Below are 533,803 nucleotides of genomic sequence, written 5' to 3' on the forward strand. Positions count from 1 at the left end.
GATTTAGGGGAGCGCAACTGGTTGAGTTGCACTGGGCGCGGAGCCTTGGTGGAAAGCGAGAGGTGGGGGGCACTGAATTTTGGCATCTCACAGGGCGACGCGGAAATTTGAGACTCCAAGGCACGCCGCTGTGCTTCATAAGAAGTGTTTGCCTCCCTCACGTGTTACACTTCTCACATTCGCGTCGGGCATTTAAAACGCTATCGCACCACTTTAAGCAGTAATGGCTTCCCCCCAAAGGATTATGGGAGCTGTCGTTTGTTAAGGTTTCTGAGAGTTGTTAGGAGGCCTGTATTCCCCTCTCAGAGATACAATTTCCAGACTTTCCGAGCAGTGGCGTAGCGTAGGGGGTGCAGGGGGGGGCCGGGCGCAACATCTGGGGGGACGCGCTCACACTCACAGCTCTCTGCCCCTACCTGGCTCACTCGGGTTAGGGGGCGCAAATTACTTGCCTTGCCCCGGGTGCTGACAACCCACGCTACGCCACTGTTCCTGAGGAAGAGAGATTGACGAACCGCTCTGTGAATTATAGTCCTGTGAGGGGAACGGGGGCCTTCTAGCAACTCTCAGCACCCCTAACAAAATACAGATCCCATAATTATTTAGGGGAAGTACTCTCCTTAGGCAGAAGCGACAGACACCCTCCATTCCTCTTGAACCCAGGGCCATTCCCCTGTGTTGGGGATCAGACCTAAATAAACCACAGACTGGAGGATGTCATCCTGTTGCCAGGTTGAAGTTAAGATTCAACGACAGCTCCAGTCAGCTTCTGTGCATGGAACAGGGAGGGCGCCATCTTGTCCTCTGCTCCGGGCAGCGCAGTATCTTAGACGAGCCCTGCCTATGCATGCAGCATCTTCACTCAACCTTTTATTTTCAGGCTGGGTAGGGATGCCATGTTCTGGTTCGCCTCAGGTGCGAAAATGTCTTGGGCTGGCCCTGGGTAGGAGGGGTGAGGAACCTTTACAAGCCTGAGGGCTGCCGCCCCTCACGGGCAAACATGTGAGGAATTCACGCCATGTCAGTGCTGGATGAGGCCAGAGGCGAGTGAGTGGAACAGCAGAGGCAACACTCGCCTTTGTACAGTCCAGCCATGTGAAAGTCATACACTTTCCCACACTATCTCTCCATCCCTCATTCAGGGGAGCAAGAGGCACAGTCAAAGTTTAATGAAACATTTCATTCAGGCGAAAGGATTTGAGGAGGAATGGCCAGAGGCATGGCCTGGAGTTGTAGCACCTGTCCTGAGGCCTAGCTGGACCTGAGGTTCCCCACAACTCTTAAATGCTCTTTATCTATTCTCTTTTTCTCCCTGGACATAATTTGGCAACTCAGCACCTTTTACTAGTTTCACTTTCCCTTCCATGTTTGCCGTTTCACTTCAAAGGCTATTATCCAGAGCAGATTGATCTGGAACTGATCAGTCCTCCTGCCCGACTTGGTGGGGCTTACTTCTGAATAAATGTGTATAAAATGCAGTGGAGGAAGAAGAGGGCAGCCCCAGGCAATGCTTCCTATTTCTTGCCCTTTAAAGTACTGTATCATGAAAATATTAATTTATGAAGGGGGAACCCACCAAAGTATGTTTTCCTATTGTAATTGCCATTTTCCTATATTGGGAAGAAAAGCATTAATTTTGTGTTGTGTCTCAGATATTATGAAGCTTATGACCCGCAACCCTGAATTCTAGAACAATCCTATGTGTGTTTACTCCAGAAGTAAGCCTCTCTTTATTCAGCGGGGCTTACTCCTGTGCAAGTGAGCACAGAATGGCAACCTTAACAGCACAATCCTATGCAAGTCTACTCAGAAGTAAGGTGCAGTGGGGCTTCCTCCCAAGTTAAATGCAGCCTCAGTCTTTCAGGAGACACAGAATTATCAATTTTGAAAGTGAGGTTGCTGGTACAAGCCAACACAATTATTCTTTCAAAATATGCACACACCCATGCAGGCTTTCCATTACATATTTAGTGCTTTTTATATTGGGAAGAAAAGCATTAATCTGGCACTCTGGGGGGTTAGAAATGCAGTTTTTACATGGGTCGATATATTGGGATGTTTTCTGGTATGGCTGAATGCTTCCATAAGTACTCATATCTGCTATTGAATTCCCAGTACATTCTGTGTATGTTTGTTGTTTGATTATATGGTGTGGGTGGGCTGCAGTTCTAACTACACTTACCAGGGAGTAAGCCACACTGAGCTCTTGGCATGCACAGGATTTTGCTTCTGAACACCTCTTCTCTTTTTATTAAAATTCATCGTATAGTATGGTCTTATATTTTGAAACCTAGGTGCCAGTCAAATATGCAAACGGAGAATCACAAGTTGGGGGACAAATTAGGCTCAGTACTTGTGGGTGCATATGATTGTTTTCAAAAAGGAATAATCAAACATTTTATGAGTGGAATAAAAACCTTTCCAGTTGATGGCCTGGCCAGAGAGTGTGATGAAGTGTAAATGGCACTAAAAGCACCCACTGAGGGAACCAAATCTTTCTAATTCCATCCATGATCTATATGGGGAAAGGAATGAAAATCAATAAATCATATTGATTTGTGAAGGAATGCTTTGTCCCCTAATTTGTGAAATATTTAATGTGGTGGTGATGGGGGACTGGATCCTGCACGTTAGTTGGATCCTTAACTGTTCCCATTTCTTAATAGGACAGCTTTTACAGGTAGGCAGTGCTATCCACGTATCAATCACCTGACATCAAGTGACCCATCTTCCTTTGCCTGCATGGCTTGAAATCAAACCACACAGGCAAAGGCACAGCACTTTGAAAGTGCTGATGATCAGTTGATGATCAGCGCTTGCAAAGCCTGGTGCCTCTCTTGACCTGTCCTGTACCTGACATCAGGTGCAGCACAGGTGTGCATGGCTTGGTTAAACAGCCTTGCACATCAAAGGGGGAGGCCTGGGAGGGCTAATTAGACTGGGGGCAGTGGTTTACCACTGCCGATTTAACAAGTGGGAAATTAGCCACAGCTTAAAAGTAATTTACAATATTAGATTTATAGGTTGGAAATAGTACAACCGCTTCAAGGAATTTTACAATCAAGCAGTGTATAAATTTTGTGAAATAAAACACAAGCATATCTTTTCCACACCAAGTGCCACTTTTTGAACCTGCAAAACACACACACACACACACAATATTACCTTTCTGTTTGTCCTTTAATCACCCAATAATTCAATGTGAGACATGCCTAACCAGACGTTAATCCCACTTAATTCAAATAGACTTACTCTCAGGTCAGTAGATTCAGGACTACAGCCACCCTAAAATATACTGCCACAGTTGACTTCTGCAGAGGGGTATTAGTGTTAGCAAAGGCAACAGAGCCATTTGTAACCTTAAGAACCAACAATCAGATAAAACTGTTGAAGCGGATTGCAAATTATATACACACATTATACATCATTTTATTTATATGCTGTCTTTCCGTAATTGGGACCATGCTCAAGGCGGCTTGCAACATGTAAAAAAATAATAATGCATAATTATATACATAACAAAAATAGTCAAGCAATGAATAAAACTTCAAAATGTACACAACCTGATGGAACAACTTCCATATAAATCTTAATATGATCCAAAATAAAGATACAATTTTTAAAAAATATAAATAGCAGCAGCAGTCCCTCCCTAACAAAGACCCAGGCCAATTAAATTGCGTTTTCTTGTGGTCATGGGACTGGAGAAACTTCAGGAATTTGCATGCTGGGAATGTTGCCAACTATGCATAGGTATCACTTCCATTGCCTGACCCACCCATTCCCTCTCAACCCACCCACCATTGGGCAGGGAATGTCAGACTGACAGTGGCTCTCCAGGCAAAGAAGGTCTTCCCTCCCCAAGCCCCTCCTATCCAATCATTTAAAAGGCAAAGCAGCTTCAGCTTCTCTTATCAGCAGGCCTGCATGGGATTTGGGACTACCTATTTGTTAACTCTTTTAAGGCTGCCAACAGGGGAGTCTTGATAGCTCGCCCCCCCCCCAATAATATGTTGAGATACCCCGGAAACCAGTGTGTTTGTTGTAGGGATTTTACACTACTGGTGTGATGCAGTTGCTGAGAGACCAAGCTATGAATCAAGAACTCAGTAGCTAGGCTCAGGCTATACACTATTTTATTTGGCCTCAGTTTCCCCTTCTGTGAAATGTACGCAAATGACACTTGCTTATCGTCATAAGGATTTCAGTTACGCAAAGTGCTTTGGACATTTGAAACGTAACACATTATTAGAGCGCAGCATGAAGATTGAGACGGCTTAGACTGTAATCCATCCCCTCAGCCGTAAAAGTTCACACACACAGGGCAGACATATTGGCCTGCATTCTCACAAAAGCAAGGAGGAGTTGTAATAAATGTGTTAAGCCTTCAAGGTGCCACAAGTGTCACCATGTTGCCCTCCCAAAACTGCAAGACCCAGAGTGGTTTAACAATCCATTGCTCTTCCCAAGGAACTTGGAGAACGGTAGCTCTGATAGAGGAAATGGAGGGGTGTGTGTCTCCTAACATCTCTCATAACCCAGAACTGTGGCTCCCAGATTTCTTTGGGGGAAGCCATGCCTGTCTCAAAGTGGTGCCCTAATGCTAGTGCTGCTGTACGTCTAGATTTTCCTGGATATTACCAGGATTTCAAAGGCGGAAGTGATGTCTGGAGGGAATTTCGAGAAGGCCACGGTTTGTCCTGGATCTTTGGCAAGTAAACAAACAAACAAACAAAAAGGCAGGTTTTTTGGGGTGTTTTCTGTGTTTTCCTATAATAATAATAATAATAATAATAATAATAATAATAATAATAATAAAGCTAAACAACTTTCAGTGTTTTTACTTTTTGAAATATGGCAACCCGACATAGTGCTTTAAATATATTTGTTGTGAATGTGGCCACCGCCATTATCATCACCCTCACTTTTAATGTGCATGCTCCCTTGGCGCAGGGAAATCATGCTGAACGCGACCCAGAACATGAAAAGAAAATTACACAATTAACTAAAAACATACCAAAATAATAATAATATAATATTAATTTATTATTTATAGCCCGCCCATCTGCCTGGGTTTCCCCAGCCACTCTGGGCGGCTTCCAACAAAATATTAAAATACTATCAAATATTAAAAGCTTCCCTAAACAGGGCTGCCTTCGGATGTCTTCTAAAAGTCAGATAGTTGTTTATTTCTTTGACATCTGATCAATAAGTTGATAAAAGCGTCCCGTTAAGAAACATTCACCGAAATTAAGCAACAAAATTTGTACACTGATTGTAAAACAAAACAACAATCCTCGAACCCCCTTAAAGATTCATCTCAAGGTCTGGCAGCCTAAATGCAAAACCACGCAGCAAAAAAAATGAAATAAAAATAGGGTTGGCCGCTGCAGTGGTGCTCCAGCCATAATGAAAACCGCCCTGGGAATTTGAGCGGAGGGTGCACGTGCATTTAATGTATATGCATGGCTGTGTCCGCGCGTACAAAAATGTGCAAAGCGAGAGGCCCTCCCCTTCCCCGGGCCTTTGGGCGGCCCTTTGCTGCCTCCGCCTCCTTTTTCCGGGCGGGCCAGGAGAGGCTCAAGATGGCGGCGCCCTTAGCGGAGGAGCTGGAGCGGCTGCTCAACCCGCTGCCCCGCGCCTTGCACGACCCCGAGGACGACCCCGAGGACGGTGAGCGGGTGGGGGGGGGGGGGAAGAAACCGCAATGCCGGGGCGGCTTCGGGCTCCGTCTCTCTCCGAGAAGCAGGGGCCGGTGCTTGTGTGTGGACGCGTGGGTTGGAAACGGTGGTGGGAGAACCCCTCGACACGTGTGTGTTTGTGTGCGCGCGCGTCGCTGGGTGGGCTTCACCAAGCGGGTGGAAATACTCCTGGACACGTGTGTGTGCGTGTCGCTGAGTGGGTTTCGCCAAGCGAGTGGAAAGGCCCCCTGGACACGTGTGTGCAAGTATCTCTGGACACGCGTACGTGTGCGTGCGTGCATGCGTGTACTTGTATTTCAGAGAGCTAGTAAAAGTTTCCTTGGCCACGTGCGCACGTTATGTAGTGGTTGTGGGTTTTTTTTAGCAGACTAGGGGAATTGTCCTGTGTGTATGTGAGAGAGATGTTGTTAGGTGAGACCCCTCTTCCCCTCCCAGAACTACAGTTCCCATAGCTTTGAGAAAAGAGATGGATTGTTTAAGCCGCTCTGGGAATTGTAGATCTTGGAGGGGAGCAGGTGGTCTCTCTTAACAACTCTTAACAAACTACAGCTCCCAGAACTCCTTGCAAGAAGTTTAAGGTAGCCTCCTGTACTAGGGCGTATCGATTTAGACTCTAAATTTTAGAGGGTGAAAGTTTTTGCACGTGTCTTTATGAGGCATCTTGAAAACGTGTTTCCAGGTGTGAGGAATTCAAATCTATTACGTACATTTGTTATTGGACAACATTTAGCTTGGTAAGTCTGTCTGATGAAGAAGCACATAAACTGCTTTCAGAAAACCACAGAATTTCATTTTACATTCTGAAAATGTCAGATAATGCTAAATAATACTAATACTGCTAATAGTATATGATATAACTGCAGGTACTTGGCAACCATTAAAAATTTACACGCATTTTACTTACCAAGGAAAACTACATTATATTAATTTAACCAAAATAACATTAACTGCTTTCTGTTTTAACTTGAGGATGGCCATTTGTCCAGTCTAATTTTAATTTATTTGAAATAATTTTGGGATGCATTTTAATCAATTGTTTGTTTGTTTTTATGTATATTGTGTTTTTATATGATGTTAGCTGCTCTGAGCCCAGCTCTGGCAGGGAAGGGCGGAATACAAATAAAGTTTATTATTATTATTCTCAAATCATGTTACAACTTTTTAGCACCCCTCATTTTTGGAATCTGAAAGTTGAAAAACTCAACACACCCTACTTCTATATACTATTCACCTGGGATCTTTAATGTTGTGTTTTTATATTGTAAACTGCCCTGTGATCCTTGGATGAAGGGCAGTGTAGAAATTTAATAAAATAAAAACAAACAATTAAAAAATGTTGCCATATAGAACCAAGAGGTTTGCAGCTGGTTCATTCAATACCACTGACTGGTGCATAATGTAAAGGTGTTTATTGCTGAGATGGTATCTCAGTTAACATCATGGACCTGCTGTGATAATTGGCAAAGAAATTCAGAACTTGATCTCAAGAAGATCTCTCCTTAGTTAGGACTGCTTTGTTGTAATTGGTTGATTCATTACACTACACTGCCAGGCTTGAAAGGTTTTGATTGACTAAAATAGTTGATAAAGGACCCATGCAATTAATTGAGTAACATTTCTTTAATGGGGTGACAGCCCTACTTCGTAAAACGTGTGTTTGCATCAGCCCCCAAGAGTGTAATGATGATGCTCTTAGTAAAATAAGAGAATAGGAATGTGCCTTTCCTCCACTCCCGGGGGCAAATTTATTTGAATATTTGTAATCCATGCTTTCATAAACCATTATCAAGGTTTTTGTATACAAAAATAATACAATCAATCCCTAAATATAACTGGTTGGTTAAAAAGAAAAATTCATATTGTGAAGGCCTGCCTAAGCAGTATGGTTTTCAGAAGATGTATGGAGAAAAGGCAAGGATGGTTTCTGCTGTGCCTCTAGTGGCAGGGAGTTCCACAGGGCAGGGCCTGCAATGCTGTTGCCTTTCCTATCTTAACCATGCTTTAGGGATGTGTTGGTAGCTGATGGTGAAAGCTAACCAGAGTTTCTGCTGCTACACATGGCAGGAATCATCTTGGCTGCATCTGAGAGAGGTCTTATTAGTCCAGCATTGTGGTTTAAACAGTGGAACTCCCAGACATGGTGCAGTGAGCTCTCTTTGTTGCTTGTTCCTGGTATTTAGAATTCTATCTATCACTGTGAATATTTGGTGGTGTATCTTTCTGCGCAGAAGCCATCTCTGACTCTCTGGATGTTGTTGAGCTGCAACTCCCATCATCCCTGATCGTTGGGTTGCGTTGGCTGAGGAGCTATTGCAAGTAGTGTTCTGGCCACATCTGAAAAGCTGTGTGTTCCCCATTCAGCCAGTGATTTCGGCAAACCTCTTGGACCACTGGAGGGGTGGGGTGGAATTTCCCCCCTTCTAACCCCCCGCCCCATTAATCTCTTTCACCTTCTCTCCCCCTTTTGCAGCCACCGCAGCCAGGGTGGTCGACAAGTTTGACGAAGGAGATGAAGATGATGTCCTTGCGCTTGGGCACATACGAAAGGGGGTCTCCTCCCACCTTTTGGATGCTGATAAGAGATACCGTGGGAAGGCCATATCCCGCAAAGCTTTGGAGGAAGAAATGTGGGGAGACGATCAACTGTCAGGTGAGATCCTGCACCATTCCCTTTTTTTGTGGGGGGGCGGTTTCCCCATTTCTTGTCAAGCTCTCTTAATGTTTAGGACAGCTTTTTCCAACGCGGTGTCCTCTAGACATTTTGGACCACAACTCCCATCAGCCCCAGCCACCTACCCCAGACCCTGAAATCATCATCTGAGTCCCTTCTTCGTGGGCGTCTGCTGCGAGAGGTTCAGAGGGTGGCAACATGAGAGGGGGCCTTTTCTTCAGTGACTCCCTGTTTGTGGAATGCTCTCCCCAGGGAAGTTTGGCTGGCGACTCCATTCTACATCTTTAGACTCCAGTAACCCTTTTAAATGCTTTTTGGGGAAGGTTTTATTTTTTAAAATATTTATTTGCATTTCTGATATAATTCTGTACCAACAGAATATGAAGAAAAGCAATGCAAAAAGATTTTCTTATTCTAGTGGTCATCCCTGTTAGCTCCACATATTCTAACAGTTTGATATACCATTCTTGTTTTCTTGGTACCTTAACTGTTTTCCATTTTTGCTCTGGTAGCACACTGGCGGCTGTTGTCACATATAGGCACAAATTTCTCTCTCTCTTTGGTGATTTCTGTTGTTGTTATCCCCAACAACAATGCTTCTGTGCTTTTGAAAAAAGGATTTCTTAAACATTTTAAAAAGTTCATTATCGATCATGGGGGAAGGGGGGTTATTTTGTGGGTCCATCCCCTCATTTTTATTATGCACTTTGTGGTTTTATTCTGTGTTTTTGTGCTGTGAATATCCCTAAGATTTTTCAGATGAAGGACTGTATACAAATATAATAGATTATTATCATTATTGTTAGTAGTAGTAGTAGTGGTAATACATTTGAATGCTAAGTATTGTGGGGTGTCTTGGTTCTGAGCATCCTGAATCCGACAGTTCACCGGCTTTGGAAAAAGCATGCAGAATTAAAATGGTGGCGTTCTAGCATGCTTAAGCAGTCTTGCAGGCCGCTCTTTCTGTCCTGAGACGTCACTGTAATATTTTCATGTTGCATGGAGGTCCCAGGTTGTCAGGTTGGTGCTGGATCAGTGAGAGGGAAATTGGCAACCCCTTTAAAAAAAATAAATTGATAGATTTCTCAGAGACTGTATCCCTGTATACGATGCCTCACTCTGCGCCCCCCCCCTTAATAAAGATGTACGTAAGGGTGCTTGATCACCTTGTAATGCTCACCCATTATCTCATTATTTAATGGGAAAGGCTGTCAGCTAATCAATGGGTCTGATAATCGGTTCAGCTGCTGCAGGAAAGTGCAAGTTTGAGGCGTCAATCTGCCAAGGTGGGGGGGAGGGGCAGGGGAAAGCTCCATGAACTTCCTCGTCATCCCCACCCCCACCCCACCCCGTGCCTGAGCCAAAATCTTGAAAATACACATACAGTGGTACCTCAGGTTAAGTACTTAATTCGTTCCATAGGTCCGTTCTTAACCTGAAACTGTTCTTAGCCTGAAGCACCACTTTAGCTAATGGGGCCTCCCGCTGCTGCCGTACCGCCGGAGCACGATTTCTGTTCTTATCCTGAAGCAAAGTTCTTAACCTGAGGTAATATTTCTGGGTTAGTGGAGTCTGTAACCTGAAGCGTATGTAAGCTGAAGCACATGTAACCTGAAGTACCACTGTATTGTAAAATGGGAGTTGATCTTTAAACAGGGGCCGCTAGCCTTTTTTTTTGTGGGGGTCTGTGGGTGCATTTGCATACAGGAGAAACTGTTGGGGGTGACAGGCACACATCCTGCGACAGATTCCATTAGCTATAACAGAACGCTTCTTTCAAGCTTAATTTCAGCGGTGGGAGGGGGCCCTGTGGACACCAGTAAAGGCCTCTACCAGCATATCTGCACCACGTTGGTGACCTCTGCCTTTAAGGAAGCTATGGGATTGCTATAACTATTTTAACGTTACCCTTATAGCCAAGGAATACCAGATCAACTTAGGTTGCGTACACACTTTTTACTTTTAAAGAACATGACTTATTCCCTCCTCAAAAGAATCCTGCAAATCGTGGTTTAAGGGTCTTGGGAATTGTAGCCGTGGGAGGGGGTAAACTGCAGTTCCCAGGAGTATTTTGGGGGAAGTAATGAGCTTCAATTGTTTGGTGTGTTTGTGAAGGGTGCTGGGAATTGTAGCTTTGAGGGTGGTAAACTACAGTTCCCAGGATTCTTTGGGGGTGGATTCGTGCAGGATTCCATTCACAAAACAAATACAATACATTGTTACGCAGATGCAATAATTACAACATATAGAGCGCAACAGGCTGAATGGTAATGTTTGTAACAAATTTCTTTACTGGTTACTTCCTAACATCAAGTTCAGGATGTACACCATATACAATCCTCAAGCAAGGATGTCCGTTACATTCCAGGGCCCTTTCCTTAATCACATTTGAGGACTGCGTAATATAAGAACTCAAACAAGAATGTATTAAGGATGGAAGAAATATATCTGCATCGGATTTAATTAAATAGGTTATATACCTTGCTTAAGGATTTTACATGGTGTACATCCTGGACTTGATTCGTATGTTAGGAAGTAACCAGTAAATAAATTCGTTACAAACATTACCATTCAGCCTGCTGCGCTCTATATATGTTGTAAGGATTCCATGCACACCCTCCCCGCTAAAACAAACGTAAATAAACCCTTCATTTTAGTGGCACCTTGCACCTGACACCAGGTGATTGACAGGTGCATGGCCCTGCCCACCTGTCGGATTTGCCCCACAAGACTGATCTTGATAGAGATCTGGCCCCTGGAGAGAAATCGTTCCCAGCCCCTGGTGTACACAATTAAGCACCAGCTTTGACCTTAATGGATTGGGTGCCGTTCATGACGGAGAAGTGTTAACAATAGTCTTTTTGTTTCATAATGGATAGATGAGCAGACTTCAAACGAGGAAGAGGAAACGGATGAGGAGGAGGAGGAGGAGGACCAGGAGGAGGAGGATGCTACCTGCAGCGTTGCCAGCAGCCAGGAGGAGGAAGAAGAAAGGAAACAGCTGGGGAAACTGAAGGAAGATGCTTTCGTTTTCCAGGCTGTGGACGACTTTGCGAAATTTGCAGAGGGGATGGAGGAAATGGGCAGTGGAGAAATGTTGGAGGAAGATGAGGAAGAAGACAGTGTCGAAGAAGGCAGCGGAGATGAGGAAGACAGCATGGCAGAAGGCAGCGAAGGTGGAACGACGTCGGAGGAAAGCGCCGCGGGGAGCGAGGAGGAGGAGGAGATGGTGGCGGATGCGAGGGAGAGTAAACATCTCGGGGGGCTGTTGCCGTTCTCGAAAGACCGAGTGGCCGAAGAAGTTGCTAAAGGAAAAGCCGTGAAGAATCAAATAGGTCAGTGGGCAGCCTCTTCTCCCATGTGGCCCCTGATGAACGTGGGAAATGTTAGCAGATAGAGTTTACGTATACGCAGCAGAAAAAGTCAGATCTTAGTTCAAGGAATCCTTGCTTGAAGCACACCTTCAGTTGAGAGGTATTCAGGCTGAGACTTGGTATAAAATAAGAACTCTTTTGTTTGTTAAAGGAAGTACAGTGGTACCTCAGGTTAAGAAGTTAATTCGTTCTGGAGGTCCGTTCTTAATCTGAAACTGTTCTTAACCTGAAGCACCACTTTAGCTAATGGGGCCTCCCTCTGCCGCCGCACCGCCGGAGCACGATTTCTGTTCTCATCCTGAAGCAAAGTTCTTAACCCAAGGTACTATTTCTGGGTTAGCCGAGTCTGTAACCTGAAGCGTGTGTAATCTGAAGTGTATGTAACCCGAGGTACCACTGTACATTATTATCTGCTTCTCCTCTTCTCTGGCACTGTTGTCTGGGCCAAAGTGAGAGGGGGGTGAACAAGCGATCAGCTTGTCATGGCGAAGAGGAGGGGCAGATCCTGGGTACTCTTGCTAGCGGGATCCTTCAGTGGTGTATGGGCCCCATGCTCACCTTAGTACGCTGCCATCGGAGGGCTTCACCTGGAAGGTGCCTTAGAGATAAGGAGAGAGAGCAGGCTTTTTTGCATTTTACCCAAAGCTTGAGCGTATTGCTTTCAATGTTTAGGAAGCTAACAAGGTACTGTTTGCCATCCCTCTGGCAGGCAGTTGTGGGGGAGGCGAGGGAATACTTGGGGCTTTGATACGTCAGCCATGAACAGCCATAGCTGCAAAAACAAAACACCCCTGAGTGACCGCATCTGAGTGGTAGAGCATCTGCTTTGCATGCAGAAGGACCTTGGTTCAATCCCAGGCATCTCTGTGTAGGGATGGGAGAAACTCTTGTCTCCGTGTTTGTATTTGTTTTAAAGGTAAAGGTAAAGGTACCTCTGAGCATTAGGTCCAGTCGTGACCGACTCTGCGGTTGCAGCGCTCATCTCGCTTTATTGGCCGAGGGAGCCGGCGTACAGCTTCCGGGTCATGTGGTCAGCATGACTAAGCCGCTTCTGGCAATCCAGAGCAGCACACGGAAACGCTGTTTATCTTCCCGCTGGAAGATATTTACCTATTTATTTACTTGCACTTTGACGTGCTTTCAAACTGCTAGGTTGGCAGGAGCAGGGACCGAGCAACGGGAGCTCACCCCGTCGCGGGGATTCGAACCGCCGACCTTCTGATCGGAAAGTCCTAGGCTCTGTGGTTTAACCCACAGCGCCACCCGCGTCCCGTATTTGTTTTATATAGTGCTTTATTGTTAAAAAAAAACACAAAACCACCGAAACAAAACTCAAGCCAGTTTATGAAATAACAAAACAAGATTATCAGTACTAACAGTTCAGAACAATACTGAGCTACATTTAATTTAATAATAATAATAATAATAATAATAATAGATGGACCAGTGGTCTGATTCAGTATAAGGCATCTTCCTATGTTCCTATTTAATTACGGTGTTTTGTCTTTCTCTTCTCTACCCTGCTCCCCGCTTTACTAAAGCTCTGTGGGATCAGCTCTTGGAAGGGCGAATTAAACTGCAGAAGGTTCTCCTGACAGCCAACCAGCTTCCCCAGCCAGATACTTTCCTGGAGTTTAAGAAAAGAGGAGGACAGGAGTTTGCTGCTGCACTCAAGAACAGTAAGAATCTCTCTCCTTTCTCCAGACAAGACTGGTTTTGTGCTTGTATTTTCTGTACTTGGGCAGGAATCAAAATGTATGTTTGGAAGCTCAAGGTGTGGTTTGGATTCTCAGCTGTGTTTGGTGCAGAGTACCATATTGGCCTGAATATAAGCCTCACTTTTTTTCCAAATTCCGACCATGAAAAGTTAAAAGTGCGGCTTAAATTCCCGAACTTACAAAAATGTGCTTTTACGATATTGCTGCTGAAACAGACATACGGTAAAATGGAATGGGTGTGAGTGCCTGCGGAATTTTAAGGAAGCGGCTTATATTCAGGTATTGTCTTTTTTTCCTTTTCCCTCCTTGAATGTTAAAGGTGTGGGTTATATTCGGGTGTGGCATATATTCAGGCTAATATGGTATGTGGTTTCTTTTCTGAACCTAGCCAGGAATTGCTGCAGTCCCCACACGTTAGTGTAAAACTAATCCCCTTTTTCCTGGTGAACACTGGCAATTGCAGCTCTGCCTGGGAATTGGGGTTCTCCTAGCAGCTCTCAGCACCTTTGGCAAACTACAGTTCCCATGGCAGAAGCCATGACTGTTAAAGTGGTATCAGAGTGTAGGGTGCAAATGTGGTTTTAAGTGACAGCTCACGTGATGCTAATTCATCAGCGATGAACTTTTAAGTGGTTCCTTGGTGTTTTCCCAGATCCACATCAAGTGAAGTGCTTTATAGTTCACACAGTTAGCTATAGCTTTAAACCAAGTTCCTGCTTTTCCCCTTTTTGCCTTAAAAGGCAAACTCCCACCAATATTAAACTGACCTTTTAGTAAAACGTGTGCCATTAACGTATTTAATGAGATGCATTACAAACTGCAGCCAGCGTCGTGTTTTCATTACAAGTCCAGAAACCACGATATCATTCAAGACCTTTAACAGAAACAATGGTTGACATTTTGATATTTCCCATAAGCAAAACACTGCAATGAACATGGAGTTTAATATATAAATTCTGTAAAGAGGTGGGATTTTATATATATTAAAAACCCTTAAAAAAAGAAAGAAAGAAAAAAGCTCCCCCGGCGAGTTAAAAGAAAACCATACATTTTATTTTGCACGGCTCCTGTTATTTGCATCTTGAGCTAGAAAAGTGTCAAATATCTAGAACTAAAACAGTTTTTTTTAAAAAAAAGATTGTTATTGGCTTATGCATGATATTTCAGATTCTAGAAATTTGGAAGCTTTTGGCATGCAAGATTGTTCTAGTCCTGCAAATGTAGGTCATACAGTACAATCCTAGTTTAATCAGAAGTAACTTCCACTTTGTTCAATAGCGCTTGCTTCCAAGTTAGTGTGGATGGCATTCTATCCTTAGATCATTTGTCTTCTAATCAGTTGAACTGATTTTTTTAACATCTAATTTTTAGCTGCCTTGAGGTGTCTTGTCTTCGCTGACACAGCAGGATAATGTTTTCTTTCTATGAAAGAGATATATTTTAAAGTAAATAATGCATATCATGAAAAATCTCAGCACTGGGGCATTTTCAAGATACTTAAGGAAATGTGGGCACTTGCTCCCTGATCCTCTGAAACAGGTTTCATTGAGTTCAACAATGCCTCAAAATTTGATGAAGGCTTCTGGGTAACAGAGGCTCCTGTTTATGAATACTTTGGAGGAGGAGGAGCGGCACTGTTTCGTCACCAGTTCTGCGCACACACAAGACTTGCAAGATATACGAGTTCTGTCTGGGTCATTTTACCTGTCGGTGGTCCGTTAGCACTTAAAAGTTGTCACTAGTGAGTGAGGTTCTTGGGAAAGGCCGTAGCTCAGTGGTAGAGCATCTGCTTTGCGTGCAGAAGGTCACAGGTTCAGTTCCCCACATCACCAGGTAGGGCTGGAGATACTCATTCCTTAAGCCCTGGAGAGCTGCCTGCCAGTCAATGTAGACAGTACAGTATAAGGCAGCTTCCTAGGTTTGCTATATACCGCGTTTTTCCGTGTATAAGACTAAGTTTTTTAACCAAAATATTAGGTTTAAAATTGGGGCTCGTCTTATACACGGGTAGTGCTGAGGGGTGTTTTTTTTTAATTTGGAGTCCCCCAAAATAGGGGTCGTCTTATACACCGGGGCGTCTTATACACGGAAAAATACGGTATATTTTTTGGTACCCCTTTTGACTCTTAAGAATATAGACTTCTTCCTTAAGTCAGACCATTGTTCCATCTAGCTCAGGATTGTCTGCACTGTCTGGCAGCAGCTCTCCAGGGGAGTCTTTCCCAGTCCTACCTGGAGGTGCCGGGGATTTTACCTGGGACCATTTGCATGCAAGGCGGATGCTCTTCGTCCTCAGCTATGGCCTTTGCCTCCTGAGCAGTGGATTGCGGGCACGACAAGTCCCATGCAAGTTGCATCATGGGAGGCTATTGCTTTGTGGAGTTTTAAATGGAGATAAAAAAAATATTTCTGAGAGCTGTGGCACGGGGGCACCTGTTTTCCTACACACACAAACACCGTTGATGTTACATCTTTTGTATCTTGGCTAAGCCACCCCAGCGTGGTCTGGCTCTTCCTTGCTGCCTGTGGATCTTGGATTCTGGTGGATGATTTACTGCAAAATTGCTTATAAATTGAAGTAGAAAATGTTTTGCCGACGTGGCAGCTTTCAAGCTCTGCACCCATTTGTCACCCAGCATTTTCCCTTTGTGTATAGAGCAGGAATTAATTAGGCTGCACTGCAGGGGGAAAAAAAGTTTATGGCCATAATTTATATGGGGTGATTCTTTTTGTTGTTTTCTTTTAAAGGGGCAGTGTTTGTTGTTTTTGTTTTTTTAAAGACCTTTGGGAGCGGGGAGGGGATGCCCACATAACGCACATCCCTGCTTTACAAAAAATTGAATATGCAATATGCATTAGAACACTGATAGAATATATATTGCATAACTAAATCCTGTCCAGGAGTAGACCCATTGAAAAGAATGGACCTCTGTTAGTCAAGTCTATTTATTTCAATGGTTCTACGCTTCCAGACGAACCTGTTTACCATGCCTTCATTCTGATTCGTTTGCCAGAAGATTAAAGGACACTGGCTAGGTAACGAGCGTTCATTCTGATTTGTTTGTGGGGAGGTTAGATGATGTTGCTCCAAAGCAAGTGTCATCATCCTGCACTTTCCAAGGCATATTCCCCCGCATCACTTCCCTTATCGCAAAAATGCCCATCTTTAAAATAAACTTTAAATTGTGTAGCCTGACTTTGACGTTATGTGGCTGATTCCCAGCTGAAAATAGCAACAGTGTGGAAAACCCCAGCATTATATATATATATAGAGAGAGAGAGAGAGCGCGCGCGAGAGAGAGAGAGAGAGCGCACACACACAATATATATTTTGGAAAGTTACTTGTTTGTCTATCTGCTATACGTTTGGGCACCTCTTAAGACAGGAACACCAAATTTCGTGTGATGGATTCTGAGCTCAAGGAGCCTGTTTTCATCTATTTTGGGATGTAAGTGGATACCATTTCTGAATCAAGATGGGTGAACTGGACCTTTCAAAATTGCGCTGATTTTTGTTTGTTTGTTTCTTAGAATTCCTGAGCAATGCTGGGTGTGAGGCTGGTGTTGTAATGTAATATTCAGTACATAATATTATTTGCTGCTATTATTAGACCACTTAACCACCTCCTAAACTGCTGCCGCTTTCCTTTATATCAGCAGGAAAAGGTGTCGGTTGTTTCAGTTTTACACTTTTGTTTGTGAAGACTGTTTTGTTCTGGCAGGCCTTTTGGGAACAGACTGCGTTTAAGGAAAGAGCTTTTAATAGCGTTGTCCTGTTTTTACTATCTGTGTTTTTCTGTCTGTAACTTTAATAGATTCGGTTTTCACATCCTTTTAATTCCATTATAATTTAATTAGTTTTTTAAACTAATTATAAGTCTTTTATATGTTTTTTAGCTTTCTGTGCTTTATCGGTTTGTATTTTGGGGGGGGGGGTTGTAAGTAGCCGTGAGTCCCAATTCTGGGAAAGTGTGGTTTGATTGGGGGGTGTATTTAAAAATAATAAATAAATAATTGTTTGTTTAGTTATTAAAATATTTACATACCACTATGTCACTAAAAAAAATAAAAATCAAAGTGGCTTACCACAGTAAAATATAAAACTCTACAATAAAAGCCATACAGAAAGTTAAAAACATACATCAACTTACCATTGTGGAAGGCTGTATTCTTAGTTGCCTGTCTAGGCCTGGTGGAAAAGAAAGGTTCTCAGAAGGCATTTAGAAGTTGTTGTTAAAAGATTTTCGGCAGGCATTTAAATGTATGTATTTATTTTCCGAAGATACAGGGTGGTTCACAACATAAAAATACAATACAGTGCTTGTTGTCTATTTATTACATTTATATAAGACCGTTTCCTCAAATTAGTTCAAGGTGGTGTAGATGGTTCTCCCCTTAACATTTTATCCCCGCAACACAGCCAGATGAGTGGGATATAAGTAATACTGGTGATGATGCTGATGATGAAGATGATGATAATTGTAAGTTCAGATCTTACTCAGCTCTGAAATTTGCTGAGTTGACTTCATGTCAGATGTACTCTCTCAGCTTCTCACCTTCTCTGCAGGGTTGTTGTGAGGAGAAAATGAACAGGGGAGGTGGGGGAAGGGTCTAAGAACCATGTACCGGTATATACTATTATGTATTATTACATATTATATCCCGCCTTTCCTCAAACAACGCACATTCTGTGGTGCAATGGGGCGGTGCGTCCGGCTGATAACCAGAAGATCGGTGGTTCAAGCCCACCAAGGGATGGCTGTGGGCCGGATTCCTGCATTGCTGGGGGTTGGACTAGATCAGAGGTCAGCAAACTTTTTCAGCAGGGGGCCGGTCCTCTGTCCCTCAGACCTTGTCGGGGGCCGGACTATATTTTGAGGGGGGAAATGGAACGAATTCCTATGCCCCACAAATAACCCAGAGATGCATTTTAAATAAATGGACACATTCTACTCATGTAAAAACATGCTGATTCTCGGACCGCTGCAGGGTGGATTTAAAAGGCGATTGGGCCGGATCCGGCCCCTGGGCCTTAGTTTGCCTACGCATGTTCTAGATCAGCCTTTCTCAACCTGTGGGTCCCCAGATGTTGTTGGACTACAACTCCCATCACCCCTAGCTAGCAAGGCCAGAGCTCAGGGATGATAGGAGTTGTAGTCCAACAACATCTGGGGCCCACAGGTTGAGAACCACTGTTCTAGATGATCCTCAGGGGTCTCTTCTCACAATTCCTGACAGAGTGAGAATTTGAACCCTGGTCTCCCAGGTTCTGTTGGGACACGGGTGGTGCTGTGGGTTAAACCACAGAGCCTAGGACTTGCTGATCAGAAGGTCAGCGGTTCGAATCCCCATGACGGGGTGAGCTCCCGTTGCTCAGTCCCTGCTCTTGCCAACCTAGCAGTTCGAAAGCACATCAAAGTGCAAGTAGATAAATAGGTACCGCTCCAGCGGGAAGATAAACGGCGTTTCCGTGCTCTGCTCTGGTTTGTCAGGAGCGGCTTAGTCATGCTGGCCACATGACTCGGAAGCTGTATGCTGGCTCCCTCGGCCAATAAAACGAGATGAGCGCCGCAACCCCAGAGTCGGCCACGACTGGACCTAACGGTCAGGGGTCCCTTTACCTTTTACCTCCCAGGTTCTAGGCCAGTGCTTTAACCACTATGCCACACTGACTGCCTTTGTAGCTGCCTTGAAAATATTGCCAATTCATGACCAGGTTTACAGCTTGCTTTTAGTCACCTACTGTGAGTTACCATATCTCCATTGACCTCTCTCTCTCTCTCTCTCTCTCTCTCTCTCCTCCCCCCCCCCCACTCCCATAAATTTGTTTTCTCTTGCCACTGCTCTTTCAACTCCTCTTGGGATACTTGTGTTTAGGGGTTTTGCATGTTCAATTAATGTTAGGGAGTTTTTTTCCCTCCCCGCCCCCCCCCCAACTTTCCATAACAATTGCAAGACAGAACTAGCAATCTGAGCTTGATTTGCACATTAAAGAGACGCATTAATTAAAAATTCTACTCCCTGGTACGTTTCCCCAGGACCCTTCTATTCTTTATACAGAAAAAGGTCCGTGATTCTCTGTTGGGTCTCCTACATCAATTCCATGTGGCGCATTGATCTTTTCTGTGTTCGTTTTTTTTTAAAAAAGAAAGATCTTGCTGAATTTCCAGAGGAGTGTGTTGTTGATTTTCTCTTATCCACTCACCCCTAGCCCCCTTTCTCTCAAGTCAGGAATAACACCGCACGTTTTTAAGGCTGAGGGAAATAGGAGTGACAGTCAGTGGTGGACTGAGAAGTGTTAGCTATAGAAATTCAGCGATCAGGGAAACTATTCTTCCTCATTGCTAGGCGTTTTTTAAGGCCCTGTTTGGCTGGGAGCGATGGTGGTGAATACCTCAGGGTAGGGAAACTTCCTCAGCCCAAGGGCCACATTTCTTTCTGGGCAACCTCCTGGGGGCCGCATGCCAGTGGTGTCCTGGCCAGAGGCAAAAGTAGTCGGAGCTGCAAAGGTAAATAGCACCTTTTGCAGAATAGGCCAGTTTTTACACACCCACACTCATCCCAGCATGCGAGAGGCATTATGGGAGTTTGAGTACATTCCAGGGAGGCAAAAGCCCTGGGGTGGAGCAGGGCCAGTGAAAGGCAGCATTCCCTGTGCATAAAATAACAAAAGGAGGAACAGTACAATGAGAATAATCGGAAGTTTATTTTATTTATTCTAATCTTTTATCTTTCTCTCTAATTTCATTTTTCTCTTCTTTTCTGCAAAGTAAGTGTATGTAGTCCAATTTGTGATGTGTGATGTATATATTGTATTGTTGTGTAAGTTAATGTTGACTGTTTAATAAAGATTTTTTAAATGTTAAGAAAATAAAAGAAAGGCAGAGTTCCGAGGGCCAGATAGCAAAGCCTGGAGGGCTTGAGATCTCCCACCTCTGATCCAGGGGTAAGGACTTGCCTTGGGCACTGTTGGCTAGGGAAGGAGTAACAGGGTAAGGTGTGTGCGTAAAGATTTGATGGGGCACAACGTTTCACTTAACCTGGAGCTTTCATAAAGCCGGCCCTACCGTTGTGCAGAATGAGGCAGGTGCCTTGGGCAGCAGTTTTGTGGGGGGTGGCAGCAAGGAGATGAAGGGCAGAGCTCTGTGTGTGTGTGCCAGGTGACCTGCCCGCTACATTCTTTAAGCTAGCCCACTGCTCTTGGGACACCACCTCATTGCCAGTATTGAATTGAGTTTCAGCCACCAATCTGATTGTCTCTTCTTATACGAAATGGGGCTGTAGTGGTGGAGGTGGGAGGTATCTTTATCCTCCGTTCCAGCCCTCTCCATCTCACCGCGGCCAAAGAGCAGATCAGAGCAACATCAATGGTTTGTGGCAACCGTTGCTTTGAAATTTCTGCCCACGTCTCCTGCAGCCTTTAGCCCAGGGAGGGTGTACTTTTGGGCTTCAGCTCATCCTGAACGGTCTCCTTTTTGAAGGGGAGGAAGTTTGGGTGCAACTCAGCTTGAAGGAAAGGGTTTACATGCGGTTAAAACAGATACAGAGCGAGGGACCACCAGCTTCCCAGATTGTCCCTGTGCCTTTGACCTCTTTGCTGACAACTCCCTTGCTTTTGGACACCTGGCACCATTTTGAATCAAGATGGCAGACTCTGGTGTGACTTTGCTGAGGTTTTGGTGTGACAGGCCTAAATTACGCTATCCGTTTAAAAATCACCTTTTGTTTGTTTTCTACAAATTCCCAGGCAGTGCTGGGCAAGTTCTGCTAGTTAAATATAACCTGCTATTTGGAGAATTCTTCGTCCGTTTCCTATGCATTTGAACACCTTTTAAGATATCACAACCAAATTTTCCATGATGGTTCCTGAGGTCAAGGAGCAAGTTTTCCTCTACATTTGGGTACAGTCAGGTGCCATTTTTTAAAAATCAAGATGGCGAACCGAACCTTTTGAAAACTGCACCAATTTTAACCCCTGGTATCAAAACGGCACAGATTTTTCTTTGGTTTCTTAGAATTCTCGAGCAATGTCAGGTTCGAGGTTGTAGTGCTAAAGGAATATCATATATAGATATATATAAATAGCAAATATAATTTTATACCAACTTATCTAATCATTTGGAGCTAGAAAAGATGAAGCCTGCCATTATTGGGGTGCAAAGGAATTTAAACAGCCGGGACTGGTGGCAAAAAACACCCTACTTTCCTAACTTTTCCAGCAATTAGTAATGGTATTAATCCAATAAATAAAAAAATATACAAAACTTAACTCTTTATGTTCCTGCCAGTGTTAGAATTCTCCAGGTGCATTTTGTGACTGTTGCAGGTGAAATTGTGACCACATGGAGATCTCGGGATGCCAGATCTCCCCTCCAGCTTTCTTAAGCAAGTAAGCTTATTGATTGCATTTATATCTTGCCTTTTTCTCCAAGGTTTACATGGTTCACCCCCCTCTTCAGTTAATCCCTACAATGACCCTGTGAGGTAGGCTAAGAGAAGGTGACTGGCCCAAGGTCACTCACCCAGTGAGCTTCATGGCTGTGGGGATGTGAACTCTGATCTTCTATGTCCTAGTCCAGGCATAGGCAAACTCTGCGCTCCAGATGTTTTGGGACTACAACACCCATCATCCCTAGCTAACAGGACTAGGGGTCAGGGATGATGGGAATTGTAATCTCAAAACATCTGGAGGGCCAAGTTTGCCTATTCCTGCCCTAGTCCAATGCTCTAATCAACTACACCACACATAGGCTTCCTAGAGTACTTCTGCTATGGGGCAGCTGTATAAATTAAGCAGGTAAATAAATACGGGGAAAGCCAAATGTCACTTAGAGAAGGATCTGAAATATTTCCCTAAAGCTTGAATTTATTTTATTCTTGATTGTTTCATTTGATGTTTTAATGTGTTGTAAACCACTTTGAGATATATATATATATATAGAGAGAGAGAGAGAGAGAGAGAGAGAGAAGTATAGAAATGAAAAGAAAAATAGTAGTAATTTTAATAAGGAATGGGGGAGAAATATAACTTATCTTAAATACCATTGTAAACAGTTAAAATCATTAGTAGGATTGGAATATCACTTGTAGTTTAATGGTGAATTTTGGACACAATGGAGAGGTAAAATATTTGGATTATTATGAAAGATGCAGGAGGAAATGATTAACAATAGGACCCACAAAGTGGAGAGGAAGTCCAAAAGATTCCTTGGGGTCTTGTTTTTATGTTGGATGTTGGACGTGTGACTGTGAAATTTTAATCTGAAAAACCAAACAAATGAATTTATTATGAAAAAGTATTTTTTATAATATAATGAGGTATAGAAATGAAATGAAGAAGAGTCGAAAAAAAATTAATTTCACTGCCAAAAAAAATAAGCTGCTTAGACATTCCGTTGCAGCAACCCTAACCTATGTTTAAGGTGGCATTTAGCAATTAGCTCATATCACCGGAGTTTCTAACACTGGTTTCTGCTACCAGACGTCAATACGACTTTTACTGTGGGGAATCGGTTGTAAGCTACTTTTGAGAGCTGCTTGGAGCAAGAAAGTGAGATCTAAAAACAAAATAAATGGGTGGGTGGTAGAGCACGCAGTGTTGTTGGCCAATAGATAGCCTTTGTCGCTGGTAGGGTGGGAGGCCGAGCCTATGATGGGACCTGATTGGTTTTAATTAAAGCTAGTGAGGATGGGGGCTTGTGGAGGGAGACAGACTGAGCTTAGTGCCCATTTGCCCTAATCTCCAATCTCCACCGAGAGTATATGAGTTGCATGTAGAGAAATGGAAACTGCAGCTCCCATTAGCGCCAGCAGACATGGTCCTTGTCCGGGAATGGTGGGAGTTATAGTTCATCGACATCTGGGCAAGGAGGCAATAGGTCCCCCTCTTTTGATGTAGAAGGACCTGGGCTCAGTCCCCGACCTGTCCAGTTGTAGGGATTTCTAGTTTCTGGGAAAGACCTCTCTCTGTCTGCTTGAAACCCTGCCGATCTGAGTAGACACTACTGTACTTGATGGTCAAATAATCTGGCATGGTATAAAGCAGCTTCCTATGGTCCTGCTGCTTTCAAGCCATAATTTTGCACTTTTTCTTTTTTTAATTAACCCTGGCACCTTGCAGGATCTGACTGCTAATTACCAACTCTCTCCCTCCCTCCCTCCCCTCTGTTTACAGTTCAAGCTATTTTATTTATAGCTAATCTTCAGCAGGCACTGTTTCAATCACTGCTAGAGCTGGAAGCCTGTACTTCATGCTGTTGGGGAAACAGCTGGGAATCCTAGTTATTTAAACAATATATAAATCATTTAATCTTGTAACAAGTAGGGTTTGTTTTTTCTGGGGGAGGGGGAGAGAAATCTGGCACTCTGCAGCCACACTACTTTTGTGGGATGGGAGCAGGGGCATGCCGGGAATTGGAGCAGCAAGACATTGGAGGGTGGGGCCTTCTTTTTAATAAACATAAAATGGATTTCTTGAGAAATCTGTCAATTTTTTTTAATAGGCGCTTGCAGAAAATTGGGAATAGCCTCTTAGCTTTTCTTTTAAAAAGTTTTGTTTATTATTATTTACAGTGGTACCTCGGTTCTCTTAATGTAATATCTTATGGAAGACCGTCCGAGTTCTGAAACGTTTGAAAACTGAGGCACAAAGGGCTGGCTGCAAATGCAGTTCAGAAAATTGAAAAAACACACAGCGGAAGCCGTTCGACTTCCGAGGTGCGTTTGAAAACGGGAGCATTTACTTCCAGGTTTTTGGCGTTCGGGTTCTGAAACATTTGTCAACGGAGACATTTTGAGAACTGAGGTACCACTGTATTACCCACCCTTCACCCTAAGGTTGCAGGGAGAGTTGCAACATTAAAACACAGTATTAATAACAGCTTTAAACAGCTTAAAATCACCAAAATAAAATGGGTCTAATAATAATAATAATAATAATAATAATAATAATAATAATAATAATAATAATTTATTATTTACACCCTGCCCATCTGGCTGGGCTTCCCAGCACCTCGAGTGTCAGAAGCCAGGGTAAAGAGATGCGTCTTCAGCATTCACCAAAAGCTATACTATGAAGCTACCAAATGCATCTCTGTGGGGAGGGAGATTAGGGGTGCCACAGCAATGCCTTCTCCTGCCCTCCCCAAGCATCTGAGGGTGGAGGAACCACCAAGAGGTTACCTTCTGCTCCTCTCACACCTGAGAAGGTCTGTAGCAAAGGAGGCTGTCTTTCAGATATTATGCATGCCCTGGGAGGGTTTTTGCTCTGAAGAAATATTTTTAATGAAATCTCGGGACTAGATTACTGCAGTGCGCTCTGTGTGGGGCTGCCCTTGGGCCTGGTTCACGAGCCAGAGCTAGCTTAGCGCTTGAGCGCTGAGGGGACTGATGGTGACGCCTCTCCTGAAACATCTGCTAAACTGGCTGCCCTTCTACAAGTTCTTGTATTAATATACAAAGCCCTGAACAACTCAGGCCTTAAGGACTGCCCGACCGCTTCTGTCCCATGAGATCATTCACAGCAACTCTCAAACAATTGCTGAATTAACTGATGGCAGCCGCCGCTAATATTTCTCTAAATCAGGTCTCTTTTCCTTCAAACAGCTGCTGAAAAAGGTTGCATCTTAGCTGCTTACCTCAAACTATATAAAGAGATGGAGCCAGGCGCAGCTTAGTAGGGAGGGAGTTCCACGTGCGAGAGCAGCTGCTGTTGAAAAGACCCTTCCCCAAGCCATGTGCTTCATCCCACATACGAACCACAAAGAGGGTCTTACCTGTTGACCTTAAAACACAGGAAGGTTGATAGGAAAGAAGGCGTTCCTGCAAATATTTAGGCCCCATGCCTTTTAAAGCTTTAAAACAGGCACCCCCAAACTCAGTCCTCCAGATGTTTTGGGACTACAATTCCCACCATCCCTGACCACCGGTCCTGTTAGCTAGGGATGATGGGAGTTGTAGTCCCAAAACATCTGGAGGGCCGAGTTTGGGGATGCCTGCTTTAAAACGTGAATATGAGCACCTTGATTCAAACCTGGAAAACACAGGAAGTTGTCGTACAATGAGTCAGACCAAAGGCCCATCTAACTTAGCATTGCCTACACTGACTGGCAGCAGCTCTCTGGGGTTTTGGGCAGGAGTCTCTCTGCCGGCCCTGCCTGGAGATTGAAGCTGGGAACTGCATGCAGAGCAGGTGCTTCAGCTACAGCCTTCGCCTGATAACCCGCACCCCAAAAAATGTTTGCAGGAATTTTTTGGGGTTGTTGGAGTGGGGGCAAAGGTTGAGAGCACGCTAATTTCTCACAAAAAGTTAGAATAATCATGCCTGCTACACTTTGCCTCTTTAATCGCTATAGGTTCTATAAATATACTAGAAACTTAAATCTTGTTTTTAAATGGAATATGGGGATTATGGTTCATCCGGAGGGGGAGGGAAGGAGGAACACCACACACACACGTCCCCCCCCCCGCTTCGTCTGTGAACGGCCATGCTTCAAATGCCAACCTTTCTGCGCTAAATCTGGCGGATAATGGCGGCTGGGAGGACAGCGCTGACTCTCCTACAGGCCACTGCCCAACTTTAGGGGATGGTGACGCAACGGAGCGGTGGCGTAACTTCTTTGTTGCCAAAGTTAGAGGCCTTAAAATGTTAAAGCTTATTGTTATTCTGAGTTGATAATCTCTCCCTTGCTTTAATAATTTTTCCTCATGCCTGGATAGCCCGCGAGTTGCACGATAATCACTCACACAGCTTTGTAATCAATGCCCAAAGTAATAGGATTCCGCTGGCCAACGGCAATTAATAAATTTGTGTCTCTCTCCCCCCCCCCTTTTTTTAAAACACTAGCAAGTCGGGCCTGAAATACGACTGACTGGCTTTTGCTCATTTGCATATTTATTGCAGTGGAAAAATTCTTGCGGAATGATTGATGTTGAGCCTGCCTCTTGAATTCCAACCAGTGCATTATTATGAAATGAAAAATGCCAGCCATACAGTTGATTAAAGTTGAAGACAGTGGAATCAGTGTTTTTTAAGATTGTGGGAGAATTAAAGGCATATTTTAATAGATGTTGACAAGAAGTGAACTAACAAAAGCAAAGCAAAGGATTTGCTTGAAAAGATTTAATCAAACGTGTTTCTTGGGGGATTAATTGCTGGGGATGACTAGCCTAGTGCCTGGGGTAGGCTGGGGAGGGGGGGCAGGCGGGGAGACGGTGCGGGAACCGGGGGGGGGCGGTCCTAGCTTATGGGTTTGAATGAGAAGTATTGTTCTTGGGCCAACGTATCGAGCGTTGCATTTGACCTACGGTTTAACTCCGGTCTCAGAGCTGTCTGTGAAAAGGAACGAGAGTAGTCCCTCTTAATCCTAAATGTCCAAACTGGACAGGGAAAAGTGACGTACAACCTTGGTTTTGCCGTAATAACTTGTCTTGAGTTAGGGCGGAATATATATTCATGTTGGTCTGTATATTTGTAATAATTCTGTGCCTGCAATATTTTGCAGCTGTGTGCGTGTACACCGAGCAGCTGAGCATATAAGCGTGGATGGGGGAAGCCGTTGGTGCCCTCTAGACTACAACTCCCATCATCCCCGGCCATGCTGGCTGGGGCTGATGGGAGCCTGGAGTCGAACGACATCCAGGCCCTTCCCTTTGCTAAGGTGTTGAATTATCACCAACCCAGCAGCAGCTGAAGGAAACTTCTGGCCATTGGTCCATCTAGCTCTGTGTTGTCTGCACTGACTGGCAGCAGCTCTGCAGGGTTTCAGACACACTCAGCCCCACCTGGAGATGGCAGGGATTGAACCTGGCACCTTTTGAGTGCAAAACAGGTCATGCTCTGCCATCTTCACCATAAAATAGATCCAAGTCCTTATGGCTCTGAATGAAGAAGGGTTGAATTAAATAGGCACATAGGAAGCTGCCTTATATTGAGTTAGGCCATTGGTCCATCCAGGCCAGCATTCCGATTGGCCGTGGCTCTCGAGGATTTCAGACCATTAACATACCCAGCCCTGCTTGGAGATGCCAGGGGTTAAGAACATAATAGCCTGCTTTGTCAGGCTAAAGGCCCATCTTGTCCAGCATTTAACTTTAGCAAAATCCCTGTTGTCAGGGTGGGTTAGGGTTGCATGCGGAGGGTTGTATCTTGAGGGCTGCCGTGTGTGTGAATGCATGCAGTATATTTTGTATATAAGGCATAGGCAAACACTGGCCCTCCAGATGTTTTGGGACTACAATTCCCATCATCTCTGTCCACTGGTCCTGATAGTTATGGATGCATTGCTTAGGAATTAAGGGAAGCAAAAAGTCAGTGATGTTTTGAGATCTGTGGTTCAAATCATCACTGTTTGGAATGCTTGCATCAGCCATCTTCTTGCTGTATCTAAACATAGATGAAAGCCTGCTATTTGATCTCAGGAACCATCATGCGCAATCTGGTTATAATATTTTAAGAGGTGTCCAAATTCATAGCACACAAACAACTTTCCAAAATATATAGCAGTTAACAGTAAAATTATTGATTATAGGTCAGAAAGTTAAAACAAGTTGGCCTCACCCTCTTTGAAATATAGTCAGCAGTTAAACAATATGTGTTATAAAATAAACTACAGATTAAAAATTATAGTTATATTCAGCTATGTCTTTCTCAGGGTTGACCCGCTGAAATGAACCAAGGTAAGTCATGTCGATTTAACTTCATTGGGTCTACTCTGAGTAGGACTCTTGTTGACCACTACCCATAGATTGTATCCAATCTTAGTCAAGCTCAGAGTAGACTCACTGAAATTAATGCACTTGTCTATCATAGGTCCATTAATTCCAATGGGTCAGCATTGAGTAGAACTTAGTTTAATACATCCCTGTGCATCTAGGTATAGTCATGACCATACATTTCAATGGGTCTCTTCTGAGTTGTACAAACATTGGGCACAGCCCCACAGCAAGTAAGTGACCAAATAGAGACTTCAAAGCTATTTAAATGTGTTATTGTTATTATTCTTAGTAACCTAAACTGGGGCTAAATGATTTGACCCCCCCTTTTGTCAGTTGCTTATAGCACGGTCTTGTGCTTGCTTACTCAAGAGTTAAGTCAGAAAGTTTTACATGGGAGCATTTTCCCATTCACAACGCAAACCTCACCAGGGACTGATCCACTCATTGAAAGCACACCCAACACACATTTAAAACTCACAGTTCCTCTTTAAAGAATCATGGGAGCCATGGATACAATTCCCATCACCCTTAATGAACCACAATTGCCAGGATTCTGGGTGGGTCGGTGGGTGGGGGCGGTAAATGTGCTTTAAATGTAGGATACCTGCTCCAGAGGTAAGCCCTCTTCAATAGGACTTATTCCCAGGTAAGCAGAATTAAAGTTATGGCCTCGTTTACTTCTTTTTGGGGGTGTGTGAAGGGATGCTTGTTTTATTCATTTTCTTACAGGGAAACCCCACCTTGCAGGGTGCACGGGACACACACACAGTTATTTATTTCAGTTTTGCTTTAAAAAAATTAATTTATCCAAGCAAACAGTTTGTATGGGATGGCGGATTTCTCCCCAACCTGTATTTCTTTTGCACCTCTGTCCCCCCCCCCCTCTCTCTTTCTCTCTGAGCCTTTTCAGGCAGTGTCTCTCAGACCCAAATATAATAACCTCTGTTGCCGTCTCTTTTGCATATGTTGAGTGTCAGCTGCAGCGGATGTGACCCCCTTTCCACCACCCCCTCCCCGGGCGGCCGCCGCTCCTCTCCTCTCTCCCCGCCGTCATATATCTTGCGGCGCTCCTCGCCATTCAGGAATAAACATGTGTAATGTGCTTGATGGTGAAAATAATTCCCCACCTTATCTTCGCTTTGTTCTCTTGCCTGCCTGCCACTTGTCACACAGGGTGATACGATGGCTCCTTTTGTGCTCCCTCCCTCGCCACCGCGTAAGCCCCCATTTGCTATAAATGGGTTTGGGGGCCCACCCTCATTTTTTAACAAGATGGCAAGCTGAAGGTGGGGGGTGGCTGGGTGGGTGAGAAAAGAGGCGCTTTCCTCCCTCTCCCCAGTCCAAAAATACGGGCTTACAAGCAGCCTTGTAGATTTAAGCAGGGGTCAGCAGACTTTTTCAGCAGGGGGCTGGTCCACTGTCCGTCAGACCTTGTGGGGGGGCCGGACTATATTTTGAAGAAAAAAATAATGAACGAATTCCTATGCCGCACAAATAATCCAGAGATGCATTTTAAATAAAAGCACACATTCTACTCATGTAAAAACACCAGGCAGGCCCCACAAATAACCCAGAGATTAAAATAAAAGGGCACATCCTACTCATGTAAAAACAGGCTGATTCCCGGACTGTCCGCGGGCTGGATTTAGAAGGCGGTTGGGCCAGATCCGGCACCTGGGCCTTAGTTTGCCTACCCATGATTTTAAGCATTAAGAAAAACCAAACAGCCAGCCTATTTCCACCCCTGCACACAAATATTTATGTAATGTTAGGGGATATGTGTCCCTACTTGACCCTTAAGGCAGGCACGGGGTGCCCTTTTCCCCCCAAGGTGTGCATTCTGTCATGGGCAATGTTCTGGGGGCCACATCAGTCATCAAGACTCTGTGATTGGCAGGTGTGACTTTGTTGGTGTCAACCACCACTGTGTATTGCATGGTTGGCGCTGACCCGCAGCAGAGCCTTCTTGGTGGGGGTTCCACCTGCTTGTAGAATGCCCTCCCTCGCGACACGCATCTCTCTCTCTCATTATTGACTTTTCAGTGGAATTCAAAAGGCATTCTGGTTCACCCAGCCATTGGATGGCTGAGAGATCCATGTTTCCGGCAACCCTGAAATCATCGGTTACGAGACTTCGTTCATCCATTTAAGCAGCTTTTATAGGTTTTCTAATGATCTAGTTTTAGTTATGCTTTTGCTGCCCTGGACTCCTTTGGAAAGAACAATGGGATATAAAATAAAATAATGATAATGGCCAGACACGCAACAATCTCCATCTACCCAAGCAAGAGGTAGTCTCTCTCAGTTCAAGGGTGCTTTTCCCAGCCAGGTAAAATCACCAGAGGAGGGTTTGAAGCCAGGCAGTGAGGGATGGGACTTTAGCAGGATCCCCAGGGCTGAATCGAGGAGCCTTCAGGGCCAGGTTGGTTCCACCCTCCAAAGTCTGAAGTTCCTCAACCCTGCATTAAAGCAGGTTGAGAGGAGCTGTACCTTAGTGGCCGACTGCCCCCTTTGCATGCAGAGGGCTCCAAGCTAAGCCCCCGGCACCTCAGGCTTAAAAGGCTCCTGCAGGAGGTGATAGGATACACCTGCCTTTCCCTGAAGCCCTGGAGAGCTGCTGCTGGTCAGAGTAGGCAGTATTGGACTAGATCAGTGTTTCCCAAGGTTGAGTCTCCAGCTGTTGTTGGACTACAATTCCCATAATCTCTGACCACTGGTCCTGCTAGCTAGGCATGATGTGAGTTGTAGTCCAAAAAACCACTGGAGACCCAAGTTTGGGAAACCCTGGACTAGATGGGCAGGTAGTCTGAGCTGGTTTAAGGCAGCTTCCTACATTCCCACTCCCTCCCCCTAAGAGCAGTGGTGGGGAACCGGTGGCCCTCGCAGGTGTAGTCAAACTCCAGTTCCCATCATCCTCCAGTGGCCAGGAAAGATGGGAGTTGTGGTTCAGCAGAAGGTGAAGGTCCTTCAGTTCTGCACCCCTTTCCTAGGACTCTTTCTTACCTTCCCTTTGTTGGGAGTTCAACAGAAGGGATCATTTCGTTTGCAACTTAAGAGTTAATTCTGTTCTCCCAAGGTGGGTGGGAGGGGCAGAGGTGTTGCTTAGCAACTAGCCAGAGTGACATGATCTTTGTGGAGGTAACACATGCTCTGCTTGGGTGTCTAGTTGAGGCAGGTTTAGTTGCACCTAATTCTTCTCTCAAAAAGGCAGGCCCCTGAAAGGCAAAAGCTCTCTGTTTATTTCTCCTCGAACGGTGCACTGTTCTTGTTTGGTTTTGCTCCGTGAAGCATTAACCGAGATTTCTTTCCTCCCTGGGCTCCCTCTGCCTTATTCAAGCGACTTTGCTAGCACCCTTTGCATGTCTTAATTCTTCACAGCTTTCACCGTTCTAGATTCTGCAGAAAACTCTTTGTGGCCAGCGTGCAAAGATGTGCAAATTTATTCCCATTGTTTGTTTGTTCGTTTTCTTCCCGGACGAAGAACTTAAAAGTGCAATGGCAAATAGCATGGTCTTCCTGCTGCCACCGGAGAAGTCACATGGGGGGTGTGTGTGTGGACGTGTCAAAATTGCTGCCCCACCTGCTGCCTGCAAGGTCCTTGATTATTCTCTCTCTCCACCCCCACCCCCCAAGATCTCCTGTCTTTGAAGTTTTTCTGGTAGTGACTCTTTGGGAAACATTAAATGCCATTTCCATTTTGTTCCGCAGATCACAAAGCCCTCAAGGCTTTGCTGAGGACCCTGGTGGATCTTCAGGATGAGCTTTTGCACCAGTACTCGGGCACGAGACATCTGGTAGATGGAGAGCAAGGGAAAGAGGACAGGTAAATGCAAAAACAATGGCAGTTCTGTTGAGGCTGGGGAAGCTTTTCCCTCTGGCTGGAAAGGGAAAAGGCCCATAGCTTAGTGGGTAGAGAATCTGCCGGTCTCTGGTTCAATCCCCGGCCTCTCCAGTTAGGGCTGGGAAAGACCCCTGTCTTAAACCTTGGGAGTTGCTGCCGGCCAGTGTAGACAGTACTGAGGTAGATGGACCCTGCCTTGTTATAGACCAGCTTCCTTTGTTCCCAAGTTCCAGGTCAGTCGGAGGGCAAAAAGTGGGTGAAGCGATTGGTTCTGGAACTGAGAGCTGTACAATAAGCTATGCTCCACCCCTGGAAAAGTTAAAGAGGTTTTTATTATGTGTTTTGTGTTCTCATTTTGTATGTTTATGTTGTGAACGGCCTTGTGATCTTCAGATGACCCCGACTGCATGCAAATTTAATAAATAAAATGATAATTAGTTTTTTTGCATTCTGCCCCACCCTGCCCCTCTGCGTCTCTGCACCCAGGCATGCAAGAGGCATTATGATCTCACTTCAAGAGCACATTCCAAATGCTGTAACTTTTCCTCCTTTATGGGAGTAGGTGTTGAAGGAGGGGGGAAAGGAGATTTTCCAAGTAAGCCCCAGGGGGAGAACCCAGCAGTTAGGGACTCACCCAGAACTGTCATAAGGGAAGATGACGTTTGGGGGGGGGGCTCTGAGAGCACTCGTGAGTTGGCTGCTCTCATCTGGGGAAGATTTCGGAACAAGGGTGCTGCGTTACTACCGGACCAAGTTCGAAGTGCTAATATAGGTATATTTGGAGCGCTTAACAGGTTGGGACCAGTTTTCTTGCAGGATTGCTTTACCCCATATGTGCCGGTTTAGCTCCTTGGGTCTGCAGAAGTGGCACAGCTAGGGGTCCCACATAGTAATTGTTCTACACTGGTGAGAATTCAACTTTTTGCTGTGGCAGCACAAACACTCCTTGCCTGTTGACATTAGGCAAGCGTCTTTGCTGTTTCTGGCGCATGCTTAAAACATTTCTGTTTAGGCAAGCCCATCCAGATGTGTAGATGTCATATGTGTTTTATCCCTCTTAAGCCAACGTTGCTTTTCATCACCTTCTGGATATGCTTAAATACTTGTTTTTTAACCCATTTCTAAACCGATAATTTCAATGTTTTATATTTGTTGTAAGCCACTTAGAGGTCACCCCCCCCCCAAATCATATAGTGGTATATTGCTAGATAAATAAATAAATGCTTTGAGTTAGGAGTTGCACGTTCTTGATCTTGCTTTATTTATTTTTTTAGCAACGAAGAGATCCCAAGCGGCGATGACGACGATGACCAAGCTGAGAGGGAAGACAAGGAGAGGAAGAGGCCACGCAAGCGGAAGCTGGGAACGGACGATTACCCAGAGTTCGCGGCCAAGCGGTTTGCCGACTTCCGGTCCTATCGGAACAGCACGCTGCAGAAGTGGCATGATAGGACCAAGCTGGCTTCTGGGAAGCTGGGGAAGGCAAGAGTCGCTCCTCTCTTTTGGGGGGTGGGCGCAGGTCATAGGTCACGTGTGGCTTATGGCTTCCTTGCAGTGCTAAGATCCCGTTATCAGGGAAAGCTGCACCTTGTGCAGATCCTCAATTTGAAAACCTAAAAGGGAAAGAAAAAGCTACATAAACAGGAGCGTACGTGTAAAAATGCATTGTGAACTGCCCTGGGTGCTATAGGTGAAAGGCGGTATACAAATTCAACGCATACTTACATACATACATATATACATACATAACAGCACCTGCATCAAGAAATTGAAAATAGTAATAGGAAGAAGAAGAAGAAGAGGAAGAAGAAGAAGAAGAGGAGGAGGAGTTTGGATTTGATATCCTGCTTTATCACTACCCTAAGGAGTCTCAAAGCGGCTAACAATCTCCTTTCCCCTCCTCCCCCACAACAAACACTGTGAGGTGAGTGAGGCTGAGAGACTTCAGAGAAGTGTGACTAGCCCAAGGTCACCCAGCAACTGCATGTGGAGGAGCGGGGAATCAAACCCGGTTCACCAGATTACGAGTCCACTGCTCTTACCCCGCCCATCTGGTCGGGCCTCCCCAACCACTCTGGGCAACTCCCAACAGAATATAAAAAACACAATAAAACATCAAACATTAAAAACTTCCCTAAACAGGGCTGCCTTCAGATGTCTTCTGAAAGTCAGATAGTTGTTTATTTCCTTGACATCTGACGGGAGGGCGTTCCACAGGGTGGGCCCTCTGCCTGGTTCCCTGTAACCTCACTTCTTGCAGGGAGGGAACCACCAGAAGACCCTCTTGGAGCTGGACCTCAGTGTCTGGGCTGAACGATGGGGGTGGAGATGCTCCTTCAAATGCCTCTGGGAAAATCCTTGGCTGACAATTTAGGAAGGAGGGTTAACTAATTGGAGGGAACTGAAAATGCTCTCTGGTCCAGCCATCTATTGGAGACGGATAACTGAAATCGTGAGTTAAAGCCTTACTCACGTAGGAAATACTTTCCAGCTTATCCACTGGCACAGAAAGATTGGGGCAGGGGAATGGAAGATGGCTTTCCCTGCAATTGTCTGACCTTGGTTAATGTCCCTCCAGGGTTTTGGTGCCTTTGAGCGTTCCATCTTGACCCAGATCGATCACATCTTGATGGACCGAGAGAGGTTGCTCCGGCGGACGAGGACCAAGCGGTCAGCCTACAGAGTGCTGGGGAAGCTGCAGCCAGCCCCTGAACCATTGCCAGCGACTTTGCCAGGACAGGCGGTAAGCTGGAGATTTGGGTGGATGGGCAGATGGTGGGGAGTGAGGAAGGAAACAGATTGGCTGCTGCAGTTTAAGAGCAAGGCACCTTTCTCGTTTTGAGAAGATTGCTGGAAGAAGGCAGGCCGAGAAGGAATTTTGTAACACAGCAGAGTGAAAAGATTGTAAGGTTTGCAAGCGAAGCTAGCAAAAGGTCTTTGACTTGCCATAGGCTATATTCCCTGAGCTCCTTTGGGTTCCTCTTTTGGATGGGGAACAAATTTAATAAATGAGTAAGCTGCGGCTTGGGGATTTTAAGCACCAAAGTGACGATGGGTATTTCCACAGTTTTTTAGGTTTCGGTTGGGGACCCTGTCATAGCCTGCCACTGGAGAGCCCCCACTGGGAAATTGGTGAGGCAGTGGCTCCAAGGAGTAGGGGAGAGAGAACAGGCTTGGGGGCACTAGGTCCTGGCCCCCTGAACCAGAGATGGGGATCCTGTGGCCCTCCAGATTTTGATGAGAAGACTCCCAACTGATCCCCAAATATTTCACTTTCTTAACCACAGTTAAACCTGTCTCATTCTGAAACCTCTCCCTTTCCATAGGTGTTAAATTTTTCTCCAATACCTTAGTTTTAGATTTGTTCAATTTAAATCCTGCAACCTGGCCAAAATCTTGAATTAGTTCTAAAACCCTTTTAGTACTAGATTCTGGCTCTTGTAGCGTAAGTACCAAGTCATCTGCAAATGCTCTCAATTTGTATTGTTTAGCTCCGACCTGTACCCCTTTAACCAGCTGGTCCCTTCTGATCATATTCAGCAAGACTTCCAGGACTGATATAAAAAGTAATGGAGAAATTGGGCACCCCTGACGTGTCCCTTTTTCTATCTTAAACTCTTCCGTAACCACATTGTTCATGATTTTTCTCTTGCCTTACTAGGAGGCCCTTCCGCCAACAACATCCAACGCGCACCTCAAAGACCTGGACGAGGAGATCTTTGACGACGACGACTTCTACCATCAGGTGGGGGCCTTGTGGCAGTGGGCGGGAACTTTTAAGCCGAGCAGAAAAAGTTGCAAGCACCTTCCCCTGTGTGTCTTTGCCCATATGTGCTCCGCTTTTCATGCTTGTAAATGAACAGCTATCTCGGGCCCACCACCCCCTGGGAGATAGCACCGTTCCTTTTTCCACGGGGAGCTCCTTTGTAAAAGGAATTGGGGGGGGGACTTTTGTAGTTGCATTCCATCATGTGCAGCCTTTGGTGGAGCACATACTCGTGGTGGCAAAAGTGGGTGTGCCCAGACACACTGCTCTCCCTTGAGGCAAGCAAGCGGCGTTATCGCTAGAGTAGGGCGGAAAAAGGGACGCGGCTGGCGCTGTGGGTTAAACCACAGAGCCTAGGACTTGCAAATCAGAAGGTTGGCGGTTCGAATCCCCGCAATGGGGTGAGATCCCGTTGCTCAGTCCCTGCTCCTGCCCACCTAGCAGTTCGAAAGCACGTCAAAGTGCAAGTAGATAAATAGGTACCGCTCCGGCGGGAAGGTAAATGGCGTTTCTGTGCACTGCTCTGGTTCGCCAGAAGTGGCTTAGTCATGCTGGCCACATGACCCGGAAGCTGTACTCTGGCTCCCTCGCCAATAAAGCGAGATGAGTGCTGCAACCCCAGAGTCGGCCACGACTGGACCTAATGGTCAGGGGTCCCTTTACCTATACCTTTAGGGCGAAGAAAGCGGGGCCAGTGAGTAGCGTGGCCTGGGCAAAGTTTTTGTGCTTGAGTATCCCCACCCCTGCTTTACATGCTATAAATGACACACACACACACCGCAACCCCAGCAACGAAGTTCTCAATTTCACAGCTTGTAGCCATATAGGATAATACCAAGAGTCCTTTTTTTCTTTTTTTCTTTGAAAGCCATCTCCTTAAGGCCTAATAATAATAATAATGGTGATAATGAACCAGGCTTTTTCAGGGGTAGCTTTGTTGGATATTGTTCCCGTTGACTTTACAGATGGACTTAATCTGTTCTTACTGTTGTAAATTTGTATTTTTGTGTCTTTTTTTTGGTACACTGCCAGGATGGTTTTCAAATGGTGGGTGGTTTATAAATCCTTTAAATAAATCATGTAGCATATGAGAGAGCATACACAGAGAGAACATACATATGAGAGAGCATACATCATGTAGCAAACACAGAGAGAGGAAGGAGTAAAAGAAAGAGAGAGATAAACATAGTAGGATGGAGACAGAGAAGGGCAGGCAGAATTCTCTTTCTGTAATATGGCTTTTCAGCTATTCAAGTACTACGGGGGATTTAGGGGCCCTCTGGAACAGCACTGGGGTGAGACAAGAAATTGGGAGTATTTGGCAGGGGTGCTTTGCCCCCTCCTCAGTTAATCAGGGTTAATCAGGGACGAATAGAGGTCTTGGAAGGGAATGGGAGCACCTGACTTTCAGGCAAATGGAGCTGCCAAGCTCTGCTTTGTGTGTGGTTGGCCATTTCCCGAAGTGCGAAGGGAGGGCAGTGGGCGCGGAGAAAGGAGCCATGTATGGTGGGTGTGCAAATGATGAGTGTGCAAATGGTGGGTGACTCTATACAAAAGGAGGGAGGAACTGCCTTTGGGGATGACTTACATATCACACATTCGTCGCTTAGACTTGCTGCTGTTAGGCTGCACCTGCTTAAACAGAGAGCAAGAGGGGAGAGGCGGGGGGGGAGAGGAGGACGTTTTCCAGGTGCTGCCAACATCTGGCAGCTCAGCAGGGGCTGGTCCTGACTCCTGGCTACCCTACTGTCTCTAAATACGGTCCTTGGGAAGCATGGGGGCTTCAATCACTTCCCTGGATTTGGCAGCGGGCTGCGACAGCTTATCCATGCCTCGTACATCACGCTCGAGACATCTGCTCAGCTGAGAAATACACCTTCGTTTTTCTTTCCTTCTTCTGCTTCTTTTTGCTTCACACATACACACACACACACACACACACACACACACACACACCCCGCCAGCTTCTCTCCCTCCCTTCCAATCCTCAATATGCTTCTTGGGGGAGATGATCTGTTAAAAGATTACCACTTCATTGTGTCCCAAGTAATTGTGGGAATGCTAGGCCACCTTGACAGGCTCTGTGTAGCCGTACCTCTTCCACTGACCTGGCTCATTTTCCTCCTGTTCAGTAGGATTTGGCAAAGAAATTGCACCTGGAGACTTTTTTGACGACAAGCCTGAGAGGCGAGTCGGGGAGCGGATGCGTCTGTTTTCTGCCAGCCTCCCACTTAAAAGTGGCTTCATAAAGGACCTTCCTTTTTTATTTGTTAGGGCTGTGAGCCAGAGCTGGGAAGCTGCTTCTGGGGAACAAGGGGTTGGAGGGGAAGAGCATAATAATAAGAATAAGAATAATAAGAATAATAAATTTTATTTATATCCCGCCCTCCCCAGCGAAGACCGGGCTCAGGGCGGCTAACACCAAATATAAAAACGATTGAAATACAACTTAAAAAACAAGATTAAAACACAACATTAAAACATTAAAATGCAGCCTCATTTCAGTGGAAACTCAAATCAAAAACTTATTTGGGGATGAAAACGTCTTCACCAAGGCTAACTATCCTAACTGGTCCTACATGGGCCAGAAAAAAAGCCAGGGAAGTCCCCAAATAGGAGTTCCATCACAGAAGGAGAAAGGAGAAAAGAAAGACGGGGAAGGGAATCAAGTTGATTCCAAGCCAAAGGCGAAGTGGAACAACTCTGTCTTACAGATCCCGCAGGGCCCAGGTCTCATGAGGCAGAGCGTTCCGCCAGGCCGGAGCCAGTGTTGAAAAGGCCCTGGCTCTGGTTGAGGCTAATCTAACTTCCTTAGGGCCCCGGACCTCTAGGATGTTGCTATTTATGGACCTTAAGGTCTTCCGTGGGGCATACCGGGAGAGGCGGTCCCCTAGGTACGAGGTCCTAGGTCTATCAAAGTCGACTAGGTGCTGAATGCCTGGGCTTGCTACTCCCCGCATGATCCTATATGGACTAGATTAGCATCACCAGAGCCCCTTCTCTGCATGCTTGCTCCTCTGAAGGGAGGGGTGGAGAGACAATTTTTCCAGTTGTGGCTGTCTGATTGCAGAGTGCTCTCATCAGGGAAGCACCCCTGGCGCCATTACGGTCAGATTTTAGGCTCACAAGGAAATGAAGAGAGCCCATTTGGATCAGGCCAGTGGCCCATCTAGTCCAGCATCCTGTTCTCACAGTAGCCAACCAGATGTCCAAATGAGAAGTTCGAAAGCAGGACCTGAGTGCAACAACAGCACTCTCCCCGCTTGCGATTCCCATAAATTGATACCTACAATTATCCTGCCTCCAGCTGTGAAGGAAGAGCACAGCTGTCGTGGCTGGTAGCCATTGATAGCCCTCACCTCCACAATTTTGCCTATAATCATATTTTAAAGCCATTCAGCTTGCTGGTAGTCGCTGCCTCTTGTGGCAGCGAGTTCCATAGTTTAACTATGCGCTTTGTGTGATGAAGGGAATTTCTCCTTTCTGTCCTGAATCTTCCAGCATTCAGCTTCATTGGATGTCCACGAGATCTAATGTTATTTTCTTTCTCCACTTTTCTTCGTGGCAGTGTGCTCCTGAATCCCAGACATCATAAGCAGGGAGAATGCTCTTGTGCTTGTGCTCACCTGGGGCGTCTGGTTGGCCGCTGTGAGAACAGGATTGCAGAACTGGACGGCCTCTTCTTAGGTCCTTAATTTCTGCATCTTTTAACTACTTAAGCACTTCCAGCTGTGATTTTGCAGGCACGTGTCGTGTACAAAACCGGCTTTAAACAAAGCAACTTCAGTGTTTTTGTGGTGTGTGCGCACGAGATTTCTGATAATGCCATGCAGACAAGTAATTACAAAATCTGGCAAACTATTACAAGTCAATAATGGTGAAAAATGGAGAGAGGAAGTGGGCTTTTTTCCTCCTCCTCCTCCTTCCATCCTGACAAGTTGGTTTACCTTAATTAAACTGGTGAGCGATTAATATGGACAGTTGATCTTGTGGCTCTCATTAGATGCATTTAGAGGGTGCCCCCCCCCCCCGGAAATAGGAGCTGCCTGCAACCATTCCATAGGTTAATGGCAATACAATAATCTTATCATAGGCATGTGTCTCTGGAATGGCTGAGTAGGTGGTTAATAGCACGTTTTTAAAGCTTGGTTTGGGGGCTCCTCTTAATGGGTTACTAAGAAGAGGACACGTCGTCTTTTCTGTTGCTTTTCACAGTTACACAGTTTTCCACAGCGGCATTCTTTATATTAAATTTTTTTGCGGGTCATTGCTGAGCTGGTGGTCGATGTAATTAATGCCTAACCTTCAACAGCTGTGGATCAGTGTTGGTATATTCATGGTGAAGCTGTCATTTAGAAGCTAAGAAGAGCCGTGCTGGATCTGGCCATTGGATCCTGTTCTCACAGTGGCCAGTGAGATTCCTGTGGGAAACTCAAACGCTGGGCTTGAGCACAGCAGCCCTCTTCCCTCCTGCAGTTTCCAGCAACTAGTATTCAGAAGCATATTGCCTCTGGCAGAAACGTAGCCATTGTGGGTAGTAATGGGCGGCACGAAAGCTAGACCTGAGCCCAGCAGCCCCCTGTCCACCTGCAGTTCTCAGCTCCCAGTCAGCTACTGTGGAGGTAGAACACAGGCGTGCTGTTGAGTAATGGTTAGTAATGCTAATTTGTAACCTAAAGCAGAACTGATAGCTTTCTGTGATTCTCCACAGGTGGATTTGGACATGCACTTGTGAGGTCTAATTCTCAGTGTTTGTTTTCACCCATAACCAGCTTTAGAGGGGCACTTTTGCATTTTTGAGTGCGCATTGTTGGCTGCTGATAGCTTGTTGCCCAAAAACAGCAGGGTGCTTTCCCAGTGTGTAGCCAACACACTGTGATCCTCATCAGAGGCCCTTCTTCGTGTGCCTCCTCTGCGAGAGGTCTGGAGGTTGGCACCACGAGAGTGGGCCTTTTCTGTGGTGGCTCCCTGCTTGCAGAATACTCTCCCCAGGAAGCCTCGCCTGGTGCCTTTGTTACATACCTTTAGGTGCCAAGTAGAAACATTCCTCATCTCCCAGACCTTTGGCTAATTAAATCTATGGCCTTTTAAACTGTGGTTGGGGGGTGGTATTGTTTATTATGCTTATTATGGTATGCGTTTTTGTGTGGTTTTTAAATATGTAACCCGCCCTGTGATCCTTGGATGAAGGGCGGTATAGAAATTTAAACAACAACCACAATAAAGAACTCTGTACAAGAACATTGGAAGAGTTCTGCTGGATCAGGCCGAAGGCCCATCTAGTCTAGTATCCTTTCATCACAACCAGATACCTGTGGGAAGTCTGCAAGATGGCTCTGGGTGCAAGAGCAGTCTCCCCATGTTTCCCCCAGCAGCTGGCATCCAGTAGCATTACCGCCTCCCAACAGTGGAGGCAGAACAAAACTATCTTGGCTAGTATCCCTGGGCCTTGATCCTCTCTGAATTCGCCTAACCAACCGTGTTGGTGGCGGCTGCCATTGCATCTTGTAAATGGACGAAGAGAAAGAGGGAGATGGAGGATGAATGAGAACATTAGAAAAGGCATTCCTGGATCAAACCAAGGGCCTGTCTAATCAGCCTAAATGAAAAAACGAAGTGCCTTTGGAAAGCTCTCTCCCCCCCCCAAGTTCCCCCAGCTACTCTGTACTCAGAGACATGCCTTCTCTGAACTTGGAGGTTATGCACCACCTGTTTCAGTTCTGTGTCATTTCATATATGCTCAATCATTGGTCCCTCCCCCTTTTTTGATCTTAAAAAAAACAAAATGAAAAATTGCACCCAAATTGCACCCACCTGACTTGCCGCTAAAATAGGCATTTTTGTGCACCGTCTGCCCTGACTGTGCATGCTTTCCAGTGCATATTAGACACGTTTTTGTGTACGTTTTTAAAAACCACATCACAGACATGCACATATTGGCGTGCTTTCCGGGGCATTTGCCTCCTGTGTGCATTTCCCTACATCGCAAAAGTGTGAGACGTGTGTAGTAACTCGCCCGTGGTGCAAAGGGAACGTTGGCATCGCTTGAACTCTGTTTTCTTTAGGCCTGGCTCTGCCTGCGACTGGGACCGTGGCCCTTGGAAGCTTGCCCAGAAGGGAATGTGGTCCCTGGGCTGAGAAAGACTTCCTGCTGCTGACCTTGGCAAGTTTCAGCCTTCTGAGGCAGGCTATAAGGAGGCAACATTGGGAGATTTGCATCAGTGGAAGTCGTTTGGTGCCAGTTTGATTGAGAGAACTTGCCAGCCACAGTTTTATCCCAGTTCCTCAACCACCACCATTTCCTTTCCCTCTGCCTCAATCTTCACACATCGGGGGCTTAGTGCTGATAGTGTGATTTACTTGCGTTTCCTACTTAATAATTAGACACTGGGAGACTCCATCTGTCACTCCTAATGGAATACGTGGGGGTCTGACTAGAGTTTTTCTGTTTTGACTAATAAATTCTAACTGGGATTGCTGAGCCTAATGAAATATTACAACTTCAGGAACGGAGAGTGGTGTTCTTTTTCTTTCTCATTCCTCCCCCCACCTTCCCTTCTTCTTCTTCTTTATTAAAGGCCCTGTGCTGGAATTAAAAAAAAACCAGAGAGATTTTGCTGTTTCCTCCAGTAAATTGGTTTATCATTTATCCTCTTACTCTGAACCCTTGGCTCTGCTCTGGAACCTGGTGCAGTCTCTGTGTGTTTGTGTTGGCTGCAAGGCCATAGGACAAAATAGCAGAAAAACTAATCAAATCTTTTTTTAAAGAAACAATAATAATAGTACCCATGCAGAGCCAACCAGACTTTTTCCATTGGGTAGTGTCCCTCCCTTGCCTGTGCCTTAAGTTGCCTTAAAAAATAAATAAATCCATTGTTAGCATAACTTCAGTGGGTTGGAGAAGGGATAGCTCAGTCGTTAGAGCATGAGACTCTTAAATCATGGGTCATGGGTTTGAATCCCATGTTGGGCAAAAAGATTCCTGCATTGCAGAGGGGTTGAACTAGATGACCCTTGTGGTCCCTTCCAGCTCTATAATTCTGTGATTCTCAAACTTCAGGCTGCTTTTTAAACCTCTCTCTCTCTTCTCTCTTCTCTCTTCTCTCTTCTCTCTTCTCTCTCTCTCACACACTCTCTCTTATTTATTGCAGTTATATCCCACCTTTTTCTGTCCCAAATTGCTCAAGGTGGCATCTGTGGTTCCCCCTGCCATCTCATTTAATCTCCACAGCAACCCAGTGAGGTAGATTATACTGAGAGGGAGAGAGACATTGACTGCCCCAAGGTCACCCAGCAAACTTCATGGCCGAGTGGGGATTTGAACCCTGAATTCCCAGGTCCTGCTCCAACACTAAACCCTACAGCACACTGTACACACACACAAACCCAGAAACTAGCTAGGTCAGAGATGGGGAGCCCTCTCCTGATTGCCCTGCAATATGGATGGGGAACCCCAGGCACTGGTCTCAGGGCCTCTTTCTCCAAAGTGTGCCAGGAGTACCTGATACAAAGAGTGCGGTGGATGCTCAGAGCAGAAGCCCAGGGCATGCGTGTTTGTGCCAGCTCCGCAAAAGAGACCTATTGATTTCGTCCGTGGAAGTGTGGTGTTTGTGTGCAGACTTAAGTTTATCTAACTTGGGCGGCTTTCTAACCCCTAACCCCCATGCAGAATTTGCCCCCTTTTCTTCCCCTAAAGGTAAAGGGACCCCTGACCATTAGGTCCAGTCTTGGCCGACTCTGGGGTTGCGGCGTTCATCTTGCTTTATTGGCCAGGGGAGCCGGCGTACAGCTTCTGGGTCATGTGGCCAGCATGACTAAGGTGCTTCTGGCGAACCAGAGCAGCACACGGAAACACCGTTTACCTTCCCGCCGGAGCGGTACCTATTTATCTACTTGCACTTCGTGCTTTCGAACTGCTAGGTTGGCAGGAGCAGGGACCGAGCAACGGGAGCTCACTCCGTCGCAGGGATTCGAACCGCCGACCTTCTGATCGGCAAGACCTAGGCTCTGTGGTTTAACCCACCCTACCCTACCCATAGCGCCCACCCGTTTCTTCCCCTACCTGGCCCCAAAAGCAGTTGTCTGCACAGCCCCCAGTGCTCACATGACAGATCCACCAAGCGAACTTGCCTGGAAGGAACAATTTGCCGCGAACGCAAATACGTTTTGCTGCAGAGTATTCAAGCTTTCTGTTTCCCCTTTCCCTTTCCAAAAATAAGATCAGCCATACCAGCCGGCGCTGTAGGAGAGGAAGCGAGGCATCTAATAAGTATTGCCTTCGTTTTGCTCCTCTCCAGACTCTTTGCTCCCGTGATATTGACTGGGCAAAGGAGCAGCCCATTTTCTCCCCGAGCCCCAGAGGGCAACTGTTTACAGAGCGGTGCCGCCGTTAACACTGGTTTTAACGTGTCGCCCGTCTGCGTAAGGCTGGATTTGGATCTTGTACTTAGCTGCCAGGAGTGACTGTGATGAAGTGGGAGAGATAAACTGATAGATTGTGTGCCAGGAAGATGTTGGGGAATCAATCAGATAAACAGGGCAAAGAGAGAGAGAAAGAGAGAGGGAGCTTGCTGGGTTTATTCTCTCTGCTCCCTCCCCTGCGGGAACAAAGCAGCGGCCTCTCTGCCCCTTAACGGCTCCGAATGTAATTGCTGCAGTAATAAGAATTTAAAGGGTGTGTGTGTAAGCAAATGGAAAAAGCATCGCAGGGGGCTTTTTAATTGCCTTTATGTTTTTTAATAGAAGAGTTGTTGAGGAGGGAAGGAGAGATGCACAGTTTTAAATAAATATATATACACGCATCCTTTAGGTGTCTGTTAAGGGCAGCAGCCTAGGCTGGGTGAAACCTTTCTGGGATCCGTGTGTGTGTCTGTATTTGGGCATATGTGTGTGTTTGTGTGGTATGGAAGCCAAGAGTAAGCCACCTGGGGGGTTGCACCCGGGACCTTCTGCATGCAAAACCGCAAGCAAGTTGCATTATCAAAGGGAGGATTTGAACCCTCCTTAAAATATGCAGGCCATAGCTCAGTGAGTAGAGCACCTGCTTTGCATGAAGGAGGTCTCAGGTTCAATTCTCATCGTTCCCAGGTGGGGCTAGGAATGTCTCACGCCTGAAAGCCCTGGAGAACTGCTGCCAGTCCCTGTAGATCAGGGGTCAGCAAACTTTTTCAGCCGTGGGCTGGTCCACTGTCCCTCAGACCTTGTGGGGGGGGGCAGACTATATTTTGGAAAAGAAAAAAAAATGAGCGAATTCCTATGCCCCACAAATAACCCGGATATGCATTTTAAATAAAAGCACACATTCTACTCCTGTAAAAACACGCGGGCCAGATTTAGAAGGCGATTGGGCCAGATCCGGCCCTCGGGCCTTAGTTTGCCTACCCATGCTATATGGGCTCTTGGATACCCCATAAGAGAAAGGGAGCAGTTTTTTCTTATAGCACCCCTTTTTTAAAAAAGTAAGTTTCCAGTCCTTGTGGTTCTGAATAAAAAAAGCCGATTTGCATAGAAAGCTGCCTTATACGGAGTCAGACTGGAGGACTGCTGCTGTTCAAAACTGTTCCCTTACCCTGCTGACATCTATAGAACCAGCCTTTGCATTCTGGCCATCACTGCATGAGATAGGTTGGTTGGGGTCTTGGGATTTTTGTGTTGTTCTCCATCCTCCTCTCCTTATTCTCAACAGGCTAAACAATGCAAAAGAAGCAAGTGTCTATAAGAAATGAGCCTGATGCAGTTAGCTGGCAGGAAGGCAATAAGTCCAATAATTCTGCTTAAGGCCTCGTTTGTAAGAAGAGCCTGCTGGATCAGGCCAGTGCCACATCTGGTCCAGCATTCGGTTCTCACCATGGCCAAGCAGAGGCGCATGGGAAGCCCACAAGCAGGACCTGAGCACAACCGCACTCCCCGCCACTTGTGGTTCCCAGGAACTGGCATTCAGAAGCATTCCTGCCTCTGACGGCGGAGAGATTCTTGTTGGAAGCCATTGATAGTCTTCATCTAATCCTCTTTTAAAGCCATCACTACTTCTTGGGAGGAGCATATTCCACAGTGCAACTGTGTCGTATAACTTATGGAGGACTAGAACCTTGTGGTGCCCATTTTAAAGTGAATTCTGGGGTTCCCAGGAATCTCACAAAACGTGTTACGTTTTCAACTGTGTTGCTGCCTTTTGTTACTGAGCCAGAAGTGGAACATAGCCATGCATCAAATATTATCTTGAGCATTAACGTATCCCACTTCTGGTTTGCATTGAAATCTGAAATGGCCAAAACCCCACTTGTTTGGGCTTAAAAGATTGTTAGCTCACCTGTCCCCCCCCCCCCCCGGTGTAGAGATGGATGCCTTTATCCACCTTTTCTTTCCCTGTGTTTTCTGCCTGACCTTTTAAAGATTCTCTGCTGATATAGATGGGGTGGATTAAACTAATCATAAAATGATGAAGGGAAGCCTGCAACGCTCATTGATTTCGTCTGAAATTAACTGTAGTACAATAAGTCTTCCTAATGGCATTCTGTGTTGCACTCCAAAGCGAGTTCCAGCTTCCTCCTATTCTAAACCCCCCCACCCTCCGTAATTTATCTTGCCCCAAAGGGACCCCTCCCCTGGCATTCTTGATGAAGAAACTATTGCAACACCATCTACCCCCTTTCCAAAACAGAAGGCGGCTTACAATAATATGTCAGAGCCAGTCTAAAGGCTTCTCTCCCGCGCCCCCCCCCCCAGATTATCAGGATTTAAGACAGGCCTGGGGGTGGGGCAAGTGTGGCCCTCTGGGCTTCTCTGTCTAGCCCTCTGAACTTCTTGAAACACATCCCACTGACCCATCTTCGCAACCTCCTTGAGTGTTTTTGCCTGGCTGGAAAGTGTCTGTTCATTCTGATAGTGTCTCTTGCTCTTGCCTAAATGGAGGACACAGCGCAATGCGTGAATGTCTGCAGCCTTTGCTGTGCAAAGGTAAAAATTACGTTTGTTGCCCCACTCACGTTCACCTCTGGTCCCACGCAACACCTTGCATGTGACCCTCGAAAGGTTGCCCAGAAGGGAATGTGGCCCTTACTGCTGAAAAAAAATATATATACAGTGGTACCTCGGGTTAAGTACTTAATTTGTTCCGGACGTCCGTACTTAACCTGAAACTATTCTTAACCTGAAGCACCACTTTAGCTAATGAGGCCTCCTGCTGCTGCCACGCCGCCGGAGCACGATTTCTGTTCTCATCCTGAGGTAAAGTTCTTAACCCGAGGTACTATTTCTGGGTTAGCGGAGTCTGTAACCTGAAGCGTATGTAACCCGGGGTACCACTGTACTTCCCATTGCATGTTTTCAGTAGTCTCAAAGCTTTTGCTGAGTAAGGGAGCTTTTCAAAGAAGGAGATACAAATAGCAGTTCTTGAGCTTGAGGAAGAGCCAGAGGTCAGGGATGGAGCGCCTGCTTTGAATGCAGAAGGTCCCTGCTTCAATCCCCAACATCTCTTGGAAGGGCTGTGACTGTAATCTTTGTCTGAAACCCTGGAAAAATCCTGCCAGCCAGGGTTGGTGATTTTTTGAGCCATTGGTAATCTGACACTGCATTATTCTGGTTTAAAAATCACTTTGAGGTTTCATTCAAAGCTCCTTTATGCTATATAGATTTGAGGAAATAAATAAAGAAGCCGAGCCAGGAATGGCGTGCTACTGCTGGTGTGGAAGGGGAGGGTGAAATTCATGGTTCCGATTGTCATTCCTGAGTTCAGAAGCTGGGTAAGATCCGCTGGGAGTTTCGGCGAATTCATTCCAGTGGTGTGCAGAAAGAAATGATCTGGCAAGACTGCTGGTTGAAGGGACAAGGGATGCTTGATATTTATTGTTCGTGGCCAGCAAAGCCATTCTAAGTATAGGAGCCAAGATGTTAACACTTGAGCCTGCTAACTTATGCGGACTGAGCCTGAGGAAGAAGCAGGAAGGAAGTAAAGCCTAGGCAAGAAGGAACAGCAGGTTGGCTTTCTTTTCTGTCTCCCCCGCCCTACAAGATGGTTGTTCAAACCCAGTCTGAGAATTCCACAATCTCGTATTGCTCTTTTCAAAAAACAAAACCAAACATGGCTTCCTCTCTCTTCATTTACAGCTCCTCAGGGAACTTATTGAACGTAAAACCAGCTCCTTAGACCCCAACGACCAGGTGGCAATGGGCAGGTAAGCGGCCTGTTTTTGTCTGGCTTGAAACATTGCACAAAGGGCAACACACTGCTGGCTTGCGCAGGGTAGTGCAATGAGTACTCAAGTTTTGAGTTTGAATTGTAATGTTTGCAAAAAGGCAAGGAGATAGGTGGGAAGTGATTTGTGTTTATTACACCCCGTATGTGTGTGCCGAAGATATTTGGAGGAGACTGAATTGGAGGGAAGGGGGTGGACAGGAGGCAGGGTATGAAAATTCTTCCTGCTAGTTACGCACATTTTTATTTTTAAGCTGGAAGCTGGCATTGCCTTCACCTGATTTACTTGTCGGGGAGCCCGGCATCGCAGGGTGGGGTGGGGTGGAATCTCAAAATCCAATTACCACAATCTTAATATAATCTTAATTACCGCAATCTATTTTATTGTAAAGTCAGATAAATGTACAATGTAATCACCACTTAAGTGCGGGAGTTTTTTGGGCTGCCTCCTGTTTAAATGATAGCAGAGCCTTGTTTCCATAATATTCTAGACATACCACCAAATAAACAAAAACAAAACACCACCAGGCAATATTTTAACAAGGATGAAAACCGTTTCACCGATGTGCCTGAGCTTTTTTTTTTTAACGCATCAAACAGCTTATGGGCAGTGATTTGTATGCAACCAACTCCAGCTCAGTTTTTATTTAGTTTTTTGGTGTGTGTGTTCGTGTGTGTGTGCATCCATCCTGTATGTATGTGGCTGCGTACACGATACCTTTTAAAGCACATTCAGAGCACACACACAGCGCCCCCAAATCTGGGGAACTGTAGTTCCTGCCCACAGAGCTATAATTCCCAGCACCCTTAAACTACAGTTCCCAGGATTCTTTGAGAGAGGAAATGTACTTTGAATGTGCTTTAAGGGTATGGTGTGTTCGCAGCCAGAGGCTCTTTCCTAACTCTCGTTACTGTGTCCCTCCCCCACTTTTTAATGTTCTTCCAAATTTTAGCCGGTGGCTGTTTTCCAAATGTGTAACATTCATTAACCAGATTTAGAAATGTTGCTGTGTGTGGTGATGGGGTGTGTGTTTGTGTGTGTGTTTCACTTTTTAAGAAAGCCTTTTTCTAAGCACCAAACTGGAGACAGAAACAAGTTCCTTCCTGCAAGTTCCTTCCTGGTCCCTCAGCTTGTTCAGGGGCTGCCAGTACCTTTGGGTACCTCCTACGATGGTCTCTGAAAATATCCCCTCAAAACTCCTCCTTTCATGAGTGGTGGTTTGCTCTTCCCCCTCGGTTTCTGTTTGCACTGGCTCAGCACCTCTGGCAATGACCCCCCCCCTTACACATGCCCAAATTTTACTGGGTGCCAGGGTTCGAATAAGCCTAGTGGCAGCTGATATGGGTGCCTTTCTTCCATTGATGGGGGCCCTGGGGGTTGATTGTTTAAATTATTATTTAAATTTATCACCCGCCCTACATCCTAAGGTCCCAGGGCGGTTCACAGCACTAATACACAGTATGGAGAACAGATTAAAGCAACTTACAATCAGAAAACTTAAGTGGGTCCTAGAAATATACATCAGGCCAAGGTGAAGAAGTGCATCTTCAGCATTCGCCCAAAAGCTGATGTCCCCTCCCTCTTTCAAGGAACCTTAACAATTACTGCAATTTCCTCCCCCCCGCCCCCGCTTCCTTAGGCAATGGCTGGCTATCCAGAAACTGCGGAGCAAAATCCGGAAGAAAGTGGACAAAAAGGCCAGCAAAGGAAGGAAAATTCGGTGAGTACATTAGGCTGCCTTGTCTTTGCTTGACGGATCACCTTGCACCATACATGCCCGTTTGACTCTTTCGGTCAGCCAAACTGGCACTGGTGCATAATGCTTGTTCCACACTTGTAAGAAATCCATCTTTTAGACTTTGGAACTCCTTGCCTGTTGAGATAAGGAAGGTGCCTTCTCTGTACTCTTTTTGGTGTCTGCAAAAAAGCATTTTTGTTTAGGTAAGCCTATTCAGGCTATTTCAAAACTGTCCTGTGCTTTAATCTGCTTTTAGCTTATTGTTGATTTCAATTTTTTTGGTATGTTCTAAATACTTGTTTTTAACTGGTTTCTTAAAAAATATAAATACTGATAACTTTATTCTTTTGTAAACCGCTTTGAGGTTTTATTACAATCAACCGGTATATACCGTTTTTTTCATCCATAACACGCTCCCATGTATAGCATGCACCCTATTTGGGGGGAATCCAAATTAAGAAAACACCCCTCAGCACTCCCATGTATAAGACGAGCCCCAATTTTAAACCTGATTTTTGGGTAAAAAAAAAACCCTAGTCTTATACACAGAAAAATACGGTAAATATTGTGAAATAAAAACAACCAAACAAACCTCGGTCTGTGGTGCTGGGCCAGTTGTAGCTCACCCTCCCACCGCACTCTGTGGGACCTGACTGCCTTCTTAGCTTATTATTATTAGCTTTGAGTTTTATTTATTTGTTTCTTACACAGCCTTACTTCTTATATCGATAGGCAGAGGCTATCAAAGCAGTATACAGTAAAAAAGAGAAAAGGGATAAAATTGTGTTCACCATCAGAGGCGATGCGGAGGGTGGCAGTACAAGAACGGGGGTCTTCTCAGTGGTGGCTCCCCATTTGGGGAATGCTCTGCCAAGGGAAGTTTGCCTGGCGCCATCATTGTTTGACCTGTCGCTGCTAGACTAAAATTCACGACCCTGAGACTCGGAGCGGGAAGATGAGTGTGCATGTTTAGGGAAGCTTTTAATGTTTGATGGATTACTGTGTTTTAATATTTTGTTGGAAGCCGCCCAGAGTGGCTGGGGAAGCCCATGTCCCAAGCATTACAGGCTAATAATAACTACACTCTTTTTTTTTTTTTTAATTGAGCTTGGAAATGAATATCTAGCCAGTCCAACTATTGGAGCAATACATCCAGATCAGTTGTGGTTGGACTCGAACTCCTTGCATCCCTGACCGTTGGCCATGTTGGGGGGCTGATGGGAGCTGGAGTCTAGCAACACCTAGGGGGCTTCTTGGGTCAGCTACCACCGATTCACCTTTTTTATCCAGAGTTGTGCATCGGAATAAATTTGAAGTACAAGATGTTTCTCTTTTGATGCATTGAAGCCAGAAAATCTACTGTACTGCCTTCCCTGCTGGTGTGGTTTGGTTTTGGGGGCTGGAGGTAGGGGAGAGATGCACAACTTCAAGCACCCCGTGTGTGTGTGTGTGTGTGTGTGTGTGTGTGTGTGTGACCAAAACAATAAATCCCGTGCTCAGATGGGCACTTGATAGAAGTCAGCCGAGTGGGGCTGGGTCAGGCCTGGCATAGCAATTTTTAAGATAGATGTCATGAGATAATTTATGAAAAGAGGGTTGAGCTGCTTTGTTGGGCCTAAAAGCCTGTAATTATTGACTATCAATATTCCTTCCTGTCAGCGTCGTACGCAACTGGGATATATTCATGACTTCGCCAGAGCCCCCTGACAGACATCGCACCACCCTGAGCTGGGCTCATAGAACCTTTCTATTATTATTATTTCTTCTTCTTCCTTTTAGCCAAAGGGATTTAGAACAGTTTTTGTCTGGGGGATTATGTCTCTCTCCCCCCCCTCCCCCACCCCCAAGTTATCAAAAACCTAAGAGGGGGAGGGGAATGACCAGGACTGGATTTAGGTTTGATGAGGCCCTAAGCTACTGAAAGTAATGGGGCCCTTTATATGTTCAGCTGTCCTTTGTCAACAACAAATTGTCACTGGTTTTTTGTGTTAAATATATGCTATATAGTAATTTATGGACCTGATAGGTATCTAAAGCCATTGGCACATGTTGCATGCAACCAGTCCATGCAGAATGTAGGCACCCTATATATAGAAATGAGCAAACCAGTGATATTTTAGGGAGCAGGCTAGCAGCTGGCGCCCGTTACTTACATCATAGAATTCCGTTCTTAGACGGAGGTAAAGTTCGCAAACCAAGACACTATTTCCTGTTTTGCAGAGTTTGTAAACCAAATCGTTCTTAAACCAGACTGTTCTTAAACCGAGGTACCACTGTATAGCGTTGAAGGGAAAGAGAGCTGGGAGGAGAAAGTGCTGGGGGGAGAAGGGGACCTCTGACCTTCCCACCGCTACCTTTGTATGGCTGGGATCTGATGCTCTGAATGGAAACCTCACACAAGCACAGAGTGTGCTCCATCGCTTAGCTGCAGCGATTTCCGTGAAGGCGCAACAGCTTTGTGGTAGGACAGCAGCTCAGTAGCAGAACATCTGCTCTGCATGCAGAAGGTCCCATGTTCAGGCTCCAGTACAGCTGGGAATTGTTCCTCACCTGAAACCCCTGCTGCCAGCCAGTGCAGGAAGTTCTGAGCTAGGCAGACCAGTGGTCTTGACTTGAGAAGAAGGCTGCTTTCTGCTTTCATTTCCTCTATCTGAATAGTTACAACGCACCCTCCGTGTGTGTGTTTCTCTTCTCAGGTATCACGTCCACAGCAAGCTGGTCAGCTTCATGGCCCCCATTGACCATTCCACGATGACTGATGATGCCAGGTTAGTAAGCGGTTAATTACGCTTCTCGGAGGGATTTGTGACAGCTTGATATTGACCTGTTCTTCAGGCTGTCACTGTCCCTGGTTCTTTGTATCAGTTAGCCATTTGTCACCGGCACAATGTGGGCCTTCTGTCCTGGCCGAGCCAGATGGGTGCGTTTTGCAGCTAGAATTGCACGCTGCGTTTCTCTGCAGTTCAGGCCGGGCTCTGCCCTTGCCATTTGCTGCTCAGACGCTTCAGCTATATCTTGCTTTGTGTGTGCTTTTTTTTAAAAAAGAACATTTCCATGCAGTCAGATTGCACTGTTTTCAATGTCACCAAGAGTCTTTTGTGTCATACTGTAAAGGAGAACACATTTGAGGCCCCATCTGCAGTATAAATTTAAAGCCATACCGTACCACTTGGCTTCACCCAGAGAATTCTGGGAGCTGCAGTATGTTAAGGGTGGTTGGGGAGACCCCTGCTCCCGTCACAGGACTACAATTCCCAGAGTTCCCTGGTCTGGTTGTTAAACTAAGGTTACCAGATTTTTTTCAATGAATCCGGGGACACTTCATTGAAATGAGTCAGAATGATAGGATTTTGTCAGGGGACTGATTTGTAAATCCGGGGACTGTCCCCGGGAAATGGGGATGTCTGGTAACCTTACGTTAAGCCACTCGGAGAAGCCAGAATGCAACCTACCATGTGTGAACCAGTGTGGTGTAGTGGTTAAGAGCGGTGGACTCGTAATCTGGTGAAACGGGTTCGCTTCCCCGCTCCTCCACATGCAGCCGCTGGGTGACCTTGGGCTAGTCACACTTCTCTGAAGTCTCTCAGCCCCACTCACCTCACAGAGTGTTTGTTGTGGGGGAGGAAGGGAAAGGAGATTGTTAGCTGCTTTGAGATTCCTTAGGGTAGTGATAAAGCGGAATATCAAATCCAAACTCCTCTTCTACCATAGCATAGTAAGATGAGCATCCTCTGCCCTGCTCACCACTGGCGTGCGGCCCCCAGAAGATTGCCCGTGAGGCGTTGTGGCACTCGGGTTGCAAAAAAAAAGAAAAGTTCCACCGCAGTTTTTAGCTTAGCACAGACTTTAGTTTTGCACAGACCACCTATGGTTTCTTCCAGACATCCCCAACCTGGTGCCCTCCAGATGTTTTGGTCTGCGCTCATGTCTGTTTAATGTGTCATGGCATGGGAATGTGGCCTTTATTGCGGATGCAAGAGGCAAACATGGCTACTGTTTGGGAAGCTTCTTTAAAAAAAAAGGATGTTTCTAAGTTTCACAGGAGGCTGAACTGTGTGCACCAGTTTCTGCTTGTAAATGATGCACAGGTGGACTGCATAGAGCCTGTTGTCCTCGGCTGTATTTCTGGGGACCACATTTTCTATGAGGCCAAGTTAATTTCGCAGCGTCCAATTCAAAACGGCTCCTGGAATTGCCCCCCTCCCCTTCCTTCCATATATTATTTTTTTAATTTTTTTCCCCTTTTGCAATGCAAAACCTATATAAGCATGAAAGAGGGAAGGTAATGATAACGGCACTTTCTTTAGTGCCAGTCGAAGGTAATTTCATTGTTTGCAAGTGTGAATTACGAGATTGAAAATGCAAATAATGCATTTCACAGCGGTGTGATCACGCACTGGGCTCCCCCCCTCCCCCTTCCGTCATTTTGGAGGCTTGACCCCAAAATAAATAAAAACACCGCATGTTTATAGTGTGAAAAATCAGGCACGGGGGGGGTGTAGTGGGGGAAACAGCAGCATGCTTACAGCCTATAAAATAGATTAATTGCCTGGTGGTGGGACTTTTGGAGCTGGGGAAGAGAAGATGCATTAAGGATCAAGGATGCAAAAGGAGTTGGGATGCTCACAGTTTTCTCCAACTCAGCAGACAATGGCTTGCAGGGTGAGCTATGAAAGCGCCTTTCTAGATTTGAATGCTGAGCTGGGACTTTGTGAAAAAGCAGTTTGGGGTGCAGATGATGGCACAAGGGCTCTGGGTAGCCAAGGCAAGAGTCAGATATTCACTTGGAGGAGAGGGGGTCTGGCATTTCAAGGTCACTGTTGGTCTGGGATTGAAGGCATTGCGCAGAAAGCAGCTCTTTAAGGAAAACCTTGTTCGTCCACCTGCCTTATCCTTTTGAGACTTTGGTAGCCCTGCATAACACCTCTTGAGAACTAGAAACTTGCTCCTAAATAAACAGGTTGTTTTAGTTCCTGCACCTGGCACCACATTCTGGGCTGCTTTGGGAGGAAAGGCAGGATATAAACTTAATGTTTAAAAGGATCGATTCTGCACTTCCGTGGAATTGTGACGTACGGACACCCCGGAGGTATCCAGTAATTAAATCAACCCTGTGCTTTTTTTGGGGGATGCCAGATTCTGTACACTCTCCATGCAGAATAACCCTTTGCAATGGACCTTCTCTCATAAGTTCAAAGTTGTTGCAACATCAGTGGCTACCAGTCACAATGGCTATCCATGCTTCTGGGTACCAGTTGCTGGAAACCACAGGAGCTGAGAGTAGCCTTGCGCTGAGCTCCTTCTTCCCATAGACATCTGGTTGTCCTCCGTGAGAACACAGGGCTCAGGGCATCCAGTAAAGGTGGGTGGGATGCTCCTGGCACATGAAAAAGGACCGGGGCAAAGATTGTGCAGCCCCCCCCCCAATTGGTCCGGAACTAGAGCAATGTTTCTAAACTTGGCAGCGCCTTTTAATGGCATCGTTAAAAGGGTTTCTCGTCGCTCCTTTCTTTATTAGCGTCCCCCTCTGTTCCTTATCAGACGGCGGGACAAACATAACTCATGGCGCTGATTTTGATCTCTAGTTAAAGAGGATTACAGCTTTGCATTAACTTGGATTGACACGGTTTATAATTTGCCCGCTGATACAGATGCTGGCAGGGACACCCACACCATGTGTGCGCGAACACGCTCAGGCACACCTGGCGCATTGCTGTTGGGAAAAGAACACTTGAACGCAGCACCTTTTTTAAAAAAAAAACTTTTATTTTATCACAGCTTTCCTCCAAGCAGTTCAAGGTGGCATATGTGGTTCTCTGTGTCCCCACATTATCCTCACAACAACCATGTGAGGTAGGTTTACTGTAGGTGAGAGGCAAAATCTAATTTATAAAAAGCAGCTTTGCCTGTTTAACAGCCTCTTTCACTCCCACTTTGATATTTTTTGGGGGGCCACAAATACCAGGAGTAATAAGTCTACTCCAAACAATCTCTGTGGCTTTGGGGGCGCCAAGGACACATCTCTGCCTTGTAATCCTAGCACAGATTCCATCAAATCTTAACGACCCACTGCTCTTCCTGAAGGACTTGACTCCACTGTGCTAAATTCTTCTGATTCCAATGTCCAGACTCTGGTCCACAACATCATCACTGATCGATAGCATCCAGTGCCAAAACAGTGACTGTTTTTCCTGTGTTTGGGGATCTGATGTCTAGGGGGTTCCCCTAATGCCGGTCCTGCTCAAAGTAGACCCATTGTTAGTAGGCATGACTCACGTCAGTGGTTGAACATAACCCAGCACGGAGAAGAAAAGTCTCCTGAGCTTTCTGACGTAGTAGTGGAGACTGCCGCCTTTTTTTGCATAGTTCCTAATATTTTATCCCACCCTTCCTCCAAGGAACACGCCATACATAGTTCTCCACCCCCGTGCCCCATCCACACAACAACCCCTTGAGGTAGGCTGTGTTGAAAGATAGCCATAGGCTCACTCTAACCACTGAGCTACGGTAGCCGGATGGTTCGGCGTTCTCTGCGGAAACTCTCGCGAAGCAAAGTTAGGTGTAAGGCTGAAATACAGTGGTACCTCTGGTTACGTACTTAATTCGTTCCGGAGGTCCGTTCTTAACCTGAAACTGTTCTTAACCTGAAGCACCACTTCAGCTAATGGGGCCTCCTGCTGCTGCCACGCCGCTGAAGCACGATTTCTGTTCTCATCCTGAGGTAAAGTTCTTAACCCGAGGTACTATTTCTGGGTTAGCGGAGTCTGTAACCTGAAGCGTATGTAACCCGAGGTACCACTGTACTTAGGATGTTGGAATGCCATTGCCCTTAACGTACCTCCTCTTGTTGGCCACCAAAAGTGGGCAGGCTCTATGTGTTTTAGTCAGGGGTGGCGCATTTTCCCAGACTAGGTTCCCGGGTTCTAAAAAGCGGGCTCTTCCTCTGTGTCAGTCACTGCCCGTCTTGCTGCGAGCTGTAGGAGGTTCCGCTAGGAAATCCGGGCATTAAAGGATTAATAGGTTTCTGTGACATAAGAGTTAGCAGGGGGGAAATCTTCACAAGTTCCTAGTCTTTTACTCTGCGTACTTTGTACGTCTGGTATTAAAAACACTGAGTGGTTGGATTAGTGGGGGAATTTGGGTCTGGAGCTGTCAATCCCGCTATCTCAGCAAATACAAGAAGTTATCTTTTTGAAAGTTTACTTGGAGGGTCGTTTTAACCCCCAAATGTGCCCACCTGACCACTTCCTTCTGCGGTTCCTGGCATTTTCACGAGCTCCACGTAAAGGTCGTTCTGCATTGGTGAGAAATTGGTATTATTAGTGTGGCAGCACCTATTATTATATTATACAATGGTACCTTGGTTCTCAAACATAATTCGTTCCGGAAGTTCCAAAACCGAAGCGTTCCAAAACCAAGGTGCATTTTCCCATAGAAAGTAATGCAAAATGGATTAATCTGTTCCAGACTTTTAAAAACAACCCCTAAAACAGCAATTTAGTATGAACTTTACTATCTAACGAGACCATTGATCCATAAAATGAAAGCGATAAACAATGTACTGCAGTCACACAATCAATCAATTAGTAGCTGAACTGGGTTCCACACAGTCACAAAAACAAAACAAAAAAGCCTCAAAAATAAAAACAAAAAATAAATAGCAAAAACAGACAGACCTCAGCGTAACACTCAAAACGGAGCACGTTCGGCTTCCGAAAAAGGTTTGCAAACAGGAACACTTACTTCCGGGTTTGTAGGGTTTGGGTTCCAAGTTGTTTGATTACCAAGGTGTTTGAGAACCAAGGTACCACATATTATATTATATTATATTATATTATATTATATTATATTATAATTGCATTATTATTCTTTGGAACTCCCTGCATATAGATATTAAGCAGATGCCTTCACTGTACTCTTATCGCCACCTGCTTCAAAAATTTTCAGTTTAGGTAAGCCTACCTGGGCAATAAAGGGACGCGGGTGGCGCTGTGGGTTAAACCACAGAACCTAGGACTTGCCGATCAGAAGGTTGGTGGTTTGAATCCCCGCGACGGTGTGAGCTCCCGTTGCTCGGTCCCTGCTCCTGCCAACCTAGCAGTTCGAAAGCACGTCAAAGTGCAAATAGATAAATAGGTACCACTCCGGCGGGAAGGGAAACGGTGTTTCCGTGCGCTGCTCTGGTTCGTCAGAAGCAGCTCAGTCATGCTGGCCACATGACCCAGAAGCTGTACGCCGGCTCCCTCGACCAATAAAGCGAGATGAGCGCTGCAACCCCACAGTCGGCCACGACTGGTCAGGGGTCCCTTTACCTTTACCTGGGCAATGTAATTTTACATGTACGTTAGTTTTTAAAATCTGCGGATTTTATCTATATATTGATAATTCCAATAGATTTGGAAGTCTTCTTATTGCTATATACGTATATATTTTGGGGGGGGGGGCACACACACAAATTAGGTAGGCTTGGAATGTACAGTTTTCTCCACCGTCCCTAAGCCCAGACCTTTCCCCCTGCAATAGCTCCATTCATAGCCAGGCCTCCCCAAAAGTCAGCTCCCCTCAAGCCTTTGCAATTGGACGGGCTGTAAACATAGGCAATGCCCTGCAAAGCAAAATTTCCTGGACCTCTTTGCTTATGGAAATGTCCTTTTAAAAAACAACAGCGAAGAAGTAAAATAAATAAAGCTAACCTGTTAAGAGCGGCAGGATGATTTGTTGCTTTCCCCCAGCGAGACAATTTGTCATCTCTTGCGTAGAATCTGTTACGAAACAGTCAAGCTGTGGAAGGGAGGAAACCATTCTAGGGCTGCGGGATATTAAAGTACACAAAAAAGGACCTCCTCCTTGGCCAAAACACTATTTTAAAAAAAACTTTTTGTTTGTGTATGTGCTCTTTTTTGTGATTTATGTGTCCGAATTTGAGTTTGTTCTCTCTTTATTCACCCATCGGGGAAGCCGTAACTTCCTCAGCTCTGCATAGTTGACTCTGTGCTGCTGGTGGGGCTGAATGTGCTTCTTTTGCACGGTCCGTTCTAGATTTCCGGGTCACAGGGGAGAGTATGCAGCAGCCGGGCGCCAAAGCCATGCCCTGTCAACAAGGGGGATTCCTTGACCCACCCCTCCCAGATTCTAAGGGCGCCATTGTCCAAGGAGGATTCAGCGCACACCGCCAAATTCAGGTCGAGCAATTCCAGTTGATGGCACGACCGGCCACTTCCCCAAAAGACGGGGCTTCTTGGGATAAGGAAGGTGACAGGAAAATGAAGCTGGAAAGCGTAGGGAATAACACACTTGCTTTGACGTAGCTGTCATCTAACCTTCCTGCAAACCGAATGTGGTGAATGCTCAGTGGAACTCCCTGCCTGTTGATACCAGGCAGACGCCTTCGCTGTACTCTTTTCGGCGCCTGCTAAAAACCTATTTGTTTTTAGGCAAGCCTACCTAGAAACTTAGAAAGCTGATGCGTGTTTTCATCAGTTTTTAGTTTATTGTTGATTTTAATTTTTTGAGTGTTTTAAATTGTTGTTGTTAATTCTTTTGTCAATATAGTTTTACCTTCTTTGAAAACCGCTTTGAGGTTTTTTGGTTTTTAAAAAAAAAACAATTCAGCAGTGTATGGATTTTATGAAATAACTAACTAACAGGAAGGGCCTTAAGATTCAATTGCCACATCCTTTTGGGTGTATCTTCACAGCAATATTTTTATTATTATTACTATTACAATAATAATCTTCATTGTTATATTAATAATCTCTATTATTATTATTATTATTTATTATATTAGTTGAGGTGTGTTCTTTCACTTAAACCTCAAGGCAAGGTTTAAACCTTAAATCTCCTGAAAACAGGTTTAAAAACAATTTAAAAAATGTATAAAGTTAGGTCTCAAAACAATAGGATTAAGCACTTAAAGCAGACCCCCCCATCCCATTGGAATTGCTTGTCAAAACAAAAATGTCTTCAGTTGTTTCCAGAAAAACAAACTGTGTGGATGGACACCTGTCGCATCTCAGTGGGGGTGCTTGTTCCACAGACCGGAGGTGTAGCTGCACAGTGGGCCAAAACTTTGCTTAAAAAAAGAAGAGAGACAGCTGATTTCTGCACTCACTACTAAATTCCGCTGAGCGCAGAATTGTGGAATCTTCTCTCAGAATCTTGTTGACCATTGCTGCTGCTGCTGCTGCTGCTGCTGCTGCTGCGCTCCTAGGTTTCTGCAGAAATGGAGTCACAAAGGAATCTGGTGTTTTACAAGTTTGGTTGCCTTCCTTAACACCGGTGCCCTTATGTAACTGAGCCTGCCCTCTTTTGACCATGTTTCGGGGGAAGCCAATAAGCCTCACCCTCTGGAGAAGGACGAAGTATATACAGCCCACAGAAGGAGAAACGGTAGATCAGTGAGAGTTTCTGACTCTCAATTATTATTTTAACAATGACAACAACGCAAAGACTTCCTCTGCCGCCGCCGCCCACAACCAGCCTTCGCAGGGAATTACAGCTCAGGGAGGGGAACAGGGGGTCTCCTAACAGCTCTCGACACCCTTAACAAACTACAGTTCCCAGGATTCTTCACGGGGAGCCATGACTGTTTAAAGTGCTATAACACTGCTTTAAATGTATAGGGTAGTTGTAGCCACAGTGAACCCACCCAAAAGGGACGCTGGGGGCCAGATTAAGAACATTCCACCCACCCCCACAACGCAGGGGAGTGGGGTGAAAGAGAAGCCATTGCTGCACAGCTGGGTATGAAGAATCCCTTTTCCTCCCCCTACATTTCCCACCATTGCTGCCTGTCTGAAATCCTTGTAAATCTCTATCTTATATCAGGAGGAGACCTGTTGGAGGTCACCCTTCGGGATTCCATGGCATTTATTCCATTTTAACGTCTTTCCCCTGTTAAGTTCTGCATAGAAGCCACTTCCTGGAACTGTAGTGGAGTATCGTGCAAGTTTTGTGCTTGTTTCCGTGTTACTTTCCTTCCAGGAAAAATCCCGTTTGCAAACAATATGGAAACGAGTGCTAAGCTTGCACTTGCTGTGTGAAAGATAGTGTGGAAATTGACCGTCTGGGAAATTAAATAGAATAAACCACCATGAAGTTAAATAGAACAAGCCACCATGTAAATGCAGCCTAAGAGCAGGGTGGGGTGGAGGTCTAAAAAGTGGGTGTTGTTGGAGAGCCCCCCATCCTGACCCAGGGAGAAAGAGAAACTGCTGCAGGCTAGCTACTGGTTAATTTATGGCCTGGTATACTTGTTATCGCCCACATTCGCTGGTGTGGTTTCTATATTGTGTGTGCATGCCCTTTTCCTGAAGTTTTGGCGGTTAAACGAGGGTGAGATTGCCCCCTAGTGCTCACTCTCTCCTTTTTTCATAATGCCATCACAGATACTGAGAATGTGGGCGGCTTAAAATAAATGCAGCTGCATTTGGCCTTGTTTTGATAGTTATTTTTAAAACCACAGAATGGTTCACTTCTGCAACACTTTGCCCTGTTCCCTTTGGGGTTCAAACCATCGCCGGCCCTTGCTTTTGCTCTCATTGGCATGTGGGCACACAAAAAGCTCCAAGCTCACCCTGCTTTTGGAGTTGCATGACCTCAAAATCCCATATCAGGAGCGGGGAGAAGGGTACCCTGAATTTTGTGACCTGCATAAGTCATGCAGATTTAGCAGAGTTGCTTTGCACCAGCTGCTGGGAATCGCAAGTGGGGAGAGTTGTTGCTGTTTGCGCTTTGCATGCAGAACCCTTTGCATGCAGAAGGTCCCAGGTTCAGTCCTCAGCATCTCCAGGTTGGACAGGGAATATCCCCTTGTCTGAAAATCCCGGAGAGCCACTGCCACTCTCTGTGTACAATAGCAAGCTAGATGCACCAACAGTCTGACTCCATATAAAGCTAACTCCTGTGTATCTTTGCTGCAGACTAACCATTCATTTGGGTAGAGCCGTCACTTATTAGAACAATGCCCTTGCATTCAGAAGGACTCTGGTGGCGCTGTGGTCTAAATGAGTCTGCCGGACGGTCAGTGGTTCGAATCTGCACAACGCAGTGAGCTCCTGTTGCTCTGTCCCAGCTCCTGCCAACCTAGCATTTCGAAAGCACACCAGTGCAAAGTAGATAAATAGGTACCACTGCAGCGGGAAGGGAAACAGTGTTTCCATGCGCTCTGGTTTCCATCACAGTGTCCCATTGCACCAGAAGCGGTTTAGTCCTGCTGGCCCCATGACCCAGAAAGCTGTCTGTGGACAAATGCCGGCTCCCTCAGCCTGAAAGCAAGATGAGGGCCGCAACCCCATAGTCACCTTTGACCGGACTTAACCATCCAGGGGTCCTTTACCTTTACGCAGAAGGCCCCAGGATCAAAACTTGGCACATCCTGGTTGGGCTGCAAAAGTCCCCCAGTCTGAAATCTTGGAGGGCTGCTGCTGGTCAGTGTTGACAGTGCTGTGCTGACTGCATGAGGCAACCTCCTGTGCTCTTATGACTGGGGGGGCTTGTTTCCCTTCTACACCAAGAAAATCCCCCCCCCAGCACCGATTCATTTTCCTAAATCAGGGTGGTGTTTCTTTCTTATGCAAATATCCTAATTACAGTGCATAATATTTACAGTCTCCCTGACCTCACTCTCAGATTTGATCTTGTTCTACCTCCTATAAGTTTCCCTTTTGACTGTTTTAGGGGACAGGTTTCTGTCTGTGGGAGAGGTGCAGAATTCCAGCTGCACCCAAACTGCATCTAGCTGGCACCCTGCATCCCCCCCCCCAAAAAAAACCCTGCTACCTTTCTAACGAAATACACAAATAATAAAGCTAAGGTACTCGCGTGTTTTATGGCAAACGGCCCATGATCACTCCCCCCCTCCACACTCCATCCCTGCTCCAAAGCAAGGTTTTATGATAATATAGTAAAAATATTAAATTAGAAAATGCCTCACTAAGGGTGATAAAACCTTACTGCGGTAGAAATAGGTAATTATCCCCAGCTCAGCCTAAAATGACAGTTTAACAGAAATAAAAATGTTACTGCTCATTGCTTGATTTTTGTAGGTTGCAATAAAGGGTAAGTTAAACTTTAATTCAGGGGAGACCCCTGTTTCGACCCCACACCCTCCTGCACGCTCTTACCTTGGGAGCGAGCGCTATTAATTACTCGCTAGATGGGCCACTCCTCGGCGCTCGGCTAATTTGAACGTGTTTTCCGCAGAGCCTTTTGGGCAAACTGTCCAGCCAGCCCAGATTGATGCTCTTTCCCTCTCTGGCTTCTGGTCTGACTTTTAATAGAAATGGCCTCTCGAGTCGTACGGAGACAAGGGACGTTAGAGAGGCAGCATTTCGCCATGTGCTTGACCTTAAGGAGTCGGGGCTGTGTGGAAAGCTGCTCTCCTACGGTTAAATCGAAAGCTAGTGGAGCAGGAAGATGCCATCTAGCTCAGGAGTGCAGACACTGACTGGCAGTGGCTGTCCAATTCCCAGCCCTACCTGGAGACGCTGGAAGTTGAGCATGGGGTCTTCTGCACACAAAGCAGGTGCTCAACCCCTGAGCTTCAGCTCTTCTGCTAAAAATAAAACGATAAATAAAAATTCCAGTCCTCATCGTCTGAGCTAATAGGAACATAGGAAGCTGGCTTAGTCCAATGGAGAGACCATTGACCTGTCCAACTTAGTATTGATAAGCCCACGCAGTAGCCCAGGCTTCCTCAGCCTCGGCCCTCCAGATGTTTTCGGCCTACAACTTCCATGATCCCTAGGTAGCAGGACCAGTCGTCAGGGATGATGGGAATTGTAGTCTCAAAACATCTGGAGGGCCGAGGTTGAGGACTCTAGATCAGTGCTTTCCAAACTTGGGTCTCCAGCTGTTTTGGGGCCACAACTCCCACCACCCCTAACTATCAGGACCAGTGGTCAGGGATGATGGGAACTGGAGTGCAAAAACAGCTGGAGATCTAGCACTGATCTAGATACACAACTCCATAAGCATTTTAGGTACACAGCGTTTGAGATTTGGTGTCTTGTTCCTGTGGCTGTGACTCTCCAGAAATCCTGGAATCTTTTTTGGTTGTCTCATTTGCTGAGCAGCAGAGATTTGAAAACTTCTCAGCCGAGTCTGTTTGGGAAGTGTTATTTACTTCGTAGCATCTGATCGTGATGTTTGTTGACATCAAGTGTTCTCACCCTTGTCTAACCAGCCATGAGGATTAGCAACTTGACCGTGTGTAAAGATACAGGATTTCTGAGCTTGATGGTGGCCGTGTTAAAATACACTAATTCTGAATATACATATATATACCACACACACACATATCTATACACATAATATACTAATATAGATACTTTTGGCTGTTCCTTAGCCAAACCTTTCTGTTGTCGCAGGTTTCAGATATATGAACTTATATTTATATTTATTTATAAGTATATTTATATACTTATAAGTATATTTATTTATGAATCATAAAAATGAATCATAGCCTAATTTTGTCTGTGTGTGTGTTTGACAAAAGCCGTCCTGTTCCCGTTATCAACACCACTGTTGATAGTGGGCCCTATTAATTTGAGTCTTTTGTTGCTGGGCTGTTTTCATTCCCCCTTCCTTCCCCCTCCGGTTCTGTGTCAACCTCAAGGAAAAAAGAACAACATATATGAAAACTAAATTATAGTCCCACGCAGCCTGCCTGATTGAATCCTCCTTACACCACCGCGGTCTCATACATCCTATTAAAATATTCAATCTTGTTCTCTTCCTTGAAAAGCCTTGTATGGAAAGGGCAAACTTATAGGGGGAAGAAAAACCTCATTCCCCAGAGAGATGGAATCTAGCCCTGGCGCAGTATTTACATATTTCTGTGCCGTGCGAGAGTAGCACTACACAAGGTCTCCCCAGCCCTCGTGTTTATTAATAAAGATTGCCGAATGCATTTTTAATTATCTCGCAGCCTTTTCATTTGAAGCCGTGGATGATGGTCGCTGCTTGCTTTTTCTAAATTGACCTTGAAAAGTTGCTTTCGCCTTCCCCCTCTTTCTTGCCCCTCCTTTCCCTTAACCCTCATGTCACCTCAGAACTAGACCGCTGCAGCACTCTCCTCCTGGGGCGGCCCTTGAAAGCTGTTCAGCTGGTGCAGAACATGGAGACCCTCCTCCAAACAGGGGTGGCCTTGCACCGGGGGCTCGGCATTTGCACATGCTCTGTGTCCTTCCCCAGGAACAGACTCATCCCCTTCCTGTGTCCCTCTTACCTGCAGGATCAGGTCATCTTCAGAAGACCTGCTTTGTGTTTGATGTCCATGTTCCCGCCAGTGTTGTCCTCCCAGCAGTGTCACCAAAGTTACAGAACTTGGTTTCCTGGGTGGCTAATATTGCAACTTGCTAGTTTTTAGAGAATGGGTCTGGCCCATTAGGGTGAATGGGGCTCTGGCACCACCAGCCTCGAGTGTGGCCAGCTCTCATCTCCATGTCTCCTTACTTGCAGTGAGTCTAGGGGCTGGCCCTGACTTCCATCTTCCTCTTCCTCCTTAGCCCCAGTGTTTCCCTTGCAGAGCTCAATATGGAGGAGGAGGCGGAGGAGGATGGAGACAAAACTAGAATTCTTTGCCTCCAGCTCTGCTTGTCATTGACTCTGCAGGTCCAGCGACGGTTGGGCTCCCAGTCCCACTGAGCACCAGCCACTATTGTGTAGGTCAGTGGTTCTTAGACCTTTCCCCCCTGGGCCACCCTTTCAGAATAAAAATTTGCTCGTGCCACACCTAATGCTTAATTGATAAGAAATAACATTGGAAAACGAAGAGAAACCTAGCCATCTCTCACGGATGCTTTAGCTGAGATTCCTGCATTGCGGGGTGTGGGTGTGTCCTGGAGCAGATGACCCTCTGGGTCCCTTCCAAATTTACAATTCCTTGATTCCTTGATTTATAACATAGTAAACAACTACAGTCGTACCTTGGATCCCAAATGCCTTGGCTTCTGAACAAATTGGCTCCTGAAACCTGGAAGTGACTGTTCCGGTTTTCGAACGATTTTTGGAAGCCAGATGTCCGACGGGGCTTCTGCGGCTTCTGTTTGCCTGCAGGAGCTTCATGCAGCCAATCAGAAGCTGCACTTTGGTTTCTGAATGTTTTTGACTTTCAAGGTACCACTGTACTTTATAATATGACCATGGGATACCCAAGAAGGATAAAACAATTCAGCTTCATACTATACTATACTATACTATACTATACTATACTATACTATACTATACACAACATGGAAATGTTCAAATGTTTCTTTGTCCTTGGATCTTCCTGCCACATTTGCCATCCTCTCCTCCCGCAACAGTGTGGCGCACCCCATCCTTTGAGAACCACTGGTGTAGGCGGATGGAGCCATGTTTCAGAGAGCACCTGGGTCCACTGAGTTGTATGTTTGTGCTTATAACTGCTGGCTGCTTCCAGCGGACAATTTTGAATCTTCCATTAGCCTATTTTGTTGCTTGGTGGCGCTGACATAAGCGAAAGTGTTGTTGCTTGAAAAGTAGGGTTTTCTTGGTCGCTTGTGATTTTCAAAGGTGCCCCCAGTCTCGAAAAGGCTGTGGACTCATGTTCAAAGCTGACAAATGAAATTGAATAAAACGCTTGCGCTTTTCTGTTCTCTTTCTCTCTCTCTCCCTCCTCTCCCACCCAGAACGGAACTTTATCGGTCCCTCTTTGGCAAACGGCCACATCTCGAAGGAGGCGACCACGCTTAGTGGTGGGTGTTGTGCTACCACAAGCTCTGAACCTTGGAGAGGGGAACGTCCACCACATTCGGACACTATTCATCGCTCTGCGACTTCTCCTGCTCCCTTCCCTTCCTCCCCTGTCGATGGAGATGTCTTTTCTTGAGCATAAAAAGGAGCACCCACCAAACTTGATCCAGTTGAGAAGCCCCCGGAGGTATCTCCACTTCCTTGGAGTCGGAATGCTCCTGGAAGCTAACCTCAAGGCTCACCCAACGCACGACGACCTCAGCAAAGATGGGCTCACACATTGAAGTGCGTCTTGGAAGTGTTGGGCAACTGCTCTGCCAAACTGTGCTTTTCCCCCAAGTACGTCGAGGGCATGAAACCAGCCACTTTACGGGCCTATGAGCAACCTGGAAGAGTGAGAAGAACTTCAAAGTTTCACGGTAGCCATCTCTGGTCAAATTTGGATGAAAGCAAACCATCGCACCCTGGTTCTCTGTACGAAGGACACTTCATAGGGGACCTTTGTAGCATCTTGTGTCCTTGAACTCCTTGACGGTGGTCAGAGACCCTGTGGAATGAAATCAGAATTAAAGAACAGTGTGTGTTTGTCTGTGTGTCACAACCGTGTTTGTGTTCCTGGGCAAAAGATTAACAGAGGGTACAGCACAACCGTTTTTGTTAGTGACACGCCCTTGAGTGAAACTTGATGGCTGTAACTATCCAATCATCTCCATTCTGAGGAGACGTGATTTTAAAGTGGGAATGAAGGAAATAGAACACCAGAATAGTTGCTGATGGTCATGCCCTAAACTACCCTCTCTCTCTTCCTGCAACTACCTTGCTGCCCTGCCTTGCCAGAGCAGCTGCGGCTGATGGGAATCGTAGTCCCAAACTTCTGGAGGGCAACCAGGTTGGGAGTTAGGCTGTTCTAGACTCTCGGTAGGTCTGTTCTTAAATACTGCATGTGTAGCTCATCATCTGAGTGCTGGCTTCCAAGGAGACCAAAAGTGGAAAGCAACTAATAGAATGCTTTGGGTGATTTGTTCTTCCCTAAAGTAAAGGACGCGGATGGCGCTGTGGGTTAAACCACAGAGCCTAGGGCTTACCAATCAGAAGGTCGGCGGTTCGAATCCCCGTGACGGGGTGAGCTCCCGTTGCTCGGTCCCAGCTCCTGCCAACCTAACAGTTCGAAAGCACATCAAAGTGCTTCTCTGGTGGGAAGGTAAACGGTATTTCCGTGCGCTGCTCTGGTTCGCCAGAAGCGGCTTAGTCATTCTGGCCACATGATCCGTAAGCTGTACGCCGGCTCCCTCGGCCAATAAAGCGAGATGAGTGCCGCAACCCCAGAGTCGTCTGCGACTGGACCTAATGGCCAGGGATCCCTTTACCTTTAAAGCACTCCCCTAAAGTATTTTTTGCTGATGGGGGATTTGTGGATTGCCTCTTCTGCCCCTCCCCCAGTTGAGAGATGCTCTTTGTTAGATTTACACCAGGACTAACCTCTACAGAGAGAAGATGATTCACTTGTTTTTATTCAGAAGGTCAAAAAAGCTGGAAATTAAATCCCTATAAAGTGGATTTATTAGCCTGCTGTGATCAATCTCCAATGGAGATTATCTTGCATAAGTATCATGTGCATATGTATGTTACCTGTATTGATTGCCTGAGGTGTCTCCTCTGCAACCGCCCCCCCCCTTAAAACTGAATAAAACAGCTTTACAGAGCTGGCCACCTCATTTATTTATTCAAAATGTTTCTAGGCTGCCTTTTTTTTTTAAGGGTGAAATCCCCCCACATACAAAAGACAAAGCAACTAATTGTTTATTTTGTTTAACGAAAGGTATGTATATGCTGCTAGATTGCAAGGAAACCTTTAAGGGCATACAATAAATATTGAAAGTTTATCCATAAAGACAGTAAAAAATAAAGAATAACACTATGTTGTCCCGTTCTAATGTAATGCAGTCATTTTAGCACAAGCCCTTTAAAGCCTTTCGCAGTCCGGCAGCAACACTCAACATTTATTTGAACAATTTAAGAGTGGGGGGGCGGGGGGAACAAAACAGTTTAAGGGAAGACGAAATAAATGGGGATTTGGTTGGATTTTTCTCCCTCTCGTAGAATATTAGCACTCGGGGGCATCCATTGGAGCGGAGTGTTGGAAGAGTCAGTGCAGACCAAAGGAAGTCCTTAACGCAGCACATAGGCACACCTGTGGAACTCCCTCCCACAAGAAGCAGTCATGGCCATGAGCTTAGAGGTCTTGGACAATTTCATGAAGGATAAAGGCTATCCGTTTCTCCCCACGATGGCTATGTTCTGCCTCCGAATGCCAGTTCATGTCCTGCTTCCAAGCTCCTTGTTTGACCGCTGAGAAGAGGATGTCAGAGTAGATGGGCCTTTGATCCAGCAGAGCTGCTCTGGCCCTCTTAAATGCCAGCAATGAAGGAACCAGTGCTGGCTTTTTCTTCAAGCGGGGGCTCTCAACCAGAGCCTTAGAGGTCCAGCGCAACCTGAAATGTAGTGGGGCTCATTTCTGTTCACAGTTCATTTTAGCTGCTGAATGTATTTTATTTTTAAACATTTCTCCGCCAAAGTTCTCAAGGCAGTATACTCCTCCTTTCCACCAAACGGTGTTGATGGCGGCTGACAGTATTATGGTATTTCTGTATTTTTTATTTGATTTTTGTTTTGTTTTTTAAGCCTAAAATGAAGACAGGTAAAACATCACTAAAAACTACCCGCGAACACCAATTTCAACAACAGTGGCTTGGTTGGAACCATGGTTTCTTGAAATTGTGATTTAGTGTTTCGTGTGAACCCAGCTGATCTGCTTAACTAGAGTTTGTTTGCTTCCAGGAAACCGTGTTCTGAAGCCGTATTGGCTGACAATCCTTGGTTGGTTTTAACTGTGGTTTGGTATCGCCTGTGAAGCCGGTACTTAACCCATGGTTTTGTTTGGCCACCAGACTTCTGTTGGATGGCCTCAGACATTTTTTGTAGGCATCTGTCTGTCTACAAGCTTACGAAAGCACGAGTTAAGCTCACCTGGAAAGCAAACAAGCCACAGTTTGTTCAACCATGTGTGGGACAGCTAATGGTTGACTCCACAAACCACAATTTAAAACAAAGCATTGTTGATTGTTCTGCATGAACCCAGATGAGTTACGTGTCAACTTTGGGGCCAAAATGTCTTTTCCTGCCGGTGGAAAGTCACTGAGGATGGAGCTAGTGTCCCTTGGCAAGGGCATCCATAGCTTAGGAGAAACCATCAAGATGAAATGTTGGTCAGCAATGGCAGCAACCCAGCTTGAGAGGGAATGTAAACAGTGTGATGACATAACCTTGTGTTTATTGAGGAGTAGCTGAAATCTAATTGGATAGAGCTTATTGAAATCTAATTGGATAGAACTTATATCTACCAGCTCAGGGGTCAGCAAACTTTTTCAGCAGGGGGCCGGTCCACTGTCCCTCAGACCTTGTGGGGGGCTGGACTATATTTTGAAGGGGAAAAAATGAACGAATTCCTATGCCCCACAAATAACCCAGAGATGCATTTTAAATAAAAGCACACATTCTACTCATGTAAAAACACGCTGATTCTTGGACTGTCTGTGGGCCAGATTTAGAAGGTGATTGGGCCGGATCCGGCCCCCGGGCCTTAGGTTGCCTACCCATATACCAGCTAGTTCCAACCTCATCACCATTCTGCCCTTCCTGATCCTCGTCCACATCCCTGAAGCTTGAGGAATTCCGTTAGAGCCACAGTGAACAAAGGAGGAGTTTCTCGTTTAAAAGGGAGGGAAGGGTTTATAGTCCTCTTGATTGTATATAATTATATAAAAAAAGGCAGGTAGAGGGAAGCTTGAAAATGAAGCTGCTGGCCAGTTAAAAGACCCTTTGATTTTCTCTCATTTGATAAGTTGCATTGCCTGCCTTGTACCTTTGGACAGGCCTGTGTGAAAGTGATGCTTTGACAAGATTCAGAAAAGGCAAGAAGGTAGGAAGATGTCCACTCTCCCACTTGTTGTTTAGAAAGGGGCCTTTGCTGCTTCCTTAGCAATTTTTGTGAGGTGACGAGCTTGTTTTTGGAAGCCGAGCGGAACCTGGGACAGGTTGGTATTTTAAAATTGTGGGTTCTGTTGCATGTTTTGCAGCTTTAAATGTTTCTGTCTGCCTTGAGCCTTTGGGACAGTGGTGCACTCAGGCAATTTTAGACTTAGGCCAGAACAGTTCTTTAGACTTAGGCCAGAACAGAACAGACTTAGGCCAGAACAGGTATATTAATCACTTTAATTCACTTCAAGCCATGGTAAGCCAGCCCTGCTGGATTCAGGGCCCCCTCCTGCTCATTCTGCTGTGTGGGGCTCTGGGTGTCTGCCCCCACCTGGCGGTGCCACCATTCTTTAAAAATAATAATTAGAACTTCCCCTCTCCATTTCTGCTGTGTGGCCACTCCGATGCAGTGAAGCTCAGTTTTTTCCTGTAATTCTAGCTGTGACTTGAGCTAAAACAGAACACAAGCTAAAACGGAACACCCCCTTCTTTCTTTTTTTACAGGCATATGGACTAGAAACTTTGCTAGTTTTTGTTTGTTTTTTAATGTGAAGAAAGGTGGCATATTGACAGAGCTGGATTTTGCTCCTACAGAGATACCCTTGGCCCCAGATGGTAACCCTAAATTTAAAATAAAAATTGTGTGCGCTTGTTTCAAAAAGGTACTTTCAGGAAATGAAATGACAGTGTGAATTCTATCTTAACGTGGGCTCTCCAAGTGGCGGAACGAGGACAGTTATCCCCACCAGAAAATCGAAGATTTTTTCCCACCCCGCCCCCTCTAGGGTGCAGAAAGTATCTGTGTCAAGGTGAGTATTGACTTTTGTCTTAGAAAATGTATGTAGCATGGATGAATAAATCTTTATGTGCATTTGCAGCAAAGCCAGAGCTGTAGATCTTAGAGAAGGACATTGATTTTTGCCCGCTTCCCCCCCCCTCCTCCCATTTTCTCCAGCTTTCCGAAGAGTCAAAATTTGCCTGGCATAAACTTCTTTTAAAACAACAACAACAACAATTCTGTGGACCCCCTCAGAGTTTGTCATATTTCTGTTCTTGGATTTAGTTGCATGCCCCCCTCCAACCCTGGGGAAAGTTTTTGAGACTCATGGTCTATCCTTTTGCTAAAACTATCAGTGGTAAAGCTAAGAACTGGGGTGTGAAATTAGGTTGCAGCCAGCTGTTTTGGGGTTGGAGAAGCACATGATGCAAAATGGTGTCAAGTAATGGCAGGAAAGCACCAAAGATCAGTCGTTGAGCACTTTGTTTGTATGCAGAAGGTCCCAGGTTCCATCACCAGGTAAGACTGGGAATTGTCCCCATCTAAAATCTGCTGCCAGTCAGTGTAGACAGCACCTGAGAAAGGTAGACCAGCTTTCTGAATAAGTATATTGGCCGTTTTTAATGTTGGATTTCTTTACTGTGCTTAATGTTTTTAATTTGTTGGAAGCTGCCCAGAGTGGCTGGGGCAAGCCGACCAGATGGGAGGCATATCAGCAACATCATCATGTCTCCCTGGGTTTTAGGAAATAACAACAGCTTCCTAGAACCCAGGGAGACATGTCAGTGTTCATTTTCCAAAGTTCCAGTAGCTGGGGCCGATGAATGGTTTTATTTATCGAATTTAATTCGGGACACATTTCCTCCTTAACTTTTCCTATTGTTTACAAAACACCCGGTTTTTAAGACCACCTCTTTTAATGCTGTCTCCCAGCCTCGCATCTTTTCTTCTGCCAAGTCAGGCAGACCTCAGGAGTAGGACCATGTTTCCAAGTGAAGGCTTTTGGAATCTCTTCCTTGCGCCATCTTGCAAACAATGAAGGGCGGCATGTAAATTGAATAAAGAAACAAACAAAATAAACCCCCAAGCCTGTTGATTGCAATGTGGACTGTGTCACATCCATATTCCTCTCTTTTCTCTGGCTGGGAAGTCTGTGGCCTTCAGGATGTTGCCAGGCTACAACTCCAATCATCCTTGACCCCCAACTGAGGCTGTTGGAAGCCCAGCCCAGCGACACCTCCAACATAACAGGTATGTTTAGCCTGGAAAAGAAGAGACTGAGAGCCGATGTGATAGCCGTCTTCAAATAGATGGAAGATGGAGCAAGCTTGTTTTCTCAAACTCCATAGTGTAGGACTCGAACCAGTGGCTTCAAGTCACATGGAAGGAGATTCCGGCTAAACATCAGGAATAACTTTCTGACCGTAAGAGCTGTTCAACAATGGAGCGGTCTCCCTTGGGAGGTGGTGGTTTCTCCTTCCTTTCAGGTTTTCAAGCAGCGGGTTGATGACCATCTATCACAGACGCTTTAGCTGAGTCCCCTTCATTGCAGGGGTTGGACTGGATGACCCTCTGGGTCCCTTCAAACTCGTACAATTCTATGATTCTGCAATGTGGGTGGAGAACTGTAGCTCCATGCCTACAGCATCTGCTTTGCGTGCAGAAGGTCCCAGATTCAATCGCCAGCGTCACCAGGTTAGGGCTGGGAGAGACTCCAGTCTCAAACATTGGGAGAGCTGTTGCCAGTCAGTGTTGACAGTACTGAGCTACATGGGCCAGTGGGTTTGACTTAGTTTCAGACAGTCTCCTATGAGCCTGTGTTTGCTAATTGGTTAAGCAACGGGTCTTCTGCTGAATCCATGTCTCAGGGTTACATCACTGCTTATAGATTGGCAGAGAGAGGGGGGCAAGGGACGTGTTAGTTGCATCTTGCATTGTGAACCCAGCATGGAGCCAGGGGTCAGACTAGATGACCGCAGGGACCCCTTCCTCTAGATTAATTTATCTCTAATGCACCACCACCACCACCACCACCATCATCATCATCATCATCATCTCTCTCTCTCTATATATATTTGCCATTGAGAAATATATGTTCATCTGGTGTTTGAAATGGATAGTAAAACACAAATACTCAGTACTGTACTGGTTTTGAATTTGTGTGTGTGTGTGTGTGTGTGTGTGAGAGAGAGAGAGAGAGAGAGAGAGAGAGAGAGACTTGGGATTTTTCTGTGTTTTGGCAGCGTTGTGTGTGTGTTTTCAGCAATATCACACACAGACACAATCTATATCTATAATCACTGGTTATACACAGTGGATAATGAAGTAGAGCTGTCAACCAATTAAAGAATTTTAGCTGATTAATTGCCCTTCTTTTTAACCAGTGCATTGATTTTAATGAATCAATTTAAATTTAAAGACATTTGCATATTATCACCATCTTTGCTTAGGTGCCTTTTGGAGATATTGAAGGACAGATGAGATAACAACCCATTTAATAAGCAAGGCCACCACCACTCTGCGTTAAAACTGGAGGGCTCAGCGATAGAGGAGGTGCTTTTGCACCCAGAAGGGCTTAGGGTCAGTCTCCAGCACCCCACTCCCACCCCCCGTGAAAAGGGTGCTGTTTGAGGTGTAGCGAGAGGGTGGTAACCCCAGGCAGGGCCTGCTTGGTGGTGACACCCCAACTGTGGAATGCCGCTTCCCAGCTAGACTTGCCTGGCCCCGGCCTTGATGTCAATATGGTGCCATGTGAGCACTCTTGTATGCTTGTTTCCTTAGCCTTAACCGAACAGCCGCCTCACGGCCTCAGATCTCCAATCTGCCATATATGGGTGTTTTACCATTTGTTTTTGTTGTTTTTTTATAGAATAATCTTTGTTTTAAAGTTGTTGCTTTCATTTTGTTCCTCTGTCCCCTCTTTTAGCTTTTTCTCTGTTAAGGAAACTATGTGGCATATTTATTTACTTACTTACTTACTTACATAGAAACCACAGGCCACTTGATCGTAAAAAAAAGCTTCAAAGTGGTTTATAAAAGAATAAAACAATAAAGGCTCAAGGCAAGGCCTGGTATCGGGCATCTCTGAAGCACAAAGGTTTTTGTTTCCCCCCTGTTCAGCTGTGAGCCATTGAATGATAAAAAGTGTTGAGATGAGAGTGGGGCCTCTCCGCATGTGTGAAACTTATCAGATGAGATTATTTATTTATTTATTTATTTATTTATTAAATGTGTACAGTGGTACCTCAGGTTACAGATGCTTCAGGTTACAGACACTTCAAGTTACAGACTCCACTAACCCAGAAATAGTGCCTCGGGTTAAGAACTTTGGTTCAGGATGAGAACAGAAATCGCGCAGTGGCAGCGGGAGGCCCCATTAGCTAAAGTGGTGCCTCAGGTTAAGAACAGTTTCAGGTTAAGAATGGACCTCCGGAACGAATTAAGTACTTAACACGAGGTACCACTGTATACCGCCCTAGCTCAAAGATCTCAGGGCGATTCACAGCACACACAAAAACACAAAATAGCTTCGAAGTGGGGAACTTCAAAAATGTGGGGTTTGGGAGAAGGGGAAGGATTCCTAGCTTTTAACAGAATAAGCAAAGGCCATAGCTCAGTGATTCCGAGTTGAATCCCTGATATCTCCAAGCAGGGCTTTCTGAAAACCCTGGAGAGCTGCTGCCCGTCAGTGAGGACAGTATTGAGCTGCAATTGAGCCCCACGTTGGGCGGAAGTTTCCTGCATTGCAGGGGGGTTGGACCAGAGGACCCCCGTGGTCTCTTTGAGCTCTACAGTTGTTGTTGTTTAGTCATTTAGTCGTGTCCGACTCTTCGTGACCCCATGGACCAGAGCACGCCAGGCACTCCTGTCTTCCACTGCCTCCCGCAGTTTGGTCAAACTGATGCTGGTAGCTTCGAGAACACTGTCCAACCATCTCGCCCTCTGTTGTCCCCTTCTCCTTGTGCCCTCCATCTTTCCCAACATCAGGGTCTTTTCCAGGGAGTCTTCTCTTCTCATGAGGTGGCCAAAGTATTGGAGCCTCAGCTTCACGATCTGTCCTTCCAGTGAGCACTCAGGGCTGATTTCCTTAAGAATGGATGCGTTTGATCTTCTTGCAGTCCATGGGACTCTCAAGAGTCTCCTCCAGCACCATAATTCAAAAGCATCAATTCTTTGGCGATCAGCCTTCTTTATGGTCCAGCTCTCACTTCCATACATCACTACTGGGAAAACCATAGGTTTTACTATACGGACCTTTGTTGTTAGCATCGCCCATCAATGAACAATGGACACAATGTCAGCATGGAAGAGAAGGCACCTTTGAAGCTCCTGATTCCATCCAGCTCATGGGTCCTGAGCGATGTGGGATCTAGCCCTGTGGAAATGCCCCGCCCTGACAGCGCAAAGTCCATATTTGCAGCTTTAAGATTGAAACGGAAGCTGGTGGGGAACCAGTCCTACTATGGAACAGATCCTCCCAATTTGGGCCAAGGGATTTTCAGTCCAAATTTCATCTGGCCCTGAACTCATTAGGCACCCATAGGCAAATATCAGAAGTTGGGGAAGGGAAATACTTTTCCTCTCTCATTTTTCTGGTGCATTAACATTCTTCCATGTTTGTTTCCTAGACTTTAGGCAAGCAGCCGCCTGCCAGCCTCAGTCCCTCAGCCTGCAGCATGGGCGTTCTTGAGAGGATTACAGAAAGAATCCCTGTTTTGTGCTTGGAGCCCTCTCTCCCAAGTAAAGGAATTATTTATAAATCCTTGCTATTATTGTGGCTGAGAATAGGGAATTTGCTAGTTTGGCACCTGTTCTTGGCATAGGGTTTTCCTTGCTGTGGTTTGATGAGGTTTTGTGTGTGTGTGTGTGTGTGTGTGTGAGTGTGAGTGATGCCTGCTTCTCTGTTTGACACAAGTGTCTTAAAGTTACCTCCTGATGCTTCCGAGTTTCTTTGCAGGCATATTAAATGGCGAGCATGGAAGCTCTTAAAATGCTGAAAATGCTTGTTTCGTATTGTTCGAAGAGATAAGCGGAAGGTAGGGTGGTCGGGAGAAGAGAAATTCAAAGTCCTGCCAATGGTACCCTTGAATCTTTACTTATCAGCGTCCTGGCAGGCTTTCAATCTTTCCCCCCTTACCTGGGTGGTGCGATACCTGGGGAACGCAGGCAAGGAGGCTTCAGCTGGGACTCGACCTGGTTTCATCCACTGAGGTTGGTTCTCTTGTCCTCTCCACCGGTAGGGGGGCAGGAATGGTCTGTTTCCAGGACAGACAGCGGAGATCTGAGCTTGCTCATGTAACTCCCAGCGCTGGATCCTGTCGCCAGCCCCCTCTCCAAAGTGTCTGGTTTGGCAGCCCCAGAAGTTAACCAGCTCTGCTTCCAGTGGCAGGTCTTGCTGTCTGACTGTGGCTAATTTCTGGCGCTGTGGTCCAAATCACTGAGCCTGTTGGGCTTTGCCGATCAGAAGGTCAGCGGTTCGAATCCCCGCAACAGGGTGAGCTCCTGTTGCTCGGTCCCTGCTCCTGCCAACCTAGCAGTTCGAAAGCACACCAGTGCAAGTAGATCAATAGGTACCACTGCAGCGGGACGGTAAACTGCATTTCCATGGTGTTCCATTGTGCCAGAAGGGATTTAGTCATGCTGGCCACATGACCGGGAAAACTGTGGACAAGCGCCAGCTCCCTCAGCCTGGAAGCAAGATGAGTGCTGCTCCCCATAGTCGCCTTTGACTGGACTTAACCGTCCAGGGGTCCTTTACTTTCCTCTTTTACCTTAATTTCTCTCCATCTTGTGTGCAGGAGAGAGAGAAAAATAAGATGCAGTCCTATGTGGGCACAAGACTTGTGTGTACTTAATAAATGCTTCACAGTTTCAAAAAGGCGCTTTCTTTTCTGAGCACAATTCAAAGTGTTGGTGCTGACCTTTAAAGCCTTAGACGGCCTTGGCCCAGTATACCTGAAGAAGCGTCTCCACCTCCATCGTTCTGGCTGGACACTGAGGTCCAGCTCCCAGAGGATCTGTCCACTTTGCCTGCCTGTAGGAGAATCAAATCCCAGTGACGGAAACTCCCACGGACACACTTTTTCTTGGTGCCGGAGGTCTTGGCTGAACGCAGAGCGGGAGGCTAAACTGCATTTGCGAGAAAAGGGCAACCACAGAACAGGCTTTCCTGCAAATATTTCTCCTTAATGCCATCAATTAACAGCTATCCCGAATTTCCCAACAGAATCTAAATTCTTTAGCCATATGTGATACCTCTGTTAATTAGCTTAAAAAAAAAAGGACAACAACAGATAACCCGGCCCTGATTTATTTTTTTTAAAAAAAACACAAACAAAAAACAGGAGGTGAGTGTAGCAGAAATGATACGCCCTCGCTGTCCCTCCCCGCTCCTGAAAATAAAACCACACAGAATTTCAACTTTCAGACAAACAACTTCATTTACAAGTGTGGCTCTAATTAGCTTCTGAATTAGTAAAGCGGAGTCCCCCCCCCTCCCCCAGATCAGCAAAAGCCCGGGGGGAAGCGGCGGAATAGCGAGAATCGCATTTCCAATTATTTTGTTGAATTGCTAATTTAGTTATTGTGGCTGCCGTAATTGTGAAGGGTATTGGGTGTGCAATTCAATTTGTTTTAAATATTTGTGGGAAGGCTGTTCGGTAATGGAGCTGACCTGTTTTGCGGCCTAAATTGAGAGAAGGGACTCGAACAAGGAGGTTTGTGGGGGCGGGCAGGGAGGGGGGAGAAATATGGGAGGAGAACGGAATGGGGGGGGGGAGAAATGTGGCTACAAAGCCTTCGTTTTTTTGTTTCAGTTTTTATTTTGATCTTTTCTCTCTTCATCCCTCTTAAGACCGTTGAAGCAACAAAAGGTTTAAATTAAAAGATGATAGCACTTTGATCTGCCAGCTTTTGAAAGCTTTTGCCGCTTTGGAGGTAACCCTTCCGGGCATTTTTAATATGTAGATTTTTTTTTTAAGGCTAAAGTGTTTAAATATGCATTTCCAGGGTTCAGTAGGGGTACTCTCTCTCTCCACCCTTTTATTAAGTTTGTTAAATCGATTAATGTATTTAAGCACACACGATACACACAGATGCATATATCTCTGTATCTGTTATGTACGTACCTATTCTTCCTCCCCAAATCTTATATTGGTTCTGTGAGAGCAAACACACAGAATTGAATCTGTTGTGCTAATTTGATAGGATTTAACACCATTTCATCTAAAATTATGTGTAGGGTTTCAAAATACACATCTCACAGGGGCCTGTTTTGGAGTAAACGGACCCCTTTTTGTATGCCTAGTAGGGGAGAAGCTGCTCCATTAGCTATACCTGCAATTAAATTCAGTTGAGTAACAGTGGGGGAGAAATGTCTGCGTGAGAGAGAGAGAGAGAGAAGGAGGGGGCATTTGTAAAACCGTTTTAATGGATGAAATTGTGCCACCGTCACCCCCTTTCCCTGAATGTTAAGAGGTGAGTTTTGTTTGATCCAACACATCTGTGACCATGGGGAGTACACAGTACAGGATATTGCGACTTTTATGTACATTCTGCATTTAATGCCCCCAGTCCTTTGAGTACAAAGCTAAATTTAAAAAAAGAAAGCCAAAAGTTAGTGCATACAGAACTTCATATTTTGTGTAGGTTGGGCAGGTAAAACAAATAAATAAAGCTACACGTGAGTGTCTCACACACAATGACTTTAGTCTGCAAGAAGCAGCAAAACAGGGTTGTTAAAAACAAGATGTCACTCTCTGCACGTTTTAATAGTTGTTTTATTGGTCTTAATAGCTTTTATGTATATTATGAACTGCTTTGCGATTTCTAAGAGAAAAGCATTTTTATAAGCTTTTCTTAAAAACAAAACCATAGCAAACTAGAATGTCAAAGTGAAGGGCTCTGGCATAACCCCGGACTGACTAGATTTCTAAAGGGCAGTGGCTCGATTTCCTTACAGGAACCTGTTCAACAATCGCTGCTCTCCTGGATGGCTTTTAAAAGGTATTAGACAAATTCACAGAGGATAAGGCTGCCTGTGGATACTAGTCCATGATAACCACCGTATCTGGTGGCAGTGCACCTCTGAATACCAGTTGTTTGGTGGGGTCACTTGTGAATGAGAGGGGGGCTGTTTATGGGCTCCCCAGAGGCATCTAGCTGGCCGGTCTGTGAACAGAATGCCAGATTAGATTAGCCTCTGTGATCCAGTCGGGCTCTTCTTGCAAGAGGTCCTTACTGCCTGGGATCCAAAATCTGTGTCTGTTCTTACCAATAGTTTCCCCTAAGTGTTTTATCTGTGACAGCATGGACTAAGAACTTGCCATTTCCTTTTTTGTAAATCTGCAGCTGGGCTCCCAACTCCCCATCGGCTCTGATGGCTGGGGCTGTCGGGCGTTGGAGTCTTGACAACATCTGGAGGGGAAACACTTACCCTGGAGTAAATGAAAAGTTTGGGTTCCCAGAGACCTCAGTATTGGCAGTCATATTGCACCGTTGAGTACATTTCCATTCTTCCTGGAAACGATGGAGTGCTTGACTGTGAGTAGTTGCGATCAGTGGCAGACCTACATTTGGGCGTGGGGGTCCATAACTGGTAACGAGGTCTGAGTAACCACTGTTATCTTATTCAGTGGGGTTGTTCCGTGACAGATCACCACACCTTTACAACATCTGTGCTACTGACTCTCAAACTTTTAGATTGTTGAAATATCCATACTCAATTCAGTGCCACTTAAATTAGGCCTACTACACCCAAAATGTTAAGTTGCTTCTGGAGTTCCTCTGAAATTAGGGGCCTGGAAACTTAAGTTTCATTAGTTTCATAGTACAGTGGTACCTTGGTTCCGGAAGTCGGTTCCAAAACCAAGGCGCGCTTTCCCATAGAAAGTAATGCAAAATGGATTAATCCGTTCCAGACTTTTAAAAACAACCCCTAAAACAGCAATTTAACATGAATTTTACTATCTAACGAGACCATTGATCCATAAAATGAAAGCAATAAACAATGTACTGCAGTCACACAATCAATCAGTAGCTGAACTGGGTTCCACACAGTCACAAAAACAAAACAAAAAAGAGCCACAAAAACAAAAACGCAAAATAAATAGCAAAAACAGACAGACCTCAGCGTAACACTCAAAATGGAGCACGTTCAGCTTCCGAAAAATGTTTGCAGACTTACTTCCGGGTTTGCAGTGTTTGGGTTCCAAGTTGTTTGAGTACCAAGGCATTTGAGAACCAAGGTACCACTGTAGATCCACCTCTGGCTGTAATCTTTCCTGAAGGAGGCATAAATGCTGAGACAGATTTCTTGGAGGGGGAGCCTCAGGTGTTAAAGGTTGCATGAGAGTCTGAAGTTAACGCATTCCCGATTTCTTGCTTCTGCTTTGTGACAGAAACTGCTGCACTCTGAAAACACGGAATCCGCGTCAAGGAATTCACAGCGCAATGCAATCTGATGGTTGGAATTTTTTTTATTAAAAGAAACTTGAGGTAAGTGAAATAAACATCAGCACCACAAGTTGTCCCAAGACATACATCAATTAATACTTCTGTCGGATGGTTCAACTGGGCTCTCTCTCTCCACTTGTCCCCTCCACTGCCTGTATTTCTGCTACAGACTTCTTAAATCAGGGCTCCCCACCATGACACCAGTGTGCCTGCCAGTACTTCATATGCTACCCACTGAAAGTGAATAATCCGTTTTGTGTTAGGCCACACCCCCACAGCAGCCATTTTGTAACTGGCGCTCACGGCACTTTCTCAAAATTCCCAGTGTGCTTGCTGGCACCAAGAGGTTGGCAACCCCAGTTTTAAATGTTCTCTTCTCTCCAGAAAGGGGGGGCCAGAGCATGTACTATCACCTTCGCCCATCTGCCCCCACCCTCGTCCCAATCAGCATTGTGTGGCCAGCGGCAGGTATGATGCATTTATTAACATTTGCTGATAATCCTCCATCAGGTTAGATTTCCCGTTTCCTCTGCAGTTCTTTTTGGAGGCAGTGCAAGGCAAGGATCCCAAGACACGGTGGGTGGCTGACTTGAAGGCCACGGCATCGTCACCAGACTGGATTATTGAAGCTGGTTGCTGCAGAACAGAGAGCACAAAGGTGCTCTTTTTTGTGGCATGTGCATCAGTACAGGTAACCCCTCCACCTTGGGCGATTGCTGCAGGGGAATGGGACTCACCTGGCAGTGCAGAACCAGTTGTGGGGATTTGCTGGGTGGTGAGTCCTTGGCCTTTCTGACGTGTCGTTTAGAGAGAGAGAAAAGTGGCTGCACGCTTACTACAGTTAACATCCTAGAGTTACGCTCAGCTGACGTTCTCTCTCCTGGAAAGTGTTTGGGCAAGGCTTAGGTTTCCTTTAGTGACGTAAACAAGAAGCAGTTTAAGAAGGGAAGACACTAAACCAGTTTGCCAGCCTGGTGCCCCCAGATGTTTTGAATTAACTCCCAGTGGGAATGGTAGCCCAAAACATCTGGATGGTGCCAAGTTGATGCCAGCTGCATTGAATCCTCAAGAGGCAGGTAATGAGAATGCAGGTCGAAAGTCTCTTTTTTCAGGAATGTTAGGAGCCAGCTCCTTCCATAGGGTTCAAAGCACAGTGCTAAAAGTCCTTAGCAGCCGTCCTTTTCAGACACTTTCCATTATTTTCTGAACAGCAGTATTTTATCAATAGCCCTGTAGCTGCCTTAGGGACCCTGCTCTGCATTAATTACAAGGCAACCCACTCAGGATGTCTGCTTGGCAGAGGGCACTGCAGTCAAGAACCTTGGCTCTTGGATGTGTGTCTATGTGGTACTGGGTCATGCCCATCTCCCCCCTTTCATTTCAGGGTATGCAAGCTTCTTTAACTGAAAGCAGTGGGACTTGAGGTGGTGGTAGCCAGCTCTTCCTTTCAGTGGGACTCGCTCTGAAGTAAGTCTCAGATTACTTGCTGTTTTAAAAGCTTTTTAAAAATTGTTTTAATGCTTTGGTGATTGCCCCTCTGCTCTTTTGGGGAGAAGGGCAGGAAAGGATTATTGTGGGGGGAAATATACTGAATTCAATGAGGCTTACTCCTAGGTAAGTGGGATTGCAGACCTTTTTTGGATTGGGGCTGGCTTCCCCCGGATCCAGGCATCTGCCCAAAGAGGCATGCCACAGGGCTTCCAAGAGAACCCATATCTAGCATGTCCCCACCTTACAAAATTTGATCCCTACCCCTTTTGCAATTGGCTGGAACACGTGTATTAATTTAATTCCTTGTAATGAGGGGGAAAGAACACAGCATTTCTTAAAACTGATTTTGCACAAAGTATTATTTTATTGCATGGTGGTGGGGTGACTCATTTAATGCTGTGTTCCCCCTTCATGAAACGCCCCCCCCCTTCCCAAGCTGGTGAATTGGTGCAATAATGGCTATCGTCCCAACTAACCATCTGGAAGTGTCATCGAAGGCTCAACAGCTGGATCCACCAACCTGTGAGCAGCATCTCCTCCTAACATTGGTGCAGCATTGCGGGTCACTTGCGTCTTACATGAGGATTGGCTTCTAAGGGTCCATCTGTATACGCAGAAATGCAGAAGGCCAGGAACTGCCCCTTCCCTTAAAGTGGAGGGGTGCTTACCTGGTTTTTGGGAAGGAGGTGTGAGGGCTCCGGCAGGGTCACAGAATCCTCCCACCGCCTTCCCAAAGCCTAAGAAGTGCTTGCCCAGCTTTGGGAAGGAGGTGTGATGGCACTAGGACCATGCCAGGGCCCCCCAAACTGCCTTCCCGAAAGCCAGGTACGCTTATGATTGTAGGTGAGTGGAGGGGGGGGGAGATAAATGGAGAGTGGTTTCCTTCACTCTCCATGTTTTTATTTTAGTTCCTCCTCCCCCACACAAGATGTGAGGGGTGTGTGTGTGTATGCCATTGGTCCCTGCAGTTGCTAGCACCTCTCTGCTCATGTGGCCTTTTTTAGCCCTCAGACATCCTTCTTTGGGGCTTCCTATTGGGGCGTCTTATTGGCCACTGTAAGAACAGGATGCTGGCCCAGATGAGCCACTGGACTGATCCAGCAGAGGCTGGTGGCTGTAGGGAAGGCAAGCCTGACTGAGCGTAGCATATGTATTCTGCTCCATCCCCCTGCTGCCAATGGTGTGCAGGTGAATTCCTTCTATTGCGCTAGCGTAGCTCCCTGAATTGGCGCCTTGGTAAAAGTGCTGCTCAGCTGACAGTGCTTGGATGCAGGCCAGTTCCCACCTCCTCCAGGCCTGCAAGGCTGCATTTTTTTCCTACCTCCCCCCCTATCTTAAAAGACAACACAAAAGGGTGTCCTATACCCCAGTGGGGCAGGAGATGCTCAGCTTTACCTTTCTGCTCCACCTGTTCAAGGTTAGGTCCTCTGGCACAAGCCAGCCGGCCCACCACCCACCAAGGCTGCAAGTGTTGATTTATAGAAGCAAGTGCCACTTCTAGCTTACAAATTGACAACATTGCCAGCAAAGTATGTAAGGAATTGAAGGCAAGGATAGGCACCTGTGGGGTTTACTGTACAGGAACAACTTCAAGTCCATGTTCCCTACTTTCAGGGGTGGCCAACACAGTGCCCTCACACATTTCATGTTGCTGAACAATACCTTCCATCACACCCAAGAACTGAGGCTGATGTGGAGGCCAGGGACATCTGAACAGCACCATGTTGACTGTTCCTTACTGAATGGCAAGATGCTGTTCTCCATGAAAGCTTCATGGTAGAACCTGGCTATAAGGAAAGTTACGCTCAATTCAGGTAGCACAGCCACGTGATGACGGGAGATGTCGTCAGAAGCCTGTGCTACACTTTATAGATGAGGGATATATAGCTGGGGTGACCCTTGTTCGTTCTGCTACAAAAGGCAGAATGATTTCAGATAGGATTATGCCCCAGACACCTTGCAAAATAGTTTTTATATGAAACAGAAATGCCCTCAGATTTCTCGAAGTCCAACAGAACGAAGGGAAACCTCTCCCCTCAAAGGCTGGAGCCTCTTATAAACACTGTTTTCTGACTATTTTAGCATTGCAGAGCTTTTTATCCGCCCTGCAGACTGGCTTTCCTAGGTTTATTGCATGAACGCAGAAATGAAACATCTGATGGCCAATCAATCGTAATATGACCTAAAAAAGGGCGATGATTTAAACTTTGGGGATGACCTCACCACCAGCAGGGAGAGAGAGATGATAGGAGTCTAAACCAGTTTAGAACAGAAGCAGCAAGAGGTGCTGTGGGCCTCCCTTTCAGGGGTGGCGCTACCACCCCACTGCCAAAGACGACTGACAAACACTGGATCTTTTGCGTTTGGAAGGTTGGGAAAAGTCAAGTAACCGACACAATGGACAAAAAGTGTACACAAGATGAAAAGCTTGGGGTGGGGGTTTCTGCTGACGGCCCTTGTGGTCACACCCCAGCCCCACCCTTGATTTAAGACCTCATGGTACCAGGGTACCTTTCATGATCTCATTGGAAGTCACAAGAGTGACTGAGACGCAAGTCCAGTTTACACTTTGTTAAATAAATAGGCACTACTGTACGACATCCATAAGTTACATTTGTGGGGGAAGCCTGTATTCCTGAAGTCTCGCATGACTACTCTGAAATTCAAGTCTGATTTTTAAAAAAGACACAAAAAGAAGAAAATAATTAAGAAGTCCTTTCCCAGCATTTCCCCTGCTGGGAGTCAAGGTACATGGATGAAGGCAGGAACAAAATGGCAGGGCACCTTTTCCCTCCAGCCTTGCCGGCTTACGTTGAAGCAGGCGCGTCCATGGTGGAGAGAATGCGCACGATCTCGGCTCGCTGTGTCGATGATATATGCTGGGTCATGTGGACGATGGAATCCATGGCGACTTCCGGGTTGGCCTGCACCAAACTAGGATGCGAGAGAGAGAGAGAGAGAGGAGGCAGGTCATACGTTTAGCGGTTTGAGAAGCTGCACACAGTGGTGAAGACAATTCCTTGGACCACAGGACAATAAGGGTCCCTAACACCATCGGCAAGACGACCCACAAATATGAAATTACAGTTGCAACGTACCCCAGTAATGCAAAGAAGATCCTAACCTGCATCTTGGAACAGAGCCTCTCAAAAACAACTGCTCAGCTAAGAATTCTCATCAACTGCTGAGGCACAAGAGGAATTATTTGGGCACATTCCCCAGGGATGAGAGTTTAGCAAACCTTTCCCGAGGACTCAGCCCCAATCAGTTGAAAAAGACTTAATCCTTTAAATGGATCTATAATCGGTTGTTCCGTAAATAGTAATATTGGTAATCATCCTTTTAAAAATGCTTTTGCAGTACATTACAAGTATATTTTTGTATTGGTGTGTCTTTCTGCCGATTGTTTGTGGGGTCAGCTCCTTACCACGAAGCAGGCACCTCTTGTTCTTCCTCCCAAGTTATTGATTACAATATTGTTTACAAGTTTTCAGCCAGCCTTTTAAGTGGAGCTCTTTATCCCAGTCTTTATTGTATTTGTAACTGTTTGTGTACATAGAATGGTTTTTAAGTTGTTGTTCTTGATGATAGTGATTTCTTAAAATGTGAAAGGCTATGAGATATTTTATGGGAAGCAACTCATAAATGGAATCAAATACATAAATAAGTTGTTGTTTTTCTGGTTAGCCTTTAAATTGTAAGTCACCTTGGGAAACTTGAAACCTTGCATTTTTTAAACATTAAAACCCCCAACAAAGTATTGCTGGCCCAAGTGGCTCAGCTGGGTAGTGTGTTAAGATGTGATGAGGGATGAAAGGGTTTCTTCAATTTGTACTTTGTTTCACACTTTTAAAAAAGCCCCAAAGCAATTTACAAACTTTATACACACACACACACACACACACACACACACACACACCGTGATAAAATAATAGATTCAACAATGTAATATTACTTGGCACTAAAACAAAAAGCTCTTTGCCTGGTGCTGAAACAAGTGCAGCAGGCCTCCCTGGGGAGAGAGCATTTGGTGCGGAAAGGGCTGCAGTTCAGGGGCAAAGCATCTGCTTTGCAGGCGGGCAGTCCCAGGTCCAAGCCACAATGGCATCTCCAGATAGGAGTCTGAATCCAGCAGAAACCTTGGGGAGCCGCTGCCTGTCAGTGTAGACAGTACTGAGCTAGGTGGACAAATCTATATAAGGCAATTTCACAAGTTCCTGCTGAGATAGCTGGCTTGGCTGGAATGATTAAAAACAACAACCCCAAGAGTTCCTGTTTTCCTTGAGAAGAAGGAATCCTCACACTGACGTTGGGGCTGTGGGGTGTCAGTAAGACTGGCCAGCAAAGGTGGGAAGGGAGACAAGAAATCTTAGGAAGGCCAGGATGCTTTGGGGGTCACATATTGAGCCAAAATGCCCAAACCTTTGCCTGCAGGACTTTCATGCATGGTCAGATACAAGGCCTGCTTGCTGTTGGAGTGACAAGTATCAGAAGGACACTGGAAAGATCCCACATTTGCCAGGTGTGCTTGGAAATCATAACCCATCGTTCAGCCCGGACACTGAGGTCCTCCAAAGGTCTTCTACTGAGAGAAGCGAGGTTACAGGGAACCAGGCAGAAGGCCTTCTCGGTAGTGGCGCCCGCCCTGTGGAACGCCCTCCCATCAGATGTCAAAGAAATAGACAACTATCTGACTTTTATAAGACATCAGAAGGCAACCCTGCTTAGGGAAGTTTTTATTGTTTGATGTTTTATTGTGTTTTTAATATTCTTTTGGGAGCCGCCCAGAGTGGCTGGGGAAACCCAGCCAGATAGGTGGGGTATAAAAAATAAAAATTATTATTATGGCTTACTGGGACTCACAGCTTACTGGCACTCACAGCTTTGTTCTGCATGGGTCTTTCTCCCTCCCTCCCCATGGCTCTGTCCTTGGCTACAATTCGTGGTTAGGGAGGAGTTTAACCACAAGCCTGGTTTTGTACCACACTAAACCAGCTTGACGAGAGGGAGCAGCAAAACTGCTAAAAGCTCCCTGCACACCCCTGGTAAATCTCAGGCTTGGGGGGGCCAAATTCTTGCTGGCGCTGCTTCTGAACCCTGCTTGGGGTTTTTGGCCTTGATGATGCTTCCCAGTTGCCCAGATTTTTTTGGGGGGGGGGGGGAGAGAGAGAGAGAGAGAGAGAGAGAGAGAGAGAGAGAGAGAGGAGTGTGTGTAGAAACTAGCTCATTCTGCAAAGTTTTGCGTCCATTGCTCTGCAAGCTTTTGCCTCTGCCCCCACCCAACACTGACGAAAGGTTGACCAGGAAGGAACATGGCCTTGAGACTCAAAGAGGTTCCCCGTCCCTGCAATAAACCAGAGTTTGGCTTACTGTAGTGTGTGAACCATTTGTACAGAATATGACGCTCTCCTCCAGAGCCGGCCAATGTCCCCTTTCCAGTTGCCACCTTACCTCCGTATCTGCTTGAGGATGTAGTCCCGAGAGATGTATTTGATGTTTTCATCCACCACCGAGCGGGCACCGTCTTCTTCGGTCAGCTGCTTCTCCAGCCACTCCACCAGGTCTTTGTTGTTATCCCACAAGTACGCCTGCCAAGAGGGGAGAAAACAGGCCTTGTTTGCTTAACTGGTCCAAGTCAGTGGCAATAAGGGGGGCTGTAGACAAGCCTTGGGGTGGAGCACCTGCCAAAAGTCCCAGGTTCCATCTGTGGTATCCCCCAGGCAGGGCTGAGAAAGAGAGCTGATGGATTTTTCCAGCTTTCAAATTCCAAATTCAAAAACATGACTTGGGAATTCAAAAGATATTTTGGTTGCATTGATAGAATTTCATTGAGGTTGGTAAGGAAAATGTGTGGAAAATTGCATAGAATCATTAAAAATGATCGCCAAACAGTTACATGTTACTATTAGTATTATTATAAGCACAATAGTTATTCTGACTAGTAACTATTAATAGTAATTAATAGCACTTTGGGAGTGTGGAATGAGGGCATGGGCTAGCCTCCTTCTGCTAAATTTATGGTTTTAACAGGGATGGGGTTTTAACATGGGTGTGTGTTGTTTTATTTAGGGGATGGGATTCTTTTAAATTCTTTTAAAATATTATTTCTTAATATGTATTTTGTATTTGTGGGCAGGGGTACTGTTTAGGGGCTTTTGTTGGGGAATGTGTTTTTTTAGTTTGTATTAGTATTAACTGTTTTAATTATTTTTACTGTGTATTTTGTACGTTTTATATTGTAACTTTATGTTTTGAACCACCCTGAGACCTACGAGTATAGAGTGGTATACAAATTATTATTATTATTATTAAGCAGTACCTGACATTTTCAGAAGGCAGAATTAAAATTCTTTAGTTTTTCAAAAGCACTTGATGTGCTTTTTCATCAAACGTAGACTTGCTAAGCTAAATGTTGTCCAATCACAACAACAAAAAATTTGAATTCCTCACACCCAAAGACATATTTTTAAGATCCCTTGCTGAATAAATTTACAAAAAATTAAACTGCACACCCTACTGCCGCAGTCAGTTTGGACAATCCTGAGCTACATGGATCATCAGCCTTGTTGGAAGTTTGAGACAGAGTAAGGGACCTCCCAATTCCTAGCCTATCCCTAACCTTTAACTTCTATACTAACATATCTCTATCCTTTGATGCTTAGATTGGTACATCTTAAGTTGCATCCTGTTTATGAATTCCTCTTCCTCCTCACATGTTTTCTGGACATCAAGGACATGGGCATCTTGGATGTATCTACTGAGAACCAAGGGGCAAGCATAGCTTCTTTTTTCCTCCAGCTAAGATTATAGAACACTTTCCTGTCAATAATATATTTCCTTTAATAAACCTAAGCTTTCTTATTTTATTTTTTTTACCAAGTCTCAGGCTGAATATATTTCAACTAAAGGTGTGCTCCAAGGAAAAATTCATTTAACTAAAGTTAACTGCTGCTGCTGCTGCATACATACACTATACGCTAACAAGGCCCTTAGATGGGTTTAAACAACCTTTTAACCCTTAGATGGGTTTAAACAACACTATGTTTAGAATCAAGAGGACTAGAATCTTGCTTTCTTTTCAGGACAAAGACTGTGGCTCAGTGGTACCAGACATGCTTTGCATGCAGATTTCAATCCCCAATAGCATCTCCAGGTATAGTTGAGAAAGATTCCTTCCAGAAACCCTGGAGAGCTGCTGCCAGTCAGTGCACACACTACTGAGCTAGAGGGACCAGTGGCCTGCCTTGGTGTAAGGCAGCTTCTTAGGTTTCTGTCCCTGCCTGCTGCTCTCCGCCCACATTTAATTAGGCAAGCAAGAACCACTTAGCATGAATCAGAGCTGGGGTAGCCAAGGTGGCTGAACTACAGCACCCATCATCCCTGATTGGTGGCTGAGGACGATGGGAGCTGGAGTTGAAAAAATGTTGAAGAGCACCACTTTGGCTATCACTGACCAGAGGGAAAAGCTGCAGCTCAGTGGTAGATTTGCTGCCTGCAAAAATTAGTGGAAACAGGAAAACTTTTAGTGTTGGGGGCGCCAGAAACAAAACGCCCAAGTTGTACCCAGGCAAGCAGCAAAGGGAAGTAAGGCTGTAGCAATACAGAAATGTCTTCTCTCACACGTGACAAACCACCCCAAAATGTGCTAATGAGCTTCCACACTAGGCACAATCGCAGATCTATAACAGGTTGGTTTTTCTTAATGGATTTTCAGCAATAAGAGAAAATCCAGACGGAGTGTCAAAGAAGTTACAGGCTGGCATTTTGAGACATGGTGCGGATGGTATGGAAAAGGTGTGTGAGCAGTGCCTGTTCCACAATAAACCTCCATCGTGCAGCAGCCCCACAGGAAGCGATGGAAGGTGAGATACTCTGAGGACAAGCGTTTCTCCTCTGCTGGGCTTATCCTCTGTTTCTGCATGAGTCTCTGTTATGCACAGGCCGCCTCAGAGGGATGCCTCTTTCTATTGGGAGAGACCGATGCAGCAGTATTATCTGCTCTCAGGGGAGGCTGGTTAGGAGGAGGAACAGAGCACATAATCATGCAGAGACACAACAGGCTGCCTCCTCTGAGGATGGGCACCACAGCCCCACCAGTATGCCAGCTTGAAAAATTAATATTGCTCATGTAGGGAAAGTTAAGAAGCTTCAACTATACTAAAGCAGCAATATCCAGTCATTTCTGCTTTGCCCTCCAAAACGCAGCTTTATGGTAAGCAAGTTACTAGTTCACATTAGTACTGCAAGCAAGCAAGAAATGGGAATTTTATTTTTTTAAAGAAAAGCAATGAAGTAGAATTCTGTGCCTCCTGCTTGTAAAACCAGTCAAGGAAACCTAACCCCCTATTTTAGAAGCAATGACGATTACAAGAGAGGTCAACCACGACAAAAACCTCAGCAGCAATTTTTTTTTAAAAAAAAATTTTTTTGATGAAGGGAGGAGGCAAGATCATTTAGCTCAGTATTTGCTAGGTAGTTGACTACATAATCATTCAGGAGTGTGTTAGAAGCGTAATAGCCTTCTCTCCTAGCTTCCCTCTGCCTCTCATTTTCTTTACAAATCATTTAAGAATCGTTAATGGTTTCCGGAGGAGAGAGAAAAAAAACCCCAAGTACCACCATTAGCGCTCATTCATATTTATGTCATTTTATTTGGGTAATTAAACACAAAAGCTCATCATTTAAAGGTGCACTATCCTTCTCAGTTATATCGCTAACCAAGTCAAAGTCGGAATGACAATGAATTCCGCATCATGATTTAATAGGCGGTCGTGTCAAAAAAAATCAGAGATGAAGTATCTTGGCGGCTTAAGGGCTGCAAACAGCTGGTGCGCTCCTTGGAGGGGCAAGCCCATGGCCAGGAGGCAAGCAAACATGCAACAAACCCGAAAACCCTCACACAGGCTTGAGCCTCACTCCCAGAGAAGCACCCTTTTGGCCATGGGGATGCGTCAAAATGAGCCTTAAGAGTCCTGCTCTTCTTCAGTCGTGAATCGCAGCCAAAAGGCAAAGAGGAAAAGGGGCGAACCATAAGCAGGACCACTTTAGCCACATACTTTAATATGGCGTATGCCAAATGCTACAGCGGTTGGGATTAAACCACCACCCCGGGTTGTGTGTAATGGTTTTAGTCGCTTAGCTAGAAGCCGTAACAAAACGCAAAGAGCATTAGGAGCCGAGTTACAAATTTAGCTCTTAATTCCTTGGCTATCGGGAAACGTAGCGAGTAAAATAATTCCCCCCCTGCCCCTGTCATCCTCAAGCATACAGCTAAAAAAAAAAAGAGGCCCAGCCCAACCATAATGAACTTGGGTTTTTCTCATCAGACGTCTTGTGTTTGGCAGATTTAAAACGAAGTAATATGGCCATGAGGGTTCTATTCTGCATTCTTTTTTAAATAAGCAACAGAAATTCTCAGGAGTCCAGTATGGCCAAAAGTTGCAAATGCATTGTACTCTGCAAAAATAGAAAAATAAATTATCCATAATATAAAAGGGAAACGCTTTTATATATGGATCTCAAAAAAAAAATCCAAGTTTGGGGTGGGGACAAGGAATGCATTTTTTATAGCCAACCACTTGCTTTGTTTCAGAATTAGATTGCTATTGAAACATTTCTCTGCCATGATGGTTGGAAGCATCATTAAAAAGAGAGGGAGAGAGAAGCCACAGCTGAGTGGTTAAGTAAATGCTCAGCACATGAGCGATCCCAGGTTCTCCATTTAAATAATTTTTTGCCTGATCTCTTGCAAAGCTGCTGCTTTAGAAAAGTCAGGTAATAATTGCTGGACGGTGTAACTAAGAACTGCTAACATTAAGAATTGGTGCCTGCTCCTCCCTCCCTGTCCCTTTTTCCTTTTGTGTCATGACTTTTAGATTGTAAGCCTGCAAGCAGGGAACTATCTTGGCTTTAATTACGTGCAAGCCTCTTTTTTTGGTGATTACAATCGCTCTAAATATATGATGAAATCTCACGGCACCAATACAGGGCTGGCCGGGGTGCTTCTTGGACCAACTGCAGTATTTATATTGAGGGAGAGATGGAGAGATCTTGATTTTCACTGCTCCCAAAATTACAGACAACTGAGGGTCCTTTTCCTAACAAGCTGTAGAGAGAGCCTTGGCAGGTTGAATTAAAATCATCTCTCAGCCTCAGCTTCCCCTAACTAGGAACAATGGGTGGCCCTCTGGCAGGGTTATTAGGAAGGCTCATTTGGAGGCTCAAGGCCTGGCTCTTGAACAGCATTCCCTGGGAAGGTCTCCATTTAAATACTGCACTGCACTGATCCTGGAAAATTCCTCTGGCTCCGAAAAGCTCAGCTGGCCACATGTCTGGAACAGAGCACATACACAATTTCTCTCTCTTCCTGCTCACCTATAGCCAATCACTCAGTGAGTTTAGGATACTTTAGGGAACAAATGTACCCTCCAAGGCAATGTGGCTCCCAGATGTTGCCCGACTACAGCTCCTTACCACTGTCCCTTCAGGCTGGGGCTGATGCGATCTGGAGTCCAGCTACATCTGTCTGTTTGATCTGCTCATGACACTTAGATCCCACCTTTCCTCCAAGGAGCTCAAGGTGGCGTACATATTTCTCTTCCCCATTTCATCCTCACAACAACCCTGCGTGGTAGGTTAGGCCAAGAGTGAATGACTGACTCCAAGGTCACCCAGTGAGCCTCATGGGCTGAGTGGGAATTTGAACCCTGGTCTCCCAGGTCCTAATCCGTCACTCTAACCACTACGCCACACTGACTCTCCTGGAAGGCCAGTGGTTCCCCCCATTCCTGCTCTAAGGACAGGACCTTTTCAGTGGTGGCACCAGCGCCCAGAACGGTGTCAGGGAGAAGGATGGAGTATAACGAACAGAGGAAGCTGCCTTACACTGGGTCAGATCATTGGTCCATCTATCTCAGTGTTGTCTACACTGGCTGGCAGCGGCTCCCCGGAGTTTCAGGCAGTAGTTTCTCCAAGCCCTACCAGGAGATGCTGGGGAATGAGCCTAGGACCTTCTGCATGCACGCAAGGCAGATGCTCTCTACTAGACCATCAGCCCAGGCTTATAGAGCAGGCATAGGCAAACTCGGCCCTCCAGATGTTTTGGGAACTACAACTCCCATCATCCCTAGCTAACAGGACTAGTGGAACTACAACTCCCATCATCCCTAGCTAACAGGACTAGTGGTCAGGGATGATGAGATTGTAGTCCCAAAACAGCTGGAGGGCCGAGTTTGCCTATGCCTGTTATGGAGGATGAAGCATAACCACAGGCTTCACAAGGTTAAAGGAAAGGGGTAGATGCTGTTGCTGTCTGAATGGAAATTGGGGAAGCAGCTTCATGTTCACCCCTGTTTGTAACCACCTCCCCAAAATGCCAAGGGTATGTCTGTGTGTTACCTTTTCTTTTTTTGCACAATGCCCTGCTCTATTTTGGCTCAGTCCTGTTATTTTGTAATGCTTTACAATACTGTATTGTGTTTGTTTGTTTTTTTACCTGCTGGCTATGAGCCACCTTGAGTGGCTTGATAGTGCAAAAGCAAGCAGGTTAAGTGTAAATAATGTTTTAAAAGGTAACACAGATTACCAAATACATGCCACATTTGAAAATATTGCATAAATCAATTATAATGGGGTCTGACAACCAACTAATTTTGTGGTGGTTGGTGATTAATCAGCTGACCTATATTAATTTGCATATTACCTTTTAAAAGCAAATATAAGTAAGGACTTTTTCTCATTTTTGAGATACATATTATACTTGGAACTAGCTAAAGCTACTGTCAGTTATTAAAAGGTTGTATTCTAGGAATCTAGAACATTGGCACAAGAGCTGCAAAAACATACAAGTTCAAACCCAATCAGTATTATGGAAGGCTGAGATTTAAAGGATTGGGTTGGCACTGATTTTGATGCATCCTTCAGATGTATTCTGCAGAACGTTGCTTGTGTCAGTTGCTTGCTGTCTTCTATGAGAAAGAGCTACAGGTTTTTCATCTAGAAAAGGCAAACTATCTGCTTGTGTGAATGACCCAACCTCAAGTTTCTCCCCCCCCCCCACTCAAATTTGGCAGACGGAAAGGTGAGGGCATGGATACCTCTGTGTAACCTCAGCTCCACTAATCAATTAAATCAGGAGACAAAATTTTAACCTAAGGTATAAACTTTTTGTTCAGGAGTCTCCTGACGAAATCTATTAAAATCCTGCGATGGCAGGAAATAATAAAATTGCGACGGTTGCCACGTTATTTGCAATTATTCTTATTTTAAACCTGCAGCCACAGCCAGCTGCTCCGACCCCCAGACGCAACAGCGATGCTCCCCCGCATACAAATCAATGTTTCACAAGCCAATGAGGAAGAAATTCCTCCCTCCCTCTCCCATCCCATCCCAGCACCGCCACCTCCTATCCACACTGCAAATGCCTGCCACTTTGCAGACCTGGGTAAAGCCAGGATTTGTGCGAGAATCCCAACACTTTTAGTTTAGGCGAATATTTAATACTCTTATTAATCATTTTTAATCCGTTTGCCTTTAATTAAGAAACAGCATGATGCTCTCCTATCAACATATGCCAGGGAGCAGATTAATTGTGGCTTAAGATAACTCTCCTTGATTGGTGTAATGTATTAGCTAACTAGATGCCTGGCTTTTTTTTTCTTTTTTTTAAAAAAGGAGAGAAATATGCTCAGACACTACCTTCAAAAGCTTGGAGCCCTCCAGAGGGTGTGTGTGTGTGTGTTGTGTGTGTGTGTTGTGTGTGTGTGTGTGTGTGTGTGTGATTTCCCCCTTCCCCAAATATATTTTTCTCTTCCAGCGCCCCAGAGCACTTCAGAGGAGATATGAATCTATGTATCTCAACTGCCCTTCAAGTCACAGAACAGGAAGGGCGTAACAGCACGTCTGTGACAAAGGAGCAGCAGCTGTAGAGACTGTCCAGCATAAAATATAACCAAGGTTGAAAACAGAGAATGAGGTTCGTGATGTGAGGGGAGAGAGAAGTGAACACAACAAGCTTTCTTGGACAGGTTAAAATAAACAGAAGGAACACTAAGATGTTCCTTTTGGAAAGAGGCAGAAATAAGTACAGTAGTAGAACAGGATGAGTGAGGCCTCCCAAAATTCAACCGCTTCAAGGAAAATGCTCCTAAGCATCTAATGTGTTGGTTCTTGGCAGAAAAGCTGAACTGTGAGAGAAGATCCCTCTGTACCTTTAGAATCTACTCGCTGGGCAAAATCAGGCACAAACCAGATTGAAGATGTCTACCACAGAACTCTCCCACCCCACATCTTTGTTTTCCATGTGGAGAGAAATGGAGTTTTTTGTTTGGGGAAGTGTTCCACCCCTGTCTGCATCCCAGACACGTTTCTTGGGAAGAATGAGGTTTAACCTGGATTGAGTCCACCAAATTCTGCCTTGTGGACCAGCTGAATTCTTTGCTTTGTACAAATTACTTGGCGGAAGTGCCTGGTGTTTGTCAGGAATTCAAGGACCTCCCTCCCCAAAATGAAATCAGTGCGTTCTTTAAATCAGTGGTTCAAATCTGCTCACTTTTGAAAGGCTGCCATCTTGATTCAAAACCCACTGATATCTAGGCACTGCCAAAACCCTGCTCCTTCATTTTAGGAACTACCACACAGAATTTGGTTATGATATCATAAAGAGGTGTCCAAATTGCATAGGGAACAGACCAAGAGACAAACAACTCTCCCAAACATGTAAGACATGCAAATCACATCGCCTAACTCAATCTGCCTATTTTGCATAAACTTATTCTGACTTTGTTAGCCGTGAGGGGGCAGAGAAAGGAGATTTCCCCTTGTCTGCAGACCACTGGAAATTCTACACAGCTCCCCATCACCCCAACCTCAGCTTGTAGGAATCTGCCAGGCTTTGGCCCCACACATTCACTTTATAGCCATGAAGGAGGACTGTAAAGGCAAGACCTTCCAAATGTGGGCTGGATGCAAGCCAGAAAAAGGTATGCGTTCATATTTACCTTGACCGTGCCCTCAACTTCCACAAACCAGCGTCTTAGCATGGCCTGGATCTGGCCATCTGTCAGTTCTGGGTTGGCATCATGGATTTTCTTCTTGACCAGGTCCTCAAGGAGAAGGCGCCGGAGCCTCCAGTAAAAGAAAGTGCGGGATGTTTTCCACTCCAGAATATCCTGTGTGCATAGAGGGGGGGCGGGGCGGGCAGGTGATGAGTTGCAATGGACGTGGTGAATTATTTATTATTATTATTATTATTATTATTATTATTATTATTATTATTATTTATATCCCGCCCTCCCCAGCCGAAGCCGGGCTCAGAGCAGCCAACAACAACAAAAGCAACACAATTCACATAAAATCCCAATCGATTAATTAAAATGCATTCTAAAATCAACTCATTCTAAAATCAATTCAAAATCAAATGAATGGCAACCATTGGGCTAGAGTTCCGTGAAACTCCCCCCACACACATACTAATCCAAGAAAGGGGGAACCTCTGGTCCGTGGGCCTAACTTAGACCACCAGGCCTCCCCATTGGGCCCATGAGTCTACTTAGCCAAGACATACCTCCCTGCCCTCCAGCAGGTATGGAGTAGGTAAAGTCACAGGTCATTGTGATGACAGATGTGTGGCCCCAACCACCTTGGTAGAGCATGAGGCTCTTGATCTCAAAAGTCGTGGGTTCAAACCTCATGTTGGGCAAAAGATTCCCGCATTGCAGGGGGTTGGAGTAGAGGACCCTTGTGGCCTCTACCAACTCTTCAGTTCTACGATTCTATGAAATATGGCCTGAGAGAGAGAAGGTCCTGGGTTCAATCCCCAATGGGAATGTCCCCTGTCTGTAACCCTGGACAGCCAATGCCAGTCAATGTAGGCAAGAAGAATAATAATTTTTTGTACCCCACCCATCTGAGTGGGTTGCCTCAGTCACTCTGGGCAGCTTCCTACAGAATATACAGAAACACAACAGAACATCACACATTGAAAGCTTCCCAGGGCTGCCTTCAGATGTCTACAGAAGGTTGTATAATGTCTGTTTGACATCTGACAGGAGGGCGTTCCAGAGGGAGGGCACTTTGTGGACCAATGGTATCAGGCAACTTGCTGTATTCATGTTCACATCTGATGCCAAAGGGGTTTGTGTCCCTACTCCCTCTAGATTGCAAACTCTTTCCTAAGCGTTGCTAGGGATAATATCTTGAAACTCTCTTTTCCTTTCCAAAATTTTAATAATAATGCCGCATGGTTAGTATAAACCACGGCTGGCCACGGCTCCCCCACCCACCCCTGCTTCTTTGAAATTTGGGGCTGTGAGGACCTCCTCAGTGACCATTCAAAGGATGTCTGCGCACGCCGGAGCTTTTGACAGCAGCAGCATCAAGAAAAGGATTCATCGTACTTACCGTAATGACACCCTTCTCCTGCATCCGGCCGGGCGTGTCGTGCAAGTCAGCAAACTGCACTGCTACCTGATGGTAAATGGGAATTAGGAATTCCTCCCGTTCCTTCAGCTTGGTCTCCAGTTCCTTCCGCTCAGCTGGGCTTAGCTCCGGGGTGCCTGAAATCAAACAACAACAACAAAAAAGGATACCTGTCAGAGACCGCAGGGGAGAAGAGAGAGAGAAAAAAGCAGAAGGAACAAGACACAGGGAACAAAACAAAAAAAAAAAACACTCTCAGCTCCTCCACCCCTACAGCTTAGAAACAAGCATTTACTCGGGTTCCCTCACAGGCGAATAAGCGAGCTCAAGACCTCAGAGATCCCAAGGCGTAGAAGAAGAAAAGCACAGAAGATACTGAGACACTGTAGATGTCCCAAGGCCCTGAAGAAAAATAGGCAGAAGGTCCCAAGAGCCCAAAGAGCCCCTCATTTTCACACCATTATATCCTTGGCCAGTTCAGTGTCCTGCAATCCAACCCAATAGTTCTGATACAGAACAGTCAATCACACAGAGAGAGCGAGAGAGCAGACTGCATTTATAAAATGCATGCAAATCTACAGAGATCGCAGCTTCACATGCCATAATCTACGGTGCTTCCAAGAGCTAGATTTTGAATTTCCAAGCTACAGAGCAGGGTTGCAGGGAAGGAATTGAAGGACAGAGGATAAGGAGATGAAATGAGTTGGAGGGACAGAGAACAGCATTCTTCGGCGAAGCACAAGGATCTGTGTGGGACAAGAAAGAAGCACACACATATCCCTGTTAGACAATCCCACCTGCTTCATTCAGAAAATTCTGACCCTGTTGCTGAGTTATATAAGCTCCAGATGTGGTGGAACTCCCACCTGCCTCATCAAGCAACACCTGGAGAGCCACAGGCTGCCCACCCCTGCTTTCAGGAGATTAGGTCTGCATTTCCGGACTGGACCAATATCTACCCAGCCCCAACAAAAAGAACCCAATGGGTTAAATAACCTCCAATCAAACTGGGATCTGAATGTCAAAATACATGCATTCAGTTGATTTTTTTCATCTCACTCTGCCTCTGCAACAGAACTACTTTTAACTGTTTTCATATGTGCAGTTGTTTTTAACTGGTCTATAAATTCTTTTTAAGAATAAAAAATACAGGGCCAGTTTAGAAACAGCGCTATGCTCAGTGCAACATGAATGATGACCCATAAAGGCAGCACCATGGGCAGCTCACTGCAATGCGCTTGGCTACAAGGCCCACTCAGAGCTAGCACCAAGGACAGCTCAAAGCAGGGTGCTGATAGACTGAGTCAGTCACTGTGCGCCCTTTGATCCAATGAGGATTTTAATAAGCTTAGCCACACTCAACTATGGCTGGAATCTAATGCTGGAATTTGCATTTAACATTGTATGTGCACCTCGGAATGAAGCCAAACAGAAGCTGAGTTGGCCTGTGCACTGGAGCCATTTCTCCTGGGGGCCATGCTGGGGAAAACAAGAATAGCCATCGTGTTTCTTCCCATTGCAAATAGCAGGTCTTTGGGGAGGACAGTTCCAGCTGGAACCACAGTGGGCACACAAAGGCTTAACCATACACACACGTGTGCATGCAATTGGCCCACCACACTATTTAAATTAGCAACACGGGAAAAACACATGACAAGTGTTTCGTGCCGTTTGGCACTGAGGGGAAGGCCGCCTGCTCCCTATACATGCCATTTCAGAACCTCAGAGTAACCCTCTGCCCCTTCAGAGTGAGCCTGGCTTATGCCAAGTTTGCTACCGGCCAGTTATCTCTGCCTGTCCCTCAGGGAGGTCTCATTAACAACAGGAAAGGCCCCTTTTTCTAGGCCCCTTCTCTGAGGAAGGCAGGGAGGACCTTTTCAGTGGTGGCTCCCCATCTCTGAAACACTCACCCCAGATAGTTCTGCCTAGCACCATCATTAGCATCCGTTCAGTGCCAGGTAAAGACTTATCATTCCCCTGCATGGCCCTTGGTGGATTGAGCCAGTTCTGTTCTACTGTCAGTGTGCTGTCAAAGCGTCCTATGGCTGTTATTGGGGGAAGGGGCTGCTTTTTGCATGCTGTATAAAAGTGTTGGTATGATTTTTTGAATTTATTTTCTGTGGTGCAATATATTTAAGTTTTATGGTTTTAAATGTAAGCCATGTTTTAAATGTAACGCACAGCTAGCTACAAGTCTGCAACATTAAAGCTACAAGTCTGCAACAACAACATTAAAGAGCAATATAATACAATTATTATTAGGTCTTGTGGACATGCCAAGAGTCACTGATGGCTGAAGGATGAGGCCTACTGCACTTCTCCTGTCTATAGGAACCCCTCCCTGTCACCAGTCCTACCCACACCCACACCCCGCCACTCACAAAGGCTTGGTTGGAGAGCAGAGAGTAGGAACTGGAAAAGTGAGTTGAAGACCACCTCCCTAGCTCTCCCATGGATGCCTTCCACCATAAAAGATAAGGCAGGAGCCAACTACAGAGACTTTTCAGTGGTGGCACCTTGTATCTGAAATCCTCTCTCCAAGCAGCCTCGCCAGGGGCCCACTTTGTTGACATGTGGACAACTTGTCTACTGCTTTTAAGAAATGTTTTATTTTATTGTACTAGCACTGCTAACCACACTGCGGCCCAGGAACACGTGTTGATGAAGGTTCCGACATCTACGTTTGAATAAAACTAAAAGAAAATCCCCAAACCTTCTTGGGGAAAGCACAGACAGACAGACAGACAGACAGAGGCTCTTTCACAGATTTTTATGGGGTGGGTGGGGGGTTATGAAACCAAATTAATTGTGGGGCGAGCTGGAGATTGCTCATCCATCACCAGCTGTCAGTTGTTTAAGCCAGAGCATGATGGAGGTGGGGGGAGAAACAGGAGATCTTAACTGGAGTCACCGGGACACTAGTCAGCCTATTGGACCAAATAGAGCAGTACTGCTGACACTGACTGGCAGTGGCTCTCTGGGGTTTCAGGCAGAGCTCTCTCCCAGCCAGGGGTTGAACCTGGGGCCTTCTGCATGCCAAGCAGATGCTCTGCCCTTCCCTGGAAGATGCATGACACAAGCGGGGGGGGGGGGGAACCAGAGCGGAGGAAAGAAAGGTTTGATCAGATGCAAGGCAGGGAAAGGGGGGGTTAAGGCAGCCCCCAGAACCAGGACCTATTCTAAAGTGTGCAAATATACAACACTGACCTCTGCACGCAAATGTGCTGGAGTTGACAGCGTGTGAGATGCACATGCTTCATAACTGCAGCATTACATTTTCATGTTGTGCCGCTGCATTCTTCTAACATAAGCCAAGCGCACCTCAACGACTTTTACTACTACACTAGGAATCAGGTGTGGGAAGGCTACTGCTAGTGCCATAATTATTTTTAAATACAGTAATGTGCTGCCTTCTTTTCTATTGCTTTTTTTTAAAGAATCCCCCCCCCTTTTTTTGCAGGACAGCAGCAGTTGTTAAGGAAGCAAACACTCATGTATTCCAGACCGTCTGCCACCCTTGTGTTGTCGAGCCAGCCCCGGTAATGATCCAGGTGAGATTAACAAATATGTCAATGTCTATTTTCTGCTTAATTTAAAAGTGGCGTCTATAAAGATTTTTGGCTTCTGAACCCTCTTCTCCTGGAAGAAAGAGGTAACAATGAAGGATGGGGAAGGGGGGGGGAGAAGGGGAATAAAGAGTGATTATCCTATCATTGATTGATTGTCAGGAACGTTTCTTATTCACTGGGTATTGTAAAAGGCTAAGCTCTCAATCAATTCCATAAGACCCCTGTACAATTAAATATAAAGGAATAGGTTTCTTTCTTTTGCAGTCAGATCATCAGGCCTCGCACTTAAATGACGGGGAGGGCTTTTACGCCTGTGCAAATAAGAAAATCTTCAAGGGACTCCTGAAGGAAGCGAAGGATGGTTCGCACCGAACCTGTACAGCTAGGGAGCTTCACAGGGGCTGGCCTGCCACACTCAAGACTCAGCCCCTAGCGAATGCCAACTGAACCTCAGGGGTTGCATGGGGAACAACCAGAAGTGCCCCATCAGAGGATCTCAGCCATCAGGAATCTGTCCTTAAGTTTCATGGACTGGTAGATGCAGAGGAATGGTGGGAGGAACCAGCTGGGGAGGGAAGAAGGCTCAGAGTCTGGGGAATGGTGGAGAGATGGTAATGAGTGGTCAAAGGGAAAAGAGGGAGAAGACTGGGAGGAGGAGGTGTCAGAAGCTGAAGAGGCAACAGGGCTTAGTGAGCGGGGGGAGTCCGCGGCAGGGAGAAGTCCAGAATCAGAGGCAGAGGCTGAAGCAGCAGAGGAGGGAGGCCAAGAGGCAGAGATGAGTCAGGCTGGGAAAGAGTCACAGGTGTCTCCTGCTCTTGCTGTGACCAGCTCCTTTCTCTGCTGACTCCCAGAACCAGAAGAGCAATGAGGTGGGAGGAGCAAAGACAGACATGCAGGTGCAGTCTCCGACTGCTTGGGAAAAGCCCTGGGGAGGAGACGACATATGCAGCTGCTAGGAGGCAGGGACTTTTAGTCTCGGTAACTGATCTTCATGGAGTAAGACCACCGGGAATGAGCTGCTATGCTCACTAGGCCCAACACTCAGCCAAGTTTGTAGAGATTGTGCTTTTGCTAATAAAGAGATAACTCCCAACTTTGTACTGACTAGCATACTCCTGTGGCAAAAAGATATTATGGGACCAAGTTGTTTAGGGCATTGTGAATTAACACAAGTACTTTGCAACCAGTGCTACTCTCCACAGCGGGGTAACAGGTTGCCAGTAATCTGCTCCTGTGAGCAGTCTGGCTGCTGCATTCTGCGCTAGTTGAAGCTTCTGGAACAAATGCAAGGGTAGCTCCACATAAAGCGCATTACAGTACTCCAGCCTTGAGGTTACCAATGCATGGACCACTGGAGTCACCAGGCTGTTGTGGTCCAGGCACATTCAGGAGGATAAGGCTACCAATGGCTACGAGCCATGGTGCCAATGTTCTACCTCCAAGGCAGTATATGCCTCTGCATACTAGCTGACAGGAGTCACAAGTGGGGAGGAGGCTACTGCACCCGTGCCTTGTTCGCAGGCTTCCCAGAGGCACCTGGTGGGCTGATGTGAGACCAGGAAGGTGAGCTAGATGGGCCATTGGCCTGATCCAGCGGGGCTCTTCTTTGCATTCATGGATCTCTGAACACTAGTGCCGTTGAGAGGCAGGTTGCATTTGCAGAAGCTATCAGCACAGACAACTCACACACCTTGTTTTTATTTTTTAAAGGAAGATCCCAGAGCTGCAAATTTCCAACAGTGCATCACCCTACAAAGTCATCTAATGCCGAATGGCCATTCTGGAACTCCCAAAGTACCAAGCAGGCAATGGCGGGGGAGAAGATCACGAGTCTGAAGGGGTTTCAACTTGCGTTCCCTTTAAGAAAGAGATGAACGCTTTCTAGCAAGTCAAAGATGTTGGCTAGTCCATCCCTCCCAACCTGGTGTGTGTGTCTCATTATGTGTGTGACCTATTATCTTCAATAGGTCAACAACCCATAAGCAGCTGATCTGAGAGGACACATTCACCATGGTGCTGTGAGAACGTTTTTATTAATATTTCTGAACGTTTAAAACTCTTACCATATAACAAAATCTGTGCTTCTCCCAAGTTGTAACGGACTACGACCGAAAGCAAGAGGGCAGGTACACAACAGAAAAGTTAGAAAGCCGCCAGTCGCTGCGTTTCTTTCCATCTCTCCCAATTTCCCAAGCCAAAATAGCATCGAGAGCCACAATCTCGAATGCTGTTAAAACACCATACGGCGTTCATACAATAAAATCAATGCTAAAAAACTCATTTAACCTGAAAACGTGACACGCAAAGACTGATCTAGGCTCCTAGTAGTTCAGCATCCCTTATCTACTGACACTAAGTGAACGGAAACTCCAAAAGATTCCTTATATACTGGGTCATGCTATTTGCCCACCTAGCCCAGTTTTACCAACTCAGACTGGAAGCAGTTCTTTAGGGTCTCAGGCAGGGAAAGGTCTCCCACCGTAACTAATGCCTGATCCAGTTAGACTGGAGATGCCAGGTACTGAATTTACGAGCCTTCTGCATGAAAAACGGGGAACCTCAGTCTTGGGGTGGGTGTAACATACGTGGCCCTCCAGGCCTCTCTAACTGGCCCTTGGGATCCCGACAAGGCCACCTTCCTCACTGGCCCTGCTCTGCACCTTCCTCAAGTGATTCTACCTGGCTGGGGAAAGTGTGCATGAACTGAGATAGAATGCCTCTTGCTTGCTGGATGTATCAGGCCACACACACTTTTGCCACACCCAACACCTCTGGAAGGGTGCCCACGTGTGAAAGCACTCTCCACAAAAACACAGCTCTTCCCTTAAGGATTTCCGTTCAGTCTTCCAGCTCCCATCTCTGGCTATGGGTATATGAAGCAGCTCATTTTTGACTGCCTTACTGAGCTCAGGACCGCAGTGCCTTTTCTGTGGTGGCTCCCTGCTTATGGAATGCTCTTCCTAGGGAGACCTGCCTGGTGCCATCACTATCTACTTTTAGGCACCAGGCAAAATCATTTCTTTTTACCCAGGCTTTTGGCCGTAATCTGGAGGTTTTTTAAAAAAAGATATTTGTGATTTCTTTTAGTGGGTGGGATGTGGTAGGTCTGCCTTTTATAAGTATGAATGTGACTATGGTTTTTATTCTGCTTTGGTTTTTTGTGAGTTTTAATCTTTGTACTACTATGTAAGTTGCTTTGGGTTATGTTTTGTAAAGGAAAAGCGAATAGTAAGTGCACATAAATAAATGAAGGAAACTGGAAGTCTTGAGGGTATATAAGGGACAAGTTAAGTGTGAAAGGAGAATGGGAGAAGAATTCATACTCTGCGAAGTGTAAAGGCAGTAAGAGAAAATGCAAAATAAATGACCTTTTCCAGTTAGCCTCTTTATCAGCAAATTCTGCCCAAAAAGGAGAGACTGGATCACAATACTTCCATAGCCAACACCTGTACTTAGTTTGAGGGAAACTGAGCTGCGGAACTCATTGCCACAAGGAAATCACCATGCCAAAGAATTCAGCCATTTCAAAAAGAACAATCTCTCAATAGAAAATGATGTTCTTAATTGCGAACTGATATGGCCAAACTCTGTCTCTATCCACTACCATTTTGTAGCTGACTCCACCCCTATACCGAGTCTCTCCAGTGGGCCCCTGTTCTGGCCTGTGCCGTGGAGTTCCACTGGCTGACTGTACTGAATTAAAAACCACACTTGGCTGCATGCTGCACTATGGCCAGTTTCATATTGACTTCATTTTCAAACGTTGGCTTGATTGTTTTCGCAGTCACACATTCCTGATTAACCATTTCTGCCGACAAATCATCACCAGAAGACTTAAAGATAAATAAATCTCGTGAGTTTTTGTGGGTTGTTTTTTTTAATAAAAAAAAGCCTAACTGGCAAGCTCTAAAAAGTTTAAGCAGCCTAAAAGCGCTAGACACACAGCCTCACATCCCCCCCTGCTGCGCCAAAGCTCTTCCGCTTACGCCAAAGCTCAACACGTAACATTGAGTGACATTTTAATAAACACGAAACTAATAAAGATTTCGGTTACGACGCTTGGGAAAAAATTGATAATGAGCAGATCTGTGTCACATTATTCAAGATCTTCCTTGTGCTGCCCCCAAGCCCTCTCTGCCAGTGGAAACCCAGTGGCGGAGAGAGAGGTTCAGAAGGAAAACGCAACGCTGCCCTCAGATTCCCTCCACCCAGCCACCCCCCGCCCCACGCAAACGACACACAGATGCAAGAGCACCGTCCGTCGTCGTCCCCGTCCCCCCCCCCCCCCGATGTTGCCACAAAGCAGCCGCTCGGTAGAAATGATGGCGGCCATTCAGGGGTTAAGAGAGGCAGCGAACCCCCAGCTAATGAGCAAGTGTGCGGCAGGCTGTTGTAAGATAAATGGAACTCTCTGCGCTTCTGCTGGAGTCAGCATGAACCGCGGCCCTGCGGCTTGTTTGTGGCAAATGGAGTGCGCAAAATATCAAAGGGCAGTGATCCAGAAGACGACCGGCTTTGACAAATTTTAAATTGGCCAGAAAGAAAAACCGGCACACCAAAAAAAAAAATGGAAAAAAATGAGAGAGAGAGGGAGAAATTATGCAATTCGCTGTGTCCTACAATCTAGGCTCATCCTGCTTTTGAACAGCATTAGTGGGTGGGGGAGAATCACCACCACCACCGATGGCCCGACATTGAGAGCAATTATGAGCCATCTAAGCAAGACACTTATCAGCAACCAAAGCTTTTAATGCACACTCTCCCATTCTCTCTGGATGGTGGAGAAGGGGCTCCGCCTATGGTGTCACTGGTGGTGTTTTGCACAGAAATTATTAGCCTGTTTCTTTGGTGGGGGGAGATTGGCGTCAATAGATTTTTTTTTATAAAAACAAAACAAAACACACACAAACAAACCATGTTATTTAAAAAAAGGGCAGGGGGAGAAATTTGAAGCATCTTTTAATGGTAGTAAAAAGCGCTCTTTTTGGTTTTGTATTGATACCTCTGGAAGGCTGAGTGCAAACCAGGGTGAGAAGAAGAGATTCAGGGGATGTTAACAGCAGCTGAATCAAAAATGGGGATTCAGGGTGTGAGTTCAGCACATCTAATGCTCTGGTTGGGAGGAGTCATGTGTTCAAAATAATGTTCACCCTTGTGCTCGGACACATCCAGATCCTACGAAGAAAGGGCAAACTGTTCCTGGTTTGCCGTACCACAAAACGCTTTCAGACACAGCTTCAGGGTTCAGTGCAAAGCAGCCTAGCTGCAATGTTTGTGGGTTTTAAACCAAGCAGCCTAAATGCAACCTCCATACAGATATGGCACCAACATGCAGTAAGGTATTAAAAAAAAAAAAGTCATAAGAATGTAAGGGCACAAATAAGAGCTCTGCTGGATCAGGCCCATGGCCCACCTAGTCTAACGTCCTGTTCTCACAGTGGCCACCAAGATGTCTGTGGGAAACCCAAACACTGGACCTGAGCACAGGAGAACTCTCCCCTCCAGCAGTTTCCGGCAACTGGTATTCCGAATCATTTTTGCTTCTGAAAGCCACGCAAGTTGGTAGACATCACTGCCTCCTGGGGGAGCAAGTTCCATAAACTCCATGCTGCACGAAAAAGCACTTTCTTTTATCTGTCCCAGATTTCCCAACCTTCAGCTTCATTGGATGAGTTCTAGCGCAATGAAAGAGGGAGGAAAAACTCCACTTTCTCCATGCCATGGAACATTTAATAAACACTAATCATGTCACCTCTCACTCGCCTTTTCTCTGAACTGATACACTTTATTGAGTAGAGAAAGCACTGTATAAATCCCAAATATTACTACTGTGTCCAGGTCCAGCACTCCTCCAACCACCTGCCCCATTCCCCCTAATGGACCAGCCTCCACTGTAAATTAACGCAGGAACTGTAACTGCAGCCTCCAATCGTTTCCAAAAAATCTACACACCTGACCTTAGACAGGCCTTTCCACACAACACACTCCTCCTAAATGCTTTCTTGGTCTCTGCCTTACAATCTGATGAATAAGGAGTGGAAAAACACCACCAAACAAACCTTCACCCCCCATGATTCTGACAGGCAAAAGCCTCAAAATGGGCCAACAGAAGGGAAAAGTGGATGCATTTCTTAGAAACTAGCTGGACAGGTTTTTATTTGCACATGAGCAACCCCACCAACACTCACCAAGTCGTTCTGCCAGACGCACGTAGATGGGATCCACACGCCTCATTGTCTTCACCAAATCTTTCTTTCGGAACTTGATTTCCACTGTGCCTTCGGGCTCCAGAACCCCTCCTCTGAAGAAAGGGGGTGGGGGAAATAAAAAGGAGTATGTTCTCAAAGAGGCTACTCCATTCAAGGCTGAGTGCGTCTAGACTGGGAGGTGCCCCTCAGTGGGGAAGACCCTTCTCCCCCACAGCAAGCAGCCTCCGAGGGATCCAAACCTCATGAAAAAGAGGGGAACTCTAGCACTAAATCATATATTAGACTAGGATTTATTTGAGTGTGGCATCTGCCCTGGAGGAGGAAGCGCTTCATAACAAAAAAAATCCCCAGACCATGCATCCCTTCGCATTGTTCAAATTGCCAGACTAGGTTTCTTGGCAGTTTTATGCCTTAAAAGCAGCCTTACCGGACATGGTGCCCTCCTGACATTCTGGACCACAGTGGGTCGTGCCAACAGGGGCTGATGGGAGTTGTAGTCTGCTCCGCAAGCCACACCTATTGTTCTGCTTCACACCCTTCCAGAGCGGAATCTCAGATGCAGAGCCCAAATGCAGGCCTCTCTGTACAGTGGTACCTCGGGTTACATACGCTTCAGGTTACAGACTCCGCTAACCCAGAAATAGTACCTCGGGTTGCTTCAGGCTGAGAACAGAAATCGTGCTCTAGCGGCAGCAGGAGGCCCCATTAGCTAAAGTGGTGCTTCAGGTTAAGAACAGTTTCAGGTTAAGAACGGACCTCCGGAACAAATTAAGTACTTAACCCGAGGTACCACTGTATGGCCCTAAAACTCTCTCTAGGCCACACCTTTTCCCTAGCCACACCCCTTCTCCCTAGGCCACACCCCTCACTGCTGCAGTCAGGTGGACTTGAATGGGTCTGTCTCTGTAAACGGCAGCTTTTGATAGGTTGTTCGGACTCTCAACTTCATGATGATGGGATCTGGGCATCTCTCAGCTAGTTGGGCTTTTGCATCTCTGAGGTAGGCAAGCTGGGATGGAAGGAGGTGCGAGACTGAAGCAATTACCTGCTTTCCCGATCTGCGTACATCTCCATGTGCCGGGGGTTAATGGTGGGGTCGATCACCACCCAAGAGCCTCCTCTCAGCTCCGCTTGGGGCGGGATGTAAACAAGGACAGGCTGCCTGTACTCCCGCAAACCGTCCACGATGTAGGCCCCGAATTTCAGCACCTGGTCGTACATGTCTGCACAGGGAGGGGAAAGGACACAGGTGTAAGAATCCTTCAAACAGGAAGTAAGGCTGCGCACAGAGCCCACCACGGTTAACTCATGGAATTCACAGCTTCAGCTTGAGGTGACGTGGCCACGCGCCATTTATCTCCGACGGCTTGTTATTGCTTTTTAACGGTTAAGGGAGATAGATCCATGGCTGCTAGCCACATGGGCCAAACAGAACCTCCACATTCAGGGGCAGTCAGACTGCATGATGGCAGCCTCTGCTGACCTTGCACTGTGCTTGCTGAGGTTGATGGGAGCTGCTGTCCCAAACATCTGGAGGGTGTTTTCTGGCTACCTCATTGTTTTGCTTGTAGTACACAGGAGTGGCTGATCTATTAGGGCAGGCATGGCCAATCTTGGCCCTCCAGATGTTTTGGGACTACAACTCCCATCATCCCTAGCTAACTGGACCAGTGGTCAGGGATGATGGGAACTGTAGTCTCAAAACACCTGGAGAGTCAAGTCTGGCCATGCCTGTATTAGGGTGAATGGGGCTCCACCCCACCAGTCCCAGTTTGCCCTCAAACAGCTGCCACCTGGCCCTGCCTGGCAGCTCCCTCCTCCTCCATCTCAGTGTTGCCCTTTGTAGAACTGAGAAGTGGGGAGGCGGAGGGACAAATCTAGAACTAGTTGGCTCTATCTGCCATTGGCTCTGGCTCCCCCTACTGTTGGCCTCCCTGCCTGACACCCCCTACCAGACACTTTCGTGGGTTCATTTACAAGGTGGTTGTAATCTAATATTCCTGGTTATCGTGGGAAGTGAGGAATAGCGTTTTTTTTTTAAAGACTGCACTCCTGAAGGATTCCCAAGGATTGCTCAAATGTATTCTTTAACTGATGTTCAGGAGAACGGAACACTAAAAAAAATAAAAAATGCTAGCAGCAAAGAGGGGAAACTTTTTTTAAGGGGGAGTGAATGTCATCTCTGGGTGAAAAAGAAAAGATCCTTATTTTTTATATAAATATATATATAAGGGGAATGACAAATTTATTGCTAATTAAACAATCACTTTATTATGTAGTGCTAGCAATAAACCACTTGAAGCTCCTTTCAGCTAATTCCAATGTTAAGAAAATAATTGCTCAATTCAAATTATTTTAACCAAATTAATTCTTTAGGAGACATTTTTTAGTAGTGCTACATAATAAAATAATTGTGTAATTAGCCTGGCATTTTTCACTCCTGCCATGAGCGTATATTTTAACTCGGTAGAAGGAGGCTGGCCAAATGGGGAAGACTGCACTCCCTCCCTCCCTCCCTCCCTCCCTCCCTTTCTCATTTGCACGGAGACGGAGATTTTTTAAAAAAATAAAGAGAAAAGGGAGATGGGGCAGGAATGAATCAAAGGGAGCTTCCTGAATGTAGCTATTTTTGCATGGAATTCAATTGCAGACTGGCAAGTCCAGGCTACATTAATTTATACCACTACCACCCCCCTATTTAAAAAAATAATTAGATTTGTTTTCTTAATGTGATGGATGAACCAGATCATTGTTTGTTTTTGGTGAGCATAGTGTTCTGCAACCTTCCTACAGACCACCTGAAAGGATCTTCTCTACTGCCACCTGAGAACCTCTGCAGTGGGCAGTACTGAGCTAAATGTACCAAAGGTTTGACTTGCCTCCTATGTACATTTTTGCTTGTGTTCCACAGTCCCTCCATTGCCCTCTGTTAAACTAACAGGCAAAGGCAAAGGCAAAGGACATAGATCTGATGAAAGTAAAGGACTGTGCTACTGGGGAAGAAGTCCCAAGTATAGCTGGGCAGACTTACTGAAGGGGACACAAGCTTATTTTAGAGCAGGGATGGGGTACCTGTGGCCCTCCAGGTGTTGTTCGACTCTAACTTCCACCAACCCCAGCCAACAGGGATGATGGGAGTTGTGATCCAACATCTGGAGGGCCACAGGTTAGAGGAAGAGAATGTCATGTTATGTCTAAGGACGTAGGAAGCAGACTACTGGACATCTGGCTCAGTATCATGTACCCTGACTGGCAGAAGCAGCTCTCTGGGGCTTCGGAAAGGGGTTCCCCTCCAGCTCTATCTGGGGGTGGTGGGTGCTGAACCTGGGGGGTCTCTGCATGCGAAGCAGGGGCTCTAACCAAAGCAGAAGCAGAGATAGTTGATCCCTGTCTCTGATGGGCTGGGAAAGCATTTTCAGTTTTGACACAATGACCTCAGAACATTCTGCCACTGACAGAAAATCCTTCAAACCGTCCGGTGCAAAGTTAAAAGTCTAATTTCCCAGGCCACCGGAACAACCTTATAGGTTTGCACTGGCAAACACAGGCGTCTGGAATTTTTCTCTGCTCGGGTAACTGCACTTTCTCTCTCTCCCCCACCTGCTTTCTGACTCTGTCCATCAATTCTGGGCAACACTCAAAGCTCGAATCATCCTTAGCAGTTTGGATGGGGCTTCAGAGTAAAAATGACAACACACACACCAAGCAATACACCCATTGCGTACATATAAAAAGAGTCTCCTAAATCCATTACGCTCAGGTTCCACCGCGATATAAACATGCAGGTAATCAGAGTTTGTTGTAGTTGTTTTTAAAGGTCTTTTCATTTTATTTTTTTTCATTCTGGTCAAAGTCTCTGGTAACCGTTTCCCCTTTTTATTGTTATTTATAACCTGTCCCAGGGGGTGGGGGTGGGGCGGGTAAAATAATAAGTATAACATGAAAAACCAACTGAGAGCGACCCCGTAGCGCTACCAGCAAGGCGGTTTAATATCTTTGGGATTTGCATCCTATCAACCGCTATTCACGCTGAGCCCAAGACCCCGGTGCTAATTTCGAGTAAATTTCACGCTTGATGTCTCGCTGTTGTGGGTCACTGGCGGTTCGTCTAAATAAACTGCTTCCCTCCATCTAAATATTCAAGGCGTCCTCTTCCTTCTTTTTTTTAAAGAGGAAATAATAATTTAATTTTTGCATTATGTTGAATAGCCTTGCGGCTAGACGGAGCTCATTCGGCAAAAATAAACCTTTCCCACTCTCGATATACCTTTATTTATCATACAGATTTTTTTGTTTATATATGCATATAGGGATATAAATATATGTGCAAAAGCCAGTGTGTTTGGGGACACGTGTGTGTGCGTGCAACGGCTTAAATTAGACCTCCTAGGCCGACTTGTAAAGAGTCCCCCCCCCTCCTCCTCTACTAATGTCAATTCTCAACATGGCAAGAGCGATCTCTAATCTTTTCCTACTCATTACACACAATTTTGGAGTCATTTTACCCACGGCGCAGCCAAATCTTAGCGGAGTGTGTGTATATATGCATGTATTTGTGTGTTCTTAGGCGCACTGAGGGGTGGTATAATTGTTTATTTTCATTCTCTGCTTAATCCTCTGCCCCCCTCCAGCTCCCACCTCCCCCTACTGCCCAACATGGAAACCAAAATTGCAAGCGTTTCTCTTAAGGAGTGTGGGAAGATTGACAACAGATGCTCCCTTAACTTGCTCCCTGGGTTCCTCTGTCAGCTGACACTGGATAATGTCCAAGGTGATCGCCCTTTGAGGAAGCTTCTTCTCTGGAATACATGTTCCTCCCCACAGTGGAAGCTGGTCCATGAGGACAAATAGGGCACTGCCCCACCAGCCTCTGTCTACCCTTGGCTAGCATCCATTTGCCTGCCTGCTGCCTTAAAACCAGCCCAGAGGTGGCCCTTGCTATCAACTTCCTCTTCCTCATTGCCAGTTTTGCCCTTGTACAATGCGGCAGGGAGGAGGATGTGGGAAAAACAAGAATTAGTCAGTTTCACGTACTGTTGGGTTCCCTGCCGTCCACCCCACCAATCCCAATGGGCAAAAGCAACCACTGGCTGAAAAAAACCCACCCATTTTTAAACAACAATAATAACAACAATAACCTTTCATTCCTCCAGAGAAGCCTCTCCAGTTTGCAAAGACCATCAGCGGCAGCCCTTCCCGGTTGAAATCCTTTATTGCTTGAGCCGTCTTGAAGGCTGAGTCAGGAAACCACACCTGGCCAGCCTGCTGGATAATCTGTTGCAAGGTGAGTGAGAGGAAATGGTTTGCAGGTGAGTACAAGGATCAACTGCAAGGCAGCATTAGCAGCAGCAGCGAAAGCTGCCAGTACAAAACCAAAACCGATTAACTGCAGGAGATTAAGGTTGCTTTAGTCCACAGCTGCTAAGACACAGGGGGCTGCACTCAGAGCAGACTCGTGGAAATGGAACGGACCCACGGTGGTCCTGTCCGCTCATGTCAATGGGTCTGCTCAGAGCATGATGAATCCTGGATACAACCCCAGCAGAAACACCACAAAAGCTATTTGAAGACTTGCTGGGTCATCAAGGAAAAGCTGTCAGGGCAGGGGGGTTGCGAAAACAGGCAGGGCATGCAGCAAAACGGGAGGTGTGGTGGGTCTCTGCGTGTGCAACCCATGGAGACCACTGCATTTACACCCCTCCTTTCATGTGAGTGAAGGATGGAGGATTGCTCCCTGCAAATGTTGCTCTGGAGAACATCAGTGTTGTTGGCCTACATCTCACACAACTCCCATCACCCCTGGCCATTGGCCGGTCTATCTAGGGCTGATGGGAGTTGGTATCTATCAGCTGGAGAATCACAGATATCCCCCAGTGCTATATCACTTCAAAGGGATATGCTTCGGATGCATGCGGGCAAGTGAGTGGCCCCAAGGTCAGATTTTAAGTCAGTGCCTTGTTGCAGAATTAACTGAGAAGTTAAGCAGTCCTTCCCATTCTACTAACACAGAGCTCTGTGTAACTTGGAGGCTTGCGTGCACTGTGGCTCATTGCCTCCAAAGTTTGTCCCATTTTTATTCATTTATTGCCTTTATATCCCACCTTTTCCTCCAAGATCCCCACAATAACCCTGTAAGGCAGGTTAGGCTGAGAGGCAGTGACTGGGCCCAAGGTCACTCACTCAGCTTCATGCCCAGGTGGGGATTTGAACCCTGGACTCTCAGGTCCTAGTCCGACATTTTTAACCACTACATCATGCTAGATCTAGTCGGAATTACCTTGTCACTTTTCATACCCATTTGCAAAGAACGAAACAGACACATTTTCACCACCCTCAACAACAACTGCCCTCAGCATCCCCCAAGGACCCATGCCATGTTTTAGGAGCTAAAAAACATACCTTGGCTTCTGAGTCCAGGTTTGCAGGGTCTGCAGGAATGGTCAGCTCCACTGTCCGGGTTTCAACCGCAACCACGCCAACAGGTATTCCACCCAGCCTGGTAACGAATGGCAAAATGCACAATTGTGTTTGTGCAACTTTACATTTTTAAACACTTTGGATCCTGATCCAAAATGAGAGAGGGGGTTAAATCCTTTCCTCCTGCGCAGTTTTTCCAACTGAAAACCCCCCAAACCCAAGGAAGAGACAGCAGCTGCTGCTTGTGGGGATTTGTTCTTTTTGTTTTGTTGGGGAAAATGGAAATTTATTTTGAGGTGGGGGGAAGAGAACCCTCACATACCCAGCCCCAAATCTATAGAGCACTGCCATCAATTTTAGAATTAAACATATGCAAAGTGATTAGGCATTTAGAATATTGCCTCTCCTTGGCTTTCAGTATTTTAGTCACTTTGCAGCATCATATGTAGCCATCCTTTCCCTCTGAACCACAATAGGGCTTAAGTTGAGCAAGAAAGCCAGAGAAGTACATACGAGGCAGAACATTCTCTCTTGCGGATTTTACTGAGCTTTCACCAAACACCCTCCCAATCCTCCATACAGGCAGGGAATAATGCATTATTTGCGTTCATGGACATATTCCACCCAGGCAAAAACATTAAAGGAAGGGATGAAGCAAGGGCAGTGAAGACTGTGGCCAGGGGACTGGCCTATGGAAGAGGGCCACAAAGAGAGGCTTGGAGGGCCACATTTGGCCCCTGCGCTTGAGGTTACCCACCCCAACTTACTGTACTGACAAGTTTGGCTGTGACCTAGAAATCAGAAACCAGTTTTAATTTCATATCCGTCTGCAAAACTCACAGCAGGGCCTAAGGCAGGCCCCCTGCCCTAATCTGCAGTCCGGAGATAATTATACTGAGCTCCCGTGCAGGGCTGTTGTAGAAATGACAACAAAATAATGTACCTTTCAGTGCTTTGAACATGCAAAATTCTCCACAAATGTCAAATGTCAAACAACAACTTACCTGGCTCTGCCAACCACAACTGTCTGAGCCCACGGCTGCATGATCTCCGAAAAGGAGCCGTAGTCAAAGAATCCAGAGAGCCACTGGCCCTTCTGAGCTACAAAGAAAGGCGGGGGGGAGGGGAGAAACATCAAGAGGAGTGGAAGTGAGCGCAAGTTGTCCCGAGTCTTGCGAAGCGGATTATAAATATGCAGATAAATAAACATAATTAAAAGCAAAGCACAAGACAATGCATACAAATTGCATATCTGCTCACATGAATTATAACATTTTCTTGCATCTGATGAAGTGGACTCTCAAGTGCAGGTAAAGGTTATGCTGCAATAAATGTGCTGTATCTTTTAAGGTGCCACATACTGCACCTTTGTCGTCGTTTTCAAAATGCTTTAGGGTTGCAGCCTGCAAAGTCATCCCATTTGCACAATGACTTCTCCCTTCCCTCTGTGTGCCCCTCAAATCTGTCCTGGGAGTTCCCTCAACCCTCCAGAGCAGACTTGGCGGAGGGGGACAGAGGGGTGGGGCACGTTGGGGAGAAAAGGAAGTTGTGTTACATTAATGGAAGTCATGGAGGGAATGAGATTTAAGCCTGCCTTGCTCTAGCCCAGTGTTTCTCAACCTGTGGGTCCCCAGATGTTGTTGGAATACAACTCCCATCATTCCTAGCCAGCATGACCAGTGGTCAGGGATGATGGGAGATGTAGTCCAACAACATTTGGGAACCCACAAGTTGAGAACTGCTGCGGGTCTAGCCAAAGGGAAGGAATGACAAAGAGATCAGCCAAACCAACCAAGGAAGTCTCATTGAACCAATAAGCCAAAGAGGGGCAGCTGATACCCCCTGGACTATGTATAAATTGAAGCATGTTCAGTTTTCTCCGGAGACAGGCAACTCTGCTATAGCTACACCAGTGTGGTGCAGTGGTTAGAGCGTCACACTAGGACCTGGCAGACCAGGGTTCAAATCCCCATGTGGTCATGACACTCACTTGGGTCAGTCTCCGTCTTGCAGCCTATCCTACCTCACAGGAGTGTTGTGAGAAGCGTTTGTGGGAAGGGGGTTATTCGTTTGTTTTTGTTTCATATTCGGTATTCTCATTTTGTATGTTTCTGTTGTGAACCGCACCGGGTTCTTCAGGTGGAAGGCGGCATATGAATTTAATAAACAAAATAATAATAACAACATTGTGAGGGGAGCACCCTGCACACTGTCTTGAAAAACTTGGAGGAAAAGTGGGATACAAATGCATTAATACAGGGGAAAAAGGAGGCCACCTTTAACCTTGCCATCAATACATGGAGAGCCCAATGCAAACTCTGAAAGAGACTTTCTCAGAGAAGTTGCCAATGCCAAGTGAATCTCTCCAAAAGTTATATATTAAAGGCTATGAAAATGTCTGCCTGCTGCCAGCCGCTGTGGCTGTCTCTTTAATTTGCTCGTCTGCATAGCGAGGGCCATTTATCAGCAGAAGGCATCATTTACTGTTAAACGATGGGACACAGGGAGCAGAGGGAATTTGCCTTGCTTTTAAATAAATAACTCTACGGGGTGGTTCCTTTCCCCCTTCTCTTTCTCACAAGACAAGGCAAACATTTGTCAGAAGGCAGCCAAGGCATTAAAAGAGGTTGTTCTTCAAGGCTTTCCCCCGGTTTCTAAAATGTATGCACTTTAAATTTCTTTTAAGCCAGGCTATCAGACTGGAATTCTCTCCCCCTCCCCGCCTCCTCCTCCTCTGTTTTGGCAGTAGCGAGACTGAGCCAATTCTTAAAGACATGGACTGATCATTTGGGGGAGCTCCCACCTCTTTGTGGCTAAGCATGGGCTTTGGAGACAGAAGGTCCCGGGTTCAACAGGAACGTAAGCTGTTCCTGGAAAATACCTATTGAAATTAATGGAGCCCAGTTATTCAAATCCATTGATTTCAATGATTCTACTCTGAACAGGGCTAAAGTTTTTATCTTGTGAACCGCCCTTAGATCAACAGATGAGGGGCGGTATACAAATTTAATAAATAATAATAATAATAACTTTGGATGCAACTATTGAGACAAGAACTTTGCTGATCTCCTGGCTTGAATCTCCTGTTTAGAGTGTTATGCTGTTTTAAAGGACTAGTTTATTCTGAAGGTGGGTGTTGTTTGCTGTTGGCTTTCAGTTGTTTGTGAACCTCCTTGGTTCAATGTTTCCTACACTGACTGGCAGAGGCTCTCCAGGGTTTCAGACAGGAGTCTTTTCCTCAGCCCAACCTGGAGATGCCCAGGATTGAACCTGGGACCTTCTGCATGCAAAGCAGATGCTCTGCCACTGAGCTATGGCTCTTCCCTGATATGTTTAGGAGGGATGCAAATAGAGCAAAGTGGGAAAGAGGAACAGACTTAAAATCAGTGCCAAGGAGATATGGGCTCTAGGCAGGCGTTGCCAGCTTCCATACCTCTCTCTTGTGGGGTGGGGAGGAAACCTCCACTGCCCTTAAGCAAGGAGAATTGTGCTTCATATAAAAGCCTCTTTCCCCCACAGGCTCTCTACAAACGCAGGAGGTGGGGGAGGCCTCTCGTGCTCAGCCTCTTTTGCAACGCTATAATTTTGAACAAGCACTCCTTGCCCTGTAACGCCAAGTGCAAAAGCAATTAAAAAAGTGGAATCCGAGCAAAGCCAACCTCTGCTGACTCCAGCGGGATGGCAAGTGTTTTATCAAGCCCAAACTTGAAATTACTATGTTCTAATGTTCCTTGGCTCCGTGGCCCCCCGCTGTAAAATGTGACCATCCATTTCAAAATTATCTCTCCATCGCCGAGTCCAGAGCTTGATCGTTTCGATTCCGGGCCTCGCATCGGGCGTCAGTTTGAAGAATATCGCGGCGCTATCTCTCCTAATAAACGGCTTTAACTTTTCACCCAGGAGATCTCTCCTTTAAACTTATCGCGGAGAATCATCTGCTTCCCCTTAACGCCTCCACTAAATTAAAAAACTCGAAGTCACTCAATTTGGAACCTGCATGCTTTCGACAAGCCAGATGAATTGCCGGCAAGATGACGGGGTGGGTGGTGGTGCAGGGGGAGGACGGAATATTAGCCAAAAAGAAGTTGCCAAAAAAAATCCCATTCTAGCCAGCAGATAAATACAGCTGCTGAAGGACGGTGCTGCTCAGGAAGACCTGGTTAGAATTTTGCCTCTGCAGTGAACTATTAGGTGACCTTAGGATAGCTGCCCTCTCTCGGTACCATTATCTGTCATATGGGATAATAATATTGGCCTACCTTATAGGGCTTATGGAGTATGCATTAGCTATATAAATTCAAATAATATTGTTATTATTGTTATTATTAACTACTGCAGCAGCAGTACATGGGACCTGCAATAAATCATTGTTGTGTGGAGTGCTATTCGGGGTTGCAGCCGGCCACACCCTCTCTAATTATACTCCATTCCATCCTCCCTTTCTTCCACCCCTCTCTCAACAGTTAGTCAGCACTCCAGGACCACTGGGTATGCTCAGTCCTCACAGTCAGGGCTGCCCCCGTCAGGGCTTTCCCCTACCCCAAAGTACTTTTGTGCTTCTGCAAACCTTGGGGTGCCCCTAAGCCTGCTGCCAGCTCTCCCTCTTCCAGAGGGATGGTGTCAAATAATAAGATCATTATTTGTATATAGCAGGGCTGAGGAACCTTTTTCAGCCCTTTCACTCCTAGGGGTGAGATACTAGGGGTGGGCAGGCCAGAAGCAAAGAGTGTGGGGAGGAACAAAGGTAAATTTTACCTTTGTACAGCGGGCTGGTTTCTGCACATGCTCACAAGACACGTCATCAGAGTTCAAGGACACATAAGAAACACTCGAGGGTGCAAAACAGGGCTGGTGTGGAGCGTGGCCAGGGGAAGAGTCCCCAGAGCCAGACAGAGAGGCTTGGAGGGCTGCCTGTGGCCCCTGGGCCTGAGCTTTCTCACTCTTGACATACAGGATTAGCGCACAGCAGACAGAACGTTGCACTCGGGAGTCGGAGAGGATATTACTCCTAACAGAGGGAGAGTGCCCTATGGCAGCTGAGTTCCTAGGTCAAAAGCAACGTGACTTACAAAGCCTCAGCTCCTTTAAAAGTTTGCAGGCTCTGTGCTAAACTTGGGCTGCAACCTAACGGCAAGTTCTGTAAGCAGCCCTTTTGCAAGGCCCTAGCTCCTTTTCCAGCAAGCTGAGCTGGAGAACTGAACTAAAAGTTCCAAATAGTGTAGAATACTGAAGATTTAAATCTACTGCTAACAGAAAGCAACTGAATGTGATTTTGCTATTAGTGTGTGGATAGATAGATATAAATAGATGATAGATAGATAGATAGATAGATAGATAGATAGATAGATAGATGATAGTGCAGTGATTAATTATCCCGTCTCCACCATTTCCCAGATAGTTCCTCTTTTCTTTGGAAATTAAAGTACCTGGGTTAGGGCGTCCAGCCAGCATCCAGCGAGGATCATAAGGCGTCTTGGTGGGAACAAAGTCAACGGCTCTATCTATCGGGTCCTTGACAGTGATCATTGGGACTGGGCTGAAAACGCTCTGAAAGGGGGGAGGAGAAGAGGGAAAAGTTGGTACACGAGATTCTTGAAATGCTCATACGTTTGGCCAGATAGACATTGCAGGAACGCAGGAGGGCTTCCTTCCATCCAGCGCTTTGCCCATCTATCCCAGGACCGTCTACTCTAACTAGCAGCAACTCTCCAGGGTCTATTCCATCAGCTTCCCCCTGACCCTTCCAACAGGAGCTAACTGGGGACTTTGACAGGCAAAGAATGTGCCCTGCCACTGAGTAATAGTCCCTGCCAAGTATGCGGCTTTGAACATACAACCATTTTGCAAAGTAACAAGTGAATTCTGAAATGACAATTCCCAAGGTTCCTTGGGGGAAATCCATGCCAAATAGAAGTGATATAACCTGATTCTCGTTTGGAGGGCAAAAGGGGTCCTGGACCCAAGTTGTTAAGGGCCTTGTACATGAATACGGCTTGGCCCACTAGCGGATGGGAAGCCAGTCCAAGCTTTTAAGCACCAACATTATCTCCTGGTGATATTCTGTTCTAGCTGAAGCATTTCACACCACCTGGAGCTTCCAAGGGCAGCCCACTTAGAGCGCATTGCGGTATTCAAGTCTTGAAGTTCCCAATGAGCAAGTCACCAGCGCCAGGTGATCTCTGTCCAAGAACGGTGATAGCTAGTGAACCAGCTGTAAGCTGACAAAAGGCACTCCTAGCCATTCAGGAGCAACCCCAAGCTGCACACTGATTATCTTTGTGGCCTCCCCAGAGCTCAGTTCTTGAGCCAAGCACCCACCCACAGCAACGCCAGAAGAGCTAAAAGGGGGTGGAGAGAAATACCTTTGGCATGTAAGACAGCCATTGAAGAATGGTGTAGACCCCTTCGAAGTCGTCGCATACTGTGCTATGGGTCACCCCGTTGTTGTGCATGATCTGGATCCCACCCAGCTGGTTGTTGGAGGTGTACACCTCTCTTCCAAGCACCTGTTTGAAGGCAAGGGGTAGGGAAGGATAGATACTTTTTAACCAAGTGCTCGTTATTTGATTTTTTTTGTTAACCACACAATGTAAAAAAATCATTCCTGAAACTCCAATTGTTTTCAGTGAAGTCCCCTCTCCAGTATTCACCGTATTTTATTTTATTGCATTTATATCTCAACTTTCTTCCATCGTGGGACCCAAAGCAGCTTCTAGGAATGGCATGAGGTCTCCTATCCAGGCGCTGACCAGACCCAGACCTGCTTAGGTTCAGCAAAATGGTGCCTTCACGTGCCTCCAGACCACAGCCTGGTATTCACTGATTTAAAAGCAATGTATGATCTGTATCTTTCTGAAAAATGAGCCAATCAAGGTGGCTAACATTAGAACGGCAAACAGAATGCAATATAAAAATGTCCGTATGAAAATATCAACACAATGGCAGTCTCCAGATGCAAGAACACACCATAGTTTATTGTGACAACAGCGGATCTAAGAAAGTCCCAGGTTCCCCATCTCTTCTTTTTCAGAACTTTTTGCAGCATTTGCTTTTCCATGGTTTCTTTGGCCCCAACACAACCCGAAACCATGGTTTATCAAACCCTGCCCAGTGGCTTATCTGTGGCTTGTTCAGTGGCAAGAAACCATAGTCTGAATGGTTTGTTGTTGGCTTACGAACCTTTCTTAACCTTGGTCAATTTTAGCCACTCCCAGATACTCACCAAGCCACAAAGGAATGAGGAAAGAGCAGCTGGAAAAAAAACCAAATGCAGAAGACTAGCTAATAGCTGCAGATACTGGCTATGTTCCTCCACTGCTGGAGGCCCTGTGCCTTTGAATGCGAGTTGCTGGGAATCACAAGTGGCGAGAGAGTGCTGTTGTACTCAGGCCCTGCTGTTCAGATTTCCCACAGGGACACCTGGTTGTCCAATGAGAGAATAAGACGTAGGACCAGATGAGCCACCAGCTCTCTCCACTTGCGATTCCTGGTATTCAGAGGCACACTGCTTCCAACACAATCCACGGTGCTTCCAATATCATCCACTGATAACCTTATTTTTAAATGCATTTGTTTATTTTGCAGTATTTATTCTGCTTATGTTAGCCATGGGGAGGGAGCAAAGGACTATGCTGGTTCTTGGACACCCCTCCCATCTGCTCAGCCTGCATAGCTCAGTCACTTAGAGTGTGGTGCTGATAATACCAAGGTTGCAGGTTCGATCCCCGTCTGCAACAGCTGCATATTCCTGCATTGCAGGGGGCTGGACTAGAGATGATCCACAATGTACCCTTCCAACTCTACAATTCTATGCTTCCATGAAATGCTCGAAATCTTCTATCCGCTGCTCCTCCTCCTCCTCCTCTCTGTCCCTCTCCAATTCAGGGCTGAGATTTCATCCATGCACTTTTGAAGCTTAACACCTTCCTACCCCTAGGGACCAGAAACTCGCTTTGGCAACCAAACAGACATAACAAAAGCTGTGGTTTTTTGCATGGCACAACTGTGAAACTGTGGCAGAGAGCCAAAGACACATACAACGCAGGAGAGGCCTTGAAAGGAGCAAGTCTGAAAATGAGACCTTGTGTGCCTGCACAACACACCTTTCAGTCAACAATTTCGAACCACGCCGACAGGTGCAACTCTTTCCCCTCCCTGGCAGTTTTCCTTCGAAGGGGTCCATTAAAATGAGCCTCTGACCACCGGTCTCTCAATTCTTCCTCTCTCTCACTGCTCCTTTCTTCTAATCTCAGCCCAAGCGCCGCACAGCTCTGTTCCCATTCTCCCGCTGTCTCTTCCCATTTGCCCTTTCGCTGACTGATACACTGATCTCTCGGTCACTCGGCTTTCTGCTCTGCTGGGTCCATATTACTAATAACACCTCTGCCACGGCCAGTTTACCTCATGAAGGCAGGAGCACATCATTACAAAATAAACTCATAACTTTGACATTCGAGCAAATACACGCCATTTGTTATTTTTATGGCGCGAGTCTTTCCAACAGGCAGGGCGGGTGGGAGGGGGGTGGGGAAGGTGGCATTATGTACCTGGATCCATTTAGATCGCACAAAACAAAACAAAAAGGGAGGGAGAGAAACATGCGTGCGCAACCACAGACGCCTCCGCACACTCCTGACCAAAACAAAAGCACACTAGGAAACACAACCAGCACGAGTTGGGTTATTAAAGGCAGGTGCCTCATTGTCCCTCGCCCCTTTCCTCTTAGGCCTCAGAGCAGGTGTGGGGAGCCTGTGGCCCTCCAGACGTTGCTGCCCTACAACCATCCCTGGCCATTGCCCACGCTTGCTGGGGCTGATGGGAGTCGCAGTCGGTGTGGCGTAATGGTTAGAGTGTTGGACTTGGTCCTGGGAGAGCAGGGTTCGAATCCCCACTCAGCCATGAAGCTCGCTGGGTGACCTTGGGCCAGTCACCACCTGTCAGCCTAGCCTACCTCACAGGGTTATTGTGAGGATGAAACGGGTAGGAGGAGAACCATGTACACCACCTTGAGATCCTTGGAAGATAAAGGTGGTACAGTGGTACCTCGGGTTACAGACTCCGCTAAACCAGAAATAGTACCTCAGGTTAAGAACTTTACTTCAGGATAACAGAAATCGTGTGGTGGCAGCGTGGCGGCAGCAGGAGGCCCCATTAGCTAAAGTGGTGCTTCAGGTTAAGAACAGTTTCAGGTTAAGAACAGACTTTCAGAACGAATTAAGTTCTTAACCCGAGGTACCACTGTATATGAATGTAATAAATAAATAAGTTCAGCGACATCTGGAGGGCCCAAGGTTTTCCATCCCTGGACTAGAGGAACAATGAAGAGGTGTCTTCGGACTGAATTTTCAACCATAGACAACCTTCACAGTGTGGGGATGCCTGGGGTGGACAGGGAAGAGGCTAAAGTGGGCATAGCGACTGGTGCAGCTCTGATCTTTGAACAGTGGAATAATAATAATTTATTTGTACCCCACCCATCTGACTGGGTTGCCCCAGGCATTCTGGGCGGCCTCCGACAGAACATAAAAATACAACGAAAACATTCAAGCCATGAGAAAGTCAGAGGTTTCTATATGCATCTCTCCATCCTCCAGCCAACTAGTCAGAGGCCTCCACACTTCAAGGACAACATTCCTGTCAGGCAAAAGTTGCCAAGAGAGTGAGGAGCAGAGAATGGAGGGCAGGGTCTGGGAAAAATCCCAAGGGCTGTACAGAAAGGCCTCGAGGGCCACATCCAGCCCTCAGGTTTTCCCCTCCACTGGCCTAGAACCTGTGGAGATTTGACAGGCCACTTCCACCCCAGGCAACACAGCTGGCTCAGGGCAAATAATTAAAGATGGAGTCCTCATTGCTCTCACCTCAGCCTTTCCTCGACTAGTATTTGCAGGCCTCCCAGTGTTTTGACTGGTCTCCTCACAAAAGGAGAGATTTGGCCTGCGGCCTGTGAATACTGACCTCCCCCACCTGCTGCTTTTAAATCCTTTGTTTGCATCCAAACTATTTAAACAATCTTTCATTCATAGCCCGCAGATTGCCCATATTGAGAATTACTGTTTTCTCTCAGACGTCACCACCCCTACCCCCAGTAAAATGGGTCTGATAGGTTTTTTTGAATACAAAACCCTGCCCAACCTGTTTGACTGGAGGCAGCAGCAAAAGGAGCGTACATACTGGTGTTGGAAACTCAGATATATAAGCTAATCACTAAATTGCACCTTAAATGTAGGTTACAGTCACCACGGCAGACTGTCTTGTGGCTTTTTTTTTTTTTTTTTGCTATGAAATTTGCTGTTATTATTAGTACTACTATTATTAATTTTAATTTAATTTCATTTCCTTTCTATACCGTTTTACATTTTAAAGAAAAAAACCTCAAAGCGGTTTACAACACATAGAAACATCAAATAAAACAATCCAGAATAAAACAGCGATATCTCCACAAATTGGCTGGCTGACCAGATAGTGGAGATGTCAGTCGCCACATCGGGTGACAAGACATCTTCACTTCCTTTGCAATTGGACCCGCACCAGTCACAAAACATGCCTGGCGCTTGGGGAATTTCTAACACTGGCTACACAACACAAGCAGTGATCTCTCTTCCAAACCATCTTCAGTGAGGTGAAGCTGGAGGAGAGAATGTATGGAGAGAAATCCTTCATCTATCTCCCACCCAAATTAGGTGAGCCAACACCCACTAACTGGCTTTCAAATGCAGCTGGATCCACCATGCCTCTGTTGTCAAGTAAATACATTAGTCAATATGGCACCCAGATTCAGCATTAGCCGGGCATTTCATTTGCTCAAAGCATCCTGACACCTAAGCACTTAGGAAAAGAGGAAAGGAAGAAGGGCAGGAGCTGTATATTTATCTGTATCTCCAAAACAGGGTTTTAAAAGGGCAACAGTACCAATGAACAGGCCTGTTTTAGGAAGGGCCAATCACCTCTTGACTATTGCCTAGTCTTAAGCCACCTGGCAAAGAGATATATGAACCCTTCTGGATATGGTTTGTTTGTTGCCTTTATAGACCTGAAATCAGCTTTTGATTCAATTTCAAGAGACAGACTATGGACCAAGTCCCACACCACCACTGATAAAAGACGACTTTTAATCACTTACACTTCGAATAAGATGTGGGTTGTAGGGTAATTTGACAAAACCTATCCTTGCCAATAAGGCCATTTGCCAGGGTTGAATATTAGTTCCTACACTATTTAATTTTTATTTAAACAGCTTGATTGGGAACTGTTTAGCACCTGACTGCCATGTACCAAAACTGGCAGGGACTGAAGTCCCACTGTCCAAAACAGGCCTTAAATCACTTTGTAAACTACTCTGAAGTTCTTTTGCAATGAAGAGGTGTATAACTTTTGTGAAATAAAAATTAGCAATTAAAAACCATGGCCTTTTCTAGACGCAGATCAATTAATAAGTGGATAACAGATGATGGTCAGTGTATAGACCCAAGTCAAGAAGTTTAGAGACCTGGGCATTATGTTTTCTTCCACTCTCTCCTGGGCTACCCATACATGGGGGGCAGGGCAAGCAGTTCAGAATACTGTTAAGGCTGTACACCCATTTTTCTTTACTAAGGGAGCACAATTTATTCCTGCTGCTGTAAAAGTATGTAAGACTAAAGTCTTGTTTCAGCTGCTGTATCGGTTTCAAGGGATTTAATTCAATTGCTGAGAATGTTCTTTCAAACTTTTTGGAATACCAAGATGTGTGTTAACTGCTGAGCTACGGCTTTGAGGCTGGCTTCACATCCGAAGAATTCAAGGCTTGGTCCCATGCCTTGCGATACTGGTAAAAAGTTGCTTATGCTGATCTAACTTCAGATTATCTTTATTTCTTACAAGAAGATGTTACTATCAGCTACAGTTTAAAGGTCTTATTATTAAACTGCATGCGTTAGGCTTCCCTACGGGTTTCCTCTGCACACAAGATAATTCTGTTGTAAAATCTATTCTGGAACAACGGATCAAGGATATTGATTGCCAATACTCTTTATCAAGTGCTTGTAGAACTTATCCTCCAATATATTTGGGTTTAATGTTTGAATTAATGTAATGTGCTACATATCTGGATCATCTTACTATCCCCAAGTATTGCTATGACTTTTCTAGGGCCAGATCTAACTCTTTTTCTCTTCTGCAATACTGGAAGGGCGTTATCTAGGTATCCCCAAACAAGGATCATCTGTGTCCCTGGGGTGATGGGCTATGTCTCCTTTGAATATAAGCTTCAGAGAGAGGAAAATTAAGAGATTACTTTGCCCCCTTGTGAGGAGCACCCAGGAAGGACACCAGAACAGTCCCCAAAATATTTATTGGCAGGTACAAATAAGTATCTTAAGTACAGCCTCTTCTCTGCTCAAAGGTCTCGTATCTTCAGCTGGTACTCTCGTTTTAACTGCAATTTGTATCCTAGCTTTGTATCTTTTTTTACTGTATAGTATTCTAAATACGTGTATGTTTTATCCTTTGTATTATATCATATTTTAAACAAGCCTATGTGTTAATGCTTATGTTTTTATTCTTTGTATCCTCTGTTTTAGAAGGGCTGGGACCGTATAATAAATTATTTGGATTTGAGCAGACTGTATATATATCAAGCCATTTCCCTGGCTTGTCAGCAGCAGTAAACCTGAACCGTCCACACCGTCTACAGATAAACGGTTGCAACAACTCTAGTTTGCTTCCCAGCTGCGCTGGGATTTGTTGGTGGCTGGCAGAGATTTAGGCCCACTTTCTATTTGTTTCTCTGTCTAAACTCTACTGGCATTCTGCCAGCTTTTGAAGATACACCTGTTTAACATAGGTGTTCCCTTGAGCTCTTTCCCTGAATCACCCCTATTTTGTAGCTGTGCTATTTTAATCGGGATTGTTTTATCATCTATTTTAATCACGAAAGTGTGTATTTGATTTCATTTTTGAAAATTTAAATATTTACAAAACACTCATACAAAAGATCACAATGTAAAGGCTAAAAACACAGTATTACACAATTAAAAAAAACCTAGCACACGCATCAGTAAGAGATGGTTGGCAAAATCACCTCAGGTTCGAAAGACGTGACTGAATATCGTAATGTCCAGAAGGCATCTAAAACCAGGCGGAGGTGGCTTCTGCCAATTGGCAAGGAGTTCCACAGGGCAGGGCCTATACGCTAAGGATTCATTGCTTGGTAAAGGCCAGTCAAACCTCGGGTGCATGTGGGACCACCAAAAGTGCCCTGCTGAAACTCAGACGTATGGCAACCCATGTCAGCAGTGCCGTTTTTGCCAATTTTCCTTAAAAATAGCTTTAAAACTTTTGTGTCTGGATTTTCACTTTTTGAAATATGGCAACCCTAGAAACAGCTTAGAAGCCATCTGGGCACGAATTGGGTACAAATTAATAAATAGCAATGAGTCTTCTTCTTCTTTGGCAATCACTCGAAGCTGAGTAAGATGTCTTCCATAAACATGGTTTTAACAGTGAGTCCGTAAATGACTGTGGAGGCCACTTCTGGAGCCACATGACCTTCCACAGTGGGGACATTGGTTTCCGGGTGGGAGTTGATTACGGTGAGGGTTTGCCAAGTGTGCCAAGTGTGCACAATTCAAAGTGCTGGTGTTGACCTTTAAAGCCCTATACGGCCTCGGCCCAGTATACCTGAAGGAGCGTCTCCACCCCCATCGTTCTGCCCGGATGCTGAGGTCCAGCGCCGAGGGCCTTCTGGCGGTTCCCTCATTGCGAGAAGCAAAGCTACAGGGAACCAGGCAGAGGGCCTTCTCGGTAGTGGCGCCTGCCCTGTGGAACGCCCTCCCATCGGATGTCAAAGCGATAAATAACTACCTGACATTCAGAAGACATCTTAAGGCAGCCCTGTTCAGGGAAGTTTTTAATCTGTGATATTTTAGTGTATTTTTGGTTTTCTATGGAAGCCGCCCAGAGTGGCTGGGGAAACCCAGCCAGATGGGCGGGGAACAAATAATAAATTATTATTATTATTATTATTCCTCTTAGCACATTTCTCCCTTTTGTCCTGAGTTTGAGCATCTTCAAAGCCCATGACACCTTTGATAAACGCTGTTCTCCAATTGGGGCGCTCGCAGGCCAGTGTTTCCCAGTCGTTGGTATTTATACAGCATTTTTAAAGATTTGCCTTGAGAGAGTCTTTAAACCTCTTTTGTTGACCACCAGCAGTACACTTTCCATTTTTATGTTCAGAATAGAGCAGTTGCTTTGGAAGTCGATAATCATTAATAGCTCATTTGGTAGAGCATGAGACTCTTGATCTCAAGGGTGTGGATTCGACCCCCAGGTTGCAGGTGATGCCACTTGCACCTCTATGATTCTAAGCTGTCCCTCTGTTTCTGTAATGGATGGCCAGGGACCAATTGTGGGCTTCATTCCACAGCGCCCCGCTCACTGCTGCCCCCTGGTGGAGCGGTAGACTCTGTGGCTGGACCAACTCCAGCACCAGTTAACTCCCTGCATGCTGAGTAAAGGGGAGAAGGAGGCAGAGGAGTTCAGGGGTGCAGGCAAAAGAAGAGATTAAGAGGAAGAGGAAGGTCTCCCTCTAGTGCAAAAGGACCAGTGACAGTATTGAACAAAATCAGAAGGAAAGAAAACAGTTAATTTTAATAGTGATGATTGTGATGATAACTGGGAATTGTAAGGATGAGGAAGGAAAGCTGTTACAGGACAAATAAAGTAATTTTAAAAGGGGGGGCAGAAAGGAGGGATGAAAGAAACTGGAAGTTTGTGCAGAGAGGATCGCAGATAAGGGGCAGGTTAAGTGTGCATAGTGGGGAGAAGAAATTACAGGAGATGAGTAACAAAATAAACTTTCAGAGGTGTAAGGATGGAAGAGAAAAATATGAAATTAATTGCCTTATCCAGTTAGAGCCTCTGGATCAGCAATTTCTGGCTAAAAAGGGGAGGCTGAGTCACAATGCCTGCAGAGCCAATGGGCATGTCCGGAGAACCCATTTAGTGAGTTGATCAGTATGTGGGAAAGTTGCAGAATGTGGCAGGAAGCAACATCTATCCCCATTTCCAGTTGCTTTCTGTTCCGAGCAAAGTCCTGCTTTTGTATTGTTTTTTGAAGCAGGCTCATTGCCCAAGATCTACAAATCCAAGTGAATTGTGCGACTTGAATTTGCTAGCATGACGCTGAACCCCACCCCCAAAAAGGCGGCAGTCCGGTGGCAGCCGCCTCTGTACTCAGCTTAAGAAAAATCTGAACCCTGCCTCAAACACCAGGAATGAACAACACACATCCAAATCCCTCAAAAAAAGAAAAGAAAAGAAAGAAAGAAAAAAGGAATTAAGGCCGAAAGAAAGAAAAGAGTTAAAAGTTCCAGTCCAATTATCTACAATTGAGCCTTGAACAGCTCCTAACAGCTTTCAGCCTCATCGATCAGTACTTCTGCCCTGCCCATTAAAAGTTATTAGATGGTGGAATAATGGCAACTTGATAACAAAGGCAGGTCCTGGTTTTAAAAGAAAAGAAAAGAAGTGTGTACCCTTAAACAACAGGAGAACAGTGTTTCGGGAAGGGCTTCTTTTCTCCTGAACAATCCTCAATTTCTCTGATAAGGAAAATCGAAGTTAAACTGGGATTGAAATGGCTTCGCCAACTAGTCCAGCTTTCACCAACTTGTTGCCTTCCACATATTTTGGGCTACAGCCCTTTTCCAAAGGATGGCAACAAGGGAACAGGCCTTTCCAGCAATGCTCCCCTCCCCATCTGTGGAATGACCCCCCTGGGAGGCTCAATTGGTGCCAATGTTGACATGTTTTTGGAGTCTGGCAAACATGCTTTCCTTCTCCCAGTTTTTTCTGAGGGCTGTTTGTGGTGGTTAAACCTACGTCCAGGGATGGAGGGACCTGTTTATATCCTTTAACTATGCTCCTCCAGACACCCAGTTTATGTTAAGCTTTCGTCTTGGGTTTGCTTGCACAAAGCTTATGTGGAGGTTTAGACAATGTTCAGTCTTCACGCAGGATTTGTTCCAAGATGGTTGTGGGGAAGTTATATGGCAATGAGGACTAATCTTGATTTGTTCTTCTTATATTAACTCGATCACCAGGAAGGGCCACAGGTCACCTACCCTTGGTTTAAATATCCCAACATTAATACTTTCTAACAATTAAAAAGCGGCAGAAGTTATGCTAACGGGCCTGTAATTTCCTAGATTCCCCCCAGATACTTTTGCAAAAAATGTTGTGTTGGCTACTTTCAAGGTAAGGAAACTAGGCTGTTTTGTTAGAAGATCAACAATTTCACATTTGAGTTATTTTAAGAACTCTCAGGGGTATGCTGTCCAGATCTAGCGACAGGTTAATTTTTTTTAATTTGGCAATTAAGCTCTGCAAGTTTCTCCCTCTCAACGCCTTTATCTGATGCCCTCCCTCAAAAAAACCAAATTGGCGTTTAAGCATCTTGACATCCTTTTGCACCTTTGACATCTCATGGCCCCCATGATCTCCCTGGCTAGTTTAATGCTTCAGGTGTATTTAAATACATTTTTATTGCCTGTTTTGATGTTTTTAACAAAAAGCTGCTCAAAGTTGTCGCTGTGTTTTACCTGCCTTATTGTCAACTTACATTTGTTTTGCCAGACTTTATGTTCCTTTTTATTCTCCTCGCTTGGGCAAGACTTTTACGTTTTAAACGAAGCCTTCTTGCCTTTTATAGCTTCCTTGATTCTGTTCATTAACCACACTGGCATCCTCATGGATTTGTTTGTACATTGCAGATTAGAAATGTACATTTTTTTTACCCAAGTATTTTATTGCAGAGGTTTTAAAACAATCCCCAAGCACCTTTAAAAAGATATTTGATACTTCTGGCCCATGTCCCCTTACTTTTTAGAAAGTTTCCTCTCTTCTGAAATTAACAATAAAACCACAGCAACAACTTTACTATACAGTTACAAACCTGTAAAAACAAATTAAAACACCAAAACCATACAATTTCCAACATACGCTGAGCAAAACATATAGAACTTACATAAATTTAAGACAAAAACAAACCAATATACAATTAAATTAGCAAGATTGCTCTATGGGGTTTTGCAGCAGAAAAGAGAACTCTAACAGCTGTTTATTATTAGTTTTTAATGAGTCCCTAAATTTTTAATTTTCTTCATTTTTTTTAAAGCTTCCTCTCTTTTGAAAATTAAACACAACTCCTGGGCATTCCATGGAGTTACTGGCCACATCCCCACTCACATATATGTTGAATCTGACAGACGCATTGAGATCTCTGTTCTTGAGCAGTCTGATGACACATTTCCCACCAGATCCTGACCACCACTCAGGGCGCTTCCAGGCTGCCTCTGTTTTTGAGTGAGACTCAGTCACATACCACAGCAAATTCAGGTTACGCAATTAAAGTTTATTAGGAGCTCCTGCACAACAAATCCGCTTCTGAGAAAGGTCAGGCTTTTTCCAGTAAGGAAAGGGATATGGGGGTGGGAGGGAACACACCGGAAAGTGTGGGGTGGCACTTCCATTGATGCAACTCCGAAACGTAGGATGCAGCCTTAACAGTGAGCCCTACCACAGGTCCCATCTTGCTCAGTACTGTTCATGCTAACAGGCAGCAGCAATCCAGGGTTTCACTAAACACTAAACACTGTCTATCTAGCTGCAAGCAAATCAGCATGGATGCTCATTAAACAGCCTGCATCTTCTGATCTAAAGGTAAAGGTAAAAGGGACCCCTGACCATTAGGTCCAGTTGTGGATGACTCTGGGGTTGCGGCGCTCATCTCACGGGAGCTCACCCCATAGTGGAGATTCAAACCACCGACCTTCTGATCGGCAAGTCCTAGGCTCTGTGGTTTAACCCACAGCGCCACCCACGCCGATCTACTTGCAAGCAAATCAGGACGAATGCCCAACAAGCAGGTTGTCCGGAAGCACCCCCAGGATCAAGAACTGGCTCCTATCTAGTTCTTGGTCAATCTCCCATTCCACCCCCTTCCCACCCACCACAGCGGATCACACCCCCCACCCCCGAAAACAGACTGCAGCCTTTGCATTTCTAATCGAGGAACTTTGGGAGCTGCTCCTGCACTTTTTAATTTACGAGCGTTCAGTGGGGGACCTTTCCTGACTTGGGAACATATTGGCTCGGTCTAATGCTTGGAGATTATTAAAGCCAGCGCTATACCCCCGCTATCAGCTCTGCAGATCTTTTATTTAGAAGATATGGAGGCACTAAACGCAGAAAGAGTTCCCCGTCACCTCCACATTAAAACCCCAAGCGCCTGGTAAATGGAATTATATAGCTGTCATCTCCTTTCCCCAAAGTTTTAAGAGTACAATGGACTCATTTCTCCCCTCCTCCTCCCCACCCTCACTCTCTCTCTCCCCGCACTCCATGCCTGGCTCCAGAATGGAGAGCTCTACTTTGTATTGATTTAAAGTCGCGGAAATAAATAAAACTGCTTCGCCACCGCGGTTCACAAGAAATTCATGGTACACTATTGCATGATATATTTGAAGAGCTGTTCGCAAACTCTCTTTTTCCCTCTGGTGAGTGATTTGGGGGTGGGGGGTGGGGGCTGGAGTGGGGAGGCACTGTGAAAAACCTGCCAGTTACTGTAGATGCCCGCAGACTGCAAATCCGCAGGAAAGCCATGCGAATGAAGCCTCCTCTTTAGGTTGAGTCCTGGCCAGTCCATATCTCACTTTATCCCAGAAGAAACCTTGTCACAATTCCCTTTCTTAGCCGTTCTAATTAATTGCTTTTTAAAATTCGTATCTTGAGACATATTATTAATTAGTAATAGCACCAGTATTTATAATGATCACATACAGTGGTACCTCGGGTTAATTCATTCTGGAGCTCCGTTCTTAACCTGAAACTGTCTTAACCTGAAGCACCACTTTAGCTAATGGGGCCTCCTGCTGCCGCCGCGCTGCCAGAGCACGATTTCTGTTCTCATCCTGAAGCAAAGTTCTTAACCCGAGGTACTATTTCTGGGTTAGCGGAGTCTGTAACCTGAAGCGTCTGTAACCTGAAGCATATGTAACCCAAGGTACCACTGTATTAGGAATAGTAGTAGTAGCAGCAGCAATACCTATAATCACATTTCTATACACCAAGGGTAAAAAGGGCCTGTATTTCAAAGCAGCTAAAGGCAGAATACTTATTATAATAATATAAAACTACCTATGCCCCACTATTTAAAATCCACTCACAGCATCATACAACAATTTTAAAAACACCACACACAGAGACACACACCTCCCCCCTCCCTCCCATTTATTTATTTATTTATTTATTTATTTATTTATTTCATAGAATAATAAAATCATAGAATTGGAAGGGACCCTGAGGGTCATCTAGTCCGACCCCCTGCAATGCAGGAATCTCAGCTGAAGCATCCATGACAGATGGCCTTCCAACCCCTGCTTAAACACCTCTAAGGTGCCTCTCTTAACCAAGACTGGTATGCAGAAGGAAGGAGAGACCACCACCTCCTGAGGGAAACCATTTCACTGTTGAACAGTTCTTCCTGATGTTTAATTGGAATCTCCTTTCTTGCAACTTGAAGCTATTGGTTCGAGTCCTACCCTCCAGAGCAGAAGAAAACAAGCTTGTTCCCTCTTCCATGTGACAGCCCTTCAGATATTTGAAGATGGCTATCATATCTCCTCCCAGTCTGCTCTTTTCCAGGCTAAACATACATAGCTCCTTCAACTGTTCCTCATAAGGCTTGGCTTCCAGTCCCTTGGCTATCTTGGTTGCCCTCCTCTGCACAGGTTCCATCTTGTCAACATCCTTCTTAAACTGTGGTGCTCAGAATTGGACAAAGTATTCCAGGTGTGGTCTGACCAAGGCAGAATGAAGTGGTACTATCGCTTCCCTTGATTGGGACACTAGACTTCTGTTGATGCAGCCTAGAATAGTGTTAGCTTTTTTTGACTGCTGCATCACACTGTTGACTCATGTGGCCCAAGCGGATTCTACTGCCTCTTCCTCTGCTCCTGGAGCATCCTATGCCCTTCCTCCAGCCCCTGTCTCTGACTGCTCAGACTCTTCCCATTCCTCCAGCCAGGCCCCTTCCTCACAGGAGGCACAAAACTCCATAAATCGTTCTTCCCTTCCCTGGGATTAGCCTCTGGCCTCACTGCCTCTGCCACACGCTCCTCAGAGCCCTGCCAGTCCCTGACATGCTCTACCACTGAGCATGCTCTAGCCACGACCTTTCCTTGATGCTGGGAGCAAAAAGCACAAGGCCTAGCCTCACAGGCTAATACCTGGGCCAGGGGTCAGAAAACTTTTTCAGCAGGGGGCCAGTCCACTGTCCCTCAGACCTTGTGGGGGGGCCAGACTATATTTTGAAGAAGAAAAAAGAACGAATTCCTATGCCCCACAAATAACCCAGAGATGCATTTTAAATAAAAGCACACATTCTACTCATGTAAAAACACAAGGCAGGCCCCACAAATAACCCAGAGATGCATTTTAATTAAAAGGACACATTTCTACTCAGGTAAAAACATGCTGATTCCTGGACTGTCTGCGGGCCGGATTCAGAAGGCAATTGGGCTGGATCCGGCCCCCGGGCCTTAGTTTGCCTATCCATGACCTGGGCTCACCCCACGCCTACCACACCCACCTCTCTTTGTCACACAAGGCTTTTTAAAAACGATTAGGCAAACCAGTGGGAGAGATCCGTTGCCTTTTTACCAGAAAAGTGGCAAGAGGGCTGTTTCAGCAGGCAACACATGGGCAGCATTGCCAAAGCTGCCATTCGCTCTCCGCGTACAAACGGATTGCAGCTGGCACCTCCAGACGTTGACAGACCATATGGCTCGACACAGATAGAAGCGATCCTTAGTTATGTGAAATGGGGGGGGATGAGGGGAGAGGGAACACCACCCCAGCGGAGATCTCTTTGACCCCATTTCCCTAAAGAGACATAAAAGGAGGATTAGTAATGCCAGCATCTGGCATGTAAATTGCCTCTCTTAACCGAGACTGGTATGCAGAAATAAAACTGCTCAAATCAAGGCTGAGGGAGGAAGAGACTGCCAAAAAGTTTCCAGACCAAGATATTGCCTCCTTTGTACAGAATCACGAGGGCAAGGACACTGTTGGGCATTCTGGCCAATCCATCCACCCAGGGAGGGGCACCTCAGCTGTGGCACAGCCCACCAGCCTCTGGCCAAGGACACAAGAATCAGCCCGTCTCTGAGCAGCTTTGGCCAGGTCTTTGCAATGCTTCATAAGAACATAAGAAGAGCCTGCTGGGTCAGGCCAATGTCCCATCTAGTCCAGCCTCCTGTTCTCACAGTGGCCAACCTGATGCCTGTGGAAAAACCAACAAGCAGGATTCGAGCGCAAGAGCACTCTCCCCTCCTGTGGTTTCCAGGAACTGGTAGTCAGAAGCACTGATACCTCCAATTATGGTGGCAAAGCATAGCCGTCGTGGCTAGTAGCCACTGGCAGCCATCTCCTCCATGAATTTGTCCAAACCTCTTTAAAAGCCACCCAGGTTGGTGGAGCCCAATGGCTTGCAATGGCGCAGAGTCCAGGCAAGAGGATAAGGGATTATTTCCCTCCTCTTCAAGAAGGCGGCAGTGGAGGCAGAAACAGCACAGAGCTACATCACAGGTGGGGAAACTTTTTTGTCCTGAGGGCCATATTTCCTCATGGACAGCCTTCCAGGGGCCGCATATTTTAGTGGCAGGTGGAGCCAAAGGTAGGTGCGAGTGGGGCGAGAAAGAGAACAGAGCAGCAGATAGGCTTCTGAAGATGCAGCAGGCCACAGTCCAGACACGCAAAAGCCAGCTGTTTCTACACAAACCGCCCTTCTCTGCATGCAAGCAAGCGGCTTTATTATAAATAAATAATAAATAAAAAACATATTTATACCCCGCCCTCCCTGGCCACGGCCGCGCTCAGGGCAGCTAACACCAAATATAGATTACAATAAAACGTAATAGAAAAAACAGTTAATTAAAATACGGCTTAAAATACAGCTTAAAATGCAGCCTCATTCTAGTAAAGGTAAAGGTAAAGGTAAAGGTAAAGGTAAAGGTAAAGGTAAAGGTAAAGGTAAAGGTAAAGGTACTCCTGACCGTTAGGCCCAGTCATGGACGACTCTGGGGTTGCGCACTCATCTTGCTCTAGAGGCCGAGGGAGCTGGCGTTTGTCCGCAGACAGCTTCCGGGTCATGTGGCCAGCATGACTAAGTGAACCAAAGCAGCACACTGAAACACCGTTTACCTTCCCGCCAGAGCGGTACCTATTTATCTACTTGCACTTTGATGTGCTTTCGAACTGCTAGGTGGGCAGGAGCTGGGACCGAACAATGGGAGCTCACCCCATCACAGGGATTCGAACCGCCGACCTCCCGATCGGCAAGCCCTAGGCTCCGTGGTTTAACCCACAGCGCCACCCATGTCCCCTCATTCTAGTAGTAGCCCATAAATCAAGACCATAAAGGGAGGAAACATCAGATATTCACCCGAGCCAGCTATCCATGCTGGTCCTACATGGGCCAGCAAAAAAAAAAAAAAAAAAAGCTGAGGGAAAATTTATATACTAAATCCCATATAAGGGGTCCGACTGAGTCTAAGCCAAAGGCCAGGCGGAATAGCTCCGTTTTGCAGGCCCTGCAGAAAGATGTCAAATCCCGCAAGTGTTCAAGGACACAGAGTATGGAAGGAGAGGGACAAAGTAAGAGTCTTGAGGGTCAGCTAGAGAGGCCTAGGGCCTTCCTTGGTCATCACTCCCCAAGCATCTCTCAGAGGGCTGCTCTTGGAGTCAGTGTAGCCTCCATCAGAGCAGGCAGTCCGTAAGATAGCCTTTGCTGGAAGAACAGCAGCAGTGATCCATTCAGACAACAACTTTATGGGTCAGTTCTGTCCTTGATCTAGCTGACAGCAGACTCAGATTGGCTGAAGGCTCTATTTCAGGATTTCCTAAACTTGGGTCTCCAGCTGTTTTTGAGCTACAGTTTGCATCATCCACTGGTCCTGCTAGCAAGGAATGATGGGAGTTGTCTGACCCTCCAAATGTTCTGGACTAAAACTCCCATCAGCTCCAGGCCATCTGGGTGCTTTTCAATCATAGAATTGTAGAGTGGGAAGGGACCCCTAGGGTCATCTAGTCCAACTCCCTCGCAATGCAGGAATCTCAATTAAAGCATCTGAGACAGACGGCCACCTGACCGCTACTTAAAAACCTCCGATGAAGGAGAGCCAAGCTCAGCCGCCGGCCACATTTTTAAGTTACCCAAAATGTCCTATCTTGACCCACAGATCTATGATCAAGGTGTGGCACCAGCCCTGCCGTTAGCCTACCCAGTGTGACCCAAGCATCTGGACTCAACATCTTGCAAGAGGCAAAGAGAACCGGATAACCTTGGAAAGCTTCGACACAAGGCCTGGGCGGGGAGAGGGGGGTTGAGAGAGAGACTACATTGGTCCTGGTGGAGTGTCAGTTTCCTTTTGACATTCCTGTGCCCCTTTCCTTTCCAATTAGCATTCTCCAAGGCACTGCGTCCCACCCGCTTCCCTTCTAATACTCGTGCCGTGCCACTCTAGGAAAGATTCATATCGCGCAATAATAATTACAATGCTCCTTTGAATGGGAGGGATGGGAATTGCTGCTCCGGCTCTAATGCCATCGCTCCCCGCACCCTGCCGCCGCCACCCCAGTGATTACTTTGATCTCGTTTGCCAGGAGAAGAGACATCGGGAGCAGATCCTGCAACCCACTTGACGCCAGCCTTGACACAAACCCCCAGTGCAAAGCCAGAACTAAATCATGGAGGGTCCTTGCAGAATAGTCAAGAGACTTTGCAGGGGTATTCCAAACACAGAGGCAGCAATGTGCCGAATTCCTCAGAAAACCCTTTAAAGGCCTGAAGGACTTCGGCCCCAAATATCTGAAAGGCTGTCTCCCTCCCCACAGACCCTTTCAGATCAGCAGAGGGGAGGCCTTCCTGGTAATTGTATCTTCCTTAACCTGTGGCAGCCCACAAGATGTGGGCTGGTGCCTTTTTTGTCATTTATGAAGGCACACAGCTTTACTTTCCCCTTTGACACCTGAGATATATATATGTTTTAGGACCCACCATATTCTTTTGACTTAAATTTGTTTTAAAGGACTTTAAAGTTGTGTTTGGGGGATTGCTGCAACTTGCCCTTGGACCTCATGGTGAATGGTGGTCCATAAATTGAATAATTAATAAGGAAGAGAATAATTTTTAAAAGCCTGTTCTTACGTTCCAACGATCTGAGCCGTGTTGGCAAAACAACTTTCGTAAAATGGGTATTCCGCATGTTTTTGGTGGAGGGATTTAAAGCTGTATTTTGCTCTTTAGCAAGATCTTTTATCTACTTAATAAAAAAAACTATGTATGGGCAGTTTACATAAAACCGTATCAAATATTCATTTAAAAAAGGAATAAAAGCAGACTTTAAAAACAGTAGACATAATCATCAAATATAGATAAAACCAACAGATTCTTTTTTAAAAAATGAACGTGCATAATAAAATTAAACGTCGGGGAAGGCTTGCCTAAACAAAAAAAGTTTTTAAAAGGCATCAAAAACAGTACAGCGAAAGCGCTTACTCAATATCAAGGGGCGGGGAGTTCCAGTGAACAGGTGCTTGCCACATTAAAAAGGCTGATTTCTCGTGAGTTCAGAATAAACATTATGTGGCATTTAAGTTTCAAAAATCAACCAGCAGAGATTACTTGCTTCTTTGCATTCTACCTTCAGCAAAAATGGAACCAAGTGAAACTGCACGCTTGTGAATTCCAACAGCATGACAGAAAGGCGCCAGATCTCACTCTGACCAGCATTGTGTTAAACCAAATGATGTGTGTTATGTGTTATGTCTAAATTGGGAGGGTTGCAAAGGAGATTTGGTCAGAAAGTTGCCAGGGGGTGGGGGGTGGGTTTAAATTTAAAAAAGTACGAAAAACCTCTGCCTCAGCAAAAGTTTCCATTAAAATTTTAGACAAACGATCTCCGCCTCCTTCTCCCCCTCCTTCCCTTGCCCGTTCTCACTGCCTGTCCCCCCCGCCCCCCACTTCCCACATTCTGCCTGGGGGCGCCATGCTATTTCTATGCAAATAACAACCTCGTGGTTTAGATCTTATTATATCCACCGGAGCTGCAGTGACGCGACCCGAGACTTGTGCGAAAGAGGTAGGCAGAGGAGAGAGAGGGGGAGAGAGACAAGATAGAGTGGATGTTCAGCGAAGTGTGAAAAAATATTGTCAGGAGTGAGCAGCAAGAACACACACACACATACACACACACACACACAAACTATTGCTGGGATAACGTGTTTATTTCAGAGCCTCTCCTCCTCTCTCTCTTTCTCTCTCTCCTCATGTGCACACCGTCATCTTTTAAAATTCATTGGGCATCAGGCGATCATGCGCCATCCATCTGCCATCACTGTTCCATTTGCATTTCATGCCTCCTGGCTTTTGATGTGCTGATACTTTGATGCAGTTGGGAGACGAGCATTATCATTATTTCAATTTTCAGCCGGGAGGGGCTGGGTGGGAGAGAGAGGGATGAGGGTCAACAGGCTTGATGCGGTGCACCCACAGAGACAACACAGAGAGAGGGGAAGAGAAGCTCGTGAGACACAGACAGGCCTGGTTAGACTCCTCCATGAGCCCTACAGATGCTCAATGGGAAAGACAAAGGGTGGGGTGGAGGTTACGAGTCACGCTGTCCAGGGATCCCAATACCACCCGGCTTGGCAACCTTTATATGAGGGCTAGGGAAACCAGTCTCCCTCCACATGTTGCTGGACTACAGCTCCCATCATCCCTAGCTGTGCTGATGGGAGATCCACACCATCCATTTAGAGCGCATTCAGTGTACATTTGAAAAGCACATTGCTTCCCACTCAAAACCCTGGGATGTGTAGTTTGTTAGGAATGCTAAGGATTATAGCTCTGTGAAGGGGAACTACAGTTCGGGGTGGGGGGGTCATGCACGTAGAATGTCCTTTAAATGTATGCTGTGGATCTGCCCCCCCCCCCAAGTCCAACAAGACCTGTAGGTTCTCTACCTAGTTAATAGGAACGAATGAAGCAGCAAGGCATGGCTAAAAGGGACGGATTGTGTGCCATTTTAATGTCCTATACAGATCTTTGTGCTTCTTCCAAGTCCACTGTTCTCCCCTCTTCCAGCTCACATTAACTCCGTATCTCATGACCTTCAATTTCCACTCCCAATCTTACTCTTCAACTTGGAAATTCAAATTTGGAGCACAGAAGATTATCACGTAAAACTGTGATCCTGCATTGCCAGCGTAGCACAGTGGTTAGGGTGTGGCACCAGGACCTGGTAGACCAGGATTCAAATCCCTGCTCAGTCATGAAACTCACTGGAAGGGAGCCATGTTTGCCACCATCTTGTGCTGTTATTCTTGGAGAACAGGTGGAATATAAATGTAAAAATAATCTCCTATATATTTTGGAAAGTGGTCCAGTCTACTTGTTCTCTGTGTGTCCGGATGCCCCTCAATATATCATCACCAAATTCAACAGGAGGATTCCTGAGGTGTGGGTGGTGGTCTTTGTCAATGTTGGATACTGATCACCATTCTGATTCAAGATGGTGGCCTGAAACATGACTTCTGTGTAACTTCGTCCACTTTTTGGTATAGGTTCAGAAGCCTCTCCAGATATCGCTGCCAAACTCGGAGCAAGGGTGCCCAAAGTGGGGCAGCAGACTTCATCCCAATTTGGACACGGGCGCCATTTTAAATAAAAATGGCGGACCAAAACGTCACCTTGGCGTGACTTTGGTTTCTAAAAAAACCTGGGCAACACCAGACACTCCCCACTAAACAAATGAATGTGTATTCAGAGGAGGCTTCTTGGCCTTGCCTGATTCTGTGTGAGGACTCTATTGAGTTGAGATGCTCCAAAGATGGAGAGTCCAACGACATTCAGAGGGCCCTCACTGGTGCCAATGGGAAACTCCCTAGTTCAGGTGATCCCAGCTGCATCTTTCCCTGCCCATACCGGATGTATGATGTCAAGTGTTGGGCAGGAGGGCATAGTTTGGGGGAAATGACCTCTGGGGCCAAATTAGATCCACAGGCCAAAGGTTCCCCACCAATGAAATGCAGCAAGGGAGACTGAAAAAAAGAGGATTTGCTATAACACACACACGTACAGATTAGGGAACTTCCAACCAACATTAAAAAATAATAATAAGATGATGGTATGTGGAAAACCAGCAAGCCAATCTTTAAGATTGGAAAAATGAGAAATTGAGAGAAACTAACAGATTTGCCTGTCCCTCACTGTTACTTGGTGAGGGAGGCCCTCTTTACTCTTCTGCCTCAGGCAGCAAAATGTTTTGAGACTGTGCCCTGGATAACCATAGCCAATTTTTTCACCACCCTCACTTCAACGTCTCATGTCTCTGACACCATCTCTGAGGCTGCATGCAATTACATTATGGGGCTATTTATTTTCTTTGCATTACAAAGGACAGCTTATAACAATTCAAAATTGCAATCATATGTAATGAAACGTACACTGATACATGGAGGAGAGAGAATATTGTGGTGAGGGAGGACCACCTCAGATTATGGTCATCCATGGGGGGGGGGGCGTGTTTTGAACCATAATCCCTAGATTCCTAGCCTTCATTTTTTTAAAAAAACAAACCTTCCCAGCATTTGCAGAACCTATGAGGCAAAATGTACAGACATAATTCTTCTTGTGTTTTGTTTTGTTTTACTGAAAAACTATCCTGCAGCCCCTTTCAGTACAGTCATACCTCAGGTTACAGCCACTTCAGGTTGCGTTTTTTGGGTTGCGGACCGCCAAAACCCGGAAGTACCAGAATGGGTTACTTCCGGGTTCCAGCGGTTGTGCATGTGCAGAAACGTTAAATCACGCTTTGCGCATGCGCAAAAGCGCCAAATCGCAACCTGCGCGTGCGCAGACACGGGTTGCGAACGTGCATCCAGCACAGATCACGTTCGCAACCCGAGTGTCCACTATATTCCACTTGTCCCCTGAAAAATAGCCTATGGATGCCCATGTCCTGACTCTCTTGCGATATTCCCTGCGTCTGCTGCCCAAGATCCTTTAACTGGTGCTGCTAAGGCTCACACCCTGGGTCCTGACACATGCAACTGGCCCGATGCCAAGCAATGCTCTCCAACACCCCACCCCAATTACCTAAGCGGCAAGCAAGCTTGCTTGTGTGAGCGTAAGACTGTGCTGATGTTCCAAAAGCCACAATTTTTCAAGTGCTCAGGTTGGCCGTTTGCAAGAGGGCTGAAGAACAGGCCTCCCAATGCACCTCGGACACCACGACAGTAATGGCAGCACCTGCCAGCCTGCATGCCACCACTAGGCTGCAAATCTCCAGGATTAGATTGCTGCCCAAAGGGGAGGGGGGAAATAAAAAGTGACATCTCTTCCTCGATCCCCCCTGCCACCACCGCTTTCTCTCTCCCTCTCCCTCCCTCCCTCTGTCCGTAACTCAAGGGCAAATTGTTTCTCTCTTCTGCACACAAGAAGCAACCTCTCAAGCATAAATCTCAAACAGCTGCTGCCTGGGTGGTGCGGGTGATTTAAGAGCCTCGGCCTTTGACTCCTGCTTCCAACCCTGTTTAAAATCTAAAGTGGGATGGGTTTGGGGTTGGGGCAATTTGGTCCCCAGAGGACAATTCATTCAGGTGCACACAGCAGGCAGGCCTCGAAAAAGCTGGCCCCTCTCCCCCCCCCCCAATCTCCTCTGCTCTTTTGCTTCTTAGGGAAGGGGAGTTATGCTGGAGAAAGAGTAACTGCAGAGCCAGCAGGGAAAGGCACACAGGCCTAAATTAATGCAATCATGGCTTGGGGTTGCACAACGGCGACATTCACTTGCTAGCTTTGCTCCCATCACTCCTTTACTTTAGAGCCAGGCTGGGGGATTTCAGGCTTCAAGGGACAGAAGGGGGTGGGGGGCAAAAACTAGCCTCCTACACAAAGGTAAAATTGGCATGTGTCACTCTGCCCACTTTTGCCTCTGGCTCCACCCACCACTAGCATGTGGCCCCTGGAAAGTTGTCTGGAAGGGAATGTGGCCCCCAGGATGAAAAAATGTACCCTGCCCTTACTATAGGGTGGGAAATATTACTGAATTTTGTCTGAGTCAGGGCAGCATAGGAGCCAACTCTTAGGGGCCGAGGTCCCTTTGCCCCCCCATAAAATATTTGAGGGGGTGCCCCCCCAGTTGATGGGCACTGCAGTTCAAGTGGTGCATGTCTTGTGAAGGATGATGCAAGGCAGGGCCTACCTGGGCCCCCCAATATTTTATGCACCCCTGCTGGGCAGTATACAGGATTTCGAGTCCACCTATTTTATCTTCCCAACCTGCTCAGCAAGACAGGAAAGACTGAGAGAAGAATTACTTCATGGCTGAGCATGGATTTGAACCTATGTGTTTCACATTCTACTCTGATGCTCTAACCTGGATTTTCCCAATCTGGTAACCTCCAAGTTCCATCTTCCCTGGCCAGGTTGGCTGGGGCCGACGGGAGTTGTAGTCAAAAACATCTGGGGGGCGCTAGGTTGGGGAAGCCTGCCCTAACCGCAACACCACCTTGCCAGTTATGGTAAAATGAAACCACAGCATTAACAAGCATCTACATAGTGCTTTTCCCAAATGCTTAAGTGCTTTCTGCAAAACACAATGCTCGGTAATCCTTACAAATCTACCCTGTGAGAATAGCATTGTTCTCCCCATTTTGGAAGCAAGAAAATTGTCTGTCTAGCTGAAAGCTTCCTAGTGATTTCATGGCAGAGGTAAGCTTTTACTCCTGAATTCCTTGGCATGTAGCTCACTTTCATCATCATTTTTTCCGGAGAAGTTTCAAAAATGTTGATGAAAAGTAGGAGAGAGACAGATTTCGTGAGTCAATGTGCTAAAACGTATCCTGCTCTAAACTAGACTGGCTCGCCAAAAACTAGTCAGGATGTTGCTGCTGTGCAAAGGAGGTCAGGCGTTTACTCAGGTGATACTGCCACCTTTGGCAGCAAAGTAAACAGGCCGGTGTGAGGTTAATTCTTCAGGTGCCTGCTTCCATGGGAGGTCTGGAGAGTTGGGAAAAAGAGAGAACCGGCCTTTTCACTGGTGGCTCCCTATTTGTGCCATGCTCTCCCCAGCGATGCTTGCCTGGAGCCATTACTATATATCTTCAGGTACCAGGCAAAAACCTTCCTTTTAAACCAAGCCTTTGGCTTTTAATCTATGACCTTTTACAGTAGGTGGGATGTTTTAATGCCCCCCTCCCCCAGTTTTAATGTATGCATGTTAAGGGGGGTTTGTAAGTTGCTTTTTCTGTAAGTCACTTTGAGTTGCCATGGCAAAAAAGTGACCAATAAATTTAATAAATAATAAGAGTAATTCCTCCAGTGCATGCTAACTGGGAGGAGTGGGAAAGTCCCACACAGTTGCCTCTGACCCTTAAAGCCAAGGGGTCATCAACACAGCGCCCATGGGCACCAGCATCCCCCATAGTGCCCATAAAAGGTATCAGTAAATATCCCCTCAAAAATCCACAATGCACAACAGCCTATTTGCTCTTCCAGATCAGTTCCTGTTTGCACTGGCTCAGACTCTCCCACAGCAGCCATCATGTAGCTGGAGCCCATGGGACTTTGCCAAGCTTCCTAATGTGCCCACTAGCAACCCCCTGCCTTAAGCGTAAATCCCCAAAGTGTCTTAATTAGTATTATTACAAAATGCCCTGGATAAGAGTGCAGGATTTAAAGTGGGCTCAGCAACACGCCCGCAACAGTCCACAACAGACAATCCTGGAAACAAAACTTTGCTTTTATTTTGTCAAAACAGCGGTAAAACCTATTGATTCTTTAAAACATTTTTTTGTGCTGCTTTATTATAACCATTCTGCATATACAAGACCAAAAAACCTGCTTGATTCAACCAATGGGAGGCCTCATCCCATTCAGGGAACGCCCTTCATGGTCAATAGGTAAACAACCCCATTGCTCCCAAGTGGCCTTCAGTGGGCCAAGCCAGACAAGGATCTCCGCTGCAAAGTGGTGGCCTTCGCTACCCAACAAACTCAGCCAGGCCCTCGAGGCCAAATAAAACAAAGGGGCTAGCCAATAAGAGTCCAAAGTACACCAAGCTATGACAAATGACCCCACCGGCAAAAGGAAAACTCGTATTTGTAAACTAAAGCAAAAGAGAGACTTACTTTGTTGAGGGCTCCAGCTCCGGTTAGGATGAGATGTGAATTTTCCACTTGGATTGTTCTCTGCCCCAACCGGACAAGGTAAGCCCCGATTCCAATTGCCCGACACGTCACCTGAAGACAGAAATTTGTACCTGTTTCAGTTCCACAGGGCTAGACTGTATCTCTCCACGAGCACTGTTCTTTGTCTGGGTCCTGCCAGTAGCATCCTCTGTAGCTGAGCAATCCTGCTGCACCGGGTGCGATTGGATCATTCAGTTACTCCCAGTGCAGACCAAAAGCAGACCTGTTGATTCACAGAGGAAGGAGGCTGCCCACTGCGTCTCCGCGTGAGCTACTCCTTGCCTCCTTCCTCCAAGAGTGGACAATCCTGCTGCATCTCTGCATTGGGAAAACTGGGACCGAAAATGACATCCCCATCTATACCTCTGCTGTTAAAGCCATGTATTTCTGACAGGACTTCTTGGGAAGGGAGTGGAGGACTACAAATCAGTAGAGCAACTCTGTGGATTTGAAACCCTGTAATCAAGGATGAGCATTCAGAGGACCAGTGGGTGGAGGTGGGTCAACTACAGCTTCTCACAAGGTGCTAGGATAGCCCGTCCACTCCATCCCAGTGCAAAACACACACACAGTTTTGCACCTCAGCCACTTTCTCCCAAAACTGAGTTACAGGCTCTGTTTAACCCCGTTACCACCAGCCACTGCAAGTGGCCCCGTGTAATTCTCCCATTATCTACTTCCGTAGCTCATTCCCCTAGCAGAGGGCCAGGCCTGCAGGTAAATGTTAAAGAGCAGTTGAGGTGTGTTTTAAAGGATGAGCATTGCCCAGTCTCTGTTGCTTTTTCTACTGGGGTGCCTTAGCTTGGGTGGGAGTGAGCCATAAGAATGTAAGAAGGGGCCTGCTAGATCAATCAGGCAAGTACCCCTGCTAGTCCAGTGTCCTGTTCTCACTAAACAGACGCCTCCTCTGGAAAGCCTGCAAGCAGGACCCACAGGCAACAGTGCTCTCCCCACCTGTGATCCCAGCAACTCGTACTCAAAAGGAGGGAATTACTCAGAGGTACTCAGAGAGTGGAGGAGTGAATTCAACAGCTTACTTTGCACCCTGTGAAGAAGCACTCTTGTCTGTCCTGAATCTTCCAGCATTCAAGCTTCTAGTTCTAGTAACTATAAGAAATGGAGTCATCTGAGCAGTGCCAAAGTTAAATGACCCTAGAAAACTAAACGACTGGCCCAGAAGCAGCCCAGCCTATCCACAATCTCTCTACATCACTGCAGGCCTTTTTTTGCCATCCCCAAAACACACCGACAAACACACACAACTGTGGATTACCAGGCTGATAGTGATAATATCTTCATACGCGAGTGATGATTCTCCAGCGATCATGCCAGATCCCCGCAAGTTCTCAGTTCCAAGTCCTTCTTCCTTCCCAATGATATCTGTAATTTTATACCTGATAGGGCGAACCCCAAAGAGAGAGAGGGAGAGAAAGAAAGAAAGAAAGAAAGAAAGAAAGAAAGAAAGAAAGAAAGAAAGATACACCTTTATAAAATGTCAATGCTCTTGGAGACAAACACTTCCCAGAAGAATCTCCAGTATCTCGGAACCCTAGAAGCTGCTGCCAGACAGTGTAGACAATACTGGGCTAGATTTACCAACACACTGACTTGGTGTAGGGCAGCTTCATAGGTTCATTAAACTGGGGGAATCCTCTTTTTCTCACAGTGTAAACATAACAGCAACCATCCCCCCAAGCTTGTCAATGCCATACACCTGGCATGCAAAACTGTGGTAAGATAAAATGAAGATGTAACGCAAAACAGATTAAAATAAAACCCAGCATCCATGCTTTAGGAAATAACGAATGCACACAGTTACCTAGATTCTCCTTCGTCCTCCACATGCTCACAATGCACTGAGTTCAAAGCACTGACTCTCTTATAATCCTGGGGAGTTAGGTAGAGATACTTGAATCCCTGTTTGGGTGGGCAGAAGAGAGAAAAGGAGGGCAAATGAAAACCCCATCAGATAAGTTCCTTCGTTCTTACACCAAACCCACATTAATCCAAAACAACAAAAGAGCACGTTTTGCAAAGTAAATATGTAAATATAAAAGTAGCAGGATACATATTTGTACCTGTTAGGTGATAGTGTCCTTTATCAAAGTTGTCCCTTCATACCCCAAACCCTGCTCCCCTTTTTTCCTAACACTGCCCCAACTTCCATTTTATCCTCACTGTAAGCCTGTAGGCAGGGGTGCAGTTAGGGAATTTTGTTAACAATGATCTTATGGGGTGCAGGGGCTCCTCTTGAGAAGGCAGCATGTGCTGCTTCAAAATGTGGTTAGCCAGCCCTACTGCAGTTTGCAGTCCCCTTCTGCTCTTTCTGCTGAATGAGGCCCTTGGCTTGAATCATAGAACTGTAGAATGGGAAGGGAACCCAAGGGTCATCTAGTCAAACCCCACGCAACGCAGGAGAAATATGCAGGTGACCCATACGGGGGGACCAAACCCACGACCTTGGGGTTTTTCAGCACCATGCTCCATTCACCTGAACTAACTGCCAAACTTCTGCCCTGAAGTCCTACCTTGTCGGTACTATTGCCTTCTATGGAAGATTAGGCTACCACTGCTTTTGACCCCAGGTCACCCAGTGACCAGGTTTGGGATTTAAACCTTGGTCTGAATCCGAATCTGCTACTCTAACCACTACACCATGCTGGCTTCCTCGGTGCATCAGAGACACAACTTTCAAAAGCTGCGCTCTTTAATTCAAACCTCTTTTCCTCCCACGTAATGGGAGCCTCTACCAACATGGTAGAGACGCTACACACACAGTTCTGGCATGGCCAGAGCTCTTACTTTGTATGGGTCGGCAGGGTCTTCCCAGGCGACGTGGAACATGTGGCGGATCTCCTCGGCCAATCCGATCCTGGCGCCGCTGTTGGCTGCCACGTAGATCCGGGGGATGCCCAGCTGCCGAGCCAGTTCCGATGCCCGAAGGAAGAGCAGGTCTTCTTGGGGCCCAAAGGACCCGATCCGGTAGGTGATGTCATTGCTAATGACGATGATGTCCCTCCCATCTGGATACTCGGGGCTCTTGAGAGTCATTCGCCAGGCCACCATGCCAATCTGCAATCGAGAGAGGCTATTAGTATTTTTTTTTTAATCTTCATCACCATCATGACTTATCATGAACATAGGAAGCTGCCTTATCCAGAGTCCATCTAGCTCAGCACCGTCAACACTTGACCGCCAGCAACTCTCGAGGCTTTCAGACAGGTAGTCTCTTCCAACCTTACCTGGAGATGCTGGGGATTGAACCTGGTCCTGCCTGCTCTACTGTTGAACTGTGACTCTTTGTGAGCCATCAGTATATTTCTACCTTGCCTTGCAACACTCCCTTTTTATTCTCAGTAGAGCCCTGTGCAAAGCCAGGCTTCTGGGACAAAGTCACCCAGACAAGGTCAAGTTCAATCTTTATTACAGTCAAATACCAGGCAAGAGAAATAACAATAACAACACACATAACTACATCAGCACCGAGGGGCAGAAGCAATACACAAAACCCAAAATTCCATATGTATGTTAGTTATTTACACTGAAAGTAACACCCTAGCAGCTGAAGTGTGTGATACCCAGGCAGTGTCTTTCTTGGCCAAGTGGGTATTTGAACCTGGGATTTTCCAGTCCTGGACTGAACCACGACCTTCCACCCCTTCCTCCCCCAGGAAAGACCAGCCTGCTTAAGAGGCGATCTTCTCCTAATGGGGCTTATTCCCAGGAAAGCAGGCAGAGCGTTGCAACCTAAAGTTCTAATCCAAAGCACACTTAAGTCAAGTCAGTCCAATGGAATTGGGTAGGAACAAAGGAAGCGTCCTCATGCTGTGTCAGACCATTGGGTCCACCTAGTTCAGGGTGGTCTACATGGATTGGAAGGGGGTTCAGAATGAAGACATCCCTAGCCCAACCTGTCCATGCCAGGGATTGAACCTGCCTGCAGAGAAGACGCTCTTCCACAAAGCTACGGTCCTTCCACAAGTGGATGCTTTTAGGATTGCTCTTATGGGGGGTAGGTGGTTCCCAGTGAGGTCTCAGTTTGAAAGAACACTGCTTCTAGAGGAAATCACCACATCACACCCAGACTATGCTTAGATTAGGTGCGGGTTGCATTTTTCAGACTAAGGGCCACATTCCATCACAGGCAGCCTCCTGGGGGGCCGCATGCCAGCACTGGGTGGAGCCAGATGGAAAAGTGGGCGGAGCAACAGACATGACTCTTGTGTGTGTGTACAGCAGACTACCCTGCACCGATGCAGATGGCAGAAGCTTTTACGTGCACACGTTTCTCCACCCAGGCAGGCATGATCACAGCCTGCTGGCACTTTCCAGCCAGGAAATGGCACTTGAGCAGGACGTGGAACAGAGCCTGTGGGTAGCAGGCATGGACGCGGAAAGGGGTATGGCCTGGGAAGAGTCCCGAAGGACAGGAAAGAGAAACCTGGAGGACCGCATTCGGCTCCTGGGCCTGCCTTAGTTGTTAAACAGATGAATGGAAGAAGAAGAGGAGGAGCAGCAGCAGGAGAGTTAGGGCTGGCCTCTCGGGAGGAGGCCCCAGTCCAGTCTGTAGCAAACTTCCATTCCGGCTGCAAATATAAGGCACGGTTGCACACGGCTGTTTATTGAGGATTCTGTGCCCCCGCAGCGTCCATGTGGGGTGGCATCCTCATCAAAATGCTGTCCCGTGTCCATCCATCCAGATGTGATGTTTTGGTCCAGTGGGGGGGGGCGGGAACGGAATCCAGTAAATAAATAAATAAAATGCAGAAATGGTAAATATGGATTAAACGGGGATGGGGTAATGGGGCAGGAACACAGGGCGGCATTCTGACGAGGGCAATGTTGTATGAATGTTGCAAAAAGCTTGCGCACACCGGCAGCACCGAGTCCACAATGGAAGTGCCACGTGGAAGTGCCCTTAGGGAGGGGAAAAGGATGCCTGTGTTTCCTTGGATCGGCTCTTGGTCTCTGCCTCCGTGTTGCAAAAAGGGGGAAGCGGGAGGGAGGAGAGGCAGAGGGAGAGCATTTCTTTCTGACTCGAAGATGCAAAGAGTCTAATTTAACTGTTTTTTTGTGTTGGCGAAATGATGTGTGCCACAGGATTTCCATAAGAAGTGGAACCATTATTCTCCTGTAGAAACCCATTTGGCCTGAAAGGTATCACTGGACGGGATGGGAAAAATCAAACCCAATGAATTATTCACGACCTCCGATCAGAAGCAATCATTATTTCTCATGTTCCAAACTGTGATTAGGGTTCTGTGCTGGGATGTCATTTGCCTCCCTAGGTAACAACAGCAGCACGGAATTGCATGTGCAAGGGAGAGGCAGAGAGAGATACATAATACGCAGCCTGTATTATGGAGGGTGTGTGTGTGTGATTTTTCGCACATGTACCCTCTCTCTCGCACACAGATGTATGGGTGAGTGGGTTTGGGGTGGGCACACAAACACATACATATCACAGATTAAAGGTGATTTATCAGGCACTTAAAATAATATAATGAAGGCTGCAACCTTATGTACAATTGAAACACATGGAAGTCACGCCTAACACCTCTGCATCGTACACAAAGTTTAGTGCATTGGGGTGAGGGACACCCCAATGAGGCATCCCAAATGAATACAATTTAAAATATATATTATGCTTCCATCTCACTTTTCCTTCAGGATGCTCCTAAGAAGAGACAGAACAGATGGAAGGTAAAGAAGGTTCATAATTCCTGCCCCCATCAATGGCCAACCAAATCCATCCAGGAAGTCCACAACCAAGACAGGAAGTCCACAACCAAAACACAATAGTCTGCTCCCGCTGTGACAACTGGAATTACTACACGCTTGACCTGGAAGTTCCACCAAGCTACTGTGGCCAACAGCCATTGACTCTATGAATTGGTCTATTTGTGGTTTTGTTAGGCCATAGGCTCACAGAGGCTGAAATGGGACTCCCATGAAGACTAGATCAAAACCTACCATGAGGTGTGTGCATCTAACTAACCAGGCGATGTTTGGGACTCCAATCAGCCCCAGGCTGTCCCTGTATCTAGAGGTATCATGTAGCGAGGATGATGGGAGTTGTAGTCCACCGAGAGGACACCAGGTTGGGGGAGGGCTGCTTCAGAACCTCGTTCTGCCAAAGACCACGTTACTTTCTTGTGATCCCACCAGACGGATGACCAGCTCCCTCCATGGAAAGTGGAACCTCAGCATTGGGAGCAGCCATTCCTGATCTGACCAAAAGACCCATCCAGTTCAGCATCTTGTTTCCACAATGGCTCCCCAGCTGCCCCCCAGGGAACCCATGAGCAGAATGTGAAGGCTACAGCCTTCTCAACAACTGGTTCTCAGAGAGGTATCATAGCCATCCCGGTTGGCAGCCATGGACAAAGTGCTCAGACAAGAACCCAACGCTGTAATGCAGACATCAAACACACAACACTGCAACTCAGACATCAAAACATGGTTAAAGGATTTAAGTATAGAATTTAGACAAGCTACTGTCTGCAATTCCTGCAGATCCGAAACAGAAACTATTTTGCTGTAGACGTGGACGGTACGGTTTCTGCTAACCATGGTGGGGTGTCTGAGCAGACAAACCTTCACTACAGCTGTTTCTCCATTAATAACCTCTGTTAATTTGTATACTCTGCCTGCAAAGCTGTCTAAGCTCATTGCTGTCACACTTTAAGGCTGTGGGGTTCCATAGCTCCTTCTGACAAGGAACTCCTGCGCCTGTGACAATAGGACGTTGAGAAACGAAGAGAGGGATATCAGGGGAAGGTGGAGGAGGAAGTTCTAAAGTTTGCAAGAATGCTATATTAAGCTCTCCCACCCCCCCAAAAAATTAGCCCCTCCAAAGAACCCAACAAGGGCTGAGCATGCTCAGTGTCCTCTAACACACAGCTATGGGATGCAGAGCGTAAGTTGGACAAGAAATTGGAGGTAGGCAGACATAACGGCCTTCTTCAGTCTCTTAGAGTTTATGAATTTTCCAGGAATGGATGGATGGACATTTGACACCCTGAATGATTGTGGCTGCAGGTGCACATTGAGGTATACTGCAGTTTTTGTTGTGGAGGTGGTTGCAGGTCCAACTTGCAAATGAAATCATGGTTTCAGAGCATCACATGACCATTGTCCCTATGTGCTCCTTCACACAGCTCAGCTGCCCAGCTTGCTTTGCTCTGACACGCCTTGCCTTGTTTTCTCAAGACCATTCATTCCCCGAGGCCCATTTGTAGGGGTACCCAAACATCAAGCACCTGTCACCATTGTCCACAACTCTTCCTATACAAGCCTTCACCTATTTCTGTCTAGTAAAGACACTTTAATGGCAAGGTGTGCCGGGGAAGAAGATGGTTCAGAAAATGTCTAATTAGAGGATTTCTCTCTCTCTCCCCCCCACAAATGTCTCAACCCAACGCTGCCTTAATGGAAGAATTCTGACACCTAGTGGCAAGTGGGTGAAATATCAGCAGGCTCAAAGGTGTGTGTGTTTTAAAGGGCATCTGCAGCAAAGGCTTGCTGTCATTTGCATCGCTCAGGAGGACAAGGAAAATCCTTCAGGAGGGGGGAATCCACTCATCAAGAAACACATCCTCTTCCTACATTATCAGGAGCTACTTGTTCTGTATCAAGATTATCCCACGCAGGGGCAACCCAGCAAATCACACCTGCACTCCCCATAAAAGATTGCCTGGGAAAAGGTTAATACGAGAGTTATCGACCAATTCAAGATTGTTTGTTGTTGTTGCTGATTAATCATCTGGCTTTGAAATCAATTCATCACATTTAAACTAGCAAGGTACGGCATTCGAGAGGACTTGCTGCAGATATATCCTATATGTACTATTAAACACGAACTTGCTCTCTTATCACAAACTCACCAATTATTTATTTACCCCAAAACTGTACCAGATACGCAAGAATAGGAGCATTTGGGAACTCCTCCCAAACAGCCCAATGAGGACTGAGAATACTCGGTGCATGGACTGTTGAGTGGAGAGGGGTGGAAAAGTCCCTGCACCACCAAAAGAGTGGCAGGTGGGCAGCAAGGAGAGGGGCTCCTCAGTTGTGACCCTTAAAGTGTGAGGAACATTCTCCCAAAGAGGGCTGCCTGTCTCTCTTGCTTCTTATATTTGAAGCAGCAAAAACCTTTTTGTTTACAAGGGCCATTTTTGTTTCACTGTTTGCTTTTGTAAGCTGAACATGCAAACAAGAACGAGCCATGATGAGCCCCAAAGTTACAAAATTTGGGGGAACTCTGGCTTGTTTACACTATGATTTCGTGAGAACAAGCACGGATCTGAAACCATGGTTTCAGTTCATGGGTTGTTCACTCTAGCCACTGCTTAAACAAACCAACAACTTGCCAAATTTGGACATTGTGGGTAACTCTGGTGAATTTAAAACCAGCATTGGAATCTTTCTGGCCTACTTCCCACAGATACATACGTTCACAGCTTGCTTCAGCTAATTCTTGTAGTGCAGGGATAAGGCCCTGCAGATGTTCCTGGACTACAACTCCCAACACCCCTGAGTCCTGCTTGGCTGAGGCTGATTATCATCTCTTAATTCATGGGTCGCCTTTTAAATGCGTATCAAATTGGTTGACAAATGTATCATAAAAGCAACACCGAAAATAACATCCAGTAAATTTAAAAGCAGAGATCCATTCCTCCAAGTGGGAAAGCTTGTTGGAACATAAATGCCTTCAATTGTTTCTGGAAAGTGAAGATAGTGGACACCTGTTGTATCCACACGACAGAAGAAGTCGCAGTAAAAGCTCTGCTTTGAGCCACTGTGGAGCAGGTTTCTGATATTTGGGGGACGTGCAGGAGAAACTCTACTGCAGAGCGCAGGGGTGTATGGCTGGGGCAAGGTGATCTCTCATGTAAACTGGTCCTGAGTGATAGAGGGCTAGAGCATGGGTAGGCAAACTAAGGCCCGGGGGCCGGATCCGGCCAAATCGCCTTATCAATCCGGCCCACAAATTGGTGTGTTTTTACATGAGTAGAATGTGTGCTTTTATTTAAAATGCATCTCTGGGTTATTTGTGGGGCATAGGAATTAGTTCATTTTTGGAATTCGTGCATCTCTGGGTTATTTGTGGGGCATAGGAATTTATTCATTATTTTTTTCAAAATATAGTCCGGCCCCCCACAAGGTCTGAGGGACAGTGGACCAGCCCCCTGCTGAAAAAGTCTGCTGACCCCTGGGCTACAGCGAAAGAGGTTGGTGCCAAAACCTTGATCTTGTCCTGTTTGGGTAATGGGAGATGGTGTCTGGGGAGCCACAGATTCCCCACACCTGCTGTGAATAAATAAATAGCTATCAGAGGAGAAAGCTGTCCAGGGGTGGCGACAAAACTGCTTCAAAAGTAGTCTGAGATGGTCACGTCCAAGTACAGCCCCTTCACCTGTCAGGTTTCATTTGTCCTTCAGATTACTGACGGCCCAAATGTCTCCCCTCCTCTCCCCCAAACGGATTAGCCACTCACGCTTGGAGAATTCAAGCTATTGTCGTGCAATACACACCCCATCCACCCCTCTGCCCCGCAAGGCTTTTGGTTAACACAATTGGATACGAAGGACTCAAAAAAGAAAAGAAAAACTCATTCCCAGCGGTAGCTAATCCCACCAGGAAACAGCTTCACTGACAACCATTTGCAAAGTTCCCTAAGTGACAGTCGCAGAACAGAAAGGTCGCACTCTGGGAATAAGAAGAAAACTTTCCGCAGTTCTCCCTTAGTGCTCTGAAAATAAACTGCAGAGATATATTCTCAGACAGGATAGAACTTGAATCCAAACCAGGTTTGAATTAACACTCACTATTGCTTTGGAGACACATATATTCTCTTGATTCAAGAAACCCACAACACTCGGTTTCTCTCACATTGCTGGTTTTTCTTGAGTTTTTAAAGTTGGGATTTCTATGCTCTCTGTAAGGCCATGGCAGTCGTTTCCCAGACTTGGTTGGACCCTGAGCTGTTCTAAGAACACACTTAGAACACAATATGTAGTTCTGGTTGCTTTACTCCCCAAAAGGATACTGTAAATCTGGAAAGGCTTTCCAAAAAAAGCAGCCAAAATGATCAAGGGGTTGGAGCAATTCCCCTAATGAGGAGAGGCCAGAACTTTTCGTTTCGAGAAAAGGCTTTCATATTACTAGAACTCTGGCCCATTCAACAAAGATGAATGCTGGAAGATTCAGGAAAGAGCGCATAAACTATGGAATTTGCTTCTTCTACAAGAGGTAGGGGTGGCCCACAACTTGGTTTATTTTTATTTATTTCATACTATTTTTACGCCTCTTGACTATAAAACAAAACAAAACCTCCAAGTGGTTTACAAAAAGATAAAACAGTAAAATCGAGAAAATTCCACAGCCCTAGTTTAGAGCATACAAGTTACAATACTAAAAAAAATCACCTCAACTTTCTAAGCATCTGGGTAGGCTGGTCCGAACAGGAATGTTTCTAGCAGGCACCGAAAAGAGTACAGCAAAGCCGCCTGCTTGGTCTCAATAGGCAGGGAGTTCCAAAGTGTATAGGCGCTGCCACAGCAAACAATCAAGTTCTTATAAATGTGGAACGGGCATTATGTGGCATTTGTGGTAGTGCCAATTCCGCTGATTGAAGCAGGTCAAGTGGGCACGTGTGAGGTAAGGCGATCTCATAGGTAAACTGGTCCCAAGGGCTTTATATGCGAATAGCAACACCTTGAACCTGGCCCGGTAGCAAATTGGCAAGACGGTGCATATGTCTGATAGCAGGGGTTCTATGCTGTCAGCAATTGTGCTGCAGCATTCTGCACTAACCGCAGCTTCTGAATAAAGCACAATGGAAGCCCCGCATAAAGCACATTGCAGTGATCCAGTCTTGAAGCAACCAACACACAAACTACTGTGGGAAGGCTTTCCTGGTCCAGCCATAGCTTTCAAACCAGCCGCAGTTGGTAAAAGGCACTTCTAGCCACGGAGGCTACCCGAGAGCTGGCCCCAGAAGCACCCCAAAATTTTAAAAGAAGAGTAGACAAATTCATGGAGGGTGAGGCTAAACACTGGCTATTGGTCATGATGTGACCAATGTCCTACCTCCGCTGTCGGAGACAGTGTGAAGGCTGGGAAAGTGGGGAAGAGTGCTGTTGGACTCCAGTTCTGCTTATGGGCTTCCTATTGGCATCTGGTTGGTCACTGAGGGAACAGGAGGCTAAACTAGGCCTGATCCAACAGGCTCCTCTTAGGTTCTCAATCCCAATTCATCTGGTCACTTTTGAGAACAGAGTGCTGGACCAGCTTCACCTGCTACCTGGTCCTTTCACCTGCAGATGCTTGTGACTGAGTCTGGGACCTCCTGAATGCTAAGTATCGCCTCTGCCCACTAAGCTATAGACTCTTCTTCAGCTCTTATTGCAACATCTCAAAACCTACAATGAGGTTTTCGTTATACGACAATTAAATTGAAGATCTGACCAACAAAATCATGGACCTGTCCGTCAACACACACACAAAACACTAAGCCAGAGATTCTTTAACCAAGTGACACCTGATCGAAGCTTTGGTAATTGGTATATGAAGTTCCAATAATACTTAAATCAATGGAATTGATTAATTGATCAGGTTGATAGGCTGCAGAGCAGGTGATTAATCAACCAAAAAGGAGTTACAATCGGTAGGCAACCTTGATTTTTAGTCCTCTGTTCCTGTCCTGCCCTACGGTGTTCCCTGGCAAAATAATTATAAGCAAAATCTTTTAATTTGGGAGCCCTCCAGACATTATCATGCATTCGTGGTGAATTCTATTAATGATGGTATTGGGGAAGTTATATGTGATCCCAATGCAAAAGTTTTGAGGTGGACATGTTGCTTCATTTTCAACTGCTGCGTTTCTCATAACTTCCACCTGAAATTCTGCATTTTTTCAAGCTGCAAACGTTCCAGGTTGTTTGTCCTACTTTTGCTGCGCTACAGTGCAGGTGCAGGTGGGTAGCAATAATGCATTAGCATTGAGGAAGCGTTGCAGAACAACCAATAAAGCCAATGATGTGTGGATGGGCCAGCATACATCTGCCACTAATGTGCTATTATTGCATCATATTATTCTCATGCTGCAGAATTCACCATTAAAAAACACCAATTCAAAAGGGCCCCTGAATGCCATTATTTGGCAACAGCAGCTAATTCTGGGTCTTTGATCAAAGGATAAGTAAACACCTTTGATCTCCGCTGAGTGTCAACAACAAACAAAGTTAAAGAAACAAAAAGGGCAGGGGAAAACATACCACCACCAACTGCAAGACCTTCCTGAAATGTCTGCACATATGAAATATGGCTGAAGTCTGCCCCCATAATGTAAATAGGATGTGGTTTTTTTGCAGGGGGGGAGCAGGGTGAGGATTTCATTCTGCAGCAGTAATAGTGGAACATTTCAGTGGTTTCCTTAAGGATCCTTAAGGGTCAACAAAGGTAAAGGTAAAGGTAAAGGTACCCCTGCCCGTACGGGCCAGTCTTGACAGACTCTAGGGTTGTGCGCCCATCTCACTTAAGAGGCCGGGGGCCAGCGCTGTCCGGAGACACTTCCGGGTCACGTGGCCAGCGTGACAAAGCTGCATCTGGCGAGCCAGCGCAGCACATGGAAACACCGTTTACCTTCCCGCCAGTAAGCGGTCCCTATTTATCTACTTGCACCTGGGGATGCTTTCGAACTGCTAGGTTGGCAGGCGCTGGGACCGAGCAACGGGAGCGCACCCCGCCGCGGGGATTCGAACCGCCGACCTTTCGATCGGCAAGCCCTAGGCGCTGAGGCTTTTACCCACAGCGCCACCCGCGTCCCAGAGAAGGGTCAACAAAACATTATGCTAAATCTGTGGCTGCTGCCAAGAATGGCAGGCCTGAGTCTAGCTGGTTCTTCTCCTTACTTAAAGCTCTGCCCCTGTAAGCCTCCATCTGCACTACGCCTTTGAAGCAGTATCAAACCACTTTGAGCAATCACGGCTTCCCTGAAGAATCCTAGGATCAGTAGTAGTTTGTTAAAGGCTGATGAGAGTTTGTCAGGAGAGACCTCATTCCCATCGCAGAGGACTGAAACTGAGACCTTCTGCACGCAAAGCAGACGCTCCAACACTGATCGCTGGCCCTTTCCCTAAAAATAAAGCTTCCAGTCCTTGTGGCTGTGAATAAAGGACCCTGCTTGGAAATAAGTATGTGGGAGAGCTCAGTCGGGAAACCGGGAGACTCTCAATTCCAGGGTCGTGGGTTTGAGCGCCACTTTGGGCAAAAGATGACCCTCGAGGATTCTTCCAGGTGTACAATTCTATGGTTCTAAGATGCTGGGGACTGAACCTGGGGTGCTCTGCCTGCTGAGCCTTCTCCCCTAATACCCCATTCCACAAACTTTTGTGGGTACTTCGGAAAAGGAGAAAGGAGCTTCCGTCCAAGGCACACAGAAAGTCTTTCAGGGGTTAAAGAGAGAGGGAGAGAAGTGTGTGCTTGTAACAGAGACAGAGCGCACGAGCTTGAACGGTTGGGCTTTGGGTACAGGGTCCCATATAATAAGACTATTTGTATTCATACTGGCAGAGTAAACAGTACATGTTCATGCCCAGGCAGCCTCTGCGCTAGTAATTTCAGCCAGAGCACAGCTCGGTCCCTTGGGAATCTGGGCTACTCTCCCCTGGCCTCCAACCACTCCAAATGCCAAATGAGAGAAGAAAAGGAAGGAGGAGAGGGGGGAGAGCAGAAACATGCCGAGACCTTCCTGCTGCACTGTAGCACCGTCCCCGCTTGCAAGAAGAAAAATACCTAAAACATTTTTAAAGGGTTCGGTTGCGGAGGCACTGGGAGGATGTCTCTTAAAACCCTTCCTTCCAATTTAGCAGCGGCAAGGCATGTTTTCCAGGATATTAAACCTTCCTGAACACCAATCAGGTGGGAAGAGTTGAAAAAATTCTGCAGAACAATAACAAAAAAAGCACCCCAACACTGCCCAACAGACCCATTATCCTGGGACAGATATTTATACAAAATTGCCCTATACTGAGTCAGACCAGCAGTCCCATCTTAGCTGGTGTCCGGGATTTCGGATGCTCTGCCTGAGATGCCATTGGAGACTGAACCCTCTGCACACAAGGAGGACGCTCTGGCACTGCCTTCCCCAAAATGTTAGTCCACGTCTAACAAGAGACAGGAGACACAGGACTATGCCTTAAGAGTGAACGAGACCACGGGTATCTAGTCCAATGTGTCCACATTGACTGACAGCAGATCTCCAGGGTTGCCCTTCCAAACCCTGCCTAGAGATGCCATTGGTGACTGAAGCTGGGATGTTCCATGTGCAAAGCAGGGGGGTCTCCACCACTCGGCTACGACCCTTCCCCTAAACCCAGGCATTCCAAGTGTTCGGTTCTATGATAAATTCTTACTGTTCTGTCGTCCTGTTTTCTGTAGATTGTGTTTATATACAGCGCTTGGAAATGCAAACAATTCGACAGATTGCTGGAATGGGGTGAGGTGGGAGGGCTATCTCCACATGTGGTGGGAATGTCTGATTGTGCATGGTTTTTGGTGGAAAGTATTCTAGGAAATTTCCACCATAGTTCAGCAAATTATCCCTCCAGATTCCAGGGATAAACCTATTGTTGCTCTTTCCGGACACCATGCAACAGGTATGGTATAAAGATATCTGCTTGGTGGCACCGGAGGGAGAAAGGGTATATATATAGAGTCTCCAGGGTTTAGCTGAATTTGGAATCTAGTGGTGGCAGAGAAAGTTATGGAATAGGGGAGGTAACATCTAAGAACCCTTTCTCTTTAATTTGGCACCCTTCCATCACCTTTATCACTCATATGGACAGTGGGATTCATCCTCCAGATTTCCAACGTCCCCTGTGGGCAGACATCATACCTAAACATTTCTGGCCCATGGCTTAATGCAATTGTTCCATTAATTCCTTTTTTCTCACACAGCCCTTCTGGGATTATCCTGAATGATGTTTCACAGTATCGTGTATACCAGGCTTCCTCAACCTTGGCCCTCCAGATGTTTTGAGGCTGCAATTCCCATCATCCCTGCTAGCTAGGGATCATGGGAGTTGTAGGCCAAAAATATCTGGAGGGCCAAGGTTGAGGAAGCCTGGTGTATACCAATGCAATGTGGAGGGCCTTTTTCTATTTTCTGTTTTGTTACGTCATGCAAAAACCAATTTAAAATTACTGTAAAAAATGAGAGAAAGAAATGCCTTAAGCAAAAAAAACCCCACAAATATTTCAGAAATCCCGAGAGCTGCATTGCAGGTCAGATCCATGGTAATGCCGCAGGGTCTGTTGAGCTCCCTGTTCAGGATGCCAACTGCCCAGTTTCATTCTGCCACCCCCAGCTCCACCCATATTACCCACGCCACAGTCAGCCAGCCTACTGGAACTTGCCTCATTTCCTCCAGGCAGCCTGTTCATATGCACCAATTGGCCTTGGTCGTCCAGCACCAGCTCTGTGTATGTCAGCAGGTCAGAAGGCAGCGGAGGAGCAGGCAGGGTCGCAAAGTCTTTCATGGATTCCCAGAGTTTAATTAAAGACTAAAGGTGTTTGGGGGAAGGAAGAGAGAAATAATAAGATGCTTTCATTACATTTTTACAAATATAAAACCCCCCACTCTTCACTGCTTGGTTCAGATGCAACAGGAAACCATGGTTTCCCACTATTACAAGGATTCGTGTCCTAGCAGCGAGTCCAGGTGGGCAGTTCATACCTGTCGGAACATTTCGGGGATGTCGTAGACGTACGTCGTCCCCAATGACTGCGCCTGGAATCTCTTGGACTGGAGCAGGTCCTTTGTCACATACGGGGTGTTGATCAACATTCCGTGTAGTGGCCCTTGCTTATCGCCGTAAGCCTGGAACATAATCTAGACGAGGAGATACACACCCACAATTAAAGACAATTTGACGTTAGTGCATCAGACAAGGCCCCACGGCTGTGTTGTTACATCCCACCATACAGGAAAGGCTATGGGATGAATGGCTTCTTGAGGCTAGTATTCTCCAGGCAGTGGTCCTTGGTTCAGAAATGTGTGCTGCGGCACAAACCACCGCTCCCCCTACACACACACACACATGCTCAGTCTTCATAATAACGCTGGCGCCATTTATCAACAAGCCCCCAAACCAGCCACTTTCCAGTTATGGAGCAGAATGCAGTTAGGCAAAGCACTAATACAGGCAGACAACACGGTGCAGTGGGTTAGAGCAGGGGTTGGCAACCTAAGGCCCATGGGCCACAAGCAGCCCACAGGGGTCGTTTAACCAGCCCACGAACCACCCCCAAACCGAGCTGCCAGCTTGGCGAGTCCCTACGCGCTGTGCTAAACCGGCACAGCGCAGCGCAGGAACTTGCTTCCACAGCGCCGGAAATTGCATCTGTGGAGAAGCTGGAAATCGTATCTGTGCAGACGCCGGAAATCAGGGGTGCGCGCGTGATCTGGCCCACGGAGGGATCTCTGCTGGAGTGAACCAGCCCAGGCAAGGTAAACCTCGGCAACCCCTAGGACCCTGGTTCTAATCCATGAAAGCTCACTGGGTGATCTGTCAGCCTAACCTACCTCACAGGGTTATTGTGAGGATAAAATGGAGAACCATGCACGCCGTCTCAAGTTCCTTGGAGAAAAGGTTCAGTATGAATGTATAAATAAATATAATTATGTATTCTAACACATTACCTGTTAACACTAAACTGTAGAATATTGTATTTATTTCACTCTAAACTAAGCCTTCTCTCCTTGACCCTTTTCAGAACCTCTCTACTAGAGGAGGCAGAATGGAGCCTTGCCCCATTTGTCTAACCCCACTTTAAAAGTCATCCAAGCTGGTAGCCATCAGCTGGCCATGTGGCAGGGAATTCTATACATGTGTCTCCTTTAGACTCCATCTGCACCACACATCTCAAGCAGTATTGTGTCTGCTAGAGCAGTGGTTCCCAATTAGCTAAGTACCATAGACACACACACATACACAGACAAACACACACACACAGTTTTTCAAAAGCCAAGACATGGGCCCCCCACTTTTGAATATGTTGATGTCTCTGTGGTAGTCTTTGTTATATCGGCAGTGCCACAGATGCCCTGGATAGGTTAAAAGGACCCCCAGGATCTGCTGGCCACCGACTGGGAACCGCTGCCCTAGAGAATCTGCAGTTTCCCCTGAGGGCTGAGAGCTGTTAGCAGGAACCCCTATTCCCTGCACAGAGCTTCAATTCCAAGAGTGGTTTGACAGTCAGCCCCTCTGGGAATTGTGGTTCTGTGAGGGGAACGGGGGGGGGGGTGTCTCCTTACAACTCTCAACTCCCAAAGCAGCATCAACGGAGCTGTTTTGTAGAATCTCCATTCTTTACCAGCTGAAACGCCGAAGCTGGAACCTGAAAAACAATAATAACCAAAGAGAAGTTGTCTCCCCCTGTCAAATGTAATCCCACAGCTGCGCGATTTAAGATGCCACACCTGTGCTGTTCTGGAGTCCGTCACCTCCTTGTACAGACTTATGTCTAGATAATAACCGGACTCATTGGTCAGGAAGAGCCGGATGGGAATCGCCTTGCCGGTCGGCGTCAACCGAATGTTGATCTTCAGCTCCGCCTGGAGGACTCTGAGCTTCCACAAGCGGCTGCCATAGCGCATCACCATGCTCCGTACAGACTCTTCGATCTGAATGATGGGGGCAAGAAAAGACTCTGGTCATGGAGAGGTCCAGGTTAACCATTACTGCAAGTTGTGCAGGGTGTGGGTGAAACTTGTACAAACTATGTGAATTTTCCCTCCTGTGTAAAGGGCTCGTTCGCAGAGCATCTGCTTTGCATGCAGAAGGTCTCGCATTCGATCCCTGGCATCTCTGGGTGGGGCTGAGACTTTCCCAGTCTGAAACCCTGGAGAGCGGCCTCTATTCAGAGTAGACCTGAACGGCTTCAACCTTGGCTCCCCGGCTGCTGTTGGACTACAACTCCCTTCAGATCCCTCTGCCAGCTCAGCCTATGGCTGGGGGTGATGGAAGCTGTGGTCCAGCAACAGCAGAAGAAACAAGGTTGAAGCACTCCTGTAGACAACGCAGACGGACCAGTGGCCTCAACACATGGCAGCTTCCTGGGCGGTGGGCTCTTTCTCACCGGAGGTGTTCAATAGCAGACCACGACTGCTAGGGATGCTGCAGCTGCACCCTCCACTGTGGATCTTGCACTGAGCAACGGGCCAGGCTAGATCAGGATGGCCCAACTTTCCATACCAAGAGTACTTCCAAGCAGTACCTGAGGGCTGCACACAGCGCGCAGCAGGGAGGAAGCGAGGTCAAAATTGGAGGGCCACCCCAGCCCCTGTGCTCCCTTCCCAAAGCCAGCTCAGCAAGGCACCAGGCTTTGGGAAAGAGGTCTGAGGTTCTCGCAAAGTCCTAGAGACCTCCCATCTCCCAAAAAGGCCTTGAGGGTCACACGTGGCCCTCAGATTACATGTTGCACCACCCTGGGACTAGATGACTAGATTCAAGTACCTCCCAGTTCTTTGAGCTTATAAAATCCTCGCCTCCCCCATCTTCTTAATATTCCAAGAAACCAGAGAGCAGCATTAAGAGCAAAATTCTCTGCAAACATTTCCTTTTTTGAAAAACAGCATTTACGCCCCTGCGTTTCACTGCAGCTACGACACCTTAAATCAACAAGGCAATTACCGCTCGGAGGCCCGTTGCTCTGCCGTTTTATTAAACTTTCTAATATACTGCTGTTTGGTAAATAGTGCATATTAAAAGGCAGGCAATCGGAAGGCAGGTCTTAATGTTCTCTCTCAAACTGCCTCTTTTCCCAAAGCCCCTCTGGGGGACACTCTTCCCGCAGCTCCTGCAAAAGGAAACCCCTGCGGGGCTTGGAGGCACCTGAGAAGCGGAACACTCAGAGAAGTGCCTTGCCACACTCCTTGCTTCAAATACGCTGCTAATCCAGTTTTTCTAACTGGTGGCGGTCAAGACATGGGGCGACCCACCCTCAGCCATGTGGTTGGCCAGAGGGAAGTAGGAACCATAGCCAGCCTGTGGTACAAAGAGCCAGACTTGCTACTTCAGCTCTGGGCTACCCTAGACCAGTCCCCACCTGCACTATATCTTTAAAGCAGTCCCATACAGCTATAAACAGCCACGGGAATGTTTCTTTGAGGTGCTGTGAGTTGTTAGGAGGCCCCTATGCCCCTCACGAGAATCTGCCGTTTTCTGAGTTCCCTAAGAAGAGGGATTGACCTCTGAGCAACTCTGAGAACTGTAGCTCTGAGGGGCATGGGGTCTCCTAACAGCTCTCAGCATCCTTAACAAATTAAGACCTGGAAACGATGCCTTATGAGGAACGGCTAAGGGAGCTGGGCATGTTTAGCCTGGAGAAGAGGAGGCTAAGGGGTGATATGATAGCCATGTTCAAATATATAAAAGGATGTCCCATAGAGGAGGGAGAAAGGTTGTTTTCTGCTGCTCCAGAGAAGCGGACACGGAGCAATGGATCCAAACTACAAGAAAGAAGATTCCACCTAAACATTAGGAAGAACTTCCTGACAGTAAGAGCTGTTCGACAGTGGAATTTGCTGCCAAGGAGTGTGGTGGAGTCTCCTTCTTTGGAGGTCTTTAAGCAGAGGCTTGACAACCATATGTCAGGAGTGCTCTGATGGTGTTTCCTGCTTGGCAGGGGGTTGGACTCGATGGCCCTTGTGGTCTCTTCTAACTCTATGATTCTATGATTCTATGATTCTAAGAGTTCCCAATATTCTTTGGGGGGAAAGCCATGACAGTTAAACTGGTATGATACTGCTTAAAACCTAGTACAGATGAGACCCCAGCACAACACTTATGGATTCCCCATCTCTGTCAAGTCCCAAACACACAACTCTCCCACATAATATTTATTCATCTCAGCTGCTCTCCAGTTTTGTAGACCGCCCTTCATCACTTTATTTTTTCACTTTATATTCCTTTATTTAGGAGAGGGAAAGCATATTCCTTTATTTAGCCCCTTTCAAATATTTCGCAAGCACATAACTTCAAACCTAGCAAATGTCTCTCAGTCCATCCTGAACTAACAACCACACTTTCCTGTAACGCTTGAAAAGAGAGAAGAAAAATAAACCATCGTGCCTCGTGCAAAAATACTGAAAAGACGGGGTCATATCATCAGCAAATCAGGTTAACAAGGACCAAAGACAGTGTTAAGAGTTCCAAATGCTGGTATGTTGGAACAGAGATCCAGTTTCCATCATCACTTTATAGCAGCGGTGGGCAACCTGTGGCCCTCTGGATGTTTCTGGACTCCATGGCAACTTCTGGAGGGCCAAAGTTTCGTGAAGTCTGGCTTCATAGTGACCTCAGAACAGTTTCCAGACTACCAAGAAACACAAAAATATGCAATATTGGAAGCTAGGGTTGTGGAGTGGTTAGGGTGTCAGTCTAGGACTTGGGACAGCAGGGTTCAAATCCCCACTCTGCCATGAAGCTCTCACTGGGAGACCTTGGGCCCAGTCCCTGCCTCTCTGCCTAACCTACCACTCAGGGTTGCTGTGAGGACAGAATGGGGAAGGGGAGGACCACTTGAACTCCTTGGAGAAAATTAATACATACGTACATATGCATGACTTAAAACAGTCATTAAAAGGTAATTAAAAAACCAAACGTACTAGCCTCAAAAGAGAAACCACCCTCATTGATTCACCCCAAATGCTTGAGGAAATGATAATGTGGGTTTTTTTAACTGGATGGTGGAAAGCCATTTGTATCTCCCTCTCAGTGTCAAGGGACCAGCTTACCTTTGATGGGTCCATAATGACCGTTGGGACGAAGTTGAGGAAGATGTGGTTGCAGTCTGTGCGCACATTGGTGTTGTTGAAAGCCACCTCCAGCTCGTCCATGGCTTCCAGAAGCAAGCGCTCCCCCTCGTTCTGTAGATATTCGAAGGACGCCTCCTGCGGGCAGAGAAACCAAGCTGTTATTTAAGGATAAGGGAAGAGCTTTGCTGCTGGATCAGGCCAGTGACCCATCTGATCGAGCATCCTGTCCTCCCAGCGGCCAACCAGACGCCCCTATGTCAAGCTCGCAAGCCAGGGCTTGAGCGAAAAGAGCAACTCACCCCGATTGCAACTGGCGTTCAGAGGCACAGCCCCTGGGACAGCAGAGGAAGAGTACAGCCTCGCAACTTGCAGCCACCTTAATCCTCCATGTATTTGTCTTTGAGAAGTTAAGTGGAACCCTGCTGGATCCGGCCAAAGCCATCCTGTTCTCGTAGTAACCACTCATGAGCTTGCAAGCAGGGCCTGAGCACGAGAGCACACTCCCCTGCCTTGGTTTTGTGCAGCTTGCTGCCTCTGACAGTGGGAGCAGAACATAGCCATTGTGGGCAGCGTAAGAGTCCAAAAGCAGGACCTGAGCAAAGCAGCACCCTCTCCAGTTCTCAGCTACTAGTCAGCTTCATGGAGGTAAAGAACAGGCATAGGGCCTAGTAGCCAGTGATGGTTAGAAATATTAACGGACTCTACATAAGAAGAGCCCTGCAGCTGGATCCGGCCAAAGGGTCATCTAGTCCAGCATCTGGTTCTCACAGATGCCCCCAATGGGAAGTCCATAAGCAGTTCTTAGGATGATTTACATGAGACATGACAGAACACCGAAAAAGAAAATGTAATACAGGCAACTCCCCATTTACGTGGATTCAAAACACGTGTCACTGTGCACACGCTCATCGCAAACAAAACCTGGGAGGGGCACAGAAAAGGGCAAAAACTGCCCTAGAAGCATGTGGAAATGGCAAAAACGGCACCTAGCAATCCCATGAGCCTTTGCAAGTGTAATCCCAGGAGCCTTCACACTGACCTTCCAGGCCAGTGGAGAGTTGGAGTTTGAACAAGGTTTGGAGGGAGTAGAGTTTGGTGTGTTGCAGGACCCCCCCCCCAAATCATTCAGTTTGTACAAACACCACACACACACACACACACACACACACACACACACACACACGACATACGCGACATTTCTGTTATAAATTCATAGCAAATCAACCATACATCGGATTTAAACCAGTCCACTTTTATTTTACTCCATGAAGGAAGGACTATCAAAGGGGGATGGTTTGATACAGGACGGCCATAATCCCTTAACCGTACCAGCACATACACAGGAGCCCTACCCAGTTGGCATGACAACCTTGATGGTCCCAGACAGAAGACCATCCAGGTCACAAAGGACTTGTATATGGGAGTGGATTTAACATGGACTGGAACAAAGGACAATGATCAGATCTTCCCTCTGGGGGCAGGAAACTGCCAACTCCCTTTTGTCCTCTGGAAATGACTCATGGGGAGGGGGAAAGGAGGAACCAGCCAGGTGACAAGATACTCAGGTTACCTCCACAACTCCTCCCTCAACCCCTCCTTTTTTGTGATGTAGTTGTGATGTAGTCTTAGGGGTGTAGTTTGGGGGATTAGTAACTAATAATTTTTGTTCTGGACTTCCATTTTGCTTCATCTTGTTGCGGGTGGGAGTCCTGTCGCGACAGTATTCAATAAAGGCCAAGCCTACAGGCTGCTGTTTTGCTCCAAGTTATCCTAGTTGGTGTCTTTGCTTTTGTCCAAAGGAGCCCTCGGAATTTTCTGTTAACAGGTGGTCTAGTAAGTGCTGCTGGTTTTTAAAAGGTTTTTCAAGGGCTTCCAGAGGATTAGAGGGTGTTTGCAGGCTTTCTCAATGGCGTTCCCAATATATGTGATTTCACTTAAGCGCGTGGTGTCTTGGAACGTAAACCCCGCATAAATGGAGAGTTCCTTGCAAATGGCAACACCTTAAAATAAACACGCGCAGCACTTCGTTATCAGGTCATGCGTCCTGCTAATAAATCAGCAAAGCCCACCTTGGTAACCAAGTCCGAGTGCCGGATGATTGCCCGCACAAAGAACCTGTAGTCGGTAACCTCAGCACCCGCCTCGACTTTTGCGGCACCCAGGTAGAGATGCATCTTGTGGTTGGCACATGGAATGGCTGTGAGGTCAAAGTTGCGCATTCGGTTGAGTTCCAGCTGGAAGGCCAAGGCTGGTTCCAAGTGGCGGTAGATTCTGTCTTCTTCAAACTGGAAATGGAAATCCAACCATATATATATTTGGATGATTTGTAGGAGTGGACAGGATATAATTTATAAACACAGATAGACAGATATTAGAAAGTAAATTACAATATTAAAAAATGGTATAAAGATTACGTTGCTAAGCTTAGAAGTACAAAGACAAATAATTACACTGATGTGTATCTGTATCACAGGTATACACACACTTTCTATATTTTGGAAAGTTGTTGGTTTGCTATGTGTTTGGGCAAAGTGTTGCTTTGAGGATATGAATCCATTTCCAACTCAGAAGACAGAAGCAGTGAATTAGCTAGTGCTTACCTTATCCCTCGCCCGGAATGTGAAAAATTTGGGGAATTCCCTCTGTCCCAAAAAGAAAAAGAGTGAAATTAGCCTCAGAAAACATCACCTGCCATTACTCTCTCACCTATAGGTAGCAAGGGTGTTCTAACCGTAGTCACCATTGTTAAAAATAATGATCCTCTGGCTTTAAACCACCCACCAACAAAACCACCATTTAAAAAGTCATCCAGTTTTTTTTAAATAGATTGCTGTTGCTTTAATTTCTGATTTTAAGCTGCCCTTGAACATTGCTCTCCAATAGAAAAGTGGGATACAAACATTTCTAAAAAAACCCCAAACCTTTTAGATTTTAAACACGAATCTTAAGAAGGGAGCAGGGAAGCCAAATATTTTACAGAGGTCTGAGTATTATTTAATGTCTGTGTTCACATCTCACACTAAACCATGGCTTAACATAGCCTTTCCCAACCAGGTGCTTTCCAGATGTTTTGGACTACACCTCCCATGGAGTTCAACAGGTGAAAACTGACACAGCATTGCAGCCTAAAGCTGGTTTGTCATTCCTAGCAATCTCAGTTTGGAGGAGTGTGGAAGACATAAGGATACCCAAGAGAAAATTCTCTTTGCACTTGGGCCAACTCCATTTCCCATAATTCCTCAGGAGAAGCCACGACTGTTAAAACTGATATTCAAGGAATATGACGTTTGCAGCTGAGGTATGCCCCTGTATTTGCAAAAGTTGGTTGAGGCCTAAAAGGATAGGACATAGAAAATCATAGGATATGGGTTGCATCCATGGCATACATTTAAAGCACTCTTATGCCACTTCAACAGCCATGGCTTCTCCCAAAGAATCCTGGGAGTTGTAGTTTATAAAAAGTCTCCTAGCAACTCACAGTACCCTTAACAAACTACAGCTTCCAGAAGGAAAGTAAGGGGGGGGAGGAGGAAGTGATTAGGAAGATAATGAAAATGCCCACCCCTCTTGCCTTACTCTCCAAATACTGCCAATTTGTCCTTCTAGCACCCATGCTAATGTGATTTAATATTTTTTCCCTAAAGAAGACCTCCCATCTAACATTTTCGGGCAAATATACTAACTAAATGTGCACATGCGCACAAACACGCAAATCCTCAGGATTTTGCTACCAAAATTCCCCCCTCCAAAAAAAAAATATTTAAAGAAATCTCCCTTCCTAGATGGAGGAATTATGCCCCCGCTGTGTTCTAATCAACCAACCATCATCAAGACAATCAGAATAATTCGCCTAAATTAACCAATCAAGACACCCTGCAAATTGGAGAATGCAGAAAGCTACACGAGAAAAAAAATCATCATAGCTGGTTATTATACTAATAATCGCGTTAAAAACCTAATGAGATGAGGAAATTGGAAGCTTGCTGGAGCAGCTCTCTATTACCTCAACATGCTGAGAACTAATTATATAGACTGTAATTAAAACACAAAACAAACCCAAGCCAAGGCCCCTGAGTTACGTTGACAGGCGGTCCGGTAACAAAGAGGAGGGACTATTAATGACCGAGCCAAAGACTCTCAGAAGGATGAGGCGAAGCTCTCCAAAAAAATCTCTCGACACAAGAGACCTCCTCTGCAAAACACAGACCATCTCCACCAGCAGGAACCGGCCCATCTGAACAAAGCCATAAGTTGTCTGGTCAGAAGTTCAAGCCTTGATTTCCCAGGAAGAAGGCTCAGAAAGCAGTGGAGGCTAGTACCCGTAGGAACTGGTGGGGCAGATGGCAAGGAGCCCCAACAATTGGGAGACCCAGAGAATCCTGACTTTGTCCCCATCCTCCTCCCAGCTGAGTTCCACAAGGGCGACACTGAAGCGACGGAAGACGAAGCTGGAGGCAAGTGTCACCCTGTAAGAAGCCAGACATGCAAAACGTTCCAAGTTCATGTCTTGCTATACCCAGGCACAACAGCTCCCATCATCTGGCTGGAAGGACACATGCCCCACCCCGATGACAGACAATCTAGAGCTAGACCTGGGATTGGGAGTCTCAGTCCTGGGGGCCAAATGTGGCCCTCCAGGGCAATTGGACTGGCCCTAGGGATTCTCCCTAGACCACCCCCACCCTCTCTTGCTTCCTGCCCTGCCCACCACCCATGGTGGCCCTTAGAATGAGCTAGACAGACCAACAATCTCTCTGCGTTAGGGCAGCTTCCTTCCTGCGAACCCCGGGCTTTGAGGTGGTTTTTCCTGAGGTGCAACCCAGTCTTTCCTTTCTAACTACATTTCTGCCCTTCCTTTTGCCTTTAAAAGCTGCCGCCGCGGAATCCAAGCAGGACTTCCCCCTACAACCCGGAGGCAAAGCGTGTGGATTTATTCGCAAGCACTCAGAAAAACTCTCCCTTTCCTCAACTTATCCATTTTTATTCTCTCAAACCGCTCTGATTTCTCCTTGCTAAAGCCTCCAGGTTCTTGCTTAAGCTCTCCTGACTTTCCCCTGCTTCCTGTCATAAAGCTGTTGATTGATTGGTATCTGTGTGTGCGTTTTAAGTTCGCTCCCATCAATAAAACCCAGGCAAAGCTGCTCACGCCACACAAAGCATTCTGGGAGAGGCTGGTGTGTGTGTGCGCACACACACAGGGGACAAAATACTCTTGCTCTTTTCCTTTTGCCTGCAGCCTAATCTCTCTTATTACTCCGCAGAGCGCGGCTAATAGTCCTAACCCCAAACAAGAGAAAAATATTCCCAGTGATATGTATTTTTAAAGTGGAAGGAACACAAAGGAAGGAGAGAAGCAGATGGAAACTGGACCAAGAAAGCCTGTGTTGCAGTAGCTGTTTTCAGATGCTCACATTTTTAAAATATGCTTTTGTTTTAATTTGTACTGCTTGTGGCTCTGTTGTTGACCCCATCCACCCTTCGAAAAGCTTGTTTGGTAGGAAAGGTAGGATAAAAATTCACACTTTTAAAATTTATTTAACAAAATGTATATACCACTTGATTGTAATGAAACCTCTGAGCGATTTGCCATAAAAATTAAAATGATCAATTAAAACAGTCAAAAACTTAATAATAAAAGATACACTGCATATATGAAGTAAACTGAAGAGAATATTGATAGCATAGCTCAGATAAAACAACAACAGTAAAAAAAAAAGAGTGGGGAAGGTTTGCTTGTTGAGCTTTAATAGCTAAAGATATTTCTGACCATAAGATATATGGGGTCATTTTTGCTGAATATGCCAAGTTGGACTTGGAATATATGAAGAATCCAAAACAGTGCACAGCATAACAACTGATCATAATGATCAACACACACACTGTCCTAAAATACTGTACCAACAATTAAACCCGCAGCACATCAAACAGTTACACAATTCATGATGTACTTTGGGGGGGGGGGGGCTGAAGAAGCTAAAATGGGCTATGAGTATATGAAGGCCTACTAATCCTCAGATGGGTACATAAAAATTCAGCCCAACCATAAAGGGGCAGCTAATCTGCAATAATTCACCCGTTGGGCATGTGTTTTCCAGGTTAGATTTCAAGCTATGCTCACAGAATCTCTGACGGCTAAATTCTTTAATAGGTCAGCAATGGACCAACTGTTCTTTGTGTTATGAGAGAGCAGCAACTTCCCTATCCCTGACAAACTGGAAACAGCTCTTATGGGGTCTCAGGCCAAAAACTTCCCAACCTTGCTACCCAAGGTTCTTTGCATTAGAGGTGCCAAGGAGGGTTAACCTAGAGCTCTTCCACCTGCAAAGCATCTTCACTATAAACGCCAGTTAGCTCAACCAGTTAGAGCGTGGCACTTATAACTCCAAGGTCACGGGTTCGATCCTGCCTTGCAGGGTGTTGACTCAATGATCCTCAGGGTCCCTTCCAACTCTACAGTTCTATTACTCTTCTGACACTGAATACTAGGATTTTTTCCCCTATGCACCCAGGGCATGGTGGCCTCATCTGGTATTGAAGTCTTGTCCTCCTTCTAGAAATGTGGCTGCACCACAGTCGACAGATTAGTCTAAGTCAGGGATGGAGTGACTCTATTGCAGTTATTACTGGACTGGACCTCAGCTACCATCACTGAAACTGAAACTGAAATACTTTATTGTCACTTGTACAACTTGTATACAGTGAAATTACAGGAGCACCCCCCCACTCAGCTCTCTTAGTCTTAATTCCCCTCGTTTGCTGACGCACACCCACCAAACCCGAAAGTCAGTTGCCCTGTTGTTATCTTTTCATTCAGCAGCCTAACAGCCCATGGATAGAAGCTGTTCTTTACCCTGTTGGTGTGACTAATCATGCTTCTATATCTTCTGCCCGAGGGCAGGAGATCAAGAAAGTGCCGGCCAGGGTGTGAATCATCCCTCAGAATTTTCCTCACTCTCCTGAGGCAACGTTCTTCCGCTATTTCATCCAGCCGATTCACGGGACAGCCCATAATATCTTGTGCTGTATTCACCACCCTCTGTAGGGACTTTCTATCAGATGATGTCAAACCAGCATACCACACCGTGATGCAGTATGAAAGGACACTTTCTATTGTTGACCAATACCAATATCATCAGTGAGCATTGGCCAGGCTGAGCTGGTGGGTGTTGGGAGGAGTCTCAAAACATTACCAATGGCAAGACATTGACAGTGGCCAAAACTTTCAAGAACTTGTGCTTGAGCTTGCTTTTCCCTCCTCCATCCCTTTTCTTTTTTCTCGTATGCTACGTCCTTTTAAGAGTACGAGTCCCAACAGCAGGGCCTGCCTTAGGACTGATTTGTAAACACTGTAAATAAACTTCTGCAGGTCCATCCCTGACTTAAACCTAAATTTAAGGGGGGGGGGGAACAACCCCTTTCCAAGTACACTAAGAAACTGAAAGATAAAAATTAACCTGGAATTGCCCATCCCTCCCAACCAACACCTTTTACTTACATGAAATCTTTGGTCCACCTCACAGTTGACCTGTTTCCTGAAATCCTTATGGGCAATAAATAAATAAAAAGAGAGAGGCACACAGAAAGGCGGAGCAGGGTGACAGGAAGGATAAAGGGGAGTGGGGAGCAGAAGAAAGCTAGCAATTAGTATATAAATTAAAAACAAATTAAGGCAAAAATCACAAGCAGCTCAATATTGTCATCATCCTCAATTCTCAATTAATTCTCTTGAGAGAGAGAGAAAGAGCTTATTGAAAAACTATTGCGCAGTTGGAGATGCACAAATAAAATAAAAAGCAATCATGAACAGGACTCCTCCCTCTCCCATTCACCCCCATTAAAAATAAGATTTGCAATAACGTGAAGACTGCATTTAAAAGCAAACTATGAGACACACACACAAATGGAGGGAGAGAGAGAGATATCAAAATACCTTTTGCGCCACAAGGAAAGTCAGTCGCCGGATGCCATGGTCAATCAGGATGGATTTCTGAAAGAAAAAAGAAGCAAAATTGGAGGAAGCATACAGGAAAATCCAAACTTGGGAGTAGGTGGCTTTGTGTTTTGTTAAGCCCCATTTTCCAAACAGAATTTATCACACAAAAGCCTAATGGAAGAATGGTAAATAGTACAAGTGCATAAAATTAAAGCAACAGATCGAGGCAACACAAAAAGTAAGGAGGTCACGGTTTAAAAGTTCCTAAAAGGTCTGGGAATTTTCAATTTAAAAAAGCTTTCACCAGGTGCGAGGGGGAAATTACAATGCAGGTGTCAGGTGAACCTCTCTGGGGCGAGTATTGCAGATTCAGGGGGCCACAGCTAAGGCAACCTCGTGATTCATTCCCATTGAGAGGTGGTAAGGTCAGAGACTAAGAAACAGGACATTTCGAGCAACATTTGTCCGAAATGTTTTGCATTTAACTGCCCCTCAGATTTCCTCTTGGGGGTGGGTGGGTGGGAGGGGGGCTTAAGTCTCCCTCACAAGGACCACCTCTCCCCACATGAACCTACCCACGTTAATCATCAGGAAGTGGAAACACACAAACAGGGTCTTCTAAGTGGCGGCTCCCATTTCGGGAGGCCGAGTCAGGACGATGCAGATGGATGGTTTCCTGGGGGGGTGAGATCCAGCCAGATGGGGAGGCCTCTGCCAGATCGGGGAGCAGGGCTTTGCAGAGAGGGTCCTGGCAGGGTCCAAGTGTCAGGGGGTGGTCCCTCGACCTGTTCTCTTGATTCACCCGTCCCTACAAGTCCTGCCTGACCCTGCAGCCTTGCTTTTCCCTCCGCAGCTGTCAGCACCTATCTCTGACATCTCCACTGTGCCTCCCACACCACGCTACCAATAATAATAATGTTTATACCCCACCGGTCTGGCTGGGTTTCCCTAGCCCTGCCTCTCCAAAAATGGTAGAGGCATCTTCTCCATCACCTAGGTCCCAGAGGTGCCAAAGGAAGGATGAACAGATAGATGAAGCAGACCCCGCCTTCAAGACAAAGGGCTTGAAGAAGCATTGGTGTACTGGGTTGAACCTGCTCTACTCTTTAATACAGTGGTACCTCGGGTTAAGAACTTAATTCATTCCGGAAGTCCGTACTTAACCTGAAACTGTTCTTAACCTGAAGCACTTTAGCTAATGGAGCCTCCTGCTGCTGCTGCGCCACCGGCGCACGATTTCTGTTCTCATCCTGAAGCAAAGTTCTTAACCTGAAGCACTATTTCTGGGTTAGCGGAGTATGTAACCTGAAGCGTATGTAACCTGAAGCGTATGTAACCTGAAGTACCACTGTATAGGATAGCAAACGGGGTGTGTATGCGTGTCAGTGTTGGGTTGCCCCAGCTTTGAGTAGCTATATCACCTGCCTTTGTGCATCCATGTCTTGGGTTCCCTATGCGCACTGCCTGCTGTGCCTGAGACCAGAGATTCACAGATGTATCCAACCTAAACATCAAAGACTTTGGAAAGGATCCACCCTTGGGTTCTCGTTCTTCGACAACTGGGAGCCAAGGACATGGGGAATGACATCCCAGAGAAGCAATCCTGGCTCCACTGCTTTGTGCTTTTAAGCACCAGGCTAAAACATTTCTGTTCTCACAGACCTTTGATCGTTAATTGGGAGGGTAGTGAATTATACTTTTTTTAAAAAAAAGTTTTTATTGCACCTTTCCCCACAAAAACACAAACAACAAAGCAGTAAAAGATCACCACAGTGACACAAAGCATGAGAAAAATGGAGTAGAGAACAAAGGAAAAAACCGCTAGCGTTCTGAAACTGCAGGTCTGGCCGAAACTACTGAATTGAACCAAAAAGAAAGATGGGGCGCTGGTGATCATACTGTAAGATACACATTTTTGATCTTTTGGAGGGAGTGCATTTTGGTATTGTGTTCTATGGCTGTTTCTTATGAAGCTTCAATGCCTTTCATGCTGCAAAGGCACTCTTCCATGTGTGTGAAATGCAACAAATAAATGGCATAAATACTGAACTCTCCCTGCGTTTGGAATGAGGAGATGGGTCCTCTGGGTCAAAGCACATAATATCTGGGATGATTGGGATTGCTCAGTTGGCAGAGCACGAGACTCCTAATCCCAGGGTTCTGGGTTTGAGCCCCATGTTGGGTGAAAGATTCCTGCTCTACAGGGAGTTGGAGTAGATGTTCGTCGTGGTCCTTTCCAACTCTGCAATTCGGGGATTCTGTGACTGGCCCCTTTCACCGTAGCAAAAGCCTTAGATAGGAGCCATAGCCATCAACAGCCATCTCCTCCAGCCTCCTGTTCTCACAGGGGCCAGCCAAATGCCTGTGGGAAACCAGCAAGCAGGATTTGAGGACAAGAGCTCTCCACACCTGTGGTTTCCAGCATTCAAAAGCATAGCTGCCTCCAATTCTGCCTATTGCCTTCAGAAGGGACGCGGGTGGAGCCAGGACCTGCCAATCAGAAGGTCGGCGATTTGCATCCCCGCAACGACGGGGTGAGCTCCCGTTGCTCTGTCCCTGCTCCTGCCAACCTAGCAGTTCGAAAGCATGTCAAAAGTGCAAGCAGATAAATAGGTACCGCTCCGGCGGGAAGGTAAACGGCGTTTCTGTGCGCTGCTCTGGTTTGCCAGAAGCGGCTTAGTCATGCTGGCCACATGACCCGGAAGCTGTACGCTGGCTCCCTCGAACAATAAAGCGAGATGAGCGCCGCAACCCCAGAGTCGGCCATGACTGGACCATGACTGGACCTTTACCTTTACCTTTTTTTGCCTTCAGAAGGTATGATGAGCCTGCGGGATCAGGTGACTAACCCCCGCCACCATCCCTGTCCTCCCAGTGGCTGATCAGATGCCCATGGGAAGCCCACAAGTTGAACATGAGGACAATAGCAACCTTCTCCACTTGTGAGTCATGGCAACTGCTATCCAGAGTCTCAATGCCTCCGACAATGGCGATAGAACACAGCCATTTGTGGCCAGTAGCTGTATCTGATAGCCTTGTTCCTCCGTGAATTCGTCTAATCCCCTTTTTACAGTGGCGGCTGTTTTGTTGGAAATGCCCTTTCGCTCCCCACCCCACTTACTAACCTAGAAATGGGGGGAAGCATAACTAGAAACGGAGAGAGCAAGATAGAGAGAGGGCTCCGATTCCACAACACCAGGAGTAAAAAAACCGCCCCTTTCCAGCACAGGCGACAATGCTTTCACTAAGGTTAAAACCCTTTTGAAAATGAGCATCGGGGCAGCCGTAGAGGGAGAAAGGAAGAAAATAACTTTAATAATAATGATGTGATTTTTATTTTTTATTTTTTATAAAAAAAATGTTATTGCTTTTAAAATTCCACAAGTGTCAGACAATAAGTATATAGCAACGGGATTCTGATTACATTGTAATAATGCAGACCTCCCAGCGACTCAACAGCTATTATAGCGCTATTAGAGACTAGCACCTGGAGAAACTCCATTTCCACTGACTGCCTCAATCTCCTCCACAAGTCATTTACAAGTATACGATCCTAATTTCTATCAAAAATAGAAGGGGGGGAGAGGGAACGGAGGGGGAAACCCTTTTCACGACATGCTGGGACTGGAAAATTATTTGGACAATTTGGATCAAGCTATTTGATAGCTTAATGCGCAACACCTCCCTCTCCTCCTGTTAAAGACACGCACACACTCTTAAAAAAAATGCCTCAAGCATCTTCATGCTAATGAGAGAGAGAAAACTAGTTTGGTACTTTATTTATAAAAAGGGGGAAAGAAAAATTCTGAGATGGATAGAATAATGTATTGCTAGAGAGGGGGACGTTCAAGCTGCAATGCATTTTTATCTGCACATTCCTATCCACCGTCATTGCTTTGATTTAATCTTCTCTGCACTGGTTTTGGCATTTGACCAGTCCAAAAAAAAAAAAAAAAATTAAGAGATTCAAACCAGTTAAGAATTTAAAGCATTTAAATATTAGAACAATAACAAAGAGAAAGTATCTGAAGGTATCTGAAGAAGTGTGCATGCACATGGAAACTTATACCAATAACAAATTTAGTTGGTCTCTAAGGTGCTACTAGGGACGCGGGTGGCGCTGTGGTCTAAACCACTGAGCCTCTTGGGCTTGCCGATCAGAAGGTTGGCGGTTTGAATCCCCATGATGGGGTGAGCTCCCGTTGCTCGGTTCCAGCTCCTGCCCACCTAGCAGTTCGAAAGCACATCAAAGTGCAAGTAGATAAATAGGTACCGCTCTGGCAGGAAGGTAAACGGCGTTTCTGTGCACTGCTCTGGTTTCGCCAGAAGCGGCTTAGTCATGCTGGCCACATGACCCGGAAAAACTGTCTGCAGACAAACATTGGCTCCCTCGGCCAGTAAAGCGAGATGAGCGCCGCAACCCCAGAGTCGTTCGTGACCGGACTTAACTGTCAGGAGTCCTTTACCTTTTTTAAGATGCTACTGGACAATTTTTTATTTATTTTTATATATTTCAAAAGAGAAGAGAAGAATGCTCATTACAAAAGTGACTATCTTCTAGAACAACCTTTGCCTAGCCAGATAGGGCAGTAACCCCAAACATCTGGACCAGGTAGGCAAAGGCTGTTCTACGGATTCCAGAGTCTGGTCCCTCCAGGAAACTTTTAGCACATGCTGTCAGATGCACATGATAAGGAGATCAGAAGACTTCCAACATTCAGTGAACCACAACTGTTCATTTTGTGCAAGGCAAAAATGTAGTTAGTTAAAAACCATGGTTGTTACGAAAAAGGAGCAATGCTGCTGAGTGCTCCAGATGGCTGGAAAGCCAAACAGGATGTTGATGTTATGGGACTGTACCGTGGGAACAAGGGACAGTCTATTATGTGCACTGAGCACCGGATGTTAGCTCAGAGTGTCACATGACCCTGTACTGGAAGTACATGGGTGGAGTTATTCTCTCTCTGGCTGCTGATGTGAGACAGTGCAGACATGTTTTCTGTGCACTGCTGGAAGGACAGAAATAAAGGCATGTAAATACATTTCTGTCTGTCTCTCTCCCCTCCCTGGGAGTGAGGGAGGAGGGATGGTTGTGTTCTTCTCACGTTGAGGAGAATCGGCCGATAGAGACCTCGCCTTGTCTTGCCGGGAGTCGCTGACGGGGAGGTCAACATGGAATCAAAGCCGGGCACCTGGAGAGTGCCAAATTCCTCTGACTGATATGGCTGGCTTGAGATTCAACATATGGTAGCAGACGCTGCTGGTTATCTGATCCATGGGAATCAGCATGAGAGGTGAGAGGTTGATGGATCGTGTGCCATCCTCTGCACCAAGGAAAGAAGATAACGTCTGATAAGCTGAACGGCTGGACACCAAGAGGGGGTGTTTTCCAAGCAACGGAGCCCCAAAAAGGTATGCTGAATATCGGGCTAAAAGTGTGAATGCAGATTGATTTATTCTCTGGTTCACGAGAGCTGCGTTTGGAAAAACAGCTCTGAGAGCCTAGCCTTGCATACCAGGCATATTTGCGGTGAGATAAGAAAGAAGAGGTATGCACAGTTGCTAAGCAACGACAGTCAGGACAGTGGAAAACTACTGACACCTGGGGCTGGCTCAGTCAGAGCCGGGAAAGCGAAAGTTGTTTTGACTGTGAGACAGCTTGGAGATTGCCTGCCTGAGAGAGAGGCAGAAAGACAGCTCAAAAGGAGCTTTTGGGATTTTACTAGCTCGAGGGTGAAGAGCTGAGACTTGGATTCAAAATGGATCCCAAGAAGGGGGGAGCCTTGCCTTACCCGCCTCCCCTGACTAATGACAATTATTCATCTTGGTCTGTAAAGATGAAGGCCCTGCTGCAGAATCAGAGGATTTTTGGGGTAATTGAGAACCCCATCCCTCAAGCACCAACCCGAGGTTGGGAATCACAGAATGTGAAGGCCAGGACGGCTATAATTCTGTGTGTCTCGGATGATCAACTTGTGCATATTCAGGATTTGGAATATGCGCGTGAGATTTGGGAAACGCTGCGTAGAACACACCAGAGAGATGCTAGCTCTTCAGCGTTGTTGTATTTTGAGAAGCTGACCAATCTGAGGCTTGCGCCTGATGGAGATGTTCAAGCGCACCTGACGGAAATGAAATATCTGCGCCAACAGATGCAGGAACGCAATTTCCGTCTGCAGGAGGAAGTGTTCTGCTTCATGATGATAAACAGCTTAAATCGGACTTACAAAACGGTTGCCAGTCAGCTGGGTTCCCTTCCGGCGAACGAATTGACCGCGGAGAGGGTGTCTGCCGTTGTTTTGAATGAACACGACAGGCTTGCTGCACTGGAGGTCAAGGACAGGGGGAGGGAAGAACGGAGTTCTAATTCCCCCACTGATGTTGCTACTGGAGAGAATGCTGTAGCTTTGAACGCTGTCCGGTGTTACAATTGCGGACAGGCTGGGCATCTTCAGCGGAACTGCAAGAAGCCACGCCAGCCGAAAGGAGCGAAGGGCCGCTCAGCAAAGCCTGAGGCAGCGGGCAAAGGTCCTACCAAGTCTTCGGTGAAACCTGCAAAGGCCCTGATGGCGAAAGGAACCACGCCAGATGTTGGACACTCTTTTGTAATCGATACGGGCTGTAATTTTCATATGTCCCCGCACAGAGGACTCTTTTCGACGTTTAAGAAGCAAAGCTTCGCTGTGGAACAAGCCAACGGTCAGAAGCTGGAAGCGACCGGGGTTGGAACTGTGTATCTTAAGAGTCTGAACCTGACTATACACAATGTTTACTTGGTTCCTGAATTGAAGTTCAATCTGCTGAGTGTTTCGCAGATTGCAAAGAAAGGACTGAAACTGTCCTATGATGATAAGAGCTGCGAGATCTTCAAAGATGGAGAGTTATATCTTTCTGCCAGACAGAAAGATGGACTGTATTTGTTGGACTTTGCGCAAAGTGATTACATGAAATGTAATTCTGAGTCTAACTTGATTTCTCTTGCAGGTGTGACCAAAACGAGCGCCAAGAAGGTGGCCAGGGTCGACAGAGCGTTTCAGCGGGTGTATGCTGATGTGATTGGTCCTCTAGAACCATCTAGAGGCAATGCAAGATTTTATCTTGTGTGTGTGGATCATTTCTCTAACTTTGTCTGGGTTTATGTGTTAAAAAGGCCACAGGAAGCCTTGGAAAGGTTTCAGGAGTTTTGTGACAAGGTTAAGGATATGCATGATGCTAACATTGATTGTCTTTTCACAGATGAGAAGCAGATTTTTCTTTTACAGGATTTCCAGAGGTTCCTGCACAAGAAAGGGATAAGACACAAGGTTGCTGTTTCAGCGGAAGCGTGGAACAGGGGTGTCTGTGTACGGCTGAACAAAGAATTGCAAAAGGGGATGAATGCGCAATTGCTTAGTTCACATCTGCCACATGAGTTCTGGGCGGAGTCACTCATGTCGTTTTGTCATGCGTGGGTGAGAAAGGTTTCAAAAGAGTTGGGAAGTTCTCCTTTTGAGAAACTGTTCCAGAGAAAACCTTCTGTTGCCCATTTCAAGGTTTTTGGGTCTCATGTGAGGACAGAAGCTCCAGGTGGAGTAAAGAATGCCAGAGGCATTTTTGTGGGGTATGAAAAGGGTCTCTACAGAGTAATTTTGTCTGAATCTGGTCAGGTGATTCTCACAAAATTTCTAGAGAGTGCTCCTGAAAAGGAGAGAGTGATAGCACACACATTTCCCACAGAGGACGATTCAGATGATGATGATGATTTCACAGAGTACAGTGGTACTGAGAGCGACAGTGATAGCTCAGAGAGCTCTGTTGTCACAGTCATTGAGAGGAAATCTCACACAATGGATAGACCTTCACAGGTGAAGGTTGAACCACTGTTTACTGTTGGAACTGGTTCTCCTAAGAGTCCTGAGACAGAACCAGTGAGCAGAGAGGATCAGCACCTCATACGCAGGTCTGAGAGAGTCACAAAGGGTGAACCACCCAAAAGGTACTCAGAAGAGTATGCTAATTTAGCTGTTGCATGTGTTGCTGTTGTAAACAACCGAGGACAGGTTGGAGCTGTGTCTAAGTCAGAGACAAAGACACAACAGAGAGTTGCTAGCCAAGGGAATGCAGATGCACTCATTCCTTGGAAGCCAGACAACCAGAGAGGTACACTGGGGAAACCAGTGGCGGGTAGTTCCAAGGGTGGAACTGAAACAACAGGGGAGTGTTATGTGTATAACAACTGTTTGTTTTCTTCTCTGGATCACGCTTTGCTTGCCGCAACATGCATTGATTCTTTTGGGGGAGGTTGTTACGAAAAAGGAGCAATGCTGCTGAGTGCTCCAGATGGCTGGAAAGCCAAACAGGATGTTGATGTTATGGGACTGTACTGTGGGAACAAGGGACAGTCTATTATGTGCACTGAGCACCGGATGTTAGCTCAGAGTGTCACATGACCCTGTACTGGAAGTACATGGGTGGAGTTATTCTCTCTCTGGCTGCTGATGTGAGACAGTGCAGACATGTTTTCTGTGCACTGCTGGAAGGACAGAAATAAAGGCATGTAAATACATTTCTGTCTGTCTCTCTCCCCTCCCTGGGAGTGAGGGAGGAGGGATGGTTGTGTTCTTCTCACGTTGAGGAGAATCGGCCGATAGAGACCTCGCCTTGTCTTGCCGGGAGTCACTGACGGGGAGGTCAACATGGAATCAAAGCCGGGCACCTGGAGAGTGCCAAATTCCTCTGACTGATATGGCTGGCTTGAGATTCAACAGGTTTGTCTGAATAAGCCAAGAGCAAACCATGGTTCCTGACCTTGGCTTGTTCAGACAACTGAAATTCTAAGCCAGCTGCAGTTCCCATTGACCAACAAACTGTGCTTTGTTGAAAATGGAAATGGATGCTTCTGGTCTCCTCATGGTCATGGTGGAGATAGAGGTGGAAGCACATTAGCCTGAGGATGACTGGCACAGCACTAAACTATGGTTTCGTGTCATGTCCAAAAGTGTTCACTGCCCACTGCCCACTACCTGCTTCTGCTGCTGCCACCTGCCCTGACACAAGTGCCGTAACCACCAATGCTTATTTCAGGCAAGATCGTGGCATGGCTGACCCCAGAGTTTCACAGAATTAGCTTAGAAGGGTGGCTTTTCCTTCAGAATTGCCTGAGGCCAATGAAGGCCTTTGTGGGTGCCATGAACGCAACATTAGCAACCTCTGATGTGGTTGGTGAAGGTTCTGCTGCTGAGGACACAGCAGCAGAGGAGAAATCACTGCACCCCCAGTCCCCCCCCCCCACGATCTATAACCTGACATAGGGAAGAGGAAGTTGATGCGAAGGGGAAGAAGCGAAGAATAGATCCAACCCGCTTAGCGATAGGTACCTTGGTTTGCGTGAACTCTCTGAACATGCTGGCCAGCCCTTCGTCATCAATGTCGCAATCGGTCTTAATGGCGACGTTGAGGATGTGAATTGGCTCGTCTCTGGCACTCTGGAGTAAAACAAACAAAACAATGTGCCTTAGAACGTACCAAAGTGCTTTTCTTGCGCATTCTGGGGAAAATGTAACCAAGTTTTCAAAAAGATAAGGATACGAATCCTTGCTCTGGTAACTGTGAGACAAGACTACTGCAATGCACTCTGTGTGGGGCTGCCCTTGGAGATGGTCTGGTAGCTGCAGCAACTGCAGAAAGTTTTAGTGACGAGGAATTTTAGTATCACAATGAAGGTGATGAAGTGGTAGGGCTCCTGTGGATAGCCACAGACATGATCCCCTTGGGCAGAGTCAAAAACCCCACCTTGGTGCCAAATGCACCCCCTTTCAATATTCCTATCCGTTAGTACGGACAAAGGTGTCATGGAATTCTACTCAATGTTGATCCAGAGCAAAACTCCAATGTATAGTTAGCAGAGTAAAAACTTAATACATGTTCCAGGATTCCCAAAAAATAGACCAGAGGCAATTAATATTTCATCCAGCAGAGCTTTACTGCTACTGAAGGCAAATGAGCATAATGGTCACAAATCCAATACATTCAGGATTTGCACTGTCCATAAGAAATCCAGTTGCAGCAGGCTTAACTTAAATTTACAATAACTTAAAATAAGTCTAAACTTTAACACTATACAGTGGTACCTCGGGTTACGAACTTAATTCGCTCTGGAGGTTTGTTCTTAACCCGAAACTGTTCTTAACCTGAGGAGTGCTTTTACTAATGGGGCCTCCCGCTGTCACCGCACAATTTCTGTTCTCATCCTGGGGCAAAGTTCTCAACCCGAGGTACTACTTCCGGGTTAGTGGAGTTTGTAACCCAAAGTGTTTGTAACCCAAAGTGTTTGTAACCCAAGGTACCACTGTATACAGAACACCACACCAGAAGGAAAAGAGATAGAGAAAGTGAAGCCCAGACGCCTTCTGGCCCTACTTCTATAGTCAGCGTGACCTTGACAGAAAAGATAACAGAGTCAGTTTAAGCCAGCTGTCCTCAGCTTCTCTGAAGGTATAACCCAAATATCATGAATCTTCTGCTTGTTTCTTTCACACAGAGAAACTTCCAGAACCCTCTTGAATTAATTAGAATAGGAAAGATGTCTACACATCAGATCATACTTTCTGCATTAAGGAATGAAAAATGACAAAAGGTAGCGAGTGGGTGATGTTGTACCTTATCTTCGTCATACAAGGACGGGTGGCCTGCTTCCGGGAAGGTGGGGCTTTGAGGTGGAGAGTCACAAAAGCACCCCATGACTTCATCGAAGAGCCTGAAAGGAATGGAGAAGAAAAATAGCAGGCGCATACAACTGGCGGCAGAAGGGCTCTTTCCACATGGCCAGACCAAACACAACCAAAGTGTGTGTGTGTGTGTGTGTGTCCCTTGCCCTTTATCTGGCTTGCACAAGGCTACTGCAAGCCCCAGGCCCATATTAGGGATCTCGCAGACTGAATGAGCAACTCCTGCAATAAATGGCACAGCAGCACATTTATACCTAGCGTGCAGGAAGGGAGGAGGAGTCCCCTATATCCGGGCGAAAGGATCAGGTGCATATAGCTCAGCTTTGTAACTGGACTGTTGAGCACAACCAAGAAAAAGACTACAAGAGCTGGCTTGGAGTAATACTAATAATAAATAATAAATTTTTATTTATACCCCGCTCTCCCCGGCAAGAGCCGCGCTCAGGGCAGCTAACAACAGTAAAATTGCAATTAAAAAAACCAAAAAACCAATTTAAAATATAGGTTAAAATATAATTTAAAATGCAGCCTCATTTTAATAGTAGCCTGTAGATCAAAACCATAAGGGGAGGGAAACATAAGGGTCAGACTGAGTCCAAACCAAAGGCTAGGCGGAACAGCTCTGTCTTGCAGGCCCTGCGAAAAAATTTCAAGTCCTGCAGGGCCCTAGTCTCTTGTGACAGAGCGTTCCACCAAGTCGGGGCCAGTACTGAAAAGGCCCTGGCCCTAGTTGAGACCAATCTAACCACCTTGCGACTTGGGACCTCCAAGGTGTTGCCATTTGTGGACTTTAAGATCCTCCACAGGGCATACCAGGAGAGGCGGTCCCGTAGGTACGTGGGTCCTAGGCCTAGGTAGGGAGTAAAGATGTGTCACCTCTTCCTTTCAACCCACTTCAACTGGGAACTTAAGTTCGTGGCGGGGGGAAGGGGGGGTGCGGCACAAGACGCTCTCCAAAACGCATTGACTCCTCCCCCTTGCTTACCGGACAAAGTCTTCGAAGGTTCGGAAGGAAACCATCCCGCCCATGCGTTGGCACGGAGGGGTGAACGAGTTGTCCAAGAGAACGTCGCTGACGCTGGCCACGTGCACCATCCCATAATGATTGAGGTTGGACGAGAAGGACATTCTGGAACAGCAGTGTCAAATCAAGAGCATATGTTAGTGGGAGAGGCAGAGGCCTGGAGGCATCCATGAAGAGAGACGTGGTTTGAAACCACCTAAGAGGCTGGGCTTTGTGGGGCTTAAAAATAGAGGAGAAAACAAATACCACACAAGAAGAGGACTGTGTGTGTGTGTGTGTGTGTGTGTGAGAGAGAGAGAGAGAGAGAGAGAGAGAGAACTTGAGACTCAGAGTTCCAGAAAAAGGAAGGAACTCTGAACACCTGGTTGGATTTTGCAATGTAGTCCTATGTGTGCCACGTGGTGTTCAAGGAGACTTACACCTAGGGAAGCGTGCAGAGAAGGGCAGCCTCCATGCTTCCACTCATTTATTCATTCACCTGCTGCACTCTCTATATTCATACATTCACATGGCTGAACTGCACATGATGTGTGGCTGTCCCCTGGATTACACTTTCTGCTAATTAATTATCGTTTAAATAGAGCTTCGATAGAGCAGGGAGACATTGGGACCAAGGGAGCATTAGATTTATCAGAGCAATCCATGAAGCAGCACAAAGTAAGGCAGGAGTTCCCCCTGGGGGACACAAAACAACAATGCCCTTCAATGCACTTAAGTGCTATTCAGCTATCTCCAATACACTTGGAATGAAGCCAGATTAGGTTGTTGGGGAATTTGCTAAATAGGTGTTAAAGGGCTCCAGAAGGAGGGGGGAATGAATACAAACGGTGAACAGAAAGAGGAGACAAAACACACTCTGTGTTGTTGGAAATGCTTCTTCCATTCTGTAGAGCCTTTTTTTATTATTATTTTAAGGAAAACAAGAAGCCAGAGGTGTTCTTTCAAGGCAGAACAATGTGTTGCCGGATTACTGCCCCTTAACACAAACAAGTATCAAAACTGTATCAAAAATATTTTTTAAAAAAAATCTTCAAGATTGGATTGCTGCAATGGACTCTACATGGAGCTTCCCTCATGCTTGATCTGAATGCTGCAGTTAGTGCTGAATGCTGCAGCCCAATTGCTGATGGGAGTGAGGCCTTGTCGGCATATAACACCTTTGCTCAGTCTGAACTGGTTGCAAACTTGCTACCAGGCCAAGTTCAAGGTGTTCCTGTTAGAATAAAAGCCCTTAATAATTTGGGAGCCGTTTACCAACGAAATTCCCTTACCCCACGTGCGCCCACTCGGCCGCTTCAATCGGCGGAATTTGCACCACTACAGGTGTCACATAATACCCATTCTGCATTTGTTTATAGTGTGGCAGCACCTGCCCTTTGGAACTCTCTGCCTATTGAAATCAAACAGGCACTTTCACTGTTTATAGACAAGCCTACCCAGACACTTAGAAAGCTGAGGTGATTTTAATCTATTTTAGTATTTTATTTTTCATGTTTTCAACGAGGGTTGCAATTTCCCCCAGCCCCCCGACTTTACTATTTTATCTTTTTTATACACCGCTTTGAGGTTATTTACAGTCAAGCAATGTGTGAATTTTATGAAATAAATGATTTTTTTTTTAAAAAAAAAGCCTCTCAGGCAACATGCAGGTGTGTGGCAATCACCACCTGGTCTTTATCATCAAGAACCCGCCACAAGATAGCCTCTTGCTGTACCACATTTGGTCATGTGGCATTTCCGTTACATATGGCTTATGTATCTAATTTAAATCAGCACCTGTCTGTCTCGAGAGACAATGGAGTGTGCCTCCAGAGTGAAGTCAAACTTATATGTTAGCAGCGCTGAAGTGACCTCCCTGGGGAGCAAGCCTGGGCAGTATGTATGGAGGTCCTGGGCTGCCCAGACTACAAGACCCCCCTCTCGGCCTCACTGATGTGGTCCAAAGGAAAGCAGAGCAATGTTTGGCTGCAGGAGGTTCCAGAAAGAGGCATACAATAATAATAATAATAATAATAATAATAATAATAATAATAATAATAATAATAATTTATTATTTATATCCCACCCATCTGGCTGGGTTTCCCCAGCCACTCTAGGCGGCTTCCAACAAAACACTAAAATACAATAACCTATTAAACATTAAAAGCTTCCCTAAACAGGGCTGCCTTCAGATGTCTTCTAAAAGTTTGGTAGCTATTTTTCTCTTTGACATCTGGTGGGAGGGCGTTCCACAGGGCGGGTGCCACTACCGAGAAGGCCCTCTGCCTGGTTCCCTGTAGCTTTGCTTCTCGCAGCGAGGGAGCCGCCAGAAGGCCCTTGGAGCTGGACCTCAGCGTCCGGGCAAACCGATGGGGGTGGAGACGCTCCTTCAGGTATACTGGACCGAGCCCGTTTAGGGCTTTAAAGGTCAGCACCAACGCTTTGAATTGTACTCGGAAACGTACTGGGAGCCATCCAACCATCTTAGGGACTCTAGATTTGTGTAGGTTTTACTCCTTAGCCTTTTCTGCTCCCAAAGATACCTTGAAATGCAGTAGAGGTTTGGGATCAGAGTTTCCCTTCTCCTAAATGGGTTACCTTCCCAGGTGAATGAGCCCCATGTGCCCCCTCTAAAGCAGAAACCACCTTCTTGACGGTTGGACTCGCTATTGGTCTCTGGTTCCTTATGCTCCATCTTGACCATTGAGATCCTAAAAGGACCCTTCTGAAGTTGCTTTGGCCTTCACTAGGGACCAAGCCTCTAGAGAAGAAGACCCTGCCCTGTGGAACTCCCTGCCAGTTGAGGTTCAGTGGGAACTGTTCCTGCCTTCTTTCAGACTTCTTCAGAATACTGCACTGTCCATTCGCATTATGAATTCCTCTCTTTAACCAACCAGTATCTACTGGTGCTGATTTTTAAAATTACATTTTGTGCACATTTATGGACAGATTTTAATTACATTCTGCATGTTGTAATGCCACCTTGATATACTTAATGAAAGTGCAGATTATAAGTAAAATAAATAAAAATTAAGACAACATATATAAACGTCCCTCCCAAATGCTTCAACAGAATTTATCATCCAATCACCCCCAGCCAGTTTTTGTTCTTCTGTGCCAATGCTACAGATGATAGGATCATAGCTGTCAACTTTTTCCTTTTCTTGAGAGGAATCCTGTTCGGAATAAGGAAATTTCCCTTAAAAAGGGGAAAACATTGACAGCTGTGGATAGGATGTATTTTAGGTTTATTTATTTTTTTAAGACAAGGATGACTTTTAGCTTTAAAAGATTTAGGAAATCTTTTGCAAATTAAGGTTACGAACAGACATATACACGAATGCACACAAATAAAACAACCACTTGTCTTGAAATGTGTTAACACGCACAAGGACACCACAAAGCAGCTTTGCTCAACCTAACGCCCTCCAGACTTATTGAACTACAACTCCCAGTCACCATATCTGTTCCAGCTGGGGATGATGGGAGTTGTAGTCCAAAACATCTGGTGAGCATCAGGCTGGGGGAGAACAGTACAGACTCTTTATAGTTAGACACATTCATTTCCCTTTTAACTGGTTTCTGATATTTGACCGTGGTTGTGGTAGGGGAACTAACCTAATTCCAAACTGTTTCTGATCAGATCGGAAGCAAATTTTTAGAGAGCTTTCCCCAACCAGGTGCTCTCTAAGGCCCTGTCTGCACTGTATGTTTTAGTTTTAAGTTACAGCTTTCCCCAAGGAATCCTGGAAATTGTTGCTTGTTAAGGGTGATGAGAGCTTCTCCCTCAGTTCCCAGAGTTCCCCAGGAAGAGGGAGATGGACCAGTGGTTTGACTAAGTGAAAGGGAGCTTCCCACACTCCCGATTCTAATCTGGGGAAGGGCTAAAGCAGCTACTTCACATGCAAGAGATCCTAGACCCAGCCACCAGAGTCTCCAGACAGGGCTGCGAATGTCCTCTACTTGAAAACCTGAAGAGTCACTGACTGGACAATGTAGGCCTGGGGTTGGGGAATGGATCCAGCCAATTGTGATGTTTGGCCAGTGCAGAGAGATGAGCGGATGGGAGCCCCTTCGTCAAGGCTGGTGGGCCAATCCTCAGGCAGCCTTCTGCTCTACGCTCAGTCAAAATTGGACACCTGCTCTGCACACCGAAGGTCCCGGGTTCAGCATCTCCAGGTAGGACTGGGAAAGAGGACGTCTTTGAAAGCCTGGGGAGCAGCAGCCGATCAATACAGACCATGCTGAGCCAAATTTGCAGTTTGTGCATTAGTAACCTCAGGGCTTGATTGCTGTAACACACTTGACGTGGGGCTGCCCTTGCATCTGGTCCAGAAGATGCCTCCTCTGCCAGGGGTCTGGAGGGCGGCAACACGGGAATGGGCCTTTTCTGCAGTGGCTCCCCGTTTGTGAAATGCTCTCCCCAGGGAGGCTCGCCTGACACCTTCATTATACATCTTCAGTCACCAGGTGTTGTGGGAGGGGGGATTATTGGTTTGTTGTTGCTTTTATATTCACTATGTACCTTGCGGTTTTTATATTGTTGTAATCTTATGTTGTGAACCGCCCTGAGATCTGCAGATGAAGGGCGGTACAACGGTACCTTGGTTTGCGAACTCAATCCGTTCTGGAAGTCTGTTCGACTTCCAAAACGTTCAAGGTGCGGCTTCTGATTGGCTGATTGGCCCCGGGAACAACGGCGACAGCTGAAACGGATGTCTGGCTTTCGAAAAACGTTCGCAAACCGGAACACTTACTTCTGGGTTTGCGGCGTTCAGGAGCCGATTTGTTCGTCAGCTAAGCCGTTCGGGAACCAAGTTTCCAATGTATACAAATTTAATTAATAATAGAAATAATAAAGATGCAGCTAGAGGCCAGGCTGCTCACAGGAGCAGGCTTCTGGCAATGTTACCAATTTGCCATCAGGCCAGGTCTTAGGTTCCTGCGCTCATTCACAAAGCCCTAAACAAGTCGGGCCCAAACTACCTTAAGAACCACCTCATTCCTTATGCTCCACTTCAGTAGCCAAGGCCCCACCGGTGCCCCTGAACTCCAGCTGACCTTCACCAGGGGCCGAGCCTTTAGTGTGGCAGGTCCTACGCCCTGTGGAACTCCTTGCCAATAGAGGTTTGGCAGAAGCCATCCCTGCCCCTTTCCGGATGCCTTCTAAAAACATTATTCAGACAGGCCCTTTGAACCTGAGGTGCTTTTACTGACATGCCTGCTATTTTTAATTGTTGTCACTGCGGGCTGTATTTTAGGTGGCATACTACCTTGTGATATTTTATATAAAAGTGTGATTTGCAAATATTCATTTAAAGGTGTTGTTTGCTGAATTTTCTAGTTCAATAAACTAGGAAAGGAAAGGGAGCGTGCAAGGCAAACACAGCCTGCTCCCGATTCCCTGTGCCGGAAAGCTTCCAGGCTAGAAGAGAGGAAAGGGGAAGGGGGCAAAGCAACGCTAAGGCCCTGATCCCAGCTGGAAAATATGACAGCCCAGCATGCGTAATATGGGTGCCTGTCCCGGAAACTCGTAAGAAGAATGCTTTCAGTATCTCCTGTGGAAAAACAGCCAAAAATAAGGTACCCATTCTACTAACCCCGAATGGAGGGAGGCAAGTTCGTGGCTATCTTGTTACAGGGAGAGGAATAAGAGAAGACAAGCAGACTGGCTTTTTAGATTGCACTGCTCTGAGGCCTGGAACTAATGTTTCAAAAGCAGGGGAGCTAAGCCCGCAAGCGTGTGATGTTAAAAGTTCCACAGCATGCAAAAGTTGCCTTTTAAAATGCATAAAGAGAAAGAAAGAAGCAGCAGTAGCAGCAGCAGAGGAACATGTTTGGAGGAGGAGGAGGAAAGCGAAGTAGCACAAAATGGGGAGGATTTGTTAGGGTTCCAGGGATGAGAACAGGGATTCCAAAAACTATTAAAAAATTAAAAGTTAAGATTGTTAAAACCTGAAGCTAGTTAAAACCTATACATCATTCCAACAACTAAACTATTATTTTTTTCAGATCTGAAAAGGAGGATAATTACTGTACCTGTTTAGCGTGGGTATGTTCCCTCTGTAATTAAACAACCACAGTTAGTTATAGTTTGTTAGTGAAAGCCATTGTAAAAATGAATTAAAAATCAATTAATTAAAAAAAAATCTAGAACTGTCATTCAAGCTGGTGTAAGGAGCAGAAGGCACAAGATTACATACGTAGTAGGCAAAAAACTTGGTGCACGTTGTAGGTAGGACTGACTGGACTCAAAAAAATGAGATAATTTTCCTAAGCCGATAGCACAAAACAAAAGGAAATAGAATCCCCAAAAAGGTGAGGCAGAAAAAAGGTGGCACATTTCAAAACTATTAAGGCTCTTCCCTTCACAGATACCACAACATAAAAATTTAGTCAGAGTAGACCTACTGAAATTAATGAACACAATTAACTTAGGTCTATTAATTTTAATAGGTCCAATACCTATCCGGATGCAACCCTAAGTGTTACAAACCCTGATTTGCAGAGTTAGTAGCACTTGGAAGTCCAGTTGAAAATACCAGTTTGATTGCAGCTAATTGATGGCCCATTCATTTCAAAGCAGGACTTCAGTGTGATGAAAGTTTTACACAACCACATTTTTCACATATGTAGGCAGAACAGAAAGTTATTGGAAAAAATGCCACCATTGCAATCATCACAGGCACATTTATCAAGGATGAAATGTGCAATCCTAAACCCACTTACCTGAGAGCAAGCTGAATAGGACTTGCTTCTTAATAGACATGTATAGGATTGCACTGAGAGGCATTCTGCCATGTATTTAAGAAAAAAAGAATTTAAGATGACAAACAACAGTTTAAACCAACTTCTTAAGGACTAGTGGCAAGGCACATGGGCTCTAGTAAGATTCTCACTACATGTATATTGCAAAATATGCTGTGCAAAACAACAGGAGTCACTGGCTGCATTTGAATGTCACACTAAACCATGGCTTAGAGCTACTTGTAGGAGCTGTGCTACCTATTGGGCACTTCCTTGTTCTCCTCCTTCCACACAGCCAATAGGAGTTTGGAAGCCTTTGCTTCCACTTTTGGCTAACCATTGTTTCTTGTGTCATATGGAATGACAAAACCATAGATAACAGTAATTATGGTTTAATATAAAAAACTTCATTTTTTTTTAAAAAAATTGAACTGGGGTTGCACTCTCTTTTGGACCGAGGACCTTGGTGACCGATGGCCACATGTCAGAGTGGGTGTGGATGAAGAGCAAAACTGGGGGCAGTGCGAACTATTGCTCTCAAGGCTGCCTTCTGAAAGACTTTCCCATCAGCTGTTCTACACTATTTAAAAACATATTTAACCATTCATTGTTCACAATTCATTTTTTAAAAAAATACAGGAGCCTCGGCAAAAATGACAAATTGTGATTGTTGTGAGCCGCTTTGAGCTTGGCATTTGTCGCTGGAAAAGTGGAATGCTAATATTAAATCAAATCAAATGATTTGAGTCTTGGGGGCCACAAACTTTTTTGAGAGGGCTGGACATGGCCTGCAAGTCACAAGTTAGTCACCCCTGGTTCCAAGTAACTACAGTTATTTTAAACTACAGTTGCAGGTTCAGAAGACACTTCAAACTGTGGTTAAAACCAAAACAGTATGCTTCTAAACTCCTTTCCTGGAGAAACACAAGCTCAGGGGGAGACCAGGCTCATTCCTATCTCACTAAGCCACAATTTAGTTGGATGTCCTGATGCAGCCAGTGACTATATTACAACGTATATTTTAAAATATTGTGGTACCTTTGGGGGGGGGCAGCAAGTTGGGTTCTAGCCAATGCTAGTTCTATTCAGAGCAGACCACTTAAAAAAATGGGCATGGGTAACTTAGCTTCCATTGATTTCACTTGAGTCTACTCTGAGTAAAACATAGTTGGATGCAACCCACTGGCTTTCTAGGTGCCACCTTTGAATCTATTCATTGTCTGTGCAAGTAAGAGTTCCACTTGATTAAAAAAAAATAAAAAAATAGCAAGCTGGTTAGCCTGGCTGGTGTCCAAAGAGCTGCTTCTTTGGTTGAGCAAATCAAAAAGCATTTTGCTTAAAAAAACCAAAAAACCAAGTTTCCATCCACCAGCCTTCCCAACCTTTCCTGCAGACGTTTTCGTACTACCACTCCCATCAGCCCCAGACTGCATGGCCAGTGGTCAGGAATGAGGGGGGTTGTGGCCAAAAACATCTGGAGGGGATGAGGTTTGGGAAGGCTGTCATATTAACTCCCCTCCCCCCCCACCCGAAAAAGAAAAAAGAGCAGAGAAAGATAATCAGCTGGCCACAATTAACAGTACTGCACCCACCCCCATCATCTTGTCATTAGATCAGCTCAAAACACTTCACACACACACACACACGTAAGATGGTCTTTACAGCCAGATTAGGCTAGCGGTGCACCCATTTTACAGCTGATGTAAGCTGAAGCCAAGGCAAATTAGGTGATGGGCAGGAATCCTTCCGCTGATGGCAGGAATGCTCCAAGGCTTAGAGAGAGACAAAGGACTTCTTCCAGTTCAACTACGGAACTTGCTTCTGTAAGAGGGTGTGACGACTACCAATTTGGATGGCTTTAGAAGAGGATTAGATAAATTCATGTAGTAGGACTAAGCTACTGATGGCGCTTAGCCACAATGGTTATTTTCTACCTCCACTCTCAAGAGGTAACAGTACCTCTGAACACCTGTTGCTGGGAATTGCACATGGAGAGAGAGGGATGCTGAGTGCAGAACCTGCTTTCAGGCTTCCCATCGAGGCACTGGATTGGCCAGTGTGAGAACAGGAGGCTGGACTAGATGGGGCTGTGGTCCAATCCAGTGGGCTCCTCTAATGTTCTGATTTAGAAGTGTTGAGCTCAGTTCTTAAAGGTGTAAGGGCTCCAGGTAGACTGGACAGACCTTCAGGCCCTGGAGCAGCTTTCTTACCCCCAGAGCATCATTCATCCTCACCTTCTCCCCACGACATCGCCCAGGAGGCCAACCAATGCAGGAAGGGGCAATGAGGCAGGCTGAAAACAAAGCTGCGTGATCCAGTCGCAGTTGAGGACTGTCAAACTGCACCGGTTTCCACTAGGCGAGACGTTACTAATTCATGCTCCTTTCGCTTTTGTTACGGCTTGTAGCTAAATGATGCACTTGTTATTATTTATTACTGCTGCTATTAACTTATATACCGCTTCGTGACAAAATGAGCTTCCAAGCAGTAAAGCAAAGTATAAAAACCAGTTACTTTTTCTGCCTGACAGCGCAATGCTACACAGAGGTCGACTCAGAAGTAAGTGCCATCGAGTTTAATGGTGCATACTTCCAGGCAAGTAGATATATGTATAAATGCAGGCATTTTGAAATAAAAACCGGGCTATTCACACAACCATTTGTGGGACATGCCAAGACAGACTCCTCAAAATGGAGTGTTGGCACAATCTTGTCTGGTGAATGCTTCCATCTGTGGCCATAGAACGACTTTAAACTGCTTCAGGTTTGTTTTGTTTTTTAATCTAAGTCTTCGGAAGGGCGGGGGAGAGAAAGGGCTTCCAGAGTGACTTACAAATCGCTAAAAAGCAAAAAGTGCCATTAGGCTCACAATCTAAAAAAAGACATCACACAAAAGGAAAAATGGACTGGGAGGGAGGAGGAAATATGCAAACTCAGGCTCAAGTTCTTAGCTATAAGTTCTTCTAATGACCAGCTGGGATGGAAATGTTCAAGAGGTGGAAATGAAAGCTGCTGTGCCGATGGAGTGGCCCTGCTTTCTTTCTCTTCCCTCCCCAGCTGTAGCCTGATGAAACAGCTACTAGAGACTCAACATTGGACTGGGACACACTGTATCTCTCTGAATTGCACCTCAGATACATCACTGCCTTCCAGAGGTTGCTGGACTACAACTCCCATCAGCCCCAGCCACCAGGGCCAGTAGCCAGGGATGATGGGAGTTGTAGTCTAGCAACATCCAGAGGGCGCCATTGGCAGCCAGCCTGGCGTCAGTCTGTCAAGTGCCACAAGGCTGCCTCTCCTGTTAATCTGGATTTAATGCCGCTCTCCCTTTGGAAATCAATGCAAAACTCGCAAACCATGACAAGGAAAGCCAACAGAACACCAACACACAAATGCAGACAACACAAACTGGAGTCAACACCACAAACACGACACAACCCTTTTCCATCATCACGTTCCAGCAAAAAGGGTTGGTATTCTGGTCAACACCACCCTGGTCACGAGTGCTATCTGGGTAAATTGCATTCTTGCTTATGTTTCGAAAGGATGAGGTTCCCACCCTCGCAGCTATATTAAGGGAGAGAGGGAGACTATCATTTGCAGCACACAAAGATGGGAAATTAGAGGTCTTTTCAGAAGAACCAGTGGCGTGAAATGTGGCCGGGGGGGGGGGGGAGATAAAGGAGCCACACCAGAGGAGCTTACCGTCTCGGAGGGGGAGCTGCTTCAAAAGTGCAGCCAGTTGTAATTGACCCTTCCGAAAGCACCATCTGCAGCCAAAGCTGTCTGCTCCGAGCATGCAAGAGTGCAGAATGATGCGCTGGCAGTGGAGACGGAAAGGGGAGCCACCACCAACTCTCCAGTCATAAACCAACTTGGCACAAACCTAGGAAGTAAACCCCCTTCGGGTTCCAAAGGATCTGGGCCAATCATGTCCAGAGCAAATCAAAACCAAGCCACCAAGGCTCCAAGAGGAAAAGCTGTGGCTCAATGCTAGAGCATGTGCTTGGCATGCAGAAGGCCCCAGGTTCAATGCCCAGCCTCTCCAGGGTAGGGCTGGGAAATGCTCCCTGTGTGAAGTCTGAGAGAGCTGCTGCCAGTCCGAGCCAATGATACTGAGCTAGATGGACTGAAGGTCGGGCTCAGGATAAGGCCTCTTCCTATGCCTCTATCTCAAGCAGCTATCAGGGTTTGGGACTGGGGTGAGAGGCCTTGGGAGCCACTACCAGCCAGAGAGAGAATACTGGGCTAGATAAGCCATTTGCACTCAATAGTTCAGGCCAGTCCTGTGCCCCTCCAGATAATATTGGACGCAACTCCTCTAGCCACTGGTTATGTTTCCAGGGAGAGCAAGAGAGAGAAAGCCGCTCAGTTAGGAGCTGCTGGACACTCAGAATCTGCACAGATGGAACTCTATATAAGTTCATTGTAAGATCTGCTACCTTTAAGAACTTGTGCGTGAGCTTGCTTTTCCCTCCTCCCTCCTGTTCCCTTTTTCCTCATGTGCCGTGTCTTTTAAGATTGTGAAGCCAAGGGCAGGGGCAGCCTTAAAAAACCCTCATTTCTGTAAGCCATTCAGACAGCCTTTGGGGCTAAAGGATCAAGGGTACACAAACGCTGTAAAGAAATCTATGAAAACGCTGCACTGGGATAGAGGCAGGTTTTGCCATGTAGAAAGATTTGCTGATGGGTGGAAGTCGCTCTGAAAGGTCATCAGGAATGGATATAGGTGGGAGTGAATAAATATTAATAAAGGGAAGGGAAGGAAAAGGGGGAGGAGAGCACCCCAGCTAAACATTCATATGGGGGGGGGAGCTGATCCTTAATCTGATTTTTCCTCTCTTTTCCCTATCCCCACCCTGTCTTATTTTTGTTTTTCTGTTTATATCACATTGTAAGCCATCTGTTATAAAAAGGACGGCAACACCTTTTGTATGTCTGGGCCAAAAAGGAGTCCAATAAATACGTAGCAATGCTGTAATAAAGCTCTTGTCAGCCAACATCCCTATAAGGTACCACAGCATTTGATTCCCTCTGTATGGCAAAGGAAAAAGCTGAGGGCAGGAGAATGGATCTTGAGTCCTACCCCCAGTTCCTAAATGAAACTGACCCATAGGGCATAAAAAACCTAAGAGAGCTGTGGGTCGTTTCCTCTGGACCGCCCTTTTCTTCCCCACCGGCCCGAAACTCAGGTTTGCCTTGCAGAAGAGGCACCCTGGACACAAAAGGCACCTCCGGGCTCAGCACGCCTAGGAAACGTTTGTTTGGAATTCCGTCCCCACTTGAGTCCGCCACTGCCGTCCAATTTGCATCCCATTATCCCGGCGGCTCCATTCCGCCGGCTGCCCCCTCCAAGCGCTGCCCTCTCACAAGCAGGCCAGCCAAGGGAGCGGCTGCAAATTACAGCTACCTGCTGCTTAATTAACATCAAACCCATAGCACAAAACTATGGGGGATTTACAGGTGGTCCCTGGAAGCGCTCGCCTCCCTGCATCCGCTGACGGGTGTGTCCCTCCCCGGCTGCAAAGAGCAGGAACCCCAAGAGTCCTAATGATACACTCCCAAGAATCCCATTCATCCCTCCAGGTTTCAGTGTAGCTTAAGAGCCACAAGGCACCACGGCTGATTTCGTATCAAGAGCCGAGTGATTGATGGAAGGCAGGCTGTTTTGCCAACTACTTAACTCTGCTAAGATGTTTCTACAGCGCCAGACGTTTGAAACTTATGAGCAGATCCCTGCGATCGGACAGGTATAGCAAGGGCTATGTGGTGTTTGTGTTCTACTTTCCCGTTTCGCTTCATTCCAAGAAACAACAGACTCAATTATCTACAGCACCAGTGAGAAACAGGTTCTTCCTTTTTTAAATAAAGAAGAACCACCTAACCAGGAGGGTTTTGCATTCTACAGTGAGAGTCCGGGGCTGCAAACAAATGTTCAGCCAGCATTCTGAGAATCTCAGCATTCATTGTATTTATGAGTTTCTAGACCTTATGATTGCAAAGGTTACTGGTTTCTCTTTTTAAAAGTGTGGGTATCTCAGAAGCCAGAAAACCATAACTCTCTCACTGCTGCTGTACTGATAAAATTATAAACAGCCATGTTTGTATATAGTGATTCTACAACAGCAGAGGAAAGAAAATTCAAGAAGTGTTATTCATCACATTTTGAATCTGAAGGTTCCCAGGTCTTTCAGCTCCACCCCCCCTTACTCAAAAATATCAAGTGTCTAACCCTCATGCCTGCTTGAAAATGTGCCAGCAACATCTGCTGAAATCGCAGAAGGCAGAGAGGTGGCTAAATAAGATTTCCCATGTCCCACCCAGCTGTTTGTTCCTCTGCATGGTCTCACAGCAGAACCCAAATGGTAAAATGTTGCAGAACTAAAATTAGGGGAAGGGGGAAAAAACCATGCCCCATCTGCATTATTTATACAGGACACAGAATTCTGCTTGCCTGGGCACAGGATTTAAACTGCAGTACATCCAGCCCTGCCTTTCAATCCACTATATGACTGAGGGTTGATGTCCAACAAAGGGGTGCATTTTGCTCATGCTGAATCAAGTTTCAATGTCAAGCAATGCTAAATGCTTCATTCTCTAGAAAGGAAGATGCCATTGCTCCTTTGGGGAACGCCATCTGCTCTAGAAGCTCTTTCCCTTAAAAGCCAGAGCTCAGTGGGGAGACCATCTGCAATGCATGCAGAAGGTCCCAGCTTTAAGCCTTGACACCTCTAGGTTGGGCTGGGAGCAAACCTTGAAACCTGGGAATCAATGGTAGGCATTGCAGAGAGCACTGAGCTCCATGGACCCACGATATGACTCAGTATAAAAGCAGCTTTCTTATTTAAATCAGCTCTTAATTCACAGCCATGAGGGCTGGGACCCTACTTTGTTTTTAGAGGCAGGGCTGTGGCTCAGTGGCAGAGCATCTGCTTTGCATGCAGAAGGTTCTCGGTTCAATCCCCAGCACTGCCAGGCAGGGCTGCATGGGGCTCCTTGTCTGAAATCCTGGAGAGCTGCTGGCAGTCAGTGCTGGCAGTACTGAGTTAGGGAGACCAGTGGTCTGACTTGGTATAAGACAACTTCCTATATTTCTCAGGAATGAAGGTGATAATGATTTTAAAAAACTACAAATCCCTCTCTCTCTTAACTCCTGCACCTGTCTTGCATTTCTTGGTTGTCCCCCAGAGGGACACAGCTCAGTGGCAAAGCACTTCTTCTGTGTGCAGATGGCCCAGGTCTTCTCCTGGTGGGACTGGGAATGTCCCTTGCCTCAAACCCTGGAGAGCCACTCTGCCAGTCAGTGTTGGTAATACTCAGCTTGATGGACCAATCGTCTGACCCTGTCTAAAAGGCAGCCTCCCACGTGCTTAATCCTGGGGACTGGAAGCAGAGCTAAACCTCGACACATAGGAAGACCTGGTCCCATTGAGCTTCACTATCACAGGTAGGACAAACACCTGCGGCAGATTCTGAACCTAGAGCCAACAACTACCAGGTGGGGACCTGATGCCTGTGCTACCAGCAAGCTCTGGAACAAGGGAGAAAATTATGGGCAGCACTCTGTGCCCACTACGATTCCCAGGAAGCAGCTGGATCGGGCCATGGGCCCACCTAGGCCTGCATCCTGTTTTCACAGCGGCGAACCTGATGCCCCATTGGCAAGCCCACAAGGAGGACTTGACTGCAACAGCAGGAGCGCCCAGTGCGGTAGCTCGCACAGAATCAGGCATCCTGAGACTCTCAGCTTTCAGCCTCGCTTCCTTTTTCTTATGATCGTGAAGGTACGCAGAGAGGTTGGTGGGATGATGGCTGCCAAAATCTCACAATGCCTGCAGAAATGTAAGACTGTTAGGGGTGGGGTAGACTTGAGGGCCCTTCCCCCCTCTTGAGACTAGAAAAAAGCAGGGGGCGGGGAGAGAACTACGCAAAACCAATAAGATAAATGAATGCAAATCTGCTCAGTTTGCATAATTCAACATTTCCTGTTGCAGAATTCAACTCTTTTCATTTTTAAGCGCGGAATACATCCAGCTCTAACTGCTCGGTAGCCAGCCATACCAGGAAGGGCTGTAGCTGAGTGGTGGAGCATCTGCTCGGCATGCAGAAGGCACCCTGGCACCTCTGGGTAGGGCTGGGAGAAAACCCTGCCTGAAACCCTGGGGAGCTGTTCCCAGCCGGTGCAGCCAATACTCAGCTAGGTGGAGGAGCGATTACGGAAGGGCAGCGTCCTATTTTCCGAGATGAAGGAACTGCTTGGAACAGCAAGCAGACCAGAGGGCATTCTGGAGACTTAAGGCCTGGCCCTTCAGGGTCAGGGCTGCCCTTCTGGTCACCAATACACCTAAGAATGTTAACACCCCTTTGCAGCTAGATCAGTCCAATGGCCCATCTAGTCCAGCATCCTGTTCTTGCAGTGACCAACCAGCTGCCCCAAAGTGAAACCTGCAAGTAGAACCTGAAAACAACAACAACAACTCTCTCAGCTTGTGATTCCCAGCAACCGGCATTCAGAAGCACACTGCACCCGTAAATAGAGGTGCAGCCTTTTCCATCTCTCACCTTTGGCGACCTTTCCCCCCTTCCCACCTGGCAGGAGTTATGACCTCATGGCTATAGCCAATGGGTGTTGATTCTCCACCTTAGCTTTGCCCATGACATGGATGTGGGGCATTTCTAAGGCTTTCTCGAAGAGAGGGGGATTAACTGAGGAAAGGGGGATGACATCAGTGATAGGAAAACAGGGGGAGGGGGGGAGTGGATAGCTGAAGACGGCTCCGGGATTATAGAAAAGGACCTCCAAAATAGCATGCAATTATTTGCAAATATTATCAAGTTGAAGAGAACAGATGAGACCAAATTCAATGGCCCATTTATATCATTGCTGAGAGATCTTTGTGCAGCTGGGCTTGGAGGGCTCATTCATTTCAAGCGAGCCCAGATTTTGAAGAGAAAGAGAGAGAGAGAGACGGGGGGAGGGGGCGGGAAGAGTGGGAGAAGGACCCTGTTTCACGAGATGTACTGATGGATTCTCAATGAACCGAGACCGGCCCTCGCCGGCCAATCCCGCCAAACATAAAACGAGGAGGATGAAATAAAAGGCAAAGGATATTTGGGAGACAAAGGAAAAAGAAAATAACACTCCCCAGCCCCCACCCCAAAAAAGGAGGGGGGCTTGTGGGTCGTGGCTATTTTTGTGCGCATGGATCGGTTATGGATCAACAGTGGCACCCGGTGGGCGAAAAGGGATAAGGCAGGCTCATCATATCCTCTATCCAGTACGTTCCCAACCAGAACAGGACTCAAATCTGCTCCATTTGCCTTCATATGGCTTCTCGGTCTTCTGGCTGTGGGTGCAAACCTTACTTTCCTCAGTTAAAAATCAGAGGCTCTTACACCCCAAAAGACTTTGGCTTTGGCTGATTAATATCCTACAGCCTTGTAAAGTTGGGGGGGGGGGTGTTATTGTTTTATTTTGTTTCTGTTCTAACTATTTGTGTTTTTACCCTGTACTGTTATCTTGTGTATAATAGCTTTAATAAATAAAAAGATAAGACGTGGAAAAGAGCAACAATCTGCCCTTGGGAGGGTTTCGCAAATTTCTGTGAAAATTCAGCAGCCGCTCTTCTGAGTGCACCTCCAAACTGGAAGGGGGATAAGCCTCACACAGAGAGGTAAACAGGTCACACTCAGACAAGCCTATTGTGTCCCTAATCAGAAACAACTGAACAATCTCTTCGCAAGGCACAAGGCACAAAACTGACCGACCTCCACTCCAGGAGTGGGTGAGGTTCAGGCTATACATGCGGCAGAACAAGGTGGCAAGGTGACAGAGTGGACTGGACCAGTTCAGATAGGGGGACAATGGATAAAGTCGTTTTAAAAGCCTCACTTCTGTGTACAAATAAATCACCGCAAGCAGACAGCTAGCCCCTCAGGGTGTAGGCTGGTCTAGAATCTCTCTCTTCGGTGTACTAGTTTTTTAGCAGCTATTCAAAAATAACATCCCACGTTAGCAGTATGAAGCGATACAGTTCTTGTGCTCTCAGTCCTCACACAGCATTCTAGACTGTGCCTGGATATTCTGCTGAGAAATTAGGAATACTTCGCTTCCCTCCCAATAAAGTGAAACGTGTCCAATTATTTTAATAGGGTTTTGAACGAGTGACAGGACTCTCCCCCTCTTCCTTCCCCACTGAACCCAGCTAGGAAACGTAAGTCAGAGGAGAATCAGTCCCTTCTCTCTTGGGAGTCTACCTTCTTTCAAGCATTGCTCCCTTGCTTTGCCTTTATGCAGAGCAGATGAAGCTTTCCTTAGGACAGGGTTAGGCAACTCTAGGGCTAGAGGCCAAATCCAACCCTTGGGACTTTCCCCAGGGCCACACACCCCTATGTGCCTTCATCCTTTTTCTGGCTGGAATGGGCCCTTGGACAGTGATCATTCATCTTGCTGTGGTTTGGATGCAAGAGAGGCCTGGGCACATGTAGAAACCTTGGACTTTTGCATGGGTGGAATGCAGCCTGTGGTACAAAGATTAAGAGCGGCACCCATTGCTCCGCCTACTTTCACCTCTGGCCCCGCCCACTACTAGAACCCACATGGTTGCCCATGAGGGAATGAGACGCTAGAGCTGAAAATGTTTATCTGCCTGACTCCTAAAAACTCACTGGCATTAAGTTGAAATGCCAGGATCAAACCGAAGTTTGAGAATTTGTTGTGATCCCTGTTTTTACCTTACTTCTGTATTCACCCCAATTTTGGGAGGTGGGAGGGGCCGTACTACAGTCCCTACAGACTTCTAAGAGGAGAGTAGGAGAAGGAACGTTTCAGAAAACCACTAGCTAGGAAATGGAACAGGCTGAACGTTTATTCTGCCAAGGGCTAGCCACGTAGATATTGCTGCTAGCACCAAAAGCTGCTGCACGTGGAAGTGGGTCGTGTTTGCACCAATGTGGAGAAAGATTGTCTCAATACCACACAAAAATGGACCCTCGCATGGAAATATTTAGAAAAACACATCAGTACTTTAATGTATGCTGGGGAAGCCTGCAGCCTCCAGATGCTGCTGGACTCCAACTCCCACCATCCCCAGCTTTCGGCCATGCTGGCTGGGGCTGATGGGAGTTGGAGTCCACAACATGCATCTGCAGGGTCACTGGTACCCCATGCCTGACATATGGACTGGCCCAACATGCTGCCCTCCATATTGCGAATTAGCTCATGGTTCACATTCTTGGCTTCCCTGGTGCCACAATTTTCCAACACGTTGGACGGTTTTCTAACATGTCTCAAACTCCCGATTCCCCCAGCAATACACAGCGCCCCCCCCCAAACCCCAACCCTGAACTGCCCTCCCTCCACTCCAAATTGCCTCGGTGGTACATGCGAGTCAGGTCTAACCTGTTTGGATGGGAAGTGGGCAGCATGAACTGGAACTCCACCACACAAGTGTTGTCTTTCAGCTGGTGGTGCTGGACGCTGTTCAGCTCGTAGGCGATGTATGCCCTTCGAACATACACCTCGGATGGAGGAGGAGAAGGAGGAGAGGATTATCACAGAGAGTTAAAGCCATGTGGCCATTTAAAGCCAAGTCCCTCCACGCCTGACAGGGACCAGAACCAACCTTAAAGATGGATTTCTAGGGAGTTGAGCCTTGGCAATGCCATTCCCACCCCCCCAATCCCCAGCCATAACCATGTAAAGCAAAACCAGTTAAGCAAAATTAGGAAATGCAAGCCTCTTATTTTGCTTTTTGTGCAATAAAGCAGTGCTGGTCACAGAACGTAACCAGTTGCAGGAGAATTTTATTTGGAATAGAGAGATTGAAACACACACACACACAAAATCAGGGATGCAAAACCTTGGGCCCAGGATCCGAATGTGCCCTGCCAAGCCTTTCTGTATGGCCCTTGGGACTCTCCCCAGGCCACACCTCTCAACAACCCTGATTCCCACACTACTTGAGTCCTTTTGCCTAGGTGGGATGTGCCCTTGAATAACTTCTCTTGTTTGCCTCGATGGAGGAGACAGAGGGATGAGTGAGCGAGTGCAGACACTAGCCTACTGTAAATAGGTGAAACTGACAGTGATTGCTCTGTCCACTTTTGCCTCTAAGGTAAAGGTAAAGGGACCCCTGACCATTAGGTCCAGTTGCGGAAGACTCTGGGGTTGCGGCGCTCATCTCGCTTTACTGGCCGAGGGAGCCGACGAACAGCTTCCAGGTCATGTGGCCAGCATGACTAAGCCGCTTCTGGCAAACCAGAGCCGCGCACGGAAACGCCGTTTACCTTCCCGCCGGAGTGGTATCTATTTATCTACTTGCACTTTGATGTGCTTTCAAACTGCTAGCTTGGCAGGAGCTGGGACCAAGCAACGGGAGCTCACCCCGTCGCGGGGATTCGAACCGCCAACCTTCTGATCGGCAAGCCCTAGGCTCTGTGGTTTAGACTGCAGCGCCACCCGCGTCCCTTTTGCCTCTAGCCCTACCCAAAAGATGACATGACCCTTTCTAAAGTGTTAGATGCTGGAGTGGGCAAGGATTGAAGATCAACATCATCAAAGAGAAACAGAAGGGGGGGGGACACACACACATTTGTTTAAATTGTTTTAAAATGAGAAGAAACCTACCTCTAAAGCAGCCATCCTCACTACCTGGTTACTGTGATAGAAGAAGTTTGGTAGCACATCAAAGATGGATGTCTCCGAAAGAATGAGTTTCTAGACATAGGGAAGGGAATCAGAGCGGAGAAGCAGGTTTTTCTAAAATCTCGGACATTCGTTACCTTTTCACCCTCCCTCAAAACTAAGACAAGGTCCAACACATGGTACAGACGAGAAAGCAAGAATTTGGGTGCAAAAAGTTTCCCCTCCCTCAAACCACATTTAACAAACGCTTGCCTGGCAGCCACTGCGATGTAGGTGAGTGAATAGGCTGCCTGAGGCAAGATGAAGTGCTCCATTCTTTCCTCTGCAGCCATCATGGAAGTCAAGTGGGTTGTGAGAATCAGGACCTCCTTCTCTTCCACAGAAATGCACTGAGTGCTTGTAGCTGCCTCCCTGCTCACCTGCCCCAGTCCTGCCAGCCCCCAGGCTAGTAAAAAGCTTCGAGGGCTAGTAATTTTGGAGCAGTCATCTGCAATGCTGCTTTCATTAGAGCAATATCTTCCAAACCGGAGTCAATCAATCACTAAAGGCATTTGTTAGTCCAGAGCAGGGTTTCCCAAACTTGGGTCTCCAGCTGAATTTGGACTACAACTCTCATCAACCCTAGCTAACTGGACCAGTCAGTGCTGGATTTACGTATAAGCTGAACAAGCTATAGCTTAGGACCCCGCTCTCTTGGGGGCCCCCAAAAAATTTAAAGGAAAAAAATAATGTGTTTGCATTATTAAGTTTGTTATGAATAACAAATCATTTTAAGATAGAGCTTAATATTTATATCATTATTAATATATTTCTTCCTAATTGTATTTCACTATTAATATACTACTTCTTAATTGTATTTCAGTTCAACAATTACTTAGATGAAATACATATTTTGTTATGTGCAAATGGCTCTAGATATCTATTAGGTCCATAAATTACCATATAGCATATATTCAACACAAAAAAACAGTGACAATATGTTGTTGAGAAAGGACAGCTAGACATATAAAGGGCCCCATTACCTTCAGTAACTTAGGGCCTCATCAAACCTAAATCCGGCCCTGGGACTAGTGGTCAGGAATGATGAAAATTGTAGTCCAAAAACAGGTGAACACCCAAGTTTGGAAAACCCTGGTCCAGAGTGTTCATCCAAAGATGAGCAGCCTGCCATGTCACTGTATGGTAACCAACTCAAGCCTTGGCTCCTAATCAATTCTGCAGGACTGAGCCATTTTGCTCTTTAGGTCTGCACTGGGTACCAGTTGCATCATGCAAGTCACTCACAATGCAAAGATGCTGCATAATACCCCCCCCCATGCAGTCCATCTACAGAGGAGCCTGCCTGTCGCTTCTCTGTATGACTCCCTAGTCTGGACTTGCCTCCTCCCAATCACCCTTTGCTGGGGGTGGGTCATTCATTCCCATCTTCACATCAGATGGGCCTGAATCATTCAAGAGACAGCAGACTTGCCTACCCTCACAACATCTCTGCCTGAGTCTGTGTTCTGAGCCTGCTTTCTTCCAGACAGGAGCGACGCTCGAGGGGTCAGCTCCTTCAAGGATGGTCCACTCTTACCCTTCCACACTCTGAAAGCAAATTTTTTTTTACTGCAAAATTGAAGCCCATACCTGCAAATTCTCTATACAGAACTGGTGCCCGTACATATCGATGGCCGAGAGGAAGATGGACTCCACCTGGTTATGTCGCAGCTCGTAAGAGGGCAAGTGGGAAGCGATGAGGACCTAGAGAGATAAGAAGACCAGGTGGGGGGCACATTTAATGACTGCCCGGAAGGTTTAAAAGTTGAACTTCAAACTCAGATTCAAGACCCTGTCCAGCCCTGAACTTAAAGGGAACCTATTCCAAACCCAAGCCCAGAGCTTCATAACTGACCGGAAGTTATGAAGACAGTGGGTACACCCCTCCCAGAAAGCTTTTAAAGACAAGCCAGGGTGACCCTCTTGCCCTACGAGTCTGCTGCACGTGCTCACAGCATCTGAGCAAGTGCTTCAGATCATGTACAGCAGCACGTTTGGAGCCCTGGTTTCATCAGGCTTTGCGATTTTGCACTGGAAAGATGGTCAACCTGGCCGGACTGAGCAGGGGGAGCTGTTAATTGGAAAGCGATGGCGACAGGCTACTGGGAGGGGGCTGGGCACCATGGACTTGCTGTCAGTTTCAGCAAGTAAAAAGTAGAGTAGACTGCAGCATGTTTTTCAAGCCAGTGGTAAGAGACAGAGCGATACTCTGCAGCGAGGTTTCGTAGATTCCAGGCTGGTGGGATTTACTGCCTTTTCTTCTTCATTTGAAAACAGAATTCTTGGATCGACCAACCATAACCAGGTGCAAAAATAAAGAACAAGTTGTCTCTGGGCTACAGGTGGGGGAGGGAGAAATTCGTTTCAGTTCACATGAAGAAGGGGACCAACTAAGTCTACACTCTTTGAAACAATTCGCAAACCAAAGCACAGGAAGTCTTCGAAATTTTCACTTTGCCAAATTTTGAAACACTGTTCTCCAACCAAGCAATGTGTACAAAAAAGCATATACTGGGTTAAAGTGTGTGTAAAAAATGCATATAACTGTGCAAGTAACATATGGAAATGTGCTTTGTGAAAATGTGTTTGTCTTAGGCAAAACAGTGTATAAGAATGTGCATTTCTGGAGAAACTCTGCACTAAAATTCTGACTAAAATTTTAACAAGAACTTACTTTTAGGATGGGGGATTTGTGAATTGATGTGGAAATGTAGAGAACTGAACTTATTACTGGAAAAATTAGAAACCAAATGAGAGAAACCAAAACTTTGGCATTTTTACCGATCTCTAAGCCAAGCGCATGCTGAATCTAGGCATTTGTTTCCAGTACCAAGAACTAAAACTGATCTCAACAGTTCCTTCACACAACTGTGTGGCAATTTTTGGTTAGCTCTCTTCTATTTCAGCAGCCAAATTTAAGTGGAGGAAGGAGCCGTCTTGCTATCGCTATTGTTAAAAAAAATATAAAAATAACAAGCTGCAAGTCAGAAAGTTTTGCAGATCTCCTGCAAATCACCCAGTAAACTAGGAACACAGGTCAAGCCAGCTTAGACCTGCCCAGACAGACTGGCCATACATTCCCAGCTGTACGGGTCTGAACCTGGGACTTCCTACATGCAAACCAAATGTTCCACCCTTCTAAAGCAAGTTCCCAGTCCTCATGGTTGTGAATTCAGAGCTGGATTAAATAGGGGCATAGAAAGCTGCCTTATATAGGGTCAGGTCATTGCCCCTCTATCTCTAATCTGACTGGCAGCGGCTCTCCATGATTTCAGGCAGGGATCTTTGCCTGCCTGGAGATGCCATGAGGGACTGAACCTTCTGCATGCAGGGCAGCAAGGCAGTTGCTCTGCCACTGAGCTATAGCCCTTCCCCTACCCTGCAAAGAACTCAGGTGGGTACAGCCCACTGTTAGAAAGAAAGGGGAATGGAATGGAGTATCCCCGAAATGGCTAGCTGGAAACCTAAAACAGGGGCACTTCATGCTGCAAAAACTTGTTATCGTTCTCTCTCTCTCTCCCCTATCTGTGAAGACTAGAAATAAGAATCTCTATGGACAGAAGTGGTATACCCCAGAGGTCTTCTTGCAGTGTTTCTGATGATCACAGAGACTTCAGTTCAGCCACTCTCAATTTCATCCAGCAAGGCATTACTTTATTTCAGTAAAGTAATTTGATCCAGCAAGGCATGCCTCCAGATCTCAGCCCCACCAATAAAAAAAAAAAACCTTCATTAATCGGACTACTGCAATGTGCTCTGCATGGGGCTACCTTTGAAGGTGACCTGGAAACTACAACTAATCCAGAATGCGGCAGCTAGACTGGTGACTGGGAATGGCCACCAAGACCATATAACACCAGTCCTGAAAGATCTACACGGCTCCCAGTACGTTTCCGAGCACAATTCAGAGTGTTGGTGCTGACCTTTAAAGCCCTAAACAGCCTCCGTTCTGTATACCTGAAGGAGCGTATCCACCCCCATCGTTCAGCCCAGACACTGAGGTCCAGCGCTGAGGGCCTTCTGGCGGTTCCCTCCCTGCGAGAACTGAGCTTACAGGGAACCAGGCCTTCTCGGTAGTGGCGCCCACCCTGTGGAACGCCCTCCCATCAGATGTCAAGGAAATAAACAACTATCTGACCTTTAGAAGACATCAGAAGGTAACCCTGTTTAGGGAAGTTTTTAATGTTTGATCGCTTTTTTTATTATTACTATTCTGTTGGGAGCCACCCGAGTGGCTGGGGAAACCCAGCCAGATGGGTGGGGTATAAATAATAAATTTTTATCCCCATCCAAGCTTGGCCAGAAAAGAGTCCAGCTGTTTTTGATGGGGTCTCCTCCCAGGGCAAGCACATTTACACCGCTTTGCAGCCTTAGCAGAGACCAAATTCCACCCTGCCAAGCTCTGATTTCCCACGGATTCCAAGGAAGGGCTTCCTAAAACACGAGGAATACAGGCTCCTGTTTTGGACAACGGAGCCCCAGGTGGGGGGAGCTGCTTCCCAAGCCCAAAGCCAGCAAGGGGAAAAAGGACAGGGGCGGCGGCAGAGGGAAAATGCCACCGCGGTGCCAATGGCAGCGTGATAAAGACATCCGCCAGAGCGGCGGCGGCGGAGTCCCCAGTGTGCCACTGAGGGGTTCAGTGACTCTGAATAGTTCAAGGGCGAGGATAGCAATCCGGCGGAAGACAGAAAAGGTCACAGAGCGGCTTCAAACGCCCGCTCACTTTCAATGCTCATGCACTGGAATTAAGAGAAAGGAAAGGAAGCAGAGATTCACCTCCCTCATCTAAAAGATTTTTTTTTTAAAGAGCCAGCCTCCCTGCTGGAAGACTTTTTTGAATGGAAATTGGGGAGAGTGTGGAAGAAGGGAGCAAGGGAGCCGGGGAGGGAGGGAAGACAGACAAGCTTCCAGGGGCAGAGAATTATTGTGAGGCAATTAGATCCTGTTTGGTCTTTTCCCCTCTCTCCCACTACTTTAATTATACAGAAAAGCCACTAGTGATGGAGATGGGCTTGAAGAGAGAACTCTCCAGGTGTGCATCTGGTATTTAAATTAGAACCCAAGGTAGATAACCTTGGTAAGGGGAGAGGGATTGAGAGGGGAGGTGTGGGGGGGGGACACAAAATAAGAGTTTTATTTCAGGCCTTCTGAAAAAAGGGGGCAAGTGATTTCCATCAGTCCCTGGAGAGACGCTCTAGAGATACCACAGCTCCTTCGTTGGTGCAATGCATATCAGCGAATTTCGTCTTTGTTCCAAGAATCTCAGGCCAAAGGCAGCTTGGCTGTTTTTGTTTTCCCTTTTCCAATTTGGGTGTTGAACAACAGCAGGCAAATGGGACACTGAGCCGGAGGAACAGGGAGGAAAGGTAGCGTGACATCCTGTTTGCAACCACAGTCCTGACACAGGATCTGGAAACAGGAGAGGGGTGGCTCTTTCCACCTGTGGTTCCCCGCAGAGGTTGGTCTTTCCTGCCCCTCCAGATCAGTGCCTGGGCAGAGCCTTAGGTGCCAGCTGAAGGCCAAAGAGCACAAAGGCCTCCTGCCTTCTGGTTCTCAGCCGTGCCGGACAAACCCAATGCCACCAGTCCAAATCCTGCTGAGAAAGGAGCTGCTTGACTTCTGCCACTACACTCTTGCATTTCAAGAAACTGTAGCCTTGCAGAGTGCACAGTATGATGCTCTTGGGAGCTGCACTAGAGCTGCATTAGGTGCTTTTCTTAAGGAAACGAGGGGAGTTGGTTGATTATCTGGAACCAAGCAGGCAGTAATGTACTTGCCTTCCCTCCTCCAACCCATTTGCCGCCACCACCACCACCACCAGGGTTTCTTAATACACTGTCCTAAGGTGGCGGTGTTGCCTGTCGGCATCTGAGCACATGGAAGGCTGATGCCACATCCTGGCAAGGGGTGTTGCCAAGTCCCAGGCCTTGGCCCTGAGAAGCAGGTTTAGTGGCCCATCCGCAGGGCTTCGGGGCAGCAGCTTTAAACTCGGGACCCTTAGTGCCTCTCAAGGCCCAAGTCAAGGAGTTTTGCAATGGTGGAGATGACTATTCACCATATTTATTTTAAAAGCTCACTTTTCTGGAGCTCATTCACTCACCGTTCTGGAAAACATATGCTTCACCCTCCCTACTTTCCAGTGTTTCTCCAAATTTATTGGGAGAACACGGGGGGGGGGGTAATATTATTGCTCCAGGTTTTTTTTAAAGGTGTTTTTTTACTGCTAGGTCTTGTGGCTGTGTGGCAGCCCCATGATACCTCAAGTCCTGACCTCATGACATCACTACGAGATATTTGGGTTGGGGGTGCTGAGACCTGGCAGCCTCGCTGCACCCTTTCCCCAACCTGGTGCCCTCCAGGTGTCGCTGGCACAACAGGATGGGCCGCCCCTGAGCAAAGAGATCAGATAAACTGATTAATATGCAACTTGTTATTGATGATTTAGGGCAGGGGTTGGCAACCTAAAGCCCATGGGCCACAAGCAGGCCACGGGGGTTGTTTAAATGGCCCACAAACTGCCCCCAAACCGAGTCCCCGCGCACTGCACTAAACCGCAGACACGATCCAGCCCACAGAGCAATCTCCGCGGGACTGAACCAGCCAAGGCAAGGTAAACCTTGCCAACCCCTGATTTAGGGCAAGGGGTGGAACTCAGGCCTGGGAGCCAGATGTGGCCCCCAGGCCTCCCTATCTGGCCCTTGAAACTCCTTAGGACACTGCCCCTCCCCAGCCCTGCTCTGTGGCTCCACAGAGTGCTTCTGGCCAGCTAGAACCTGTCCTTGGAACTGCAAGGAGGCCTCTTCTCTGCCTGGAAGGGATGTGTGGGTGTACGTCAGCGTGCGTGCCCTTCCGTAATTAATTAATTAATACTGCTTAATGCCAAAATCAATTTCTAAGCGGTTCGCAAAATACGAAAACCAGGCAAATATTAAACATCCATAATTAAAATGCACGCTGAAAGAATCCTTTAGGAAGGGAAGCATCTTATTCACTGGCTCTGGCCCCGTGTGCTGCTGGCATGCAGCCACGCACCCCCAGAAGCTCTTTCATGGGAGGATATAGCCCCAAAGCAGATAAAGGCTCCCCCACCCCTGCTTCTGGTTATCTTGGAGATTGGGTTACTGGGAAAGGGCTCAGTGGGTAGTGCACCGGATTGGCAAGCGGAAGGTCCTAGGCTGGACCCTTGGCATCCTCAGGTGGGGCCTGCCTGAAATCCTGGAGAGCTGCTGCAAGTCAGGGTAGACAATGCTGAGTTAGATGGATTTGTACAAAGCAGCTTCCTAGGCTCCCATGGGTGCAGCAAAGAGGACAAAAAGGGGAGTCTGATCCTGCACTGAGAAGCAAACAAGAGGCCCCACCCCCACCCCCACCCAGCCCCCAGCATGGAAAGAACAGCTTGGTACCTGGCGGGCCCGCAGGGCAACCTTGGCATTGGTGGTCTTGCTGAGCTGGGTCAGCTCCGTCAAGATGTTAATGAGCTCGTCCGTCAAGGTCGGATCTCGTCCGCACAGCTGGTCCTGGAGAGGAGGAGGGGAGAAATATGGGGAAAGTGATTTGCAAATGTTTTGCCCAAGTGCCGCGGACATGGAAAGAGTGGGGAAGGTTGCAAAAGGCAGGGTAAAGTGGGGAAGGGTTCAAAAAACAACAGCAAAAGCCCTCAAGCGAAAGAGGTCCATGGCTGCAATGGAAGGAGTTTTCCAATCCTTCTTATGCAAATAGCCCCTTCCGTAAACACAAAAGGATACGCCCAAGCCATTGACAAGAGAACAGATCACTTTTTTTTTTTAAAGTCGTTAAAATATTTTTCGTTTTAACGTTTGTTTATTTACTGTGGTGCAGCACCATCCATAGGCATAGCGCTGCTGCCTTGGAGTTGTGGGGGTGGTTTTTGTAACATAAAGGTGGCTCGAAAGAAAAGACATTAAACAAATGAATAAAACATTTAGCCCTTTTTTCAGATCAAAATAATACAGAAGCAGAGGAGGCCTCCAGGTAGGGCTGAAACCTGGAGAGCTGCTGCCTGTCAGTGTAGGCAATATTGAACTGGATAGACCAATGGCGTAAGGCAGCTTCCTATGTTGCTATGTTCCAATGTAAAATCCGTACACTGGGGAGACTTTGCAAGGGCATTATAGTCTTGGAACTGAGCTCTGTTCCCTGCCCAGCCTGGCCCACTCTGCAGCTCCTTGCCTTGATGTAGGCAAAACAGCCACCGTCACACACCTAAGACAGGAGGATCAGGGGAACTCAAAGATCTGCAGAGGATGTGGGGGGAGAACATCCGCAAAATGAGGACTGAGTATGCTCAGCACCCCCAGAATTGTGGCTGGCAATGGAATGGAGTGTCCTGAAAGAGGGCAGGGAAGGGTGTGTGGAATGGAGCACCCTGGAAATGGGCATGGCTTACACTCTCAGCAGGAACACTTGACATTGCACCTTTTAAAAAATAAATAAATTGTATTTTAATTTTTTGAGGGCTTCTGTTTTTACCTCTGCCTAGGATATGCCGCAGGCCACCACGACGTGGGCCTATTTGCAGGCTTCCCAGAAAGGCACCTGGGCTGGCAACTGTAGGAAAGAGAAGCAGCAACACTGGATTTGGGGGTGGGGTGGGGAGACGGGACCTTGTTCTGGTCCAGAGTGGGGCTCTTGTTATAGGGCCTGTTTCGCAATCAGGGAGGGAGACAATAAGTCCCTTCCCGTTTTTAAAAATTCCTCAACTCACACAGGTGATCCAGGCAAAAACGGAAGGAAGGAAGGAAGGAAGGAAGGAAGGAAGGAAGGAAGGAAGGAAGGAAGGAAGGAAGGGTGTTTGGGACCAGGGAGAGAAGTTTAAAGCCCCTTCCTCCTCGGAAGAAGAAATTGCCAAGCGAACGACAACAAGAAAACAAAGCAACGCGGCGGCAATCTCATTGGCTCCGGACTGCCCTGATTGGCAAAGGCGGCGAGCGAAAAAGCCTCAAACGGGTTCTTTGACAAGGCCTAACGCCTCCCCGGCACCCCCATGTAATTACACACTTGAGTGACTGGACTCTGAAGAAAATTGAAGGCCTGAGCTGCGAACAGCTGCCATTTTCTCTCTCCATCATGCCGGCATGATTACTTGAGAAATGAACAGCCCCGGCTCAAAGCTACTCCAGAATTCTCAGAGGAAATATGGCTCCGTGTTCAAATAATGAGATTCTTAAGGCAAGCGTTACTTACAATCACACCGCAAAAAAAGAGAGAGAGAAAGGAAGGGGGGAGGAGGGGGGAGAGGGGTTTTTTGTTTTGTTTTTTTAAAGCAAGGTATATCTTATAAATTAGTATTTAAAGAACCCGGGGACTGTCTGGGCAGCCATGTTACTTGTCAGCTGTTCTTATTAAAGAGAGAGGGAGGGAAGGGCTTTGGTTTTTAAAAATTGAGATTTGGCAATCGATTTTTTTTAGTGACAAGAATCCACAAAGTCTTTAGCAAAAAAAAAAAGGTGGGTGGGTGAGCAAGGGGAGATGAGGGGGTTGGGAAGGAGAACTCCATTAATTAGCATCTTCGAAAGCATGACACAGACTATGATTGATGCCATCAATCCTGGTGTTAACTCTCCCACGTGACCCATAAAAAGGCATTTTCTTCACTGAAGTGTTATTTTTAAAATGAGTCGAAAGGGCTTTTCCCTCTCCCTCCCTCCCTCCGCTCCCCTTTTTCAGGAACTGAAAAACTGGGGTACAATGCCCATGTTTCAGATCTATTTTTTAAAGGTGGGTGGGATGTTAGCACCTCATCTTATAGCAAATACCGTATTTTTTGCACCATAACACTCACTTTTTTCCTCCTAGAAAGTAAGGGGAAATGTCTGTGCGTGCTATGGAGTGAATGCCTACGGGTGGCGGGGGGGATCTGCTGCAGTTGTGAGCAGAGGATCCATGGTTCCCCTTCCTTCCCTCCTCCATGGCTCGCTTTGAAACAGCAAAGCGGGAGAAGAGCCGCTGAGTGGGGAGGAGAGAGGGACAGAGAGCCTGCTTGCTTTAAAGGAGCAAAGCGGGAGAGGAGAGGAGCCGCTTACACTCGCGGCTCCTGTCGTGTTGGTTCCTTTAAAGCAAGCAGGCTCTCTGTCCCTCTCTCCTCCCCACTCAGCTTGCTAAATAGTATTATTAGCAGCATCCTTCTCCACACACCCCACGCGTGCTCCTTGTCCCTTGAGTGCTTTTCCTTCCCTCCCCACTTAAAACGTGGTTACAAAGCACAGATCCACATGGATCCTCAGGATTTTTGCACTGGGTCACCCCAAATTCACCATCAGATCACATAGCATGGCCATGGCTACATCTTGCACCAAAAAAATCACGCGCCCACTGTTGCCTGGGACAGCAGTGGTGCAAAAACGTGGTTACAAAGCATGGATCCGCATGGATCCACATGGATCCTCAGGATTTTTGCATTGGGCTACTCCAAACTCACTGTCAGATCACATGTCTGTGGCCACAGCATGAACCACAAAAATCATACATCCACTGTTTCGTTTAGAATATTGTTTTTCTTGCTTTCCTCCTCTAAAAACTATGTGCGTGTTATGGTGTGGTGCGTGTTATAGAGCAAAAAATACGGTAAATCCAAACGCAGAACCTTCGGCCCTCCAGAGGCTGGTGAAGAGAAACTCCCCTTGGGCCATGCTTGCTGTGGGTGTTGGGAGTTGTAGTTCAGCAGCCTCCGGAAGGCCCAAAGGTTTCCCACACCCGCTTTGAGGGTTCTTGCCAGTTAAGTCCTACTCAGAGTAGACCTGCTGAAATTAATGGGCCTATGTTGCTGATGTCTATAGACTTCCCTCTGCCTAGGATACAACCCAGAAAATATATGATGTACCGTATTTTTCGCTCTATAAGGCGCACCAGACCGTAAGACGCACCTAGTTTTTGGAGGAGGAAAACAAGAACAAAAATATTCTGAATCCCAGAAGCCAGAACAGCAAGAGGGATCGCTGCGCAGTGAAAGCAGCGATCCCTCTTGCTGTTCTGGCTTCTGGGATAGCTGCACAGCCTGCATTCGCTCCATAAGACGCACACACATTTCCCCTTATTTTTTAGGAGGGAAAAAGTGAGTCTTATAGAACAAAAAATACAGTAATTAGAGAGGCGCCACAGCTAGAGGGCAGAGCATCTGCTGGGCATGCAGAAGGCTCCAGGTTCAATCCTTGGCATCTTCAGGTAGTCCTGGGAAGGACTTCCATCTGAAACCCTGGACAGCCACTGCCAGTCAGTGTGGACAGGACTAGCTTATATGGCAGAATGGTCTGACTCAGTATACAGCAGCTTCCCATGTTCCTTCAAGCTTTCCAGCAGTGCATCGAGTCCTGCGGATGCCAATTTGCACTTCGGGACAATGTGTTACATTTGGTATCCGAGCCGACTGCTGTGTCTGTTAGGGAGAAGAGAGGCTGCAGAGGCGCAAACTTTTCTTCCTTTCTTTGGTTTAATGCTATCTTATCATTTGTCCCAATGCCCTGGGTGGTCAGTACATGACACAGACCTCCAGATGTTGCTAGACTGCAACTCCCTCCCTTCCCTAAACACTGGCCGTGATGGCTGCCGGGACCTGGCAATCCAACAACATCTGGGAGGCACCCGTTTGAGGAAAATGGATTCAGCGGCATCATTGTTTTGGGGTAAGTGGAAGCAGCGGCTGGTGCCCACTAGGACTGGTGGGGCAGAATACAGGGAGACCTGATGTTGGTGGAGTCAGAGCCAATGATAGACAGAGCCACTCCATAATTGGTTGTAAGTAAGATGACAGGCAGGTGGTTCCCCATTCACCCGAATGGATTAATCTCTCTTCCTCTCTCTTTCATATATACTCATGCATGTACAATTGCATACACACACACATATCCATTTAGATACATTATTTGCAGCACCAGCAAAGAAAACCAGGGCAGGTATTTTGAATAATGTGTCAGCGGATGGCAAAAGCAACTGTTTAATCTGAATAAACTAAATCACAAGAAGCCTTCAGACAATGTGGTTCAGTTATGCTTTGTATGCTAAGTGAGAATCGGGACCCTTAATTGCTTATGCTTTTATGTCAGTGTTTTGGGCATGCTATAGCCTATGGATGCAATAAGTAAATATTGATTGCATTCCAAAAACAAACAAACAAAAAACCCTCCAAACCAAAATCTGACTTACAGAAGTTTGCACACTAGTCAGAGTAACTCAAGGACGTCTGTGCCCAGTTGCTGGCCACAGATGTACCGGTATATGTGTGTGAGAGTGTGTGTGTGTGTTTTAAAAAGGCTCCAGACAAGCAAACAAACCTCTGAGCAATGAATGGGGCTAGAAAAAGTCCAAAGAACAAAACCTCATTGACTTACGATAAGCATTGTCACGAGAAGATTCTTCTTGGTGACTTGGGCGTGGGAGAAGATGTAGTTGAGGACAGTGTTCATGTCCGTTTTGTTCTCTTCTCGAAGAGCGAAGACACACTTATCATAGTGACCTGCAGCCAGAATGCAAGGTGTTATGTATATACTGAGGATCCTTAATCAGAGGCGCCTTAATAGAGATCTTGCCTTACAGAAGATCAGAGAATTTGTCCATTACAGTATTGTCCACACAGACCACCAGTGGCTCTCCAGGTCTGAGGGCACTCCTATACTGTCAAAGGTAGATGTAGATCTATCAGTAGATCTCTGGCTGCTTTTGCAGTGGATCCACAAGGTTTACTTCTGTCTCCCAGTTGTAATAATGAATAGCGACAATGGCAATAACAAAACAGCTTCCCTCAGCTCCCACCCTGCCTCAAATCCTGGAAAGCTGCTGCCGGTCTGTGTAGACAAGAGTGGGTCAGATGGACCAACGGGAGGCCTCCTATGTTCCTTCCAAGAACAGAGAAGGACATTCCAGCTCCGCTCACCTGTGGGGTTCAGGTGATGCAAGCCCAAAGCTAGCAACCTGAAATTGCCTGAGCCCAACAGGTAAGTGGAACTCAAATGTCAGCAAAGTCAGCACCAAGAATTCCATAACTGGGTTGCTGCTGTGGAGAAGACCCTCTCTGTGTCCGGAGACTGGACCCCTAATCTGTCAGGTAGCTAGCCGTGCGCCTTATAGCAAGCCAGAGTACTGGTCCACCTTGTTCAGCATTGTTTACACTGGCTGGCAGCAGCTCCCTGGGTTGACAATGGAACGGACTCCCTCGAAATGTGGTGGACTCTCTCCTTCGCTGGAGGTTTCTAAGCAGAGTTTGGATGGTCATCTGTCATGAATGCTGTAGCCAAGATTCCTGCGTTGCAGGGGGCTGGGATAGATGACCTTTGGGGGTCCCTTACAACTCATTCAAGATGCAAACACGAATCTTTCCCAACCCTACCTAGAGAGGCAGGAGCCTGAGCCTGAAAGCAAATGTCCTACCACTGAGCTATGGCCCTTCCAAGGTGCACCCTCGGCTCATACAGAAGACGGCCAAGCCAAGAAGCCTCTGCAACAAACAGAGCCTGCTTTGCACACAAATACTTGTGCAAAGTGAGCCTCGAGGGGAAGGCACTTGGAACGCCACCTATCTCCCTCCTTAGCCCGCCACCTACCCCATTCACTGCTCCTTAAGAGAAAAGCCAGAACGCTGGATTTTCCATTACAAGGTCATCTGCTGCACCGATCTGGAGTGGAAATTAATCTCCCAATTCTCAAGAAGAGGATAGCAAGGCTTGCAAAAAGGCGACAGCGGGAGGGTTTCCCCTCTACATATCCAGAACTGAGAGCTGTGCAGTCTGCTACTGCCACCTGGTGGCCGTGGGCCGCGGAAGGACATCAGAAGAGTCCTGTAGCTGACCAGGCCAGAAGCCCCTCCAGCATCCTGCTCTCACAGCAGCCAGCCAGATGCACACACACACACACCCATGGGAAGCCCACAAGCAGGACCTGAGTGCGGCAATAGCGACTCTCCCCACTTGCAAGGCCCAGCAACTGGTATTTAGAGTCAGAGTGCCTCCATGAATTTGCCTGCTCCTTTTTAAAAGCCATCAGAGTCCAGGAGTCGCAAACCATTTTAGGTTCACAAACACACGCGGATTTTTTATCAAGCGCTGTGGGTGCTCCTCCACTCAGGTCTCTTTTCCAGAATGGTTTATAACCAGTCCCTCTTCCCAGGCAACTCTGCAGCTCCTAACTGCACCCTTAGCTAAGTACAGTTCCCAGGATTCTCTGGGGGAAGCTGCGACTGTTTAAAGTGGTAGAACAGTACTTGAAATTATGGTGCGGATGGAGCCTAGCTCTTGCCTAAACCGTGCATGGGGTTAACTTGTATTTAGCATAAGTTGCCACCTGGTGGCCAGACTTCTTCTTGCAACACTTCTATCCAAGCTGCAAAATAAAAGATTAAAGAAAGCATACAGCCACGCTGTGCTTTTGCCTCACACTTTGGCCGTCTCCACCCTCCATCAAGTCCCCTCCACCCACAACCCAAACTTTGCATCTTGAAGCTGTGCGAGACTTACCATGCTGAAACTGAGTTTCCACCTTCAGGTATTGTCGTAGCAAGTCCATGACTACAGTCTTCATGTGCCCTCGGTTGCCACTCCGGTACCTATAATGAAAAACCCCAAGTGAAGCAGCTAGCCCTCATGATCATATGATTCTGGACTTTGTCAAGCTCTCCAGCGACAAAACTCAAGTAGACTGGGCGCTCCAAGAATCCAAGAGCTGGGTCCATTATCCATCACTGAATCCCTCGATCTTGTAGCAGAGCATGGTGTAACAGAGTCGAGATGGAATGGACCCTAGCAAATGAAATCTCCACCCGGTCTTCATTTTCTAGGATTAAAAAGGGGGGTGGGACTCCCATCATACAGCAGCTTGCTTTATGTGTCACAATAAGCCAAAACACGGTTTTGTGCAAATGGAAAAGTGTGCAGGCTCCCAGAGGGGAGATCTCAGTGGAGATCACAGCCACTTTGCACCTCGCTGGCCATTTTGATGCTGCAGTAAACCATGGTTTGGCTTAAGTTAGCATGTTGCCCGATCCCAGGGTTTAACTCTCCTAGGTGAACCAAAAGTCATAAACCAGATGAAAAACCTTAGCTACATCTTGTGGTTATTCTGGAAGGAGCAAAACCACAAGCCCTAGTTCAGGTAACATGCTGAAGCCAAACCATAGTTTAGCTAAGTATAGCAGCAGAATGACCAGTGATCGGGGAGGGGTGGGGTATTAATGTAGGGGTGGGGGAACCAAGGACCGGGGAGGAACAAAACAGCCACAATCTCCTCCCCCAAAGTCTGCATGTTCCTGCTAAGTCATAGTTTAGGGGGCCTCCGGTTACAACCAAGTGGTGAACCAAGCAAGTAAATTTCTTACAGGAACAGGTATTGAGGGAGGGAGAGAGCAAATCTGCCCAGTAACCCCAATGAAGACTCCTACTATATTAGGAGCCAGGGGCTCAGCAAGACTTCCCTGAAGCAAAGGCAAGGTTTTGGAGCTCTGAGAGCCCTTGCATGCTGGCTGCTCTCATCTGTGGGAGTTTTCAGAACAAGAAGGACGCTGCATTAGATGCCATGACTCCTTGTCGCCTTTGCAGTTGGCCCCCTAGGTGTACTTGCTATCAGGGTTCCTATCCGGGAGCAGGAGGAAGCAAACAGATAGCCCTCCCAGTTATGCCAATGGGCACATCTCTGCCCTCACCCTGACACTTCTGACGCCAGGCTCACCTCTGCACCAGCTGCACGATACTCTGGGTGTTCATGAAGAAGACCTCTCGCTCCGATTTGCGGTTCAAGGTGGCCGCGTGACTGTCCAGGATGTTGGCGATCTGGGGGAGGGAAGGAGAGAAGCGTGAAACCAGGGATGGGGAACCATGATTCAAATGCGGGGTCCCGGGCCTCGTTAAATGGCCTTTGGATCTCTCCCAAGGCTGCACCTCTCAGGGGCCCTACTCTGCACCTCCTCCAGGGGTTTTGCTTGGCTGGAATGAACTCTGACAATGCCTCTTCCTTGCATGGGTGGAGGAGACAGAGAGGCATGTGAATGTGTGTTAAACTAGCCTGCTGTACATACAGTAAAATTTGCATGAGTGCCCCTGGCCACTTTTCAGTCTGGCTCCGCCCAGCACTGGCAAGCGCCCCCTTGGAAGGGAACACATCCCTTGGGCTGAGAAACATTCCCCGCCCTTGAGTCCAAAAGCACGAGGCTCAAGTTAAGCAGGTCTCGGCCTGATCAGTGCCTGGATGGGACACCACCCAGATATAGGGCCTTGAGTTCCACAACAGAAGAAAGAAAAGATATACAGTAATTATAATCTAAAAAATGTGCATACACCCTTTTGGACATTGTCCTGATCCTCTCTTGGCAAGTCCCATTCCACCCAGCATCCCAAAACAAATGCCCCTCCTGCTCGTTCTTCCGCATGGCAAAGTACTTTCCCCGCTTACTTGCTGGCTGGGAAACTGGCAGAGGACGGAAGTGATGTTGCTGGCATACTGGGCCATTTCCTTTTTGATGGATTTCTCCACGTTGGGAGGGATCCTCCCGGAAACACTCGTCATGATGTCCTGAAGTTCCAGGAGAGGCAAGGAGGGATCTCGGAGGGTCTTCATCAACCGCTCGACCCAGTCTTTCAGCTGGATTCAAAAAAAGAAAAGGAGGAAGGAAGATGAAGGATATTTCTTCTGGCTTTTAAAAGGAGGGGGGGGGAGAAGAGGAACATTGGAAGCTGCCTAGAGATTTTGATTATAAATATATGTAGAAATTTATGTTCAGCAGGTCAGTGTATTATGTGTGGTTTACAGATTGTATGCACTGTGTTTTGTAGTTTAAATAAATCATCATCATCATCTTTTTTATACCCCGCCCAGCTGGTTGTAAAACATATTACAAATAAAAATCCGTTTCAAAACCTGTTTGTTTTGCTTCCCAAAGTAGGAACTGTTTTTCTAATAAAATAAATAAATGGAGAAACGCCATGGTGCATCTGTATAGCAGCACAACCGGATGCCTTCATCTGTCCTCACTGCAATAAAACAGGTCTCTCCTGTATCGGTCTCTACAGCTACAGCCACAGCAGACGCTGTAACTCTCCAGCTCTTTGACTTTACCCCTGAAAGCGCACTCTTCCATTGTCTCCCAAGATATATGGATGCCGACCATAAATACATATTAGATATGTATAATTATTTATGTATCAATGAAAATAAATGGCTTGAGAATTCTCGGAGACAATTCTCAACATTGTAAGCGATTCCTTGAGACACATGTAATAATTTATTTCGAGCATCTGAACATATTATGTGTGATTTACAGGTTGCATGCATTATATTTTATAATTAAAAAATAAATACACTGAGCCTGTTTCAAACCCTGTTTAATCGTCATGGCTTCGAAAGCTAAGAGTTCCGAAAACCATACTGTGTTTCAAATAAAATAGATGTGTATTAGATTTTTACATTCATTTACAGCTAAGCAGAAATTTAAAGGCAGGCAACTTCTCAGAGATTATTTTCTGCACCCCCTCCCCAAAACTCTTATCCCACTGCCCCTCGAAAAACTCAAACGCCGCAAGAGTTTTGCAAATAGCAAATAATATGCAAATCACAATATGCAAACACTTATTCCAACGGGAGGATTTAAATGTAGAGAGACAGTTAAGAACACAGGCATTTGTATCACAAAGTTTTGAAGCCCCCATTGCACACAACGGGGGGGGAGAGGGGGGTGCCAGTGGTACCTTGCAGCCAAAGAAGGGCTCTGGAAGGCAGTATCCATTCATGACATTCACGAGGTTGTCAAGGACATAGTGGAAGACGCGGTGGAGTTTCTCTCCCCGGAGCGCTGTGCTCTGGATCTGTGGCAAGGCCCCCGTGTGGAACTCAGCCTTGGGAGACCAACGAAGACACAATTATCACAAGGGGGAAACCATGGCTGCGGTGTGGGATGGAATAGCTGTAAAGATTCTTCCCCCCCCCCATTCATCTTTATTGGTTTTTTACAACAGAAATGCTTACTTAATGTAAGATCACAATACGAAGTTTCAATTTCTTGTTGGTAAACAAATGTCTCCAAATCATAATAAAGAAAAAACAAAAATATATTCTTTGTCATTTGACTTACTGATGTTCTAATTACTTCTGACTTCCCTCCCCTTCTTACTTGGTTCTTTTAAAGTTCTTGGCCGGATGCCTATCATTGTGAATCCAGATTGTTGGTAACCAGCTTATCTGCTACTTTTTGATGTTTCTCATTACAAGAGTTAATCTAAACCAGTCAAAAAAATTAATTCTCCCCAGTGGTCTTTCAGGTATTGTTTAAATGTATTCCACTCTTTGCTAAATTTTTTGTTTCGCTTGATCCCTTATCTGTCCCGTCAGTTTATCCATCTCAGCATATTCAATCAGTTTGATCTGCCAATCTTTTATTGATGGTATCATTTCGCTTTTCCAATTCTGTGCAATCAAAACCCTCGCTGCCACGGTGGCGTACATAAATAATTTCTTTAGATCTCTTGGGATCTCCCTAAAAGAAACGCCTCAGGTTTTTTTGGGAATGAGACTTTAAACATCTTTTTCAACTCGTTATAAATTGAGTCCCAAAATTCCTTCATTCTTTTACAAGTCCACCAGATATGATACATCAATCCCACCGCCTCCTTACATTTCCAGCATCAATCTGAATTATTTTTGTACATCATCGCTAATTTCCTTGGTGTTATATAGCAGCAATAGAAGACCTTCCCGTAGTTTTCCTTAACAGAATAACAAGCTGTAAACTTAAGATCTTCCCTCCACAGTTTTTGCCAATCTGAGAGTTGTCTGTTATGGCCTGAATCTCTTGCCCACTTTACCATGGCAGATTTTACCTCCTCATCCTTCGCTGACCATTCTAATAAAATTTTATACATTTTAGACAGTGTTTTATCTTCATTATATATCAAGTCTCTTTCAAACCTTGACAGTTCTTTATTAAAGCCCTTTTTTATCTTGTTTGAATAGGTCATGGATTTGGTAGTACTGTAAGCAATTGGTCACTCTACTTTTTATTTATTCAAAGTTCTTGAGTTCTAATTGGTTACCTTCTTCACAGATAATTTATGTATATGTAACCCAATGATTCATCATGTTAACCTTTTTTACTGTCATGGCTTCCATCGGCGATAGCCACCAAGGTGTCTTTTGTTCCAGGATACCCTTGTTTTTTAACCAGAACTTATTACATGGTTTGTAAAGTCTCTGTGGCCTTTTCCTTGTCATAACATAACTAAGCATGCCAACCAAAATGATTGTCAAAGCCCTCTAGATCTAATATGACAGTGTTTTTTAATACTAGCCATTCCTTAATCCAAGATAGGCATGCGGCTTCATGATACAGCCATAAAAATTCATTGCTAGGACTGAACTGCTACACCAACTGTTTCCACCTACTCAGGCTGACCTGCTGGGCACTAAAACACTTCCCGTTTCAGCTGGAATTTGTCCCAGGCAACATCGGCTCAGCCCTTCGGCACCAGCTCTCAGGAACTGACTCTCAGCTGCCCTCCAAAAGCTGCCTCTGCCCCCCAACCCCTCACCTGCTGAACTCGGCTCGGGTCATCAAGCTGCAGTTTGGCAATGATGCAGCCGGGATCGAGCGCTGCACCGGCCCGCTTCACATAGTGGATGCAGCCTGACTCCACGGCAGTCAGAGTCATCACCATCTTCATCACCTGAGAGGCGAGGCAAGACAAAGCAATGCATTCAGATTTCCACGGTATTTTGCTTTTCTTTCTCTCCCTCCCCACCACCCATACAGTCAACTACCAAAAAGCTAGTTCCAAAAATCCATATTTAATTATTTCATAAATGCTTAGACAGAAACTTCCATAGAAAGTGCTAAGGAGAAATTTAGCGAAAGTTTGCATTTGCAATCGCTGGAACCAGTTCATTTTCACATCTCCCAGTTTGCCTATTACTTGAACCCTAATCAAAGGCACATCATTATCAAGCCATGATATACAGGCTTCTGGGTTTCTGTTGCTTATACTGAGTGTATCTGGTGAAGTCTGCAAAGTGAGGATGCACCAAGAATGGAAACAAAGGAGACCTTGGAGAAGGAAGACGCTTCTCGAAGCATTTCCAAATATGTACAGTGGTTGCCAACGACAGGACCGGTAGTCGTCATTCCTCAAGTCATTTTGCAAAAAGGAATCATTCCTCACGGGGGAATGTTTACCTCCCGCTTCTATTTGCACCATCCAATATTTTATTGCTTTTCTGTCCTTTTGTTTCATTGCTTATGGTTTTATCCTTGATTCTGGCTTATTACATCCGTGTTGTACTTTCAGCATTTCCATTTGCACAAGATGATCCCTAGCATAGCTTTTGATCCCCGTCTGAATTGTTGGCAAAGGCTTTTAGCCGCAAGCAACAAAAGTTTGACCTGAGCAGAGGAGCGCAGATGGTCCTTGAAGGAAGAGCCCAGCAGGGCCAAAAGGGAGGGGGGATTTACCTCGATTTCGGCATAGCACTGGCCAGCAAAGACATGCCCTCCGTCTTCCACCACGTACTGGATGAGCTTCCCCGCTGAAGGGGAACGCAGGATGGACGGGTCATTCTCCTTCTCAAAGACGCAGGTCTTGTTGCCAATAGTAATGCGGTACCTAAGCAATGAGGCACAAAGGCAGAGAATGAAAACAGCATCAACATCTGCCTTATTGTGACCCCAGGCCTTTGGTCCGTTCAGCTCAGTATTGCTACACTGAAAGTTAGGCAGTGGTCCTTCCCAGTCCTGCTTGGAGGTACCAGGGATTGAACTTGGGACCTTCTGAATGCAAGGCAGAAGCTCTATTACTGAGCTCTAAGAAGCTGCCTTATGCCGAGTCAGGTCATTGGGTCTATGTAGCTCAGTATTATCTATGTTGAATAGCAGTAGCTCTCCATTGACTTCAGGCAGAGAACAGACCCGCCTGGGGGACTGAACCAGGGACTTCCTATGTACAAGGCAAACCCTCTGCCACTGACCTACGGTGCTTCCTCTAAAAATAAAACAAGATTCTAGTCCTCATGGTTCTCAACTAGAAGCTAATTTAAACAGGAACATAGGAAGCTGCCTTATACCAAGTGGCCAGCTTTACATCTGCGGGAGTCATTTTCGACTCACAGCTGTCCATGGAGGTGCAGGTTAATTCTGGGTGCAGGGCAGCTTTCTACCACCTCTATTTGGCACACCAGCTGAGACCCTACCTGCCTGCGCCCTGTCTCACCTGAGTGGTACATGCCCTGGTTATCTCACACTTGGACTTCTGCAATGTGCTCTACTTGGGGCTACCCTTGAAGGGGACTCGGAAACTACAACTTATCCAGAATGTGGCAGCTAGGCTGGCAACTGGGAGCAGCCACTGGGACTATATAACACTGATCCTAAAACACCTACATTGACTCCCAGTACGTTTCCGAGCACAATTCTTCTTCCTCCTTCTTTTGCCAAATATTAGTTTACCAATTTTTTAACAAACCAATGCTAAATTACATCAGATTTCATACAGGTTTTTTCCAGTAAGCTGACTTCCAGCTCTTTGTCCTAGATGCTTTCACCCATTGCTGCTTGATATTACATATTTATTTCTAAAACGAGTGCAATTCAGAGTGTTGGTGCTGACCTTTAAAGCCCTACAATTTGCTAAGCATGCATAATTTGTAAAGAATGCAGAATATTTGGCAGAGGCTTGTTGCTTTCAACACAGGAGTATACCCAGAGTTGATCACCAGTGACCATTAAAATATTCATGGGGGGGACGGGACGGGACGCTACCTGTCCACTTCCTCTTTCATGTAGGTGGTGTAGCTGCTGCCATCGTAGGACAAGAGCAGCCCTCCATCGCTCAGCCGGTGAACATCCACCTCCACGCAGGAGCCGTTCATGATGACGACATAGGAGTTTGGAGACTGTCTAGTCACCTGTAAGGGCAGGAGAAACAAGGGATGGAGATGGACTCCCAAAGCTCATGTGAAACCTTTGGTTTTGTGTTACCTGGTTTAGGCTTTTGGGGGTGGGGAGGGGAGAGACAGTGGGGTAGCATCCAGCTTAGTCCTACTCAGAGTAGACCCATTTAAATTAATAGACCTCGTTACTCTTGTCCATTCCCCCCCCCCCCCACGCCATGGGTCTACACTGAACAGAATTATCAGTGGATACAGCCAGTGTTTCCTGTCCCTGTACAGGTATTGTTCCCCCTCAATGGGATGTGCAATAAAATGTAGCAGCGTAAAGAGCTCTCGTTTCCCGTTTTAGGAAGAATTACCGTAAGCCACTCTCGAGTCCACGGGATGCAAATCACAAGAAACGAATGACCCCCTATTCCGCATTTACATGGAATTGTCACCAAAATATACCTTTTGCACTTGGCAGCCACAGGATCCCACTCTGAACAATCTCCTGTGAGGCACATACCTTCAGCACGTATTTCTTTCCTTCATAAATAAGTTCCACATCCACTGTGTTCAGCAGCGTATGAGCAGGTAAGACTTGGCCCCTGAAAGTGTATTGTGAGGGGAAGGAAATTAACGACTGTATAACTAACTCTCATCCCTGGGATACTTGGCAGCGGGGGGAGGGGGAACCACTGGAATTAGTTCGCTCTGACCATCACTGGCTCTGGCTCCACCTACTGATGGGGGTCCCTGCTTTGCACACACACACACACACACACCACCCATCCAAATGGGAAACCCATGCTTCGGCATCACAGCAAAGTCCAGCATCCCGTTTTGCACAGCAGCTAACCAGATGCCTCTCCTGGGAAGCCCACAAGCAAGTCACGAGCGCAACCCAGCATAACCCCCTCCTCCCCTGTGAACTGGAAGCTTGTTTCCTTTTCAAAGTTCCTAAAGGGCTTCGCCTCACCTCTCTAAGGAGTGCAGGAAATTGGAGACGCTGTTCCGAAAGCCCACATCAGCCACGTGCAGAGCCCCACACACAACTCCCAGCATGGTGTCTGGTCTCTCTGCCTAGAAAGAAAGGGAGGGGAAAAGAGGCGGGAATAAACGCAGACAGTTTGCCAGTCCAGATTTAACTGGCAGTATTCTATGAGAGCGTAACGTAAGAGCTTGATCAGGCCAAAGAGGGCCCATCCACTTCAGTACAGTGGTACCTCAGGTTAAGAACTTAATTTGTTCCGGAGGTCCGTTCTTAAGCTGAAACTGTTCTTAACCTGAGGTACCACTTTAGCTAATAGGGCCTCCCGCTGCCACTGCAATTTCTGTTCTCATCCTGAAGCAAAGTTCTTAACCTGAGGTGCTATTTCTGGGTTAGCGGAGTCTGTAACCTGAAGCGTCTGTAACCCGAGGTACCACTGTATCCTTTTCTCACAGTGGACAACCAGAAGACCCCAAGAGAAGCCCCCAAGAAGGACCTCACGGCAACAGCTGCTTTGCCCGCCTGCGATTCCAGGCAAGTGGAATTCAACGGCGTACTACCTCTGGCAGTGGAGGCAGAACATAGCTGTACCCTCTACCAATTTATCTAATCTTCTTTTAAAGCCATCAAAGTTGGCTTATTATTTACACCCTTCTTCTTTTGGCTAACAAAATGCCTGGCAGCATTTAAAATTCATCTCAGATAACAATACATTGGGGGTGTATTATTTTTTTTTAAAAAAAGGGGTGGACACAGGGAATCTCCCTCCCAGTTGACATTTTATATATACGTGCCCCAGGCTGCTGAAGCGGAGTCCTATTACCTCTGGAGGGCCAAAGGTTTCTCAGGTCTGGTTTAGAGAGTTATCTCACAAAGAAACGAGGGAAACAAAGGAGAGGGGGAAGCTGATGATGAAAGCTACGGCATCTTGCATCTAGTTGTTAAGGATAGATGAATTTTTGAAACCAGAATTTTAGGGGCAGGGGAATCCAGGGGGAAATGAACCAAGCCACACCTGCACTTTCTCTGCAATCAGCCGGTCCAGCCAGCCAGTATCAATGCAATTTTGCTGAAAGCTCTCCGTTTCCAGGAGCTTAATCAAGTACTCCACTGTGGTCCGGAAGTCCCCCCGGATGGAAAGCTCTTTCAGGGCCACGACCATGTTCCTGAAGGGGTAAAGAAAGGGGTGCAGTTGAAGGTAAACCACCATATTGAATACCTGTTGTAGCAATTGTAATATGCTGTGCTAGATGTTGCATGATTTTAAAATAACATTTTTATTACTTATTTTATTTCTTCCCTTCTATTCCCTGTTTACAATTTGCATCCCATAGACATTACGAACTTAGGCCCATTCATTACAGCGACTACTTACTCTGAGTAAGACTGAGCAGGCTACAACTCTATGTCATTTAAGATCCCGCAAAGAAGGTGTGGGGAATCTTCGGCCTTCCAGAGGCTGCTGAACTACAACTCCTATCAGCCCCAGCAAACGTGGCCCCAGGGGTCAGAGGCGTTGAGAATCACTGTTTGGCAACATCCGGAGGGCCAATTGGTCCCCACACTTGACTTAAAAGATGAGTTTGGGCTTATTTGCTGTAAAAATGTAACAGAATGCTCTGCAATCCATTGAGGGTTAGAATGGCCAACTCCATAGCAGTCAATCTTCTGGATTGCAGGGGATTCATATAGACATGGACCAACACCTGGCAGGGTACTTTCTGCCCTGGGGTATTCCCCCAGCCCAGCCCATTAATGAGCTGCAGTCTTTCCTACTTACGAGATGGCTTCCTCGCGGTTTTCTCCCCAGGAGAAACAGTGACCAAACTGCGAGTCAGCAAACTCGTGAAGTCCTCCGGCAGCGGCGACACTGAAATAGCCCCAGACGTTCTTGTTGCTGCGGAAGTTCAGCTCTTGGACAGTTCCAGAACTGGGCTTGAACCCCTAGATTACAAGAGGGAGCATTCACATGTAAATAACCTGTGTGCACACTCTCCTGGGGTGGGACACACAATTACAATCACAGGTCAATGAAACACAGAAATGCAAGTTATTATCCTCCCTACGTTCTGGGAAGGACTGCATTCGGTTCTGGGACAGTGGTCACAAACTTTGGTTCTCCAGACTCAATCTGAGGTAGCCCATTGGTCAAAGAATCATAGAATTGTAGAGTCGGAAGGGACCCTGAAGATCACCCAGTCCAGCCCCCTGCAATGCAGGAATATGCAGCTGTCGCATACAGGGATCGAACCTGCAACCTTGGTGTTATCAGCACCACACTTGGCTCAGTACTGACTACACTGACCCTTAGGCACCAGGCGAAAACATTTCTCTTCAACCTGGCCTTTGGCTGATTGACATCTGTTGCCCTTTTAAATGTGTTGTGGGAGGCGAGGGTAAATGGTTTGCTTTTGTTCTTATTTTTATTATGTATTTTGTGTTTCTTATATTGTGATTTTATATTGTGAACTGCCGTACGGAGATCTACAGATTAAGGATGCTATAGAAATTTAATAAACAACAACAATAATAAAAGAAGTTTCTTGATGCTGAGAGCCTCATGCGCTTTTCATACTGTCTCTGAGGAAATAAGCGATACCAGAAATGTACTGTTGGCTCACCCCCCATCCTTACCACAGATCTGCATTGTTTTCTGAGCTAGAATATCCTTTTCTAAACAAGGTTAGTGAAGAGGTCAGGTTACCCTCTACAGTGGCAGAAACTTTAACTTGTCAGATGGTGCAAATCCTCACTCATCAATGTAGTTGGACATCCTTGGGCCAGAAATTGTCTCTTAAACTTAACTACCTCACAGGGTTGTTGTGAAGATAAACTGGGGTGGGGGGAGGAGGCAGCAGCAGGGAAGGAAAAGCAAAGCTTGCATATTTTGACACAATAGTAAAGGAAAGGAAAACATTGGAAGATGAACACGGGTGGAGGGAAGTCACAATGGTGCAATAAGGAAAATAAATATATACATTATATATGTGTGTGTGTGTGTGTGATGTAAAGAATGATGAAAAGTGTAACTGAATGTAATATTGCAAAATAAAATGGGGGGGAATAAAATAAAAAATAAAAGCTTGCAAAACTGCCTTTTGCTCTTTCAAAGGAAAAGCAGACTAGAACTGTCATTTATTAATACATATTTGTGGCTATCAGCTGGGGCGATCGTTATTTGCAGATCAAGATTAAAGCAATTTTCATGTGTCTTATAAATATACTCGTGGGGATTGTAGGACGCAGTATACCACTATCAACAGCAACTTGGAAAAGAAGAAAAGGAAGAAGAAATAACTTGCAGTCACCTCATCGGGATTTTCACTCGTGATGCGGGCAGCAATCACATGACCCCGCGGACAAGGCACATGGGCAGAATTCTCAAAGTCAATAGGGCTGTCCCCCCAGGGAGACACGCCATACATGATTCGGATATCCTTGATCCTGTGGAGGGGAATTCCCATGGCAATCTAAAAAGAAGAGAAATAATAACTCTTTTCAAATTGAACTGTTTGCCACTAAACAGATGAACGTAAGAAGTGATCCATCATTCAAATATAGGCAGCTTGCCGTATATACTTAGTCCATCTGGCTCACTATCGTCTTCCCTTCAACAGCCGTCTGTGGCTCAGTGGCAAAGCATCCGCTTTGCATGCAGAAGGTGCCAGGTTCAATCCCCAGCATCTCCAAGAAGGACTAGCGGAAAAGACTCCTGTCCCAAACCCCAAAGAATCTCTGCTGATCAGTGCAGAGCAGCCTTTGTAAACCTGATGCCCTCCAGATGTTTTGGACTGCAACTCCCCTCAGCCCCAAGCAGAAGCAAGCCAATAGTGTATCAATGCATGGAGCGATCCTGTACAGCGGGTGTGAGGAACCTTTGTCCCTTCGGATGCTGCTGAACTACAACTGCCATCAGGCCCAGCAAGCATGGCCAGCAGCCAGGGATGTTGGGAGTGGTAGTTCAGCAACATCTGGAGGGAGAGAGGCTCCCCACACCTTCTCTGCAGAAACAGCCCATTTGCGTTCGGCCTGTTGTTGACTGCTTTGATTGGCAATCACTCTCCAATGTCTTTGTCAAGGTGTTTACAAGATGAAAACTGTTAAGTTGTGGGTGAACATATCAGACGACACAGCAATTCTTCAAAACAGCTCTTGTTTATTCACAGGCCAGAACAGAACAGAACTGAAGGGTTCAGCCAGCCTGCTTATATAGAGCTCCACTACAACGCTATAGTAGCAACTTTCTATAACTAGCCAATCACTGAACGTCACTTTCAATCCTCTATTTGCATATGCGGACCTGAGTGAAAACTGTCTACAGTATCCCCCTGCTGGCCCAGGGTGAGAACTTCAGTACATAACAAAAACCAAGAAACACGAACAGAGAAATGGCCTGCTTACTAACGACATCCAGACATAAAAACATAGGAAGCTGCCTTATACCGATTCAGACCACTGGCTCACCAAGCTCAGTATTGTCAACACGGACTGGCAGCAGCCCCCCAAGGCCCATTCCCGGCCTTACCTGGAGACGTCAGGGATTGAACCTGGGACATTCTGCATGCAAAGCAGATGCTCTGCCACTGAGCCGCAGTCACAGGCCTCCACCCCACCCCACAAATTCAGCATCTCTCCCCTTCCCCAAATTTTTAGCCTGGAGCTATGCCACCGGGTCAAACTGCCCCCAACTTCCAAATATACACTAATCAGATGGAGCGACAAGAATGGGCCAAGGAGGCAAGGGTTTGAGTCCTTGGCCAGCTGCGAAGCTCACAGGTGGTCTTGGGTCAAGTGCCATCTCTCAGCCTAGCTCACCTTGCAGGGTTGTTGTTGGGGGCAAAATATAATAACATCTGAGGTGAGGAACCTGGGGCGCCCTGGATGTAGTGAACTACACCTCCCATCAGGCCCAGCCAGCATGACTAAAAGATCAGGGATGATGGGAGTTGTAGTCCAACAGCACCCAGAATTCTACAGGTGTTTCCCACTCTTGGAAAATGTCTATCAGGCTAGGTGGTTAAACATGAGGCTGCTTTGGCACTGCGTCCCCTCCAAAGGAAAACCCAACACAGGGTGACATATGCCGTGCTCAGAGTAGAACCTGTAAAGTTAATAAGCATGGCTGGCTTAGTGCTGTTAATTTGAACGTGAGTGGAACTTAGCTGGATACAACCCACGCACTCGGAAACACACCCGAGGATTTGCAAAGAGCCAGGGAGCAGCACTTTCAGGACTCACTAGGTAACATTTTTGCAAAACCAAGTCTCTCCGCTATCAGCATTCCAATCTTGTCCCAGCGTAGCAGCGATTACATGACTCGCTTCTTAAGACACTGGGGGAAGGAGACTCAGAAGACTTCTTCCCTACTTCCCCGCCTCCCCCCCCTCCAGTCGGCTCCAGTAGAACCGGTTCTTTCACGCAGCAGTTTTGTAAACGGGGCCCAGGCTTTGCTACCCATCGCATCCTTCCACAAGAGCAAACGGGGGGGAGGCATGCTGCATGTGCCAGGAGGTGGCTGTTTCTACCTGTCTTGCCCCACCCTTGAGCCCAGAGAGCCTTCCTCTATCAGGAAGCTTTTAATGTTTGATGTCTTATAACAGGTTTCCTCAAACACGACCCTCCAGATGTTTTGAGACTACAATTCCCATCATCCCTGACCACTGGTCCTGCTAGCTAGGGATCATGGGAGTTGCAGGCCAAAAACACCTGGAGGGCAGAGTTTGAGGAAGCCTGTCTTGTAACATTTTTTATATGTGTTGGTAGCCGACCAGTGTCTGGGGCAACTCAGCCAGGTGGGCGGGGTACATTATTATAATATATATTATTATATCCAGACGGATCATCATCATCATCATCATTGTTATTATTACAGTGGTACCGTGGGTTACAAACGCTTCGGGTTACAAACACTTCGGGTTACAGACTCCACCAACCCGGAAGTAGTACCTCAGGTTAAGAACTTTACCTCAGGATGAGAACAGAAATCGTGCTTCGGTGGCGTGGCGGCAGATGGCCCCAATAGCTAAAGTGGTACCTCAGGTTAAGAATGATTTCAGGTTAAGAACAGACCTACGAATTAAGTACGTAACCAGAGGTACCACTGTATTCCTAAAGGAGCTGCTTCCAGACAAACTTGGAAGAAGTATTTTTAGGCTGAGGCTATTTGGTGGGGAGGTACTGAAACGTTCGACAACCGAGGCTCATTGAGAAAATGGAGAAACACGCCTCGTAAGACGTTCGACTTCCAAGGCACATTCAAAAACAGAAGCTATTACTTCTGGGTTTTTAGCATTCAAAAACCAAAGCATTCAGCTTCTAAGATGCTCAAAAACTGAGGTTCCACTGTATTTGTTCACCAGTGTCATCAGCTTTGGGGCTGCTTTTGGACATGAAATTACTGGATATTTCTATGACCCATTGGTGAACTCTTGGGTTAATGAATTAAAAAATGCTGGAGGATATGGAAAAATAGGTATTTTTTTGGTAATTTTTTGGGACAGCAAGTTCAGTAATAATGTCCAACCTTTTGCTGCCTTTAACCTGCTATAAGAGTATTTCTTTAAGCTCCTTATATTTGGTTTACTAATAAAAATTTTAAAAGAAATGGCAGGGGAAGTTCTTCTGACTGTAAATAGCTTTAACTGATTTTAATACTGTATTTTTTACACTATAAGCCACCCTTGGGCCTTGTGAAGAAGGGTGGATAAGCATCTTTTATTATCATCATCAATAATAATAATAATAATAATAATAATAATAATAATTTTTTCCTGGCATATCAGTGAGCTTTATGCTCATTTCATTTTTGATGTGCATTAAATGAACTGTTAATTGTTGGTTTTTAGTGTGTTTTTAAAAATATTTTATTCTATTTAATTAATATAGTGTACGAGTATCAAAACATTACATGTGAAAAACATGCCTTAAAATTTACAATAGAATTTGCTTTTAGGAAAAAATGCATATAAATTTATGTAGCCTGAATACCTAGTAATAAAAAGAATGGATAATGTGAATGGTGTCTGGCTCATTATTATTCTTCATTAAAACTTGCTCTCCCCAAGATGGGAAATATCATAAATACATGTGCCACGAAATTCCCAATTCTCGCTTTTACAAAATATTCTGATGACTTTTCAGAATCTCTCTCTCCTTTAAACATGGCTGTTAACACTTAATTGCTCCTATATATTCTTAAAACATATCCATTTGCAGGGTTTCTGGTTATTTTTCCATGACTTTGCATCTACATTCTGGTCAATGTTGCAATACATAGCACTATGTCGTTGTCGTTCCCCACTGCCCTTAGTGCTATGTTGTCATGTCATTATGCTTTTGTATTTTATATCATTATTGCGTTTGGGCGGCTCATTTTTCCAAGCAGACTGCTTTGAGCATTGATCTATTTGTGGGAAATGCAGCATACAAATGAATCAATGCGGCCTATGGCAAGAGCTCCTGACTCACCTGCAGCTGAGCTGAAGGCAGGTTGACATCGGCCACCATCTCTGTGCAGGGATGTTCCACCTGGAGCCGGGGGTTCAGCTCCAAGAAGTAGAAGCTGCCGTCCTGGCTGTAAAGGTATTCCACTGTGCCAGCACTCACATAACCCACCATCTTGGCAAGTTTCACCGCACACTTTAAAAAGGGAGAGAGAGGGGGGGAAATGATCAAATTGAAATGCCAAATCTCTGCATCTGTTTGTAGGAGCAGGCCAATACGAACCTGCTCGGCTGTCAAGATCACAAGCATAAGTCCTGCTCATCCGTGCAAACCATTTTTAAAAATTATTTGCACAATTTGAGAGCCAGAGAAGAGATTTGTTTACTTCTAAGGGACGTTGGCCTTTAGGAATGATGAAACTGTAGAGTTGCAAGAGACCTTGGAGGAAACACTCCCTGGACTTGAACCCACACGGAAAGCTCCAGAGAGCAGTTCCCTAACTGCTCAGCCGCAACAGCCACTGCCAATTTGATCACGAGTCAAGATAATGTAGAACATAGGAAACTGCCTTCTATAGAGTCAGACCTTTGGTCTATCTAGCACAGTACTGTCAGCACTGACTGGCAGTGTCTGTCCAGGGTTTCAGACAGGGAAATTTCCCCGGCCCTTTTTGGAGATGCTGGGGATTGAACCTGGGACCTTCTGCATGCAAAGCCGCGGCGGGCTCTCTTCCTATCTTCATGTGGCTTATCCAGTCATAAAAATAACCAGCTGGCCCTAGGACAAGCCATAGAGGATGTGAAAGAGGTGCGTAGAATTATGCATGGTTGAAGAAAATGGCCTTTCCTGACCTTAGGGGCAACTAATGAAGCTGTATGTTGGAAGATTCAAAACAGAGAAATGGAAAGACTTTGTTACACGCTGCATAGTTAAACTCTGGCATTCACTCCCACAAGACGTGGCGGTGGCCACAAATTCGACCTGCTTTCAAGGGGGATTCGACAAATCCATGAAGGATAGGGCAGCAGTTACAAGTTATGATGCCACCTCCAGAGGCAGAGGCAATCTACCTCGAAGTACTCAATGTTGGGGAATAGGAGTGGGGAGAATGCTGTTGCTTGCAGGCTTCCCAGAAGCCCAATGTCAGAAGCAGGATGCTGGACTAGGAAGGGTCTTTTTTGGTCTGACCCAGCAAGGCTCTCCTAAAATGCCCTTCTGCTTTTATGACAGCTGTTTTGCCGTGGGACAAGTAGGTCTCTCATCAGAAAAAGCCAGGCGCCTCTGAAGCACACTCACCTGTTCCATGTGTTCAAAGACGGCCAACGTGGCAATCGAAGCGGGAGCCTCCTCAATGATTTTCTGGTGTCGACGCTGGACTGAACAGTCGCGGCCAAAAAGGGAGATGGCATTGCCGTACTGGTCTGCGAGGATCTGGACTTCCAGGTGGCGGGACTGTTTGGCAAGGCGCATCACGAAGATGGGGGACCCCGGCACCTCAGCTTGTACCTGACAATAAAAAGCACAGCACCAGGTGGAAATCAAAACACATATCTCTTAGGATGGGCAGTCATGTTTATTCTCAGTACTGCAAGGGCAACTGAGATTTGGAATTTTTTTTGGAAAGCATATTATTAGTATTAACCATAAACCAATCATCTTGGTCCCTACAACCACCAGGTGGGGCCTCGTTTGTGGTGCTTCCACTGGTGGCTGCCCAGTTGGCACTAAGCCATGGCAAGGTCTTTCCAGGTGTGGTTCTGCACTTGGCAAATGCCCTCCCTGGCGCACATGGCTCCATCATTTTTTACTTTCAGGAGGAATTTGGAAACATTCTTCCTCAACCAGGTGCATTTGGTGGCTGGAGAATACTGTTCCTGGCAACCTCAAGATCACTGGATGGAAGCATTGTTTTTATGGTAATTGCTTTTTGGGGGTTTTTTAACAGTAATTTTTTTTTTTTTTGGAAGGTCTTGATCCATTTTAGAATGCTTTTGCTTCCTTTTTTCTTTTTAAAGCGTACAGCTGCCTGCTGTGCCCTGGGCTATTTGGGGAGGAAGGGAAGGATATAAATTTACTAAAATAATATAAACAAATAAGGTAGCAGCATTTGGAATTCAAATGCACATCTTTAAGCAGTTTTACCAACCTGGTGCACTCCCAGTGTTTTGGAATACAACACCCAGGAGGCTCAAGAGGTTCTCTCAGGCCCATCTAAGAACACCAGGGATTGAACCTGGCACCTTCGGCAAGCAAAAGAGATGCTCTACTCACTGGGCTTGTACCCCTTCCTCAAATAAAATCTTAAAACCCAGTATTGAGGAAGAAAACAGGGCCTTCAGCACCACCTGCAGCTCTCCCAGACCTGCCCACGATTCACACCAAACAGAAGGAAATTGTGCAAAAACAATGGGAAAACTGCAATGGTGGAACGAAAACATCAACTAAAGCAGGCAAAGTATTTGTGCAAGGGCAGAGCACCCAGATGTTTCCTCCATGGAAGAAATCAGCAACCACATCATCAGGGCACAGAGACAGAAGCGGCAAACAGAGATGTACCTGTCTGAAGAGATTGGGAAAGTCGTCTGCATTGTTCACTTTCCGGATTCCTTTTCCTCCCCCTCCTTCGGAAGCTTTGATCATGACAGGATAGCCAACTTCTTCCGCTGCCTGAGCACAAGGAGAGAGAGAGAGAGAGAGAGAGAGAGAGAGAGAATTCAGAGACCTGAGCAAACTTGGCAGGTGACCTCCAGGCGTCAAAGCTTCATCCTTTAAACCAGGGGTCGGCAATACAGTGAGCTCTAAATGGAGTTGGACTCCAACTCCCATCAGCCCCAGCCAGCATGGCCAGCGATCAGGGACGATGGGGGTTGCAGTCCAGTAACTTCTGGAGGGCACCACAATGACTATTCCTGCTTTAGAAGGTAGGTGTAAGGAGCAAGCCTTTTTTGAAAAGCAGATTTTCCAACAGCAAATATTCCCCTTCAGACATCCCACACTAATTTTTAAGAAATGAAGCTGAATTGAATACAAAGCGTGCTTTGCTCCTTGTCTCAGTCGTGGTTTCACCCCAAGAGCCAGTAACAACAATGAATTTATGAACATGCCTTTTAAAACAGCGTGCTTTAAGGGTATTTACAAGGCTGCAATGAAGCATTACTGCCCAAAGGTCTTTAATAGGGTGCAGGCAGTTTATTTTAAGTATAGATACTGAGTGTATTCTATCCTTATATAATTTGTGTGTATGCTTTTGCTGACACTGTCTGTCATTTAAGTGATATATGCCTAAAGTGCCTAATTGTCCCCCATTTTTCAAAATATACTCCGCCTTTTATCCTAAGAGAAATCAAGGCAGCTTACAGACAAAAACAAGAAGCGCTGAAAGCCTAGAGAAAAAAAACCACTGAAAAACAAAACAACTAAGCATTGATAGAATAAAAACTATATCCGTACTGCATATAAAATCTGTTTAAAGCATACAGATAATTACAACGAAAACAGCACAGCACCAGACCTTTCATTAAAAGCAGTCGGTTTCCAAAAGCCTGTTCAAACAAGAAGGCGCCAAACTGCCAGAGGAAGGACAAGGAGGGAGCAAACCTAGCTTTCTCCAGGGAGGGAGTTCCAAAGTCTGGGAGCAGCCACCAAGAAGGGACTCTCACATGACCCCACCATGCCCCTTGCCACATCTCAAAACCCAGGCAGGTTTATTCGAAGGAATACAGTCTTTCAGATAGCATGGACCTAAGCCATCTTATCAGGTTTCCATCTGCACAGAAAAAACTCGACATCTGTGTACGAGATTGCACACTAACCATTTTTTAAGGAGAGTTCATCACCCCCGACTTCTTTCAGATCAGTGTTGTTGAAACATTTTTAGAAAACCTCTCTTAGAACGTAAGAGCCCTGCTAAATTAGAGGCAAAAGTGGGCAGAGGAATGAAGGTAAATTATTTACCTTTGTACAGTAGGCTAGTTTCTACACTCACACACCCTTCTCTATGCTCCATCCAGGCAAGTGGGAGACGTCATCAGATTTCAAGGACACATTCCAGCCAGGCAAAAGCACTCGTGGCCTGAAGCAGGGCTGGTGAGGGTTCTGAGAGCCAGATAGCAAGGCTTGGAGGGCCACATTCGGCCCTTGGGTCTGAGGTTCCCCTCCAGGCATATGCATAAAAACCAACAGGCTATAGGGCCACTGGCTCAAGGTCTATTAAGTGGGCATCCCAACCTACCCGCAGCCCATCATCCACGTCTGTCACGCAGCCCTTTTCATACAGCTCCTGGGGAACGTTCAAGATGCGCTTCTGAGAGTCCGACTCTTGCCAGTCCACTTTGAGGCCTGAAAGGCAAAGCAATGTTTGAATGGCCTCAAAAGAAATTCAGGCCCATCTAGAAAGCTTCCTTCCCAAACAGCTTCCTACACTCCAGCTGAGCTTTGTTTTACAAAAGAACGTTAGAGGAATTAAAATTGAGAAGTGGAGACGCTCCTTCCTCAGGCTATTCCAGCCAATCCCCGTTCATTTAGGCATGGTGATGTCACATCAGCACACAGCCAATCAGATCCGGCTATGTGATGACACGACAAAGCCAAACCAGAGTGAGGGTGATGGTTCTTTCCTCTGCATAAAATGCCCATTTGGGGGTCACCAAACCATTATATTCGCTTTTCCAATGAAATCTGGTTAGGAGTCACACCCAGCAGAGCCCTGAAAAGCAGATAGAGCTAAATGAGGAAGCGGGAAAGTGTGTCATTCTTCCAATTTCCTCTTTCGGACCTATGTACTTTTCAATGGAGGGAAAGTTAACCACTCTTACTCCCCACATGGATAAGGGGGGAGGAGGGCTCAGAGGTTTCATGAGTGCCTGGGGAAGACCTCCAGCATGCCACTGCTCCCATGAGCACATCATTGGCAACCCCTGGCATATATTATCACAAGAATGCTTCCTAATAACCCTGTAAGATAGAATGGTATTATTAAACCCATACTGTAGACAGGATTGCTGAGGCAAAGAGATGGTAGCTCACCTATAGCTACATCGTGAATTTATGACTAAAGCTTGATTTGAACTGGTCACTATTCAATTCACAGCTCTTTCTTATATCCATTGTTTCACACTATCTCTCAGGATCGTTGTTGTTGTTTCAACTTATAAAGGTAAAGGGACCCCTGACCATTAGGTCCAGTCGTGACCAACTCTGGGGTTGCGGCGCTCATCTCGCTTTATTGGCCGAGGGAGCTGGCGTACAGCTTCCGGGTCATGTGGCCAGCATGACTAAGCTGCTTCTGGAGAACCAGAGCAGCGCACAGAAACGCCATTTACCTTCCCGCCGGAGCGGTACCTATTTATCTACTTGCACTTCGTGCTTTCGAACTGCTAGGTGGGCAGGAGCAGGGACTGAGCAACGGGAGCTCACCCCGTCGCGGGGATTCGAACCGCCGACCTTCTGATCGGCAAGCCCTAGGCTCTAGCCCACAGCACCACCCACGTCCCCTGTTTCAACTTATAGACAGCTGCAAACAAGGGGCCTCACACTCTTCTTACCGCAGCCGCTCCAAGGAAGGGTAGGGATGCCAGCAGTCTGAGCCACTATCGAGGAGGCGATTTTATCTCCTAGTGCCCACATAGCTTGGCTTGGGGGCCCTGCAAAAGAAATATGGGGGGGGGGGGGAGAGTCCACAAGGAAGATCAAATCAAAACTAAGTGAAAGAGATTCAGCAAGAAAATGTCAAAACGTTGAAAGCTGACTTTCTGCCATCAAAAAAAGAACCTTGGCAGCAGCCGGATTTCACCAGACAGGAGCACATATGTAAGAGCAACCAGCAACGTAACTAGGGGCAGTTGGTTAGCACATCATGCTAAGCCAAATCATAGCTTAGAAGGAGTATGGCAGTTCCTGGATTGGGTCCCCTGCTTCTCCTGATACTGCACTGCCAGGGAACCTGTTTTCAGCCCGAGGGCCAAATTCCCAACCTGACAAACTTCTGGGGGCCACATGGCACTGGTGAATGGGGCCAGAGGCAAAAGCAGGAGGAGTAACAAATGTGGATTTTACCATCCTACAATAAGCAACATATTTCTCATGTTATGACATTTTAGAGCTTACAGGGGATTTTAGGATCGTGGTGGTAGCAGGCGACTGTGGGAGATGTATGTTTTTGTTCTGGGTTGTTGGTTTTTTACCGTGCTTCTCTGCTAATTGAAAATAAAAATATTAAACTAAAAAAAAAACAAAACCCTGACTGATAGTACTGGAGGCCCAGTATAGACATGTAACTCCTGTAGAGGCTTTGACTCTCCTGCCCCTCAACACTGTAAGGCTCTCTTACCCATGAAGGCAATTCCATTTTTGTGGAGAAGCTCTGGTAGTTTGGGGTTCTCTGAGGCGTGGCCCCAACCAGCCCAGACTGCCTGCAGAGGAAATAAAAAGCAGGTTAAGGTTTGTTCACATCAGTGTGAACCTCTTTTGGAGCAGAGGGCCACATGGAGCCACAATCAATATTTTGGGGGCCACATGTCAAAATGAAGTGTGATCCATATTTAAATAAGGCCCATGAGGAGAACTGCAGTTCTCAAGGCTGCATTTCAAACAGTTTTCCACTCAGGTCTTCTACGGTATTTCCAACCTTTTAGATAAATAATTCATTATTAAATTCACTTAAAAAAAAAAAAAATAACAATTTTTGAAAAGGATTTTGGGGTCAAAAATCCTTTGCACATCACAGAATCATGGCAGAAAGAAATTTTAAAAGAAGAAGAAGAAAAGGATTTGATATCCCGCTTTATCACTACCCGAAGGAGTCTCAAAGCGGCTAACAATCTCCTTTCCCTTCCTCCCCCACAACAAACACTCTGTGAGGTGAGTGGGACTGAAAGACTTCAGAGAAGTATGACTAGCCCAAGGTCACCCAGCAGCTGCATGTGGAGGAGTGGGGAATCAAACCTGGTTCACCAGATTACTAATCTACTGCTCTTAACCACTACACCACACTGGCTAAAGACACGGCAGTTTTGCACATTGCATGGTGACAAACACATATTTTCCACTCCACGTACACACCACAGGGATTCCTGGGGGATATGCACCTGTCTAGCACACGTGCAAGAGGAGCTCATGCACAAATGGGTACAAATGTACATGTAACACACTGCGCATGCATGTATTAAAGTGCAACAAGTAGGACCTGCAACAAGATGCTGCAGGTGTGGAAAACTTCTGCTCAGGGCCCAAACCAACCAGACAGACAACCATGCCCCCGTCTAGTCGACCACCACTCCAGGTTGTATTTCCACCCCTCCAGTGGTGAGTCAACATTCTGCAACCACTGAGCATGCTCCGTTCTCACTGGGCCACACAGGGATATTCTTCCTAAATACCGTATATTTTGCTCTATAAGACTCACTTTTTCCCTCCTAAAAAGTAAGGGGAAATGTGTGTGCGTCTTATGGAGCGAATGCAGGCTGCGCAGCTATCCCAGAAGCCAGAACTGCAAGAGGGATTGCGCAGCAATCCCTCTTGCTGTTCTGGCTTCTGAGATTCAGAATATTTTTTTTCTTGTTTTCCTCCTCCAAAAACTAGGTGCTTCTTGTGGTCTGGTGCGTATTATAGAGTGAAAAATACGGTATTTTTGGCACTTCTGCTGCTGCGACCCCCAATCCTGCCCCTAAGTGTTTCTCCCGACCCTGCCAGACTTTAGGACCTGAGCAGCTCAGCCAATGGCAGCCCAAGACCCGGGGCCTCCCAAACTTCTCTGTGAGATCAGGGAAACCAAGCCAACCACTGCCACAGACTTCACACAGACACATCTCCCATAGCACATCATCATATAGATCAGGGATAGCCAACATGGTGCCCTTGATTTGCTGTTGGACTCCAACGCCCATCATCCCCAGGCAGCATGGTCAAGGGTGATCAGAGCTGTACCCAGCAATTTCTGGAAGGCACTACCTTGGCTGTCCCCATATCCTTTCCCCCCCTAAATTCCCAGTTTCCATCTCTCTCACCTGCACAGGAATCCGCTTTGCAATATCCAAAATCAGTTCCACATTTGCATAGTTGTTGTTGTTTGGGCCTCCAGGCACTGGGACATAGTGATCAGCCATCTTAATGTACTCTGCAAACATAAAGGGACAAAAAATTTAATTTGCATGCCCAAGTGTTAACATATTCAAACACAGCTTCTGAAAAAAACACACAAAAAACCCTAAGCAAACAAGACTTAATAGCATAAAATCCTTAGGTTTCAGAACAGATTGAGAACTGCTCCAGAAAATTTGGGGCACAACCATGATGTATCAGAAAGGGAAACATCTATGTTTTAGGTGACTCTTGTAAAAACTGGAACCCTTTCATTACTGAAAGACCTGTACAGGCAAAGGAAGTTTACTCAACATTGGGATGTCAGGAGATTGTCAGGGGGGCGACCACACCCAACTATTAAATCTGGTCTGCAAGCAGTGGGGAGAACAATGATCTGGTCCTCTGGAGATATTCACTTCCCTACCTCTGGTTTACTCAGTAGGCAGGTCCAAAGTTTTATTCCCTCAGACACAGAAACACTCAACACACAGCACATGAGTCATGATTCCTGGCTCCTATCTACATTTCTCAGGTAGCCGTAGATACTACGTTATCTCCAGGTCCTGTGGTCATGGACTGGCTGGATGCAGAGGAATGGTGGGAGACATCGGCTGGGGAACCCCCAAGGGAAGAAGGCACAGAGCCAGGGGATTGGTGGTGGGACGATGGTGAGTGGTCAGAGGGAGAAGAGGGAGCAGACTGGGAGGAGGTGGTGTTGGAAGCAGAAGAGGTAACAGGGTTTGGTGAGCAGGAAGAGGCAGTGGCAGAGAGCAGTCTAGAATCAGAGGCTGGAGAGGAGGGGAGCTAAGAGGCAGACTGCAAAAGAAGCCAGTGGGTCTCCTCCTCCTGTTGTGACCAGTTCCCCTCCTCTTTGGTCTCCCAAAACCCAAAGAGATATGAAGATAAGCAAGATGAAGAAGCCTCAGATTGCTTGGGAAGGAAGACTTAGAGAGTTGTGGGAAGCTCCTTCAGTCCTCGCAACTGACTCATTGGGGAAAGAGCTACCAGGAGTTGTGCTCACTAGGCCCGAGCTGTTTCATGTCTTTGAATAAAGCATTAACTTCACGGGCATCTTGTGAGTAATTGCTGGCCTGCTCCTGACACCCGTCCTATCATTAGACTGAATAAGGCGGCCACCTCAGGCAGCAGATTCTGGGTGGCATAAAAGGGTGGCAAGTGGTTAATCATTTTGTTCATTACTCCTGTGGATAATTACAACTGAATTAGCTCCCAATTAGTTTCCAGGCACAATTCAAACCCGGCAGTCACCATCTGAGACCTTTCTCTATGTGCCCCCACTAGGAGGCTGCAGAGGGTGGAGATAGGCCTTCTCAGCGGTGGCTTCTGATTTGTAGAATGCACTCCCCAGGGAGGCACTCCAGCCTCCATCACTGTTTCAAGGGGCCAGACAAAAACAGTTTTATTCACATGGGCCTATTTTTCAGTGAGGTGGGGTTGAGCTGGATTGGTTTTCACCGTTTATTTTTAAACTTCTACATGTTTGTTTTTCTTTTAAGTTGGGCTGAGTTCACCATTTTGGAAAGAAGTGACTGATACGTATAATATTAATAAATTGCTTAATTTGTTGTTGTTGTTAATTATTTGCTGCCGGTTGGATTTGAGAAGGGAGGCTGCTCCCGACAACCGCCCATCCCCACTGCCAATAAAATGGGATTGACCTTTTTTCTCTATCCTAAACTCTGCTGTCGCCATTCCACTTGGCACTGAAGTCAAGCTCCTCTCAGGAGCTCAAGCACTTCCCCAAAGCATACAGAAAGGCCTAAAAACTTCAAAGTGCACAGAATTCAGACTGAAGATGGAAATGCAAACAGAAACCAAGGCTTGAAGTGGGAAAGCTGAGCTTCCCAAAGAGCTGAAATGACTTTTTCACAGGCTAAGAAACAGCTAGGCCAAGAGATGGCCTGAAAAATGGGTTTGCCTTCAAAGACATAAAAGTGTGCATTTCTTTCTTCATATATATATATATATATATATATATATATATATATGCTTGTTTAAATTTTTGAGTATATAGCTGTAAAAAGTCAATAGGCTGTACAAATAAAGGGGGGAGCAACAACTCAGAACTGTAACCATGACTGAGTGAAGTATAGACAATGTTTTCATCATCATCTTCAGCATTAATAAATAAATATGGAGCGACAGGTCAGAATTTACAACATAATGAAATCAGATCAAAAGTGATGAAGAAGACTCAATTGGTGAAGGTACATTCTTTCACCTTTGGTGGACATGCCCAAGGATTAAGGCTTTCTGGGAGATGATCTATAACGAAATGAAAAAGGTATTTAAATATATCTTTCTGAAGAAACCAGAGGCCTTTCTCCTGGGCATGGTCGGCCAATCGGTGCTAAAGAAGGATAGAACTTTCTTTATGTATGCTACAACAGCAGCAAGAATACTCATCGCCAAGTATTGGAAGACACAAGATCTACCCACCCTGGAAGAATGGCAGATGAAGGTGGTGGACTATATGGAACTGGCGGAAATGACTGGCAGAATCCGAGACCAGGGAGTCGGTGGAGGAAGATTGGAATAAATTCAAAGACTATTTACAGAAACATTGTAAAATTAATGAATGTTAGAAGGATGTTGGAATTAATTTATGTGACTTTAGCAGATATGCTATAAAGACTTAGGAAAAATAGACTGTTAATTGGTGAAAGGAGGGGAAGTAAAATTATATTAGTTTCAAGATAAATTTACAGGACAAAAATTTGAAAAGAGGGAAAGGATTTGCTGAAATGGATAATTGACCTAGAATACAAAAAAGGGAGGTGTGAGGAGGTCAGGGAAATAAGCCAATGAAAGACAAGTAATGGGAGGATTGATTTGCTTTTAATTGTTTTTATTTTTTAGTATTTTGTATTTTTTGTTTTATTATTATTTTCTTATTTTTTTAATTATTTGAAACTTCAATAAATATTACTTTAAAAAAAAAAGACTCAATTGGTTGGAGAAGGGGACAGTCTGAAACATGTCTAAGGCAGGCAAAAGGAGAATCCGTCATGGAGAGGCAAGTGCCCCCTCCATAGTGATGCGTGAGTCATTGGAGGTTTGTACAATACACTATTGTCGGTTATAAATGTCATAAATGGAAACCACCATATGTCAAAACGATCACGTTTACCAAACCTCGGACCACTCTACAGTGGTGAGTCAGATGTGCCTTTCTTAAAATTATTCAGCCACACACAACTTGGAGCAGCAAAGGTCACTAGAGCCATTAAAACAATTGGATCAAGAAGTTCAAGGAAGTGCTTGTATAAACAGGTGCGTTTTCAAGAGCCAACAGAGCGCCAAGACCAACAAGGCCTCTCGCAGACACCTTTAGCATGCTAGCAACCTGTGTGCCCAAGAGACTTCTCCTAGCTTTCTCCCTGTGGTGCTAGATTTCAGCTGGCAGGGAGACTGAATATTCCTCTATGTTAAAAGCAGACAACTGAAAATAGAAATGCACTCCTATATTCAGCTTATAAACCCACACACAAGTTAAAAACACCGCTTTTTGTTCCTTAGATGAATCAGCCAGATGGTTTGATCCCAAACTTTTGAAATTCATAGGTTTCAGTATAAAACGTCATCACTGGAGAAGATATCAAACTAACTAACATGCAAGATTTTCCAATCTGATTCCAGTACAAGCATCTGAATAAGCATATCTGCAGAAATCATTCAGAAGCCATAGGGTAGCATAACTGCATGTGCCTATTCCTGACCTCCACCACGTGAGGTAGCGGGAATCTACTATTTGAAAGTTGACAGCCAAATTCAACGTTGCTGTCACCTTCACTAACAGTGAGATTAAGCAAATGAGCAGAAGCAACAAGCTGAGTTTCTCAAACTGTGGTCCAGGGACCACTAGCACTCTAATAGTTCCATTCAGGTGATGCACAGAATGGTTACAGAACGGGAATATCTGAACCTGCCCCCATGCTTGGTTTTTCTTTTCCCCAACCATGGGAATCCAAGCTCTTTTGACCATGGCCAGATTATCAAACAGATTTACAAGGCTCTGGTTTAGGACCCGCAGTTTTCATAACTTAGCACCGGTACACTTTGCCAACTTTTCCTTTAAAACTTACCTGCTCAGGGTACTTTTGCTTAACTTGATCTGAACCTAATGTCAACAAGCCTCATGCCTGACATGAAAAGTTCACATGAAAAGGAACATTTTAGAAATACAAGACAATGCAAGTGTTGTATGCACTTTGATCTGTAGAACAAAAAATTTCAATCAGATGGTCTGCAGACATCCCAAACAATTTAAGGGCTCCTCAGGAAAAAAAACAACAACCGAGGACCACTATCCACATAATACATAGACCACACCATAAACCTGAAAACAATTACCACATCTGGACATCGTGTAAATTGGCAAGAAACCCCACAGCAGCCTCCAGAGGCTGGCAGGTCTCCCCAACTTCACACAAAGCCAGAGCACCTGGAAGCTAGCTTAAAAAAGGAAGAAGCCCTCATGCCCAGCTTGGGAAGAGCATGGTGGTTCTTTTCCCCCAATCATACTCAACCTCAAAGGTGGTCCACGTGTTTTCGCATCTCAGCATCCCATCCCTTCCCTTCCATCCCAAGACAGACAGAGCCTTTGTTAAGCACAGACTTGGGCTACCAACCAAGGCCATCCAAAATCTGGCCCAGTTCTCTTCTCCCCGCAACGTCATAAAAGAACAGCACACTACTTCGAAGGATTGAATCCAACTAAGTTTTAGTCAAGAACAGATCCACTGCAGTTAATGGACCCAAGTAAGTCATGTCCATTATTTTCAATGGGTATACTTTGAGTAGGACAGGACTTGGGATACAACCCACTCTCAATAAAAGCGAAGTGCCACTTTGGAGCAAAACAAGTCCTAGGGTTGAAAGCCCCCCCTGGTAGTAATCACTCAACAGAAATCACTTTAAAAATTGTTACTGAGTTAGGGTTAAGTTACTATAGTTGCAACAAACGTAAGAGGGAAATGGGGGGTGGGCAGAGGGGTGAAAAGAGGCTTCCAAGGTTCACCTGCGTTGGCTTTCAAGTCTTCAGGCGTCACCATGACAACAAACCGGATGGCTCGCTCGTTCCGAAACATCTCGTAGGACCAGCGCCTGATGGACCGCATACATTTCACCGCCGCAATTCCGTTGTTGGCAATAAGGACCTAGGCAAAACAGAATGGAAGCCTTTCAAAACAGTCGTTCTTAAACTTGTTGAACTCCTCCTCCCCCCTCCTAAAAATAAGAAAACAAAAAACATCCCCTTACTTCACCTCTGATCACCACCCCATCCAGCTGCCAAACAGGTTCTTCAGAGGAAGTGGGCCAGAGAGGACATTTTGAGGCTTCCACCTAAAACCAACCAGGCTGGGAAAGAACATCTGTGACAGCAGAAATTTCCACACACCTCCTGCCTCTCCAGTTAGCTCAGCAGATTTCGGATAGCCCTGACTCTTTGCAGCCGGGCTATCCCATCCTGCCCTGGACCTTTGAAACATAGGCAGCTCCCTTATTACAGGCCGGCCAATGGGTACATCAATCCTAGTGTGCTCTATCTAACAGAGGCTTTCCAATGTACACTTGCCAGCCTCAAGAGAACACAGGCAAACAAGGTCTTGAGACTTTCCCTGCTCAACCCAGGGAAGGAGTGGGCAGGATTTTGCATGTGGGACTTGTGGCGTGCCCCTGTTCATACACAATTTGAGCCCTCCATTTTCCACGGTCTCACCCACTTAGCTTATCAGGCCCCCACTCAGCTTTATCAGGGCCCCAGATAAATTCATACATGGTTTGGGCACTTGCGTAAGAACATAAGAAGAGCCCTGCTGCATCAGGCCCAACACCCATCAAGTCCAGCATCTCACAGTGGCCAAACAGACACCTACAGGAAGCAGGTCCCAAGTGCCACAACACCTCTTCCCATCCACAATTCCCAGCAATTGGCATTCAGAGCCACACTGCCTTCAGCCGTGGAAGCCTTGTCCTCCAAGAACTTGCCTAAACCTCCAGCAAACACCCGACCACATTGGGTTGCATGCCTCTGGATTCCTAGTTTTTGAGAAGTCAACTTTTCTTATTTTTAGAGAGAGAAAACTGCAACTCACCTTCTCAATGACTTTGTTCCCCCCAAAGCGAGTGACGAACTCTGCGGGTGATGCAACGGTGAAATCCCTCTGCACGTCCACCTTCTTTCTATCCCGGCCTTGCTTCATGAGGTGGAGGCCAGACATACTTGGCCTGAGAGGAAGAAAGGAAGAGAGTGGTGTAAGAGCTGCTAGACTTAACTTCCAATGGAGGCTCGTCCAGCATCGCACATGGGGAACTGCCCCACCAACCCCCAGTTTGCTTTCGGCCCAACACTGCAGTCTGCCTTCAAACATACAACCAATCTTGGAGCGGCTCTGCTTGCTATGGGCTCTGGCTCCACCTACTGTTGGCCTCCCTGCCTGCCGCCCCACCAATCCCAAAGGGCACCACCGCTTGCTTGCTTCAATTCTACAAGGAACCAGAAACCTCAAGCAGTCCTCAACATTTCGAGGATGTCGGCAGTGCCGTTTTTGCCGTTTCCCCATAAAAATAGCTTGAAAACGGCATTTTTGTGATTTTGCCCCAAAACAACTTCGCTCCCCCTCCCAAAAAAAACCTCAACTATTATTCTGTCCAGATTTTCACTGTCTGAAATATGGCAGCCCTACCTTAAGCCAAGTTAGATCATTGGTCCATATAGTTCAATGCAGTGCACACCAGCGTTCTTCAATTTATTTATTTATTTATTTATTTGATTTGTCTGAAGATCACAGGGCAGTTTATAGAATAAAAATACAAAATGAGAACACAAAATACATAACCAAAAAAAAGAGCCAACCCCCCCCAACACATTTAAAAGGCCATAGATTGTTCAATCAGGTTATAGAGGTACATTTTCGTCCAGCGCCTAAAGGCGCCTAAAGTGTCAGGTGAGCCTCCCTGGAGAGAGTATTCCACATAAGGGGAGCCACTGCAGAAAAGGCCACCCTCTGGGCCTCTTGTGGAGGAAACACACGAAGAAGGGCCTCAGATGATAATCACAGGTCAGGGCTGGTTCATATGGGGACAGGTGGTCCTTGAAATATTGCCTCAACCAACCAACTCCCTTCATCCCTAGTCAATTTAGCCAGCGATCATGGGTGATGGGAGTTGTAGGCCCTTTCTGTGCTATACATTTAAAGTATGATAATATCACTTTAAAAGTCACAGCCTCCCCCAAGGAATCCTAGGAACTATAGTTTGTTAAGGGTGCTGAAAGCTGTTAGGAGACCCCTATCCCCCTCATGGAGATATGATTCTCAGAGTGGCGTAACAACCAATCCCTCTTCCTAGGGAAGTCTGGGAATCTGTTTACGCAGAAGTAAGTCCTGCCAATTTGTAAGAACATGTAGGGTCTCAGCCTCAGTGTCAAATCAAAAGGCATTCAGGAATGCCAGCCAGCCCTTTCTTTCAAAGCATGGTGGGCAGATATATCTCCCTGCAGAGCATAAAAATCCAAAACAAAAAACTGCTGAATTGGTTTCTTGGACGCCAAATCAAAAAGTCCTGCAAAAATCTAAACCCTGTCTGTCTCCTCCTTTTTTAAAATAAAAAATAGCTTCTCTGAGCAATTTGCTGCCTGCAGTGTCAAATCTCAGCTTCCTTCAGGCAAAAGATGTCAATTTCTCCCCGCCCCCCCCAAAACCAACAACGCTCACCCAAAGAAAAACCTTATAATTAAAAATTAAGCTGATTTATACCAGTTCACAACTGACTGAAACCCCACCACCACCACACCACCACACCACCACCCACCACAAATCACCTCTCTAAATGAAGGTTAATAAACAACACCCCTCCAAAGTGTGAGTAATTAAAAAAAATTTTTTTTAAACCCCTTCAAAGTAGAATTATCATCCTCCCTCCACCTCCACCACCCACCTTTGAAGCATATGATATCTCATTGCCTGACTGTCGTCGGCTGCTTCTTCCATGCTGGCTCAGGAATTATTATTATTATTTTTTAGCAAAAGGGGTTCCCTGGTTTGGATCTTGAACCGGACGGCACTCTGACAGAGAAGGCTACCCTCCTTCCTCTGAAGCTGCAGCTTTTTCAGAAAGATCCCTCCCTGCATCACCCTCCTTTAAAAAAAAAAAGAATTGAGCAAAGCTGCATTTTACTGGCTGCTTCGCATTTTTAACCTTTGTCCTTCTGCTTTTTCCTCTACATGCACAGCTCATCCACGCTCCTTCCCAGCGGTGGGCATTGTGTATACAGGGGAGAGCATTCACTGATTTGCCAGGGAAAGAGAGAGAGAGAAACAGCTGATTAGGGACTGGAGGAGGGGAGAGAGGGAAAAGATCTCAAGGTTATGTAATGGGGCTTATGCAGGGACGGGCAGAGAGGCTGGACAAGCGCTGTGACCATGGCAAGACCTGGAGACTCCTCCAGGAGAAAGGATTGCATAGCGCTCTTCAAAACCCTCCTTCATAACCTGGTAATGGGCACAAAAAGAGTCTCCGGGGAAGACAAAAGAAGATTCATTGCAGCAGAAACTTTAATGGATTGGAAGGACCCACTTTAAGCTCTGGCAGCCCGTACAAAACAAAGAAAACCTGCCACCATAAAGCTGGGCATCTTCAAAAGGTGCTGAAAGAATTAATAATATTAATAAGAATATGTAATATGCCATTGCTATAACAAGCAGAAAGCGCCAGGGTCAATCCCTGGCATCTGCAGGTAGGGCTGAGAGTGGCCTCTGCCTGAAAGCCTGGGATTAAGGTACCCCTGCCCGTACGGACCAGTCGTGACCGACTCTAGGGTTGTGCGCTCATCTCGCTCAAGAGGCCGGGAGCCGGCACCGTCCGAAGACACTTCCGGGTCACGTGGCCAGCGTGACGAAGCTGCAACTGGCGAGCCAGCACCAGCGCCGCACACGGAAACGCCGTTTACCTTCCCGCTATAAAGCGGTACCTATTTATCTACTTGCACTTAGGGGTGTTTTCGAACTGCTAGGTGGGCAGGAGCTGGGACCGAACGACGGGAGCTCACCCTGCCGCAGGGATTCGAACCGCCGACCTTACAATCAGCAAGTCCTAGGCACTGAGGTTTTACCCACAGCGCCACCCGCGTCCCACCTGGGATTAAAGGTAAAGGTAAAGGGACCCCTGACCATTAGGTCCAGTTGTGACGGACTCTGGGGTTGCGGCGCTCATCTCGCTTTATTGGCCAAGGGAGCCGGCGTACAGCTTCCAGATCTTGTGGCCAGCATGACTAAGCCACTTCTGGCGAACCAGAGCAGCGCACGGAAACACCATTTACCTTCCTGCCGGAGCGGTACCTATTTATCTACTTGCACTTTGACGTGCTTTCGAACTGCTAGGTTGGCAGGAGCAGGGACCAAGCAACGGGAGCTCACCCGAACCGCCAAACTTATGATCGGCAAGTCCTAGGCTCTGTGGTTTAACCCACAGTGCCACCAAGCTTGGGATTACCCTGCACCAATTAACTAGAGATATACTAGGGATTGAACCTAGGGCCTTCTGCATGCAAAGGAGATGTTCTGCCACTGCAGTACGGCCTTTGTGCAAACCATCTTAGGAAGAATTCGTACAGGTGGCAAATATTTTCCAAATGCCCAGCTGACATGTGGTCATTGACACGTTTTGAACCCAGAAGAAGGCAGAACAGCGGAGGGGGGTAACAAGGCGGGGTGGGTGGGCTTATGCTGTCACTAGTGGGGGCCAGGAACTGAACCCCCACGTAAAATGGTTTCTGCCTGTATTTATATTATTAGTGTTCATTCCTTCCTCTCTCCCTCTCTGAGGATTTTTATTCTGTTTCCCCTTTCTGGTTGTGAGCCTAAGAAGCTGCTTTATAAAGCTACCTACTCTGGCTGGCAGCAGTCCTTCAGGGTCTCAGGCAAAGGATTCCCTCCCATCACCCACTGCCTGATCCAGGACTAATTCTGGGCCCTTCTCCTGAAACAAGGGGCCATAGGAACATAGCAAGCAGCCTGATACAGAATCAGACTAATTGTTCATCTAACTCAATACTACACTAACTGGTAGCGACGCTCCAGGGTTCTAGACCAGAGTCCACCCTCAATATGCCCTTCTCCAAATCAGAACTAGGCACAGAAGCAGCTATCATACAATGAGTCAGACTCACTAGTCCATTTAGCTCAGCTTCGTCTAAACCATGGGTAGGCAAACTAAGGCCCAGGGGCCGAATCTGGCCCAATCACCTTCTAAATCTGGCCCGCAGATGGTCTGGGAATAAGTGTGTTTTTACATGAGTAGAATGGTCCTTTTATTTAAAATACATCTCTGGGTTATTTGTGGGGCCTGCCTGGGGTTTTTACATGAGTAGAATGTATGCTTTTATTTAAAATGCATCTCTGGGTTATTTGTGGGGCATAGGAATTCGTTCATTTCCCCCCCCCCCAAATATAGTCCAGCCCCCCACATGGTCTGAGGGACAGTGGACCGGCCCCCTGATAAAAAGTTTGCTGACCCCTGGTCTGAACTGACAGGCAACGGCTTTCCTGGTTTTCAGGCAAGGAACATTTCCAGCCCCACCTGAAGATGCCGGAACCTCTCCCATCTGCTCTGTAGATGCATTTTAAATCAGTTGTGGTGTCTTAAGGACAAATACAGTTCAGCTGCTGGCACCCTTCCTAGGGAAACAGCACAGTAAGACACCAGTTACAAAATAAAATAACAACAACAACAACAATGACAACAAACAACGCCCCATCAACATACCCAGAGCATGCGCTGAAGAAAATGTTGGGCAGGAAAACCAAAGGGCCTCAGTGCCTATTGGCCACATGCAAGATTCAGAAACTGCAAAACACACAGCTACACAAGGATCACAAGGAGATGCAAGCCGTAAGCACCTCTCATCCCTTTCTGATCTCTAAATGGCCCGGGAAGGCTGTCTATTCTAGAGACATACCTGACACACATCACAGAGAGGAGCCCCCGTCAATCTCAGCACGATGGCATGATGCTGGATGCTCTCAATGATGTAGCAATTTTTTATAGAACTCAGCAGTGCACTGCCTAGCTTATTTGCAATGCCAACCACAGGATGCGCCACACAGAAGCCAACAACAGGATTCTGCCACATAGAAGACGTTTTCAAACAACAACAACACACCACCCTTCGGTCCAGGTTTTGCATTTTCCCCATCTAAGCAAAGGATGTCATGCCAACTTCAGCATCCTGCAAATCGAAAGAGCATCTGCACATTTAAAAATACCAACCCTGGAGCAAAAAGAGAAAATTAAGAAATACCAGCCCTCTCCTACGGAAGTGCCTAGGAAACAAGTGCTTAGGAAAACGATGGGACCCTCCAAACACCCTTTTGGTTGTGTATTCATTATGATTTGTGCTCGTGATGGTATCAGGGTGGCTAAATGCGATCTTGCCTTAAATACTGTTTGCAACTGCAAATGTTTCCCGGCAGACATATCACTGCATGTCCCATAACTTCTTGCTGAAACTTTTCAAATGTTCCAGGGCTGTTGCCTTGTTCCAAAACACCTGGAGAGCAGAGGGTTGGGGAAAGCTGGCCTTGCATAGAGATCAGAGTTGTGAAGCTTTCTTCAGCCCAAGGGCCCCATTCCCTTTCAGGAAATTTCCCAAGGGCCACATGCCAGCAGGGAGCGGGACCAGAGGGAAAAGTCAGCGAAGTTTGTGGACCACTTTCGACACACACCTGCAGCCCTCACAGTCCTCCATCCAGGCAAGCAAGAGTTCCAAGGACACATTTCAGACAGGCAAAAACACTCAAGAGTGTGCAAAGCAGGTCTAGTAAAGGGTGTGGCTGTGAGGAATCCCAAGGGCCAGACAGAGAGGCCTGAAGGGCAACATTAGGGGCTCCGATACAGAGGATATAACACTGTCAAAAAAAGGGAGTGGGGAAAGACAAGCTCTATCAACGCTATGGAAAATTACGAGAAGGGGGTTAAGGGGAAACCTTGCCCAGGTTACCTGAAATTGCAACACCTAAAGGGCTGAGAAATGCCTGGCAGTGGATGGGATGGGTGGCTGTGTTTGGCTTGGCAGGGCATGAGCTAAGCCGGACTGCACTAAGGGGAGAGGGCTTTGCCACCACTAAAAGCCAAAAGCAAACAAATTGAGAAAGAGGTGTTCAAGGCTGTATCCTGATATCCTGACTGCGAACAAAAAAAATGTGCTTTCCGTTCCACGCTTTGGGCATGCCAAAGCCACGCGTTGCAAGTAGCTCTTGGCTCCCCCTCATGACTTTCTGCCACTCAGCAGAACCAGCTCTCCACCTTGGAGAAGATCAGAAAGATGACACCGAGAAGCCCGAGAGTGGATGGGCTGCTGCAAAAGATCAGGCCTTGCTTCCGGGAATCTGGTTGGCTAAAAGATGCTGGGCAAAATGGGCCATTAGCCTGATCGAGCAGCCAGGCTCTTCTTGAGTTCTTAGGTGGAAACAGAGTAAAACACCAGAGCAGCACATAAAATCATCCATGGCAGCAATGGGGGGTGGGGTCAAAAGCAATGCCACAAGTGAAATACATACCATATTTTTCGCCCTATAGGACGCACCTAGTTTTTTGGGGGGGCGAATAAAGGGGAAAAAATTATTTCCCCCCCCCCAGCCGCGGCTTCAGCGCGCCCTGCGCTCCGGGGAGCAGGCTGCTACCCGCAGCCTAGGGAGCCCTGCGGGAACTCCCGCGGGCTCCCCAGGCTTGCGGATAGCTTCCTAAAGCCTGGAAAGCGAGAGGGGTCGGTGCGCACCGACCCCTCTCGCTCTCCAAGCTTCAGCGAAAGCCTGCATTTGCCCCACAGGACGCACACAGATTTCCGCTTCATTTTTGGAGGGGAAAAAGTGTGTCCTATAGGGCGAAAAATATGGTATATTCCTATAAGCCAAAAGAGAGGGAGTCGTCACCTAGGCCTCAGTCAAATAAGGCTCTAAGAATTATTAATTTGACTTACGAGTTGTTTACTACCAAAAAAAAGAGATTCTCTTACCATAAGTCCAAAGATACAATATATCATATTTTTCCATGTATAACTCGACCCCATCTATAACACAACCCCTATTTTGGGGGACTCAAATTTATGACCCCATGTATAAGACGACCCCTGTTTTTTAACATTATTTTAGAGTAAAAAAACCTAGTCTTATACACAGAAAAGTACGGTAAACCTAGGAACAATAAATTGTAATATTACCGTACATTATCTGGCAGATGACCAGCTCTCCATCCCTCCTTTAAGGATTAACAATTGCCGTAAGACAGAAGAGTGTGAAAAGAGAAAGGTTTGAATGCTTTGTGTACCTCATATGATTAGGCAAGCTGTCTTGGACACTGGAAGGACCGAGGTCAGAAAGGGAGTCTGAGCTGACGGAGACGGGAGACAAGGACTGCTCTTTGTCCTCCAACAAGTCGATTTTCACCAAGGAGCTCGTCTCATCCTCAGAGTTATCCTCCGACACGGAGCCAATGATGAAGCGAGAGTGCACACTCAGCTCCAGAGGCTTGTCCTCCGGCAAGGGATCGCCCATCGTGCCTCCAAAGTAGGCTTGCACCACTAAGAGGGAAGGGGGAAGAAAAACAATCTGAGCTTTTTGCAGATTTAGCTCAACACCAGCCATGGCAAAAACTGGGAGAGCCTTTAAAAGGATGCTCTACAGGTTGCTTCTAATTGGTCACATAAACTACAACCTTCAAATGCTTTGATTAAGAATAAGCTAACCATCAGCCACTTATTCTAGCAGCACTTGGAACTGTATCTCCCCCCACAATTCCCCAGCTGCCCCTACAAAAGTGGAATTCTGCAATATATACGAATCATTACACATATGTTTATTCAGTCATTTTGCAGGAATTATAATTTTGTTCGGCTTTTAACAGGTAACCATTCATAAACTAAGGACAGCGCCTCCACAAGTTATGATAAAGTCATGTTAATGACAGAAAATATAAAACTACCATTGTCTAATTGCTCTGTTCCTTTTCAGAGCATTCCATTGACACAGCAGAGAGTTTTACAGATACTCTCTCACTGGACTCAAATATCCAGTCATTTTGATATTAAGAGTTCCACAAAGCTTGCCTGTCTTGCTGGTGTTGTGTCCAGGGTTTCTACTCCTTCATTTATATACTTAAATAAAGTCAAACCAAGTCAATACAGAAGCGCCATTCCAGAATACATTACACAACAATTCGACTGTTACACAGATTCTGCAAAATAAAAATTAAAAAACCTGCCTGATCTATACAACTTGTGGAAGTCCTCTTTATATACATGGAAGAGGGATCAAGGTTGCTTTCTCCTGCTCCAGAGGCTAGGACTCAAACCAATGGATTCAAGTTCAAAGAAAGGAGATTCAGACTAAACATCAGGAAGAGCTCTTTGATGGGAAGAGTTGTTTGACAGTGGAATGGACTCTTTTGGGAGCTGATGGAATCTTCTTCATTGGAGATTTTAAAGCAGAGGTTGGAGGGCCATCTGTCATGAATGATTTAGTTGAGATTCCTTAAATTGCAGGGGGTTGGACTAGGTGATCCTCAGGATCCCTTCAACTCTACAATTCTATGGTTAAATACACACACACACACACACACACACACAAATTACAGAATTTGTGATGTCCTAGGTACAGAATTTTGGTCATCTTGGTTTTTTTAAAAACCAGGGTTGTACAACACAGTCCTGACAAAGTGCATCCATAATTAAAAAATAATAACAATAATAATTTTCTTATTTGTACCCCGCACATTTGACTGGGTTGCCCCAGCCACTCTTAGCGACTTCCAAAAGATATAAAAACATTACATATTAAAAAGCTTCCCTATCCAAGTAACAGCAGCAAATAAAAGCAGGCGCTGACCTCTTGTGATCCTTGTTATTTGGTTCGTTATCCACTGCCAGAAGGAACTGAAAAGGAAGAGACACACAGAGAGAGGCAGGAAAATTAGAAGCAGCGGGAAGTCAGTCTGGAAGAACAGGAATGCACGGTGAAATCAAGAGCCTTTGCCAAAACAAAAAGCAACTGCAATAATTAGGCAAGATCACAAATGTCTCCATAGGAATTGACAGCTTGGAGGGAGGGCATCTGCTTTGCAGACAAAAGGTCTCAGGTTCAATCCCCACCATTTGCAGGTCAGACTGTGGAAGTCCTCTGCCTAAAACACTGGAGAGTTGCTGTGATTCGGAGGAGAGCAAAACTGGGCCAGGTGGGCAAAAATAGACTGATCTGGATCCGATATATTCTGCCTGGCCTTTGCTTTGGACTCAGTCTGACCCTTATGTTTCCCTTCCCTTATGGTTTTGATCAATGGGCTACTTTTAAAATAAGGCTGCATTTTAAATTGCATTTTAACCTGTATTTTAAATTGGGGTTTTTTTTGTCTATTATGTTTTTATTCTAATTTTACTGGTATCGGCCGCCCTGAGCCTGGCTCTGGCTGGGGAGGGCGGGGTATAAATAAAGATTATTATTATTATTATTATAAGGGGAGGGAACACAACTCAGTGCTGCAGCACTTGCTTTGCACAAGAAGATTCTCAGGTGTGAACTCTGGCATCGCTGGTTAAAATGATTCAGTACCAGGTAATGGGGAAAGACCTGGATCACAAGTGGCAATGATGTGCCTTGTGGGCTTCCTAGCAGCAGCTGACTCACAGGACTGCTGCGAGGATAAGATGCGAAATGGAAGAATCATGGAGCAGCAGCTCAGAGAAGGGCTTTCTGCGTGGTGGCCCCTGTTCTGCGGAACAGCATCTCTTTTGGGATGTGGCTGGCACCCACTAGCTAAACTTTCCACAACAAACCAAAGATGTTGTTTTTTCTTCCAAAAAGCTTTCCCAGCTGGATGAATGGATGTCTGCCACAGGTATGTACTGGGCATTGCTTTTGAATTACAGTGGTACCTCAGGTTACATACGCTTCAGGTTACATACGCTTCAGGTTACAGACTCCGCTAACCCAGAAATATTACCTCGGGTTAAGAACTTTGCTTTTGCTTCAGGATGAGAACAGAAATCGTGCAGCAGTGGCGCAGCGGCAGCAGGGGGCCCCATTAGCTAAAGTGGTGTCTCAGGTTAAGAACAGTTTCAGGTTAAGAACAGACCTCTGGAACGAATTAAGTTCTTAACCCGAGATACCACTGTAATATGCTTCTGTGTTATCCCTAGCTACACTTTTACCATTTTTGTCTGTATTTTATACATCACCTCAAGATGTGTGTGGAAGGCAATTAATTATTTATTATTAATTATATTATTAATTATAATTATTATTAATTATATTAATAATTATAATTATTAACGGTGGTAATAATAATTGATATTGATTAAAGTTATTAATAGTAATGAACAATAGCGAGCTGCTGGGAGGAAAGGTGGTGGCAATGAGTAAGCAGCTCCCTGGAGCAAAGGAACATACAAAAATTTAAGGAGCCTCACTCCTCCTCATCAAGGTAGTAACACTTCCTTTTCACAACTGTACGAGTGCAAATCCACAGATGAGCCAAGAGCTGCAACAAGCACCGACATGTGTCTGTGGCCCAGCCGTGCCAGCAGAGCCTCCATCCTACACATGTTGCAGCCATACTCCGCCCACTTGTCAGCCATTGCGAGACACAAACCCACACCCAGAAAGGCCTCCTGATCCAACTCTGGGTCACCTGCTCTGCTAAAGCCCTAAGCTGGGCTCCCAGCCAAGGTCTTTCCCAAGACTTGCTTCCACAGTCCTATGAAGAGATCAAGTTTAGAATGCTTAAGCCAAGAGTGAGAGAACCTCAGGCCCTCGGCACCTCTCTATCTGGCCCTTGGGGTTTTCCCCAGATCACACCCTTCAGTGGCCCTGCTTGGCACCCAGAGTGTTTTTGCCTAGCTGGGATGGGTCTTTGAACTGGATGATTTATAGAGAGTGGGGTGTAAGTGGGGGGGGGGGTAGAAAGGTAATTTTTACTGTGCCCGCTTTTACCTCTGGCATGTCCCCACCCCCAGGATTCTATGAGATCACAGAGTGTAATACTGAGCAAAGAATTCAACTGCCCAAGAATCTCAACTTACCAAATAAATAAATAAATAAATTAATAAATGCAAGAAAGCTTCTAATCTCCATGGCTGCAAAGATGTTCTGCTACAAGTAGAACAGTAGCTCTGTGAGGGGAACAGGGGTCTCCTCACAGATTTCAAGACCCTTAAAAATTTACAGTTCCCATGATTCTTTGGTGGAAGCCATGATGTAATGATGATACAGTGGTACCTCAGGTTACATACGCTTCAGGTTACAGACTCCGCTAACCCAGAAATAATACCTCAGGTTAAGAACTTTGCTTCAGGATGAGAACAGAAATTGTGCGGCGGCAGCTGGAGGCCCCATTAGCTAAAGTGGTGCTTCGGTTAAGAACAGTTTCAGGTTAAGAAAGGACCTCCGGAACGAATTAAGTACTTAACCCAAGGTACCACTGTACTAAAGTAGTAGCGTATTGCTTTAATTGTATAGCACGGATGTGGACTGTGTCTCAAACTGCAATATATCATCATCTTCTGAGGCCCTTCTTCGTGTGCCTCCTCCATGAGAGGTCCAGAGGGTGCCAACACAAGAACGTGCCTTTTCGGCAGTAGCTCCCCATTGGTGGAATACTCTCCCAAGGGAGGTTCAGCTGGCACCTTCGTTATACAGTGGTACCTCTGGTTAAGAACTTAATTCGTTCCGGAGGTCCATTCTTAACCTGAAACTGTTCTTAACCTGAGGTACCACTTTAGCTAATGGGGCCTCCCGCTGCTGCCGCTGCACGTTTTCTGTTCTCATCCTGAAGCAAAGTTCTTAACCCTATTTCTGGGTTAGCGGAGTCTGAACCTGAAGCGTCTGTAACCTGAAGCGTCTGTAACCCGAGGTACCACTGTACACCTTTAGGTGCCAGGCAAAAATGTTCTTCTTTAACCAGGCTTTTATCTGATTGACATCCCTTTAAAAATGTGTTGGAGGGGGGGAGTATCGGGTTGTTTTTGTTTTTATTTTTACTATGTATTTTGTGTTTTTATATGATGGTTTTATGCTGTAACCGTCCTGAGACCTGCAGGTATAAGGGCGGTATACAAGATGTCATAAATAGAAATAAGCCTACAGGCACGGCCCAGTCTTCACATCCCTTCAAGCAGGTATGATGCACAAAAGAGAAACTCCATACAGCAGATTGTGACGCTTTAGGATTATTTTATTACCATGCTGATGGCTGCCCTATGTGGGTTGTCCTCCAAAGCTGGAAATATTTTGGACAAACTGAGCAAGACCAACGCAAATCCCTCAGCCCTCTATTTAATCATGTGTGGGTTTTTTAATCAGTGAGTGAAATATCAAGGCACACATCCAACCTGTTCAACCCCACATCCCAACTAAAGGATTGCACAGGCTAACGGGGATTACAACACACTGTGACGTAGCCAATATCACAACACCCATATTATTGACTTTAAGAACTGCAACAAAGTATCTTGCCTCCCTGCACCCACCCACTGAAGTACTTTTAATCTTTTCCCTCCCTTGGCTCAGAGCAAACCACCCATCCTAGAGTCACACGACAAGGAGAAACTCACAAGATGCTCTGGAAAGCCAGCCTTCCCCAACATGGCGCCCTCTGTCTCTTTTGGAGTACAATTCTCATGAGCCAGCACAGGGCAACAGGCTGAGGGAAGGCTCTGTTAGTCCAAAAACAACTGGAGGGGCACATCTCCCCCACTCCTGAGTTAAATCCTCCTTTGCAGGGAAGTGCCAACCTATCAGGGTCAACTAGGGATGCTAAAGCCTGTGTACATGTGCCATCTTGCATCACAATCCAGAAAGCATGTGCAATGTGTGCCTTGCAAGTCATTTGGATGGAAATCAAGGCAGTCAAGAGTGCCCCTTTGCAAAAGCAGTGATTGGCCAGCCCTGCAAAGGGACTAGTGGGTGGAGATTTAAATGTCTGGTTCAATGCTCAGATAAGATTAGAGTTTCCGCTGCAACAAACGCCTTCAGTGGGATAGCAAATACTGAACTTAGATGAAGGCAGGGCAGTCAGGTTTTAATCCTTTCTCCATTGCAACACCTAGAACTACAGGTTAAATGTGCTTCAGGTTGAGCGTTTTTAGGTTATGCACCGCGGCGACCCAGAAGTAACGGAGCACGTTACTTCTGGGTTTCGCCACTTGTGCAGACGCTCAAAATGACGTCGCACGCATGCACGGAAGCGGCGAATCACGACCCGCACACGCACAGATGTGCAGACGCGGGTTGCGTTTGCTTCAGGATGCGAATGGGGCTCCAGAATGGATCCCGTTCGCGTCCAGAGGTACCACTGTAAAGGTAAAGGGACCCCAACCATTAGGTCCAGTCGCGGACCACTCTGGGGTTGCGGCACTCATCTTGCTTTATTGGCCAAGGGAGCCGGCGTACAGCTTCCGGGTCATGTGGCCAGCATGACTAAGCCGCTTCTGGCGAACCAGAGCAGCGCATGGAAATGCCGTTTACCTTCCTGCCGGGGTGGTACCTATTTATCTACTTGCACTTTGACGTGCTTTCGAACTGCTAGGTTGGCAGGAGCTGGGACCGAGCAATGGGAGCTCACCCTGTCGTGGGGATTCGAACCGCCGACCTTCCAATCTGCAAGCCCTAGGCTCTGTGGTTTAACCCACAGCGCCACCCGAGAAAAGGAGGTTGAAAGAGAGCCAAGGTTTTAGGGCATCAGGTAAAACCACCACTGTGAGAAGGGTCTCAGCTCAGCAGTAGGACATCTGTTTTGCATGCAAAAGATTCCAGGTTCCTAGTCTGAGATCTTAGAGCAGGCTTCCTCAACCTCGGCCCTCCAGATGTTTTGAGACTACAATTCCCATCATCCCTGACCACTGGTCCTGCTAGCTAGGGATCATGGGAGTTGTAGGCCAAAAACATCTGGAGGGCCGAGGTTGAGGAAGCCTGTCTTAGAGAGATGTTGCCACTCAGTGTAGACAATATTGAGCTACGTAGTCCAATGATCTAACTCTGCAAAAGGCAGCTTGCTCTGCTTCTATGAGAGGCCTCGGGGCTCAGTTTAGGACGACTGGCTGGCTGGCACGCCAAGCAGAAGCACACCACAAACTGCAACGTTTTGTTGCTGTTCCCACTTGTTGCTATTCAATACAACATTTATTGCTAACTTTTAATGATGAATAACACTTTGTGTAGCTGAAGCGGGCTCTGCTGCTTGATAAGTTTATGCTGCAGTAAATTGCTTAGTCTGCTGCAGCAAGAACAGCCAAGAGTCTTGTGACACTATAAAGGCTTAACATTGCTACATCTCTGGATTACCTGTGGTTCTTCCAGAAGAATGAAACTGTTCTTTGGAGACTTTAGAACTGCAGGACATTTGTAGAAAGGAAGGAGCCAGTGACATAGATCAGTAGTTGACCTAACAACAATTATTAGAAAATTCTATGACCTTTTTCTTTTTTCTTTAAGTGTCAACATGCTTAACTCTGTTCAACTCCTCTAAGTTCAGGCTTTGATACTCACAGTTCTATTACGGATATGGTGGCCAGGAACCCGGCGAATATTGGAGGTCACGGCTGGGGTGAGATCTTAATCCAAGACTAATTGGCTCATAGCTCAAACACTTAACCCACAAAATATCCCAAGAGGTGGTGGCTTTCTTAAGACTAACCCAGCAAGTTCACAGCTGAACTAGGCAAGGTCCACAGGGCTTCCTTACCCAAATCCAATAGCCCATTTGCTAACATCTACTAGATCTCACAGGCTGAAAATTACAAGAGGGTAGATTTTGGGTTGAACATGACGAGCTGCATCTTGAAGATAAGAGCAGCTAAGCAGAGGGAGTGGGCTCTCTCCCTTCCTTGTTGCCTTCAAGGAGAGGCCATACAACCTCGAATCTGGATTTCCTGTTTCCTAACTGGGTTAGATTAGGAACCTGCCAAATCTATGATTTGAATCTATTGTGCTTCTGGGCCACTAGTCTTCAAGATGCAGGTCAGGACCATAGCTGTCAACTTTCAGATTTGAAAATAAGCGATCAGCAGCCTCAAAAATAAGCGATCAGCAGCCTCACCTGTCCCGGGGACAATCTACAGGATATCTAACAATCCGGGATAGCAGCGGGAAGCAGCGGGAAACGGCGCTGGAATAAGGGAATTTCCCACAAAAAAAGGGAAGGTTGACAGCTATGGTCAGGACCCACTCTCAAGTGTTGCAAGAGAAGCACTATTTTTCATGAAAATATACAGCATCCAAAATTTGTGATACAGGACCCCCCTGTCCAGCAAAATGCATGCTTACACTAAAGGTGAGTCCCAAGTCTGAAAGCATATAACTGTTCTAGCAGGCTTGAGATTTTAATCATGGGGACCAGCAGAAAACCCCAAACCTATTTAATCATTTTAAACACAGTAGGGATTACCTGACCTCAGGGCAGGCCTTAATAAAAATAGCCAAAGGGGGCGGGGAGGGAGAGGTGATCATATCAAGCAAATTCAACAGAATATATGCACCCTGCAATCTTGTTCAGTGGGCAGATGCAGACCCCGGCCAGGCTGTCCCCATCATCACCACAGCCACACCGTTGTGCACCTACTCTGAACTTATTCTTATCATCATCATCATCATTATACACCAGCACTTAAAGCCCTCAACAAGTTAGGCCCCAAATACACAATACCAACAACTCCAAACTTACGTTGAGGTTACATTCCAAGGCACCACATGTTTAAGTGAAATCGTGTATATTTGAAACCCATTGAAAAAGCCTGCAAACAACCCATCCTCGTTCCACCCCTTTTGTGACTTTTTTGTGACATTACTGGATCACTTTTGTGTTCGATGCAATGCACACGCATGTGGTCACAGACATCTCATGGGCACCTAAAACGGTGGCTGCCTGTATCTGAAAGAACATATCCTGCGCTACAGACGCCCGCAGATGTTAAGGCAGCTAGAGGAGGTGCCTACTGGTATACAGGGGCTTGGAAGATGGCATTCTGTAGGGACTTCTAAGTTGTGGAATTATTATTATTTTGATTTCTTAGAAGGTCCCAGGATAGGTTACAACAACAAAATATGTTTTTAAGAAATACAATCAGAAGATGGGTGGCGGGGGGGATATTTTTCCTTTAAAATCTCTCTCCAGTATCAAATGCCAGAGTTACAGAAGGAGTGGGGAACATCTTGGGGAAGGGCAATAGCCAGCGTTAGAAATTCGCCAGGTGCCAAGCGCATTTTGCACCTGGCTATTGGGCACTTGGAACCAAGTGAATGTGCCCAGGTGCCCGGATGGCACCTGACATCTCCACCATCTGGAGGTGCATGCCTGGGGATCCTTGGATCTTGACTATTTTCACACACTAGTAACATATCCTGTAGAATTCTGTTATATTTTATCTGCACAATCAGAATGAATTTCAGGGACCAAAAGGTTGTATTGAAAATAAGACTTTTGAGCCATCTGACCCCAAAATGGCAACTAGGCATTCTGTTTTAGTGACTGTAACCCTGTTTTAAGGAGCCATTTGGCACCTAGCTTATGTAGCTGAATTTCTACCACTGCCCATAGCTCAGTGGATACAGCATGTGCTTTGCACACAAAGGTCCCAGGTTCAATCCCTGGCATCTCCAGGATGAACTGGGAATGTCCTGCATCTAAAACCATGAAGAACCTCTACTAGTCAGTGTACACTAAGACAGGAAGCTCAGTGGTCTGACTCAGTACGTATAAGACAATTCGCTATGTTCCTATTGGTGGCCTTCCAGATGTTGGATTACAAATCATCCCTGACTGCTGGCCACGCTGTTTGGAGCTGATGGGAGTTGGGAGTCCACCAACATCTGGAAGAATAAAGGTTCCCCATCCCTGGTTAGAATAAACTGGAGATTTACTGTTTACAATAAATATACTGTGCTATCATCACACTCCTCCTCCTTGCCCTAGTGGTTTCCTGCACTGGGGAATAATCCTTGTTGCTCCCTTCATTAGGCATCCCATCCACATTCCGGGGGGGGGGGGCATCTTATTTCCTCTCCCCTTCCACTCAATCCTCAGGAAGAAGCAATCTGCGTGAGATTTTTTTAAAGCAGAACTGCTTAGGCGCCAGAGACCAAATCCTGGGAGACTGCTGTGTGTGTGGCTGTGTACACACCATACATTTAAAGCATATCACATCCCACACAAAGTATCCTGGGTACCGTAGTTTGTTAAGGTTGCTGGGCACTGTAGCTTTGTGAGGGGTACACCACAGTTCTCAGGGTTTGGGGAGGGGGCATAGCTGTCAACTTTCCCCTTTTCTTGCGAGGAATCCTATTCGGAATAAGGGAATTTCCCTTTAAAAAAGGGAAACGTTGACAGCTATGGGAGGGGGGTGAATGTGTACAGGGCAAATACTCAGGCACAGGCTGTGATTAAAAAGCACTTTCCCCTATCTCCTCGTTCATCAGGGAGCCGCCCTTCCCCCCAAGATCTAGACCCCAAACACCCCCAATACAGAGGACACACATGCAACAGTGACCCACTTCCTTGTGCACTCCAACCACGCAAGATGGACTAGGACTGGAAACAAGGAGGAGCCGGGGATGGTTCTGGGAAGGGAGAGAAAGAAAGAAACCAGGGTCTGACCTCTACCCCGCTCCCGTCTCTTTCATCGTAAGGCTACCATGGCTGCACACTGGTACCCGACACCCAAAAGGGCTGCTGCTGCCCACGTGGTGCTCACCTCCAGGTGCTCTCTGCGGAGAAAGGAGGGATGCCCCCGAAGCCTCCAGGCCCGGCGCAGCAGGCTGGCGGCGCTGCTCCTCCTGTTGCTGCTGCAGAAGAGATGGTTGGCAGGCACTCTCCCATTCAGGGCGAGAGTCTGCGTGGTGCCTGTGCGTGTAACACACCAGCCTAAAGCTCCTCCTCCTTCCCACTCAATGCCGGAGTCCCTCCCATCTCTTTGAAAGGAAGAGGGGGAGAGGGAAAAAAAGGATACTAATTTAAAACTCCTCCTTTGTTTCCCCCCCCCTTCCTCCACTCCTTATTTTATTCCGATTTTTTCTCTCTCGTCTGTTTGTTTGTTTGCTGAAAGCAACATCAGCCACCGGAGTGGTGTGATGGGAAGCCGGTTACTCCAGATCAATCACCTTTGACCCTCCATCCATCAGCCACTCGCTTGCCACCCACTTTCCCAGCCTCCGCGTCCCCTTGCAGCAGCAGCAAGCAAAAGCTCCGCGCTCATTGGCCGCCCGCGCTCACACCAAGCCGTGGGGCGTCACCAATCAGAGACGCCCCGGGAGGAGTGGCCAATGAAGAGATGGCTGTGGCCTGAGCGGCCCTGGGAGCCCTCTCGTTGGCTCCCGGGACTCAGGTGGGAGGAGCCAGGAGCTTCGCAATTCTCATACTGTTACAGCAGCAGTTTCATAATAGACCGCTGGGCAGAGCGCGCGGGTTAACCCGCTGCAAACTGCAAGGGAGACGATGCGCGGAGATTAATAAAGCAGGAGAAGGCAGACAACGGGGTGCCCCACCCTGGATGTGTGATTCTATTTTATTTTGCTGAACTACAACTCCCATCAACCCCAGCCAGCATAGTCAGTGGTCACTGGGAGTTGTAGTTCAGCAACGTCTGGAGAGCACCGCTGCTGCTGCTACTGGAACAGAGCATCCACTTACCCGCCCAGAATTTGGGGGAATGGTTAAAGCCCACATGATCATCCCATATATGTGTGGAAGAGCCTTGCAGGATATCTGTAGCCTCCCTGATATCATTTAGTTACTTAACACTGCAATTCTTCTCCACCTTTTCTCCAAAGTGGCACATCCTCACGACAACCCTGTGAGGTAGGTTAGGATGAGAGGCTGTGAGTAGCCTATAGTCACCCGGCAGGGCTCATGGCTAAGAGAGATTTGGACCCTGGACCTCACTGGACTCCAGCTCCCTTCATCCATGACTACGCTGGTTGATGGGAGCTGATGGGAGTCAGAGTCTGAACAACACCTGGAGAGGCCACAGGTTTCCGATCCCTGATGTACATGGTAAGTGACTACCCAATGCATTATCATTTTAATCAAAGTGTGGGGACCCTTGGGCTCTCCAGATGCACTCGGTGTACAACTTCCCTCATCCCTGAGTGTTGGCCAGGCTGGCTGGGGCTGATGTTCTTGCCCAGCCCAGGAGGACTGCAGGACCCCCCCCAATTCCTGCACTGCCACATGGAGAAAGGATGTGCATAGCCACTGAAGCATGGAGGAAGAGGTTTTGCTTTGGAAGTACAGTGGTACTCAGGTTACATATGCTTCAGGTTACATACGCTTCAGGTTACAGACTCCGCTAACCCAGAAATAGTGCTTCAGGTTAAGAACTTCGCTTCAGAATGAGAACAGAAATCGTGCTCCGGCGGCGTGGCGGCAGCAGGAGGCCCCATTAGCTAAAGTGGTGCTTCAGGTTAAGAACAGTTTCAGGTTAAGTACAGACCTCCGGAACGAATTAAGCACTTAACCTGAGGTACCACTGTAGCTGCAGGTTGAAAAGGGCAAGGTTGTTCTGTATTTGGTTTAAGGGGTGTGTGTCATGTTACGGCCAGAATAGATTACCCCTACAAGAAGGGCATGATGACCTGTGGTTTGTCCTTAGGCTGGGCAGGAGCCCAGTAAACCGAGCCAATTAATATTACATAAAGCCTTCCATTAATTTCTCAGGTAATTAAGGAACATAGGAACATGCCTTATATCAAAGCAGGTCCCTGGTCCCTCTACCCCAGTCTTGTTTGCACCAACCGGCAGCAGCTCTCCATGGTTTCAGGCAGGGATCTTTCCCAGCTCTACCTGGAGATACCAGGGATTAAATCTAGGGCCTTCTGCATTCAGACCAAATGCTCTGCCCCTAAGCTATGACCTTCCCATAAGCCAGCTTATGATGAATTTAAGGTTCATTCACACCCACACCATAACATTCAAAACACGTTTATAGCAGTTTAACAGTCATAGCTTCCCACAAAGAAACCTTGGAGCTGTAGTTTACCCCCTCACACACCTACAATTCCCAGCACCCTTAAACTATGGTTCCCAGGATTCTTTGGGGGAAGCCATGTGCTTTAAATGTTTGTTGTGGATGTGATCAAGTGGGGGCAGGGAGCACTGTATTGTGAATGTAGCATGGGGAGAACTTTCATTTATTTATTTTTTTAAAAAATTACTGTATTTTTCCGTGTATAAGTTGGCCCCTATTTTTTTAAACCCAAAATTAGGAAAATGCACTATGCACTATCCATGTATAAGACGACCCCTTATTTTAAACTTCAAAAATTTAGGGAAAAATATAGTCTTATACACGGAAAAATACGGTATATACTGCTTGATTGGAAAAAAACCCTCAAAGCAGTTTACAAGAAGGTAAACAAGAAAATCAAGGAAAATTTACAACTCTGCTTTAAAACATACAAAATTTAAAATGCTGAAACTGATTTAAATTATCTCAACTTTCTAAGCATCTGGGTAGCCAAAATAAGGATGTTTTTAGCAGGCACCGAAAAGAATAAAAGTGAAAGTACCTGCTGGATCTCTCTTGGGGGGGCAATTATTTTTTATTCATTTTCTAATTTATAAAACCAAATTTTAAAAGTGCCTGCTTGATCTCAATAGGCAGGGAGTTCCAACGTGCAGGTGCTGCCACACTGAACCACCAAGTCCTTACGAAAGCAGAATGGGTATTATGGATATTATACAAGGTATTACGTGGCACCTGTAGTAATGCCAGTTCCACCAATCAAAGTAGTCATGTGGCCACATGTTGGGTATTAGGGAGCTTTTGCCCTTAGCTGCACCCCACCCTGCTGCAGCCCCAACTCAGACTCTCACTACAATTTTTATTGAAAAGGAAGGGGGGGTTCCCATTCCTTTCAAAGGGAATCTGTCCACTCTTCAGAAATGAGACCGACCATGAAGCACATTTGATTTCCACATCCAAGGACTTCAGCTATCCAACACTGGATCCTTGCCAGTCCTGCTGGCTGGTATGCTGTGCCCACGGGATCAACTGTGCACGCCCAATTTCCTTCTGTGGCTGTGACAAGAGCGTGATCATCTTGCCACATACCAACTGCTCCTGGCTGACAGCAGCTCTCCCCAAGGTCTCAGGCAAAGGTATTCTCCAGGCAGACAGGCTCCCCTTACAGCCTTGAACCAGACATACCAGGCTGTGAACTTGGGAGCATACACCATTCAAAGCGTGTTCTACCAGTGAGCTTTGCCTCATTTCAACAGAGAGATACCTGCTTGCTGCTTTGGGGTCCCCCACCACAAGGGATGGTTGTGTTAGATTAATGTAAGACAAACAGCAAAGTCTTGTGACACCCGAAAGACTCATAGATTTAGGCTGCATTCACCCCCCACACATTTGAATTACATTTAATGCATGTGGCTCCCCACAAAGAATCCTGGGAACTATAGTTTACCCTTTAAAGAGGTACAATTCCCAGGGTCCTTAGCAAGCAACAGTTCCCAGAATTTTTTTTGGGGGGGGGCAACACGTGTGTTTTAAATGTACGGTATGTATGCAGCCTTATTATGGTGTAAATGTCATGGACTAGAGAATGTGACAAAGACAAGTGACAAGGAACCTGTGGCCCTACAGAAGTTGCTAGATGCCAGATGGGATCTTTTGATAAAGGGTGGTATATAAATTGAATAAATACAACAACAACAACAACACATTTTTCTCTTTGTATCTCTGGTTTTATAGTGTTTTATTGCCCTTTTCATGTATTTTTACATATCCATTAAATATTTTAAAATATGGAACGGGTTTGAAATGCTTTTGAGTAAGTATGAAAACTATAACCATCACTGACCATTAGCTACACTTGCTGGGTTGGTCTGCACTACCAACCTTCTCCATTTCCGCTTCACTGTCTCTTCCACCTTAAATGTACACATAAAACTTACTGTTTTGATTTATTATGGTTTACGCCAGTTTATTTTCATTCCGGAAAATTCAGTAGAACTATTAATAAAGAATAGGCCAAGAAGAAATCACTCGCATATAATGACCAGAAAGCCGAAGGATTGGGGGGCGGATTTCCAGAGGGGTAGCGGTGTTAGTCTGTTGCAGCAAAAACTGCCCAGAGTGCAGTAGCACTTTAAAAACTAACGTATTTCTTATGGTTGTGAACCACAATCCACTTCATCAGATGCATAAAGAGTTATCATGAGTCCAAGAAAGCTTAGCTTTGTCTGCAAGGTGCCATGACGAGACCTGGAAAAACATTTGGTGTTTTTCAAGATAAAACATCGGCTCTTAGGAACATTGGGAGCAGAGTCAGACTTTTGATCCATCTAGCTCAGTATTGTCTACACTGACTGGAAGCAGCTCTCTGGGATTTCAGGAAGGAGTCTATCTCAGCCCTTTCTGGAGATGTGAAGAATCGATCCTGGGGTGGTCTGCATTCAAGCAGGTGTTTTATCACTAAGCTACAGACCTTTTCCTTTGCGAAGCTCTTTTCCAGATAGCCTGTTATGAAACTCCCAATGGCAAGGTGCTTGCTTTTTTTTTTGCCAAGCAGTGTTGGGGCAAAGAAAAGATTTATCCTTATGCAGCAATTTGGTGCAATCCTTAAGCTGCTTAAAATAGCTTATTGTGGGCTTAGTTCTGCTGACTGATGTGAACAACTGGATTTCCAAGGACAGCCAGGCTCTCTTAACAGCTTATATATTCAGGTAGATCATTGGTTCCCAAAGTGGGCAGTACTGCCCTCTGAGGAGCAATAGGATTACCTAGCGGGGTGCTAAGACGCAAAGGGGCTTTTCAAAGACCGCCAGACTTTGAAAAGCTGGTCTTCTTCTTCTTTGGCGATCACTCATAGCCGAGTAAGATTGTCTTCCATGAACACAGTCTTAGTAGTGTGTCCAGAGGTGACTGTGGGGGCCAATTCTGGATCCACACATCCTTCCACAGTGGGGACATAGGTTTCCAGGTGGGAGTTAGTCATGGTGAGGGTTTGCCAAACGCGCCTTCCTCTTAGTTCATTGCTCCCTTTTGTCCTGAGTTCGAGTGTCTTTAAAGTCCATGACACCTTTGGTAAAGGCTGCTCTCCAACCGGAGCGCTCACAGGCCAGTGTTCCGCAATTGTCAGTGTTTATAACTACATTTTTTTAGATTTGCCTTGAGTTAGTTTTTAAACCTCTTTTGTTGACCACCAGCATTACGCTTTCCATTTTTAAGTTTGGAATAGAGTAGTTGCTTTGGAAGATAATAATCAGGCATCTGAACAACATGACCAGTCCAACGAAGTTGATGTTGAAGAATCATTGCTTCGACACAGGTGATATTTGCCTCTTCTAGTACTACTACCTCTGATACATGTGTGTAATCTCTCTTTTTAAAAAAAAAAATATTTATTGAAATTTTACAGACAAAAGAGAATTACAGAATAAGAAAAGAAAAAGAAAAAGAAAAAGAAAAAAAGAAAGAAAAATGCAAAGAAAAATACAAAATACATGAAGAAATAAAAAACAATTAAAAAACAAATCAATCTTTTCGTATCTTATATTTCAATTACTTGTTTCCTGACCTCCTCACACCTCCCTTTTTTGTATTCCAATTCACATAGTTAATTCAGCAAATCCTTTCCCTCTTTGTATTTATCTTAATTCTATATCTTAACATATTATAACTTTATATTTTCATCTAATTATCAGTCCATTTTTACATATTCTTTTTAACCTTATTGCTAAAGCCACTTCATTTCAATCCAACATCATTTTAGCATTCATTAATTTTACAATGTTTCTGCAAATAGTCTTTAAACTTCTTCCAATCTTCTTCCACCAACTCTTCTCCCTGGTCTCAGATTCTGCCAGTAATTTCCGCCAATTCCATATAGTCTATCACTTTCATCTGCCATTCTTCCAAGGTGGGTAGATCTTGTGTCTTCCAATACTTTGCGATGAGAATTCTTGCTGCTGTTGTTGCATACATAAAGTTCTGTCCTTCTTTGGCACCAATTGGCCGACCATGCCCAGGAGAAAGGCCTCTGGTTTCTTCAGGAAGGTATATTTAAATACCTTTTTCATTTCATTATAGATCATCTCCCAGAAAGCCTTAATCCTTGGGCACGTCCACCAAAGGTGAAAGAATGTACCTTCATTTTCTTTACATTTCCAACACTTATTATCAGGCAAATGATATATTTTTGCAAGCTTGACTGGTGTCATGTACCACCTATATATCATTTTCATAATATTCTCTCTTAAGGCATTACATGCCGTAAATTTCATACCGGTGGTCCACAACTGTTCCCAGTCAGCAAACATAATGTTATGACCAATATCTTGTGCACATTTAATCATTGCAGATTTAACCGTTTCATCCTGCGTGTTCCATTTTAACAGCAAGTTATACATTCTTGAAAGTATCTTAGTTTTGGGATCTAACAGTTCTGTTTCCAATTTTGATTTTTCCACCTGGAAGCCAATTTTTTTGTCCAAATAATAGGCCTCTCTTATTTGATAATAATGAAGCCAGTCTCGCACTTTATCTTTAAATTTCTCAAAACTCTGCAATTTCAATTTCTCTCCTTCTTGTTCCAATATTTCCCAATATTTCGGCCATTTGGCCTCCATATTGAGCTTTTTCTGAGCCTTCGTTTCCATTGGTGACAACCACCTTGGGGTTTTATTTTCCAATAAGTCTTTGTATCTTATCCAGACATTGAACAATGCTTTCCTGACAATATGGTTTTTAAATGCTTTATGTGCTTTAACCTTGTCGTACCACAAATATGCATGCCACCCAAAAACATTATTAAAACCTTCCAAATCCAAAATGTCTGTGTTCTCAAGAAGCAGCCAGTCTTTCAACCAGCAGAATGCTGCTGATTCATAGTAAAGTTTAAGGTCTGGCAGGGCAAATCCGCCTCTTTCCTTTGCATCAGTTAATATTTTAAATTTTATTCTGGGCTTCTTGCCCTGCCAGACAAATCTAGAAATGTCTCTCTGCCACTTCTTGAAACAGTCCATCTTGTCCAAAATTTGCAATGATTGAAACAGAAATAACATTTTTGGCAATACATTCATCTTTATAGCTGCAATTCGACCCAACAAGGAAAGCTTCAAATTTGACCATATTTCTAAATCTTTTTTCACTTCTGTCCAACATTTCTCATAGTTATCTTTAAATAAATTTAAGTTCTTAGCAGTCATATTAACCCCCAGATATTTTACTTTCTTAACTAATGTTAAACCTGTCTCCTTCTGAAACCTCTCTTTCTCAATCGGTGTTAAATTTTTCTCAAGAACTTTAGTTTTTGACTTGTTCAGCTTAAATCCTGCCACATGACCAAATTCTTGAATCAGTTCTAATACTCTTTTCGTACTAGATTCTGGCTCCTGTAACGTCAAAACTAGGTCATCTGCAAAAGCTTTCAATTTGTATTGTTTGGCTCCGACCTGGATACCATTAATCAGACGGTCCCTTCTAATCATATTTAGCAAAACCTCCAGGACCGAAATAAAAAGCAATGGGGAAATTGGGCAGCCTTGTCGTGTACCTTTCTCTATCTTAAATTCCTCTGTCATCACATTATTGACTATTAGCTTAGCCTTTTGTTCTGAGTAAATTGCACTTATACCATTTTCAAACCCTTGACCCACCCCCATCCCCTGGAGATTTTTCTTCATAAAATTCCAAGAAATATTATCAAAGGCTTTCTCCGCATCTATGAAAATTAAAACTGCTTTAGTATTAATATTCACTTGCAACTTCTCCAAAATGTTGATTATGTTCCTCGTGTTGTCAGACAAGTGCCTACCTGGGAGAAAGCCAGCTTGGTCCTTATGTATCTCTTCCACTAATACTTTTTTTAATCTATTAGCCAAAATATCAGCAAATATTTTGTAATCCACATTGAGCAGGGATATGGGGCGGTAGTTCTTAAGTTGTGTCTTTTCCGACTCAGTTTTCGGTATAAGTGTAATATAAGCTTCCTTCCACGACTCTGGCGCCTTTTCCCCCTCCAAAATTTCATTACAAAACTCCTTTAGTGGCTGAATTAACCAATCCTTCAAAGATCTATAATATTTTGAGGTTAAACCATCCGGCCCTGGAGATTTACCCAACTGCATATTCTGAATGGCACCTTCTACCTCCTGTTCTGTAATTTTATGGTTCAGCATTATCTTGTTTTCCTGAGAGATTTTTTGTAATCCATTTGTTTTTAAAAATTGGTCTATATCAAACTCTTTCTGTGGCCCTTGTGTATATAACTGTTTAAAATACCTCTGGAAACATTTTCTAATCTCCACTGGATTCTGAATGTTCTTTCCTTCCACTTCCAAATTAGTGATAGTATTGAGCTTTTATCTTATTTTCATTTGCCAAGCTAACAATTTCCCACATTTATTAGCCGATTCAAATGTCTTTTGTCTCATTTGTTTAATTTTCCATTCAATTTCCTGGTTCATCATCTTCATATATTGCACTTGATATAACTTTATATCTCTCAGAATCTCTTGTGACTTTGGTTTCGCTCTTAGTTTCTTCTCACCCTCTTTTATTTTTTCCAAAATTTTATCTTTTTTTTCATTTTGGGCTCTCTTCTTTATTGTATTCTGTTGGATCAGAAACCCCCTCATAACTGCTTTACTTGCGTCCCAGATTATTCTTTTTTCAATACTAGTATTCAAATTTATATCAAAATAGTCTCTCAAGGTTTTTTGGGCCTTCTTAACAACTTCTTGATCTCTAAATAAGGTGTCATTCATCCTCCATCTGAAGGAACCGATTGGTGTTAGTTTCATCTCCATTTTCACATGTGTGTAATCTCTCAAGCTCTCTCTCTCTCTCAATCTCTCTCTCATATGAACAGTAGCCATTAGATAGAATTCCAGAGGTAGGAGAGTGAACAATGTTTTCATTTTTCAGAATGGCTTTCAAAATATAACATAATTCACTATTTCATGGCCTCATCAAAGTGAGTACAGTGGTACCTCAGGTTACAGACGCTTCAGGTTACAGACCCTTCAGGTTACAGACTCCGCTAACCCAGAAATAGTACCTTGGGTTAAGAACTTTGCTTCAGGATGAAAACAAAAATTCCATGATGACGGTGGGGCGGCGGGGGGAGGCCCCATTAGCTAAAGTGGTACCTCAGGTTAAGAACAGTTTCAAGTTATGAACGGACCTCCAGAACGAATTAAGATCTTAACCTGAGGTACCACTGTATAGATTGAGCAAAATTCTGGAAGTTTATGTGAGACTACAATATCCTGGACTACATTATTTTCATTGGGGGGGCTTTTTTGTAGCAATATGTCCTTTTATGTTAACATCACTTTACGCAAGTAATCTCCTTTCCACATAAACATATATTGTGTGTCTGTAGTAAAATTGTGTCAAATTACATAAACCAAACATGTTAATTGGTTACATGGCTGGAATTAATGTTGTGAAACACGCATCAAACTTTGAAGCAATTTCAAAATCCTACGAAGGAGCATCAGAATTAGGAAAGAGAAAGAGCTGCAAAGTGGGATGGGCTAAATAATTTGGGGAAAGCGAACAAAGCAAGACAACATCACAGATTACATCTCTATCCAGGGGTGCAAGCATTTCCCCAGGGTTTTGGCTTCCTTTGAATTTGGTTACTGCAGAGTGAGTCTTAAGGTCACAGATTCACAACCTTTTAAAGCCTGTGGGCACATTTGGATTTTTGAGCGAGCATCATGAGCGCAACTCCTCTGATCCCTTCTCTCCTTGCTCTCTCAAATCAGACCCCCACCATTACACACAGAAATAAAGCTAATATGAACACACTTCACTTTTCTAAAGAATCCGAGTAGAAGCCAGATCCAGTCGAAACAAGCTGAATCTAAATGTTCTAATGTGCTTTAGAGGTAGAGTGTGCATGTTCTTCAGGAGTAGCCAACAAGGCTCCAACATCAGTCAAATTCACCACCTCCAAGCAGCCATCCAGCTCAATCCCTAATCCAGTAATGGTCCATTTCTACCAAACTGAGTTTTCACAAAACCATTCTGTTCCAAAAAAGAAAATCCAGCAATGCAGTTACCACAGCTGTTTCAGGATAAAGAAAGCTAAGTTGCAAAGCCAATCTCTATCACCACCTTGTGTTGACAATGGGAAGAAGAAAGAATCCTTCAAACATCCTTTGAACAGGTGGCTTTCAAACCAAGGGCCGCAAAAGAGACTGAAAGGCAGATACGCACCATACATTTGAAGCACATTCAATAGACATTAAAAGCATATGGCTTCCGCCAAAGAATTCTGGGAATTGTGTTTAGTTATGGGTGCTGGGCACCATGTCCATCTTTGCCCTGCCGCCTCCCCCACCACCCCACTTTGCCAGTACCTGCAGCGGCAGGGTGGGCAGGGTGCCAGTGGCTGCACCGCCTTGGGGGCTTCCGCCACCTGAGGCAGCTGCTTCACCCTGCTTCATGGGTGGGCCATCCCTGGTAATGGGAATTGTACCACTGTGAGGGTGTGCTTTAAATGTGCACTGAATATGCTTTAAATGTGTGCAGTGGTGAATCTACTCTGAAGTGTGATTTTTTTGCAAAACGAAGTTAGAAAGGCCCCGAGACAGCCTGTATACTCCTTAAAAACAAACAGAAAAATGCAAACTTTGGAAGAAAAGGCTGTCAACAGTTTCTAGCTACGGTGGCTATGTTTTCCCTCCACAGTTGGAGGCAATGTGCCTCTGAAGGCCAGGCTTCTCCCCACAGCAGGTGGGGAGAGTTGCTCTCCCACTCAGGTCCTGCTTTTAGGCTTCCCACTGGGCCAACTTGTTGGTCACCTCGAGAACAGAGAACAGCTGGCTGGACTAGACTGGCCCTGATCCAGCAGGGCTTTTCTTACGGCTAGACTGGTCTTATGGCTGATCCAACTTGGATGGCTTTATAACAGGATTAGACAAAAAACCAACTAGCCATGACAGCTGCAATCCATCTCTACTGTCCAAGGCAGTATGCCACTGAATACCAATTGCTGGGAATCACAAGTAGGGAGAGTGCTGTCACGTTCAGGTCCTGTTTGCGGGCTTCCCGGAAGAGGCGTTTGGTTGACCACTGTGAGAACAGGATGCTGGACTAGTTGGGCCATTGCAAACCCTCAAACATTCCTCAGTTGAAAAGAGGGACATTTCTCACTCTCCCCTCCCAACTGACCCTCCTCGACTTCCAATTCCGCTCCGCAGAGCATTTCCAACAACAACAACAATAATAATTTATTTCTACCCTGCCCATCTGGCTGGGTTTCCCCAGCCACTCTAGGCAGCTTTCAACAGAACATTAAAAACAATAAAACTTCAGACATTAAAAACTTCCCTAAACAGGGCTGCCTTCAGATGTCTTCTAAAAATCGGATAGTTTATTTCCTTGATATCTGATGGGAGGGTGTTCCACAGGGTGGGCGCCACTACCGAGAAGGCCCTCTGCCTGGTTCCCTATAACCTCACTTCCCGCAGTGAGGGAACCGCCAGAAGGCCCTCAGCGCTGGACCCCAGTGTCCAAAAAAAGGGGGAATTCCGTCACCAGTACACCACTCCACCGTTCTGAGAAAACCTGGTAATCCCCCTTTCATTCCTCCCCCTTTCTTCCCACTTAGGGTGGCGCTGCCCTTCTCTGCCTGCCCCTCAGAGCCAGCCGCTCATCATGCAAGGCTGGGCCTTGGCAGTGGCAGCCTCTCCTTCTCTTCAGCAGATGCTACAAGCTGCCCAAGGGAGGAGGCTGGCAGCGGTGGCCAGGGAGAGGCCATGGAGAGGCTAGGGGATGCTCCCTCACAGCTATAGCAACCACTCAGCACAAGTGCTGGTTCATCCTCCTCCCCAAGCTTGGCGGCAGTGGGGCTGGCAGGGAAAATAGGGACATTCCAGAATCAAATCAGAAGCCAAGATGGCTTTCATTATTCTGGGACTGTCCCTGGAAAACAGGGACACTTGGAAGTTATGCCATTATGTCCTGCAAGCAAATCAGGATGAATGTTCAATAAACAGGTTCTCTGGAAGTGTCCCAAATTCTAGAAGGCCACACAACAGAAGCAGCATAACCTATCCATTCTAGAACTGGATACAGCACAATGGAACAGAACAGAATTTCGGGCATAGGCATAGATGAGGGGTTTTTTTTGTCTGTATATATACAGGCTATGATCCCTAGAGGACTGAGTTCCTCCTGTTAATCTTTCATTTAATGCTTAAGAGAAACTTGTGGACACTATGCTTATAATGGAAATTATTACCTAGAGCACATCTTCTTGTGGCAATAAAAGATCTTAAAATGGAATAAACTGCTAAAATAAAGGAGGAAACAGTCAACACTGTCAGATGAATTAGTTTGCATTTTCTGATTTCAGGCATTTTAAATCAGGGCAATCGTGATCTTTTGGGGGAACAATATTAATTTCCCCCCCAACTCTACCTAGCAATTTTACAGTCCCTTTTAAGAAGCAACTTCCACCTCAAACTGGCATGTGCATATAGAAGAAAAGAAAACAAGGAATTGAACAGTAAATCATGACCTAATTCTCATTCCAACATTATGGATATTATACTGTTGTTTAGTTTATCGCTGATGCAAGATTTTAGTCAGCAAGGTAAGCAGATCATTCTTTCTGTTAAAAAAATATTATTGGGTTGAGTTTCTCGATGAAACATGCAGAATGCATTTAACTCATAAGAAAGTTCCACTGGGCAAAATGGGACTTTTCCCAAGGTTGCGTGTCCAAAATTACAGCCAGTGTGGAGTAGTGGTTAGAGTGTCAAAGTAGGATCATACAGCCTACCACACACACACACCCCAAGCTCACAACAATATGTTCATAGAAACGTGAGTAAAACACGTGGTGGTTGTTTCTTCTAGGGCACATTTGGGGGACCTTTGGCCCTCCAGATAATGCTGAACTACAACTCCTATCATCCTTAACTTGCTGGTGCTGACAGGAATTGTAGTTCAGCAACATCTGGAGGGCCAAAGGAAAAAGCAGCTGCAGGAGCAGAGAACCCTTTCCCTAGCTGGTGCTTTTTCACTGAAAACCACCCTTGCCCCCATAAGACTTTCCCACTGCAGGGTTCCAGGTGCAAGTTGCAGGCACACCCCAAAGGAGCCACCAGGAGGAGAGTTAAGCACACTCTACCTCTCCCTTCCCAGCTCTGTTTTTCCTATAAGGGGGCCAACTTCAGGATAAATAAACCTAGTTTGGAAGAGCAAAGGACCATTATAGACATTGCAGCAATGGGGAGACCTTTCTCAGCTAGGAACAAACAAATTGGAGAGGAATGTCCATCTATATAAGGCTGTTCATCCATTCTGCCCATTCCCTTTCAGGACTCCAGAACTATCACTGTTGCGTGCAAAGATTCTCTGAACTCCTTCCTAAAAGCACAAAAAGAATATCCATCATACTGAAAGGTAGGAGAGCTTCAGGAATGCCTTCTCCTCTGTAGAGGCCGCCAGAACCACTGAGATTTCTCAAGGACCCCTCTGTTTAAAGCAGGGATGGGGAGCACATACAGCCTTCCAGGTGTTGTGGGACTCCCAACTCCCATCAGCAAGCAAAGTAGGATGGTGAGAGTCATGGTCCAGCAACGTCATCTGTGGGAAGCCACAGGTCCCTCAACTTTGGCTTCAAAAAGAGGTTAATTCAGGTTGCTTCCTGATGACCTGGTTATTGAGCATTCGTATTTGTTTGCACAAATTTTGCAGTGAACATGTATAACATCATCTGTTTATCGAACATTCATTGCTTTGCATTCTACCACATACATCATCTAGGCAAGAGGCATTATCAGCATTCTGCTCTCACAGCGACCACCCAGATGCCGACAGGAAGCCTGAAAGTAGGACCTGAGTGCAACAGTGCTCTTCCCTCCTGCTGTTTCCAGCCAACTACTGGAGGCAGAAGATAGCCGTCATGGCTAGTATTCATTGATAGTCCTCCATGAATTTGTCTAAATCCTCTTTGAAAGCCACACAGTTTGGTGGCTATTAGTGCCTCCTGTGGCAGCGAGTTCCACAGGTTAAGTATACACATTGCTGTGAGTAGAAGTACTTTCTTTTGCCTCTCCTGAATCTTCCAACATTCAGCTTCTTTGGATGTCCCTGAGTTCCACTGCTATGAGAGATGCAGAAAGCTCTCTATCCATTTCTCCTACACACCATGCATAATTTTATGAAGTCGCCTCTTGTTAGCTCAGTCGGTAGAACGTAAGACTCTTAATCTCAGGGTCACGGGTTTGAGCCCCATTTTGGGTGGAAGGTTCCTGCATTGCAGGGGGTTGGACTAGATGGCACTTGTGGTCCCTTCCAACTCTACGATTCTCTTGTCTTTTCTCTAAACTCAAAAGACCCAAATGCTGCAACCTTTCCTATACTGTATAGGGGAGTTGCTTCATCCCCTTGATCATTTCAGTTGCCTTTTTCTGAACCTTCCTCAGCTCCACAATATCCTTTTTGAGGTGCAGTGAGCAGAAATGCACACAGTATTCCAAGTTGATTTCTATAGCACAGCAAGTCACACTGGACGTAACTAGGTCTGGGGCCCAGAGATTCCCCACCCTTTGAGAGTGATCTCACATGTGAATCTGCCTCTTCTTTTAAGCAAGTGTGCAAAGAAGTGAGAAGGAGGAGAAAGGAAGGTGAGAAGGGCACAAACAAGCTGGAATGCAAGGAAGGTGATATTTCAGAGGTGGCAAGGCATAGGCTGGAATGGTCTAAGGCTGGATCTAGACACATCAAAGAATCGTTTAAGTTAAGTGTTTTGTAAACTTTGTATGAGAAATCAGGTTGGCAAAAACGGAACTCCACAGCACCATCTGATGTTACAGTGTTATAATGCATATACAACACACATAAACACTTTTTCTTTGCCAATGTAGCTGAATCCTAAGACCAACTTATTAAATTCCTTTAAGTAGCAACTGGTTTTGGGTTGTTGTTGTTTTTACTTTGTCTTTCCACAGAAAGTGAAAACACATCTAGAGAGGAGTTGTCCAGAAATCACACTGTGGCTGCTTTGCAATGTTCTGGACCTCAAGGCACCATGCAAGTACACTTCATTGTTTCCGAAAAGATGTACAGAGGGAAACTAAAAGCTTTGGATCTCTTCTATGGCCTGAAACAAATCGCGGATCCTGATGAGAGGGGCTGTGCTGCTAAATGCTGCTTGATATCGGCCGATCACAGAAAGAGCCTCCAGAGTCACGCAGAAGCTAGCATTATGGGGAAAGGTAAGGAAAGGAAGGAGAGCTTGAGGGCCATGCATTGGGTTGTATTCTGTGTCAGTTCAATTCAGAATAGACCCACTGAACTTAATGGGCATCGGCCTGTTCATTTCAGTGGGCTCACTCTGAGTAGAATTTAGTTAGCTAAAACCCATTGTCCACTTTTGCTATCTTACCCTCTTCTATGACTCATCCCTGACATGAGTGGCAAACTTCAGGCCTGGGAGCTGAGTGTGGCCCTTTGGACCTCTGTATCTGGCCCCTGGAACTCCCCCCAGGCCACGCCCCTCACTGGTCTTGCACTGCAGCCTGAGAATTGTGTGCCTGGCTGGAATATGTCCTTGGATAATAATGCCTCTTGCAGAGAAGGGGGTGTGAGTGTGTGTATAAACTAGCCTACTGTTAAAAGGTAATTGTTCCATTTTACCTCTGACCCTGCATGTGGCCCTCGTATGGTTGTTCAAAAGAGAATGTGGCCCTTGGGCTGAACAAATGGCACCTAGGTTTTTTAACATATGTATAATGCTGGGGGGGGGAGGTGTTGACATCAGGGACATTGCAAGATGCAAGCCTTCTTTTTCAACTTTTCTAATTTAACTCCCTGGCAGATAAACACAACCCAGATACAATTTCTGTTCACAGTGCTTCTGCCAGGGGTGTCGGATTGTTTCATCATCAGCAATCAAACTAATAATGAAAATTTTGCAAGAAGTTTGGAAAAGGCAAATGAAATCGGAATCAATGCAACATGTCAAGGTAATGAATTTTCTTTTTCAGTTTTGCATGCGTAAGAAGAATAATTAGCCGAAATAAATACTGCATACTTTGCTATATTGCAGGGACAGAAGTCAGGGGAACTTAAAATGTAATTTTTTTTTTAAAAAAAAGCTTAGATCCCACCTTTTTTTGCATGACTTGAGGTGCACAATTCACCAAGGAGTTCTTCTGTGGATTGAAGGAATCCCATCTCAAAGTAGCTGGCAGTCCTAGTGAAATTAGCAAGCAACAGAACAATAGTTAGTGCAGATCATAGAATCAGAGAATTGTAGAGTTGGAAGGGACCCCAAGGGTCATCTAGTCCAAGCCCTACAATGCAGGAATCTCATCTAGATCATACATGACAGATGACCACCCAACTGTTTAAAAACCTCAAAGGAAGAAGACTCTACCACCTGTACGGAGAGTCTGTTTCACCATCAGCTCTTACAGTCAGAAAGCTCTTCCTTATGTTTAGTTGGAATCTCCTTTCTTGTAACTTGAATCCCTTGGTTTGGATCCTGCCCTCTGGAGCAGAAGAAAACAAGCTTGCTCCGTTCTCCATGTGGGAGTCCCTTACCTATTTGAAGATATATCCTCTTAGTCTCCTCTTCAGAAGGCTAAACATAGCCAATTCCCTCAACCATTCCTCATAAAGCTCTGCACGTGTTCCAGCTTGTCAATATCCTTCTTAAATTGTGGTGCCCAGAACTGGACACAGCGAGTCCTCAGATTGCCAAATACTTAACAAGGAGGGAGTGTCAACAAATTACAAGATCTCTCATTACACTGTCAGTTGCCTCCTCATTCTCAGTTTTGCCATTGTAGAACTCAGTGAAGAGGAGAACTAAAAGTAGTATTACATGGCTCCACCCATCATTAGCTCTGGCTCCACCTACTGTTAGTCTCCCTGCCTTCTGCCCCACCAGTCACTGTTGGTGTGCTGAAAGGTGGGAAAATACCACTCAGATTTTCCACCTCAGGCACCGAAATGTCTTGAGCAGGCTTCCTCAACCTCAGCCCTCCAGATGTTTTTGGCCTACAACTCCCATGATCCCTAGCTAGAAGGCCAGTGGTCAGGGATAATGGGAATTGTAGTCTCAAAACATATGGAGGGCCAAGGTTGAGGAAGCCTGGTCTTGAGACCACAGATGTGTTCGCATTAATGTTTACTCCACATCCAGTGGCTCCCAGTGCTACTTTTTGAAGCCACATTCACATGTTAGCCATGGTCCATATTGATCCTGCAGTTTCTTGACAAATACTGCTGTCCGATGCGGTCCCCCCCCCGCCCTGATCCAGATTAAATCCGACTAGAAAACTTAATCCACCGTATCTGTGCTGTGAACATTTAAGACAACCATTGCACATGCACAGATGAAAACGTATGCTAGGCTTGCCATACATCAGGAAAATTCCTGACGTGTCCTAGTTTCCGGGGGTAAAAACGGCGTCATGGAGGAATTTTGCTAAATCTGCAAAATTTCAGGGGGAAACCAGGATGTATGGCAATGTGATGGAAAAAGCAGTGGAAACAGCTCCAAAAGTTTAAAATCACCATTTTGCGGGGGAGGTTTCCCCCAAAAAGCTTAACAATTTTGATGGGTTTCTTTTAAAAAAAGGTTTGCGGATGTGAATAATTTTACTTTTTGAAATACGGCAACCCTAGCATATGTTTCATGAGTAGGCGTTGGGGGGGAGTTGCAGGGGCAAGGAAGACAAAAAGGTCATGCATATTGGGTGAAAACATCCCCACCCCCTCTCTGATGTGAGCAGGAGTCTGCAAATGCAACTTGAAACGCAGCAAGGGGAACAACTGTGCTGCCTTTTAAAGTTGTGAATGTGAACATACCCTACAATACAGATCCTATCTTTCATTATTACATTACCTTGCCTATTTTATGCTTCATATTTCTCGTTCTGTCCCCAGAAACAGATGAGATGGAGGACAGGAAAAAGATAGGTGTCTTCCTGAAAATAGCCATCTTGTGTGTCATGGTGCCCCTGATGTTCTTCTTTATGGTATTTGGTGTATGCGAAGTCCCCTGTCCTGTAAGTTTGCTTGTGCCGAATCACTGCGACAATTTAAAATAAGTAAGCTGCTTTATATCGTGTCAGACTCTTGGTCCATCTAGCTTAGTGTTGTCTACACTGACTGGCAGCAGCTCTCCAGAGTTTCAGGCGGGGTTCTCTCCCGGCCCTTTCTAGAGATAGCAAGGATTGGACCTAGGACCTTTTGCATGCAATGCGGATGCTTTACCATTGAACTAGGGTCCTTACCCATATTTGCAGAGGATTCAGTGTGGAGGAAATAGTGGTGAAATTTCATTTACTGGCTAGGATTGGGGGGAGAAATTCAATTCATTCATTGCATTTAAAGATGAACCTACCTAATTTGCACTTTTCTAAACAATAAGCAAACCGAAACACAGCTATCCTTTGAAAGTTGCACGTCTCTGAATTTTGCAATAGTTATACATTCACGTAAAATGTGCAAAAATGCATAACGTGAGCATAAAATGCATATATTAGCAATAATAAATACACTGGGAAATTGCTTTGCAAAAATGTGTATAATAGGCAAAACTGCATACAAGTATGTGTGTATTGGGATAAATTTGCAATAAAATGCTAATCGATTTTCATGAGATTTAAAAAAAAAAAAACACAAATTGATGTGGAAACGTGGAGAACTGAACTCAAGACTGGAAAAATGAGAAACTGAAACCAAAATAGACAGATTCACCCAACCCGAGTCCTGGCCTTTCCAGGTCCCAAGGAAATTGATAGTGGTGGACAAGGCAGGTTTCTCTTGGGAGGGACTGTCAAAATGTGGCCTCAATACCTGTCATGACCCCAGAGTGCAGCAATGACCAGGACACTGAACCAAAGGAAGTGGACCAGGGGCACTCAGGATGAAGGGTCACTAAACAGGCCATCTGGAAACACACCGGTACCTGGTTTTGAGCCTAGTACTAGTGATTAGGAGCCAATGGAGTCTGGGGCTGGCAGGCAGGAGGCTGACGAAACACGCTTCACAGCATTGCAGTGCACAGGAGGCTAGTCCCTTAGGGCAAATGAGGCCTTGCCCCACCCACCTCAGCCTGCCCTCACCCAGCCCCCACCTGCCGTACCTTATTTATGACCAATATAGAGGGTAGCATTGACTGCCAAAACATCTGGAGGGCACCAGGTTGGTGAAGTCTGTCTTGAAGACATGGGCTTAGGCGGGGCTTTGTGACAGTGTTAGACCAGCCTAGCCATGCTGATTAAGTTTCTTCTTCACTCAGTGTTCCCTTCCTTGTTGGAGGCAATGTCTCTTCCCTACGCAAAAACATGAAGCAAAAGAGAAGAAAATGACGGAAGCCACAAATCCTGCAGCACACGGAATCCCCACCATGGTCTGTTTGTTTTTAACAGTTCAGTTGTGCTTATTCCATTCAGCTAGACGAGACTTCCCTGGGCGTAGGAAGAGAGCCCTGCGTGATCAGGCTCATCTAGTCCAGCATCCTGCTCTCACAATTGTGCACCAGGTCCTCCAAAAGGAAGCCTACAACTTGGGCTTGAGGGCGGTAGCCCTCTCCCCACTTGTGATTCCTAATAGTTCAGTGGAGGTAGAACATAGCCATTGTGGCTAGTAGCCGTCAAAAGCCGTATACTCCATGGTTCTGGAACAAGTAGAACCCTGCCAGATCACACATAAGACCAATCCAGCCATAAGAACTTAAGAAAGGTCTTCTTAAACCAGGCCAGTGGTACATCTGCACCACCACCCCAACTCACAACCAGTCAAGAAGGTGGCATTTGCTGGCAGCTTCCTCCTCCTTTGTCTCAGGGTTGCCCTTGTTAGAACTCAAATGAGAAAAAGGTGGAGACAAAATTAATTGGCTCTGTCTCTCCCTGTTATGGACTCTGGCTCCACCTACTGTTGGCCTCCCTTCTTTCTGTCCTACAGTGATGAACCAGATACCCATGGGAAGCCCACAAACTGGGCCTGAGTGTGACAGCTCATTCACCACTTGCAATTCCCAGCCCAATTTGTGTAACCCCCCTTTCAAAGTCATTCATGTTGATGGCCATCTTTAAAAACAAAAAAAAAACCATGCAAGTTAATTATTGCACATGGAAGTAAAAGATTTGGAATTGCTTTTCCAGTCCTGCATTGAGCTGACAAAATCCATCCCCATGTTAACAGTACTGTTTAATATGCAAAGGTTTGACTTGTTATATTATAAAGTAGATTTTTCATTTGTTTTCCAGGCAGAAGTTTAACATCAAGTCCCAACACCCCCAAAACATCTTAATTCAGGAGTGTTTAGGCATTGCTTCTGAAATAAGTGAAATAAAAGGTGTTTTCTCATTTACCGGGTTGTGTGTATGTGTTTAAAATTCTCAACACGATCTCAGAAATAGCAAATTCAAGCTACATCTCCCCCCTTATGTACTCAAAATGTCTTTTAAAAATTCTCTTTATTTGGGCTTAAGTGGGACAGTGTTTTAGTTTTTCTGAGTTATTGTTCATTTATGTGTTTATCTTTTATTTGTTGTATGCATATATTTTGTACAGTTGTCCAAGTATTTAATCACTTACACAAAGCCTTTACACACACATCTGACACAACTTATTGTCAGCACATATATAACACACTACCATAAACACCATCCTATAGATGTTTCACGCACATAAAAACCTAGTGATGAACCAGATACCCATGGGAAGCCCACAAACTGGGCCTGAGTGTGACAGCCCATTCCCCACTTGCAACTGGTCATTTTTCCATTTTTATATGTGCCAGGTGTTGGCAAAAAAATTATCCCTCCCCTATTTATATTCAAAATATTTTATTCTAAAAAGTACTTGTGTCTCAACTTGGCAGTGTGTCAAGTGGATGTTTACATATTTTAATACTGCTGAACTGCTTTACTTGGTGCCATCAATGTTTGCTTCATTTTATTTGAATTATTTGTACAAGTTGACCAAACATTTAAATTGTAATGCAACAACACCTTAAGCCACCACATCACATTTTGCTTAAACAGAATCCTAGACATGTCAATACTCTTCCTTGTAGTGACCATTATTATTATTTTTATTATTATTACCCAAAGTTCTCCCAGTTACCCAAAGGTAGTTTACCCCTCAAAGAGCTATAAATCTCCAGCATCTAAGTGACAGTTCCCAGTATTATTTGGGGGGAAATAAATCTATTACCAATGTGCATTAAATATGCTTTAAATATATGGCACGCATAGAGCTTTCTCAACGTATATTTCTTTACAGGCGCTCATTTTTTCCTCAGCAATGTATTGTCATTTCTGTTTGTCGTGCCCCACAGCTGTGTAATCCGTTTTCCCTTATTAGTTTATTATTATTCGTTTTACTTGAAAACCAATTATTTTTTTTCAAAATGTGCTTACTCCCAAGTAATCTTGGCATATTACGAATATATTCTACGGCTACCGTGAGCCTTCTTCGTTCTACTTATGTGCGTTTAAGGTGAGGTGAGAATATATATACAGTATACCATACAGTATTCTGAGGTGAGGAGGAAGACGGGAGGGGGAGGGGAGGGGAGCGCGCGCACGCGCACGCGGTCTCGACAGCCCACGTGCACAGCCACCCGTCGGGCCCGAGCACGTTCCAGAGAGAGAGAAAGAGCGTGAGCGCAACGGACGGCTGCGAGGGGAAGAGGGAGGGGCCGCCTGTGCCGCCCCGTTCTGCGTGGAACGCACGTAATTTAAAGCCGGGTCGAGTCGGCAAAGCAAGCGAAAGACGAGCAAAAGCGAGGCAGGTAATCAAGGGGCGGGGCTGCGGTGTGCTTCGCGGCGGGGAGGGGAGAGGGAGAGAAAAGGGGCGGGGCGGCTGTGTCGGAAGAGCGGAAGTAACCGGGTGGCTTGTGCTTTGGGGGGGGGGGGATGAAAGGAACGACACATCCAGGAGGGGAGGGGGAAATAGAACGAAAGCCAGGCGCGCCCCTGGTCAGCGCGTGCGCTCTCGCTGTTTGAGGCGGAGCCCGGATGGAACTCGCTCTCGCGTGCGCTGCCGCCTGCTTCACCTCATTGGCTAAGGGGGGGGGGGAACGGGGGAGCGCGTGGTTGCTGTGACGTTGAGGCGTCAGGCGGGGAGGGGGGGACTATAAAAGGTTGTGGGGAGGAAGTGACTGTTGATTTCGAAGGGCCTGTCAAGACCTGTGTCTTGATGGAGTCTGGTGATGGAGAGGGGTGGGGGATTTACCTCCCCCAACCACACAGACACACCTTTTGTTCTTGATTTATTTTTTCCACAGAGTGTGTACCTTAGACCAGGCTTCCTCAACCTTGGCTCTCCAGCTCTTTTGAGACTACAATTCCCATCATCCCTGCTAGCTAGGGATCATGGGAGTTGTAGGCCAAAAAACATCTGGAGGATGTTGAGGAAGCCTGCCTTAGACCCTACTGCTTTCCCCTCCCCACTAGCCACATGCTTCAGCTGCTCATTGATAGAACTGCTGTTAAAATCAAATTTGATTTTTGTTCCATCTTATGTTCAGTGTTAACACCTGTGACGCTCCAGATGTCTTATCTATTATAAAAACATATATATTTATAAAAGCATGTATATATACAGAGAGAGAGAGAGTTTACAACAATGGAACATAAAACTACAGTAAAAGCAATATAAAAAGTTAAAATCAGACATTGATTATTGTGGAAAGATGTATTCTTAATTGCATGGGCCTGGCGGAATAGAAAAGATTTCAACAGGCTTTTGGAGGTTCATTTTATTTTATCTACTTCATAAAATGTATATACTGCTTGATTGCAGAAAAACCTCAAAGCGGTTTACAAAAAGGATAAAATAAAATTGGTACTAAATATTTACAGCCGTCATTTAAAACATAGATAAGGTTTAAACTACAATGTAATAGACATAAATTAAAACTTCTGCAGTTCTACACAATCTAAATGAGAATGTCTTCAGCAGCCATAGAAAAGGATGGGTGAAAGAGCCTGTTTGATATCAATTGGCAGGGAGTTCCAAAGTGTCGGTGCTGCCATACTAGACAATCATGTTCTCATAGAAGCGGTGTGGGTATTATGTAAAAATATCAGTTCCGCCAATTGAAGCGGTCAGGTGGGCACAAGTTGAAACAGAAGGCAACTGCTGAATCTGTATTTGCAGAGTCTTCCACAATACTGGACCAATGATGCTGACGGCTCTTTTTCTTGTTGACGGCATATCCAGGCAGAGCTGGGAACGTCCCCTGCCTGAAACCCTGGAAAGCTACTGCCAGTCAGTGCGGACAGTACTGAGCTAGATGGCCCAATGGTCTGACTCAGTTTAAGGCATCTTCCTGTATTCCTATATTTTTCTTCTAGGGGCCTACAAACGGGCACACATCTTTATTTTTCTTTTTACAGGGCTTGAGCGACACTGGAAAGCTTCATTCGATGAGACATTGTAGTCTTTAAGTGAAGTTCAGGCGCCCAAGGGAGGAACATGGAGCGTCTGACATCGTTCAGCAGTAAGTAGAGTCACTCAAAGGTTGCTGATAGTGCTTGCAATGTGAATCCCCAACTTTCATAAATAGGTATTTAGTGCTAGGTGAAAGATACCACCTGATCTGGCGAGATCATAAGTGAATGTGGAATGATATGTGGCTATGCAACTTCCTTCTGTTTCTCATGTTCAGAGGGTACTGTTCCTTATTGTAGCCAAAATGGCCCCACCCACATTCAAGGGGGAGGTAGTAGCAGCCTTGGGAAACCCCAAGGTTTACAGAGGAAACCCAGAAAACCAGCCTGCTAAGTGGCCACATAATTCTGACTGTTTAGGAGAGTGCAGGAACAGAAATCCAGGTGGGAAGGGTAATGGAATGGAGTATCTTGAAAGAAGGCCCTGAACTGCAACCTTTTGTTACAGATTCCGCCTATTGATATATAAAATCCTTTTCCTGGCATTACATCTCAACTAGTGGAGGCAAAGGGAAACTTTGGCCCTCTAGATGTTATTAAACTTCTACTCCCATCATCCCATGCCACTGGCTGTGCTTGCTGTGGGTGATGGGAGCTGTAGTTCAGCAGTGTCTGGGCAGCCAAAGGTTTCCTGCACCTGCGTAGAATGGGGTTGAACAGATATGAACCAGCTTGGGTTTTGATGGCTGGCGTCACTAGGGACATGTAGTAGTTTCAGTGTCTGCCCAACTAGTGTCTGTTGGCACAAAAACACCCTGGCCCACGCAGAAGGTCCCAGATTCAAAACACAGCATCGCCAGGAAGGGCTGGGGAAATGTTCTGATCTGAAATGGAGCTAGATGGACCAATGGTCTGATTCAGAATAGGGCAGTTTCCTATCTATCTTTTACTTTTTAATTTTTTTCTCAATAAAAAAATCACAGTTACACACCATTCAAGCAAATACATCTGGTACAATTACATATTTGACTTCCCTCCCTCCCTTTTGTGGTTTCTTTTCTGATTTAAATTTTTAACACTGCATTTTCCACTTTGCTCCGTTTTTAAGTTATTCTTCCATTTCTCTTGATAATAATTTTAACTGTTTAACCCTACTAATGAACTTGCTTGCATGCTAGGATTTTTCAAATATTCCACAAACTTTCCCCACCGTATCCTATTTACCTTCACATGTAGATGTATTGCTGTGTCAGTTTCTCCGCCGACAAGAAGTGAAGGAGTTTGCTTTGCAAAATGGCGCCCAAGCTTTATTACGTATTGGTCTTGTTGGCTTTACAGATGACCCTTTTGACAAGCCGCCATGCCGAGGGTGTTCCTCTTACCTCGCAGAACCTTACATAAAATGTGCAGAGTGCGGCCCACCTCCCTTCTTGCTGTGCTTGCAGGTAAACTTACATTTATAAGGAGAGAAATGAAGGAGGGTTGAGTTGCCAAGCCTGTTGTGTTCTCCCAGGATGCTGAAAGCCAAGTAGCCAGATCACCATGAAGCAGACTAGGGCATATCAATAAGACAAGAGCTCCCAGCTCTTGCTGCTGCTTTTTCTTTTTCTTTTGTATAGCTGGCAGTGGCTCACATAGGGGGTCACCAACGTGGAACCCGAGGCACCAGTGTGAATGCCATTATCTCCTGTGGTGCTCTGAAAGGCCTCTGAAAACATTTCTTCAGAAATCAACAATACCTGAGAAACTGTTTGTGCTTCTTGCTCAGTCCCTGTTCGTGCTGGCTCAGCCTCTCCTACGCTGAAGCTATTATAGCATGCCTCCATAGCAGCCATTTTCTGACTGTCTCCCATGGCGCTCTCTCATAATTACAAATCTGCCCACTAGCCTAAAATGGCTGCTGACTCCTGGGCTAACAACTCCAAGCTGCGCCAAAGTCTTGTCGGAAGTCATCTGCAAACAGCTTGCTATTCTTTGTTGTAAAGCAGTCTTCTTGCCAACCTGAGACTCTGAATTATAGTCAACGGTGTTATATGTTGGAGTTAGCCCCTTTGTCCTGTGTGTTTAACAGTTTATTTATTGCACAGCATCAATAAAAGGAAACTGTTTGTTAGAAAGGTTCCAAGAAATAATTATAGGGAAGGGATGTTTTGTTTGTGATCGAGGCATCCCAGTGTCCTTTTCCCTTTACCTCTTTATAGCCAGTATAAAGTCGCTGTTTCCCATCTACAGAAAGAAGGAAGAAAAGTAACCTAGTGGCAAACTCCTTTGTTTTGCAGTGCTTCACAATCGGATTTGAGTACAAGAAACACCAGAGCGACCACACCTATGAAATAGTGGTAAATGCACCTTTCTGATTACCTTGCTTTTTCTTCTCATTGTCAATCTCTGGGGGACACATCTTGATCAGGCATCCCCAACCTTCGGCCCTCCAGATGTTTTGGACTACAATTCCCATCATCCCTGACCACTGGTCCTGTTAGCTAGGGATCATGGGAGTTGTAGGCCAAAACATCTAGAGGGCCAAAGGTTGGGGATGCCTGATCTTGATAGAATGGGGGTTTGAGGTCAGAAGCCAGTAGTAGTTGTGGCGATGCCAGACTCGCGCACACAAGCACATAGGATGCACAGCCCCCCCTCCTCAGCCAATGCTTGCAGATCAGCCCTAGGATATTGCCTCCTTGCGGCTCATCTAATGATCACTCTGGCAACCAGGGAGGGGGCAATTTGCATCCTCATCAGGGGGCTGGCCTGGCCTTAAATGACTCTGCCCACCCCAGCATTGTATCTAATTAAAAGAAGAAGAAGAAGATGTTTCCAAAATTAGTGGGGTCTTGGGGATTGAGAGTAGAAAAATTTGCTCGGAAGGCCCAATCTAGTCCCGCCTAGACCAGGTTTTAGCCACTTTGCATTAGAAGATTCATTAGACCAGGGGTAGCCAGTGTAGTGCTTTCTTGATGTCTGTGAACGACAACTCCCAATTCCCTTCAGCCAGCATGCCAAATGGTCAGGGATGGTGGGAGTTGTAGTCTAGCAAGGGGGCGGAGGGCACTTCATTGGCTACCTCTACCCTAGATATTACTTTGTAGAACAATAATGTTTTTCCTCGTGTACTGAATTAACCAGAAAACACTTTAGTTAAATTGTTATGTCACGAAGAACAGTTACATTTTCTGTTCCACTGAAACTCCTAAAACAGGTTTCCCATTGAACAGTTGTTGTTTTTCTGGGGGGTAGTGGGGTGTGTTTTGTTTGTGTTTTAATCTGTCATGCCCATGTTACTTCTGGAATTACAGCCACAGAGAAGTAAACGAAGAGGTCTTCGTTGTGTTCTGTAATACCACTTTCAGGAGCTAACCGTAATTATAGCTTGTGAGATATTTACATTACGTGATAATAATTTGAAATTCCTGTGGCGTGCTGCTGGAGCTTTTAAACTGTCACTCCAGAAGCAGCAGTCTGATCTCTTGTTCCCCAGCTACTGGAATAATTTGTTTCCGTACATGTAGACCTAAGGAAATGTACTACTCAGCAATGGACGTTTGCAGCCCCACATACCAGATTTGAATGGTGCCTCTGGAGGAAGTCACTGAGTTATGAACACCATTTACAAACATAAGATAGCCTGCCGGATCAGGCCAAGCTACATTTTTGGGCATCCTTAACAAACTACAGTTCCTGGAATTCTTTGGGGAAGGCTTTAAATGTGTCTTATGCATGTGATCTGTATTAATAAGAGAGTATGTTGTGGTTAAGGGACATGGGTGGCACTGTGGGTTAAAGCACAGTTAAAGCCTAGGGCTTGCCAATCAGAAGGTTGGTGGTTCGAATCCCCGCGACGGGGTGAGCTCCCGTTGCTCAGTCCCTGCTCCTGCCAACCTAGCAGTTCGAAAGCACGTCAAAGTGCAAGTAGATAAATAGGTACCACTCCAGCGGGAAGGTAAACGGCGTTTCCGTGCGCTGCTCTGGTTCGTCAGAAGCAGCTTTGTCATGCTGGCCACATGACCCGGAAGCTGTACGCCGGCTCCCTTGGCCAGTAAAGCGAGATGAGCGCCGCAACCCCAGAGTCGGCCACGACTGGACCTAATGGTCAGGGATCCCTTTACCTTTTTATGTTGTGGTTATATTCTGATGTCAACACAGATCAGTCATCCAGTGAAGCTGAATGTTGGAAGATGCAGGACAGATAAAAGAAAGCATTTATTCACACAGTGCATGCTGTATTGGCCCGAATATAAGCCACACTTTTTTCCAAATTCTGATTGTGCAAAATTAAAGTGCGGCTTATATTAATGACCTTATGCCGCTGGCAAAGTGGTACGGCTCCCCCCACCCATAGGAGCGCAGGGCAACAGCGTGCAGCCCACCCGCCACTCCCAAGTCTCCCCTACACCGGATGAGCGAAGGGGGGAAGGCCACCGGCAAAGCGGTGCGGCTCCCCCCAGAAAGCAGCACAGGGCAATGGCGCTCGTCCCGTCCACGGCTCCCAAGTCTCCCCAAAGCCGCCAAATTTTAAAGGTGCGGCTTATGTGCGGTTGCGGCTTATATTCAGGCCAATACGGTAGTTAAACTTCAGATCTCCCTCTCACAGGAGACGTCGATGGCCACCATCTTGGGTAGCTTTAAAAGAGGATCAGACAAATTCATGGGATGATAAGGCTATGAATGGCTACTACTGTGTTCCATCTCCACAGTCAGAGTCCTCGTGCCTCATAGTACCAAGAATAAGAAAATGCTCTTGTGTTTGGGGAAGAGTGCTGTTGCACCCGGGTCCTCCTTGAGGGTTTCCCACAGGCATCTGGCTGGCCACTGTGAGAACAGGATGCTGGACTAGATGGGATGCTGGCCTGATCCTGCAGGCTCTTCTCGTGTTCTTGCACAACTTTTAAAAACAAAACAAAACCAAGAGGGTGTGCATTCATCTCTACTTGGCCCACTGGATTCAAAAAAGAAAAGAAAAAAGTCGCAAAATGTGTAGAAGCGGTAAGGTAAAGGTAAAGGTACCTCTGACCATTAGGTCCAGTCGTGGCCTACTCTGGGTTTGCGGCGCTCATCTCTCTTTATTGGCCGAGAGAGCCGGCGTACAGCTTCCGGGTCATGTGGCCAGCATGACTAAGCCGCTTCTGGCGAACCAGAGCAGTGCACGGAAACGCTGTTTACCTTCCCGCCGGAGTGGTACCTATTTATCTACTTGCACTTTGACATGCTTTTGAACTGCTAGGTTGGCAGAAGCAGGGACCAAGCAACGGGAGCTCACCCTGTTGCGGGGATTCGAACCGCCGACCTTCTGATCGGCAAGTCCTAGGCTCTGTGGTTTAACCCACAGCGCCACCCGTGTCCTAGAAGCAGTGGGTTGCCCCAAATCCAGGGTGGTGCAGCCACCCTGCCCTTCTCAATGGCACTCCTGCAAACAAAGTGGGTGTGGTATGTGGCACCCACAGCACACGATCAGATCTCCAGTAACAAACAGGGGAAGTCTCACCACCTATGCAATCCAGTGAATATACATGGGGAAGTGGCTGAATCTGGCAAAAAAAAAGTATTCCACCCCTGCTGTGGTAATGGTGTCTCTTCCACCCCCACTTTGTAGGGACGGGGACGTACAGCACAGCATTTTTGTTCCACAACTGGAATTCATTTTCCTGAAGACTCCCAACATCAGAAGCAAAATTACAACACCATTTTTATTTGGGCTGAGTTTGGTTGTCACCAGGAGATGGGGATTCCCGAGCTGAGTTGACGTCCAGAGCTCAATCGGTTGCATATATGTGCTCTAACGTGTTGTTCCTCGTCTTGATTTTTGGTGACGAGGCAAGTTCAAAATGCCACTAAAGGCTGTGATGGGTGGGATTTAAGCTGCTGAACACCATGTTCAGAATCACAGCCAAAATGAGTTCCCTTCCTTGTTTCCCCATATCGCCAGACATCCAACTTCCCCGTCCTTGATCCGACTTGGACAGCTCAAGAAGAAATGGCCCTCTTAGAAGCTGTGATGGATTGTGGCTTTGGAAACTGGTGAGAGTTTTATGCCTGATTAAACATTGAGATCCGTCCCGCTTTGGTGGGTAATGCAAAATGGAGCAATCCTCCTTCTGATTGATGCATAACCAGAACTATTCCCCCTCCTCTCTCTCCTATAGGCAGGATGTAGCAAATCAGATGAACACAAAGACGAAAGAGGAGTGTGAAAAACATTACATGAAGCATTTCATCAACAACCCCCTCTTTGCATCCACGCTATTAAATCTGAAGCAAGCGGAAGAGAATCAACACAGTGACACAGCCATCCCGTTTTATTGTAAGAATCCATGGCAGGGACAGAGGCAGCATTTCGCATTTCCAGATTAGCCAGTGTGGTGCCCTTCAGAGGCTGTTAGGACTACAACTCCCATCAGCCCTAGCCAGCACAACTAGTACAGTCGTACCTCGGCTCCCAGACACCTTGGGAGTCAAACATTTCGGCTCCTGAACGATCGAAAACTGGGAGTGAGTATTCCAGTTTGCGAACGTTCTTTTGGAAGCCGAACGTCCGACAGGGCTTCCGTGACTTTCGATTGGCTGCAGGAGCTTCCTGCATCCAATCAGAAGCCATGCTTTGGAAGTCGAACATTTCAGAAGTCAAACAGACTTCTGGAACGGATGTTGTTCTACTTCCAAGGTATGACTGTAGTCAGAGATGATTGGAGATGCAGGCCAGTGACCTCTGTGTTAGCTACCCATGCCTTATTCTGTGTCTAGAGATGGGCCTTCAGGGACATGAATCAGTGGCAGGTACAGTTAGGCACTGCACAAATTCATAGCAAGTTATTAACTTAGGAACTTAAATAAAAAAATTGCCGTATTTTTTGCCCCATAGGGTGCACCGGCCCATAGGACGCACCTAGTTTTTTTGGGGGGGGAAATAAAGGTACGGGGCTGGGGTGGGGGAAGCCCGAGCTTCCCCAGCCCCCAGAACAGACTGCTATCCGCAAGCGGTGGGAGAGCTGCGCAAAGCCTGAAGCCTGGGGCGTGCTGAGCTCAGCGTGCCCCAAGCTTCTGGGTGCAGGCAAGCTCTCCTCTAGCCGCGGGAGAGCCGTGCGACTTCGCGCAGCTCTCCCACGGCTAACGGCTAGCGGAGAGGTGCGCGAAGCCTGGGGCGTGCTGAGCGCAGCGCGCCCCAAGCTTCTGGGTGCAGGCAAGCTCTCCGTTAGCCGCGGGAGAGCTGCGCGACTTCACGCAGCTCTCCCACGGCTAGCGGAGAGCTTCCTGAAGCCCGGAGAGCAAGAGGGGTCGGTGCGCACCGACCCCCCTCGCTCTCCAGGCTTCAGCGAAAGCCTTCATTCGCCCCATAGGACGCACACACATTTCCCCTTCATTTTTGGAGGAGAAAAAGTGCGTCCTATAGGGCGAAAAATACGGTAAGCTAACAAATGCACTTCCTTCCCCCTGCATGCTATTCAAACCATTTTTTCCTCCATTGCTTTGAGAGGAGGGGAGGTGCAAATAATTTTTTTTAATTGGCCCGACTACTAAAACATGCTTTCCACCCCCTCCCAGCTGCTGAAGATCCTCCGCGGCCTACCTTTGATTCCTTGCTCTCCAGGGATATGGCTGGATACATGCCAGCAAGAGCAGACTTCATTGAGGTAGGAACTCATTGGGCGTGGCTCTTTGCCTTTCCTGCCGGAAACAAATAGGATGAATGTTGTTATGGCTGGGATAGCTCAGTTGGTAAAGCTTGAGACCGTGCTGGGTTTGAGCCCCACGTTGAGCAAATGTTTCCTGCATTGCAGGAGCTGGGATTAGATGACCCTTGTGGTCCCTTTCCAACTCTACGATTCTGTTTGTTATTTTTCTGTTTCTTCTTCCCCCCGCCCCTTTGTTTCCGTAAACAACACCAAGAGCCATACTGAAGGGTGGTTTTTCAAAAACAAATTCATGAAATTGGGGCAGGGGGGTGGATGAATGAATGAATGAAATGAGAGCCTTCTCGTCCCTGCATGTGTTACTTCTCAGTACCACTTGCAATGTATTTCTCATAGCCATATTTTGGAGCTTATAGTGGGATTTTTGGCTCGTAGTGGTGATTCAGAGCAGGGTTGGGGAACCAAGGGCCACATTCTTTTCTGACAAACCTCCTGAGGGCCACATAGTGGGCGAGGCCTGAGGCAAAGGTGGGCAGAGCAAGGAATACATTTATTTATTTATTACTTTTGTGCAGTAGGCTATTTTCTACTCACCCTCACCCTCCCCTCTCTATGACAAGCAGGAGGTATGTTCAGAGTTCAAGGCGCATCCCAGTCAAACAAATACAATTGGGGTGCAAAATAGGAGCAGTGAGAGGTGTGAATCGGGAGATAAGGGGTGTGGCTTGTGGAGAGTTCCAAGGGCCAGATAGGCATGGAGGGCCACACTTGGCCCCTGGGTCTGCTGTTCCCCACCCCTAGTTCAGAGGCTTGGCTTGGTTATTTGGTGGCACTGGGCACTTAATAAACAAGCATAGAAGGCAATACCGCTTGGAACCCGCTGGGGGAGCAGCAAGATTGACTAAATGCACAGTCTGTGCAGCAGAGATGCTCGCAACTGGAGAAGAGTCGCTGCAAATCATCTGCTGCTATTGTTGTTATTGTTAGAAGCTGATGAATTGGCATCAAGTTCCTGCTAAATTCATATCAGGATCTGGAAGTGGGCGTATCAACAAGCAACACTTTTTGCTTTGTCTTATTTTATTCGCTACCCTCCTACACCAAACCAGAGCACCCAGCTGTGCAGGAGTCTGGTTCCAAGTCTTCAAGGCAGCAGAGTGACCTAAATCGCCAAGGACAACCCCAGGAATTGTGAAAAGAACTGCTGGTGGTGTGGTCCATTTGCTGCCTTGAAGACTTTGGGAGTGAAAGGGTTGTTGCAAAGCGCTTTTGTCATTTTTGCTATCTCTTCCTTTGCATTAAATCGATGGTTCTTGAGACCTTAAAAAAAATCCACAAATTTCTTTTTTTAAAAAAAACCAAAAACCCTTTTGTTTATTTTCATAGTTTTAAATGCAAACCACAGCAAAATATCAACTTAAAGGTATCTAAAACAAGGCAGGGCAAATAAAGGAGTAACTGTACAAAGTCGCAACACGCGATCTTAAATCCTGACATCCATATTTCTCTGGATGGTGCAGGAAGAGATTGCTGCCTGTCGAAATCCGAAACACGAAATAAATTCCCACTAAACTGCATAGAAGTGTTTAGGGCCCTCCTTTCCCTTGGAAACCTGTAATTTAAGTGTTATTTTTTCCTGCGGCGATCAAATTCCATAAGTTTTTATACCACAGGGAAATGTTCAAGTTCTGTTATGCTTTCTGTTGTTGGACAGTGGAAATCTTGGCTTCTGCCAGCATCTGTGTCAATAGTTGTTGTTTTTTCCTCCCACAGGAATTTGACAACTATGCTGAATGGGATTTAAGGGATATAGACTTTGTGGAGGATGACTCGGAACTTTTACACGGTGTGTTTTGCGTTGTGAAAGTATAAGAGGAAATGTGGGGTATCTCCACTCAGAAATTGGATGGTTTAGTGGTCCTCCAGTTGCTTTAGTGGTGCAGCGATAAATCTGCTAGCACATTCGCAAAGCTAAGCAGGGTCCAGTGTGGTTTCAAATTGGATGGGGGACCATTTGTGGAGATAGCTGCATTGCAGGGAGTTAGGCTCGCTGACTCTCAGGGTCCCTTCCAACTCTACAATTCTATGATTCTACATGGTAATTTTTTTTTACTGTGCTGATTTGCTGAATATCCCCCCCCACACATGCATGCACACATATATATATATACACACACACACACAGCAGCTTTGCAGGGGACATCGCTCCCTTGACCTTCTGGCAGCTGAGTGCCTGTCGTTTACCAGGAAAGGGTGCGTGAGGCAGCAGTGAGGCCAGCATGGTGCAAATGCAGCAGCAGGAGCTCTGGATTGGCTCTGCTGAAGTGTTTGCACCCCCCCACCTTCCTGCCACCTCATCCCTCTCCCTCCTGATAAGCAGTAGTGGCTCAGCTGTCAGGAGCTCAGGGAAGCACCGCCGCCGCCCCAGCGCCACACTGTTTGCTACTGCAAAGTTTCAGCCTCAGTTACGATTCTTGATTTTTTGGGGGGAGCCATGTTTGGATCCCTGAAACATTGGTGTTTTATGTGCTATCTGGTTTTTAGCAAGATGCAGGAATGTTAACCCTTCTTCACATGCACATCCTGCCGCGTGGGAGCCACCTCAGTAGGGCAAGGTCCCACAACGCAGGGGCACATTATACGTTTCAACTTTTTTGTGCCACCTCCCAGAGCAAGCCCTCCTAAGACAGCTCCCAACTATATATTCGTCACACGTTTTACCCTAAAACAATAAGGATCACCACACACACACACACACAGTTCATAGGAAGAGCTTGCTGGGTCATGTGTAAGGCCCTTCTTCTCACAGTGGCTGGCAAGATGCCCCTATGGAACGCCCCACAGGCAAGACCCTGAGTGCAACATCTAAACGCAACTGCTTGTGATTCCTAGCGAGTGGCATACAGAGGCATTCCCCCTCCAATAATGGAATGCAAATATGTCATGTATCAAATCAAAACAGCTAAAAATAAGACTCAAAACAGCGGCAGTTCATATACAGACTTTGGAACCGCTTCCACTGCAGTGCCTTGAGAAGGTTTCTCTCTTGTAACATCTCAAAAACCAGATTTGGCTAGTCTCTTCCCTGCTGAGGCCTGTGTCGTTTTTCATGCTGTGATGAAAACAGGTTGTTGTTTTGGGGATTTGGGAGATAAGCTCTGTGCTAATTCTCTACATATTTCTCTGTAAGTGTGAAGGATTTATCCTTTTCATCTCTTTTGCTCCCCTCTCTCCTGGAACTTACACAGCTTTGAAGATTGCAGTTGTAGATATCTATCACTCGAGGTTAAAGGAAAGGCAACGAAGGAAAAAGTGAGTTCCTGGCTTTTTCATTCTTTCAAATCCAAGTGTGCTTGCTGAGTTCTGTGACAAAGATTTTGCAGAATAGCTATTCTGGGCTGGGTGTTGAATATGAACACCAGCAAACCATGGGGAGAGAATATGAAGAAGGTGGGGTTGCGTGGCAGATATTTACACCTTTTTCCCTTGGATATAAAGTTGTTATCTGAAGGAACGACTGTCACGGGCAAGGAATTCCAAACCTTTTGCTTTGCTTTTTGCCTCCACATCCGTTCCCCAATAACCAAGGTTTAGGTTTATTCAGTTCATTGCTTTCCACTAAGAAAGTCCCAAAGCAAACTAACAATCACAGTAAAAAAAAAATACAATAATAAAAACCACATTAGCAATGGAGCGCGCCTGTGAGGATGAAATCAAACTGCTGCATTAGCAGTGCCGAAGTGACCTCGTTGGGACGCAAGCCTGGGGAGTGTGTCTGGAGGTTCTGGGCTGCCCAGAAGATGACCCCGCTCTCAGCCTCACTGATGTGGTCCAAAGGAAAGCAGAACACTACGTTTGGCACCAGCTTGGCTGCAGGTGTTGCTGGAAGGAGTCATACCTCCATCTGAGAACCTCAAACATAGACATATCCAGCAAGTGGCAAGCCATCCACTCTCCAGCTATACACGTGATGTCTATCCTGGTATAAAGACACCGGTACTCTTAACTCCATCCTCTAATTACCGCAACCCGCAGATAATTGACACCACAGACTTTGCTACAGTGGACTTCCAGCTTGAGGCCGATGAGTTGGCTAATTAAAACATTCTGTGTCAGCAGCTTAGCCAATTACCTGACTCTCTGTAGAATTATTTAGTGACACTCCCAACATCTCAATATTTTTTTCAAACGTGTAGTTCAAGTCGAGGTGCGTTATTAAAAAGTAGTTAACTTGATGGAAGTCTAGTGCATTTTTCTCCCCCCCCCCCCCCCGTTAAAATGCTCTTTTCAGCAGATAATTTAAAGTCAGTATGTGGCTGGAGGAGACTCACTTGTCAGACCTCAGCCTAAAAATATTAAAATGACTTTTGAGTTGCATGCAAGAATCCCAGTGTAATGGAAGGGCCATTTACTGCTCTTGTTCAAGTCTGGGCAAACGCTGGGTTTTCCAATGATGCTTCAGGGCAGGAACTTTAGGGCAGCAACAAAAACTAGGTTTTCCCATGATGCTTTAGGGCAGGATGTTCCCAAGTTCTAGCGCTATGAAAGAGTGGAGAAAGAACCTTTGGCTATTTATCATGTCGCCTCTTATTCGCCTTTTCTCTAAGCAAAAAGGTCCCAAATGAACTTGTACCCTTTCCTCATAGGGGAGCTGCTCCAGTTGCCTTCTGAGGCAACCCAAACTGTGGACAGTTCCAAGTGTGTTCGCACCATAGATTTTTATCCTGCCATTAGGATATTGGCGGGATTGTTAGTATAATCTGCCCTTCACCAGCAGATCCCAGCACAGGTGAAACAATTTAAAACTACAGTCAAATCAGTTACAGGAGTAGAGTGGGTCCCAAAAGCACACATCTCAGGTGCCAAAGGCCAGGGGTGAAAAGCGTCTTCAGCATTTGCCAAAAGCTATATAATACAGGTGTGAGATGCACCTCTGTGGGGAGGGAATCCCACGACAGAATGCCACCAACCCTGAACTTCTGAGGGCGGCAGAACTAGCAAGAGGACCCCCTCTGCTGATCTTAACACCCGAGGAGGTCTGTAGGGAAGGAGGCAGTGGCTCTGCAGTGTTCTGAAGCAGGAGGAGATGCTAGGGAGCAAACCTGAGACTTCCGGCATGCATGGCAGGATGGTCTTGTCGACATGCAGAGGGCCCCAGCTGTGCCGTCTCCTTCCATCAGCCCGTGCTCCGACGTAAATCAGCGACCCAGGTTTCAAAGCCAGGGCACGCTATCAGCAGAGAGTACTGTGCACACAGAATAGGCATGAGGCTTGTGGAAGCATACTACAACTACAGATTTCTTAATCATAAATCAGGACAAAGAAACATGTCGTTTCTCTCTCTCATGTCGTCTTAGAGAGAACGGGAAAAGCAAAAGCTATACACAATGGAAGTTCCAGCATACGGTGCTGGAATGTAAACAGACATGCGACATGCAACAATTTCACACGTCTGTTCCTTAAGGTGGAATGGAAATCTCAACAGGTCTGCCACTGAGCTTTGCCAGTAGGAGTGATGCAACTTGGGCCTGGGTGAGGAAGAGGCAGCACAAGGGGGTATAGAACGCAAGTGGGCACATCCAGTGAAGTTTCTAGGTTTAGAGAGGTGGGTATGCTAGATTCACAAGCACAGCACAGTCCCATCAGGTTTGAGAGACCCCGGGGTAGAAGGAAGGCAAGGAACAGGGTGTCCCACGCAGGGTTTGGGCATGCAGGGTGCCCAAATGGGTTTGTTTTTTTTTTTTAATCTATTTATACAACTTATGTACCACTCTACTACCATAGACTTAGCAGCCTACAAATATCACAATACCAAAATAAAAATAAAATTCAGTTAAATCAAACTTGAATTAAAACATTCCAGCAGCTTTTCCAGTCAGGAATAAAGATGTAAGAAAACATCATGTGCACTTACAGGTGTCTCAACACTGGTAATTCGGTATGGTTTTAACACAGAGTAAGGAAATGCCAGGCCCTCAGGCCTGGAATCTATTTCCTAGGCTAAGTCATGCAGTAGAATATGAAGTAGGGTAGGAATTAATTAGCATCTCCTGCTAAAGGAGTAATGTTGATGTCCCCAAATTGGTGCTTTTAAAAACGTTTGCGCCTTTTCCGTGCTATCACGTTGCCTCTATTTATAGAAAGCTGCAAGCTACATAAAAGGTTTATAAATACCTTCCCGCTGCCCTCTTGGTGTTGCAAATCAAAACTGCTTCCAAAGGCTGTCTTTCTGCTTACTTATCAGTTGGGTGTCTCTTTAACACGCACCTCTTTCTATAGCTAATAATAATAATAATAATAATAATAATAATAATAATAATAATTTATTATTTATACCCCGCCCATCTGGCTGGGCCTCCCCAGCCACTCTGGGCGGCTTCCATAGAAACCAAAAATACAGTAAAATATCACACGTTAAAAACTTCCCTGAACAGGGCTGCCTTAAGATGTCTTCTGAATGTCAGGTAGTTGTTTATCGCTTTGACATCTGCTGGAAGGGCGTTCCACAGGGCGGGCGCCGCTACCGAGAAGGCCCTCTGCCTGGTTCCCTGTATCATTGCAATTGCTCTTTGTATCTCCATAAAAGTGTGCACAAAAGCAAAGACTAACAAGAAGTTTTGGCCAGTTTGGGGAATTATAAATAAAACAGGTTTGGTCCCCAGCCTCTCCTTAGCCAGGCCTTCTCCTAGCAAGAGAGAGAAATGCCATGGGGGCAGTCATAGTCCTGTTCTGTGCAAACACAGGGCAGAGCTATCGTTGCTGTGCCTTTACAGTTGTGGGAACACGTGTGGAAGCAGTTTTATTTGCTACAGTCAACCAAGGGAGAGGCTGTCTACAAGCCTGCAGATATACGGAATTTTTTGCTCTATAGGATGCACCTTGTTTTAGAGGGGGAGAACAAGAAAAAAATTTCTCCCCCTCTCTGCTCAGTGCCCCTTCAGCGAAGCAGCAGGAGAAACGGAGCCCCTTCCATTTCTCCTCCCGCTTGGCTGAAGGGGCGCTGCGCAGCGCTCCCTCTCTGCTGAAGCCAGGAGAGTCTTGCTCTCCCAGCTTCAGCAAAAGGAACCCGAAGCCTTCGGAGTGCAGCGCGAGTTCCCGCTGCGCTCCAAAGGCTTCAGGCAGCTATCCCTGAAGCCTGGAGAGCGAGAGGGGTCAGTGCACACCGACCCTCTCGCTCTCCAAGCTTCAGCGAAAGTAACGCGTAGCCTCCGGAGTGCGGAGGGAGCGCTTCGGAGGCTTCGCGTTGCTATCGCTGAAGCCAAGGAGCCTGCATTCACTCCATAGGATGCACACACATTTCCCTTTCATTTTTGGAGGGGAAAAAGTGCGTCCTATAGAGCGAAAAATACGGTATGCTGCTTTCATGGACTTGGGAAGGTATCTTAGACACCGAAGCTTGATCTACACAGTAGCATGTGATAGTGGAATGTGCGACATCACTTGAATTGCAAGCATGTAAGGAGGTGTCACATTTTTGAATGCTCCCATGTGAAAAAAATTCCCTGCAAGCAGAAATCTAGCACAACAGGAGAGGTACTTTTTTCCCCCCCGGATGCTGTTTAAAGACAAAACAAAACATGGGTAAGAACTTTAAAAACCGTGTTTTCCATCCTTGGAGACTGAACTGTCGTGGTCATGGGAACGTAGGGAGCTGCCTCACCATTTGACCATCTAGCTCAGTATTGCCCACAATGACTGGCAGCAGTTCCTCCAGTTTGAGGCAGGGATTATTTCCCAGACCCACCTGGAGATGCTGGGGGTTGAACCTGGGACCTTCTGCATGCAAGGCAGACCCTCTACCGCTAAGCTACAGCCCTTTCCATGCTGCCACCTCAGGATTCTAGCACCTCACTCTGATGCTTGTGTAGAGAAGGCCTCTCACCACGCCCTGAAGACAGCTGAAGTGTCTTAAGTACAGTCATACCTTGGTTGCTGAATGCCTTGCAACTTGAACATTTTGGCTCCTGAACGCCACAAACCCGGAAGTGAGTGTTCCGGTTTGCGAACGTTCTTTGGAACCCGAATGTCTGACACGGGTTCCGTGGCTTCTCATTGGCTGCAGGAGCTTCCTGCAGCCAATCGGATGCCGTGCCTTGGCTTCTGAACGTTTTGGAAGTCGAACGGACTTCCGGAACAGATTCTGTTCGACTTCCAAGGTACGACTGTAGTCCTAAGAGAAGCTTTGCCTAGCCTTTCCTGGAAAATATTATTAACGAGGAGATTCTAGGAATTCCCAGGATAACTTTTCTGCTGCAAGATTGCTTGATAATAGTTGGGCAATGGCCCTAATACAGGCTGTACCTTTTTCAATTACAGAATTATAAGAGACCACGGACTCATCAACCTCAGAAAGTTCCAGAGTGAGTATCTCGGCTGTCAGCCTTAATGGCTGCGCTGCCTGGCTAAAATTAGTCTGAAAGGATGCTGCCTGATTCACCCTTTAAATACCTCGGTGTTGCTATTTTCTGTTTGTGAAATTACCTCTGGGGGGAAATATTGGTTCCAGCGAATGTTCTGACTCTGCAGCATTGGGGCTCCCCTGGATCAGACCAAAAGCTTGTCTAGTCCTTCATCCTCTTTCCCACAGTGTCCAACCAGCTGCTTATTTTATTTGATTCATTTATATATATATGATTTAATTTTTTTTGCCTGCCCTTCACCGTAAGCTCCCAGGACAGGTTATAACAATATATGTACAATTATAAAAACAGCAAAGAACAATATAAATTTCAGCAGAAGAGGTGGGTCCTGCAAAACAAACATACTTCGTTGAAGGCCAGGGTAAAGAGGTGCAGCTTCATTGCACAACAGAAGCTGTAAAGTGAGAGTGCTGGATGTGCCTCTGTGGGGAGGGAATCCTCCATAATCCCACAATTTAGGGGTTGATTCGGAGAAAGTCCCCAGGGGGTGCCATTGCCCAGACTTCTGAGGGTGGTGGGAAAATTGAGAGAGCTCACCCCACCCCTCTGCAGAGCTTAACACCTGAGAAGGTGTGTAGAGATGGAGGTGGTCTTTCAGATACTTGGGACCTGCATTGTTTAGGGCTTTAAGCATTTATGGTAGGCAGGCAAGCAGAGCATGTGAAAAACAGCTCTCTCCTGCTATAGTCACCCAGTGAGTGATATCAGAAGGATAGTGCGTCTGATTCTGCCGGTAGTATATGGCTATAGCAATGGCGGGATCTTATCAGCCTCATGGATGGGAGGCCCCTAGAAGCCCATGCAAAAAGGCTACTTAAAATGCACATATATTTTTGTTACTATTGTAACTGCTGTTATTAAGCTGGAGACAAAACACCCAATAGCCACATACTATAGTCACCCACACCTTTGGCCTGCTGGGATTGTCGTCTCGGTACTAATTAGCCCAGAATGGATGGATTCTGCTAAGCAGAAAAATGTCAATCCATTCCTGATAACTCGCAGCCCCAACATCTGCATGCTTACAAGGTGTAATACCTGTGCCCCACATAACCAGATGTTGTGTTGGTGTTGCTTGAACTGAACAGCTGCAAATTTTTAAGAGGTTTGAGAGGAGGGGTTCTACAGGTAGATACATGAACACACAAGCAGGCTAGCACCATGGAACGCATTTCAGTGATTGAAAATAGCACTGGAAGCTGATCCGTTAGGGAAAATGGCACATTGCCCCACCAAACTCAGCCCCCGCTCCCTCAGCCAGCCCCCACCTGCCTGCCTGCCTGCTTACAGCCAGTTCAGGGGGTGCCACCACTGCCCGCCTGCGTTCTCCCCCTCCTTAGTCTCACGGTTGCTCTTGTAGAAACCAGCAGGGAGGAGGAGGGCAAAACTGGAATACGTTGGTCCCCCTTGTCATTGGCTCTGGCTTTGCCTACCATTGGCTTCCCTGCCTTCTGCCCCACCAGTCCCAATGGGAACCAGCCACCACTGGAAAATGGACCAGAGCCCTGGAGAGAACCCATTTAAGGAGTATGGTTAAGAATAAATAGCCACGAATAGGGAATTTTCAGCTAAACACACGATCACTTCTATCTGACCTGCGCATTGTTCACGGACTCCACCCAAGAAGAGGCAGCATCGCATTCGTGGTGTTTCCTTTGAATCTGCATTTTTCTCCTTTGCTAAGAAAGCAGCTTTCTGTGTCCTCCCTTTGTCTTGCAGTTCTGGAAAGAAGGTACCCAAAAGAGGTTCAAGATCTTTACGAGACCATGAGGCGCTTTGCAAGAATCCTGGGACCGACGGAGCACGACAAATTCATAGAAAGTCACGCATGTAGGCATCACCTGGTCTTCTGTCTTTCATGCTTGTGTTTCTCTTTCACATTGCACCATGCTAAGGATCACACATGAATTTTATCTCTATATATAGTAGCAGTAAAAGTCCCCCTCCCCAAATATCATTGGCATATACAGTTTCCACCGCAATTGTGGTACAGTAAAAAAAAGGCAGGAAATTGTGAAACCTTTTTATTGAATTGGCCCCTGTGCCTTTGGCCCTCCAGATGTTGCCAAATTGCCACCATCCCTGGCCATTGACCATGACTGCTAGGGCTGATGGGAGTTGTATTTCAGTAACATCTGGATAGCTGAAGGTCCTCCACTCCTGCCATAGCGGGATGCAAGCTTTGGAGCTGTGCCAAGCCCTTAAAACAGGCACCCCCAAACTCGCCCTTCCAGCTGTTTTGGGACTACAACTCCCATCATCCCTAGCTCACAGGACCAATGGTAAGGGATGATGGGAATTGTAGTCCCAAAACAGCTGGAAGGGCGAGTTTGGGGGTGCCTGCCTTAAAAGAAGCACAGTTGGGTGTGGACACGCATGTAGGCGCGCACACAAAATAGTTGGTGCATGGGATTTGGTTTCTTTTCGTTGCTGAGTGATGGATTCTGCTTACCAAGTTTTTAGCATGGCAGTGGGCAACCAGATGTTGCTGAACTCCAGCTCTCATCGGTCGAAGCCAGCCTGGCCAATGATCAGGGATGGAGCCCAGCAACATCTGGAGGCTGACAGATGTGTGTCCGTGTCCTGCCCAGTCCTTAGCATTTCAAATATAAAGTACACTCACCAGTCTGGCTATTCCAGCTGCTTCAGTTAGAAGGTCAATAGTGGTATTATAAATAGCTTTATTACAGGCTGTTTTGTGGCCGCAAAGTGTTGCGGGCTTGTTAAGGTTTTATTTCCAAAAGCACATCTCGTAAGGAAGACCGCGGTGTGGAGAGAAGTGGTCAAACCTCCTGCCTTCCCAGCTCCCATCATCCCTGTCCCTATTGGCCATGCTGGACACAGATGCTCCTGACCCCTTCTTTTAGGACAGGAGATCAGCAAAGAAAATGGGTTGAGAGAAATGACCACACACAACCTGTTCTGTCATTGTTGAACAGATACTTGAGGGAAGGGATCAAAACCTCCTGCTTTGCCCAGTGACTGATTTGATGCAGTTCGCAAGTTTGTTCCAACTGTGACAGCTATATTTGTTTTTTCATTTGCCCAAGCTAGCGTGCAGCAAATACCTGTGTTGGGGGTTTTTTTTTGCATGTCTTGAAGCAAAACTCTCATGTATATAACACAGTTGTGATTCATGTCCCTGGAACAAAGCAACAGGTTTCTAGGCAGTAGTTGCTGACACATGTACGTACACACAACGTCTTGTGCAAGGTGTTGTGAAATTAACCCAGTTCTCCAGAGTAGAGAAGCTGGCCCTCATTCAAGTACAGTTACTAATTGGTCTCGGCTTTGAATAAGGAACAGCATAAGCACAAAGGAACCACCCACAATTTAAGCCAAGTCTCTGCACTTTTACCCCGAAGGAAACAATGCAAAGTGATATATGAAATCATTCTACCCTCACGGAAACCAAATATTCAGTTTTGCAGATAACCACCCCAAGCATGTGAATGTCACTTTTTTGTAGGGGGAGGGATAAGACAGAAACAGCTGTAGAAATGAGGAACTCTGAGGCTCCTGAACTTCAGAAGTTTTGCAGCCCTCCAATGAGTTGTTTAGGGACGTGGGTGGCGCTGTGGGTTAAACCACAGAGCCTAGGACTTGCTGATCAGAAGGTTGGCGGTTCGAATCCCCGCAACGGGGTGAGCTCCCGTTGCTCAGTCCCTGCTCCTGCCAATCTAGCAGTTCAAAAGCACGTCAAAGTGCAAGTAGATAAATAGGTACTGCTCCAGCGGGAAGGTAAACGGCATTTTCGTGCGCTGCTCTGGTTCGCCAGAAGCGGCTTAGACATGCTGGCCACATGACCCGGAAGCCGTACGCCGGCTCCCTCGGCCAATAAAGCGAGATGAGCACTGCAACCCCAGAGTCAGTCACGACTGGACCTAATGGTCAGGGGTCCCTTTACCTTTACTAATGAGTTGTTTTATTATTAGAAAATCTGTCCCAGAAAGCACTTGCGGCAGAATTTCAGCAAGATTTTGACAAGGCTGCCACTAAGTGTCAAGTCGTGGAGATCCCATGACTTGGCATCCTGTTGGAGGCTTTGCCTTTCAAAGGTGCCTCACTCTTCCATCATCTAACCACTCATCTAGTTTGCATAATTAATAATCTTTAATTGGCCTCTCTGCATTCCAGCAGAGGCAGTTGTAAACGATTATTCCCCTCTACATTTCCTCTTATTTCTGTTTGATGCAACGCCCGCATCAACAACTTCAAAGCTGTTTCTGTGCTCCACGCCAGGGACTTTTCACAGAAATGGGCGCGGCAGTTTCTGCATAGCTGTGGTTTTATTGAGATCTAAAACTTTTCTGATTAGTTACTCGGGAAAGGTTTTTGTTTTTTTAAAAAATTAACTCATAATGTCTCTTAATGTGATCAAGTGCAGTGCTGCTCATGTCTGAAAATGGAGCAATCAATAGGCCGGTTTGCCCTCCTCTTCTCCCCTTCCCTGACACACCACCATTAATTGCTTGGAAGCAAATAAACATTAAGAGTAATAATAATAATTTTAGCATTTATATATAGCACTTACATAGCACTTCAAAGAACTCCGTGTGCTTCATAGACACATGTAATAATTATATATGCCTTTCAATTAAAAAACAAACAAACCTTCAAGCAGTTTACAAATAAAGCCACTTTTAATTTTTTTTATTACATTTATATCTCACCTTTATGGTGACATGCCTGGCTTTCTCCCTCTCCAGATTATCCTTACAATATTGTGAGGTAGGTTAGTCTTAGGACCTCAGTCCAGTTTCTGGCCGGAAAGAAACTAGGGAATTTCCAACTCGCCCTCTTAGCTTTTGCACACCGTTTTTCACTCATAAGGGTATACCATATTCTATAAGGTGTAGCGCAGGGGTGGGGAACCTCAGGCCTGGGGGCCAAATGTGGCCCTCCAGGCTTCTCTGTCTGGCCCTCAAAACTCTCCCCAAACCAAACCCCTCACTGTCCCTGGTTCACACCCCACAGATGTGCCCTTGAGCTCTGACAACACTTCTACCCAACGGAGGATAGAGAAGGATGTGTGTGTAGAAATTAGCCTAGTGTATGAAGGCATTTTTTACATTCATTGCTGCACCCATTTTGTTTCTGTCCCTACTCACCACTGGCACATGGTCCCCAGAAGGCGACGCAGCCCTCAGGCTGAAAAACTGTTTCCCACCTCTGAAATTCATTTTTTCAAGCAGTTTTACAAGAAGCTGCTCTTCCAAACACTGGTGTTTAATCCCCGTTCGAGACAGCTATCTCGGACTTGGGTCACATTTCTGGCATCACTGATCTACCTTGCCTGGCTTTGCCGTCTCTTTTCTCAGGCCCTGGATTGGCTCACAGAGACCTGGTTTCCCCTTTGTCACTTTCATTAACATGTCTGTAGCTACTTGGCTCCCACACCAGCTTTTCGAGAGACTTGTTGCACTGAAGTACTTCAGCAGTTGTCTCAGCCTGTCTGCCTCTCCCCATCCCCACGGATGCTCTCACCCAATGGAAGCATCGTAGATCTGAGTTCCTTTGTTAACGGATGTTTATCCTGTATACATGGGGGGGCGTGCGTGTTCCCCACATTTACACCAAAAAATGAATATAAATAAATGCCTTTTCAAAAGACAGCTAGAAACTTGGTAGGGCTGAAATTCTGAGGTTTCCAGACTCGACTCCAGCTACCGCATTACGTACGAAGAGCCAGGGTTGTATAGTAGTGGATAGGGCACCCAGGGGTGACCTTTTCCCATTCCTTTTTTTTTTTTAATGTTTCTGTTATTCTACCCAGTGGAGTTTGAGCTGCGAAGGGAAATCAAACGACTTCAGGAGTACAGGACAGCGGGGATCACCAATTTCTGCAGTAAGTACATGCTGAATAAGTTAGCCATGGCTGGGCTGCTGTGGCACTTAATTCAAAGCAGAACGTTATCATAAGTAATTTCCATCCAAAATACGTTCATTTGCGTGTCAGTCCGTTGTACTTTTGGGGGTTGGGCAAGCAGCAATTTGAACTGCTTTGAATCCCTTGATTGTTTAGGGAACGCCTCACAAGGCAAATGGCTGGATTCTGCAGCGGTGACCAGTTCTGAATGCGTTGGGGAATTACCTGTTTGACTCATGAATGCAGGAGTGCCTTTCATCAGAGGGAAGACTATATCTACCTGCCTAGTCATCAGAGTCTAGCTTCCTGCTTTGGAGAAGTAGGGAGAGAGACAAACCTCTCTGCTGTGTCAGCAGACAAACTCACATATCATCATCATTTTATTTCCTTGTTTGTTTACGTATTTATACACCATTTCATGCCAAGATGACTTCTGAGTGGTTGCTTTGGGCTTTTTGATTTCGCTCATAAGACAGGACAAGCCTAGTCTAGCTGTCTCTTGAATAAGGAGCGCATGGTGCTGTGGGTTAAACCACAGAGCCTAGGGCTTGCTGATCAGAAGGTTGGCGGTTCGAATCCCCGCAACAGGGTGAGAGCCCGTTCCTTGGTCCCTGCTCCTGCCAACCTAGCAGTTCAAAAGCACATCAAAGTAGAAGTAGATAAATAGGTACCGCTCTGGCGGGAAGGTAAACGGTGTTTCCATGAGCTGCTCTGGTTTGCCAGAAGCGGCTTAGTCATGCTGGCCACATGACCCGGAAGCTGTACGCCGGCTCCCTCGGCCAGTAAAGTGAGATGAGCGCCCCAACCCCAGAGTTGGCCACGACTGGACCTAATGGTCAGGGTCCCTTTACCTTTACTAAGCGTTCAGATATTTGAGACCCCCCTAAGCAAAGCTGGTTTTCGTGACAAATTATCCCTGAGTAACTAACCCTGAGCTCAGTTCAATCTCAAATTGAAAACAGGTCAGTAATTCACTGGCAGGATGAGAGACCCTTGGCTCTTGCAGCTGGTTATGTAAATCACCCCCCCAAAAAAGCCTCTTTTATCTGGCCCTTGGGACACTCCCTAGCTCACATCCTATCCTGGCTGCTTTGCACCTAGAGTGTTTTTGCCTGGCTGGAATGTGTCCTTGAACTCTGATAATGCCTTGTTTCCCTGGATGGAGGAGAGGGGTATGTATATGTGTGGAACGTAGCCCACTGTACAACTCCCAGCCTCCAAATACATTCATTGCCCCGCCCACATTGCCTCTGGCCCCGCCCACCATTGGCATGTGGCCTCCAGAAGACTGAGCTGAAGGAGATGCGGCCCTCGGGCTGAAAAAGTTCCCGCATGTAAATTATTGCCGCTAGAACTAGCAAATGCTGGGATTTCCCAGCACTACAGCATTAGGACTCACTGGTCAATGTCAACATCTACCACACTTGACATCTAATGTACATATGGTTTGTATCCAACATCAGCCCTTCTCGGGGCAGAGCCATTGGAAATGCATGGGTCTGGCTAACTTGGGTCCAAAACTGCTTTGCCTTCTTAGCCTTCTTCGCATGGGTCAGCTGCCTGTGGCAGTTTGCTTGTCTGGCGAGCCATATCAACAATTGTTTTCTTGGCACAGGTGCAAGAACATATGACCGGCTCAAAAAGACCCGTGAGGAGGAGTGCCTGAAGCGCACAATGCTCTCCGAAGTCCTCCAGTACATCCAGGACAGCAGTGCCTGTCAGCAGTGGCTCAGTCGGCAAGCGGACATGTATGTCAACCAAAAATGAGGGTTTGGGGGTGGTTGTTTTTAGTGAAACCAGAGCAAAATTGGCACGGAGCAGCTGTTTCGTAAACCCAGAATAAGCAAATGGGTGTGTGGTGTGGCATAATACAAAAAAGTAAGTGGTTGAATCTGCTTTTAAGGATCTTCTGTGTCAATTTTGCCATGAAATATCTGCCCAGGACCAAGATTCTCGTTAATGAAAGAAAGGTGGAGCTAAGCGACTTTAAGAACATAATCTGGTAAAACAGGAATTCATGTTTCCTACCCAGGTGGGAGCGCCTGTTCTGGGAAAACCCAGGATAAGCCTTGCCAACCAGAAACATATATACTCTGTGCCAAAATAATAATAATAAATAATAATAATTTAGCCCATTCTCTGTCTTCTGAGAATTCAGCAGGCATTGCCCATGTGCTTTCCAGTATAACTTGTTTCTTACTTTTCATGAAATCTCCATGCTTTCCCTACATTTATTCCGGGCCCTTTCCTGCACTTTGGCCTGTCACAATCCTGCCTTCTAGTAACGTTGGCGCAGGCAACCAGAAAGTCCTGAGGCACACACCCTAAGCCGAAAGCCCCAGAGATGGCAGCTCTGGAGCCATTGAAGGCTGGCATCCTCAGCCATCAGGGCCCCACTGCTACTCTTGAGCTTGCTCGTCCAGGCAGACCACCATACACTTGCAGAGGGGGGGTGCAGCACTAGACTTTAGGCCAGAGCTCTGCCCATTTAAGGGCTGTCTCACCAACCTCAGCGAGGGGGTGGAACCAGCACAAGATAGCCCCAGGAGTATAAAATAGCTCAGCTGAGATTGAGATGGGGGGGGGGGCTTTTTTGCACGTGGAAAAAATGTGTGTGTTACCTATTCTCGTGCCACATGAGGCTTATTCACAATACGTTTTCCTTTAAAATTTCATTTTTAGAGATTCTGGCCTGAGTCCCACAATGCCGGTAACCTCAAATTCAGGTGAGTGCTTTCCAGGCTCCGCCCACATTTCCAGCCCTTGCACCAGTTTCGGTGCTGTTAGAAATGGGGAAAACAAGCCATACCCATTAGCTGTTAATGCGCTACTAATCCCACACCACCCTGTTATTAAAAGGAAGCACTAGGTTGCTGCATGCTGGGCAGCTGCCGATTCCTCCCACCCAAACTCCTTGCTGACCAGGAAACAGGCATCGGAAACCCACCAGTCCAACTGCAGCAGAGCAGGGGCCTCTTGGAGGTGCTACCCCTGGGATAGGAAACCTCTGAAGGTCTGTTGACTCATGGAAAAAGCCGCATGGTACAACATTCCTCAGCATCTCCAGGCAGAGCTGTCGTAGGAGGGAGCCTGCCCGAAACCCTGGATTGCCACTGCCAATCAATTCAGGCAGTTCAGAATAAGTTCAGTATAAGGCTTCCACATTTCCTACGCTCCCAAATTTTGGCAGCCAGCGTGGCGTGGTGGTTAGAGTGCGAGCTGGGAGACCAGGGTTCGAATCCCCACTTAGCCGCTTGAAGCTGACTGGGTGACCACAATCACAGCAAAACCTCCTTCACTGGGTTGTTGTGAGGATAATCTGGAGAGGGCAAGAACTATCCTGAGCTCCTTGGAGGAAAGGAGGGATATAGATGCAAGAATGAATGGAATAAACGAGCCAAAACAGAATGGTGGGAGAACAAGCACACACACACACACACACACACACACACAAACACACACCCTTCACTTCCAGGGTCATGAGCTCAGTCCTGGCTTGACTTATTTCAGTGCTGGCATCCCATGGCAAAGAGCACTTCACGTGTTGCAATCAGGCGTGTGGCTGTCTGCGCATATAGGGGCTGTGTCCAGCTCCTCAATTTGCACCTTCCTGTGAAGAGGTCCCTCTGCTGCCTTTTCCCCAAATCAGTGGTCCGTATGCAATATTTGATGGTGGAGCTGGAGCCAGGAACGTATTAAAAGACATTAGTAGTTAATGCTGCTTTGGGGGCCCTCAAGATGGAGGCGAAAGGGAGGCTGCTTGAATGTGGGTACTATTTAAAAAAAACACACACACGAGATTTCTCTCTTGACAGCTCGTTTTCTAATAGGGGCTCTTAGCCATTACTCGGCTGCAGATTTCCAGCAATTACATCTCACAAGCCTGAATGAGCTTCTGTGTGAGTAACACAGCCACATTTCAGCTCTGCAGCCTATAACTTTTTCCACGCTGCATGCCTCAGAGGAAAGGTGGCCGAGCCTAATAGACATGTCTCTGTCACCCATAACTGCCCCACTTTGCACAGTGTGAGGGTTAGGTGTGGTTCAGGTGCATTCACAGCTGAATGTGCCAGGTTCAAATCCCTACTTAAGCAGCTGAGCAAATTGCACTTCCCTGCTTTTGCCTGCAGTCCTGAGCACATTTGCCAGGAATTGCATACCGCGAAAACCCAGCGGCACTTACTTCCTGGTAAATACACTTAAGTACCATTGAGCTCAGTGGGGCTTTTAACTGCTGAGTAAATAAACACGTTGATAGGGATTTTTTTATCCTGCTCAGTCCCAGAGGCTAGAGTAGCTTGCAATCAAAAGCTATTATGCACAGCAGGGGAGGGGAACATCTGGGCCCTCCAGATGTCGCCGGACTACAACTCCCATCATCCCTGACCGTTGGCCATGCTGGCTGATGGGAGTTGGAATCAGCAACATCCAGAGGGCCACAGGCTCCCCGTCCCTGATAAAAAGCAAAATCTAAGTAGATTCAATGTTGAAGCCCATTCGGCATCTCATTCCCCATCAGTTTTGAGAGTCCTCATCCTGGTCACATTAACCCAGACACATTATTGAAGGCCCTCAGTCACAAACATTCCAACCCTCCAACCTCTCCCACACCAGTGGCTTCCTGGAAGGCTTCTCTCACTCCCTTTAATACCTGTTTTGCCTAAACCTGACTTACACTTCCCATCCCCAGGAAAGTACAGTGCCTAGGCTTGTTGCAGGAACCAAAAATAAACAAGGCAAAGTGAAAAGCATACTGAGCATCTTACTACTGGTCCATCCAGCCCAATATTGTCTGCTCTGACTGGCAGCAGCTCTCTCCCGTTCTCAGACATCTGTGTCTCGCTACTCTGCTACCTGAAACCCTTCATCACTGGAGATGCCAGGGCCTGAGCCTGAGCTGTGGACCATCCCCCATAAACTTTAAAAGATATTATTAGCCCAAACACGGAGGTCGATGCTGTGTCAAACTCATAAAAGCACACACAACTCAAAAACAGATTTGGGGGGGAAACAGCAGCATATGATGTATTATCTCAAATCCTTTCGGCGCCACCTTCATCTCTTTCGGGGCAGGGATCCTACGGCCCTCTAGTTGCTGTCAGATTCGAAATTCCCACCAGCCCCAGCCCACATGACAAACTGTGGGGCAAAGGCAGTTTCACCCTGTTATCAATCAATCAATCAATCAATCAATCAATCAATCAATCTAGCAACACCTGGAGGGCCACAGCATTCATTTTGTTCTTCCTGCATTGTTACTATAATGTCAGTGAACCTTTGTCACGTGCATCAGAAGCTAATGTGGTGGGTTGTCCCCCCCCCCCCATTTTGGTGCTCTCAAAACAGCACACTAGGACTGTAGATACTGTAGTCATCAAAGGAGTAAAAAACCAACAACCATAGTTGATGCTCTCTGCAGGCACCGCTTTGACTATCCTGACTTCCCACACCCTCCCAACTGCTGCAACATTTTCAGGAACAGCAAAGGTTGATTTTCAGAGCCACCAGCTCCTTGTTAACCGCGGTTGGGTGTTTATGCTGCTTTTATTATCTCCTCGCAGGTAGACGGAGTGCACCGCCGCTGAACCTCACTGGTCTCCCAGGCACAGAGAAACTTAACGAGAAAGAAAAAGAGGTAAATGGGGAACAGAGGCTGCCTGGGGAAACCGCAGCTTTAAAGGGCCATTGGCCTCTCGGGCAACAGTAAACCATAAGCCCAGTCAAAAACAGTTACAACAACAGGTAGCTGATTGCGGGGCCTGCATAGGAGCACGGGAAGGTGCCTTATACCAAGTCAGACCATTGGTCCATTTAGCTCGATATTGTCTACACTGACTGGCAGCGGCTCTCCAGGGTTTTAGGCAAGGGTACAGTTCTGCCTACCTGGGGATGAACTTGGGACCTTCTGCAGGCAAAGCAGATACTCTTCTCATTGAGCCACAGTCCTCCCCACCACAACTTGCTCTGGCTGAAAGACGTGAAATTATTGCAATGAGAGTTTGAGGCACACATTGCAAGGGATCGTTTGCTCTAGTATTTAAGAGCTAGCCTGGTGGCCACAGGCCGTGAGGAGATGCATGCAGGTGAGTGCACAGAATTGCGCATGGCAGGCAGCAGCCTTGCTTCTCCCCTCTGCTGCACTCGGCATGGAAGCAAAGCAGGCTGGCAGGGGAGCAAAGCCCCTGCTCTGTGCACAGCATAGGTTGTCAGTGAGCTGCTGCAAAAGGGACAGAGTGCCTGAACCCTCTGCCACCTGCTAGCAGACTAGTAACTTCCATGGGCTTGTTTACAAGGCTGCCCTAATTACCGGCTCATTTGATTCTTTGTAATGTTGCCCATCGTTACAAAACCATAAGTGTTCTACCAGATTTGCCTGCGACTGGGGGTCATTTATGGATAGGATTATATTGCTGGGCGACATTCTTAAGAGAATGTCATTAGCCCCACACTTACTTTATTTACATTATGTAGATACAGTTTAAAACTGCAATTTCTAAGCAGTGTGCAATCGGAATATACAAAAGGGACGCAGCATAAAATCAGTGAAAATAGAAGGGATGGACACCTCGTCATCACCAGGCGCCAGAAGTTCAACAGGGACAGGGCCTGTCTCATCTCAGCCAGCTCAGTGGCAGGGTATCTGATTTGCACTCAGAAGGTCCTAGGTCCCTGGCCCGAGCATCTCCAGGCAGGTCAGGGAGAGAAACCCCCGCTCCTGAAACCCTGCAGTCACTCAGCATAGACAACGCTGAGCTAAACAGACCAATGGTCTGACTCTGTGTTAGGCACCTTTCTGTGTTCCAGCATCTGCAAAGAGGATCTGAATACCTCCACCTCAGCTCAGCTAGTCTTATATTGGAAAAAAACGTGTGTACCCAAATGTGGATCTATGTGTCTATGCTGCCGTGTGTGTGTGTGTGTGTGTAAATAGAAACAGTTGAGTGTAAGTGAGTGTAAGTGAGCTCGTTCAGAAGAAAAGGGCCAGGATTTATTTTAAGGAGACGGCAACAATACAGTGGTACCTCGGGTTAAGTACTTAGTTCGTTCCGGAGGTCCGTACTTAACCTGAAACTGTTCTTAACCTGAAGCACCACTTTAGCTAATGGGGCCTCCTGCTGCCGCCGCGCCGCCGGAGCACGATTTCTGTTCTCATCCTGAAGCAAAGTTCTTAACCTGAAGCACTATTTCTGGGTTAGTGGAGTCTGTAACCTGAAGTGTATGTAACCCGAGGTACCACTGTACTTCTCCAGTCCTCCTCTGGGGCCACTTGATAACACCAGTTCCCTTTGGGGCTGCTTTCCTTTGCTCCTCCCAGGCAAATCTTAGACGTGCAGCCTTTTCCCATAAGCTTTCCCGGCCCAACAAAACACACCACCAGTTAGCTACTAAATTGGCATTTTGGGTGCCTTCCCGTGTTACAGGTGAAGCCACCTTGTCTGCGGCATCAAGAAGGAGCTGCGTTTTCCCGAGACGTTCTGCTCTTGCCGTCTTGTTCCTGCCGGAGGTTTTGCCGGAGCATTTCCTTATTAAAAGGAAGGAGGAGCGGGGGAAATAAGCAGCTGGTGTCTCCAGCGGGGTCATTATATAGCACTGGGAACTTCAGAGGCGAGCTGGATTTGGGGGACCAGCTGGATTTGGGGGACCAGCTGCTGCTGCTGTTGCCGCCTTGCTAAATTGGACTGCAGGCCTTTTGCAGAAGCCCCATTTCAGTCTCCGGGAGAGGCTGGGGGTTTGCCTCGGTAATAAACTTCCAGGATTGAAGAACTCCCGCCTGCAGAGCCTTGCTCCGCAGAACTGTTCTGGCTCCGTTATCGCTGGGCAGAGCCGAGTGCCAATTTTGTGAAAAGATATAAAAGGGAGCAGGCTTGGCCTGACTGCGGGGGATTAAGAGGCAGCTGTCCTTATTGGCATGTCTCCCATCAAGCTCCGTCAGTCATTGCTAGCCCTCTCGCCCCAGGTTGGTTATATTTCCTAGTGCTGCGAAGGAGCAAGCTCTTCTCCCTCCCTGCCAATGCACACAAACGCAAGCAGAGATTTAGAAGGCTGGGTTTTGCCCACCTTCGGCGGATGATAAACACATGGCCTTTCTGGATTATCGGAGGGCATGTGTGGTTCCGATCATGTCTTTGGGAGCTCTGCATTTGTAATGACTCGCTGAAAGGCACCCACCTTGGGAAGGTGCATCTAGAACGCTACAGTAGAGGATTAGGGAGCCACAGCCCAGAGGCCAAATGCAGCCCAACTCCCCCCAGGCCACACCCCTTCGCCAGCCACACCCTCCAAGCCCAGACTCCACCCCTCGCGGGGCTCGCTTTGCAGCCCCATGGAGCATTTGTGCCTGGCTGGAGCAGGGTGGTGGATTCTAATAACGCTCCCTGCTTATCTGGGTGGAGGGTAGGCAAGAGGTGCGTAGAAACAAGCCTACTGCACGAAATACAACATTCATTTTCATTGCTCTGTGCACTTTTGCCCTTGGCCCTGACCACTGCTGGCACGTGGCCCCCGGCAGGGTTACCCAAAAGGGAATGCGGCCCTCAAGCAGAAAAGGGTTCCCCAACTCTTGTGTTCTATCTCCCCACACTCCATTTCCCCATTCTGCATCTGGAATCAATCTACATGTTATTTTTGGGTGGCAGCTTCCTCCCCCCCCCCCCCCGATTTTGAAATAGTTCCATTACAGTGGTACCTCTGGTTACAGACACTTCAGGTTACAGACTCCACTAACCCAGAAATAGTACCTCGGGTTAAGAACTTTGCTTCAGGATGAGAACAGAAATCGTGTGGCAGCAGCACGGCAGCAGCAGGAGGCCCCATTAGCTAAAGTGGTACCTCAGGTTAAGAACAGTTTCAGGTTAAGAATGGACCTCCGGAACGAATTAAGTTCTTAACCCGAGGTACCACTGTACCTGGAAGGGTTACCAAGGTAGTGCAGCCTTGGGGAAGTTGATGGGCTGGGTGGGGAAATGTTTGACGGGGTGTGCGTGACCTCCGACCTTCTCTCCCAGCTCTGCCAGGTAGTTCGCCTGGTCCCCGGAGCCTACCTGGAGTACAAAGCGGCCTTAGTCAACGAGTGCCAGAAGCAAGGGGGCCTGAGGCTTGCCCAAGCACGAGCCCTCATCAAGATCGACGTGAACAAAACCAGAAAGATCTACGATTTCCTTATCCGGGAAGGATACATCTCCAAAGCCTGAAGGGGGAAGCGGGAGCCTTTTGCTGAACGGCGGATAGGGTGGCGCAGAGCTCTCTACGAAGGCTGGCTTCTCATCCTGTTCTAAACTGTACTATGTAATGTTTTGTTGGCATTCTGCAGCGATGAACTTTTGGGAAGAGCTGTGGGATGTGTAATCTATTATTAAAGTATGGAGTGGGCCTTCACACCTCTTGCAATGATTAAAAAAAGGATGGAAGCGCAGAGGTTGTTCTTTGTTGTTTTTTTGCCTTGGCACTCGGGAAGAGCTTAAGCACCGAACGGCGGCTCCCAAACGCATTTTGTGCTCAGCTTTTGTGTGGGAGAGCCAACCGAGGGAGAAGCTCGGCTCGCCTCTCCCCTTCCAGCTTGCAGGCTCCTGCCTTTTAAAACTTGTTTGCTTCAAGAGGCTCAGCACGTGCCGGAGGAGCTAAAAGCTGCATCACATGCCCAAATTGCACCGTTCTAAAATTACACCATTCAGAAAGGGGGAGGGAGGGAGAGGGAGGCATGTCAATTTAGGAAGACATTTGGAACATAATAAGAGTTATTTGTCATCTGTTTTGAAAGTGTCTAAATTCTGCATCAAGAATTCAGATTTATTTTGCGTGCAGAAATCATGCACATGTAGAGTATTTGTTCAAATGTGCTTGCCTTACCTAAAGTGGCTCCAATCTGTAGGCCATATTTTGCCCAAACCTAAATGCCTGGTTCAGGATGGGCTGGCAGGAGAAAGGAGACTGCAGCCAGTGCTGGTCCTACCCGCAGCAGACCCCATTAAGCATAATGGGTGTGACTCACTTGTTTCCATTAATTCAAATGGGTCTACTCTGAGTAAAACTTGGCCGCAATGTTGAGTTGTGCAGGACTGAAAAGCAATAGCAGGTACATAAGGTGGTAACAAGGGATCTGGGTGGCGCTGTGGGTAAAAGCCTCAGCGCCTAGAACTTGCCGATCGAAAGGTCAGCGGTTCGAATCCCCGCGGCGGGGTGCGCTCCCGCTGCTCGGTCCCATTGCCTGCCAACCTAGCAGTTCAAAAGCACCCCCGGGTGCAAGTAGATAAATAGGGACCGCTTACTAGCGGGAAGGTAAACGGCGTTCTGTGTGCTGCGCTGGCTCGCCAGATGCAGCTTGTCACGCTGGCCACGTGACCCAGAAGTGTCTGCGGACAGCGCTGGCTCCCGGCCTCTAGAGTGAGATGAGCGCACAACCCTAGAGTCTGTCAAGACTAGCCCGTACGGGCAGGGGTACCTTTACCTTTACCTTTAAGGTGGTAACAAGCAATGAATGAGCGGTGCTTCAGATCACAAATCCCTCCAGATGCTGTTGAACTACAACTCCTATCATCCCTGACCATAGCTGGGCTTGGGAGTCCAAAAACATCTGGAAGGACACCGTCCCTGCTGCAGTTGTACCATCACCAGAATACTGGAGCATCTCTTAGCTCTCTGTGTGTATAATATATCCAATTTTCCTGGCAGTATACTTCGGCGTATCAGATGCCAAAGTCAAGCCATCAGTTAGCCTCCAGCACTGTACATGGGTAGCCTTAGTTGCTTCCAGAAACATCTGTCCAGCCACTGCTGGAAATGGAATGTGAGACCTTAGTCTGGTCCAGTGAGGCAGTGTTTGTTTTCTTTTGACCATGAGGCCTAGAAACTTGTCCCTGCCACACAAATTTAAAATCAGGAACGTTCGGAAGTACAGGTTATGCCAGGCCCGGCCTTGCTTTACATAGCAGCACTCAAGACAAGAAAAACAAAGAAACCAGCCCATCTATTCCACACGCCCCGGCTTTGCAGGGAACATGAAACTTTTAGTACTTCTTCACAAATTCAGTTAGTTGAACTTCTACTCAAAACAGAACCTTTATTAGTAGGAAGTAAAAAGACAACAACAATAATTCTTGTTAGTCACTTGTTATTCAACACACAACACACTGAAGAACATAAATACATTGTACCATTAAATGACTTCATACAAACACCTACTATTCATGAGTACCCAACACACACACACACAGTCTTGTTCTTATAATGCTTAGGAGCAGTATAAGGAAGCTTCCTTCGAAGTCAAAACACTGATCCATATAGCCCAATAGTCTCTACACTGACTGGCAGTGGCTCTCCAGGGCTCCAGGCAGGGTTCTCTGCCAGCCCTACCTGGAGATGCCAGGGATTGACCTTCTCCATGCAAAGCAGATGTTCTACCACTGAGCTATGGCCCTTCCCCATAGTCTTCCACATAGAAACGTGTGACTAACCTGTGAGTTAAAAAAATAAAATCCACATGAAACAACAGCATTATACCTTATCAGTGCCATAGCTACTCCAAGGCATCCGTACATGATAAGAAAGATGCCACAGTGATCTAAACTTACGACGGGCTCAAAGAACTAATTCATTAGGGAAGTACCAAACCAGTCCAGCAGAGAATGGAAAGCAATGCTAGCTAGGGAAAACACAGAATCCACTGGGGGGGTCCCTGACAAAGGTGTTCTTAAGCTGTCTTCACCACCACTATGGCTGCAAAGCATAGGCTGCTAATGAAGTTGTCAGCTCCTTTGTGAACTGGGCTCTTAATGCCATAAACAGCCATGCTGATGAGAAGGTCGTTCAGACAATGAATCTTTTCTAAATGAGAAAGCCATACCTCGTCTTTGATTCCATCCCATTACAGTGGTACCTTGGTTCTCAAACTTAACCCATTCCGGAAGTCCGTTCCAAAACTAAAGCGTTCCAAAACCAAGGCACACTTTCCCATAGAAAGCAATACAAAATGGATGAATCTGTTCCAGACTTTTAAAAACAACTCCCAAAACAGCAAGTTAACACGAATTTTACTATCTAACGAGACTATCGATCCATAAAAATGAAAGCAATAAACAATGTACTGCAGGCACACAATCAACCAATCAGTAGCTGAATTGGGTTCCAAACAAGTGACAAAAACAAAAAAAAAGCTGTAAAAACAAAAACGCTAAATAAATAGCAAAAACAGACAGATCTCACCGCAACACTCAAAATGGAAGTGTGGCACTCAAATCGGAAGCGTAACACTCAAAACGGAACACGTTCGGCTTCTGAAAAAAGTTCACAAACCGAAAAAAGTTCACAAACCAGAACACTTACTTCTAGGTTTGCGGTGTTAGGGTTCCAAGTTGTTTGAGAACCAAGGTACCATTGTAAGCAGTTGTTAAAAGGCACAGGAAAGCCTCTCTCAGGAAAGGATGTGTTAATCCTACCTACAGCTACCAGATCAAGCAAGAAATCAGAGGGATGTAAGGATGACAACTGAGAGTAAGGCTAGAGGACTATTTTGAACTCTGGTGGGGTGAGGAGGAGACCAAAAAGCTTTGGGGTTTGTGGGATAGGCAGCCTCATATAACCAACATGCTTAAGTCGAATTAATTTGTGAAGGGGTTAATGCCATAGAGTACACTGTCCTGCCAGGCTTAGCTAGGCCACTCCCCTTCACCTTGGGAGGAAGGTAATCAAGGCCTTTGTTCACTTCAGTCTACCTGACAAGCTCAGCAAGTAAAGAGATTTGAGCTGGAGAGGAGGCTGAATAGTAATGCATGTCTCCCTCATAGGACAAGCCGACATTGTCTCTGTTTTATTCCAGGCCATCTGGAAACCAGAAGTCGTCTGGAGTGTTTGGCGGTTGCTGTTTTTTGTCTGGTCCCTATAAATAATACTCCATGTTGTTTAAATGCTTCTCTGGTTATTTTTTAAAATTTCTGACTCTAGTCCAGAACCATGATGTTAGCAGAGCAAAACAATGCTTTACGAAAAATAAAAAATGTGACAGAAATGAAGATCGACTTCTCTCTCTCTCACATACACACACCTCCCCAATGCGAATGGCTAACCACAATAAAGCTGGCTCACAATGAGGTTATTGCACATCGCAGAGCCAAAGACAAATGTCAAGAAAGGGCAAATTCTGCAGGCCAGATTATGTTATGCAAACATCATCACAACAGCCTCACTAGCAAGTTACTAGCCCAGAACATTTATTTATTTTTAAATGAGGCCGGCTGCCAACACATGGTTAGGTTCATTTGCTTCCAGGTGACTGACCTGGATACTGACAAGCTGGAAGGTGTGCAGAGGAGGGCAACCAAGATGATAAAGGGTCTGGAAACCACGCCTGGTGAGGAACGGTTGAAGGAGTTGAGTATGTTTAGCTTGGATAAAATAAGACCGGGAGGTGATATGAGAATCATCTTCAGATACTTAAAGGGATGTCACATGGAAGATGGAGCGAGCTTGTTTCCTGTTGCTCCTGAAGCTAGGACCCAATCCATTGGGTTCAAATGGCAAGAAAGGTGATTCCAACTAAACATTCGGGAGAACTTTCTGAACAGACTACCTTAGAAGGTGGTAGTCCGTTCTCCTCCTTTGGAGGGTTTGACAGTATGTGAATCAACCCCAGCCAAAAAAGCACCATCAAATCATTTGGGGCTTATCAAAGGCCCCAAAAGGGACACACACACACACACCTTTTTCCAAGTTACAGACAATCAAGCAAAAGTGAGGATGAGCCCTGATTGGATTGACCCTGGGACTTCTGTGTGAGAGCAGACACTCTGCCATTCAGCTATGGCCCTTCCCCACAGATTCCCCAAGCCTAGAAGGCGTTTTATAGTAGCTTTTTGCTTTTACAGTGAAATTTTAATCGTTCTTAATTATTCGACTGTTCCCCCACTTTTTAAATATTTATGTACACACTGCTTAGAAACCCTAAATGTTAAGCAGTACAAAAATATTTCAATCAATCAATCATTTATTGTATTTGACCAAAAGCCATTACAAATCCAGCAAATCCAATAAGACCTATTAAGAAAGATCCAGAAATAAGCAACCATTGACCATAAATCAAATCAATGAATCCCCTGCAAAATCTACAGTGTTGTCTTTTACATGACTAGCACAAATACTTTTAGCGGCTTTTGCAAATAAGGCTGTTTTATACGTGACAAGCGGGTCGCGGTTGCTTGAAGCTGACATGTTCACATGGTAGCCGACGGAACAAATCGAAGGGTTACTTTACTTTCCTCAATAGCAGAGCAGAAAGTGTTACTGACTCCATTTTCTGTTCTTCTAAGTTATTGCCCTTAGGGCTGAGTTATAATATTTTAGAGCGACCAGGTCACCTACCAACCCTCCTGTCCATTTCCCTTCCACTCCCTCAACTGCTCATTCCATCAAATGTTTTGGCAGAAGGAACAACATTTATGGGCAAACGTTTAAAGTGGTCTATCACTGTTGAACATTCAATTCAGGCCCATTTGAACAGCTCCCATTGACAGAATGTGCGCCAGAACTCGATTAATGGACATCTAGATTCCATTGAAGGTATCATGTCTGTTCTGGTAGATTCAAGACCATTTTTAACTTAACTGAGTCACTCATCCAGCAAGGTCTTCGGCAAACCGGGCTGGTAAAATAACGAGTGCAGGCAAGCAAAAGGGAATCTGGCTCAATTAACCAGGAGGATAAGACAGACACAGACAACAGCTAATCTGGAAACTTTGGCTCTTTATTATTCAAATAATAAGGAACTACTAAAATGAAGAAGAAAGGGTTATTCATGATTACCCAGTGGAAAGAGCTGGGAATGGCAGCTTTGGATAGAAAGGATAGACATTTCTGGAATTTGATCCTATGTTGGATGCTTACAAAAATATTTGAAAATTAATATATAAAATGGGTTGTATGCCTCTGTGCCTTTCTCAGAGTAGACTCACTGAACTGTATGGAACCAATAACAGTCATAGTCATTATTTTCAATGGATTTGCTCTTGAGTATGATTATTATCTATTCCATTGATATACTGCCCTTTATCAAAAGATCCTAGGGCAATGTGCGGCATTAAAAACACATCAATGATAAAAGCATCGTAAAAAGCATACAGATAGTCAGCCTAATAATAAAATAGTCATCGTGAATAACAGTACTCTACTCCACACTAGTAAGACAAGCATTGGGAGACAAAGCATTGTCATCATATCAGCCAACAAGTATGTTTTCCTTACTGTTTCCCCTTAAGATTTCTTTTGCGGGGAGAGTGAGACGAGTGATGAGGAATAAAGGTCAGATAAAATGAGGAGCAAAGAAGCTTATTTCCCCAGCTCTAGTCCAGGTTGGCACACGATTATGAAAAATAAAACCAGGCAAATGACGTCACTTCTACCATTCTGTGGCACAGAATCATCTCGGCGTTGAGTAAGCCTACATGAACATAATTGTGCTTACAGAAAAGGTAATGACAGGGCACGGGAGGCTTTCAGCCAACATACCGCCAAACCAAAACCTTTGGGCAGTAATTTTATTTCCTGGAAAGCAAGTGTAACAAGGGAGCGACAAACCGGAGCCCCATATCCTGTTGTTGTCCCCCGCGATCGCTGCATGTGGCCTGGCTGCCTCATTTACTGTTCGTTTAAAATCCTCTTTTGCCTTGGGGTGATTGGCAATTGCAGAAGTCCATACGGTACCATTTGATGTTGGGCAGATTTGGCCCTTTGACTGCCAGTTGCTGATCCTACTCTTAAAAAAAAACACTAATTACAATTTTTTAAAAAAAAAAATCCCAAGCTTTCTACATGGAGCTCAGGGTGGTGCATGTTGTTTTCCCCCTCCCCATTTAATCCTTGCAACAGCCCCGTGGGATTGGCTAGGCCAGGGGTTCCCTCCCAAGGCTGCAACCCCCCCTCCTCAGCCCCACTCTCTCTCCTATGGGCACACCCCTCACCGGTCCTACATTGCACCTTCTTTGCTAGCTGGAGTGTCTCCTGGAACTCTGCTCATGCCTCTTGCTTGCAAGGATCAAGAGCGGTCCATGACTATGTGTGGGAACCAGCCTATTATAAAAAGTTAAAAATTGCATGGCGCCCACAGCTGCTGGTGCTGATAAGGGCCAGATGCAGGATGCAACCAACCGTGCTCTGGGCTCCCCAATCTCCCACACTGCCGACAAAAACAAACAAATGAATAGATAAAGAAGCTATCCGTATGATGCTGACATAAAGCTCCACAAATTCACTATGCAAAAGGAGGAAAGAACACTACCCTCCCTTCTCTCTCCCACCTCTCTTGGCCCCCCAATCTCACAGTGCCTAGGATACCAGTGTGTCAGACCAAATGTAGAAAAGACCTGTGGAAAAGACCCTACCAACTGAAAATGGAGACACTATATGTACCTTTGTCAACCATGAAAATCTTTCAATAAAAAAACAGTTAAAAAAGAAAAACAATGGGCAAACCCCCATTTGTGCATGCATAATTTTCAACTCAGAAATAAGAGCAAAGTAAGTACTTTTGCACAGAGCTCTAATAACCACCAATTACACCTCTCTCAAGCCATGCGGTTCCCCAGGGGTGGGGGGTATCCCATCAAGAACTCGCACAAGAGCCACATACATGTCAGCCTGTCCTCACACACAGGGGAAGTCCCTAACTCAATGAGGGTTTGAGACCCATCCGCTAGGTTTGGCTGGCCAGTCAAAGCTGTTCGCAGGGTACAGCCGCTGTCACATGCTGGCAGCTTCCAGGAGCTGCAGGTGAGAGCCGAGTGCAGGGTGGGGACCAAAAGTGGACCAACGATCCCAGAAGAAGCACATACACTTTCTCCACCAGAGGTACCAGAGGGACCCCTGACCATTAAGTCCAGTCGCGGACGACTCTGGGGTTGCGGCGCTCATCTCGCTTTATTGGCCGAGGGAGCCGGCATACAGCTTCTGGGTCATGTGGCCAGCATGACTAAGCCGCTTCTGGCGAACCAGAGCAGCGCACGGAAACACCGTTTACCTTCCCGCCAGAGCGGTACCTATTTATCTACTTGCACTTTGATGTGCTTTCGAACTGCTAGGTTGGCAGGAGCAGGGACCGAGCAACGGGAGCTCACCCCGTTGCGGGGATTCGAACCACCAACCTTCTGATCGGCAAGCCCTAGGCTCTGTGGTTTAACCCACAGCGCCACCTGTGACCCTACCAGAGGTACTACCCCCTCCCCTAAAACCCCATACACCCCGTACATTGAATAAGCTTTAAATATATGGTAAGGACCTGCCCTTGAACTCCAGATTCTGGTATCTCTCAGGAGGTACCATCCACACGCACACTTGGAAGTTTGCTCAATTAATAATTTGTTAAGAATGCCATCACATGTTGCCATTACTTGCCTCAAGTCATCAAGACTCCCTTCCTGGAAAAATTTTGGCATCATGGTGTGATGCACCAGTGATGATTTGTGCTCATGATGACACAATTTCAACAATGTTTGCATCGGCAAAGGTTTTCGGGCAGACATATAGCTTCATTTCCAATCCACGTAACTTGCTACTGAAATACTGTAACTTTGCATACCACAAATATTCAGGGAGTGTGTGTGTGTTATCAGAATCAAACCCCTTTTTTACATCAGTGTGCCCTGCTTTTCTTGCATCACAGGGCAAGAGCGTCCCTCAAGACAGCAATGCTATGGCAACATTGGGGAAGCATCACAAAGCAACTAATAAAGCAGAACTGTGTGCAGACGGCCCAGTAAAAATCCGCCACCGAGGCACTGCTATTGCATCAATAGCATGCTACAGATTACACCGGCAGAAAAAGCCCCCACCTGTCTAAAGGGGCTCTGTGTGGGAGCCCCTTGTTGCTGTGTGGGTGGATTTCCAGTGGATTTCAAGCCCAGCAGATTAAGAAGCTTAGACTTTTGAGTTCGCAAGCGCACAAATCAAAAGCGCCGCAATTTCCCCCCAAGGCAAAATGGTCAGGATGTCAGCCAGAACGCAACTGATACCCGAGTGCTGCTCTTCCAACCTACCAGCAAACCGGTCTGGCAACATTCTACACACAACGCAAACAACACGAGGCTGGCGTCATTGGTCTGGAGTCAGCGATTCACCCAAGCGCATGAGAGCATGCGGCAACCCATCAACCCCGCTCCCAAACCTTGCCGTTGGCCTCACTTTGATCTGGGGAAGGCGAGGCCAGCTCTGCGGCCTGTAACGAGCACACCTTGCGATGGATAGCAGGTGTCGTGAACCTGTCGTGGGTGCTTGGTTGCATGTGGAACAGCCAAGCAAGGAACCCCTGACTAAAATATCACCCACACTCTTAGGCTAGAGCCTAGATGCTTTGCTTCCTGCACTCCAGCCCCTTCTGTCACTATCCCAGTCGGCAAGACGGGGGTAACCATTTTGGGTTTCCTCATGAAAACCACAAGACACCGTAAACACTGCTTCAAATAATACAGCAAGAGGGACGTGCAACAAAATGCTGCAGTGTGAAGTGCTCCTGTTTAGGGTTCCGGCCAAACAGCCCTGTCCTTTCCCAGGATACTCCATTCCACTCCCTAGTCCCCATGGTTTTTTTTTAATACACAGAGAGAGGGGGGGGAGAGGAAGAGAGAGGGGAGGGAGAGAAAGAGAGAGAGAAAGAGAAGGGGGGAGAGGGAGAGGGAGAGGGAGAGGGAGAGGGAGAGGGAGAGGGAGAGAGAGAGAGCACCTCAACAGCTTAAAATGTCACAGTTTAAAATGCCCTCACGCCTCTTTCCTGAAGCTGGGCAAGTGTTTGAGAAGGTGCCCCTTGGATCCACACCTAATGCAGGGGAAACGATCGTGCTGCCTTAAATCCAGCTCTGTCCTTGCCCTACAGCGCCAGGAAGGAGGGAGAAGAGGGCTAGTTGAGGGCCGCCCCCAAGTTCCCAGAGTGGAAGAGACCCAATGGTGGTGATGCTGCTTTTCCTGCTGCTGAGCTGGGGTTGCTGCTCATTGCCTCCGGTGTGCGTGGGTCAAAGCCCTGGCTAGGGGCTAAAGAAGAGGGATCGGTGGGGTGGGGAGGAGTGGCGGAGGTTTGGGGCACAGCTCGACTGTGTGGGAAAACCTGCTTGGTGCGGAAGAGCAGATTTGGCGTCCCAGAGTGGTTAGAGACAGAGGAGTGGTGGGAGGAACCACCTGGGGAACCAAAAGGGAAGAAGGCTCAGGGGCAAGGGATTGGTAGTAAGATGACAATGAGTGGTCAGAGGGAGAAGCCTGGGAGGAGGAGGTGTCGGGAGCTGGAGAAGTAACAGGGCTTAGTGAGAAGAGAGAGTCTGTAACCAAAAAAAAAAAAAAGTCCAGAAGCAGGAGGGCGGGAGGAGAGAGACCAAGAAGCAGAGATGCGTCCGGCTGGTGAAGAGCCAAGGAGGTCTCTCCCTCCTGCTGCGACAAGCTCCCCTCTCCCCTGGTCTTCCAGAACCAGAAGAGCCATGAAGAGGGCGGAGGAGATGTTAGCTTCACATAGGTACAGTCTCAGATTGCTTGGGGAAAACCCTGGAGAGAAGGGGGGAGGTCTCGACAACTGCTTCATGGGGAAAAGACCTGCCAGAGAGGAGTCGCTGTGCTCATTAGGCCTGAAACTCCTGTGCAGATTCTGTTTTTGCTAAGTCCAACTTGCCCGGTGTGATTTACGGCTGGATCGCTCCTGTCACTCGGGCTCCTATTACAAGGGGGGCATTTTTAAGATCCCCCACCTCTAATGTCTGTCATACCCAAAACACACACGCCAAGAAGGAAAGGGCCCCCCGGATCTGTAACTTTGAGCCTCTTACCTCCAACCCCTTCAGGAAGGACAGGAAGAGGGATAGTCCGGACTCCAATTGCGTGGGAGAGATGGGACAGGGAAGTGATGGGTTTGGAGTCGCTTTGTGCACTTGGATCTTCCCCACTAAACTCTAGAAATTAATAATATGGTAGGATTTTGGTTATTTGGGAAGTGAGGGGAGATACACAAACGGCAGAGGAATTCCTGAGCTAGCCTATGCAAAATGACGTGGCCAAGCTAGAGCCATTACGAAACCACACATGGCCACTGAGAGCCATTGGCAATGCAAGAGAACTGTCCTTCCCCCTTGCCCTGAGGTTTTTTGCAGATTGCTAGGGTAACTGGGAGGGACGCGGGTGGCACTGTGGGTTAAACCGCAGATCCTAAGACTTGCCAATCAGAAGGTTGGCGGTTCAAATCCCCGTGACGGGGTGAGTTCCCGTTGCTCGGTCCCAGCTCCTGTCAACCTAGCAGTTTGAAAGCACGTCAAAGTGCAAGTAGATAAATAGGTACCGCTCCGGCGGGAAGGTAAATGGCGTTTCCGTGCGCTGCTCTGGTTCGCCAGAAGCGGCTTAGTCATGTTGGCCACATGACCCGGAAACTGTACGCCGGCTCCCTCGGCCAATAAAGCGAGATGAGAGCCGCAACCCCAGAGTCGGCCACAACTGGACCTAAGGTCAGGGGTCCCTTTACCTTTACCTTTACCTTTAGGGTAACTGGGTGTGAGGTGACAGGAAAAGAGAGTTTTTTAGTGGGGTGTTCTGGGAAGAAGAGGGAAGAAAAAAGACCGGGATCCATCTTGAGGAGGCTGGCTGCACTGCTGTGGGGGACAAGCTCCTTTTGGAATGACCATGCTGGGAGATATGGACTCCCTCCCTTCAGACCAAAGGTGCAAATAGGTGAATAAACAGCATTTCTTAAACCCACAACATTCTCCGCTGTGCTGCGATTCTCCCCTAGGACAGGCATGTCCAAAGTTTGTTCCGGGGCCCTAATCCGGCCTGCCGGTCGATTTAATCTGGCCTCTGTGGCAGTATATATCCTGGGGTAAAATCCTTTAAAAAGCTCAACAACTTTAGTTGGCCCTCACACATGTTCACTTCATCAAATCTGGCCCTCTTTGAAAAAAGTTTGGGCACCCCTGTCCTAGGATCTTGGTATCGTTCGGCAAGTGGCACACAACTTTTGCAACCTTGGGATAGTAATTTTTCAAGACAATTTGAAATTTTCAAGATAACTCTTGAAGCACAAAGCCTGCTGTTTTCTTTTGTGACGTGGCATTTCATAAATAAGATATTTTTAACTGACTCATTGGTATCCCGCAGGCAGAGCAGAGCGCTGACATCTTTGCTGCGCTGCTGCATCCGAAGGCCTCTCTCGCAGTTGCTGTTCAAGCCAGTCCCTCCCACACGGAGGAGAACTTGATCCCGGCTGGCTTTCCTGCCAATCGGATGCAGGGAAAAGTTAGCTACGTTTTCGGTAACCAGGGAGATGGCAGCAGGGAGAGGAAGCATGATGCACCCCAGAGATGCCAACCACATTCCTGCACATGTGGCGACATGGGCTCGCTGTCTGAGTAAGCGAGTGAGTCGGACACCAATTATAGCACCTCAGAAGGAAACCATTCCGCAGAGGGACGTAATGGCTGTCTGGCTGGGTCACAGGCAAAAAATGCCAGGCTTTGGGAATGGGAACGCGGCAACGACGCAGCCGCTTCACAACACACTCCTATTTACAGCTTGATGCAATTGACGATGACATTGCAGCAGATCGTTGCTCGGGTTGATGCAGTGGCAAAGAGGCCAGGAAGCCCTGGGTTCGAGTCTCGCCTCAGCTCATGACCTCACGAGGTGGCCTTGAGCAAGCAGTTGTTTTCTCAGCCCAACGGCCAGTGACATGGGCAATAACAAGGCAGGCCTACTTTGCACACTCTCAGAAATTATTTCAACGGTTCTGCATGCTTACCATGAAGGACATTCTCCAAGATGACATTAAATGTCAGAAAAAAATATAATATAGAAGTCCTTCTGCTCACTTGCACCTGGAATTTGATGTTACCGTGCAGTGTTATATGCTGTTTAAATGTGTCCAAGCTGTGTGCGTTATTTCATATATTACTTGTTATAAGAAAAGTTTTAAAAAAATTTTTAAAGGATTGATTCTGCATGCTAATCAGCAGTCCTGGTGGCATATGTGGCTCAATGGGTACAGCATCTGCCCTGTCTGCTGAAAGTCTCAGATTTGATCTCCAAGCTGGGCTTGCAATGCCCCCACTCTGAAACCCTGGAGAGCTGCTGCCAGTCAGTGTAGACAATATTGAACCAGATGATCTGACGGTCTAACTTAGTATAACGCAGCTTCTTGTGTTACTGTGGATTTCTTTCCAGACCGCAACGGCCGAAGAACTGGGAATTCCAGCTTGCACCAGCAGCAAACACCCACAGCCCAACACCAGCCTATCTTGTTCTGCCAACAGGCCTGGAGGTTTGAAATTCTATCCGGCCTATAAAATTCCTGCTGGATGGCAACCTCAGAGGTCGTATTTGGAAACGCTGAGGGTGCAAGTGAGAAAGCAGCGCAAGGCCTTCTCACTTCCAGAAGAACAAAGGAAGAGCCTGTCTGCTGGATCAGGCCAAAGGCCCATCGAGTCCAGCATCCTGATCTTACAGGGGCCAACTAGATGCTTATCAAAGCCCACAAGCAAGGTTTAAGTGCAAGAGCACTTCCCCACTGGTGTTCAGGGGCAGAGGTGGAACACAGTGGTGGTAGAACATAGCCGTCATGGCTAGTTGTCACTGATAGCTCTGTCATAGAATTATAGAACTGCAGCGTTGGAAAGGGTCCCGAGGGTCATCTAGTCCAACCCGCTGCAATGCAGGAATCTCAGCTAACACCCAGGAGAGATGGCCATCCAGCCGCTGCTTAAATACTCCAAGGAAGGAGACTCCTGAGGGGGACCGTTCCTCTGTCAAACAGCTCTTACCGTCAGAACATTTAGTCAGAATCTCCTTTCTTGTAAATTGAGGCCACTGGTTCAAGTCCTACCCTCCAAGGCAGGAGAAAACAAGCTTGCTCCGTCTTCTGTGTGACTTGTACCCTTAAGATATTTGAAGATGGCTATCGTACCTCCTCTTAGTCTCCTCGTTTCCATGCTAAACATGCCCAGCTCCTTCAACCGTTCCTCATAAGGCTTGGTTTCCAGTCCCTTGATCATTGATCATCTTGGTTGCCCTCCTCTGCGCATGTTCCAGCTTGTCAACGTCCTTCTTAAATTGTGGTGCCCAGAATTGGACACAGTATTCCAGGTGTGGTCTGACCAAGGCAGAATAGAGTGGTACTATTACTTCTTCTTGTCCTGGACATTATAGTTCTGTTGATGCAGCCTAGAACAGCAATACCTTTTTTTTTTTTGCTGCTGCTGCTGCTGCATCACACTGCTGTCTCATGTTAAGCTTGTGGCCCACTAAGACCCCTAGATCCTTTTCACATGTACTGCTAGTAAGCCAGGGGTCCCCCATCTTGTATTTGTGCATCTGGTTCTTTCTGCTTAAATGCAGAAACTTACATCTGTCCCCATTGAAAGTTGTCATTCATTAAGTTGTATACAGTGGTACCTCGGGTTAAGTACTTAATTCGTTCCAGAGGTCCATTCTTAACATGAAACTGTTCTTAACCTGAAGCACCACTTTAGCTAATGGGGCCTCCTGCTGCCGCTGCGCCGACGGAGAATGATTTCTGTTCTCATCCTGAAGCAAAGTTCTTAATCTGAAGCACTATTTCTGGGTTAGCGGAGTCTGTTACCTGAAGCGTATATAACCTGAAGCGTATGTAACCCGAGGTACCACTGTACTGTAATTCCCTTTCTAAAGCCATCCAAGTTGGCAGCTGCCACAATATCTAGTGGGAGCAAACTCCATGGTTGCTGGGAGGTTTGGGAACCTCTGGCCCTCCAGATGTTGGTGAGCTACAATTTCACCATCCCTGGCCATTGGCCATGCTTTCTCGGCCTGATAGGAGTTATAGTTCAGCAGTTATATTGGAACTGGAGTGTTAGATTGGCCACTGTGAGAACAGGATGCTGGACTAGATGGGCCCATGGCCTGATCCAGCACACAGGCTCTTCTGACAGTCTTATCAACAGGCTCAGGCGAACCCCAAAGTTTGCAAAAGTAGAAACTATCTGGGGGAGACCTGCCTCCCCAGTCGCCCATGATCAGCGAGCACAGAATGCTGGCTGATTTGGGGATGGGGTGGGGTGGGATATGATGAAAAGGGGCATGGCTCACCAGCAATCCCCAAAAGGGGCACTCCACACTGCAACACTCTGTTGCAGGCCCCACTTCCATAGTTTAAATCATTGTCTCTTGACAATGGTTTATGCATCTGCCGCCCCAGGCTGTGCAAAAAAATGAGATTGCACTGAGCAACAGGAATCAACAGCTGAAACTTTCCCCCTATCCCCTCCTGGGCTTAGGGAAAATCCACCAAACACTTCACTCTTTTATTAAGCAAGTGAGGGACCTATGGTCCCAGCCCAGATACTGACGGACTACAACTCCCCTCATCTCTGACCATTGGCCTGTTATTGGCTGATCTGAAGGGCCACAGATGCCCCTCCTCCTCCAAACCCTGCTTCATCACGGCTTCATTTGTCCCAGGCCCAGGGCAATTCATTGATTTTCATTCATTCATTTATTCGCCTCCACTGAAAGGTCGAAAGGCCCTTCGGGCGGGCGGAACAGAGGTGGTGGGCACATTGCAAAACATGTGCTGGGGCTTAAGAAATTATCTCAAATAAAGCCCCCTTAAGGACCCAGGTCACGTTTTTTAAAAAGAGCCTTCCCTATTTCACAGGCTGGTGCCTTTAAATTTTTTTAAAAAGAACAGAAAAACAGCCGGAGAAGCTTTGACTCATCTTGCTTATTATAGGCTCTTGCTGTCTGCCTGGTTTAGCCGTCTCTTAGTAACCCTGTGCACCACAGACACACACACACATACAGCTGGGAAGGCGGAGCTTGGAGATCAGCTGTCAGCGGCTAGGCTCTGCCCCTCCCCACATTCCCAAGCGCACAGTAAGCGCAAAGACCAGAGCCCCATCCTCCCATTCATAAGCAAGGCTGAGCCAGCCTGCTTCTCAGCTGTTCCGGTGAGAGCAGACAGGAGGGATACCTTTCGGCTTGCAAAGCTTCTGCGGACCAGGTAAGCTGCCCCAAAGCATAAGCCCTTGGATGGTGGACAGGTGCAGGAGAAGGTAGCTTGAAAGCATTGCCTCTCCTAAAGGCGAGGAGAGAGAACAGAGAAACAAAGGCAAAGAGGGAGAAAGGAACTCATCTCGCCAACTCTAGGCAGGTTTGCAAGGTGCTTTTGGGGAACACGGTCCAGAAGTGATGCACCTGGGAGGAAAACACCGGCCACCCACTGAGTCTGGGGGCTGCCGGTTCGGGGAGCGAATCGTGAAACGGGATCCAGAAAGAGAGAGAGATGACTTGTGGATTTGGGGCATGATGAGCTAGGCTTCTCAAGTGCAAGAGTGGTAGGTGCATGGGCGTTTATGCTCCAAGATCGCACTTGTGGCTATTTACTCCCAAAGAACGTCTACACTGATGCTGAGTTACGGGTGGGGAGGGACACGCTGGACGTACTTTTCTGTTCATTTAAACTGCTGGATATTCCCCCCACAGCAATCTGTTTCAAGAGCAGGCTATAGAAAGCTGCTTTGCACAGAGTCGGAGCACTGGTGCACCTAGCTCAGCATGCCTACACTGGCTGGCAGCAGCAGACCCCCCCCCCCCCGGCAAGGGGTTTCTCCTAGCCCTACCTGAAGGTGCTGAGGATGGAACCTGAGACTTTCTGCATGCGACGCAGATGCTCTGTCTCTGATGCTCTGCCGCTTCCCTAGAGAAGGTCCCACCCTACACCCCAGCCTATTTGCCAAGAGGTTTCTTCGAGCGTATTTTGGTATGGTGCCTCTAAGTCTCCTACCTGGTGTTAGTGATATTGGAGAGTGTTGCGTTCGTTCTTGGTATTGTGTAGTTGTTGTGGGGAGGGGGGGGGGAGCAAGCGAAGAATTGGCCAGATATCTAGTTTCATCCTCTGGTGAAAAAGGAGGAGAAAACTAAAACAACAACAAATTGCCCTGCTCTTTTTAAAAAAACAGGCATCATCGAGGCTTGCTTTCCCTCCTCTGCTCCTGCAAAAATCCCTCCGACGTTTTTGCAGAGGACAGCTGGTCAGAATGATCTGTTGTTAATTATTGATTTAAACGGTTACAGATCCTTTTCATTATCCGCTGCTCATTCATAACTTTCCAAAGGAGGGTTTTTGTTTTGTATTCACCAGGCCACATTGTGCTGGCCAGCTTTTTAATGTTGGGTAGAGATCCCATCACACACAGGTAGAGATCCCATCACACACAAACACCTCCCCCCTCCCCATTTTTTTAATACACAATTTATTATTTCGATGAGGGAGCTGTTTTAAAACCAAAACAATGCGGCTCTCCTTCACAGCCACCCTCTGGAGGTGGAGAAAAATATTCCTGTTTTACAGAAGGGGAAAGTGAGGCACAGAGCCACCCACTGAGGTTGGAGTCACTTCCACTCTCTACATTTAAAGCACTTTATACCACTTTATCAGTCATGGCTCCCCCCTACCACAAAAAATATCTTGGGAAATATAGTTTGTGATGGGTGCCGGGAACTGTAGTTCTGTGGGGGATAAACTACAGTCCACAGGAATCTTTGAGGAGGGGTAGCCATGACTGTTAACATAAATGTGCTTAAATTGTATGGTTTGGATGTGACCTAGGTTTGAGGTGGGATTTAAATTCCCATCTCTTGGATTCAAATCATAACAAACACAAAATGTTTTATTGTCTCATACCAGGATTGGGGAGCCTGTGGCCCTCCAGATGTTGCTGAACTCCCATCAGCCCCAGCCAACAGGGAGGAATAGGGGGAGTTTTTGGCCAACATATAACCCAGAGAGTTTTCTCCAGTCTCCAATCGTGTGTGTATATGGGAGTGGGAGGTGCAAATACTACACACCATAAATTTAAAGTATGTTGCTTCCCCCAAATAATCCTGGGAATTGTAGTTTACCCCTGCGGCACTACAAATCCCAGTGCCCTTAAACTACAGTTCCCAGGATTCTTTGGGGAGAGACATGTGCTTTAAATGTACGGTGTGTATGCCGGTCAGAGGTTCAAACAGCAGGTCAATACTGATGGCCTACAACTCCCACGACCCCTGACCATTGGCCATGCTGGCTGGGGTTGATGGGAGATGTAGTCCAATGACATGCAAAGGATCGCAGGTCCCCCCTACCCCTGCTGTACCTGTAGACCAGGCAACATCAGAGGTGCAGGGGAAATGTATTAACTTTGCACATAGGATTATAGAACCCCTTGCAATGCAAGGATCGAACCTGCAACCTTGGTGTTATAAGCGCCACACTAGTCTAGCCCATGGATAGGCAACCTAAGGTCCGGGGGCCAGATCCGGCCCAATTGCCTTCTCAATACGGTCTGGGAATCAGAGTGTTTTTACATGAGTAGAATGTGTCCTTTTATTTAAAAGGCATCTCTGGGTTATTTGTGGGGCATAGGAATTCGTTCATATATTTTTTTCCAAAATATAGTCTGGCCCCCCACAAGGTCTGAGGGACAGTGGACCAGCCCCTTGCTGAAAAAGTTTGCTGACCCCTGCAGTCTAGCCAACTGAGCTAAGTGGTGTTGTGTAGTGCCGGACTGTTAAGCAAATAATTGTGTAGCTCCTAAGCAGGGTTGACATACGTCCATAATTTCCTGGACATAGCCAGTATTCAGTCCTTGTAAACAGCGTCTGGGAAATTGCTGAAATGTCTAGGAAAATCTGGGTGTACGGTAGCCGGTAATGTAATAGCTCAGAAACTTTTTGGGGTGGGGTGGGGGGGAGATTTCCCAATAAAAGCTCAACAACTCTGGGCAAAAACTCCCAACTTTTGTGACTGGATTTTCACTTTTTGAAATATGGCAACCCTACTCCTAAGCATCTACTTAGGTGTGGAAGGTTTGGTCCCCCAACTCAGTGGATATCTTTGTTTTATACCCACAAGATCATGTTCCATGGTCAGAAGGGTGATGGGGGTCATAGTCTGGCAACTTCCAGGGGGAAAACCCAGATAATACGTACAAAGAGAAAAGCAAACATTAACAGCAAAACTTTATCAATTCAACACAGCTTTTGTAGCTTTTGATAATAGAGTCATAAGAAAAATAACATACCAGGAGTGAATAAAATGGTTACCATTATAAAATTATAAACGCGGTATAAAAACACAACTTATGTTGTACACTGGGGGAAATAGGAAATGAGAAAACATTCTTGCCTGTTTATAGATGCCGCCAAATAAAATCATATTTCAAAGGGATTTGCCACCCGTGTGACATATATTTAATAAATAACCCCCAGACAGAGGTGAAATTGGAAAGATCTGTGTCACCCTTAGCCTCGTGAATATATACCAGTGGCATACAAATGTTCAAAGTAAAACATATGCTTCTAGGAAACCATCACTCTAGCTATAAAAAGTACATTGAACAGTTAAGGCTAAATTAGTGTTCTAAGCAGCTAGATCTCAGTATTTTAAAGACTATGGTCCAGTGGTTTGGGATTTTGTTTGTTGCTGGTCTAAACCACTGAGCCTAGGGCTTGCCTATCGGAAGGTCAGCAGTTCGAATCCGCGCAACGGGGTGAGCTCCCATTGCTCGGTCTCAGCTCCTGCCAACCTAGCAGTTTGAAAGCATGTCAAAGTGCAAGTAGATAAATAGGTACAGTTCCGGTGGGAAGATAAACGGTATTTCCGTGCGCTGCTCTGGTTCACCAGAAGCGGCTCAGTCATGCTGGCCACATGACCAGGAAAAACCGTCTGCCGACAAACACCGGCTCCCTTGGCCAGTAAAGCGAGATGAGCGCTGCAACCCCAGAGTCATTCGTGACTGGACTTAACGGTCAGGGTTCCTTTACTTTTACCTTTAAAAATACATTCACTTTTCTCATTCTGTGGGATCAACAGAGCAACAAAAACTCTCTTCATTTGCTTGTGGCAGATGCAAAGCTGATTTAGTGAAAACCTTCATTTTACCCTAGCTCTCATCGTATTTGATTCTCATTTTACCAGAGAGCTGTCGGTGAACGTCCAGCAACCAACCTTTTTTAAACAAAAGGTTCTTGTTAGGCTCCCGGATCTGCAGTTTCCCAACCCCTGCTCTTAAGGAACCCTGCCTAAGCTTCCTAGGAACTTCAGCCTTCCCGAAACAAATCTGCAGTAGTATGCCTCCCAACATGTAGCTTCTCGAATGCCTCCAACTAACTCCTAAGAGGCAGATAAAACAGGCCACAACCTGAAATGAGATACACCCAGGAAAGAGAACTCAGGAAAGAGAACAAGTTCCAAGTCTCCGCATTCATACAATTGTAGAATTGCAGAGCTGGAAGGGATCCCTGAGGGTCATCTAGTCCAACCCCATGCAATGCAGGAAGCTCAACACGTGGTCTCCCATCCAATTTGAAACCTTACTGGACCCTGCTTAGCTTTGCAAATGTGCTAGCAGTTTTATTGCTGACGCAGCAGTCTTCAGCTTGCACCAGCACCAGCTCCCATGAAAGACGGTCTAGGCCAGCCTTACCCCAACCTGCTGCCCTGTTGGACTCCCATCAGCACCCCTGGCCAGCAAGGCCAGTGATGACTGAAGTTTTAGTCCAACAACACTGGGAAGGCTGTAGGCACAATGGTCCAGGGTGATGTCAATCTGTGTAACCAACCCTGTCCAGGATATACCATACATATCATACCGTATATACCAGGAGTGGGAAACCTCTGGCCCTCAAGGTGTTGCTGAACTACAACTCCCATCACCCCCCCAAACAACATGGCCAGCGCCCAGGGATTATGGGTGTTGCAGTTCAGCAACATCTGGAGGGCTACAGCTCCCCACCCCCCGTTAGATACCCTGATTATATAGCAAGTTTTACTTTTTATCAGAAACTCAGTCCAGGCCTTTGCTTTAGATGGAGAAAGAAAGCTGATTCTATTGCCTTGTCCCAGCCTTTATTAATAATCCTTACATCGACTGCAACTCCCACGAGTGGCATTTGGACATTGCTTTGGCATGTATTTCCAAGCCCCTTCATCTCAAGCTGAATATATATATCCCTTGGCGGCAATCTGTGTATACTCATGGTGTCTGGTTCTTATCACAACACACAGGGCACCCAGGCACATAAACCGAGCCTAAAGCACACTCCATTAACACCACCAAAAACAAGAGCAAGTCAAAGGCACTACGTTTAAATTGCAAATTCATGGATAATCAGCCTTGTCCTGCCTAGCACTTGCTGAAGAAAATTGCTACAAATCTGCAGCTCGCTCTACCTTGAGATCTGCATCATAAATAAAGCCATCTTCATTTGCAGTAAGAGTTCCTTTAAAAATGGGTTGCCTGCAGATAAGCAGTGATGGGTTTGAGGGTATGCGGGGGTGTATTTTTTTATTTTGCTTCTTTTTAAGGGGAGGAGCCTGTCACCCTCCAGATATTGCTAGACTACAATTCCCATCATCCGTGGCCATGCAGGCGAATGCTGATGACAACTGGAGTCCCAACAACTGTGGAGCCACAATCTTCCCATTCCTGCCCAAAAGGGAGAGACCACGCAACCGGTGTGAGGGAACTTGTGGCCCTCCAAATGTTACTGGACTCCAGATCCCCAGCCAGCATATTCAGAACTCATGGATGATAGGAGTTATAGTACACCAACATCTGGAAAGCCACCGGTTCCTTGCCTCTGCCAGCGCCCTAACAAAAAATTGTATATACATACACAAAATTGGCCATATTCTCGGCAAAGTCTCCTAGGCAGCTCAGTTTACCCACTCCTTTCATATCTTTATCTTCTTTGCCTCAACAGTCAAGGAGAAAGGAGGCTTAATGGCTTAAAATCCTTTAGTACTTCTGGCCTCCTTTACTTAAGGAACTGCTTTATTTCCTCTTCAAGGCCAGCCTTTTAACTTTGGGGAATGTCTAAGGGAAATGGGGCCCCCCCCTCTAATATGTAATTAGAGAGATGGTCATGATTAACAAGTGTGTTTTGAAGAAGATGGATTTTGCATTTGTGCTGGGGCTGGTAGTTTAAATGAGGAAACTGAGAAGGGGAAGTCGACCTCAAGACCAACAGGAAGCTGAGCACTTCTGACCTGGAGGCCTCACTCCAAGCTCAGAGACACATGGATGATTGTTAGCAAAACATCCAGGAAGCAAACCTTTGCAGTAGACATGTCAAAGGCTCAGGCCCACTTGGAACTAACTCTCTCATGTGAAACCTTTCCACTTGTGAAGATGGCCACAAATTTAGATGGCTTCTAAAAAAATTGGACAGTTCCCTGGCAGATAAAACCATCAATGGCTATTAGGGATGTACAAATGTGTCAATTTGGTTTCTCTCACTTTCTCCAGTCTCCAGTTCTCCATCTCTGCAAATCAGTTTGTAGGGAGAGGTTTAAGTCCTCATGAAAATGCATCAGCATTTCAGTGACTTTTTCTCCTAATATACACATTTTTGCAATTGTAATGCATTTTTAAATGTTATTTTCACCAATACTTGGGGGTCCCCAATCTGTGGTCCCTGACCGTCATTCAAGCGGTCCATGGCATATCCGCATTATGTGTTTATATTGATTTTCAATTATCTTCTTCATGCTGCTTTTATTTCTTAGGTTATAATTTATTGCATTATGATTTGAGTTCTATGGAATGAGAAGTCTAAAAGAACAGAGAACAATACAAAATGAAATAAGCAATAAAAATACAATGACAAATGATACAGCACCTAGCACCAGCGAATGGCAATTGCTACAACAGGTAGAAAAATCATTAAATGGTTCATAAGACCATCTTGGCCTTTGACACCTGTAATTGGTTTTAACTGTTGTGAATTCTAAAGTGTCGTAAACCATCCTGGGACCTGCTGTTTAAGGGCAGGTAACAAATTTAATCATCATCATCATCAACAACAACAATTTTCAAGTGGCCCATGGGTGAAAAAGTTTGGGAACTGCCACAATAATAATCCCCATGTCTACACACACTTCACTCCAGTATGTGCAATTCTGTACACGTTACTTGGCTGTTGAATGGCCCTGAAAAATTCAGAGAAGAGCAAATTTCAAAGGACAACTGTGTTTCAATTCACATTTCTTCCAGAAAGTGTGGATTTGTTCAGTTTGCTTTTAAATGCAAACTGAATCAAATTTGTCCCCCATCTCCAGCTGATAGGGAAGACGATGAGGAAAGGATTGAGATTCCCGCGTTGCAGGGGGTTGGACTAGATGACCCTCAGGGTCCCTTCCAACTCTACAATTCTATGATTCTATGACTACTGTACTCAGGTAATGTTTGTGGGCTTTCCAGAAGTGGCATCTGGTTGTCTGCTGCAAGAACAGGATGCTGGACTAGGTGGGCCTTATATAATAACAGGCGGGCCTTATATAATAACAGGCAACAGCCCTTATAATATAATGACAGCCACTTGCAATTATTATTTTTCAGTGCGAAAAAGAAAAGAAAAGAAAAGGCACTAGAAGCTTCAGAAATCCTCCAAGTCCACATGTGGTAGAAACATTGGACTCCTACCCCCCCCCCAAAATGCCAATCCCCTTACCCTTTTCTCATTAAAGGGCTTGAGCTTTGTTGGTAAATGTGGTTCCTTTTAAAAAAAAAAAAAAAAAACGCAATCATTTTTTTAAGGCTGAGAGCTTCTATTCAGTGGGGAAATTGGAACTCATTTGCTGTTAGTTCTGCTGAGTGACTGTCCAGATGAGTTTATGAAGCCTGCAGAGAATTATCTACAGAGCAGCAGAAGCGCCCTGGCCGACCACGAGCGGGGAGAACCTTGGCTGCATTTCCCTGCTCCCCCGCCACTGTACTGTGATTTGCAGCCATGTATAAAACACTCTATAAAAATAATTGGCTGGTGATGGCCTTCCTCCTCTGGCCTTGCTAACAGAAAGGGCATCATTTATTCTGACACTGGCTAGTCCAGAGTACCGGGGTTCAAAACACTAGACTGGGTCCAGACTCGTGGACTCGGAAATGGCTTGAGTCCATTGATTTCAGTGGATCTGCCCCGAGTCTAAATTTAGGTGGAAACTGCCCATTTTAATCTTTGATTAAAATGGCATTTAAAAATAAACAAACAGACAGCATATATAAGCACATTCCTGCCCCCTCCAGCCCAAGAATATTTGGAACTGTAGTTTGCTAAGGGTGCTAGGACTTGTAGATCTGTGAGGAGTGAGCTACAGGTCCAAGGATTTGGGGCAGTGAACTTTAAATGCACGATGCACACAGGCGTTTTCTGAGCATTTTTATCATTTTATTGTTAACCTAACAGGAGTTTAAATGCTGAGAACTTAGACCAGGCATCCCAAAACTCGGCCCTCCAGATGTTTTGGGACTACAGCTCCCATCATCCCTAGCTAACAGGACCAGTGGTCAGGGATGATGGGAGTTGTAGTCCCAAAACATCTGGAGGGCCAAGTTTGAGGAAGCCTGACTTAGACACAAGTAAAAAGGTGAAATACCGAGACACCAAGATAATAACTGAGTCGGTCTGCCCCCACCCCCATATTTCTTCCTCCCTGAGCTGGATAAGGCTCCCTCAACTCAATGAAGTAGCCAGTCACATAATCCATTTTGATATAGTGATTGTTGCAAGGGCTCGTTTAATGAGTACTGCTGCTTTGAGGTTTAATCTCTGAAGAAATTAAAACGAGTGACGTTCACAGGGATTTAAAAACAACAACAAAAACCCAAAAGAGAGTGGTGACCTGCCAGGCAGCAGGTGAAGTCCTGGCGTATCTTTTTGGACACACCATGGCAATCAAAGACGCAGCTGCCCTCGTTCCAGCTGGGCCTCTGAGTTCAAGAGCAGGCTTCAGTATCGCTTACCCCAGGCTCCTGCACCAGATCCAAGAGGGTGCTTTGTCCCTGCCTGGGCCCCCTGTAGAAAACCCATAATCTTAGAAAAGATGGGCATTTGCCCCTTCCCTTTGCAGTGACAAAGCAAGGCAGATAAGGCAAGTCCTGCTTCTCCCTTAGCTCTGAAAAAAAAAGCAGAGGATCCCAATCAGAATCGTCCGAGCAAAATAAAAGGGATGACTAGCCGAGTAGGGAGGAGAGCTGGGCAACATATCGTCCAAAACAGGTTTGAAGTCCATATGGTGCGGGGTATAAATAATGAATCTATCTATCTATCTGTCTGTCTGTCTGTCTGTCTGTCTGTTTGTCTATCTATCTATTGGTGGTGGTGGTGGTGGTATAGGTTTCATAATTTTTGACCTGGCAGTGTGTTGTGAATCATAATGTGTGTGCTATGCAAAAATCACAATGTGGGGGAAACCATGAAGCTAGCCAATGCCTCTACATAGCTCTATCCTTATTTCAGACATGTATCAGTGTATCGTGATGTTTCGCTGGTGATATATTGCAATGTTGAAAACCAGATATTGTCCAGCCCGCGTGGGGAATGGAGCGTCATGGAAGATGAGCCTATATCAAGTGGCTACTAAGGTTACCAGATTTTTTTTTCAATGAATCCGGGGACACTTTTCAATTTCAATAGGCATGATAGGATTTTGTCAGGGGACTGATTTGTAAATCCGGGGACTGTCCCTGGGAAACAGGGATGTCTGGTAACCTTACTAACTAACATTGATGGCTATGTTTTCCTTCCGCTGCAATATGCTGGGAATCACAAGTGGGGAAAGAGGGTCGTTGCGCTCTGATCCTGTTTGCAGCCTTCCCATAGGGGCATCTTGCTTGCCCTCTGTAAGAACAGGATGCTGGACTAGACGGGCCGTGGGCCTGAACTAGCACAGCTCCTCTTATGCTCCTATCAACCTGGGCCTAGCCCAGTGCTCTAAACACTATGCCACACTGCCCAGAACCATCCCAGCTTGCAATGTGCAACCATAGAGGATCACATGCTAGAGTGGCATCTCAGTTCATGCAGGGAGACATGCAATGTACACCCTCGAAACGCTGGCCCCCCCCCAAACCTTCTGCTTAGTGCTGAGATTCCTCATTGCCAGGCAGGCTGGTGTAAAAACACTGCCATAAAAAAATAAAAATTAAGGGGTAATAGGGAGATGTCTTGTACAGTCATTAGGGAGGACACAAAGAGATGGAATGAAACAAGTAGTATCAGATCTTGTCACTTAAATTGGTATTTAGCAGCAGGAGGGTAATGATGTCAGAGGGGGGGGGTTGCTTTATGTTTCTAACCATTTTTACTCTAGAGGCTTATTACTACAGTCTTTGGATGTATCAGCCTGCCTTGTGCAGAATTGGACCCATCAATCCAGACTGGCCCAGTACACAGAATGCTGTGCCTGCGGCAGATCTCAAAGGCTTCCAGACAGACGCTGGGCCCTGGGCCTCAGTTCATATCTATCGATACCCACACGCCGTGCCTTGGGGACGAACTAGAGCCATCCATTCAGGCTACTGGTGGTCAGATGGGGAACCTATGGCCAGATTAGGCTTGTGGGACTGTTTTCTCCAAACAACATGCCTCTGTCCCACATCTGATGCCATATAGATGATGTCAACACAACTGGTTGGTGCTTACAGAAAGCCTGATTGGCTGTTGTGGTTATATCAAGTGATTGACAGGTGGGCGGCCCAGCCCACTTGTCAAAATGGCCCATAGGTGGTGGGAGAAATTGCTCGGGATCCAGTTTAGAATCCGTTTTAGATTCTGGTTTACCAAGCAGAGATACAACTTGGTCTAGTCCTTACAGATCATCCAGGGAGGTGGCAACTTTATGTCTGTCGCACCACTTCAGACCTAATTGTGGAGGTCCATGTAGCTGAATATTCCACCAAACAAAATCAAGATTCTCTGCCTATGGAAAGCTAGCATGTCAGGGTGAAGGCCTTCCCATTGGCAAGCTAGTTGTCTATGTGCAGGGAGATTACACACACACACACACACACACACACACACACACCAATCCCAGGGAGCATTCTGTCATGAAATACTGCCTCCTGTCTGCAGTCTGTTGCATCACAGGCTGCCTACCTCATTGGAAGCTTGTAAGAACAAGACCTAACTTTTAATTTTTTAAAAAAACCTACAACTCTAGCTACAAATATCCAACATGCAATGCAAGGTTTGCCCAACCTCGTGTTAAGAAGAGCTTCAATACCTAAATAGGGGAACTGTGCGTTTTTCAATTGAAATATCTGTATTTTCTTCAAAGAAAGACAATGTAGTTTACACTTGATTAATTTACCATACACATCTTTTTAGAAGTCATGAGTCAAAGGGAAAAATGGAAAGCCCAAATAAAAGGAAGCTAATCTTTATCCATCATCCTCTCTCTTAATCTAAGTAATCAGGAGCAGACCTTGGTAATACGGAGCCCTAAGCGAGGACAAAATTTGGGACAATTTTTCTTATTTTCACAATCATTCCTTTTGGTACAGTTGCTTTTTATGGATCTTCTCAGTAGGTACCCATATAAATATATGTTTTATTATTATTTCGTGCCCCCTTGACTCACGGCCCTGTGTGGGAGAACCGCCTGCAGTGCCCTAAATCCAGCACTGAATTAATCCCACCCAACAGCCTTTCACGTTTAGGGTGATTGGCTGAGTTAAATGCTGATGTCACAAAGGAAGCTTTTCAGATGCTTGAAGCAATTTGAAGTTATGTTCAGTTCAGTAAGCAGTGACTGAATAGGCTAGCAGCCATTCTGTGGGGCAAGACATATAGAAAACTTCATGGTGGAACCTGGCTTCCATGAAAGGACGAAAAAGGTAGTGACGTCATCATATTTTGTGTTTTTGATAAAACACACAAACAGAACATTGGGAAATCCATTTAACCATAGATTTCCCTTTTACGTGGGGCCTTGCAAAGACAATTTTACATTGGGGTGCTAGAAGAGGGGAACCAGAAAATGTAACGACAGGGAGGAAAGAAAAGCCTAGAAGTGAAATGTTCTGGAGAGAAACTTTTTTTAAAAAAAATAATATTCCTGAGGACTAGAAACGTGGTTGTTTTAAAAACAAAACTATAATGGAGAGCTGCGATGCTTCCCACTGTATCACTACAGTGGTACCTCGGGTTACATACGCTTCAAGTTACATACGCTTCAGGTTACAGACTCTGCTAACCCAGAAATAGTGCTTCAGGTTAAGAACTTCCTTCAGGTTGAGAACAGAAATCGTGCTCCGGCGGCGCAGCGGCAGCAGGAAGCCCCATTAGCTGAAGTGGTGCTTCAGGTTAAGAACAGTTTCAGGTTAAGTACAGACCTCTGGAACGAATTAAGTTCTTAACCCAAGGTACCACTGTAGTGATGGCGAATCCAGAGGCCCTCCAGATATTGATAGACTATCCCTAACCCCAGTTTGCCCCAGATCTGCATAACATTTGGTCAGGGATGATAGGAGCTGTACCCTAAGAACTTCAGCTTCCCCATCCATCCACCATTCCGAGCTTGCATAGCACCAAACCAACTGAAGCTGTTTTTCAGAAACACCACCCAGTTCCTTACTCCCTCCCCAACCCAAACCCCACACAATTCTTTCCTTTGAAAACTGGCCAACACAGTCTCTTATTATTAGGATTTAAAAACATGCTCTTGCTTTTAAACTTTGAGCTTAGTGGAGAGTTAATGAGATGTTGCATTTTCCATGGGCTTTAGATAATTTTAGAATTTTGTGTAGCTGGGCTTTTACGGTTGGGTGTATTTTCAAAGACATCACAGGCCACTTGAAGCAGTTCTTTGCCTCAAGCGGCATATTTAACAAACAGCTAAGCACATAAGCCCACTCACTCTCGAATACACCTTCTAGGGTGGGATTTTTGCACTGCAATTAAATGTAAGTGCATAAGATGATCATGCTGGAGCCCACCTAGTCTGTTCTCATAATGGCCTCTCAGATTATTCAATAATTTAAGTAAGCCATGATTGTTACTCTCAGTCCTCCTCCTGGTTGACCTTTGTTGTAAGAATTATTCCTTTTTTTTTGGTATATTACAATTGCATCTTGCCTGTCCTCCACGGAACTCAAGAACACATCGTGCTGCCCTCACAACAACCCTGTGAGGTAGATCAGGCTTGCGAGGTGGTCCCTAGCGCAAGGTCACCCAATGAGCTTCTTGACAGAGAGGGGATTTCGACCTGCATATCCCTGAACCTAGTTTGACACTCTCAACCACAATTCCAGGGGTGGGGAATCTGTGGTCCTCCAGATGGTGTTGGACTCCAACTCCCATCAGCCTTAATCAGCATGGCCAGTGGTCAGGGATGATGGGAGTTGTAGTAAAAAAACAACAACCTGGAGGGTCGCTGGTCCCTTGCATTCTTCAACACTACAACACACCAAGCTCCTATGACTGAGATCATGAACTTGAGGCACTTGAAACATTGAAATCAGAATTGTACATATGCTTTAGACTCAGAACATGGGAGCACAGGAAGCTGCCTTCTACAGAGTCATACCATTGGTCCATCTAGCTCAGTACTGTCTACACCAGTGATGGCCAAATTTGGCCCTCCAGATGTTTTGGGACTACAACTCCCATCATCCCTAGCTAACAGGACCAGTGATCAGGGATGATGGGAGTTGTAGTCCCAAAACAGCTGGAGGGCCGAGTTTGGCCACAACTGGTCTACACTGACTGGCAGCAGCTTTCTAGGGTTCCAGGCAGGGTCCTCTCCCAGCCCTGCCTAGAGATGTTGTGGATTTAAAATCAAACCTTCAGCATGCGAGACAGATGCTCTACTACTGAGTTATACAGCCCTAACTCCCACTCCAAATCTCCAAGTGTGTTTCCTTATGTAGCCAAATTAGCACCATTCAGGCCCAAGAGGGAAACTCCAAGCTTTGCAGAAATGTAAAAATATTTAGGGTAAAATAAACCCAAGGGAGAGAAAATGCAAAAACAACTCAGTGCGAGAATTGAGGATGTTCCTTGGGCACAAAATGAACCAGCTGACTGTTTTGCAGGGGAGGAGGGAAGAAATGGAGTAGCTCAGGAAAGGGCACAATTGGCTGGCTGGCATCCTGAACAGCAGCACTCCGTACTGCAACATTTGGTTGCAAATCCCACTGGTCATGAGTCACTGCCAATATTTGCCATTAGCTTGGGCGTGAGTCAGGTTCTTAAGTCTTCCCACTTTGAAGCCAGCGCATATTTATTAACAACAAATTTGTGGCTTGGCTCTAAGCACCCACGAAAAGCCACTCAAAAAAGGAAGAAAGAACAAACTTCAAAAGGGCAGGGAAATATCAAGGAAGCTCTTAACAAAGCTGACTCCCGGCTGGAAAAGCTGAGCTGTGAATAAACACACACAAGCCTCGAATTTGACTTTAAAAATAAAGCGCTTAGCACGGTGCTCTGGCTTTGCCTCCTATCACCTTGGTGGTAAGCATGTCACTCATCTCAACTTGATCTGAGGCCAAAGCAACCTGACCTGCTTAGCCCAGGCTTGCAACAATGCAGGGGGTTCATTTTGTGACCAAGACAATTCACAGTTTGTGCCCCTTTTTGTTCAGATCCTGTGCTCAGCAATCACAACTCTGCAGCAACCTTGTATTATCCACTGTAATGATCAATGTTTTTACTCTGCTCTTTCAGCAAATAAGGTGCTAGGCTTTTAAAATAAGCAGCAAGTAAGTGCAGTATAATGCAGAACGATGATGACCAGCACAAACATTGGCCTGAAATAGCCAGGCGCTTCTTATGTTTTTAAGACAGAGAAAACAATTGATGTACACATGCATGGAAGAGTTTTCTCTCACTCAATAGTTGGCTCAGATGAACACAGCTCTCCCCACTGTCCTTCGCAGCAGTCTTACCCTGCCAGACTAGAGAGAGCTGTTTCTTTCCACCCTCCTGCGTTTTTGGAAGCAAGCAAACCTTGAAAAAGAAAATGCTTGGATGGTGTAAAGCTGTGGTGTGAATTAATTAGCCAAGTGTTTCCAGTTAGGTTTTATTCCTTTTTTTGCTTTTTCAGCATCACAGCTGCAAAAGCCAACCATTTCCACCCCAACTCCCTGATCCTCACCAGCCATTCACACCCAATACAGGGGGTGGGGGGAGGAGAGAAACAAATCTAATAAACCAAAGTATAGAAAATACAGTACAGAAAACGCCAAGCCTCCCACACTAAAGCCACAGCTTGGTTTATTTTAATTCCTCCAGCACTGTCTCATGAGATTCCAAAGAACTATGCATGTGAGGAAAAATATGTTTCAAGGTGTCCTGTTGGCATTATTAATTACATTTTATCCTGCCCTTCCTATAGGGAGTTTAGAATTATGTACGTAGTTCTCCCCTCTTTTTTTCCTCACAACAACCTGAAAAGGTAGAGTAAGGCCAAGAGACACAGCACAGCTTTATGGCTCCGTGGGGATTTGAACCCAAGTCACTAATAACCGCACCTTTGTAGTATTTTCAGCGGCCACAGTGGCATCTGCAAAAGCATGATGGAACTGCTTTTGCAAGAGTCACTGCTTGACAGTGCTTGCAAACCTCGCTTTCAGCCGAGATGCATCATTACACCTGGCGTAGGGCAGGTAAACATGGCAGGGCCAAAACAGCTTCGTCAAAAGCCTAATTTGGCCCGCAGGCCAGAGGTTTCGCACTGCGGTTTGATATATTGGAGGATGGCTGGCAAAACGAGGGCCCAGTGAGATCAAAGTTTCAGAGTCAGGGCAGCCAAAGATGCGCATGTTGCACTAACGAAGCCGGCTCGTTAAGAGAGGTAGTGAAGAATGGGGTCTTGCCCCTGAATGAGTCTATTGAAAGGCCTCTGGAGCTGGAGAAACCTCCCTTTAAATGCTCCCCTGCCAACTCTTTTGTTGCGTTCAAATTAAAATTCCACACGTCAGGCAAACACAACCACACACCATAGTGGATTTATCAGTGTTTGCTGCGATGAGGGTGGGTTTTTTTGTTTATTTTTGGCCTAGCGAGGCGCTTTGTGCCTGAGGTGATTATTAAACCAAGCGTGTTAAAATGACAACCTCAGAGGAACACAATGCCTTGCTGCTCTTATTTATTTGGCAGCTTTTACACACACAATTAATTTAACCTTGCAAATAGCCTTCTCCCTTTTGTTGGCATCTAGGATGCTGCTGAGGGTCCAGGCAGTCCACCCGACACAGTTTGGCATATGCTGTGGGACCCCCGCCCCAAAAAATGACCTGCTGGATCTAGCAGCTGCCATTTATAAATTTCCCACAATGCCTTGGAGTCTACAACTGCCATGTTAAATGGAGGCCGGGGTTGGGGGGTTGACTAAAGGGCTGCCAAAGCTCCCACCCCAATCACATCTCGATCTGCTCCCCCCAAAATGGTACATGAGGGGTACCCTAGAGTTACCCCACCCCCAAAGTAAATGCTTCATTACCTCATAATGAAAGTCCAGGCAGAAAAGGCAAAAGGCAGTGGTGTTATTTTCAGTACAGCAACCAAGCAGCCAAACTGAGGGTGCTTGAAGGACATTAAAATTAGTATTTGGGGCCAGAGGTTGTAGCTCTTTCCCCCAAGCAAGGAACTATGGGAGTTGTAGTCCAGTGAACAACAGGCAGGCCAATAAAACTACACTTCCCAAGGGTCTTTGCAAGCAGGCTTGTCTGTTAACCCTCATTTATGGGGCCTGGGTTTTTTTGCATACATTACAGGGTTGCTATATTTCAGAAAGTAAAAACCAGGACACCCCAAAATTGAGCCAAATGTCTCTGGCTTGCAAATGTAGCCATGGGTCTGAAGCGGTTGGCAACCTCTACCCCAAATCAGCATTATTTTATTTAACTGTTTATTCTGCTGTTCTTCCAAGGTGCTCAGAGGCACCATAGTCCCCCCTCCCCCACACATTTAACTGGGCTCCTTTGGTAGGAACAGCTGGGCAGAAACCAAAGAAATAAAACAATGAAACTTGCATTGGCAGCTGTGCCACGTTTAACCTTTCGGAGCTCCTAGCTTTCCGGCATGTACGGACATGTTTTTGTAAAGCTGTTGTTCCTTGGCGTTTTTGCAGGTGAAGTAACAACGCAAGCAGAGCTCCGCCACCTTGCCAAGACAGGAATTTTAATCTGGGTTTTGCACACCTGGAATGGAAGCCTGAGGACCTCCTAGGACCCTGCTCATGACCTCCCGAAGGCACTACACTTTGCCACGAACTCTAATGACTCCTCGCCTGTATTCCGAAGGGGCGCTGGGCGGCATTGCCCAAATCACCCCCTTCCTGTACATCAGTAAGGGAAGCGTCGCCTCCAACAGGCAGCTCCTCCTGGCCCGTGGGATCACATGCATCGTCAACGCCACCATCGAGCTCCCCAATTTCAACTTCCCCGAGTTTGAGTACGTCAAAGTGCCTGTAGCTGACATGCCAAACGCCCCCATCTCCTTGTACTTTGACAGCGTGGCTGACAAGATCCAGAGCGTGGCACGGAAGCATGGCGTGACCCTGGTCCACTGCGCGGCTGGCGTGAGCCGCTCGGCCACTCTCTGCATCGCCTACCTTATGAAATACCAGAATGTCACCTTGTTGGAGGCCTACAACTGGGTGAAGTCCAGGCGCCCGGTCATCCACCCCAACGTGGGCTTCTGGAGGCAGCTCATAGACTATGAGCGGGAGCTGTATGGGAGGAACACCGTTAAAATGGTACAGACTCCATACGGCATCATGCCAGATGTTTACATGAGGGAGAGAAGAACCTTCGTGCCTTACTGGGGGATCTGAAGGGAGTCGGCAAGGAGCAGAAAGAACGAGGTCTTTCAAACCAGTCACGGTGGAGAGAGTTAACGGTCTCTCCTCGAGGTCCACTTCTTCGGTTCCTTTGTGAGACAGCATTTTTATTTCCAGAGCACTAAACCAGCAACCCCCATAATCTGGGGGGGCCTTAATCCTAACGTCCCGTGGAGTGAATGTTGCAGCTACTTTGGTGAAGATGTACAGCATCCACAAAACGAAACCGCAAGCCCAGTTCAACAATATACATAAATGAAGCCAAGCACACGAAAAACGGCGGAAGACGTGACCCAAATATTGTCTGTGAATGCGGTAGCTTCTTTTTTCTTCTTCTCCTGTATCCCTCCCTTGTTACACCAGCTTGTTGGCCAAAAAAAAGCCTAATCAGGAGAAGAGTGGACCTTTCCTTTTTCCAGGGGAAAGATTACTCTAGAATCTTGGGTTAAAAAACAAAACAAAAAACAAAAAATACATGGTCAACATCCAAACCCAGAGAAAAACTATGCCCTTGAAATTTTATTTTAAAATTTTTTTTAAAGATTTATCCAGAAAGGTTTTCCATCCCTTTTTGGGGAACTTACAACTAATGTTTGATTTGGGGGTTGGGGGGAAGAATATTAACCAGACAATCCGCCACAAATAAAATAATTTGGACAACTAAGGTGTCCTGTTCTTTTTCTCCCTTACCTGCTCAACATCAGGGCTTTTTGGTCTGGATCCTTAAAATTAATCTGGAACATCCAGATTAATCCTCCTTGGCACAGTATTTGAAAATAATTAAGCAATACCATAAAATGCCCCAGCAATATATAAGGGTGACTCTCGGCATCCTTTTTACTGTGCATTCATGATTATTTGTGATCATGACGGTATCATTGCAGTTACACGTGATCACCCTCTCAATCCCGTTTGTGCCTGCAAAAGTTTTGAGGCAGGTATACAGCTTTTGTTTCAAACTGGTACATGCCCCCATCGCTTCTTGCTGAAATCCTGCAGCTTCCAAACCACAAGTATCCCGTGAGATGGGGGGTGGTTCCACTTCCATTGTTGCCTGCCTCTCCCAATGCCAGTACTGCAGTCACATAGGGGAAGCGTCACAGGACATCTAGGCCCAGGAAGAGCTTGTCTGAGGCCCAGGGAGCAGGGGCTTGTTCTTAGCATGACAGGAGAAGTCTTGCCAAGATGCCCCAAGTCTTGCCAAGATGCCCCAACCTGCGTAGCCCTCCAAGGCCCAAGGCAAGTGGTTGTCCCCCACCCCACCCCACTGCACAGGTCTGAGGACAACTTAGAAGGCAGAATCATGATTGGGTAAGTCTAGCCAAATGCACTATTATGACGTCGTTAACAGTTTGCAGAAGGCACCCGCAGAAATGGTCAGAGCTTCATCACGGTCACAGTTTACTATGCCAGATAGTCAAGCTTACAAGGAGAAGTCAGATCTGCCACAAGCCAAGTCGCTAAGAGGCCCGCACTTCGGCTCGCCTCCTGCAGATCAGCCTGCTTGCTGCTGTCAACACTTGCGCAGTACCAGCTGCTAAGCTCAAAAGCCACCCTCTGAACCTTTTCATCCCCATGCTGGCAGAGCTGTTTCTAAATGTACTTTTGAATCAGCATCAAGCCTGGCTGCCTAAATAGTGCTTGAGAGCTGATGAAAACTGGGGAAAAAGCACCTCTGTTTCCAGCCAGCGTTTAAAGTAGGGTTCTACTAGTGTTGCCAGAGCTGCAGATCAGGGTCTCCAGCTTTGCATGGCCCCTTCCAAGTGGCACACACAGGGCTTGAGACTCCAGGTGGGCAAAATTTAATTAAGAAATATGAAAAGACTGTGCATGAGGCTTGCAAGCTCGAGCCCAGCAGCACCTGGCTGCACATTGTTAGCACAGACACTGCCCTTCTCTGCTCCCCTCTCCCAATTAACCTCCGTCTCCAGGGCCCACCTCTGTGACATCAGCAGGGATTGCCACTAGGTTTCAGGTTGGGGCCCTGAAATCTCAGGGTTTGGGATGCTCCTGGCCTAGCAGCAGCCCCTTGGCCCTGCAGCGGGCACCCTTAGCAGCGCAAGGGCCAGATTCCCTCCTGGACAACTTACTGGGGGCCATGTGTCAACAGAGGGAGATAACAGAGGCAAGTGGGCAGTGCCATGGATGTGAATGTTTGTACAGTAGGCTATTTTCTACACACACTCTCTCTCCACCTTCCCTCTAGACAAGCAAGAAGCATTATCCGACAATGCCAAGGTTGCAGGTTCGATTCCTGCAAGGGACAGCTGCATTCTTGCATTGAGTTAGATGATCCTTAGGGTTCCTGCCAACTCTGATTCTATGACACTTCCCAGCCAGTGAAAAACACTTGAGGGTTCAAAACATGGCTGTTGATGGATGTGGCAAGGGAAAGATGTGTGTCCTGGGGTGTATCACCAGGGCCACATTTGGCCCTCGGGCTATGGCTTCAAGTGAGGAGTATATCACCGCAGCAATACTCAGCCTTTGAGGCAGATGCCTGGTATGATTAGATTTCAAGTTACAACCACACCATGCATTTAAAGCCCTCTTTTACTGCTTCAAGTCACAGCTTCCCCCAGAGAATCCTGGGGACTGTAGTTTGTGGAGGGTGCTGGTAATCCTAGCTCTATGACAAGCTAATTTCCAGGATTCTTTGGGGTGGCGGAGTCACATCTTTTAAAATGATACCAGAATGCTTTCAGTGTATGGCATGGTTGTGACCTTAAGAATGTTTTCTGAAATTCTGCACTGGAACCGGACCACCTGCTTTCGATCTGTACACTTCAGTGGTTTCTCTCTCCTATCATCATCATCATCATCATCATCAAGCAAGATTCTAGTCTTCATGTGTGCTAAGGTTCATACAATTCAGAGTTTCCCCCTTCTTCTTCCTTCTCCTCCTTATGCTGGTGGACTACATCAGCCTTGATCAGTGGAGTCACCTGGCTGAGGTTTATGGGAGTTGTAGTCCAGCAATCTGGGACCCCAAAGTCAACAAAGACTACCTACCCCAGCATCTCATTTCCAGCGAGATTCTTTTAGGGAGTTCACGAAAACAGTGTCCCTCTTCTGTTGCTTGACCCATCACCAGGTATTCTGGAGGTACACTGCCGCTGCAGCTGGAGGCTCTACTTTCCTCATCATGGCTGGTAGATCTATCCTCCATCAATTCGTCCACAGTCTTTTCTCCTTTAACATCTTGTGGGAATGTCACTGAAGGGCTATAACTCAGTGGCAGACAGACCGTGTGCCTGACATGCCCAGGTACAGCTGGGAAAGTACCATATGGACACCTGCTGCCAGTCTGCAATTAGCCCTCTCTTTCAGAACCATGAGGTCTAGAATCTTATATTCATTTAGGGCAGCCATTCAGTGGTAGGGCACCTGCGCTGCGGGCAAGTAGGTCCTAGGATTCAATCCCTGGCATCTCCAGGTAGCGCTGGGGAAATATACCCACCCCAAATCCTGGAGAGCTGCAGCCAGCATCAACAATACTGAGCTGGATGGAAGCAGTGGCACCAGGACAGAAGAGCTTCTTCCCTCTGGTGTGTCCTGAACCTGCTATTACCGGCAGTCCATTTGGTTAAGTGCCTCTGAGCTCTAAGAGGAAGAAAAACATGCGAGCTGAGCATCAGTGAAGGTTCGTTTTTATTTTTATTAAGCTTCAAATAACCTTTTTTTCAGAAGTAAAAGGAAATAAAAAGAAAACAAGAGCGCTTTATTGAAGATCAGGAAATTTCACAGGGATCAATAAAACGAGTTTGTACACCACTGTGAGAGCAAACAGACATTGGGAATTAAAAACAGGACCACTCTCACTCTCTCTCAAAAGGTTTTTTTTTTTTTTTTATAAAATCGGCAACAGCACACACCGCAAAGTAAAACAAGACCTTAGATCACAGTCGAGTTAACCACAAAACCACTTTGGAGGCAGCCAAGATGTTAAAAGATCTCTCTCTCCTCCTGAAGCAGCCCTTCTAAAGCTGCATCGCCTCTCCTTTTGGGTACCATCCAAAGAGCTGAATAATACCAATTTTAAAAAAAGACCGAAGGGGGGGGGGGCGGAATCATATACTGTACATCTATATAAGTTAGTGTAGCAATACAACAGCAACTTTATTTTATCTTAATTTCAGAAAGGGGTATCATTTTGCTATGACACTCCAATCACTGATATGCAATTAATCAGACTTCATCCGCGGAATGGGGTTTTGATTCATTTTATTCCCTTTATTAGTTGTGGCCTGGTTAGCCGTAGCAGAGCAGTTCTCCGCACCCCCTCCTCCGAAACGTGAAACGAAAGCAGAATCGCTTTAGTGAAGACGGACCCAATCCAAGGCAGATTATCGACCAAATAAAAAGGATTTGCGTTTCGCCGCAACTAACGCTGACACATTGATTTCAATGGGGACTAAGTATGACTCACTTCCCCGAGTAGGGGCCCTATATTGCCTCCTGCACTGTACTTTCTACAGGGTGGGCAACTCAGCTGCATCAGATCCTTCCCCATGTGACTGCCCAGGTACTACACTGAATGGGTGGGGAGCTTTTTGAAGGTTGCACGTCTCAACAGAGAGAAAGAAATCAGGATACTGGAAGCTCCCAGTGGTGGATGCCCGGGGGGGGAGGGAGACCCCCCCATTTTGCATGCCATGATCCAAAAGACCACGCTGGGCTCCTGCTGTCAGTGGAATGCCATTGCCTTCTTTGCCTGCCTTGGACTGCAGGGCTGGTAATCTGTGTTGGGCAGGAAAAAGCCATCTTGTTGAAGCACAAATATGGCTTCTGAGTTGCTGGATTTACCTGTGGTTCTCTTGGCTTTACAACTCCCACCAGCCAGGATGCCCAAAGTTCAGGGATGATGGGGAGCTGCAGTCCAATGACATATGGAGGACCTCAACTTACCCCATCCCTAACGTGGATGGACCTGACCATAGGTTTGGGCTCCACTGCCCAACCTCACTCTCCACCCCTGGCCCCACTTTTTGACATCAAACGCATCAATGGACATTTCTAAACCGTATGTTGATAGTGTGTTTCTACCACTTTAAGAGGCACGGCTTCCCCCAAGGAATCATGGGATCTGTAGTTTTCACACCGCAGAGCTACAATTCCCAGCATCCTCAGCAAACTAGAAGTTGCAGGACTCTTTGCAGGAAGCCACGTGCTCTGAACATGCGGCTGTGACTTTAGAGTCATTTTTCAAGGGACTGAGCTTCTGGAACACAGTCAAGGAAGGAACAGGCAGACACACAAGGGCTGTGATACATTTTGAAATAGGTTTAAGGAAAAAGAAAACCTGCAGCTAAGATGCATGCAAAAAGACAGAACACCGTTCACACGGAGAGACTCCCACCCTACAACACCCCCCCCATCTGTGTATTTAGAAATGAACAAAAGGACGCACAACCATTAGCATTTTGCTTCACCCAAGAAAGAAAATGTGTGGGTTGTTTTGTTTTGGTTTTTTTTTAAAGAGAAATGAAGTCAAAAGGCTGGAAAGATGGAAAGACCAGCTCATGAAAACCTTCCTCATAGTTGCCAACCCACACTCAAAGCACGGCTGCGAGGCAGAGAGAAGCAGAACCTTATACAATGAAGCCTCGGAAAAACACCGTAACCTTGGATACAGTTTCCAAGGACACCGGGGCCCTTGGCTAACAGGATCACAGCGCAGGGGATGGATGAACACAACACCAGTCTTCCAAATGAGTTGGATACGCTATAGCAGAAGCAGCCCACTCCAGGCCCCTCCACCTTCAACGCAACCAGCCTTCATCAGTGAAAAACAAACATCGCTCACATCGCAAAAACACAAAGAAAGGTGTTTCGTTTGTGTATTGTTATTTTCTCTCCCTTTTCCGCGAATGTTCCTTTGGTGGACTATACAAGGCACTGTGACTAACAGAAGCCAGGCGATTATTTTCCCTTCCCAGATCCGTCGTGAGCTTTAAACACAGGCACAGTTCAATAAGCTCTGCCGTAATTAGACCTGAAGAGCTGCCTTTGCTTCCCACTGACTGATCTTTCTCTCTCTCAATCCTCGGCCCATCTGAATACAGGCTAAAGAGCAATCTGGAGAAAAGAATTAGCACGTAAAAAATTGACATCCTCCTTGGATGAGGGGCACTTTTGCCCCCAGTGCTTGAATACTCAGGATTGCGGTTGAGGCTCTCCAACAACTTGTGGGATGAGGTTTCGTTGCTTAGTCTCACTGGAACTGCTAATAAAAAACCCCCAACTCCTCCATTATGTGCAGATCGGTCTGATTCAGCAACATGCGTGAGATCATCCCCATGGTTCAAATTTAGGCATGTCAGGCTTTCTGCTGCGCCTGAGCCATAGAAGATCTGCAGTGGGGTCTTAGTAGCTGAATGCCAGGGAGGAAGTTCAGAGGACACCGCTTCTCCCAGGGAAGCACTATGCGGAGAGTGTGCACTTTTCTCTTTGGAAAGATGCAGGATGAAAGATAAAGTGGATCACTCTTTTTGCCACATTGTCATTGGTGCTCAAGATATTAAATTTCCCACTGCACCACTGATGCGAGAGCCAAGTTTAGCGTCTTTTGACAATACCCCCAAGTTTGATCCCATTAGCACTTATGACTCCTGAACACTTACATTTTTGGGTGTGGTTAAAGGCACCAAAAGATAATTTCCTTATGAGCCGCTATTTACTGAACCCACTGGAGTCCTGACTATGGTTTGGCCAACCACGCAAGACTGGATTGAAAGGGTGCAGCCACCCAAAACGAGGCAGCTCATTGTTCCATGGAAGCGAAACACCAAAGGGAATATATAACCATATCTACCTTTACCTCCCCACCCCCATTTTATGTTATGCTGTTATTTCTATGTATATCATGCTATGGCCACACGGCTAATGCAATAAAATCTATATATATATATAACCATCTGAGGAGCTGTTTCCTTCCTGCAGCTCCTGCTCTCTGCCCTACGGCGCTTTTCAGATTTCTAAAGCCGGAAGAAATTTGGTGGCCAGGCTCCTTCCCTCCTCGCTGAAGCATCAGGATGGGAAAAGCTGGAATGTGCTGGAAATTCTTTGCAGCTGTTAAAGGAGACCTAAGCTGTGCCTCCAGTTGTCAGGCTGTGCTTTCGGTGGATCTGGTCCTCAGCTAGAGAGGAAACTCACCAGAATGCGATATGTATAAACAAGCTGGCCACAAGCTGGGAGAGATCAAAAGCTCACAGCAGGCATAAGCAGGAACCAGCTCCCAGCTGTGCCTTTGGTTGCCCCACACCTGACATCCACATGATGCATCAGGTGTAGGGAAGGTGGGGTTTCTGGGGAAGGGGAAACTGGGACCCCTAATTCAGCCTGTGGGCCAGAGGTCCCCCACCCTACAGTCCTAAGTGCTGCCAATAGTGGAATAACTTTAACAGTGGTGGATCATGAAGCATAGCACACTGGGAGATGAGACATCGCTAGGCCAGTCCCCATCAACCTCCAACCAAGGGAGCAGCATCAGATTGCCAATCCTAGTGAAGGGAGAGATCAAAAGCTCACAGCAGGCAAGTCTCTAAAAAAAGAGAGAGGCACGAGCATTGATTGTTTAATGCAGGCATAGGCAAACTCCGGCCCTCCAGATGTTTGGGACTACAATTCCCACCATCCCTGGCCACTGGTCCTGTAAACTAGGGATGATGGGAGTTGTAGTCCCAAAACATCTGGAGGGCCGAGTTTGCCTATACCTGGTTTAATGCTATAATCAGGCTGCTTGCTTTGTTTAAGCCTAATTAAACAGCTCCCCGCCCGCCTTCGGTTTCAGCGAGGTGGTTTGCAGTCTGGAGGTACTGAAGAAAGGGAACAGGGAAAGAAAGAAAAGCCCATTTTGCTCCACTGCGTTCTCTGCACCATTGCCCTCTCGAAGCCGCAAAACGATAAGACCCGCTTGCTCAAAAGAGGAAAGAGGCCGCCTCCCCCAGCCACCCTCAAATTGTCGCCATACCACAAAGAGGGTGCGTTTGAGAAACGGCCATTTAATCGATATAAACTGGTTATACCCATTGGAGGCTCTCACTCTCTCTGCAAACTTAATGGAGTCGCAAACAGTGGTAATGCCCTTTAGAAGAAGCAAAAAGAAACCCTCCACAATTTCACACTTTGAGAGCCCTCCGCCATTCTGCATGTCTATTTTTATTCCACACTGCCAAATTTGACAGCCGATTCATTCTAGGGAGAGGTCTCGAGGCTGTAAAGATCAGCTGCTTTCAAAGTGCCGGGGGAGGGGGGGGGGGCTTCTTTAAGGGCAGACTCGCAGATTTAAAGTGAAGCCAATACACATTTAAAACGCACAATTCCACACCTCAATGAATCCTGGGAACTGTAGCTTCCCCCTCTCAGAGCTACAGTGCTCAGCACCCTTCACAAACCACAGTCTATTTGGGGGAAGTCATGTGCTTCAAATGTGCGTCAGGTTTGCTTGAAATCTACGGCGTGGATCTGCCCAATTGTTTCCTGCCTGTGCCGCAAAACTTAGTAATGGTAGTTTTGTCTGATAATACCTGCAAGCAATTCTGAGCTGACATGCTTAAAGCCAAGAGTGCCTTGTCAGTGGGGTGGGGTAGGGGGAAGGAGGTGGGGAGAAGGGGACCCCTGACACTTAAACCTGGTTTTGGAAGCTCACCATGTGAGAAATGAGAAACTATTCAAGACCTTGCTCAAAAAACAAGAACCACCCAACAAGGATCCCAAGCCAACCCTGTCTCCTTCTGACTTTGTCATCCTAAGGGCTCTAAGCCACTCAAAACAGAGGTTATCACTTGTGGGAGAGAGATTCCTCCACCTTCATTAAGCAGACAAGAAATTTGCCAACACTTGAAGGGCAGACTGTGCTGGTCAAATGCTACTGGAGAAACACAGTTTGTGCCTCAGTGCAATCCACGCCTCCACCCCACCCCCAAATCAGTGGATATTTCCAAATTCTTGAGAAGTCCATCACAGGGAATTTGCAGATTTAAAAAACATAGTGGCTTTCACCCTTTTGGAAGAGAACAGCTAGTCTAAAAACAAACATTTTATATATATACACTTGAACCCAGTCTTCCCCCAAGCTGGAGACGTCCGGGTGCAGCAGACTACAACTCCCATCCCGCAGCCAGCATGGCTGTGGATCTGTAGCCCAGAACGTCTGGAGCACTCCAGCCTAGGGATGACTGCCCTAAGCGCTAGCTCATCTACTGACAGCCCTCCCCACCCCACCCCCACTGCCCCTCCAGTGTATTCTTCCCCTATCGAGACCAAGCCGAAGGTGAAGGAACAAAGTCCGCTTAAAGTAGGTCAGGCAAAATGAGGCCCGGGGGTTTGGGCTCAACGCAGTTGATCCAGAAGTTGGCGCAGCTGGCGTGATACTGGTGCCCTCCGTAAGCAAGTTTGAAATTGTCCGTTTCCGAGTTAAAGGCCTGCGGGGAAGAAGAGGGGAAACAAACAAACAGAAGAGTTAGGAACCACCGGGATGCTCCCATGTGCTGAAACATTGCGCTACGGAGAGAGGCCTGGATGCCGGCGTCGCACAGGCACACATTGACAGCCAACAAACACATTCAGTCTCTTTGTGGAGCTTCCTAACAGCTTGCAAGCCATCGCCGTCAAACCATGGCCATAGCTCTGGGATAAACCAGCAACAGAGGGTCCTCAATCTCCAATTTGTGCGATCGAAAAGAGCATTTAAAGACAGCTCTTTTAAAGAAGTGGGAAGAGAAAGAGGCTGGTTGAAGGCAGAATCTATTTTGTTTGTTTATGGCACGGTGCTCCTTCCATCTCAGGCAAGGCAGGAGGCTATAAGACAAGGAGCGAGAGGAACCTTAGGCCTGTGGCCCTCTAAGCCTCTTTACCTGGCCTTCAGGACCCTCTCTAGGCCACACCCCTCACTGGCCCTGTTTCACACCCAGACCACTTGCTTTCCTGGCTGCAAATGTGTCCTTGATTGTACCTCTCGCTTGCCTGGATGCAGAGATGGCATGTAGACCCTAGGCTGCTGTACAAAGGTAGAATTTGGACTGAAAAGCACTGCCTGCCCTTCCTAGAAAGAGAAGGGACCTTTCGGGTGGCTGCATCCCAGCAGGGGAATGTTCCCCTTGCCCCAAAATACATGTGAAATCTAGCCGGCCTGCCAAATCGTGTGATATTATATCATGGGAGAAAGCACGGAGGAACCCTGAACCGGGGGCACTCCCATTAAGAGGCAAGGTGGACGCACTGCAAGGTTTTGCCAGCTTAAATCTAGCGTGGGAAACCACAAAGGAGCTGAAATGCACCTGAGAGCAGTTTCCGACTTGGGCGTAACTGGCAAGCCGCTTTTCAAGGAAGCAGCCCACACACACAAACACCCCAGGGCTGATTTGTCAATGGCTGAGCAAGCAGGTGGAGTACTTTGGGAAGAGTGCTGCTTTTGGAGGAGTGGAAGAAATGCACTTGTTTTCTCGCTGGTCTGAAGTCGCAGCTATTCACCTCTCAGATATCCAGAATGCAAAGCACTTCCATGACTTTAAGAGATTCTAAGTAATTGTGTGAGAAACACCTGTAGGAGTATAATAAGGTGACTGTACACCAGCTTTGAAAACAACCCCTAACTTTGCACAGACCCACTTGTGTGGATAAAAATAAATGAAGTATACTTGGGTAAAGCCCCTGAATTTGTTGCAAATGATGGAGCCCAGCTAGTCTTTGCTCCCATGGAGGAATCGTGGAGCACACAGAACCCCACACCTTGAACAACACGCAGGAGCTAGGAGAAGCAGTCATCAGGCTGAACTAGACCCCCCCACAAACTTGAAAGAGAAGGTGACCCCCACAAACCCCCCCAACCATCAAAACCTGAAAAGTTTTTAACATCTTCATGCACAGCAAGGGTGGACGGCACAAGCCCCTCCTGCCACAAACACGCAAGGCGAGATAGGTAGGAGCCAACGACACAGACAACTCTTTCTGCCACACCACAACACAGACCACCACAAAAAAGCAGATCTATTCACAAAGCAACAGGCATGCCGACACGAGAAAGACTCGGTTTGTGCGCAGCACTAAGCGAAACCATGGATTAGTAGGAATGTGCAAGAATGCAGGCTCCCTGAGAGGAGAGTGTCCCTTCTTTGATCCTCCTCTGTCCCAGCTTTAGGCTCAGCACATCATCTGGACCCCGGCTTGCCGTTCATCCCCTCACGAGTGGTGAAGTATAGAACTAACTTTGATCAGAGTTTGTGGTTTGTCTAGAGTGAGACAAGCCGTGAAACTGGGTTCAGATGACACGCTTGGCCAAACCATGGTTTAGCGGGCAGCAGCAGGACCAGAGGACGGAACAAAGCAGCTACTTGTCTCCTTTCTGGAAGGCCCACACGCTTGCAGGCTTGCACTAAGCATTCAGTTTGAACCAGGCCCTTTAGGGGAATGGACTCGAGTGCGAGTTAGTTGATTAAAATTGAGAGGTTAGAGAGAGGGAGAGGCACAGAAATTGTTAACTGGAGACAAACGGAGGAGGGTGGCAATGGTCCCCGCTACCACCTTGCTTAGGGCAAACATTAAAAGGAAATATATATATATATAGCTTTCACGGGTCCGTACTTCTCTAGGAGGTTCCTCCGGAGGCTTCTCTTCTTTCTGAAAACAACGTCGAAACCAGAAAAGGGTCAAAACAGAATCGCCAAAAGAGGGGAGCTGGCTGCCAACCAAACTCGCTCCTGTTTTAAGAGTCCCCATCCCGCTCCACACAGCGGGGTTTTTAGAGCTGCTCCAATATATCCCACTGACAATCCGAGTTTCTGAAGGCTGTGGGGCTTGTCTCTTACGAAGAAAGAAGATAGAGGCTCCAAGCCAGCTGCAGGGGACTCCTGACGCCAGAGTCAACCCTCCAGTTGCCTAGGAAATAAGTTACAAGTAATCGGGAGCACCTGTGACCCGACAGGTACTGTCAGACTGCAACGCCCATCACTGGAGGGCATCACAGTGTTGACTCTTGCCCTATAAAACAATGCCGGGTAACTTGAGATTCTCTGGACGTTGCCCAGCTGCAGTTCTCATCCTTCCTGGCTGCTGGCCATGCCAGCTGGGGCTAACAAGAGTTTGAGTCTCATATCTGGAAGGCCACTGCACTTTTATTTGAGGGAGACTGTGTTGCCTTGCTGGGTGGATCCACACAGGCCCAGGGACTCGTATCTCTTACTTCCCAACTTTGCGGGCTCCACTAAGGCTGCCTGGGGTCTCCACCCGAGCTGGAAGCAGCAGCAGCAGCAGCAACAACATGCATTTGGATGGGCGGCAGAGGGTGTTTCGGAAGGAACTCGGCTCTGCCCGCGATGCGGCTTTCTACAAAAGCTACTTGCGATGGGGTTGCTGGATGCTCCGGGTGCTTGTCAAAATTAGTGGAGCAAATGCAAGGGTGGAAGGCAGCAAATGCAAACGGGTTGAGATAGGTGGGGAGATGTAAAAAAACCGATGACGACGCAGCCTCTACTTACTTTGCTTCGAGAATTTACATTCAAGAGGCACACCCCACAAGCCAGTTCTTGGGCGTTTTTGATTCCCGGGCGAAGCATACAGGAGGAAAAATCGAGTGAGTTTTCATCGGGCTGTAGGAGGAACAACAGAGGTCGGAATCAGTATATTGCTCATAAGTAGCTATCTTCTGCCTTGTTCTAAGTTATCTTCCATGGTCTCTTCTAGCTTCCAACTTCTTCTAAGCTGCCTTCTACCTTCTAATCCATGAATAGGCAAACTAAAGCCCACGGGCCAGATCCGGTCCAATTCCCTTCTGGATCTGGCCCGCAGATGGTCCGGGAATCGCCGTGTGGCTCGCCAGTGCGCGCTTTCTTTCCCCCTCCCTCACATGGTGGCGGCACCACCTCCTCCCTCCCTCCTCCTGGCTTCTCCCCACCCTGCCTAGAGGAGGAAGGGAACTGGGCTTTGTTGGTGCCAGCAGCAGCAGCAGTGCTCAAGCAGCCGCCAGTTTAAGCAGCCCCTCTCCAGAGCCCTTTCACGTGCCACTCATTGTCCCGCCGCTGCTGCCAGCCCCTGCCACTTGCAAGACACAGGTAAGGAGCCACCGGGGCTCGTGGTGCTTTTGCATCATCCCCCCCCAAAATATAGTCCAGCCCCCCACAAGGTCTGAGGGACAGTGGATGGCCCCCTGCTGAAAATGTTTGCTGACCCCTGTTCTAATCTGTTCTCTGCCTTCTATCTTCCATGCTATCTTGGTTCACAGAAACACAGTCCACTATTTGTCCATCTAGCTTTGGCTGCATCATCATCATCATCATCACCATCACCATCATTATTAAATTTCTGTCTCATGCTTTCACCCAAAGCAGCTCAGCATAGCAAACAATTAAGAAATAAAACAACCATTGAGAAACAAAAGATTATTTACAGCAATCTAAAAGCATTAAGCACATCTAAACCATCCATATCTCCAACGGCACTCAGAGTCTGAACATTGGGAGCAGAGCAAAATACCGTATTTTTTGCTCTATAAGACTCACTTTTTCCCTCCTAGAAAGTAAGGGGAAATGTGTGTGTGTCTTATGGAGCGAATGCAGGCTGCGCAGCTATCCCAGAAGCCAGAACAGCAAGAGGGATTGCTGCTTTCACTGCGCAGCGATCCCTCTTGCTGTTCTGGCTTCTGAGATTCAGAATGTTTTTTTTCTTGTTTTCCTCCTCCAAAAACTAGGTGCGTCTTGTGGTCTGGTGCATCTTATAGAGCGAAAAATATGGTATGCCTAAGTGGACCCACCACAAGAGACGTACCACACAAAAGGCCTTACCGTTAAAGCAGCAAGCGACATGAAACTGATCAGGTTGTTCCACACTTTGTCAATCTCCTTCAGTAGTAGCTGGAGCTTCTCGCTACAGACGGCTGTGGCTTTGATGCCCAGCTCTACCCGTTTTGTGACTCTATAAACCTCGACAACCCCTGTTGAGAGATCAAAGATGAGGGTGGAGGGGTCACAGGAGGCATGGCAACTCTCAGACGGCAGGGGTGAGGAACCAAAATGAATGTGGCCCTCCAGGCTTCTATCTCTGGCCCTCAGAATTCTCCCTGGGCCACACACCCTTGTATGCTTTTATGTAACTTAGTTGCAAACCACTTTGATTTTTCTTGTTGAAATAGATGTCTAAAAACATTTTTTTATAAATAAATAAAACAAGAGCATCAGAGTCTCACACAGCGCATCAACCACAGAGAAATCTAGAGGGTAGATGGAGGCAGGGAGAAAAAAAACAAATGAGGTTTCAGGAAGTGGGAAAAGGAGGCACATCCTAAGCAGATCTGTTGGGTGTCTTTGCTCCCTGTTTTAATTCCTCATCTTCATGAGATGCGGTAAAATCCATACCTAATAAGTACTCCATGCCTTGCGCGGAGTGGATCACTTCGGTACAGACGGAGGAGCTGCTGATTCCGTTCAGGGTGTCGTTTGCCTTCTTGATGACCTAACACACAGGAGACGTTTGTTCGTTCTGCTGAACTGAGGACAGTGTTCATAGCATCCCCAGGGAGCCTCCAGCCCAGGCCTGCTTATCTCCAAAGTATCTGCCACATCCGTGCATTCACATTATGCCAGAGAAGAGGAACCTCAGGCTGCATGTGGCCCTGGAGGTCTCGCCGTCTGGCCCTTGGAAACCTCCCCAGACCACCCCCTGCAGCAGCCCTGCTTCCCAACCCAGGTGGTTTTGCCTGGCTGGAGTGCGTCCCTGAACTCTGGCAATGCCTCTTGCTTGTCTGATTGGTGGAGGAAAGAGGGGTGTGTGGAATGGGTGTAGAAACTAGCCAACTGTACAAAGGCAAAAATTTGCACTTGCTGCTCCACCCACTGTTGCCTCTGGCTCCACCCAGAGGTTTGCAGCCCAATCACAAATGCATGTTTTGTTAGACAAGAACAGAGTTAGTACACAGAGAGTCCTTAAACTTCCTAGAGAGAACCCTCTCTGTGTGTGGCCACTTCCATTGCCTCCTCTGGGCAGGAATTCTGTAACAATGGATATAACCCCTTACAGTTCCTTCCATGTCTGAGGAGACTTTCTCCATTCACCTTGCTTCCAAGACAAGCAAATGTGTCTCTGGGGGTTCCAGACACAGGCACCCTATTTTGAGACCACCAATTTTTTTTCTACTGTAACTTAGAAGTATTTTTCAGCAAACTACTTTGCTGTATTTTCTGCCTGCATTGAAATGTAAGTAAACCTTTTTGTTTATCTTACTAAAAAACAGGTGATTCATTCTCTGCAATGGGGGTGAAAAGGAAGGAGGTCAGAAGACCACAAATAAAAAGGGATAAAAAATGGTATAACTGCTTTATTCCTATGCTTCAGAAAGCTGCAAAACATCCAAGTGTTTTTCCTCTGCTAGAAAGCCTGCTTATTTTTGCATTTCTCCCACACATGTGGGATAGGAGGTTTAAATTTTAATCTATAGATTTAATCCTCCATCCATTTTCACACGTAAATTATTCTTCTCCACCCCAGCAGATGGTGGTTTCCCACTGCGGTGAGATGTACAGTCATACCTTGGTAGTCAAACACCTTGACAGGCGAACATTTTGACTCCCGAACGTCGCAAACCCGGAAGTGATTGTTCCGGTTTGCGAACGTTCTTTGGAACCCGAACATCCGTTGCAGCTTCCGATTGGCTGCAGGGGCTTCCTGCAGCCAATCGGAAGCCACGCCTTGGTTCCCGAACATTTTGGAAGTCGAACAGACTTCCGGTTCGGATTCCGTTTGACTTCCGAGGTACCACTGTACTGTAGTTCTAATTAAATGATAGTAACTCTTTTCTATCTGTGCATTTATGCATAGGCACTGGCGCATGCACACAGTATCAAAACCTGTGACCATCCCACATGAGGTATACAAAGAAGAAGGACGTTATTTTGATGTACTTACCTGGAGGGCACTTTCTAAACATCTCTGCCATTCATAGGCATATCTCTCACTTTCCTGGGTGGAAAAGAAGAAGCAGAATTCCACAGGTTTCAAAAATAAACAAATAAATCAGAACTAGTAATGACTGCCTTATAAGCGATTCCCCTCCCCTGCTACACAGAGGTAGCAAAAAGCAAGAAAAGCTCCCAGAAAGATACAGGTGGTTTTCACGTGGAAATTGGGAAGTGGTCCATTAATGTAATATACCCAAGCCCACATTGGTTGGAGGATATAGAAAGATGGGGAGAGTATCCTTTGGGGAAGGGCCATAGCTCAGTGGTACAGCCTTTGCTTTGCATGCAGAATGTCATAGGTTAAATCCTTGGCATCTCCAGGTAGGGGTGGGAAGGTCCCCTTGCCTGAAACCCTGGAAAGCCGCTGCCAGTCAGTGCATACAGTATTGATCTAGATGGACCCAATGGTCTGACTCAGCAGTTTCCTATGTTCCTATATTTCTAACCTAGGTGAAATACATCCTGCATGCCAGGATGGCAGGGATTAAAAGCTCCAAAGCAGCACTATCTGAACACCACCACCAAAGAACATTGCAGGGGGCTGGACTAGACAGCCCTCAGGGGGTACCTTCCAACTCTAGAATTTAATGATTCTACACGTTCAGCAATATTGTGGCAGTCCTTTCTGGGATTCTACCACTTTGCACAGCAAGAAGGGGAAATCTCAACTCCAATATGCTCCCCCTCTATTAAAACACAACTCCCTTAGTATAGAAAACTCAGGAAGAGGAGAATGCAATTATCTTTTTTCCCCACAAGCAAATAGTTTTGTTTATAATGTCTGAGAACGTACCACACCTGCAATCTCTAGTAGTAACGTCCAGGAAATTCTATTGTGTGATTCCTACAGCTGTTAAAAGAGGATAGGCCTCCCGGAATTCCTCTCTGACAAGCCACGCTTCCTCCCGTCAAATCTCTCCTTACCTCCACTTCCCCCGTGAGATCTTTGTACTTGTCTCGGATGACGGGCAGGGCTGGCTTCTCACTGAGGGTATTTGACCGATCTCGAAATGGCTGCTCCGGAGGTGGCAAAGGTGAGGAGCGGCTGATCTCTCTGTCGCCCAAACTCAGGCTCCGTTTGTGAGATCCTGGAAAGAAACACAACACATGAAAGTCAGGGTTGTGTGTATGCCCCAGTTCTGAACAGAGTGTTAAGAATATGAACCTCAAAAGAACTTTCTGACAGTAAGAGCTGTCTGACAGTGGAACAGACTCCCCAAAGAGGTGGTGGACTCTCATCCTTGGAGGCTTTTAAGCAGAGGTTAACTGGCTATCTGTCATGTATGATTTAGCTGAGATTCCTGCATTACAGGGGGTTGGACTAGATGACCCTTCTAACTTACAATTTTATTATTCTATGAAAAAGAAGAAGAAAAGACCTTGGCCTCGTTCACACGTAACACTAAGCAATAGTTTGTTCAACTATGTTTTATTAAACCATGGCTTAGCATTATGTGAGAACCCTGCCCAGTGACTTTACTATGGTTTGTTTACTGCCAAAAAATCGTGATCTGAAGTGTTTGCTGCTGTGTTACAAATTTTGGTTTGTTTTAAATATGGTTTGGTGTCATATGTGAAACCAGCACCCTTTCTTAACCATGCTTTGTTTGACCGCCCCTCCCCAGATGCTAACCAAGGTACAAAGACATGAGGCAAGAGCGATAGCAGCTAGAAAATAAACCAAACTTTGGAGAAAGAAGACACGGTTTGTTGGGTCATCTGTGGGACAACTCATGATGGAGTTATGGTTTGTTAAATGAACAATGGCTTAGTGTTCTGTGCAAACCAGGTCAATATGAATGTTGCACTGAGAGGCAGAACACAGCTCCTTGAAAATCAAAACTTCAATTAAAAATAATAGCAAGTTACTTGCTCTAAAGTGTTAAAGATTTGCTTAATACTATGCAGGCTAGGAAGATCAGAGGCCAAATGTAGCTTGCAAATACTTTCCTAAAAAGCAGCTCTGCTGAATCAGAACAAAGGCTTATGTAGTTCTGCATCTTGCTTCTCCAGGATGTTCCGCATGCAAAGCAGATGCTCTAGCAGGGAGCAAGGTCCCTTCCCTGGCTGGAGCTGTAGTCCAGAACAACTGGAGGCCAATGTAGGCACTCACCTTGAACAGAGAGGTCGAATGTTGCAAGCTCACTCTTGATCATTTCTTCACTCGATTTCACCTTCCCTTGGGAAGTTGCCAGTAAGAAGTCAAATTTGCTGATTTTGGGCTTCTCGCTCTGAAACTCTCCAAAGTCGTCTGTGCCTTCTTTGGCTGCTTCTACGGAGAGGCCAGCTGAGTCAGCCTCTTGGGGCGTGCCTACAGCTGGGCTTCCAGATGCCTCTGCCAAAGGCCTTGCAAACTCCCCAAAGCCTTCAACGTCATCGTCACTCAGGTCTGCAGACTGAGGGTCAGGTTCTTTGAAGTTAGCAAAAGGTGAGAACTTCACGTCCTGGAGAGCATCCTCACTTGCAAAGGTGGTGACTTTGGAAACAGTGGTCAAGGTGATGTTCTCCGAGCTGCCAAACAGAGTCTCTTTCTTCTGGAGGATGGAGGTGGCCAAGGAGGAGCCACTTCCTGGAGGGAAGGGGAAGGGGAGGGACTTCCTGCTTTGGTAGGCGTCGTCTTTGTCAGACCAATCATAGCTTGGGAAGCCACTCAGAGTGGAGCCGTTGCTGAAGCTTCCAAAGGTGGTCCCTTTCAAGTCATCGAGATCTAGAAAGAGAGAGACAGAGAAAAAGAGAAGGAGAAGACCCAACCATTAGAGCACTAGTGACCAGTGTTTTCAGCAAACAGTGACACAAGTCAAAGGTGGTGCCATTTTGGAGAACACCAGAGCATTTCAAAAACTGGCAGCTCCCATCTGTACCTACTGACCTCTGAAACCTGCTCTATGATCCTCTGCAGTCATAAGGACAGTGTCTGAACTCAAAGATCAGGGCTCAAAGATTGTTGTTCTTGTAAATCCACAGCTACAGAACAAGGGAAGCTGGCCCGACTCTATCTTTACCTGTCCTTCAGCAGACAGCTAAGACATACCCTTTCTAGAAGGCTTTCCTAACCACTGTGCTTCAACACAGCACTAGGCTGTTCTCATTTTGCTTCAGGAATGAGAGACACTGTGGCCTTCCAGTTGTTGTTAGACTCCAGCAAAGCCTGGTACATTAAGGCAAATGGGGCATTGCCCCACGTAGCTCAGTCTGCCTCCAGCCAGGCCTCACCTGCCTTCCTTCTCAAATACAGCTGGTTCACGGTGTCGCAGTGCCCATTAGATTCCTCCTCTTTAGCCTCAGCGCCCACCCTTGTACAACTCAGCAGGGAGGAGGAGGGTGGAGGCAAAACTGGAATTAGTTAGCCCTGTCTCCCACTGGCTCTGGCTTCACCTATTTGGGGCTCCCTGCTGTGTGCCCCACCAGTTCCAATGAACACCAGCCCTTCCACAGCGTGACCGGTCTGGGTTGATGGGAGATGGGGGTCCAGCAGCATCTGCAGGACCACAGCTTCCCCATCCCAAAGTGGGAGAGTCTGGGAAGGACCCTTCTCTGCCCCAAGACTTTGGAGGCCCACTGCCCATCAGAGTAGACAAGACTGGGCAGAGGCTTATGGTGGGGATGGGGAACATGTGACCCCCCAGATGTTGCTGGACTCCAAGTCAACCTGGTGAGCAGACCAGGGATGCTGAGCGCAGCAATATCTTGAGGGCCACATGTTCCTCACCTCTTCTTTACATGTTTGACTCATTACTGAAAAGCCACAACCCAAGCCTGCGGATGCCAAAATGCTAGGTGTGGGTTTTCTTTTAAAACAAACTTCCTCTGATACTAGAAGCAGCCTGCAGCCATCAGGACTAGACACCATTGATAGTCTCTTCTCCCCTATAAAGCCATCGCTACCTCTTGGCAGGCTCATGTTGCATTAAAACTTAAGTTTCATTCTGGATTTCTGGCAACGGGCTGAACATGAGCAGTGCTCACAGGAGCTTCCCTGCCTTAGAAAACTGGAGTGGGTGGTGGGTGGGAATAAGGCTTCTACCCTGGAACATATCCCCAAAGGCATCAACACTCACCTGGTTAGTGTGCGGCTGAAGCTGGCATAAACTACGGCTCGTTTCTGTAGCAGGACCTACCCTGTGGAATGCTCTGCCAACTGAGGTTCACCAGGCCATCTCTATACTGCAACCTTCCGCAACCTGGATGTTTGGGACTACAACTCCCACCATTCCTAGGCAGTCATAGTCCAAAACATCTGGCAGGACCCAGGTTGGCTAAGGCCACTTTACCATTTCAGGAGGCCAGCAAAAACCTGGTGGCTTTAAAAGGTCATCGACCTTGTTGAAAGGCTGTCTGTTAGTGTGGCAGCACCCTCACTTTGGAGCTCCCCTGCCTATTGATATCAGGCAGGCCACTTTGCTGTACTCTTTCCAGTACTCTTGCTGAAAATGTTTCTGTTTAGGCAAGACTACCCAGATATGTAAGGGACACGGGTGGCGCTGTGGGTTAAACCACAGAGCCTAGGACTTGCCGATCAGAAGGTTGGCGGTTCGAATCCCAGTGATGGGGTGAGCTCCTGTTGCTCAGTCCCTGCTCCTGCCAACCTAGCAGTTCGAAAGCACGTCAAAGTGCAAGTAGATAAATAGGTACCGCTCCGGCGGGAAGGTAAACGGCGTTTCCGTGTGCTGCTCTGGTTCGCCAGAAGCGGCTTAGTCATGCTGGTCACATGACCCGGAAGCTGTACGCCGACTCCCTCGGCCAATAAAGCGAGATGAGCGCTACAAACCCAGAGTTGGCCACAACTGGACCTAATGGTCAGGGGTCCCTTTACTTTTACCTTTACCCAGATATGTAGAGTGTTGACATATGTTTTAATCTGCTTTCAATCATTGATATTAAGCATTCTTTGAAGATTTTAAATAATGGTTTTCAACCCTTTTTACTGACATTTCCGTTGCTTTATTCTTGTGAACCTCTCTGAAGCTTTCTTACAATGGAGTGGTGCATAAATCTCGTGAAACAAATAACACGGGTGTTGTTAGGCATGGTTTTTTTCTTAAATTCTTAGCCATCATGGATTCCTTTGGGGTACTAAACCACTTTAAATGAACCATTAAGCAGCCCTTTTTAAAGCTGCCCCTTTTACCAGCTTTCCTCACAATTCCTTGAGCGCGCCTGGCAAAGCTCATCTCCACTCAGTTCTTTGGTGTGTTGGCCTTGTGGATAATCCAGTCATCGCCCTCAAATCTTCCACCCTCTGGAAACTGCACCAGGCTGCCTTAAGGCCTGATCACAGGTACAGCCACAAAATCTGCATGGTATGCCCTACCTGCCCCCTCGCTAAGTAAATGGTGCTGATCCATGAGAGTCTTTTCCAACCCTAGCCAATGGAGCAAATAAGAGCACACCTGTTGGAGGCCCAGCATCCTGCTCTCATAGCAGTCAACCAGATGCCTCAATGGGAAACCGCAAAGCAGGACCTGAGCATGGCAGGACTCTCCCCACCTGTGATACCCGGCAACTGGATATAAAATGTAGACATCATGGCTAAGGGCCCACATACTAGACATTCAAAGCACATGGCTTTCCCCACAAGGATCATGGGAACAGTAGTTCAGCTCGCGCAGAGCTACGATTCAACAAACTTCAGTTCCCAGGATTCTTGGGGGGAAGTCACATGCTTTAGACATGCAGTGTGTACACAGTCGTCGTGTCTACTGCCTGGCATGCACAAGGTCCCAGGTTCAAGCCTCGGCATCTCCAGGTAGGGCTAGGAATGGCCCTTACCAGAAGATCTGGAAAGCTGCTCTGAGGCAGTGTAAACAATACTAAAAGCTAGAGGAGCCAACGATCAGACTAGGTGTGAGGCAGCCCTTCTTATGTTCCCCCATACCTGGAAAGAAGCCTTCATCTGCAGATTATTAATTTCATGGGAACCCCCTCTCTAGTTGGCTGTGGGGCAGGAGAAGAATGTTATCTCTAGTAGCGAACACTGGAGCTCCAGAAGAACAGGAGCTGAAGTGGGCTACTTCAAGTATGATATGGGAGAACTCTGAGGTTTGCAGAAGGATGACATCATCTTGAAAACGGACCCTAAGGGGGCACAAAAGCCCTCCCAAAAAAATACACCAATGAGGACTAAGCATGTTCAGAACCCAAAGAACACAGAGTGCCAGTTGGCAAGGAAGGGAGAAAATGGAGTTGGCACAGGGAGGCAAGCGGGACAGAATGCCTTGCTTGAGCAACTCAATAGTTTTGTGGAGGAAGGCTGGATGGTGCAATTCCTCCCGTTTACAGCGAAAAGGCAAGCAAGAGGTGGCATGGTAGAAATATGCACGGCAGAGAGTAAGTGGACAGAGAAAAGTTTTCCTCCCTCTCTCGTAACACTACGACTTGTGGATATCCAAGGAAGATGACTGTCCGGAGGTTCAGGGCAGATCCAGCAGGGCTTGTGCGTCTAAGAAGGGAGGACATAGCTATCACCCTTCATGAACTGTCATCCTTGGCCCTATAATGCCCTAGAAACCGTGCCCAGGCTCTTGAGCCTGAGCAACGTGTCTCTCAGCCACAAACAGAGCTCTTGTCCATCATTGCGTACTGGATGAGAACAATGCATGTTTGTCGCACTATGTGTGTTAACTGGCTTCCAATATCAGGGTGTCTGTGTTACCGACAACTCTTTGTGAATGGCCAGCAACAATGACATAATAATTGCTATCTCAGAAAACCGATGAATTCACTTCACATATCTCATGAAGTGCAGTCTAGTCCCCAAAAGCTTATGTTGTAATAACTCTGTTGTTCTTGCAGCAACAGACTAATGCAGCTACCCCTCTGGAAGATGTTGAGAGAGAGAGAGAGAGAGAGACGTTTGAAGTGGAAGGGGATACGATTGCTTTAAACTTTTAAGGGCTTAATTTTTTTTAAATTTTTTTGCTGATGGCAACCAGATGCATTTCTGGACTCTTTAAAAAAGTGGGGAGGGGGAAGAAAAACCACACATGCTCAGACTTTCAAAATATGCCAAGATAAATATTTATTTAACACAGCAGGACTTACAGATCGCAAAAGAGAACGCTATACAGGAGCTTGAAAGGGCAGTCATCAGAATCAAAGCATGCAGGTCAGTCTTTTTGCAGAAGAGAGAGATATCTAAGCAGATTCGAAAAGGCACATTCACACAAGGAAATGTCGAGTTCAAATAAAGGTATCAGAGGGGGAGGAAAACTGACAGCAAAAAGTGGGGGATCTCTGGCCCAATTTCAATTTATGAAGATTCCTCTCCGCTACCCCCAATAAGCACCAAGGTGTGGTGGGGGTAGGAGAGAAGGACTATTGGCCTGCAGGTTCAAGAAATTATGCAATCTTCCATTAAATTTGCAGGCGAGGGTATTTGCCCTGGCTGCATTATTCAAAGACAGGGAAGGATTGGGAAAGAAAAAGACCCCAACACCAAACAATTCAAATTGACAAGAGCATTGGAGGGGGGCAAAGGGTTAAAATTTGGCAAGGAAAGCAGCAGCAGTAGCCTGGTTGAAATTAACATGCAGCAAGGGCTTAGAAAGTTCAAAGTTTGTCAGAGGTTAACCCCCCCCCCCCCCATTTGAAATCTAGCCACATTTTTCATATTGGCTGCCTTCTGCACAAGGAATCATATAGCAAAGTTTAAAGAGACAGTATCCCCTTGAAAGAATTTGGAAAAGAAGTCTCTCTGCTTCACCCCAACCTAGAGAAGTTAAGGCAATTTGGCTGAAAGGGGACAGATTCTGACATCTCCCCCCCACCCCCACAACTGGCCTAACATTCATCCCTTCTTGTCACTATAACTCATCACTGCCTCTAAATTCCTAGGTCCTTCTCTTTGCTGTGCCAAAACTGAAACATTCAGATAAATTCAGTTCTACAGACATGCTCACTTTTTTGACAGGAACCTCTCTTGTGGAGGAGCCCCTTCTGAAAACAACACAAAGTTAAGCGCCCAACGGCTGACCAGCCATTTCTCCTAAATCAAGGAATAAATATATAAAAGGGATACTGTCCCTTTCTGACATTTCAGTTTACAGACCAACAGGAATCAAGAGTCTACTTAAAGTATGTAAACTTCAAATAAAGTTATATAGACACTTGAACATTATCAATTCAGAGCTTGAAATGCTTCAGAACATATATACACACGCATATGGAAACGCCAAAGCACAAAAAGTTGATTTAACAAACAAGAATTGAGAGAATGATCTAAGAGACTTCAGACAAGGACCAAATAATAATAATAATAATAATAATAATAAAAAGTGTCTGGGCCAAAGCAGATGTAATACTTCCTGCCATTTTACTATGTTTAAGGGATCACCCTCTGGCTGTACAGCTGAATGCATTCACTCCTCCCTTATCTCAAGTGAAGATACAAGCCATGCAGCTGCACTTAACCACAGTTTCTTGTTACACACAAACCAGGAAACTGTGGTCAACGGCTCCCAAGCAAGCCAGGATTCCGAAACTAATTTCAAATCAAGGCTCCATATCCTAGGTTGCCTGGAAGCCTTTGGGTGAAACAGCCAAGTCAGACCTGAGAGCAGACCCGCTGAAATGAACAGAGATGGTTTTAAATAGCTTTACTCTGGAAATAACCCACACCGGGTGTCATCCATTAACCATAATTTCTCAGTCTGGAAATAAAGGGGAAGCCAGCAGTTTCCCGGCTCATCTCTCCACTTGCATAAAGGAAGGAGCAAAAGGGCTGTGTAGCTCTCATTACAGCTGCAACGGAGTTAACAGTGGGAAATGCTAATCAGGGTTGACTCCCAACCGAGATTAGCCGTCAACTCTAAGTGGCAGCAAGGATGGTTAGCTTTGATGCAGCTGTAAGAGTGAACCATAGTTATGAATGGTGGGAACTCAAGTGCCAGAAGGGAGTCTCTGTGATCCATTTCTGAGCCATGACTGAGGTTAGGGCATAGGAAGTATTAGGACTGAACCGGCCCCTTTGAGGAATACATTGGAGTTGGCACTAGAAAGTAAGCTTCCATTGCAGTCTTGGAAAAGACAAAGCAAAAACAAACAAACAAAAACACCCTGTCAGCTTCCTGATTATCAACACTTAAAAAGTTTAACACACTTTGCATCAAAGAACATGATCTGCTTAACCCAGCATTTGGACCCAAGATCCATCTCTCAACACAAATCAAACGGCAAGTGTCTATCACTGAATTGCTACGGACACCAAACTCATCTCTGGGAAACGAGCCACATATAAAGATACTGACACGATAAGATTAGAAAAATAGTAGGAAAAAAGTGCTTTTGGAAAAACCCAAAGTAAAAACTTCCAAGAACACACATTTTGTAGGTGCCAGGGAACTGAGCGACCCAACAGGCCTTACGCCCATGCATTTTAACATACAAAAAATGTTTTCATTCTTCACCAAGAAGAATTATTTCCTGATATTTTGCACCCTGTTAGAGGAATTCTCCATAGCTAAAGCCACCAACAGTCCCTCCTTGCCTTCAACACTTAAAAAATGATTGTAATATGGTAAATTTCTGCTCTACCCAATATCTTGGGGGGGGGGAGGGAATTTTAGCTCGTGTGAAAATAAATGATGCTTGCAGCAATAGCCTTCCTGCCACAAATAATACCAATGCTGAATAATACTTTTTTTTGCTTTTGTTTCGGAATACTGTCATTTCTCTCCTGTTTTTAAAGGCCACAGAAAGCTTAGTTCATTGTTTTCCCACTCTTGTTTTTACAGGCTTAAAAAAAGCACAAACCAAAAACAGGGCACGTGTGTGACGTTTTAACGAGCTGCAACCAAACTGGATTTCTATGCTTTCACTCTAATTTCATAAAGGAAATCTAAAAAGGAAAGGGGGAAAAAGGGAGGAGGATTCCTACTATAAACGGTCAACACAAGATCCCCTTGGCTTTTGGAAAGCTTGCAAACGCATGAGCACCCACCACGATTTGGCAGCCAAAGTCAGAACCTTGCGAGGTGGACCAGCCAAAAGGGCCTTTCCCATCTAAACACCATGGAGCTTAGCTGGAAGAGACCCACGCCATTCGCTTTTGCTAGGTAGTTACAGTCAGCTGATGCTTAATGCAGAGTTATGGGATCATTTCTATGGGGAAGTGTCTTCCACTGTACCAGTGGATCCAGTTTCGCAACACAAGGTGGCATGTCCCATTTTTACAAAAAGTCAATTATTTGCACAGAGACAGGTAGGCTCCGTAAAGTCACAGTGTGGGCATCAAGTATAGATTCTGATGCCGATACACACCACTGGGAACCTCCCCTTGCAGACTAAGGGCAGATCCACACTATGCATTTAAAGCATGTTTAAAGGGCATGACTTCCCTGCCCCAAAGAATCCTGGGGACTGTAGTTTCTCCTGACAGACCTACAGTTCCTAGTGCCCTTAAACTACAGGTTCCAGGATTCTTTGGGGAGGTGATATGCTTTGCATGTGTGTTGGACGTGCTTTAAAAGCGTAGCGTGGTTCTGCCCTGAAGAAAATGTGTTGTGGCGAAAGCATTCTGACCTTACAAAAGCCACAGACATCTTTGGACCCAAGTACGGACCTTGGTGTACAAAAACAGAACGTAAAGCAGCAATCCCGGCCAAAGAGGCCTCCCCGTTGTGAGCACTGTTCAGAGTCCTGCATTAGCCTTTTATTCTTCCCCTGCCAAGGGGTCGCCCATGCCCGGCAACTTGTGCAAATACAACGTGGGAGCTATACTGTTCGAAGATTATGAGGGTGCAAAGACTGCATGAGGCAGAATTTAAGAATACAGGTGGAGGGGCTGGGAACGGAAATTCACAATACAGACAGAGGGCCTGAAGAAGATGCTAACACTGGTTATGCCTTAAACTGAGAGTAAAATAATAATAAAAAAGGTACGACTCCCTCACCTTGCGGCCATGGTTTAGCAGTACCTTACCAATGTTGCTAACCATGGTTAAGGTTAACCTGCGCTTCAGTTTGATCAGGACTTGTAACCACTGCTTCAAGTGGGTATCAAATCCTAGCTGAACTGAAATGCCACATAGCTTGAGCATCAGTGCTAAGGTATCGCTTCAATGTAGTTAAGGCAGCAAGAGGGAGTTCGCCACCCCCACCCCCTGAAAAAAAGACTGGGGAAGGATTTGAGGCTAACTCGCCATCTTATAAGAGGGAGCTGGTATTAGGTCTGCAGTGGGCCTTGGAGATGCACTCCAAACTTCTTGAGAGAGGTGCCACATTCACTCTGACATTGCAACCTTACAGATCTTCAGAGATGAATGAGGTCTCCAAGAGTAGACGGGTCTCTTTCCAAAGAGGAGCAACCCTTGGCACAGTGGGAGGGGGCAAAGGCTAACTTGCAAAATAGTTAGGTAACACCTATGGAGTATTGAGGCAGCCTCTCGTTGGCAGCAGTCTTGTCTCGGGCGCCCTCAGGGAGTGGCGCCATGAACACAAGAGGTCCCGTCCCCCCCGGAACTGGGGCTGCTAAGAGGGTGTTGGCAATACTACGCGGCACAGGATCCACCTCAAACCATCCAAATTGGAAAATTACGTCGGACGACAACAAAGAAAAATGTGTAATACTGCTTGGTTAAGAGATTAGCAGCTTGCCAAAGAACACAAGTTCAGAGGACCGGCACGTAATACTGAAATTCAGCTCGGGGAGCAAGACTTTTAGACATTTCCATTGCCTTTCGTTACCAGAGCAATCTAACTAGTTCCTCACCTGCGGCTGGTGGATGCTGACCACTAACGGTTGGCAAATCCAAAGAGCTATCAGACATGACATGCTTAAGGTCTCCTCCCACGTCCGCCAGCTTCATGTCAAACTGGACAGAGAGCGCATCTTCAGAGTCTTCCTTGCCCACGCTGCTGCCCCCGATGGATGGGAGATCCAGAGACTTGACCGAAGCAGAGTCCTCTTTCGCATGCTTGAAAGCTGCCAGTTTGTCAACCAGGGATTTCTCGGAACTGGAGGAAAACTTGTTCGAGTGGAAGTCGGCAAAGTCGTCCTCGCTTTTCACGGACGAAGGGGTGTGGTCTTTCAGTTCTTCAAAGCCTATGCCAGGGCCGTCCAGAGACAGCTGTTTGAAGATGTCGTATTTGGTGGAGGCAGGGGCCGAGCTCTGGCCGCTCTTCAGAGTGTTGGCCAAGGAGCCAGCGGGAGGAATGGGGCTGGCCTCTTGCTTGAGTGAAGAGCCGGCGCTGTTATTGAAAGCCATGAAGTCTGCAAATTCATCCTGAGTGGCGGCCGAGGTACAATTCGACAACCCCGCAAAGAGATTGAAGTCGGCAAAGTCGTCAGGCAGGATCGAGCTGTTGCCGGGTGCCGGCAGAGTCGCAGGAGCGGCAGAAGCCGGAGGTGGTGGTGCAGGGAAAGACGGCTGCTGGGGCGAGTTGTAGGCGGGTGGAAAGGGGAGAGGTCTGTTCTCGCTGGCAGGGGCCAAGGAAAACAGATCCAAGTCCGCCAGGTTCAGAGAAGGCTTTCCTTGCGGCAGCGGCTGCTTCGACTGTGCAGGTAGAGAAGGGAAAGGCGGAGGGAAAGGTTTGTCTTTCATCGGCGGGTCTAGCGGCGAGATGCTGTCGGCGGTTTTGAAATCCGTGAAGCCGTCATCTGCTCCGGCAGACTTGAACTCTGCAAAGCTGTCTCCTGAAGAGCAAGGGAAAGGAGGAAAACGTCAGTAGGATTCTCGAGAGCGACATATGTGACTCTCTCAGCTGAGCAATAAACGTATTAATTCGCACAAATGCTCAAAATGGCTTACGGGTAATTTGTTTGTTTTGTTCACTTTCCATCTCAGTTCTTCCCAAGGGCTCAAGGCAAATAGAGAGAGTGTGTGTGTGTGTGTGTGTGTGTGTGTGTGTGTGTGTGTTGGCAGGCAGCAAGCACAAGCCAGTCAAAATCAAGCATTTTAAAGTCCTATAGATTTCAACAGGGGAGATTTAGAATTCTACTGAAGATGACCATTCAAACCAATGGGACATCTTTGATCAATACATTTTCTTCTTTTCACATATATTTTCATTCCTGAAGTATTCTGTGATTTCCTGTATTGGGGATAATTTAATTTATCTTGGGTCTTTCTTTCATACGCTGGAATTATGAACAGAAGTATAGTCTGCATTTAATTTAATTTGCATTTAATTCAGGCATTACAGCCTTTCAGTAGGAAGAATTTTTCACATCTGTTTTTCCTGTTTTTTTGCAAGGCAGACTTATTCCCCAATTTTGAATAATACACCAAAAAGACCACCCATTTCTGAAAAGAACTTCTCTGCCAAGTGGAAATCCCCTGCACACAGGGGAGCAGAGTGGGTTACAATGATAACAAAACAACTAGCCTGCCCCAAGAGAAATTTTGAGCAAAACTACTGTCTCAAATACCAAGGAAGTGATGTATGCATGGGTAGCCCACATGATGCCCTGAACTGTCATGCTAGCTAGTTGGAGTCCAACAAATATCCGAGAGGGGGGTGTCACAGGTTAGCTGCCCCTAATGTAAAGTAATTAGAAGAAATACAGTCCCACGCAGGCCATGTTCACATGCGATCAACTCTCAGTTTAGAAAGTCAAGGTGTGTACACACTTTGTGTAGCTGTTTTGTTCTCACTTCATTCTTCCCTTCACATGAATGAACCAACAAACGAGCGAGCCCCAGTTAACTATAGTTTCCTGTTACATCCAGACCAGGAAACCATGGTCGATGGCTTCCAAACCACCATAATTTGAAGCTGTGACTTAAAGTTGGTTTCCAAATCCTGGCTTGTTTGGAAGACATGAACCATAGTTTCCTCATTGACGTGTAACAGGCAATAATGGTCAACTGCAGCTTCCTGGCTTGTTTCGATCTACATGTGAAGAGCAAAGCAGCTTTGTGCAGGTTCCTGAAGTCTATGCATCTCTCAACTTATTAAACAGAGATTTTTATCATGGGTATGCGGCCAGTGGGATACGGCTAAATTGTGCTGTGGTCGTTTGGTTATTGAGAAGGGGTTTCCTAGAAGTCTGGGTAATTTGTTTGGGGTGGGGAAGAAAATCAGCTGCTATCACTGTTTCATAGGTGGGCACAAATGCTTTCTACATAACTAAAAAGCTGTGATTATACATGCTTAATTGTATTAGCCCATCAATAGTATTGTAATGAGCCTTGATAAAAGAAGAATACAGCTTGTCGAGATAACAAAACTGTAATTATGTGCTGTAAGAACTGACGCAAATTGCCTTCGTTTGCATAATTTATACAAGTCAAAGAACTAGATTTTCTTTGAGGTAGAAATGCACCCCTCTCCCTGGCAGTGTAGCGGACCCATAGCTCTTAAGGCACTAGCTATTCAGAAGCAACAGCCCATCTGGTGGCAAAGTGAGATAAGCTTCAAATTCAATTTAAGCATCTCATTTATTTATTATATAGTGAATCAAATTGATTGATCAATCAATCAATCAATCAATCAATCACCTGATGCCATTCCCCGAGTGTCCCTGATTTCACAAGTTAGGTGGGCAGCTCTTATCGGGGTGGGGGAGAAATCCGATTCAGTTTTCACTTAAAGGCAGATCTACCTCATTTAGACTCTCCAAAACAACACATGACTCAAAATGCAGGTAAGCTTTCAAAATTCACACTGCTCTGAATTTTGCAATGCGCCTACCCAGCCAAGTAACGTGTGAAAGAGTGGTTGGGTAAAGTGTGTATAAAAATGCTGACACTGGTGAAAATTAACTTACAAAATGCATTGTATATGGGGAGATCGCTTTGCAAAAATGTGTATTTTAGGCAAAGCTGTACACTAGAATCTGCACTAAAATTCCTATGAATTGTCATGAGGACTTAAAGAAAACACATGCAGCACACACAGTGCAAACTCAAACAGAAACGTGGAGAGCTGAACTTAAGATTGCAAAAAACAGAACCTGAGAGAAACAAACATGGACGAACTTGCCTATCCCTAAGTTATCATCTGGGGGTGCCTCAATGCATCAATTTCCTCCTCAGGCAACTTCATGGGGTGCCATCATTGCTACCATTTCTAAGCCCATCACTTTCCTCATGAACTTTAAATGATCAATATCAACCCCTCAAAGCCGTTTCCCCAATAACGGTACTTCTTTTTACCAGCATTGCTTAATTGTTTTTTATTCTGCTTGGAGTTAATTATTTAGAGCCAATGTTTTGTACTGTCTTCGTCGGCGATGTAATGCTATCTCTTGGGGAAATAATAGTAAAAAAGAATTAAAAACCCTGTTTATCTAAACAGCTGTTCCCAAGGTTGGTGGTGGCCAGCCTTCCTTTCTTTAAGCTAGCTCCACGTTAATGAATCAGGAAGGCAAGTAGATGGTTCCTTAGTGGGAGACAGTTGTTGGAAAATGACAAAACGTCTTACCTACCTACAAAAGCTTAAGACATAGTAAATTGGCTTGCCCGAGGTCCTACAAAACTTCTTGCTGGTTTTGCTACAGCAAACTAGCATGCTCGTCCCTCTGGAAGTTATTAGAAGATGGTTTCTTGATACACAAATATCTCTGAAATGGAGTTTGGGGGAGATACCACTCCAGATAAGGACAGGAGGCAGCAGTGTCTATGTATGTTTGCGGTAACCACAGGAACAGAGGGCTTTTTGGAGTGGAGAGGGGCTTCAACAAGGAGAAACGGAGCCAAGTTATAGGCTGGAAGCCACTTTGGCTTATCTGATGTGGACCAGAGGGGTCTGCTGCTTGCTAGGTGTGTAGCTGCCCATTCCACAACTTATATGCTAACAGGAGGCTGAGCATCAAATTCTGGCACCCAAAGAAATGTGAGTGCGTCTGAATGGGCATGTTCAAAGTCAGAAAGGCTGAACCTGTGCGAACAAGAACTGAGCAAGAAGAGCAAACAGTCTCTTGTGCAGTCTGGATTCTTGTAGAGATATTTTCTGAAGCCTTTTTCACATACGCTCTTGGTCATGCTTGGGCACAACAGACGGCCTGGAAGATGATGCTGGAAATCCCTGCCCTACTTCAACTTTCTCCAGCTATCACCTGTGTACATGTTGTTACCTTAGAACAGGATGCTTAGGAATGTAGCCACATCTATCTCAGTACTGCTTACACGGACTGGCAGTGGTTCTCCTGGGTTCCAGGCAGAGGATATTCCCAGCTATATTTGGAGATGCCAGGAACTGAATCTGCATGCAGGGCAGGGGCTCTAGATACTGAGCTACAGCCCCTCTCTTAAGACACTAGAGCTGCCTTACACAGAGCTAGACGACATAGTTGGCCCCATTGAATTCACTTAATTTTGATTAACCCATTCACCAGCAGGACATATTTACACAGAAGCTGCTGTAAAAATATGTCTACATTACTTGAAAGGTAATGCAATGCAAAACTTCTATCTATATCTACTCACACACACAGAGAGAGAGGTTTTGCTTTATCTTATTTCAAATCACCGTCACCATGAAAACAGAAAACCCAGTTAAGTCAGTTTCACAAATGCTGCCATAAGTTAACAGAAAGAGCAAACCAACGCTTCAGGCCAGTTTAAACTGTGGCAAAGATTGGCAAAATGGGGTAGCAACAGTCACTTGACTTCCAGTTGCCTGTGACACTACTGCATACAAGGATGGAGAGGAGGGGCAAGGGAGTGGTGAGGCTGGTATAGTGCAAACACTCCAGCAGAGCCAATCCAGAACTCCAACCGGTACATTGGCTCTGCACCAACCTTGCACCTCCCAGGATGCAACAGTGATGTGGGTGTTTGGAGGTGACCGATGCTGCTCCACCACCCGCTACTGAGGGAAAAGGTACTGAGGTCACATCAAACAGAACTCCTGTTACGCGGACCTGGTTCTTTCAGGTGGTGCAAACTCCAGCTTTCCCAGACGGGGAGAAAAGCACCTTTGTGAAACTGACGTCAACCCAAACCGAGGCAAGGTACAGCAAAACTCAACTTACTGGTGGGCTGCAAGCTTTTCCGTTAGAAATGTAAGCTGGTGAAAGGGTTAAAAGTGAAAAGAGGGCAATTCAAAACCAACTTCTCTTTCTCCGAAATACTGGACGGGCTCAGACGTTTTTCATGCCGAGCCAACGCCTTGCTTGGTGCAACGCTCCAACCTGATTAAGGGTGCTGGAGATCTCAAAAAGGATGCCACGATTTTGTGACTTTTTTTGTTGTTGACCTTAATAAAGGTATTTTTGCAACTGTCGACTTTTTGAGTGATATGCTAGGCAGCTTCACAGATAAAATATTCTGTACTTCCTTCAGGGAGAGGCTCCCTAGGAAGTCTCCGGTCTCGGTGCTGACAAGGGCTGAAGTCCTGCTTAGTTTTAAAAATGTTAATGGCATTCCAAGTCTCCAAAGCAGTTGCCTCCAATTTTCACTTGTTACACTGAGACGATGGAAAGCTTGCGTTACAGTCCAGTTATTGAGAAACTGAGACTCGTGATGCGTTTCCCCTGGCCTCAGATTATTGAAATGCACACAGCATCTGATGAAACAGCCTGTAGCCCACTGAGTTAATTAGCTATAGCATATTTGCCAGTCTTTTGAAAAAGGTGCTTTAAAAAAAAGGACTCTAGTCCATTTTGATCCAGGAAACTGCATCTTTCCCAGAAAATGTAACTACGCCGCCCTTGGGGACCTTATGGAAATGAGCTTTCCTGGAAACAGCTATGAGAAAGCTGTACTTTTCTGCAGTTATATAAAATGGCAATAAACTGAGATGGAAGAAGGCTCATTGCAGCATTTCCCCACAGCCTGAAAGAGCGGAGAAAGAAATGCCTAGCTTTGAAAAGCAGCTGCATATTAGCAGGCATTTAAGCCAGAACTTACACTCGCTTCCTAACAGCTGGGATTGATGGAGGTTGCAGTCCAAGCAGGAAGGTTGTTTCAATTATTTAAAGTAGGGTGGCCCCCAACCTCTGAGTCCACTGACCCCCTTGATGAGCTTGCCACTGACCCCAACCCAACTTCTTAGGAAGGTAAATGAGACAAAGTCAAGGAATATTAAAGGCAGCTTCCTTTTATGCCTTTGCATCTTTGTGGGGGAGTGAAAGAGGGGTGTTAGAATTGAGACACTGTAAAAAAAAAGTTTAAAAAGTGGAACTCTGCACCTCTAGGTCCCATTGACCATGTGTGTGTGTGTGTGTGTGTGTGTGTGTGAGAGAGAGAGAGAGAGAGAGAGAGAGAGAGAGAGAGAGATGCGGGGGGGGGGGGGGGAGAGAGGGAGTGAATATTCACCACTTTGGGAACCCTGGTTTAAATAAATGTCTACATACACTGTATTAATGCCATGAGATTCGTGTTGGTAGGATATTTGCCAAACCTACAGAGACACTTTAAACAACCTGAAAAAGAAGCACAGAGTCAACAAGGCAAAGATATCAAGGTTTGCAAATCTGGCACACTTACCTAAGGGCTTACTCTCAGGCTGCTGCTCCAGCACTCGAAAAGCACTGTACTTGTCTCCATAATCTATTGTGGGTATAATTATTTTTTTTAAAAAAAGGAAAATTCAGTCACAATATAGTTAAATTAAGGCTGGAATAAAAGACACACACACACACACTCATCACAAGTTAAAAATTGGCACGTTACGTAAAGTGTTTGCGTGACTGTCTTTAGATCAGCCGCTAAAGAAATAATTCTTTCTGAGATGTGTTCTTGGGCACTTCTTGAGAAAAATCAGTTGCTTTCTCCTTTACTTTTCCTGGTGATCAACATGCCTCCCCCTCCCCCCTTTGTTTCCCAGTCCTACCTTGCAGCCTAGGCATTTTGTAGTAGCAGTTGGAAGCAGGAATTACGCTGCTCAGGAATCTCAACGGAAGAGTCATATTTCAGTGGCAGAGCATCTGCTTTACATGCAAAAGCTCTTCTGTTCCATGCTCAGCCTCTCCAGGTAAGACTAGGAAAGACCCAGGTCAGAAACTCTGGAGAGCTGCTGCCAGCCAGGGCAGACAATACTGAGCCAGACTCAATGTAAGGCCGCTCCCTAAGTAATTGAGTCCCACTGTGCTCAGTTGCGGCTTATTCCCAGTTATTCCATCCTCCCTCCAAAGGGCTGTCCGTTCTAGTTTAAAGAACTCTAAAGAGGAAGAGCAGGAGGGGCCTTAAAGTCGCCCATCAACAGTTAGTATCCGGAAAAGACTCAGCAGGCACAGAGTCTAAGTTCTTCATCACATTGCTAAGCAATAGGGCGTTTTTATTTCAATTTTAGTCACCGTGTCTACATTTGCATCCGTGCATAGCAATCAGCAAGTGCAGGTTTGGTGTCCCCCGTACAACAATCAATATTCCTTGCACATAGAAATCAAGGATTTCAAGGGCAAGGGCTTAAGCTTAGTGTTTATTACAATTCTAGCCTACCTTTCCTCCAAGGAGCTTAAGGTGGTGTACAAAGCTCCCCCCCCCCCGATTTCATCCTCACAACAACCCTGTGAGGTAGGCTAGGCTGAGAGGCCCAAAGGTCACCCAGTGGGAATCTGAACCCTCGTCTGCTGGGTCCTAGTCCAGCACTTTGATGACGACATCACACTGGATGCAGATTTACACCAAGGTTATCCGTATATCCCACCTCTCCTCTAAGGAGCTCAAGGTGGCCTACATGGATCTCACTCTCTCCATATTAGCCTCACACACGACAGCTTCACGCTTGGATCTGGTGCATGAGGAGGGAAAGGTAAACCTGGTAAATGGGGATAGGCAGGGCCGGCCCACTCATGAGGTCAGGGAAGGTGGCTGCCTCAAGCGCAGCAAACCCCAATGTTGCTCTTTCTCCCCCCCCCCCCTTGTTCCTGATGTACATATCCACTCACCCCTCCTTCCCTGGTGGGGACCGGGGCAAGGGGCTAGATTTTTTTGTTCGCCTTGGGTACCAAAATGTCTTGGGCCACCCATGGGGAAAGGAGAAGTGTTCTTCATAGACGAGTGATCGACCCATTAAAGGTCATAACAAAGAGGAGTGCACCAATACATTAGATAGCTGCTTTTTTTACCTCCAAGCGAAGCTGTGCTTTCTGTAGCCTTGTCGGTGGCAATCCCTTTGAAAACGGCGTACTTATCCACAGCGGGCGGCACCTTCGCGCCAGAGAGCGGGATCAGCATCGGAGGGGCGCTGCATAAAAAAAGCAAGGGAAGGGGAAAATGTGAGGAGAGGGCTGGGCACAAAGGGCCTTGCTCCTGCAGAGACCGGCTCAGTTGTCAGAGAAGACGTTCTCAAGCTTTGCATTAGGGTGGAAATGGAGTCATCATCATCAAACCTTTATTGCATTAGCATACAGCCATAGCAGGATAAGACAAAAATGCTAGAGAGAAGCAACCTAACAAAATTCAAACGATATTACTGGCATTGTGACATTTAAATTACCCTAAAACAATAATGTAAAAATTTAGTTGCCAGCGCCGGGAATCTAAAATGCAGATGTATATAAAACATATAATGGCCCCAAAATAGGCTCGGCACATTAGGTTAAAAAGGTAATACAAAGAATTAAAACAGGTCCAGGTCTGGGACACACTACCCAGTCAGTGTAGCCCTGAGTTTCAAAGCCTGCACTATAAAGATTGCCACCCCACATGAAATTTGGGGATTTGCATCCACAAGAAGCGATTTCAAACAGTCTTCCTTAGATGTGATGGTGGGCGGGATCAAGAGGAGGAGCTTAGTTCTTATTAGCTCATAAATAGGGCAGTAGAAAAAGAAATGTATGAAGTCCTCTACTTCATTCATTGTGCATGGACATAGACGCTGCGTAATGGGGGTCTTAAAGTAAATCCCCTGCAAGAAGGCCGTGGGTATAGAATGGAAACGGGCCATGGTAAACGCTCTTCTCAAATTGGGCTCCGTCAAGTCTATCAAGTAGTTGGCCAGTGATCTTACCACTTTCACTTTAGGGAACCACTTGGAGAGGCGAGCTGTGGTGGACTGAGCCCGGTCCATGGCCTCGTCTCTTGTAAGAATCCAGGCCCGGATATTATGATGGTCCCAAGATGACAGCGTGTCAAGATCTGGGAGGGAGTAGCGTGCCGTGATAATCTCCATGGCCTTGGACCATTTGTTGTTATGAGCACAAGTTAAAAAGGCTTGCCTGGCTAGTAGGGAGCCTGGGGCATTGATTAATTTACAATAAAAACTAATTATTCTAATGTGGGCTCTCGCAACAATAGAGGGGAGGCCCAGTTCTGTTCTTAACTGTGCAGCAACCGAGCCCTTGGGGAGGCCCAGTAACTTTCGTGCAAAAGAGTTTTGTAGAATCTCGAGCCGTTGTAGTGTTTTTAAATTGGGTGGAAATGGAGTCAAAGGAGGGGCTGGGAGTGATCTTGATGCAAGAACAGCTTCTGGTAGCCTGAGAGGGCACTTGTGGCAGAGCACAGGGTACGACTTCTACAGCAATGGGGGAGAAACCTCAGACTCTCCAGGTCTCTCTATCTGGCTCTCAGAACTCTCCCAGGCCTGAACTCTCCCTGGCCCCGCTTCACACTTGAACCACGATAATGCCTCTTACCGGTCTGGAGGGAGGATAAACGGGGGTGTGTGTTTAAACTAGCCTACTGTAATATTTACATCCTTTGCCCCTCCCACTTTTGCCTCTGGCCCTGCCTACCACTGGCATGTGACCTCCCAGGAAGCTGGTCCTGAAGGCAATGTGGCCTTTGGGCTGGAAAAGGTTCCCTACCCCCATTCAAGGGTGAAGAAAACCACACACACACATATACGCAATGCTAAAATTTATGCCGCAAGATTTCCCGACGATATTTTTAGGGTAAGAGAGGGAAGGGGAAAAAATCAGTAACAAGCTGCATGGTGTCCCCCCACCCCTTTACCACCTACATAGATTTTGCTCTGGATTGACAGTCCCTACCTTAAGCCAAAAATCATCCGTTTGAGTTTAAAAGGGAGGGCAGAGAAATTAGACGGGCATACAAAAAATCCTGGCAAAAAGGAAGAGGAAGGAGATTTCTGGCCCACCCAGAACCTGTCTTCTTGCATCCTTTTCTCACACACCCGTTCCCTCTGTCATCCACCACCCCCCCGCTCATTTTGGACAAATCCACCATTTCCTCTCTTATCTTTATTTATTTGAACAATTTATATACAGCTTAATGACAACTGTCTCTAAGTGGTGTACAAGAACCCACAACATAGATAGATAAAAATCAATCAAAACTATAAAATCAGACTTTAATTAAAATGCCTGCTGGAATAAAAAAAAAAAATCTCTTTTGTAGGCACTGTAAGTTCAACAGGGAGGGTGGAAGGTGATGTACAAAATTCAATAGAAACAGCTAAAAAGCAGTTAAATACACACTGATCTAGTTGATTAAGCATCCAAACACTGCAGCTCCCATGCAAATCTATGTTTTGTTGTGGTGGGAAAAAGCAAAGCCACCCCAGATTAGCTTCACCACACAACTCACATATCTTATCTCCCTGCTGACAGCTCGGAACAGCATCCTCGACATTAAAACAACTCATGCTTTTGTTTAACCTCAAATCCACGCCACCAAATCGAAAATATGGATTTCTGTGGGATTCACAGATACAGGGGTTTTGTTTTGTTTTTGGAAAAAATGGACTGGGAGCAAGACACTTTCAAATAAATCTCCTTATCAGTGGCCTACAAGCTGAGCAGTTCACAGATGCATGCTAATGGGGGCTCATGGAGCCTGCAGAAGGGGGAAGAGAGAGGGACTACACAAATAAAGAGAGCAAGAGGTAACATTTATGGAAATCTTATGCAACTTCACACCGGGTATCTAGCAGGATGCTGTATGGCAAGCCTAATCACCAGCTGTCTGTAGAGCTGGAGACTTCCCCCACCCCACCCCTCCACCCTCCAAAAATAAGTCTTTCAAACAATTAGACCAGCATATTAGACTGCAAACAATTACGCCACTCCAGAGGGGAGGTGCAGTCACACGGGACAGAGACGCAGGTGAGGCTTTTCCAGGAAAAACAACCTCTCCCTTCCACAGCTACATATCTGCTGACTCACACCCCAGTTAGACCGTCATGGGAGGACATTTTCTGTGCCAAAGATGAATGGCTGCAATGCATTCTACATATTTATATATAGCGGCTTCTAAGTGTAAGAGGAAAAGTAATATGCAATAAAAAGAAGGCTGGAATGGCTAAGTCATAATTGCTGTGTTTATGGTATAGGTCATTATACTGCGTTAAACGTAATTACTGTTACTTATTGCAGTAAGACCAGGAATTCATTTCAATGCAAGATACAGTGAAGAAAGCAGGGAGCTGTCTTATATTAAGTCCGACCATGGCTCCACCTACACTGACAGGCAGCAGCTCTCCAGGTTTCTCTCCCAGTCCTAACTGGAGATGCTAAAGATTGACCCTGGGACACTTGGCAGTGCAAAATAGATGCTCTACTACTGAGCCACAGGCCTTCCCTGGGGTGGGGTGGGGGGCGGGAAGCAAGATTCCAGTCATCACGGTTCTGAATTATACCTGCTCTCCAAGGTTTCAAATGGGGTTTTTCCCCTGGCCTTACCTGGGATTGAACCTGGGACTTTTTGCCTCCCAATCACATGATCACTGAGCTATAATCGTTCCCCATTTACAAGAGAACTAACCAGTGGCTCTCCTACAAAGCTTGGACATGACTGGCCTAAAACGTAACTGGATCCGATTTAGAATGAGCTATGGACATATTCCTGTTTCTATGTCTTCTAAGTGGGAAGATGTGAAAAGCTATTTTTGTTTGTTTTTGACACACAAATATACACACACTTGCCAGCAAAAAGCCCTACAGTAAAAGTACGTTTTAAAAATCCTCTACCTGCTCTGCTGCTGTGCTGCACTCGCCTTGCTTGATCCAGATGTTTCTCCCTGGAAATCTGTAAAGGTGTCATCAAGCCCCCCAGACTTAGAAGCGTCCTGGAAATCTTGGAAGTCGTCGTCATCCTGTTTGGCTGCCTAGATTAATATGAAATCATAAAGTCCCCTTTCAGGGCGAGAGCAATCTTGTACCTAGCTGCTTTGCATTCTTTAAAACTAACACTACTATGCTATCTATGTATTTTGTTATTTATTGGCTACTCCTAAAGTTCCTAGGAGGCTTCCAATAGCAGAGATGCACACTTTTCCTTCTCTTCCATTAAAACCAGAAGCATGCTTTGTTCCTACACCCCAGAAGATTTGCTTTCATAGTGCACAGGAGAAAGAAGCGTTCCGGGAGATGACGGCGCCGGGTCAGGTCTCCACTGAGTCTCTGCTGTGTGAGTAGGAGCTCTAATTATCAAATTACTCTGATAAAAAGGCTCAACCTATGAAAATAACTGCCAACTTTTATCAGTAAAAGACTCTGGGAGCTGTCGGGTGGACTTTCAAATCTCCCCTCCCTTTTGAAGCTACTTAAATCAACTTTGAACTCCCCCCTTGCAAAGCCCTTAAAACTGTGGGCTGGATAAAGTAGCCCTATTTACCGTATTTTTCGCCCTATAGGACGCACTTTTCCCCCTCCAAAAATGAAGGGAAAATGTGTGTGCATCCTATGGGGCAAATGCAGGCTTTCGCTGAAGCCTGGAGAGCAAGAAGGGTCGGTGCGCACCGACCCCTCTCGCTCTCCAGGCTTCAGGAAGCTATCCGCAAGCCTTGGGAGCCCGTGGGAGTTCCCGCCGGTCTCCCAAGGCTTGCGGAGAGCTGCCTGCATGCCGAAGCCTGGGGCGCACTGAGAAGCGCGCCCTGGGCTTCGGGCAGCTCTCCGCAAGCCGTGGGAGCCCGGCACGACTTCCAGCCGGGCTCCCTAGGCTTGAGAATAGCAGCCTGTTCTGGGGGCTGGGGTCGGGGGAAGCTCGGGCTTCCCCCGCCCCAGCCCTGCACCTGGGAGGGAAGTATTTTTTTTTCTTTATTCCCCCCCCAAAAAAAACTAGGTGCGCCCTATGGGCCGGTGCGCCCTATGGGGCAAAAAATACGGTATTTATGAGTCCAAGCATGGTACTTATAAGACAATGTTGCAAAGAACTGGGGATTTCACCCACAGAACCCGTAACAACTGACCAAAAGAAAAAACAGGCCAAAATTTCAACATGCTTTCAACCCAAGGCTAATGAAGCAAATAATCCAGGAAGCCTCCATGCTCATGAGTGGTCTGCAAGGAGAAAGAAGCGTCGGCTCCCAGAGGAGGGTGTTTGCAGAGCTTCTGCATAAGTCATTGTTCAAAGCACAGCTCTTTCCCATGTATCATGCAGAGAGTCCTTCCAAGGAGCACAGAATCACAGAATCGTAGAGTCGAAGGGACCATAAGAGTCATCTAGGCCAACCCCCTGCAATGCAGGAATCTTTTGCCCAGCGTGGGGATCGAACCCACAGCCCTGAGATTAAGAGTCTCGCACTCTACTGACTGAGCTATCCCAGCTAGCAGTAATTCTGCTGCATGTCTGCATCGAAAGTGACTGGGTGATCCTATCGCACTGCATACAGATGCACAGCAGAGGCAAACTGTAGTTAAACATAGCTGCATAAAACCCATTGAAATTAACGGACATTGTTAATTCATTTACTGAAATGCGTTTATAAACTGCTTACTTTAAAAAATAAATAAATCTAAGTTTTAAAAAACAAACAACATATTGTTAGAACATTAAACAAAAATAAAACAACAGTATTTAAAAACAAGCACCACAGGGCTGTATCCGACTAAGTTTTACTCAGAACAGACCCCTTGAAATGAAAGGATCTAAGTCGATAGTACAGTGGTACCTCAGTTCTTGAACGTCTCCATTGATGAACATTTCAGAACCCGAACGCCAAAAACCCAGAAGTAAATGCTTCCATTTTCGAACGCACCTCGGAAGTCAAATGGCTTCCGCTGTGTGTTTTTTCAATTTTCTCAATTGAATTTGCAGACAGCCCTTTGTGCCTCGGTTTTTGAACCTTTTGGAACTCAAACGGTCTTTCGGAATGGATTACGTTTGAGAACCGAGCTACCGTTGTACCCTTTAACTTCAATGTGTCTACTCTGAGTCAGACCAACACTGACTACAACCCAGTAAAATTTAAAAGAAAAGAGGCACTGAAACACAATGAAAGCCATCTAAAAACACCGTAATTTCTATGGATTCTAAGCTGCCTTGCATACAGTCATGCAGAGAAATGGCATGCAGGTTAAAAATGAAGCACAAATACTTCAAAAATGAAAGCAAACAAACAGGATGTGAGAACGGCAAGTGAGCATTAATAATAATAATAATAATAATAATAATAATATCTTTATTGTCATTGCCCCCTCTCAGGGACAACGAAATTACTTGACTGCTCCATAAAAATACTAATTAAAACAATACAGTATAGTACAGCAAGGAAGATTAGATGACTTTCAAAGTCCAGGCTTCCCATTCAGGGCCGAGATCGCTCTGGAGAAGAAGCTGTTCTTAAGACGGCTCGTTCTTGTCTTCATCGTCCTGTATCTCCGTCCCGATGGCAGGAGCTCGAAGAGACAGTGACCAGGATGCGATGGATCTTTTACTATGTCCAGTGCCTTCCTATGGCACCTTGTGGCATAAATCTGCTCTAAGGTGGAAAGTGGGCAGCCAACAATGCTCTCTGCTGCCTTAACAACTCTGCACAACCCCATCCTGTCCTGGGTAGTACAGCTTCCGTACCACACACATAAGCCATAAGTGAGCACGCTCTCAATGGCACAGTGATAGAAGGCAAGCAGCAGTTTCTGCGGAAGATGGTTTTTCCTTAGAATTCTCAAAAAGTACAGTCTCTGCTGCGCCTTCTTCACAAGCCCCCTTGTGTTGACACTCCAGGACAGATCCTCTTGTAATTCAATACCCAAAAATCTGAACGTTGTTACCCTCTCCACACAGACCCCATCAATCAAAAGTGGCTGGATATTGCTCTTCTGTCTCCTGAAGTCCACCACAAGCTCCTTTGTCTTCCTTGTATTTATGAGCAAGTTGTTAGCTCTGCACCACTCTGTCAGCCGCTCCACCTCATCTCTATAGTCCGTTTCACCCTCCCTTTCAGGGATGAGCCCAATCACGGTTGTGTCATCTGCAAATTTGACAACCTTATTACTAGGGTGAGCAGCGACACAATCGTACGTGTAGAGAATATAAAGGAGCGGACTGAGTACGCATCCCTGTGGTGTTCCTATGTTAGTCTTAAGCATTTTAGAGGTATAAGGGCCCAACCGAACCCTCTGGGAGTGGTCTGACAAAAAGTCCAGTATCCACCCACAAAGTGATAACGGAAGCCCCAGATCTTCCAGTTTAGACATCAGACGTTGTGGTAGAATGGTATTAAATGCCGAGCTGAAATCTAAAAAAAGCAGTCTGGCATAACCCCCCCGCTGCTCCAAATGTGCAAGGACGGCATGGAGGGCAATCGCCACAGCGTCCTCTGTCGATCTTTTCGTTTTATAAGCAAATTGGAATGTGTCCAGTCCCTCTGGTAGGCAGGCAATGACGTGATTTCGTACCAGCTTTTCAAAGCACTTCATGATTATAGGTGTGAGTGCTACTGGACGAAAGTCATTCAGATCTTCCGGGTTAGGTTTTTTTGCTATTGGAACGATAATAGAGGACTTTAGGCAGGATGGAACAATAGCCTGGGCTAGGGATCGATTTAAAATCCCAGTGAAAACTCCTGCTAATTGATCTGCACAGTCTCTCAATACCCTTCCAGCTACCCCATCTGGCCCTGTGGCCTTCCTTGGGTTGATTCCCTTCAACACCTTCCTCATCTCTTCTTTTTCCACAGAGACTGCTACATTCCTTTGTACTGATGATAGTGATGGTAGTGATGATGGCAAAGCCTTCCCAGGGAGTGGTGGTGGTGGTGGTAAAGCCTCAGCAGGTGTTGCTGCAGATGTTACTTCAAAACGGGCAAAAAAGGCATTCAAATCCTCTGCGAGGGATGCCCCTCCCTCCTCTGCCAGGGAATCCTTGGATTTATACCCTGTTAATTCTTGTACACCTTGCCACACCTGCCTGGTGTTGTTACTTTGTAGGTGATTCTCCAGCCGCTGTCTATACGCCTCCTTTGCTACACGGATACCTCTCTTTAGATCCGCTCTAGCTAAGCTGTACAGCGACTTATTTCCACTTCTGAAAGCAGTATTTCTTGCCTTTAGCAACCCCTGGACCTCCCTTGTCATCCAGGGCTTCCTGTTTGGGTAGATCTTTATCCGGCGCCTCTGTGTTACATTGTCAGTGCAGAACCTGATATAGTCCAACACTTGCTCAGTATGAGTCTCTATATCCTGTTGGGCGAATACCTCCCAATCGGTGTCATGAAAACAGTCTTGTAGTTGTTGGGATGCTTCAGCTGGCCATATTGTAATATCCCTCTTTATAGCTGGAGTCCGTTTCCTCAATGGAATATATTCAGGAGTCAGGAGCAGGGACACATGATCAGATTGGCCTAGATGTGCCAATGGTTCAGCCTTATAGGCCTGTTTGACATTTGTATACAGCCTGTCCAGAGTCTTTTCTCCCCTGGTTGCACACTTTATGTGTTGATAGAATTTAGGTAGAACCACTTTCAAATCCGCCTGGTTGAAATCCCCGCATACAAGAAATGCAGCCTCGGGATACTTGCCTTGTTGTCTGCTAATGGCATCATGCAGAAGACCCATTGCCTCTTTGGTGTTCGCATCAGGTGCAATGTATACTATAGTTATCAGTACTGCTGTAAATTCTCGGGGGATATATATAGGTCTGCATTTAAGCGTCATAAATTCCACAGTTGGAGAGCAGTGGCTAGCTATCACAGCGTGGTTTGTGCACCAGCTGTTATTCACGTATGCACACAAACCTCCCCCCCTTCTTTTACCAGAGTCCTCTGTTCTATCATGGCGGAACACTGTATAGCCCGTTAGTTCTATGGCTGAGTCAGGAGTAATTGGTGTCAGCCAAGTTTCTGTAAGCAGCAGAAGACAGCATTCACTCACAGTTTTCTCCGTTGCTATCCACAATTTCCACTCCTCCAGCTTATTCCCCAAAGATCTCACGTTCGCATAGAAAATGCTGGGAAGCGGTAAGTTATAATGTTGTGTCTTTAGCCTTAATTGCCTTAATCGCCTTCCTCCTCTGCAGCCTCTCTTCTGTTTACGGTCTCTCCTGTGTCTCTTTACTCCCCAGTTCTTTGAAGTCAAAAAATCTTCCTATTCCGTAGCCGAATAGATAACATGTCCTGCCGACTATAAACAAGTCTATTTTGGCAGGACAAAAAAGCCAAATTCTGAGTTAAGGAGCAACCAGCCGCTGCATCTACACGCGCCGCCATCTTAGATGAAGATTAAAAGAAAGAGACATGTTCACGCTCTGTTGCTTAAATATTGGCTGGAAAGGACAAGTTCTTGCTTAAATCCACTTCAAGAAGGATTCTCGCTTATTGCATGGCATACGCGGCACTGACCTGGCTTGGAGGGTAAGGCGGCATGAACCCGCTGGGCGCCGGCGCTGAAGGTCCCGCCACTGGTGCAGCCATGTTGATCCCCACCACGGCGGGCGCCATACTAAGAGGCATGGAGACGGGAGGCCCCGGAGGCATCATCGGCTGCTGGCTCACTGTGACAGGAATTGCCATCGGGAGCCCACTCAGTGTAGGGAGCGGGGCAGAGGGGAACTGGTTCAAACCGTCGGGGCTCATAGCCGGAAGGCCTCTCTGTAAGTGAAAAGAGGGGGCAGGGGAAGCATTAATAGACAGCGGCACTGTTTTTATAAGGCGCTGTAGTGGTACCTCGGGTTACATACGCTTCAGGTTACATATGCTTCAGGTTAGAGACTCCACTAACCCAGATATATTACCTCGGGTTAAGAACTTTGCTTCAGGATGAGAACAGAAATCGTGCTCCAGCGGCGCAGCGGCAGCAGGAGACCCATTAGCTAAAGTGGTGCTTCAGGTTAAGAACAGTTTCAGGTTAAGAACGGACTTCCAGAACGAATTAAGTTCTTAACCTGAGGTACCACTGTATTAGAATGGGAAGCAAAAGATGAACAAGTAGTATCTTCAATAACACAGTGAGCAACGGATATTGGTCACAATATTGAAATGTCGGCATGGGAGCGGTTGTGGAAGAGAGAATTAAAGTTTACATCAAGTTATGGTTTCAGGGGGAAATTTGTGAAAATGATTTATAGCAAAAGTAGCAAAAATGTATAAATGGGAATCAAGTATTTGTTGGAAATGTAAAGATAAGGGAGGTATTTTCCCCCATGTGTGGTGGACTTGTAATAAGGTAAAAGCCTACTGAGAGATGATATGTAATGAATTGAAAAAAAAAATGTTTGAGATAACCTCAATTAAGAAACCAGTGGCTTTTGAGGGGGGGGGGGGAAATTATGGGATTAGAGTTACCTAGACAATATAAAAAATTATTTATGTATGTGACCACTGCTGCTCAAATGATTTCTCCAACTCCACTGAAATGATACAGGGACTTGGTGTTATTTTCCACCAATGCCTGGGGGTGCAGCAAGCCATTTGGAGACTGGCACATCACTGTAGCAAAGGGGGTGCAGAATCTGGCCAGTTTCTTGGATGCAGGATCGCTACAAGCCCTGTACCACAGCACGTCCTTTCCTGCTTTTCTAATAAGAGGTGCACAGAACCCGCTCAAAAGATGTGAGCTGACCTTCCCCCAGCTTTGCCTCCCACTGTTTAGTTGCTCCTACCTGAGTGACGGCTATCATCGCCAGAACGGTATACAGCTCTTCTTTCGTAAGCTTCCCAGGAGTGGTGCGGTTGGCCAAGGCCCATATTTGCCCAAGCGTCTCCCTGGGAAGTCCAGATGACATCAGGATGGGATAAAGTTTGCCAGTGTCTATTCCAGTGGGCGTCATAGTGGTTTCTAGAATTTTCTTGTACAGATCTGCAAAGAAAAAAGCCAGCAAAAAAAAAAAAAAGAGCGACCATTGGACTTCGCATAATCAGGAGTTGCCAACACGTAAGAACCCAAATTAGAGACAAGATGAACTTGGACTTAGACACCAGCAAATGCCAACCCTCCAGCTCCACTGTGAAGCTGGACAGCAAACAGTGTTCTACATGGAATTATAATAATAATTTATTATTTGTACCCCACCCATCTGGCTGGGTTTCCCCAACCACTCTGGGTGGCTTCCAACAAAGATTAAAAATACATTAAAATGTCACACATTAAAAACTTCCCTAAACAGGGCTGCCTTCAGATGTCTTCTAAATGCCAGGTAGTTGTTTATCTCTTTGACATCTGATGGGAGGGTGTTCCACAGGGCGGGTGCCGCTACCGAGAAGGCCCTCTGCCTGGTTCCCTGTAGCTTAGCTTCTCGCAGTGAGGGAACCGCCAGAAGGCCCGTGGTGCTGGACCTCAGTGTCCGGGCAGAACAATTCTGCGACATGTGTGGTTTCGTGTGGCCTAGCAGTTAGAGTGTCAGGCTGAAACCTGGGTTCAAATCTCTACTCAGCCACAAAAGCCCACCGTGACCCCTTGGACCAGCCTTAACTACTTCACAGAATTGTTGTGAGAATAAAATGGCAGGGTGGGCAGCAGGAGAGAACAGACCACCTGAATGAAGCTTATCCACCCTGTTCTAAATGTTTTCAGAAGGTTTTTAGTAGTAGTAGTAGTAGTAGTAGTAGTAGTAGTAGTAGTAGAAGAGTTTGGGTTTGATACCCCGCTTTATCACTACCCGAAGGAGTCTCAAAGCAGCTAACAATCTCATTTCCCTTCCTCCCCCACAACAAACACTCTGTGAGGTGAGTGGGGCTGAGAAACTTCAGAGAAGTGTGACTAGCCCAAGGTCACCCAGCAGCTGCATGTGGAGGAGCAGGGAAGCGAACCCAATTCACCAGATTACGAGTCTACCACTCTTAACCACTGCACCACACTGGCTCTTTTTACATGTATTAGCTATGTTCCTACTTTAAATGGTAGTGTTTTAACATTTTGATGCTCCCAGAGCATCAAGAAGGTTGGGAGAAGGGTGGTATAAAAATTCAATAAATAAAATAAAAGTGAGACGCCCTTAGCAAGCCCAGTTTAAAATCTAGTGTTGCCTACGAAGCACTTAGCAGAGTGTCTATATACCAGTCCCCTCACCTGCAGAAAGGGCAAATCATCTTAAGAAATAAGCTGGTTTAATTACAAGGCATCCAGAATGGGAGGTGAGCTTGCATCACCTTTTCTAATACCTTCAAAGGCTATTCCTGCTCAGTTTCATCATTGCCATTAATATTACCTGGAACTAAATTATCATTGTAAATCCAGGGAGGCATCAGTTGCTGGATTGGATCCTGGGAAGGGAAGACTCCGACACCTAAAAGGCACACACACGAAAGGAAAACTATATTTAGGAAATATCTGCAGCGAAATGACTCATCTGGAACACTTCCGTCATCTTATTTCAAAGGAGGAATCGCCTCTCTTGCAAGCAGTCCGGAATAAAATGGCACGCTCAAAGAAATGAGGGAAGAGACTTTCCTTCTGTACACAAATCAAGCTTTAAACACTCTGTATATGCAACAGAGCCTTTCTACACAGAGCTCTTGGGAAGCATTTCTAGGACTGCTGGAATTTTAAAAAATAAATGCAATTCAGCTGAGCGCTGGTGGGACCAAGGACCAGCTGAGCGCTAGCAAGGAGACCAGCCTTCTGAACTGAGGCCAATGACAGGCAGAGATAGAGCCAATGGCATCCTCTGACATGTTGTAAGTAAGAAGGCAGGAAGACGGGGGCTGTCTGAGGTTGGTGGGACAGAGTCCCATTTGCCCTTTTGCATAAGCCTCCATGGCAACTGGGCGGGGGTTTTCTATTTCAACAAATCGCCATAGTAAGAGCAATAGCTTTCCTTAGCCGTACTAAGATTTCTCCTGAAGAGGAGTGGAGGGGTAATGTCCTGGCCGGAGAAGTCAAAACACACACCCGGCCCTCAGAGCCTCCACTCCTGCAGCTGCAGAGTGCCAACTTCTGCAAACGCCTCTCCTTGGGAATCAAATGGAACTGAAGAGGCTGCTTGAGTGATGCTGGCAGCAAGCACCTGTACAGCCATCATTGTGGTGGTGGTGGAATCTAGCATCTGCAAAGAGCGATGGCCATAGAGTCCATCTCAAGCTCATTCCACAGCACTCCAGACTTCGTTTTATGCCTGTTCTTTAAGCGGGCAAAACCCTTCGTAATTTGCAGAGGCTGTTAAGTGCTATCACTGCTGTTAGGAGAGACGCCACCTGAACAGCAATCCAGGCGGTGAGCAGAGAACTAAACGGAGAAGCGGAAATACTGGGACAGTTAATATTGGGTTCTATTGCTCAAATTACATTTGTGTGAATTATTATAGAACATAGGCAGAGTCCGTCTAGCTCAGTATTGTCTGCACTGACTGGCAGCGGCTCCCCAGGGTTTCAGAAGGGGGTCTTTCTACTTGGAGCTGCTGGGGGTTGAACCAGGAACATTCTGCACATGCTGCAACACTGAGCTACATCTCTCCCCTTAATATTCCACTCCTCCTGGTGCTGCATTTAGTAGGAAGACAGCGAGCTGCCTTATACCAAGTCATATTGTTGGTCTGCTTAACCCTGTGTTGTCTACACTGACTGGCAGCTGCTCTCCAGGGTTTCAGACAGTGGGTATTCCCAGTCCTATCTGGAGATGCCAGGGACTGAACCTGGAACCTTCTGCATGCAAAGAAGCTCCACAACTGACCTATGTTCCTTCTCCTATCACCTGGCCTTAAGTCTACACCATCCATCAACTTCATTCATGGTATTGGGGTGCATTTGTTGCTGTTTGAGGAGATGAGGTGTTTATTTCCCACCCCCCACTCCACAAGGTAAATAACAGCTAAAGACAAGAATCAGAAGAAAGCATGCATGATTGGAAGAACTTTTTTTCTGCTGAAAATGAGGCAGGATCAAATCTTATTCAAAGAAGCTTGTTAGGTTTTGACCCTTACAGGTTACAAACAAAGTTTGAGAAACAGAAGAACTTGCGGACGTCACATGTTAAGTCAGGAGAATCGGCACTTTGCTGTTATTATTCAAGCAGGGGTTCAGAGCAAAATCACCCGGCATTCGTGTTAAAGAGGTTAGCATGTTCAAGCAGCACTGGAGCGTAAGCTCTGCAAGACACAGATATGCTCACCACGCTCTTGGGCTGACAGGTTTTGTTCTGAAGCCTTGTTTGCCTTTGGACCGGGGCTGCCGCTCGGGAGCACCCCTACGGGCTGCCAGTTACTGGCCCCTAACCTGGGATCAGGGCCGTTTGCAGCTGGAGCTGCGGCACTGAGCTCAGCGTCAGGAGTTTTAAGTTGGGTTTGTGGCTGCCCAAATTCACTCAACCCACAGGGTGGCAGGGGCTTCTCTTCCAAGGGAGGGCCTGGACAGATAAAAGGAGGAATTGTTGGCACTTGGTTAAATCTCAAGTTTGGAACTCCACCCCAATCCACGCACAAATACACCCTGCCTCCAAACACAAAAGGAGCTGTCGAGGTGTGGAAACAAGAATGAATGACCAGCCCCACATATACCCAAGGCTGGTGCAGATGCCATGTCTTCCTACACGTCATTTTATTCCTTTCCAACCAGCTCTCAACATTCCATGGCTACTGAGCATGCTCAGGCCTCAGTCAGCTTCTTGGGAGGGGGAGTTGCCCCTAAGGTGTGTTTCAACCCACCCCCTCCCCCAAAAAACTAGAGGTTCTCTTGAGCATGCTGATACCTCCCTCTTCCTTCCAATAGCTCCATTTTAGCTTCGTATCTGTTGGCACTCACCACATGAGTTTGACACTAGAGGGAGTGATCATTATTATTTAGATGTTACGTATGTAAGTCACGGCACAAGAGGCATTCCTTCCTGTGACAAAAGAGGGGAGAATACCTCTTCTAAGAAAGCACCTGCCACTACAGATTTGGAAGTACTAACTTTCAAATTCTGCTGCCCAGTTAATTGGGGGTGGGTACCTCTTAAATCGGGACGTGGATGGCGCTGTGGGTTAAGTCACAGAGCCTAGGACTTGCTGATCAGAAGGTTGGCGGTTCGAATCCCCGCAACGGGGTGAGCCCCTGTTGTTTGGTCCCTGCTCCTGTCAACCTAGCAGTTCGAAAGCACGTCAAAGTGCAAGTAAATAAATAGGTACTGCTCTGGCGGGAAGGTAAATGGCGTTTCTGTGCGCTGCTGTGGTTCGCCAGAAGCGGCTTCGTTATGCTGGCCACATGACCCGGAAGCTGCACGCCGGCTCCCACGGCCAATAAAGCAAGATGAGCGCCACAACCCCAGAGTCGGCCACGACTGGACCTAATGGTCAAGGGTCCCTTTATCTTGACCTTTACCTCTTAAATCAATCAAAATATTTTTAAGCAACCTAGTAATACAACATCATGCATATTTGCTAGACACGTGTTCCACTGCATGTAACAGGGCTTACTCCAGAGGAAGTGCGCTCAGGATCACAGCCTAAATGTTGCAGCTCTAAGTCAAATCACTTGTTTTTGATTAGATGGAATTTACCAAGCATAAAGTCACGTTCCCATATTCAGTGCTGCTAGATTTCGTACCCCATCCCCTCCCAAACACCAAATATATGGTATGTTACCTGTTTTCTGAGTGTTTTGTGAAGCTGGAGAAGCAGAGAAATAAGGAACCTGCCCCCTGGGGCCGTGAAAGATGGAGGACACTGGAATCTGGGCTGGAGGGAGAGACTGGGCCACAACCTTCTCTGAAAGCCGTTGCCCAGCCTGGGAGGAAGGATGGCAAGACTGAAAAGGCTGGGAAGAGGTGGGAGGCACGAATGTCGGGGCGTTTTCGACAGGCCCCTGTATAAAGTCACTAAACTCGTCATCGTCAAGAAAGGCAGAGGTTTGGGAGACAGACACAGTAGAATGGGATGGCGTGGGATGATCTGCAAAATGGAATGAACACACACACATACGTACACACAAAATGGAAACCAATGAGGACAACAAGGCTTTTTGCTAAGGATAATAAATAAATAGAGAGAGAGGGAGGGAGGGAGAGAAATGGCCATTTCTAATGAAGGCAGAACAAGGTTGCTGGCAATGTTGATTCCATGCCAAGCGGTATTGCTCAGCGTTTCATAAACTGCTGCGCTGAGGAACATTGCTGCATTGAGGAGGTCCTCCTGAGAGTTCCCCTGCCCTCAGACGTTCAGGTGGCGGCGGCCCAGGAGAGTGTATTGTCTGTGGCAGCCCCTAAGTTGTGGAACTCCCTCCCCTTCAAAGGGCGTCTGGCAACTTCACTATACAGTCGTACCTTGGTTGTCGAACAGAATCCGTTCCAGAAGTCCGTTCGACTTCCGAAAAGATTCGACAACCAAGGCACAGCTTCTGATTGGCTGCAGGAGCTTCCTGCACTCAATCGATAGCCACGGAAGGGTGTTCAACTTCCAGAGAACATTCGTAAACTGGAACACTCACTTCTGGGTTTGGGAGCCAAAACGTTCCAAGTTGCAAGGCGTTCAAGATCCAAGGTACGACTGTATAGGTTTTGCTGTTATGTTGAAGATGCACCTCTTTATCCTGGGATTTGCCACCTGAGACACATGTTGTTAGTACCCATCCTAATCTTGTGACTAAGTTTTAAAGCTGCTGCATTTGTCCTGTGAAGGTGTATGGAATGGAGGCAGTAGTGACTGACGCTCATTGGGACTGCCAGGGTGGAAGGCAGGGAGTCCAGCAGTAGGTGGAGCCAATTAATTCTGGTTCCCCTCCCCTCGCTCAAAAGAGAAAAAAAATCCTTCTCCCTGTTGAGTTTTATATGGGTGTTGCTATGATCCCGTCACAGTTATGCACCCTTCAGTCCTGCTGATTTCAAAAGGAGAGGTTGAATCAGTGAGATTTATAAGTGCTTAACTCTGGTTTCAGTATGTCCTTAATGTATTAACAAATGAAGAAACGAATAATTTTTTTATCAACTAGATAGATGCTAAATGGTTTTTATGAAGCTGCATCTCATTATCTTAGCCCTGCCCTGGTGGCCTCCAGAGGTTTCTAGACTACATATCCTGTTGTTGTTATTCATTTATTTATACCCTGCCCTTTTTTCCTAATGGGACTCAAGATGGTTTACAGATAAAAATAAGAACTGCTAAAAACATAGAAAAAGCAATTACGCATTGACAAAATTTAAACTATATGCATGTATTAAATCTATTTAAACCACACAAATAATTACAATTCAAAGAGCACGACACCAGCCCTTTCATTAAAAGGAGTTGGTTTCCAAAAGCTTCTTGGAACAGGAAGGTGTTCACCTGCCAGTGAAAGGACAACAAGGAGAGGACCAGTCTCACTTCGCTAGGGAGGGAGTTCCAAAGTCTGGGAGCAGCTGCCAAAAAGGCCCTCTCCCACGTCCCCACCAAGTGTGCCTGTGAGAGTGGCAGGACCAAGTGTCATCCCTGACCATTGGCCAGGCTGGCTGGGACTGATGGGCACTGGAGTCCGACAACACTAGGAGACCACCAGCTCAGGGGGGAAGCTACAAGAGAGGTTTTCATTCTCTGCATCTCTGATGAAAAACGTAATACCTGAGTTTTTTGGATGTGATGTCGGCGTGGGGTGCAGCTTCGCATCTCTGGAAAACCCATCCAGGTTCCCTTTAATAGCTTCCAGTGCATCGTCTCTGCTCTTCTCACCCATCTAGAAACAGAGGCATTAGAGCGTAAGAAAAAGATGGCAGCTGGATCAGGCCAAAGGCCCCTCTAGCCAGTGACCAACCAGTTGCCCCAAAGGAAAGCCTGCAAACAGGACCCGAGTGCGAGGGCGCTCTCCCCTCCTGCGGTTTCCAGCAACTGGCATTCAGAAGCACCCTGCCTGACAGTGAAGACATGACCCGCAGTGAAACTCTTAACAGCATGTGAAAAATATGTTTTAAACACTTTTTCTTCCCCAACAAAAGCCAGCTTTGCATCTCAGTGGCAACCTTTATCAAGAGGCCAGCCGAAACAGTCAAACTAAAACATTTTTTTGTCCGGGAGAAGTTTATCATTTCGTATCTTGTTTTTTATTCAACCTTGTACATTTCAATGTTCTGCACTGTTTCATTAAAAGGTTACATTTTCTATCAGCTGTGCTCATTTTCCCAGCTCAAGAGAAAATATGTTAATGATTTTAAAATCTGACAGGGTGCTGCTGAAAACACCCCTTGTCAACAGACCTTTGGCTTCACGCTGCTTAAAAGCCGTAGCTTCTGTTTCTGCTCTTCAAACTGGCGCCTTTTCCTTTCCTCTTCGAAAAACTTTTGCTGGTGTTCATATCGTTTCCTGAAACGAGATACAAGCCATGCCATATTTTTTTTAAAAAAGGATTATTATTTAGGCCCTAAATTCACCACTATTTATTTTCCTGCTTTCCGCAGCTAAGTATTACATTTCATAAACCAGAGGTAGGGAAACTTCTTCCACCTGAGGGCCACATTCCCCTCTGTGCAATCTTCTGAGGGCCATGTGCCCTTGGTGGGCAGGGTCAGAAGTAAAAGTGGGTGGAGCAACCCATGTAAATTTTACCTTTGTGTCCTAGGCTAGTTTCTATACGCACCGACATGACCCTTCCTCTTCTCTATCTAGGCAAGCAAGAGACATTGTTCAAAGACAACACCAGCCAAGTAAGCACACTAATGGGGGGCTGCGCCTGACCCCAGGCTTGCCTTAGGACAAAGTAACACTGCCCAAGACCCAATCTTGTTCGAGGCACTCCATCTGAATCTCCAAATTCAGATGTGATCTTCACAGCTGCCTGGCTTGTGGGATGTAAAACGCAGGAGCAGTCAATGACAACATTCCTAGAGTGTACATGTTAGAACATGGGGAGGGATGTCTGTCCAGCAAGCAGGTAAACTTCCTAGGGACGGACTTCCTCCGCATGTGACCAGAGGTGGGTGTGGCCTCACCTGTGCAGGTAAATGATAAAAGCACAGGGCAGGCAGCCATTCTCTCTTGCCTCTTGCCTCTCTCTGCCATCACTTTTCGAAGAAGCAGGATGCCCTCTTGGCTCTCAGCCAAGAGAGGACGGGACTATCTTCCTATAAGATAGATTCTGAGTGTATTTTACCTTTTTAAGCGTGTCTGCCTTCTGGGATCATATTGTGAACAGAACGTGAGCAAACTCTTTTATACTTTTATAAAGACTGTGTCGTGTCTTGTATTTTAAGAGGGAACAAAAGGGGAAATTACCAGAGTAATTATTATAGAGGTTCTAGCGAACCTGTGCAAGCGTTACCGTTGCAAACTTAAAAAGGGGAATGTTATAAACTCTGCTGATATTTTGGGAACTTGTTAGCACAAATTGGATTAGGATATAATCTCACAGTATATCCTCTCCTGCACCCCAGAACATTCCCACATGGCTGAAATGGGTTCTCATGCTAATGCTCCTTACTTGCTTGGAAGGAGAGGGGTGTTTGTGTGAATTTAGAACCCTATGATTTCTGAAAAGCTGGAATGTAGCCTACTGTACAAAGGTCAGTCATCTCCTTTGCTCCGCCCACTTTTGCCACTGGCTCCACCCACCACTGGTATGTCAGCCCCATATGGTTGCCCAAAACGGAATGTTCTTCTTGGGCTCTAAAGGCACCCCGCCCCTAGCATAAGGCCCCTAACAACCCTTCTCATCTCCATCCCAACACTTGGGGGGGACAGCTAAGCATCACTTACTGTTGCTCTTCCACAAACTGCTTCCGCATGTCCTGGGTGTACTGAGGAGCTGCTGGGCGCATTCCTAAGAAGGGAGCCTGCCCCATGTATGACATCCCAGCCGCTTGCATCGGGCCCAGATTCATGCCACCCTGGGAAGCAAATGAAACATATGGCATTCAATTATTTAATGTTAAAAATAAAATAAAAACCACATTGCTAAGAGCAAGAAACATTGGGGGAAGCCAACCCAGGAATCTGGGAAAGGGATGCAGCTCAGTGAGAAAACACCTGCACGGTGTGCAGAAGGTTTCTGGTCTAATCTGCAATGGCCACGGGACCTGCTGCAACAAAACACTGCAATGGTGGAGGGTTCCTGCTTTACGGGAGTTCCAACCAGCCATGCACACTTCCAATACAGCTCATCCCATTCCATCCAACTCCCGTTTCAACTTTCTGTCACCACCGAGCATGCTTCGTCCTCGTTGCCCTATAGCATGCTTCCCCCAAGATTCTGCACTCTCATTGGGGCTTGCTGTGCAAAGAGTTCCTCATCCCCTCCCCGTAACACCCGAGACACAAATAGGATGCTTGGTGGTGGCAGAGTGCCGGCACCAGCAGTTGACAAGGTGGGGCACTGACCCAAGGGCCACAGGGGCTTGAAAGGGCACCTCACCAGCCCAACCTGGCTGCACTGCTGTTCAACAAATGCTCTCTCTTTTTCTTTTTTAGCAGCAAGCTCATTTCTGAATAAGGGCTCAGCTCACCTATGGTGGCTGCCCTAGCAGTGTCTGAGTAGGACTATAAATCTACATGCTGGGGCACTGCATTTGAGTAACTTTAAGATGGCAGGTGGCCACAATGGATAGCAGCCAAGCTTAGCTCCCATTCAAAAGCACTCCCACCTGCCACAGCTTCGGCACGCCTGGGGGCAGGCAGTGAGCACGTGGCCCCATGCCAAATGCCAAGGGCCCCCCAAAGTCTGACACTGGTTGTACTCAGATGATATTTTGAGAAGCTTCACAGGGTGGCTTTGGTGCAAGAGCAAGGATACGAATTGAAATATTTTATTTATGAGAAAGAAGCTTAGGAAGGGGAAGCCTGCCGGGCCGCTCCCGTAGGTTTCTCGCATAAATCAGCAAACTCCACTCCTCCTGATACAGATCAAAGCCCAAGAGCTTCCTGTTGACTAAGCACAAGTCTCAAACCTGCATGGTCATTGTTCCAGGAGGCATCTGAGAGCCGTAATTCATTCCAATCATGCCCTGCATGTTGGGCTGCATGACTGACACCATCGAGAAGCCTTGCTGTTGCATGGGAATCATACCTACACCAAGGCATGAAAGGTTTGGTTAGGATTCCCTGTTAGATCTAAATTTTATTAATCCACAGCTACAAGCATAATTATCTGGGCCAAGGCAGGCCACCGTCTGACCCAACCATTATTTCAATATTATTAATCAACTGATTATTTTGCTTGATTATTTAATGTCTAAACCGCTTAATATATTTAAAAAAAATATCTAAGCAGTGTACATAAAAACTGAAAACAACAACAAATTAAACAAAATATTACAAAAATACAGCTACATATAAAAACGTTACATTAATACAAAGTGATATGAATACTAATTCATTTTCCTTTGGACACACCCTCCCTCTCAGCCTCTGGGTTCTCACCCAGGGTCCAAACAAACTCTCAGCTCACCCACAAAAGTCTCACAACGAGAAGAGTTCCTGGAAAGAGCGGGTAGCACCCTGGTCTCTCAACTCTTTTTATGGGCAAACCCAGGTTGGATGGCACTTCCTCAGGCTGCTTACAGCTGTGTCCCATTCAGCTGAGCTCCCACACCCAGTTCCAGGTACAGTAGGTTTGTTGAGTTTCTGAGGGGGTCCAGAGGGTGGGGAAGGGGGACCCCCTACATTCACAGCTCTTTCTTCCCCCACTGTCTCATCCTCCTCCTTTACTGTCCCACGGCAGGGCTTGGTTAAGGGGTTGGGGATGGGCTGCAAGATCAGATACTCCTTCTGGGGATGGCTCCAGATTTAGGGGGGAGGCCCTGGACACAGTGCCTTCCAGCAGGTCCCCTTCTTCTGCCACTGGACCCAACATATGGGGGCTGTGGGCATCTCCAAGCGATGCCAGATTGCTGGGGCTAGCTGCCATTTTAATTTCACACATTCCCATTGAGGCGGGGTCGTTCTTGGCACATTGTGGGAAAGTGGAGTGGCAGGCAGACCCAAGCCGCCCAGGGAAGGTACCAGAAGTGGGATCTGCCCCAAGTTTGCCAGGCAAGGATGCCATCCTGGGATCCCTTCCTCCAGCTCTTCCCCTCTCTGCAAGTCTTAGTCACGATTAAGGGCTACATCATTACAAGCCTTGATAATGGTTAATCTAACAGGGGATTCCATTAGGAAGAGCTCTGAAGCCAAATAATTAGAATTGACCTTGGTCAATGGCAGCACTGGCACATTCCTTAAGAACAGTTAACACCTCTGGGGAAAGCACCTGAAATGTAACTCTGATTTAAGAGACGTATCTGCACCAGTCCTGCATTGTCAGGTGTCCTGGCATCTCCCCAAGGAAGCCTTGGAGCTCCACTTCTATGGAAGAGGAACCCAAAGATTTTCTTTACCCTAAGTTTCAACACCCTCATCTTGAGCATCACATATAGGGAAGAGTCAGATCTTAAAACAACAACAACAACAACTCTGAGAGATATATTTTAACACTTGCAGTTTTGAACCTCATTCAGTTCTAGCAAAGAGTCCTCCAGATGGTGTCGATTTCCCATCAGCCCCAGTCGGCTTGGGCCCAACCAATCAGGGATGATGGGAACTGGAGTCCAAGAACATCTTGGAAGGCCGCAGGTTCCCCTTTCCTAATAATATACTTTGCCTTCCCCTCCCATTAAAGTTTGAACTTTTACGTACCCTGAGGACCAAGACCACCTGCAACAGGAAACATGAAGCTGAAACAGAAAGTGGTGAAAATCGTGAGTCTTCCATTTTGAGTAATAGTGCAAGCTCTAATGCAAAACATTGCCTCAACTGTTTGGGGGTCAAGTTGGTAAATGAATTGTGGCTGGCAGCTCTCTCCTGTGTTGGAGCTGTCCGCAAACAGAGCAGTTTAGTGGAATTTCCTTACTGTCCATCAGGCACAATCCAGATTCGAAGCTGGGTTTCGTTCTCATTTCCGCATTCATATGTTCTATGAAAAGCAGTTTGTTTTACTGTTTCATTCCATAAAATGGAATTAGAGTAAAGAACTTTTAAAACAATAATAAAAGCATTTTACTCTCATTATGTTTTATGGAACAGAACAGTAAAACACGAAAACACACAGAGTGTAAGCAAGCAGTATTCATCCAGGTATGCAAGAAGCATTGAGTGCTCTGGGCATGAAGGAGGACTACGTATGGGTGCGACCTGGGGAGAATTCTGAGGGCCAGAGAGAGAGGCCTGCAGGGCCACATTCAGCCCCAGAGCTTGAGGTTCCTCCTGCTCCTGCTTGAAAAGCACAGTAATGTAAGAAGAGTCTCGACAGATGAAGTCCATTTAGCCCAGCAGTCCAGTTTCCACAATGGCCAAACCCAAAGCACCTGGATGCTCCTAAGCAGGACTTGAAAGAACGAAATCTGCCTCTTCCACTACTGCAACTCCTCAGTATTGAGGCTGAGGGCTACTCACAACTGCTGAATAAGGAGAAAAAAGTGGCCATTTAACACAGGCACACATCCTTTTTAATGTCCCTTTCACAAGGGTCCATAACAAGCCCATTAAGTTGGGTTGATGCATCTTCCATTTCAAGGAGTGTCTCAGGGAGATGTACCTGTGCATTTGGAGAGTCTCGTGGACGAATGTGAACCTGTTCCACTACAGGCAACTCCAGATTTGCACGGGGGTTGCATTCCGGGTCCTCACATGCAACTGCGAAGCCCACATAAGCCTGCCCTACCCTGTTGCACCCCCTTTTCCTGCCACTTCCGCGTTCGCAGTAATGCAGGCATGCACGGTCCCACGTGCTTTGAACATGCACAACACGGTTGTTGCCTGTATATACAGTTCTTTGCAGAGCCGCCTTGCATGGGGAGACAACAGGGCCGGAAGCAAGTCTTGCGATTGTGGTTTAAATTTTGAAATTGTGAAATGAATTGTTTGTTAGCAGTTTTTACTTCACAAGATCAGCTTGGAGTTCTGTAAGACATCCCAATATGGGGTGGGGGGAACCACTGCCTCACAGTAAAGGCGTCCAGGGGACCAGCCCTTGCAAACCCATGGTGCTCTTCAACAGGAAGGCTTCCTCTTCAAGTAGCCCCCCAGGTCTCTCTCTGTGGCCCTTGGGAACCACCCAAAGCCCCTTCACAAACATCCCTCTGCACCCCACGGCCACAGTCCTCACCAGTCCTGCTTTGCACTCTCCTTGAGTGTTTTGCTTGGCTGGAAGGTGTCCTTGAACTCTGATAATGCTTCTGATAATGCCTGGATGCAAGACAGAACTAGCCTACTATACTAAAGTAAGATTCACATTCATTGCTCTGCTCACATTTGCATCTGGCCCTGTCCACCCCTGGCATGCGGCCCCCAGAAGGTTGCTCAGAATGGAGCGTGGCCCTCCATCTGAAAGCGCTTTACTACCTCTGTGTTAAAGTCCCAGGACAGTCTCTCCCGCCCTTAAAAACCAGTGGCTGCACACTGCTAAGAACAAAAGAATAAGGGCATTTGACGAACGCTTGCATTAATCATAAGGAACCCGCCACTGAGGTCAACATGCCCAATTTCAATCTACTAGTTGCTCAAACTGGTGCTAATTCAAACCTACATGTCACGTTTAAACTCCCCTGTGGGAGTCACACATCTGCATCAGCGCTCCACACGCGTGACCCCCCCCCATCCTTCTGTATCAGGATCCTACCACGAAAGAGGAGGGAGGGGGAGAAGGGGCAAAATCATGACTTGATCTGAGGGGCTCGTTGCCATTCCACACAGGAAGAAAAGAAAGGCCGAATCATTAAACATGCATGGCTTTCCAGAGAAGCGGTGACTTATTTATAAGCAGCTACAAAGGAGAAAACACACTCCTGCTAATTAGAGTCAGAGAGAAAAGAAGACACAAGACCAACATTTTCTCTGATGCTAAATCAGGAAGGGCCGTAACTCAGTGGTGGAACATTTGCTTGGCATGTAGAAGCTTCCAGATTCAATCCCTGCCCGATACCGTGGAGTGCCACTGCCAGTCAGTGTAGACAATACTGAGATAGATGGACCACTGGTCTGATTTAGCAGAGGGCAGCATCCTACCTTTGCTTATTTATAAAATATATTTATATACCGCCAGTATGCCAGGCACATTTTGCACCTGGCTTTCAACCACTTTCGACCATCTAGGGATCATTGGATCTGGACTGTTTTCACACACTAATATCCCAACCTGTAGAATTCTATCAGTTATATTTTATCTGCACCATCAGAATGAATTCTTGAATCCACACATTCAACTGGAAGAGATACACCAGTACCTCTGGTAAGAAGAAGAAATATTAACTTGAGTGGGTATAAACCCAACATTCTCTAAAGCCAACAGAACCTTTTACTTGTTCACCTACACATAACTGCCTGTCCCAGGGCAAGTTGAACTCCCAAAGGAATGTTCGTAGGCTCCAAGAATTATGCCTCTTTGAAGTTGGTGGAATTTTAAGCAGCCTAGCCAGGCACAGCACAGCACAGCAGCCATATTCTCTCTGGGAGAGTGACTAACCAATATTGGGACTGCAATCCAAACCTTCAATCCATCAAGCTGGTTTAAAAACAAAAAATAAATAAAACTGGGAAGAGGGATGGACTGATAAAGCACTCTCAGCATCTCAACCTTCCACTTGCTTTACATTAATCCTCCTCAAGTGCTGCACCAACCATACCCCGTAACAAGAAAACGCTCAGCCTATACCCAACACACTTTTGTTTATCATTTAGATAAAGCCATATACTTATGTAAATAAAAACAGAGAAGTATCTGCCCCAAGAAGCTATCTAAAATAGTTAATGGGGAAGGTGGACAGGAATGTCATACCTTTATAACCTGTACTTTAACCTCTTTTCAAGGAATATTGGTAGCAGAGGGGCTTGGGTTTGACTGAGCGCCGGCACAGGAGATGTAGCTGTGATTCCTGCATGGCAGGTGGTTGGACTAGACGACCCCTGGGGTCCCTTCCAACTCTATGATTCTAAAATCACTCCTCCCCTTCCTCAAAGTTAGTATTTGCCCCGTAGGGAAAAAATACTGGCGGCCATAAGATACCTGTATGTTTTGCTCCATGGGGCAAAAAGCAGTTTTACAGCACAACTTTTAACAGGGAAATGGCTCCAGGGTCAGAAGAAAGGGTTAGATTCTCCCTTACCCAGCCTTGCAGTTATGATTGAAATTGCTCAGCCACTGCTATTAATAACTTTTAAAAACAATGGTAGCCCCTGATCTGAGGATGCAACTCAATTGGACATGGGAACTTCAAGTCTAACCTATCTCATATGGTTGTTGTTCAGGTGGGGGGTGGAGGTAGGAAGCATACCCTGCGGGAAGAGATAAGCCAACGTATAAGTAAGTGACATTACTGTGCTATGGGTTCCTAAACATCCATTGAAATTACACAGGAGGGAAAAAGAATTATCAATAGAAAAAGGACTCCAGAAGACCTATACCCTGTCCTAAAACAAACCCAAGTTGTGTTCCTCCGCCTTGAAATTAAACATAAGTTTTTAAAAAATAAATTAAGAATTGAAATAATAAATTCCCGAAACCCAACCTTGAGCATTCCTCCCCCACTTTAAAAAAAGTGGATAGTGGAATTCTGTACTTGTTATCCAAAAATGTAAACTTTTTTTAAAAAAATGGACTCCTCACCCATTCTCTCTCTTTCTCAGTTTTATATAATTGATGGGGAGAGAGAACCTATTTTTCTCATCTATCTATAATTTACTAAGGGGAGGAATCTCACATTTTCTCTCTCTCTAATTCTCTCTTTCTAATTTAATAATAAATAAACTGATGAATGTTAAATGCCTAATAGACAGATATCTGCCCAATCTTTACATTCAGCCAGAAAGGCAACAATGAACACATGATGTTCACCTTACTTCTAGAAGAAATAGGACACTCACAGGGTAAGCCTAACCATGTCTACTTAGAAGTAAGTTCTACTGAATTCTGTGGGGCTTACCCCCAGGTAAATGAGATTAGTATATCAATGTATCTTGCAGCACCTATTGATTAATTAATTAAATTTCCGCACCGTCCTTCATCCTAGATTATAGGACTCCTGACCTAGTATTATTAACCAGAAGCCTCAATATTTTGTTTTGAGTACCTGCTTAAAGACCCTGTGGTTGCAAGTGGGCCTATTACCCATGTGGAGCTCAGTCAACTGGTTAGCAACCATTCACTGACCCTATGTTAAATACTGGGTGTTAAATACTTTTAATGCTGTTATGTTAATGATCACCAACCGGATATACGTAAGCCCATACAACACATTCTTATGCATCCATCAGAATGGCTTTACTGTACAGTATTTTAAGACGGCGAAAGATCCACCCGCTCCAACCATTATCCATAAATATCTGAGAGAGAAAGCAGATTAAGTACACACACATTATGTGTACTGTATGCTACTGTATACTGTATACTGTGTGTGTGTTGCCTGAGTAAGACTCCACCCAATCAATCACATTTAAAGCATCTGAAAGAAAATATTTAAGATAACATAGGCAAGTAGCTAACATATAGGCTGCGCATTGCCACTTTGCCTATACGTGCAAATACTAATATCTATAGCCTGTGCACTATATAGATAGATACACACATATATAAACGAACTCCTTTGGATGGAAGGGCGGGCTCTAAATTGAAGTAACCATGATGTACGTGTTAGGTATGATGTAGGTGCCTATCTTCTCCTTCCTCCTATGTATTCTCCTATATATTTAGGTTTAATTGGTGCGGGGTGGGGAATACACCCCCAAAGGCTTTAAAAGTCGCTCCAGGGAGCCAGAGGGACCCTTGAATAATCCGAGATGCCAAAGTCACCTGAGAAGAAGCGCGCCTGCTTCCCGCCTCCCCTCCGGCCGCGGGATCCCCTCCTACCTGGCAGGCCCGGGGCTTCCTCCGGCGCCACCTGCTGCTCCCGGAGGCGGCCCGGCGGTGCCCGGCAGAGGAGCGGCGGCGGCCGAGGTGCTGAGGGAACCGCCGCCGCCGCCGGCTCCCTGGCCCGGCCGCAGCGCCATCTTGCTGCCCGGCGACTGAGGCAGGAGCCCGAAGCAGGGCCTCCCTCTCGGGCTCCTGTCAGCTGGGCCGCCGCCGCCGCCACTTCCGGGGCAGAGCCTCCTCGCCTCGCCCCCGCCAGGCCCGGCCCACCGACTGGGCAGCGCCCGCCTTGAGGGGCGGGAAGGAGCGGGGTCTAGCCGCCCTCTTCTCTCTCCCCCCACAAAGTGGGGAAGTGAGGGGTCTTGTGAGGCGTAGGCAGAGTCACCCTATAGGCAGGTGCCTGGGTGCCCTCCAGGTGTGGGGAGCCTACTGTTCATCCATCTCCACCGGCTCTGCCTAACAATAATTTGATTTATTACTAGGCTTTTGATTATTATTACCTGTCTTGGGCATAGGGGTCTTGTGAGGCGTAGGCAAAGTCACCCTATAGGCAGGGGTGGGTGGCTTCCCTAGGTGCCCTCCGGGTGTGGGGCAGGATGGAGGCTGCTATTATTCATCCCAGAGGTCTCTTCATCTCCACCCGCTCTGCTTTAGCAATAATTAGATTTTATTACTAGTCTTTTCATTATCATTATTGTTACCTGTTTCCGTTTGCCAAAGCTGCCCTGAAGAAAGGAGAGGTATAAATAAATATAATACTTTTTAACCGCCTTCTCTCCACAGTCACCTCAAGGCACACAAAGTAAAAATAAGTTTTAACGCATGCCAAAAAAAAGCCCTGACAATACATTGAAGAGTAAAACAAACTATGGTCAGTACCTGTAGGATCTCGATTTATATGCATATGTCAGTCAATACGCAGCACTGTATCTTCAGAAAGATGTATGCGTGTGTTTTTTCTAGCTGTAGACCTAAAGCTCTTTGTAATCTATATAAAGATTTGAGATCTAACAACTATAAAGATTTAACGAGATGGGTATATAGTTCTCAGATTCCTATATGTATTAATCTCTATTAAATATACAATTTTGACAGCTCATATACAGATCTAAATGAGCAAGTATCTATAGATATATGCAGGTGTAGATTTCTCAATATATTGCATGTTTTTCCCCCTGAGGTGTATCTAATGAGGCCTTAAAATAGATCCATTCAGATCAACAGACATGACCAACATTTTATGTGGACTACTGTATGACTTAGGTGAATAAAACCCCATTATTAAATTCATAAAAGAAATAGATGTTGATTTTTTAATAATAGGTGTGTGTGCCTGCAGAGGTGTTTCTCATTTTGCTACCCATCTGTGAGCCTTTGGAAGGATATTGGTAAAATATATATTTCTAGAATGGAGAAGGAAAGCATTCTTAGCAGTGTAGGGCAGGCCAAAAAGGCTCCACACCTCTGCTCTATAGAGAAATCTCTCTCTCTCTCGTTATGGTGTATCTTTCCCTTTGAAGAGCTTAACCCAAAAAAATGCAACAAAAAATGAAGAAATATTTAGGAACATAAGACACAAGGCATAGCGAAACCATTTGGAGGCAGTTTATTGGGAAGATTTACAGATTTTATGGCCGATGAACCTGTGCAAAGCATGTAAATTTGTGCAAGAAGAACACACTCTTGGGTATTTCCATCCACAGATACTGTACTGTGGATTTAAAATTCACTTTCCTGTGTGTTATAAATTTGCAGCATCAAGCCTGCAACGACTGTGTCTTACACCTTATAGCAGCTACAGAACCTAATACTGTATAGCAAGCAGGAATGGGGAACCTGTAGTCCTCCGGATGCTGTTGGAGTACATGGGAGTTGGAAAGCCAACATCTGGAGGGATCCACAGGCTCCCTGTCCCTGCTGTATTTGCTAGACTGGGGTACAAGAGAAAGCAACCTGAAGGCGTAAATGGCAGGGCACTCCTGCCTTCCTTTACTGACATGGTAAGTCCCCCTCAGCACTCAGGGATACAAGAACGTTTATCATCAAGTGAAGGAAGATGAGCCATTTCTGCCGGTGCGCTGTCCTCCTTGAAGCCTGGCAAAAAAAAGTCACAGCACAGGATGGCCTGACCCCCCAACAATGGCAGGAAAGGGCTTGCTTTCTGCCAAAAAACATAACAGAGAGAGGCAAAATAATATAAAAGAAGCTCTTTGTTCCATCAGTGGTCCGTGTGGCTTCCCAGATTCCTACAAATAACAGCATCCCTGCTTAATTTGAGCAAGCCTTCAAAGCGCATCAGTTTTCTGGAACAGTCTGTGCCTGAGAATTCTCAGTTTTGGCTTCCTTGGAATCTTTCTTCACTCCTTTCTGAGCAATTCTCCTAAAAGGGAAAAAAGTACCTTCATGTAACCAACTTTAGTAACAATCATCAGGCTGTTATAGCAGTCTACTAGCTGTCAACAAAGCAGATTGTGTAGAGTGGGACCTACAGTTGTAGAATGCGCTGTGCGCATGAAGATCCCAGGTTCAAATCCAGCTAAAAAGGGGCCTTGGGTTTTGCCAGGTAGAACGGGCAATGCTAGGCTAGATAGAATGATGGTTGTGTTCAGTCTAAGGTAATTTCTTATCTTCAATATTTCACTTCTGGCAGAGTTTAATACAGAGCAGGTGCTTATGTAACTTGAGTATAAATATGAGCTACAGAGAACTGAAGCACTGTGCCTAGCTGCTAATAAACAAAAAAGCTGGCATGAGAAAGCCTATTTAAAGGGTTTTGGTTTTTTAAAAGCTAAGTAGAAAGGTGTGAATGTTAAAAGCAGTCGGACTTGAGGTTTAATGTGAAAAGCACTAACTTGAATGAAGGGTTCACATGCCAGGAAAAGGGCACTTTCTGGGCGCCATTTGGTTCCCGTGTTGCCCAAATGTTCAGAGGGCAGAACTGTGTGGATGAGATTTGGCAGAACTGGCAGATGCTTCTCCAGGCTTTCAGACAAGGGGACATTCCCAGTCCTACCTGGAGATGCCAGTGATTGAAGGTGGCACCTTCTGCATGCAAAGCAGATGCTCTACCACTGAGCTACATAGGAATGTATGAAGCTGCCCTCCAGAATTGTCTACTCTGCCTGGCAGTGGCCCTCCAGAGTCTCAGGATGGAATGTCTTTCTCTGTCTCCTGCAACCTGATCCTGTTAACTGGAGATGCTGCTGAAATATGGTTCCTCCCCAAGGTGGTTCTACCTTCTCTCCCACTGAAGCTCAGATCTGAAGACACACTCTCCTCTCTCTGTGTTTTCTTCCCAATTCTACATTCCATTGAATGTCACTGAAACACCCTTCTTATGCAACAACAACAAATGTTGGTAACTGCTCTTGGTCACTGATATGCAGCTTGCAAGAATCAGCTTTGCAAAGTCTCTTTCTCCCTGCCTTGACGTGGTAGAGGGGAAAAGAACAGCAGGAGACTGTGTGGGAGCCAGATTTTGAAAGTGCTGTTTTTAAGCCTGAATCCCTTTTGAACCCCAGAAGGCCATGCTCTCTCCAGCTAACTTAGGAGCAGAATCAAATTTCAGGGTAAAAAACTCACACCACCACCTCCAATCCAGTCAACGTAAGATCACATTGAGTGAAGGGCAGGTGGACAGTACATAAGAGACATGGGTTAAGATGTTTGAGAGACTCTTGGCTTGTGCATTAACCCTGAAATTAAGCCACAATCAACAGCAGTTTGGGTATACAGGAGCATCCCCACTGTCAGAACGGGGCCCAGATGCCTCCCCACCTCCAAGAAATCTGAAGGGCTCTCTTCTCAAGGTCAAACACAGATCCCCTCTCTATGAGCAGCTGGATGGTTGCCATTCATTGAGAGGCCCGGCAGGTTGGTGGCTTCAATCCAGTTGTGCACAGATGTTAAGGAGAAAATATCCTGGGGTGAACTAGGAGGACAAAACATCCCATCCATGCTCTGCTCATTCATCAAAAGATCCACAGGGACAAATCACTGTTGAAATTCTGTCCCTTGATTGCAAACTCTTCAGCACAGAAATGTTGTATAACTTTGACAGGCATGTAGCAGTGGCTGATAGCAGTGGTAGTTCTAAACATTTGGAGGGCACCAAGTTGGGGAGCAGTGGTGTGGGCAATACTGAAGTAGATGGGACCCACTAGGTATTAAGGCTCCATGTACACAATACATTTAAAGCATTAGGATAACACTTTTAACAGTCATGGCTTCCCCAAAGAATCCTGGGAACTGTAGTTTGTTAAGGGTGCTAGAACTTCCTTCATATACCCAATAAATAAGCTACAATTCTCAGAGTGGTTTAACCACTAATCTCTCTTCCCAGGGAACTCTGGGCATTGTAGCTCTGGGAGGGAAACAGATGCACGAATGGTCTGATCCTGCTTCGTTTACCTGGATAAATAGAACTGGGAATAACATTTCTCACACTCTTTTCCTCTGTCCTGCAGAACTGGTTAAGTGAAATTACACCTCTCCCCCCACCCCTCAAAAAGCTTTTAACAAGTAAAATTCAGCTTACTTTTTTCTCTTGGCTTTCCGGCGTAAGAACTGGGGAGATGTAAAAATGTGTTCCCTTTCCAAAGGCTTCTTAATCAACTTCTTCTTTTGCTTGCTGAAAATGACATTGGGGCAAGGGGAGAGGGGGAAAGTAAAGGCTTTCAAGAGAGCAGAAAACCCCACAACCAGCTGAAGGTGGTTCACTTAGAGCACATGCAGGCGGCTTAAGGTCCTTGCCACCCTTCTGTATTGCCCCTACTTGGAGGGCTCAAAGCCCCTCCCGCTGCCTAATTCTCAACCACTACCAAACGCTTTTACCTTCCCTCATTCCACTCTGACCATCACACTCATGTTCCCCTCCGCCCACCAAACTGCTCAACCTCCTACTGCATTCCTTCCTGATGTGTGTGTGAGAGAGAACAAGTGAGAGAATAAGCATGTCACCTCAGGCCAAAGGCTTCACTATGCATGCAGTTCACAGCCAAGAGCCAAAGAGCATCAGCTGCAGTACCATGTCCCTGAACCAGCCGTCCAAGATCACTAGGACCAGAGCAGCCACAACTGACCAGAGCCCAACAGGTGTGGTTTTCAAGCCAAAAATAATAATAAAAAAAATGAGGGGGCAGGGTGTGGAGTGGGAGAGAGGGGAAACAGAACTACGCTCTTCCACCATCGTTCTCCTAGTTGGCTCGATCAAAATGCTCACCTTTGAAGCTTGCGGAAATGTTTTATGTAGTCTGGCACAGGACAGCCAGCTCGCTGAATGACACTGGCGATACTGTAAGGAAAGAAAATGAGGGATGGCAGGGGAGAGAGGAGAGAGTCAATAATTTTCTACCGACTTCAGAAAGTTTGTTTCAGTCACAGGAGCAAGAGCACCACTGTAGAAAAACTTGATCTGGCAAAAGTTGATATTTGCTATAGGTTACTGGGCCTCCAAATATCCCCAGTGTCAGCCCCCCACTATGTAAATACACCAACCTCTTAGGAAGAAACTATAAGGGAAGGGTCATGGCTCAGCAGCTTTCATACAGAGGGTCCCAGGTTCAATCCTGGCATCTCCAAGAAGGGCTGGGAAAGACCTCTTGTCTGAAATTGGAGCCCCTGCCAATCAGTGCAGACACTACTAAGCTAGGCAGAGCAATGATTTGAACCAGTAAGAGGCAGCTTCCTACGTCCCTCTTGGCTCCAAAATCGAGGCACAGGCAAGGGGCACTTGACCATCCCTGCAGTTCAAAGAGGAAAAGAGGCTTTGGCAGAGGACCCCCCCCACCATTTATTATGAGTTTTGCTACACAGTAGGAGGGGAGAGCTGATAAAGAGCTCCACCCAAAGCCTCTGTTGCTGCTCACAATGGGGGAACAGCCCTTCACCAGGGAAGGAGAAGGCAGAACCAGTCAATGCTGCAGGCTCTTCAGCCCTTACTGTTAAAAAAGCAAAAGAAAATGAGTCGCCAACCAGGGACCAAAATCGCAACAGAAACAAGCAAGCGGCAAAAAGTCACAGCAGCAGCAGCAGTTAGCAAGGGAGGTACCTTCGCAGTAACGGCTTGTCGTCTTCAGTGAAGAAGGTGATTGCTTTTCCAGTGTGCCCTGCTCTTCCTGTGCGGCCTGTGGAGGAGGAAGAAAGGAATATATAAGCAAATCTACCTTTTCAGCACATGCCAGCATGACTGAGAATCCTTTAGGTGTCACTCAGGTGCCCAAGATTCAGCAAGCATTGCCTGCACACTTTCAAGCGTATCGCTCCAGCTGAGAAAACAACAAACTTATAATGAGAGAGAAGGATAAGTTTGTTGTTTTCTCAGCTGGAGCGATACGCTTGAAAGTGCGCAGGCAATGCTTGCTGAATCTTGGGCACCTGAGTGACACCTAAAGGATTCTCAGTCATGCTGGCATGTGCTGAAAAGGTAGATTTGCTTATATAATATCACACACACAGCGTCATAGCGTCATAGCTACGGTTACAGACAGTTCAGGTTGTGCGTTTTCGAGTTACGTTCGCACCAAAACCCAGAAGTACCGGAACGGGTTACTTTGGGGTTTCAGTGCTCGTGCAGAAGCACTAAATCACGCTTTGTGCATGCGCAGAAGCACTGAATCGTAACCCACGCATGCGCAGATGTGGCACTGCAAGCACTGCGGGTTGCGAACGTGCCTCCTGCACGGATCATGTTCGCAACCCGAGTGTCCACTGTATGTATATATGTGTGTGTGTGTGTGTGTGTGTGTATGTATGTATATGTATGTGTGTGTGTGTTTAACTGCGAGACACCAAAGACTGATTGTCCGGACCCCACCTGTGCAAGGTATGGCTTGTGCTATTGTTCTCCCCATAAGATGAGCCCTGTGGGATCAGGCCAAAGGCCCATCTGCTCCAACACCTGATCTCACAGTGGCCAACCAGATGCCTCTTCTGGGAAGCCCACAAGCAGGACCTCCCAACCTCTAGTGGGAGTGGACAGAAGTCTGAAATAACCAAGAGCCGTGTGATGGAAATGCACAGCCCACACTCACCGATCCGATGGATGTATTCCACAGCGCTACTCGGGAAGTCAAAATTAATAACCATGTTCACTCCTTTGAAGTCGATGCCTCTTGCCAACAGAGCAGTACAGATAAGGACCCAAATCTTCCCCGCTCTGAAACTGTGGACGACACTGTCTCTCTAGGGGAAACAGAAACGTGTACTGGTGGTTTTCCCCGCCTCCAGCTTCACAAAAGCCACAATTACACTGCGGCTTCTATAACTCCAAGCTAGCAACACAGAATTGCTCAAGTTGCATCAATTCCTGGGTGCAGGTTCCTCCCCGACACCTGCTTCTAAGCATGTCAAGGAAAACGGAGGGACAACCTAGCTGCTCAGACTTGCCTTCAGCGTTCAGCAGTGTTTCTCCTACCTGCTGTTGGGTCCTGTCTGCGTGAATGACATCCACGTTGATGCCTTCATAAATGAGCTCGTGGAAAAGCTCTTTTGCCCGTTCAATGGACTGGACAAACACCAAGACAGGTGGTGTAAAGCCCTGCAAAGAGAAAGAGGGAAGGAGGGGGGGAAAGAAAGCTTGGTGGCTGATCACATGCAAAAAGGGCCTGGTAGCATTTTTGAGATGGTCAGCCATGATCAGCCTTCCCCACCCTGGTGGCTGCCAGCTGTTTTGGGCGACGGCTCCAATTGGCCTCTGCCAGCACAAGCTTCACAAAGATACCCAGCAAAAATGGCCTGAGTATTTCTGTGCCAGGGAGTTTGCAATCAAAGCACAGAATGTGAACAGTGATTCAATCCCCGGGATCTTAGGCATATGAGCAGTGCACAGGTGGGCTGCTTCATTCTCTTTCTCCCTGCATACCTGGGCTGGCGAGGGATGATGGGTTTTGTAGTCTGAAACATCTGGAGGTCCAAAAGTTGGGGGAAGTCTGATCACAAAAGTCAGGAGACCCAAGCCCAGGGGTAGCAGGCACCAAACAACTCATGCCACGAAGCCCTATCTATGTTTAATTGGAAGCCCCACTTGTTCCAATGGATTGCATTGGGTGTTAGTCAAACTGGGAAGTGCAGTTTGTTAAGAGCGCTGAGAGCTGTTGGGAGAACACTATTCCCTTTGGACAGCTGCAATCCCTAGTTTTCTAGGAAGGAGGACTGGCCGCCAAACTACTCTGGGAAACAACCTTTTTCACAAGGCCCCTCATCGCTAGCAGTTTCCCCGTCTCCGATCCAACGAACAAGAGCTCCTGATCCACGGTCTCAGCCGCAGCATTCCTGAAATCAAAGAACAGGTAGGCATTGTCAAGGCTTGAGGATGGACTGGGATTAAAGTTATTTCAAAAGGAAATGTCAGAGTGAGAAAACTACCAACAGAATGGGTGTTAACCAGAGGTGGGGCTGAGGGCCATATGGTGGGCAGGGCCAGAAAACAACTTTTCCTCCAGAAGGCTAGTTTTCACACGCACACTTGCAAACCCTTCTCTGTCCTCTATCCAGGCAAGCAAAAGGTACTATCAGTTCAACGACGCATTCCCAGCCAGGCAAAATCACTGTAGGATGGTGTAAAGCAGGGCTGGTAAGGGGTGTGGCCTAAGGAGAGCTCTGAGGGCCAGACAGAGACCTGGAGGGCCACATTTGATGCTTAGGCCCCAAGTTCCCCACCAGCCCGCTGCAAGCTTTTTGCAGATGAGAAAGCTTTGGAAACACAGAACACTTTATACTAGCTTGCAGCCAAGGCTCCCAGATTGATGGGGCTCACTGGACAGAGTTCTTTCCTTTCCTTAAAGCTGCCACAGGATGAGGGAGACCTCAGCACAGGTGACTTATTTAGAGCAGTTCTGCTCCATCCACGCAGCCCCAAGAAAGAAAGAAAGCACTCTTCACACTTCCTCCTCTCTCAACCACCCAGTCCTGTGTAAAGAACATCACTGGACTTTTTGCAACCTGGGGGGTTTGCAGTATGAGCTGAGATACAGCTTTAAGTACTCCTTCCTAATTCCACAGTTAATGCACAGTACTCCTTAACACACTTTCCGGCCAACCCTAAAACTTGGAAAGGCAACACCAAAAAGCCAGAGGTCCCTAAAGTTTCCACTATGTGCCGAAGAGGCAAGCAGACTCTTCAGGCTAAAACCGCTTGCCTCTTCAGCAGCACAAGAGACTGTAAAAAGTACGCAATGACAGTGAATGGAACCAAATGGAATGAATCAGGTCCCAGAAGGGGAAGACAGCAGGCAAAGGGACTTTTCAAGTGTCCTCTTCCTTCATGACAGCCTTAAGGCAAAAATACTCAAATGCTCCACAAAGCTCAAGGAAGTGTGACAAAAATCAACCAGCTTCTCTAGCTAGAAACAGGAATGTGAGAACATTGAGAGAGAGAGAAAGGGGCAATCTTCCACACTTGCCTTGCTCCAATAGAGACAGACACTATGTTGTCTAGGTTGAGTTTGCACCACTGCTCTACGTCGTGGGCGAAGGTTGCACTGAACATGGCTCTCTTGACAATGTGGGAGGTGCACGCCAGGAAGATGGTGGCAAGCTGGTCTCGGAAGCCCGTCTTCCCATCTTCAAATAACTTGTCCGACTCGTCCACCACCAGCCACTCAACCCTAGGGCAAAGCAGAAGGCGGACATTTGCAGTTTAGAGGCGAGAAAGATGTACAAGTCTTACACAGCCAGTAGGATCAGACACAGGGCACACCCTTTCCCAGATGGCCTTGCTAAGAATGAATCCTTGAAGTGGTTTCACCCCTGGCTAGTATTAAAGTGAGGTATATAAACTTACATTTACAGTCCACTTTTTCTCCAAGGAGCTCAGGGTGGTGCCAGAGGCTGGACTCAGAAATTTTAGTGCATGTGTCAAACATGCTGGTAGACTGAAGGAACTTATTTTAAATGAGAGCTCTGTTTTTTTACCTGGTCAAATCTATTGCTGGAGGGTCTTGTTTCAGAAGATAGACAAGTCTGTTCGGAGTAGTCACCAGAATATCTATGGGTGGGGGGGGGGAGACATACACACAATTAGCCAGGCAGGGCAATGGAATAGGGAGTGGATTGGAATCTGTGAACTCCAGTTTATGTCCAAGTTACCAAATTTCTGAGATGACTTTGGCCCAAACTTTTTCACAGCCTCAGCAGCTTTATGGATCATGTGTATTCTGAAGCCGATACCTTCTGACAGCTTAAGCAGCTCTCGGTGTGTCTAAAACATAAAGGAATAATCATTTATTTATTTTAATGAACATGAATGCCATTTTTTTAAAAAAGAACCCAATTATCTTCACATTCAGAGTTATGTTCAAGAGCAGAATAATAATAACAACAATAAACAGCAATGACAGACTGAAGGGCCCATATTTCAGCACAGATTCAAGGTTCAATCCAGCTTTTCCAACTCAAAAAACAAGATCAAGTAGCAGGTGATGGGAAAGGCTTCTGCCAGAGACCCAGAATGGGCTGATGGCAATCAGAGTAGATAATACTGGGCTAGATGGACAAATATACTGGAAGTCAGAACTACCACTGGTATCAGATGCAGCTTTACAAATTTATGCTTGAGCTTGCTTTTTCCTCCTCCCTGCTATTCCTTTTTTCCTTGGATGACATGTCTTTTAAAATTGTAAGCCTGAGTTTTTGAAAGTTGCTCTGAGAGCCCTTTCTTTGTCTAAACGGTGGCGTATAAATGTGTAATGTAAATAAGTACAAGGTACCCCCCAACCCCAAGCAAAGTGGGTAGTCAGGGGCTAGAAAGACAGATATATGACCATTTAAAGCAACTCACTGTTCTCACCTATTAGTCAACATCTTACTTACTGCCCACTATTCCTTTGGGAAAGCTTACATGACGAATGTACCACATGGGTGAAGCACTTCCCTGTTTAGCTTTCACAACCTGACAGCAAGCATTAAACGCACCGTCAAATCCAATTTAGGGCAAAAATACAATACAATACCATAACATAGTCATACCTGATTGGCAAGCTCCCGCGTAGGGGATATTATCAGTGCTCTGAAACCTTTATTCATAGGTTGTTTCAGGTGTGCTAAAACAGGAACGCCGAAAGCCAATGTTTTCCCTGAGCCAGTGGGGGCACAGGCCAGAAGTTCGCGACCCTGGTGGGGGGGAGGAGAGAAGGGAATGAGCCAAGGCTGGGTTAGGCAGCTGGTACAGCGCTGAAAGCCACAATGGGTGAAAAATGCACCACAGAAATGTTCAGTTCTCCCTGTCATTTATAGTATATAATATGCACAAAAAGGACTTTGGGTAATAATTCAATCTGAGTTCATAACACGTCTGCAAAATAGGTGCCGTCCCCCCACCATCTTGCCGGTGGAGAAGTTAAACAAGGATAACTTAAGGAACATCACAGAATACATCACCGTTTCACCTCAAAGTGAAAGATTAAACCAAGGACGCACATGGAGCATGACAGGAATAGCCTGCATCTGAATCGGTGTGGGAGTCTGGAACCCTGCAGCTTCAATGTTCTGCATGATCTTCTGGTGGACGTTGTATTCCTTTGCAAGTTGCTCAAACGTAGCAATAGGTTCCGGAAGATCTGTTCCCTGAATGTAGATCTTGTGCTTATTTCTGAAGTGATTTACCTAGAAAATTCCAGTATGTACATGCTACATTAAAGTGGAAGTCATTATTTTTTAAATTTAAAAAGAAACCCCACATCTACATGCTTTGGTTGCCAGTCTTAAGATTACACTAAAGCACACAATTTTTGACATGTAAACTTTCAGCTTGGGGGGTGGGGGGAGACCTAAACATGTCCTGCAATTTTAAAATGCCAGTAACTAATACAACTTTTGAAAATGCAAGCTCATTACTGCAGCAATCTCAGGGTCCCTGGGGATGCAGACTTGAAGTTCACTTGGCAAAACTTTTTTGAACACTTTTAGAAATGTGACAGCTCACCTGCTAGAAATCAATCCCTGCTATCATATGTTCTGAGATGAAATGATAGTCAGGATCCCTTGATCATGCTCTTAACTCGTGCTAACCTTCAAATTCAACCCTCAATCATTTAAGATGGAGATTAAAGCACATGCCACTTTTTTAGCAGACTTTATTTTTAATTAATTGGTTTCATTCACACACCACCTATCCCCTCCAAGGAACTCAAGGTGGTACACCCTGTTTTCCTCCCTGTTTCATTCTCACAACAACCCTGTGAGGTAGGTTAGATTGACAGAAAGAAGGCAACTGGACCAAGGTCACCCCAGAGCGTTTCATGGCTATCACTTGCTACTACTTCCAAATCGCTTGCAGGTAGCACACTAAAGAGAACCAACGCACCTTTTCTTGTCTAGCTTGTTCCAATTTTGCTGCAGGGGGCTCCTTCTCCCCCTTGCTCCTTGGAGCGCTGAGCTTTGCTTCCAAAGTGGACATCCACAATATCCCCTCATTTTCAGCTCCAAGATTTACGTGGGCTGCCTCTGAAAGTTTCAAGAACATCCATGTATATAGACCAGAATGAAAAGATGTAAACTAAATTGCTGTGTAATCACCACTTCAGACAGGGATGGGAAACTTTTTTTGGCCTTGTGGGCCTGATCTTTTATCTACACCCACCCCTACAGGCCAACTTTGACAGGTAGTGATGACGTTGCCATTTGCCATTGTCATTTATAAGATGCTTTTTACCCAAATAAATCTGCATTCAAAGTGGTTCACAAAAAAATCAAAATGTAAATACAGTGGTGCCTCTGGTTACATATGCTTCAGGTTACAGACTCTGCTAACCCAGAAATAGTGCTTCAGGTTAAGAACTTTGCTTCAGGATAAGAGCAGAAATTGGGCTCCGGCGGCGCGGCAGCAGCAGGAGGCCCCATTAGCTAAAGTGGTGCTTCAGGTTAAGAACAGTTTCAGGTTAAGTATGGACCTCCAGAACGAATTAAGTACTTAACCCGCGGTACTAATTAGGTTAATGAAAGGTAGGCGGTTCCTCCCACCTGTCAAAGTGGGGCAGTTTGGCAAAGCAGCACCAAGAAAGATTGAACCCTGCCCACTCCTGGCCTATCAGATGATTGACAGGCAGGTTTGGTTTCAGGGAAATGGCCTTGTGGGCCAAACTTTTTATATTATGCTGGAAGCTACCCAAAGTGGCTGGGGCAACGCAGTTAGATGAGTGGGGTACAAATAATAAAATTATTATTAGTAATATTACTGCTAGTGCAACACAAGTCAGCAACCACACCAACTCCTCCAAGCTACCTATTACAATAAAGGCACAACTCAGTACAGGTAAGCCCTGTGTACATCACAGGTAGAAGTAAAACAGGAGATCAGGATCCAAGAAGAATATCCAATCAGCTTCTGAACCCAGCAAGAAAACATTATAAGCCACCAGAATACCAGCATTGTTCATTATAGCTATATTCTGTTGTTCTTGTGCTGTTTTTTTAAGAAAATGTCCCTAAAATTGCTTGGAGTATATATGTGGAAGGCAATTCAGAGATTAATCATACTAAAGTGTTACTCTGCTGCCACAACTGTGTACAAATGAGTTTGTATCACTTGACAACTGCCCATGCTTCCTGGATGCCTCATTAACAAGAATAAAAAAGAATGTATTCTTTTTAAAAAGAACTGCTCACTCATTTACCTTGAGCCTTTTTCTTTTTGCCCCTCCCTTCCATGCTTTGCCCATCTCCTTTTCTCTTCTCTGCAGCCCTCGCCTTGCCCACCAATCTGGGTTCATTTCCTTTATTTTCAGGTTGTGATTCCAATGCTTCAACTTGGGGTTCACGAAGACAATTTCCTCCTCCGCCATCATCGGAAGGATTGGGTGGTTTTTTGCTTGGGTTAGCAAAGAAGTCAAACTCTCGCAGAATCTCCGATGCTCCGGCTTCTTTATCCTTAGTTCTGATCACCTGAAATCAAACAGATCCACAACATCCCTGTGGTTTAAAGTTATTGTTTCCCCAGGGAGAACCAGGTACCAAGAACCCTGCCTGGTCACAAAGCCAGCCAGGGCTCAAAAAACTTCATTTGCCATGCAGAAGACTTTCGAATAGAGAACACATCATTTCACCCCTGTTGTAAAATAAATGGTGCTTCACCCCTGCTCCATTATGCCACTGCTTTGCAAGAATAAAATGTGCAGCGTGATAAAAAATACTTCCAAAGGCATAGCTGTGTGCGTCTCTTGGAATAAAAACAATCAAAGCACCTGGTGACATCTGTAGAGTAAGACAGGATGGGGCAACCTCAAGCCCATAGACCAAAAATGGCCCTTTGTGCCTCTCTATCTGACCTTCAGAAGACTCCCCAGGCCATACCCTTCATGAGCTATACTTTACTGCCTCCTTGAGTGTTTTTCGTTGGCTGGAGACAAATGGCAGTTGCTTCTGGGGGGGGGGGGGAGGGAGGGAGAGAGAGCGAGAGAGAGAGAGAGAGGTGTAGAAACTGGTTTAACCAGTGCTTTTTTTCTGGGGGGACGCAGGGGTATGCATACCCCTAAACATTTTGTGAATCTTTGTACTTTTGCCCATTTGCTGTATTTATTTTTCCCGATTTGATCTATAAAATGGTCATTTTCTTGAGTCAAAATGAGAGTACCCCTAAACACTTTTAAAAGAAAAAAATACTCTGGGTTTAACCATATACTTGGTTGCATTTTACTTCCATTTACCACACCCATTTTTTTTCTTCTGGCCCTGCCCACTACTGTCATGTGGCCCCCAGAAGGTTGAGAAGAAGGAAAATGCGTGGGAAGCAAATTCCTCACTCCTGGCAAAAGCTCTCAGCCCATTTTTGTCAGGGGCATGAAATTTAAACTGTCCGTAAATGAGAACGAGAGAATAAGACTGAAACTAAAATAATAATAAGAATAATAAGAATAATAAGAATAATGGAACCAAAGGCTCCTGGGGGTGAACAGAGCGCATTTCCCGTGGAACTAGGCCCAACCACGAAAGTGAAGCCAGGGATGGGGCTTCCAGGCAGGGGGAGGACTGCTGTCTTCTTGCCCCCCCCCCTTTACCTTGAATCGCTCCGCGTCTCTCCTGAAGCGCTTCACGTCGAACTTGGCGCCGGCTCCGAGCTTTCGGAAGAGCTCGTGCGAATCCATGCTTCCCGACAGGCACCGCGCGGCGCGGAAGGAAGTGCCCGCGTTGCTCGGCAACGGGGGACTCGGAGACCGGGCGGGAGGGGGGCGAACCCGGAAGGAGAAACGGAAGTAAGGCCGAGAGGTTCCGGTCGTAGAACCATAGAGAGAGGGTAAGGAAGGTAGAGAGTCGCTTTTCTCTTTAAAGTTATAGAGATACGGGAGGAGAAGGTGAGCTACGGCTAGCCCTACGTTCCGGTTTCCATATGACGCCCTCACTTTGACTAGAAGCTCCTTTTGTGGTTTGGCATCTATCTGCACGCCTCGGGAGACGACGGAAGACTGCGCCTTCTGGGGGTAAAGTCAAACCGCTGGCAAGTTACAGCACCTGCTCTGGCTTCAGAGACAAAGTATGTAAGCTCCAGTAAAGTCAATAGAACTTACTTCTGAGTGGGGTTTTATAGGCTTCTACAGAAAGACTTAACTTTCAGGTAAGTAGCCACTGGACTGCAGTCTTCAGATATCATCAAAATATTTGAACAAGGTTAAAAAAAAAGCAATAAAATCACATTTCTAATAATATTTTTAAAAAATTAGAGGAACCGCTCTACCCCAAAATATCTATGATATACAGTGTTACAGTTCTTTGCGTGGGTTCCCGGAAGTGTATTTATAGGTCCATAGTGACTTTATCTCTTTGGCATCCGGCTGAGCCTCAGAGAAGAATGCCGCCTCGCGCGAGGCAGTCTTGGCTGCTCTTCCATTGGCCACCGCTTGAGGGCACCCGAGGCACGCAGTGGGGACCGGCGCCTTCAGCTGCTTCGCACAACTGGCTGCCTCTGCTCAGAAATAAGTGCTTTAGAGTTCAGTGGGGCTGACGCCCAGCTAAGTGTGGCTTTTGAAACTGGGGGCGGGGAGACATTTACTGTTTGTGCTTTTTACTATGGTGTTCATTTTTGTGTTTTTATATTGCAAACCGCCCTGTGATCCTTGGATGAAGGGCGGGATAGAATTTTTAATAGTCATCTAAGTGGGGTTGGGTGTGCAGCCTTACTTATCCATATTAATGAGCCGGGATTCCTTTATAAACTGCTTCACTTTTCCAGGTTCACCATCAATATCATTATCTACATATATGTTTGTCGCTTTTTGCACAAAAAAGATCTCCAAGGAGCTTTCAACTTACTTAAGAGCTTAGGTAAAAATACATATTATTATAAAAGCGCATGAACACAAAAACACATTATTTTAAATTATGCAACATAACCTCACGAAATAGCAGCTTTGGTAGCACAATAAATAGCAAAAACATCATTGTACTCTATACAAAGTTTGTGGTTTGTTTGTTTGTTTACAAAATTTTCCTAAATTGCTTTACAATGAGTAGCACAATTATTATTGTGATTATTATGTTTTGGATTTCTTTGTATTTTACTCTGGAAGTTTTATTCGGAGGGGGGAAGCCAGCCTAGAAGTAAAATTCCCTTTTCCCTTCCAAGCCAAGCGTGCATGCTCAAATCACAGCCCACCTCAGTCACCAGCCTTGTTGTCTATGGCAGACCAGTAATACTGGCCTTTTACGTAAAGCGATGTGAGCACCTTAGAGACTGAATGCAAGTATGGATTTATCACTGCCGTGTCATTTGTACACTGAGATTCTTTTTACTGCTTTGTGGGTCCTTAATAACATTACTGCTATGCTCTGTCTTTTTGTGTGGTTCCCCACTAACCCAACAATACAACCTTCGTTTGTGTTTCTTCAGCAGTCATCGCAAGTAGCAAACCAGACAATCCCAATTTAAAGCATTGTTCCTATTTATTACAGACAGAGCTCCCCAAATCCGGACACTCTATTAAGGGGTGGTAGAAAGTAGATTATGAATGGAAGGGTGCCCCCCCTTTTTGGGGGGGGAAACCAGCTGACGATGAGGGAATATTCCGGGATTCCCTTCCTCTCTTTGTCCCGCTGAATAGATTTTATTGGTTGAGTGATGGATCCTCCCTGCGCTTCTGAGATGATTTATAGATCTTTGTTACACAAATGCCCCTTCTCTTCTTCCTTACCCCTCACAACGGCCATTAGTCACCACCGTCTAAATGAAGATCAGGCAAGTGAGAGCCAGCTAATGACCCTAGTGGAATTCGTTTGGAGTGTCCTTTCTTTGTTTCCTGTATAAAGAAAATGGAAGGGGGTAGCAAGGAATCATTGCAATGGAAAAGAGGGAGAGAAAAGTTGTGAGGAAAACTGTTTTCTGGGTGCCGTGCCCACCCAGGGCCTTCTTATCAGTGTTCTGGGCCCCCTCCCAACACACCAACATGCACAGAAAAGTCAAAAGGTTGGCCGTAAAGGGCACCATTAATCAGAAAGTCCCAGACTGTAAGGGAGGGAAACGGCAACGGCATTTTTCATCAGGCCGGACGGTTATTAAAAGCAGCCAATGTAACAGGGACTGATAACATCCTTAAAACTTTGCATCAAAATGACTAACACCTGTTTTGATAAAGGTACGTACTTGTGGGTCTGGAAACCAAGCCTTGTGAGGAACGGCTGAGGGAGTGTTTAGCATGGAGAAGATGGAGAGGTGATAGGAGAGCCATCCTTGTACAGTGGGACCTCAGGTTAAGAACTTAATTCATTTCAGAGGTCCATTCTTAACCTGAAACTGTTCTTAACCTGAGGCACCACTTTAGCTAATGGGGCCTCCCGCTGCTGCCACTTCACCACCACGTGATTTCTGTTCTCATCCTGAAGCAAAGTTCTTAACCTGAGGTACTATTTCTGGGTTAGCGGAGTCTGTAACCTGAAGCGTCTGTAACCCGAGGTACCACTGTATATCTGAGGGGCTTTCATGTGGGTGATGGAAGCAAGCTCCAGAGGGTAGGACCCAAACCAATGGATTCAAATGACGGAAAGGAGATTACGACTAAACATTAGGAAGAACCTTCTGGCGGTAAGAGCTGTTCAACAGCGGAATGGACTCCCTTGGAAAATGGTGGACTCTCCTTCGCTGGGGGTTTCAAAACAGAGTATGGATGGCCACCTGTCAAGGATTCTATGGCTATGATTCCTGCCTTGCAAGGGGTTGGACTAGATGACCCTCAGGGTCCTTCCCAACTCTACAATTCTATGATTCTGTGTCAAACAGTGCATATAGGGTGGAGTGGAGCCCCTCCCAACGTTTTCTCTGGTCATCCAACTTCTTAAATTCAGTGGAATTTAAATAGCACAGCTGTTCCGCCTCTGTCAATTGCTCTAGGCCTTTCCCTCTCTTCGTCCTGGAGAAGAGTGACTAGTGGGGTGCCACAGGGTTCTGTCTTGGGCCCGGTCTTATTCAACATCTTTATCAACGACTTGGATGATGGATTCAAGGGCATCCTGATCAAATTTGCAGATGACACCAAACTGGGAGGGGTGGCTAACACCCCAGAGGACAGGATCACACTTCAAAACGACCTTGACAGATTAGAGAACTGGGCCAAAACAAACAAGATGAATTTTAACAGGGAGAAATGTAAAGTATTGCACTTGGGCAAAAAAAAATGAGAGGCACAAATACAAGATGGGTGACACCTGGCTTGAGAGCAGTACATGTGAAAAGGATCTAGGAGTCTTGGTTGACCACAAACTTGACATGAGCCAACAGTGTGACGCGGCAGCTAAAAAAGCCAATGCAATTCTGGGCTGCGTCAATAGGAGTATAGCATCTAGATCAAGGGAAGTAATAGTGCCACTGTATTCTGCTCTGGTCAGACCTCACCTGGAGTACTGTGTCCAGTTCTGGGCACCACAGTTCAAGAAGGACACTGGCAAACTGGAACGTGTCCAGAGGAGGGCAACCAAAATGGTCAAAGGCCTGGAAACGATGCCTTATGAGGAACGGCTAAGGGAGCTGGGCATGTTTAGCCTGGAGAAGAGGAGGTTAAGGGGTGATATGATAGCCATGTTCAAATATATAAAAGGATGTCACATAGAGGAGGGAGAAAGGTTGTTTTCTGCTGCTCCAGAGAAGCGGACACGGAGCAATGGATCCAAACTACAAGAAAGAAGATTCCACCTAAACATTAGGAAGAACTTCCTGACAGTAAGAGCTGTTCGACAGTGGAATTTGCTGCCAAGGAGTGTGGTGGAGTCTCCTTCTTTGGAGGTCTTTAAGCAGAGGCTTGACAACCATATGTCAGGAGTGCTCTGATGGTGTTTCCTGCTTGGCAGGGGGTTGGACTCGATGGCCCTTGTGGTCTCTTCCAATGCTATGATTCTATGATTCTACCTAGGTACTATCCCGGTCACTTTAGCCCTGCCCTACCCAAGTAGCACTGCCTTCGTTTCTTCTCTCCTCCCCCTGGAATTAAAGCAGAAGAGCAATGATTGGGGGCCACTAAATCGTCCGTGTCTGGAAGCACCACGAGGATAACGCTTCATGCATCCAGCGAGGTGGGTTCTGGCCTGCAGAAGCTTCTCCAGGGTCCTTATCCAAAGAAGTCAGAAACAGAGACAGGGCTACTGACCGGGGAGAAATATTAGCAGACAGGGTCTGCCCCTGGTAAATGAGAGCACTTGGAGCTTACAAAGCGATGGAGAAGCTCAGATGGAAGGGACAGAACTCAAACGGACTCGTAAATGGCGACTGTTTGGAAGCTACCTTATACGGAGTCAGATCACTGGTCCGTGTATCTCAGCACTGTCTATGTTGACAGCCAGCAGCTGCAGTGGGAGGAAGCATTTCCTCAGGGCAAATGGGGCACTGCCCCACTAATCTCAGCCTACCCCCAGCCAGCCTCCCTCCTTCCTTCCAGCCAATCAGGGGCTGGCACTGCCTCTCCTTGGCTCCACCTCCTGTTGGTCTCCCTGCCCTACCAGCTCCAGTGGGTGCAAACCACCCCTGATGTTGCTCTCCAGGGTTTGAGGAGAGCCTGGAGTTGCTGTTGGGGATTGAACCTGTGACCCTTCACACACACACACACACACACACACACACACACACACACACACGGGTCTCTGTCCACTGACCCACAGCCCTCCTTGCGTGCGGTCATGTCAACACATGCGCCAATATGGCGATGAGAATCTGCTGCAGCAAGGCAAGGGCATTTGCCAGGCTTTCACTCTCCTGGGGGACGGGGAGATAAAAATGAGGGAACACAGCCGGCTGGATGAACTTGCAATTGCGGGGATATACAAAAGGCCACAAACGCCAGTGTGGGACTGTAAAGACGCTGAACACTTTTATGGCCTTGGCGTGCCATTAGCTGTGGCTGAGTGGCTTGGAGGGCGGCCCCAACAATGGGAGCGATGAAGAAAGAGGGAGTAAGCTCTCTCGCTCTGGCAAAACTTGTCAGGCAAGATTCTTGATGGGAAGTCTCGGCCCCATGAGAACTTTTTACAGCTCCTCTCTAGCCATCAGCGGTGGGCACCTGGCAAATGGCAACTTGTGCCCACAACATGCAGGGGCACGAGGCTCAAGCTGTTCTCATGGGACAATCGACCTCATCGTTGAGATTGTGCCGCTGCTCACAGGAGTAACAGAGGTTAAGCTATAGTGCAGGGATGGTGAACCTCAGGTCTGGAGGCAACTGCGGCCCTCTAGGCTTCTCCATCTGGTCCTTGGGACTGTCACGCCCCTGCCTCAAGAGCCTTTGCCTGGCTGGAATGTGTCTTTGAACAGTGATAATTCTTGCTTGGGCTGGATGGAGGGGTGTTTGTGTGTGTGTGTGTGAATTTTGTGCAGCTAGAATGCCCTTATTTATTTATATGCCACCTTTGCCTCTAAGGCAGCCTTTCTCAACCTGTGGGTGCCCAGATGTTGTTGAACTACAACTCCCATCACCCCTAGCTAGCAAGGCCAGAGCTCAGGGATGATGGGAGTTGTAGTCCGACAACATCTGGGGACCCACAGGTTGAGGACAGCTGCAAGGAGTCTAAGGTGCTGTACATGGTTCTTCCCTCCCCATTTTTTCCTCACAACGGCCCTGTGAGGTAGGTACATAGGTATAGGTAGGTAAGGTGGAGAGACAGTGAGCGGCCTGAAGGTCACTTTGTGAGCTTAATGGCTAAGTGAGGATTCAAACTCTGGTCCAACACTCTTGACAGGCTCTCCACTGACTTAATATACATAGGGTATGAGTCCTGCCCACAGCCCCACCCACTTTCTGTCTCTGGCCCCGCCCACACTGGCCCCTGAATGATGGAATTCGGCCCTCAGACTAAAGTAGATTCCCCACCTCAGTACTGCGGAATACTGGTAGTTATGAGGTACTTAGGGCAAATCAAACAAAAAGAAAAGGCCAGGGCCCCTGAATCGTTGGTCAGCTGTGGCTGACAAATTGTTAAACCACTCTCAGATTTACAACTCTTATTATATAACATTATATTTATGTCCCACCTCTCCTCCTAGGGTCTCAAAGTGATGGTACAGGGCTTTCTCCCTCCCTGTTTTCTCCTCACAACAACCCTGTGAGGTAAGTTAGGCTGACAGTCCAGTGAGAGGCCCAAGGTCACCCACTGAGCTTCCATGTGCTGAGTAGGGATTTGAACCCTGGTCTCCCAAAGGCCAGTGCTCTGACCGCTATGCCACACTGTCTCTCTGTGTGCTGCGTGGGGCCGATGGGAGTCAGAGTCTGAAATGAAAGGTGCTGGCCCCATTTTACAAGCCCTGCTTTCATGCTGCAGCGCAGGTTATGCAAGGCTGATTAACGTCACCGGACGGCAATCGGCAGTGGCAATCAGCCTGGGTAGATTCCATTGACAAGCAGACTTCTGATGCCTCTTATTTCATCGTTTGTTTCCTTTTTGTAGAAGGCGAACAATACGGCGCACGCTGTTGCAGAGCGGAAGGAAGAGCCAAGCGCAATTCCTTCTCCATTCATCAATTTTATTTTTTTTTAAATTGAATTTTTATTGAAAGTTTTCAACATACGATAAAAACCAAACTCATCTAAATAAAAATAGAGAAGAAAAGAAAAGAAAAGAAACAAGCAGAAAAGAAAGGGACAGAAACAAAGAGGAAAAATAGGAGGGAAGATAGAGAGAAATAAAATACAGAACCTTCTATCAGGGGTAGAGCTTGTAGGAAAAAAATTGGGGTTGGCTTTTGCTGCCCGACTCCCCAAGAGACTCTGAGTTTCCCATGTCCATAACCAGTCAAAGAATAGATGGAGGCAGGAACCAGTAGAAGGAAAACAAGGAAAATCTTCATTTTTCTGTTGCAACAGTTTCCCCTCTCTTGCAAGGAGACCAAGAACAAAAGTGTGCAAGAACCTTTAAAGACTTGAAATCGCCCAACCTGGTAACCAAAGACCACAGCCCAAGCCCATTTTTTTCTGCAACAATATTAACCCTTACCTCACGCAAAAGGGGGAGGTGGACCTTCCCAGTTATCACCTGGGAGCATCCATTTCTTCTCTCGGACTCCCACCCTTGGAGTTTTTCCTTCCCAGCCTTGGTAGCAGGATCCTTCTTCAGTCATCCATCGCACCTTCCAAACACCAAATCTTGAAAGAACTTCTGTAGAGGAAGTTGGGACCCTTTAGCCGCGGTGGCTAGCCTGCGGTTTTCCAGATATACCTGGACTGGAACTCTCAGCACCTCTGACCATTGGCCATGCTGGCTGGGGATGATGGGAGCTGGAGCCCATCCATACCTGGAAGGCCACAGGTGAGCCACCCCTGCTTCCAAAGACAGATTCCTTTATGTATCGAACCCTCATTAGAGGACCAGATTAATAGAGGCAACCCCAATTATTATGCCACGGTTGTTAGTGCAGCGTTCCCCAACCTGTTGACTGCTAGGTCTGGAACTACAACTCCCACCAGCCCTCTCCAGACTGTGTCCAAACATCCTGTTGCATTTAATAGGGTGCTCCTGGGTTTAGGATTGCAGCCTGAGAGACCCGTTGAAATCAATGGGGCATAAGGGAGTCATTGGTTTAAGTGGGTCTGCTCTCACAGTGAGCTAATCCCAATCTGGGACTAAAGAATGCTAGATTGGCCTTTTGTACTGCATTTCAGTGTAAATATATTTACAATTGGGTTGCAGATTAATTTGGGCGAGGTGTCTGGTGAAGAGGGAAGGAATTCTTGAAGAATTGATGCTTTTGAATTCTGGTGCTGGAGGAGACTCTTGAGAGTCCCATGGACTGCAAGAAGATCAAACTTATCCATTCTTAAGGAAATCAGCCCTGAGTGCTCACTGGAAGGACGGATCCTGAAGCTGAGGCTCCAATACTTTGGCCAGCTCATGACAAGAGAAGACTCTCTAGAAAAGACCCTGATGTTGGGAAAGATGGAGGGCACAAGGAGAAGGGGACGACAGAGGACGAGATGGTTGGACAGTCTTCTCAAAGCTACCAGCATGAGTTTGACCAAACTGCGGAAGGCAGTGGAAGACAGGAGTGCCTGGCGTGCTCTGGTCCATGGGGTCACGAAGAGTCGGACACAACTAAACGACTAAACAACAACAACAACAAATACACCGCTGCGTTTTTGATTGGGGTCCTTGACTGTACCCTATTGTAGTTCTGGATCTTATTGAGGTTTTCTAGTTTCATTCAATACATCATCATCCTCATCCTCATTATTATTATTGCTGCTGTTTTGTAAACAGCTCAAGAGATGGCCTCGCATTCAATGGCACGTGAAAAAGACGGAGGAAATTTTTGTGCTTTTGCGATCTCCTTCCTCCGTCCCCCTTCTCCTCCAAGATCCTGCTCACTTCTTTTTTTTCTAGTCTCCTAGTTCATCTGCATCATTGCCCTGGTGACCTCTGACCCCTGCTGTGTCTCCCCCCATCATATAATCTCTTTACAGCAACCCCACCCCCACCCCAGGCCTTGGCACTCAGTGTATATTGATGTCCCCTCTATTCTCTTGTCAGCAAAGAAACAAGGCTTGCCCCATTCATCCCCCTGCTTCCACTTGGTGTTCCATTGTCTCGCCCTTCTGTTTCCCCGTGTTGCCAACCCGTCCTCAACTTCTTGACCTCCTGCCTCTCCCGAGGGCCCTGTAATCGTCCTCTCGTTTGTCTACCGGGATCCCTTTTTCATCCAAAGCAGGGCTCAATTTCTCTCTCACCACCCCGGGAGGAGCTGCTTTGATCCGTCTCTCTCCATCACTCCCTAACTCCTCTCCTGTGAAACATGCCTTTCCTTTGGAAGGAGGGCCATGGAGCGAGCTGCCCTGGTCCCTCTGAAGAAGACAAATCGCCCCTCGTTTATTGCCTGGAGGAAGGAGAGGGGCGCTTGCCCATGTTGGGGTTGGATTCAAGGGTCAATTTGGTCTCTGCCGTCCTAATTTGAGGAGGAGAGTTAGAAAGCTCAGCAGCGAACGCAGTTTAAGCAAGGGTCACGGCCAAGTCTGCAACGCTTCTGTATTTATAACTCGCCGGCTGAAGGATATAAATTGCTGTACATATTAAGACGCGAATGGATTGTGATGACGTTGTTAGAGGGTAAGATGGGGATTGAAGAGACCTAGGTTCAATTCTGCTAAGCGCACTAAGGGATTTTGGGCCTGTGCGTGTCATCGTCCTAAAAAACTACGTGATGATTCTCAGGGTCACTTCCAACTCTACAATTCTATGGTTTTATGTGTGATCTGCATCAAAGCACTGCAGTGTGGAGTGTTCAGGGTTCTTAGTCAGCCAGCCATGCCCTTTTAGATGATACTCCATTTTGTTCCCTCTTCCCTCAGTTCATCTGAAATCAAATAAGTGTCCTTTTTTGTTTGTTTCCCCCCTATTATACAATTAATCAATTACATAGAATTCATTTAGCTGAGTGGGAGGGCTAATGAGAATAGCATTTACATAGTCCTCCCCAAGTGTTCAAACTGCTATTTTTTTACAACAGGGAGATGCTAGTGATCTGTGGCCCAAGGGCCACATTTGGCCCCTGGTGAAGCCTCTGGGGGCCACATGCTGGCAGAAGGTGTTGCCAAGTGTGTGCGGTGGCTACCCTCCACACACACACACACAGAGACCACATTCACACCTGACATTTAAAGCACTATGATGCCTCTTTAAGCAGTCATAGCCAGAGGCATATGGAGGGTCTCTTGTGCCCTTGGCAAGGATCTGTATTGTCCCCCCACCCCCCCAAAAAAATCACTTTACTGCAATAAATAAACACATTAGGAATTACTACATTTTACATGACCCAAGTGTCCAGAGTGAGGGCAAGGTGAGGAGGAAGGGCGGAAAACATCCGCACGCCTTTGTGCTCTAAGGGCCAGAAGGGCGGGAAGCTCCTCCCATGTTTGATCTTGACATATATATTGCCTCACACATATATGTCATGCACTCCATAGGTCTGAAAGGTAATTTTTGCGACCCCTCCCTGGGCCTGCGCCCCTGGAGAGGGCCAGTTTCAGCAACCCTTAGGTATCCATCAGGTCATGGCTTTCCCCCAAAGGATTCTGGGAGCTGTGGTCTGTTATGGGTGCCGAGAGGGGTGAGGGGGCCCCCGTTTCCCTAAAAGAGTTACGATTCTCAGAAGGGCTGAACAACCGATCCCTCATCCCAGGGAACTCTCAGAATTGCAGCTCTGTGAGGGAAACAGGGGTCTCCTCGCAACTCTCAGTGCCCTTAACACACTGCAGCTCCCAGAATCCTTTGGGAGGAAGCCATGACTGTTTAAAATGGCTGTCATAATGCTTTACATGCAGTTGTAGCCACAGAGGACACGCAGGCACACAGAGGCAGATCGGCCGAGGAGCAGTTATCTTTGTCCATCATATGGTCTGCCCTCACACCGTACGAGAGGCAGCGATGGCTGCCAACTCGGATGGCTTTAAAGGAGTAGTAGTCAAGTTCATTGAAGAGAAGGCTACCAGCACCTTCCAGCCAGGAGGATGGCTGCCTCCCTCAGAGGCAGTTTGCTTCTGAGCACCAGTTGCTGGAAACTCGAGGAGGGAAGAGTGTTGCTGCTGCAAGGGGCATACTGTTTAACCTGAGCCATTAGCGCTTTGAATGTGAAGCATCCGTCTTGTGGCCAATCATTGATGGAACTAGCCATTTCTGAGGACTGGAGCTTTTGGGAAGGTCATGCGGACAATGGGAACGCTTGGTCATGTAAAAGGGAGAGTCTCGTTTGTATACAGCGGCAGCCCTCAAGGAATCTGCTGAGTAAGTGCTGATGGTGGCAGGAAAGGAAACACAGCGGGCTTTTCATCAGAGGTATGAATTAAAACAAGGGAGGCCAAACCCATCCTTCTTCCCCTGTATCCTGTCTCCAGCAGTGTCCAGTAGAGAGGAGTACAAAAAGTGGAACAATTGCAGAATAATGAACCATTCCTCTTCTCTCTCTCTCTCTCTCTCTCACACACACACACCCTTTGACAAATCTAAAACTTTCCACGATTCAGATCCCTTCTGCCATACCTAAGAATCTGCTTGAAATTGAGGCTGCAAGCGCATTAGTGGTGGATTTATACTGCGCCGTCCACACAGCAATTCACTTTCTTAGTTGCTCTGTGATCTAGTTCAGTGTAGTCTACACTGACCGGCAGCCAAATTCCAGCGGTTTCAGGTAGGAGTATTTTCCACTCACCCTGGAGATGCTGAGGATTCATACTGGGACATCCACCTCTACCCTTGAGCTACGGCTCTTGCCCTGCAGTGCCTACACCCTGAACATTTGCACCAGAGATTTCATAGAATCTTAAGAGTTGGAAGGGATCCGAGGGTCATCTAGCCCAACCCCTGCAATTCAGGAATCCTGCCCACAGACGTCCTTGGTCAACAGCCAAACTCACTGGTCCATTAGGCCTTCCGCAAACCTCAGCTTGTTTTTAAACCACGGTTAATTGTGACGGGAAAACGAGACCATTGTATGCAAATCTAAAATAAATAATAAGTTACAATACGAATACAGTGGTACCTCTGATTACGAACTTAATCCATTCCGGAAGTCCATTCTTAAACCGAAACCGTTCTTAAACCGAGGCGCACTTTCCCTAATGAGGCCTGCCACCGCAGATGCCCTTCCACCGTTCAGTTTCAGTTCTTAGACCAAGGTAAAGTTCATAGACCGAGGTAAATTTCTGGTTTTGCAGAAGTTCAGAAACTGAATAGTTCATAAACAGGGCTTTTCATAAACTGAGGTACCACTGTACATTTTGGAGGCTCACTTTTGCAACCTTGTTCAGGCGGTGCTCAGAACAGGGCACCCCATTGCCCTCCACATTTATTTATTATGGATCCTTAGAAACTTTTAAGAGTCCCGTTTTGTTGATTGACACATCCCAGTCAATAGCTGCTTCCCGATCTCCTCCCCAAGATGTTCATTAGCATCAAGCTGTCAAGCAATTAAACTGGCTCTCAAATGAAGATTCTTCCCTCTCTTGTTCCCCCCCCCCCAAAAAAATGCCCTCATTTTTTTTAAAGCCGTCCCATCAAAGGCAGAACGAGCCTCTCCTTGCCCAGCTAATCTGGGACAGAAATCTGGTATGGTTCAGAGGGAAGCTGGAAGGTCAGCGAGAGAACTTAGGTGGCTGTCCGGGGAGAAAATCAAGGCTGTCTTTTCCAAGTAAACAGAGAGCACTGGAGAGGTAAGGTTTATGAGGTTTACCCAGAAGGACACACCTGTGATTATCTACAGTAGGCAGCTTTCAAGTATGCTTGGAGGGGAGGAGACGGACTCACAAGGAAAGAGAGCCAGCAACCAAAGTGATGGGCAGGCGGCAGACAGGAGGCTTTAAATTCCGCAAAGGGATCAGTGCAAAGTTCCTTTTTATTTATTTGTTCTGAAGCAGTTTTGCCCTGCTCTGCAGCCGAGAACAAAACACACTGTCGCTTCCCTCAAGCTTGCAATCTAAAAGACATGTCACAAAAGGGGAAAGGGATTGGGGAGGGAGGAGGAGGAGGAAAAACAACAGCTTGGCACGAGAATGCACTCGAAGGCACAGGGAAACACTTTGACACAACGCTTGTAAGAACTTTGGAAGTAAGGTCGCTTCCAAATGACCAGTTTGTTAAGCATTCGTCCCAGTTTGGTTGCACAAAGTTAGCTATTAGAGGAGCACTCATTTGTCTGCAAGTTGGCTGGATGATGTTGTGTGCCTTGCAAAATCAGGAAAAGCGTGAAGTCCCAAGGGTGGCTATGTTTCAGTTCACATAACGTTTTGGAGCGGGATGCGGGTGGCGCTGTGGGTTAAACCACAGAGCCTAGGACTTGCTGATCAGAAGGTCAGCGGTTTGAATCCCCGTGACAGGGTGAACTCCTGTTGCTCGGTCCCTGCTCCTGCCAACCTAGCAGTTCAAAAGCACGTCAAAGTGCAAGTAGATAAATAGGTACCACTCCAGTGGGAAGGTAAACAGCATTTCCGTGCACTGCTTTGGTTTGCCAGAAGTGGCTTAGTCATGCTGACCACATGACCCAGAAGCTGTCTACGGACAAACGCCGGCTCCCTTGGCCAATAAAGCGAAATGAGCGCCGCAACCCCAGAGTCGGCCACGACTGGACCTAATGGTCAGGGGTCCTTTACCTTTTTAACGTTTTGGAAAATGTAAACTTGGCAGGTTCACCTTTCAGTGCAAGCTTGAATCAAATTAATTCCCTGTCCCTAGCTGGAACGCAGTGGCACATCTCAACGGCAACGGATCCTACCGTCCTCTGCTGAGCTGGTCTTTTGCAGACATCAGCTCCACACAGATCCCTGGGGCTTAGCAGCCGGGCCAGACTGCAACTGACTTCTCCATTCCTCTCCCATGGCAAGTAGGCGGATTCAGCTAAGCAAATCTCCCAGCAGACTTCAAAGGACTTGTACGTATTTGCTGTCTGCAAGGGAGTCATGGCACTGTTTCCCTCTTGACCTGACTCATCATCAAAGGAAAGAGGCTGGTGACAGCCGACCTGCAAAGGTATGACTGGAAGTGCTTGCTCGAGATGCTCCCGTAGTCTCTCCCACGCAGTGCATGCTGGGAAAATCCCTGCCGCTCCTTTACTACTGTGTTTTCCTGTAATGCATGCTGGAAAACTCCGTACCAGTCCTCAAGTATTGTTATTCCCTGCAATGCATGCCCGGAAGCTGCCTTCTGCACCTCAAGTTAATTTGTTGTTTAGTCATTTAGTCGTGTCTGACTCTTTGTGACCCCGTGGACCAGAGCACGCCAGGCACTCCTGTCTTCCACTGCCTCCCACAGTTTGGTCAAACTCATGCTGGTAGCTTCGAGAACACTGTCCAACCATCTTGTCCTCTGTCGTCCCCTTCTCCTTGTGCCCTCCATCTTTCCCAACATCAGGGTCTTTTCCAGGGAGTCTTCTCATCTCATGAGGTGGCCAAAGTATTGGAGCCTCAGCTTCAGGATCTGTCCTTGCAGTGAGCACTCAGGGCTGATTTCCTTCAGAATGGAGAGTTTTGATCTTCTTGCAGTCCATGGGACTCTCAAGAGTCTCCTCCAGCACCATAATTCAAAAGCATCAATTCTTCGGCGATCAGCCTTCTTTATGGTCCAGCTCTCACTTCACTCAAGTAAATAATACTGTAATAAAATCTGCCATCAAGTAGCTCCCTTTTAAAAAATAGTAATAATAATTTTTATTAGGTTTTTCATTTTATACTTTGTCACATATCAACGAAATCAAAACATCTTTGCTCATCCTGAGCCTCAACTCCCCCCCCCCCCACTCCCTGGCTTTCTTAGGTATACACTTTCGTCTTAGCATTCCTATCTCACGTGATTTACCTTCTTTTTATCCTTAAAGAAATTTACTTCCGTGTTTGTAAACCGGTTCCACATATCAACATTACAAAATATTTTAAGTAGAACCTGCAAACGTTTTCAAATGTTTACAGTTTTCTTTCATATATTGTATAAATTTACTCCAGTCCTTTTCAAACGGCTCGTCACCAGATGATAGCCAGCAGCAAAGTTCTTCTTATGTTCTTACCTTCCCATTCTTGCTGGGGCTAATGAGCATTGGAGTCAAACAACAATATTCAGAGGCCTGTTGTCTATGGCCTGGAAGAGTCAATTGTGTCATTCAATCTCTGTTCTCCCTTCCTCCTATTTAAGAAAGGTAATTTTCCACCATTGTCTCAAACACTGAACATTAATCAAACTAGCACCTCTTCTTTTATTCTAAATGTGCCATTTTCCTTCCCTACAGGATGGCACTGCAATAGAATGTTGCAGCATGGAGCGCTCCTGTTCAGTGCTCCAGCCAGCCAGCCATGTCTTCTTTCAAAATTCTCCATTTGATTCCCTCCTTCCTCCTGGGTTTATTGCTTTAGGACTTCCATACCCCACCTTTACTCTAAGAAGCTTCAGGTGACATACAACCCCCCCCCCGGCTTTCCATTTTACCCCCACAAAAACCCCATGAGGTAGGCTGAGCTGAGAGAACTAGGATTGGGCCAAAGGCTGCCCAATAAGCTTAATGACCGAGTGGGGATTTGAATCTTGGTCTCTAAGGTCCCGCTCTAACCACTACACAGCACAGGCTTCTCTTCCATAAAAGGGCGGCATACACCATCCCCATCAGGCTATTTTAATGGGGACAGTTTTCCCTTAATTTTCCCACCCCAAAATATTGCTTCTGCCTCTGCAAACCAAGCATATTTATCATTTCTCTTGAACCCTGCTTGGGTTTAATAACCATCAGCATTTATGTTTGATCTATGATTTTGTTTTCTTTTGGCCAGGAGGGCATTGGTGGTGGGCATAAGAATTTCAAGATCTGTTGATTCACTTGTGGGTCATGACCTCAGCTTGTGATGCACCAGCACCACACACACACACACACAAAACCCCCATGCAAAACAGGGCTGTGCTATCAAAGGCCCTAATGCCAACGGTGCCAGCGGAATTGGTAACCTCAGCATGACCTGGCTACATCTGCCCCTCTGATCTCACCTGCCCTCCTCCAGAGCAAACACCACCACTGTTGGCAAAGAGGATTTGCCTGTCTGAACAGGTGTGGGCCGGCCCTCACTTTCTTCGGGAGGGTGACCGAGAGGTCAGCTCTTTTCCCACCAAATTTCTTAATGCCCCTTCCGAGAGGTCTACTGCCGCGCACCTCTGCGTCACAGCTGAGCTTTTCAAGGCAACAGCAATGGTTTCTTCCTGATAACCATCTGATTGAGGTTGCTATACAGTGGTACCTCAGGTTACAGACGCTTCAGGTTACATACGCTTCAGATTACAGACTCCGCTAACCCAGAAATATTACCTCAGGTTAAGAACTTTGCTTCAGGATGAGAACAGAAATCGTGCGGCGGCAGCGGGAGGCCCCATTAGCTAAAGTGGTGCTTCAGGTTAAGAACAGTTTCAGGTTAAGAACAGACCTCCAGAACGAATTAAGTTCTTAACCTGAGGTACCACTGTATTGGCTTTTAGGTCTAGGCTTGTTTTTTCACAGGGCAGTCGCAGAAGCTGGAACGGAAGGTTCTGGACTCTCTTCCTCATTGGAGGTTTTTAAGCAGAGATTGGATGGCCATATGCCAGGACTTTAGCTGTGACCCCTGCATTGCAAACTCTTCAATTCTTTAAGTTCCTAATTGGATATGCTGAATGTTATGAGAATTATAAGGTCTAAGATATAAAATAAATAACAGGTTTCCTGCCAGACAGAATTCTGCTGTAGACCGCCCCTTCTGTGACGTATATATGATGTATGGGGGGGCTTCTTGAGCTACAGGGTGGGAATTTTAAAAGTCTTTTTAAGGGCTTGCACACCATGGTTCTGGGTTCCTCCTCCCTCCTGAGTGGTGTGTGTGTGTGTGTGAGCTCCCTGTTGCAACAGTTTAATAAAGATCAGGCTTACTAGCTGCTTTGCTTCTCAATATTCTCTGGTTGGCCTCTGTTATTTTCTCCTACTGATAGAGAACCTACATAAGGACTCTATACGGGTTCTTGGGTACCCTATAAGGGGAAAGGAGCAGTTTTTTCTTATAACACTGAATAACACACCAGCATCAGAAAAGGGGGGGGGGCAAAATGAGTCCCCGTCTGGGCCCAGTGCATAGTTGCCCATTCCTTTCAGGCCAGGTTAATTGTGACCCTTACTATTTAATTTTGACCTACTTGCTGCTGTTGCTGTTGTGCAGTTTTTGGCAGCCTGGTGCCCTCCTGATGTTTTGGACTACAACTCCCATCAGCCCTCGTCAGCATGCTGGGTCACTGAGGGTAAGGCCACATATCCAGAAGCAAAGTGATGGCTTTTCATCTGGCAAGCGAGCCAAAGAGAGATGCTGTTGCAGTTTCTGACAGGACAGCTCCCCTCTGTTGGTGTAAATCCCCGCTGTCTGTCACTGACATTAAAATGGCAGTCCCGTGCAATTAATTATCCAGAGCAACAATAGAAAAATGCAAAAAGAGAGCGCCAATCAGAACTGAATTGGGACAGGGCAAGGGTTTAAAAGTTAGTGGTTTGAGTCTGGTTATTAAATGAAATGTGCTTTAATACCAGCCTGAGCTGAAGACATGAGCAACAGATAAGAAGAACATAAGAGAAGCCTGCAGGATCAGGCCCATGGCCCATCTAGTCCAGCATCCTGTTCTCACAGTGGCCAACCAGGTGCCTGTGGTTTCCTGCAACTGGGATTCAGAACCACTGCTGCCTCCAGATGTGCTGGGGAGGAACCCACACTTCCTGGTGACTGCACATCAACTGGCTGTGAAAAGAGGCACAAGAGCAGGTCACAACAGGTGTCTCAGGTCAGTTGGCAACCTACCTTCTGCACTACGAACTCTCGTTGGTTTTAACTGTCACGGCTCTATGTCCGCTGCGAAGGATCCCGAGGGTTGCAGCTTGCTGTGGGTGATGAGGGTCAAAATGTTGTTAATAGGGAATGTGTGGACTGCGACCAAATAGAACCAGTGCGGAGCCAGATCAGATCCAATGAGATCCAGGTTCAAATGTATACACAGCCATCAAACTGTGGGCCCATCGCTATCAGGATAACCTCCCTCTCGGGGATTGTTGTGAAGATCAAATGAGGGTTGTGTTCTTGAGCTGCTTGAGCAAAAGGAAGGCTGAAAATGTAATAAAATTCAAGTAACTACCCTCCTGTTGCCTATAAAGGTAAAGGGACCCTTGACCATTAGGTCCAGTTGTGGCTGACTCTGGGGTTGTGGTGCTCATCTTGCTTTACTGGCCGAGGGAGCCGGCGTACAGCTTCCGGGTCATGTGGCCAGCATGACTAAGCTGCTTCTGGCAAACCAGAGCAGTGCACGGAAATGCCATTTGCACTTTGATGTGCTTTCGAACTGCTAGGTTGGCAGGAGCAGGGACTGAGCAACGGGAGCTCACCCCGTTACGGGGATTCAAACCGCCAACCTTCTGATCGGCAAGTCCTAGGCTCTGTGATTTAACCCACAGCGCCACCCGTGTCCCTCCTGTTGCCTATAGTAAATCTAATCTCACATTGTGGCATTCTTTTTTTTCCTGGCTCCTCCCCTCTCCAGTCATCAGGAGCCCCCTTTTTATATACCCATGACTAGGGATGGGGAAAGAAATTAGATTTTGTTTGCATTTTCATGAGAAATGACCAAATCCACGCTTTTCAAACCAACGGGTGAGGTGAAACACATCCATCTTTCAATGTACACACTACTCTAGATTTTGTGATGCAGTTCCCTGTCCAATGATGTGTACAAAAATGACTGTATTAGGGCAGGAGAGGCTAAATTTGGCCCTCCAGGTCTCTGTATCCGGCCCTTGGGATCTTACCCAGGCCACGCCCTGCTCTGCACCGCCCCCTACTGGCTCGAAAGTGTCATTGAACTAACTAGGATTATACCTCTTGGTTGACTGGATTGAGAGGGCTGTACGTTAGGTCCCACACCCTTTTGCTGCACACACACCACTGGTATGTGGCCCTCAGAAGGTTCCCCAAGTGGGAATTTGGCCCTCAGGCTGAAAAAGGGTTCCTTATCCTTGCATGAGGGAAAAGTGTGCATACAAATGCATATTTGTGCAAACAGCATGCAGAAATGCATAATATCAGGAGGCAGTGATTGCGGGAATAGGCAAAGTTGCATACAAAATATGTTTTTATTTGGAGAAATTAGCACAAAAATACTGATGAATTTTCATGAAGATCTTTTTTTTAATGCAAATTGCCGCAGGAGGTGTGGGGAATGGGATTTCAGATTGGAAGACTGAGAAAGCGGGAGGAACTGAAATTGACAGGTATGTCTGTCCCTAATCATGATGGTAAACGCTGCAGTTTGCAGAAAGGGCAGTTCCAGTTTTGAGCAGCAGCTACGGCGTATTTATTGCAGCATGGCAGTTTGGACCTGGGGTTTCTCAGCTGCTCACCTTTGGCCCTTGCTCTGCCTCTGGGAGGACAGGTGCCACTTACCGTCAAGGAAACAGGAGGTGATGTCGGAAGACTGACATGCTAGAGAGAATCAGGGCTGACAAGGCATGCACTTCAGGGTGTCTGGACGATCCCGGGCTATAAGTGCCTCCAGACATAGCAAGGATAGTCATTCTCAAGGCTTGCAGGACCATGGACAGGTCACTGAGAGCTAGCACCTTGCTGCAACAGAGGTGTCTTCCTCTTCCAAACAATCTGTTTATTGAGCATCCCTCCCGATTTGCTTGCAAGGAAGGCTGGGCAGCACCAACTATTTATTGAGTTGTCTACAACTACACAGTGCATTCACCTTCACTTTCCTAACTGCAAAAAGCCTGGTGGGTTGGGTTTCTTTTGGAGGGGTGGAAGTGAGCTAGGTGTACAGGAGCAACAAATCGGCTTTGTGTACAACCTGAATTTGCTGCTGCCTGAACAGAAGCTCCCAGAGACCCAACTGCAGGCATAAACTTTACTTCTCTCAAGGCCCAGACGACTCTTCTCAGACTCTGCCCCACTGTTTGAGAATTGAAGGTCCTTTCAGGGGCAACCCACAAGCCCCACTGCCAAGAGCTCTAACACCTCCCTGTGACAAAGCCTTTTATGTGATCCGGTGGGGACTGATGCCCATTGAGACTGTAAGAAGGCAGGCAGGTGTTCACTGGCTGAAGAAGGCAGGTGGAGGTTGGTGGGGCAGTGCCCCATTTGCCCTCATGGACCTGCCACCGAGGAGTTGTGATCTCTGCTCCTGTGTGAAGGTACTGGAGAGTGGATGGCAGCTGGTGGGAAGAGGCTCAATCATTTATTGGGAAGACTGCCTTCCTTGGGAGTCTCCAGGTACCAGGCTTGCAATGAATAACAAGAATTGAGTCTCGCATCACTGCTGATAACGGGGGTCTAGACCTCTTCCTCAAAGTCCTAGTACAAGGATGGCCTAGTTCTGGCCTAAGAGACAACTATGGCCCCCAGCCTCTCCCCTATCAGGCCCTCAGGACCTTCCCAGGCCACACCCCTCGCCAACCCTGCTTTGCACCCTCCTTGAATTTTTGTGCCAGTTGGTTTGTGCCCTCAGATCATGCCTCTTGCTTGTCTGGATAGAGAGGCAATGGTTGGGGGGGTGTGTGTGTGTAGAAACAAGCCTACTTTACAGAGGCAAAATTCACATTTAATAATGTGCTTATTTTTGCCTCTGGCTTTCCCAACCACTGGCGTGTGGGCCCCAAAACATTGCCCAAAAGGGAATGCGGCCCTGCCTTGCAGACACAAAGCAACCATTCAGAACCATTTGTCTATGGTGTTGATATACTCAAGCCCGAGACATGCAGTTCAGTCCCTTTTGTGGCAGTGGCCTGGATTACGAAGATGGGAGAGCTTCTTCCTTTTGTGATCTCCCTGTTGAATTGCTGCATTTAGAAGGCTGCAGTGAAGCAAGAGTTTGGCTTAAATTAGGGCGAGAAGAGCTGGCATATTTTGTTAGGCAGCATCTACCTTGATACCAGATGCCAAATGCAGTCTCCAGCCATCTCTTGTCCAGTCTTCAGGACTTTACCTGGGCCACACCCCTCACTGACCCTTCCTGTATGAATTTGTGTTTGGCCAGAAGGTGTCCTTGAACTGAGATGGTATTTCTTGCTTGCCTGGATGGAGAATGCTGCATGTGTTCTGGGCACACTCACCCTTGGTAGGTGGCCCTTGCAATGTTGCCCAGGATCGAATGTGGATGTCAGGGGCTGGAGGAATGGTGGGAGCCACCCCCCCACCTTCTCCTGAACCTTCCCAAGGGCAGAAGGAGAGTATTGATTTAGAACAGTGGTTTGCAGAGGGGCATAGTTTAGAGGGGGAAAGCTGGGAAATATTGGGTGAGGAACAGCTAGAAGAGGGAACACTAGGAGAGGGGCAGCTGGCAGATTCAGTGTCCTTGGACAGCATTCCTGACTCCCCTTCGCCTAGGACTAGACGGGCTCCGAGAGTGATAGAACAGAAAGCGCAGAGGCAACAAGATCAGATTACCAAACGTAGGAGTGACGTAGATTAATGGGGACGGAGGGGGTGAACCTTAACTAGGACCCACGCCATTTTTAGAGAGATATGCATTCATTTGTCTCTCGCTGTGATTATTAAAGAAACTATCTGGCAAGAATGCTCCCTTTCGTTTGATCTGTTTAATTACTGCCACCGGGGGAGGAATCTGATTCCCCGAAGCCTGACAGTGGCCAATAATCCAAGTGTTACTTTCAGTCTTCAGTTTTCACATCGCTTGGAACATAATCCTTTCTATCTCCCCACCCAAAACACACCATAAGGAATGCTGGTAAATGATCGCATTTGGCTAGGAACATGGGAGACAAGACAACTACCCACGAGGGAGGTGTTCTACCTGCAGTCAGAGGCAATATGCTGTGGGAAAAGTGGGATACTGGCCTGATCCAGGAAGCTCTTATGTCCTCAGGTTGTTCTCTCCTTCCCTTTTGTGTGTATTAAAAAAAAAACTTTAAACAAACAAAAACCCCTGGGATTACTGCAAACTTAACTTCTGCCCTTCCCAAAAAGAGAGAGAGAAATAATAAAGAGACCTTGTTGTTCTATGTACAAGTAGGGAACATTGCACTTAATTTCTTTTACATCCATTGGACAACATTAACTTTAATATATAAATCTCTCTGGATAGGCTGTGGGGGGGGGAGGAAAGGGAGGAGCCGGGAAATCACCGCGTTTCTCTATATACAGTTCCGTTGGCTCAGTTCGACAGCACAGGCAGCTCATCCTCCACAACCTGAAGTAACAGCCCCAATTTCACTCTCTGGTCCATTTTGGTAGAGGAATGTAACTTTTTATAAATATGATTGATCTTCAGCTTTTGCACTCTCTCCAAACTCCTCCTCAGTCCAATATCCATTTTGTTCTCACTTCTCTCGCAAAGAAATGCCCCCAGGGAAGGAAAAATACTTTCAAAATCCTTAAAAGACAGTAAGTCTTGGAAAATACTGTGGGCTGGGGGGTGTGGTGTGACAGAGACCCACAAGGATGTCATCTTTGCACCCGTTGCAAAAGTCACCGAATGTTTTGTCTTTGAAACTTCCAGCCCTCTCGCCAGGTTTGGTGGGCTCTCTTTGGTATGGCGCCAGACCTCTTGATAACCTCCTGGCCCCAGGACTCTGTCGTCACTCGCTGGCAGGATGATGAGGGGAAATAATCTCTGGTTGCTATAGGCAAAGGAAGTGAGGTATGGAGCATCACCAAGCTTGCAGCGGACACTAAAAGGGGCAGGGGTATGAGGAGAGGGAAAGAAGAGGGAGGCAGAGGTTAGAAGTCATATACCAGGAGTGGAGAACTTCAGGCCCAGGGGCTAAATTCCCCAGGCCACCCCCTCACTGGCCAGGCCTCAAGCCCTCCTTGAGTGTTCTTCCCCGGCTGGAATGTGTCATTGAACTCTGATTATGTCTCTTGCTTGTTGAGATGGGAGGACAGAGAAGGGTGTGTGTGTGTATCAGCTAGCCTACTGCACAGTGGTAATGTTTACATTCATTGCTGTGCCCACTTTTGCCTCTTGGCCTAGCCCATCACTGGCATGTGGCCCCCAGGAGGTTGCTCAGAAAGGAATGTGGCCCCTCAGGGTCAAAAGGGTTTCCCACACCTGCCACGTACAAAAAGATTATCTTGGAGAAAAGAGCATTTCTTTACATTGGAAAGGTAAAGGTAAAGGGACCCCTGACCGTTAGGTCCAGTCGCGGAAGACTCTGGGGTTGCGGCACTCATTTCGCTTTATTGGCCGAGGGAGTCGGCGTACAGCTTCTGGGTCATGTGGTCAGCATAACTAAGCCGCTTCTGACGAACCAGAGCAGCGCACGGAAACGCCATTTACCTTCCCACCGGAGCAGTACCTATTTATCTACTTGCACTTTGACGTGCTTTCGAACTGCTAGGTTGACAGGTGCAGGGACCGAGCAACGGGAGATCACCCCGTCACGGGGATTTGAACCACCAACCTTCTGATTGGCAAGTCCTAGGCTCTGTGGTTTAACCCACAGCGCCATCCGCGTCCCTTCTTTTACACTGTAGGGTGGTGTTTTGATCTTACATTTTTACTCTGTAAACCGCCATGAGATCTACAGATGAAGGGCAGTATACAATTGTTGTTGTTGTTGTTGATTTACAAATCGGTTTAGCTGGTTAGGTTAAAGTACAGAAACGGGGCGGGGCTTCAGTAGCACCTTGGACAGCTCCCTGCAGAGCTCAGCCTGGCTGATAAGAGCAGCACTCAAATGTTGCTTCAGCACCAGCCACCCTCAGACTGAGCCTGAAATAGGAGCTCCAGCTCCAGCTCCAGCTCCAGCTCCAGCTCAGTAGCTAGCTGAGATGAGCCTCTTCATTTAAAGGGGCCCACCCTGCTTTAGCACTTGCTGGCTCTGATAGAGCAGGGGAGAATGCAGTTGCACTAGGACACAGTGGTAGCCAACATGGTGCCCTCCAGATGTTGTTGGGTTTCCATCGACCATCAGCCTCAGCCAGCCTGGCCAATGGTCAAGGATAAAGAGAATTGTAATCCAGCAACCTCTGGAGGGCTATTTCTGCACTAGGGCTTCTGAGCTGGAGTCCTCCCAAGTCAGAGGAAGGCAAAGCAACCTCATTGGACTAGAGAGCTACTTGCACAATGGGGTTCACTTGTGCAAGTATTTCTGGCTTAGTAGGCACATCTGGGGATGGCACCAAGGACCATTCCACTCTGAACTTCCCTGACTTCATCCCCAATTCCTCAGTGTCCGGTAAATATGCAGCCGGCTGCATCAGTTCAAGTTTTTTGTTATGTTTTTTAAAGGGCTTTTTAAAAGGATTTTTAAAAAATCATCTTTTGTGGCTGTTATTGGAGGTTTGATTGCACATGCTACTGCTGGGGTCTTTGCTGCTTTGCTGCGGACTGCTGAACTGTATTATGATGCTGAAGGTTGGAAGATTCAGGACAAAAGAAGATACTTTTTCACCCAGAGCAAAGTTCAACTATGGGACTTGCTCCCACAGGAGGCAGTGATGGCCGCCAACTTGGATGGCTTTAAAAGAGGCCATCTGGGGTAGTTCAGTCGGTAGAGCATGAGACAATTAATCTCAGAGTTCTGGGTTTGAACCCCACCTTGGGCAAAAAAACAACTACCCCACCCTGCATTGCAGGGGGTTGGACATGGTCCCTTCCACTTTTACAGTTCTATGGTTCTATGGCTTTCAATAGATACTTGCTACAATGGCTATGTTCTGCGCCTCCACTGTCAGAGGCAGCAATGCTTCTGAATACCAATTGCTGGAAACCACAAAAGGGAAGAGTGCTGTTGAGCTCAGGTCCTGCTTGCTGGTTTCCCCACTAGCATCCGGTGGATCACTGTGAGAACAGAATGCTGGACTAGATAGGCCACTGGCTCAGTCCAGCAGGCTCTTCTTATTATATTGGATTTATTTAAATTGACTGTTTACACTGTAAATTGGATTGTATGCGCTAATGTTTGTTAACTGTTATTAATGCAAGTCACATTGAGAAGGATACACTCTGAAAGGCAGCTTAAAAATACATATATAGGTATATGCATTCCAGTATCTATCTGTACTTGGGTTTGAAATTGTTCTTGCATATGAAATTGTTTTTAATATGTTGTTACAATATGGAATTGCTTCTGATTGTTTTGTGTATGTGTATGGCAGTCATTTTGACATGTGGAGTTGCTTTAATTGTTTCGACATAATGGTAGTTTTTATTGTTGATGTTTTTGCTGTCAAATTGCTTCAAGGTATTTTTCTTGATAATGATTTTTATTAGTTTTCAATTACAGTCCAATAATAGCCTCATTATAACAAGGTATTTTTATAGGAATCAAACAAATAAATTTAATAACAATAATTTTTTTTGTATTATTTTATGTAAACCACTTAGTAATTGTTTTTGATTATGCACTGTGTGTGTGTGTGTGTGTGTGTGTGTTTGTGTGTGTGTAAAAATGGCTGAATATAAATATAAATATGGGGAAACAGCTGATTGCTGCCGATTATCCCAAACAGCTCTCTTCTAAGGATAAGCTGAGTTTTCTTTACCACCAGCACCCATGCCCACGTTTGACGGCCCCAGCGAGGCTGAGCAAGCAGCATCATGCTGGGTTTTGATTAAGAGGACGCTTCCTGAATCCAGGAGGGCTTGTTCCAACACGCAAGTATCAAAGTCAACTGGAGGGCAAGATGGAATAATCAATCAAGGACAAAGTTATGGCTGAGTGCCTGGCAGATGAATCGATAGAGCCTTGCTAAGGAAATGGTCTTCTTCCCCCAGTGGTGTGGATGCGCCTGATTGCTTGACTGATGGAGAAGGGTGGTTTCTCCGGCTCACTACAAAGGGTGGGAACCCAACAGGAGTGGCGGGCCTTGAAAATAACACTTTCGCCTTCCAGCGCAGTGTGGTAAACACTTCTCTGCAAGGCCCCATGTGGTTCCAAATCCAGACGGTTGCCACCAACCAATACGGACAACATGCTCATATGAACAAATCAGGTAGGATGGTGGAAACTGAAGATGTCCAGAAGGAACTCTCCAGACAAGGTGAACAAAAGCTCAGTGTTGTAAATTGGTGTAAACTAGAGGGGGAAATTATTTTTGTGCACACACAGATTTCACATGCTGGCTGTGATGGATCTGAACTGCTTGTGATTGAGGGATTTCTCAAAAGCATCCTTACCAAACCAGGCAAAATGTCTTGGAGGGTTATTTGTATGTTTATAGACATCCTTAGGAGTGGAATGAGGTTGTCGCATCAGGCAAAAATATCTGATGAATATTTTTAGGGGGTAATTAAACTTTAGCTAAGAGGAAAATTCTCCATGGGGGTTTCACACCCATTTCTCATTGAGCCACGTTTGGCGTTATGGTTGCTAGGCTGGTCATGATGATCAGTTAAACTAGACTTAGCCCCATTCAGCAGTCTGCCAGGGGATGGAAGTTCCAGCCAGATCAAATTCTGTGGAATCATACGACCATGTATGAGTTGGAAGGGAGCCCTGGTCATTTAGTCCAACCCCCTGCAAAGCAGGAATCTCAAAACGCAGTTCCTCCATGCATTCTGAAACCATAACGGACCCTTTCCAAATGTGCTAGAAGTTTTATTGCTGCACCACTAGGAAGTTAGGACTTAGGAACATAGGAAGCTGCCTGACACCAAGTCAGACCACTTGTCCATTTAGCTCAGTATTGTCGACACTGACTGGCAGCAGCTCTCCGGGGTTTTAGAATGGAGACATTCCCAGTTCTGTCTGGAGAGGCTCAAGATTGAACCTGGAAAGTTTCGCATGTGAAACATGTGCTCTAATCACTGAGCAATGGGCAGCCCTTTCTCAATGCACCCAACACTCAAGCAACCCTGGCTGCAAGCACCCACAGAGACTTCCATTCATCAGCCCCTTCTGAGCAACCTCCAGGAAACACTGGCCCTGTATGGGAATCCAGGCTCTCATTCTAGACATTCTTGAACCCAGCCCATTATAATAATTTTGGCACGCCTTGTTTTCTTTTAAAACGCGAAAGCTTATCTCTTGAGAAGTTCAAGGTTTTCTCCTCTAACTATCTGTTAATCGATAAAGGCTGAATATTTCCCACGGTCTGCAAAGCTGCCTTTAAAGCAGGAGAAAAGAGGACCTTTTGTTAGAACTCCTCGCTAAATGGCTCAGGCCATTTACAGCAAAATGGACTGGTTAGGGGATTTTTATTTTATTTTTCGGAGGAGGGGTGCACTAACGTGTCTGCAAAGGTTTCATAAAAAGAGGAGGTGTAAGGGCCGGGCTATCCTTTCCTGACTTCAAATCCCACCCCTGAGGCACTAGGCACAACAAGGTTCTTCCTCAGACCCTCCAAGTGCTAACACATTGTTAGGTCCTTCCTCATCTTATCAGGCTCCAGCCCCTAACTGCAGGGCTCGCCTCCCTCAGGAGATGTGGCAACTCTAGTTGTATAGGAGTGTTGTCAGCTAGGAGGCTGGCAGAACCCCAGCTCATATCGGGCTGTGCTCTGAATCTGTGGCTTTGTTTGGCGTACCAGTTTCCACAAAGAAGACTTGGCTGATCATTATTTACCTGTTTACTGGAAGACATATTGGTTAACGAACTGATGCTGCTGGTATCCGTGACCACCATGGCTGAAGGGAACCGGGATGTGTGGGAATACTGAGGGGGTTCCTGCTTGTGCGCGTACACTGTGGAGGGAAACGACAACAGCACTTCTGTCATGTGAGGCAGTGGGGAAGACAGGCAGCCCTTTTAGCGTGCAACTACAGTATAAACAGGCTCACCCCATCAATGGAGAAAGACTCACTCCAAGAGACGATGACTCTCATATCATTAGTTGGGGGTTTTATTTTATGGAGTTTTAAAATTTGTTAGAAATGGAAGCGGGAGCACAAATTACACTTATTGGTCCCCCATCCAGAACAGAAACCAATCGAGTGAATGCAGTTGGTATTTGCTGTTGTTTTCAGCTTGGAAACTGAATAGTTACATAATGATTACGTAAATTTCCACCACAGCAGACAGCGAGGCAAATAATGTAATATGGGGAGCTGAACCGCAGCGGAATAGATACAGTGCTGCATGCAATAAATATGGGTCAGAACAGAAATCAATTCCATCTTATGCCCCTAACGTAGTGCCCCTGCCATCCCTTATCCTTGGAACAAACCAGTGACAGAACTGAAGCTAAGAAAGGCTGAGTGGCCCCAACATCACTCTGTAAGCTCTGAAGCCGAATGAGGATTTGAAACCAGGTCTAACTACTACACCACAGTGCCCCTTCTTCCCTGTTTTCGCTTCTCAGTCTGCTGTCCAGGCCCCTCCAACTCTCCCGCCTTAGGGTTCTTTATTTTAAACTGGACTTGGACCAGGCAGGGCTGTGTTCTGTAAAAAGCAAGGCAAACCCTACTTTCGCTAAGGCAGTGATTCACCGATTCTGGTTTTTTTTCTGGGAAACTGGCAACCAGGAAGGAGATTCAACATTTTAAAATTCTGGCCCCTGTAGCAACTGCTCCTCCCAACAATACAGACAGACAGCACCTCGGCCACATCTGCATCATACATTTAAAGCCCTCCTGTAGCACTTTAAAGCATCATGGCTTCCCCCAAGGAATCCTGGGAAGTGTAGTCCACTAAGGATGCTGAGAGTTCTTAGGGACTCTCTTCTTTCCCTCAGGGAGCTGCTATCTCCCAGAGCAGTTTAACAATCAATCCCTCTTCCCCAAGGAACTCCCAGAATCCTGTGGGGGGAGCCATGGCTGTGAAGGCGATATAATACCTCTTTAAATGTATGGTGGAGACGTGGGCACAATTAGTCGCTCTTTTCACCTTGGGAAATACCTGACAAGATCCTTACTGTGTGAATTCTGCAGCTGCGTCACCATGAAGGGCTGCTGTGCCATAGGGTTGGGTGATTGCTGCATGATGGGCTGCTGGTGGGGGCTGTGCAGCTGCTGGGAGAACTGGACGGGCTGCAGGGCTGCCAGGCTGCTGGCCACACTGTTGATGACGGGGATGCTCTGTGCTTGGGAACTGTTTAGGCCTGGGAGAGAGAAGGGAAGAGGGGGAAAGGGGAAACAAATTAGACAGGGTGAGGAATCTGGGCTCTTGCAGTTTTCTGCATGTCCGGAATGTAATCCACAGTGCAAAGGTATATGAGTCTCATCCGCTGCTGTTCCCACTTTGCTTCTGGCTCTGACCACCACTGTCACGCAATTCCTACAAGGGAATGCTTCCTTGAGCTGGAAAAGGTCCCTCAGATTATTGCTAACATACACCAATTACCTTCCTGCCTTGATTCACACACGGTGGTACAGTGGTACCTCTGGTTGTGGACAAGATCTGTTCTGGAGCTCCATTTGGATCCTGAGATTTCCGCAACCGGAGGTGCCTGTTCTGCACATGCGCACGGTGCAATAGAGCACTACTGCGCATGCACGTGCAGTGAAACCCGGAAATATACTTCCGGGTTTGCCGCGTATGTATCCCGAAGGATATGTAACAAGAGGGGCACGTAAGTCGAGGTACCACTGTATAAAATTTCTAGAAATTCTTAATGAAAGTCTCGAAAGCTTTACTCAGAGTAAAAAAAGGTAAAGATAAAGGTGTACTCAGAGTAAACCCAATCAGATCAGTAGACCTAAGTTAGCTATGTTCATGAATGGGTTTACTCTGTGTACGACTAACATTTAATGCAATCCACAGCTAGCCAAAAAACGCCTTCCTTCCTTCCAGTCTTCAAAGCTCACTTTTTTCTATGAAGTCTCTGGCCCAACCCCTTCACCAACACGTGCTCTGCTGCAGACACCTAATGTGGTGCTTCCCATACGAATGATGGACTACATTTCCCATCATCCATTCCCATTGGCTATGCTGGCTGAGGCAGATGGGAGCTGCAGTCCAACAACATCTGGTGGGTACCATGTTGGCTATACCTATTCTACTGTACCTAAGCTTAAGTATGTGTAACTGAAATAACAACATGTTATTTCCATGTTCACACCTGTTTCCATTTTCCTCAGTTCTTCTCCCATTGTTGAACTTTGGGCTGTAAGATCCTCAGGGGAGAGACCTGTCTCCTGCTCCCTCTAAAATGCCCTTCACACTGATGGCATATCATATAAATATGAAAGAAAGATACAGTCTTCCAGTCCAGCAGAAAAGCACTTACTTTGTGTGATAGCCATGACACCTGATAACGGCGCCATGATGAGGTTCTGGGACTGCTGTGGATTATGATGGGAAAAGCTGTGGATGTTCGTGAGAGTACTGACCGGGGGAAGTCCACCTCCTGGCGCCGTAATCTGCCAAGAAAGGAAGAAGGAGCAATTCAAAACTGAGGAATGGACAGTCAGCCAAACAGCTCTAGCTCCACTGAGTATCTCATACAGGCAGAAAGTCAGGATATAAAAGTTACAAATAAGTAAGATTGTGTACAGAGGTTTGTGATGCAGCCTTTACTACTGTTGTATGTCCTTTTGGAAATTTTTTGTTGTTTTACCTCAGAATTCCCAGAGATACTTACTTTGAGCAGAGGCCTTCCAATTCGCCTCAGATTTTCCTTTGGGGGAAACCCAGTAGCACCTGAGATTTTTATATATTTACTATTACTTTTACATCCGTCTTCTCCAAGGGACAAAACACCGTTTACCACAGCCTCATTTTATGCTCACAACCCTTGTCCGGCTAAGAGACGGCATTTGGCCAACGGTCGCTCAGGGAGCTTCATGGCCAAGTGGAGATTTGAACCCGGTGCTCCCAGGTCCTAAGTCCAACACACTTACCACAACACCACACATGCTCTTCCCTGGTCCTAAATGATTTTGCTATTCTTATCTCAAAAGTCCTTCAACATTCCTACAGGCGTCATCACCTGGCCTTCCAAAAACTGGCCTCACATTTCATGGGAGGGGGGCAACATTATTTGTAGAGTGCCGTGTGAGCCTGGCTACGGTAGTCAATAAACGACTTTCTGGACGGACGGCCAGGTTGTCTCAGAAGAGAACTATGCATCCCTGGCCAAGGGAGAGAAAGCAACTATAAAAACCACCCAGTGTGACATGAATCAGTCAAGCTAGGCCAAGGAAAATAACCCCACAAGGTGAATTTCTAGAATATTCTCACACGTCTGGTACTGAAAGCTGGCATTGCCCAAACAAAGAGGGGAAATAAGTGTTATAATACCAGGAACCGGGGGCTCGGGAACAAGGGGCTAAGAAAGGGCAAAAACGCTTCAGAGGTTGAACTGTGGATATTTCGAACGGTTTTCAAGATGGCAGTCATTACACTTTGGGCAGGAAGGTCCATTTGCCTGGCCCCATGGCAACGGCATCATTGCCTGTGCTAAAGTTTGCATTCTCCTCATGGGGGTCATTGGCCAGGCAGCCGACCTCAGTGAGGACATGCCGTCCAACACACTTAACACACTCATTCTGGCCACACACTGAGCAGAAGATCAAGTGATAGGCCTATCTAGTGATAGGTGAGCAGCCTTTCAAGCCTGGTGTCATAAGAGGGGCATCCTTGGGCAGCTATTGCCACTGCCCGGGGCTCTCTTTTCCGGTGCACAGAGGCATGCTTGGCAGCTGCCACTATAAATTACCCACAGTTACTGCCTCTCAACCTGAAGTTATTAAGTATATGTTAAGTATACCTGAAGGACCGTCTCCACCCCCATCATTCTGCCCGGACGCTGAGGTCCAGTGCCGAGGGCCTTCTGGCGGTTCCCTCATTGCGAGAAGCAAAGCTATAGGGAACCAGGCAGAGGGCCTTCTTGGTAGTGGCACCTGCCCTGTGGAACGCCCTCCCATCAGATGTCAAAGAGATAAACAACTATCTGACATTCAGAAGACATCTGAAGGCAGCCCTGTTCAGGGAAGTTTTTAATACGTGACATTTTAGTGTATTTTTGGTCTTTGTTGGAAGCCACCAAGAGTGGCTGGGGAAACCCAGCCAGATGGGCGGGGTACAAATAATAAATTATTATTATTATTATTATTATTATTATTATTATTATTATTATTATAACCTAACATGACTAGCAGGGTTGTTATGAGGTTAAAAATGGGGAGGACCTTGTACTCCATCTTGAGCTCCTTGGAGGAAAGATGGGGTATCAATATAATTAAATAAATAACAAGTAAGGCTGGAGTTTGCCCTCCTCCTTGAGGAACTTCTAATAAACCTATGAGGCAACCTAGGGAAGGAATGGGGGAGTAAACTGGCTAGTGTTTTCATTTTTAATGAGAAACTACCTAATTTGCACTTTGCAGACCCAATTGAAATGCAAGTGTCCTTCAAAAATGGCACGTCTCTGAATTTTTGTGATGCAGCTCTCCAACCAACCAAAAATGCATACTTAGGTGAAAGTGTGCATAAAGATGCATGCGTTAGTGAAATTAACATAGAAAAAATGCATTAGATTATGAGATCTGGCTTGCAGAAATGGTTATATTAGTCAAAACTGCATACAAATATGTATTTATTGGGGGGGGGGAATTGCACTAAATTGCTGGAAATTTTCATGAAGATTTTTTTTTAAAAAATAGTAAATTGCTGCAGAGATGTAAAGAAACCAAACACTATATAGATTTGTCCATTTCTTCCTTACAGTCCACCAGGAACACTGATGGATTGAAAGCAACTTACAGAGGGCATATCTACTAAGGCTTTCAGCGCTCTCTGATCATACATTATAAGAAGGGGGGGGGACTTCCTTCAACTCAGGACACAATTCCTTGTATGCTTACCTTGAGGAAGGAGAAATTCCTCAAGTCCAGGTCGCCTCAGTCAGGCATGCATGTGATACAAAAAAACCACCCCATTTACACAAACCATTTAATGCATCAGCAAATCTTGAAAAAGCGATTAGGGACAGAAAAATATATGAATTAATAAGGACAGGGGAGGGGAGTCACCTGACCAGGAAAGAATTCGACCCCATGGTCACAAAGAAAACTTGCAGAGACACTCTCCAGCTTTATGACCCTGAGTGCAGAGTCATAAAAGACTGACTGCACACCCAGAGATCAGACTAACATATGTCGGGAATTAAAACATTGGCAAAATGCCTAGGCAAATTCCAATACAGATTCTGATTTTTACCTGATGGGGCTAGGAGACAGATTTCATTTGATTTTATTTATTTGAAGGATGTATAATAATATAATTTGACGATCATGCACCAGAAAGCACTCACAACATACATCAAAACAGAAATCCCAAGTCTAAATGAAAGGCAGCATAAAACCATTTTATATATCAATATGGTAATAATTCTATAAGCCTACAAAATGGAAAAGAAGTAAATCTGTAGCATAATAACTAAATTTCATCTAGACACCCACCAACCTGCACAAAAGCTCAGCTCCTGCCTATATCTAGCAGAAGAGAACCTTTGTAGCACCACCTCTTTAGACCTGCCTTGGTTCTGCTCGGTTGGCTACTAGAGGGTTTAAAAAAGGTTCCCCACCTCTGCTTAGATAAAAAGTACAGTGGTACCTTGGTTTGCGAACTTAATCCGTTCCGGAAGTCCGTTCTTAAACCAAAGCTTTCTTAAACCAAGGCTTGTTTTCCCATAGCAGCGGGCGACTCAATTTACAAATGGAACACACTCAATAGGAAGCGAAACATGTTCTTATTCCAAGGCAAAGTTCACAAACCAAAACACCTACTTCCGAGTTTGCAGCATTCTTAATCCAAGTTGTTCATAAACTAAGCTGTTCTTAAACCAAGGAACCACTGTAGTTCTTAAAGGCTCCAAGGGATTTTGAAAAACATGCTGTGTTTTAACTAGTTTCACAGGGCAATCACAACCTAAATCTGTCCCAGTTCTAATCAGGGGGCCCAGTACCTTGCATTAAGAGTTTCCACGTAACACATAAACATGATACAGCACAGTTTAAATGCTACCTATACACACACAGATTGGCCAGTGCCCATGTCATCGCTAGGAAATCACCCATACCCCCAATCTCAGGTTAGTTTTGAAGGATTTTGTTTAAGAAAACACTTTCAGATTCTAATTACATCATGAAGGGATGGTTCAATATGCAAACTCTGCTTTTGAAAACAATCAACACACAAACACACACACACACACACACACACCCTTCCCCAAAAAGGCAGAGTCCACCTGAAACATGGCAGAGGGAGAAAGACCAACAGGTGCCTTTCATTTGTCAAGGAGGGACAAAGCTGGGATCAGCCAATGGCCAAGAAGTCTGCCCTGAGCTCTCTTTTTATACAATGTCTTCTTGAGATAGAGAGCTCACCCTGCCATTATTGTGTTGTCATTATTTCCATCTCTATTGGAAAAAAACAGTGGCCTGGTTCACAAGTAACACTAAACCATGCCTAATGATAACCATAGTTAATGAACCATAGATTTGAAGCATCTGGCAGACAATTACTTAAACCATGGGGGTTTTTTTATGCCACAGATTTGTTAGAAGCATTAGCAACAGCAGCCAAGCTTTGAGAGTGGCTTGAATTTTTTGCCGCTCTTCACTTACAGTGACGGTTCCTTAATCATAATTAAGAAGGAGGTTTGCTTGTAATGTTAAGCCATGGTTAATGTTAACCAAGGCTAATAAACCAACTGCAAACCTTAGTTATCCATCTTTAACCATAGTTAACAAGCCATAGTTCAACTGCTTAGCTGGGTTCACACATAACACCATGCCATAGTTTAATAAACCATAGTTTACTGTTACATACGAACCAGGCCATTATTACTTTTGCTAACATATGTTGGCCTGAATGTAGATAGTCATAGGGGTTAAAAGAGAAAGGGATCATGGGAGTTTGCTAAATGACTTCAGTGGGGCTGGAATGATTGAAGGTGGTGTGTGTGTGTGTGTTTTAATCAAATGGAATGTCATCAACAGCGAAGAGCAAACAATGATCCACCCCACCGTTCCAATTTAGCAGGCATTCAATCAATACCCTGAGAACGGCTCTGTGTCACATTTATTGGCGGGTTTCAAAGCCTGTGTCACTACCTGTTGCCAGGGAAAAGGTAAGGTCAGCATGATGACTTTTCCCTCAGTGTACTCAGGCTTTCCCTCTTCCCGTCCCTACAAATGCCTCATTGTTTTAACACAGATCTTGTGCAAAAAAACACACACGCACACACAAACCCCCAGAGTTTTCAAAAAAAATGAAAAAGAGAAAGTTTTGTTTGTTTTGCTTGCTAGGCCATCTTATCTTATCAGTCCCTGAGCTACAATAGGGCAGGTGTGCTCACCATTTTGCCGTCCGGTGGGAGCAGGCTGTGGCTGTGGCCTGGGTCCAAACCGGCTGGAGACACTTGCTGTAGGGCAGCCTGGCTGGTGGTCACCATGGAGCTGTTGCCATGGTGACTAATGGCGGAGGAGGAAGTGACTTCATTGCTCCCTGGTTGGCTGTAGCGGACTCCTGGGGAGAAGAGAATTCAAATAGTTTCAGGCATGTTATTTATTTGTTTTAAAGGCATTTATATGCTGCTTCACCATTAGCACTTTCTAAGCGGTGTACATTTGATAATAAAAAAAACCATATAGGGAATAAAACAACTTAAAAGATCACCATAAAACCCACACAGAAACCTGGATGCTACCTTAAAATGCCTCCTGGAATCAGAGAGTATTTAGGATTGTTCAGAGATTACACTGGGCACAGATACAAGCTGTGCAAGTGTGTGGGTGAAAGTGTGCAGGTGTGTTGCTTTCTACAGCTGAGATTTTGTGTACACGGAGTCTGTGTGCATGTTGAACATGACACGTTAATAACTATACAAGTGTACAGCTCAGCCGTTTTGTGTCCACAAAAGAGCTGTTCACACATTTTGACAGGACGCAGGCATAGGTTGTCTCTGCACAAGTACACGTTTTGGTGTGAAAGTGTATGCGTGTTCACTTGTACAGCTCACCTGTTGTGTACATGCGTGCAAAGACTGTACACTGTTTTAACAGGACATGCAAATTATTGTACAGCTCCACTATCTGTATCACACAGGCAAGCAGGTTGTACATTTGTTGGATGTAATGTGTGAACACCCCTTTTGTCATTCACGTGCAGTTCAGCAAGGAGGGCTCCTGTCTCATCTCAAGTCAGAGGGAGGGAGCTGCACAGGCCTGGGCCCACAACACTGAATGTATGGAGGACCACCAACAGAGACTCCCCCCCCCCCGAATCAAGTGACTGGACATATAAGGAATCAGGCAGTCATTGAGATGTCCTGCATCCAAGCTGGTAAGGTCCTACACTGACTGGCAGAGACTCTCCAGGGTTTCAGGTATGGGTCTCTCCCAGCCCTACCTGGAGATGCCAGGGGATGAACCTGGGACCTTCTGCATGCCAAGCAGATGCTCTGCCACTGAGCTGTGATCCTTCCCTATACAGTCTTATCTCGGAAGTCGAACGCCTTGCGAGTTGAACATTTTGGCTCCCAAATGCTGCAGACCTGGAAGTGAGTGTTCCGGTTTGCGAATGTTCTTTGGAGCCTGAATGTCCAACACAGCTTCCTGCAGCCAATCGGAAGCCGCGCCTTGGTTTCCAAACATTTTGGAAGTCAAACGGTCTTCCAGAACGGATTCCGTTCGGCTTCCGAGGTACCACTGTACATCCTTCCCATATACCAGATGTGTGTCCAACAATACACACCAGCAGCTGTGAGAAAAACAGACAGCTCGTCTTGTTAAACAAGGAGCAGTTGGAAGGTATGAAATGATTCACCGTCGGCGTGTTTAAGTTTTTTATATATACAATGTTCAAAACCTTCAGCCATGGGATACACTGGAAGGCACACAGAGCAGATCAGAAATAATTAACTGAGGAAGCCAGCTGGGAAACAAAATCCCTTTTATCAGTCCTGGGGCTCAAGAGGTAATTTGTTATGCACCGTCATGCGCCACAAACCAAAAGCATTGTTGGAAGGCCAGCCGCTGGAGGAAGATAAAGCCCAGGCAGCACCTGGGCAGCTAAAGTGACCACAGTGGACCTGGTAAAGGAGGAATCAGTGGCAGAACCCATGCTTTGCCTGCAGAAGGTCTCGGGTTCAAATCCTAGCATAAAAAAATAAGAGCCAACTGGATCAGGCCAGCAGCCCATCTCTCAGCCTAACCTGCCTCACAGGGTTGTGAGGATGAAATAGGAGGAAGAGAGTCATGTACACCACCTTGAACTCCTTTGAAGAAAAGGTGGTGTATAAAAGCAATAAATATTTTTAAGGGGGACTCAAGGGTACCCAGTACTGGCACCTCTCTCTTTTTTTGTTACTTCATGGTGAGTACCGGCACCTATTTTTCTAGTGGGGAAAAGCACGGAATAAATGCAAACACAAACGTGGGTGTGCATGCTGCAAAAAGCTTGTGGCGTAAGCAGCACCCGATCCCACAATAAAAGTTCCGTCTGGAAGAGCCCTTTGTCCATCTAGCTCAGTACTGTTGACTCTGACTGGCAGCAGCAGCAGCTCTCATGCAAGTCTTTCTCATTACCTGCCAGCTTATTCTTTTAATTGGTGAGGCCACCAGGGCTTCAGCCTGGGAACTTCTGCATGTGAGACATGACCAGTCCAAGGTCCCTTCCCAAGATTTGCACTCCAGATGAGACTCGAACTCAGCCCCACCACTGCCCTGAGGTCTACTTCTGAATAGGCAGCATAAGCTAAAGCAGGGGTACCCAACATGGTGCCTTTCAGAGGTTATTGGAACACCCCACCCATCATCACAGACCATGGACCGTGCAGGCTGAAGATGATGTGAGTTGTGGTCCAGCAACATTCTAGAGGGTTGTTGACTCCTGAGCCAACAGATTACTTCACTGAAACCCAGTAGCCAGTTGACCAATGCAGGAAACAGGATTCTGAATTAGATGGATATTTGATGCAATTTTGCAGAGAAAACCATGTGGATGTATCTGCTATCTGGATATATACACTGACCCAGTCAAGCCGTGCAACTCCATTGAGTTGACCTCAACCCAGAATATATCTACCCACCATACATTTAAAGCACATGTTCTCTGCCCACAAAGAATCCTGGGAACTGTAGTTTGCCGAGGGTGCTGGGAACCGTGAAAGGCAATCTACGGTTCCCAGAATTCTTCGGCAGAAGGAATCTGCTTTAAATGTATGGCGTGTGGATGTTGCGACCCATACAGACCCCATGCCACAGATGCAGAAAGTGTTTGAGAGGCCTTTTTCTCGAGATGTGTTTGGCACCCTATATTTTCCCCATCCCTGATAATGGAAGAATGCTCTTTTGACAAATGGACCTTTGCCAGCGCAAGTGGATGCCCCAGACATGAACAGGGTAAACATTGCTCAACCTGAAGCGCTGTACACCCGCATTCTTCGACTGTATTCCTAACCTCATGCAAAGGGTGCCCAGGCTCGGGCCAGATCAGAAAGCCTGAAACATTGTTTGAACAATGGGAGGGAAGATAATTAGAACAAAGAGAGCTGAGTTTGAGGGACAGGGGTTTGTTTTTTCTTAATTGAAACGTAAATAACACCGATTCCTTCATTACCTCCTCCCCTCCACAATCCGCATGGATTTTGCAATTTTAAAAGGAGAATCAGTTTCTGCTTAGGAAAGTTAACTCCAAGGTGAAAAATCCCGTTAAGAGATAATCAAAGCTTTATGGGACATTCTATGTATTTTATTGCATTAATACATAATACAATTAAATAATGCCAAGCATATTAAGGTGCCTGTATATTTGGAGTTCTGGAAATTCTTTTGCTGATTCTCTTCCACTTCCCCACACACTTTTTGGGCCCCCAAATCCTAAAATTTCTAGTTACAGACCGGTGGTTACAGTTTATACAGGGTCTTCCTGCAGAATGGATTTCTTTTTAAGCACTGCAGAAACCAAGTACAAATATGCTTTTTCTGATCATGTTCTCTGGTCCTCCCCTATCATTGGGCAGTGAGGAGAACTGCTTCAAGCAGAAGATGCTAGGAGACGGCATTAGCAACCCCCTGGCTGTACCCTTCTGCTGGAGGACAAGGCTGAGTGTGTGCACGCCATGTGGTCTGTCCCTGCACCGCCATAACTAGCCTGCTCTCCTAAGGAGCAGTGGGGAACACTCTCCCATTGCCTGGAACTAGGGCTGAAGCGAGGCTCAACTCCCAGTCCACCCAGCTTCTGCAATGGTGCCATCTTGTATTTCACCTCAGGAAGAGAAATACCGTATTTTTTGCACCATAACACTCACTTTTTTCCTCCTAGAAAGTAAGGGGAAATGTCTGTGCATGTTATGGAGGGAATGCCTACGGGTGGCGGGGGGATCTGCTGCAGTCGTGAGCAGAGGATCCATGGTTCCCCTTCCTTCCCTCCTCCATGGCTCGCTTTGAAACAGAAAAGCGGGAGAAGAGTCGCTGAGTGGGGAGGAGAGAGGGACAGAGAGCCTGCTTGCTTTAAAGGAGCAAAGTGGGAGAGGAGAGGAGAGGAGAGGAGCCGCTTACACGAGTGTAAGCGGCTCCTGTCCGGTTGGCTCCTTTAAAGCAAGCAGGCTCTCTGTCCCTCTCTCCTCCCCACTCAGCTCGCTAAATAGCATTATTAGCAGCATCCTTCTCCACACACCCCATGCGTGCTCCTTGTCCCTTGAGTGCTTTTCCTTCCCTCCCCACTTAAAACGTGTTTACAAAGCATGGATCCACATGGATCCTCAGGATTTTTGCATTGGGCTACTCCAAACTCACTGTCAGATCACATGTCTGTGGCCACAGCATGAACCACAAAAATCATACATCCACTGTTTCGTTTAGAATATTTTTTTTTCTTGTTTTCCTCCTCTAAAAACTACGTGCGTGTTATGGTCTGGTGCATGTTATAGAGCGAAAAATACGGGTACTTCAAGCTGACCCTGCCTGCGGCGATGGCAAGAACATCAGGAGAGCCCTGCTAGGTCAGACCAAAGGCCTATGTAGTTCAGCAACCTTGCTCTTGGAGGCATATGGGGTTGGACTAGATGACCCTCATGGTCCCTTCCAACTCTACATTTCTAGGATTCTGTGAAAATGCAGTTGCAGTGTATGGCAAAACTGACATGAATTTTATTGTCATGTGTGGTTTTTAATTGGTTGGCAAGTCGTTTTGGGGGGGATGTGCTTTGGTGGTACAGCAGCATAACATACCAAAACAAGGAAACAAACAACAACACTTCTTACCTGCCTATTGCTATTATCATTAATAATAGTTCATATACCACAGTTTCCCACTTGTCTTGTGCTTTCTAGGCATGAGTCTTAAGTGGTTAAGCCTTTGACTTGCTGCTTTCCCCTAGAAAACCAGCTCTTTAGGACCTAAATCAGAGCAAATGCCAATCTGGAGAAAACCCAATGACATTTGTTCCCATTCAGGGCTGTGTGGATGAGCCCAAACTCACAAATGATAAAACAGTGAAGTCATTGAAAAACAATTCCAATAAAGATGCAGACTGGAAAGATCTCTACTTAAGAAGCTTGTTTGGGACCAGGTGGTCCCAGGATGGGCTGCAACAATTTAACAGTACAATATTATAACAGTTAATGATGGATTAACCGACATTACAGATTACAAGGAAGACAACAGGAAGTCTCCTAATTAGGGCTGGCCGATACCTGGATTTCAACATCATGATATATCACCAGCCAAACATTGTGATATCACGATGTCTGAAATAAGGGTGGAGTTATATGGCAGGCTTCACGGTTCTTCCTCCATTGTGATTTTTGCATAACACACACACACACCATGATTTATGATATATTGCCAGGTCAAAAATTATGAAACCAATATCATTATATGACTTCAAAGCTGGTTTTGGATGATAACACCGCCCGGCCCGAATACACATCATGATTTGCGATATACTGCCAGGTCAAAAATTATGAAATGGATATGACAATATGGACTTCAAACTGGTTTTGGACGATATATCAATATATTGCCCAGTCCTACTCCTGATCTCCCTTGCCTGTCTTCTCTCTGTATGTGTGTGTGGAGTCAAAGTCCAGGGCAAAGTGTTGTGCCTTCAACAAACTAAGACTACACAGTGAAGGTGCTGGGTACACCTTTGTGGGGAGGGAATTCTCCCCAATTCAGGGGCTGCCACAAATAATGCCCTCTCCTGGGCAGACCCCCCCCAAAAAAATCTGATGGTGAAGGAACTGCCAAGAGGACCCCCCTCGGCTGATCTTATCACCTGAGATGGTCTATAGGGAAGGAGGTGGTTTCTTAAATATATTTGAGGCTCAAGTTATTCAGGGCTTTAAATGCTAATATGAGCACTTTGAACTGGCCCTGGAAATGAAATGGCAGCAACCAACATGATATCCCTGGCTTGGAATAAATGAAAAAATATTGAGAATCCTCAGCAGCTCGCCTGGAAGGTAAAGATTCCCTGGCTTCTGAATGTCTTGGGATAATATATTGCACGAAGGATATTGTCTGTGGTTTATGGAAAACCTGGGCGAGACAGGCATTGAAAAGCCCAGCCCATTGTTCGCCCTCTTCCCTTGCCACAGCGTGAGGCTCTTGTGGCATGGAGAGGTTTCATTCTTCCCGGAGCTCCCTCTGCCATTAGTTCTCAGCAGCAAAGCCTGATAGAAAAACCACCTCTGCGTGACTGCGCCTTGCTTCATAAAGATGGCTTTGGTAGAGGAGCAGACGGAATATAAAAGTCTTGTTTATGGGACCTGAACTATTGTTTCCGACTCCAGGTTGCAGAGCCCATCAAATGCCTTTATTGGCTGCTTCATGTTTTCCTGCCCAAGCACAGAAAATATCGGTTTCCTAACCACATTGGCTTGTTTGGTGAAACTTTCCAAAACAGATCCCATCTCAAATTGCACATTGTGGGTAGGTGGGGGGGAAATATTTCCTTTCGGGTTCCTCCAGACGTCCTTTTTATCGAACACTCATGATGATTTGAGCTTATGATAGCATCTGGCACACAATCCCACTTCCAACACTGTATGTACCTGCAAAAGTTTTGGGGCAGTCACACTGCTTCATTTTCAGTGGTTCGTAACCCGTAACTTCCCGATGGAATCCCAAACCCATTTTTATGCCACCATGTCCTGGTTTATTTTTGTTCTACTTTTGTTCCAGTATAGCCCCTTGAGACAGTGTTCATAGAAAAGCACCACAGAATAAAGTAAAGCAGAATAAATCAACCACTAATGCACTATTTCTGTGTCAACACCATGTTGCAGAACAGACCCACAATAAAACACCCATCTGGAGAGGCCCTTTGTCTGTTCTGGATCCATTGCCTATAAATTTAACTTGGATGACCTTGAATTCTAGTATTATGGGAGAGGGAGAAAAGGTTCGCTCTCCATGCCATCATAATTTCATAAAACCTCACCTTAACCATTCTCCCCTACCCACAAACAAGAAAGCCCCAGATGCATTGTCTTTTCCTCCTATGGGAGGTATTCCACGTACACAGGTCCTATTGCCTTTTTCTGCCCCTTTCCAACTTTTTCAGCTTGCCTGGTGCTTTTATTACATATCTTTAGGTGCCAGGCGAAAACATTCTCTTTAACCAGGCCTTGGGCTCATTCTATATACTTTTAAATGTGTTTGTGGGAGTGGGGGTTATAGGTTTGTTCTTGTTTTTATCATGTGTGTTTTCATTTTGTATTATTATTATTTTTGTGAACTGCCCTGTGATCTTTGGGTGAAGGGCTGTATACCAATTTAATAAATTTATTACCACTGTAGCTCAGCGGTAGAGAGCATCTGCTTTGCATACAGAAGGTCCCAGGTTCACTCCCCAATAGCATCTCCAAGCAAGACTAGGAATGTCCCTGGCCTTGGAAGAACTGCTGCCAGTCAGTGTAGACAATACTGAGCTAGATGGATGACGGTCTGACACAGTATAAGGCAGGTTCCTCTGCTCCTAACCATATTCAAGTACAGTGGTACCTCTAGTTGTGTTCACCTCCAGTTACGTATCCTTCGGGATATGTATGTGGCAAACCCAGAAGTATTTTTCTGAGTTTTGCCTCGTGTGCAAGCGCAGAAGTGCTCTACGCGCCGTGTGCATGCTCAGAAGCGCCACCTCCAGTTGCGAATTCCTTGGGATGTGACCGTAGTTCCAGAACAGATCCCATTCACAACCAGAGGTACCACTGTATTCCAGATCAGGGCATGCCATATACAGTGGTACCTCGGGTTACATACGCTTCAGGTTACAGACTCCGCTAACTGAGAAATAGTACCTCGGGTTAAGAACTTTGCTTCAGGATGAGAACAGAAATCGTGCTCTGGCGGCGCAGCGGCAGCAGGAGGCCCCATTAGCTAAAGTGGTACTTCAGGTTAAGAACAGTTTCAGGTTAAGTATGGACCTCCGGAATGAATTAACTACTTAACCTGAGGTACCACTGTATTTATAATATAAAAGCATGTCATTACCGGCAGTTTTATTTTTAACACTTTCCCCTCCTAAAACTGGATGTTTTATTTTGGTTATATTCACAGCATGCATTGAAAGCACTATGATGCCAAGCTTTGAACTTCCATGGTTTCCCCTAAAGCATCCTGGGGGCTGTAGTTTGTTAAGGATGCTGGGGTTGTTGTTTTTAGGGGACCCCTCACAGAGCTAGAATTCCCAGCACCTTTAACAAACTACAGTCCCCATGATTCTTTAGGCTGGGAACCATGGCAGTTGAAGTGGTGCAACAGGGATTTAAATGTATGGGGTGGCTGTGACTTTTTAGTTCATAAGCCACACATAGCAGAGGAAAGAAACCTACGCCATAATCCACAAAGTCTCCAAGTCCCTAAGGGCTTTTTCTACAATTCTGAAGGCATGGGTCCTAGTGGTTCTAAATCAGAACAAACAGCAATCCACTGAAAACCAGAGTGCCTTTTTCCTCTGACTGAGCACTAAGGAATGGTTTCTCCCTGGGGAAAGAAGCAGGGATAGAGGAAGTGTGGATAACCCCTAACTCTTCTGACTCGCGGCGGGAGCTCTTTCCACCCACCCACCAAAAGGCCGATCAACCAAACATTTCTGCCTTTGTACCATTTCATCTACAAGAGCCCACGGATCCTATTGAGAAAGCCAGCAAAAACTACAAGAGACTGCCACTCAAAAGGTGCTAGAAAGCCTTACTCTCCTGCGGCTGTGGGGCGAACCATTTGTGTCCATTATAAACCAGTTTATTGTGACTGTCCTCCTTTGCCTATTTGGCTGGTGCCATAAAACTCTAATTATCCCCAATAAAACCAGAAAAGGTTCCTAAACAACGTGTTGAGCTGATACAACACAATAATGAGCAAGAAAGCGTAAAATATGGGGCTTGGATGGGCCGTCCCCCTTTAGCATTCAAATCCAGCATTCTGTTGCTCCTCCTAGCAGTAGAATAGGGAATAAATCACTGAGAACCTCTTTAAGTGCTTCCCTTCCCCCAAACAACTAACCCCTACAACTTTATTCCAAAGGACTGAAAATCTTAAGACACGTAGAAACAGGTATAATCAAAGAAGAAAGCACTTGTCTCCTTTATATGAAGAGTAAGTTGGTATGTTGTGCTAATATCTCTGATTTGGTTGACTTCTGATGAGTTGATTTATACTAGAAAGAGAGATGTCAGAATGGATGCCACATCCATTCCAAAACACCACAGTTCATCTCTGGTGTGACTGAACTCTCTTTAGCTACTCCACGGTGAGTGAAATGCACTCACGGGAAATGTAATTAATTAATTTCTTTAATTCACACATTTCAGGGTCAAGTCTAGCTATTTGAAAGCAGATGCCCAGGCTCAATCCTGGCCCAAATTAAGTCCCAAGTACCATCTTGAGATCCTCCAGATGAACTGTTTATTTGAGCATTTCATCTTCATTTGCTTGCACAAGGCTTATGCAGAGGTTAAACAATACCCAGTCTTCATTGACCATTTGTTCAGATTTGTTTGCAGGAAGATTATATAAAAATGAGCATTTGTCCTTATTTGCTTGCAGGGTGGTTATGCAGTCATTTATCCCATCCTCTTTACTACATTTCCCTGTTTCTTTCCTACCCTCAAATGTCTGATTTTATAGAGGGCACTTCCCAGACTGTCACTATTTTCAGGTAAATTTTTACTGCCTACCGGCAAATTCAGATTGCAGAATTAAAGTTCGGCAAACCCAGTTGCCGAAAAGATGATGATGATGATGATTGCGATACAGAAAGTTATGGGGAAATGCACATGAAAGGAGAATAACACTTCAGGCAGCAAAGTATATTGGGCTGAACCTGCACTAGGGAAGTTATCTATGGGGCAGACCGTCACTGTTTTCAGGTGGGATTTAACCTCATCCTGGCAAATTCAGGATTGTGTAATGAAAGTTCATTTGGAGCTCTTGAGCAACAAGCCTGCTTCCAAAAAGAAAGAAAAAAGACAAAGACAAAGGGGACTTTTCGTGATAAGGAAAGTGATGAGAAGATGCCCTGGAAACTATGGAATAACAATTGCTTCATGTGACGCTGTTTAACCTTCCTGCGCACAAATCAGAACGAATGCTTAATAAACAGCCAATGTTGTCTAACCTCCCCACAAACCTTGTGCAAACACATCAGGATGAACGCTCAGTAAGCAAGTGGTCTGGAAGCAACCTATGTCTGGATCCTCAGTCCCTCATCTGTAAAATAGGAGCTATAGTGAACTCTTTATAGAGTTATAGGGTGTTATACATCACAGGGTTATTGTGCAAGCAGACACAGTGAAAATGGTCATCAGCAATTAAAAAAAAACCCTCCCCTTTTGCCATCATCTTAAGAAGGTTTAAAGAAAGTTACACACACACAAAAATGTATAAACTTTGCTATACTATAAACTTTGCTAAACTTTGCTCCTCATCCCTTCAGAATTCAAAGCTTAATTGCATACAACTGTTGCACATTATTTAGTACTGGCTAGAGTGGCTTGGGACAGAAGAGGGTTGCAGACGATTTGAGGCATGCTATTAAGCAGTTAAGGAATTTAGTGCTCCAGACAACCCTACAGAAACAGTGCAAGGACAGTTCAAATCCCAGCATGGAGAGTCATCAGTGGGGTCAGCAAAAAAAACAGCCAGCCGTGGGGAGTTGCAAATTCCATCTCTCCCCTGCCCCTTGCATTGTGCAGGTGAGTAAATTAAAGCGGGGATATTAAACCTCCAAAGAAGAGCTTTGTGGCTGTAGATTTCAGCTCTTTTTCTTTCAGCCTCCGGAAGGGATCCTTTGCACATCAGCTGCTTAAGGAAGCCTGATGTGCAGGACTGTGGAAGGATCTCCAGTGTGTGGCAAAGGATTCTGCGATGCATTCTAGAGTAAACACAGAAGAGCCCTGCTGGATTGGACCAAGGGTCTGTCTAGCCCACCACCCTCTGTCACACATGGACCGTCTTAGGGAAGCCCAAAAGCAAGACGTAACAGCAAGAACGCTCTCCCCAGTTTGTGATTCTCAGCCACTGGTATATAAGAAGATTCCTTATACCCGGTCAGACTATTTGCCTGCCTAGCTTACTATTGTCTGTTCTGACTGGCAGCAGCTCTGCAGAGGCTAGGGCAAAAAAAGGGTCTTTCCCATCACCAACTACGTGGAGATGCTGGGTTTTGAACCTAGGACTTTCTGCATGCAAAGCAGGTGCCCTACCACTGAGCTATGGCCCTTCCCTCTAGACATGGGAACGTAGGAAGATGCCTTATACCAAGTCACACCATTGGTCCACCTAGTTTAGTACTGTCTACACTGACAGGCAGCAGCTCTTCAGGATTTCGGAGAAGACGTATTTCCTAGCGCTACCTGGAGATATCAGGGATTGAACCTGGGACCTTCTGCATGCAAAGCAGGTGCTCTACCACTGAGAGCAATATTGCTTCTGGGCCTGATCCTGGGAGAAGCATATAGCCAAGATGATTGGGAGCCATTGATAGACTTGTCCTCCGGTTCGATTTGTCTAATCTCCTTTCAAAGCCAACTTAGGCAGTAGACATCATCATATTTTACAGGAGCAGATTCCATCAATCAGTTAGAACAGGTCCTACAGACCACACACCAGTTATTGAGAGGGTGGTCACAGCTTGGCAAAAGAGCACATGTCCACATGCAGAAAGCCCCTGGTTCAATATCTGGCCCATTGAAGAGAGGTAGCAGGAATGGATAAAGGTTTCTCCCTGTTCATTATTATTATTTATTGGATTTCTTACTCACCCTTCACCATAAGGTCCCAGGGTGGGATACAACAATATAAAAACACAGGATAAAAATTAGTTTGAAACAATTTACAATCAAAAGAATAGGATGGTCCCCAAATATATACAGGTGAAACTCAGAAAATTAGAGTATCGTGGAAAAGTTCATTTCTTTCAGTAATTCAACTTAAAAGGTGAAACAAATATATGAGATCGACTCATGACACGCCAAGCAAGATCTGCTTCTACTTCTCCGAGGTACAATCTTGCTCCATTTGCAATCCTTGTTTTGCTGATTTCATTGAAGATTCTAATTTTCTGAGATTGTTAATTTGGGGTTTTCATCAGCTGTACGCCACGATCATCACAATTGTAACAAAGAAAGGCTTGACATATCTCGCTTGGCATGTCATGAGTCGATCTCATATATGAGTTTCACCTTTCAAGTTGAATTACTGAAATAAAGGAACTTTCCCACAATATTCAAATTTTTCGAGTTTCACCTGTAGGTTAATCTATATCTACCAGGTGTCTGGGACGCGGGTGGCACTGTGGGTTAAACCACAGAGCCTAGGACTTGCCGATCAGAAGGTCGGCGGTTCGAATCCCCGCGACAGGGTGAGCTCCCGTTGCTCGGTCCCTGCTCCTGCCAACCTAGCAGTTCGAAAGCACGTCAAAGTGCAAGTAGATAAATAGGTACCGCTCCGGCGGGAAGGTAAACAGCGTTTCCGTGAGCTGCTCTGGTTCGCCAGAAGTGGCTTAGTCATGCTGGCCACATGACCCAGAAGCTGTATGCCGGCTCCCTCGGCCAATAAAGCGAGATGAGCGCTTCATCCCCAGAGTCGGCCACGACTGGACCTAATGGTCAGGGATCCCTTTACCTTTACTTTACCAGGTGTCCATGGCCAGAGCAAAAAGATGCATCTTCAGCAGATGATGAAAGCTGTGCAATGAAGGAGCCAGGGACACCTCCGTGGGGAGAGAATTTCAGAGCTCAGGGGCTGCCACAGAGAGCACCTTATCATGATGCTCTCTCTGTGGCAAACTTGCCAACTCCCAAGAACAGCATTGAGGACCTCCCCTGTGCCAGTCTTAACACCCAAGAAGGGTCTGTAAAGAAGGAGATGGTCTTTCAGATATTTCAGATGTTTGTTCACACACCATACATTTAAAGTACAAGACTTCACCCAAAGAATCCTGGGTACTGTAGTTTACCTTCCACAGAGCTACAGTTCCTGGAACCCATTACAAACTTGTGGAAATGAGGGGTACAAGTTTTAACTAAGTAGATATTTCCAGGAAAGCAGGGAGAGAAGAGCTGCCACTTAGTGGTAGAGCTCCTGTTTTGCGTGCAGAAGGTCCCAGGGATGCCCAGTTTAAAAAGAACAGGTAAAAGGTGAGAGGAAAGACCTGGAGAGCTGCTGCCAGTCAGTGCAGACAATACTGAACTAAATGGACCTGTGAAGTATATTGCAGCTTCCTATGTTCCTGGAATGCACCATAGCTAAGCAGCAGCGCATCTGCTTTGCATGCAGAAGGTTCAATTACTGGCCCCTCCAGATAGGGCTGGGAGACACCTTTGTCTGAAATCCTGGAGAGCTGCTGCCAGTCAGTATAGACAATACTGAGCCAGATGGACCATTGGTCTGACTCAGTATAAGGCAGCAATCAGCGTGGTGACTATTCCATGTCTCTCAGAGTGTTTAATTTCACTTTGGTTGGCAGAGCCCTCTTCTTTCAGACTGAAGTCTGAGGCAAACGAGGCCTGTAATGGCAAACCTTGCTGATCCACAGTACAGTGCTATTTATTTTATTGTTTAAAGGAAGAGATATCGGGAGGATGGGTTAAAAGGACCACATTTAAGAGCCTTTCCATCCTCTCGGAATAAACTGGACACTGGCTGAACCATCTCAGTGGCCCCGTAATAAGAGGAAAAACAAAAGAGAGTCATCGGCTAACTCAACAGATGCTGGAGGGATGCGGAGGACACATCAAAGGCACCCACGCTGGTTCAAAGCCCCAACTTTAATTGTCAATTAAGCATGCATAACCGGGAGGAGTTGTGGGGGGCTGGGGGGGCTGGAAACAAAGCCAGGGTAACCCCCCCCCCCCCGACTCCATGCTGGCGTATTATTGTAAAGGCAAGCAGGGAAAACACTGAAAACAGCTGATTTTGCTGACAGTGCGCTGGTAGTGCATCTTGTAAGCAATCAGGCCCTGACAGAAGAGAGCAAGCTCCTCTCTCTGTCACACGGGTATTGTGTGGGACATTCCACCACTAGGGTCACGTCGTGGTCAGTGGGGAAGAGAGTGGAGCCGGTTTAGGCAGCTGCTTCAAAGCACATCCAGATTTGGCTTGTTGCATTTGCTACCCGGGACAGTCGGAGGAACACGGCTGCATACACACCATACGTCTCAACCATATTTAAAACACATCCCTGTGAACTATAGTTTACCCCTCAAAGAGCTACTGCTCCCAGCACCCTTCAACTACAATTCCCATGATTATTTGTATTTTTGTTATACAGTGGTACCTTGGTTCTCAAACACCTTAGTACTCAAACAACTTGGAAACCAAACACTGCAAACCTGGAAATAAGTGTTCCGGTTTGCAAACATTTTTTTGGAAGCTGAATGTGCTCTGTTTTGAGTATTACGCTTCCGTTTTGAGTGTTACGCTGAGGTCTGTCTGTTTTTGCTATTTATTTTGCGTTTTTGGTTTTGTGGCTTTTTTGTTTTGTTTTTGTGACTGTGCGGAACCCGGTTCAGCTACTGATTGATTGATTGATTGATTGTGTGACTGCAGTACATTGTTTATTGCTTTCATTTTATGGATCAATGGTCTCGTTAGGTAGTAAAATTCATGTTAAATTGCTGTTTTAGGAGTTGTTTTTAAAAGTCTGGGATGGATTAATCCATTTTGCATTACTTTCTGTAGGAAAGCGCACCTTGGTTTTGGAACGCTTTGGTTTTGGAACAGACTTCCGGAACAGATTAAGTTTGAGAATCAAGGTACCACTGTATTTTCCAGCCCACCTTTCCTCCTAGCAGCTCAAAGGTGGGTAATCAATAACAAGAATAATCATAATTGTAAGCTTCCAATTGGGTTGGACTAGACGACTTCAAGCTCTGTAATTCTAAGGTTCAGGACCCGCCCCCCTTCAATCCTGGTGGCAAGGAGTGGTTTTGTGATTCCCCTCTAGAACAAGCTGCAATCAGTTAATGGGATCTATATAGTTTTGCCACAGCCTGATTATTACCAGTGTGTGGCAGCATGGAGGCGAGCGTCTACACTGGCGGCACCAGGGTTGTGGAACCGCCAGTGTTATACTGAATTCAGGTTGCTCCCAGACACCCTGTTTATTGAGTGTTTATTCTGATGATTTGTTTGCACTGAGTTTGTGAGGACATCGGAAGACAGTCACATTCATTTAAAGCACATGACTTCCCCCAAAGGATCCTGGGAACTGTAGCCTCCCAGAGTTAAAACTCTCAGCACCCTTAGCAAATGACAGATCCCAGGCTTCCTTTTTATGGTTTTATGTGCTTTGAATGCATTATGTGGATTGTGCAACCGACATTTACTCAAAGATTGCTTTATAGCATAAAGCCATTAAAGCACTGTGTAAGATGAAATCCGACCCAGACCCCAAAATGTAACATTCTCACAACAATAGCATCGTTTTGACAAATTCTAAAATCCAAAGAAGAATATTTATGCAGATATATAATTGATATATTATAAATGACCGGGTCAACCATCAGAAAAAGCCTTCTTAAACAAAAACATTATTTAAGTATTTAGTGACAACTCATTCTGACTGGTGGGTGGAGGGATCAGACAACATTGCACGAAGCAGTCATTATCCCACACTTTCCAACTGGATGGTCCCATAACTTTCCTTACCACATAAAATCCAGTGTGGTGTGGTCTTTTTTGGGAGGGCGGGGGCAAGTAGCTGTGCTGCGCAAGAGTACCAAATCAGCTTTTATCATACAACCCGAATTTGCTGGCATGTGATTCAATCCCAACCAGAAAACAGAAAATCTGGATGCACTCTAGCACAGTGGCTGTTCCTAAGTGTGATGCAAGATTTTGAGTGCTTCCATCATAAAAGATGACTCAAAAGGACCCATTTATCAGTTCCCTGTTTGTAACCAGCAATGCTGGATAGAAGTTCTGCAGCCTTCCGTGCTGCAACTGGGTGGGATTACATTAGTTGTCTCCCTCCACCCATTCCTTTAGAAAGGGGGGTGGAGAGAGAGAGTGATAGAGATTGAGGATGCTGTATTGTTTAAGGAACCAGCAGCAGAGACCCAAAAGAAAAGAGCTAGTGACCCCACACTGACCCCAACACAACCCTAATGCTTGTCAGAAAGCTGATTTCTGTTGTTTGCCTCTTGAGCTCGCTGACTTTGGTGTGTAGATTACAGGTACAAGAACAATGGGGATTGTTCTACCCAACAATGCTCCTTGCTCTGCACCACTCAGTCACTTGAGATAGCTTCCCCCCCTCCCCCAATTAAGAGCCACTCTCTTCTAGCCTTGTCCCTTTCCAAACTCTCCCAATTTAAATGTGCCTGCTTCCCCATCTCTCGTCCCTCTCCATTATCCTGCTTTGCTTTTGTGACAACCCTCTGGTCCACCCAACAAGTTATAAAATGACCAAAGACTTGCCATAAACACAGATGGGGGAGAGCATGAGACAGGCAGTGAAAGTTCCCCTCTGGGTGTCCCCTTTTTTATTGTGCATCCATGATGATTTGTGCCCACGATGGCATCAGGAAGGTTTTAAAAAACTGTTGTTCCAAGGGACACTGCCTCTTGATAGTGGAGGCAGAGCATAGCCCCTGTGGCTAGCAGCCATTGGTGGCAGCCTTATCCTCCATCATTTTGTCTAATCCTGTTTTAAAGGTAAAGGGACCCCTGACCATTAGGTCCAGTCGTGGCTGACTCTGGGGTTGCGGCGTTCATCTCGCTTTATTGGCCGAGGGAGCTGGCGTACAGCTTCCGGGTCATGTGGCCAGCATGACTAAGCTGCTTCTGGTGAACGAGAGCAGCGCACAGAAACGCCGTTTACCTTTCCGCCGGAGCGGTACCTATTTATCTACTTGCACTTCGTGCTTTTGAACTCCTAGGTTGGCAGGAGCAGGGGACCAAGCAACGGAAGCTCACCCCGTCGCAGGGATTCTGTAATAAACGAAAATCTGCCCTTATTCCCTTATGGGGGACACAAGAGCCCTTCTAGAGTCGTTTGTAGGTTCTCCATCGGTCGGAGAAAAGAACAGAGGCCAACCAGAGAATATTGAGAAGCAAAGCAGCTCGTAAGCCTGATCTTTATTGAACTGTTGCAACAGGGTGCTCCCCTCACACGCAGGAAAGGAACGGGACCCAGAACCCAGGTGTGCCCGCCCTTATATAGACATTTTAAATTGCCCGCCCTAGAGTCCAAGACCACCCCCCAGAAACATCATACATACATCACAGAAGGGGTGTAGCTCAAGACCACCCCCCAGACACATCATGCCTACATCACAGAAATCTGAGTGCATTGTTTATCTCCTGTCGTTGTTTATCTCCTGTCTGGCAGGTTACCTATTAATGCTTACTTGATTGGATACTCTGGGGAGCCTGGCCAGTATTTTGTAGTGACAAATACTTATTTCCTGAGCCAGGTCACAGGCTCACCCTATTCATACACAGATATACCCTTTTGTGAATGGAAAGACAATGGGGAGGCTTTTCCATTTTCCTTTGACCTTGCAGAGAAAACGTTTGGTCAGTTTGGGAGCCAAAATGGCTCCAGGACTGCTCTCCTGTGCTGCCTCAGACATGTGGCCCATACATTTATGTACGCGTTTGCCTATATATATATATATATATATATATATATATATAATATGACCTTAGTTTTTTATTTCAGTTCGAACTGGCAACCTTCTGATCAGCAAGCCCTAGGCTCTGTGGTTTAACCCACAGTACCACCCGCATCCCTATCCTGTTTTAAAGCCATACAAATTGGTGACTATCACTACATCTCTTTGGAGCAAATCCCAGAGTTTTAACTATGCACAGTGTGAATAAGTATTTCTTTTGTCTGTCCAGCATTTAACTTCATTGGATGGCGCAAAGTTCTAGTGTTTTGAGAGAAGGAAAGCTTTTCTCTATATTCACTTTTCTCATACCGTGAAAATTTTTATACACCTCTGTTACGCTGCCTCTGACTTGTCTCTTCTCTAAACTAAAAAAGCCCAAATGCTGCAAACTTTCTCCCCATAGGGGTTCCTCATCTTGGTTGCCCCTTTCTGAACCTTTTCCAAACTGTGCACAGTCTTACAAATGTGGACATGCCATGGATCTGTCCAGCACTGTGTTCTCACAGTGGCCAGCAAACAGCAAGCAAAACCCGAATGCAATAGCACTCTGCTCAACTGCAACTCCCAGCAACACAAGACCAGCATTTACGAGATTTCGTAAATGCTGGTATAACAAACAGTTTCTATTACTGAGTTCCCTGTTGTCTGTTTTTGATTGTAAGCTTCTTGCAGGCAGTGGACTACTTCTGGTTATGTCACTTTGTTATGTCGTCATTTACTCTGAAATGTACTATAAACAGCAAACACTGCAAGTGCTTATAACAGTGTTTGCTGGGGAAACACGTAATTCTCATAATTCTCTCTCCCCGCATTTCCTTACCTGACATTTTGCTTGGTGGGGAAGAGCTGGGTTGCGCATGATGGGGGGAATTGTGGGAGAGCAAAAGGTTCATGCTGTGAGGTTGGCCCGTGCTATAAGCATCCATAGCCAGCTTCTGACGAAAAGCCTCCTCTTTCCTCCGGTTCGCAAACCAGTTGTAGACCCGGACTTCTGTCACCAAATTCGAACCCAGTCCATGTGCTTTAGAGGGGGACACGCCCCGCTGGTGGCATTCTGCCCTAGGAGGAGAAGAATAAAGAGAGCTCATTGGAAGAGCTTGCAATAAAAGCCTTCCGTAGGCAGCCAGAGCTATCCTGGCACTGCTGGATCAGGCCAGTGGTCCACCTAGTTCAGCATCCTGTTCTCACAGTGGCCAACCAAATGCCTATGGGAAGCCCACAAGCAGGACCTGAGCACAACAGGATCCGTCCTTCCTGTGGTTTCCAGCAAACTGGCATTCAGAAGCATGCTGCCTCCAGCAGTGGAAGCACCTTAAAGACTTAATGAATTTATTATGGGATAGGCTTCTACGGATGACAGATTCCACTGGCGTTCAGAAAACCTTATGAGGACTTAATGGGGGTAACAGTGGTTGTCTAGATGCTGCTGATGTGTTACAAGTTGAGCTGATTTCTTATGAGCTCAGAACTAATATTATGAGGCACTTGTAACAGTTTAGTGTGGCAGCACCTACACTTTGAAACTCCCTGCCTATTGACATCAGGTAGTGCCTTTGCTGTACTCCTTCCGGCACCTGCTAAAAAACCGTTTTCGTTCAGGAAAACCTATAGAGACATGTAAAAGCTGAAATGTGCTTTGCTCTGTTTTTAGCTTAACTCTTGATTTTACTTATATTTAGGATTGCACACAAACACACATTTTCAACTTTAGTCTTTTATCGACTTTTTAAAAAAATAAATGGCTTAGAATTTTGATTTACAGTCAATTGGTATATAAATTTTGCCACATAAATAAACAAAAGTCCCATCATTCCTGAACACTGGCCACACTCAAGAGGGACTTATGGGAGCCGAAAACCCAAGGTGCAAGTCAAGCTTTGCACAGCAGGAGAGGGTACTTTGGTTCTATCAATTGCATCGCCTGGGCCATCTTCTCTACCCCTCAGAGCAATCTGAGCATCAACAGGAACACCAGCTGAACAAAGCAAAAATGATCCAAAGCAGTGCTGGTTGGTGCCCATTGGACAGGCAGAGGGGACCAATTCTAGTTTGGTCTCCATCATCCTCCCTGTTGAGTTATACAAGGGTGACACTGAGACTGCGGAGGAGGAAGATGACAGCCAGTCTCAGCCCCTGGCCTGATGATTAGTAAGGGGGCAGGCGAGTTGGGGGCTGGCTGAGGGCAGACTGGGATTGGTAGGGCAGTTCTCCCAAATAGACCAGCCTCCACTTCACAAAGGACTCTCAGGAATCCATACAGATCCATCAGCCTCCAAGGTGGGACGTTCTGATTGGTTTTCTGCAGAAGGAAATTAACATGCTTGTATAAAACGTGGCCTTCCTTTTAAGCCATGTTATTACAGAAAAGAGAGACTCTAAATAAAATAAGTACTATAACAGGTTGGTGTTTTTAATTTGAGACAAATTTAAATTTGCCTGCCTGTTGAGATCAAGGAGGCATTGTCACAGGACTCTTTCTGGTGTCTGCTAAAAACTTACTTGTTTACACAAGTTTACCCGGATGCTTAGAACAGGCATAGGCAAACTCCTGCCCTCCAGATGTTTTGGAACTACAATTCCCATCATCCCTAGCTAACAGAACCAGTGGTCAGGGATGATGGGAATTGTAGTCTCAAAACATCTGGAGTTTGCCTATGCCTGGCTTAGAAGGTTGAAGTTTCATTTGTTTTAGCAATTAAACTTTTTGTGTTTTGAAGTGTGGTTGTAAATTTTTCTTGATTTCCTTGTTTCATCTTTTTGCAAAACGCTTTTAGTTTTTTTGCAGTCAAGCGTTGTATAAATCTTATGAAATACTGTACATTAAATAAATATTTGTTTGCTTAAATCATCATATTTATCATCATCAATCTTTAAAAAGGCTACATGGGAACTTGTGCGGATGAAACGAAAGTACAAAAATGCATTCAAATTATTTCTGAAACTGCTCCAGGCATATAATAGTGATGTAAAGGTTGTTATTTACCACGAACCCTTTCCAGCACATCTTTTTAAAATGCATAAACACATCCCTATGAATGCTTCTGGGGCATTCTAGCCCCCCCCCCAAAGGGTGTGGGTATATAAACCTCTGCCTTTTGCATGGCTGAAATACAACCTACTGTAAAATGTAGGGATCATATAATTGCTCTGCCCAGGTCTGCAGTAGAAACTGGTTGCACATCGCCAAATGTTGCCCTCAATGAAATATTGCCATTGGACTGGAAGAAGTTGCTCAACTCAACACTAGGAGCTCAACCTTTTTATTTACTCCATTTCAATATTGTATTTTTATATCGTCATAATCTGCCCTGGGGCCATTTTTGTCAAGAGCAGCTTGGAAATCCCAATGAGAATAACCAGATTATATTTTGCTTTCAGCCGCCCACAAAACCAGGGGCCATTATACATCCCTTGTGGAGGCCCCGTTAACTACGAACCCCACAGTTTTGGATCCCCTCCAAACCTGTGCCAAAGTTTTTCAGTGAAAACCCCACATTTGGGCACAAGTTTGGAGGGGATCCCTAATTTGGGGGTCCGTCCTTAATAAGCCTCCTCAGGGACTGAATTTAACTTGGTGGAGAGCTGGGTCTCAAACTCCTGCAGGCCTTACCCAATCCCGGGTAGTTTTTTCCTCTCCGTTGTTGACTTATTCTAGATGGTGAGAATACCAGGTTCTTTTTCCTTTGACACAGGACGTGCCAGACACTTCACACAATGGGGGTTAGCGAAAACAATGCAGGCTTTGCCCTCTGCCAACAACTGATTAGAAGCAAGACAGGGGGGAAGACGCCTTTGTCTTTTGTTCGGGGTTTAAGTTTTAGGCGTTTATTTTTTCCCCTTATTTCTGTTTACCTGTTGCACTCCTCAACCAGGGCCTCCCTTTCCTCCTTGTTGGGGTTCTTTTGCCGGTCATAGGCCTGGTACAAGATCTGCTGCGAAGCGGGCCCCCACTTGAACCGGTTCCGTCTCATCTTCTTGCTGGGCGTTTCAGCGCAGGGGTCGTCCAGCTGACCCACCCCCTGGCTTTGCTGGTTGAACTCTGGAAAGAGAAACAGCAGCTGATCTTGACTGCTTTTGTCTGTCATATTTCCCGAACCCTGGACTGTCTGGTTGAATTCTGAAAAGAGAAAGGAGCAGATTTTGATCGGGCCTATAGCCGCTGCCACTCAACAAGAAAACCTTCATTGCACAAGAGTTCACTTCACTTCATGGAAGCCAGCCAGTCTGATCAAGCTTCTCCTATATGCATAGCTGTCAACGTTTCCCTTTTTTTAGGGAAATTCCCTTATTCTGAATAGGATTCCTCACAAGAAAAGGGAAAAGTTGACAGCTGTGCCTATATGATGCAGTTTGCTAAGGCAAACTAGGCCCGCATCTGGGGCAAGGGTAGCCTTAACGTTAGGGTTGCCATATTTCAAACAGTGAAAACCCGGACAGAGGAAAAATTGTTGGCCTGGCAACCTCTGAATGTTATTGGACTACAACTCCCATCAGCCCCAGCGGACAGGAATGATGGGAGCTGGAGTCCATCCACTCCTGGAGGGCACTGCCCTTGGCTATTTCCCTGACGTGCTTTTGAATTGATAGGTTAAGTGTGGGGAGAGCAGGCAACAACCCCTCTGGAGATCTTGTTTGGCCCAAGGGACTGCAATTGCTTCTCACTACAACAATTGCGATCCTCCATTTTGTACAGATTGTGTGATTAAGGAAACACGTCAAGCTTTTAAAAACCTCTTTCCAGTGAAGAAAGGCACATGACGGGCCCATTTCTTTGAACGCGCTACAGTGAGTTGGTGGGTTGGGAACCTGCTTTCAAGCAGAGAAGCCACAGATGGGAGCAATCTGTAGGAATATTTCTGTGGAGTTGCAGCCCCAATGTCTCCCTGTTTCAAAACAGGGAGGGCTTTAGTAAACGATGGAAGTGGTGAGCACACTAGTTTCTGACAAAAAAATGGGGAGAACAGTGCCTCTACATTTTACCTCATAGGTGCAAATGCTAGAAACATATTAATTTTTAACATGAAAACTGGGAATCTGGGGGTTATGTTTCATCAGGTCAGGGACTGCCCCCTTACCCGCCCCATGTATATCCATGAACAGAAGGGAATGCTTAACCCTTCTTGGGATCCATCCCCCAAAGCTATTTTTATTCCACTCTAAGCTCACATTGAGATGATCCCAGCTAAAAGAAAAAGTAGCTTCCCCTTCCACCAGGTGTTTTTTCCCTTGAAAATTGCTCAGTGGCAGTCCACGTTCAAAGGCCCAGGCTCGACACCCCAAGACAAGCAATGCTGAAATGTTTAAACTTCAATCTAGCAAGAGACAAATAGCTCAAAAAGGCTCCAGTGTGCTTATTGTTTATTTGTTCAATTATTGCATTTAGAGAATTCCCCGCCCTTTCGTTTAAAAAATCCCCCTGACAGCTGAATAATAATAATGATAAAAGGCATACAATAAATACCCATTGTTTGTAGGCAATAACTGTATTTTCTTAGCTATTAGCCATGGCAAAATAGAAAGCAAAAAGCTAAACAAGCGAACGAGTTTAAAAATTTCAACACAAGAGACATAGAAGAGCAGAATACTGTAATAAAATCTGGCTGAGCCAATAAAAGTGACTTATTCAATATGCTAGGAAAATTTAAAAAGACATTAGATTTGGTGCCAAGCAAACCTCCCTGGGGAGGAAGTTCTACATATGGGACCACCAGCTGTGCCGCCCCCCTTGTATGCAGAATGCCCTCTCTCAATCCAGAAGTAGTAGGAGACTCAAGGAAGTTAACTACCAAGCCAGGGCTTGTGTGTAAGAAGCAGGCAGCTGATCTCAACTTAAGCTCTTTAGGTCAGGGATGGGGAACATCTGTAGCCCTCCAGATGTTCATGGACTCCATCTCCCATAAGCTCATCCAACAGAGTCAGTGGTCAGGGCAAGCCCACACAGAAGGGGCAGCTGGGTACACTTGCCCCGGGCCTTGGAGGGCTATGCCACACTTACGTTGTCATGCCAAGCACACCCCATGGCTCCTTGCCGCCCCAGGTCTCAGACAAGCCCTAGAAGGGGCCTAGCTTCAGGCTAGAATTCTGTGTACACTTAGATCCCATCTGCACTAGACTTTTAATGCAGTATCATACCAGTTTAAATTGCTGTGGACCCCAAGTATGGGTCCTTATGTAGCCAAAATCCATGCAGAAGAAGCCGACTTGGAAGAACCCAAGGTTTGCACAAGTACAAAAGATTTGCAGCGGGAGATCTCAGTGAAAACTGAGAATCGTAAGTGAGCACAGAATACTGACTGACTGTGAGGGGCAGAAAAGCAGGAGATGGAAAGGATTGTCTGGTTTAGGGTATGACTGGCTGCCTGGCTGTTGCCCTCAATAGGAGGAGAAGCCACAAACTAACCAAAAGCTACGACAAACTGCAGCTGCATTCACAACATAATGTGAAGTCATGGGTTTTGTTTTACCAGTTGGCTCAAGCAAACTGTGAGTTGTCTCACAGATGAGCAAACAAGCCAAGGTGTGCTTCACCAGAGCTTTTTGTTTTCCAGCTGCTCTTGACAAGCATGTGAGGTGACTGCCCCAACAAGGCACGCTTATTCAAGGCTTGGGCTCAGATGTGTAACAAAACATGGTTATAAGCCATCAGCAAGCCATGGTGTTTGAGCAGAGGCTAAATGGGCCACTAGTCAAGGCCACCACAGGATCCTACACTGAAGATCGTATGAATCAGAGAGTTGCACTTGAATGACTTCCAAGGTCCTGTCCAACTCTGTATGGTTCTATGTCTCGAGAGGTTGGTCTTAGCTCCTTGGCCCACCAACACCCTAATCAAGTCGTGAGTTTGAACTGCCTGTAAGGTTGACATTTTCTCTCTCTGGGCTTGCCTACACCAGAGAAAAATGTGGATTTGCACCAGCCTGTTCCCCCATTAATTTAGGGACATCAATATGATGTCCTCCCCATCCCAGATCTCTCCCTGCTTTAAATGTGAGCCTTTTTGATCTTTGGAAATTTTGAAACAGCCAAGATTCGAAAATCTTGCATTTAAAACGGAGGTGGGTCCAGGAAAACTCTGGAATGATGTTCACATTTTGGTCTTGTGTGGACAAACTCTCTTTCTCTTCCTAGCACCCGAGAAATTCAGAAGGTTACGCTTTTCCTGCATGTTGAAAACCTGAGCTGCTATATTTCTGCCTTTTGTGTGGCTGTTTAAATGCTCAGAAATTTTGCCAAGATAAAAAGAAAAGAGGTGGGGGGTTTTTAGGGTGGGGCAAGAATCTTATACGTGTTGGCTAATTGAGAAGCTCTGATCTACCTCAGATCTATTCATCAAAAACAGTGATAATTATACTTTGCAATACCTCCTTGGTATCTTGTGCCCTGCTTAAACCTGGTGCCATAAAACAAAAGAAAGCAAAACAAAAGTCAACCAGTTTATCTTTGGATGTGTCAGAATGCAACCAGCTAATTGGATCACTCTGTCCGCATGACATTGTCCTCCCCAAGGCGATCGTGCTGCATTTTGACACAATAGCCTATTTAAATTTACTCAGATCTCTGTAGACAAGCCTGGAAGGTAATTCTAGCAGAGAAGAAAGCCTGGGTCACTCTTCCGGTGCCACAATGCCAAACAACAAAAACAAAATGAAACGTTTGTGTATGGGATTGGCGGGGCAGGGCGGGGGGGGGGGAGCAGAGATGACAGAAACCCAACTTTCCAGATGGGAGGTGACAGAATATGTGGCACAATCCTATAAACAGCTACTCAAAACTAAGTCCCACTGAGCTCAACGGGGCTAATGCCCAGATAAGTGATAACAAGGTTATCTTAGCCTCAGCTCCCTGATCAATAGGGTAGGTGAGGCTCTGTGATAGAGCACTCAGACGCTTTTGTCCTGGTGGAGCAGGATGAAGTGTGGTTCTCCAAATACTGTTGGACTAACACTCCCTTCACATTGGCCATGCTAGCTGGGGGATGATGGGAGTTGTAGCCTAATAACATGTGATGGGTGGCACAGGTCCCCCATCCCCTGAAATTGAAGGGTAGCCTAGGAAGCTGCCTTAATACTGAGTCAGACCAATGGTCTGTCTAGCTCAGGGGTCAGCATACTTTTTCAGCAGGGGGCGGGTCCACTGTTCCTCAGACCTATATTTTTTTTGGGGGGGGGGGGATGAACGAATTCCTATGCCCCACAAATAACCCAGAGATGCATTTTAAATAAAAGCACACATTCTACTCATGTAAAAACATGCTGATTCGCAGGCCAGATTTAGAAGGCGATTGGGCCGGATCCGGCCCCCGGCCTTAGTTTGCCTACCCATGGTCTAGCTCACTATCATCCATGCCAAGGGTAGCCATCATGGTACAGCCCAGATGTTTTGGACTAACTACAACTCTCGTCGGCACAAGCCAGCATAGCCAATGGTCAGGGATGATGGGAGCCATAATCAATATTGGCTACCCCAGTCTACTTAGAATCGTAGAATTGTAGAGTTGGAAAGGAGACAGAGGGTCATCTTAATCCACACCCCTGCAATGTGGGAATCTCAAACACATGGTCCTTCCATTGGAAACCATACCAAACCTTGCTTAGCTTTGCAAATGTGCTAGAACATTTCCTAATCTTGCCTGGAGATGCTGCAGTTTGGGACCCTATGGCCCTCCAGATGTTGCTGGAATAAAAACCCCATAATTCCTGGTTACTGGCTACATTGGCTGGGGTTAACAGAAGAAGAGCCCTGCTGGATCAGGCCCATGTGGTCCAGCATCCTGTTCTCACAGTGGCCAACTAGATGGCCCGATGGGAAGCCCACAAGCAGGACCTGAGTGCAACAACATTATTCTCCTCACTTGGGGTTCCCAGCAACTGGCATTCAAAGGCACATTGCCTCAGGCAGTGGAGGTAGAGTGCAGCCAACGTACAACATCCTTCTGTGGTGATGGAACTGCAGCAGCTTAACTGCATGGCAAGTGCATGTCAACAGGTCGCCAGCTGGAACCCACTCTCTTGTCAAGTTACACAATGTGGATGCATGCACACAAACACACACAACAACATGAAAAAAATATGTACTTACGCCGGAGAATCTCCCTCTGCTTCCGGACGTACCACGTGTAGAGAGCCGCCCGCTTCTGCGTTTTCATGGGCGTCCCCTTGTTGAGATGTTGCGAGAGATGGGACTGATTCAGTCCAGTGACATCCACCACCTCCCTCTGGGGGATGTTGTGTTGCTGCATGTAACCCTTGATCATCTTCGCCGCTCGCCAAGGGTCCTCGCTAAGAAAGGGGGAAATGACAGTTAACCACCACTCTGTAGAAGGCACTAGAAGAAACAGTTCTAGGCATGTAAAATGTTTGGAGTGTTGAGGATCAAAAAGTAGGGTGGGGAGCTATGCTTTTTCCCTTGAGGGGAAAGCACATTTGGAGATAAATTTGTTTAAAATTTACCTGATGACTCAATCCAGAGTGGTTCTAAAATATTTGCCCCCTGAGGCTGAATAGCAAAACAGCATCCTTTCCACCGCCCCCAACAAAGGCACCCAGGCCAAAGAGCTGTTTGACAGTGGAACGGACTCCCTCAGGACGTTGTGGAATCTCCTTCCTTGGAGGTTTTTAAGCAGGGATTGGATGGCCATCTGTCATGGATGCTTTAGTTGAGATTCCTGCATTGCAGAGAGTTCCCCATTCCTCTCAGTAAAAATGCAACAACAACAACAACAAATAATTAAATAACCATTTGCTGCCCTTTCATGTCACCCAAAGCATCTGCCTAGGCAAGCCACTTCACAATGCCTAATGGCAGGGCCGGTCAGAAGCTGACTAGAAGCCATGATGCAATGATGCAGGACAGAATTAGCCATTCATAGATTCAGGTCTTTAAATAAGCCAAGAAACCCACTTGTACATACACAAACACATACACGAAGTTATTTGTGTTTTGACTTTTATAAAATGAATCATAGAGCTACTCTGGGAAATTCTAGATACACATTACTGGTTCTAACTGGAAATCACTCCAAGGCTGACTCAAGTGTGTGAAGAAGACGCAGAACACTCACACCCTGAAATTTCACCTCAGATGTGATGGCCTCCCGTTTGCTCTGCTCTCAAGGGCTGGCCTCCATTGTGAGGTAAAACTTCATGCCCTCATTTTAAGGGAGAAATGTAGAAATTGACTCTACCTTCCTGATTTATTTTTTTTAATCACCAGAGCATGTTGAGTTACTCATGGACCTAATTACAGGTCTCTAGGACATGTGGAAGTAGTCTAATAAAGTTGGCATCCCATAAGAGAGTGGCATTTTAATTTCACACATTATCCCACACTGCGCATTGCAAAATGCCCACTCACCACTATTACCAATATTAAGTCCAGAACAGGGGGCAGTAGCTGCCTGAGGGTGGCCAGATTCATCTTTGCGATTAATCCACATCTGAGCAGGACGTTGAAGTTTCAACAGGTGGACAAAGTGCTTCTTTGTGGGAAGGGGGGTATAAATAAGAGTATCCACAGTCTGCACTCAATGTGGAAATTAAATGTAAACTCCTCTGGCCTTCAGTCCCCTCACAAGTACCCCACACCAAAAAAATTATCCTGCCACATTATTCTTTTAAAATGCCTTTTAAAAGACCAATATGGCTATACATCTGGAGTTTGTCACTAACCAACTGAAAATGTTGCCTCTGAACATTTTCTCACTCTACCAGGGAGTGCACAGTTGACAGTGGCAACTTTTCTTACAAAACCACACTACTTTGTGATCTTTTCTTGCCTTGTGTACCCAGAGTTATTGAATGGAAGTCAGGCCCTTTGCTGAGTCACAGAAACGTACGATAGCTACATGCACGAGGTCAGGAAAACACACCGATCCTCCGACAAACATTGGAAGTTGCCCAATCACAGGCGGCTCGCGGGTTTGTGGTTTCGGGTAAGTTTTGTCACAGAGTTTACCTGCCCTGCTCTCCCGCCCTCAGCGTCTCAGCCATCTTCACAACAAGGGTAGGCAAATAAAACCCCACAACATCCTCCCAAGACATATGCCAAGAATTTATTCTCCTGGATTATAAAAAAAAAACACACCCTGGCTCTCCGGATTAAGAAAATCTATCCTAACTATATCTGCACTCGCATACAAAGGGGATTCTGCCCAGCCAGGCATTCTTCCTCCAAAATCTGCCCTTTCCCTCAGTACCCCCCATCGCCTGTCTCATATCTGTTAAGGGTTCCTTGAGATCAGTGGGGGGGGGGGTTGTGGGTAAATTCTACAATATGTTTTCGACCAAATAATTGAGCATTTGTGGTGGATTTATTCTGTTTTTGTTGGTGCAGTGGGGCTTCTCTAGTGGTACATCCCATTACTGCTGTCTGGAAGGGCTACAACGCAACAAAAGCAGAGCAAAAATAAACCAGAACATAGTGGTACCTCAGGTTACATACGCTTCAGGTTACATACGCTATATTTGCTTGTCCTAAATGCATTCTAATTCCCCAACGCCACCCATTATTTTTAATGATCTTGATCTGCTGAAGACCAGAGAGTAGTTTGTAGAAAAGAAGGGAAAGAACAGAATATATTGTTGAGATGATATTTTCTAAATTGCTTTGGGAAGTAGTAGATTAGTGGCTTTTAGAGCTGCTTGTCCTTTCCAAAATAATATTCCAATCCTTTCTTCCTTCTTGAGTAAATTATATACAGTGGTACCTTGGGTTACATATGCTTCAGGTTACATACACTTCAGGTTACAGACTCCACTAACCCAGAAATAGTGCTTCAGGTTAAGAACTTTGCTTCAGGATAAGAACAGAAATCGTGCTCCGGCGGCGCGGCGGCAGCAGGAGGCCCCATTAGCTAAAGTGGTGCTTCAGGTTAAGAACAGTTTCAGGTTAAGAACAGACCTGCGGAACAAATTAAGTACTTAACCCGAGGTACCACTGTATTGACGGTATCAGAAAGCAATGGGATTTCAGGAGGCAGTTGCAGGATATGTGTTGTTTGGCAACGAAGCAGCAGGCACAAACAGCGTTGAAAAGCGGGACTGTGTTGGACTGACCCTAATACTAAAATGATCAGAAATAATCATGAACACACAATAAAAAGGGTGTCTGTAGGTATCCCAAGTTACAAAGTGCCTCTAGACTCTGTTACTTTTTCTTCAGCAGGCTAACAGCACTGTTCTTACTAACCAGTAACAAAATGTCGTCGTATGAAGTGTTTCTCCCACACCCAAGAATCCTAAGAACTGTTCTTTACCCCTCACAGCTACAATTCCCAATATTCTTTGCAGGGCGAGGGAATGTGATCTAAATGTGCTTTTAATTGTATGGTGTTTATGGAGCTTCTGCCAGCCATACCTTCCTCCATGGTACTCCAATCTGCTCCCCTTCCCCTCCAGTTCTTCATTTTCCACCCCATCCACATTGCCATGAGTCCCAAAGTGCTGCAAGGCTCCAGGACTGGAGTGACAAACCTTAAGACAGATGATGGAGGATGGGAAACAGGAGGATGAGACCTGGGTGGAATCTACACACACATAAAAAACATTCTGAAAATGATTTTTTAATAGCGTTTTTAAAAATACATTGAATTTTCCATAAGGCTCACCATCGCCATCTAGTGTCACAATATATATTGCATGTAAAACACACTTCAAACGTTTTATTTGCAGCTGTATAGCTGAGTCCCAAGAAAGAGACTGGAGGAGGCATGTACTTCCCCCTTTCCTGGATAAAGGTTGCTGAGGAACCAGGACTCCCATCTCCCCTCTTCCCTCATGGGGACATGAGCCAGCTACTGAATCCATGGAGGGTGCCAGGCAACCACTAGGGCTGGAGGAACCAGAGTCAGACACCCTGGAGAGATGCTGCCAATCAGTGTGGGCAATACTAAGCAGGACATATTACTGGTCTGACTCAGCTACCTATGTTCCTAACATAGTGAGCAAGCTTTCCTGAGTTCCTACGAAAGGCGTTATTATAATACTGTTATTACTTCTGGTTTTTTATTATTATTATGAACCAACAAGGTACCTGAAAGCTTAATAGCAATAACAACTTGTTGCATAAAACAGTGAGGTGGTCAGACCACTGCCCCCACTGTGGAAGGATGTGTGGATCCAGAATTGGCCTCCGCAGTCACTTACGGACTCATTGTTAAAACCGTGTTTATGGAAGACAATCTTACTCGGCTATGAGTGATTGCCGAAGAAGAGAAGAAGAAGAAGAAGAAGAAGAAGAAGAAGAAGAAGAAGAAGAAGAAGCGTACACATTGAAAGCACATTTATAGCATATTTTCCCCCTCCCCCAATACTGGGAAATGTAGCTTGTTAAGAGTGCTGGGAATTGTAGCTCTGGGTGTAAACTACAGTTCCCAAGATTCTTTTCAGTGTGTGTGCTTTAAATGTAATGTAGGTACGCTGTCCTAGATGCTCTTGAAGAATAATCGTATGTGTGATGAAACGTGTGTCCATACTCCCTAAATCAAGGATGCGTCTTCCAGGTGTTGGGCTACCTTCAACCCCAGCCAGCAGGACCAGCGATTATGATAACCACAGTCCAGCAGCATCTGTAGAGCCACGGGGTCACCGCCCCTACCCTAGGTGGCAAAATAAGTTCTCATGGGATGGATGTGTGCTTATTATTTTGTGCTCATCACCCGGTACACAGAGGGCCTGTGGGCAGGCCTGAACTAGGCTCCCTAAAGCCAGCCTCTTCTCCAGCTACAAAGGCTCCCTTTAAAGCAAACAGGGACCTGGTTGCAAAAGCCTCTTAGGGGCCATGGGATTGATCTTTTGTTTGTACAGGAGGGAAACTTTGCCCTGACACTGGAAACCCTGGAGCAGCTGGGGCGGGGACTCTGTGGGTCTTCGCCATTCAAAACTGCACCAGGGGAGAGGACTGGACCTGCAATGGCACCGTGATTCAGGTTGTGTTTCCTCAGCTGAGGTCTACCTCTTCACCGCTCTTGGATATTGATTTGATCCAGGGGAGAGGAGCCTCTGGCTCAGAGGCTGGAAATGGGCTTCCAATTCTCTTTATCAGGCACGTAGGAGTCTCCGCAGCCCATGCGAGTCACTGGTCCACCTTGGGTGTTTTGTTTAGCTGGAATCTGTTCTTGATAATATCTCCTCCTTGCCCAGATGAGAGAAGTGAGTGGTTGTGCATGGGTAGGAACACCTGGTTTATTCATAGTTGGAATGTTGGCTATTCCACAAAGGTAAAAGCCACATCTCTCTTAGTCTGCCCACTTGCTCTGCCCATCATCTTTTTCTCTGGCCTCTCTCCACTATGGGCATGTGGCCCCTGGGAAGCTGCTCACGAGAGAAAGCGGCCCTTGCGCCCCTCCCAGGTCAGCTTGCAAAAAGTTAAGCAATCACAGTTAAACAGATTCAAACATTAAAATGAGAATATTAAAAGCAGTCAGCTGATGGACTATGCAGAACTTGATAAACTGACTAGGAAGATTAGATATCAACGAGATCAAAAATTCATCGAGGACTGGAGAAAATTGGCAGAATACTGGGAATGTATAAGTGATAACGGAATAACGTTAGTGGCATTTAAAGAAGCTCTGTAACAGAATAAGAAATATTGTAAAAAAGCAAAATATAAGAGGGGGGTAGGTATAAAGGCAATACTAAAATTTGGAAATGTGTATTTAAAAAAATTAGAATTTGAATGATTGGCAGAGAAGCCGAAGGAAGTCAAAAAACCGAAAAGTTTAATGCAAACTGTTAAAGTGGTATAAATGTATGGAAAACTAATAAAATATAATTAAAAAAAAAGCAGTCAGCTGATTTTTAAAAAAATAGTAATCAGCACAAAAGCAATGTACAGAAGATTTTAAAGCTGGAGGGTGGGGGTTGGAAGACAGAAGAAACTGCATTGAATATGTATACTGATTTTTAATGGCATTTGTATTGCTTCTTTTATGTCTTCTATTGTATTTTGCAATAAAAGAAGCAATAAGAATACAATTGAAAATCATTCAACATCAAACAGAGTCAACGGCAATCAACAGAAGACACAGAAAAACCCACCAAGAGACCCTAAGCAATTTTCAAATGGTCCGTGTGGGTAAAAAAAAGAGGAAGGAACCGCTGCTCTAATATTAATATAGGTCATAGGTCCCCAATGGACCAGGAAGTTGCATCTCTGGGTGGCCTTCAAATGGCAAACTTCTGTTTGCTTTTTAATTATGCACTGAAGACTGGTCTCTTTTGGTCGTCTGCTTTATGAGCCATGAGAACACACAATTTAGTCAAGTCACAAGAACTGTCATTACAATCCACCACCCCCACCCCTCCACCCCATGACCTGGGGGGTGGGGGAGGAAGAAACAGCTTTTAGTCCGAAAAGCAGCAGGTAAGCTATACTGTGACATCTCTGACTCAATCCAGTTCATAACCAGTCTGCACTCATAATCAGCTGTGGAAAATCACCTCCTACCCCAACACAGAAGGCAAAAAGACAAAAGAAACAGGTGATCGAGTAGGTCAGGAACCTCAGGCCCGGGAGTCAAAATGTGGCCTCCAGACCTCTCTGTCTGGCCCTCAGGAAGTCTCTCCCCACACCTCACCCCCCACTAGCACAGTATTGCACCCAAAATCTTTTTTGCCTGTCTGGAATGAGTCCTTGGACTGTGATAACGCCTCTCACTTGCCTCGACGGAGGATAGAGGGGTGGGAGTGTGTGTAGGAAACAGCCGACTACTATACAAAGGTAATATTTACATTTGCTGCGTAGACCACTTTTACCTCTGGCCACACCAGCCACTGGCCCCTGCAAAGTTGATCAGTAGGGAATGAAGACCTAAGAGTGAAAAAATTTCCCCAGTCCTGAATTACTGGGATGGGTGGGAAAAGATCTGTTCCAAAACACAGGTCCTCCCCTACCAAACTACCCAAAATTATGTCCCAGGTGCATGATAATTCCTCAACAGTGTTTATCTTTGGTTGTTACATGTTTCAAAAGGTGAGGGGGAATAAAGACAACAATGTGTATAGAGACTGAGTTGGATTTCCACTCCCTTCCCTTCCTGTCTTTTCCCCCTTGTGTGTATCATTATCATCATCAGCCTGTAGGCAGGGATTGTCTTGATTTAATTCCTGCACTGAACTAGATGACCCATGGGGTCCCTTCTAACTCTACAATTTTATGATTCTGTGAATTGATTAAACCACAGAGCCTAGGACTTGCCGATCAGAAGGTCAGCAGTTCGAATCTCCACGACGGGGTGAGCTCCCGTTGCTCGGCCCTGCTCCTGCCAACCTAGCAGTTCGAAAGCACGTCAAAGTGCAAGTAGATCAATAGGTAAATGTGGAAAGGTAAATGGTGTTTCTATGTGCTGCTCTAGTTCGCCAGAAGCTGCTTAGTCATGCCAGCCACATGACCCGGAAGCTGTACGCCGGCTCCCTCGGCCAATAAAACGAGATGAGTGCCACAACCCCAGAGTCGTCTGCGACTGGACCTAATGGTCAGGGATCCCTTTACCTTTACCTTTTTAAGCTGCCCTGGGCACCTTTTGGGCTGAAGAGTGGGGTACAAATGCACTAAATAGATAAATTTATCTACCTGCCCTGTGGAACGCCCTCCCACCAGATGTCAAAGAGAAAAATAACTACCAAACTTTTAGAAGACATCTGAAGGCAGCCCTGTTTAGGGAAGCTTTTAATGTTTAATAGGTTATTGTATTTTAGTGTTTTGTTGGAAGCCGCCCAGAGTGGCTGGGGAAACCCAGCCAGATGGGCGGGGTATAAATAAATTATTATTATTATTATTATTATTATTATTATTATTATTATTATTATTAAATAATCTCTGTACCACATGCTACAATGCAAGCCTATGGAAGCCTGTATAGGAGAGCTTTCCAAACTTTTCATATTGGTGACATGCATAATTTCGTGACACAGTAATTCAGTTTTACTGGCAAACCGGAGGTTCAACTAACCCCTTATAAGAGATACGGACACATATGGCACGCCAACACACCAAAGTGTCGCGACACACAGTTTGGAAAGCTCTGCTGTACAGGGAAATGGAGCTGTCATTCAGAAATGAACCAAATACCATTTGTATTATAAAACTGCAAACACTGTAAACACTCCTTTCATCCTGGTTCTCAGTATGTAATTTACTCAAGAAGGAAGGAAGGATTGGAATATTATTTTGAAAAGGACAAGCAGGCCACTAATCTACTACTTCCCAAAACAATTTAGAAAATATCGCAACAATATATTCTGTTCTTTCCCTTCTTTTCTACAAACTACTCTCTGGTGTTCAGCAGACCAAGATCGCTAAAAATAATGGGTGGCGTTGGGGAATTAGAATGCATTTAGGACAAGCAAATTCTAAATGGCTAAAGAAAATACAAGATATAGCAGCTCAGATAAGGACAGGGACAGCTGCTCTAGTTTGCATAAAGCAAAGACTGATTACAGTACAGTACAGATGTCAAAATCAGAAGGAAAATGCCATGAAACTGAATGGAACTTACTCGCAGGTTAAACTCATACAAAGGTTTGTAGCCGTCCAGCACGCAATCCTATGCATGTCTCCTCAAATGCAAGTCCCATTTAGTTCAGTGGGACTCAGTCCCAGGTAAGAAGAAGAAGAAGAGTTGACTTTGGATTTGATATCCCGCTTTATCACTACCCTAAGGAGTCTCAAAGCGGCTAACAATCTCCTTTCCCTTCCTCCCCCACAACAAACACTCTGTGAGGTGAGTGGGGCTGAGAGACTTCAGAGAAGTGTGACTGGCCCAAGGTCACCCAGCAGCTGCATGTGGAGGAGCGGGGAATCGAACCCGGTTCACCAGATTACGAGTCCACCGCTCTTACCCACTACACCACACCGGCGTGTATAGCAGGGCAGCAGAATCTTTTTTTAGCCTGAGGGCCACATTCCCTACTGATCAACTTCCCAGGGGCCATATGCATGTGGTGGGCATGGCAAAAGCGCACAGAACAACAAATGTACATTTTACCTTTGTGCTAGGAGATTCGTTTCTACACACGCAGGTGCCGTAAATAACAATGGTAGCAACAGAATCCCCATTATCCTGGGATGGGAATTACAAAACAAAACAGAACACCTGTTTTCATATTTTTCTTCTCATCAGCCATGAGCTCCATAGCTTGTTCAGTGGAGTTCAAATGAGGGGCATCCTGGATTATGGGTTATTATAAACCTGAGCGTTTTTACCTCTGTGTCACAGATTGAAGATAACCCCTGTTTGGCTGTGGGTGAGTCAAGTTGTTTACAATGTATGTTTAGTATTTTTAGACCTCCCTAGCAGGGAATGAAGATACGCCCAAGAGTACAAGGAAAGGCTGCTGTTAACTATTAAGGAAAACCATGGATCTAGATGAGCAGTTTGGCAATTAACAGCCAGCTGAGGAAAATTAGGGAATCTCCTTCCTTAGAGGTTTTTAAGGGAAAGTTTAGTGTAGCTTTGATTGAGTGTTTTGGGTACTGTCTTGGTTATCCATTATCCAACTCCCTTGAACTCTCAATTGAGGCCAAATCAGATATTTTTCATTTCTTCTCTCTCTTAGAAATATGAATATGCATTAAAAATAGTACTGCCTAATATGAAAAGATTGCAAGGCGATTTACAACAACGTTCAGTAAAAATACAGTAACAGCATTAAAATAAATCCGACAGCAGTTAGCACAAAATTTAACTTTAAAAGGTTTTGACAAACTGCTGGGACTAGTTCTTCAAGCAATGCGTTCAGCACAGGTAAGGCGTTGCACTTTTATTGCACACCTGTGCTCCTTGTGTGACGTCTGCAACATTGCAAGTGCAAATAGACAGTGCCAGTGGTAACCTCACAGAAGGGATTTTGCTAACACACACCATACCCCCCCCTTTCTAATGCAATGCTTTTCAAGGGAATAAAATCCACAACTTCAAATTAGAATTAACTTACATATGCTAGGAACTGTTCAGGGATGGATCCAATTGCCTATAGAGGGGTGAGCAGGCTCTGCCTTGCTGGAGAAGGCTGCATCTCAGTGGTAAGAGCATCTGCTTTGCAGGCAGAAAGTTAGATGATCCCTAACATCTTCAGAGGGACGTGGGTGGCGCTGTGGGTTAAACCACAGAGCCTAGGACTTGCCGATCAGAAGGTTGGCGGTTCGAATCCCCGTGATGGGATGAGCTCCTGTTGCTCGGTCCCTGCTCCTGCCAACCTAGCAGTTTGAAAGCACGTCAAAGTGCAAGTAGATAAATAGGTACCGCTCCAGCGGGAAGGTAAACGGCATTTCCGTGCGCTGCTCTGGTTTGCCAGAAGCGGCTTAGTCATGCTGGCCACATGACCCGGAAGCTGTATGCCGGCTCCCTTGGCCAGTAAAGTGAGATGAGCGTTGCAACCCCAGAGTCGGCCACGACTGGACCTAATGGTCAGGGGTCCCTTTACCTTTAACATCTTCAGAAGGGGTTGGGAGAGCTTTCCTGCCAGATGTCCAGGACAGCTGCTGCCAGTCAGTGTAGACAGTACTGAGCTAGGCAGTGCAAAGATCTAACTCAATATAAGGCAACTGCCAATGTTAATTAAGTCATCCAGCAGAGGTTGGTCCCCTATGAGCTAGGTATTCACCATTATTATTATTATTATTATTATTATTCAATTAATTTATTAATCACCTTCTAAACCACCATCTCCAAGTGATTTACACATAAATAATTTAAAATCATTTAAAACCCAACAACAACAAATACATATAAAACAAGAATAAAACTATTACAAATGAACACTAATGGTAAAGACCCATTTGTCCATTTACCCACTGGACTAAGTAAGTCTTCAGCTTTTTCTGGAAAGTGCAGATAGTGAGTGCCTTTTGTATCTCAACAGGAAAAAGCTATTCCACAGGGCAGGGGAAGCCACACTAAAAGCCCTGCTGCTCTGCATTACTATGGAGGGAACTTCTGTAAATTTTGGACCTTGCATGAAAGACTGTCCCCGAAGTTTGCAGCGATCTGCCAGGTGTATAAGGAATAAGGCAATCTCTCAAGCAGCCTTAACAGCGACATCCTTAACTTGGTTCGATAGCAAATCGGCAACCAGCTTGCAAATCCAGAAAGCAAGCTGTTATATGCTGGCAATAGCTTGCCTCCAACAAGCAACCTTGCCACTGCATTCTGCACCAACTGCAGCCTCCAGATCAGTCCCAAGGGTAGCTCCATGTAGAGTGCATTGCAGTATTCCAACCGCGAGGTTACCAATGCAGAGACAACTCTGGTCAAGATATCCCAATCCAGGAATGGCCATAGCTGTCTCACCAACAAAAACTCCCTAGCCATCGAGGACAGCTGCACCTCCAGTGAAAGCTGGATCTCAGAGCACCCCCAAACTGCTGCTCCTTCAAGGGGACTGAAGGGACTGCTGCTCCTTCAAGGGGACACATGACAAGCTATAGCTGCTGAAATCCCTCTTCTAAACCAGTATTAATAGTGCAGGAACCGTACCATCTTTTACACCACCATTAAGGTGGTCTACAGCCATACTACCCTGAACACACCTGATCTCGGAAGCTAAGCAGGGTCAAGCCTGGTTAATACTTGGATGGGGGACCAAAGTTGAGGAGTAGGATCCCTGCACCTTTCCACCTTAGTCACAAAGTTGTTTTCAAAACACTTCAGTGAGATTAATAAACGTGAGCACGTTCTAACACTCACAACCCAACCAGAGGCAGTTTTAGGGAAGCGTGACTGGTTGGTTGCAGTGTTGAACAGTGGGGAGGGGGTGCGCCAAATTTTAGCATCACATGACCCCACCCTGCTTGTCCTACCATCAAGAGGGAGCGGATCTCCTCACTTTTGGGGGGGGGTGCACTTATGGCTGACGTGAGGGTGTTAGTCATGCAGGAGTCCGGAAGTGATAAATAATATAAATTGAAATAAATAAAAAAATTAAAAAATTGTCCAGTAGCACCTTAGAGACCAATTAAGTTTGTTCTGGGTATAAGCTGGGTATAAGAAATGGAGGCAGTGAGAGATTTTACTTTCTTGGGCTCCATGATCACTGCAGATGGTGACAGCAGTCACAAAATTAAAAGACGCCTGCTCCTTGGGAGAAAGGCGATGGCAAACCTATACAGCATCTTAAAAAGCAGAGACATCATCTTATCAACAAAGGTCTGTATACTTAAAGCTATGGTTTTCCCAGTAGTGATGTATGGAAGTGAGAGCTGCACCATAAAGAAGGCTGATCGCCGAAGAATTGATGCTTTTGAATTATGGTGCTGGAGGAGACTCTTGAGAGTCCCATGGACTGCAAGAAGATCAAACCGATCCATTCTGAAGGAAATCAGCCCTGAGTGCTCACTGGGAGGACAGATCCTGAAACTGAGGCTCCAATACTTTGGCCAACTCATGAGAAGAGAAGACTCCCTGGAAAAGACCCTGATGCTGGGAAAGATGGAGGGCACAAGGAGAAGGGGACGACAGAGGACAAGATGGTTGGACAGTGTTCTCGAAGCTACAAACATGAGTCTGACCAAACTGCGGGAGGCAGTGGAAGACAGGAGTGCCTGGCATTCTCTGGTCCATGGGGTCACGAAGAGTCGGACACGACTAAACGACTAAACAACAACAACAAGGTGTTACTGGACAATTTTTATTATTATTATTTATTTTGACTGCGTCAGACCAACACGGCTACCTACCTGAATCTAATAATATAAGGACTGTCTGGCTGGACCATACAATCTAGTTCAGCCTTGCTTTGCAGCAGGAACTAGCCAGATGTCCCAAGGGCAGAGATGGGGAACCTGTAGCCGCCTGATGTTGCTGAACCACAGCTCCCATCATCCGTGACCACTGGCTATGCTGTCTGGGGCTGATGGGATTCAATCTAGCAGGCTTACAGGAAATTGTTTTTTTGTAACAGCTCCCCTATTAGCGTCCTTTGATTTCACAGTTCCATTTTCACCTCCACTCCATGCCCAAGCATGAGACTCTATTAATCTCAGGCTCATGGATTCAAGCCCCACATTGAGCAAAAGATTCCTGCATTGCAGTGGGTTGGACTAGATGACCCGCGTGGTCCCTTCCAGCTCTACCGTTCTATGATTCTAAGGATTGGGTGCCCCTTTCAACCAGCCACAAATGTGAATCCAGCACCACCATATGAAAGGAAAGGCCTTAGCTCAAGGGTGCAGCATCTGCCTTGCATGCAGAACTCCCCACGTTCAATCTGCATCGTATCTCCAGGTACGGCCGGAAGAGACCCCTGCCTGAAACCATGGAGAGCAGCTGTCAGTCAGTGTAGACAACACTGGTCTAGAGGAACCATTGGTCTGACTTAGTATAAGGCTGATTGCTGTGTTCCAGGTAAGGTAAAGGTAAAGGGACCCCTGACCATTAGGTCCAGTCGTGATCGACTCTGGGTTTGCGGCGCTCATCTCGCTTTACTGGCCGAGGGAGCCGGCGTACAGCTTCCGGGTCACGTGGCCAGCATGACTAAGCCGCTTCTGGCGAACCAGAGCAGCGCACGGAAACGCCGTTTACCTTCCCACCGGAGCAGTACCTATTTATCTACTTGCACTTTGTGCTTTCGAACTGCTAGGTTGGCAGGAGCTGGGTCCGAGCAACGGGAGCTCACCCCGTCGCAGGGATTCGAACCGCCGACCTTCTGATCGACAAGTCCTAGGCTCTGTGGTTTAACCCACAGTGCCACCAGCATCCCTGTTCCAGGTAAAACTGGGTGCCAACTGGAATGACCTGCCTTGGAGCAAATTGACTAGAGCTGGCCAGGCCAAGGCAATATTTGAGGAATCTTCCTGCAAGAGCACAACCACCATGCTTCTGCTTATTTATTTAAGAATGTGCTTTGAAAGACGCGGCGGGGGAAATCTCTGTGTAGGCTTTCCCTCTTCACTTCTTAACCAACCAACATCTTCCCCCACCGCTACACAGAGACACATGTGGGTACATACACAAAACCAGGATTTGATTTACAACTTCGCCAATGAATAACCCTCCTCCCCCCTCTCTCTCTTTTTTTAATCGCAAGCTCTTGTGTATCTTTCTGTTGATGATTTATAGAAATAAATTAATAACAGCCGGTCCCCACGTGCTGGAAGTTTATGTTCTCCAGTATCTTCCACGCCATCAGATTTGGGTCAGATTTATTTAAACGTAAGAACTGCTTCATTGCACGGATCAGGGGGAAGTGTCCATCATTATTGTTTCCTGACAAGCTGGGCAACTTCCCCTTGAAAGACATGAGTTTCAGAACCCTTGGCAAGATATGAACTTCCCCTGCTATCAGTACTAAGCAGCTGTGACCCAGAGGTAGACTGCTCCAGACTTGGGAGGTTCCATTTTGCCATACATCCTAACATTTGATAATACACCAAAACACACCCCCACACACCAAAACCATCATTTTGGTTGACTGAATATTTGCAACAATATCTGCCAAAATAAAATAATATGAAAACTAGGGAATTTGGATGAAAGCCCTCGATAAAAATGGGTTTGGTCCTCTCTGCATGTTTTCTATGCTGTGCAAAGGCACTCCATACTGGTTCCTGCCTCGTGGAACAGAGTTAAAATGCAATCGCTGAAGAAATGATTCTGCTTGCTGCTGGGGGTCTTTCCCGTGGAATCCTCCTAGGCTGCAATCCTCACTGAATTTACTTCTGAGGAAGTTCGCCCTGGGAATCCTATGCCCCCACTTCCCTGGGAGCCCAACTCATTGAACTCAACGGGCTTCGCTTCTAAGTAAATACGGATTCATTGGATCAGTTACGAACCGGTCCGAGCGTGGATCGAGAGAGGCCTGGCCCTCTTGCGAATGGAGATCATTCAGCTCAATGGGAAACTGATCAGATTAGGATCCACAAAACGCCTTGCCAAGTCCCTTTAGCCTACAAGAGGTGCCAAGGGTCTCTCTCTCCCAGAAGGGCGCGGCCTGCTCTTGTGCGTGTTTACTCGTGAGTCAGCCCCGCTGAATTCAAACCGGGCTTCGCTTCCTCTTCCTTTCTAACCGAGGAGCCGTGGATAAGATTGCAGCCTCTACGACGTTTAGGCCACAATCCTAGATTGGGGGGGGGGGGCTTCTTTCTGAGGACAGGCGTGTTGAAAGAGCACCGTACTGCCAATTTCCAAATGCTCCGGCAGCACGTATACAAATGCTCCGGTTTTATGATATGGCGTGTAAACGGACCGGCGGTGGGGAAGGGGCTTCTGGTCCCTGCTCTCTCGGAGCTGTTAAAATGAGGCAGACTGGTTTCAAGCCTTTTTTTTATTCCAGAGTTTGTCCAAGACAATTGGATTGACATACTGCCCTGAAAATATCAGGGGGTTAGGGTGGTTTTTTTCGGGGGGGGAGGGAGGAGGTTGTCCGTTCCCCAAACCCACCCCTCGTGACATTTATTACCCGTACGTAAATTGCACTGAAAATCAAGGGAAGTTTGCTACGTCCAAATGGGACCGGAGTGTTTCTTTGGGGCGATATGCCTACCAGTTTAAACCAAGCAGTTGGGTATTTACCGGAAAGCAAACCTCCTAGAAGTCACTGGGGTTGACTTGTGGACAAAGGCGCGCGCAGGATCTGCTTCCTATATAGGCTGTTAAAAAACGCTTACTCAGAAGTAAGCGCCTTTGGAAATAAACGAAGGAAACTTGGTTAAGATCCGGCCACAAAAGAAGAAACGTGGTCTCCGGGATGAACTTCCCCCAGCCAACCCATGGGATCCAAAAGTGTGGCCTTGTTCTGGTAGGTTTACTCTGAAGTAAGCCACAGTTTCTCTTGGATGGGAGTAGGGAGTTGCTTCCAAAGTAAACGGGCAATAGTAGATTGCAGCCCACACAGCCCCCGTTCCTGACCACCTTTGTTCGGAAAAGTCCCGTTCACTAAATCCTATGCTGCCCAGTTAAAATTGGAGTAAGCGCGACTGAACTCCCTGGAACTTGCTTCCGAGTAAATTATAGGTTGGATCGGGTGACAAAAAGTACCTTAACAATTCAGGCTGCGATCCTCAAAACATTAAGCATATCCCACTGAGCACACTTCAACGAAATTGAATTAGGCGAAACAAATCGTTCAATAAACTACTGAATTTCCTGGATTCTTTAAAGAAAACAAAACACCTCATATTTTTCCAATTAAATAGCTTTTTTTTAAAGCAGGATGGGAATAATGGGAAATATATTTGTGCTTGGCTTTCCTAACCTAACCTAATTCTAGTCAATTACATTCCATCAGAATAAATCAAGAAAAAAGTATTATTATTATTATTTTAAAAAGTTACCTTTAGACTGAAAGCCATTTTTGAGCTGTTGGCTTCTAGGCCGCCGAGGAGAGTCGAGCTAAACCGGGAAGAAATCCCCAGCTTCTCTTTAAATTGAGGCGTGGGGTTAATAAATAGCAGAGTTTATTTAGTTGATATTTTGCTAAAGGAAAAAAAAATCGTAAACTACGCGGGATAATTAGTAACCAACTTGTCAAAGCCGTTCAGCTGACTTTCAGTTGGGAGATACACACATATTTATAAGATCTTTAGCTAACAAATCGAAGGGAAGGGGAACTTGGACCGGAGAAGGGGATGGAAGCAAACGAGGTGCTTATTTGACAAAAGAAAAGTTTTTGCAGAGAGAGGAGGGAGGGAAATCTTACTAGGAAGTGAAAGGGTTTACTCGGAGTTAATTATTATTAGATTCCCTTTTAATCAAACTCACACTTCTCTCTCTGGGGCCTACCCACAAATATATTTCTACTACTACTACTACTACTACTACCAGTTGATGTTCTTATATTCCCCTTAACAACAAACTCCCACTTCTCTTTATGGACTTTATATCGCTATTATTATTGAGTATGATGGATGGCTTCTTGACTAGATGATGGCAGATTATTATTATTTATTATGGATTATCATGCTTATGATTTGTCTTTTTTAGAAAAAGCAACTGAGGAGTATATATCTACACACACACACAAATATTATATATTCAACAATATGGGTCAGACAACGTTGTATAAGAGCGACTTCGGAAAAGTTGGCCGCTTGTCGATATTCATGTACAAATATAGGTGCTGAAAATTCCCCCCAATGTGTGTGCTTCATGAAAATATTGTATATTCATCAATTTAAATTAGAGAATGTCAGCGAATCCCACAAAACTTGGCCACTTCTCGACGTTGCGTCGATGTTGCCAATTCCAGGCAGTCCTTGCGAATAAATGAAAACTCGATTACATGCACGGGTATAATACGCCGTGGTTAACCAAAGCTAATCGCCAGCGATTTGTGTCTGAATCACAAGGAGTTGCCTGCCTAGTTTCCGACCGTCCCGAAATTCACCTGAGACTGTCAAAATCCACCAAATTTTTGACCTTCACGAATGACACGTGCGTCATCCATAGAACGCGTGCAATGCCTAATTAAGGCACGACATAATACATACGTATCTTGCAGATGTGATATCTACTCCATGTATACGGTATTATACAAATTATGTACACACAGGTGCACGCTCACACGAAGAAAAGCCCATTTAGATGTGAAATAAAGGAAGAATTCCCACGTTATTCCACACACACCCCCTTGAAATTATCCCCCTCCCTCCCTCAGGCGGTTTAAGTCTCGTCCTTCTTCCCTTTTGGCCTTCACCTTGGGCAAAGAAGCGTCTGAGGGGAGGGGCAGAGGGCAGCTGGAAACTCAACTTCTAGGTAAGTCGATTTCAAAAATCACAACCACAAGAACAGCTGTGGTAGCAGCGGAGCAGCGACTGGGCTCTTTTGCGTCTTAGAAACCCTGCAGCGGAATCCTAGGCGAATTTCGCTCATTTCCTTGCATTCTATGGGACTTACGCTCCCCTAAGCGTGGCTAATATTTCGGCTTTTCTATTTTAAAAAAGTTCCAGTCCAAATATTACTTTTCCTCCCGCTTAATCTATTGAAATGGCGGGTGGAATCATGGTAAGTGGTTTAGAGGGGTTTTTTTTATTTTCGATTTTGAGCAATCTACAAATTCTGTAAAATAATAAAAACATAGTATATACCCCGCTTACAGTGACAACGTGTTTACTAGTTTGCTGGGCGTGAGAGGGAAGGGTTTCACGTGAGGGGATTCTGGGAAGGCGGGAGTTTTTCATTTCTCTTAGGACTTGCACCCCTAAAACAGGCTCCCTGGGAAAGGAAGACCCCACTCAACGCAGTGGATTTACTCCAGGGTAAAACACGCACAAGATCCAGCCGCCCGCGTCCTGGGAAACCACGCTTTTCGGCTTATGTTTTAGGGAGCATGGCAATCAGTTTTCATGCATTTAAAAGGGGGTGGCCGAATAAGGGGAACACCTCAGTCCTGAATCCAGACAAGCCTTCTCAAATTGCGCGCGGGTGAAGCATATATATGCTGACCACGGGGATCACAACAACGTGGTTGGGCAAAATTTTGAGGTGGATGGGTTCCCCAATCGATCCATGTTTCAATAGGAGACATGAAATAAATGGGGATGCACTGTGGGGGCGAAGAGGGAGAGTTTAAATAGAAACTTCTAAAACGACCCCACCCCCCATTTTTCTTTAAGCGTTCCGTGCTATTTTTAATAAGAGTTTTTGCTCCAAAGGCTCCCGCCGGCTTCGAACGCTCCCTCCGACCGAACGTTCCGTTTATCCGAACGTTCCATCCTCCCCTTTTGATCTGGACGTTCCATCGGAACGTTCCATCCTCTCCCTTTCACTCCGTGCGCGGTGCTGCGCCCCCCGGCTTGCCTGGAGCCCGGGTATCCGTCCGTCCGTCCCCGCTGCCTAACTTTTACCTGATCATCCTCTCCACTTCGGCCCTTTGCTCGGCCGCCTCCTCGGTGTTGAGCGCCTGCAGCTCGCGGAGGATCTGCGGGGTGTCGAAGTCATCCCCGTCGTCGGAGCCTTCGTCCCCGGACAGCTTGTCCTTGCCGTGCCCGTTGGTCAGCGTGTGGAAAACCGGCTTGCTGTCCACGTCGGGGCCGCCGCCGCCTCCGCCGCTGCTGGGCGAGAGCTGCAAGTTTTCCAGTTTGACCCCGTAGGCGCCGTTGCTGGCAGCGTTGCTATTCCCGCTGGCGGTGCCGGAGGTGGGCATCAGCTCCTCCAGAGCTTGGATCAGGACCTCTTTGGTCACCCCCGAGGTGAGGAGCGCTTCGAGAAGTTCTTGCTGCAGAGCGCTCAATTTGGACACCATTTTAAACCAGGGGGGAAGGAGAGAGAGAAAAGGGAGGGAAAGGGGGGGAGGGTTAGGGAAGGGGTGAGGAAAGAGACCCTCCCAAAAACTCCCGACCCTCAGAAATCCAGCTTTGCTTCCCTTTCGGATGGTAACCCCCCGAATCTCCAGTCTTGACACCTGTTTCTGCCGAGAGGATCACTGGAGAATCACCCTCGAAGGATGCCTCGGCCGGCCTCTACTCCAATTTGATGATCTCCATTAGGCAATATAAGATATGCAAATGAAGTGGGCAGGCGGGGGCATTCTTGCAGCATGCAAATGATGGGCAAGGGGGGGGGGGGACTGGGCAGGAGGGGAGGGGGAGAGGGAGAGAGGGAGCCGCACCAGGATTCTCTCCCCTGCCCGGCGTCTAGAATTGGCTGCGATCAGAACCAGGGTGTCTAAGAGATCGCCAAATCTTTTTTCCTCTCTTCTTCACTGTACTTTGAACCTGTTTAGGGAGAGAGTGAGAGGGAGGGTGAGGTGAGCTATCAAGGGCGACCGAGAGTCTCTCCTTCTTGTGGGGAGGGGGGAGCTAATCTGGAAACCGCTGGGGAGATTAGATCGATTCGCCTCGTCCTGTAAACTCCAAAAATTGAGCTAAGCGTGCAGGATCGAAACCTTTCCACAACACCCTGTTCACTTAAAAAGAAAATAAATTGGGGAAAGATGGGTCCCGATCCCTTGACCGGCTCTGCCGGGATCACAGTTTCACCGTTGTCTTAAAATAGTGGCTTGGTCAATTTCACGTTCCATTTTTATAGCTATAACTCCCCAGAATTCTTTCTATCTCCTTCGATTTCTTTTTGGATTCAAGTCTGGTAAGGAAAACCTTGACAGGACAAATATTACCTGTCACTTCGCAAGGTAGAATTATTATTATTATTATTATTATTATTATTATTATTATTAATTTCTCCTTCTTATGCCCCCGACTACTCACTACCAGTTCCAATTTTCTGAGGTTCATTAGAGAGAAATTTGTCAAGACTTAAAACAACAGCAGAATCCGTTTGAAGTGTGTGTATTTTTATATTCGAGATCTGGGTCCAAATCTGAACTATAGAAAACAATATTTTGCAGGATTGAACTGGTCAAAATATATATACTTCAAATGAAATATGATAATACTTCATTTAAAAATAATTCCACGTTGGAAGATTTGTTGGTTTTTGTTTGCAGCCCAGATCCACTTACTTGGCAGTAATTTGAATTGAAATTATGAATGATTATTTTCACTTTAAAAAATAAGTTGTACTTTGCAAGAATGCATTAGATAAACTTTCCTTGCATGTGTACATGTGTCAACAAACATTTCTTAATTAAACAACGAAAAAGACCCTGCTTATGATTTGTAATGAGCAACTTTCATTTTAACTCAATAAATTTCAGTTAAAACAAAACGATTGAACACTTTGCAGGCAGGGTCCGGCTAAAGTTAAGCGCTTCCAGCCCTCTGAAATGATTCGTGTTTACTTAGAAGTAATTCCCACAGAGTTCACTGGGACTTACTTCTAAGTAAACACAAGCAGAGAACGGGGCTGTATGTTGATTGTGGCGTAAGCTCCGCTGTTTGTGTCCAAGGACTCACTTCCTGGTAGAAGTGTGGTCAGTTTCAGACATGTGCTTCTCTCTTTCCTTCAGTAAGCCAATGCATGTTTACTCAGAAGTAAGTGCCACTGTGTTCAATGGAACTTACTCTTAGCTTAAGCGTGCATAGAACTGCAGCCTTAAAAGTTCACACACACCCAATGTCAGTGGGCGATGTATTTGCTGCCTTTGAACATGTCAAAGAAAAGCGATATGGTCCTTTTGTCCGTATGGCTTTTAAAAAGTGCGTTTCGGGTTTTTTAATCACTTCAGCCGGTGATCTGGAGAAAACGACTAAACTTGTGGCGATGTGCACAAGAGGCTCAACCTTGCACGTGGCCGTGGACTGCACGGATAGGCAGAGTGAAGCAGTACACGGAACCCCCACCAGATCTGCAAGCAACTTTCCCCCCACTCCCAATCTACATTTAGGAACTGTCTTCAGCAGTAGTAGATTGGATATCAAAACGGAAGGCTCTAACTTGTGCCTGCTTACCTGATCATAAGCCCCACTGAAGTCAGTGGAAATTACTTCCAAGTAGACCAGTAAAGGATTCTACTGTCGATTGCTTATTTATTTGTTTGTATGGGACAGGTCCCAGTGAAACATTTTTCTTTATTTACTGACTTACTCAAAACGCCTTTAATTTTGGAGATATATATATGCATGCCACCAAATTACTTGAGAAGCTGAATGAAATTTAACAGCCACACACAACAAAGGTGTCTGCTCCTATCCAGGTCTGTTTACCTGCCTCCACTAAAAAAAAACCTTAACTGAGGGCATGGCCGGCTCCAAGGCCATTTAGGCTGAGCAAAGAATCCTAGGCGGTTTTGTTTAAACACTTTCCAGTTTTTCCTCCAGAGGTGTATTTGGAAGGGGGTGGCTAGAGAGAAAAGAAGACTGTTTCATATAGCTCCAACAAGGAAGTGCCCCAGCTGACTGTGTTCGCAGCAGGAAAAAAATCATAATTTAACTTCCAGAGTGGGCAGTGGTTATTTTAAGCTGTGATGGAATGAGGCGTTTGTGTGTGTGTGTGTGTGTGTGGTTGTTTCTGGAAAACAATACCTGAATTCAAAGGAGGCTCCTTTGCCATATAGCTGGAGGAGTCTTGGTTTGTTTTTGTTTTAAAAAGCACTTTGGCAGAGCCTTGAGTGAAAAAACGCAAAACCAAAGGGAGGAAGAAGAAAAAACTCCAGACTTTTATTCCAGTGGATTCTGCAGGTTATCTCACCCCTAAACCTGTACACACAGGTGTCACTTGTGCATAGAAAAAAGCCTCTGCATGGAGCAGGCATATGAGGGGCGGAAAACCATCTTCAGTCCGAGGGCCGCCTACCCTTTTACTCAACCTTGGGGGGGCCACATGCCAGGAGTGGGTGGGGTTAAAATCAAAAGTGGGCAGAACTAAGAATGTAAATTTTACATTTCTACACTAGACTGGTTTCTACACACCCCTCTCTATCCTCCATCCAAGAACAAGAGGCGTTATTTAACCATACATAAGATATAGATAGGGACGCGGGTGGTGCTGTGGGTTAAACCACAGAGCCTAGGACTTGCTGATCAGAAGGTCGGTGGTTCGAATCCCCACAACGGGGTGAGCTCCCGTTGCTTGGTCCCTGCTCCTGCCAACCTAGCAGTTAGAAAGCACATCAAAGTGCAAGTAGATAAATAGGTACCGCTCCAGCGGGAAGGTAAACGGTGTTTCCGTGCACTGCTCTGGTTCGCCAGAAGCAGCTTAGTCATGCTGGCCACATGACCCGGAAGCTGTACGCCGGCTCCCTCAGCCAATAAAGCGAGATGAGCACCGCAACCCCAGTCGGCCACGACTGGACCTAATGGTCAGGGTCCCTTTACCTTTAAGATATAGATGATACACTCTTTTTCTTTTAAAACTTTTTCTTTTAATTGCACTAGAAAATTATTTGCTAATAACAAAATCTAGGACATGAATGAGGTCAGGCTGACAGTGGTGGTTGCTGAGTGCCAACCGAAGCAGAGTAGACAGGTTGGGTTGGGGGCTCCGTGGCTCTCCAGATGTTGTTGGACTACAACTCCCATCAGCCCCAGCAGCAAGCATGACCAATGGTCAGAGATGGTGTGAGCTGGAATCCAGAAACACCTGCTGGGCCATAGGTTCTCCACTCTTGCATTAGATATGACCAAATCTTTCTTTTATAGGCATGAAATAGTGAAATGCATTTTTTTAAAAAATGGTTGGGCTCACTCCAAGTTATATAGAATCAAATGCAGCCTGTAAGGTTGCCATACGTCCGGGGTTGGCAAAATGTCTGGGTTTTTGCCAACAGAACCAGTATGTGTGTGTTTGAGTATCACTCTTTGCCTTTTTGGGGTGAATTCCCAAAAGAAGCTCAACAAATATGTCAAATATTGTCTTTCTCGAGAGACAATGGAGCATGCCTCCAGGGGTGAAGTCTGTCAAATTATACAGAGTCTATATAGCATTTCTTAGAACAAAGAGTTCTGCAGAACCCCAAATCTTGCAGACTAGTCACAAAATTTCAATTAACAGGAGCTCAGCTTCATCCCCATCCCCTATTGTCTGTTATCTGTGGCTTTCTCTTTCTTCTCCCTCCTATCTTCTTGTCTGCAGCCCCACTGTCAGCATTTAGACTGTGAGATCTTAGGGTCAGGGAACGATCTAGTTTCATTTTTGCTCATGCTACTGGATATTGATGTATTTCAACAGGTATTTTACAGCTTTCTATTTCCATGAATAGTTTTGACCTTATTCTCTGCGTGGTCCACAACCTCAGTATTATACATATACTGTTTAGAAATTGCTTCCAGAGGCATGAGCAGTATACCTCTGAATATTTACTTATTTATTACATTTATATACCACTTTTATCTTCCAAGGATTTCAGGGTGGTGTGCGTGGTTCTTCGCCTTCCCATTTGAGCCTCACAACAACCCTGTGAGGGGGATTAGGCTAAGAGATGGGGAATATCAGATGTGGAACAAGGGAAGACCCAACAGGAAATTAGATGGAGGAGAGAGTGGGTGTGAGTGAGCCCGCCATACAAATGCAAAATTTACAAAATTTACATCTGGCACTGACATGTGGCCCCCATAAGGTTTCCCAGAAGAGAATGTGGCACTTGGGTGGAGAATGTTTACCATCCCTGCAGTACGTGGAGTGAGGTGCCTGCCTCAGGTGGGGAAAACTGTACAGGGGAGGGTAATAATAATAATAATAATAATAATAATAATAATAATATATTTATACTCCACCCATCTGGCTGGGTGGCTTCCAGCAAAATATTAAAATACAATAATTCATCAAATATTAAAAGCTTCCCTAAACAGGGCTGTAGTGGAGGTAAATTGCAGTTCTTAGGATTCTTTGCGCTTTAAATGTATGGGGTGTACGCAGTCCGAGATTTGCTTGCCAGTCCAGTCAGCTTCTCCATATGCAATGTGCAGCAACATCTTGTTCTTCATCCGCAAAGCATCTTGAGCCGTCCCTATCTGACCACTCTGGGCATTTGGCCTGGCTACAGACAGCTTTGGCCCAGTGCCCTGAAACGTCAGGTTTAAAACGTCATTCGCCCCTCTCTGGCTAAGCGGACTGGAAAGGGAGAACTGAACAAAAGATGCATCGCACAATGGAGACTTCGGAAGTGTTTCTCTTTCATCCAATTATCAAATCAAAGCCTTCCCTGAAAGAACAAGGCCTTTTTAATCAAGGTAGGCAAACTGATGATTGCCATCATGTCTCCCTCCTTAGAGGAGAAGGGAGAGAGGGTGTGATCAGTGCGGCACCAGTCTGGGGTCTGCAAATACTGAGGTATTAACCTCTCAGCCAAGGACTGATTCACATAGATGGGTATTTACTGGGGTAGTTAATCCAAGCCTCTCAGGCGGGGATTTTGGGGAAGATTATACAGTCTGAGGGCCACATTTGTTTTTGGGACACATTCCAAGGGCCAGGCATGGCAAAAGTGGGTGTGGTCAGACAGATATACACACCCACCCTATCAATCCAGGCCAGCAATAGGTATTATTACACGGGAAGGACACATTACAGGAGGGGGCAGAGCAGAGCCAGTGAGAGGTGTGGCCTGGCTCCAGTCTCTTCTTGAGGGACACAGAAGAGATGCCCGGAAAGCCACATTCAGCCCTCAGACCTGAGATTCCCTACCCTTCTCCAAGGGAATACTAACTGAACGATTTTTGCTTCCGTGCAAAGGAGCAAGGCACACATCAATATAGATCAGGCATGATCTAACATCTCTGTATGCTTTGTGCGAGGAAATCAGGATGAATAGCCAATAAACAAGTTGTCTGGGGGAACTCTTAAGAGGCTCTCAGGCCATCACAAAAGATGGGGTTCTAGAACTGTGGAGTCGGAGGGGACACCAAGGGTCATCTAGTCCAACCCCCTGCAGTGCAGGAACCTCAGCTGAAGCATCCATGACAGATCATCCAAGCTCTGCTTAAAAACCTCCAAGGAAGGAAGGAAGGAGAGTCCATCACCTTCCAAGGTAGTCCATCCCACGGTCCAGCAACCCTAGTTCTTCCTGATGTTTAGTTGGAATCTCCTTCCTTGTAACTGGAAGCTATTTTTCAGGTCCTACCCTCTGGAGCAGGATATGAGCCTGCTCAGCATTTTTTTCTGGGTTCCTGAGGACATTCCAATCGTTCTTTTGCCAGCAAAAGTAGGAGCATGGAGTGCCTCTGTCTATTTCCTCCATATGGCAGAACCCAGTCGTTGATCTAGAAAGGAAAGGAGGGACTCAGCTACATTAGTAAAGAAACAGTGATTTGAATGCGCTATACATATGCAACACCAGATGGTGCCAGAGAGCAGAAAATTTTTAAAAGTGATTTTCCATACAGATTTTGTTGTTAAAATGATCTAATTTCTAACTTATTAATAACATGGTTTTTTCCCTCTGTTTTTAGATCCACCCAAGGTTTGATACATATTCCTGCACTGCAGGGGGCTTGGACTAGTTGATCCTCAGACTCCCTTCAAATTCTATGATTTTATTGGGGTGGGGTGGTGACAGTGTTTCAGCTGATCTTTTGTGGGTAGTCTAACAGAATTGACAGTTTCCCTTCTATGAAATTTTGTCTATTTTGTGGTGCCCAACAGAGTTCCTTGGATTTCCAAGTGTGGCCCCTGCCCCCCAAACTGGGGACCCCTCAGCACTTCAGCCTGCAGGGTTGAGGAAGCACCTGTAGGCGATCCAATCAAGTTCATTTTGATGGGCTTACAGATAAAAGGAAGGATGTCTTCTATACAAAGCCCCTTTCTAAGGGTTGTGTCATGGATCTGGAAGATTAAGGACGTGTTCAGTTACATGTTTCAAGAGATAGGCGCAGTTTTGCCTCTGTCTCCTAAGAGTAGACACACACACACAAGATTCCATGTAGGTATTTAAAGCTATTGTTTCTTCCCCTCCCCTGATCCACCACTGCCACATCCACACCTCCAAGCCTGTATGCATTTGTCTTCACAGATGCACTGACCCTGCAAGGAAGTGCCTTCTGAGAGGGTCTTACTGCCTCTAGGAATTGTGTTTAGGGTAGCAGCCGGAGTTTTTAGAAGCCCTTCCTCGTATCTGCTGGGTCATTGTACACAGCCGATTCTCTTATCTAACAGTTGGGAAGTCTTGACCCTCCACACAGTTTGTTGGACTCCAACTCCCACCAGCCCCTGGCCAACATAGCAAATAAGTGGGGGATTCTGGGAGCTGTAGTCCAAAAACATCTGAAGGGCCTTCAGATGTTGCTGGACAACAACTCCCACCATCCTGGACCATTGCTCAAGCTTGCTGGGGCTTATGGGAGCTGGAGTCTGACAACAGTTGGAGGACGCTGCTTTGGAGAAGGCTTCCCACAAGGTCCACTGGTGCCTTCACTCTTGCAGTGATGGCTGGTGCCCAGGTCCATGCAGAGCTTGGGTGAGGCCCAGGGTGGGAGTCTTGTTCTTGCCATGACAGCGTAAGTCTGGCAGCCCCCCAGCAGGGTCCCCCAGTTGACTTTGCCCTCTGAGATCCGGGGCAAGTGCACCCGGCTGCCTGCACCCCCTCTGCATGGGGCTACTGGTGCCCATTGGGTCTGTTAGGGCGGAAGTGCAGGAAGGAGAGAAAAAGCCCATGATAGGAAGGACCAGCTAATTCTGCTTTGGTTCGCATCATCCTCTGAACCAGTGGTTAGAGCAGGCACAGGCAAACTCCAGCCCTCCAGATGTTTGGGACTACAATTCCCATCATCCCTAGCTTACAGGACCAGTGGTCAGGGATGATGGGAATTGTAGTCCCAAACATCTGGAGGGCCGGTGTTTGCCTATGCCTGGGTTAGAGTGTGGTGCTGATCGTATACCAATTTGTAAGATTTTTATTAAGGCTTTTCATAATACATTACCATAAAAAACAAACTAAACTAAAATGAAGGGGAAAGTGGAAGGGAAAAGATGACAAAGTCCTCTTTAACCTTCACTTGTCCCACACAGAGAAAGGGGAACCCTCCCAGCTCTCACCTGGGAGCATTCCTTTCTTCTCTTTCCTTCCCTGCCTCTCACGCAGAGTCCTTCTTCAACCAATGATCACCTTCATCTGCATGTTAACCCCTCCTTAACCCTGAGTGGAGAACCACACGAAATATGAAAGACCAAAGGAGAGCAGAAACAAAAACAGAGCAGAAAAGATGAAGGCTGCAGGTTCGTTCCCCATAATATGGACCACTTCAGCATTGCAGGGGGTTGGACTAAATGACCGCTGGGGTCTCAGCCCCAACTCTACAATTCTATACTAAGTTCTACAAGTGGCAACATTAAGACTACAGAGTGGGGGGAAGAAGCTGACAGGCAGGGCCACCTCCTGGACTGTTGTACGTAGAAGAGCAGGCAGGAGGGGGCGGGTTGAGGGCAGACCGAGGGTGGCGGGGCAGTGCCCCATTTGCCCTAATGGAGAAGCCTGGTGACTTCCTTATATATATTGAGGCACCAGGCAAAATTGTTCCTCTTCAACCAGGCCGATTAATATTCTACAGCCTTTTAAATGCGTTTGTGGGTCATCGTTTTGCTGTTTCTGTTATTTGTGCTTTTTGTTTCGTGTTATTATTCTGTGAACCAGCCTGAGATCTTTCGATGAAGGGCGGTATATAAATCTGATACATCAAATAAAACAGGCACCCCCAAACTCGGCCCTCCAGATGTTTTGGGACTACAGTTCCCATCATCCTTGACCACTGGTCCTGTTAGCTAGGGATGATGGGAGTTGTAGTCCCAAAACATCTGGAGGGCCGAGTTTGGGAATGCCTGAAATAAAATAAACCTAAAAGACGCCTGCTTCTTGGGAGAAAAGCAATGACAAAGATAGACAGCATCTTAAAAAGCAGAGACATCCGTATAGTTAAAGCTATGGTTTTCCCAGTAGTGATGTATGGAAGTGAGAGCTGGACCATAAAGAAGGCTGATCACCGAAGAATTGATGCTTTTGAATTATGGTGCTGGAGGAGACTCTTGAGAGTCCCATGGACTGCAAGAAGATCAAACCTCTCCATTCTTAAGGAAATCAGCCCTGAGTGCTCACTGGGAGGACAGATCGTGAAGCTGAGGCTCCAATACTTTGGCCACCTCATGAGAAGAGAAGACTCCCTGGAAAAAACCCTGATGTTGGGAAAGATGGAGGGCTGAAGGAGAAGGGGACGACAGAGGGCGAGATGGTTGGACAGTGTTCTCGAAGCTACCAGCATGAGTTTGACCAAACTGTGGGAGGCAGTGGAAGACAGGAGTGCCTGGTGTGCTCTGGTCCATGGGGTCATGAAGAGTCGGACACGGCTAAAAGACTAAACAACAACAAAAGAGCCTGCTGGATCAGGCCAATGTGTCACCAATCCCAGCATCCTGTTCTCACAGTGGCCAACCATGGGAAGGCCACAAGCAGCAGCTGAGTGAATCAGCAAATCTCCTCACTTGGAATTTCCAGCAACTGGTCTTTGACATCGAGGTCTCTCTGGGTTTCGGGTTGGGCAGGAACCTGACAATCCCTGGCCTGAGCTACCTAGGATTTTGAGCCTTTAAAGATCCCTGCACCAAGCGACCTCCTGAGTTGGTGGGTCGGCAGAGATTCTGTGGTGCAAGAAGTCAGCCATCTGTGAAGGAACGCCTCAGCTTGGCCTTTGAGCAAATTCCATGCCCGTTTGATTGTAATAATGTTCTGTCACAGTCAGTAAGCCGGGCCTTGGCCGCTCTCCACACTTTTGGAAACACCGTGCTAATTGAGGCGATATTGTTCTCCTTCCCTTTCTGCTATTCCCCACCACTGCCCCTCGGCCCCCTTCTCGCCAGACCCATCGCTCCTCGGGCAGGATGTCCAGAGGGAATTGCGGGAGAGTTGCTTGGGTGTTTTCTCTTCCCGCCCCCCCCCATCCCTCCACCCATTACTATCCTACATGCCTCATTAATTCTTCTCAGATGAAGATCACGGCCATTCTGCTTACCCAGGGTTGCTGGGTTCCTCAGGGCCTCGGACAACACACCGTTTCTCAGAAGTTTCAAGCTCAAGAATTCTGTCCCATTGGGAATCGGTCGTGGGAAGGGACAGGTGGGGATGGGCAGAGGAGCTACTGTTGTTGAAAGCAATCCTGACACTGTCAGGTGGAGGACACCTGCTGCGCATGCAGAAGGATCCAGGTTTGCTCCCCAATGGCATCTCAAAGTAGAGCTGGGGAAAGACTGCTGCCTGAAACCCTGGAGAGCTGCTGCCAGTCTGTGTAGACAATACCAAGCTAATGGACAAATGGTCTGACTTGGTATAAGGCAGTTTCTGGTGTTCGAGGGATGGGCGATTTTGCCCATTTCAATTTCTCCCAAATTCTCATTTTTCCAACCTGAAATCCAGTTCTCCACCTTTCCACCTCAGTGTGCCTTTTTTTTAAAAGAACATACTCATGAAAATTCTCCAGCATTTAGGTGCAAATTTCTCCTATACGTGTTGTTCCCCCTAACGTACACATTTTTGCAAAGCAATTTCTCCTGATATAATGCATTGTGTTGCTTTCACCAACAGATGCATTTATAGGCACACTTTAGCATGGGTGCATTTGTACGTGTTGCTTGCCTGGAGAACTGCAGGCCTTGAAGGAGGGCTACATTTCAATTTACCTCTCATTTCGCTCGGTTTTAAATGTGAACTGAATTGAATCCGCCCCTCCCACACACCTGCTATGTTCCTAAGAGTGAACATATGTTCCTCTGAGGGATAGAATCCTAGTCACAGAATTGCAGAGCTGGAAGGGTCCCCCGAAGATCATCTAGTCCAACCCGCAGGAATCTTTTGCCCAACATGGGTCTTGAACCCACGACCCTGAGATTAAGAGTCTCACACTTTACTGACTGAGCTATCAGACTCCTCATTATTTGCAGTGATTCCTGCAATGCAGGGGGTGGACTAGATGGCCCTGGGGGTTCCTCTCCAGCTCTACAATTCCACATTTCTCTACATTATTTTTTTTGGGGGGAACACCCACAGGATAGAACTTTGGATCAGATGAATGAGCAGCAGAATGAGCAGGAGGGGCCCCTGAAATGCAGCAGGGCTGACTTGGCACATTTTGAAATAAATGAAGGTAATGCCAAGGGTGAAAGTGGAGAACGCAAAATATGGCCTGAAGCTCAACATCAAAAAAATGAAGATCGTGGCCACTGCGCCCATCTCCTCCTGGCAAATAGAAGGGGAAGAAATGGAGGCAGTGAGAGATTTTACTTTCTTGGGCTCCATGATCACTGCAGATGGTGACAGCAGTCACAAAATTAAAAGATGCCTGCTTCTTGGGAGAAAAGCAATGAGAAACCTAGACAGCATCTTAAAAAGCAGAGACATCACCTTGCCAACAAAGGTCTGTATAGTTAAAGCTATGGTTTTCCCAGTAGTGATGTATGGAAGTGAGAGCTGGACCATAAAGAAGGCTGATCGCCAAAGAATTGATGCTTTTGAATTATGGTGCTGGAGGAGACTCTTGAGAGTCCCATGGACTGCAAGAAGATCAAACCTATCCATTCTTAAGGAAATCAGCCCTGAGTGCTCAGTGGAAGGACAGATCCTGAAGCTGAGGCTCCAATACTTTGGCCACCTCATGAGAAGAGAAGACTCCCTGGAAAAGACCCTGATGCTGGGAAAGATGGAGGGCACAAGGAGAAGGGGGCGACAGAGGACGAAATGGTTGGACAGTGTTCTCGAAGCTACCAGCATGAGTTTGACCAAACTGCGGGAGGCAGTGGAAGACAGGAGTGCCTGGCGTGCTCTGGTCCATGGGGTCACGAAGAGGCGGACACGACTAAATGACTAAACAGCAACAATGCCAGAGGAGGTTGGTCTGCTTGGGTATATGGGGAGCTGGCTCACCAGCTTCAATCTGTTCCCTGCCACCCGCCTTCTTCCTTGCTTAGCCAGCCCAGGGGTGGCACTGCTGCCACCTTCCTCCTCCTCTTTACTGTGCTGCCCTCATCCAAGGAGAGGGTGGGACAGAAACTAAAATTAGTTGGCTCTGCCTGTCATTGGTTCTGACTCTGGCTGTCACTCACCCTAGCTCCACCCACTGTTGGGCTCCCTGTCTTCCACCCCATCTAGTCCCCCGTGGGCACCATCCACCACTGGGTAATATACGTGTTAAATCCAGAGCATCAGAATTGCCACTTGCAGCCACTGGGTGTAATAGTAAGCACAGACTCTGGCTTCCCATTAGCCCTTGCAAATGTGAAATGTGGAATGTGGTCAATGTGGAACAGCCCCTAAAAAACACACAAAAAACCCCTATAACTTTATTTTAATTTTGCGGCAGGGAAGGCAAAAAATCAATTCCGAACTCGAAAGAGAAATTTAGAATCCCTGGCTCGTTTCTGTCTACCTGTGACAGAGTGATGAAGGGCTCCTCCCGATTCAATCACATCCCTGCCAATCCAGGTCAAAAAGATTGGACTTCTTGTGATGTGGAAAGTGAAAACACTTTGGAATGTGTGGGCTAACACTTGCTATGAAGCGACTGTCCTCTAAAGTCCCCACCAACAAATCAGAATGGGTACTCTTTAAAGAGCCAGCACCGTCTGATCTCCCTAAAAGCAAACTGGGATGAATGCTCATTAAACAAGTGGTGTGGAAGTGCCTCAAGAACGAATACAGTGGTACCTCAGGTTAAGAACTTAATTCGTTCCGGAGGTCCGTTCTTAACCTGAAACTGTTCTTAACCTGAGGTACCACTTTAGCTAATGGGGCCTCCCGCTGCCGCCGCGATTTCTATTCTCATCCTGAAGCAAAGTTCTTAACCTGAGGTACTATTTCTGGGTTAGCAGAGTCTGTAACCTGTAGCGTCTGTAACCCGAAGTACCACTGTATGTGATTTTTTTGAATTTTTTTTTCTGAAGGAAAGAAAACAAAGGTTCTATTTTACAATTTCTTTTGAATGCATCAGTGCGTTCAACAAACTGCACTCCGACCTCTCGGTCTGTGGGTGAGAGGTGTTTTTCACAAACAGGGCCATTAAAAAAACGTCTCCATGGGATTCTGACTCCTTTGGCTGAGGACAGGGCCCCTTCCCCCTCCTCACTTTCTCCAGCCTACACACACACACACACACACACACACACACACACACACACACACTTACAAGCAGTGATGTCATATTCGCCAGCTCCTTTAAACGTGTTTCATCTCCACCTTTGCTAAATATGACCTGTATTTGATCCCCCAGCCTCTGGCTGATGGGGAAGCTGTGGTTTTGGCTTTTTTAAAAAAAAAAAAAAAAAGATAGAAAGAAGGAAAGTAAAGAAAGGAACCGGCATGAAAGAAGTCACTTATTTTTTAATTTTTTTAAATATACTTTTGGCCTCCAAGCTTAATCAACTGCACAGGAACTGCTCGGATTTGTTTCCACTTGCACTAAGGACGTCCTACTCCTAATATTTACAGTCTGAATTGCTGCAGTAGGTTCAGGCGGGTGGGAGTAAGGGGAACAGGTTGTCCCTTTGCAAAGGGGGAAGCGATGGAAGGGGCATTGGGGCGCTCTCTTTGGGCCCATGAGACAAGCGAGGGGGGGTGGAGAGTTGGGGGCTCTTTTAACACCTATACTTATCCTTATTGATTTGGTTTGTATGCCATCTCTTCCCTGGTGCTCCCCCCCGCAAGCATTTCCTATCAGAAGACGGGCAAATGCCACCGCCACGTACACAAATCGGACACAGCAGACACACCCTCCAACGTCCTGAGAAAACCCCTTAATCTCGATTTTATTTTATTTTTTGGTAACATTTACAAAAAGTAATGCAAAAAATGGAATTATTTTTTTTAGAAAAGGACAAGATTAGATGTGGATGCACAAGGCACTTTTTAAAAAATCAAGACTCCTTGTGCTCTGCTCTGCTCCCCTTTATTTCCACCCAGGACGGCCCTGTCCCTGCCTGCTCCTCGGAGCCAGCACATCATGCGGGGCTGGGCCTTGGCGCCATGGCCTCTCTTCTTCCTCGCCTGCTCTCCAGCAGCCACTACGAGCTTCCCAAGGGAGGAGGCTGGCAGCAGCAGCCATGGATAGGCAACGGGATGCTCCCCTCGCTGCTGCCATCGCTGAAATGCAACTTCCGCTTACATCATTGCCCGTTGTCAGCCTGGCAACCTCCCCCTCTGTGCCCTGTATTGTCTCCTGCGTTGCTGATGGCTTGACAATGAGTGCAGGGTTTAAGTTGGGGTTCTAACCTGCGGTACAGAATGGTGTCATGAAGATGTGTTCCAAATGTTATTCTGCTATCCTATTGTTCTATGGAGCTATTCGCCCGGTCACACATAAAGGTAAACCATGGTTTGTTTAGTAAAACTGTGGTTTGTTTTCCAGCACAAAGCCATGATGTAAAGCCATAATTTGTTGTTGGCTCACAAACCGTGGCTTGTTTCACCTTTGGTTTGGTATTACATTTGAACTCAATAGCCTCGCTTAACCACGGTTTGTTCCGCCATTCCATTCCAGGCACTCATCAAGCCACAAAGTCATGAGGCCAAGGCAGCAACAAATAAACCAAGGTTTAGAGAAATAGGATGTTATGTGATATTCATAATGACTCAGGGTGTCCAGAACAAACCATGCTGAAAACAAACTATAGCTTAGAATTGTGTGTGAATGCAGCCATTGTCTTACGAACACAAAAATGCCCAGTGTGAAACTGCAAGCCTATGTTTTGCCAAGCCAATAAAAGGCTCAAGCTGGTGCCATCAAAATATACAATCCAGTCATTAGGAAAGCTTTTGCCCCAGCCTATGAACTGAGATACTCACAAGGCGGACGAACAGGAGCATTTTAGATCCTAGATAACTTTTGGAATTGTTTTATTTCGTTTCTAGCTTTTGGTGGGAGTTATTTACCATAATTACTTGAGCCTAATGCACCATCAAATCTAATGTGCATCTCATTTTTCAGAACCTTGAAACCCCAAAAGTATTTGCTGCTGGATGTAAATGTGCCATTGAATCTAATGCACACCTTAATTTTTGCAACGTAAGCTGACAAAAAAAGGTGAGCATTAGATTGGAGTAAATACGGTGTTTTGTTTGTTTTGCTTATTGGTTGCTTCTCAATAGCCTTGATATGTTGTGTGAAACAATCTTAAATCACGCTTTCAGACACCGCCCTGGAATCTTTTGATAAAGGGCGGTTAAGAATTATTTCAGATCCTAAACAACATTATACATCCAGACTCGTCACTTTCCAGACTGTAAGGAACAGGGCCGTCTTTACCCAGGAGGGCAAGGGGTGTGGGGCACCTGGCCGCCAAATTCTGGGGGGCACCAGGCGCCCACCGCTGAAGCCGCCTAAGCTCTTAACTATCTACCTGTTATGAAATAATAATAATTTTGATCAAGCTAGAAAAACAAAATACATATATACCTTGGTATTACCGAAATGTATACCTACTGTTTCACTAAAGGACTTTTAACTTTGTGCTCTCATTTACCAAAGATGCGCCACACCAGCAGCGGCGCTTGTCATTCACAACGGCGCTGTACATGCGAAATTAACTCTTACATCAAAATATTATGTTACGTACTGTATTGAGCTGCTATGCGGCAGCAGGGTCAGCAGCTCCTTTGACACGACCAATGTTTCTCCTAAGTAGGTGCCTAAACAATACTTTTAAGTTTAAGTGTGGTGGTGTTGTATACTTAAGTATAAGTGTGTTGTAAATAAATGTGCAAAGAAGGAAGTCTGTTTCTTTTTCCTCCCTTCTTTCGTAAACAAAAGATAAGGCGTGTGTGTGGTGTCTGACCTAAGCATAATAAAAGTTAATTTGGGGGATAAACTAAATCTGGGGGCGCTGGGCGGAGCTTTGCACCCCGGTGGCGCAGATGCTAAAGACAGCGCTCGTAAGGAACTTTGAGCATCACGCACGACAAAAATGCCCCAGGCAGTCTTCTCAGCTGTTACTTCCCAATGCTTTGGGCCAGTTCTCCTCCTTGGGCACATACCGTATTTTTCGCTCTATAAGACGCACCTGACCATAAGATGCACCTAGTTTTAGAGGAGGAGAACAAGAAGAAAAAAATTCTCTCCCTCTCTGTGGCAGCGCCCCTTCAGTGAAGCAGCAGGAGAAGCGGAGCCCCTTCCATTTCTCCTCCGGCTTCACTGAAGGGGGGCTGCGCAGAGAGGGAAAGCTGCGCAGTGCCTCTCCAGCAAAGCAAAGCCAGGAGAGCAAGAGGGATCAGTACGCACCGACCCCTCTTGCTCTCCTGGCTTCAGCGAAAGCAACGCTGAGCCTCCGGAGCGCAGCGGGAGCTCCTGCTACACTCCGGAGGCTTCGTGTTGCTTTCGCTGAAGCCATGGAGCCTGCATTCGCTCCATAAGATGCACACACATTTCCCCTTACTTTTTAGGCGGGGAAAACTGCGTCTTATAGAGCAAAAAATACGGTATTCGCAGGAGTGATGCCCGTCATACCAAGGCCTGTGGGAAGCACTGGTTCCACCTATTCCTCGGGAGACGCGGCGTAAGATCTTCCAAATGTGCCTTTCAAGTTGCAGGTGTTAGGACTAATCTGCAAGGGATCAAAGATCCTCCGCACGTCCTTAAACCTCCCACGGACTGTACTTTTCTTTGGCAGAGGACAGACGACAGCATGTGTCTCTGTAACTGTGTGGCTAGGACAAGGTGGGGAAAACAAGGCAGTGGCCAGGCTGCTTCCAGGAACAGGCTACCTGCTACTCAGAGAGGCTGAGCCAGCTGAGAATTCACTACCAGCCAGGTTCAAGGTTCTAGTGTTACTTCACAAAACACGTAACAAGCAAGGCCGGAAGTACCTTGAGGGTCGCCTGGCTCCATCTCAGTCACCAGGGTCATCTGAGGGGACACTTTTGATGATCCCACACATCTCCAAAGTTCAGCTGGCCTTGTCCTGGGGAACTCTTTGCCCTTTTTCTGCTGCCTTCAGCACCTGGGACTTAGAGGGAGAACAGAATTGTAGAGTTGGAAGGGACCCCGAGGGTCATCTAGTCCAACCCCCTGCAGTGCAGGAATCTTTTGCCCAATGCGGGGCTTGAACTCATCGCCCTGAGATGAAGAGTCTCGTGCTCTACCAACTGAGCTATCTTCCCATCTGGAGGGATGAGCGAATAGGTCAGTGTTGGTTTCCCTTATTTTCCCAGTCGTAAGTTTGGCTCTCCACATTTCCACATCAGTTTGCATTTAAGACTAAAAGTCCTCCTGAAAATTAATCATCGTTGGAGCAGTTTTATTTCTCCCAGTATACATGTTTCCCTATGCAATTTCCCCCCTAATTTTGGCGTGTGATTTTTAAAACAAATATATGCATTTTAAACACACTTTCCCCTTGTAGATGCATTTTTGTACACATTACTTGCCTGGAAAACTGAACTGCGAAATTTGCAATGGTGCAGACTTCCAAGGATTGTTGTGTTTCAGAAAGGACGAATTAGGTAAATTCACCTTGAAATGTGGACTGAAGGAAATTTCCCCCCATCCCTACTCACAAGGTAGACTTCTCCTGAGCATGAGGGTTCCATTTAGACTGCTTAACCATTTCTAGGCCATCTCACAAAGTAGCCAAGTCCTAAACTAGTGGCCAATGAATTTCTTTGGCTAATTTTGTGCTTTGTGGAAATAAGTGCTTTTCAACGCACTCAGCTTTGCTTTGTGACCTATTGCAACTTCTTTAAATACAAAGGAGGGAGGCACAGCTAGGGGGGGAAATGACTTCTTGTTGCTCCAATAATTGATGTCTTTTGAGCACTTTGCAAACAAATCCTGGATTTTCTTTGTCCAGGAGGTAAATAACAGTCACTTTGAAGTTATCCTCCTCACTTTTGGAAAGCAAAGAGAGAGAGAAACACATTCAGTATCAGCCATCAACCTCCCTGAACTTTTTTTTTTTAATAAAAAAGATGTCAACAGGCATGAACAAGAAGTCTATATGTGCATTTCTTGAGTGAAATTGCTGCAACAATTAATATTCATTTTGGGGTGCAGATTAGTAACTGATGGAGGCCGTAAGGGTACAGAGGAGAAATGTTATCTATAGCCACCCTTCACCTTCTTTTAAATAAATATCGCAACATACATAAATATCAATGGCCACAACAGGTTACTCTGCAGCATGTCGTTGCTGCAACCATAGCACATTCGAAGTGGATGTGTGCTGGTCCATCCACACTTCATTCTGCGTTATCAGTTGTTTTGCGAGGGTTTCCCAATGTGGCCACATTATAGTCATTTGGAGGGGAACTCTGGCACTACAGGGCAGCAAAAGCAGGACAACACACACACCGTATTTTTTGCTCTATAAGACTCACTTTTTCCCTCCTAAAAAGTAAGGGGAAATGTGTGTGCATCTAATGGAGCGAATGCAGGCTGCGCAGCTATCCCAGAAGCCAGAATAGCAAGAGGAATTGCTGCTTTCCCTGCGCAGCGATCCCTCTTGCTGTTCTGGCTTCTGAGATTCAGAATATTTTTTTTCTTGTTTTCCTCCTCCGAAAACTAGGTGCGTCTTGTGGTCTGGTGCGTCTTATAGAGCGAAAAATACGGGTATATTCTGTGGGACATTTGTGGGATGAAAAGGATTGCAGCAGGAATTTATGGGACGTACACTGGCTGGAAACAAAACAGTGTGACCACCCCGAAACCTTTGCAGGAGCAAATAGCGCTGTAAATGGGATCAAGTTTAACTACCCCAACATCACGAGCACAAAAAGTAATGCTCTCATACCACT

General features: G+C 46.2%; 8 protein-coding genes and 2 long non-coding RNA genes across 33 annotated transcripts; 5 read left to right on the top strand and 5 right to left on the bottom strand.

The window, feature by feature from the left end:
- The first annotated feature begins 5,570 nt into the window (after window positions 1-5,570).
- Window positions 5,571-67,022, top strand: AATF (apoptosis antagonizing transcription factor). The gene is made up of 12 exons (XM_083587871.1): window positions 5,571-5,673; window positions 8,173-8,352; window positions 11,253-11,708; window positions 13,289-13,426; window positions 31,889-32,003; window positions 33,296-33,503; window positions 34,600-34,764; window positions 35,683-35,766; window positions 47,893-47,960; window positions 49,621-49,701; window positions 52,416-52,487; window positions 66,372-67,022. The coding sequence occupies exons 1-12, from the start codon at window positions 5,586-5,588 to the stop codon at window positions 66,433-66,435; spliced, it is 1,719 nt and encodes a 572-aa protein (XP_083443997.1). The 5' UTR covers window positions 5,571-5,585; the 3' UTR covers window positions 66,436-67,022.
- Window positions 67,023-80,706: 13,684 nt separating this feature from the next.
- Window positions 80,707-279,398, bottom strand: ACACA (acetyl-CoA carboxylase alpha). 10 transcript variants are annotated; one of them, XM_083587362.1, is made up of 57 exons: window positions 279,348-279,398; window positions 267,113-267,329; window positions 258,261-258,307; window positions 256,705-256,957; window positions 249,477-249,609; window positions 248,399-248,537; window positions 243,282-243,391; window positions 241,607-241,688; window positions 240,822-240,920; window positions 239,510-239,616; window positions 237,835-237,945; window positions 236,575-236,784; window positions 235,303-235,473; window positions 231,144-231,305; window positions 229,616-229,779; window positions 228,851-229,001; window positions 227,824-227,927; window positions 227,371-227,452; window positions 226,732-226,877; window positions 225,430-225,580; window positions 224,513-224,647; window positions 222,677-222,823; window positions 221,385-221,573; window positions 220,665-220,765; window positions 219,458-219,546; window positions 217,340-217,464; window positions 212,399-212,512; window positions 206,586-206,699; window positions 204,939-205,028; window positions 203,712-203,830; window positions 191,604-191,627; window positions 185,547-185,690; window positions 184,494-184,590; window positions 183,212-183,319; window positions 173,853-173,909; window positions 173,418-173,462; window positions 168,523-168,564; window positions 167,992-168,207; window positions 165,902-166,057; window positions 162,584-162,787; window positions 160,838-160,993; window positions 160,518-160,664; window positions 147,897-148,166; window positions 146,914-147,011; window positions 146,368-146,488; window positions 145,035-145,145; window positions 120,167-120,310; window positions 119,231-119,351; window positions 114,809-114,905; window positions 113,787-113,883; window positions 112,526-112,661; window positions 108,433-108,610; window positions 107,367-107,479; window positions 97,592-97,746; window positions 96,190-96,360; window positions 87,644-87,780; window positions 80,707-85,126 (listed from the first exon to the last, which is right to left on the bottom strand). In XM_083587362.1, the coding sequence occupies exons 2-57, from the start codon at window positions 267,235-267,237 to the stop codon at window positions 85,000-85,002; spliced, it is 7,242 nt and encodes a 2,413-aa protein (XP_083443488.1). In that variant the 5' UTR covers window positions 267,238-267,329; window positions 279,348-279,398; the 3' UTR covers window positions 80,707-84,999. The 10 variants fall into 10 exon arrangements, with proteins under 10 accessions (XP_083443488.1, XP_083443490.1, XP_083443491.1 ...); XM_083587364.1 differs by lacking the exon at window positions 279,348-279,398 and having other exon boundaries at window positions 267,113-267,571; XM_083587365.1 differs by lacking the exons at window positions 191,604-191,627; window positions 279,348-279,398 and having other exon boundaries at window positions 267,113-267,572.
- On the top strand, window positions 94,985-104,440 carry LOC310750229. Its single transcript, XR_014541997.1, has 3 exons — window positions 94,985-95,165; window positions 101,070-101,160; window positions 102,889-104,440. It is a non-coding gene; the product is annotated as an uncharacterized lncRNA (long non-coding RNA).
- Window positions 279,399-279,502: 104 nt separating the features above from the next.
- Window positions 279,503-287,723, top strand: LOC310750165 (uncharacterized protein C17orf78). Its single transcript, XM_083588029.1, has 7 exons — window positions 279,503-279,977; window positions 280,709-280,792; window positions 282,343-282,609; window positions 283,246-283,359; window positions 285,290-285,411; window positions 286,650-286,760; window positions 287,620-287,723. Exons 1-7 carry the CDS (start codon window positions 279,923-279,925, stop codon window positions 287,629-287,631), a joined length of 765 nt encoding a protein of 254 aa, XP_083444155.1. The 5' UTR covers window positions 279,503-279,922; the 3' UTR covers window positions 287,632-287,723.
- Window positions 287,724-288,962: 1,239 nt separating this feature from the next.
- TADA2A (transcriptional adaptor 2A) lies at window positions 288,963-322,080 on the top strand. 4 transcript variants are annotated; one of them, XM_083587857.1, is made up of 16 exons: window positions 288,963-289,151; window positions 290,761-290,864; window positions 292,084-292,199; window positions 293,034-293,093; window positions 296,678-296,769; window positions 296,895-297,052; window positions 298,291-298,379; window positions 300,153-300,225; window positions 301,628-301,691; window positions 306,696-306,739; window positions 308,519-308,629; window positions 312,576-312,647; window positions 314,284-314,416; window positions 315,351-315,394; window positions 318,230-318,303; window positions 321,674-322,080. In XM_083587857.1, exons 2-16 carry the CDS (start codon window positions 290,840-290,842, stop codon window positions 321,857-321,859), a joined length of 1,341 nt encoding a protein of 446 aa, XP_083443983.1. In that variant the 5' UTR covers window positions 288,963-289,151; window positions 290,761-290,839; the 3' UTR covers window positions 321,860-322,080. The 4 variants fall into 4 exon arrangements, with proteins under 4 accessions (XP_083443983.1, XP_083443984.1, XP_083443985.1 ...); XM_083587858.1 differs by having other exon boundaries at window positions 292,093-292,199; XM_083587859.1 differs by lacking the exon at window positions 293,034-293,093.
- LOC310750236 lies at window positions 307,602-354,531 on the bottom strand. Its single transcript, XR_014542005.1, has 2 exons — window positions 353,908-354,531; window positions 307,602-308,520 (listed from the first exon to the last, which is right to left on the bottom strand). It is a non-coding gene; the product is annotated as an uncharacterized lncRNA (long non-coding RNA).
- On the top strand, window positions 337,488-355,908 carry DUSP14 (dual specificity phosphatase 14). 3 transcript variants are annotated; one of them, XM_083588060.1, is made up of 2 exons: window positions 337,488-337,641; window positions 354,538-355,908. In XM_083588060.1, exon 2 carries the CDS (start codon window positions 354,646-354,648, stop codon window positions 355,240-355,242), a length of 597 nt encoding a protein of 198 aa, XP_083444186.1. In that variant the 5' UTR covers window positions 337,488-337,641; window positions 354,538-354,645; the 3' UTR covers window positions 355,243-355,908. The 3 variants fall into 3 exon arrangements, with proteins under 3 accessions (XP_083444186.1, XP_083444187.1, XP_083444188.1); XM_083588061.1 differs by lacking the exon at window positions 337,488-337,641 and adding an exon at window positions 349,154-349,300; XM_083588062.1 differs by lacking the exon at window positions 337,488-337,641 and adding an exon at window positions 352,905-353,853.
- Window positions 355,909-358,948: 3,040 nt separating this feature from the next.
- Window positions 358,949-419,119, bottom strand: SYNRG (synergin gamma). 6 transcript variants are annotated; one of them, XM_083587408.1, is made up of 24 exons: window positions 418,887-419,119; window positions 413,684-413,721; window positions 411,958-412,076; window positions 410,771-410,901; window positions 409,276-409,381; window positions 408,647-408,758; window positions 406,697-407,002; window positions 405,247-405,480; window positions 403,349-403,426; window positions 401,804-402,000; window positions 400,545-400,793; window positions 394,954-395,090; window positions 391,150-391,268; window positions 389,567-389,629; window positions 382,903-383,826; window positions 373,309-373,902; window positions 372,120-372,283; window positions 371,143-371,196; window positions 369,597-369,693; window positions 369,027-369,175; window positions 367,725-367,835; window positions 366,832-366,867; window positions 362,163-364,673; window positions 358,949-362,058 (listed from the first exon to the last, which is right to left on the bottom strand). In XM_083587408.1, exons 1-23 carry the CDS (start codon window positions 419,024-419,026, stop codon window positions 364,542-364,544), a joined length of 4,290 nt encoding a protein of 1,429 aa, XP_083443534.1. In that variant the 5' UTR covers window positions 419,027-419,119; the 3' UTR covers window positions 358,949-362,058; window positions 362,163-364,541. The 6 variants fall into 6 exon arrangements, with proteins under 6 accessions (XP_083443534.1, XP_083443537.1, XP_083443536.1 ...); XM_083587411.1 differs by lacking the exons at window positions 358,949-362,058; window positions 406,697-407,002 and having other exon boundaries at window positions 363,232-364,673; XM_083587410.1 differs by lacking the exons at window positions 358,949-362,058; window positions 405,247-405,480 and having other exon boundaries at window positions 363,232-364,673.
- A 1,358-nt stretch (window positions 419,120-420,477) lies between these two features.
- DDX52 (DExD-box helicase 52) lies at window positions 420,478-434,017 on the bottom strand. Of its 2 annotated transcripts, XR_014541932.1 has the most exons (16): window positions 433,877-434,017; window positions 432,497-432,764; window positions 431,188-431,327; window positions 430,302-430,487; window positions 429,852-429,995; window positions 428,973-429,084; window positions 428,799-428,871; window positions 428,288-428,491; window positions 427,067-427,157; window positions 426,301-426,423; window positions 425,918-426,068; window positions 424,936-425,011; window positions 424,108-424,179; window positions 423,424-423,516; window positions 420,617-421,266; window positions 420,478-420,566 (listed from the first exon to the last, which is right to left on the bottom strand). XR_014541932.1 is itself a non-coding variant. In XM_083587677.1 (15 exons), the coding sequence occupies exons 1-15, from the start codon at window positions 433,961-433,963 to the stop codon at window positions 421,182-421,184; spliced, it is 1,905 nt and encodes a 634-aa protein (XP_083443803.1). In that variant the 5' UTR covers window positions 433,964-434,017; the 3' UTR covers window positions 420,478-421,181. The 2 variants fall into 2 exon arrangements, 1 of the variants encoding a protein (XP_083443803.1); XM_083587677.1 differs by having other exon boundaries at window positions 420,478-421,266.
- A 21,827-nt stretch (window positions 434,018-455,844) lies between these two features.
- HNF1B (HNF1 homeobox B) lies at window positions 455,845-516,047 on the bottom strand. Of its 4 annotated transcripts, none has more exons than XM_083587722.1 (9): window positions 514,557-516,047; window positions 495,855-496,054; window positions 490,629-490,893; window positions 487,597-487,835; window positions 469,004-469,173; window positions 463,928-464,060; window positions 462,614-462,799; window positions 461,326-461,444; window positions 455,845-456,486 (listed from the first exon to the last, which is right to left on the bottom strand). In XM_083587722.1, exons 1-9 carry the CDS (start codon window positions 514,952-514,954, stop codon window positions 456,466-456,468), a joined length of 1,731 nt encoding a protein of 576 aa, XP_083443848.1. In that variant the 5' UTR covers window positions 514,955-516,047; the 3' UTR covers window positions 455,845-456,465. The 4 variants fall into 4 exon arrangements, with proteins under 4 accessions (XP_083443848.1, XP_083443851.1, XP_083443849.1 ...); XM_083587725.1 differs by having other exon boundaries at window positions 462,598-462,799; window positions 490,629-490,815; window positions 514,557-515,413; XM_083587723.1 differs by having other exon boundaries at window positions 462,598-462,799; window positions 514,557-515,409.
- Between the last annotated feature and the right edge of the window lie 17,756 nt (window positions 516,048-533,803).

The sequence above is a fragment of the Podarcis filfolensis genome (assembly GCF_964270895.1).
Source record: "Podarcis filfolensis genome assembly, chromosome: 15".
NCBI lineage: Eukaryota > Metazoa > Chordata > Lepidosauria > Squamata > Lacertidae > Podarcis > Podarcis filfolensis.

What these genes read in the sequence shown, in the direction of transcription:
- SYNRG (XM_083587408.1), bottom strand. Translation starts at nt 419,026, where the DNA reads ATGGCGCTGCGGCCGGGCCAGGGAGCCGGCGGCGGCGGCGGTTCCCTC. An exon ending in AAGCACAGCTTCGCTTGGAG is followed by an intron (nt 389,630 to 391,149) that starts GTAAAAAAAGCA and finishes TACCCACAATAG; the next exon opens with ATTATGGAGACAAGTACAGT. An exon ending in GCCTGAGAGTAAGCCCTTAG is followed by an intron (nt 383,827 to 389,566) that starts GTAAGTGTGCCA and finishes CTTGCTCTTCAG; the next exon opens with GAGACAGCTTTGCAGAGTTC.
- TADA2A (XM_083587857.1), top strand. Translation starts at nt 290,840, where the DNA reads ATGGAGCGTCTGACATCGTTCAGCA. An exon ending in ACCACACCTATGAAATAGTG is followed by an intron (nt 293,094 to 296,677) that starts GTAAATGCACCT and finishes CCATATCGCCAG; the next exon opens with ACATCCAACTTCCCCGTCCT. An exon ending in TGACTCGGAACTTTTACACG is followed by an intron (nt 300,226 to 301,627) that starts GTGTGTTTTGCG and finishes GAACTTACACAG; the next exon opens with CTTTGAAGATTGCAGTTGTA.
- ACACA (XM_083587362.1), bottom strand. Translation starts at nt 267,237, where the DNA reads ATGGGAGAGTGCCTGCCAACCATCTCTTCTGCAGCAGCAACAGGAGGA. An exon ending in CTTTCCTTGTGGCGCAAAAG is followed by an intron (nt 173,463 to 173,852) that starts GTATTTTGATAT and finishes ATTGCCCATAAG; the next exon opens with GATTTCAGGAAACAGGTCAA. An exon ending in TACGCAGATCGGGAAAGCAG is followed by an intron (nt 107,480 to 108,432) that starts GTAATTGCTTCA and finishes CCCTTTCTTCAG; the next exon opens with AGGAGGGGTTCTGGAGCCCG.
- DUSP14 (XM_083588060.1), top strand. Translation starts at nt 354,646, where the DNA reads ATGACCTCCCGAAGGCACTACACTTTGCCACGAACTCTAATGACTCCT.
- LOC310750165 (XM_083588029.1), top strand. Translation starts at nt 279,923, where the DNA reads ATGGATATTATACTGTTGTTTAGTTTATCGCTGATGCAAGATTTTAGT. An exon ending in AGCTAGCATTATGGGGAAAG is followed by an intron (nt 282,610 to 283,245) that starts GTAAGGAAAGGA and finishes TTCTGTTCACAG; the next exon opens with TGCTTCTGCCAGGGGTGTCG. An exon ending in AATCAATGCAACATGTCAAG is followed by an intron (nt 283,360 to 285,289) that starts GTAATGAATTTT and finishes TTCTGTCCCCAG; the next exon opens with AAACAGATGAGATGGAGGAC.
- DDX52 (XM_083587677.1), bottom strand. Translation starts at nt 433,963, where the DNA reads ATGGATTCGCACGAGCTCTTCCGAAAGCTCGGAGCCGGCGCCAAGTTC. An exon ending in CGCGGGAGCTTGCCAATCAG is followed by an intron (nt 429,085 to 429,851) that starts GTATGACTATGT and finishes TTTATGTTTTAG; the next exon opens with ACACACCGAGAGCTGCTTAA. An exon ending in CCAGCAATAGATTTGACCAG is followed by an intron (nt 428,492 to 428,798) that starts GTAAAAAAACAG and finishes GCTTTGCCCTAG; the next exon opens with GGTTGAGTGGCTGGTGGTGG.
- AATF (XM_083587871.1), top strand. Translation starts at nt 5,586, where the DNA reads ATGGCGGCGCCCTTAGCGGAGGAGCTGGAGCGGCTGCTCAACCCGCTG. An exon ending in CGACTTTGCCAGGACAGGCG is followed by an intron (nt 34,765 to 35,682) that starts GTAAGCTGGAGA and finishes TTGCCTTACTAG; the next exon opens with GAGGCCCTTCCGCCAACAAC. An exon ending in ACGATGACTGATGATGCCAG is followed by an intron (nt 52,488 to 66,371) that starts GTTAGTAAGCGG and finishes TCTCCCACCCAG; the next exon opens with AACGGAACTTTATCGGTCCC.
- HNF1B (XM_083587722.1), bottom strand. Translation starts at nt 514,954, where the DNA reads ATGGTGTCCAAATTGAGCGCTCTGCAGCAAGAACTTCTCGAAGCGCTC. An exon ending in GAAGTGGAGAGGATGATCAG is followed by an intron (nt 496,055 to 514,556) that starts GTAAAAGTTAGG and finishes CCCCTTTCTTAG; the next exon opens with CGAGGACCCTTGGCGAGCGG. An exon ending in GCAGCTGCAGAATTCACACA is followed by an intron (nt 461,445 to 462,613) that starts GTAAGGATCTTG and finishes TTCCCTCCACAG; the next exon opens with TGTACGCGCACAAGCAGGAA.